Source organism: Trichomycterus rosablanca, chromosome 1 (assembly GCF_030014385.1).
Source record: "Trichomycterus rosablanca isolate fTriRos1 chromosome 1, fTriRos1.hap1, whole genome shotgun sequence".
Taxonomy (NCBI): Eukaryota; Metazoa; Chordata; class Actinopteri; order Siluriformes; family Trichomycteridae; genus Trichomycterus; species Trichomycterus rosablanca.
Window position 1 is genome coordinate 15,730,877 of NC_085988.1, and position 506,581 is coordinate 16,237,457.

At 40.5% G+C, this 506,581-nt stretch overlaps 4 protein-coding genes across 10 annotated transcripts; 1 reads left to right on the forward strand and 3 right to left on the reverse strand.

Annotated features, from left to right (window-relative positions):
• Positions 1–38,783: 38,783 nt before the first annotated feature.
• On the reverse strand, positions 38,784–131,416 carry anxa6 (annexin A6). 2 transcript variants are annotated; one of them, XM_062985938.1, is made up of 25 exons: positions 131,309–131,416; positions 124,599–124,655; positions 116,016–116,100; positions 114,027–114,121; positions 112,404–112,517; positions 104,763–104,853; positions 104,588–104,667; positions 102,731–102,787; positions 100,213–100,306; positions 100,029–100,124; positions 94,295–94,353; positions 92,814–92,936; positions 92,097–92,155; positions 90,140–90,218; positions 85,157–85,238; positions 84,836–84,930; positions 84,644–84,757; positions 80,004–80,094; positions 72,313–72,392; positions 72,118–72,171; positions 71,574–71,667; positions 69,500–69,595; positions 46,977–47,035; positions 44,641–44,763; positions 38,784–39,150 (listed from the first exon to the last, which is right to left on the reverse strand). In XM_062985938.1, the coding sequence occupies exons 2-25, from the start codon at positions 124,605–124,607 to the stop codon at positions 39,091–39,093; spliced, it is 1,989 nt and encodes a 662-aa protein (XP_062842008.1). In that variant the 5' UTR covers positions 124,608–124,655; positions 131,309–131,416; the 3' UTR covers positions 38,784–39,090. The 2 variants fall into 2 exon arrangements, with proteins under 2 accessions (XP_062842008.1, XP_062841925.1); XM_062985855.1 differs by having other exon boundaries at positions 44,626–44,763.
• A 10,146-nt stretch (positions 131,417–141,562) lies between these two features.
• On the forward strand, positions 141,563–167,701 carry LOC134319164 (transmembrane protein 65-like). Its single transcript, XM_063000192.1, has 8 exons — positions 141,563–141,873; positions 144,620–144,840; positions 149,039–149,083; positions 160,735–160,802; positions 162,943–162,997; positions 165,036–165,078; positions 166,359–166,464; positions 167,298–167,701. Exons 2-8 carry the CDS (start codon positions 144,633–144,635, stop codon positions 167,418–167,420), a joined length of 648 nt encoding a protein of 215 aa, XP_062856262.1. The 5' UTR covers positions 141,563–141,873; positions 144,620–144,632; the 3' UTR covers positions 167,421–167,701.
• A 17,576-nt stretch (positions 167,702–185,277) lies between these two features.
• syngap1a (synaptic Ras GTPase activating protein 1a) lies at positions 185,278–476,392 on the reverse strand. Of its 6 annotated transcripts, none has more exons than XM_062986112.1 (21): positions 476,106–476,392; positions 386,188–386,318; positions 361,538–361,643; positions 254,532–254,626; positions 247,256–247,377; positions 243,828–243,981; positions 243,641–243,739; positions 236,902–237,141; positions 235,741–236,076; positions 234,609–234,753; positions 232,905–233,049; positions 230,238–230,474; positions 225,168–225,369; positions 224,173–224,354; positions 223,087–223,285; positions 217,504–218,040; positions 214,989–215,450; positions 211,192–211,365; positions 210,083–210,294; positions 197,444–197,516; positions 185,278–185,622 (listed from the first exon to the last, which is right to left on the reverse strand). In XM_062986112.1, exons 1-21 carry the CDS (start codon positions 476,125–476,127, stop codon positions 185,593–185,595), a joined length of 3,903 nt encoding a protein of 1,300 aa, XP_062842182.1. In that variant the 5' UTR covers positions 476,128–476,392; the 3' UTR covers positions 185,278–185,592. The 6 variants fall into 6 exon arrangements, with proteins under 6 accessions (XP_062842182.1, XP_062842340.1, XP_062842118.1 ...); XM_062986048.1 differs by lacking the exon at positions 185,278–185,622 and adding an exon at positions 189,571–189,911; XM_062986270.1 differs by lacking the exon at positions 197,444–197,516.
• Positions 476,393–487,971: 11,579 nt separating this feature from the next.
• On the reverse strand, positions 487,972–504,593 carry scn1bb (sodium channel, voltage-gated, type I, beta b). The gene is made up of 6 exons (XM_063000204.1): positions 504,211–504,593; positions 500,769–500,935; positions 497,231–497,468; positions 495,786–495,927; positions 495,338–495,409; positions 487,972–488,259 (listed from the first exon to the last, which is right to left on the reverse strand). Exons 1-5 carry the CDS (start codon positions 504,290–504,292, stop codon positions 495,343–495,345), a joined length of 696 nt encoding a protein of 231 aa, XP_062856274.1. The 5' UTR covers positions 504,293–504,593; the 3' UTR covers positions 487,972–488,259; positions 495,338–495,342.
• Positions 504,594–506,581: the final 1,988 nt, after the last annotated feature.

Consider the following 506,581-nt stretch of genomic DNA (forward strand, 5'->3'; position numbering starts at 1 on the left):
ATTTTCATGTTTTTTCACTGATGTATTATGGTCATGGTTGCAGTGAGTCTGACTTCCACTGAATCACTGGTCACAATGCAGTAACGCACCCCGAACACCCTCTGTTAACCTTATGGCAGATTTATTTCCTACAAATGCAATTTAACCTACATATGTTAGTTTTGGCATACAGTAGACCCTTGAGTTACGAACGGTTTACCATACAAACATTTTGGGTTACGAGCGATCTTTTCCAACACGTGACGTCACGAACAAGTTGACTTAAAGCGTCTCTCTCTCTCTATATATATACGTATATACAGTACAGGCCAAAAGTTTGGACACACCTTCTCATTCCTGTGGTTTTTCTTGATTTTTTTTAATTTTCTACATTGTAGATTAATACTAAAGACATCCAAACTATGAAGGAACACATATGGAATTATGTAGTAAACAAAAAAGTGTTAAACAAACCAGAATATGTTTTATATTTTAGATTCTTTAAAGTAGCTATCTTTTGCTTTAATGACAGATTTGCACACTCTTTGAAATTTTCTCAACCAGCTTAATTAGGTTTCCACCTGGAATGGTTTTCAATGAATGTTTGTGCCTTGTCTAGAGTGAATTTTTGGAATTTGTTGCTTTTTTAATGTGTTTGAGACCATCAGTTGGGTTGTGCAGAGGTAGAGTTGGTAAAATATAAAACATATTCTGGTTTGTTTAACACTTTTTGGTTCACTACATAATTCTTCATAGTTTGGATGTCTTCAGTATTAATCTACAATGTAGAAAATAAAAATAATCAAGAAAAAACATTGAAGCGAAGGTGTGTCCAAACTTTTGGCTGGTGCGTCCAAACTTTTGGCCTGTACTGTATATACACAGTGAGCGAACATTCGGACAGCAGACAGTGTTTTAAAATGTCCCCAAAAAAGGTGCAGAGAGAGCGCAGAGCTGAGAAAAGGAACAAATCTATTACATTTGTTGTTGTATAATTACTCCTGACAGTGAGTGAGAGAGAAAAAGAAAATCGCTGAGTAAAGTATTCTTTCTGTCATGCAATTACACCTACAAAATACAACACTACTGAAATAAAAAAGGAAATAATGAAGAAATATGAGAGTTATTGTTTCTGGTGAATACATTTTATAAAAAAGAAGGAAATTTATGATGGTGTATGGTACAGCACACGTACTGTACTGAAATGTGATGTGTGTGTTTTATGTACTGTACAGTACTACTGTGTATTGTTGTTTATTACTGTTTATTACATTAATGTCTATTCTATAATTTAAGATTAAGGGAAAATATACTTGTATTTATAACAAAAAAGACAACTTAAGACATTAGAAAGGTTAGGTAAGGGGGGGGGGGGGTTGGGAGGTCTGGCACGGATTAATTCTATTTACATTATTTCTTATGGGAAAAATAGGTTTAACTTACGAACATTTTGACTTAAGAACAGCCCTTCAGAACCAATTAAATTTGTAAGTCAAGGGTCCACTGTATTCATTTCTCATGTTGAAATCGACAGTTTATGTTGTCAGAACTTGATGGTACAATTTAATTTAAGGCAACTTAAAAATCTTAAAAATTCTTTAATATTTTTTTTTAACCAAATCTGACTACTAACTAAGCTACTACCTAAATCTAATCATTTACTCTACTAACTCTTATGTTTAATCTCTCTTTTTTTTTAAGTTAAATTACTTTATTTGTAAGATCAATGGATAATTGACAGATTTTATTATGAATACCTCATGTATGATGAGTCAGGTTTTTATATATTTTTTTGACCCAATAATAGAAGCACAAGACATTACATGTGACATAATGTGATGTAATATAAGTAGCTATAATATGACCAGGCCCATTAACAAAGAGAAGTTTTAAGAGTACGTCCTGTTTTACTGGAAATCATAGATGCTCTTCTGTAGGTTTCAATATGTGTACATATCTTACCATATAAACTATGTATACTCTGGGATAATTAAGATAATTCCAATGCATATATACTGACTTTAAATGTACACACACAATGCCTTTTTTTAAAAATATATTTTGTTTATGCAGTTTCTCCCTTTTTCTCCCTTTTTAGTGCGTCCAATTGCCCGATTGCATCATGCTTCCTCTCCACCAATGCCTATCCCCGCTCTGATTGAGAAGAACGAAGCTAACCCACGCCCCCTCTGATACGTAGGCAGCAGCCGTATACATTTTGTCACCTACACTTTGACGGGTGCAATGCGGATCAGCACTGTGTACGGAGAGACACACCCTGACAGCACTCTTTTCCCGTCTCTGTGGCACCATCAATCAGCCAGCAGAGGTTGTAGTTGCATTAGTAATGAGAGAGTCCCTATCCGGCTTTTTAATATCCCACCCCTATCTGAACAACAGGCCAATCGTTGTTCATGTGGTCGCTTAGCCCAGCCGGCACGCAGACACGATAAGATGTATTCGAGATCCTAGCTCTGGTGTGCTAGCGTGTGTTTTTACCGCTGCGCCACCTGAGCGGTGCACACAATGCCTTTTAACTTTAAACTCATGCAAATGAAAATTCAATTATGTATTTAGAAGCAAAAAGAAAGTCAAATTAACAGTTAAAAAAGTATTTACTTAGGCTGTTAAAACATTAATGTATAATATACTGTATATTTGTATTCTGTTTTAAAGTATATACTGTATGTAAAAGGTAAATAGAGTAAATAAGCTAACTGGATGATAAAGGACTTTTTTCTGTACGTCCTGTTTCTCTGGAAATCATAGATGCTCTTCCGTAGGTTTCACTACGTTTACTTTTCCTACCGTATAAACTATGTACACTCTGGGAGTTTATGCACAGTGTGTGTGTATTCAAACAATTTTGCTTTTGTTAAGTAAGATAATTCCTATGCATATATACAGACCTTAAATTTACACACATAATGTCTTTTAATTTTAAACTCACATATATGAAAATAAATTTATGTATTTACTAGCAAAAAGAAAGTTATGCATGTAAACCAGATTAATAGTTGAAACAAAAGTATTTCTTTAGGATATTAAAATACAGATTAAAGCGTGATATATGTTTCTATTCTGTTTTAAAGTATATACTGTATGTAAAAAGTAAATAGAGTAGATCAGCGTATTTTGATTGAAACATTGGCTTGTTTTTATTTAAAAAAAAATTAACTGTTCCTCATGACCAAGCCAGCCTGATTAAACTCCTATTTAGAATGTGTACAAGACAAGATTTTTTTTAAATTGTGAGTCCATCAGAGGGACACTCGTGATCATAGTGAATTGAAGACAAAAATAGATCAAACTAAACCATAATGCTACAAAAAACTGATTATCTCGAAGCTATGTTTTAGATTCCTAATACTAATACTTTGTTTACCCAATTAATTTTATTAACATCATTAACTGGACCCCAGTCATCATTAACAGAGTGGATGAGAAGAAGCTTCTTCCCCACAAGCTATTTGAGTCCTCAGCCAAAATAGCAATCAGGACTAACGTACACGGATCTAAATTTATGTGTATATATGAGTATATATAGATATATATGTATGTGTGTATATATGTATATGCGTGTATACAGGTTCTTTGTTCTTGCACTGTTGTCACTTTTGCTCACTCGGTTCACTTTAAAATACTTTTATTTTTTAAATTATATTTAAGCTTTCCTAATTTCAATTTTTAAATTTCTGTATTCTTTTACAGTTTAGATTTTAAACATTTCTACTTTTTGTATAATATATATTTTTGTCTACTTTGTTTACTTTTGTAACTACTGTGGCTGAGCAGTCACAAAAGCATTTCACTAGTTTTTTTTAGTCATCTTTTTATTCCTCCCAGCAATGCCGTGACATACTATATGGCCAAAAGTATCTGAACACCCTTCTAATTATTGAGTTTAAGCGTTTCAGCCACATCTATTGATGGTATGATATGGCCAAAAGTATCTGAACACCCTTCTAATGATTGAGTTTAGGTGTTTCAGCCACATCTATTGCTGGTATGTGTATAAATCCTATTGTATTAAATAAATCACATGCTTCTCATTTTGTGGCAACACTTTGGGAAATCTCACAAATGTCCTATTGTCTAAATGGGCACAAAGTCCAAACAGACACGGCATTTTCCAAAAGTTTGTGGAAAGGCTTCACAGAAGTGGAGTCTGTTATGCTAGCAAAAGGGGGGCAACAATATATTATTGGCTATGAAATTTTATTATTATTTATATATTATTTGGAATTGGATGTCCAACAAAGTAAAGGTCAGGTGTCCATATAATATTTGACTACAAGAAATATCTGTGGTCATATCGCCCACACACTCCTGTTTTATTTCATTAAGTTTTATTCTAAACTTTCTACACCAAATGAATCATATAAATTGCTGTATGTATATTTTTAATCCAAAAATTTTTAGTCATCTTTTTATTGGCATACTATATTATACTATATACTATACTATATACTATACTATACTTTACTATACTATATACTATACTATATACTATACTATATGGCCAAAAGTATCTGAACACCCTTCTAATTACTGAGTTTAAGTGTTTCAGCCACATCTATTGCTGGTATGTGTATACATCCTATTGTTTAAAATAAATCACATGCTTCTCATTTTGTGGCAACACTTTGGGAAACTTACCCGACTTCACAAATGTCCTATTGTCTAAATGGGCACAAAGTCCAAACAGACACGGGAATTTTCCAAAAGTTTGTGGAAAGGCTTCCCAAAAGTGAAGTCTGTTAGCTAGCAAAGGGGGGCAATGACATATTATTGGCTATGTTTTTGGAATTGGATGTCCAACAAGCTAAAGGTCAGGTGTCAGGGTCAGGTTATCTCGAAGCTATGTTGTAGATTCCTAATACTAATACGTTGTTTACCCAATTAATTTTATTAACATAATTAACTGGCATTATTAACAGCATTATATTTAGAAGTGCACACTTAATTGTTCATATTTATAAGACGTGTGTCATCTAAACTTACTCTCAAAAAATGTACAAACTAATGGGACAAAATTCAATAAACTTCTAGAACTTTCTACACCAAATGAATCATATAAATTGCTGTATGTATATTTTTAATCCACCAATTTTTTGTCATCTTTTTATTGGTATAATATACTATACTATATACTATACTATATACTATACTATACTATACACCATACTATATACTATACTATATAATATACTATATGGCCAAAAGTATCTGAACACCCTTCTAATGATTGAGTTTTAAGTGTTTCAGGCACATCTATTGCTGGCATGATATGGCCAAAAGTATTTGAACACCCTTCTAATTATTAAGTGTAAGTGTTTTAGCCACATCTATTGATGGTATGATATGGCCAAAAGTATCTGAACACCCTTCTAATGATTGAGTTTAAGTGTTTCAGCCACATCTATTGCTGGTATGTGTATAAATCCTATTGTATAAAATAAATCACATGCTTCTCATTTTGTGGCAACACTTTGGGAAATCTCACAAATGTCCTATTGTCTAAATGGGCACAAAGTCCAAACAGACACGGCATTTTCCAAAAGTTTGTGGAAAGGCTTCCCAGAAGTGGAGTCTGTTATGCTAGCAAAAGGGGGGCAATGACATATTATTGGCTATGGTTTTGGAATTGGATGTCCAACAAGCTAAAGGTCAGGCATCCATATAACTGTGGCTACAAGAAGTATCTGTGGTCATATCGCCCACACACTGCTGTTTTATTTCTGTTTTATTCTAAATGTGTTTTAATGGTGTCAGTGTTTCACGTCATTTCTGAGCATTTGGAAAATAAACAGTGACATCTTGTGGAAAAAGAAAAAAAAAGAACTGCGGTTTTGGTTTGAAAGGGCAGAACAGCTGTAAACAAATGTTTATTTCCTTTAGCTGAACAGGATTGACTGTGTTATAACATTAAAATATTAATGTAAATGTAGATATGAATGTAAATTGTAAGACATGGTAGACATGGTCACTAGTGGTGGTTAATAGTTTAGCCCGTCACATGACAGCAACACAATAAATAAAATCTTTGACCCTGATATGGTTATTGGTACCAGACAGGCAGGTTAAAAATGTCACAAGCTGCTTCAGTACTTTAGTATCCAGAGTTCACACAGCAAAATAAAACAAAAATTATAAGATCTGTGGGTGTAAATGCTTTGTTGATCAGATAATAATAGAACTGGATGTGTTTGAACTGACAGGAAAGCAACGGTTAACAACTCTCAACTGTGGTAGGCATAAAAATATATTACAACCCACAACTGGGCCATCCTTGAGAGGTGAATAAGCTTCAACTGCTGTGCCACAAAAGTACACAAAAAGTATATATATATATATATATATACAGTGAGGAAAATAAGTATTTGATCCCCTGCTGATTTTGTAAGTTTACCCCCTTACAAAGACTTGAACAGTCTATAATTTTTATGGAAGGTTTATTTTAACAGAGAGAGACAGAATATCAACAAAAAATCCAGAAAAAAACATTAAATAAAAGTTATAAATTAATTTGTATTTAATTAAGGAAAATAAGTATTTGATCCCCTACCAACCAGCAAGAATTCTGACCCCCACAGACCGGTTATGTGCACAAAAGGCACACAAATGAGTCCTGTCCCTGTATAAAAGACTCCTGTCACAGAATCAGTTTCTTCCGTTCAAATCTCTCGACCACCATGGGCAAGACCAAAGAGCTATCAAAGGACGTCAGGGACAAGATTGTAGACCTGCACAAGGCTGGAATGTGCTACAAGACCATCAGCAAGAAGCTTGGTGAGAAAGAGACCACTGTTGGTGCGATAATTCGAAAATGGAAGAAATACAAGATCACAGTCAATCGCCCTCGCTCTGGAGCTCCATGCAAGATCTCACCTGGTGGGGTAAGAATGATTCTGAGAAAGGTGAGGTCAGTCCAGAATTACACGGGAGGAGCTTGTCAATGATCTCAAGGGAGCTGGGAGCAGAGAAATGCTGGATATGACCCCAAGAACACCATCCCCACCGGGCATTTCTCTGCCTCCAAACACGGCGAGTGGAGTTGATGCCAAAGAGCTCAATTTTGGTCTCATCTGACCATATCACATTCTCCCAAGCTTTCTCTGAATCATTCAGGTGTTCATTGGCAAACTTCAGACGAACCTGTACATGAGCCTTCTTGAGCAAAGGGACTTTGCGGGCACTGCAGGATCTCAATCCATTACGGCGAAGTGTGTTACTAATGGTTTTCTTGGTGACTGTGCTCCCAGCTTCCTTGAGATCATTGACAAGCTCCTCCCGTGTAATTCTGGACTGACTTCACCTTTCTCAGAATCATTCTTACCCCACCAGGTGAGATCTTGCATGGAGCTCCAGAGCGAGGGTGATTGACTATGATTCTTCCATTTTCGAATTATCGCACCAACAGTGGTCTCTTTCTCACCAAGCTTCTTGCTGATGGTCTTGTAGCCCATTCCAGCCTTGTGCAGGTCTACAATCTTGTCCCTGACGTCCTTTGATAGCTCTTTGGTCTTGCCCATGGTGGTCGAGAGATTTGAATGGAAGAAACTGATTCTGTGACAGGAGTCTTTTATACAGAGACAGGACTAATTTGTGTGCCTTTTGTGCACATAACCGGTCTGTGGGGGTCAGAATTCTTGCTGGTTGGTAGGGGATCAAATACTTATTTCCCTTAATAAAATACAAATTAATTTATAACTTTTATTTAATGTTTTTTTTCTGGATTTTTTTGTTGATATTCTGTCTCTCTCTGTTAAAATAAACCTTCCATAAAAATTATAGACGGTTCAAGTCTTTGTAAGGGGGTAAACTTACAAAATCAGCATGGGATCAAATACTTATTTTCCCCACTGTGTATATATATATATATTAGGGCTGTCGAAGTTAACGCGATAATAACGCATTAACGCGATCTCAATTTAACGCGATAAAAAAAAATAGTGCCGTTAACGAAATTCTATAGAGGAAAAATTTACCTATACAGGCAGTGAGTGCCATGTAGAATTACATCACGAAGACCCGCATTGTTATGTTTTGTACTTAACCACGAAATACAAATGACACTAGTTATGTGGAGAACGTGTTGTCTTTATTGCTTAATCCACAACTTGGAGCATCACACTTAAACATAACACGCCGTTACCCGCTGGTCACCTGATACACATATCAGCTCAGTGACGTACAACACACAGTGGTAACGTGATACGCAGATCACGTAAATGATATATATCACACGCATGATAATAATAAGCTTTTTTCTCTCTTAATTTTCCCTGACAAGTGAAAAACCAAAATATAGCAACCATAACATTATGAGGAAGAATTTCAAAGATATTCCTTTGCAATACTTTATCATTTCAAGAATATGATACAGACTGACCAACACTATTAAGCCAAATCAGCATTGAAAATTGACTTTACTTTTAATAGCCTTCTACAATGCTGGTGCTTCTTAAAACTGAATATTTTCTTTTAAACAGAAGTGTTATTTAAATGCTATTAAATTGTTTTCCAACAAAATCCGCCCAATTTGGCGGCTAACCACCCAATCTGGCAACACTGGAACGCGTTATTATTATCGCGTTAACTTCGACAGCCCTAATAAAAACGTATTCTGATATCCAGTTAGCAGCGTAGGGTTTATATAGCAGCAGGTAGAATAAGGTGAGAATAAGGTGCAAAAACAATCCAATATTGTGCAAAGATGCAAGTAATATAGTCACTAGTATGAGTTGTCAGAACCCAGGGAACAAGACTGTGTTGATTGTGAATGAGTTTTTGTGTATGTTAGTGTATGTACACCGATCAGCCATAACATTAAAACCACCTCCTTTTTTTTTTTTTTATGTCATTAATCGCGATTAACTATATGAAATTCTGAGATTAATCGCGATTAAAAATTTTAATCGTTTGACAGCCCTAATATATATATGTACCGATTAGGCATAACATTATGACCACCTCCTTGTTTCTACACTTACTGTCCATTTTATCAGCTCCACTTACCATATAGAAGCACTTTGTAGTTCTACTGTACAATTACTGACTGTAGTCCATCTGTTTCTCTACATACTTTTTTTAGCCTGCTTTCACCCTGTTCCTCAATGATCAGGACCCCCACAGGACCACCACAAAGCAGGTGTTATTTAGGTGGTGAATCATTGCAGTGACAATGACATGGTGGTGTCATTGTGACATGGTGGTGTTAAATACCGTGTCCACTCACTGTCCACTCTATTAGACACTCCTACTTAGTTGGTCCACCTTGTAGATGTAAAGTCAGAGACGATCGCTCATCTATTGCTGCTGTTTGAGTTGGTCATCTTCTAGACCTTCATCAGTGGTCATAGGGCGCTGTTGGCTGGATATTTTTGGTTGGTGGACTATTCTCAGTCCAGCAGTGACAGTGATGTGTTTAAAACTCCAGCAGCACTGCTGTGTCTTATCCACTCATACCAGCACAACACACACTAACACACCACCACCATGTCAGTGTCACTGCAGTGCTGAGACAAATAATACCTGCTCTGTAGTGGTCCTGGGAGAGTCCTGACCATTGAAGAACAGCATGAAAGGGGGCTAACAAAGCATGCAGAGAAACAGATGGACTACAGTTAGTAATTGGAGGTAACAAGGAGGTGGTTTTAATGTTATGGCTGATCAGTGTGTGTGTGTGTGTGTGTATATATATATACAGTGTATCACAAAAGTGAGTACACCCCTCACATTTCTGCAAATATTTCATTATATCTTTTCATGGGACAACACTATAGACATGAAACTTGGATATAACTTAGAGTAGTCAGTGTACAGCTTGTATAGCAGTGTAGATTTACTGTCTTCTGAAAGTAACTCAACACACAGCCATTAATGTCTAAATGGCTGGCAACATAAGTGAGTACACCCCACAGTGAACATGTCCAAATTGTGCCCAAATGTGTCGTTGTCCCTCCCTGGTGTCATGTGTCAAGGTCCCAGGTGTAAATGGGGAGCAGGGCTGTTAAATTTGGTGTTTTGGGTACAATTCTCTCATACTGGCCACTGGATATTCAACATGGCATCTCATGGCAAAGAACTCTCTGAGGATGTGAGAAATAGAATTGTTGCTCTCCACAAAGATGGCCTGGGCTATAAGAAGATTGCTAACACCCTGAAACTGAGCTACAGCATGGTGGCCAAGGTCATACAGCGGTTTTCCAGGACAGGTTCCACTCGGAACAGGCTTCGCCAGGGTCGACCAAAGAAGTTGAGTCCACGTGTTCGGCGTCATATCCAGAGGTTGGCTTTAAAAAATAGACACATGAGTGCTGCCAGCATTGCTGCAGAGGTTGAAGACGTGGGAGGTCAGCCTGTCAGTGCTCAGACCATACGCCGCACACTGCATCAACTCGGTCTGCATGGTCGTCATCCCAGAAGGAAGCTGACGCACAAGAAAGCCCGTAAACAGTTTGCTGAAGACAAGCAGTCCAAGAACATGGATTACTGGAATGCCCTGTGGTCTGACGAGACCAAGATAAACTTGTTTGGCTCAGATGGTGTCCAGCATGTGTGGCGGCGCCCTTGTGAGAAGTACTAAGACAACTGTATCTTGCCTACAGTCAAGCATGGTGGTGGTAGCATCATGGTCTTGGGCTGCATGAGTGTTGCTGGCACTGGGGAGCTGCAGTTCATTGAGGGAAACATGAATTCCAACATGTACTGTGACATTCTGAAACAGAGCATGATCCCCTCCCTTCGAAAACTGGGCCTCATGGCAGTTTTCCAACAGGATAACGACCCCAAACACAACCTCCAAGATGACAACTGCCTTGCTGAGGAAGCTGAAAATAAAGGTGATGGGCTAAACCCAATTGAGCACCTGTAGCGCATCCTCAAGTGGAAGGTGGAGGAGTTCAAGGTGTCTAACATCCACCAGCTCCGTGATGTCATCATGGAGGAGTGGAAGAGGATTCCAGTAGCAACCTGTGCAGCTCTGGTGAATTCCATGCCCAGGAGGGTTAAGGCAGTGCTGGATAATAATGGTGGTCACTCAAAATATTGACACTTTGGGCACAATTTGGACTTGTTCACTGTGGGGTGTACTCACTTATGTTGCCAGCCATTTAGACATTAATGGCTGTGTGTTGAGTTATTTTCATAAGACAGTAAATCTACACTGCTATACAAGTTGTACACTGACTACTCTAAGTTATATCCAAGTTTTATTTCTATAGTGTTGTCCCATGAAAAGATATAATAAAATATTTGCAGAAATGTGAGGGGTGTACTCACTTTTGTGATACACTGTATATATATATATATATATATATATATATATTGAGTTAAATTGAATATGAATATTTTAAACAGTATAACCTAGTGGGTCAAAAATATACACATAGTCGATTTGGTTATATGTTTCTTAGGCTTCAACAGCAGCCGACCACATCAGGTTTCACTTTTGTCCTCACAGAAGAGAAATTCAGGTCTACATTAAAACTGGACAGTTCAGAATCAAAATCAGAAGCAGAATCAGGCTTCATTGGCCAAGTATGCTCACACATACAAGGAATTTGTTTTTGGTTACACGGATGCTCGTAGTGCACGGAAACTACAATAAAGACAGTCTTATCACACACAACTCACTCTCTCAAACACACACATTTACACATTCATACCTGTAAACATTCGGTTACAAGCTGCAGTGTTTTTGTGCAAAACATAGAGAAATATATAAATAAGAAATGAAAAGTAAACATGAAATACTAGTGTATTGTTGTAATTTTTGTAATGTTGTGTGTCATTGTATGAATTAAATTGAAGATTATAAAAAAAATTGCCTTATTGTTAATTCTCAATTTGGTGGAGTCAGAATCTGGTGTAAACAGCACGTTCTTGGCTAATAGGAGTGGATCCCCATGTGGACCCAACGTTTTGTGTGTTCCGCTCACCACAATGATGGTGAAGAGTGGTTTTTCGAGTCTTCCTGTCAGCTGCAGCAATTCATTCACATTTAAATTTTCTGCATTTAGCAGACGCTGTTTATCCAAAGCGACTTACAGAACTGTGACAGTCTACAGTCTGAACGATTGAGGGTTAAGGGCCTTGCTCATTGGCCCAACAGTGGCAACCTGACAGTAGTGGGGCTTGAACCAGTGACCTTTTGATTACTAGTTCAGTACCTTAACCACTAGTCTACAGCTGTCCCCGTAGAGCAATTAATAGGATTAAAGATTCAAAAATAAGCATTACAGGCGGATTCTGAAGATAATAATAGAGAGGTCAAAGAAAAATGGGAGTTGGAGGCAAATATCATAGTAACAGATGACAAATGGAAAGAAACATTCATAGCAGGATATAAAATAACTAATAGTCCAACATGGAGGGAATTTGACTGGAAAATAAAAATAAGATACTTCAATACCCCTTCTGTTACATCAAAATATAGAAATACATCTGAGCTATGTTGGAGGAACTGTGGACAAGTGGGGGACTTGACCCATGCATTTTTGGACTGCCCTAAATGATCAGAATTTTGGAAAAGTGTTTAAAAAGAGATTAATCAAATTTTAGGAATCAGATTTACATTAGATCCTGCACTGTATATATTAGGGGTACCACCTGATAACGTGATCGACGGGGACTTGATATATTTGTTGAGAATTTTGCTTTTAGTACCAAAGAAAGCGATAACAGTGTGTTGGTTAAAACCTCAACCCCCCAACATTGTGCAATGGAAAGATATGGTTAAAAAGGTTTTTATTATGGAGAAAATTACAGCAAGATTACAGCTAAGATCAGATAAGTTTAACAAAAAATGGTTACCAGTAATGCTTGAAATGCAAGAACTGTAACTACCTCTTTTGTTAATGATTTTTTACCACTTTTTTTTCTTTTGTGATTGTGAATGCATCTCATACATGTTGGAAGTTTGTATGTATTGTTTTGTGTGATGAATAAAAAAATCAGTAAAAAAAAAAAAAAGATTAAAAAATGCTCAACTCAAGATACCAACAACTGTCCTGCAAAGTCACTCAGATTACAGTTTTTTATCTCATTTACTGATGTGAACATTACCTGAAGCTCTGCTTAGCGATGTATACAGTAAAAAGCCAGAAAGTAAATTATACAACAAGTTACATTGATTGTATTTTATTTCTTTTATACGTAGATGGTTTTAATGACTTTTATTTTGTTTTTCTGTCCATTCTGGTGAATCCGCAGCATTTAAGCTTTTAAATTTATATTTTTAATGAGTTACAATTTTTGTCATTGTGCTAAATGACAACAAAATATCTCTTCTAGTGCAATTTGTCAATTAAAATAGAATAACTGTACTACTCACAATTTAGCTTTTTTGCTGCAATGACACACTGCTCCCACCTATGGGTGATAGGAGACAGTAACACCCATAAAAAAGTAGTGTTTTTATGGCTGATGTAGCGATCTCTAATTATTTATTCTTTCTGTGCAGCCCGGTAATAAATTACCCACGGACCGCCCGGTGGTTGGGGACCACTGAATAATTAAGACTAATTAAGTCTTTCAAGTCAAAAGGACAAAATAATATAGAAAATGTACTAATGTATGTAATCATAGTGTTGAACACTGATATTTCTTTCAATTTCGTGCATGTCAGATTTAATTTAAAATCACAGCTGACATGCACGGACACCTATACTCCTTTCAGAAGTTCTGCTATTTTAATGATTTCTACAACTGAGAGTGGATCCCCATATGGACCCAATGTTTTGTGTGTTCCGCTTTGCTGAAGTCTTCCTACCAGCTTCAGCAATTCGTATGATTAAAGATTCTAAAATACTCAATTCAAGATAGCAACAACCCTCCTGCAGTCAAAGTCAATCAGATTACAGTATTTTTGTCATTCACTGATGTAAAGCTCTTGACCCCGTAGTGTATGTGACACTATGCACTGTGCTGCTGCCACCACATGACTGGCTGTTTCAATAACTACATGAAAGCGTAGCGTCCATTCTGAGAAAATTAGCCCAAACCGCAGCATTTAAGCGTTTAATTTTTTTAAATGAGTTACATGAAGATACAACAAAATATCTCATCCAGTGCAATTTGTCAGTTAAAAGACTAAATAAAAGCTGCGTTCGAAATCACACACTGCCATACTAATCAGTACGAGGAAGCAGTATGCGAGAGTGGTTAGTATGCCCGAATACGTAGTATACATTACAGTTGCCAAATCTCTCAGGGGGAGCAATTGTTGCGATGATGGCCAAGGTGACCCGTTCAATGGGTAAATTAAAGCTTAAATAATTAACATCTTTAACAATAATTAAGTCATCTGTCAGTTTGCCCTCACAAATAACTTTGAACATGGAGAGAGACCAGCTTTACCATTAATCCTAAAATGAAGTAAAGCCTTCACACTAACAATTTAATTCAGTCTTCATCAGATAGCATTTTATTTTAGGTGCAGCAGATCCAGAATAAAGATTGGCATCGGGGCTGATGTGCAATGAATAAAGAAGTACAATTAAACAATTGGGGAGATACTATAAGTGCAATCACAATTCACAATTTAAAAATGACATTACTTACTTGTAATTTACTTGTAACTTATATGATTTCCCTCCTTTGTAGATACTTGATGTTTAGATTTGGTCTGGGTGGCCCTAATTCTTTAGTTGTTAATTTATCCTGATTACTATGACGACTGAATGGCATTTCCCTTAACAACACGATGGAGTTGCTCCGAACTGAGGTGATGGTAGACATGGTGACGAGATCGCGACACCAGGTTGCGTGTGACGCAAGCATGTAAGTGCGAGCCCTCCCGGAACCCATTCAGATTGTATTGCAGCGCCTGCAGTTCGAAAAAAAGATTAACATGAGAGTCTATGAGAGCAATCCGGGGGGATTTTCAATCAGACTGAAATCGCCCAAAAGGGGCGGTACTGTACGGAACACAACTCGACGCTGATTGGACGATATTCAGAGGCAAGACAGACTGTCCAGAACAGTCACAGCTAGTTTAACACTAAATTTCTTCCCTTTCGTCCTTTGGTGGTGCGTCGCCCGATCGCCCTAAGGAACGAGCCGCCCATGATACATTATAAAGTATGCAAAAAGTACTCGGATGACCTACTGTCTGGGCAGCCATTTTTGAGTATGCAAACGATGCACACTTACAGTCTGATAATCTATCCCATAATGCAACTGCAGCTGCAAAGGCGTTCGTAGCGAAGAAGAAAGATAGCAGAAAGCGGAGTAAGACAAACATTAGACATGTTATGATTTACATGATATACAACCCTGAATAAATGTTATGAGTAGCTTTGTGGAGAACGACAAAATTAATTTTGTCCGATTTTAAAATTGTTATAAATGTGGTGATGAGACATCATGCATCGCAAAACGTTGGTAAGATGGCGGACGTAGTACGTACGAGGTTGTGTGCATACTGCACACTTGCATACTGAAAGAGCATACTGCTTTACCGGCGAAATAGTGCACACTGCTTCAAATCTAGTACGTACCAGAGATGTTCATAAGTCACAAAATACGAGTCAGAGTCGAGTCACAAGTCTTTAGGCTAGAGTCCGAGTCAAGTCACGAGTCTTTAGGCTAGAGTCTGAGTCAAGTCACGAGTCTTTAGGCTAGAGTCTGAGTCAAGTCACGAGTCAATATAATAAACACAAAACATATTGGAAATGTAGCGTAGAAATAAACAAATAATATGTTCAGATAAAAAACAACAACAGATTGGCGACTGTATTTAGTTGTTTTACTCCATGCCTTTACTTTCCTAGGTACCGGTTAAAAGCTTAAATTGACGTTTTGTTTTCATTGCAAATTACAGCACAGCGGCCAAAATCCAAAACACAGCAAAAAAATCCAAAACCACTGCTTACCTTAGCTTATGTTGTTCCAGATGCTATTACATTTATAAGCGTGTGTCCCATTAGAAATCTAATCCGTTATTTTGTAAATGTGCTTATAATTAAAAACCTCCAAACTTTTCCCGGTTGTGAAGTAAAACACGAACACGTTATAAAGTTAATCAAGCGTTTCATTGACAATCATCTGTGTGACGCTGCAAACTAAATACATGCACATAACAGCATTTCTTACTAACAATTAAAATCTGAAGGTCTGATTGGTTCAGAAAGTGGTTCTTACAATCATTAGCGCCAATTCTGTAGGAGCGTTCCATTCACATTATCTGTTACTGTGAAGTGCACTATGTAGGGTATTCCACCATTTTAAGTGAGATTCAAATTCAAAGTAGGGAGTAGGGAGTGACGCTTCATCACTATGCCGGAAGCTGGCTGGAACATTTAGCATTGCAGGTTAAGACGGCCGGAGCGTTATTAGAGAGCAGAAAATGACACAATCAGAATGATTATACAGTGTATCACAAAAGTGAGTACACCCCTCACATTTCTGCAGATATTTAAGTATATCTTTTCATTGGACAACACTGACAAAATGACACTTTAACACAATGAAAAGTAGTCTGTGTGCAGCTTATATAACAGTGTAAATTTATTCTTCCCTCAAAATAACAGCATAATATATAATAACATAATAATATACAGCCATTAATGTCTAAACCACCGGCAACAAAAGTGAGTACACCCCTAAGAGACTACACCCCTAAATGTCCAAATTGAGCACTGCTTGTCATTTTCCATCCAAAATGTCATGTGATTTGTTAGTGTTACTAGGTCTCAGGTGTGCATAGGGAGCAGGTGTGTTCAATTTAGTAGTACAGCTCTCACACTCTCTCATACTGGTCACTGAAAGTTCCAACATGGCACCTCATGGCAAAGAACTCTCTGAGGATCTTAAAAGACGAATTGTTGTGCTACATGAAGATGGCCAAGGCTACAAGAAGATTGCCAACACCCTGAAACTGAGCTGCAGCACAGTGGCCAAGATCATCCAGCATTTTAAAAGAGCAGGGTCCACTCAGAACAGACGACGCGTTGGTCGTCCAAAGAAGCTGAGTGCACGTGCTCAGCGTCACATCCAACTGCTGTCTTTGAAAGATAGGCGCAGGAGTGCTGTCAGCATTGCTGCAGAGATTGAAAAGGTGGGGGGTCAGCCTGTCAGTGCTCAGACCATACGCCGCACACTACATCAAATTGGTCTGCATGGCTGTCACCCCAGAAGGAAGCCTCTTCTGAAGTCTCTACACAAGAAAGCCCGCAAACAGTTTGCTGAAGACATGTCAACAAAGGACATGGATTACTGGAACCATGTCCTATGGTCTGATGAGACCAAGATTAATTTGTTTGGTTCAGATGGTCTCAAGCATGTGTGGCGGCAATCAGGTGAGGAGTACAAAGATAAGTGTGTCATGCCTACAGTCAAGCATGGTGGTGGGAATGCCATGGGAGTTACATTTCATTGAGGGACACATGAACTCCAATATGTACTGTGAAATACTGAAGCAGAGCATGATCCCCTCCCTCCGGAAACTGGGTCGCAGGGCAGTGTTCCAGCATGATAATGACCCCAAACACACCTCTAAGACGACCACTGCTTTATTGAAGAGGCTGAGGGTAAAGGTGATGGACTGGCCAAGCATGTCTCCAGACCTAAACCCAATAGAACATCTTTGGGGCATCCTCAAGCGGAAGGTGGAGGAGCGCAAAGTCTCGAATATCCGCCAGCTCCGTGATGTCGTCATGGAGGAGTGGAAAAGCATTCCAGTGGCAACCTGTGAAGCTCTGGTAAACTCCATGCCCAGGAGAGTTAAGGCAGGAAATAATGGTGGCCACACAAAATATTGACACTTCAGGAACTTTCACTAAGGGGTGTACTCACTTTTGTTGCCGGTGGTTTAGACATTAATGGCTGTATATTGAGTTATTTTGAGGGAAGAATAAATTTACACTGTTATATAAGCTGCACACAGAGTACTTTTCATTGTGTCAAAGTGTCATTTTGTCAGTGTTGTCCCATGAAAAGATATACTTAAATATCTGCAGAAATGTGAGGGGTGTACTCACTTTTGTGATACACTGTATATATACAGTATATATATATATATATATATATATATATATACATATATTGTCCACAAGTCATTTTTTGCGAGTCACGAGTTGAGTCTGAAGTCGCTGTGTGTGCGACTTACGTGCGACTCGGGCTCGAGTCACAGACTCGAGTCCCCATCTCTGTACATACGAGGTTGCGTGCATACTGCACACTTGCGTACTTAAAGAGCGTACTGCTTTACTGGCCGAACAGTGCATACTGCCTCGAATCTAGTACGTACTGCTTAAGTATGCGATTTTGGATGCAGCCAAAGTCTTTCAAATCAAAAGAACTAAATAATATAGAAAATGTACTAATGTATGTAATCATAGTGTTGAACAAAAAAGGAAAATAAAACACCACATTGTGGATCTAGATGTGCTGTGCTGCTGCTTCATGAAAGAGCAGGTGTACAGGTGTTCCTAATAAAATGGCTGGTGAGCGAATTACAGTGGACACTGACAATACTAAATTCTACAATATATGTACATGTGATAAAACACCGGACATTAAATAACCATAGTTTAGTTTGTAGTATATTTAGAAGATAGGGCACACTGATACTCCACATGGGTATGTTTAAATTACATATTAAAAGCCTCCAGTACTGTATTATAATATTAAGCAGATAATAATGTCATTAACTGCATTAACGTCTTTTACACCTCAATTTAGGCACAAAAAAAATCTGTTTTTCAACCCTTTAATAACCAAAGTACAAAAAATATTAAATTAAAGTCAGCACAGCTTTCACATATTTTAAAACTCAATAATAACACACATTTTTAACATAAACATAGCATGCACACACTTACCTCCTCAGCCTGCTTGTGTCCGTGAGGCGTTTTTTAAGGAAACTGGTGGCACTGGGGGAAGCGTACGCTGTGCTTTGTAACACAAGGGGAAATTCCCACATAGTGAAAGGGCCCTGATATTTTCAGCTCTAAAATGGGGACCTGCTGTTCGCAGCGGTCTGCACGATTAAATACTAACGCACAGCACAATGCAAGGCTTTGAGATCGTGTGTCGATCTATATAAACACTTTATGCCACGGCATGTTGGATTGACCTTTAACAATGCATGTTGAGTGTAAAGAATTTGCCTAAATCACAAGGTTAAGCCCACGCAACTGCTGTCACGAGGTTAAACCCACCGAAGAGCACTAGGTTGAAATGCATACATGTTTTGAGGCAGCTTTTAAAGTTCTAATGAGTGAAGAATATATCGAAAAGAATGAAGCCAGGACTGAAAAGAAAGCTGCAGAGATGCCATGTTATACACTGATAATCTGGATGGATTTTCTATAGTCCTTATGAAGGATTGGCAACCTGTCCAGGGTGTTTTGCCTGGTGAATTGTACCCACCATGACCCTAAATATGATAAAACTGTGGTAAAACAGGCAATGAATGAATGAATTAATTAATTTTCTAAAGTTTAAAATTTTCTAAAATGCATTGGTATTTTTATTCTTCTGTCAAATAGTGTGTGCGCTGCTTAGAAATGTATACAGTACAATATTAAACTAAAATCCCTGAAAAGGGGTTAAAAAAGTAAATTATACACCAATTATATTTATTGTATCATATTTTTATTATATTTCATATTTACACTGATCAGCCATAACATTAAAATCACTTCCTTGTTTCTACAATCAATGTCCATTTTATCAGCTCCACTTACCATATAGAAGCACTTTGTAGTTCTACACTTACTGACTGTAGTCCATCTGTTTCTCTGCATGCTTTGTTAGCCCCCTTTCACCCTGTTCTTTAATGGCCAGGACCCCCACAGGACCACCACAGAGCAGGTATTATTTAGGTGGTGGATCATTCTCAGCACTGCAGTGATACTGACATGGTGGTGGTGTGTTAGTGTGTGTTGTGCTGGTATGAGTGGATCAGACACAGCAGCGCTGCTGGAGTTTTTAAATACCGTGTCCACTCACTGTCCACTCTATTAGACACTCCTACCTAGTTGGTCCACCTTGTAGATGTAAAGTCAGAGACGATCGCTCATCTATTGCTGCTGTTTGAGTTGGTCATCTTCTAGACCTTCATCAGTGGTCACAGGACGCTGCCCACGCGGCGCTGTTGGCTGGATATTTTTGGTTGGTGGACTATTCTCAGTCCAGCAGTGACAGTGAGGTGTTTAAAAACTTATCCACTTATACCAGCACAACACACACTAACACACCACCACCATGTCAGTATCACTGCAGTGCTGAGAATGATCCACCACCTAAATAATACCTACTTTGTGGTGGTCCTGTGGGGGTCCTGACCATTGAAGAACAGCATGAAAGGGGGCTAACAAAGCATGCAGAGAAAGAGATGGACTACAGTCAGTAATTGTAGAACTACAAAGTGCTTCTATATGGTAAGTGGAGCTGATAAAATGGACAGTGAGTGTAGAAACAAGGAGGTGGTTTTAATGTTATGGCTGATCGGTGTATATATTACATTAAAGCTTTTGATGAACCTTTTTTAAACATGTATTCAGTTTTTTTTATGTGATGATGATGTGAAAGCAGCAGTGCAGCAGTGGCTATGCGACTCAACCAAAAACATTGTTTGCTGATGACATTAAAAAAGTCGGTACGACACTGCTGGGAAAATACATCAGAAGGTGACTGTGTAGAAAAGTGATGTCATTTGTTTTGGAAATTCTTAATAAATAGAGTTAAAAATTGCTGAAACTTTTTGAAGAACGCTCGTAATAAATAGTGTCCAAAATACCACATACATTGCACACCAAATACAGTAACAGTATAAACACACCTGTGTAAGTTGTTTGTATATCATGGAAATTCTGCTATTTCAATCATTTTTTGCAGCTGTATTCTATTCTGAATGATTGGAACATACACACACTTCCTTGTACACAAATAATCATTTCATTTTAAGAGAAATTATCCCCCTCTTTTCTTACATTTTGTATGTTGAGTGAGCCCCCCTGTTTGATCCCCCATCCTGTATCACCCCACTCCCTGTCTCCTACACACCTAATCGTGTCTCCTCACATCTTTTGTTATTCTGTATCCTGACCCCCTCCATTGTGATTACCCACTATAAAACCAACACCCTTTTATTACACTATAGCCCAACCTTTGTTCACCTTTGTAGTCTCCCTCTTCATTGTCATTTCCATCCCCCTTAACCTCCTCCTCCTCTCCCTAATTCCTCTCCTCACTTCGAGTGTAGAAAAGGCTCCCCAAAATTATGTCTAGTTAGCGACTCTACTCCTGAAGACCCAGACGTCTCCTGGCTCCTGTTTTTGCTGAATTTCTAACAATTTCTATCAAGCACTTTTTATCCTGGTCAGGGTTGCAGCAGGTCCGGGTTCATGGGAAACACAGGATGCAAGGGAGGAATTTCCTGTACAGGAAACCAATCCATCGGCAGGCTTTGGTCAACCCCCCCAGATATAGCCAATCATGTCTGTGCAGCACAGCAGAGATTCAAAGCTGGATCTTAGTAGTGGTGGGCCAGTGTGTTAGACTGCTGCATGTTTATTATGTTCTTTATGACTAATTATGTTGGGTCATAAATATACCTCTAGTAGATTTGGATGTATTTTACTTTGATATTTTACTTTTTACCCCAGTTTGCCACTTTTAACAGCAAATCAACAAGCTTCTAGTTTTAGTCAAATCTTTAAGTACCCTACCAAGCAGGTCTTCTGGCAAAGGCATGACTGTTCTGTACAGTCCACATGTTCCTGTTGGGTTAAGGAAGAAACGTTGGTAATGTCATATTAAAGGCTTAATTTATATCCATATGAATTATGGGTCTTTCTCCTGCTGAAACACTCAGCTTGCATCAAGGATTCATGATTTTTGAGGACGTTTTGCATATTTATTAATACTCTTTCTGCACTGCATCAGTTCCTCTGGCAACAAGATAAAGAGCATAATGCCGACACCACCGTTCTCGAAAGTTGGTGCATTGTAGTTGGGTTTGAATGCTTTCCCCCCCCAAACAGTTCTTTTCTCTAATCAGAAACAAACCTAAGTCAAACATTAGGGTGCTGATTTTGAAGTCTGTTCCTCCAAGAACAAAAAAGTGTTCTATATTATTGATAATAAATACTTGTTAGGGGCAGTTAGGGACAGTGGTAGCCTAGTGGGTAGAGCTTTGGGCTATCAATTAAAAGGTTGAGACTTTGAATCCCAGCTCTGCCATGCAGCCACTGTTGGGCCCTTGAGCAAGGCCCTTAACCCTCTCTGCTCCATGGGCTTCAGTCGTACGATGGCTGACCCTGCACTCTGACCTCAGCTTCCAAACAAGCTGGGATATACAGAAAAAAGAATTTCATTGTACTGCACATGTGTATGTGTATATATGACAAATAAAGGCGTTCTATTCTATTGTTAGCAATGGGTGTGACTAAAACACCCAAACAGAATGATTAGGAGGTATGTGCACATATTTAATATGATAAATATACTTTTTTGACCAAGCACATATTTCATTTTCATGATTCACCACCGCCTTATCTTGGTAAGGTCCAGTGGCGTAACTAGGAGCTCATGGGCCCCAGTGCAAAAAAAAAATGTTGGGCCCCCTCAACATATTTCTTATGCTGGTAGCTGATCAGAATTAATTAAAGGGACTCACTCACTTTTAATATTTTACTTAATGTAAATAATATAATAATAACGACCTGGTGAGTGCATCTAGTGGGCGGGCAGTGCGGTGGGGGGTTTAGTTCATGTCGTGGAGGCCCCCCCCCCCCCCCCCCCCCCTCCCTTCCCCCATCTGGTCAGGGCCACAGTGGATCTGGTTTCCATAATCTAGAATCACTGGGCATAATGTAGTAACCCATAATGGACAGGATGCAAATCCATCACTGGGCAATTTCCTCTTTAAACATAGCCAATCATGTTTTAAGTAGACACCCGACTGGCAGACAGCTACGCTGGGGATTCAAACCCCGGATCCCAGTGGTGGTGGGTTTGTGTAATTTACCACTGCATTACCCAAGCGCCCCCAATCACATTTTGTTCTATTTTATTACGTTTGAAAAAAAACCAACAAACATTCTTTTTTTGTCACAGAAATATCAAGACATATGAGTCCTTTACTAGTCTAAGAATTTTTGAATCTTGTCATATACAAACCCAGTTCCCAAAATCCAAAAGACACAGTAGATTAAATGCAAATAAAACTAGAAACCAATCATACCAAAACAAACTTTTACAGCTAAGATAGATATTTAATGTTTACCTTACAACCTTTTGTTTATTTATGCTTATGTCTTAATTGTCTTCACCACATTCCAAAAAAAGTGAGACAAGGACACAAAAGAAAAAAAAAACATCTAATACAGACACTGCATTTATAATTGTGTAGTATAAAAGGAGCATTAGTCATTTACAAGCAAGAACAGGTTAAGGTTTGATAATTTGCATGAGTAAATAGTTCAACAGTTTAAGCACAGTTTATTGACAATGTTTCTCAATGCACAGTTGCAAGAAATTTGGTGATTTCACCATCTACAGTCCACAATATTATTAAAAGATTTTCAGAAAACCAATACTGAATTTCCATGACATTTGGTCACTCAGACAGCACTGTGTTATAACTATAATCACTGTGATTTGTAAATACTTCAAAAACCTACTAGACAAAGTGAAAGCCATATATTCGCAACATCCAGAACTGCCAGCAACTATTTTGGGCTCATGTGTTACAACAGCATGGCTGCATTGTAAGAGAGTGCATTTGCTAAACTGACCTGCCTGCAGTTTTAACCTGCCTCTCTTTAAAAATGTGTGGTGCATTCCACTTTCAAGTCAAGTCAGGTTAAGTCAAATGTATTTGTATATATGTTTACAATAGACATTGTCTCAAAGCAACGTGACAGCATCCAGGATACTTTCACAACAGTGATAAGCATGGCCTGTTCCAACTTTTTTGGAAAGTGTTGCAGCTCTTAAATTTATACAGTGCATATACTGTGGATTCTAAAATTATTCAGACCCCTGTTTTTTTGCATTTTAGTGTATTATGAATTTAATTTTGAATGGATACAGTTGCCACTACAGGTAGTGAAAACGTGTAAAATTAAAAACAAATTAGGTTCAGTGTAGTTAATATGAGGATTAGGCCACATATATATATATATATATATATATATATATACAGTGTATCACAAAAGTGAGTACACCCCTCACATTTCTGCAAATATTTTATTATATCTTTTCATGGGACAACACTATAGAAATAAAACTTGGATATAACTTAGAGTAGTCAGTGTACAACTTGTATAGCAGTGTAGATTTACTGTCTTCTGAAAATAACTCAACACACAGCCATTATTGTCTAAATGGCTGGCAACATAAGTGAGTACACCCCACAGTGAACATGTCCAAATTGTGCCCAAAGTGTCAATATTTTGTGTGACCACCATTATTATCCAGCACTGCCTTAACCCTCCTGTGCATGGAATTCACCAGAGCTGCACAGGTTACTACTGGAATCCTCTTCCACTCCTCCATGATGACATCACGGAGCTGGTGGATGTTAGACACCTTGAACTCCTCCACCTTCCACTTGAGGATGCGCCACAGGTGCTCAATTGGGTTTAGTCCATCACCTTTACCTTCAGCTTCCTCAGCAAGGCAGTTGTCATCTTGGAGGTTGTGTTTGGGGTCGTTATCCTGTTGGAAAACTGCCATGAGGCCCAGTTTTCGAAGGGAGGGGATCATGCTCTGTTTCAGAATGTCACAGTACATGTTGGAATTCATGTTTCCCTCAATGAACTGCAGCTCCCCAGTGCCAGCAACACTCATGCAGCCCAAGACCATGATGCTACCACCACCATGCTTGACTGTAGGCAAGATATAGTTGTCTTGGTACTTCTCACCAGGGCACCGCCACACATGCTGGACACCATCTGAGCCAAACAAGTTTATCTTGGTCTCGTCAGACCACAGGGCATTCCAGTAATCCATGTTCTTGGACTGCTTGTCTTCAGCAAACTGTTTGCGGGCTTTCTTGTGCGTCAGCTTCCTTCTGGGATGACGACCATGCAGACCGAGTTGATGCAGTGTGCGGCGTATGGTCTGAGCACTGACAGGCTGACCTCCCACGTCTTCAACCTCTGCAGCAATGCTGGCAGCACTCATGTGTCTATTTTTTAAAGCCAACCTCTGGATATGACGCCGAACACGTGGACTCAACTTCTTTGGTCGACCATGGCAAAGCCTGTTCCGAGTGGAACCTGTCCTGGAAAACCGCTGTATGACCTTGGCCACCATGCTGTAGCTCAGTTTCAGGGTGTTAGCAATCTTCTTATAGCCCAGGCCATCTTTGTGGAGAGCAACAATTCTATTTCTCACATCCTCAGAGAGTTCTTTGCCATGAGGTGCCATGTTGAATATCCAGTGGCCAGTATGAGAGAATTGTACCCAAAACACCAAATTTAACAGCCCTGCTCCCCATTTACACCTGGGACCTTGACACATGACACCAGGGAGGGACAATGACACATTTGGGCACAATTTGGACATGTTCACTGTGGGGTGTACTCACTTATGTTGCCAGCTATTTAGACATTAATGGCTGTGTTGAGTTATTTTCAGAAGACAGTAAATCTACACTGCTATACAAGTTGTACACTGACTACTCTAAGTTATATCCAAGTTTCATGTCTATAGTGTTGTCGCATGAAAAGATATAATATTTTTTTTTAAATTCTTCGCCACTTTCAGGCAAACTGGAGCTTTTTTGCATTATTAAAATGTTCCATTATTACTCACAAGCCTGCCAGTCTTTGGCACTGAAAAGCCCTTTTTGACATGATGTTACTCCCATATTTTTCTATTAATCCTGATCAGACTACCAGTACATACTGCCAAAAGTATTACTTAAAGATAATAATACCACATATATTTTACCATCAGTTCTGACCAGTGCAGGCAGTTCCTGTAGCTATAAATCTGTTTTACTATCAACAAATTGAGATAATTGGTTTCTACAATATGTATGAATACTTTTAAATATTCTCACTTTTTCTTATGCATTTGGCTTAAAAAATCAGGGGAAAAGCTACTTTTACTGTATTAAAATGTGCAATCTAAGACTATGGATCAAAAAACAAGATAGCTAAGGCTTTTTTAAAAATATACAGATGTTTATTCCTGCATTTTAGGCCTGCAACACATTTCAAGTAAAGTTGGGACAGTAAAGCATTTACCACTTTGTAATGTTGCCATTCCTTTTCACAACACTTAAAAGACGTGTTTCAGGCACCGTATTTCAGGTGTTATTTTGTTCAATTCATCCTGCAAACATGTGTTAAAATGTGCAACATACAGGGATTTCATTGCTGCATTTTTGTTTTGTTTTATTATTTATTTTTTTAATTTGCATTTTCCAAACTGTCCCATTTTCTCTGATTTTGGGTTGCATATACACCATTGTTGTTACCGCACATGTAAATCTAAATCTAGTCTGAACATACTTTTGCACACTGCTTGTGTTTTTCTCTGTGCGTGACTGTTCTTGCAGGAAAAACACAATACTGATATAGAGTGTTTTTGCTGCTGCTGAAGCATAATCAATGCTGGCTGGGATGTTGGCCCAGTGCAGGGGATTTCCTACGCTCACTATTTTCTCTGCTTTCCACTTTTAACTCTAAGATGGCTTTGAAAACAGCATGTGCGTACACACACACACACACACGCACATGCTTGAAAACATGCAGCTGATATGCTCACAAACACTAATGCATTGAACAGATGTGTCAACTGATGTGAGAACAGATGCATGAGCAGCACTCAGTTACAAGTAGAGAAACATAAATACAAAAAAAAATCTGCCATACAGTTCAAAGCCTAGTGTAGAGTGTATCTTCCATGTAACTGAGGTTGACATTTACAAACACATGTAAGAGAGATTGCTGCAACTGTTCTCTTGTTGTAACCCACCCACCATAAAAAGTAGTCATAATTTATAAACTGATGTAACACAGATGAAACTGTCCACAATTCGGCCAGCTTTAGATTTTCATGGTTTAGAGGCTGTAAATAATTTTGCTGCAGATCACATAGGCAAAAAAAGCTGTCTGAACAGTTTAGTAGTCAGATAAAATAAATATGTAGCCACAATCACCAGAACTTAAAAGAATGAAATAGAAAAGGTGTGTAAACAACACTCTATATACACAGATCAGCCATAACATTAAAACCACCTCCTTGTTTCTACACTTACTGTCCATTTTATCAGCTCCACTTACCATATAGAAGCACTTTGTAGTTCTACAATTACTGACTGTAGTCCATCTGTTTCTCTGCATGCTTTGTTAGCCTGCTTTCACCCTGTTCTTCAATGGTCAGAACCCCCATAGGACTTATTATTCTCAGCACTGCAGTGACAATGACATGGTGGTGGTGTGTTAGTGTGTGTTGTGCTGGTATGAGTGGATAGGACACAGCAGCGCTGCTGGAGTTTTTAAATACCGTGTCCACTCACTGTCCACTCTATTAGACACTCCTACCTAGTTGGTCCACCTTGTAGATGTAAAGTCAGAGACGATCGCTCATCTGATCATGCTGCTGTTTGAGTTGGTCATCTTCTAGACCTTCATCAGTGGTCACAGGATGCTGCCCACAGGGCGCTGTTGGCTGGATGTTTTTGGTTGGTGGACTATTCTCGGTCCAGCGGTGACAGTGAGGTGTTCAAAAACTCCAGCAGCGCTGCTGTGTCTTATCCACTCATACCAGCACAACACACACTAACACACCACCACCATGTCAGTGTCACTGCAGTGCTGAGAATGATCCACCACCTAAATAATACCTGCTCTGTGGTGGTCCTGTGGGGGTCCTGACCATTAAAGAACAGCATGAAAAGGGGCTAACAAAGCATGCAGAGAAACAGATGGACTACAGTCAGTAATTGTAGAACTACAAAGTGCTTCTATATGGTAAGTGGAGCTGATAAAATGGACAGTGAGTGGTTTTAATGTTATGGCTGATCTGTGTATATATTAATGACTTGTGTATGGCTGTTAATGTTTGCTTATGGAGATGAAAGAAGCAAACTGACGCACAGTCTATGTCAGGATTACGGACACTGCTGGGCAAATTCCATGTAAAATAAGTTAAAACATTCACCTAAGAGAATAGTATTATCATGTTTTAACTGCCTTGTCCCAATCTTAAGGATACATTGTTGTTAATTAAATATCTTTAAGATTACGTAGAATTTAACTCTTCTCTATAGTATCACACAGAGTTTAGGTCCATGTGACACCTTCCTCTATTTACTATATATTTGCATGTATGATTAATAAACTTTAGGTTGTTCAAGAAAAGACAACGTGTCCCTTCTTATGATCTTCTGGTACCAGACAGAGGGAATCACAACAGATGACATCAGTAGAACTACATAATCATAAATACTGACCCTAACAAAACCTTAAAAAAAGTATTTGCCCCTCATTTAATTTCTTCTATTTTTGCTACTTTGTCACATTTAAATGCTTCAACTGATCTTCCAACAAATTTAAATATAAAATAAAGACAACATGAGTAAACACAAAATGTGGCTTTTTATATTATTATTCCATTTATTGCTTATGGCCAAACCACCCTGAGAACGCCTGACCATGTCTGATCTCTAATGCTAAGCAGACATGAGCTCAGTCAGTCCCTGGATAGAAGACGGCCTGGGAATAATGTGTGCTGTAAGCTTCATGGAAATGATTTCCCAGCTTAAAACAATGTCTAGCTCAAAAGTGACATGCTGATTTACAGTGTAGTTGTTCATTCTTTTTAAATGTATGCTTTTCTTTTATTTCTTTTTACTCTTTTAATTAAATAATTGTATTTATGCATATTTATGTCCTGTAAAGTATGTTAAACTACTGCTATTTTTCTTCTTATTATTATTATTATTGCTATTATTATCATTATTATTATTGCTATTATTGCTATTATTATTATTATTATTATTATTATTGCTATTATTATTATTATTATTATTATTATTATTTTGTTATTATTATTATTTTTGTTGTTGCTATTATTATTATTATTGCTATTATTGTTATTATTACTATTATTATTTTGCTATTATTATTGTTGTTGTTGCTATTATTATTATTATTATTATTTTTGCTATTATTTTTATTGCTATTATTGCTATTATTATTGCTATTATTATTATTCAGAATCAGAATCAGAATGAGAAATACTTTATTGATCCCAGAGGGAAATTGCAGTTCTTACAGTAGTACCCATTTATGTAGAAGAATAAACACTCTAATAATTTAAAACAAAGAAAAAAGAAGAAAAAATTGTAAATAGAAAGTTAAAAAGTTATTTCACACATAATTAAAATACTTACATTATTATTATTATTATTATTATTGCACATATGAATAACGAATATTGCACAGATGAACCATAGTGTCACACATTAAGGGAGGAATTATTGTTGTTATTGTTATTATTGTTATTATTGTCGAAGATAAATCTATAGCTATTGATAAACCTATATCACCCATGTGAAAAAGTAAATGCCCTCCTAAACCCACCTTAAACATTTGTAATAACTTGCAGTGAGTCTTTTATGTCACTGTGGAGTAAATTTGGTCCACTTTTCTTTGCAAAATTTTCCTTTCTGTGTAGAGTTTACATGTTCTCCTCATGTCTGTGGGATAATGAGTCCCAGAGTCTTAGCATTGACTTTGTAATGCTTTCCAGGAAGAGTTCAATGACTTTGTTTCACATCTATATTTAAATCTCTTCAGAATCAGGCATCATGTGCTGCTTTTAAGAACTTTTTTCTAGACTGTGTCACATTGCCAGACATGCTTTGTTTAAGTGATGTTTAGATTAAACAGGTCTGGCAGTAATCATGGCTGGGTGTGGCTAGTGAAATTCAATTCAGATTTTACAGATCATTTTTCACATAGTCTAATATTAAAAGTAGTTTGATTATCTGAAACAAGTAAGTGTGACAAATATGCAAAAATAGAAGAAATACTATGGGAAAATACTCACAACACTGTATTAATACACGATGTAATCTGTTTATTTACTGGATTTAACAGAGCGAGATGTGTGCCATGTGCAAAAGTTTTGAAGTTTCATACTCTTGAAAATGGTATATTGTAGTTTGTTTCTTGTGGAGGATGTGCTAACTTTTTTTTTTTCACTTAGAACATCAACACAACATTAGGAGTGCTGTATGTGTATTTACAACCAAGCTATAAAAACCAACCTATGAATTAATTTCTGTTTCAATCACTTACAAAAAAAGGACAGTTGACTCACGTCATGACTTACAAGGGTAAGAAAAAACTTTTGACCCCAACTGTAACAATCAAGCTATTCAAGCGTCTAGTTTATAATAACATAATTAAAAAAAACAGAGAATTCTGCACTGGGTTTCCAAAAAACAAGCTGAATTGCAGCAGGGAATTTCCTCAGGTCAAAGAGTCTCATCCTGCTTCCTCTCTGTCAAACCCGAGAGGCTCTTGTTGCTTATAGCCAACAGTTTTGCACTATGCACACTCATTCATTTATTCATTTAATGATCCTTAGTAACTGCTTCATCCAGATCTGGGTTGCAAGGCAGGAAAACATCCTGTGTAGGGAACCAGTCCACCGTAGGGCATAAGTTTATTTACATACTCACTCAAATCCAAGGGTAGTTTAAAGTCACCAATCCAGTTGTTGGTATGTTTTGGGATTGCACAGACAATGACCAGAGGCATGAATCAAACCCAGTTGCCCAGGTCTCAGTTGCTCTGCTGCTCCTGTGCAGGAAAGCTCATGTGTACCAAAGAACAATTGGCACCTTGTTGACCTGCTCATCAGATGCATGAAATAGAATTTATTATAATTTAATATGAATATACACCGATCAGCCATAACATTAAAACCACCTCCTTGTTTCTACACTCACTGTCCATTTTATCAGCTCCACTTACCATATAGAAGCACTTTGTAGTTCTACAATTACTGACTGTAGTCCATCTGTTTCTCTACATACTTTTTTAGCCTGCTTACATGCTGTTCTTCAATGGTCAGGACCCCCGCAGGACCACCACAGAGCAGGTATTACTTGGGTGGTGGATCATTCTAAGCACTGCAGTGACACTGACATGGTGGTGGTGTGTTAGTGTGTGTTGTGCTGGTATGAGTGGATCAGACACAGCAGTGCTGCTGGAGTTTTTAAATACCGTGTCCACTCACTGTCCACTCTATTAGACACTCCTACCTAGTTGGTCCACCTTATAGATGTAACGTCAGAGACAATCGCTCATCTATTGCTGCTGTTTGAGTTGGTCATTTTCTAGACCTTCATCAGTGGTCACAGGACGCTGCACACGGGGCGCTGTTGGCTGGTTATTTTTGGTTGGTGGACTATTCTCAGTCCAGCAGTGACAGTGAGGTGTTTAAAAACTCCAGCAGCGCTGCTGTGTCTGATCCACTCATACCAGCACAACACACACTAACACACCACCACCATGTCAGTGTCATTGCAGTGCTGAGAATCATCCACCACCTAAATAATACCTGCTTTGTAGTGGTCCTGTGGGGGTCCTGACCATTGAAGAACAGCATAAAAGGGGGCTAACAAAGCATGCAGAGAAACAGATGGACTACAGTCAGTAATTGTAGAACTAAAAATTGCTCCTATATGGTAAGCTGATAAAATGGACAGTGAGTGTAGAAACAAGGAGGTAGTTTTAATGTTATGGCTGATCAGTGTAATTTTGTGAAAGACGCATGAATCAATCCATATACAATATTATCCTGGAATAAAAGCTTTGTTTTGCTTTGACAATGTTTCTCAACTCCAGCTAATGACTCTTTTTTTCTCTGCAGGAAATGTGGCACAGCCAGGTCAATCAAGGTGAGGATAGAGAACCACCAGATCAAGACCCTGACATGGCCAGTCGAATCTCCAGATATGAAGCAAGACTTCTTCCAGGATAAACAGCACAGCTACCTTAATAGTTGAATGTAAACCTAGAACGTCCACAGAATTGGTTGGGAGTTTTCCAGACTCAGTTACCTGAGGCGTGTTTTTAGCTGCTTTACACTTCAACATCTTGGACATTTTGACTAACCGATTGCTAACTGAATTGCCATAGGATTGCTAGGACGCCTCATAGTACAAATTAACCAGTAAACGTGAGACACTTGAACGCTACACAAATGTGCTTGAACATTAAATCACTAAACACAAACCTTACATTTTGAATTTCACAGCACATTGCATATTACACAGGAAAAGGCTCATTTCACAATCCGTGACAGGGCCTTAGTTAGAACCGATCCAAGACCAAATTTTACAATGGTTGCAAGACATTGGGGCTGTAGACCTTTGTAGTCTCTGCTGGTCTGTAGCTTTGCTGTCCACAATGTCTGCTGCTTGACATTATTATAAACCTTATTCACTCAACACTTTTCCACTCTATTAGCATGGTCAGCTGCTAGATTTTTATTACAGTTACTAGCGCAGTTGTTCTGATCCAGCTGATCCTATTACAAGGTAACAGTGGTTTTATACTTATCTTAAATTAAATAAGGTTTGGTTCAGGTGATCATTTAAACGTTACCACATTACGTATAATGAAATGTGACTGTAATAATAATTAAAATAATCTCACTTGCTTCCAAAAACTCTTTAAACTAGTTGTTTGGCAATAATCATTTGCTACATTCAAAGTCAATCAACCTGATTATATCTGTTGCATTTAATACATTTACGAGTAGAGTAAAGGCCCTACCTAATTCACGGCCGTGAAATGAGCCATTTCCTGTGTAATATACAATTTGGTGTTAAATTTAAAATTTAAAGTTTGTGTTTAGCAATTTAACATTTTTCATTCACGTAGAGTATGAATTATGAGCTGCAATATTAGTCGGTTCTAGTAATCATACGGCAATTAAGTTAGTGTAGGAGACTTTTCTGTGGTGTGCTGTGCTGACAATGTTTGATGTATGTGTTTACGTATTGAGTGCATTTTTGCATTTTGTTTTATAGGGATTCAATAATAATGTAAAAGTGTGCTTCTCTACACACGTGATCATCTCTCTGTGTCTGTGCTGCACCTCAAAAGAACAAGACAGTAAAGTATTCTGCTTCTGATAGTTTATCTATGTACAGTTTATTTCTTTCTTTATGAACTCAGCAAACTCTAAAGACGCTCGGTTACACTAGCAATCGGTTAGATGTCCAAGATGTCGAAGTCTAAAGCAGCTAAAAACACGACTCGGGTAACTGAGTTTGGAAAACTCCCAACCGATTATGTGGACGCGCAGGGGTGTCAAAACACAGACGAGAATGTTTATCTTTGTAAACCTAGAACATTCAGCAACAATCTTATTCAGCTAGTCAGGTAGCTGTGCTGTGTATTGTAGCTTTAATTTATTCTATCATTTATTTTTTAAGTGTAATTTAATGACTGCTGTGAAATGTGGTGATGAGGGTTGAGTGGGATACGCAGGGGAGGAGTTGTAAAAAGGTGGGACAGGGGCATAATATAGTTTATATCAAGATACATCGGCACACACACAAGTTTTACAGTATTTCTGATCTTATCGTTCTCTACAAAACAAAACACCAACGCTGCATTGCAAAAATATTTATTAACCTCCAACTCACTGTAGAACAATCCATGCTGTTCACTCAGATTCATTTATTTTTTCTCCTCGATTTTACGCTGCACATCAGCGCACAAACTTTGATCGCTCGCTACTTGTTGACGTGCATTTTTGGACGTGGTATCGTTAAACCCCTCGTCACTTCTCACATTTCTCACAGTTTTCATGACAGAACGTAGTTTGTCAAGCTCGCCTGTGATTCCAGTTGGTGATAAATGGTGTAGTGTGAAACCCCCTATCACAGATCAGTCGTGTAGTGTGAAAGCCACACCGACTTGAAAGACTCCCGATTACAGGAGATCCAGTCGTGTAGTGTGAACTGTTCAGCAACCTGATGACTTAGAAAGTCAAGTAGTGTGAACTTGGCATAACTCATCATGCATCTTTAGTTTTATCCACTAGATTTCTGGGAAACGAGGCAGACGTTTTGTCTCTGCATGTTACAGATATTATGTCACAAGTTTTCTCTGGGTTTTCCCTACATATGGTATGAGATGAAAAAATGCAGTTTATTTTAGGTTTTGGCATTAAACAGTATTAATAAGTAAATAATATTTATGGCATTTAGCAGCCACTTTCATGCAAAGCAAATTACAGTTATGACCGAAAACAATGCAAGCAATTGAGGGTTAAGAGCCACGTTTAGGGGCCCAGCAGTGGCAGCTTGGTGGTAGCTGGGATTGAATCTGCAACCTTAACCCCTGATCCACCACTGTCCTATTATTCACCTAAAACAACCAAACCCTGTTCATGATCCAAAATATGCAAATCAGTTTTCCATTACATGCACCTTGCATTTCAATGCAAACCTAAACCTCACAAATCAAACGTGTCTTAATATATTAAGGGGAGCATTGTTTAAACTACATTGTTGAACTTCAAGGCAACACAATTAAACACCTAAACCAGCACAAAGATTGCACATGAGCACTCCTGCTCATGCACACATGGGTGCAGATCAGTCAACAACTGATTTGGGTTAAATGATTTGCTCTCAAACTAAAGATCAGCATGCCTAGTAAAAATATTGTACATGTTGATGATATGGCTGATATACTGTATGCTCACATATGCTAAGATAGAAACACTCAATTCCTTTGAAATCTATTAAATCTCTTTGCAATTATGTAACTAGGCAATATTGCAGTTGCTAAGATTGATACACTACAGTCACCATGCATTATTATTAAAAAATGGAACCTACCATAAACAACGTCTACCACTGCTGATCCTCGCCCATCAGGAAGCATCTGACAGTTATTACAGCTGGATCTTTTAAGATTTCAGCATTAGCTTTAGAAAAGCAAGCTAAAGTGCAGCAGGGAATTTCCTCAGGTCAAAGTGTCTCATTCTGCTTCCTCTCTGTCAGGTGTGAATGCAAACAAAGGTTCTGACTAAACTAGATTGTTCTGCTAATCGAAAAAAAAGGACTGCTTATATAAGCTACAGATTCACTCTGATGCACAGGTGTGTATGAACCAGGGTGGACAGGAGACAATATTTACATTGTTGTCATGTAAACGCCCTCCATGAATCAGCCCTTTGTGTTGAATAACTCAGTTTATGCTGAGTAAATTGATTTATTTTCATTCACTGTTTCATTGGAAGTAAGGCTGGCGCTCAGGTGGTGCCCAGGTGGCGAGCCTGGGGCTCAGTGGTGCCACCAACCTAGTCAGGAACTCAAAAACCACAATTAGTAGTCAGTCTGATGGTGCAGTGGTCTAATGCGCTAGCCCACCACCACTAAGTCCTCTGGCTTTGAGGTTCAATATCAGTTGTACAGGCACAACCTGCTGGTTGTGTAGGTTCTTCTTTACTGCGGCAACTGAGGCTTCTGCTGGCTCGTTGAAGCACCAGCATGCAGGTTGGTTAATGTCTGTACAGTAATGCGTGACTCTTCAAGTGATCTATGTGAGCCACCATCTCTGGTAGGTGAAAAGAAGTGGCACCCCGTCAGACAGGGTGTATGATTGGGGCTCTCCTGCAGCATCAGTGTCTTCTGTTGCTGTTTAAAGCATCAGCACAAGTGGTTTAAGAATACAGAGAGAGGAGTGTGGGTTGCAGAATGTGCTAAGAGTCCACTACTGGCCGTTGTGTAAATATGAGACCAGCTGCTTCACGTTTCAGGGAATGTGTGAGCCAGCCTTTGGTCCTTATAAGCCAGCAAGGGAGTCAAAGCTTGAGTGTAAAGAGGGGAAATTGCACAAAAAGTTCAGGCAGTGTCATTTTTTTGTTTGGGGTTTAGGAAAAAAGGGTACCCCTTTCATATTTATTAACAGCTGAAACTTGACAACCACAGTTGGAGCGATGTTTGGTTATGTTTACCATGAATGGATGTATGTATGTATGGATGGATGAATGAATGTATGTATGTATGGATGGATGTATGTATGGAAAGATGGATGGATGGAGTATGTATAGATGGATGAATGAATTCATGAATGTATAGATGGATGTATGCATAGATAGATAGATAGATAGATAGATAGATAGATAGATAGATAGATAGATAGATAGATAGATAGATAGATAGATAGATAGATGGATGAATGTATGTATAGATGGATGGATGAATGAATGTATGGATGGATAGATGCATGTATGTATAGATGGATGAATGTATGTATGTATATATAGATAGGAGTATGTACAGATGGATGGATGGATGAATGTATGTATGAATGGATGGATGAATAGATAGATGGATGGATGTTTGAATGAATGCATGTACAGTGTATCACAAAAGTGAGTACACCCCTCACATTTCTGCAAATATTTCATTATATCTTTTCATGGGACAACACTATAGACATGAAACTTGGATATAACTTAGAGTAGTCAGTGTACAACTTGTATAGCAGTGTAGATTTACTGTCTTCTGAAAATAACTCAACACACAGCCATTAATGTCTAAATAGCTGGCAACATAAGTGAGTACACCCCACAGTGAACATGTCCAAATTGTGCCCAAATGCGTCGTTGTCCCTCCCTGGTGTCATGTGTCAAGGTCCCAGGTGTATATGGGGAGCAGGGCTGTTAAATTTGGTGTTTTGGGTACAATTCTCTCATACTGGCCACTGGATATTCAACATGGCACCTCATGGCAAAGAACTCTCTGAGGATGTGAGAAATAGAATTGTTGCTCTCCACAAAGATGGCCTGGGCTATAAGAAGATTGCTAACACCCTGAAACTGAGCTACAGCATGGTGGCCAAGGTCATACAGCGGTTTTCCAGGACAGGTTCCACTCGGAACAGGCTTCGCCAGGGTCGACCAAAGAAGTTGAGTCCACGTGTTCGGCGTCATATCCAGAGGTTGGCTTTAAAAAATAGACACATGAGTGCTGCCAGCATTGCTGCAGAGGTTGAAGACGTGGGAGGTCAGCCTGTCAGTGCTCAGACCATACGCCGCACACTGCATCAACTCAGTCTGCATGGTCGTCATCCCAGAAGGAAGCTGACGCACAAGAAAGCCCGCAAACAGTTTGCTGAAGACAAGCAGTCCAAGAACATGGATTACTGGAATGCCCTGTGGTCTGACGAGACCAAGATAAACTTGTTTGGCTCAGATGGTGTCCACCATGTGTGGCGGCGCCCTGGTGAGAAGTACCAAGACAACTGTATCTTGCCTACAGTCAAGCATGGTGGTGGTAGCATCATGGTCTTGGGCTGCATGAGTGTTGCTGGCACTGGGGAGCTGCAGTTCATTGAGGGAAACATGAATTCCAACATGTACTGTGACATTCTGAAACAGAGCATGATCCCCTCCCTTCGAAAACTGGGCCTCATGGCAGTTTTCCAACAGGATAACGACCCCAAACACAACCTCCAAGATGACAACTGCCTTGCTGAGGAAGCTGAAGGTAAAGGTGATGGACTAAACCCAATTGAGCACCTGTGGCACATCCTCAAGTGGAAGGTGGAGGAGATCAAGGTGTCTAACATCCACCAGCTCCGTGATGTCATCATGGAGGAGTGGAAGACGATTCCAGTAGCAACCTGTGCAGCTCTGGTGAATTCCATGCCCAGGAGGGTTAAGGCAGTGCTGGATAATAATGGTGGTCACACAAAATATTGACACTTTGGGCACAATTTGGACATGTTCACTGTGGGGTGTACTCACTTATGTTGCCAGCCATTTAGACATTAATGGCTGTGTGTTGAGTTATTTTCAGAAGACAGTAAATCTACACTGCTATACAGGCTGTACACTGACTACTCTAAGTTATATTCAAGTTTCATGTCTATAGTGTTGTCCCATGAAAAGATGTAATAAAATATTTGCAGAAATGTGAGGGGTGTACTCACTTTTGTGATACACTGTATGTATGTATGGATGAATGGATAGATGGATGGATGAATAGATGGATGAATGAATGGATAGATGGATGGATGAATGAATGGGTAGATGAATAGATGGATGGATGAATGAATGGATAGATGGATGGATAAATAGATGGATGAATGAATGGATAGATGGATGGATGAATAGATGGATGGATAAATAGATGGATGAATGAATGGATAGATGGATGGATGAATGGATAGATGGATGGATGAATAGATGGATGGATAAATAGATGGATGAATGAATGGATAGATGGATGAATAGATGGATGGATAAATAGATGGATGAATGAATGGATAGATGAATAGATGGATGGATAAATAGATGGATGAATGAATGGATAGATGGATGGATGAATGAATGGGTAGATGAATAGATGGATGGATGAATGAATGGATAGATGGATGGATAAATAGATGGATGAATGAATGGATAGATGGATGGATGAATAGATGGATGGATAAATAGATGGATGAATGAATGGATAGATGGATGGATGAATGGATAGATGGATGGATGAATAGATGGATGGATAAATAGATGGATAAATGAATGGATAGATGGATGAATAGATGGATGGATAAATAGATGGATGAATGAATGGATAGATGAATAGATGGATGGATAAATAGATGGATGAATGAATGGATAGATAGATGGACGAATAGATGCATGGACATTGTTTTTCACAAACCTTTCAAGAATCAAGAATGAAAGATTCACTCTCATGCATAAAGTCTTTATGTAAAGCTTGATAGATTTGCTTTACCAATATTTAAAATGATAAACTGTGACACGAGAGACACCAGCAGGTTCAGATCTTTTATTCCAGTACACTTCTACTTCAAATCATTCTGAGATTCTATAATAATCAGTAATGATGGAGCCGTTTCCATACCTGGTAATTCACCATATCATTCATTAAAATGAAGCCATAACTGTAACAGTAAAAAATAAAAAAATCATTCACAAGACACAGTGACCGGGGCGGGGCAGGGAACGAGGAGTCAAAGGTCATCAGCTTTGGCATGAGTGTGGCGACGGCAGTCATAGCACGCTGAACTTGGAGACTGGATCACAGTGTAGTGTCTGCAAGCACAAACATGGCTCAGACTCCTAATCCTCACCACCGCAGAGTATTAGCAGGGTTTTACGGTAATCCCCGGATGTGTCTCCCTGCAAGCACAACAATAAACCATGCTCAGTGAAGAAATTCATTACAACAACAGCACCTTTATAATAATATAGCCCCAAAACAGCATCAGTTTACAAATAAAACATATTTAGACATGAGGGAATTGTTAATGCATAAAGCTGCAAGTGGGGCAGGGTTAGTATTATTACAGTAATGATGCGTTTACTGATGTCTGATATTCGTATTTGAACTGGTTTGTAATTTGAACAGAATGATCTATTTAACATGTAAATTAGTCACTCAGTCGAGTTGTATTGCCAGTAAGAGAATGTTCACTTCTCTAATTTTGTACTAGTGTAAAGTGGCAGCTGCTAAAGTAGTTCAGCGGTGAGCCACGCTGAGTCATGTCCTTCTGTGTAGCCATTTTGGCCAGCAGAGGGGACACAGAGGCGCAGATGACTGATGTATCGGTCTCTCAACTGACGCTCACCTGCACATCATGAGAGTTAATTTGCTCCAGGTGGAAGTTCTTCTATATACAGTGGTTTCTTACTCGCACACTTGCCAGCTCCTCTGTTGGTAAACCTGCGATTTCTCATTTCTATGAAGCCGTAATTCTGGGCTTGCTGTGGTCCAGTTTTCTGCTGGTGTGCAATGGCAACATACTTATTTCTTTCTGGGAAGCCACAGTGAAACCATCCTGTGAAAGTGGACTGCCTAAGAGGCATTATGACTATCCGTCTCCGTCTTTGTGGGGGCTGCACCAGTTGCATTGCCAGTCCCAGCTGGTTCTAAGGGGTTCCCTATCACATGGCTGAAACAGGCTGTCATATTGTAATGACCAGTTCTCAGTTCTGCACTATCCCTGTTTTATTCACTTTCTCTGTTTCGGGCTGCAGATGTTTTTGTGTCTTTCATTTGTTACTTTTGTTTTTTATTAATTTGGCCACCTCATTCATTTGCAGTTTCCATTTTTCATTGATCGCCTTTTAGAACAGTATTTTTTATTCTTGCAGGTGTCAGGCTTCACTATGCGCTTTAATACTGAGGCACGACCCGCCCTGGCCGCCCTGTTACAACTAGAGCTGCAATGCTGATGTTCCTAGCATGTAACAAGGGTTTATACCCACCAACTTTGCATTTAGCAACATTCTTATCCCAATTTAAATGTACTGAATTGATGCCAAAAACATATAACAAGGCAGTAATAACTTAGCAGTTAAAGCACTAGTCTATTGGTTGGAGTGTCGCTGTTTCAAGCCTAATCACTTCCGAGTTGCATTGTATTTGGTATCTTGGAATAATCACCTGCAAAATACTGTAAATATAAAAAAGTCCATGGTTGTGTTCCACTTACAATTGTGACCAAATAAAATCAAAGCAATAATATATTAAGGGTGTGGTTTAAGGGCCTGAAACCAGCATTCTACTGATTACTAGTTCAGTACATTAACCCCCTGAGTTACAACTGTCCATGCCACGTTACAGAGAACAGCGTAATGCATTAAAGCCAAACTTTCACTATATTACCAGGATGCACCTTCCTTGTGTTTCTAGGTCAAACTGAAACACAGTGTCTGGTTGACTAGACTATATGTCAGTGGTGTTTGGTATGTTGCCAAACGCCAGGTTAATTCATAATCTTAGTAGATGGCTGGAGCAGCCTGTCACATTGTTATGACTAGTTCTCAGTTCTGCACTATCCCTGTTCTATTCACTTTCTCTGTTGTGTGCTGTAGATGTTTTGTTTTTTTATTTGTTACTCTGTTTCCATTATTTTGGCCACCTCAATTATTTGCGATTTCTGTTTTTGTCCATGCCATGGTACAGTAAGGAGAATATTAATTCAATTTAATACAACACCATAGCATAATTCATTAAAGCCAAACTTTCACAAACACAGTTTGTCTGGTTGACTAGAGTTCATGTCAATGGTGTTTGGTATGTTGGCTTTTTGCAATGCTGCACTGGTTTTAGCTGTATGGGACTCCAAACGGCAGGTAAATTCATAATCTTAGTAGCTGGCTGGAGCAGCCCCTCATATTGTAATGACCAGTTCTCAGTTTTGCACTATCCCTGCTCTATTCACTTTCTCTGTTGTGTGCTGCGGATGTTTTGTGTCTTTCATGTGTTACTTTGTTTCCATTATTTTGGCCACCACTTTTATTTGGTTTTAGCTCTATAGGACTTAAAATACCAGGTAATTCCATGATCTCAGGTTACTTGGTTAATATTGCAAAGGTTCCTGCTCATTAAAATTTATTGCACAGTGCTAATTAGCGCCTGCCCAAACCAGGCATGCACTTACAATAGGAAAAACAGACTCTGGTGTTTGTTTGACATGCTGCTTGGTTTTATTCTATGAACTATTAAATGTTTGGCTTGTCGTGCTTATGACTAACAACCAATGAAGAGAGAGATTAAAATTCTACCCAAAACCTGAATTCAGAAGCTCTGATTGGTTTACACATCTGAATCTGTTCAACATATGAACTGAAAGACAGTTAGCAAGAGGAATGAATCTTTACCATAGATAAGAGCACGGCTCCCTGATTCGATTCCAATGAATCATAAGTTTGAAAAGAGTCGTTTCTGACTCGTTGACTCAGTGATTCAGTTTCCATGTGTGTGCGAGCACGTGCCCACCCACTCATACCCACTCATATAGGAAAGTGTTTATGCTATGTTTTAAACGTTTTCAAATGGTAATCTGTGTATTCTACGTATACTCAATATATCGAATACGGTCATTTTCAACATTGTGTAAAAATTAATATCGATTATATCAATATTTACGATATACCGCCCAGCCCTAACCTTCTGCATGAATAAGGTAGATAGCTTTTGACAGGTTTGATGTCGAAGACCTCAACACCACTAAAACTTTGACTTTTGGGATGAATTGGAACGTCAACTGGCAAGCCTACTCAGACTGAACGGCCACAAATCCCCACACATTCTGTAACCTGGTGGAAAGCATTCTTACTGGGCCTTAGTGGAGGTTGTTACAGCTGCATTGGGGGGAGGCGACTCAATATGATTTTTAAACTCCATATGTTTTTAAAATGGAGCGTCCAACAAGCTTCTCGTCAGGTGTCCACATACTTTTGGCCATATAGTGATGCATCGTGGGATTTTGTTGAGTGGAAGTTGACACCACTCTGACACTTCCTCCAAAGTGACTTGTAGTTGTGACAGTAAACAATCTAAGCAATTAAGAGTTATTGGTCTTGCTCAAGGGCCCAACAGTGGCAACCTGGCAGTGGTGGGGATAGAACAGGCAACCTTCTAATTACTAGTCCAGTAGCTTAACCACTAAGCTACAACTGCCCTATGATCTGGAATTTTGAGCCTCAGGAGATCTTCTGTTTACATTTACAGTTTCAGTATTTAGCAGACGCTTTTATCCAAAGTGACACAGTCAGTGATGGCATAGTTACCTTGAAAAAGTAATCTGATTACTGATTACTGATTACTCCTTTAAAAAGTAACTTAGTTACTTTATGGATTACTTGATTTTAAAAGTAACTAAGTTAGATTACAAGTTACTTTATTAGTTATATAATGCGGTCCGCTAATGTATCCCATAATGCAACTGGAGCTGCGTAGGCGATTGAAGCGGAATAAGAAACAAGAAAGACGTGGAAAACGGAGTCCTCTGTTCACAAGTGTAAGTAAGATAAATAAAATAACATTTTTAAAGACAAATAAATAACAAAAAGACGATAAATATCCTACATTTTGGCGAGTGGGATTTGTAATGAGTCTGTAACCATGGTGATATTACGTCATCACGTCCCCACGTCATCACTCGGCGTTGGCCGAGTAGTGCACACTTCCTCCAATCTAGTGCACACTCTGTAAGTAACCGATTCCGGACGCAGCCCATGACTTCACTGTCGCATAGGCCAGACGTCACTCCCCGAGACGCAAGAAGAAAGCAAAAATATATCTTTTTACTAAGGAAAATGACAAAAATAGTAACGCACAGTAACTTGGATAAGTAACTTTAATCTGATTACTGGATTGGATATAGTAACGCGTTAGATTACTCGTTACTGAAAAATGTGGTCAGATTAGAGTAACAGACCTTCACTGCTTACAGTACTGTGACAGTACACCGATCAGCCATAAGATTAAAACCTACACCTACACTCACTGTCCATTTTATCAGCTCCACTTACCATATAGAAGCACTTTGTAGTTCTACAATTACTGACTGTAGTCCATCTGTTTCTCTGCATGCGCTGTTAGTCCCCTTTCATGCTGTTCTTCAATGGTCAGGACCCCCACAGGACCACCACAGAGCAGGTACTATTTGGGTGGTGGATCATTCTCAGCACTGCAGTGACACTGACATGGTGGTGGTGTGTTAGTGTGTGTTGTGCTGGTATGAGTGGATAAGACACAGAAGCACTGATGGAGTTTTTAAACACCTCACTGTCACTGCTAGACTGAGAATAGTCCACCAACCAAAAACATCCAGCCAACGGCGCCCCGTGGGCAGCATCCTGTGACCACTGATGAAGGTCTAGAAGACGACCAACTCAAACAGCAGCAATAGATGAGCGATCGTCTCTGACTTCACATCTACAAGGTGGACCAACTAGGTAGGAGTGTCTAATAGAGTGGACAGTGAGTGGACACGGTATTTAAAAACTCCAGCAGCACTGCTGTGTCTGATCCACTTATACCAGCACAACACACACTAACACACCACCATCATGTCATTATAACGGCAGTGCTGAGAATGATCCACCACCTAAATAATACCTGCTCTGTAGTGGTCCTGTGGGGGTCCTGACCACTGAAGAACAGAGTGAAAGCAGGCTAACAAAGTATGTAGAGAAACAGGTGGACTACAGTTAGTAATTGTACAACTACAAAGTGCTTCTATATGGTAAGTGGAGCTGATAAAATGAACAGTAAGTGTAGAAACAAGGAGGTGGTTCTTAATGTTATGACTGATCGGTGTATATTTTCTAAGCAATTGAGGGTTAAAGGCCTTGCTCAGGGGCCCAACAGTGGCAACCTGGCAGTGCAACTGCCCCACAATTACGTCTTGAATCATCAGAATTGTTTGTTTCTAACCTCTTATTTTTCCAGCAGACCTGAACCAGTCCTGAAACAGCAGCACTACAGTTCATGTTTGCACACTTTCACGACCTATCGGTTTTAAATACATCGAACGCAGGTTATTATTTATCTTCAAAGGGAGTTTTGCTGGTTAAGCCGGTATAGACCTGTTACTTCCTGTCTGAGAGCAGTGTACCAATCAAGTGTTGCACGCTGAGAGGAAGTCAAGCGCAGAGGGAAATTCCTAAACAGCTGAGCTGAGCGCACAAACCGCAGAAACCTGCACAGCGTTCCCCTCCACCCCAATCAAAAGAGGATGTGCGATGTTCATGATGTTCACACGCAGCACAGGACGTTCACACACACACACACGTATTCATTCACACACAGATAACACAATCACACACACAAACAGAAACGGGATGGACGGGAACACTTACGACCAGAGCCTCTACCTGGATGAACTCATGCAGGGACGTGTCGTGCGTCTCCTTGAACTCCTTCCGGATGTTGAAGAGGTCGACCTCAGAGCGAGACACCATGATGCGGATCAAGGCTCGGTCGTCCGTACCCAAGCCCTGGAGACAGAAACACATTTGCATATTTAATGGCCTCTGCCTTTCTCCCAATTTAGTTGTTTCCCATTTGCAAGTCCTCTGTTGTCTGCTGCTCAAACCACCCGTTCTTTGACTATCGAGAGCCGCAGACCATCACACAACCCCTCCAGCAAGCATGCAGTCGTGAGAAACCATGTTTCACCTGCAAGAGGTGGAGTCACACAGAGAGTCGTAAGGCATATGGAAAGCTACACTATGCTCTTCTGCGAATCATCCACCCCCCATGCAGGAACATTGACCAGCCAGCAAAGGTCGCATTTGCAACAGGAACCCTGTCAACCCTCCCTCCTGTTAATCACCTCGACAGGTTGATAGCACAGCTGAGATTTAAATATTTAACATTTTTGATATTTAGCAGACATTTTATCCACAGTGCTGTGACAGTATATTGTCTAAGCAGTTGAGGGTTAAGGGCCTTGCTCAAGGGCCCAACAGTGGCAACCTGGCAGAGATTGGGCTTGAACCAGTGATTCAAATTACTAGTCCAGTACTATAACCACTAGGCTACAACTGCCCAGTCTAATTTAAACTCGAGAGCTTGAGATCTTGGTGTTAGGCTGGCGCATTAGACCACTGATCCACCCGAGCTTTTAAAAACAACACAAAATTAAGAAAATACCTTCACCCTTGTCAAAACGAAAGCCCCCATTGCTTACTCAATTGACCAGATCACCAACTTTAAGTAATCTTACTTATCTTGGAAAACTACCATTAAAATCCAGCAGCCACCTTAAATCTTCTACAGGAACACTTTGCCAGTATCTAAGGCAGGTCCAGAAGAGGTTACAAAAATCATGTCTAAGGCTTTAGGACTTAACTAAACCACAGCACAAGCCATTGTTCTTTATTAAAAGAAACAACTAACAAATTCCCAAACCTTCTGGGTTAATTGGGGCAGCACTGTGGCAAAGTGGGTAGCACTGTCGCCTCACAGCAAGAAGGTCCTGGATTCGATCCCCAGGTGGGGCGGTCCAGGTCCCTTTTGTGTGAACTTTGCATGGGTTTCCTCTGGGTGCTCCGGTTTCCTCCCACAGTCCAAAGACATGCAAGTGAAGTGAATTGGAGATACAAAATTGTCCATGTGTGTTCGAATTGATCAATCTTGTGTAACGAGTAACTACCATTTCTGTCATGTAACCAAAGAGTGTAAAACATGACGTTATAATCTTAATAAATAAACAAACAAACAAATCTGCAGGTGAATTGTATTGCTTAGTAAGATCATCACACTAACAGTTGAACATGGTTGTGGTAGTGTGATGACGTTAAAGTGCTTTGCTATATCAGGATCTAAATGGCTTGTTGTTATTGAGGGAGTGACTTTGAATTGGCCCAATCAAAGTTTTTACTAGACTAGACTAGAGATATTCTGGTAAGACCTGCAAAGAGCAAGTTATTTGTGAAAATCAGCAGTGGATTCACAAAGTATCCAGACCCACTGATGTTTTGAGCAATTTCTTGTTTTGTGGATTAAATTATGAACAGATATGATTGCCATTTTACCATCCATCTACACATAATCACCAATAATGAAGTAAAAACAAGGTTTTAAGAGTTTTTTTTACATTAGAAGGGAAGTCGTTGCTCAGCAGTTAAGATACTGGACTAGTAACCGGAAGTGCACCGGTTGTAGCTTTCCATCTCTGGCCGTGTTTGAGGGAGGAAAGGTTGGACGGGGTCTCTTTTCGCTGCAGATGTGTGCAAACTCTGGGATGGTCTGTGTACTACCGTGGGTGGGGTGTCACATTGACACATAGAGCTTAGTGTGGCTCTGTGTGTGAACCCAACTCTAGCAGGTGATAAGAAGCGGCCCCAGATTGAACATGTGTAGAAGGGGGTGTGTGGTGATCTGGCTCTCTTTGATCAGATCAAAGGCTGTGCAAGCCACAGCGGTTTTACAATCGGGAATCGGAAATGACTAGATTTAGATATAAAGGTTGGGTAATCCAGAAAAAACTAGGATTAAGTTATTTGGGTACATTTACAGAATTACTTTTATAGGTGATAATATAAGGCATTTAATCCAAACAATGCTGTACCTACTGTTATGCATGGTAGTGTTGCAAGTAGAATTGGTCCATGGTACAAATCATTAATAATAAATTCAATTGTGCGTTCCCACAGGTCCAAAATAGTACATAAATATTATTATATGACATTAAACGTCTCAGTACCTTCATGGCTTTGTAGAGTCGATCAGCGAGGTACGAGGGCTGGTTCTTCACACTTCTCACTAGAATAAACAAACACATCATTACTGTAATATAATCCTCTTTCCAACAAGCTGTCAACACTGGCGGTCTTGCCCAACTTAAAGCCCCAGGCGAAAGTTCCAGCCAAAATCCAATCGTTCAGCCCATCGCACCTCACCCATCCCATCAGATCCAACAACAACATTACTGTAGCTGTAAGCTAACCACAACGCCGTTTAAAACCAAATAAACTTTAACAGAGATGTTCTCCACTTTTCTGCTGGTCTGAGTGTGTTGTTCTTCATTTTTAATGTTTTTATGTCATTTACGGGTGGGGTTTGTAATTATTAAGTCAACACTTTATATGATTCTTGGTAAATTCCTGGTTTCCATCACATAATAGCAGCTCCTAATAAAATATAGAATCTAAGGAAACGCCTCAAATTACTGCAACATTCCAGATGAGTATTAAATACAGTACGAAATCATTATACCTGAGTTAAAGTAACTGCGATGTTCTCACGACTGATTTCACAGGTACAGGCAATAATAACAATAATAACAATGATAATTATTATTATTTTTGTTATGATGTTTCTTCTTATTAGTGTGATTGCAGAATGCAAGCACACTATTGTTATTGTTATTTTCGTTTTCAATATATTATTATTATTCTGCCCGTTTTTTGTCCGTGCTTCTTCTCCCGCAGTTTTCGAGATATCGACCCCGTTCCAGCGCCAAATCGTCCGGCCCATACGGGAATAGAGCGCTTGTATACAACTTTTTGATCGAACCAACACTGTGGGCACAGTGCCCGTTTTAAGGTGCCCGTTTTTCCCCATTGACTCCCATTCATTTTGAAATGAATTTCGAGCTATCAACGCCGTTCCAACCCTTGATCGACCGGGTCATTAATTAGCGCCCAAATCCAAAAAATCATCCGGATACGCCCATCCGTGTGGCATTTATGCCCGTTTTTGCCCGAATTTTTGGACAAAAATCTTGACACCTTTGGCTTTCCACAGAACGTCAACGTGATGACGTAGACGGCATCTTCAGGCCGTTCTGAGAATAGAAAATGGCGGCCGCCAAAAAATCTGACTTATTTTGGTCTGTAACTAAAGTATTAGTGATTTTTAAGATGAAAACGCTGCACAGAATGAAATTATAGTGCAGTTAGACTTTGCAGTGAGCGTCATATCGTTCGCGCTGCAACAGAAACAAAGATATTTATATCCGTTAGCTTCAAGGCTAACGGATGCATTGAAATCAATGGGAATTGCTAAATGCTAAAAGAGGGACCGAAGTCTGAGTGCACTATGCCTGAAATCTGTAAATGAGACACAGGCGATCATAGATTGCGCAATACCATGGCCCCTGCAGTGATAATCACATGTAAATGAATGAGTACTGATTTGTAAGCAGTACAAACGTGCAGAAATGCATTTTTTTACAGGTTTGGCTTTTCAAACACACCCAGAGTGAACTAGTGCTCACACCACAGCTTGTGCACAGATACAGTGGCCTGTCTGGGAGAAAGTATTCACACCCCACGCACCGCACCACTTCTAAACGCATGCGCGCCCCCGACCTGCGCACGCCCGCCGACCGGCACACGGCAATCACACTCGCATTTTCTCCGGAAATGCACTCTCTAGTTAGTGTGATTGCAGAATGCAAGCACACTATTGTTATTGTTATTTTCGTTTTCAATATATTATTATTATTCTGCCCGTTTTTTGTCCGTGCTTCTTCTCCCGCAGTTTTCGAGATATCGACCCCGTTCCAGCGCCAAATCGTCCGGCCCATACGGGAATAGAGCGCTTGTATACAACTTTTTGATCGAACCAACACTGTGGGCACAGTGCCCGTTTTAAGGTGCCCGTTTTTCCCCATTGACTCCCATTCATTTTGAAATGAATTTCGAGCTATCAACGCCGTTCCAACCCTTGATCGACCGGGTCATTAATTAGCGCCCAAATCCAAAAAATCATCCGGATACGCCCATCCGTGTGGCATTTATGCCCGTTTTTGCCCGAATTTTTGGACAAAAATCTTGACACCTTTGGCTTTCCACAGAACGTCAACGTGATGACGTAGACGGCATCTTCAGGCCGTTCTGAGAATAGAAAATGGCGGCCGCCAAAAAATCTGACTTATTTTGGTCTGTAACTAAAGTATTAGTGATTTTTAAGATGAAAACGCTGCACAGAATGAAATTATAGTGCAGTTAGACTTTGCAGTGAGCGTCATATCGTTCGCGCTGCAACAGAAACAAAGATATTTATATCCGTTAGCTTCAAGGCTAACGGATGCATTGAAATCAATGGGAATTGCTAAATGCTAAAAGAGGGACCGAAGTCTGAGTGCACTATGCCTGAAAGCTGTAAATGAGACACAGCCGATCATAGATTGCGCAATACCATGGCCCCTGCAGTGATAATCACATGTAAATGAATGAGTACTGATTTGTAAGCAGTACAAACGTGCAGAAATGCATTTTTTTACAGGTTTGGCTTTTCAAACACACCCAGAGTGAACTAGTGCTCACACCACAGCTTGTGCACAGATACAGTGGCCTGTCTGGGAGAAAGTATTCACACCCCACGCACCGCACCACTTCTAAACGCATGCGCGCCCCCGACCTGCGCACGCCCGCCGACCAGCACACGGCAATCACACTCGCATTTTCTCCGGAAATGCACTCTCTAGTTATTATTATTATTCTGCCGGTTTTTTGTCCGTGCTTCTCCTCCCGCAGTTTTCGAGATATCGACCCCGTTCCAGCGCCAAATCGTCCGGCCCATACGGGAATGGAGCGCTTGTATACAACTTTTTGATACGCCCGCGCGTTCGCCCGCCACGCCCGCTTTTGTAGCGTTTTTTGGTCCCATTGACTTCCATTCATTTTTTAGAATGGGATTTTCCTATACTCAAATCGAGAGCTAGGATTTAAAGATAAAGTATTTACCCCCCCCGTCCCCCAAACACACACTGTAGCTCTTCTATACAGCATTTAGATACGCTCACTTCCCACTGATGTAACCCCACTCACATACAGCATTTAGATACGCTTACTTCCCACTGAGCATGGGGATTCGAACCCACGCCCACCTGCCACGCCCGGTTTTTGTCCCCATTCACTTCCATTCATTTTTTGAAAGTTCGAGATATCAACGCCGTTCCAACTCTATATCGTAAAGCTCACTGATGTAACCCCGACTCAGATACAGCATGGGGATTCGAACCCACGCCCACCTGCCACGCCCGGTTTTTGTCCCCATTCACTTCCATTCATTTTTTGAAAGTTCGAGATATCAACGCCGTTCCAACTCTATATCGTAAAGCTCACTGATGTAACCCCGACTCAGATACAGCATGGGGATTCGAACCCACACCCACCTGCCACGCCCGGTTTTTGTCCCCATTCACTTCCATTCATTTTTTGAAAGTTCGAGATATCAACGCCGTTCCAACTCTATATCGTAAAGCTCACTGATGTAACCCCGACTCAGATACAGCATGGGGATTCGAACCCACGCCCACCTGCCACGCCCGGTTTTCAGCCCCATTCACTTCCATTCATTTTTTGAAAGTTTGAGATATCAACGCCGTTCCAACTCTAAATCGTAAAGTCCACTGATGTAACCCCTACTTGGGTACAGCATGGGGATTCGAACCCACGCCCAACTGCCACGCCCGGTTTTCAGCCCCATTCACTTCTATTCATTTTTTGAAAGTTCGAGATATCAACGCCGTTCCAACTCTATATCGTAAAGCCCACTGATGTAACCCCGACTAAGATACAGCATGGGGATTCAAACCCATGCCCACCTGCCACGCCCGTTTTTTCTGCTCCATTCACTTCCATTCATTTTTTGAAAGTTCGAGATATCGACGCCGTTCCAACTCTAAATCATAAAGCCCACTGATGTAACCCCGACTCAGATACAACATGGGGATTCGAACCCACGCCCACCTGCCACGCCCGGTTTTCGGCCCCATTCACTTCCATTCATTTTTTGAAAGTTCGAGATATCAACGCCGTTCCAACTCTATATCGTAAAGCTCACTGATGTTACCCCGACTCAGATACAGCCCGGGGATTCGAACCCGCGCCCACCTGCCACGCCCGGTTTTTGTCCCCATTCACTTCCATTCATTTTTTGAAAGTTCGAGATATCGACACCGTTCCAACTCTAAATCGTAAAGCCCCCTGATGTAACCCCGACTCAGATACAGCATGGGGATTCGAACCCACGCCCACCTGCCACGCCCGGTTTTTCTGTTCCATTCACTTCCATTCATTTTTTGAAAGTTCGAGATATCAACGCCGTTCCAACTCTTAATCGTAAAGCCCACTGATGTAACCCCGACTGGGGTACAGCATGGGGATTCGAACCCACGCCCACCTGCCACGCCCGGTTTTCGGCCCCATTCACTTCCATTCATTTTTTGAAAGTTCGAGATATCAACGCCGTTCCAACTCTATATCGTAAAGCTCACTGATGTAACCCCGACTCAGATACAGCATGGGGATTTGAACCCACACCCACCTGCCACGCCCGGTTTTCGGCCCCATTCACTTCCATTCATTTTTTGAAAGTTTGAGATATCGACGCCGTTCCAACTCTATATCGTAAAGCTCACTGATGTAACCCGGACTCAGATACAGCATGGGGATTCGACCCCACGCCCACCTGCCACGCCCGGTTTTTGTCCCCATTCACTTCCATTCATTTTTTGAAAGTTCGAGATATCGACGCCGTTCCAACTCTATATCGTAAAGCTCACTGATGTAACCCCGACTTAGATACAGCATGGGGATTCGAACCCACACCCACCTGCCACGCCCGGTTTTTGTCCCCATTCACTTCCATTCATTTTTTGAAAGTTCAAGATATCGACGCCGTTCCGACTCTATATCGTAAAGCTCACTGATGTAACCCCGACTCAGATTCAGCATGGGAATTCGAACCCACGCCCAACTGCCACGCCCGGTTTTTGTCCCCATTCACTTCCATTCAATTTTTGAAAGTTCGAGATATCGACGCCGTTCCAATTCTAAATCGTAAAGCCCACTGATGACACCCCGAGTTGGATAAAGCATTAGGATACGCGCCCGCCCGACCGGCACACGGCAATCACACTCGCATTTTCTCCGGAAATGCACATCTCTAGTTATTATTATTATTCCACCCGTTTTTTGTCCGCGTTTCTTCGTCCGCAGTTTTCGAGATATCGACCCCGTTCCAGCGCCAAATCGTCCGGCCCATACGGGAATCGAGCGCTTGTATACACGTTTTCGATCCGCCCGCCCGTTCGCCAGCCACGCCCGCTTTTGTAGCGTTTTTTGGTCCCATTGACTTCCATTCATTTTTTTAGAATGGGATTTTCCTATACCCGCCCTCGACTCAAATCGAGAGCTAGGATTTAAAGATAAAGTATTTACCCCCCCATCCACCAAACACACACTGTAGCTCTTCTATACAGCATTTAGATACGCTCACTTCCCACTGATGTAACCCCACTCACATACAACATTTAGATACGCTCACTTCCCACTGAGCATGGGCATTCGAACTCACACCCACCTGCCACGCCCGTTTTTCGGCCCCATTCACTTCCATTCATTTTTTGAAAGTTCGAGATATCGACGCCGTTCCAACTCTAAATTGTAAAGCCCCCTGATGTAACCCCGACATAGGTACAGCATGGGGATTCGAACCCACACCCACCTGCCACGCCCGGTTTTCAGCCCCATTCACTTCCATTCATTTTTTGAAAGTTCGAGATATCAACGCCGTTCCAACTCTAAATTGTAAAGCCCCCTGATGTAACCCCGACATGGGTACAGCATGGGGATTCGAACCCACACCCACCTGCCACGCCCGGTTTTTGGTCCCATTCACTTCCATTCATTTTTTGAAAGTTCGAGATATCAACGCCGTTCCAACTCTAAATTGTAAAGCCCCCTGATGTAACCCCGACTCGGGTACAGCATGGGGATTCGAACCCACACCCACCTGCCACGCCCGATTTTCGGCTCCATTCACTTCCATTCATTTTTTGAAAGTTCGAGATATCAACGCCGTTCCAACTCTAAATCGGAAAACCCACTGATGTAACCCCAACTTGGGTACAGCATGGGGATTCGAACCCACACCCACCTGCCACGCCCGGTTTTTGGTCCCATTCACTTCTATTCATTTTTTGAAAGTTCGATATATCAACGCCGTTACAACTCTATATCGTAAAGCCCACTGATGTAACCCCGACTCAGATACAGCATGGGGATTCGAACCCATGCCCACCTGCCACGCCCATTTTCCGGCTCCATTCACTTCCATTCATTTTTTGAAAGTTCGAGATATCAACGCCGTTCCAACTCTATATCGTAAAGCCCACTGATGTAACCCCGACTTGGGTACAGCATGGGGATTCGAACCCACACCCACCTGCCACGCCCGGTTTTTGGTCCCATTCACTTCCATTCATTTTTTGAAAGTTTGAGATATCAACGCCGTTCCAACTCTATATCATAAAGCCCCCTGATGTAACCAAGACTCAGGTACAGCATGGGGATTCGAACCCACACCCACCTGCCACGCCCGGTTTTTGTCACCATTCACTTCCATTCATTTTTTGAAAGTTCGAAATATCGACGCCGTTCCAACTCTTTATCGTAAAGCTCACTGATGTAACCCCGACTCAAATACAGCATGGGGATTCGACCCCACGCCCACCTGCCACGCCCGGTTTTTGTCCCCATTCACTTCCATTCATTTTTTTAAAGTTTGAGATATCGACGCCGTTCCAACTCTATATCGTGAAGCTCACTGATGTAACCCCGACTCAGATACAGCATGGGGATTCGAACCCACGCCCACCTGCCACGCCCGGTTTTTGTCCCCATTCACTTCCATTCATTTTTTGAAAGTTTGAGATATCAAAACCGTTCCAACTCTAAATCGTAAAGCCCACTGATGACACCCCAACATGGGTACAACATGGGGATTCGAACCCATGCCCACCTGCCACGCCCATTTTTCAGCTCCATTTACTTCCATTCATTTTTTGAAAGTTCGAGATATCAACGCCGTTCCAACTCTAAATCGTAAAGCCCACTGATGTAACCCCGAATCAGATACAGCATGAGGATTCGAACCCACGCCCACCTGCCACGCCCGGTTTTTGGTCCCATTCACTTCCATTCATTTTTTGAAAGTTCGAGATATCAACGCCGTTCCAACTCTATATCGTAAAGCCCCCTGATGTAACCCCGACTCAGGTACAGCATGGGGATTCGAACCCACACCCACCTGCCACGCCCGGTTTTTGTCCCCATTCACTTCCATTCATTTTTTGAAAGTTTGAGATATCATTGCCATTCCAACTCTATATCGTAAAGCTCACTGATGTAACCCCGACTCAGATACAGCATGGGGATTCGAACCCATGCCCACCTGCCACGCCCGGTTTTTGTCCCCATTCACTTCCATTCATTTTTTAAAAGTTCGAGATATCAACGCCGTTCCAACTCTATATCGTAAAGCTACCTGATGTAACCCCGACTCAGATACAGCATGGGGATTCGAACCCACACCCACCTGCCACGCCCGGTTTTTGTCCCAATTCACTTCCATTAATTTTTTGAAAGTTCGAGATATCAACGCCGTTCCAACTCTATATCGTAAAGCTACCTGATGTAACCCCGACTCAGGTACAGCATGGGGATTCGAACCCACACCCACCTGCCACGCCCGGTTTTTGTCCTCATTCACTTCCATTCATTTTTTGAAAGTTCGAGATATCAACGCCGTTCCAACTCTATATCGTAAAGCCCACTGATGTAACCCCGACTAAGGTACAGCATGGGGATTTGAACCCACACCCACTTGCCACGCCCAGTTTTTGTCCCCATTCACTTCCATTCATTTTTTGAAAGTTCGAGATATCAACGCCGTTCCAACTCTATATCGTAAAACCCACTGATGTAACCCCGACTCAGATACAGCATGGGGATTCGAACCCACGCCGACCTGCCACGCCCGGTTTTTGTCCTCATTCACTTCCATTCATTTTTTTAAAGTTCGAGATATCGACGCCGTTTCAATTTTAAATCGTAAATCCCACTGATGACACCCCAACTTGGATAAAGCATTGGGTTACGCGCGCCCGCCCGATCGGCACACGGCAATCACACTCGCATTTTCTGCAGGAAATGCACATCTCTAGTTATTAGTGTGATTGCCTAAAGGCAATCATACTATTGTTATCCGTTAGTCATATTATTAGTGTGATTGCCTAAAGGCAATCATACTATTGTTATCCGTTAGTCATATTATTAGTGTGATTGCAGAATGCAAGCACACTATTGTTATTGTTATTTTCGTTTTCAATATATTATTATTATTCTGCCCGTTTTTTGTCCGTGCTTCTTCTCCCGCAGTTTTCGAGATATCGACCCCGTTCCAGCGCCAAATCGTCCGGCCCATACGGGAATAGAGCGCTTGTATACAACTTTTGGATCGAACCAACACTGTGGGCACAGTGCCCGTTTTAAGGTGCCCGTTTTTCCCCATTGACTCCCATTCATTTTGAAATGAATTTCGAGCTATCAACGCCGTTCCAACCCTTGATCGACCGGGTCATTAATTAGCGCCCAAATCCAAAAAATCATCCGGATACGCCCATCCGTGTGGCATTTATGCCCGTTTTTGCCCGAATTTTTGGACAAAAATCTTGACACCTTTGGCTTTCCACAGAACGTCAACGTGATGACGTAGACGGCATCTTCAGGCCGTTCTGAGAATAGAAAATGGCGGCCGCCAAAAAATCTGACTTATTTTGGTCTGTAACTAAAGTATTAGTGATTTTTAAGATGAAAACGCTGCACAGAATGAAATTATAGTGCAGTTAGACTTTGCAGTGAGCGTCATATCGTTCGCGCTGCAACAGAAACAAAGATATTTATATCCGTTAGCTTCAAGGCTAACGGATGCATTGAAATCAATGGGAATTGCTAAATGCTAAAAGAGGGACCGAAGTCTGAGTGCACTATGCCTGAAAGCTGTAAATGAGACACAGCCGATCATAGATTGCGCAATACCATGGCCCCTGCAGTGATAATCACATGTAAATGAATGAGTACTGATTTGTAAGCAGTACAAACGTGCAGAAATGCATTTTTTTACAGGTTTGGCTTTTCAAACACACCCAGAGTGAACTAGTGCTCACACCACAGCTTGTGCACAGATACAGTGGCCTGTCTGGGAGAAAGTATTCACACCCCACGCACCGCACCACTTCTAAACGCATGCGCGCCCCCGACCTGCGCACGCCCGCCGACCAGCACACGGCAATCACACTCGCATTTTCTCCGGAAATGCACTCTCTAGTTATTATTATTATTCTGCCGGTTTTTTGTCCGTGCTTCTCCTCCCGCAGTTTTCGAGATATCGACCCCGTTCCAGCGCCAAATGGTCCGGCCCATACGGGAATGGAGCGCTTGTATACAACTTTTTGATTCGCCCGCGCGTTCGCCCGCCACGCCCGCTTTTGTAGCGTTTTTTGGTCCCATTGACTTCCATTCATTTTTTAGAATGGGATTTTCCTATACTCAAATCGAGAGCTAGGATTTAAAGATAAAGTATTTACCCCCCCCGTCCCCCAAACACACACTGTAGCTCTTCTATACAGCATTTAGATACGCTCACTTCCCACTGATGTAACCCCACTCACATACAGCATTTAGATACGCTCACTTCCCACTGAGCATGGGGATTCGAACCCACGCCCACCTGCCACGCCCGGTTTTTGTCCCCATTCACTTCCATTCATTTTTTGAAAGTTCGAGATATCGACGCCGTTCCGACTCTATATCGTAAAGCTCACTGATGTAACCCCGACTCAGATACAACATGGGGATTCGAACCCACGCCCACCTGCCACGCCCGGTTTTCGGCCCCATTCACTTCCATTCATTTTTTGAAAGTTCGAGATATCAACGCCGTTCCAACTCTATATCGTAAAGCTCACTGATGTAACCCCGACTCAGATACAGCATGGGGATTCGAACCCACGCCCACCTGCCACGCCCGGTTTTTGACTTTATTCACTTCCATTCATTTTTTGAAAGTTTGAGATAATGTCGCCCTTTCAACTCTAAATCGTAAAGCTCACTGATGTAACCCCGACTCAGATACAGCATGGGGATTCGAACCCACACCCACCTGCCACGCCCGGTTTTTAGCCCCATTCACTTCCATTCATTTTTTGAAAGTTTGAGATATCGACGCCGTTCCAACTCTATATCGTAAAGCTCACTGATGTAACCCCGACTCAGATACAGCATGGGGATTCGAACCCACACCCACCTGCCACGCCCGGTTTTCAGCCTCATTCACTTCCATTCATTTTTTTTAAATTTGAGATATCAACGCTGTTCCAACTCTATATCGTAAAGCTCACTGATGTAACCCCGACTTAGATACAGCATGAGGATTCGAACCCACACCCACCTGCCACGCCCGGTTTTCAGCCTCATTCACTTCCATTCATTTTTTTTAAATTTGAGATATCAACGCTGTTCCGACTCTATATCGTAAAGCTCACTGATGTAACCCCGACTCAGATACAGCATGGGGATTCGAACCCACACCCACCTGCCACGCCCGGTTTTCAGCCCCATTCACTTCCATTCATTTTTTTTAAATTTGAGATATCAACGCTGTTCCAACTCTATATCGTAAAGCTCACTGATGTAACCCCGACTCAGATACAGCATGGGGATTCGAACCCACACCCACCTGCCACGCCCGGTTTTTAGCCCCATTCACTTCCATTCATTTTTTGAAAGTTTGAGATATCGACGCCGTTCCAACTCTAAATTGTAAAGCCCACTGATGTAACCCCGACTTAGATACAGCATGGGGACTCGAACCCACGCCCACCTGCCACGCCCGGTTTTTGTTCCCATTTACTTCCATTCATTTTTTGAAAGTTTGAGATATCGACGCCGTTCCAACTCTAAATCGTAAAGCCCACTGATGTAACCCCGACTCAGGTACAGCATGGGGATTCGAACCCACACCCACCTGCCACGCCCGGTTTTTAGCCCCATTCACTTCCATTCATTTTTTGAAAGTTTGAGATATCGACGCCGTTCCAACTCTAAATCGTAAAGCCCACTGATGTAACCCCGAGTTAGGAACAGCATGGGGATTCGAACCCACGCCCACCTGCCACGCCCGGTTTTTGGTCCCATTCACTTCCATTCATTTTTTGAAAGTTCGAGATATAAACGCCGTTCCAACTATAAATCGTAAAGCCCACTGATGTAACCCCGACTCAGATACAGCATGGGGATTCGAACCCACGCCCACCTGCCACGCCCGGTTTTTGGTCCCATTCACTTCCATTCATTTTTTGAAAGTTCGAGATATCAACGCCGTTCCAACTCTAAATCGTAAAGCCCACTGATGTAACCCCGACTCAGATACAGCATGGGGATTCGAACCCACACCCACCTGCCACGCCCGTTTTTCGGCTCCATTCACTTCCATTCATTTTTTGAAAGTTTGAGATATCAACACCGTTCCAACTCTAAATTGTAAAGCCCCCTGATGTAACCCCGACTCAGGTACAGCATGGGGATTCGAACCCACACCCACCTGCCACGCCCGGTTTTTGTCCACATTCACTTCCATTCATTTTTTGAAAGTTCGAGATATCAACGCCGTTCCAACTCTATATCGTAAAGCCCCCTGATGTAACCCCGACTCAGATACAGCATGGGGATTCGAACCCACACCCACCTGCCACGCCCGGTTTTTGGTCCCATTCACTTCCATTCATTTTTTGAAAGTTTGAGATATCAACGCCGTTCCAACTCTATATCGTAAAGCCCACTGATGACGCCCCAACATGGGTACAGCATGGGGATTCGAACCCACGCCCACCTGCCACGCCCGGTTTTTGGTCCCATTCACTTCCATTCATTTTTTGAAAGTTCGAGATAACAACGCCGTTCCAACTCTATATCGTAAAGCCCACTGATGACGCCCCAACATGGGTACAGCATGGGGATTCGAACCCACGCCCACCTGCCACGCCCGGTTTCCGGCTCCATTCACTTCCATTCATTTTTTGAAAGTTCGAGATATCGACGCCGTTCCAATTTTAAATCGTAAAGCCCCCTGATGACACCCCAACTTGGATAAAGCATTGGGTTACGCGCTCCCGCCCGACCAGCACACGGCAATCACACTCGCATTTTCTCCGGAAATGCACATCTCTAGTTATTATTATTATTCCACCCGTTTTTTGTCCGCGTTTCTTCGTCCGCAGTTTTCGAGATATCGACCCCGTTCCAGCGCCAAATCGTCCGGCCCATACGGGAATCGAGCGCTTGTATACACGTTTTCGATCCGCCCGCCCGTTCGCCGGCCACGCCCGCTTTTGTAGCGTTTTTTGGTCCCATTGACTTCCATTCATTTTTTTAGAATGGGATTTTCCTATACCCGCCCTCGACTCAAATCGAGAGCTAGGATTTAAAGATAAAGTATTTACCCCCCCATCCCCCAAACACACACTGTACCTCTTCTATACAGCATTTAGATACGCTCACTTCCCACTGATGTAACCCCAATCACATACAGCATTTAGATACGCTCACTTCCCACTGAGCATGGGGATTCGAAGTCACACCCACCTGCCACGCCCGTTTTTCGGCCCCATTCACTTCCATTCATTTTTTGAAAGTTCGAGATATCGACGCCGTTCCAACTCTAAATTGTAAAGCCCCCTGATGTAACCCCGACATGGGTACAGCATGGGGATTCGAACCCACACCCACCTGCCACGCCCGGTTTTCAGCTCCATTCACTTCCATTCATTTTTTGAAAGTTCGAGATATCGACGCCGTTCCAACTCTATATCGTAAAGCCCACTGATGTAACCCCGACTCAGATACAGCATGGGGATTCGAACCCACACCCACCTGCCACGCCCGGTTTTTGTCCCCATTCACTTCCATTCATTTTTTGAAAGTTTGAGATATCAACGCCGTTCCAACTCTAAATTGTAAAGCCCCCTGATGTAACCCCGACTCGGGTACAGCATGGGGATTCGAACCCACACCCACCTGCCACGCCCGATTTTCGGCTCCATTCACTTCCATTCATTTTTTTAAAGTTTGAGATATCGACGCCGTTCCAACTCTAAATCGTAAAGCCCACTGATGTAACCCCGACTCAGATACAGCATGGGGATTCGAACCCACACCCACCTGCCACGCCCGGTTTTTGTCCCCATTCACTTCCATTCATTTTTTGAAAGTTTGAGATATCAACGCCGTTCCAACTCTAAATTGTAAAGCCCCCTGATGTAACCCCGACTCAGGTACAGCATGGGGATTCGAACCCATGCCCACCTGCCACGCCCGTTTTTCGGCCCTATTCACTTCCATTCATTTTTTGAAAGTTTGAGATATCAACGCCGTTCCAACTCTGAATTGTAAAGCCCACTGATGTAACCCTGACTCAGATACAGCATGGGGATTCGAACCCACGCCCACCTGCCACGCCCGTTTTTCGGCCCCATTCACTTCCATTCATTTTTTAAAAGTTCGATATATTAACGCCGTTCCAACTCTATATCGTAAAGCCCACTGATGTAACCCCGACTTGGGTACAGCATGGGGATTCGAACCCACGCCCACCTGCCACGCCCGGTTTTCAGCTCCATTCACTTCCATTCATTTTTTGAAAGTTCGAGATATCAACGCCGTTCCAACTCTATATCGTAAAGCCCCCTGATGTAACCCCGACTTGGGTACAGCATGGGGATTCGAACCCACGCCCACCTGCCACGCCCGGTTTTCAGCTCCATTCACTTCTATTCATTTTTTGAAAGTTCGAGATATCAACGCCGTTCCAACTCTAAATTGTAAAGCCCCCTGATGTAACCCCGACTTGGGTACGGCATGGGGATTCGAACCCACACCCACCTGCCACGCCCGATTTTCGGCTCCATTCTCTTCCATTCATTTTTTGAAAGTTTCAGATATCGACGCCGTTCCAACTCTATATCGTAAAGCCCACTGATGTAACCCCTACTTGGGTACAGCATGGGGATTCGAACCCACGCCCACCTGCCACGCCCGGTTTTTGGTCCTATTCACTTCCATTCATTTTTTGAAAGTTCGAGATATCAACGCCGTTCCAACTCTAAATCGTAAAGCCCACTGATGTACCCCTACTTGAGTACAGCATGAGGATTCGAACCAACGCCCACCTGCCACGCCCAATTTTCAGCTCCATTTACTTCCATTCATTTTTTGAATGTTCGCCCACCTGCCACGCCCGTTTTTTGTCCTTATTCACTTCCATTCATTTTTTGAAAGTTTGAGATATCGACGCCGTTTCAACTATAAATCGTAAAGCCCACTGATGACACCCCGAGTTGGATAAAGCATTGGGATACGCACGCACGCCGACCGGCACACGGCAATCACACTCGCATTTTCTCCGGAAATGCACTCTCTAGTTATTATTATTATTCTGCCGGTTTTTTGTCCGTGCTTCTCCTCCCGCAGTTTTCGAGATATCGACCCCGTTCCAGCGCCAAATCGTCCGGCCCATACGGGAATGGAGCGCTTGTATACAACTTTTTGATACGCCCGCGCGTTCGCCCGCCACGCCCGCTTTTGTAGCGTTTTTTGGTCCCATTGACTTCCATTCATTTTTTAGAATGGGATTTTCCTATACTCAAATCGAGAGCTAGGATTTAAAGATAAAGTATTTACCCCCCCCGTCCCCCAAACACACACTGTAGCTCTTCTATACAGCATTTAGATACGCTCACTTCCCACTGATGTAACCCCACTCACATACAGCATTTAGATACGCTTACTTCCCACTGAGCATGGGGATTCGAACCCACGCCCACCTGCCACGCCCGGTTTTTGTCCCCATTCACTTCCATTCATTTTTTGAAAGTTCGAGATATCAACGCCGTTCCAACTCTATATCGTAAAGCTCACTGATGTAACCCCGACTCAGATACAGCATGGGGATTCGAACCCACACCCACCTGCCACGCCCGGTTTTTGTCCCCATTCACTTCCATTCATTTTTTGAAAGTTCGAGATATCAACGCCGTTCCAACTCTATATCGTAAAGCTCACTGATGTAACCCCGACTCAGATACAGCATGGGGATTCGAACCCACGCCCACCTGCCACGCCCGGTTTTCAGCCCCATTCACTTCCATTCATTTTTTGAAAGTTTGAGATATCAACGCCGTTCCAACTCTAAATCGTAAAGTCCACTGATGTAACCCCTACTTGGGTACAGCATGGGGATTCGAACCCACGCCCAACTGCCACGCCCGGTTTTCAGCCCCATTCACTTCTATTCATTTTTTGAAAGTTCGAGATATCAACGCCGTTCCAACTCTATATCGTAAAGCTCACTGATGTAACCCCGACTAAGATACAGCATGGGGATTCAAACCCATGCCCACCTGCCACGCCCGTTTTTTCTGCTCCATTCACTTCCATTCATTTTTTGAAAGTTCGAGATATCGACGCCGTTCCAACTCTAAATCATAAAGCCCACTGATGTAACCCCGACTCAGATACAACATGGGGATTCGAACCCACGCCCACCTGCCACGCCCGGTTTTCGGCCCCATTCACTTCCATTCATTTTTTGAAAGTTCGAGATATCAACGCCGTTCCAACTCTATATCGTAAAGCTCACTGATGTTACCCCGACTCAGATACAGCCCGGGGATTCGAACCCGCGCCCACCTGCCACGCCCGGTTTTTGTCCCCATTCACTTCCATTCATTTTTTGAAAGTTCGAGATATCGACACCGTTCCAACTCTAAATCGTAAAGCCCCCTGATGTAACCCCGACTCAGATACAGCATGGGGATTCGAACCCACGCCCACCTGCCACGCCCGGTTTTTCTGTTCCATTCACTTCCATTCATTTTTTGAAAGTTCGAGATATCAACGCCGTTCCAACTCTTAATCGTAAAGCCCACTGATGTAACCCCGACTGGGGTACAGCATGGGGATTCGAACCCACGCCCACCTGCCACGCCCGGTTTTCGGCCCCATTCACTTCCATTCATTTTTTGAAAGTTCGAGATATCAACGCCGTTCCAACTCTATATCGTAAAGCTCACTGATGTAACCCCGACTCAGATACAGCATGGGGATTTGAACCCACACCCACCTGCCACGCCCGGTTTTCGGCCCCATTCACTTCCATTCATTTTTTGAAAGTTTGAGATATCGACGCCGTTCCAACTCTATATCGTAAAGCTCACTGATGTAACCCGGACTCAGATACAGCATGGGGATTCGACCCCACGCCCACCTGCCACGCCCGGTTTTTGTCCCCATTCACTTCCATTCATTTTTTGAAAGTTCGAGATATCGACGCCGTTCCAACTCTATATCGTAAAGCTCACTGATGTAACCCCGACTTAGATACAGCATGGGGATTCGAACCCACACCCACCTGCCACGCCCGGTTTTTGTCCCCATTCACTTCCATTCATTTTTTGAAAGTTCAAGATATCGACGCCGTTCCGACTCTATATCGTAAAGCTCACTGATGTAACCCCGACTCAGATTCAGCATGGGAATTCGAACCCACGCCCAACTGCCACGCCCGGTTTTTGTCCCCATTCACTTCCATTCAATTTTTGAAAGTTCGAGATATCGACGCCGTTCCAATTCTAAATCGTAAATCCCACTGATGACACCCCGAGTTGGATAAAGCATTAGGATACGCGCCCGCCCGACCGGCACACGGCAATCACACTCGCATTTTCTCCGGAAATGCACATCTCTAGTTATTATTATTATTCTGCCGGTTTTTTGTCCGTGCTTCTCCTCCCGCAGTTTTCGAGATATCGACCCCGTTCCAGCGCCAAATCGTCCGGCCCATACGGGAATGGAGCGCTTGTATACAACTTTTTGATACGCCCGCGCGTTCGCCCGCCACGCCCGCTTTTGTAGCGTTTTTTGGTCCCATTGACTTCCATTCATTTTTTAGAATGGGATTTTCCTATACTCAAATCGAGAGCTAGGATTTAAAGATAAAGTATTTACCCCCCCCGTCCCCCAAACACACACTGTAGCTCTTCTATACAGCATTTAGATACGCTCACTTCCCACTGATGTAACCCCACTCACATACAGCATTTAGATACGCTTACTTCCCACTGAGCATGGGGATTCGAACCCACGCCCACCTGCCACGCCCGGTTTTTGTCCCCATTCACTTCCATTCATTTTTTGAAAGTTCGAGATATCAACGCCGTTCCAACTCTATATCGTAAAGCTCACTGATGTAACCCCGACTCAGATACAGCATGGGGATTCGAACCCACACCCACCTGCCACGCCCGGTTTTTGTCCCCATTCACTTCCATTCATTTTTTGAAAGTTCGAGATATCAACGCCGTTCCAACTCTATATCGTAAAGCTCACTGATGTAACCCCGACTCAGATACAGCATGGGGATTCGAACCCACGCCCACCTGCCACGCCCGGTTTTCAGCCCCATTCACTTCCATTCATTTTTTGAAAGTTTGAGATATCAACGCCGTTCCAACTCTAAATCGTAAAGTCCACTGATGTAACCCCTACTTGGGTACAGCATGGGGATTCGAACCCACGCCCAACTGCCACGCCCGGTTTTCAGCCCCATTCACTTCTATTCATTTTTTGAAAGTTCGAGATATCAACGCCGTTCCAACTCTATATCGTAAAGCCCACTGATGTAACCCCGACTAAGATACAGCATGGGGATTCAAACCCATGCCCACCTGCCACGCCCGTTTTTTCTGCTCCATTCACTTCCATTCATTTTTTGAAAGTTCGAGATATCGACGCCGTTCCAACTCTAAATCATAAAGCCCACTGATGTAACCCCGACTCAGATACAACATGGGGATTCGAACCCACGCCCACCTGCCACGCCCGGTTTTCGGCCCCATTCACTTCCATTCATTTTTTGAAAGTTCGAGATATCAACGCCGTTCCAACTCTATATCGTAAAGCTCACTGATGTTACCCCGACTCAGATACAGCCCGGGGATTCGAACCCGCGCCCACCTGCCACGCCCGGTTTTTGTCCCCATTCACTTCCATTCATTTTTTGAAAGTTCGAGATATCGACACCGTTCCAACTCTAAATCGTAAAGCCCCCTGATGTAACCCCGACTCAGATACAGCATGGGGATTCGAACCCACGCCCACCTGCCACGCCCGGTTTTTCTGTTCCATTCACTTCCATTCATTTTTTGAAAGTTCGAGATATCAACGCCGTTCCAACTCTTAATCGTAAAGCCCACTGATGTAACCCCGACTGGGGTACAGCATGGGGATTCGAACCCACGCCCACCTGCCACGCCCGGTTTTCGGCCCCATTCACTTCCATTCATTTTTTGAAAGTTCGAGATATCAACGCCGTTCCAACTCTATATCGTAAAGCTCACTGATGTAACCCCGACTCAGATACAGCATGGGGATTTGAACCCACACCCACCTGCCACGCCCGGTTTTCGGCCCCATTCACTTCCATTCATTTTTTGAAAGTTTGAGATATCGACGCCGTTCCAACTCTATATCGTAAAGCTCACTGATGTAACCCGGACTCAGATACAGCATGGGGATTCGACCCCATGCCCACCTGCCACGCCCGGTTTTTGTCCCCATTCACTTCCATTCATTTTTTGAAAGTTCGAGATATCGACGCCGTTCCAACTCTATATCGTAAAGCTCACTGATGTAACCCCGACTTAGATACAGCATGGGGATTCGAACCCACACCCACCTGCCACGCCCGGTTTTTGTCCCCATTCACTTCCATTCATTTTTTGAAAGTTCAAGATATCGACGCCGTTCCGACTCTATATCGTAAAGCTCACTGATGTAACCCCGACTCAGATTCAGCATGGGAATTCGAACCCACGCCCAACTGCCACGCCCGGTTTTTGTCCCCATTCACTTCCATTCAATTTTTGAAAGTTCGAGATATCGACGCCGTTCCAATTCTAAATCGTAAAGCCCACTGATGACACCCCGAGTTGGATAAAGCATTAGGATACGCGCCCGCCCGACCGGCACACGGCAATCACACTCGCATTTTCTCCGGAAATGCACATCTCTAGTTATTATTATTATTCTGCCGGTTTTTTGTCCGTGCTTCTCCTCCCGCAGTTTTCGAGATATCGACCCCGTTCCAGCGCCAAATCGTCCGGCCCATACGGGAATGGAGCGCTTGTATACAACTTTTTGATACGCCCGCGCGTTCGCCCGCCACGCCCGCTTTTGTAGCGTTTTTTGGTCCCATTGACTTCCATTCATTTTTTAGAATGGGATTTTCCTATACTCAAATCGAGAGCTAGGATTTAAAGATAAAGTATTTACCCCCCCCGTCCCCCAAACACACACTGTAGCTCTTCTATACAGCATTTAGATACGCTCACTTCCCACTGATGTAACCCCACTCACATACAGCATTTAGATACGCTTACTTCCCACTGAGCATGGGGATTCGAACCCACGCCCACCTGCCACGCCCGGTTTTTGTCCCCATTCACTTCCATTCATTTTTTGAAAGTTCGAGATATCAACGCCGTTCCAACTCTATATCGTAAAGCTCACTGATGTAACCCCGACTCAGATACAGCATGGGGATTCGAACCCACGCCCACCTGCCACGCCCGGTTTTCAGCCCCATTCACTTCCATTCATTTTTTGAAAGTTTGAGATATCAACGCCGTTCCAACTCTAAATCGTAAAGTCCACTGATGTAACCCCGACTCAGATACAGCATGGGGATTCGAACCCACACCCACCTGCCACGCCCGGTTTTTGTCCCCATTCACTTCCATTCATTTTTTGAAAGTTCGAGATATCAACGCCGTTCCAACTCTATATCGTAAAGCTCACTGATGTAACCCCGACTCAGATACAGCATGGGGATTCGAACCCACGCCCACCTGCCACGCCCGGTTTTCAGCCCCATTCACTTCCATTCATTTTTTGAAAGTTTGAGATATCAACGCCGTTCCAACTCTAAATCGTAAAGTCCACTGATGTAACCCCTACTTGGGTACAGCATGGGGATTCGAACCCACGCCCAACTGCCACGCCCGGTTTTCAGCCCCATTCACTTCTATTCATTTTTTGAAAGTTCGAGATATCAACGCCGTTCCAACTCTATATCGTAAAGCCCACTGATGTAACCCCGACTAAGATACAGCATGGGGATTCAAACCCATGCCCACCTGCCACGCCCGTTTTTTCTGCTCCATTCACTTCCATTCATTTTTTGAAAGTTCGAGATATCGACGCCGTTCCAACTCTAAATCATAAAGCCCACTGATGTAACCCCGACTCAGATACAACATGGGGATTCGAACCCACGCCCACCTGCCACGCCCGGTTTTCGGCCCCATTCACTTCCATTCATTTTTTGAAAGTTCGAGATATCAACGCCGTTCCAACTCTATATCGTAAAGCTCACTGATGTTACCCCGACTCAGATACAGCCCGGGGATTCGAACCCGCGCCCACCTGCCACGCCCGGTTTTTGTCCCCATTCACTTCCATTCATTTTTTGAAAGTTCGAGATATCGACACCGTTCCAACTCTAAATCGTAAAGCCCCCTGATGTAACCCCGACTCAGATACAGCATGGGGATTCGAACCCACGCCCACCTGCCACGCCCGGTTTTTCTGTTCCATTCACTTCCATTCATTTTTTGAAAGTTCGAGATATCAACGCCGTTCCAACTCTTAATCGTAAAGCCCACTGATGTAACCCCGACTGGGGTACAGCATGGGGATTCGAACCCACGCCCACCTGCCACGCCCGGTTTTCGGCCCCATTCACTTCCATTCATTTTTTGAAAGTTCGAGATATCAACGCCGTTCCAACTCTATATCGTAAAGCTCACTGATGTAACCCCGACTCAGATACAGCATGGGGATTTGAACCCACACCCACCTGCCACGCCCGGTTTTCGGCCCCATTCACTTCCATTCATTTTTTGAAAGTTTGAGATATCGACGCCGTTCCAACTCTATATCGTAAAGCTCACTGATGTAACCCGGACTCAGATACAGCATGGGGATTCGACCCCACGCCCACCTGCCACGCCCGGTTTTTGTCCCCATTCACTTCCATTCATTTTTTGAAAGTTCGAGATATCGACGCCGTTCCAACTCTATATCGTAAAGCTCACTGATGTAACCCCGACTTAGATACAGCATGGGGATTCGAACCCACACCCACCTGCCACGCCCGGTTTTTGTCCCCATTCACTTCCATTCATTTTTTGAAAGTTCAAGATATCGACGCCGTTCCGACTCTATATCGTAAAGCTCACTGATGTAACCCCGACTCAGATTCAGCATGGGAATTCGAACCCACGCCCAACTGCCACGCCCGGTTTTTGTCCCCATTCACTTCCATTAAATTTTTGAAAGTTCGAGATATCGACGCCGTTCCAATTCTAAATCGTAAAGCCCACTGATGACACCCCGAGTTGGATAAAGCATTAGGATACGCGCCCGCCCGACCGGCACACGGCAATCACACTCGCATTTTCTCCGGAAATGCACATCTCTAGTTATTACTATTATCATTATTATTATTTTATTATTATTATTATTATTATTTTATTATTACTGTTATTATTATTATTATCATTTTTATTATTATTATTATCATTATTAATCATTATAATTATTATTATTATATTTTATTATTATCATTATTATTTTATTATTACTGTTATTATTATTATTATCATCATTATTATTATATTATTATTATTATATTATTATTATCATTATTATTTTATTATTACTGTTATTATTATTATTATTATTATTATTATGTTATTGTGCTTGGGTGGTGCAGCAGCACACTACCACTGGGATCTAGGGTTTGAATCCCCAGCTGTGTTATCAGCTGGTCGGGTGTCTACAAACACGATTGGCTACAGCTGAGAGGAGGATGGCTGAGGCATCCAATTTGGTATGTGTTACTGCATTGTGCCCAGTGATTCCAGAAAAAACTGACCCACCAAGACCCTGACCAGGATAAAGCAATGGTAAAACATGAATTGAGAAAGTATTATTTTTCTAGTAAAAAAGCACAGTAGTCTATTACAGTAGTCTATTACACTATCCCACCACCTAGACAGACAGATCGACTATGTCTGAGGGTGGATGGTAAAATGTTTTGATGGATGTTTTGTGTAGCTTATATTGTTGAAAAAGACTTGTATGTAGGGTGGGATTACAGCAGCAGTAACAGATAAGCAGCTTTGTTTACAGAGACAGTGGGCAGCCAGACACAGTGTGATAGTGCCACCTTAGATAATTACCAGTTTTGTTATGCCAGTATTGCTATGTTTTTTGGTTGGCCCAATACTGCCAAAACTTTAAAAACAGTTCTTACCAATAGCATACATGGCATTTTTAACATCTCCAGACATCTCCTTCTTGATGATTTGTTCAACGTCCTTGTTGGAGCACCTGACAAACTCCTGGAACACTGCACATGAAAAAGATCAGGAATTAACACATTTCTGAAAACCAGAAAGTCATGCAACCCTGACCAGATTAAAGCAAGTAGTAAAATAAACGAATTTCTCACAATTATCAGATTAATCTGTGAGATCTGACATAATAAAACATCGTTTGATTGCAGATTCACATTTCTGGGCAGCACTTGCTTATGTAAGTAATGATACTGCACCTTTAAAGTCACAGACAAGAAAAACTGTAACATGGGTGTAATAGGGCGGAGTTGCCAAGTGAAGCCTCGCCCCTACAACAACTGAAAATTAACTAAATTTGCAGAATGCTTAATCAAGACAGAACATTACTGTGGGGTAATCACAAACAGTGACAGTGGCCAAAATAACAGAAATAAAGTAACAAATAAGACACAAGAAGAGATGACTATGCATTCTTGGTAGGCTGACTTCTCCTGGGAGTGTTCTCCACTGTTTCAAGTATTCTTTTGGAGAACAGCTTCTACTGTGGGCTGGTGTAGGTATGACAGAAACTGCTAAACATCAGTTTCAGTGAGCCTGTGCCTACTGTAGCCACGGTTTCTGGTTTTAAGCTGACCTTTAAAACCTCCTGGTTCCGTTTGGTCCATTTACTTGTCAGCTCAAACCAGTCTGCCCATTCTTCTCAGACCTCTCTTATCAACAAGGCATACCTTTACCATATATTAATATTTATATATATATATTATATATATATATATATTAATAATATTACCATATTATGTAAACTTAGATTTCAGCAGATTTCTTACATATTCAAATCAGTCTGCCTGGCACCAACAACCATGCTATGACTAAATCACTCACCTTCAAAACCGCTTATCCTAATAAGGGTCGCAGGAAAGGGGGGGGGTGCTGGAGTCTATCCCAGGACTGTGGGAGGTAACCGGAGCTCCCGAAGGAAACCCACACACACACAGGACCTTTTTGCTGTGAGGCGACAGTGCTACCCACCAAGCCACCATGCTGCCCAGTGCTAAATTACTCACTCACTTTCTGAACCGCTATCCCAGCTTTTCAATGGGCGCAAGGCACACAGTAACACCCTGGACAGGGCGCCAGTCCATTACAGGGCAGAGACACACACACACATCCATTGACCTATAGGGCAATTCAGTGTCTTCAATTAACCTGACTGCATGTTTTTGGATTGTGGGAGGAAACCAGAGCTCTTGGAGGAAACCCACGCAGACACGGGGAGAACATGCAAACTCTGCACAGAAAGGATCCGAACCGCCCCGCCTGGGGATCGAACCCAGGACCTTCTCGCTGTGAGGCGAGCCGAGCCACCGTGCCGCCCTGTACTACATCATTTAGATCAAATTTGTCCTTTCTGATGTTTGACGGGTCAACAGCTTCAGTTGTTCACATGAACATCAGCACGATTTTGTGCATTATGCTGCTGCCACATTACTGGCTGATTGGATAGTTGCACAAATTAGCCAGTGTACAAAAGATTATTTATAAATGCCAACTAAACAGGGGCGGCACGGTGGGTAGCACTGTCGCCTCACAGCAAGAAGGTCCTGGGTTCAATCCCCAGGTGGGGTTGCTCAGGTCCTTTCTGTGTGGAGTTTGCATGTTCCCCCATATCTGTGTAGGTTTCCTCCGGAAGCTCCGGTTTCCTCCCTTCCTAATTGTCCATGACTGTGTTTGACATTAAACTTTAACTGATTATTCCTGAGTAACCAGTAACTAACTGTCCTGTTGTGAATGTAACCAAAGTGTAAAACATGACGTTAAAATCCTAATAAATAAATTACAACTAAACGTAATCAATGATCCAGCAAAGCAACTACATACTACAAATACTACCCAAATAAGACGGGTCATTTAATTCAATATAGGTACTTAAAAACTGGAATGGTAATCATTACACGCTGTATGGACATACTGTATGTTTTAGCATCCAGAAAGTGTAGAAATGAAGGATTATCACATATTGTGTTTGGTTACCTTTCTTCAGGTAAAGGAAACTCCGTGTACACAGAATGCTCATGAACTTATCCAACATCTCATCAGAGTCAGCATTGCATGCATCAGCCAGAGCCTGAAGATACAAAGAGACGTGATTTAGTCCAGCCGTGCATCATTATTTCATTAAGACAGGGATCTTACAAAATGTCACTGGTTGAAGCCCCATCACTGCCAGGTTAATACTGTTAGGCCCTTGAGCAAGGCCCTTAACCCTCAATTGTTTGGACTGTATACTCTCACAGTACTGTAAGTGGTTTTGGATTAAAGCATCTGCTAAATGCTGAAAATATAAATATAAAATGTAACATTATTCAGGTTACTTTTATAAATTACCACTACATCATGTATAAATGCTGGGTGAACTCCCAGTACCCTGTTCCTTTTTTCAGAGCTATTCTTAGAGCCATGATCTCACTCGGTCCAAAAATGAACTCACCTAGTTTCACAACACACATCTCAAACGCTCAAGCACACTACAGCACACTTCAAAAATAATGTCAGGGGTTAGTGATGATGTACTCACTTGGGCATCTTCCTGTGCTCGGGCCATGTCAGCCGGGCCTTCTTCACGAGCTCCCTGCATACACAGATATTCATTTATTAATACAATGGGAGCTGAATTATTGGGACCCTTAGTGAAGATGGGTAACAAATTCAAAATACTCAAACTATAAGAGAAATTGAATTTATAATGTAATGTAATCAGCTAATAACTTACCTGTGCCAAGGAAACCAAGATCCGGCAGAAACGTCCAGAGGTATCAGATTTAAGGGCATCCTCCAGGCTCTTCTTATAGGCTGTGAAGGATCATAATCATTAAGAATGTGGGGCTTTTACATTTAAGAAAATCTTCCTCACACATAAACCAGGCACTGAGTTGGATGCTATTAAATATGGACATTATACTGAAACATAGATTAAAGGTGTTTATTAAAGGCAGAATTGTAGTTTTGAAGTCTCATAACTGTTCAGTTTACATTTACAGTACACAAATAGATCAGTTTCATCATGTTAAGTGGGGGACAAAAGTATCAGATCACTAGTAAAAGTGATTCTATGTTACATTTTTAACTTAATACAATGTTTTTATTACAAAATCATACAATCAGCATAATTTAAGTAAAAAGATGAGTATTTAAAAATAAACACTATTGTAACGAATGGGCTAACGTAACAAGAGAGGGCGGACACACACACAGAGATGTTTTAACAGTGTTTAATAATAACAAGACACAAGACAAGTTTAAACAAGACCAGACAAACACATGACCTACGCTAAACGCTAAGCTAAATGCTAACACTAATCTGAACATACACGAACAATACTAAAGCTAAACCTGAGCCCTAAGCTAAGCTAACAGGAATAAGAATAACACTACACAAGACTTTTGAGCATGAACAGAAGCAAACAAACAGGAGCGAACTAACAAGAGCATGGACTAGACAAGAGCAAACCAAACTAATAGTGATGTCAACCTCGAAACTCGTATTCGAAACTGAATCGATTTATTTGAAAGTTGCTTCGAAGTCCGTATTAAAATGAAAAAGTCACGTGACTGTCCTGGAAAAGGTTTCATTACGTCATGCTGTGTCAAAACGTTTCAAAACTGATCAATTGTATGTGTCAATGTGTAATAAATATTACATAGCCTGGTTGCACAAGCACTTACCCTGTCAATGGTCAATGTCAAGGACACTCATTATATGACTGAATGATGTTTTATACCACTATCAAAACACACTTCTTTCAGTGATCTATTAGACAGATGTTACTGTTAGACCACTGACTGGACACTAGATGTCACTGTGGTGCGATGATTCGAACGTTTCACAAGCTCAAATCTTTTTGCGAATCATTCGTTTCATTTGCTTAGATCTCTCAAAAGCCCCACTTATGCCATCACTACAAACTAAACCAAACTAAACTAAACTAAACTAAACCAAACTGAACCAAACCAAACCTAACCTAACCTAACCAAACCAAACTAACATGAGCAAGGAACCAAACAAACATGGCAAAGTCAAAATAGTCTCCACTGAAGGATCCACAGCAGCTCCCTTAAATGCCCTAAGCATTACACCTGTAACGAGGAGCAGCTGTGGATCATTAGCTTCATTGACTTATCACAATTAAGACGGCGTAGACCTAAACGTGCTCCCAGAGACATGGGTGTGGCACGTACACACTCAACATGCTCTGGGAGCACAGAGGGTCTGAATTTGTGACAACTATATGGTCAAAAATATTTGGACACATGACCATGAGCTTTTTTGGCATCGCATCCAATTTCAAAACCAACTGCTAGAGGAACAGACACTCTTCTGAGAAGAGTATGTGTCTGGGCTTTTGGATGGCTGTGCAGCCTCAATTAATGTTCCAGTTAAATCCAAATCTGTTCAGTGGGACCGAGTTCGGGGCTCTGTGCAGGACACTGGAGTTTCTTTAAATCAAGCTTATGGCCCTCCATCATGTCTTGCTTTGTGCACAGGGGCACAATCGTGCTGGAACAGGAAAATGCCCTCCCTCAACTGTTGCTGCAAAGTTGGAAGCACTTAATATCTTTTGTATAATTGATTTATTACACCTGTTAGCAATTTATGTGTCAGAAACATGTTAATTTAATAATAAGAAGGTGTGTCCCAATACTTTTGTCCATATAGCATATTTCTACCTCATCTGCAAATTTGCTGTAAAACTGCATGATTTCCCTTTCATTCTGGTTTCACTTTCTTTATCACATATTTACTTATTATGAATTAAACTCATCCAAAGATTTAAAGATTAGGCCGTCCATGAGGAATGGGTTTCTTTCAGTCCTGTTTTCAATCAGTCCTGTTTTCACTACATTTCAAACGGCCTTTTTGTTTCCTCTGAGGGAAATCCCCACCTCCATCTTAAGCACCATGCTAGTGCTTTATCAGCTCTGATGTTAAACAAACCCTTCAGTGCTGGAGTCAAAATAACACCACTTTAGACTTTTGGGAAGGAATGTAGCAGAAAAAAGCACTTCCATTTGAGCATTCGTTTATCAATCCAATGTAAATAGTGGCTAAACCCTGCTACAAAATATAACCCAAATCAGAATTCAATTTACTGCCTAATAAGTTTCACATACAATGAATCTGACTTGGTGTACTGGTGCTGGACACAAAACAGATAAGAACTAATAATATTAAATAATTTCCTGTATGTTCTGTAAGAGAAAAGTGTCCAGTGTAGATGTTCACAGTATGAGCAATGAGCACATGTGTAGTGTTATTAAATTGTGCCGTGTTCAAATGTTTTGTGCAGGATGTGTTTTCATGTTTTCATCAATATGAGAGGAATAGAGTCTGTCAGTGGCAGTCCCAGGCCTTGTTAATGCAGCCAGTTGCAGACAGGAAAAAACAAGTAGAAGCAAAAAGGTCCTGGGTTTGATTTCCAGGTGGAGTGGTCCAGAGTGGCATGTTCTCCACGTGTCCATGTGGGTTTCCTCCCACAGTCCAAAGACATGCAGTCAAGTTAACTGGAGATGCTAAAGCCCCCCGTGGTGTGTGTGTGGGTGTGTGTTTGCCCTGTGATGGACTGGCAACCTGTCCGGGGTGTTTCCTGCCTTTCATCCAGTGAATCTGACCAACTGCAACCCTGAATAGAATAAAGCGGTTGTAAAACAGACAATGAATGAATGGGGTTTTGGTCAGGACAGACCTCACACTCCCAGCCAGCAGGTAGTGGTTCAAAGAGTGTATGTCTGGGGTGGGAGGGATCAGCCATGATCTTTCCTGCTCGCCTCAGTGTTCTGGAGGCCAGTAGATCCTGGAGAGATGGCAAGTTGCAGCCAATCAGTGGCAGCAGGGTAACAGATGGTGGTGAAAGAGCAGAGGATGGACTCTGTGATGCCTGTGTCAAAGTGCACCATCAATGCCTTCTTCAAGTGCCGCATGAAGTCCCACTTGAGGTACTGTATGATGATGGTGCCCAAGTAGTAAGAATTCTACAATGTTAACTGGGGAGCCACACAGGGCTGGGTCCTTTCTAAAATCCACAACCATCTGAACTGTTTTTAGAGTGTTGGGCTACAGGTTGTTAAGCTCCAGCACAGAAGAGCTTTAGCTGGATGCCAGCTTAAGCTGTTTTTTTTCTGTTGGTTCAAGCTGGGCAGTTCTGGTTTTGTGTTTAATAGACAACACATGCTGGCCCACACCCAGATCTGTGTATTTTTCTCTGCAACGTTTTGAGAATTAAAGTAAAAACAATTTACTGCAGTAAATTTACTAGCCTGTGCCTTTAAGAGCAGAAATATCTAGCTAACTAACTCAGCATGAAACCAGCAATGACACACTAAAACTAAAGAGGTGCAATTCCTGAAGAAAATGCAAGTGTGATCGCAGCTCAGCAGTGGTATGTGTTTGCATGTGTGTGTTTGTTAGGGTTGGGGGGGAGAATTAATACTTTTGGTGAGAGATGTGATTGTGTGTATGCAAGCACATAGTTGGTGGGGGTGTGAATACTTTTGTTCAGACAGATGATTGTGTGTGCATGCATGTGTGTGTGCAAGCTTATTTAATGAGTGCTAATGATTTTGCTCAGACAGGTGATTGTGTGTGTGTGTGTGTGTGTGCAAGTACGTATTTAATGGTGTGCTAATACTTTTGCTCAGACAGGTGATTGCGTTTACGTGTTCAAGCATGCAGTTGGTGGGGGTGTGAATACTTTTGTTTAGACAAATGATTGTGTGTGAGTGCAAGCACACATTTGGTAGGGTGTGTATACTTTTGCTCAGACAGGTGATTGTGTGTAAGTGCAAGCACACATTTGGTGGGGGTGTGTATACTTTTGCTCAGAAAGGTGATTGTGTGTAAGTGCAAGCACACATTTGGTAGGGTATGAATACTTTTGTTCAGACAAGTGATTGTGTGTGTGCAAGCACACAGTTGGTGTGGGTGCAAATGCTTTTGCTTTTCAGGTGTTTGTGTGTGTGCAAGCACTTAGTTAGTGAGGGTGTGAGAATACTTTTTTCAGAAAGGTGATCGTGTGTGTATGTGTGTGTGTGTGCAAGCACCTATTTAAACGGGGCTAATTATTTTGCTCAGACAGGTGATTGTGAGTGTGCAAGCACACAGTTGATCGAGGTGTAAATAGTTTTGGTCAGAAAGGTGATTGTGTGTGTGCAAGCACACAGTTGGTCGAGGTGTAAATAGTTTTGGTCAGAAAGGTGATTGTGTGTGTGCAAGCACACAGTTGGTCGAGGTGTGAATAGTTTTGGTCAGAAAGGTGATTGTGTGTGTGCAAGCACACAGTTGGTCGAGGTGTAAATAGTTTTGGTCAGAAAGGTGATTGTGTGTGTGCAAGCACACAGTTGGTCGAGGTGTAAATAGTTTTGGTCAGAAAGGTGATTGTGTGTGTGCAAGCACACAGTTGGTCGAGGTGTAAATAGTTTTGGTCAGAAAGGTGATTGTGTGTGTGCAAGCACACAGTTGGTGAGGGTGTTTGAATACTTTTGTTCTGACAGGTGATTGTGTGTGTGCAAGCATGCAGTTGGTGAGGGTGTGTGAATACTTTTGTTCTGACAGGTGATTGTGTGTGTGCAAGCATGCAGTTGGTGAGGGTGTGTGAATACTTTTGTTCAGACAGGTGATTGTGTGTGTGCAATCATGCAGTTGTTGGGGGTGTGACTACTTTTGTCCAAAAAGGTGATTGTGTGTGTATGTGTGTGTGCAAGCACGTATTTAAAGGGTGCTATTTCTTTTGCTCAGACAGGTGATTGTGAGTGTGCAAGCACAAAGTTGGTCGAGGTGTAAATACTTTTGCTCAGAAAGGTGATTGTGTGTGTAAGCACACAGTTGATGAGGGTGTGAATACTTTTGCTTAGACATGTTACTATGTAGGGAAAGTGGTAGTTCAGTGGTTAAGGTACTGTACTAGTAATCAGAAGGTTGCTAGTTCAAGCCCCACCACTGCCAAGTTGCCATTGCTGGGCCCCTGAGCAAGGCCCTCAACCCTCAATTGCTTAAACTGTATTCAGTCATAACTGTAAGCTGCTTGGGATAAAAGCGTCTGCTAAATGCTGCAAATGTAAAATGTAAAGTAATGTGTGTGGTTGCTAACCCAGCATGACACCAGCACGTCAGAATGAATATAAAACCACTTAGTAAAGTGTTGGACATTCACGACCCACCAAAACAGGTTCAAGTCTCTGGAGCTCTACTTTTCCACCAAAAGAACTCTGGTTCTTGAACCGGTTCTGTTCAGGTTTCTTCGAACCTTGGTGTTTTGTAAAGAACCGAACCGCGTTTCCACCAGTTTTTGGTAACCAAGCCTTACACAGCGTTACACAACGAAAGTAAAGAGTAGTAACATGATGGCGGAGCGTGTAGATTACCTGCAAGCATTTGTGCTGTTGTTACAGATGTTCATTTTTATGTAAAAAGCATCGATCAGCTATTGCTAATAAGAAGACATAGACGTGTTTGTCACAGTTGTTGTTTTCTTTAGTTCAGTGACGTGAGAAGCGTTTTGCGCTTCGCTTTCACCGTGACTCTCGGTGCAGATAACCGATTTGCTCAGCGCTCGACTTGAGCGATAAAACATCACTAAAGTTCCACGACATGAACAAACATTAGTGTAAAATAACCATCAAATCCAGTCTAAAAGCTCCACATGTGTCTGTGTTTAACTGGATTTACTTCACATGTGGTGTTCATGCAGCTCGGAGTTCTGAATCCGCACAAAGTTTCAACTAAATAAAGCGCAACGTGGCTTAATGTACAAAAAGTACGACACAGAAACACTCAATTTATCTCCGTTATTACTGGTTATAAGCGCTCTGTACTGCCCAAATTCATCGCTTATTGTTTTAGTACAACAAGCCACGTTACGCTTTATTTAAGTGTTTATACTGTCCGGGTCACTTTTACCACGTCATATCAAACAGTTCATCTCATTAATAATATCAGCGGCAAACTGGATCTAAATTCAATCAGGAGAACTTTAAAAGATGAAAGTGGTTTAAATTCTATATAATGTTATAATGCACTCCAAACCACAGATGGACGTCACGGTTTGCGCTGCAAAACCAAGTATTCTGTGGTGCCAGATTAGAACGCTAGTTCTCTGTCTGGAACCTCTTTTTTTTGGTGGAAACACACGGAACTTTAAAATCAAGTTCGGGAACCGGAACGGAACCGGAACCGGAATCGCGTCGGTGGAAAAGGGGTACATGAGGGCTGGAACCACATTCTTTCAGATCTTCCCTCAGTTGCTGTTTTGATGATGGTGGTGAAAAGTCAGTGCAAAAAAAGTCCGTCAAAAAAAACCAGTCAGTCTAAAACCTCTCAAAATCATGCTCTACAAACTGAGGTCATGTCTGAAACCGTCCACGCTCTTGTTCTTTTTTTGTACATCCCAGATGATAAACCAGAGGTTGATTTGTTTAAGAGGATCTAATCAGAATGTGCTGAACGGAAAGCAAAACTATTTCCGCCCCCCTCGCTGCCACGGTTGGGTGTGAATAAAACTTCCTGTTGAAAAACCCTCTGCTGTACCCTAAAAGTACAAGCAGTCCCTCACATGACATAGGTGATACCCACTTCCGATATATAAAGGGAAGTCAAAAAGGGTGTGTAACAGACAGTAATGATTCAGGACTGTGATAGCTGCATGTCCTAATGTTGCCTCCTAGAGGTCAGAACAGGTATAACATATCTGAAGTTGTTACATTATACAGTATATACAGTTCAGGTCAAATGTTTACATGCATAATTACAGCTGACCATCCATTAAGGTACTGGACTAGTAATCAGAAGGTTGACAATTCAAGCCCCACTCCACCACGGCCACGAGCAAGGCCCCTAACCCTCAAATGTTTGAAATGTATTCAGTCATGTAAAATCGTCTGCTAAAGGTGATTATTAACATGTAAATTCACTGCTGATTCATAAATATATGGACACCTTTAAACAGGGCAGTTGTAGCCTATCAGTTACTCAGGTACTGGACTAGTAATCAAAAGGTGCCCCCACTGCCAGGCCCCTAACCTTTAGTGGCTTAGACAGTGTCACAGTACTGTAAGTCCTTTTGGATAAAAGCGCCTGCTAAATGCCAAAAATGTAAATGTAATGCATTTTGTATTGGGTCCAGTCAAGCCAACCCCATTTATTTGGTTAGAGAGATGTCACCAGCTGTAATCAATTCAGCCAATGCTGGGCTAATTATAGTCATTCGTAGTTTATGTTTAAATGCAGTAGATCTGATCAGAGTAAAGACCAAAGGACCAAATTGTTATGGCCTAAAGACAGAGTTAATGTATTTGTGATACAGCAAAGTATACTCAAAGACAGCCATGGTGGGAACCCACAGACAATGGTCTGAGGAGGGACAAATCAACAAATACAATTTAAAGTTTTTTAAGGTCAGTAAGATCTCTCACCTTTCTTATAGGCTGTACACATGTCCTGGATCTCCTGGTTGCTCCTGGTCACTAGGATTTCGATTAAAGCGTGTTCATCTGTTCCAGCTCCCTGCAGAAACACAACCAGGACTGGTTAAACTAATAGAGATTCATTCATTCATTTTATCTGCTTTATCCTGGTCAGGGTCTCTGTCTGACCCCACCTGGAAACACATGGTGGGAAAAGCAGGAATACACCCTGGACAGGGTACCAATTCATCACAATTAGAAAATCAAGCTTCTGAATATTACCTAGGGGAGAAAACCTACACACACCCGAGGGATCATTGACCAATGTCCACTAGAGGGTGCCACTACCTACAAAAGTGGCCCTACAGTAACAGTAGAAGAAAGAACATTAGTTTTTTAGGGGACGTGTGAGACTACAGTATCCCTAATCAAGGTTTGTGCTATTTGGGATCATCAGAGCCAGAGACAGAGACAGAGCAGCTGTTGTACGTGCATAATAATGAGACATGCCAGGTATCCGAACAAAGTTTGACAGTTGGCTTTCACTTTTCAGAGGCTGTATGGGTCAGAAGACATTGAAGCACTTACGGGCAGCTTACCATTACTGATTATGATCTCTAGACAGTTGGTTAGTAAATAAAATACAGATGAAGTCTCTGTAAATGATGCCCTAGTGGTAATGAGGTACAATTTTATATTTAACATTCGCTACATTGCAGCTGGGATCCAGAGTTCGATTCTCCAGCAGTGCTCTCTACATATACAGTGTATCACAAAAGTGAGTACACCCCTCACATTTCTGCAGATATTTAAGTATATCTTTTCATGGGACAACACTGACAAAATGACACTTTGACACAATGAAAAGTAGTCTGTGTGCAGCTTATATAACAGTGTAAATTTATTCTTCCCTCAAAATAACTCAATATACAGCCATTAATGTCTAAACCACCGGCAACAAAAGTGAGTACACCCCTTAGTGAAAGTTCCTGAAGTGTCAATATTTTGTGTGGCCACCATTATTTCCCAGAACTGCCTTAACTCTCCTGGGCATGGAGTTTACCAGAGCTTCACAGGTTGCCACTGGAATGCTTTTCCACTCCTCCATGACGACATCACGGAGCTGGCGGATATTCGAGACTTTGCGCTCCTCCACCTTCCGCTTGAGGATGCCCCAAAGATGTTCTATTGGGTTTAGGTCTGGAGACATGCTTGGCCAGTCCATCACCTTTACCCTCAGCCTCTTCAATAAAGCAGTGGTCGTCTTAGAGGTGTGTTTGGGGTCATTATCATGCTGGAACACTGCCCTGCGACCCAGTTTCCGGAGGGAGGGGATCATGCTCTGCTTCAGTATTTCACAGTACATATTGGAGTTCATGTGTCCCTCAATGAAATGTAACTCCCCAACACCTGCTGCACTCATGCAGCCCCAGACCATGGCATTCCCACCACCATGCTTGACTGTAGGCATGACACACTTATCTTTGTACTCCTCACCTGATTGCCGCCACACATGCTTGAGACCATCTGAACCAAACAAATTAATCTTGGTCTCATCAGACCATAGGACATGGTTCCAGTAATCCATGTCCTTTGTTGACATGTCTTCAGCAAACTGTTTGCGGGCTTTCTTGTGTAGAGACTTCAGAAGAGGCTTCCTTCTGGGGTGACAGCCATGCAGACCAATTTGATGTAGTGTGCGGCGTATGGTCTGAGCACTGACAGGCTGACCCCCCACCTTTTCAATCTCTGCAGCAATGCTGACAGCACTCCTGCGCCTATCTTTCAAAGACAGCAGTTGGATGTGACGCTGAGCACGTGCACTCAGCTTCTTTGGACGACCAACGCGAGGTCTGTTCTGAGTGGACCCTGCTCTTTTAAAACGCTGGATGATCTTGGCCACTGTGCTGCAGCTCAGTTTCAGGGTGTTGGCAATCTTCTTGTAGCCTTGGCCATCTTCATGTAGCGCAACAATTCATCTTTTAAGATCCTCAGAGAGTTCTTTGCCATGAGGTGCCATGTTGGAACTTTCAGTGACCAGTATGAGAGAGTGTGAGAGCTGTACTACTAAACTGAACACACCTGCTCCCTATGCACACCTGAGACCTAGTAACACTAACAAATCACATGACATTTTGGAGGGAAAATGACAAGCAGTGCTCAATTTGGACATTTAGGGGTGTAGTCTCTTAGGGGTGTACTGACTTTTGTTGCAGGTGGTTTAGACATTAATGGCTGTATATTGAGTTATTTTGAGGGAAGAATAAATTTACACTGTTATATAAGCTGCACACAGACTACTTTTCATTGTGTCAAAGTGTCATTTTGTCAGTGTTGTCCCATGAAAAGATATACTTAAATATCTGCAGAAATGTGAATGGTGTACTCACTTTTGTGATACACTGTATACATATAGACATAATTGGATGGGTCTAGGAGGCTGATGCCATGTGACGGCTTGGCATCCTGTCCAGGGTGAAGCAGTGGTAAAACATAAAAATGAACTATTCGCTACAGCAGCCTTCAATGAGAGCTCGGTCAAATAGTTTTTCATTAACATACTCCTTATTCATCAACCCCACACCTATACTTTCACATTCTGCTCTTTCTTTGTCCATTTAATCAGCAATAAATTCTCATAGAGATTTAAGATGTCAGTTTGATGTCACTAAGCTGGAGCAGTTTTGGATTGAAGCCCATAAGAACATAAAGATTGCTTTATTGTTGACAGTGACACCCTTGTCCCAACAGCTTCTAATTCATAGCAGACCAATTTTTAATGCAAGGCCATAGTTATAGTTTGCATAGATAGATGGATGGATGGATGGATGGATGGATGGATGGATGGATGGATGGATGGATGGATGGATGGATGGATAGATAGATAGATAGATAGATAGATAGATAGATAGATAGATAGATAGATAGATAGATACTTTATTGATCTGCAAGGAAATTAAAGTGGGACATGGAAAATCTATAAATAAATATATTCCACTCACTAGCTTGGTGTACTGTTAGGATTTGTGTTCCCATCAGTTGTTAATATGGCAGGAATGTTTTTGAATTAAAAGACCCACCCCCCCACCCAAAGTGAACTTCGCTTCACTTCATGACTGACCACGTTTTAATCGTTCTTATTTTACTATCTGGGGCAACACGGCGGCTTGGTGGATAACACTTTCGCCTCACAGCAAGAAGGTCATGGGTTCGATCCCCAGGTGGGGCGGTCCGGGTTCTTTCTGTGTGGAGTTTGCATCCGGCTTCCTCCCTCCCACAATTCAAAGACGTGCAAGTGAGGTGAATTAGAGATACTAAATTGTCCATGACTGTGTTTGATATTAAGACTTGAGCTGATTAATCTTGTGTAATGAGTAACTACCTGTCCTGTCATGAATGTAACCAAAGTGTGTAAAACATGACGATAAAATCCTAATAAATAAACATTTTACCATCTGACCATCCAGGCAAATTTCCTCTTAGCATGAGGCAGGGGTGTCTAAACTACAGCACCCCTGTGTTTTGTATATGTGTGAGGGAGACAATTCCACACAGTTGGACCTGCCAGTCATTGTGGAAATAGGTGACTGTTTTTTCAGCTTGAGGATATATTGGAAACAAATGGTAAGGGGACCTGTCAATCACTGTGATTGTTTTTCAACATGGGTAATAATGGAAACCAAATGGTGTAAAGTGTGGGAAAGAGGGGTCCATGTCATAAACAAGTGATGGAATGGGGTCTGTATGTTTGTTCATGAAATAGGAGTAGGTGAAGTTGGTAGGATAAATAGAGGACCAAAGGCAATGCTAGTCAGTCATTACATGGGATGGCTCGGTTTGTTGTGTGTTCGCTGTAATATGCAATGAATCTATACCTTTTCTGCTACTTCTGGTGGTGGTTTGATTTCTTTAGTTAAAGTATGTTGCAAGTTAAGTTTTTGACACCACAAAGTGTTATAATCTTCCCATTACAATTATAAACTGGGGAGTGAAATTAGCAAAACCTTAGCTTACACAACATGTCAAAGATAGGTAGTCACTCAAATAGTCAAGTAGGCCTATTATATTTTTATTACTTATATTACAGTGAGTCTGCGGCCTGTGTTTGCCTATTTCCTACTCTATTTGGCCTCCAACAATTAAAGTTTGGCCACCCCTGACTGACCGTTTGGGTATTCTTTCCAACATTGGCAAAGAGACCAGTGTTTGGTGACCACTCCTTGTAACTGGAGCTTTATTTAGTCACCAGCTGTGTTAATCATAATCACCAACAAGGCATTACGAGGCCAAACCACAAGGTTACACGACATAACAGAGCTGTCTACACCACCATATGAACCATTTAATGAATCATTTAAGCTGCCGTGTGGTGATATTCTTGAACAGTTGCAGAAAGCTCTGAAATCACAAAGCTATCAGTACATCTAAGTACCTTACAAGTATATGTAAACAGCTAACTTTGGCCATAAACAAGACATGATACTAAAATACAAAGAAAATCTGGCTTTTCTTTGGCAAGAGTACAAATCTGAGTGTACCATAGACCTACAAAATTACCCTCATGTCATGGCTCATTCTAAAATGTCTAGTAGTATGAGGTACAAGCAACAGTTCTAGTCTTGATAGATATGTATATGATTCTGCTGTACCTCCATGGCTTTTTTCATCATTCTGGCATCAAATTCAGCTGGAGTCATCATCAGTCCCATGACGAGATGGCACAGGTTTTTGGAGAGTTCTGACTTCAGATCTGCCATGAGATCCTGAGTAACAGAATACCATCATATCAGAATAGAACAGGAACACTATACGAGGGTCGAATATATGTCAAGATCTCTTACCCGGCCCAGGATCGATTTGAAGGCCTGTCTGACCTCCTGCCTCTGAGCATTGTTTCTCTGTGTAACAATGTTAATTATGGCGTCCTCATCCGTACCTGAGAAAAAAAACAAAAAGGAATGTGATGGGTCAGTGTGATGGGTGAGATGATCCGTCTCTCCTTGAAAAGGTTGGGGGGTATTCCAGATGGAAAATCCAGAAAAAAGTGAATACAACAGAATTAATACTTAAATAAAGCCATTTATGGGTAAAACCCATTCTATTCCCATCTATTAAACTCCTACTCCTCCTTACGCATCATCAGTATGACGAATTTTGCTTACCAAAGCCCTTCATGGCTTTCCTCAGGTCCTGAGCATCACTGCCAGGGTCGAAGTCTGCACAGGGCTGAATGGTTCCTCTCAACTATAAATAAAAATAAGAAAGTAAAATCAGAACTAGTAAGGATCATAAATACTGTTGCTCAAGTGCTATGCAATGCAGCACTGATGCTGGCCCAACATTTAAAAAAAAGTTGTTTTACTACATAAAATGTACCTTTACCTTTCAGAAGTTTTGCTTTTAAAGCTAAACGAAGCTCTGTAATTGAATTAGGATTGAATTACATTATACACGATAATGTTGGTACAATGTATGATTGCAGTCTGGGGGATAATCAGCGTGATTAATTGCATGTACACCTTAAATCTTGGATGTACATGCATAAAAAAACAAATACAGTATACAATATTATTCAACCACTTTTGTTTTTATGTTATTTAGGTACAGTGCACATATTCAGTTCAAACACACAACATGTACTTGAACCTGTACATGTACACAACATGTACTTTGTACCTACAGTAATGGCCATCAATATTGGCACCTATTTCAGAAAATACAATACTTTTCCCAGAAAATTGTTGTGATTACAAAATCATTTAGTATCAACATGTTTATTTGTATTGTTTGCATTGAAACAGCACAAACGTTATTAAAAATAATTTTACTTCTAGCTGTTCATTTCTTTTATTAGAATTTCAACGTCATGTTTTACACACTTTGGTTACATTCATGACAGCACAGGTAATTAGATTCATCATTTCACAAGTTTATTGTCAAACACAGTCATGGACAATTTTGTGTCTCCAATTCACCTCACATGCACGTCTTTGTACTGTGGGAGGAAACCCACGCAGACAAGGGGAGAACATGCAAACTCCACACAGAAAGAACCCAGACCGCTCCACCTGGGAATCGAACCCAGTACCTTCTTGCTGTAAGGCAACAGTGCTACCCACCAAGCCACCGTGTTGCCCGCTTCTAGCTGTGTTCAATCTTCACACACAGAGGAAACAATTTGGGCTCTTGGGTAGCATGGTACACCGAACTGGTGAGTTCAAATCTCAGCAGAAACACCAACCTGGTTGGGCATCCAAACAAACACAATTGGATGTGTTTAAGGAAGGGAAGGTCAGATGTGGGGTTTTTGCCACTGCCGCTGCAAGATGCAATCAGGTGCTGGTGTGAGGGAGGGGGTTGGATTAAATGGAGCTTAGCGTGACTCTCCGTACATGATATGGCTCTGTGTGTGGAACCCAACACCAGCAGGTGATAAGCAGCTGGAGATTGGACATGTATCAGAGAGGGTGTGTGTATTATTTTACTTTGCATTATATCTAATAATATCTAAAATGTTTAAAATTTAGTAGTACTAAAATAAAGAAATGTGTTTTTATAGTAACAAATTTTTGTTCATTTATTAATTTACTGTTTTCAGTGTGTAATGAAATTGGTGCCAATAAAACTGACCATAATAGCCATAATGTTTAAAAATGTGAATTAAATATGTGCACTGGATGCTAATTAAATAATACCAAAAGGGCAAAAGGGGTTAAAACGTTTTTCCCTCACTGGAAAAACATGCACACAAACCCAATCAATGGAGCACACAGAACATTCCCTGACATGTGATATAATGTTAAATACTTCATGTCCATCTACCAGGTTTCATTCATTTTGTTAATGAGGTAAAGTGAGCAAGGTCACATGACACTGGTGTTACAGAAGATCACTTTCCCTTTCTAATCCTCACCACACACACACACACACTTTACCACACGTACAGTTTAGGAAAATGACCCACGTTTTCACGGAGTTAAGTGGGACAGTGATAGCCTAGTGGGTAGAGCGGAAGATTGGCGGTTCAAATCCTGCCTCTGCTATGCAGCCACTGTTGGGCCCTTGAGCAAGGCCCTTAACCCTGTCTGCTTCAGGGGCGCCGTACAATGGCTGACCCTGCGCTTTGACCCCAGCTCCCAAAAACAAGCTGGGATATGTGGAAAAAGCATTTAACTGTACTGTACTTGTGTATATGTACAGTGTATCACAAAAGTGAGTACACCCCTCACATTTCTGCAAATATTTCATTATATCTTTTCATGGGACAACACTATAGACATGAAACTTGGATATAACTTAGAGTAGTCAGTGTACAACTTGTATAGCAGTGTAGATTTACTGTCTTCTGAAAATAACTCAACACACAGCCATTAATGTCTAAATGGCTGGCAACATAAGTGAGTACACCCCACAGTGAACATGTCCAAATTGTGCCCAAAGTGTCAATATTTTGTGTGACCACCATTATTATCCAGCACTGCCTTAACCCTCCTGGGCATGGAATTCACCAGAGCTGCACAGGTTGCTACTGGAATCCTCTTCCACTCCTCCATGATGACATCACGGAGCTGGTGGATGTTAGACACCTTGAACTCCTCCACCTTCCACTTGAGGATGCGCCACAGGTGCTCAATTGGGTTTAGTCCATCACCTTTACCTTCAGCTTCCTCAGCAAGGCAGTTGTTATCTTGGAGGTTGTGTTTGGGGTCGTTATCCTGTTGGAAAACTGCCATGAGGCCCAGTTTTCGAAGGGAGGGGATCATGCTCTGTTTCAGAATGTCACAGTACATGTTGGAATTCATGTTTCCCTCAATGAACTGCAGCTCCCCAGTGCCAGCAACACTCATGCAGCCCAAGACCATGATGCTACCACCACCATGCTTGACTGTAGGCAAGATACAGTTGTCTTGGTACTTCTCACCAGGGCGCCGCCACACATGCTGGACACCATCTGAGCCAAACAAGTTTATCTTGGTCTCGTCAGACCACAGGGCATTCCAGTAATCCATGTTCTTGGACTGCTTGTCTTCAGCAAACTGTTTGCGGGCTTTCTTGTGCGTCAGCTTCCTTCTGGGATGACGACCATGCAGACCGAGTTGATGCAGTGTGCGGCGTATGGTCTGAGCACTGACAGGCTGACCTCCCACGTCTTCAACCTCTGCAGCAATGCTGGCAGCACTCATGTGTCTATTTTTTAAAGCCAACCTCTGGATATGACGCCGAACACGTGGACTCAACTTCTTTGGTCGACCCTGGCGAAGCCTGTTCCGAGTGGAACCTGTCCTGGAAAACCGCTGTATGACCTTGGCCACCATGCTGTAGCTCAGTTTCAGGGTGTTAGCAATCTTCTTATAGCCCAGGCCATCTTTGTGGAGAGCAAGAATTCTATTTCTCACATCCTCAGAGAGTTCTTTGCCATGAGGTGCCATGTAGAATATCCAGTGGCCAGTATGAGAGAATTGTACCCAAAACACCAAATTTAACAGCCCTGCTCCCCATTTACACCTGGGACCTTGACACATGACACCAGGGAGGGACAACGACACATTTGGGCACAATTTGGACATGTTCACTGTGGGGTGTACTCACTTATGTTGCCAGCTATTTAGACATTAATGGCTGTGTGTTGAGTTATTTTCAGAAGACAGTAAATCTACACTGCTATACAAGCTGTACACTGACTACTCTAAGTTATATCCAAGTTTCATGTCTATAGTGTTGTCCCATGAAAAGATATAATGAAATATTTGCAGAAATGTGAGGGGTGTACTCACTTTTGTGATACACTGTATATATGACAAATAAAGGCATTCTTCTTTGTCTTCTTCTAAATCATATTCCATCAGGTGTCTTTGTTATATGTACACGTATACTGTGTTTGTAGTGGTGACCCTGAGTAATGAAACTGGCAGACGTTCGAGATGCTGATTATGTTAGCATGTCATGCCATGTGCACATTAACAAAAGCCCCGCTGATAGAGGACACGACTCCTCAGGAGCCTGTTGGCTGATCACCTAAAGCTTCATCCCAGCAAGACAGAGCTGTTACTTATTCCTGGAGATCAATCTCCAACCCAAGACCTAGTCATTTCTCTTGATGACTTTCAGATCAAACCATCTGACAAGGCACAAAACCTTGATGTTGTCCTGGATAGCCAGCGGTCCTTCTCTCTTCATGTAGCCAACATGACAAGATCATACTGGTTCCTCCTCAAAAGACAATTAAAAACCCACCTCTTTACTAAGCACTTAAACTGAGAACTAACACGTACTTACTGCCGCTCTTATTCATTTCTTTAAAAAAATTATTCTAACAGGGTTTCAGCAGATTTGTGTTCTTGGACTGTCAGGAAATGTTTACTATGGAAGCTCTTCTGTAAGTCGCTTTGGATAAGAGCGTCTGCTAAATGCCAAAAATGTAAATGTAGGAGCTGTTTGGACAGGTAGCTCTGTGTGTGTATGATGGGTTCTTGGTCATAGAAACTTATGGTGATCAGGGATGTTGGGTTGCTGTCACTCTCTGCTGTGCCTCTCTTGTCCGATCACTCAGGTGGGCGCTGATGTCCTATGAAAGTCTTCATGACCTTGTTACCTGCTCCCTCTCCCTTTTAGTTATGCTGTAATAATTAGGGGTGCCGGAGTCTAAAGCTTCTCTCTGTAACACTGACATTTTACTCTTAATGATTTCACATTGTAAGTACATCTTCTGTTGTTTTACCATGAGGTGGTTCTGACGGAAACATGTTCCCCCTCTTGAGGTTAAAGACTGCAAGTCGAGACTGTAGTGCCAACAATGCTGCTTCTACTAGATGTGATGGGGACCTGGCGTATTTGCACCAAAAATGTCCAGAACTTACAATGGACTTTATCACAGACTGGACTGAACAATGAAGAACTAGTTATAACTTTCAGTTCAATTTAATTTTTTGATTGTATGATTTGTGTTAATCCTATTTATTTAAATTATCCTCCAGGCCACCCAAAGAGGATGGTACCTGTTGAGTCTGGCTCTTTTTTTTTAAGGGAGTTTTTCCTTGCCTAGTTGCTTTGAGACAATGTCCATTGTAAAAAGCGCTATATAAATAAATTTGACTTGATTTTGACTAAAGCGATGTGTGCCACTATAAGAATTAGGTGTTACAGACCTGGACCTTGGACATGGAGCTGATCTCCCACATCTTGTAAGCGAGCTGTGCAGCTTCAGGGAAAAACTCCCCTGCTAAACTGAAATACAAAAATCATAATAATTTTAAATCACATGTATCATGAAGAACTTGAGAACTTCAGAAACTAATCCATAGATTTAAAATGGAAATTTTAAGAGCGTGAGGTTTAAAGACTGATCATGCATTGATCAGACTGATCAGAGACAGTCTCCAATGATGTTGGTTGTCGAGAAATGCTCATGGTCCAAAATGAGCTTCTTTAATATTGTATGGGATGATGCTAATACGGGCAGCACTCAGAGGCACAGCAGTAAATTATGCTAGCCGACTAATGCTGGGATCTAGGTTTGAATCCCCAGCGGTGCTATCAGACGGTCAGGCATCTACATATAAACATGATTAACTGTGCCTAAAGGAGAACCAGTTGTACTGACAGTAATTTTAAAGGTAACTTGTTGCTCTGTGTTGTTTTAACATTTAGGTGCTTTTAATAATTTTGCTTCTAGCTGTGTTAAGTCTTCACTCCCAGAGGAAACAATTTGGGCACTTAGGTGGCATGGCAGTCTAACGCGCTAGCATACCATTGTGGAGTGTTCAAATCTCAGCAGAGCCACCGACCTGGCCGGTGTCCACACAGACACAGTTGGCAGTGTCAGCTGGAGATTGGATGCTTATCTGAGGGGGTGTGGGTGACACTGACCAGGATAAAGTGGTGGTAAAAATGTGAAAATGAAATTAAAAAACTTGGTGGCAACAGTATGCATAAGGAGTTATCCTGCTCCAGCCTGATGGTGCCTCTGTGGTCAAAGAGAGGACCATTAAGACAATATTTAGTTTTTGAAGTTTGGTGTGTAGATACTTCAATGACCTGCACAGAGCTCTGACCTTAAAAATCTTTGACACCTTTGGGATGAATTGGAACATTGATTGTTAACCAGGCCTTCTAGTCCAACATGGGTGCATGGGGTTATAGAATGGATTAGCAGTCGGTTCCAAAATCTTGTACAAAGCCTTCCCAGAGGAGTAGAGGCTGTTATAGCTGCAATAGGAGTAATATTACTCATATTAATGCTGTAACAGGCGGATTGTGCCTTGCTACTGAAGCACGAAGAGAAACCCCGCACCTGAAGGAACTGAAAACTGAACCCAAGTGCAGGATGCTTAACCAAAATGGGAAAATACAAAAAGGGAAAATAAATGCTGTGGCCAAAATAATGGAAACATCTGCAGCCCGCAACGGAGAGAGTGGATAGAACAAGGATAGTACAGAACTAACTGGTTATTACAAAATGACCGGATACTCTGGTCGTTTGTGACAACCCAGCTCAAAAAAGAAAAATATCAAACAGCGGACAGCAATACACAGGCGGCACTCCAACCCAACCAAGCTACATGGATTTACAGGTGGAGTGTGCTCAGGAAAATGGAAATTACATCGCCTCGGGGGCAACTTCTCTTCCAGGGTGGTTCCATGGTGTGGCCAGGACTATAATCATCGTTCCTATTAAAAGATGAAGGTATGCTGGCATCCCACACCATAGAAAAAGAGGACCGGACCAAGACTGGCATCACGGTTCCAGAGAAAAACCAGGTTTCCTAACAGAGGAGCTGCCAAATCTGTAAGGCAGAAACCATGATAAATAGAAACACTCCCACCTGGAGCGAATTAACGTATATGAGGCGCAGGTGACTTGTCAGTTAAGAGGAACTGACACATCAATTACCTCAGTGCCCTCACTGCAGGCCATAAATGGCATTGAAGATGAAGCAAGATTCTGTAAATGGGCCCAGCAGGACCTGTTACAAATGCCCATGGTTTTGGAATAGGATGTCCAGCAAGCTCATAGTATACTGTTGTAAAGCAGTTGTGAACTTTTGCCTTCAGGTCTTATGTCCCATGTCCTACCTACAGTTAAAGATGTGTTCAGACACTTACTCATCATCTCCTCCACACAGCTTTAACAAAGTACGCTTGTACTCTCCAGATGTGTCGTCCTGTAAGAGATCAAATATGGTTACAAAGGATATAATACACATCACCACATGCAATTTTATATGTGTTTATATATATATATATATATGTATATTGTTTATGCATTTTTCTCCCCTTTCTCTCCCTTTTAGCGTGTCCAATTGCCTGATTGTGCCATGCTTCCTCTCCACCAATACCAATTCCCGCTCTGATTGAGGAGAATGAAGCTAACCCATGCCTTCTCCGAGAAGTGGGCAGCATGCAGTATGCATTTTGGCACCTACACTTTGATGAGTGCAGTGCAGATCAGCACTGTGAACGGAGAGACACACCCTGACAGCAGGCTTTTCCCATCTCTGTGCAGGCAACATCAATCAGCCAGCAGAGGTCGTAATTGCATTAGTTATGAGAGAGTCCCTATCCGGCTTTTTTTAATATCCCGCCCCTATCTGAACAACAGACCAATCGGCAGGCAGAGCTGAGACTCGATACAATGTATTCGAGACCACAGCTCTGGTGTTCCAGCGTGTGTTTTTACCGCTGCGCCACCTGAGTGGCACGTTTATATATATTTAAATAATGAATTAATGTATGAGCAGATGTGCCAAAAATAAAAAGACAACACCCGGGTATGAATTTAGACTTAAATATAGTGTTTAGTGTCAACACGGAGGGAAGTACCTGAATCATATTGTATAGGGATTTCTCATAGTGTAGCCTGAAACATTCTCGAATGTCCAGCATGTCGATCTCAGAACGAGAGATCATGATCCGGATCAGAGTGTTATCAGCCGTACCTAAACCCTGTGAAAAGAGGGAGGAAGTTCAGTTTAGCACAAGGACACGAACACACACCCACTGTACATATTAACAATAGCTAAGAATTCTGTACATCATGGTTTTTAGACACACGCTTAAGTAAAATCGGACGTCCTCAACGAGCCAAAGACACACTATGTGTCATATCAAATACACTATATGGACAAAATTATTGGGACACCTTTTCTAATTATAGTATTCATGTGTTTCAGCCAGAACAGTTGCTAACAGGTTTAATAAATCAACACAAAGGAAATTATATGCTTCCAAATTTGCCCCAATAGTTTAGAGAAGGCTGATTTCTGATCCAGCATGATTGTACCCCATGCACAAGGCAAGGTCTAAGGTGCCCAGGTGGCGCAGCAGGATATTCATCTAGCTCCCCGGGTTCTAATCTCAGCTCTGCTACCGGTCAGCAGTACCTGCAGCAGACTACATTGGTCACTAGTCTGCTTGGTGGGAAAAGACCGGATTTACAAAAAAGGGAGTGGGGTCTTCGACGCTGTGTAAGGACCCTGGTTAGTTGCCCTAGGCGCCTGTACAAAAGAGATCAGTGTGTGACTGAAAAAGAAGGGATTGGTGAACTGAACACATGTCCAGCGGGGATGGGGGGGGTGTAGCAATCAGGGGGGCGATCAGCGATCAGACGCGATCAGGGTCCCCAGCAAGTTTTAAAAAGCTTTTAGCCTCTCTCCCGAGAAGGTTTCTCACAAGACTTCAAAGCATTTACTCAAAAGAGCATTTGTATGGCTGGGCACTGATGTTGGTCGAGAAAGTCTCCGTTGATGTTCCAGTTCATTCCAAAGCTGTTCAGTGGGGATAAGGTCAGGGCTCTGTGAAGGCCACTGGAGTTTCATCATCACTGGAACATCAGATGAGGCTTTCATGACCAACATCAGTGCCCAGCCATACAAATGCACCACAGTGCCCACAGACGTACCTTCTCACAAGAGGGGCTGTTCTAAACAGATCACTATATTTTGATACCATTTGTTATTAAAATGGAATGTCCAACAAGCTCATGGTCAGGTGTCCAAATACTTTTGTCCATATAGTGTATAATAGAAATGAAAAAATTAGTGATTACGTTTCCCAAGATATTGTGAGGTTAGAGCCCAAACGAATCAATGTCATTTTTCTCTGTCTTCAGACCGTGACCACAAGAGAGGATTGAACCCAAGACTTTAGCAACCATGTTGTTGTGTGGCACCCACCCACTGAGCGACCTCTCCCTCAGCCGTGTTAATCAGCTGCATGTGACCCCCATGACAGGATTATTGACCAAATCTGATTTCTTGCAGTAATCCAGCTCTTTCGTGGACAGACCCTTCATTATAAATTACCTTCATTGACTTGTAGAGGCGTTTGGCGAAAAACATGGGACGACTGCGAATACACTGCACTGAAATACACAAACACAAACTCAAATCAGCACCGCATACCAGTCCTACCAGTCCTCATTCAGGGTGTGTTCGAAAAGCTAGCGCGCTGTCTACATAGACGCATTTTACGTCATCCCGTGCGCGCTCCCGAGAAGAAGGCTGTTCCAAATCCTAGATGCCTTAATATCCTCACTACTGAGGCATCTTAAAATTTCAATGTTATTTTGACTCCAGAACGAGTGAGCATCGGAAGCGTCCTTAGTGATCAAGGCAATCCCAGCATTCAGTGCGGCAGCTCTTCTCTTACAGAAAAATAAAAAAACATGGCTGACGGGGCGGAGAAACGAACGAGTTATTTTCAAACGTAAATAAATTATTACTGATTTTTAACTTGTTTAACTAAGTTTAGGCTTATCTCAGCGAATGTAACTGTTTTCGGTACACGGAGGGAGATGTTAGTTGACATGCTAGCGTGTTGTGCCACCCCATCCCATTGGTTTGAAAGACTAAATGCTAAATGCGAAACCCGATGTTATCGCTGTCTACGTAGCGCGTTCGAATAACCTGACTTATAAGTCGATGACTTATTAGAATCTTCTCTACTGAGGCAGCTGCCTATGTAGACAGTAAGACAGCAAGGCAGCTCACTAGGTTTTCGAACACACCCTCAGTCTCATACAGTCAGAACAGAACCATCGGCCTTGTTGGCTGGCCAATCAGCTCCTACTTGAACAATGATTGGCTAGTCTGTAGTAGGTTTGAGATGTCAACAAGATGATACATATTAATATAGAAGTCATGATGTCATTTTGTCAATTTTAGAAAAATATAATAATAAATATATATATTTATATAAACATATAATAAATAAACATGTTGTTCGATTTCGGGAGACATTAAATAGTTCCTATGAAGCTTGCAAACCCAAATGCTAGGCTAAGGGTAAGTCGCTTAATATAGCTAAAATGCTAAGCTAAAATGTTAAGTTGCTCATTATAATTGAGATGCTAAGCTTAGTATAGCTAAAATGATAAGCTAAGGGTAAGTTGCTTACTATAGCTAAAATGCTAAGTTTAGAATAACTAAAATGCTAAGCTAAAATGGTAAGTTGCTTGGTATAGCTGAAATGCTAAGCTTAGTATAGCTAAAACGCTAAGCTAAGGGTAAGTTGCTTAGTATAGCTAAAATGTCAAGCTAATCTAAAGCAATAAGTTGCTTTATATAGCTAAAATGCTAAGCTTAGAATAGCTAAAATGCTAAGCTAAAATGGTAAGTGGCTTAGTATAGCTAAAATGCTTAGCTAAGCAAAATGGTAAATTGCTTGGTATAGCTAAAATGCTAAACTAAAATGGTAAGTTTCTTAGTATAGCTAAAACGCTAAGCTAAGGTAAGTTGCTTAGTATAGCTAAAATGTCAAGCTAATTTAAAGCAATAAGTTGCTTAGTATAGCTAAAATGTTAAGCCTAGAATAGCTAAAACACTAAGCTAAAACGGTAAGTTGCTTAGTATAGCTAAAATGCTAAGCTTAGTAAAGCTGAAATGCTACGCTAAAAAGGTAAGTTGCTTAGTAGAGTTAAGATGCTAAGCTTAGTATAGCTAAAATGCTAAGCTAAGGGTAAGTTGCTTACTATAGCTCAAATGCTAAGCTCAGAATAGCTAAAATGCTAAGCTAAAATGGTAAGTTGCTTAGTATAGCTAAAATGCTAAGCTTAGTAAAGCTGAATGCTATGCTAAAAAGGTAAGTTGCTTACTATAGCTCAAATGCTAAGCTCAGAATAGCTAAAATGCTAAGCTAAAATGGTAAGTTGCTTAGTATAGTTAAAATGCGAAGCTTAGTAAAGCTGAAATGCTACACTAAAAAGGTAAGTTGCTTACTATAGTTAAGATGCTAAGCTTAGTATAGCTAAAATGCTAAGCTAAGGGTAAGTTGCTTAGTATAGCTCAAATGCTAAGCTAAAATGTTAAGTTGCTCATTATAATTGAGATGCTAAGCTTAGTATAGCTAAAATGATAAGCTAAGGGTAAGTTGCTTACTATAGCTCAAATGCTAAGCTCAGAATAGCTAAAATGCTAAGCTAAAATGGTAAGTTGCTTAGTATAGCTAAAATGCTAAGCTTAGTAAAGCTGAATGCTATGCTAAAAAGGTAAGTTGCTTACTATAGCTCAAATGCTAAGCTCAGAATAGCTAAAATGCTAAGCTAAAATGGTAAGTTGCTTAGTATAGTTAAAATGCGAAGCTTAGTAAAGCTGAAATGCTACACTAAAAAGGTAAGTTGCTTACTATAGTTAAGATGCTAAGCTTAGTATAGCTAAAATGCTAAGCTAAGGGTAAGTTGCTTAGTATAGCTCAAATGCTAAGCTAAAATGTTAAGTTGCTCATTATAATTGAGATGCTAAGCTTAGTATAGCTAAAATGATAAGCTAAGGGTAAGTTGCTTACTATAGCTCAAATGCTAAGCTCAGAATAGCTAAAATGCTAAGCTAAAATGGTAAGTTGCTTAGTATAGCTAAAATGCTAAGCTTAGTAAAGCTGAATGCTATGCTAAAAAGGTAAGTTGCTTACTATAGCTCAAATGCTAAGCTCAGAATAGCTAAAATGCTAAGCTAAAATGGTAAGTTGCTTAGTATAGTTAAAATGCGAAGCTTAGTAAAGCTGAAATGCTACACTAAAAAGGTAAGTTGCTTACTATAGTTAAGATGCTAAGCTTAGTATAGCTAAAATGCTAAGCTAAGGGTAAGTTGCTTAGTATAGCTCAAATGCTAAGCTAAAATGTTAAGTTGCTCATTATAATTGAGATGCTAAGCTTAGTATAGCTAAAATGATAAGCTAAGGGTAAGTTGCTTACTATAGCTCAAATGCTAAGCTCAGAATAGCTAAAATGCTAAGCTAAAATGGTAAGTTGCTTAGTATAGCTAAAATGCTAAGCTTAGTAAAGCTGAATGCTATGCTAAAAAGGTAAGTTGCTTACTATAGCTCAAATGCTAAGCTCAGAATAGCTAAAATGCTAAGCTAAAATGGTAAGTTGCTTAGTATAGTTAAAATGCGAAGCTTAGTAAAGCTGAAATGCTACACTAAAAAGGTAAGTTGCTTACTATAGTTAAGATGCTAAGCTTAGTATAGCTAAAATGCTAAGCTAAGGGTAAGTTGCTTAGTATAGCTCAAATGCTAAGCTAAAATGTTAAGTTGCTCATTATAATTGAGATGCTAAGCTTAGTATAGCTAAAATGATAAGCTAAGGGTAAGTTGCTTACTATAGCTCAAATGCTAAGCTCAGAATAGCTAAAATGCTAAGCTAAAATGGTAAGTTGCTTAGTATAGCTAAAATGCTAAGCTTAGTAAAGCTGAATGCTATGCTAAAAAGGTAAGTTGCTTACTATAGCTCAAATGCTAAGCTCAGAATAGCTAAAATGCTAAGCTAAAATGGTAAGTTGCTTAGTATAGTTAAAATGCGAAGCTTAGTAAAGCTGAAATGCTACACTAAAAAGGTAAGTTGCTTACTATAGTTAAGATGCTAAGCTTAGTATAGCTAAAATGCTAAGCTAAGGGTAAGTTGCTTAGTATAGCTCAAATGCTAAGCTAAAATGTTAAGTTGCTCATTATAATTGAGATGCTAAGCTTAGTATAGCTAAAATGATAAGCTAAGGGTAAGTTGCTTACTATAGCTCAAATGCTAAGCTCAGAATAGCTAAAATGCTAAGCTAAAATGGTAAGTTGCTTAGTATAGCTAAAATGCTAAGCTTAGTAAAGCTGAATGCTATGCTAAAAAGGTAAGTTGCTTACTATAGCTCAAATGCTAAGCTCAGAATAGCTAAAATGCTAAGCTAAAATGGTAAGTTGCTTAGTATAGTTAAAATGCGAAGCTTAGTAAAGCTGAAATGCTACACTAAAAAGGTAAGTTGCTTACTATAGTTAAGATGCTAAGCTTAGTATAGCTAAAATGCTAAGCTAAGGGTAAGTTGCTTAGTATAGCTCAAATGCTAAGCTAAAATGTTAAGTTGCTCATTATAATTGAGATGCTAAGCTTAGTATAGCTAAAATGATAAGCTAAGGGTAAGTTGCTTACTATAGCTCAAATGCTAAGCTCAGAATAGCTAAAATGCTAAGCTAAAATGGTAAGTTGCTTAGTATAGCTAAAATGCTAAGCTTAGTAAAGCTGAATGCTATGCTAAAAAGGTAAGTTGCTTACTATAGCTCAAATGCTAAGCTCAGAATAGCTAAAATGCTAAGCTAAAATGGTAAGTTGCTTAGTATAGTTAAAATGCGAAGCTTAGTAAAGCTGAAATGCTACACTAAAAAGGTAAGTTGCTTACTATAGTTAAGATGCTAAGCTTAGTATAGCTAAAATGCTAAGCTAAGGGTAAGTTGCTTAGTATAGCTCAAATGCTAAGCTAAAATGTTAAGTTGCTCATTATAATTGAGATGCTAAGCTTAGTATAGCTAAAATGATAAGCTAAGGGTAAGTTGCTTACTATAGCTCAAATGCTAAGCTCAGAATAGCTAAAATGCTAAGCTAAAATGGTAAGTTGCTTAGTATAGCTAAAATGCTAAGCTTAGTAAAGCTGAATGCTATGCTAAAAAGGTAAGTTGCTTACTATAGCTCAAATGCTAAGCTCAGAATAGCTAAAATGCTAAGCTAAAATGGTAAGTTGCTTAGTATAGTTAAAATGCGAAGCTTAGTAAAGCTGAAATGCTACACTAAAAAGGTAAGTTGCTTACTATAGTTAAGATGCTAAGCTTAGTATAGCTAAAATGCTAAGCTAAGGGTAAGTTGCTTAGTATAGCTCAAATGCTAAGCTAAAATGTTAAGTTGCTCATTATAATTGAGATGCTAAGCTTAGTATAGCTAAAATGATAAGCTAAGGGTAAGTTGCTTACTATAGCTCAAATGCTAAGCTCAGAATAGCTAAAATGCTAAGCTAAAATGGTAAGTTGCTTAGTATAGCTAAAATGCTAAGCTTAGTAAAGCTGAATGCTATGCTAAAAAGGTAAGTTGCTTACTATAGCTCAAATGCTAAGCTCAGAATAGCTAAAATGCTAAGCTAAAATGGTAAGTTGCTTAGTATAGTTAAAATGCGAAGCTTAGTAAAGCTGAAATGCTACACTAAAAAGGTAAGTTGCTTACTATAGTTAAGATGCTAAGCTTAGTATAGCTAAAATGCTAAGCTAAGGGTAAGTTGCTTAGTATAGCTCAAATGCTAAGCTAAAATGTTAAGTTGCTCATTATAATTGAGATGCTAAGCTTAGTATAGCTAAAATGATAAGCTAAGGGTAAGTTGCTTACTATAGCTAAAATGCTAAGCTTAGTATAGCTCAAATGCTAAGCTAAGCTAAAATGGTAAGTTGCTTAGTATCGTTAAGATGCTAAGCTTAGTATAGCTCAAATGCTAAGCTAAGGGTAAGTTGCTTAGTATAGCTCAAATGCTAAGCTAAGCTAAAATGGTAAGTTGCTTAGTGAACTAATACATGGAGGGACTATGTCCAGCCTGATCACCTGATAACCCTCTTAGCTAGTCAATGTGAATCAGCAGTATTGAGGACGATTGTTGTGCTTTTGAGGGTATAACAGCTTCTATAATGACTTGTACAATATATTGTTTCAGACTGAGTGTGTGTGTGTGTGAGTGTGTGTGTGTGTGTGTGTGTGTGTGTGTGAGAGTGTGTGTGAGTGTGTGTGTGTGTGTGTAAGAATCATACCGACAGCCAGCATGAGCCTCTCGAAGTCTCCCGACAGTTCACTCTTAATACTGTCCTCGATCGATTTCTCAGCAATCTTCTGATACTCATCAAACACTGCACGATACAGACAGGTTACTGCGATCATCAACACTCTGCATGAGGAAACGGGCGTGGCACGTGTGTTAAATCAGCTATAACGTACCTAGCTGCAGGTGGGTTATGCTGCGGTTGCCCAGCAGCATGATGAAGATGGCTTCATCCGTCCCCCACTTCTCCTCTCCAGCAGCGTACAGAGACTACGATCACAAGAACATCCACATCAAGTTCTCCCCCCCGTCACACACTTCAGTGTTTCAACTACATTTTAGACACATCCAATTCCCAAATGATATCTTCACATCAATACCTTCATATCAAGCACACATTTCATTCAACATGTTAACCTATCAGGCTATTCTTTTTATCAGTCAGCAGTGGACTCCTACACAGTCGTGACATGCACAGCGGAACAAGCTATACTCTGTGAATACGTTTTCATGCTCTATCCTGGTCAGGGTCGTGGTGGGTCTTGTTTCCTCAGAAACACTGGGAGCAATGCAGTAACACCCCAGACATGATGCCAATCCACCCCTCAAACATAGGCAGTCATCTCTGGATGTAGACGCTCGAATGGTTAATAGCACTGGGGTTCGAACCCTTGGTCGTAAGGCAGTGGTAGCTCAGCGGTTAAGGTATTGGACTAATAATCAGAAGGTTGATGGTTCAAGCTCTACCACTGCCAAGTTGCCCCAGTTGGGCCCCTGAACAAGGCCCTTAACTGTATACTTAACTGTATACACTCACTCACTTACTCACTGTCTTAACCGCTTATCCAATTAGTGTCGGGGGGTTAGTGTTTTTAGCTGGAGCCTATCCCAGCTTATCAATGGGCGCAAGGCACACAGTAACACCCTGGACAAGGCGCCAGTCCATCACAGGGCAGACACACACACACACACACACCCATTCACCTATAGGGCAATTCAGTGTCTCCAATGAACATGACTGCATGTTTTTTGACTGTGGGAGGAAACCGGAGCACCCGGAGGAAACCCACGCGACACGGGGAGAACATGCAAACTCCACACAGAAAGGACCCGGACTGCCCCGCCTGGGGATCGAACCCAGGACCTTCTTACTGTGAGACGACAGTGCTACCCACTAAGCCACTGCGCCGCCCCTGTAAATATTTAAACGTTTATTTTTACGTCTGTCGTAAGGCAGTGGTAGCTCAGCGGTTAAGGTATTGGACTAATAATCAGAAGGTTGATGGTTCAAGCTCTACCACTGCCAAGTTGCCCCAGTTGGGCCCTTAACTGTATTCAGTCATAATTGTAAGTAGGGCTGGGCGATTTTGCAAAAAAATCTCGATTATTTTAAAATTATACCCGATTGTCGATTACGATTTCGATTTTTTTTGTTCTTGTATAATGCAACTAAAATAAGACTCAAATTTCTTTTTTTGTATTATAATTAAAGGCTGCAGAAGTGCAAAAATAGTAACAGCACCACCTATAATTATCCTTTTAAGGGACTCAAACTTTATAACAATAACGATATCACAATAATTAACAATAATTAAAACAAAATAGATCTAAATTATCTATATCCTTATCTATCTATATCTAAGAATAGCTCACAAACAACTTTTATTTTAAATAATGTTCAGCAGAACCTCCTTACATTAGGAAAAAAACTACAAAAAGCTGTCATTTTAGTCCCATAAAACTTTCAAACTGTATTAACCACTATTATGTGTCGTAGAATGATTCGATTCTATTGAACGGCCCTTTAAGCCAAAATAAAGGAACCGATTCGCGCATTTGGGAGTCGTTACATACATACGGCTCTTCAAAAGGAACCGAGACAAAAGATCCGACTCCCTATCGCAGAATTCACTGCAGCAGTTTCCCAGACGCGATTTTTTTACTCAGTAACGGATGTGATTTAAAATGTAGCGAATTACAATTCTTAGTACAAAACTTACTTAAGTAAAAGTAAAATTACAGGCTGTAAAATCTACTTTAAAAAGTACAAGTACACAAAAAAACGACTCAATTACAGTAACGCGAGTAAATGTAATTCGTTACTTTCCAGCCAATCCTGATCGCGCTCATCGGCTCCGTATTTTGATTCAGTTCAGCGGTGTTTGATTCAGTGAATCTTAATTAAACTCTTCCGTTTGTGTCTCGTTTTGCGGATCGTGTTTGCGCTCCTTATTACTGAATGTAACCGTTACCGTGTATAATCCTTGTTGTTTTCCGTTTACTGTTTTGGTCTATCCTCTGGTTTTTGACTCTGACCTGGTTTTGTACACTTTTTTCGCCCTTTTGATATTAAACTTTCCCTGATTTATATTCCGCGAGCGTCTGGTCAGTTTCTGCTTCGTGACATGTTGGTATTTTAATTAAAATATAAAGTATGTAAACAATCGCGATTGTCACATTCTAACATCGGGTGAAAACGTTCATGCGAATTAACCGAATTAATCGTGAAAATCGCCCAGCCCTAATTGTAAGTTGCTGTAAATGTTTATTTGAATATTATTACTAATATTACTTTGACTTAAAAAAAAAAAGTGCATTTCATTATTAGCCTTGTGCTGATTGAGAATAACAACAAAACAATTTTATTAACGGTGATGATTTAATATCCAGTAGAAACACTTTACTGGAACTTACCTGAGCATCCTCCTCTATTAGCTCCTCATACACCATGTCATCATCATCTCTGGTCCCCTGATAAACCAAATCACAATCATCATTAACCTGATGTAAACATTACCACAAGTACACAAGCGTCCATTTAGCATAAAATTGTAGTTTTTTAAATAAATTACTTTGCTTTCTATTGTGCTTTGCTTAAACGCTTACCAAGTCCAAAACTCCCTGAGGCCCTCTAGCAATGAATGTGACTCATGATTGCTGGGGACCCTGATTGTGTCCGAGGAGGGTATATTTCACTCACGCTTGCACAGTCCACCGACCCCTTCTTATTCACCTGTACTTTGGCGAGGCCAGTCTCACACACAGAGAGTCATGCACTGATCTCCGCGTTCCTCCACTTCTGTACAGGCGCCTCGGGCAACTAACCAGGGTCCTTACACATTGTTGAAGACCCCACCCCTTTTAAGTCCAGTCTTTTCCTACCCAGCAGACTACCTTCTGTAGTTGGTGGAGTGGCTGCTCTACTCCTTTTATAGCCTCTCCCGGTTTTCACAGAGTTCCTCTCTGTTCATTCTTTTTCAAGAACTCAGTTGTCAAACATTGGTGGACTGAGTAGCTGGCACATTTGGACTGTTTTATAATTTTTTCCTACTGTCCAGTGTGGTCCTGTGCTTTTTTAAACAAGGTAGTTTATCTATTCTTTCACCTCTCTGCCTTGGACTGCAGATTGTATTTGGCTTCCTTTTGTTTCTAGTTTCTGTTATTTTGGCCACTGGTTATTTTAGTTATCATATTTTTCCCATTTTGTTTTTGGCTCTTTAGCCACAGTAGTGGTTAAGTATCCTGCAATTGGGTTGATGTCTTACAACCCACAGGAGAAGGGCTTCACCATGACCCTTTTCCAAAGTTTAAGGGTGAGTGAGATTCATTTACTACAGAAGTGGCTAAAATCAGCTTAACCGGTTGGTAGAAAACCAAAAGGGCAATAATAATTAAATTGCTTAACAAATATACACTGATCAGCCATAACATTAAAACCACCTCCTTGTTTCTACACTCACTGTCCATTTTATCAGCTCCACTTACCATATAGTATATATACTGTATATACGTATATATGTAGTTCTACAATTACTGACTGTAGTCCATCTATTTCTCTACATACTTTTTTAGCCTGCTTTCACCCTGTTCTTCAATGGTCAGGACTCTCCCAGGACCACCACAGAGCAGGTATTATTTAGGTGGTGGATCATTCTCAGCATTGCAGTTACAATTACATGGTGGTGGTGTGTTAGTGTGTGTTATGCTGGTATGAGTGGATGACACAGCAGCGCTGCTGGAGTTTTTAAATACCGTGTCCACTCACTGTCCACTCTATTAGACACTCCTACCTAGTTGGTCCACCTTGTAGATGAAGTCAGAGACGATCGCTCATCTATTGCTGCTGTTTGAGTTGGTCATCTTCTAGACCTTCATCAGTGGTCACAGGACGCTACCCACGGGGCGCTGTTGGCTGGATATATTTGATTGGTGGACTATTCTCAGTCCAGCAGTGACAGTTAAGTGTTGAAAAACTCTATCAGCATTGCTGTGTCTGATCCACTCATACCAGCATAACACACACTAACACACCACCACCATGTCAGTGTCACTGCAGTGCTGAGAATGATCCACCACCTAAATAATACCTGCTCTGTGGTGGTCCTGACCATTGAAGAACAGAATGAAAGGGGGCTAACAAAGCATGCAGAGAAACAGATGGACTACAGTCAGTAATTGTAGAACTACAAAGTGCTTCTATATGGTAAGTGGAGCTGATAAAATGGACAGTGAGTGTAGAAACAAGGAGGTGGTTTTAGCTCAGATACCAACCTGAAGCAACACGACCAGCATCTTCTTGAAATGTCCTGATGTGTCTCCAATAACGTCCTCCTCAAGCTCCCTACCATAGGCTGAAACATTATAAGAGCACAACTGTCATAAAACAGGTAGGAGACTTCAGAATTGTGTCTCAGCTGATAGAAATCTGCTTCTGGGCTGAACTTACCGTCTCTGTATGCTGCCACCATGTTGTGAATCTGTTCGTTTGTTCTTGAGGCGAGTATTTCAATCAGACATTTCTCATCAGTACCTGTTCCCTTCAGAGAACATAATAATAATAATAAATGAGTCAATCACAAAACCTTGTTCTGCACGATCTTCAATCAATCCAATCCTATATAGACTACATGGCTAGAAGTACTGTATGTGGACACCTCTCCTAATTATTGAGTTTAGGTGTTTTAGCCACACTCCTTGCTAATAGGTATAGAATTATGGAGAAAAAAATGTACTTCATGCTTTAAACTTTGCTTCAGTAGTTTGAGGAAGGCCCTTTCCTGCTCCAGTTTGACTTTTGGTTTGGTTTGAAGGAACTTTGGTGGCTCTAACCTCAATTCTACTGATCAGTCTACAAAGAAATCAGAACATAAATTTTAGGCTGTTTTGCATCAATGCCTGACCTCACAGATGCTCATGGGCACAAACTCCTACAGACACACTTCCCAGAATATAGTAGGCTGTGACATTTGTATAGTGAGAGCAAACACTATACTTATACCCATGACTTTGGAACAGGATGTCTAAGTAGGTCATGGTTTGTGAAAAGAGAATTTGTATAACTGGGTTCTTGTATCAACTCAGCTGATGTTCCAGTTCATTCTAAAGCTGTTCAGTGGGAATGAGGTAGTTGTAGCGTAGCGCAGCGTTTTTCAACCTTTTTTGCACCACGGACCGGTTTCATATAAGATATAATTTCACAGGCCGGCGGGGAAGGGAGGATTTAATAATATTGCTCACAAATGGTATAAAATGAGCTTTTTTCGCTGCAACGAGAAGCTGCTTTCACCTGACAAAAAGACAATAACAGTGAAATAGAAGCAGTGAAAACAGCTTTTCTAGCGATCTCTAATTACTTATTCTTTCTGTGCGGCCCAGTAATAAATGACCCCCGGTGGTTGGGGTCAACTGGCCTAGCGGTTAAGCAGAAAGTTGCCGATTCAATTCCCACCTCTGCCAGGCTGCCACTGTTGGGCCCTTGAGCAAGGCCCTTAACCCTAAATTGCTTAGACTGTATACTGTAAGTCGCTTTGTATAAAAGCGTCTGCTAAATGCCGAAAATGTTAATTAATGAGGTCAGGGCTCTGTGCTGGCCACTGGAATTTCTTTAAAGCAAGCTTTTCTTACTTATAGAGCTTGCTTTGTGCATTGGGCACATTCATGTTGGAACAGGATAGAGCCTTCCCTAAACTGTTGCTGCAAAGTTGGAAGCAAATAATTTCCTTTATATAACTGATTTATTACACCTGTTAGCAATTGTTGTGGCTGTACATAAATTCAAGTTATAAGGGGTGTCCCAATACTTTTGCCCATAGTGTACCACTGGTACACGTTTAATTGGTTAAAAAGAGACTTTTCACCCGATCTTTAGCGCGTCCAATTTTTACCCAACTGTGTTACGCTTCTTCTGTACTGGTGCTGACCCCCACCCCGATTGAGGACAGCGAACTGACACACGTCCCCCCCGACACGTGTGCAGTTGCCGACTACATCTTTTCTGCACAAGGCGAGTTCATATGCGATCAGCCTTGTGCCTGGAGAAACACACCTTGATCCCTATCCGGCTCCCTACCTGGATGAACAACAGCCAAACGTTGTTCATATAGCCGCCCAGCTGAGCTGGCAGAGCTGAGATTCGATACGATGTATTCAAAATCCCAGCTCTGGTGTGCTAGCGTATTTTACTGTTTATAAAGATGTAACAATATTTTAGCAACCAGAGCATACATAGCATTTTTTCTTTGTGTATCGTCGAGAATTGTTTTTTTTAATGCATTTTCTCCCCATTTTCCTTCCAATTTAGCACACTCAATTTTGTCTTCTGCTGCTGAGAGATACCAGATTGCATCCGAGGAGAGCACGTCACTGTACACGCCTCTTCCAACACGTGTACAGCCCTCCTCTTCTCGCCTGTCCTTACACAACGTATGAACACCCACCCACCCACACTTAATCCGGCCCCCAACCTGCAGATATGGTGGCCAATTAGTATCTGCTGCAGACACTGCCAATTATGCCCACTAGATGGCGGCCAGCCGACCGGTGGCAACACCGAGTTTCGAACCGAGGAGATCAGAAACTCGGTGCTGGTGTGCTAGCGTAATATCCCGCTGCGCCACCTGGGCGCCAAAGTCGAGAATTGCTAATCTTTTAACTTTACTTTTTACACTTCAGGGCCATGTTAAGCCAAAACAGTTATTTGAACACTACAGCACTGTCATATTTCAGCAGTTGAGCTGAACACTGAGACGTTTATAAGTGACTAACTGTGGGCAGTGTGTACAGCGTGGAGACACTGGGCAAGAAAACGATTCACATCCCAAACAGGATGGTGTGAGAGGACTGTAACATTCTTCTCAAAATGCCAAACAATTTAAATCTTATGAATTTGGAACTGTAGGATTAGTTTGGTCCCATCTTTAAACTAAAGTCTGTCAGAAACTCTAAAAACATTTAGGGGTTTTTTCGTTAGGGTCCCACAGATGATGATTAATCATTCTACATTGTTTAAATTCCTCAGCCACATTAACCCGACTGAACCTTCGGCTGTAAAACTAATGTGAGACATGATTAATAGCTGCTAAAAAACCTGAGCTTGGCCCGTTCCCAGTATTGTTTAAATTACCCCCTCATGGACGTCCCCTTATCATTTCCTCTTGCTGTAAAAGTAAAGTTTGTTGGGTAAAGTAAAAGTCAGAAAGAAGCAGAACATAATCAGAAAAAACTGATCTGATGCAACTGCCCCCAACCACAAATATTAAAAAGGAAATATGTTGTAATATGTTTTTCAAATAGATTTTCATAGAGCTGGATACAACATCAGAACTATACTATATGGACAAAAGTATTGGGACACCCTTTCTTCCATGAGTTAATGCGTTTCAGCCACAGTCATTGATAACAAATGTAATAAATTATTATATAAATTATATAAAATAAATTATGTATTATATGCTTCCAAATTTGCAGCAACAGTTTAGGGAGGGTAATTTTTAGTTCCAGCATGACTGTGCTCCCCCTGTGCACAAAGCAAGATCTATAAAGACATGAAGTAAAGATCAGCTTAAAGAGTCATGAATTCAGCCCCACTGAACAGATATTAAATGAACTAGAGAGGTACACCAATCAGTCATAACATTAAAACCACCTCCTTGTTTCTACACTGTCCATTTTATCAGCTTCACTTATCATATAGAAGCGCTTTGTAGTTCTACAATTACTGACTGTAGTCCATCTGTTTCTCTGCATGCTTTGTTAGCCCTCTTTCATGCTGTTCTTCAATGGTCAGGACTCTTCCAGGACCACTGCAGAGTAGGTATTATTTGGGTGGTGGATCATTCTCAGCACTGCAGTGACACTGACATGGTGGTGGTGTGTTAGTGTGTGTTGTGCTGGTATGAGTGGATCAGACACAGCAGCGCTGATCACTGCTGGACTGAGAATAGACCACAAACCATATCCAGCCAACAGCGCCCCGTGGGCAGTGTCCTGTGACCACTGATGAAGGTATAGAACAGAGGTCACTAACAGGCGGACCGCGGTCCGGGTCCGGACCCAGAAGCTGTCCCATACGGACCCGGACCTACAACCAAAACAGAAAGTTATGATTTGAAACCTGACGGAGCGCTTCTATTTTAACCGGCGCAGCTTCTGTACCATTTACGGTAGCGGTTTAGTGGATGAGAAAACGCACAGACACCAGAGATCACGTGACACCACTCAGCCAATCAAGTCTGTGCATTCCAGTCGGTAACCACTGCAACTCTACAGTGCAGACAGATGAGAGAGTTAGAGGCGAGTTACATGTGAAAAGACGGTGGAAAGAAAAAGAAAGATAGCGAACGTAGAACAAACGAAGGGAGAGATACAGACGACTGTGCAGGAGAAAGTTGAGAAAAGACGAGTGAGACAGGAGACAAATAGCGCTCTCCAAAAAAGAAACGTGTACAGCGAAATTACAGCATTTAATCCGTGATGGAGAGACTCATCTCTGTTCTTACTTCCCACTGGAGCACAATTTATTTTTATTTTCTCCTAATTTGATAAGAGAACGGTTTGATAAGGTGGGGCGGCCCGGGTCCTCTCTGTGTGGAGTTTGCATGTTCTCCCCGTGTCTGCATGGGTTTCCTTCGGTGCTCCGGTTTCCTCCCACAGTACAAAGACGTGCAAGTGAGGTGAATTGGAGACACTGAATTGTCCATGACTGTGTTGGATATAAACTTGTGAACTGATGAACCTTGTGTAATGAGTAACTACTGTTCCTGTCATGAATGTAACCAAAGTGTAAAACATGACGTTATAATCCTAATAAACAAACAGACATTTGATTTGACAGTCAGTTATTGATTACATGCAGATGTTGATACAACTACTAGGCTACTTATATATATATAATATATATATATATATATTATATGTTATGCAGTGATAGCTCAGTGGTTAAGGTACTGGACTAATAAACAGAAGGTTGCCGGTTCAAGCCCCACCACCACCAAGTTGCCACTGTTGGGTCCCTGAGTAAGGCCCTTAACCCTCAATTGCTCATTGTGTAAGTCGCTTTGGATAAAAGTGTCCGCTAAATGCTATATATATATATACACAGTATATACTGTATATATAGTTAAACATTCCGGACCTTTGCTTCAAGAAATTTTCTCTAACTGGACCTCTTCAAATTTTAGTTGAATACCCCTGGTATAGAAGATGACCAACTCAAACAGCAGCATGATGAGTGATCGTCTCTGACTTTACATCTACAAGGTGGACCAACTAGGTAGGAGTGTCTAATAGAGTGGACAGTGAGTGGACAAGGTATTTAAAAACTCTGATCCTGTGTCTGATCCACTCATACCAGCACAACACACACTAACACACCACCACCATGTCAGTGTCACTGCTGGGCTGAGAATCATCCACCACCCAAATAAAACCTGCTCTGTGGTGGCCTTGTGGGGGTCCTGACCATTGAAGAACAGCATGAAAGGGGGCTAACAAAGCATGCAGAGAAACAGATGGACTACAGTCAGTAATTGTAGAACTACAAAGTGCTTCTATATGGTAAGTGGAGCTGATAAAATGGACAGTGAGTGTAGAAACAAGAAGGTGGTTTTAATGTTATTGCTGATCAGTGTAATTCACAGATTGGAATAGTAAAGTAAAGTCAAGGACAGGTAGAGAACAGTAACTAAATTGTAAAAAACTAGACTTAATTCCTTATTCTTTATAAAGATAGTTCACTTACCGCTCCCTAATGGCAGCATTAATAAAAACAGATACACAGAATAACCAGTCAGTAAAGCAGACAATCAACATTCATAAATACAGTTCAATGCAAAAGTTCACAATAAAAACCAAACAAATAAAACACCACAAGGTTTAATTCATAGCAAGAAGGCATGTAGGATAGATGTACAATGTCTCTAAGTCTAAGTATCAGGCGCAAATCACTGCAATCAGCACAGAAAACGTTGTGGGTTATGTACAAAAAACAAATGCGATAAAACGTGCTAGCCCACCAGTGCTAAGATCTCGAGCTTTTGAGTTCAGATCTCAGCTCTACTATCAGCTCAACAGCAGCAGGCAACGGTGGCCGCTCAGGTGTCGCAGCGGTAAAAACACACGCTGGAACCAGAGCTGGGATCTCGAATACATCGTATCGAATCTCAGCTCTGCCTTGAACAACGATTGGCCTGTTGTTCATATGGGTGGGACTAAGCCGGATAGGGTCTCAGCCGGATAGGGTCTCTCTCTCATGACTAATGCAATTACGACCTCTGCTGGCTGATTGATGGCGCCTGCACAGAGATGAGAAAAGAGTGTTCTCAGGGTGTGTCTCTCCGTACACGCAGCTAGGCTGCACTGCACTCGTCAAAGTGTAGGTGATAAAATGCACGTGTCGGAGGGGGCGTGGGTTAGCTTCGTTCTCCTCAATTAGAGCGGGGATCGGCATTGGTGGAGAGGAAGCATGATGCAATGGGGCAATTGGACGTGCTAAAAGGGAGAAAAAGGGGAGAAAATGCATAAAGGAAAAAAAAAAACAGCAGCAGACGACAATATTACACACAAAATGGTTTTACCACTGAGGACAGAATTTAAATTTAGAACATGTATCTGCTTGAAGGTTAGAAACTGTATGAGATGAATTCACTTGCTGACACTCCAGAGAACAACTGGGAAAAAAAGGAGGACTTAAAAATTGCTGTGTAAGAAAAAGACAAAAGTGAAGCGGCCGACCGGAAAGTGTTCGTTGTTACGACAACATCGCGCAAGTTCAAGAATTGGTGTTCAGCCAAGACGACAAAACTTGGACCCATCGGTCAACACGTCAAATTTCTATGGAATCTGGACTTAGCCTATTGCCAGACTGAATTATTATCTTGATCTGACACTGCAACAGTGTAAAAAATAGATCCAACATTTGCCAAAGTTATGGGCAAAGGTACTGAGGTCCCTTTTTAATTCACAGAACAGATTGTGTTTATTTAATATAAATTAAATAAGGGTAACAAAACTTTTGCATAAGACTTCAGTTGAATACAATCTACTTTATTTAAATTATAATACTTTATTTAAAAATAATGTACTTTATTTAAAATGTATTGTAAAGAGATTCACAACAGGTTCTAAACACCACATGTCCGAGGAATCAAATTACTGACTCACTGAAATTTTCCAGTCTCCCATAATCAGATTACTATAATGAATGTAATTAGTAATTCAATTTTTGCCCAGTGTTGATTTCTTGTATTTATTTGACTATTCTGTGCATGTTAATACACCCAGGTTTCTTTGTAATAAGTATATGTGGGTTTGTTTATGTACAGAAATGATTTAGAGTAAGGCTAACACATAATTTGTTGCTAAATTAGCCTTGTTGCTCCAGAGGAAAACAAAGCAGAAGCAAACATTACAAACTAAACAGGCTGATTTAATTAATTTAATATGAGTAAACCAGTCCAGGTAAAGTACAAATCTGAAGTGTAGAATAACAATAACTAAAATTATCAGTAAACTCAAAGTAGGCAAGTGTAGCAAGCATGCTAATATATTAAACGGCATGCAAGCTACTTTGCTAATAATGCAATGGAATGTGATTTAACACAGAAACATGATTTGGATTGACACTGAGATTGAATTTCGTCACCTTTAGGGACAAAATGTGTTCTTTTTTTTTTTTTTACATAATTTTAACTTTTAGTGCCTGAAGTAAGAAAAGAAGTGCCAGTACTTCTCTTATTTACATGTTGTATTCACTGTGTATCAGCCAGCATCAGCAAATCATTAAGTATTACATCCTAAATTAAGGCTACTTAGGTCAGCAATAACGTTACTTGTCTTGTACTAGACCTGTCGAGAGAACAGGAACAAGAGAATGTCATGTAGTGCATCGTGGGTAAAACACTTTACATACTGTGGAACAGCCCACTTTGAGCATAGAGGAGCAATATTATGATGAAAGCATTGTCGGATCACTACTGGAGTGCTCTGTATGCAGTGTAAAACCATATTCCAAAGCTTCAACAGAATGTGCAAACCATGCAAGTGAACTAAACCACAAACCTGCCACTGCATTTGAATCTTTTTTGCTTACCTTGATGGCGTCCTTGATTTCTTTGGCATCGTGGTAAGCCGGGGGTCTCATTAAACTCACAATCAGACGCTCAAATTTTCCAGTCAGTTCATATTTGAGATCATCAATCAGATCCTGGAATAAAGAATGTTTATATTCCATGTTAGCACTGTAGGTGTACAGTTAGAGACTATAGTTATACATAGATATATATGTATACACTGATCAACCTCCTTGTTTCTACACACACTGTCTATTTTATCAGCTCCACTTACCATATAGAAGCACTTTGTAGTTCTACAATTACTGACTGTAGTCCATCTGTTTCTCTGCATGCTTTGTTAGCCCCCTATTATTATGCTGTTCTTCAATAGGACTCTCCCAGGACCACCACAGAGCAGGTATTATTTGGGTGGTGGATGATTCTCAGCACCGCAGTGACACTGACATGGTGGTGGTGTGTTAGTGTGTGTTGTGCTGGTATGAGTGGATCAGACACAGCAGCACTGCTGGAGTTTTTAAATACCGTGTCCACTCACTGTCCACTCTATTAGACACTCCTACCTAGTTGGTTCACCTTGTAAATGTAAAGTTAGAGAGGATCGTTCATCTATTGCTGCTGTTTGAGTTGGTCATCTTCTAGACCTTCATCAGTGGTCACAAGACGCTGCCCATGGGGCGCTGTTGGCTGGATATTTTTTAGGTTGGTGGACTATTCTCAGTCACAGTCTAATATTCAAACATCTGGTCATTGGGGGTCCTATGTGGGGCCCTTTTGACTGATAAATAGGGTAACAGAGGGTAACAAACAAAGTTCATCTGTATGGTAGGTGTAGCTTATAAAATAACAAATGTATCTAATAAAAAGATTGATGAGTGTTATTTAAATAAAAACAAAATAACAATGGGGACATAATCATAGATTATTTTTTAAGGTGCTTTAACTTAGTTTGGCCCTTGAAATGGAAGCACTTCTGTAAGTCGCTCTGGATAAGAGCATCTGCTAAATGCTGAAAATGTAAATGTAAATGTAAATGTACATTATATGAACAAAAGTATTTGGACACCTGACCATGAGCTTGTTGGACATCCCATTTCAAAAAATAAATGATATTAAAATACAGAGACCTCTATATGATCTTTTCAGCTAGAACAATAGGCACTTCTCTGAGAAGGCTTCTCACAAGGCTTTGAAGTATGCCTGTGGGAATTTGTGCCTATATAGTCAAAAGAACATGGTCACAAATGCCTCAGTTGATAATCCAGTTCATTCCAAAGCTGTTCAGTGGGGCTCTGTTCAGGCCACTGGAGTTTCTTTAAACTGAGCTTTTCTTCATGTCTTTTTAGACCTTACTTTGTGAACAGGGGCACAGTCATGCTGGAACAGGAAACAGCCTTCCCTAAACTGTTGCTGCAAATTTGGAAGCATATGATTTTAATTTAATCATTTGAAGATAATAATTTATTACACCTGTTAATAATTGTTTGGATGAAACACATGAATTCAGTAATTAAAGGGGTGTCCCAATACTTTTGTCCACATAGTGTATCTGTGTAGTGCATTCTTCCTGTAAGGCCTTTATCTTTGTGCTGTTTTTATTAGCTGAGAAGCTTTTTAGCAGAGAGCTGGAAATGATCCAGTACCTTTCCATAGAGTGATTTGTAGGCGGAGCGGATTTCCTGTCTCTGAGCGTTGCTTCTGGAGGTAACCAGGTCCAAAATGGCTTCTTTGTCACTCCCTAAAGCATTAAAAACAAACAGGTTTAGATATAACAGAGACTTTATTAAACGTTTGGGTGATATATGTGGATATGTTTTTGTAGGCTTTCTTGTAAGCCATTTATTAGCTAAATGCTGCTTTCGTCTGTGTCTGATGTCAAAAAACATGTTAATCATTTGTTCAGTTTGCTGTTTAATGCATAATGAACATGTTTAAGTACAACAGTACTTTACATTTAACAGTACATTTAATAGTACTTTACATTTACCAGTCATTACATTTACCAGTTATCCATTTTCTGTATAATACAAGAACTACTCAGTTTTTCTGTTTGCTTTTGTTTTGTTTCATACTTTCAATTATTTGCTGTATTATGCTACTGGGGCTTTAATTTCCTTCGGGATCAATAAAGTATCCATCCATCCATCCTTCCATCCATCTATCTATATATCCATCCATCTATCCACCTATCTATCTACATGTAAATGTGATGTTGTGCCCATGTTGGGGCCAGTGATAGCTCAAAGGTTAAGGTACTGGACTAGTAAACAGAAGGTTGCCGGTTCAAGCCCCGCCACCACCAAGTTGCCACTGTTGGGTCCCTGAGCAAGGCCCTTAACCCTCAATTGCTCATCGTGTTCTGCTCATTGTGTAAGTCGCTTTGGATAAAAGCGTCTGCTAAATGCTGAAAATGTCAATGTAAAATGTTGGCCAGCAGGGGTGGTAAAGGCATTGATTTCATTTTTACGGCACATTAAAGCATTCTCTGCACCTAATGAAACACTCCTGCTCCTGTGGTTCTACATTCCTGGGGGCCCAGTCGATAAACTGTGGTGGCATTCCTGTTTATAGCTATTAATAGTGTCCTCCCTGCCTGATGCCAAGTCGAAACGTGTGCTGTGGTCTGATGAATCCACCTTTTATTATTTTTGGAAACGATAACATTGCGTTTTCCTGGCCAAAGAGAAAAATGACCACCCTGATCTGTCATGAAGAAAACCTAATACTACAAAAGGGTGACATGTTTTCTTCTGAAGATTTGTTTAGTGGTATGGACATTTGGTCATGTGACCAGTTCTTTTTTGAGATCTGATGGTAAATAACCACTACTGTTCACAACCGTACAATGTGTAGGACTCGTTTAGAGGGTTGTGGATGGAAGCAGTTGGTCAAACAGTCAATGCAGATGAAGTAGAATAAAAAAAAACTCTGAGACAGTTTCTTAGAATTATTTTTAAAAATATTGTAATCAATATTATCATGCACTGGCAGGGTGCTTTATGCATGTTATAAACCGGTATAATACAGTAATTGCTGTATATGTGTAGGTGGACATAGTTACGCTCAAACCTGGACAGCACGATATTCCACATCGAAGCAAAACAAACTAATCTATCTACTTACTTATACACAGGGGAATTAAGAAAAGCCAATCCACATTCTGCATGCTTTTGAGGTGGAAAGAAACCAGATAGCTTAGTGCTGCCTGTGAAGCATTCCTGTTGGAAATTATTTAGGAATTGTGACAACACTTGATGGTACAGGCAGATCACGGGTCGTAACACTCACTCCAGGACTTAGGCTGCATTCATGTGCTATTAGAATTATTATAAATATGAGTTTCCAACTTAACCGTTGCACACATCTCTTGATGTCTTATTACATGTAGGAGCTTTGGAACGGACTGTGTTAACCCCAGTATTGGACCTGTTAATGACCAGTAACTTTTAATCCTTTTCGAGGAAATGTTGTGGTATTTGTACATCATTTAATTTTTTATAAAATAACTTAATTTACTTTTAGTTTCAATTGGGAGCATTCGATAAATATAGCATTAATGAGGCCCAGAAGGCAAAATCTTATCAGATGATCAGATTATGAATCTGATAGTGGAGTGTGGTCCAGGTACTTACCAAAACCTTTCATAGCATTGTAGAGAGATTCAGCATCGCTGTTAGCATCAAATCCTGGGAAGTCTACCACTGTGCCTCTGAATCCCTAAGAGAAAACATATGATGAGATAGTTTCACCCTTGACTGCACTGATTATCTTATTAAACAATAACCAACACATCAATCACTGTTTAACTTATGCAAACATTTAGAAGTAACTTCATGTAATTTTATCTGCTAGTGCAGAAATATTGTACACTCCAGTGTTCTGCAGAACAATAACACTGTGATGACTGAAGGACAGAAGAGGCAGGACACATGTGCATATCATGGGTAATCATTTTATTCAGGCTAAAACATACGACATAATCTGAAAAAGTCAAGACAGTAATTTTATGATGGTTTTATTTTATTTAATGGTTTTATATTATTTTATGATGGTTTTATGATGGTTTTGCTGATCATCAACCAGCATTTGATGTGTTTTATGATGGTTTTGCTGGTCATCAACCAGAATTTGTTGTTGTTTTTATGGTTTTGCTGGTTATTAACCAGTGTTTGTTGTGTTTTATGATGGTTTTGCTGGTTATTAACCAGTGTTTGTTGTGTTTTATGATGGTTTTGCTGGTCATCAACCAGCATTCGTTGTTGTTTTTATGGTTTTGCTGGTCATTAACCAGTGTTTGTTGTGTTTTATGATGGTTTTGCTGGTCATCAACCAGCATTCGTTGTTGTTTTTATAGTTTTGCTGGTCATTAACCAGTGTTTGTTGTGTTTTATGATGGTTTTGCTGGTCATCAACCAGCATTCGTTGTTGTTTTTATAGTTTTGCTGGTTATTAACCAGTGTTTGTTGTGTTTTATGATGGTTTTGCTGGTTATTAACCAGCATTCGTTGTTGTATTTATGGTTTTGCTGGTCATTAACCAGTGTTTGTTGTGTTTTATGATGGTTTTGCTGGTCAGCAACCAGCATTCGTTGTTGTTTTTATGGTTTTGCTGGTTATTAACCAGTGTTTGTTGTGTTTTATGATGGTTTTGCTGGTTATTAACCAGTGTTTGTTGTGTTTTATGATGGTTTTCCTGGTTATTAACCAGCATTTGATGTGTTTTATGATGGTTTTGCTGGTCATCAACCAGCATTCGTTGTTGTTGTTATGGTTTTGTGTTTTATGATGGTTTTGCATTTCTGTTTTTATATACAGTAGTTGTGCTGGTTTATGGTCATCAACCAGCATTTTGACTTTATATGCTAGTTCTGATGGTCACCATGAAAACACAAGAACCATACAAAAAAACCATAAAAACACAAAAAAATGCTATAACCAGTTGGAACAGCAGTCTGCTAATGCTAGTACGTGCTGCCTTTTCTCTGCAGGGTCAACAGTAGGTAGTAACTTGACACATGGCATCCCAAACAAAAGTCACAAATAACAATAGGAAAGTGTCATGTGACAATGCACCATTTTCCAACTGTCTTCATGACAATTACCGACAGTCCACCAAAACAGAAGTAAACTGAGACACAGGGTAAAATAATCCATCTCGATGACCTTAGTCCATCCAAAACAAAATCCAAAACATTTACATTATTAATGATTTGATTATTAAGTTGGTGGTGTAGAAAGTTCTATAATGGTATTTAGCTTGGAATAATTGTATTTTGACAAGGTCAGGTAGAAAAACAAACTTTTACCTGCTAAGGGACAATTCAATTCAATTAGGAACAACATTGGGACATTTGCAATAAAATTAGGGAAAATGCAATAAAAATTGAATCTGTGACTAGTTAATTCTCTTTAAACTTAATTCAAAATTAATTGTATTTTGTAAATATAATACAGTTTTCATTTGCTGTCTTTGTGGTAGAGAAAAAACCCCAATGAAATACCTCTGAGACTGGATTATAAGTAGAAAAAGGCTTTATTGTTGTCTGCAGAGAAGAATCACACTGACAAAGCCTCACATAGAAACTGTGAATGCGATAAGACGCAAAGAAAATAATCACCCTTTATACATCAATGACCTTGTAAAGCAGAGGAAGATATCCTTGTTAACAAAGATTTCTTGGCTAGGACATAAGAACCTAGAACATCAGCTAGAACTGGGTTTTGAAATTAATAAAATGTAATTGACACACTTATAGTCACGTACACCACTTTCCAGTAACATTCCAATATACACCGACCAGGCTTAACATTATGACAAGTAAAGTGAATAACGCTGATTATCTTAAACACCTGTTAGTGGGTGGGATATATTAGGCAGCAAGTGACCATTTTATCCTCAGAGTTAGAAGCAGACGAGTGTAAGGATTTGAGTGAGTTTGACAAGGGCCAAATGGCTCACTGATGCACGCGGGGAGCGAAGGCTGGCCCGTGTGGTCCGATCCAACAGACGAGCTACTGTAGCTCAAACTGCTAAAGAAGTTAATGCTGGTTCTGATAGAAAGGTGTCAGAATACACAGTGCATCACAGTTTGTTGTGTTTGAGGCAGCAAAAGGGGGATCAACACAATATTAGGAAGGTGGTCATAATGTTATGCCTGATCAGTGTAGTAGTATTCTTAGAATATTGGAATATGACTATATCTACACATTCTGGGTAGTAATTGATTATGTATCAATATTTCTAGTGTAAATTACCAGGGACGGGGCAAAATAATTGTTACAAACTCACCATTGTGAAATTTTCCCAGTAAGCAGGTGAATTGAGAAGTAAGGGAAATATGATTGGGTATCAGAGTAGGGCACATTAAAGGCTCAGTGTTTGCAAGCCAAGATGGGTTACAGTTTATCACTATTGAAAGATTTTTGAAGAACTCTTTTACTATCTATTAAATCTAATATTGTGGGTGGTGGTAGCAGTTAAGGAAGCCTTGCACTTGAGCCCTTGAGCCTTGAGTTTTAAGGTCCTTAATTGCTTAGATTGTATACTGACACATTTGTAAGTCACTTTGGATAAAAGCAAATGCTAAGTGCCATAAATGTAAATGTATTGTGAAAAATCTGACTTCATGTAGGGACAAGGCTGAAAACAACTGTAAAAAGTGTGAACCGCATTGGCATTCAGACCATCATGTTTCTGTAATAAATATATCAAATATAGGCTGGGAGAACTTCGGAAAACTGTTGTCACTTAACACAGTCTACCACCGCATCAGCAAATACCAGCTAAATATTTCAAAGCCAACATATCAAGGCTCTACCAAAAAGCAAAATACAAATACATTGTCATTTCACATCGCATTTGCTGTCCTGCCTCTATTATATGCATCGGAGGTTAGTGTTAAAATAACTGACTAGAGCACACAAGTCTAATACACAAACTCACCAATACAGAGACTTTTTCTGCCCCAATTTTCATTCTCAATCTAGTCATATTTAGTTACCTGATTGCATTTCACTTCCTCTCTACTTTTGCTGATTCCTGTCCTCGCTGACGAGAGCCGTGACCAACACACGCCCCCTCCGACACCTGTGCAGTAGCCGACTGCATCTTTTTACCTAGACAAGTTTATATGGGGCTCAGTCTTGAGTGCAGAGAGTCACGCACCAATCCCTATTATCCCCCGTCTCTGTACAGGCACCATCGATCAGCCAGCAGAGGTTGTAATTGCATCTGTTGTGAGGAATCCCATCTGGAATCCAACTCAACGGATGAGTCAATCATTGTCCATGAAGGAACCCAACCTGCCGGTAGCAGAGCTGAGATTTAAACTCACTCTGGTATACTAGTGTGTTTTACTGTGCCATATGAGTGCCTAGAGCAGGGGTTTTCAACCTGTACTTGTCTGGGGGGGCGCGAGTGCCTGACCAGGGGGCGTGGCATTACGAGATTTTTTTACTTCTAAAGCTAAAGCAATTCATTTTTCACCCACGGGAGACATATTTCATTACTCTAACTGACCACGCTCACACGCACGTTTAATGTTATTCAGTTCCGTCTGAAAAAAACCTTCAAAATAGGGCTCAGAGCGAAGATAAACCGGTGTCAAAAGCAACGACCGCTGTTATAGGACGTGTTTGTGTCTTTAAGAGAGACGCTCTCTTCACAGTATCGATTATAAGTGACTCGGGAGTCAATTCATTTTAAGCGTAAGTTTCTTTTCTCAGTCATCTCTCCGTGTTTACTGTTATAATGAATGTTGCGGTTGTAAATAAACACCAACTACTACAGAACATTTTGTGTGACTCGCTTACCTTAAAAAGCTCAGGCTTAATTATACTGAGTATTACCACAGAGCGGTAACCGAGTCAGAGCCGTTCTGCCTGTGGAGCTAAACGTTTTCAGTCAGAGCAGATGATCCCGAACTAACCAACTTAGTAATTGATGAACTTTTGTCTATGCTCTGTGTAGTAACGTTTTCTGCTCTCATCTACATCAAAAAGCAACAACCGCTTATGATTTACCAAAGTGAACCACGAATTTATTTAATGTGCTGATAGAATCGGCTCAGATGGGGTCGGACGATATTATCTTTTTAAAATAATATTTTCAATCAACAAAATTATATAATGTGCACAACATTAATTACGTTCTTTTAGCTTGTCAGAAGCTTTCTCAACGATTTCTGTGCGGTGGTTGACGAAGGGGATGGGGCGTGGCGCAAGTTGGGAAGGGGGAAGTGGGGGTGGGGTGTCCAAAAAGGATGGCACACGAAGGGGGGCGCATGTCCAAAAAGGTTGAAAACCCCTGGCCTAGAGAGTTAGCGCTTGGAGTTAGTGCTACCGGTCTATTTTGCATCATGTCTGAGGGAGGGATGGTCAGATTAAGTTTTTGTTTTTCTCCTGCTGTCTGGTCAAGACACTAGGATAAGTAGTTAACACGACATATGACACGATTTATAGGAGCGATCCCCAACCTTTTATGCACCACGGACCGGTTTCATATAAGATATAATTTCACGGATCGGCAGGATCCGCAGAAACCCTGAACTTTTTTGGCTGAAATGAGACGCTCCCACCTAGTGGTGATAGGAGACAATAACACTCGGGGTGTGTTGGAAATGGAAGCAGTGTTTTCATTGCTTTTGTAGCAATCTCAAATTATTTATTCTTTCTGTGCAGCCCGTTAATAAATGACACACGTACCGGTGGTTGAAGACCACTGCTTTATAGTGTCCAGCTCTCTATGAGAACCTACCCCAGGCAGTGTAAAGAGAGGGCAGGTCCTAGTCTGCAGCCCTCCTCGGCCAGTGTGTGAGCAGTGCAAGCAGCAGAAAAATTGTAATAGGGAAGTGAAAGTAACTTTATGAGAACGCAAAAGAAAAATGCTAATAAAAAAATTATAAATAAAGACATGCTGCTGGTGTGTATGTAAGCTTGTTCTCTGGTGGTCAGGTTAGCTACACCAGTCTTGTCGGTGGAAAGGGTCAAATTTACACCAGCTAACCCAAAATCAGACCCACCCAACTCAGAAAAAGGTGGCAGTCTAATTATTAACATGTAGTAGCCAAAGTAGGCAATTAGCTTTGCTTCATAAAGTTAGGTTCTCAGAGTAATGGCTCACTTCCCTTGTTCTTCACCGAGGTTTTTGGTCACACATAGCTGTGTATTCCCACGTGTATGTGTGTACATTTGTAAAATAACATAAGTGACCTTGAGCCCCTTTTTTTTACAGTGTTGCTTCAGCTGAAATTATCCAGCCTTTGCAGCTAAAACGGTGAGCAAACAGCTGACACCTGTCCAAGTCTACAGCTGCCTCCTGGCTTCATCGCTTACAGTGTGTGTGTGTTTGAAGCAAGATGGGTCTCAGCTTACACCCTTCCTCATCTAATCTACAGCCATATTGTTCCCTCAATGCACTGTCTGACTGAGCAAAAATGCTCCATGACTGTGCACTTCTACTTCCTCTGTTCACCTTCTTCGATTCCTCCTTAGCTGCCTTTCTGCTGCGTCGTGGCCAAGAGCCAGAACCCCCCCCCCCCAGCCTGGCGTCTCTGTTCATACTCAGAGTTTTCTGCCAAGACTGTCTGTGTCCCATCAGTCGAGAGGACAGCTGTGAGGAGGGGCAGTTCACGCTAACAAAGTCCCTAGCAACACTGACCCCAACAAACATCCCACACACTTTCAGTAACTGTATCTACACGTCTGAACTGGACATAAAGAAGAGACAGTGCAGAATATAAAGTTGTAAGCAAAAGCCGGGTGCCATAATATAGAAGCATCATGGCCACTCAAGGAGGATGGGTGCCTGCTGAGTCTGGTTCCTCTCAAGGTTTCTTCTTGTAATTTAAGGGGGGTTTCCTTGCCCCTGTCACCCTTGGCTTGCTCAACAGGGGTTTTTGGTTTATCGGTTCTGCTTTGAGACAACGTCTATTCTAAAAAGTGCTATACAAATAAATTTGACTTGACTTAATTTGATTAACATTTGCCAATTCACCCCACCGCTATTTATTAGGATTTTAACACCATGATTTACACACTTTAGTTACATTCATGACAGAAACAGTAGTTACTGGTTACGCAAGATCCATTAGTTTAAGTCTTTAATGTCAAACACAGTCATGGACAATTTTCTATCTCCAATTCACCTCACTTGCACGTCTTTGGACTGAGGGAGGAAACCGGAGCACCCAGAGTAAACACACACAGAAAGGACCCAGACTGCTCAACCTGGGGATCAAACCCAGGACCTTCCTGCTGTGAGGCGACAGTGCTACCCACCGAGCCACCATGCCGCCCCAATCCTCCCTTTAGGACTTACCAAACCTTATTTTGTTCTGCATAATTTATGTCTGCTTTGTCTTGACCCACCTCAGAACTCATGAAAGAAAGGCATCAAGTCTCTTCTGTGTACTAGCACCAAGGTGGTCTGGTTGTATCCAATTACCAGATTGCATTCCGCTTCCATTCCAGTGCTGCTAACCTCCACTACTGACCGAGGAGAGCCGAGGCTAACACATGCCCCCTCCGACACGTGTGCAGTAGTCGACTGCATCTTTTCACCTTCACAAGATGAGTTCATATGGGGCTCAGTCTTACACACAGAGAGTCAAGCACTGATCTCCATTATCCCTCGTCTCTGTGCAGGCGCCATCGATCAGCCAGCAGAGGTCGTAATTGCATCAGTTATGAGGAATCCCCTCTGGCATCCAACCCTGACAGTCTGCTAAGTTTCTTGTCCTCTTTAAAAGACGACTAAAGACCTTCACGACTTCTTTACTAAACACTTAAATAGAAACAAACAGGGAATGAAAACTGCACTTATGAATATCACCTTATTTTAGTTGTTTCTTCTGTCTTTTAACCAGGATTTCAGGAATTTAGACTGGTGTCTATTTGTACTAGAGTAAGGGAAGGTTTACTTAGTCATTCTGGATAACAGCGCTTAAAATGCTGCAAATGTCAGGAGCCTAAAGGTGTGCAGAACCCATACTACCTACTGTGCCATCGTGCTGGCAGAAATACACCCAGATGGTCAAATGTAATCCAAGAAACAAAAGAAAAAACAGGTCTGAAAAACTAGAAGCTGCTAAAACAGGTGATACTTTCCACAGTCAAGTTAGTTTGACATCTCCACAGGCTTAGAAAGCTGCTGCTCTCTGTCTTCATATGAACAAGACAGAAGACCCAAACAGAACTGCACTAATAATCATCATATAATCCAAGAACCATCTTTTGATTGTATTACATCTGACCTTCCAGACAAATTATAGCTCATCATAAAAAGTGACAACTGGGACGCTCAGGTGGCACAGCGGTAAAACACGCTGGCACACCAGAACTGACATCTCAAACTCGTCTGTTCGAATCTCAGCTCTGCTACTCAGCAGGCTGGGTGCCAACACGAACAATAATTGGTCGGTGAACTCGCCTTGCAGGTGAAAGGTGAAAAGATGCAGTAGGCTACTGCACACGTGTCTGAGGGGGTGTGTGTCAGTCTCGCTCTCCTCGGTCAGAATGGAGGTCAACATGGGTAGAGAGGAAGCGTAAAGCAATCAGGTATTTGGAAACGACTAGATTGTGGGGAATATTGGGGGGAAATGCAAAAAAAGTGACCAATTGGGTTTTTCTCACAACAGTAAGGTCCTAACCTGCTGTGCCCACACCAAGGGTGGAGGGTAGAGGTGGCGCAGATAGTTGGAAGTGTAGAAACCATTGTAGTACTTTCTTGGTGTAGCTCTATTTATATAGGCACCAAGAAGTCTCCAAAGTTAAATTCAATTATAGAACACTCTACATCACCAAATTTATGTGTGTATACTTTGACCCAACAAAAAAAATCAACTTTGTGAAAGATATTTTTTGGACAACAAGTGTGTTCCCATCATCAAGTCCCCTGAAACTCCAAGTCTGCCTTGACCTAGATGGACATTCCAAGTATTTGTTCAGCTTTAACTGCCAGAGCTCCACCTAATTGCAATGTCTATCCAATGCAATGATTTCATAGGAACCATTTGTGTCCAGCTGTCCGATTAATTCATAACTCCACAGGGAATAGTCCTGACATCTTACACGCCAGCAGCACAGCAAAAGTGCACTGCGGAGACGTTTAGTCCGAGTCTGTACAGGATACCATCTCAACAAATGAACATAATTTATTAAAACATAACCAAGCACAACACATGCGTATATTTATGTAACACAGCAGCTTTGGCTTACCTTGCCCATGTTGTCTGCACTTAAAGGTTATCGATGGAATGATAAACCGAACTGAACCTAAAAGAAAAAAAATAATATTAGTAATTTGGTAGAAGAGACAATGTAAGAAGGTTGGATTTAAAATGTGTAAATTACACAGAGTGTCTACGCTTCAATAAAGGTTTTAATTAACATCCAAATAGGTTCTTCTGTTTGTCCTACATGAAGAATTCCTAACCATTATAAAAACAACAAAATATTCCCAGTAAAACTGAAAAAAACTAGTTATCTTACTGTTTTTTATATTTATGATTACTCCTACTGCTATTACATTTTAATTAGCATAATCTGTAAAAGTTTTATTCATATTGTTATGAAACCTCACTAGAAACATTATTATTTGCACAATGCACAACTGCACACCATAAGTTTTCTTTTAAATTGCACCATTTAATCTTTAGTCTTTTATTTTTTGTGTTTCTTAAGTTTTTATATTTTTTTATATTTATTTTTATTAATCTTTATTTTATTTAGTATTTTATTTATTTAGTATTATTATTTTATTGTAGTTTTATTTTATTTTATTAAAATACCTTCCTTCAGTCTGTTTTTGCACTACACAAATGTGTTTGTGATGTTTGTGAACTGCTGCTGTAACACTTTAATTTTCCACGTATGCATCTTATCACCTACACTTTGACGAGTGCAGTGCAGCTCAGCACTGGTTACGGAGAGACACACCCTGACAGCACTATTTTCTCATCTCTGTGCAGACGCCATCAATCAGCCAGCAGAGGCCGTAATTGCATTCGTTATGAGAGAGACCCTATCTGGCTTAATCCCACCCATATCTGAACAACAGGCCAATCGTTGTTCATGTGGCCGCTCAGCCTAGCCAGCAGGCAGAGCTGAGACTCAATACGATGTATTTGAGATCCCAGCTCTGGTTCCAGCATGTGTTTTTACAGCTGCGCCACCATTGGAAATATTTTAATTCTGCTTTTTCCTGTTTAATAAAGATTTAGGAGAATTAACACATCACAGATTCTTACAGAATCTTACAGATCCTTTATTGCATTTTACAATGTCAGCCTGTCAGGCTTCTACATAGACATGACTGGTTATGTCTGGGTAGGGCAGGGAGGGTGGTTGCAGAAGCAAAGTATTTAGAGGGGCACTTGTCAGTGTGCTCTCAGTGCCAGTCCCAAGCCTGGAAAAAATAGGAGGGTTGCGTCAGGAAGGGCACCCAATGTAAAACTAAGCCAGATTAGGTATGTACACCGGAATGATTCTCTGTGGTGAACCCAAAACACGGAAGCAGCCAAAAAGTTTGGCCTTCTAATTCCTTATCAGTAAATATGATGACTCATATGGTGACTTTTATGTGCCTGGATAAATAGGACTAGTTGTACCTAGCAATTACAGGTCCCAGGATCATCTGTACAAATAACATTTTGTGAGTAAAAAATACATGGAACATGGTGTCTTTAGGTTGAACAGAAAACAATTATGGACAGTCAGATGCAATCCAAGAACCAACCAAACCAGGTCATGAATTAGAAGCTAGTGTACACAGCCAAGTGGGCTTTTTATTACTTTAGGCATGAAATGACATACAAGTCTCCTTCAGGAATATACAAACATTTAACTTCAACTGTATATGTGTGTGTAAACTCGACTGCATACAAAATCAACACCTTAAAGCTTGAATGAAGATTGCTGTTGATCACATGAACCTAGAATGCAAACATATGATTTTTTTTGCATGGCAGTCTCTAAGGACATGGAGATATAAAGCTTGCTTGGCACTTTCAGGCCTCATGATGGAACTGCCCTGCATGAGTGAATTGCCTTGGAGATTTTCCAGAGCGGCCCCTGCTTGTAAATCCATGTTGTACGTGGGCTGCACCAGTTGGTAAGATTAGGGTGCCTGGAATGTTCTGTGGGTTCCCTATCTTTCCCCTTTTTGTGAGAACTGAGTTGTTGCAGGTGGCCAGAGAAGCCTGTCATAGAGTAACCACAAGTTTTCAGTTTTCACTATCCCTTTTCTATCCAGTTTCTCCGTTGCAGGCTGTGGATGTCTTTCATTTGTTGCTTGTTCCTGTAATTTTTGACCATATTTTTTTTTCATATAGTGTTCTCTTTTCTAAGTGGCTTTTTAGCCACAGTATCGTTCTACCTTAGTTAAGCATCCTGCACTTGAGTTCATTTTTAATTCTTGAAGGTGTGGGGCTACACCCGGGACTTCATTAGCAAGGTGTGAACTGCAAAATGAAAAGGAAAATAAAAGAAATTTATATTAATTTAGGTCTGGGCGGTGTAACCAAAGTTTTGTATCACGGTATTTTTTAAGATTCTGGTATATCACAATATGTTTGTTTTTTTGTGTGACTGGGACTTTTTATTAGGGATGTCCCGATCACGTTTTTTTGTTCCCGATCCCGATCATTAATTTTGATCCCGATCCGATACCGAGTCTCAAACCGATACTTGTATTTTCTAGATATTGTCTAGATAAGAACTAGATAATACTGTTCACACAGTGCACACTTCAAGTACATTACAGTTATTCACATTAATCCAATGTATATGTTTAACAACTGAATAGCTCTGCAGTGCTGTAGGAAAAAAATTGCCTGCATCCAAGCTATTGCTTAATGTTCTTTTATTTTTACAAAATAAAAGTAAACAAACTTAGCGCAGCATTGTAGTAGTAAAACTAGAACACTCAAAATTAAGTGAAGGTTCTTTTTTGAGGAAAATCAGCATCTCTGCCGTGTTAGCGGACAGCCGGTTCCTCTTCTCATCATATAATAATAAACTCGCTGTATTCGGCTGAGTGTTTATTTTTTAGGTGCCGTATCAAATTGGTAGTAATTGTAAATCGTTTGGTTAAATGATATCTGGTTTGTTTCTTATGAGCCACCGTACTTGTATGCGTGTTGTAACTGTAACAAACTCTTCTTTGGTTGTATTGTGACAATGGTTTGATGGACGTTTCTACGCAAAGTGAGTGTGTTTTGACCCTTTGGGGTTTCCATAGTGCATGGAATGGCATGCTTGGCTCTAGCTGTCCGCTATTCAGAAGAAGTTAATAAAGTGTTAAATGCTCCCGACAATTTGTGAATAAACCGTGTATTTATTTCTTTATTAAGCGAGTGCATCACTACGACGCTCGGTTACATAACTAAGCCAATCAGAGCGCTTGATACTGAGATGTCGTTCAGTCTTGTAACACGTAAACTCGTAAAAGCTGTATGTTATGGTCCTGAAGTTTTCATACTGGGATTAAAAGTTATTGTTTTGTAAACCGGAGTGATCCTCGACTCACCCACCATATAAACAGTAAAATTCTACAGTAATGAACGCAGCTCTGCTCCTACCGCCTCGTGAAACGCTCTCATTACAGACATTACACTTCACTGTTGGACTTGTTTCACTTTCCAATTTAAAGTATTTCCACACAGCGGACATGCTGACGTAAAACAAAGGATCGGGCTTAGGATCGGCCTTAGTAAAACCGATACCGATCAGTTAAAAAATGCCTTGATCAGCCCCGATTCCGATCTTTGAGATCGGATCGGGACATCCCTACTTTTTATATGTCTGTGGCTTATTCTACAGTACTGTCATAACTATATAGAATATAGCAAGTTTTAATTTCACCATGTATATAGTGAAGGTTTTGAGTACTATAAGCTTTGCTTGGCCCCACAATATGACTATATGAATATATTGCAATAAATAAATGTTTGTTGTTTATTGATTATTTAAGTATTGTACAAACATGCTTAACTCTCCCTTTAACAAATCAAACGACATCTGCAAACTCCATTGTACAACTTGACCACTGGTCTGTTGTAGAAAAGTGGACGACTTTATATATCTAATCAGTTGTAGCCTAGTGGTTGAGGTACTGGGTAGTCATAAGGTTGCTGTTTCAAGCCCCACCACTGCCAGGTTCCCACTGTTGGGCCCTTGAGCAAGGCCCTTAACCCTCGATTGCTTACACAATATACTGTCACAGTACTGTAAGTTGCTTTGGATAAAAAGCATCTGCTAAATGCCGAAAATGTAAATATTGACATTAGGACTTAACCATGATCACTAATGGCTATAAAGAATTAGGACAGAAGAAGATTAGAAGATGATAAACAAAGAAGTGCTACTGAAGGACAAAACATTTGCTGAAATTAAAGTTACAGACACTGGAGGATAATGATGGGTGGATCCAAACTAAAGAACTGGCTAAGGAAAGTTCTAGCACATTCTGATATAAATGTCTTCAGGATAAAAGCTGAGCATGGATTTAGCATACTTAGTGTATATCCTTCCACAGTATAACATCAGAGTCTATGAATGACTCAGCTGAAAGGAATCCAACAAACGGGTTAATGTAAAACAGACACGGACACAACAGAGGACCCTAGTCATGGTTTAGTGCATTTAGTCACCTTCAGATTAAACCCATGTTTACTACTTATATATACAACCATGGTGCGGTGCAAACTCTACACAGTGAGCGTAACGGTGCTGTCGCCCCTAAATTCCAACATTATGGCTCCCCTCAGTCTGACGCGTAGGTGGAAAATGTCTCTTGGCCACAAGCCTGGAGATTAAAGCAAGGCCATGTTTTTCACAGGATACTCCCGTCCACTCTTTTACAAAATGTGCTCTTTATCTAAAGCATGCCAGTATGGATTTATATGCTTATTAAAAGTAGGCTATAAGAGAAATGCACTATAAGTTTAAGGACAAATCGTTAGGCCTACACCTTTGTTAAAAAGGTACCACATTACATATAACACTCCATGTTACAAGTTAACCCTAAGCAGGATATTCCGCTAGCACACCAGCGTCGAGATTCTGAACTCCTCGGTTCTAAACTCGGTGTTGCCACCGGTCGGCTGGACGACATCTAGCAGGCATAATTGGCAGTGCCTGCAGCAGACATGTTTCTGCTAGGGCGGGGTGACCGAACTATGTGGGTGGGGTCTTCAAACGCTGTGTAAGGACCCTGATTAGCAGATAAAGAGGCACCTGTGCAGAATGCGTGGGTGAAAAAGGGTTCCACTAAGGAGGTCTGAGGAGGCGTGAGCAGCAATATACCCACCCCGAATGCAATCAGGGATCCCCCAGCAGCGTAAGACAGATTGACTATGCTAAATTGTGAGAAAAATGGGAGAAAATGCATAAATAAAAAATAAAAATAATAATTATTTATAAATAGTAGTCAACCATAGTCACTAGATAAAAAATCCGAATGCCATAGCACAGACATAATAGAACTTTCTGCACTAAATTAATTATCTAAGTTGATGGATGCATATTTTTATTTAAAATATTTTCTTAAGGGTGCTTAAATGGCTCAGCACTAAATTATGCCAGCCCACTACCACTGGAATCAGGGGTTCAAATTCCCAGCCTTGCTAATTGCTAGTTGGGTGTGTACTAGGGATGTAACGATGCACCAGAAGACAGTCAAAAATCGGTGCACATGTGCCACTATTCAAATCGGTTATTCATTTAAAATGAATCGATATTTCCTTTAAACAGCAGAGGGCACTGGCGCTATTCACCTCACCTGGTTGACGGCATTTCACAAAGTTGCCAGGTAGGGGATTTTCCAGCCAAATGTATTTATGTGAGAATGCTTTCTTTATTTGTATTATTCATTTATTTATATATATATTTATATATTTATTTTACTTCAACAGTGTATAAAGGCTCAGACCCTCAGTATGTCACAGCATTGTTTGTTTAAGAGGGGTAGCAAGGTTTAAAAATAGAGACTGGCAGATGAAGACAGAGAGGGAGGAGGGTATGACCACTACCACACCCAGTCAGAAGCTCCCTTTAAAGGTTACTCTAGTAACATGCCACTATGTGCCTATAAATTACGCTTATTTGATAGATAGATAGATAGATAGATAGACAGACAGACAGACAGACAGACAGACAGACAGACAGACAGACAGATAGATACTTTATTAATCCTGCAGGAAATTAAGGCACACAGAGCTACTGAGTAGGCTGCCATTCTTTTAAGGTGTTTTATAATATAAACTCTTAACACATTACAATATATTTACTTCTTATTAGTATGACAAAGTTTGTGAACTCTTAAAAGTACATTTGCTCTTTATTCAACAAATAACACAATTTCACGTGCAATTTTTATCCGAATTTGTCAAGTCACAAACATCTACTTGGTTCCTTTGAATCTGAGGGACCTGCATTTCGTATCATTAATCATTAAATTAACTGTAATATTAAAACTACTGACTTAAAACTGAGAAAACGTACTTTTATTCCTTTAAGTGCACATATACATTGATTTAATCTGACTCTATAAATATACAATATGCAATACAAACCAGAACATGTTGGTGCAAGATGTTTTATTATAGTGCACAGTGACGTGGGGATAAAAAGACCTGATGTAGCATAATCTATACATTTAGCATTACATTAAAGGTTTAAAAGTGTTAAGGACAAACACAAACTGAGTTCTCATGTCTGTATGCTGTGGATTTGTGCTGTTCAGTGTCCTTGCACTGAGCTTATAATAAACTTTCTCTTTCAGCATGACTGATCATTTCCCTGCACCGTTATTTTCGTCACACCTACAGTATAATGAAACTCTGTACAGGAATCATGCAAAACTGCGTCTTCTGAGCAAACATAAGTAAGAGAAGAGTATAAAGAGTAAGTGTAGAGAGTAATCTTACCTCCTGTGTGTGTTTTATCTCTGTTAGATGTTTGCAGATTGAGACAGAAGCAGTACAGCTGAGGACACTTCTGAGCGGTTCAGTACTCAGTATCGAGAGACTCTATTGCAGCAGCAGCTGTTCTTTCACCACGTCATGAAGTCAGTGCGCCACCCACCACACCGAACCCCTCCTATTACCCCTCCTATTATCCCTCCTTTTCTTCCCCTTCTTTTACCCTCCTTTTCTTTCCCTTCTTTTACCCTCCTATTCTGTCCCTTCTTTACCCTCCTATTCTTTACCTTATTTTACCCTCCTATATTCTGTCCCTTCTTTACCCTACTTTACCCTCCTATTCTGTCCCTTCTTTTACCCTCCTATTCTTCCCCTTCTTTTACCCTCCTATTCTTTCACTTATTTTACCCTCCTATTCTTCCCCTTCTTTTACCCTCCTATTCTTTCACTTATTTTACCCTCCTATTCTTCCCCTTCTTTTACCCTCCTATTCTTTCACTTATTTTACCCTCCTATTCTTCCCCTTCTTTTACCCTCCTATTCTTTCACTTATTTTACCCTCCTATTCTTCCCCTTCTTTTACCCTCCTATTCTTTCACTTTTTACCCTTTTTTTCCCTTCTTTTACCCTCCTATTCTTTCCCTTCTTTTACCCTCCTATTCTTTCCCTTCTTTTACCCTCCTATTCTTTCACTTCTTTTACCCTTTTTTTACCCTTCTTTTACCCTCCTATTCTTTCCCTTCTTTTACCCTCCTATTCTTTCACTTATTTTACCCTTTTTTCCCCTTCTTTTACCCTCCTCTTCTTCCCCTTCTTTTACCCTCCTATTCTTTCCCTTCTTTTACCCTCCTATTCTTTCACTTATTTTACCCTTTTTTTCCCTTCTTTTACCCTCCTTTTCTTTCCCTTCTTTTACCCTCCTATTCTGTCCCTTCTTTACCCTCCTATTCTTTACCTTATTTTACCCTCCTATATTCTGTCCCTTCTTTACCCTACTTTACCCTCCTATTCTGTCCCTTCTTTTACCCTCCTATTCTTCCCCTTCTTTTACCCTCCTATTCTTCCCCTTCTTTTACCCTCCTATTCTTCCCCTTCTTTTACCCTCCTATTCTTTCACTTATTTTACCCTCCTATTCTTTCCCTTCTTTTACCCTCCTATTCTTTCACTTCTTTTACCCTTTTTTTACCCTTCTTTTACCCTCCTATTCTTTCCCTTCTTTTACCCTCCTATTCTTTCACTTATTTTACCCTTTTTTTCCCTTCTTTTACCCTCCTCTTCTTCCCCTTCTTTTACCCTCCTATTCTTTCCCTTCCTTTACCCTCCTATTCTTTCACTTATTTTACCCTTTTTTTCCCTTCTTTTACCCTCCTTTTCTTTCCCTTCTTTTACCCTCCTATTCTGTCCCTTCTTTACCCTCCTATTCTTTACCTTATTTTACCCTCCTATATTCTGTCCCTTCTTTACCCTACTTTACCCTCCTATTCTGTCCCTTCTTTTACCCTCCTATTCTTCCCCTTCTTTTACCCTCCTATTCTTCCCCTTCTTTTACCCTCCTATTCTTTCCCTTCTTTTACCCTCCTATTCTTTCCCTTCTTTTACCCTCCTATTCTTTCACTTCTTTTACCCTTTTTTTACCCTTCTTTTACCCTCCTATTCTTTCCCTTCTTTTACCCTCCTATTCTTTCACTTATTTTACCCTTTTTTTCCCTTCTTTTACCCTCCTCTTCTTCCCCTTCTTTTACCCTCCTATTCTTTCCCTTCTTTTACCCTCCTATTCTTTCACTTTTTACCCTTTTTTTCCCTTCTTTTACCCTCCTATTCTTTCCCTTCTTTTACCCTCCTATTCTTTCACTTCTTTTACCCTCCTATTCTGTCCCTTCTTTTACCCTCCTATTCTTCCCCTTCTTTTACCCTCCTATTCTGTCCCTTCTTTTACCCTCCTATTCTTCCCCTTCTTTTACCCTCCTATTCGGTCCCTTCTTTTACCCTCCTATTCTTCCCCTTCTTTTACCCTCCTATTCTTTCACTTCTTTTACCCTCCTATTCTTCCCCTTCTTTTACCCTCCTATTCTTCCCCTTCTTTTACCCTCCTATTCTTTCACTTCTTTTACCCTCCTATTCTTCCCCTGCTTTTACCCTCCTATTCTTTCACTTTTTACCCTTTTTTCCCTTCTTTTACCCTCCTATTCTTTCACTTCTTTTACCCTTTTTTTCCCTTCTTTTACCCTCCTATTCTTTCACTTTTTTACCCTCCTATTCTTTCACTTCTTTTACCATTTTTTTCCCTTCTTTTACCCTCCTATTCTTCCCCTGCTTTTACCCTCCTATTCTTTCACTTTTTACCCTTTTTTCCCTTCTTTTACCCTCCTATTCTTTCACTTCTTTTACCCTTTTTTTCCCCTTCTTTTACCCTCCTATTCTTTCACTTTTTTACCCTCCTATTCTTTCACTTCTTTTACCATTTTTTTCCCTTCTTTTACCCTCCTGTTCTTTCCCTTCTTTTACCCTCCTATTCTTTCCCTTCTTTTACCCTCCTATTCTTCCCCTTCTTTTACCCTCCTATTCTTCCCCTTCTTTTACCCTCCTATTCTTTCCCTTCTTTTACCCTCCTATTCTTTCACTTCTTTTACCCTCCTATTCTGTCCCTTCTTTTACCCTCCTATTCTTCCCCTTCTTTTACCCTCCTATTCTTCCCCTTCTTTTACCCTCCTATTCTTTCACTTCTTTTCCCCTTTTTTCCCCTTCTTTTACCCTCCTATTCTTTCCCTTCTTTTACCCTCCTATTCTTCCCCTTCTTTTACCCTCCTATTCTTCCCCTTCTTTTACCCTCCTATTCTTTCCCTTCTTTTACCCTCCTATTCTTTCACTTCTTTTACCCTCCTATTCTTCCCCTTCTTTTACCCTCCTATTCTTCCCCTTCTTTTACCCTCCTATTCTTTCCCTTCTTTTACCCTCCTATTCTTTCACTTCTTTTACCCTCCTATTCTGTCCCTTCTTTTACCCTCCTATTCTGTCCCTTCTTTTACCCTAATATTCTTTTACTTTTTTTACCCTCCTATTCTGTCCCTTCTTTTACCCTCCTATTCTTCCCCTTCTTTTACCCTCCTATTCTTCCCCTTCTTTTACCCTCCTATTCTTTCCCTTCTTTTACCCTCCTATTCTTTCACTTCTTTTACCCTCCTATTCTGTCCCTTCTTTTACCCTCCTCTTCTTTCCCTTCTTTTACCCTCCTATTCTTCCCCTTCTTTACCCTCCTATTCTTTACCTTCTTTTACCCTCCTACAGTGTATCACAAAAGTGAGTACACCCCTCACATTTCTGCAAATATTTCATTATATCTTTTCATGGGACAACACTATAGACATGAAACTTGGATATAACTTAGAGTAGTCAGTGTACAGCTTGTATAGCAGTGTAGATTTACTGTCTTCTGAAAATAACTCAACACACAGCCATTAATGTATAAATAGCTGGCAACATAAGTGAGTACACCCCACAGTGAACATGTCCAAATTGTGTCCAAATTGTGCCCAAATGTGTCGTTGTCCCTCCCTGGTGTCATGTGTCACGGTCCCAGGTGTAAATGGGGAGCAGGGCTGTTAAATTTGGTGTTTTGGGTAAAATTCTCTCATACTGGCCACTGGATATTCAACATGGCACCTCATGGCAAAGAACTCTCTGAGGATGTGATAAATAGAATTGTTGCTCTCCACAAAGATGGCCTGGGCTATAAGAAGATTGCTAACACCCTGAAACTGAGCTACAGCATGGTGGCCAAGGTCATACAGCGGTTTTCCAGGACAGGTTCCACTCGGAACAGGCTTCGCCAGGGTCGACCAAAGAAGTTGAGTCCACGTGTTCGGCGTCATATCCAGAGGTTGGCTTTAAAAAATAGACGCATGAGTGCTGCCAGCATTGCTGCAGAGGTTGAAGACGTGGGAGGTCAGCCTGTCAGTGCTCAGACCATACGCCGCACACTGCATCAACTCGGTCTGCATGGTCGTCATCCCAGAAGGAAGCTGACGCACAAGAAAGCCAGCAAACAGTTTGCTGAAGACAAGCAGTCCAAGAACATGGATTACTGGAATGCCCTGTACAAGATAAACTTGTTTGGCTCAGATGGTGTCCAGCATGTGTGGCGGCGCCCTGGTGAGAAGTACCAAGACAACTGTATCTTGCCTACAGTCAAGCATGGTGGTGGTAGCATCATGGTCTTGGGCTGCATGAGTGTTGCCGGCACTGGGGAGCTGCAGTTCATTGAGGGAAACATGAATTCCAACATGTACTGTGACATTCTGAAACAGAGCATGATCCCCTCCCTTCGAAAACTGGGCCTCATGGCAGTTTTCCAACAGGATAACGACCCCAAACACAACCTCCAAGATGACAACTGCCTTGCTGAGGAAGCTGAAGGTAAAGGTGATGGACTAAACCCAATTGAGCACCTGTGGCGCATCCTCAAGTGGAAGGTGGAGGAGTTCAAGGTGTCTAACATCCACCAGCTCCGTGATGTCATCATGGAGGAGTGGAAGAGGATTCCAGTAGCAACCTGTGCAGCTCTGGTGAATTCCATGCCCAGGAGGGTTAAGGCAGTGCTGGATAATAATGGTGGTCACACAAAATATTGACACTTTGGGCACAATTTGGACATGTTCACTGTGGGGTGTACTCACTTATGTTGCCAGCCATTTATACATTAATGGCTGTGTGTTGAGTTATTTTCAGAAGACAGTAAATCTACACTGCTATACAAGTTGTACACTGACTACTCTAACTTATATCCAAGTTTCATGTCTATAGTGTTGTCCCATGAAAAGATATAATAAAATATTTGCAGAAATGTGAGGGGTGTACTCACTTTTGTGATACACTGTATATTCTGTCCCTTCTTTACCCTTCTTTACCCTCCTATTCTGTCCTTCCTTTACCCTCCTATTCGGTCCCTTCTCTTACCCTCCTATTCTTCCCCTTCTTTTACCCTCCTATTCTTTCACTTCTTTTACCCTCCTATTCTTCCCCTTCTTTTACCCTCCTATTCTTTGACTTCTTTTACCCTCCTATTCTTTCACTTCTTTTACCCTCCTATTCTTCCCCTTCTTTTACCCTCCTATTCTTTCACTTCTTTTACCCTTTTTTTCCCTTCTTTTACCCTCCTATTCTTTCCCTTCTTTTACCCTCCTATTCTTTCACTTCTTTTACCCTTTTTTCCCTTCTTTTACCCTCCTATTCTTTCCCTTCTTTTACCCTCCTATTCTTCCCCTTCTTTTACCCTCCTATTCTTTCACTTCTTTTACCCTTTTTTTCCCCTTCTTTTACCCTCCTATTCTTTCCCTTCTTTTACCCTCCTATTCTTCCCCTTCTTTTACCCTCCTATTCTTCCCCTTCTTTTACCCTCCTATTCTTTCCCTTCTTTTACCCTCCTATTCTTTCACTTCTTTTACCCTCCTATTCTGTCCCTTCTTTTACCCTCCTATTCTTCCCCTTCTTTTACCCTCCTATTCTTAACCTTATTTTACCCTCCTATTCCTTCGCTTCTTTTACCCTCCTATTCTTTCACTTCTTTTACCCTTTTTTCCCTTCTTTTACCCTCCTCTTCTTCCCCTTCTTTTACCCTCCTATTCTTTCCCTTCTTTTACCCTCCTATTCTTTCCCTTTTTACCCTTTTTTTCCCCGCTTCTTTTACCCTCCTATTCTTTCCCTTCTTTTACCCTCCTATTCTTTCCCTTTTTACCCTTTTTTTCCCCGCTTCTTTTACCCTCCTATTCTTTCCCTTCTTTTACCCTCCTATTCTTTCACTTTTTTTACCCTTTTTTCCCCTCCTTTACCCTCCTATTCTTTACCTTCTTTACCCTCCTTTACCCTCCTATTCTTTACCTTCTTTTACCCTCCTATTCTTCCCCTTCTTTTACCCTCATATTCTGTCCCTTCTTTTACCCTCCTATTCTTTCCCTTCTTCCTATTATTTCCCTTCTTTCTGTTTTGTGAGGCAAAATTATATTTGTTTAATGGGTCATTCCTACAATTCGGTGCCTTTTGTGTCCCCAGTACTGATCATTGTATTTATTAAGTACATTTTAAACAATACAATTTCTAAACATCTTACTGAAATAATGAACACTTTCAAATACTTAACACAATGTTTTTACCCCCCCCCCCCCCCAAAAAAAAGACTATATACAGTGTATCACAAAAGTGAGTACACCCCTCACATTTCTGCAGATATTTAAGTATATCTTTTCATGGGACAACACTGACAAAATGACACTTTGACACAATGAAAAGTAGTCTGTGTGCAGCTTATATAACAGTGTAAATTTATTCTTCCCTCAAAATAACTCAATACACAGCCATTAATGTCTAAACCACCGGCAACAAAAGTGAGTACACCCCTAAGAGACTACACCCCTAAATGTCCAAACTGAGCACTGCTTGTCATTTTCCCTCCAAAATGTCATGTGACTCGTTAGTGTTACTAGGTCTCAGGTGTGCATAGGGAGCAGGTGTGTTCAATTTAGTAGTACAGCTCTCACACTCTCTCATACTGGTCACTGAAAGTTCCAACATGGCACCTCATGGCAAAGAACTCTCTGAGGATCTTAAAAGACGAATTGTTGCGCTACATGAAGATGGCCAAGGCTAAAAGAAGATTGCCAACACCCTGAAACTGAGCTGCAGCACAGTGGCCAAGATCATCCAGCGTTTTAAAAGAGCAGGGTCCACTCAGAACAGACCTCGCGTTGGTCGTCCAAAGAAGCTGAGTGCACGTGCTCAGCGTCACATCCAACTGCTGTCTTTGAAAGATAGGCGCAGGAGTGCTGTCAGCATTGCTGCAGAGATTGAAAAGGTGGGGGGTCAGCCTGTCAGTGCTCAGACCATACGCCGCACACTACATCAAATTGGTCTGCATGGCTGTCACCCCAGAAGGAAGCCTCTTCTGAAGTCTCTACACAAGAAAGCCCGCAAACAGTTTGCTGAAGACATGTCAACAAAGGACATGGATTACTGGAACCATGTCCTATGGTCTGATGAGACCAAGATTAATTTGTTTGGTTCAGATGGTCTCAAGCATGTGTGGCGGCAATCAGGTGAGGAGTACAAAGATAAGTGTGTCATGCCTACAGTCAAGCATGGTGGTGGGAATGCCATGGTCTGGGGCTGCATGAGTGCAGCAGGTGTTGGGAGTTACATTTCATTGAGGGACACATGAACTCCAATATGTACTGTGAAATACTGAAGCAGAGCATGATCCCCTCCCTCCGGAAACTGGGTCGCAGGGCAGTGTTCCAGCATGATAATGACCCCAAACACACCTCTAAGACGACCACTGCTTTATTGAAGAGGCTGAAGGTAAAGGTGATGGACTGGCCAAGCATGTCTCCAGACCTAAACCCAATAGAACATCTTTGGGGCATCCTCAAGCGGAAGGTGGAGGAGCGCAAAGTCTTGAATATCCGCCAGCTCCGTGATGTCGTCATGGAGGAGTGGAAAAGCATTCCAGTGGCAACCTGTGAAGCTCTGGTAAACTCCATGCCCAGGAGAGTTAAGGCAGTTCTGGGAAATAATGATGGCCACACAAAATATTGACACTTCAGGAACTTTCACTAAGGGGTGTACTCACTTTTGTTGCCGGTGGTTTAGACATTAATGGCTGTATATTGAGTTATTTTGAGGGAAGAATAAATTTACACTGTTATATAAGCTGCACACAGACTACTTTTCATTGTGTCAAAGTGTCATTTTGTCAGTGTTGTCCCATGAAAACATATACTTAAATATCTGCAGAAATGTGAGGGGTGTACTCACTTTTGTGATACACTGTACATACTGTATACATCTCTTAGATACCAGAGGTTTTCCCATGTCCTCAGTGCTGTACATTCTGATTTAGTGATGTATATATGAGGTTTAATCATGAAAATATCTGTCCTTCAATACTGTTTAAAAGTTTTGCTTAAGTCCCTCTAAACCTTGGATTTTTTTTTCTTTATAAGTTTCATGTTATTGCTGATTATCAGGGTTTTTCACATGTTCCCCAAGTTGCTGTCCACCCTGTTATCTCTTACTACTGTCTCCTGAAATGAAGAGCTGTTTTACATACTGACATAATTTCCTGGAGTTCACATGATCTTTTTGGAGGGAAAGTTTGAAGTCTTATATGGTCAACCATAACATGTCCTGTTATGGGATATATAAGATTTGATCATTTTAAAAATTATCACACTAAAAAGCAGATAATTCTTTGTCTGAATTCACTGTTATGCTAGCATGGTTTTGCTCACTTGCTAGCTAATGGCTAATTTTATGTCAGAATGTCCACCCTGTTATGGTCCACCCTGTTACAACCTAATACGTAACAGGGTGGACGTCACAGTGTATATGAGGTTCTTGTGTAATTTAGCTTGACCAATATTAGTTTGGAAAAGTATAACATGTCCTTTTTATAATAAAACATTAAAAACTAATAAAAACAGTGTTTCATTTTCAAAAAGTTTTAACGTCCAAAAGGCACCGGATCCCAGGAATGACCCTAATCAGTGATCAGTTATCTATGCAATAATGCTGTTAGAAGCATTTGACTCATTTGACTTATTTAAATGTTGCACCTCTTCCAACTAATTGTAATAGAAGATAAAGACACACAAGTAAATACAAAATTCAGATTACTCCATTTATTCAAAACCTATATCACCCACGTGAAAAAGTAATTGCCCCCTGTAGCAACTCATAACGTAATAACTACATGTAATGTAATAACTGAACATAATGTAATAGCACAAATATAATAAAAGCTTATAATGTAATAAATCGCTAATAATATAATAAAATCTTTATCCAGTAATTTAATAAGATTTTTGCACCTGATGTAATAGGGTATTACATTAGGTGATGCTTATTACATTATACATTGAGTTAGAATAAAATTCAAAATAATCTATTAACTTCAACATGTAATGTTTGTTTGTTTGTTTATTAGGATTTTAACATCATGTTTTACACTTTGGTTACATTCATGACAGGAACGGTAGTTACTCATTACACAAGATTAATCAGTTCACAAGGTTATATCAAACATAGTCATGGACAATTTTATATCTCCAATTCACCTCACTTGCATGTCTTTGGACTGTGGGAGGAAACCGGAGGACCCAGAGGAAACCCACGCAGACATGGGGAGAACATGCAAACTCCACACAGAAAGGAAGGACTCTCCTTTACTTGGGTGGTGGGTCATTCTCAGCACTGCAGTGACACTGACATGGTGGTGGTGTGTTAGTGTGTGTTGTGCTGGTACGAGTGGATCAGACACAGCAGCACTGATGGAGTTTTTTAACACCTCACTGTCACTGCTGGACTGAGAATAGTCCACCAACCAAACATATCCAGCCAACAGTTCCCTGTGGGCAGCGTCCTGTGACCACTGATGAAGATCTAAACAATGACCGACTCAAACAGCAGCAATAGATGAGCGATCGTCTCTGACTTCACATCTACAAGGTGGACCAACTAGGTAGGAGTGTCTAATAGAGTGGACAGTGAGTGGACACGGTATTTAAAAACTCCAGCAGCGCTGCTGTGTGTGATCCACTCATACCAGCACAACACACACTAACACACCACCACCATGTTCATGTCACTGCAGTGCTGAGAATGATCCACCACCTAAATAATACCTGCTCTGTGGTGGTCCTGTGGGGGTCCTGACCATTAAAGAACAGGGTGAAAGGGGGCTAACAAAGCATGCAGAGAAACAGATGGACTACAGTCAGTAATTGTAGAACTACAAAGTGCTTGGACAGTGAGTGTAGAAACAAGGAGTACGTGGAGTACATTGCATTGCTCAAATTGCATTGATAGACTGTCGCCGTCGCCCTCTTTAGGGTTTATTATTACCTGAAAATGAACGAATTGCTTTGTTACACACAAGATGGCAGCATTTGACCAGCACCAGTTAAAAGCACTTTTTTTTATATTTTTATTGGTCAATTTTATTCATTCACTCAAATAAATATCAATTGTTAGTTTTTAATTTAAAACTTATTTCGTTTCTTAAAGCGAAATACATTGTTTTCAATACAAAAACCGAAATTGAAGCGGTTGTGAATGTTTTGTAGTTTTTATTGTGAAAAGAAAACTACATTTCCCAGATTACATTGCGCCGCGACGTGCCGCGCGGTTTTGATTGGTTGTTTGACTCCTGACCCACCAATCAAAAAGTGCATGAACCGGTTCTGGTTGTTAAGAGGCGCGGTCTCGCCATGGAGACGGGGGTCGGGTGTTTATATAAATAAAGTCCGCACTGCTCATGGTTTCCACTTGACTCATGTCTTTCTCTGTCGGTGGAAGAGCTGCACTCCTAACTGAAACTGATATTCTCATTATTTATACACAGAAGAACTGGAACTAATCGTCTTAATTATGTTAAATTAACAGTAAACATTGTTTGTAACCTTTTACCATAGTTCGGTATTGTATTTTTACTCTTATAATCACTATGCAAATCAGAAGAGTCGTTTGGAGATTGAGGAGCTTCAGAACAACAACATTGAGGCATTAGCAGCAGTTAACCAGGGTAAGACGTGTAAACTAGCACTTTATCCAGCTTTGTTTTATTTATTTACAGTTACAATTAAACAAAATACACAAAACAAGACTCGAGTTAAAAGTTGTTGGCACATGGGCGACACTCCACAGCCAAGCGAGCTTTACATAACTAGTATTTATATTGCTGTTAAACTGTCCTGCATGGAAAACCTTCAGCAGTTTTACAGTATTTGTTTATCTAAACAGCAATTTCAGTAAGACTATAAAATAATGATTCTATTGCAGGAGTTTTGTGTCTGGACTGAGATGTAAAGCTCGCTTGACTGTGGACACCGTCACCCTTGGTGGTTCTTTGATGACCTCTGGTTATTTGAGCTCATTTTCTTCCAGTCGTTGGTGCACAGCTTTGATTTTCTTTCCAACCTTGGTCTTGAGACCACTTTTCCATGTCGGCTGTTTTTAAACCTGGGACTGTTGTTGACATTCCTTAAAAACGAAAAATCCTAAATCTAGTTTTTGAGATCTTCTGACTTGGTCCAGTGGGTGTGTGGTGTCATGCTAACCCTATTCAAACGTGCATACCGAGCTCCAGTCTGACATAAGTAATGAGGAATTAGGAGGCTGTGTCACAAAGGGACATGATATTAATTATTATACTACATCGTCTAAGTCAGTTCTATAACGACAGATCTGGTGGTGGCAGAGACGAAGCTGCTGAGATTTTTGTTGGGAGAAATGAGGATGAACAAGATTAGGATGGAGTTTATTAGACCAGGGGACCAGGATTCAAACTGTCTGCAATCAAGTAAAAGTGAAAGTAAATATAAGGAACACTGCATTTTTATTTTATTTGAATTTTCCATACTGTCCCAACTTTTTCTGATTTGGGGTTGTACTTAAATAATACAAATCGTGGCAATCTGGTCCCACTGTGGTTTACAAGATGTTACATAAAGCCTCCACAAGGGGTGTTTTTGTGCCTGTTAAAATTTGTTTATTTAATTATTATTATTTTTCGCTGTGACCCTTTTCTTTTTTTGGCTTGCCACCTACAGGTAAGATGTTTAGGGACAAAGTTAGTGAGGCTAGATTGAGATGGTTTGGGCATGTGCAAAGAAGGGATGAGAGTTCTGTAGAGAGAACGATGCTGAGAAGGAGAGGAGGGCCAGAGTGGAGGTTTATGGGTGCTGTGATGGAAGACTTTCAGGTGGTTGGGGGACAGAGCAGGATCTTCAGACTGGGGCAGATGCTTTTATCCAAAGCGACTCACTGTACTGTGACACTATATTGTGTAAGCAATTGAGGTTTAAGGGCCTTGCTCAAGGGCCCAACAGTGGTAACCTGGCAGTGGTGGGGCTTGAACCTTTCCATTACTAGTCAAGTAACTTAACTTTATTTATATATCACCTTTTACACACAGTGGCAATTCAGAGTGCTTTACATAAGAAATTAAAAGCATTAAAACATTCCTGAGATCTGGAACCTTAGAAATCACCACCTTAGCCTCTGAAAGAACTTATTTAGCTCCAATCATTCAGTCACAGATAATAAAAATTAGCTGGAATTATTGGAATTCCAAGTCTGTGTAAACTTCCAACTTCGTCTGTTTACATATCAAGTGTCTCCTTTATTTTTCATCTTGTATTTAGTTTGGCTGACTGGTTCAGTCGTGATGTGCGGGTGCAGGATTAAAAAAAAAAAAAAACCAAATAAAGCTACTAGATTGGGGGGTTTGCCATGTCTATAACTTGGAAATCATTTTTTTTAAGACCAAGCAGCTTGTGATTCACTTGAGGTCGATGAGTCAACAGCCATTTGCAGGCACGAGGCAATAAATAGCTGCTGGTGTGAACTCAGGGTAAAGTACGTGTGATAAGAACCCTTAAGAAGCATCACTCCTCCATCATTATTCATTTATTAGGATCATAATGTCACGTTTTACACACTTTGATTACATTCATGACAGGACAGGTTATTACTGGTTAGGAATCGAACCCAGGACCTTCTTGCTGTGAGGCAACCGTGCCACCGTGCTCCATCATACTCTTTATGCTAAGTCAACAGACAAATATTGAAGTTCTAGGAGTAAGTGCACACAGAAGACTGACATTCATTTCGAGAGGCAGACCGCTTTCTGAATGACCACAGGATTTCAGGGGGCAATCGAGGGGCCTCCCACGCTTGGGCTGGTCCAGACTCTGAGGAAGAAAAGCCTGGCATGAGCAGTGAAGGAACACTTTAGTCTAGCGTGTTCCTCAGAGGCAGAGGTTGATGGTGCAGTGGGGTGAAATTGGACATGGTTTGAATAAAAAAAAAAAAAAAAAACCCTCATAATTCCATCTTACTTTGAAAACCGTGATAATAAATTGTGTTTTTATACCATGATGATGTCATACCTTTCCATCCCAACTTGGGTGGCACTGTGGGTAGCACTGTCGCCTCACAGCAAGAAGGTCCTGGGTTTGATTTTCCAGGTGGAGCGGTCCGGGTCCTTTCTGTGTGCAGTTTGCATGTTCTTCCCATATCTGTTTGGGTTTCCTCCAGGAGCTCTGTTTTCCTCCCACAGTACAAAGACGTGCAAGTGAGATGAATTGGAGATACAAAATTGTTCATGACTGTGTTAGATATTAAAGACTTGAACTGATGAATCTTGTGTAACCAGTAACTACCGTTTTTGTCATGAATGTAACCAAAGTGTGTAAAACCATGACGTTAAAATCTTAATAATATGTTTTTTTAATGCTTAGTTTTCTTTTTTTTCATTCCTTCTCCAGGTACTGATAGAAGATGTTGAGGTTTGGTTTGCAGAGAGCCCTTGGCCCATGCGTCAGAAGAGTAGAAACACGCTGGCTCGGAACACACAAGCGCAATGAAAGACTGGAGCCACTGAACACTCCCACAGGAGCTAAAGACTTCATCTACAGCCTGCACCCTTCAGAGCGCCGCTGCTTACTGAGAGAGCTTCAGAGTTTTGAATCCATCGCCATCGCCCAGGGTAAGGATACGGCGTCCTACAAAGCTTCAGTGCTGTGGAATAAATATTCCCTCATCCGGTTCCTTAGGCAACACCTATAAACGTCATTTATCCCCTAAACTTAATGTTGCAAATTTTGACCTGTTGGCTTTAATTTAGCAATACTGAAGAGCTGTCGAAGGTCAGATGGCACAGTGGTTCATTACAACTTTCAGCATGCGCTACCCGCCGGTCAGACACCTACACAGACATGATTGGCTATGTCTGGGTGTAGGGTGGGTTGATCGAAGCCCCAGGATGGATTGGCACCCTGTCTAGCCTATTCTTGTCTTGCTCCCAGTGTTTCCAGGCGAAACGGGACAGGATAAAGTGGTGTCAGAAATGAAAATAAAATGAAGGGTGGTCAAGCATTTATCGTCCACGTTTAGTCTTGCTGCAGAATCTAAATAGGGTTCAAGTCAGGACTTTTTTTGGGCCCACTTAAAAACAAATGTATTTTTGAGACATTCAGGTGGATCCACCCTACCATAAAAAGGGATAGAGCGCAATACCCCAAAAACAATGGGAACAAAGTTTCAACACAAGATGGCTCATAGAACACACCAAATTGACCCAGACCTTCTTGGTAAAAGGAGGCCGGGCCCTCACTTGCCCCCTCTGTGGTTCAAGAACTTCTGTTAAACACATCCTCTATTCATGCCAAAAGAATAAAAACCATCAGAACAAAATTCTATAATACAAACTACGGCTGGGCGATATGGCTAAAAAAGTCATATCTCGATATGCTTTTGAGAAGTGGTGATATACAATACGATACGATATAATGTAAACTTAAAGTACAATGGCAGGCCACCGCCCATATTTTACCTTCTATTGTTTATAAGTTCTCTTAAAAAAAACCACACAATATTGTAGTTCTGGTCAATTCTGACTAATTACAGTGTTTATATTTTGTATTATTACAGGCTGTATTTATATTAAACAAACCAGCAGAATCTCACAATCACATTTATGCTGTCCGTTTTACTTCAAATTAATAAGCATAAAAAAAAATCCTAATTAATAATTGATCATGCTTTGCTACCATTGCAAAATGAAATCGCACGGTAAACAGCAGCACCGCGACCCAGATCAACCACACAGCAGTATAAAATCATAACCGCAGCTTACCTTGGAGGCCATCTTGTATATTTCCAGAATAGTTCCAGAATATAAAAATCCATATTTAACTGTGTTTATCCACCTAACTAATGAAAATCGTCTTAGATCATTTAACCTAATTTATTCTCTCGGCTGTTGCGGTTGAAAGCTGAAACTGGTAATTCGTTCACTTATCTGTCAATTATACAACAACCAATGAAGAGAGAGATTCCGCCCAAAATTTGAATTCGGAAGCTCTGATTGGTTTATACATCTGAATCTCCTGAACCGGAGTTGTTTTGCCCACAGAGTGAGCAACACGAATAAATCTTTACCATAGATAAGAGCACAGTTTTCTGATTCGATTCCAACGAATAATTCGTCTGAAAACAGTCGTTTCTGACTCATTGACTCTGATTCCATGCTCATACGCGAAGGAAAGCGTTCCGCTTAGCGCTTTTGTGTTTTAAACGTTCTCAAATGGTAACCTGTGTATTCTATGCATACTCTGTATCGAATATGGTCATTTTCAACATCGTGTAAAAAGTATAATCGAATATATCGATATTTACGATATACCGCCCGGCCCTAATACAAACAGCCACAAGGAAATCTTTACCTCAGTACCACCCTCCCAAACAACTGCTTAAATTCTTAGAAGCACTAGCACTTAACTCTACACCCTCAGGGTTACACAAACACTCTAACCACTATACAAAGGTAAAGAAAGCAAATCGACCCATCACTTACATGTTTAAAGGCTGAATCTATTAGCTAGCCATGGCCATGATCATAGCTATAGCAGCTGTCATGGCGTTAAGAATTAAACAAACAAACAAACATTCAGGCGGACCTGTTTAGTACATTGTCCTGTTGTGTAACCCAGTTCTGCTGAAGCTTCAGATGGAGGACTAATAACCAAACCTTCAGCTTTAGGATTTTTTAATAGAGAGCTGAATTTATGGTTACATGAATTAAACGTTAAAGCAGTCATCACATCACAACTCCATCATGTTTGACTGCCTTTATTTTATTCCTAGTGTGGAATGCTGTGTTGGTTGTATTGCAGATCTAACGGTGCCCATGACATCTGGAAAGTTTTACTTTTCAGCTTATCAGTGCTTAGAATGAAAAAAATATGAGCCTTTGTGTTCAGGTTAGTGCTGGTTTGAATTTTTCAGCTCTCCCACAGAAACCTCCCTGCCTTCAAATGTGTAATGATGCTGGAATTTTGACTGCTGAACTTATCTGAAGTGTTTTGTGACGTCCTGGATAGGTAGTTAATGAGCTGTTTGATTCGAGCTTCAACTTGGAACTTAAAATGTAACCAGCCTTCCAAAACACCTCAGTGTTCACATCTCAGCAGTGCTATTTGGCCCAAGCCCTGCGATGGACTGGCGTCCTGTCCAGGGTATTCCTGCTTTTCCCCCCCGTGTTTCCAAGTGAAACCAAACCCGGTGTGACACTGACCAGGATAAACTGGTTGATAAAAATGAAATGAAAGCTGAATTAAATACTTGGAATGCCTCAGCTGTGATTAGGGCGTATGTTGTCATATCAGCATGGTTGCTCAAATAGTCAGCATTAATAAGATCGCATTCATCTACCTGAAGCTTGAATGACGCTTGTATTTGGTTTGATGTGTCCAAATTAGCACCAGTCTCGATTGAATAGATTTACTTTCTGCATATTACACATGTAACCAACATTTGACCCCTATGTTGATTGATCGGAAGTAGTAAGCTTGGCTTAATGATTACTGCCCAGCTCGGGTTCTGACCAACCAGACACGACGTTAGATCTCTTTGACCCTTTTCCGCTGCGCAGTGCCCAGTATGTTTTTTAAAAAATCCATAATCCCGCATTTAGTGGTTGTTTCCATTGCTAAGTGTCCTGTACTGTACCTGAGTACCCATGCTGAGTTTGGTTACACCTCTGCACCAGGGACCGAGTGTACTGAAGTGGTCGGTATGGCTGGATTGAGAATAGACCAATCGGAATGTTCATTGGTCAAGCAGAACCCAACTGCCTGCAATCGATTGTATTAAAGCAGTGTTATGAAAAATTAGACACACCACAGCAAGGCAACCTGAAAATCATCCTGTCATTACTACTGTTACTGTTTAGTCACAGCCTTACCTACAGCAAACTCCTCCTGCCTTCACAGGTACCACTGTGCAATCGGAAATGGATAATTCCGGACTGGGATGCATATCATATTTCATTGTACCAAAGGGCAGGGCTTTTCAAACTTTTTTCCAAGCAACCCATATTTTGTCCATGATTTTTATCGCGGCCCAGGCAACACAAACAGTGCATCAAAACGAACACGAAACTAAATATACTTAATTAATAAAATTGGTGGTAATCTGGTCCCACTCTGGTTTACAAGATGTAACATAAAGCCTCCACAAGTGGGCGTTCAAGTACATGTTTATTTAGACTTTGTGCCTGTTAAAATTTGTTGATGTTGCAACTAACGTTTTTGGTTCGTGAACCACCCAAGGACCGCAATAAGACATTGTGCACTGGAAAAGGGGCTTTTAATTCTTCATGTGGCTTCTTGTACTGACACCACTATGTCCAAACCCAGACAAAGTAATGACCAGGCACCTGTGACTCCTACGCTCAGCTTGCATGAGCTCTCCTCACAGTCCAGCTCTCTTTAAACAAACAAATATAGCCGACACACTGTATGTTTGTAATGACAGTCACACAACTATAATTCAAGTTATATTTATTATATTGTATTACATTACATTTGCCTTAGCGCTGAACTACCAGGGGTAGTGTGTATGGAAAGCAGTTTCTACTGATGTGTATCTGGTGCTGATATCTAGAAATTCTGCTCATTCTAGTAGTTTTTGAATGTTTGAACGCAGGACCTCAGCCTGAAACGGGTCCGAGTATTTCTTGTTTACTGTTTGCACTGGTGCTGAGTGTTGAGAGAACACATGCGGGTGAAATGTCTAAATCAGAGCTTTGATCAGGTACCGGCTCTCGTGCATGTTGTCGAGCATGCTCGTTTTAATGTCGCCTGTAAGTGCTAAACCGCTGTGTCCTCTTTTTCCCCCACCAGAGACACTGGAGTCGGCTCCACCCAACGCCAACCAGCTGAGATATGGTAAGATGTGATGTTGATTTATTTCTTTAAATAATAAACCTGGTTTACATGTTTGTTCCAAGTCTTAATTAGTCAGAAATTGCATTTAGTCTTGAATTAAATTAGCTACACAGTCTGTTATAGGCAACAACCATTTTTAATCCTGCATATGGTTTGAATCATGCTCTGCCAGTGACTCAAACACAGTGCATACAGCACTCCTAAAATAATACCAGATTCGTTTTTATATGTTGACATTGATTATGTGGGCGGCACCGTGGCTCGGTGGGTAGGACTGTAGCCTCACAGCAAGAAGGTCCTGGGTTTGATTCCCAGGTGGAGCAGTCTGGGTCATTTCTGTGTGGAGTTTGCATGTTCTCGCTTTGTCTGGGTGCGTTTCCTCCGGAAGCTCCGGCTTCCTCCCTCCCACAGTCCAAAGACGTGCAAGTGAGGTGAATTAGAGAAACAAAATTGCCCATGACTGTGTTTGACGTTAAACCTTAAACTGTTGAATCTCGCATAACCAGTAACTATCTGTCGGGCTGTTCAGCCCCCCCACACAGCCAATCATGTCTGTGTAGATGCCCAACTAGCCAATAACACTACTATTCAAACCCTGGAAATCAATGGTAGTGGGCTAGGGTGATTGACCGCCTGCGCTACCCAAGCGCCCATAAATTCTGGCATAATTTGTTTCAAGATGTGACGAGGCTGTCAAGGCTGGAGTCTGGGAAATGGTCAGAATGGAACATGCTAGTTTATGCTGGTTTGAATCCCAGCTGTGTTATTAGCCGAACAGGCGTCTACACAGACGTGTTGGGTGGGGTGGCAGAAGCCCTGCGATGGATTGGCACACAAGTGATTCTGCTTCCTCTTAAAATTTCTTCCTTGTAATATTTTGGGAGTTTGTTCTTGTCATTGAGGTGCTCAGCTGCTCATCAGGGGTGTTCGGTCCTGGATTCTGTAAAGTTGCTTTGAGACAGTGTTCATTGTACAGGCACTATACAAATAAATTAGATTTTACTTTACCCTGTCCAGGTATTCCTGGGAACCTCACATGTATGAAGTGGTTAATGAAAATAAAATAAGGGGAAAATCATAATGTTTTTAACTTATTTGGTATTTGAATAGGCATGTACTTGATTTATTAGGTTAATTTTGTTAAACGTATTACAAGGACCAAGACAGGAAGCAATAATGTAATAACACGCTCAAGTAAAAAGCTCTCTTCATTAGTTATTAATTTAATTATTAACTGTCTCATATATAGTGCTATATTAAATTAACAGGAAAATGTGCTTAATGTCATGGACCTCGTTTTTTCAAAAATCACCGATTTCACAGATTCTTAAAGAAAAGTGCCACATTTTACACTAAATTAAATCACACTCAAAACTCAAAAGAAGCTTTATTGGCATGACAAATAAGGACATTCGTATTGCCAAAGCTTAGTTACAGAGAAATATTAAAAATAACAATAAGAACAAAAATATACAAAATAGTTACAAGTACAAAAAAATAGAATAAAATAATAATAAAAACAGTGCAAATAACAATAAGAATATAAATGGTGACATTTACATTAATTAGGTAGTAATAAACGTTTGGTGTGTGTGTGTATGGGACATGATCACCCACTGTCCCTCACCTGGTGGCAGGTGTGTGTATAGAGTGCTGCTAGTGTGCAGCTCTCTCTGTGCTCCCCCAGTAGGTGGGGCAGTTTGTCGGGGTCTGGGAGGGAGAAAAAGTTGGGGATGATGATGTTGAATTTAGGGAAGAATTGGGAGCGGACGTGGTGGTACTTGGTACACCGGGTGAGGAAGTGCAGCTCCGTCTGACTGTTCTGAGGGTGCAGTGCTGGCACAGCCTCTCCTCCCGGGGCAGCCAGGACCGGGTGTGTCGCCCCGTCTCCACGGCCAGGTCGTGTGCGCTCAGTCTGTACCTCGTCAAGGTGTTTCACTCATACATTGAGTCCACAGTAAATTGTGGCGTCCACAGATTTCCAAACGCAATTACCCGAGTTTTGTTTTTCGCTGCTTTAGACTTTGACATCTTGGATTGCTAACGGAATTGCCGTAGGATGTTAGGACGCCTCATAGTGCAGATTAACCAGTAAACGTGAGGCACTTGAACGCTACACGAATAAAAAATGTTAAATTGCTAAACGCAAACCTTAAATTTTGAATTTTACAGCAAATTACATATTACACGGGACGAGGCTTATTTCACGGTCCGTGGCACTATTTTCATGGCCGTGAATTAGGTCGGGCCTTAGTCATATATGAATATAGTGTTGTACTTTTACATTCATACACATAGTACTGCATTCAGTGTTCCAATTAGGGCTGTCGCGCTAACCGCAATTTTGAAATATCGCGGTATAGACCAGCCAACCGCAGGGCATGCCAAGCAACCGCCACACCGCGATATTCACGTTTTTTTTTTTTTGTTGTTGTTGCAGGGTCCATCTTGTTTTTCGCTTACAATCGGGCATAATAAATGTTAAATAAATTCATAATGAAAAAGAGCTAAGTGCGTCATTTTCCTGCAAACTGTTCACATGCGTTGCTGCTGAGTGACAGGCTTCGTGTTTTAAGATGGAAACACTAGACGGTTTTCCATCCACCAACTTTTTGCGAATTTTGAAAACTGCGCATTAAAACACCTGGATGGAAAAGCTAAAAATTCGAAAAACGACCCAAATATCGCAAAAAAAAGTTTTCACGCTTGAACGAGGTGGAAAAGTTAGAATATCGCATCGCCGAAATGCGAAAAAAGGGGATGGAAACGGGTTTTGCGAATAAACGATGACGTTTCAAGCTCTAAGTCACACACACACGCATATATACAGTGTATCACAAAAGTGAGTACACCCCTCACATTTCTGCAGATATTTAAGTATATCTTTTCATGGGACAACACTGACAAAATGACACTTTGACACAATGAAAAGTAGTCTGTGTGCAGCTTATATAACAGTGTAAATTTATTCTTCCCTCAAAATAACTCAATATACAGCCATTAATGTCTAAACCACCGGCAACAAAAGTGAGTACACCCCTAAGAGACTACACCCCTAAATGTCCAAATTGAGCACTGCTTGTCATTTTCCCTCCAAAATGTCATGTGATTTGTTAGTGTTACTAGGTCTCAGGTGTGCATAGGGAGCAGGTGTGTTCAATTTAGTAGTACAGCTCTCACACTCTCTCATACTGGTCACTGAAAGTTCCAACATGGCACCTCATGGCAAAGAACTCTCTGAGGATCTTAAAAGACGAATTGTTGCGCTACATGAAGATGGCCAAGGCTACAAGAAGATTGCCAACACCCTGAAACTGAGCTGCAGCACAGTGGCCAAGATCATCCAGCGTTTTAAAAGAGCAGGGTCCACTCAGAACAGACCTCGCGTTGGTCGTCCAAAGAAGCTGAGTGCACGTGCTCAGCGTCACATCCAACTGCTGTCTTTGAAAGATAGGCGCAGGAGTGCTGTCAGCATTGCTGCAGAGATTGAAAAGGTGGGGGGTCAGCCTGTCAGTGCTCAGACCATACGCCGCACACTACATCAAATTGGTTTGCATGGCTGTCACCCCAGAAGGAAGCCTCTTCTGAAGTCTCTACACAAGAAAGCCCGCAAACAGTTTGCTGAAGACATGTCAACAAAGGACATGGATTACTGGAACCATGTCCTATGGTCTGATGAGACCAAGATTAATTTGTTTGGTTCAGATGGTCTCAAACATGTGTGGCGGCAATCAGGTGAGGAGTACAAAGATAAGTGTGTCATGCCTACAGTCAAGCATGGTGGTGGGAATGCCATGGTCTGGGGCTGCATGAGTGCAGCAGGTGTTGGGGAGTTACATTTCATTGAGGGACACATGAACTCCAATATGTACTGTGAAATACTGAAGCAGAGCATGATCCCCTCCCTCCGGAAACTGGATCGCAGGGCAGTGTTCCAGCATGATAATGACCCCAAACACACCTCTAAGACGACCACTGCTTTATTGAAGAGGCTGAGGGTAAAGGTGATGGACTGGCCAAGCATGTCTCCAGACCTAAACCCAATAGAACATCTTTGGGGCATCCTCAAGCGGAAGGTGGAGGAGCGCAAAGTCTCGAATATCCGCCAGCTCCGTGATGTCATCATGGAGGAGTGGAAAAGCATTCCAGTGGCAACCTGTGAAGCTCTGGTAAACTCCATGCCCAGGAGAGTTAAGGTAGTTCTGGGAAATAATGGTGGCCACACAAAATATTGACACTTCAGGAACTTTCACTAAGGGGTGTACTCACTTTTGTTGCCGGTGGTTTAGACATTAATGGCTGTATATTGAGTTATTTTGAGGGAAGAATAAATTTACACTGTTATATAAGCTGCACACAGACTACTTTTCATTGTGTCAAAGTGTCATTTTGTCAGTGTTGTCCCATGAAAAGATATACTTAAATATCTGCAGAAATGTGAGGGGTGTACTCACTTTTGTGATACACTGTGTATATATATATATTTTAAAACTGAATCACTGTCAACGTGTGTAGTGTACCTGAAAAGGTGTGATGTTTTAATAACTGCTGCGTTATGTGCGCTGCTGAGAAAGCCAACACATACATCACGAATCATCAACTGGTCATCCACAAGTGCCTGCAAAACAATCAATGGCCATCCCTTCTATGTACATAGCCCCTGTACCCGACTGCTGGAGGGAGGATTGGAATGTGTGTACCATCCAGTGCAGCGTACACCTGTGGTATATGATGCGCTGCGTAATTACGCGGTGCTATTTCTTCTGCCTCCTGCGCATTTGGTAATACGACGTAATGTTTAATTGGTTTTGATGTTATTGCTTGGCATACAGCGTATACACTATGGTGAACTGTTGTTACGCTCACGCCGAACGTCTCGCCCACTACTACTTGTATAAGGCAATAGCAATCCTCTTTTCAGTTGGCACGGGTGGCCGGTGACTGTAAACTTTTGGCTCTACAGATGACCCGATCATAGCTCATCAAAGGCTGATTTTGACATTCTGAAATTCTTGATCCAAAGCTCGTTTGAAAAATGGTTCTGCACGATGTGCTCCCAAAATTGTTTAGTGCGTTTTACGTTCCCAGATGCGAGGTGAACGTCGCCGTGGCACGGAGATTTGAGCCCACATTAGACGGGCCATTGCTCGTTCTGCCCGATGTCTCTCACGTCATGTAAAGGTTTTTTCACATAACTGTAGTTGATGGAAACGCAACATTTTCCGCTTTTTTTTCTGCCGATATTTCATAAATGCGCTTTACACTTGCGAAATGTTTGGATGGAAACGGTTAATGGCAACAGGAATTACAGGCAAGTTTATTAATGATCAAATTGAGTTCACACTCAATAAAATACTTGTAATTTAGACTATATTCAAACCTTAAAAAAGCCTTGGCGAACTAAAACACTTAATGACGGTTAATATGGCATTGCAGCCTGCAAATATTCTCTTGCTGGCTTGCTGAAATGATTTAAATGTATTTTTTCGTTGAATAAAAATGTATTGAAACGAATAATAACTTAAAATGTAGTATTATTTTATATATTATATTGTTATGTTAATTATACCTACTAAATAGATGGTTAATAGTGACGCGACAACCAGGCTAGATTTGCTTTGCTCTGTAAAGTCGCATGCAGGATCAGTACACGTGTGAATTAGTGTAACATCGGTAACGCCAGGAACATCTCTACCCCACTCAGATCCTCTCTAAACCACATCAGATGAACGTGTTGGTTCTTCTAGCGCGCATGATAACGCAGGTTTAAACTCTTACAGACTTTATTCTTTATTCTATTTTTTTTTACCATATTTTGATTAGATGTGCATTTAAAATATTTAGCCTAAACACTTTTTTTTTTCGTTTCACAGTGTATATCTAGCCTAGGCTAGAAGCTTAATTTCAACCTTTTTTAATAGAGAAAAGACGCGCATCCCTGCTCTGTTCTGTATTTAACAATAAACACACATTTGATTGGTCTTAAAGCTGTCTCATCTTTGTCATTATAAAGCAATAATATACCGAATCTTGGCCTAACAATAAAGCTTGTTTATATAGCTCTAAAATCCAGATAAATTAAGTCATTTTCAAAAAAAAAAAAAAAAATGGCGATATTATCGCATACCGCGATATTAAGACAGGCTGAATATCGCAAGGGGAAATTCTTTCACCGCGACAGCCCTAGTTCCAATCACCACTAATCTCTTTGCATCTAATATATAATCTATTAATCATAAAGCTGTACTTTGTGCAAATGCTGTTCAAAGTCTAGAAGATTTGGGTATTTTTTTTTATTCACATGCGTGGACCAATGGTGACATTAATCATCATTTTCTTCAGTAAAGCCACCTGCTGTAAGAACATTAAGCAGATAGTTTTACTCATAACTTGCCAAGCAGAAACTGTCACCTGTTTACATGTTTTAAAATGCTGACACTATTTATCAAGTTTTATAAAGTTTATACACTGATCAGCCATAATATTAAAACCAGCTCCTTGTTTCTACACTCACTGTTCTTTTTATTAGCTCCACTTACCATATAGAAGCACTTTGTAGTTCTACAATTACTGACTGTAGTCCATCTGTTTCTCTGCATGCTTTGTTAGCCCCTTTTCATGCTGTTCTTCAATGGTCAGGACCACCACAGAGCAGGTATTATTTAGGTGGTGGATCATTCTCAGTACTGCAGTGACACTGACATGGTGGTGGTTAGTGTGTGTTGTGCTGGTATGAGTGGATAAGACACAGCACCGCTGCTGGAGTTTTTAAACACCTCACTGTCACTGCTGGACTGAGAATAGTCCACCAACCAAATATATCCAACCAACAGTGCCCCGTGGGCAGCGTCCTATGACCACTTATGAAGGTCTAGAAGATGACCAACTCAAACAGCAGCAATAGATGAGCGATCGTCTCTGACTTTACATCTACCAGGTGGACCAACTAGGTAGGAGTGTCTAATAGAGTGGACAGTGCGTGAACACGGTATTTAAAAACTCCAGCAGCGCTGCTGTGTCTGATCCACTCATACCAGCACAACACACACTAACACACCACCACCATGTCAGTGTCACTGCAGTGCTGAGAATGATCCACCACCCAAATAATACCTGCTCTGTGGTGGTCCTGTGCGGGGTCCTGACCATTGAAGAACAGGATGAAAGCAGGTTAAAAAAGTATGTAGAGAAACAGATGGACTACAGTCAGTAATTGTAGAACTACAAGGTGCTTTTATTTGGTAAGTGGAGCTGATAAAATGGACAGTGAGTGTAGAAACAAAGAGGTGGTTTTAATATTATGGCTGATCGTTGTATAAAAACATTAATGTTAATGTTTAGACGAGATGACTGCAGGGTTTATTTTTTTAAACCAGACAGTATAGTTAGTGATTGTAAAAAGCAGCCTGTTAGTAAAATACAGGGAAGTACATGATGCATTTCATTCAATTGTCATGCAAATCAAATTGTTACAGAATTTGCCGTGTGGGCTGTTTTAGATCAAGGGACTGATTACAGTTTCCAGCCTGTGTGCGCAACACCCCTATTTTTACCAAATGTAAGCAATAAAAAAAAATTTCTGAAACAAAGTACCAGCTACTGTTTATGGTTCTGTTTGAGGAACTCGACATGCCTGACATGTTTACAGTCAGCAGTGTCTATTGTAGTGAAGGTCTGTTTATCGTAGTCTTGTGTTTTCACTCTCTATGTCCATATAAGTAAACGTTAAACTTGGACCAGTTGTGTTGTATTGTGTTGTAGCCGTGACCAGCACTTGTTGATACTAACAGTGTTGTTCTTGGTGAGGTAGTGCAGTACAGTAGTGTTCAAAAAAATAGCAGTGACTTTAAAAAAGCGAATAAAGCACAAAATCATTATAATAACTTTTATTTCCATAAATACAAACGCACTGAAAATACTACACTTTTAATTCTAAATCAAAACATTAACTAAATGTAGCCAGTTTGTGTTAATCCTTTACAGAAAATTAAGAAAAATGAATATTAGGCTGTTCAAAATAATAGCAGTGCCAGCATTTTTCTTTAAAAACTCAAAAAATTTATCTATAACATGAAAAAATGTTTGAGGTTTCACTTTAATTTAAATTACTGAACTAATATTCAGTGGCAGAACAATTGTTTCCGAGATCTGTGTTGCATGGAGTCGACCAACTTCTGGCACCTCTGAACAGGTATTCCAGTCCAGGATGATTAGACGACATTCCTCAGTTCTTCTGCAATTTTGGGTTTTGCCTAAAAAAAAAACATGTTTCAGATATCAGAACACAAGTTCTCTCTGGGATTGAGGTCAGGAGATTGGGCTGGTCACTCTATTACCTCAATCTTGTTTGTCTGTAACCAAGATGTTTTGGGTCATTGTCATGTTGAAACACCCATTTTAAGGACATTTCTTCTTCGACATAGAGCAACATGATCTGCTCAAGTATTCTGATATATTTAAATTGATCCATGATCCCTCGTATGTGATAACTAGGCGTAACTCCATGGTATGAGAAACATCCCCATATCATCATTTTGTACCACCATGTCTTCACAGTGTACTGTGGCTTGAATTCAGTGCTCGAGGATCGTCTGACATACTGTCTACGGCCACTAGACCCAAAAAGAACAATTTTGCTTTCATCAGTCCACAAATGTTGAGCCATTTCTCTTTGGACCAGTCAATGTGTTCCTTGGCAAATTTGAACCCATTCAGGACACGTCTTTATCTTAACAACGGGACTTTGCAGGAGTTCTTGCTGGTAAATTGGCTTCACTTAATCATCTTCTGTACTTACTGGTAACTTCTGATGTTCCTTGATCTTTCTGGAGGTGATCATTGGCTGAGCCTTTGCCATTCTGGCTATTCTCTGAACCATTCGAACAGTAGTTCCACGCTTCCTTCTGCATCTTTCAGGTTTTGGTTGTCACTTTAAGGCATTTTAGCTGAGCAGCCTATCATTTGCTGCACTTCTCTGTATGTTTTTTTCCCTCTACAATCAACTTTTTAATCAAAGTACGCTGTTCATCAGAACAATGTCTGGAACAACCAATTTTACCCAGTATTTCAAAAGGAAATGCGCTATGACCAACCTGTGCAACATTTGCCCCCCTCCTACCTTAAATAAGGGCCAAAATTGACACCCGTTCTTCTGCAGAATGAATGACTTCACCAATTGAACTCCTCACTGCTATTATTTTGAACAACCCCCTTTCAATCAATGCTTCAATTACTCAGAATGAGTGGGATGCATGTCCTAATTGTTGGGTTTGTTTTGTTTTCATTACTCTACTACACTTTCAAGTGAATTTTTTGCTATGTAGAAATATCACTTCTACTAAAAACAGTGATTTATCAAGTTAATGGTGTTGGACTGCTATTTTTTTGAACACTACTGTATAGCGGTGGGGTGCTGGAGCCTATCCCGGCTCTCGGAGGGTGCACGGAACACAAACACCCTGGACAGGGCACCAGTTCATCCACACACACCCACACATGCAAGTTTAGTAGCTCCATTTAACCTGACTGCATGTCTTTGGACTGGGAGGAAACAGGAGCCCTTTACAGAAACCCACACGGACACGTGGCAAACATGCAAACTCCACACAGAAAAAGCTCGGTTCGCTCAATCTGGGATACAAACCCAGGACCTTCATGCTGTGAGGCAACAGTGCTACCCACTGACCCATCGTGCCGCCCAAGAATAACTCTGCTTATTAAAATGTACATATATGGCATTTCTTAAACGCTTTTATTTAAAGCAATGAATACAATCCAAGCAATTGGGGTGTTGGGGCATTGCTCATGCAATCTTCTGATTACTAGTCCAGTACCTTAATCGCTGAGCTATAACTGGTAATTGAGAATACTAGTCCATATGTCAAAATGATCAAATTTGTTTATGTAATAGAGCAGTGACCCTAAAAATGTTGAACAAATTCAAAAGAGTCAAACATTTCTGATTCCTTGTTGGAAATAAATCTAAATGGCCTTTTTTAAATGATAACAGCATTAATTAAACAAAACCTCTCGGTTGATTATTGGTTAACCAGTTAATGAATCATTAGAAACCTTTATCTACATACACAGATCAGGCATAACATTATGACTACCTTCCTAATATTGTCTTGGTCTCCCTTTTGCTGCCCTATACACAACAAACTGTGATGCTCTGTGTATTCTGGCACCTTTCTATCAGAACCAGCATTAACTTCTTCAGCAATTTGAGCTACAGTAGCTCGTCTGTTGGATCGGACCACACGGACCAGCCTTCGCTCCCCACGTGCATCAATGAGCCTTGGCCGCCCATGATCCTGATGGCGGTTTACCACTGTTCCTTCCTTGGACCACTTTTGATAGATACTGACCACTGCAGACCAGGAACACCCCACAAGAGCTGCAGTTTTGGACATGCTCTGACCCAGTCGCCTAGCCATCACAATTTGGCCCTCGTCAAACTGGCACAAATCCTCACGCTCGCCCATTTTTCCTGCTTCTAACACATCAACTTTGAGGATAAAATGTTCACTTGCTGCCTAATATATCCCACCCCCCACCCCCAACAGGTGCCGTGATGAAGAGATAATCAGTGTTATTCACTTCAACTGTCAGTGATCATAATGTTATGCCCGGTTTGTGTACAATGTTTCTGTGTATTTACAGAGTAGCTCTGTCAAAATCATTTTATATGATCCAAGAACTGTAATAGTTTTTTATTTCACTTTCATATTTTACCACCACTCCAGGTCAAGGTTTCAGGGAGTTCAGATTGCCTGGAATCACTGTAAATGATGCAGTAACACCCTGGTCAGGACACCAATCTATCTCAAGTCCTCATTCATCAAAACCTTCTCCCCTTCCCAGACATAGCATATCATGTCTGTATGTAGACGCCTGACTGGCTGAGAATTCAAACTCAGGATCCCAGCAGTATTTGGCTAGCATAATTCACCATTGCACCACCCAAGCAAGATTAATAGTAGGCCAAAGCAGCCTAGCAAAGGGGAGGTGCACTTGTCAGTGCATCCTCAACGCTGGGTCCAAGCCCAGCTAGAAAAAGGAGGGTTGTGCCAGGAAGGCATCCAGAGTTAAATGGTGCCAAGTCTAGTATGTGGACCAGATCCACTTTGGCAACCACTAAATACAAAGCTTTTGGAAAAAAATAAAGAAATAACTAGTATTAACTTTACTTATATACCTTAAAGACTTTTAATCTGCATTTTTTTTGTGCTTTTTTGGCCTTTTGGTTTTTCTTTTTGCACATCAGCTGTGAGCCACAAGTCAAAATCTGTTAAATAAAATCTGTTGATCTTCAAGGTGTAAGAAAGTCATTTAAATTATTTTTTGGGGGGGGGCTCTCAGGTGGCGCAGCATCTCGGACCTGCGAGTTTGAATCTCAGCTCTGCTGGGCGTCTACACAAACTGATTGATTTGGGACATGCAATTGCGTAACTGGATTTGACTAAATTGAGAGGGAAAGTTGGGGGGTAAATGCAAAAAAAAAAACTTTCAGGCACAGTCGTTTAGATCACAGTCAAGTCGAGGTTAATGTCTATACAGGAAATGAAGCAAAGCTAGAAGAAATGATTTCCTGATGCATTTGGATGCTGCTCATCTGTGATGCGTGTACTGACCTGCTGTTGTCGTTTCAGTTCTCCTCCACAACGCCATCCCGTTCGTCGGCTTTGGCTTTCTGGACAACGCCATCATGATCGCTGCAGTAAGTGGTATGATCTGTTCAGTGGTTCAGAGCCTGTACTGCTTTTGCAAAGAAGCGCTACTGTCCACAAATTTATGCTTTTTAGATAGAGCATGTGAAATACTGCTGAAAATATTCTGAATTTAGAAAGTGTGAATTTAGAAAGTGTAAAAGCAAAGTTCTCCAAGCTGAAAACGACAGATTATTTAATATAATCTTATGCAAATGTTTCGACACCCCTGGTCTTATTCTGCAATTTTTAATTGTCCAAGTAGAACAATAAGTTTGTATGACTGCTGTGTATCTGCCAAATGTAACATGTTTGGGAGGAAAGGGGGGTACAAAATAAAAGGTCACAATGAGGTATGTGCACCTAAAAGTAAAAAGCAGTCTGATGCGCTGGCATTTCAAGCTTTATGTCACTGTAGGCTAAACCCTGGCTGTGCAGTAGAGAAGCTCCTTCTGTTTTTTTCTTTCTGTTTGATCAGCGACGAACCTGAGTTAAGCTTTAAGCTCATTTAAACATTTACATCATTTATGAGCCACTTCTGCATGAATACAAATATAGAGCACCTTAAAAGAACCCACAGACTAAAAGTTTGATATTAGACTATGCTGGGTACCTGAGCATTGTGGAATATTGGGAAATGAAAAAGCTGACCAGTTGGCAAGAGGAAGAACTGTACAAAAATCATTAACCTCAAACTTCCACCAACGGACATCAAACCCCCTATAAATGACTACATTAAAAGTAAATGGCAACTTCAACAACATGCATTCGAAGAATAAACTACATGAGATTCACCCCACTGTCAGAAATAAACCAAAAATTCATTATGGAAAACGTACAGATCAAGTCTTATACACTAGATGTAGAATAGGCCATTCCAAACTGACACTTAATAGTAGGAGAAGATCCCACAGAATATCAGATACAGATTACCATAAAACACATTCTGAACGAATGCCCAAAGTGCAACAGAGAAAGACAACATACACCGATCAGGCATAACATTAAAACCACCTCCTTGTTTCTACACTCACTGTCTATTTTATCAGCTCCACTTACCATATAGAAGCACTTTGTAGTTCTACAATCACTGACTGTAGTCCATCTGTTTCATGCTGTTCTTCAATGGTCAGGACTCTCCCAGGACCGCTACGGAGCAGGTATTATTTGGGTGGTGGATCATTCTCAGCACTGCAGTGACACTGACATGGTGGTGGTGTGTTAGTGTGTGTTGTGCTGGTATGAGTGGATCAGACACAGCAGCGCTGCTGGAGTTTTGAAACACCTCACTGTCACTGCTGGACTGAGAATAGTCCACCAACCAAAAATATATCCAGCCAACAGCACTCCATGGGCAGCATCCTGTGACCACTGATGAAGGTCTAGATGACCAACTCAAACAGCATCAATAGATGAGCGATCATCTCTGACATCTACAAGCTTGACCAACTAGGTAGGAGTGTCTAATAGAGTGGACAGTGAGTGGACACGGTATTTAAAAACTCCAGCAGCTCTGCTGTGTCTCATCCACTCATACCAGCACAACACACACTAACACACCACCACCATGTCAGTGTCACTGCAGTGCTGAGAATGATCCACCACCTAAATAATACCTGCTCTGTAGTGGTCCTGTGGGGGTACTGACCATTGAGGAACAGGGTGAAAGCAGGCTAAAATAGTATGCAGAGAAACAGATGGACTACAGTCAGTAACTGTAGAACTACAAAGTGCTTCTATATGGTAAGTGGAGCTGATAAAATGGACAGTGAGTGTAGAAACAAGGAGGTGGTTTTAATGTTATGGCAGATCAACAAACAAACAATATGCCTAAATACAGGGAGCCACTCTTCCACTTAATAGTACAAGTACATTTTGGTGCTTGTTTTTGGTGTGACGGGCTCTAAGCCCAAAGTGACACAAATCGAACTGTAAGCATTTTCATCTCCATTACAAGTGTATGGAATTATTTAAGTTCCTTGCTGTATTGAACCATTGCCTGGCTCGCTGTTAGTACTTCCATGCCAAGGCGACTCTTTTATCTTCTGTAGATGTTTAGATATAGCTGAGTCATGTCTCTATGAGGCATTAGTGCAGTAGTGAGGAATGAGAGTCTGATTACTGATCGTAAATGTTTGGATCTCCTTCCAGGGAACCCAGATTGAGCTGTCCATCGGTGTGACGTTTGGAATATCAACAATGGCAGGTACATACACATTTACATTGAGCGTAGATCTGATGCTCGTCGTCTCTCTTAGGTTAATACTCCTTTATTGGGCGGCATGGTGGCTGGGTATCACTGTCGTCTCACATCAGGAAAGTCCTAGGTTTGATTCCCAAGTGAAGCGGTCTGGATTCATTCTGTGTGGAGTTTGCGTTTTCACCCCGTCTCTCTGAGTTCTCCCACAGTACAAAGACGTGCAAGTGAGGTGAATTGGAGATACTAAATTGTCCATGACTGTGTTAGACATTTAAAAACTTGAGCTGATGAATTTTGTGTAATGAGTAACTACCTGTCCTGTCATAAATGTAACCAAAGTGTGTAAAACATGATGTTAAAATCCTAATAAATAAATAAATAATACTCCTTTATTGGACAAACAGATTAAAGAGCAATAGTCCCAGGCACTCGGGTGATGCAGCTACGTCGGAGGGAGGGAGGGCCGACAGGATTTCTCATTTCTGCTACAGCTGCGACCTCTGCTGGCTGGTCAGTGGCGCTTACACAGAGGCTGTGAATATTGGAAAGCAGTGTGTGACTCAGTACGTGATCCTGATCCTTTTGGAATGGAATGTCCAGCTAGCTAATAGTTGTGTCCACATACTTCTGCCCATATTGTGTATGTGTCCGATAGAAAAAGCCATGTTTTACACTTTTGGTTACATTCATGACAGGACCGGTAGTTATTTTTTTACACAAGGTTCATCATTTCACACAAGGTTATATCGAACACAGTCATGGACAATTTAATGTCTCCAATTCACCTCACTTGCACGTCTTTGGACTGTGGGAGGAAACCGGAACACCCGGAGGAAACCCCACATGGACACGGGAAGAACATGCAAACTCCACACAGAGTGGCCCTCGACTGCCAGTGGACAGTGGACAGTGGACCCACTTAGCCAACGTGCCGCACCTGTAGGCAGTAGAACAATTATTGTTTAGTCCAAGATGTACAGTTATTGTACAAGATATGAATTATACAGTAGACCCTTGACTTACAAACTGTTTACCATATGAACATTTCCTCTTCAACTTAACATAACTACATTTTTTCGGTGTCTTTATATTTTGTAAAATTCAATATCAAAATGGCCCCAAACAAGGTGCAGAGAAAATGAAACCTAGTGAGCCCAAAGCCGGTCCCAGTGGTTTGCACACTCAGCCACGGAGAGAAACGACTCCAGACATGATTGCTGATCTTCTTTTGGAAGGGGGCTTCCCTTCCAAACAAGAAGGGAGGGGTTTGGGAGGTCTGGCACGGATTAATTCTATTTACATTATTTCCTGTGGGAAAAATAGGTTTAACTAACGAACATTTTGACTCACGAATTTGATTGGTTCCGAAGGGCTGTTCTTAAGTCAAGGGTCTACTGTATTATATATTATTACACAGGTACACACGTTTGCTAGGACACTAACAGAATTCCACAGACATGGAAGCTAAACTGGTTAAACATGCAAGACCAAGGTCCAGAATGCCCTGTTATTTTCCTACAGTTGCTATGGTGATGTAAAGGGCATGTGGTGAATTGCAGGGTCAGCTGTAGCCACATGCATGATCCTGCCCGATGCCTATTCATATCGATGACCAACCGTGAGTGAAGTTCACTGGAGAGTTTCAGTCGGGCGTGGTTCTAGCCCGATGTTCAGCCTGTGTTATGTAAACATGGTGGTGTCGTTTTCATCTCTTTTCCATGCAGGATGGATGTTTGCAGTGTAGCCAGCGAGGGGAGGGGGGGGGCGGGTATAATAGCTACTTATGAACCATGACAGTGTTTCCTGTAGCAGCCTAGCTATGAATTAAATAAAGTCAAGATAAGTCAAGGTAAAAGACCATAAAGGATGAAAACAGATCTTCTCCCTCGATTAAAGGGACACTTTATGTATGAAAGTATTGGGACACCCTTTTTAATGATTGATTTCATGTGTTTCAGCCACAACAATTGCTAACAGTAATAATTTAAATATAATAAGGAAATTATAAATATATGTGTAATTAACGGTGTATTTATGGTTGCAGCGGCTGCTCTGGGGAACTTGGTATCAGATCTGGCAGGACTTGGGTAAGTGTGTGCATAAGTTTTCTTTTTGTGCTACTTTATTCTTTAGTTTGTTTTACTTGCTTCAGTAAATAAAATAAAAGGGTAAATCATTTAAATGCTGCAAGTGAGCAGAAATGTAAGCTGTTCAGAAACATTTCAAGGCATCAAAGAAAAAAGAAAAAACTCACCTAAGAAAGAGGCTCCTGTTTACAACACAGAATTTCATTTAATTTCATTATACTATATGACCAAAAGTATTTAAACACCTGACCATGAGCTTGTTGGACATACAATTTCAAAAACAAATGCTATTAAAGTAGAGACTCTATGGCCGCTCACGTGGCGCAGCGGTAAAAACACACGCTGGAACCGGAGCTGGGATCTCGAATACATCGTATCGAGTCTCAGCTCTGCCTGCCGGCTGGGCTGAGCGGCCACATGAACAACGATTGTCGTGGTGTTCACACAGGGGTGGGATATTAAAAAGCCGGATAGGGTCTCTCTCTCATAACTAATGCAATTACGACCTCATCTGGCTGATTGATGACGCCTGCACAGAGATGAGAAAAAAGTGCTGTCAGGGTGCGTCTCTCCGTACACAGTGCTGATCCGCATTGCACTCGTCAAAGTGTAGGTGACGAGATGCATACGGCTGCAGCCCACGTGTCGGAGGGGGGCGTGGGTTAGCTTCGTTCTCCTCAATCAGAGCGGGGATCGGCATTGGTGGAAAGAAGGCATGACGCAGTCGGCCAATTGGACGTGCTGAAAGGGAGAAAAATAAGTGCCGTCTGTAATGTCTGCAAAAAAACGTACTTTAAAAAGAGGCTTTTATTTACCATACAGCATTTTATTTCATTGTACACATTTGGACACCCGACCATAAGCTTGTTGAACATCCTATTTCCAAAACACATTGTATTAAAACAAAGGTGACCTCTATGTGATTTTTTTCAGCTAGAACAACATCCAGGCTTCTTACAAGACCCCAAAATATGTCTGTGGGAATTTGTGCCCATTTAGTCAAAATAGAATTTGTATGGCTGGGCACTGATGTTTATCAAAGGAAGCCTCAGTTAATGTTCCAGTTCATTCAATAGCTGTTCAGTGGGGCTGAGGTCAGGGCTATGTGCAGGACACTGGAGATTCTTTAAATCGAGCTTTTTGTGTGTGTTTGAAAAGGCTAAAGTCAAATCAGCTATAAAACTATAATTTTTTGCTTTTTCATATTTAAATTTCTCTTTTATTTGTTTCATGTCTTCACATTTTCTTACTTGCTGATCTCTCATGTATGTGTTGTTCAGGTTGGCAGGTTATGTGGAAGCTTTAGTTGTGAGGTTTGGGATGCAGATTCCAGATCTTACACCCAAACAGGCTGACATGTGGCAGACCAGACTGAGCTCACACCTGGTGAGAAGAGTGTGTGAGTGAGTGAGTGAGTGAGTGAGTGAGTGAGTGAGTGAGTGAGTGAGTGAGTGAGTGAGTGAGTGAGTGAGTGAGTGAGTGAGTGAGTGTGTGTGAGAGTGTGTGTGAGTGTGTGTGAGAGTGTGTGAGTGTGTGTGTGAGTGTGTGTGAGAGTGTGAGAGTGTGAGTGTGTGAGAGTGTGTGTGAGAGTGTGTGTGAGAGTGTGTGAGAGTGTGTGTGAGAGTGTGTGAGAGAGTGTGTGTGAGAGTGTGTGTGTGAGTGTGTGTGTGAGAGTGTGTGAGTGTGTGTGAGAGTGTGTGTGTGAGAGTGTGTGTGAGTGTGTGTGAGTGTGTGAGTGTGAGAGTGTGTGAGTGTGAGAGAGTGTGTGAGAGTGTGTGAGAGAGAGTGTGAATGTGTGTGTGAGAGTGTGTGTGAGAGTGTGTGTGAGAGTGTGTGTGAGAGTGTGTGTGAGAGTGTGTGTGAGAGTGTGTGTGAGAGTGTGTGTGAGAGTGAGAGTGTGTGAGTGTGAGAGTGAGTGTGTGTGAGAGTGAGTGTGTGAGAGTGAGAGTGAGTGTGTGAGAGTGAGAGTGAGTGTGTGAGTGTGTGAGAGTGAGTGTGTGAGAGTGTGAGAGTGTGAACAAGTGACCAAGTCACACTAACAAACCTCTATTCAAATCTGATTAGTGATCGACCCCTTAATTTAATGGTTTCCTGTTTGTAGATCAAACTAAAGGGCGTGAACCTCTTTAGCGACCTAAAACGTACAGACTAGCTGTGTTATAGTGTGGATTGTAACTCTCTCTGCTTTACCTTCTTTTTTCCTCTTTCCTCTTTTTTAGGGGAAGGCCATCGGCGTCGCCATCGGCTGCTTGCTCGGGATGTTCCCTTTGCTCTTCCTCAGTGAAGAAGATGAAGAAAAGAAAGAAAGTCCTCCACCAGCCTCACTCCCAGACTCTAAATAAGTTCCCATTTAACACACACAGTACCACAGGACGTGGTACATCAACACTATGAAGCAGGTTTTCTTAACAGAGGAAAAGCTCTGTTCACCTGAGCACTGAAGGGTTAGAGATATGAAACTGAAACATTTTTCGGACTACTAAATGTAGTCCATCGGTCAAAACACGCTGGCTGGAGCTGCAAGCTTAATGTAGTTAACAGAAATGCTAGGCAGTTGAACCCAAACATGTTTTATTTTCCATTAACCCAAGCTCAAATCTTTATATACTTGCTTTGAACAATCGTGCGAAATCATCTCATCTTTTATTCCATACATTTACAGTGATGGTTTGTTTTTATTGGTGGATGTATATCAGCAGCTTTGCAGTGCTATTCCACACAATTATCACAGAAGAACTATAAAATTGGTCTAACACTCTAGAACACCACTGCAGAGTGTTTAAAACTTCACAGTTGGCTGTGTTTGATGGAGGGAAGGTCGGATGTGGGTTTCTTCCCACTGCCGCTGCAATATATGATCTCTGTAACTGTCCCAGGCACCTGAGCGTGGGATTAGGGATGGGGGTGGGAGAGTGAGTTAGAGCTTAGCATGGCTCTCCATGCACAATGTGGCTCTGTGTGGGAACCCAAAACTGACAGGTGATAAGGAGTGACCGCTGATTGGACACGTGTCAGAAGGTTTGAAGGCTCTCCTTGGTCAGATTGGGGGTTCTGCAAGTGGCGGCGGATTTACAACTCGGAACAAGTTCAAATGTCATTTCTAACACAGATTACAATGCTTTTTATTAATTGGTTGATTAATTGATTACGTTATTGATCTTCGAAAGGAAATTGCACGATTCATGTGTCAGGATTTACAGGCGTTCAGTCATTAGCTGGAGTAACAGTTTATTTAATAATGGTGAACAAATATCTAAACAACATAAAACATTAAAGTTTGCATCTGTAGTTTACATTAGCATCATTTTTCTATCGCCTCCTTTCACTTTAAAACTACTTTTATCTTTCTTTTAAGACCTTCAAGTGGCTATTTGGGTTCTTTTTTATTGTTTCTTTTTAATTCTGAGAAATGAATATTTACACTGATCAGGTATAACATTACGACCAGCTTCCTAATATTGTGTTGGTCCCTTTTTTGCTGCCAAAACAGGCCTGGCCCGTCAAGGCATGGACTCCACTAGACCCCTGACTGTGTGCTGTGGTATCTGACACCAAGATGTTAACAGCAGATCCTTTAACTCCTGTAAGTTGGTGGGGCCTCGGACTTGTTTGTCCAGCACATCCCACAGATGCTCGATTGGATTGAGATCTGGGGGATTTGGAGGCCAAGTCAACACCTCAGACTAGTTGCTGTGCTTCTCAATCCATTCCTGAAGCATTTTTGCTTTGTGGCAGGGCGCATCATCCTGCTGAAAGAGGCCACAGCCATCAGGGAATACCGTTTCCATGAAAGGGGGTACATGGTCTGCAGCAATGCTTAGGTAGGTGGTACGTGTCAAAGTAACATGGATGGCAGGACCCAAGGTTTCCCAGCAGAACATTGCCAAATCATTAGCCGGCTTGCCTTCTTCCCATAGTGCATGATGTTATGCCTGGTCGGTGTATATACTAATGAGTCTTAATAATGATCACTTGTTTACGGTAGTGTGTGTTTTATTACTTGAGTTGGCCCTGTGTTTTAGAGGAGTGGACAACCTTTTTTACTACTGACCAGTGATGGAAAATCAGTGGGAATGCTGAGCTTTTTTCTCTGCGACTAGACACTCCCACCTAGTGGTGATAGACAATAACGAACAAATGCAGTGTGTTCCTTATGTCTAGTCTTGTAGCTATCTCTGGATATTCTGCCTTGATTTAAATCCAAAACGCTGGCAAGTTGACTGAAACATACTTTTAAGGCCACCGTCATTTGCAATCTTCAGCAGTTGATCCTCTTCCAGCACGGACGTGCTCGATGCTGCAGACATGTTAACAAATTGGTTGCGGATCCATTCCTTCACATTTTGTGAGTCATTTGTGGTTGGGAACGCTCAAACTCTTTTGAAAGCAGAGAAACCCGGAAAAATAAAGAATTGTTTGTTCTTTCCTTGGCCCGGTGGTTGGGGACCACTGGTTTAGAGTGTGTTGTGGCAGAATACGTCCACATTTCACTTTTAACTTTTTCTCCCAATGCACATTTTGACTCATTATATTGTGATTAAAAGCCACCATTCACTAGATTTCGACATCTTGTCCATGAAATAGAAGGAGAACATGCTCTCCATATCTTAAAGAAAACATGATTCATTAATGTAGAATGCAGTGCAGCGATAGTTCATTTGTATGATTTGTTACAGCGGAGCTGGATGTTGGCTGTCAGGCTCTATATACACCTCCTAACCCTTTCATCTTACATTTACATTTACGGCATACTATGCAAACAGTGGACAGTTAAGGGTGTTAGAAATTCGGCATAAAGGAGTCAGGAGACCAAGGCTTCAGCAGTAGACGTATGGGTGCAGCTTGGAAGACCAACAAAATCTGACCAGACATATTTTGGAGAGGCTTTATTTTTACTAGGAATGAGGGGAGGAAGTAAGAAGAAAAGGAGGAGATGGGAATGGAGAGGAAGATAAGATAATCCTTTATTAGTCCCACAGTGGGGAAATTCACATCGTTGCAGCAGCGAAGGGATAGTACAGCACTCAGTATAAAAAGATGGGCAATAAGAAGAACAATGTATAATAATAATAAGTCAGGAAAAAACTCTGAAAAATATTTACAAATAATTGCACATGGAACCAACATTGGGTAATTTCCCTACCCAAATGATGTGAGGGATACTGGATAAAAGGATCAGACAGGAAGAGTCATTATCTAATAGGGTGTGAGGAGACAGGATTAGGTGAGAGGTGAATATTTTCTCTCAAGGGCCTTGCTCAGGGACCCGACGGTAGTAACTTTGCATTAACAGGGATTGAACCGGTAACCTTCAGATTACTAGTCCAGTACTAATAATCACTTTCCAGGATTATTAGTTGCAACATAAACATCATCTTTATTTCCTAAACCAGCATTTTAAATTGCAAATCCAAAGAGACTGTTGTGGTTGCAGCAGTATTTAAATTCAGTCTGACTGCATTTACCTGCTCACATTATTTTCATCAGCAGATTTTCAAATGTAAGGTGGTAATTAGCTCAGTGGTTAAGGTACTGGACTAGTAATCAAAAGGTTGCCAGTTCAAGTCTCACCACCGGCAAGTTGCTACTGTTGGTCCCCTGAGCAAGACCCTTAACCCTCAAATGCTCAAATCGTGTTCAGTCATAATTGTAAGTCGTTTTGAATAAAAGTGTCTGCTAAATGTCGTAAATGTAAACACATCTAACAATCCTGATTGTACATATATAACAAATAAAGGCGTTCTGTTTTTGAGGTCTGTACCAAACACATGCCCCTTCGACACGTGTGTGGTTCACACAGGGATCAGTATCGCATACAGAGAGTCACTCACTGTTCTCCATTATTCACCATTTCTGAGCAGACGCCGTCGACCGGCCAGCAGCAGTGAGGTATCTTTTTGCCCGGCCTTCCCTCAGACACAGCCGATCATGTTTTTGTAGGTACCTGGTTGGCTTATAGCAGAGCTGGGATTGGAACTTGAACCAAAGTGAGCACTACTATACACAAAGGCTGCTTAATGAAGAACAAGAATGCCTTCATTTGTCGTATATACAGATACACATGAACAGTACAATGAAATGCTTTTTTTTTTTTTTTTGCATATCCCAGCTTGTTTAGAATTTAGGGTCAGAGTGCAGGGTCAGCCAATGTACGGCACCCCTGGAGCAGACAGGGTTAGGGGCCTTGCTCAAGAGCTTAACAGTGGCTGCACAGCTGAGCCTGGATTTGAACCGACAATCTTCCAATTGATAGCCCAAAGCTCTACCCACTAGGTTACCACTGTCTCAAACTGTTTGTTTTTAGGACCACCTCAGTTCTTCTCTAACAAATATTCCTTTAACAATTTGGTCTGTGATTGCTTTGTGTAACGGCTGCAGATGTTTCAGCTGCACGTCCATGCTGAGAATCTTCTATTTACCACCATCCATCCTTCTGATGAGCTTCCCCCCGCCCAATCCAACAACTAATGGAATAAACATCCTTATTTTTCACTGCATGTATTTTAATAGACAATGAATAAGATCAGTATTATGTACCTGCTGACATCCATGGATAATTTTCATGTACACATGTTACACGCTGTTCAGCTGAGAATTCAGCCAAGCTTATTTATGTATTTATTTATTACATTTTGTTTGTGAATTACATACAGAAATAAGGTTTTTCCATAAGTTTATTTAGACGCTGTCCACATTTCATGAAACCCTAAGCATGCTAAGCGATAAATTGTTCGGGTTGTAATATGTTCAACAGGATTGTGCTCTTGCATGAATGGGGGAGTATGTTTCTCATTTTATCTCTCATCTAAATACATTTTCTGGTCAAAAGTATGTAGACATCCTTACTAATTATTGACCTTAGGTGTTTCAGCCACACCCAATGTATACACATAACATGTGCATAGCATCAATTGTATAACATAAATTATTTGCTTTCAATTTTGTGGCAACAGCCCAAAGATTAGTCTGCCAGAGCCCTGACCATAATCCCATCAAACATCGTCGGGATGATCTTTAGATTGATTGTCAGCCTGGCAGTTTTGCACAGCTTCCCACAACATCTTGTGTAAAGCCTATCCTGATGACGAAGGCTGTTATAGCCACCAAGGGCAGGAAACGGACTTTATTTTAATGCCTACTTCTTGGAAAAGGATGTCCATGTACATGGTCAGGTGTCTGAATACTTTTGGCCACATAGTGTATGAGTGTATGCTTTTATTTAAACCTGTTAGAAATCTTTATCTTTTGTTTTTTTGTTCATCCTGACAGCGTCGTTTAGCGCAGCTCTGTGAACAAAGAGACAAAAACACACATATTAAAATGTAGTTAGTAACAGAATTATATTGATCTGGAATTATACTGATTATGTTTGTTGAAACCTTTAGTTGTGTTGGTGCATGTTTGGTACATAATGCTGAAGATTTTACTGGAAGATGGGACATTTTAAACTGGAGCTCATGGGATCAAATCAACACTAGTTTTCTTATTAAAGTGCATTAGCATTTTGTTTACTAATCAGCTATTTTAACTGTAAAATGATGAAGTAATAATTAAAAACTTGAAAGGTTTAAGATTTGTGTGTTGTGTCAAGTCATTATGAGTACTGGGTGACATGGTGGCTAAGTGGTTAGCACTGTTGCCTCACAGCAAGACGGTCGGGGGTTCGATTCCCAGGTGGGGCGGTCCAGGTTCTTTCTGTGTGGATTTCCTCTGGGTGCTCTGGTTTCCTCCCACAGTCCAAAGATGTGCAAGTGAGGTGAACTGGAGATACAAAATTGTCCATGACTGTGTTTGATATAACCTTGTGAACTGATGAATCTTGTGTAATGAGTAACTACCGTTCCTGTCATGAATGTAACCAAAGTGTAAAACATGACGTTAAAATCCTAATAATCAAACAAACATTATGAGTACTGGACAACTACAACAAAAAATTGTATTTTTTAATACAGTGGTACCTTGAAACTCGACGTCTGTTGGGTCTGTGAGTGGTGTTGAGTTTAAAACACGTTGAGTTTCAAGGTATTTTTTATCCCATAAGGATGTTTCAGAAACCTGTTAATGTGTTCCATGGTCCCATGGAACTGCATATATTTTAGACTAATGTAAAATAATGGGGTTGTTTTTGACACTTATAAACTGAAAATAACACAAATATAATATAAAACACTGAAATACAATTAAAATCAATATAAAATACAATAAAACCTGAACTATAGCTTTACTTCTTTATTGTTTTCTTATACTTCTTAATCTGGGAGATGCTTGATCTTGGAATACCGTATTCCTTAGTGAGTTCAGCAAAGGCACAATCACATGAGAAGTGGCAAACCTGCTTTTGTGCTGCTGTGCTGTTATTTTCTTATGGAGTGCGGTGACTTATTTACTGAAACAACGAGCGAGGAATTTCATTAGAACTTATGAGCAGTAATAATTAAGAGAAGTTTAGTGTTCCTGTGTCGTTCTTTTAATACATGAAACCACGTTAAGCTTTTTTTTAATGATAGGGTTTTGGACTCTCAGAAAAGCTGATTCTGATTCTCACAACTTCTCAGCCCCCCGAGCTGTAACACAAGTTTAAAAGTGAAACAGGAGGAAAATCCAGCTAAACACAGACACATGTGGACACCTTCAGAGTGAATTTGACGGTTTAGCGGGTGTTGAGTAACAAGGTACCACTGTATCTAAATTTTACTGTGGTGCTCCGTTGGCGCAACCGTCTATTAAGCTAGACGACCGAACAAATGTCTACACAGACATTTGTTAACTTGGGGTTTAGATGGGTGGATGGCTGGAACTCTGCTATTGATTGGCGTCCAGTGTTTCCAGATGGAACCGTACCCACAGTGAGCCTGGGGATAAAGCAGTCCACTCCTACTGATGAACACTTGGAAGCTGCTTGAGAATTGGCATCAGCTGTTGTTGTCCAGACTACATAGTTTTTTTTTAGTTTAGATTTTATTTTGGTTTTTCAAAATGTATAAATCCATATTGTTTGTAGATTTAAATAAATAAACAAAAATACTGACCGAAAAGGTGTAGTCTAAAGCTTTAGCTTATTTTGACTACCCTTTTTAAGACTTATACAATTCTTTCACTTCTGTGTATAAACAATACAGATAATTATCAACACAAAGAAAGAAAAAAGTCAACATTTCAAAACATTTCATACATAATAAAGATCATTTCTCAGTTTTTAAGTAGTAACCACCTTATTTTTAAACTTTTTTTTTTTTAATTTGCAGTGAGCGACACATTCTTAAATTCTGGGCGGCACGGTGGCTAAGTGGGTAGCACTGTCGCCTGGGTTCGATCCCCAGGCGGGGCGGTCCGGGTCTTTTCTGTGTGGAGTTTGCATGTTCTCCCCGTGTCCGCGTGGGTTTCCTCCGGGTGCTCCGGTTTCCTCCCACAGTCCAAAGACGTGCAAGTGAGGTGAATTGGAGATACAAAATTGTCCATGACTGTGTTCAATATAATGTTGTGAACTGATGAATCTTGTGTAATGAGTAACTACTGTTCCTGTCATGAATGTAACCAAAGTGTAAAACATGACGTTAAAATCCTAATAAACAAACAAACATTCTTAAATTCTTATCAAGCTATTCCACAACTGTACCCCTTTGTCAGATATACATCTATCTTTTATATTTGTCCTTGCTCTTGTTTTTTTAAACATACCTGTTCCCTTAAGTCCATATTTGCTCTCTTTGATTGCAAACAACCTCTGAGTACAGTTGGGAAATAAATTATTTTGTGCTTTGTGCATTATCTGTGCAGTATTAAAGATCACTGAATTTTAAAACATGCAATTTGATAAATAGTTTGTTGGTTGGTTCATAGTAACCTGATCGATTTATAATTCTTAAAGCTTTCCTCTGTAGCATGAATATTGGTTTAGTGTTGGTTTTGTAAACACAGTAAGTCAGTAAATCATATATGGAACTATGAAAGAGAACAGTACAATATATAGAGTGAATTTTGATTTTGATGTTTTATACAATATTGCAATAGATTTAGACATTTTTGTTTTCACATTATTTATGTGCTGTTTCCAACATCATTTATGATCAATTATTACACCCAGAAATTTGTTTTCGTACACCCTTTCTATTTAAACATCATTGATCATAATTTTAACTTCCTTCTTGATTTTTCGATATAAATTAGTATCATCAGCAAATAAAACAAATTGTAACAATTTAGACACTGTACAGATATAATTTATATACAGTATAAACAACTTAGGTCCAAGCACTGAACCTTGTGGAACACCACAAGTGACTTTCATTAGTTTTGCTTACTCCTCTAAAACCATATCTGTTTTTTTTTTTCATATTTGTTGAGGGGGACCAACATTTTTTTTGCACTGGGGCCCATGAGCTCCTAGTTACGCCACTGGTGTTGCATCTAGAAATGGTTCATATAATGAGTGCCTGTTTTCAGTGGCAGGGTTATGAACAGGTGAAGATCCTGACTTTTGTCAGATAATGTGAACAGACTCATTTTAAATAACTGGCTGAAAGATGGGTAGCTGTTAACAACTCTATATGGGCATTGGGTGGCTTTCTAAAAATAATTTAGATGTAATAATTTTATCAAAATTTTATGAATGTTTTTATTGGTAAACATGTTCTTGCAATAAAAATGTGCATAACTGTTCAAATTGTGCTTAGTTATTAGTTAGCGATTAAATGCGATTAAATGCGATTAAGTTGGTTCTTTAATCGCGATTAATCTCGATTACAAATTTTAATCGCGTGACAGCCCTAGTTTTTCCTAATGTCATATCAATTTCAGTCCAATCAGTGGACTTTTTATTTATTTTTTTTTTTTTACAATATCCAATATCTCATTTTCATCATAAACCTGGCTGACACCATTCAGAGCAAATCATCAGAATAAGGTTAGTGTGATTTTTCTTGCCCTGTAAAGCTGAATATCAATATAGGCAACTGAAGCGTATTTTAAAAAACTATTTCCCTATTGCTCTTTATTTCCCATAGATGTAATAAATACATTATTAAACGATTCACCCTGCAAAGAATTGGCATCCTGTGGGTGCGCTGAACCCAACCCAACCCTTATTGTGATGAACAGTAGAAGGATAGTGAACATGAATGGATAAATAAAGGTGTGATTGTGTCCTGAAATAAATGAAGAAAACAGCCTTTATTGTTAGCATATATCTATTTATTAATTTGTCCAATTATTTAAACTTCAGGAATAATATTAAACTCATATTCACAAAATGAAAGAAATTGCTGATCAATCAAGTATCATATCATCGATAAAATATTACAATAATAGCTGTATTTGAATATAATAATTGTCTTCTGAACAATATTAACATTCACAACATTTCTCTGTATGCTGAGGTTTCCCACACGTTCAACACTGAGCCTTTACCTTCAGGAATACATATATCTCTGTGATTCTATATAAATATGTACAATCCTACACTCGTACAGCCTGGGGGAGGGACAGGGTGTGTATGGCTTGTCCATGTCTATGGCTAAGTTTAAGGGTAGGAGGCCGCCGTGGGCTTCTCGTTCAGAAGAATAGATACAAACTTAAGACTGTAAAGAACGAAGAATATAGCGCTACACAATGGGACAAAGGTTTCACCAGCACAACCGTTCTCAGGACTTTTATACACAAAGGTGATTGGAGAATCGGAAGGTTCCGCGTCATATTCAGAAGGTTTTTACTTATTACTAGTTCATTCGTGTAGCCCAAAGTGGTTACTGCAATAAGCAAACCCAGTTTGCCATCCCTGTACCCAAAGTTCAGAGCTAGAAAAGTCGGGCACAGGGTTACAATTAGATTTGATTTTCATTTTCATAATAAATCTGAAGTGCAGACAAAGTATCAATACTTTTAACCACCACATAATAATAATAATAATAATCAGAAATAAAAAAATAAAAAAACAACTGACTGAAATCCTACCAGCAAAACCAACTAATGGTGTATAAGTGTATCTATCAAACATCAAGAAAGAAGAATTAAAAAAAGAACTTGGTAAAATGATAAAACTGTAGAAATCAACACGTCTCAAATCCAAAGTCCTCAGTTCTATGTACATCAAACCCAACGAAAGCTCCCGGCAAATCAAATCAGCTACAGATTCCCATAAACCCTGGATCATACAGCGAGTAAAACTGAACTGAAACTTCTGATGAGGTAACACATTATAATATCAGCAGTCATCAAAACACCTCAGAGCTTTAACTTCACAAATAACCAATCATAACCACACACAGAGTTTTTGCTCTTCATAGCTGTTCGTGATTAGGTTATGACATAAGGAAAAGCTGTTTGTGATCAATTAGTTACTATGTAAAAGCTGTTCTGGTTTAGTTAGTTATGATGTAAAAGCTGTTCAGGTTTAGTTAGTTATGATGTAAAAGCTGTTCAGGTTTAGTTAGTTATGATGTAAAAGCTGTTCAGGTTTAGTTAGTCATGATGTAAAAGCTGTTCAGGTTTAGTTAGTTATGATGTAAAAGCTGTTCAGGTTTAGTTAGTTATGATGTAAAAGCTATTCAGGTTTAGTTAGTTATGATGTAAAAGCTGTTCAGGTTTAGTTAGTTATGATGTAAAAGCTGTTCAGGTTTAGTTAGTCATGACGTAAAAGCTGTTCTGGTTTAGTTAGTTATGATGTAAAAGCTGTTCAGGTTTAGTTAGTTATGATGTAAAAGCTGTTCAGGTTCAGTTACTTATGATGTAAAAGCTGTTCAGGTTTAGTTAGTTATGATGTAAAAGCTGTTCAAGTTCAGTTAGTTATGATGTAAAAGCTGTTCAGGTTTAGTCAGCTATGATGTAAAAGCTGTTCAGGTTTAGTTAGTTATAATGTAAAAGCTGTTCAGGTTTAGTTAGTTATGATGTAAAAGCTGTTCAGGTTTAGTTAGTTATGATGTAAAAGCTGTTCATGTTTAGTAATGATGTAAAAACTGTTCCGATTAAATTGGTTATGGTGTAAAAGCTGTTCAGGTTCAGTTAGTTATGATGTAAAAGCTGTTCATGTTTAGTTATGATGTAAAAACTGTTCCGATTAAATTGGTTATGGTGTAAAAGCTGTTCAGGTTCAGTTAGTTATGATGTAAAAGCTGTTCATGTTTAGTTATGATGTAAAAGCTGTTCTGATTAAGTTAGTTATGATGTAAAATCTGTTCAGGTTCAGTTAGTTATGATGTAAAAGCTGTTCAGGTTCAGTTAGTTATGATGTAAAAGCTGTTCAGGTTTAGTTAGTTATGATGTAAAAGCTGTTCAGGTTTAGTTAGTTATGATGTAAAAGCTGTTCAGGTTTAGTTAGCTATGATGTAAAAGCTGTTCAGGTTTAGTTAGTTATGATGTAAAAGCTGTTCAGGTTCAGTTAGTTATGATGTAAAAGCTGTTCTGGTTTAGTTAGTTATGATGTAAAAGCTGTTCAGGTTTAGTTAGTTATGATGTAAAAGCTGTTCAGGTTTAGTTAGTTATGATGTAAAAGCTGTTCAGGTTTAGTTAGTTATGATGTAAAAGCTGTTCATGTTTAGTTAGTTATGATGTAAAAGCTGTTCATGTTTAGTTATGATGTAAAAACTGTTCCGATTAAATTGGTTATGGTGTAAAAGCTGTTCAGGTTCAGTTAGTTATGATGTAAAAGCTGTTCATGTTTAGTTATGATGTAAAAACTGTTCCGATTAAATTGGTTATGGTGTAAAAGCTGTTCAGGTTCAGTTAGTTATGATGTAAAAGCTGTTCATGTTTAGTTATGATGTAAAAGCTGTTCTGATTAAGTTAGTTATGATGTAAAATCTGTTCAGGTTCAGTTAGTTATGATGTAAAAGCTGTTCAGGTTCAGTTAGTTATGATGTAAAAGCTGTTCAGGTTTAGTTAGTTATGATGTAAAAGCTGTTCAGGTTTAGTTAGTTATGATGTAAAAGCTGTTCAGGTTTAGTTAGCTATGATGTAAAAGCTGTTCAGGTTTAGTTAGTTATGATGTAAAAGCTGTTCAGGTTCAGTTAGTTATGATGTAAAAGCTGTTCAGGTTTAGTCAGCTATGATGTAAAAGCTGTTCAGGTTTAGTTAGTTATAATGTAAAAGCTGTTCAGGTTTAGTTAGTTATGATGTAAAAGCTGTTCAGGTTTAGTTAGTTATGATGTAAAAGCTGTTCAGGTTTAGTTAGTTATGATGTAAAAGCTGTTCATGTTAAGTTATGATGTAAAAGCTGTTCCGATTAAGTTAGTTATGATGTAAAAGCTGTTCAGGTTCAGTTAGTTATGATGTAAAAGCTGTTCATGTTTAGTTATGATGTAAAAAGCTGTTCAGATTTAGTTAGTTATGATGTAAAAGCTGTTCATGTTTAGTTATGATGTAAAAGCTGTTCAGATTTAGTTAGTTATGATGTAAAAGCTGTTCATGTTTAGTTATGATGTAAAAGCTGTTCAGATGTAGTTAGTTATGTTGTAAAAGCTGTTTGTGCTTAGTTACTTATGATGTAAAAGCTGTGATTAGTTATGATGTAAAGCTCTTCGTGATTAGTTATAATGTAAAAGCTGTGATTAGTTAGTTATGATGTGAAGCTCTTCGTGTTTAAATAATTATGATGTAAAAGCTATTTGTGATTAGTTATAATGTAAAAGCTGTGATTAGTTAGTTATGATGTGAAGCTCTTCGTGTTTAGATAATTATGATGTAAAAGCTGTTCATGATTAGTTTATGATGTACAAGTTGTGATTAGTTAGTTATGATGTAAAAGCATACAATTTGTGATTGGTTAGTTATGATGTAAAAGCTGTAATTAGTTAGTTATGATGCAAAAGCTGTGATTAGTTAGTTATGATGCAAAAGCTGTGATTAGTTAGTTATGATGCAAAAGCTGTGATTAGTTAGTTATGATGCAAAAGCTGTGATTAGTTAGTTATGATGCAAAAGCTGTGATTAGTTAGTTATGATGCAAAAGCTGTAATTAGTTAGTTATGATACAGATACTTGATTAGTTGGTTATGATGTAATAGTTCTGATTAGTTAGTTATGATGTAAACGCTGTAATTAGTTAGTTATGATAGATACTTGATTGGTTAGTTTTGATGTAATAGCTCTGATTAGTTAGTTATGATGTAAACGCTGTAATTAGTTAGTTATGATAGATACTTGATTGGTTAGTTTTGATGTAATAGCTCTGATTAGTTAGTTATGATGCAAAAGCTTGATTAGTTAGTTATGATGCAAAAGCTTGATTAGTTAGTTATGATGTAAAAGCTCTGATTAGTTAGTTATGATGTAAAAGCTCTAATTAGTTAGTCATGATGTAAAAGCTGTGATTAGTTAGTTATGATGTAAAACCTGTGATTAGTCATGATGTAAAAGCTGTGATTAGTTAGTTATTATTTAAAAGCTGTGATTAGTTAGTTATTATGTAAAAGCTGTGATTAGTTAGTTATGGTGTAATAGCTGTGATTAGTTAGTTAAGATGTAATAGTTGTGATTAGTTAGTTATGATGCAGATACTTGATTAGTTAGTTATGATGCAGATACTTGATTAGTTAGTTATTATGTAACAGCTGTGATTAGTTAGATATGATGCAAACGCTGTGATTAGTTAGTTATGACGCAAAAGCTGTGATTAGTTAGTTATGATATGAAAGCTTTGATTAGTTGGTTATGATGTAAAAGCTTTGATTAGTTAGTTATGATGCAGATACTTAATTAGTTAGTTATGATGCAAAAGCTGTAATTAGTTAGTTATGATGTAAACGCTGTAATGAGTTAGTTATGATGTAATAGCTCTGATTAGTCAGTTATGATGTAATAGCTGTAATTAGTTAGTTATGATGTAATAGCTCTGATTAGTCAGTTATGATGTAATAGCTGTAATTAGTTAGTTATTATGTAATAGCTCTGATTAGTCAGTTATGATGTAATAGCTGTAATTAGTTAGTTATGATGTAATAGCTCTGATTAGTCAGTTATTATGGAATAGCTGTGATTAGTTAGTTATCATGTAATAGCTGTGATTAGTTAGTTATCATGTAAATGCTGTGATTAGTTAGTTATTATGTAATAGCTCTGATTAGTCAGTTATGATGTAATAGCTGTAATTAGTTAGTTATGATGTAATAGCTCTGATTAGTCAGTTATTATGTAATAGCTGTGATTAGTTAGTTATCATGTAAATGCTGTGATTAGTCAGTTATGATGTAATAGCTGTGACTAGTTAGTTATCATGTAAAATATGTGATTAGTTATGATGTAATAGCTCTGATTAGTTAGTTATAATACAAAAGTTGTGATTAGTTAGTTATGATGTAATAGCTGTGATTAGTTAGTTATTAAGTAAAAGCTGTGATTAGTTAGTTATGATGTAATAGCTCTGATTAGTCAGTTATTATGTAATAACTCTGATTAGTCAGTTATGATGTAATAGCTGTGATTAGTTAGTTATGATGTAATCACTCTGATTTGTTAGTTATGATGTAAAAGCTGTGATTAGTTAGTTATGATGTAAAAACTGTTTGTGGTTAGTTAATTATGATGTAAAAGCTGTTCGTGATTAGTTAGTTATGATGTGAAGCTGATAGTGATTAGTTAGTTATGATGTAATAGCTCATGATTAGTGATGTAAAAGCAGTTTATGGTTAGTTAATTATGATGCAATAGCTGTGATTAGTTAGTTATGATGTAAAAGCTGTTTCGTGTTTTGTTAATTTTGATGTAATAGCTGCGATTAGTTAAGTATGATGTAAAAGGACTGTGATTAGTTAATGATGGAAAAGCTGTTTGTGATTCTTTACAACATAAAAAAGCTGTTTGTGATGATTGGTTAATTATGATGTCAAAGTTGTTCGTGATTCTAGACGATGTAAAAACTGTTTGTGATTAGTTTATGATATAACAAAAAAGTTATATGTGATTAGTTTGTTAGGATGAAAAAGCGTTTTTTTCTGTCCGTTACAATGAAAGCCATGTTTGATTGGATTGTTCTGATGTCAAAGCCATTCTTTATCACTTTCCTATGACATCATTAGTTTTATGATATACCAGAAGCTCTTTGTAATTGGTTAATTATTATGTACAAGCTGTTTCTGATTGATCATTACGATATTAAATCTCTGATCAATTTGTCACGTCTGTGATTGGTCTGTTACCATGGAAACCATGCTTGATGCGATTGTTATGTCATGGCCGTTCCTTACCTATTCACTATGACATGAACAAGCTGTTTGTAGTTGGTTCATTAGAACATAAATGTCATTCATGATTAGTTAAATATAAAGTAAAAGTGATTCATGATCAGTTTATGATGAGGATGAAAAATGTATTTTTGAAAAGTTTTTGCTGTTTTGTGATTGGACCATCATGGTGTCAAAGACACTTTAGCCATGTCACTATGACGAAACATTTTACAATCCATTTAAGGTGGTTCACGATTAGTTAATTATGATGTAAGGCTGTTTGTGATCAGTTTGTTAGGATGAAAAAAGGTGTTTATAGGTCTGTGATAATGGAATCTGTGCTTGATTGTATTGTTATGTCATGGCTGTTTTTTACTGTTTCACAAGCTGTTTGTAGTTGGTTCATTACAACATACACTGCCTGGCCAAAAAAAAGGTCACCACCTGGATTTAACTAAGCAAATAGGTAAGAGCCTCCCATTAGATAATTACTGCATGGGTGATTATGTTTCATCTGGCAATGTCGAAAGACACATCCTGTGGTCGTGGAAAAGATGTTAATCTGTTTCAGAAGGGTGAAATTATTGTCATGCATCAAGCAGAGAAAACATCTAAGGAGAAGCTGAAACTACTAAAATTGGGTTAATAACTGTCCAACGCATTATTAAAAAGTGGAAGGACAGTGGGGAAACATCATCTTCGAGGAAGGAATGTGGTCGGAAAAAAATCTTGAATGATCGTGATCGGCGATCACTTAAACGTTTGGTGAAATCAGATTGTAGAAAAACTACAGTAGAACTCAGGGAAATGTTTAATAGTGACAGTAAGAGCATTTCCACACACACAATGTGAAGGGATTGGGACTAAACAGCTGTGTAGCCTTAAGAAAACCACTTGTCAGTGAGGCTAACCGGCAAATACGGCTTCAATTTGCTAGGAAGCATAAAGATTGGACTCTGGAGCAATGGAAGAAGGTCATGTGGTCTGATGAGTCCAGATTTACCCTGTTCCAGAGTGATGGGCGCATCATGGTAAGAAGAGAGGCGGCTGAAGTGATGCACCCATCATGCCTAGTGCCTACCGTACAAGCCTGTGGGGGCAGTGCTATGATCTGGGGTTGTTGCAGTCGGTCAGGTCTAGGTTCAGCAACGTTACGTGCCCAAAGAATGAGGTCAGCTGACTACCTGAATATACTGAACCACCAGGTTACTCCATCAATGGATTTTTTCTTCCCTGATGGCACGGGCATATTCCAAGATGACAATGCCAGGATTCATCGGGCTCAGATTGTGAAAGAGAGGTTCAGGGAGCATGAGACATAATTTTCACACATGGATTGGCCACCACAGAGTCCAGACCTGAACCCCATTGAGAATCTTTGGGATGTGCTGGAGAAGACTTTGTGCAGTGGTCCAAATCTCCCATCATCAATACAAGATCTTGGGGAAAAATTTATGCAACTCTGGACAGAAATAAATATTGTGACATTGCAGAAGCTTGTGGAAACGATGCCACAGCGAATGCATGCTGTAATCAAAGCTAAAGGCGGTCCAACCAAATATTACAGTGTGTGACCTTTTTTTGGCCAGGCAGTGTATAAGTTGTTCATGATAGGTTAATTATGATGTAAAAGCTAATCTTAAAAATGTTATGATCATTTGCTGTTTTGGTAGAGATTATTTGTGATTGGATCATCATGGTGTCAGGTACCCCAGTCACATTTCTGTGACAAAACAATTCACGATTCATTTAAGGCTGTTCAGGATTAGTTCATTATAATGCAAAACTGTTGATTATTAGTTTACCATGAACTCAAAGCAGATAGATGTCTTACAACCTATCATTATTATAATGTGTTACCCCTGAGTGTACCTGCATGGGTGTATCCCTTTACAAAAGATATCAGGAGGACCGAATGAGGTATATGACTGTATAGAACTTGTAACTGAATGCTTCTACTCTGTCTTTGTGTTGATACTGTCTATGTTTATGTCTCCGTGCAGGAGAGTCGTGTAGTACAGAGTCACGATATAGTATGTAATATGTTAATAACGGGTATATTTTGTGCTTAAATAAGGTTTAATAGAGTAAAGATGGCTAAAGCTCTAGAGTTATAAATACTACGCTAGAGTTATAAATGCTAGATCGATAATGAGTCTCTACTGTAGTCTCCTCTCAAGGCGAGTCTCGGCTGTTCTCTGTTAGCTGATGACCTCAAACCAAAGCTCTTCATTACCAATGACCTTTTCCTCTCTCTCTCTCTCACACACACACACACACATAATGCATGCACACACTCACAAAGGAAAAGACGGATCCATTCGCATTGATGCGCAGAAGCATCTGTACGCAGAACACATCCCTTTTACTCGTGCGCCGACTGCTGGGCGTCTCCCAGGCGTCTCCCGGGCGTCCCGAAGCTCATTCAAACTCCTGCCTGCCTGCCAGCCTGTGTGGTTTCTTCTTGCAGGATGAGATGAAGGGATGCGTATCTTTAAAAGTCCTCGAAGCAGCAAATCCAAACCGACAATACTCATCGAACATTATATTCTAAAGAAACTTCAGAGCGTCAAAAAGAGTGTCCGGTACGCTCGTGTGTGTGTGTTTTTTTTATAAAGTTTTACCCCTGTTTTTGTATAGAGCTCCTTAGGCACAGAGAAGAAGCGCCGCCTGATCGATGGCGGCACAGGAAGGGCTTTCTGAGCAGTATGGCGACATCTGATTGGCTCAGAAAAGACCACACTTTCATAAAAAGTTGAAAAGGCTTAATATAGGAAAGAAAAAAAAACTAAACAAAAACAAAACAGAACAAATCAAAGTTATTGAGTCATTATTAGGGCGGAGGCTCATGGGTTATGGATTTGGAAAAAAAAAGACCATAACCGCAAACACTCACACACACATACACACACACATACACAAATCAACACACAGCCTCTCAACACACACACCAGCTGAGAGAGAGGCAGTGAAAGAGAGAGTCTGAGATGTGTACCGTATGATAAATGCATCGTCTCCCTGTTCCCGAAGTTTAATTCTGCTAAGGATCATCAATGAATAATGGCCGAATGAACAATAAACAGCACCGTGTAGATAATTTGTGGTTCAACTACATAAAAAAGAGCTGATTGTCATTATTTTGGCTCAATATTTCGAAGATGAGAAGGAAGGACGTACGTAGAAAAGCATGTGCTCTTGTGTTTGTGTGCTTTTTTTTGTGTGGTGGGAGAGGGGGGTTGGTTGGTTGCGTCAGACTTTTTTGCTCAGGCTCTTCCTTTCTCTCCTCTCTCAACCAGACACGAGGGGGTTCCTGGACTGACGCGGGTCCAGTCACTTATTCGGTCGTGCCGCTGTGGTTCGATCATGTCCCGGAGTGCCCACCGTAGATCGGCTGGGGGAGAGAAAAACAGAGTGAGTGCACTGGGCCAGCAGGTCGCTGAGTGTCCAGTCAAATCCATTGTAACGTTCAGACAATAGTCAGTTGACGTGCAACTTGCACTGACCTGGTTGTGGTCCATTTAATAAAAGGGTTGAGAACCAGAGCCTGTACTACAGAAAACTGTACTGATACACACACAGCTAGAGTGAAACGCTAACACACACCTGTAAAGGACACGTATGTCATTGTAGTCTTTTTTTTTAGCGTGTCCAATTTTTACCTGATTGCGTTATGCTTTTTCTCTACTGGTGCTGACCCCCACCCAGACTGAGGAGAGCAAAATGACACAAGCTCCCTCCCTTATTGCAGTAGCCGACTGCATCTTTTCACCTGCACGGGCATGTTCATATGTCGATCAGCTTTGTGCACAGAGAGACACACCTCAGCATTATTTCTCTACGCTGTACAGATGCCATCAATCAGCCAGCAGAGGTCGTAATTGCATCAGTTATGAGGTCCCTATTCGGCTCCCACCCTGTATGAACAACAGCCAAACTTTGTTCATGTGGCCGCCCAGCCGAGTCGGATGGCAGAGCTGAGATTCGATATGATGCATTCGAAATCCCGGCTCTGGTGAGCTAGTGTGTTTTACCGCTGCCCCACCTGATCGGGTGTCATTTATTGTCGAACTTCTTCATGAATTTGAGTTCCTTCAAAAGTGTATTTTTCGTTTAATATTTTAAAATCTGTTGGGTTAAAATATAGGGTCTGAAAAATTATAGATACCTTAAACTGCTACCTACTGAGATGCCTCAATTCTAAGCTATAAACTGACTGAATAATGAGGGAGCGTCCAACGCTTTCTTAGCGTTGAAGGCAATCCCAGCATTTACTGCAGCACAACTTTTCTCACAAAAAATAACAAATATGGTGGACGAATGTGGAGCAACCAACAGAGTTCTTTTCTTTTCAAATGTAAATAAAATCTATGTATTTGTAAAAGGTGTACAAGTGTCATTTAGTTGCAAATTCAGGCTCGTCGGTGATAACCATTTTTGGTACACGGAGGGAAATGTTAGCTGGCATGCTAGCGATTGTGCCACCTCAGCCCATTGGTTTGAATGGCCTGAGGCTAACTGTGTTAGCGTAGTAAGCAAAAACTGCGGCGATGTAATCGCATAAATACTGTATCAGTAGTGCAGCTAAATAATCTACCTTATAAGTCGATGTCTTATTAAGAACTCATGTATTTTGGCACCTCTTTTTGCATTTTTGCACCTCAATCTTATCTTATATGCTGCTATAATTGACTGCATGTTTTATGTCTGGTGTTGTCATGTGTGGTTTCTTGTTTCTGTTGTTTTTCTTTTTATATGATTCATTTATGTCAAAAAGTACTGCACAGTATTTTGTTGTACCATGTTCAATGACAAATAAAGTCTCTACTCTACTCTACTCTACTCTACTCTACTCTACTCTACTCTACTCTACTCTACTCTACTCTACTCTACTCTACTCTACTCTACTCTACTCTACTCTACTCTACTCTACTCTACTCTACTCTACTCTACTCTACGGTGTAGAAAGTGATTATGATTAATTACAGCTGGTCTTCTCTCTGTGCCCTTAAACTAGGGCTAGTTTGACAGCACCCAATAGATGTTTTCACTGGGGGTATTTGGACCTGGATTCTGTATCTGTATATTTCATATTTAATCCAATAGAATTTATATTTCTTTTCAGAATCCAAATAAACATGTAACAGAAACCAAATCCTCAGACAGAAAATTATTTGTTCCAATTAGTAGTCCCAGAAAAAAAGCAGGAGCAGTTGTAGCCTAGTGGTTAAGGTACTGGACTAGTACTCCAAAGCTCACTGATTCAAGCCTCACCACTGCCAGGTTTTCACCATTGGGTCCTTGAGCAAGGCTCTTAACCCTTATACTTAAGACAGACCTTATACTGTCACAGTACTGTAGTTTGCTTTGGATAAAAGCATCTCCCAAATGCTGTAAATGCAAATGAATAAAGAACAGTTGCAGAAATCATTTAAATCCAAAACTACAATGACATTTAAATCCCTTACAAGTGCATGTAAACGTTTCACTTCAACTGTGACCGCTTAGTTTTAAACATCCACACATGAAACATTGAGACCAGCCAGACATTTTTGCAACAGCATATGAAATGGGAGTGAAATGAGATGAGAGACGTTAGTACAAATCTGACAATTAAAACCACCACAGGATTAAGATAAAGATATTGACTCATCAAATGAAAATACACCTTCTAAAATAAGAAGCTTAACCTTTAATACACAACATTTCTGTATTATTCCTGTCTGATGTCTGAACTCTTTAAATAACCCTGCAGTACATGGTGAGTCACCGTGAGCACAAACCTCAAAAAGCACGACTCTGAACATTCCAACCTGAGTGAATACCAGTGAGAATTTTATTTTAAACTTCAGGTGGGTGGTCTTAAAATGCCTGAAAATTTACCCCACTCTGTCACGGATAAGATATTTGAACATTTAAAATCACACTTTCAAGCAAATGAAAATAATGAATTTTTTTTTATTATTTTTATTTTTTTTGCATTTTCTCCCCTTTTATCTCCCTTTTTAGGGCGTCCAATTGCCCGATTGCGTCACGCTTCCTCTCCACCAATCTCTCCACTGATCCCCACTATGATTGAGGAGAACGAAGCTAACCCACGCCCCCTCCGACACGTGGGCAGCAGCCGTATGCATCTTGTCACCTACACTTTGATGAGTGCAGTGCAGCTCAGCACTGTGTACGGAGAGACACACCCTGACAGCACTCTTTTCTCATCTCTGTGCAGGCGCCATCAATCCACCTTAATCCCACCCCTATCTGAACAACAGGCCAATCGTTGTTCATGTGGCTGCTTAGCCCAGCCAGCAAGCAGAGCTGAGACTCGATACGATGTATTCGAGATCCCAGCTCTGGTTCCAGCGTGTATTTTTACCGCTGCGGCACCTGAGCGGCCAGAATAGCTTAATAAACATGCTGGACATCCAAAAGCCACATGGTGTTAAATATTGAATTATAAAGTTAAATGCAATCAAACACTTGGTCAGGAGCCTCACAGGTATCAGATACTAAAGCCAAACAAGGATTTGTGTTAGCTTTTACAATATATAACTGTACTGGCCACAGAAGCATGTATAGACTAAAGAGCCCAGAATCAACCCTTGTGGGACTCCTATAAGTTAAGGCCTTACTTAAATCACGGCCGGGAAAATTGTGTCACGGACCGTCAAATGAGCCTTTTCCCGTGTAATATGCAATTTGCTGTGAAATTAAAGTGTCTCACGTTTACTGGTTAATTTGCACTATAAGGCGTCCTAGCAATCCTATGGCAATTCAGTTAGCATTACATGGGATTCAAACCAGTCTAACAAGTCTAGAAAGGCCAAAATAGCACCCCTTAGGAGGGTTGCATGTATTAAAATTGATAATAGAGGTTTTAATATAGGATTAAACTGTAGTCACAAACAAAAAGCAAAAAGAGTAGGAGTGGTAAAATAATCATATATAGTGACAAGCCAAGTCTTTCAAAAATAATACAACCCGCCGGTGGACTAAATCTCTAAATATATAAAATGTAAAAGCAGTTTAGGTAGTATCTAAAGCTCAGCAATAAGAGAACACAAAGCCATTTATAGTCCTTACTACCTAGAGATGTGAATTCCTGGCTAGCATACCACAGAATTGCCAAGAAATGACAACAAATGCACAGCTCTGCTAAAATTGCTAACTGCTTTGTTCCTGCTAGCGCCCTTAGCCATGTTAGAAACAGTGCTTTTTGTTAATGGACAGATAAAGGTGAACATGGACAGATGGCTGTCAAGCTTATTTTGCAGATCAGTCACAGACTCAAGCTGTGAATGTTGGGAATCATTTATATAAAGATACAACGTGGGTCTGTGTATAACATTGAAATTTCAGTCAGTAACTCCGTCTATGTCACTGGGATATTCCACAAAGCTCTCTCAACTCTCAAAGGTCACGTGACTAGCCCAGCCTCATTCCCTGCAGGGCCCAGGCGGCGGCCGCCCCCGCTCCTGTAGCGATGGCCATTCCAGGGAAGCTGGTATTGCCACGTAGATCCCCGTTCTGGCTGATGTGCAGGCGTGGTGGAAGGGGAGGAAGTGCTCCGTTCCATGGGGAACCGGCTGCGAAGGTGATACCCGAGGTGGGGTTCATCACCCGAACTCCCTCCCCTGCTGGAACCACGATTTGCTCAACCGAACCCAGAGAGGAATATGGATCATCCTAACAGAGAGGGTAGAGGAGGGCGAGAAGAGAGGAAGAGGAGAGGAAATGAGAGGAGAAGAAAGAACGCAAGATGGACCATGATGAGGTAAACAAATGAAAAGCAAACCGAGATGGAATGTAAAAGTAGGTCCGAGTCTCTGCAGAACGACAGTAGGCATTTTAGCATGGTGGAAATCAGATGGCGGGTGGTATCCATACACCTTGTGCTGACCGAAAACTTATAATCAAGCTAGGTCCAAGACCAGCCAAGATAAATAATGCATTCTTTGATGTAGAAATACCAACAACACTCTTTTTAAAAATGGAAATGAGCACTCTTGTTCTACAGAGACTCCCTACTGAAAAGGGAAAGGGGAATTTCCTAGAATTAAATTCTAATAGGAACATGAAATTGAGAGAGCAAAAACATATAAGAAAGCAGAAAGTAAGCAGAGGAGGAGGAAGACAGATGGTGTTCAAAACAGGAGGGATCTAGTAAATTTTGGCTTCCTGGAAAGAACCCATTGATTGATCACCCACACGTTATCACCCAGTCAGCAGATCAAAGCTCAAACATCTACCCAGTTGAATCCCCATTAACTTAGCATAGTGCTTCAGTGGAGTCATGTTAGTGAGAGTTGGGGACACATCCAGCCTGATCCCATTTCCTACTGCCCTTTCAAAAAGAAATGAAACACTTGATGCATACAGAGTCATTGATATGTGTTAGGTAAAATATCAAGGTGTCCATAAACTTTTAGTAACCTGTCTTACAACAGAGGTGATAATTTCAGTAATAGTCATCCACAGAACATTCTTACTTCCTAACTTCCTCCTCCATACAATAAACTAGAAGCTTACTCTGACTGTTCATGTATAATGAGTTTCTTCCTGTGCACAGTCAGGTTTTGCAGGGCTTTTTCTCTCAAACTCATTGCAGCAAATGATACTGGAGTAGAGGATCTGAACACCAACATTTCTTGCTGTTCTAACAATATGCAACCATACAATATGGGCTAAACATGAGACCTGGGTTCTTTAAATAAAAGATTACTTGCCAGCTAGCCAGACCTGTGGATTTCATCCTGCAGTGGAACTAAAAGGGGCTGGGAATTTTTTTAACCACATGACCCCCCAAAAATGCCTTTATTTATCATTAATGCCACACAACAACAACACCTGAAGCACTTGGATGGCCCACTAACTGGTCGTGTGCTAAGGGAGAGAAAGACAAAAAGGGAATCACCCCATTGCCACTTCTACAGCAACTACTGTCTGATTGGGGTCTTGGCACAAGCAGGGGTAAAATACAGATTATTATATATATAATTATTTATTATTGTTGTCTATATTGTTGGGTGTTTCTCCCATTAATTATTTGTGCTTCTTTCCAGCTTTAGATTCATAACTGCTGCATTAAAAGTCTTTGTGACCATGTGTGAAGGAGTCCTAACAAGTTTAAGCTCATCGAAGCAGCCTTATTAATATATCTTGCAACATCACATTTATGGCTTCATGTTAAGTCAGGGCGTGATCACCTGATATTTTCCACAATGTACCTGGCACTGACAACCACATAACATCTGTTTTATTTCCTTTCTTGTACTAACACTTGTCTTTAGTCCTGTCTCCTAATAACTTGTTTAGATTAGGGATAATTAGGAATATATTTTTTGTTGTTATTTATTATAGGATTTTTTGTATTTATTGTTGTACTTACACTGTTTTGTATTTACACTGTTTTGTCTTGCACTTTTTGTACCGTGTTACATCGTGATCCTAGAGGAACGCTGTTTCGTTTCAATATGTACTTGTATGTAGCTGAAATGACAATAAAACCTCTCTGACTCTGACTCTAAAAACCAGCATTTGGAAACTGCTAAAACAACTGACACTGTCTAAGTGGATGTCAAAGCTGTTTGTTTTGTACCTGTGTAAAATAAACTACAACCCCAATCAGAAAAAGTTGGGACAGCATGGAAAAGGCAAATAATAAAAAACACAGAGTTTCTTACATTTACTTTGACTTTTATTTGATTATATTTAATGAGATATTTCATGTTTTATCTGCTCAACTTCATTTCATTTATTAATAAACATCCATTCCTGCATTTCAGGTCTGCAACACATTCCAAAAAAAGTTGTGACAGTAAAACATTTACCACTTTGTAATGTTACTATTCATTTTCACCACACTTAAAAGACGATTTGGCACCGAGGAGACCAAGTGATTTAGTGTTTCAGCTTTTATTTTGTCCCATTCTTCCTGCAAACACGTCTTAAGATGTGCAACAGTACGGGTAACTCTGTATTGTAGTGCTTCACAAAGGTTTGCCAAAGTAATCCCTCACCCATGTGGTTATATCAGCTATTTTTAAGAAGCGGTTCTTGATGCAGTGACGTCTGAAGGATCCAAGATCACGGGTGTTCAGCTTAAGCTTGCGCCCTTGGCCTTTACACACTGAAATTCCTCCTGATTTCTTGAATCAGTTAATGATATTATGCACTGTAGAGGAAGAAATATGCAAATCCCTTCCAATCTTTCTTTAAGGTTCATTGTTTTTAAACATTTCAATCATTTTCTCACACATTTGTTGAGAAACTGGAGATCCTCTGATCACCCCTGCTCATCAAAGATTCCTGGATGCTGCTTTTGTACCAAACCATGATTACAATCACCTGATGACATCACCTGTTTAAAATCGCATAATTATTTAGTTTTTTCACCTCATTACTAGCCCTAAATTGCCCCGTCCCAACTTTTTTTGGAATGTGTTGCAGGCCTGAAATGCAGGAATGTTGGTATAATAACACATGAAATGAAGTTTTACCAGACAAAACATGAAATTGTTTATCCTGTCTGCAATCAAATAAAAGTCAAAGTAAATGTAAGGAACACTGCATTTTTATTTTATTTGCATTTTCCATACTGTCCCAACTTTTTCTGATTTAGGATTGTACATTAACTTCAAACTAAGGGTTAAGTGGCAAACTGCCTGTGGTGGGGCCTGAACCAGCAACTTTCTGATTACTAGTCCAGTACCTAAATCACTGAGCTACTACTTTTGTCTGACTCACAAAACCAGTGGTGTAAACAACAGTGGTAAAACATTGACACTGTGTTTAGAAGTCAGGTAGTGCACCAGACCTCCTCCTTAGAAGGCCTCAACTTCTCTGTCAAACCAGATGGTGCACACCATTGCCTATCAGGTGTATCTATGAACAGTATTACACTGGATTTGAAGATAGATAGATTGGCAAATTCTGACCCAAGGAATTCTGTCTCGCTTGTGGAACTTTGTGGTTGTTATGTTGCTGTTTTGTTCACATATTCATTAACAGAACTTAGCAGACTTTTCCACTTGACACTTGCACAATTGCACAAACATTTATTTAGTCTAGTAAAAATAGTCAACAGGCTACAAAAATGCTTAATTCATGTTAGAAGAAAAAATATGATCCCCTCCTTAGAAAATAAGGAGATATAGTAAGTGTGAGGTAAACTGCTATTAAAAAGTCAGCTGCTCACGCAGACATGGGAAGTTCTTTCCACCTTCTTGGAGGGTTTGAATAAATCTTCATCTTTAAAAAATGGAATGACTTCAGTATACTTGTGTTGTTTTTATCTTAAATTAAACTTAGTTCAAAGATCTGAAACGTCTAAATGCAGTAGATAGAAGAAATCAGGTCGGGGCAAAACTGTTTACAGACTAGCTAAATTTAATCATGCTTAACAGTTGGCAAAAGTCACTTTCATCAAGGTCTGCTCCTTTAAAACATAAATAAATAAAATGAATAAATAAAAACATTTGGTGATTGTAGCAGAAAATTTAATTTTCCACTTAAATAGTCTGACATTTCCAAAATAGCTCTGGTGTACCTAGATGTTTTTTATTTGCATATTTTAGACATTAACTTTGTCAAAAGGTTACAGGTGAGGTTCCCTCTTGATTACTCTTCCAAACAATATCATGTTTGTGCAAGCAATACTGCAACACCTCTGTGAGCTGAAACTTTCTGGGGGTTTTTGCTGCCATTTATGGGGTTCCTGTATCATAGAAGCAACTCTAATCAGTTTTAAGTTTTAAGATTTTGCCTTGAATACCACCAATCCTCAACAACATTTTGCTTCTTGGTATCTATTTCCTGTACTGTATGCCTCACTGGAAAAGACAATTATGCTTGGAAGAGTTGAAGGTAAAAAAGGAAGAGGATGGCCAGCAACAAGATGGATGGAGACAATTAAAGGAACGATAAATAAGCCCTTAAGAAGCCTGAAGATCCAACCAGTAGACAGAAAATGTTAGAGAAACACTATTGGTATGGTTGCCAGGAGTCAGAATCAACTTGATAGAGGCTGTTTCCCTCTATTCACTTTAAAACTTATCTAAATATATAAATGGGCTATATAAACAACACATTTCTTGTTGAAATGTGTTTTATTCCCCCCATAAACATGCACTGACATTGATTTAACAGATGAATGGTACTGGAAATGTTTAAACACGGTGTAGCATGAGCACAGCACACTTAACTAGCAGTCACACCATTATGACAACAGTGATATTCACAGTAACGATACTGAGTACACTGAGTAACACTGCAAAATACCGAAACTGAGAGGGAGCAAGCGAATCAATCACAGCCCGTGTTGACATGCACATCAATATTCTAGTAATGCTTTACTGTAAGAATTACAGTCACATTATTAAGGCATGGATACTTCAGGTTTTGCACTCATTATTATTTTTTATTATTATTGTAAAGGCACATAATTATTTCTGGCAACAATAAGGGGGATGCAGTAACTATCCAGTAACGACTTGAGTTGCTACTTGAAACCATGGTTAATTTTTCTGGTTATGTTTGTTCATGTTTCACATGAACTGCCATTATTTTCTAAAATATGAATACTAATAAGGTTTTTATGACACTGTTCTATTTGGGTTCTTGTTAGTTGCCTTATAATTAGGGCCCTACTAAATTCACAGGAAAATGTGCTTAATTTCACAGACCTCATTTTTCAAAAATCACAGATTTCATGGATTTTTAAAGAAAAGAGCCACATTTCAAGGCAGTCATAAAATTACACTTATAAATTGAATGATAGAATAAATGGAAGCTACAATACACAGTACAGCCTACCATAATAGTTGAATGTAAACCTAAAACATCCAGCGACGGTTTTGTGTCCACAGAATTGGTTGGGAGTTTTTCAGACTCAGTTAGCTGCTTTACAATTTAACATCTTGGGCATTTCGACTAAGCAATTGCTAACTGAATTGTCGTAGGATTGCTAGGACGCCTCGTAGTGCAAATTAACCAGTAAACGTGAGGCACTTGAATGCTACTGTGGTATTATGGTTTTTTTTCTCCCACCCGTTTTGCCACCCGTCCAATCAGAATCTAAGTGGCATGTCTAGTGGCTATAAATAGAGGGGATCTAGTACGCTATGGCGTCCGTTACCTGGGTGATCACTTCCGCCGAGGGGGTTCCATTCGAGGTTTGGTTCCTGCTTTTCCGGGTCGTGAAGTTGTTGCTGATTGTTTGAGCCGGTGGCTGGATTGTGAGCTAATAAACTGTTTTCAGGTATGTTACGGGTTGTTTGGTCATGTATAGATAAATGGTTTTGCTATAGAAAGCCTAGACTAAGATAATTTAACTTTTGTAACCATTATGGTTTAGGACTGGCGTCTGTGCTTTCTGCGATTGACTGCTTGTAGGTGGGTTATGCCATTATTCACGCTACGACACGAGGTCTGATGTTTGTCAGGTATGGTTGACTTTTAAATAGTATTACAAATTCGTGATTTTTAACAGATTAAGTGATATTCGGGTTTTCTTTCTTTTTTTTTTAGCATTAGCTGAATTATCTTCGTGTTTCCTGCTGTTTTCCATCTGGATAAACGGAGTAACAATAATCGACTGGCTCCTGCTGTTTTGTTTCTCTTATTGTTTTGTGCTGTTTTGTTTCTCTGTTTCGTATTGTTTTGATTTTGTTATTGTCTTGCTTTGCTGTCTTAATTTTGTTTTGCTTTGATTGTTGTTTGTCTGTTTTGCTGAGAGTGTTAGTAGTAGTAGTAGATTTAAGCTATAATTGGTATTGTATTGTTTGTGGCTTGGTTATTCTATAATAATTGGTTATTGGATTATTTTATTATTTGTAATCGGTATTGTGAATTAGATAGAGGGCCTACTGGGGCGGGTTAGACCACCATCTAGCTGGAGATGCATAGGTGTGTAGTGTGGGGTTTTTCACGGTGTGCGTGTTAGTTACTTGTTTGTCATTGTCTTCTGTGTGTGTATGTGGAGCACGTGTATGTGTGGCTTGTGCTATGCTTTGCCTTTTGATTAGCGTCTCCTTATAGGTGAGTGAGTCGGCCTCCTGACTGGTAAGTCCTTGAGTGTCACATCCGATTTTTGTACTACTACTATCTTATTTTTCTTTATTTTTTTGATTCTGGTTAAGTGATTGTGTGAATTGTTCTTTTGCCTTGTTGTTTTTTTTGTTTGTTTATTTATTCGTAATTTGTTTCATAATGAGTAATTGTATAAATAAAAACTCATTGTTTTGATTGGAGACAAGTCTCTGTCCTTCTTTTCTTGTATAACGAATCTGTGTGCCCTATTTGGGTTAAGTAATGGTGTTTGTTCCCTGGGTATAAATACCTGGGGTGGCGTTGTCGACCTACCCTTTCACCGTCTCGCCACACTACGCTAGTGAAAAACGTTAAATCGCTAAACACAAATCTTAAAGTTTGAATTTCACAGCAAATTGTATACGGTATTACACGGGAAACGGCTCATTTCACGGTCCATGACCAGATTTTCACAACTGTGAATTAGGTAGGGCCTTACATATAATGCTTTAAATTTAGAGCTTTTTATTCTGATATTGCTGTAAATTGTGATTAACATAATTAAGGATTTTTTGTTTTAATTTAGGAGGATTAATAACAGGGCTGAAACTCAGAACTATTTATGAGACTGAAGTATGCAAATAATGTCTGAAGTACCCATTAAGCAGAACCAGTAAAATCTAAAAGCTATCCACTAAACAGCCAAGCAACAATAATGCAAACTATTCTTTAAACATTATATGAGTTCAGCTAGTTTTATTCATAAAACATGTACTTGGTCAAAAGTATGTGAACACCCAACCTATCTATTGACTTTAGGTGTTTCAATGTTATCCATTGCTCAGTGGCAATAGTTTTGGTCTGTTCCTGTTTTAGCACGGCTACGCCCCTGAGCACAAAACAAGGTCCATAAAGACATGGTTTGACAAGTTTGGTTAGAAGACCTCGAGTGGAGTGTATGACTTCTGACCTCAACTCAACTGAACAACTTTGGAATAAATTGGAATTGGAGTGAGGTCTTCTCATTTCACTGATTAATCAAAGACACACTCAAAAATATTGTGGAAAACCTTCCCAGAAGAGTAAAAGCTGTTAGACAGTGGTGTCCAACAAGCTCCTGGTAATGTGTCCACATACTTTTGGCCATGTAGTGTTTGCTGCATGTGTGCATGCGTTAAAAAAAGACAGACCTCGCCTGAAAATATTTGCGATTTGAGGTCAGAAACACCACTCCCTCTCAACTCGTCTTCCACTGCCATCAGCCTGGAACACAACACACAACAACACAATCACAACACTAATAACACAACAACTAGGGATGCAAACTCTGCCTAGTTCTATTAATCAAAACTAACTGTTATTTACTTAAAATGAACTGGTAATCTCAAGCTTATGGTTAATAACAATATTAAACACTGTGAACAGTGCACTTCAGGCTTTAGGCTGAATTGAAATAAATTTTGCTGACCATAGCCAATGTGGTAGCAGAACCAGGTCAGGTGAGCATTCAGAATGTAGACCAAAAAACAGCAGCTAGCAGGCTATTAAAAAAATGGGACGTATTAAAAGACTAATCAGCTAACAGAGATTTAGATAACCAGCTCAGCAAGGTCACAAGTGGGCTTAAAGTTCATTACCTGCCACCCTACACACCCATCAGCCATAATAAAACCACCTCCTGGTTTCTACACTCACTGTCCATTTTATCAGTTCCACTTACCATATAGAAGCACTTTGTAGTTCTACAATTACTGATTGTAGTCCATCTGTTTCTCTACATACCTTTTTAGCCTGCATTCTTCAATGGTCATGACCCCCACAGAGGAGGTATTATTTGGGTGGTGGATCATTCTCAGCACTGCAGTGACACTGACATGGTGGTTAGTGCGCTGCTGGAGTTTTTAAATACCGTGTCCACTCACTGTCCACTCAATTAGACACTCCTACCTAGTTGGTCCACCTTGTAGATGTAAAGTCCTAGACGATCGCTCATCTATTGCTGCGGTTTGAGTCGGTCATCTTCTAGACCTTCATCAGTCGTCACAGGACGCCGCCCACGGGGCGCTGTTGGCTGTATATTTTTGGTTGATGGACTATTCTCAGTCCAGCAGTGACAGTGAGGTGTTTAAAAACTCCAGCAGCGCTACTGTGTCTGATCCACTCATACCAGCACAACACACACTAACACACCACCACCATGTCAGTGTCACTGCCGTGCTGAGAATGATCCACCACCCAAATAATGGTGGTCCTGTGGGGGTCCTGACCATTGAAGGACAGGGTGAAATCAGGCTAAAAAGGTATGTAGAGAAATAGATGGACTACAGTCAGTAATTGTAGAACTACAAAGTGCTTCTATATGGTAAGTGAAGCTGATAAAATGGACAGTGAGTGTAGAAACAAGGAGGTGGTTTTAATGTTATGCCTGATCGGTGTTTAAGAACTAGTTGGATATTTTATGAAACACTGTATGATCCCTTTTGTACTCTGTGTCAGGTTCTACGATAAGATTCTTTAACAGCAGCCCTACGAATACACCATCATGTGATATCATTAATCACAAAGCCACACTGGCATAATGGTTGAAATGTTACTCTTAGATCAACCACAGTCTCAAGGTAATGAAGCAGGTAAGATTGGAGCCTGAGACACACCCTGAGAGCACTATTTTCTCACTTCTGTGCAGGCGCCATCAATCAGCCAGCAGAGGTCGTAATTGCATTAGTTATGAGAGAGTCCCTATCCAGCTTAATCCCGCCCATATATGAACAACAGGCCAATCGTTGTTCATGTGGCTGCTCAGCCTAGCCGGCAGGGAGAGCTAAGTTTCAATACGCCGACTTCACTTTAAAAAGGCATATGACAACCAACTATTATTATTTTTGTCGTGAAACAACAACACATGTTCATAAGCAACAAAGTTAATAGAATTATTACATGCATCATCTGTACTGGCATTTAAATTCTTTATAATGCATAGTCCCATAGTTACAGCTCATGGGACTGTACTTCTTCTTTGAAGAACTTTGAGAACTTCTTTGAAGAACTCTGAACTCTGAACACTGAACTCTATATCATTGCAGTGGAACTCTACAGTATATCCCCTACTGGAACTTGTAAGTATAACAACAGTGGGTAACATGCAGTGCTGAACTGCACACTGCAGATGTGTGATACCTGCTGCTCTGCTCTTCGTGTAAAATGTAGAATTTTTTTTGATCAACAGCATTTGTGCAACAATGATGCACTTGTCAGTTATTAGTAAATCATTAACATAAATGATTCTACCACAAAAAAAAGATATACTTTATTTGTCACATATACAGTTGTACAGTACAATGAAATTGTTTGGAAGCTGGGGTCAGAGCGCAGGGTCAGCCATCGTACGGCGCCCCTGGAGCAGACAGGGTTAAGGGTCTTGCTCAAGGACCCAACAGTGGCTGCATAGCAGAGCCTGGATTTGAACCCCCAATCTTCCGGCTGATAGCCCAAAGCTCTACCCACTAGGCTACCACTGTCCCAAACACATCACAACACAATCACAAACGCCACTGTAACACAACAATGCACACAAACACACATACAGATCACCATCTCACCACATCTGTCACACACTAGTACTGTAGTATACAATCACCAAGAACTTTATTAGGAACACCTGACTGGTATGTATATACTGTATATGTATATAGATTTTAAAAAATGCACCTATCTTAAAGATGAACTTGGGTGGGTATACAGTTACTGTATGTACAAGCCCCATTTCTTAAATAGTTGGCCATTTTATAAAATGCAATAAAAAGAATAATCTGTTATTTGTTAATTCTCTTGAACCCTTATTTACCTGACAGAAGTATAAAGAAATGAATTTTATTATATTTTGATGCGTTTTCGTCCCATTTTCTCCAGATTTAGTGTAGTCAATTTGTCTTCCCTGCTGGGGATCCCTGATCTTTGGCAGTTGAGGAGGGTATATTGCTGCTCACGCCTCCTCCGACCAGCGCGCAGCCCTTAACGGAACTCTTTTCCACCAATGCACTCTGCACAGGCACCTCTATCTGCCAATCAGGGTGCTTACACAGCGTTTGAAGACCCCGCCCACATAATCCGGTCATCCCTCACTACAGGCACTGCCAATTACCGGTGGCAATGGCGAGTTTCGAACCCAGAAGTTCAGAATCTCCGCGCTGGTGTGCTAGCGGAATATCCCGCTGCACCACCATTTATTTTTTTATGAATGTTTTGGCTGAACAACTTGATTGAATTTTGGTTATTTATTTAGAATTTGATGCCTGCAACATACTCAAAACAGCTTGGACAGGGGAATAATAAAGGGGAAAAATCATATAGAACGTTCATGTTATAGATTATAGTTGTATACTTGTAGGTAATAAATATAATAAAGATATATAATGTGTGATACAATAGACAATTATAAAAGTGTTGTGTGCAGTAAATATGTTCATTATTTTGAATTAAGTGAAGTGGTAACAAGTGAGAGTGAAAAGTGCTAAAGCCAACATTTGTCATGGCATGTGGGTGCATCAGTGACTTGCATATATGTGCATATATGTAAAGGCACTATTAACACGTAGATGTATATACGAATTTTAGAGAAACACATGCTGCCATAAAGATGACATATTTTACCTGGGAAGTCAATGGTAATTTCAGTACGACTTTTCCAGGCCTCATTCTGTACATGCTACAACAGTGTAGATTTGTAGACACAGTGTGTGTGTGCTTGACTGGCCTGCCTGCAGTCTAGATCTATCTCCTATTAAAAATCTATGAAGCAGAATTAAGAGGAGAATAAGATGACAGTGTCCACAGACTGATGAGCAGCTGAAGTCCCGTATCAAGCAAGACTAGAGAAAAATTCCACTTGCAAAACTGCAACAATTAGTGAATTAACACATCACAGTTTTTTTCTTTTTTATTGCATTTCACAAAATGTCCCAACTTTTAGGAAAATAGTGCTTGTAGCTTATCTGTTGCTCTGTACACTTTGTCAACCCTTCATACCCCATAAATTAAAAGGGACCCCCACTCACCAGATAAAGTTTAGGCAGGCAGACGGACAGACAGATATATAGATGAATAGATAGATACACCAATTAGGCATAACATTATGACCACCTTCCTAATATTGTGTTGGTCCCCCTTTTGCTGCCTCATACGCAACAAGCTGTGATGCACTGTGTATTCTGACTCCTTTCTATCAGAACCAGCATGAACTTTTTTAGCAATCTGAGCTACAGTAGCTCGTCTGTATGATCGGACCACACGGACCAGCTTTCGCTCCCCACGTGCATCAATGAGCCTTGGCCGCCCATGACCCTGTCGCTGGTTAACCACTGTTCCTTCCTTGGACCACTTTTGATAGATACTGACCACTGCAGACCGGGAACACCCCACAAGAGCTGCAGTTTTGGAGATGCTTTGACCCTGTCAAACTCGCTCAAATCCTTATGCTTACCCATTTTTCCTGCTTCTAACACATCAACTTTGAGGATAAAATGTTCACTTGCTTCACCTGTCAGTGCTCATAATGTTATGCCTGGTCCAATATCATTTCCAGAGGGAAACTGTTGTTTTGGTATGAGTGTATCAGCTACAGTCGTGTTGTTGGGATTTTTAAACACCGTTTAATCTTACTGGCCTCTGTATGAGGAACACATACCCTGTTAACACCTGTTGTTGGTTTACAGTTGAGCAGCTATTTTCTTTTTTTAATTTTCTCCTCCCAGCATTGGTATGGTATAAAGGTGTTTAAAATCCCAACAACACGGCCGTACCTGGTTCACTTATACCAGTGCAACACAATACCATGTCTTTACAATGTTAGTGTGACTGTAGTGCTGAGAATGATCCCCCACCCAAACACCATCTGGTCAGTGGGGGGACCTTTGTGCTCGATGAGTGTACATGCCAATATGAAAGCCAGTTTATCAGATACACAGTCACTGCATCTACCCTGTTCACTTAGAAACCAGTTGTCAGGTAGATCTATCAAATAGAGATCCTTGGTAGGTATACAGTTACTGACTGCAGCCCATCTGTGATACGTCCCAGTCTACCCTCATGCCTGGCTGAGTTATGATCTTCTTGGTTAGCAGTCTTTTCCACATTGCAACTCTAATGAGTCACATTGTCGCCCAATTTCTTTCTACTGGTGGAATTACGAACTAAGACCTTATTTACCCTGTGAGGGCTAGATTGTTAAACTGTTGTTGGCCTGGATTTTTATCAGACTTCCTAGAAAGGGTAAATTTTGGTGGGCAGATTACATCTGTCTTGTGCATTTAGAGACACTTGCTATTGGTGTGGTCTGCTGGGGTCCCAGAAACATAAAACGAGCAATGCTTAGCATTTTAGAGCCTCGTTTTCACTGTACGGTACCCTACAGTACAATTCAGTAACTGAATCTAGAACAATCTGTACCCTACCTGATGTGCTCAGCTGTTTCTGATTACACAAAGCTACCTGTATAAGTAAGAGAAGTTTGCTGAAGGTGGGGCTGTGATGAAATTATTTATCATAAGCTGATAGTAAATACCCCACAGTAACGATAAATAACAGCAGTAGCATAGTTTAATGTGAGGATGTCCCGCTGTGGTTTCTGTGGTGTTTCTGAAGCACTTTTATTACTAGCTAACATTACAATTAGCACAATCCCAATGTGATATCCTTTCATGGTGCCCAAAATCTCTGCCAGTGACCATGATACTATATTAAGTAGTAAAACTTCACCTGCCATCTACCAAAAAACTGAATCTGGACGTTTCCAACATAATGACCCTAAATAAAAATCCAGAAAGACTCCAGACTTCTTCTTCAGAGTTCTTACATGGTGAAACCAATCTACTTACATGAATTGCCTGACATGAATCTCTGTATATGAATCTCCTGAAATGAATCCTCTCACATGAATCTCCTGAATTGAATCTCTTCGAATGAATCTCCTCACATGAATCTCCAGATATGAATCACCTGACATGAATCTCAAGACATGAATCTCTTCACATGAATCACCTGACATGAATCTCTTTACATGAATCACCTGACATGACTCTCCTGACATGAATCTCTTTACATGAATCACCTGACATGACTCTCCTGACATGAATCTCTTTACATGAATCACCTGACATGATTCTCCTGACATGAATCTCTTTACATGAATCACCTGACATGAATCTCTTCACATGAATCACCTGACATGACTCTCCTGACATGAATCTCTTCACATAAATCTTCTCACATGAATCTCTTGACATGAATCTCTTCACATAAATCTCCTGACATGAATCTCCTCACATGAATCTCTTGACATGATTCTCTTCACATAAATCTCCTCACATGAATCTCTTGACATGATTCTCTTCACATAAATCTTCTCACATGAATCTCTTGACATGAATCTCTTCACATAAATCTCCTCACATGAATCTCCTCACATGAATCTCTTGACATGATTCTCTTCACATAAATCTCCTAACATGAATCTCCTCACATGAATCTCTTCACATAAATCTCCTCACATGAATCTCTTGACATGATTCTCTTCACATAAATCTCCTAACATGAATCTCCTCACATGATTCTCTTCACATAAATCTCCTCACATGAATCTCTTGACATGAATCTCTTCACATAAATCTCCTGACATGAATCTCCTCACATGAATCTCTTGACATGAATCTCTTCACATAAATCTCCTGACATGAATCTCCTCACATGAATCTCTTGACATGAATCTCTTCACATAAATCTCCTGACATGAATCTCCTCACATGAATCTCTTGACATGAATCTCTTGACATGATTCTCTTCACATAAATCTCCTGACATGAATCTCCTCACATGAATCTTTTGACATTAAAGTAAGAAAAAAGGACATGTACTCCTCTTGTTCACATTTTGTATAATTTGGTGTATGTGCCAACCAGTATCAGCAAATCATTAAGTATTAAGCTCTGAATTAATGTTACTTAGACTAGTATTACCGTTACTTGTCTTGTACTACACTTGTTGGGAGAACAGGAACAGCTGATCATCACGTAGTGCTCCCTGGGTAATGGCAACTTGTGAGAAGCATGCAAGTCCCCCCTTTTCGAGCACTAGCCTTGTATTAATTACAAAAAGCTAAATGCAGGTTGAATATTCTTACCCTTTCTTCCATGTCTTTACCATAGAAACGCACAACATACTTCACTAAATCTGACATATGAAGTGCATACAACACATTATTGTAGCGACCCGCTGCTATGGACGAGAAGGGGGCGGAGCTTTGGGAGCGGCTGTTGGCGGCAAGACGGCGTCGCGATGGTGAGCAGGCTGGTGTCCGGGGTGACTCTGGTGGTTCGGTGGCAAGATGACATCATGACGTTGAATGAGTTGGTGTGCTGGTGTCTCTGAGCTCGGTACGGCGCAAGCGGTGCTGGATTGCTGTTGGGTGCGCTGGCCCATGAACTGCCGAGGCTGTGAGAGACTGGTGGCTTGGGCGGCGGTCAGGGAGACTGAGCGTGTGGAGCTCGTCCTGTTGGACCACGCCCACCGGATCGGTGCGGCATGCCAGTGTTCCAGACGAGGCGGTGAGTGGAGGCAGCGGCTCGGCAGCTGGCGTGATGACTGCGGCGAGTGATGGCACCGAGCTACCCAGCGCACCATCTCTTCTCCAAACCGGGGGTGGGTGAGCAGAACTGCCAAGACGGGAACTGTGAGGGACTTCATTGGGGGTGGTCTAATTGGGTCACCGGGACGGTTGACCTTTGAGGGGGGGGCTGTGTAGCGACCCGCTGCTGTGGACGAGAAGGGGGCGGAGCTTTACCCATAAGGACTTGCGGCTGTGGTATCAAGATCTACCGTGACCGTGTTGCTCAGTGCTGGAAATGGGCTGGCTACGCGAGAAATACATCATCAGCTGTGTGGATGTGTGAATGTGGTATGAATGTCTGTGTGTGAATGGGTGTTTGTCCACATGTTCACAAAAAGAGCAATTTCCTATCCCATCCTCGACGCCGACGCTACATTATATATGAACTGTAATTGAAATGACCACTGGGGGGCTCTGTTATCACACTACATGCCAAACAAGTATGCAAACATCTGACCAAGAAATTGTTGGACATCCCAGCCATGAAACAACAAGGAGGGTACAAAAGTAAACTATTCAACTACTTTTGGTTTTTTATTTATTTATTATCAATTTAGTGCATATGGCCACAAATGTACACAAATATCACCTTTTAACTTTAACATTTTGAATGTGGACAAAAAGTATGTATTTATTAGTGGAAGATTACAGAGATTAATGAGAGCAAAACTAGGAATCTAGGAAAAAGTAAATTAATGTACAGTCTACATATAAATGTAGTACTACATGTAGTCATACAATTTCGAGTTCTTGTGTAACTTCAAAACCATGTTTCCACTGGATGGGAAGAATGGTGAAGGAGCCTCCCAGAGGCCTCAGAAACAAACTTTAATGAAAAAAAGCTATTGATCGATAGCAAACACTTTAAACATCACGATTGGTTGGAACTCGGTTGGAATCAATCCCAGACTGGTGCATCGCCCTCTCAGACTAATGATAAGAAAGGTACGAAAAAAGCCAACAGTCGTTGGAAAAGAGTTGCAGGAAAGCAGCATATGCAACAGTTACACACAGAACCATAAACATTATTGTTAAAGTATTATATCACAGTCATGTCTGTTCCACTGCCCCACATAAAACTCCCCGTAAAAATACATGTCTGCAAGTTCAACTAAGAAAAAAAGTTAGGAAAATGAAAAGTTTTGGATGTGATTCTGAAAACATCACACCAGCTGCAAAATATGGAGGTAAGAGCATCATGATATGGGACTGCTAATACGCTAATGTTGTGGGCCGAGCTGCAGGCTACCAACCGCGTCCTCAGGTGGCGGATAGAGGAACAACCTTCAGATATGCAGGTTCGCTGTGAAATAAGCAGGAATTTTACCTGACGAATAAACAGTCGTGGACCAACAGCGACAGAGCCAACAGAATGTGGGGGTGGTAGACGGGTGGTGCCGACTACTGCTATACATTTACATTTACATTTTCAGCATTTAGCAGACGCTTTTATCCAAAGCGACTTACACAATGAGCTGAACACGATGAGCAATTGAGGGTTAAGGGCCTTGCTCAGGGACCCAACAGTGGCAACTTGGTGGTGGCAGGGCTTGAACCGGCAACCTTCTGTTTACTAGTCCAGTACCTTAACCACTAAGCTATCACTGGCCCACATGTATAAATGATATAAAATGCCCACATGTAGTCTATGACGGTCTCTGTGACGTGGCGAGTCTGAGCCGCCACCAAAGCTCACACCACTCCCGTGTTGAGGTCACACATTAGGCGGTTTTCATCATAGTTGGGTGCTTCCGGCAGACCTCTGCAGCCACTGTCAGCACTGGTTGTCTTGGATTCTTATCCTCGCCATCAGGTTCCTGTTGATCGTGGCAAAGTCTCGTGGGCTGTGGATAACGCAACCATTCCCCACGTTTATCTTCTTCTGCGTTAGTACTTGTACTGTTGTTGTTGTCTCTCTCTCGAATTCATATGACAAAAACCAATAATAAATGACTACAGTACATCGTCAGCATCGATAATCGATGGACTACTACGAACGAACAAATACGCTAATATGTAAATAGAACTGAGCCGTTACACAACATCTAAGGCTGCTATAGGTCATTTATAAAACCAATTAAAATCAATAGTAACTACATAGTCGTGAACAAACACTATGTCTGATTATAGTAAAAACTCAAGCACTTTCAGTCATATTACCAAACTGTCTCTTCCAAACGAGCAATACTCAAAGCATCTTACAGTACTGTGACAGTATACTGTCTAAGCAATTGAGGCTTAAGGGCCTTGCTTAAGGGCCCAAAAGTGGCAACCTGGCAGAGGTGGGGCTTGAACCAGTGACCTTTTAAATGACTAGTCCAGTACCCTAACCACTAGGCTATAATTGTCCAACGTTGTACTTACAGGTGGAAAGAGTACTAAAATATTTTACTCAAGTAAAAGTACTATTACTTTGATTAATTTTTACTTAAGTACAAGTAAAGTTACTAGTCTAAAAATCTACTCAAGTAAACAGTAACTCATTTTAAATGTACTCAGAGTAAACATTACTTAGTTACCATTTTAACAGAAGGAGGGGGGTGTCTCTCCAGTGTAATGCAAACAGGACAAGTGGATATAAATCTCACAATAGTTGTTTTAATTAAAATATAATAGAAAAAAAAAATGTTGATACAACATTTAAAACATTTGTCTTCAATAAATCGCTGTTTAATGTTAGCATTATTTTATAGCTTGTTGGACTTGACGCTAACTAACTTAGTCCAGGTCATTAGTGCCAACTAACATTAGCAATGTCTTAGCAATGGCAGGCATTGATGTCTTATGGCTAATTTGAGCTACTAAACTACAAATACTACCAATTTTAACTACGTCTGTAACGGTACAAGTATTATTTAACTTACCTCTACATGTTTGCGCAGGTTTAATGTTGAGTTTTTATAAGCTGCTAGTTCAGTCTCTCTGGGAAAACACAGCCTACACTGCATAATAAAGCTGTTGCCTTTATTGCGCTTGAAGCCAAAGTGGTCCCTCAGATATGGCCAGGGGTTCGTTTCATTTGCGTCGAGTTCACCTTCGGATTCAAATGGGCCCGCACAGGTGTCTGACTTGATCTGTTGTCATCTTTTTGATATTTTAGCGCCAGTTTATTCTTCATCCCAGCATTCACGGCAGACGCGATTTTTTTAGCGTTTTTTTTACTCAGTAACGTTGGATGTTATTTTAAATGTAGTGAATTACAATTCTTAATACAAAACATACTTAAGTAAAAGTAAAATTACAGGTTGTAAAATCTTTAAAAAGTACAAGTACACAAAAAAAAATTACTCAATTACAGTAACGTGAGTAAATGTAATTTGTTACTTTCCACCTCTCGTTGTACTGTACTGCCCAACATTGTACTGTATGGTACCCTACAGTACAGTTCAGTATCCAAATCTAGAACAATCTGTACCCTACCTGATGTGCGCAGCTGTTTGTGATTACATAAGAGGTAAAAAAGTAAGAGGAGTTTGCTGAAGGTGGTTTCGTGACCAAATTATTTACCAGTTGTTAGGAGTAAATACCCCCACGGTAACTGTAAACAACAGCAGTAGCAATGACAGGTTGTTTTATGTGAGTTTGTCCTGCTGTGGTTTCTGTGGTGTTTCTTTTTCTGAAGCACTTTTATCATTAGCTAACATTACAATTAGCACGGTCTGGGGTGGCAAGGCCCAATGTGATTTACATTTACATTTACATTTTCTGCATTTAGCAGACGCTCTTATCCAGAGCGACTTACAGAAGTGCTTCCATAGTAAACATTTCATTTCTCAAGTTTAAGTAAACAACAGTCGAAGAACACAAATCTGCTGTAACCTGTTAGAACCAAAGTGGGTTTTTTTATATATATAATAATGTTAATTGGCCAAAAATCTGGATGTTTTTAACATAATGACCCTAAAAGAGGTCAGGATTCTTGTGTGATGATGCCAATCTACTGACATGAATCTCCTGAAATGAATCTTTTGACATAAATTTCCTCACATGAATCTCCTGACATGAATCTTCTGACATGAATCTACTGACATGAATCTTCTTACATAAATCTCCTGACATGAATCTTCTGACATGAATCTTCTTACATGAATCTCCTGACATGAATCTCCTGACATGAATTTACTGACATGAATCTCTTGACATAAATTTCCTGACATGAATCTCCTGACTTAAATCTCTGACATGACTCTCCTGACATGAATCTCCTAACATGAATCTCTTGACATGAATCTCTGACATGAATCTTCAACTTGAATCTCCTCACACGACTCTCCTCACATGAATCATCAGACATGAATCTCCACACATGAGTCTCCTCACAAGAATCTCCTCACATGATTGTTCAGACATGAATCTTCATACATGAATCTCCTGATATTAATCTACTGACATGAATCTCCTGAAATGAATCTCCTAGCATAAATTTTCTGACATGAATATTTTGATATGAATCTCCTAAAATGAATCTCCTCACATGAATCTCCACACGTGAATGTCCAGACAAGATTATACTGAGAGGAATCTCTTGGGATGAACCTTCAGACATGGATCCCCTCACATGTATCTCCTCACAAGAATTTCCTCACATGAATCTACATGAATCTTCAGACATGAATCTACATGAATCTTGTGACATGAATCTTGTGACATGAATCTTGTGACATGAATCTTGTGACATAAATATCCTCACACAATAAGCAAGAAATAATGGGTCAAAATGTTACTACAATGCTGCAAAACAGCTCTTTATAGTCGTTCTTTTTTTTTTTACCGTTGACGTCTCAAGGCTGCAGTGGTCGACTAGGACAACAATAATATTTATTTGTGATGTCTGACTTTTTTTCCTTCTTCAGTTTTTGCTCATGAATACATGCTTTTCATTCCTCAAAGGAGAGCGTTGGTGTGGACATTTAAAGTGAATTATTGCACTGAAAGTGAAGAAACAACAAAAACAAAAGTGGTTGAATAAGTGTACTGAAAATGATCAACCACCAAATATCAATAACAACGGTCCTGTGGTGGAAAACAAATGAAGCAAAGCAACAGACGGACTACAGTTAATTACTATACATGTACGAACAACTGTAATAAATGGTAACGTCTAATGACCGAACATCACAACAACTACACACACACACATACACACACAGAGTTTCATTGAGCTTATGACCTGCTGATGATGCCTTTGATCTGAGAATCTTTCTCCAGCTGCTGTTGTCGCAGTCTCCTCTCACTGTCATCCAGCCGGCTCTGGTACTGCAGGAGGATTTTGCTGGTTTGCTGTTCCTGTGAATGCAGCCTGCGCTCGTACTCTTCCAGCTTACGGTGGGACATCATCAGCCGCTCTTTTAGAGAGTAGATCTCCTCCTCGTATTCACGCACCTGCACACACAGCACATACCGTCACATCCAGAACTGACTAACGACTGAAGTTAAAAAAGACAATTCAATTTAAATTATTGATAGTAATAAAATCAGGTGTTACAATAACAGGCATGTGATTCATTAAATATTCCTTATGTTGAATTATTCCAGATCAGGGTTTTTCAAACTTTATTTTTACTGTGACCCAGGCAACACAAACAATGCATCCAAACCAAACACAAAATGAAATATACTTAATTAATAAAAATGGTGCCAATCTGGTCCCAAGATGTAACGTAAAGGCTCCACAAGGGGGCGTCCGTGTACAGGTTTATTTCATGTTTGTGCCTGTTAAAATTTGTTGATTTAATTATTATTATTTTTCTCTGTGACTCATTTTTTGGTTTAAAACCCTGTTCTAGATCATTAAATAAAACTAAACTAAACAAAAAAAATTAAAGTGCAATACAATTCATAAAACTTGGAATCACTGGGCAGAGTGCACCCTGGGTGAGACACCAATTCATCACTGGGCTTCCACCATTTCCCCCCTCAAACATAGTTAATCATGTCTGTGTGTTGATGCCAGACTGGTTGATAGCACCAGTAGAAATTCAGACAAAGTGACTGTCTGTCATTCATTTTTAATTGGAGCTGGCAATTTCCGCCAACAATAGACAGAGAGAACATAGCAACAGAAAGTGGGCAGAGTCAAATCAATGTGACGATTATCAATAGGAACCAAGCATTGAGCAGAGCGGCATGCGCATTATCTCCGCCACATTGAAACGGTACGGCAAAATACACAACACAGAAACAGTTAAAGATGGAATTTCATATCTAGTTTTCATGTTTTGTATTATTTGGACTTTTTTGTGCCATGTGATGAAAGTAACCACGTTTAAAGCCACTGACCCGGTCCAGCCGAGACTCGTCCATGCTCTTGGAGTGCTCCTTTAGTTTCAGGTCCTCTCTGTCCACACGCAGGCTCTCGATGTCTGCAGACAGGTGTGGCATGTTGGACACCCAGGCCACCGTCCTCTCTGATGCAGGGGTCGATGGATTCAGCGTGGAGGGAGCCTTCGAGCCCTGACAAATAGATACACATGTATGGAATAAGATCAGAAACTGTGAAGCCACAACCAATAACCAGTTTTGGTTTCTCTTCCTAATATCAAAATAACTTGCAAACATTTGGTTTAAAACATTGCTTTAAATGACGTCTGTATCAGTTAAATGACACAGCAAATGAAGGAAGAAGATCAATGATGGAGTATTTTAGAGTAGCAGGATGTTTTGATAATACTGCCATGTCACAGATGGCTTAGTGGGTAGCACTGTCGCCTCACAGCAAGAAGGTCCTGGGTTCGATCTCCAGGCGGGGCGGTCCGGGTCCTTTCTGTGTGGAGTTTACATGTTCTCCCCGTGTCTGAGTGAGTTTCCTCCGGGAGCTCCGGTTTCCTCCCACAGTCCAAAAACATGCAGTCAGGTTAATTGGAGACACTAAATTGCCCTATAATTGAATGGGTGTGTGTGTGTGTATGAGTGTCTGCCCTGCAATGGACTGGCGTCCCGTCCAGGGTGTTACTGTGTGCCTCGCGCCCATTGAAAAGCTGGGATAGGGAATAGGCTCCAGCAGCCGCAAAGTTCCAAACCTATCTGGCCATAGAAAAAGCACAGAGGTTTGTCCAGAGCTCTTAGCAATCTCATCAGGACAAAGAAAAGACGTAGAGGATGAGCTGATGATGGCTGGGACAAACATGTCAGCGGCAACCATAAGAAGATCACCAACCAAGGACTTCATGGCCGGACTTACGTAACTCTTGACCAAAAAGTACAGGAAGGCTCAACTGGAACATGCCAGAAGGAATTTATACAGGCCTGCAAGGTTCTGGTACACAGATCTATGGAGTGGCAAATCAAGACTGGAACTGTTTGGCCACAAGGTGAGTCTGTCTGGTCCCTCTCAAGGTTTCTTCCGGTAATTTTAAGGAAGATTTTCCTTGCCACTGTTGACTTGACTTGCTCAACTGGAGTTATTTTGGACTGTCGGTCCTGGAGTCTATAAAGTTGCTTTGAGACAATGTTTATTGTAAAAAGCGCTATACAAATAAATTTGACTTGACTTGATTTACAACCAGAAGAACACTGTCCTCATGGTCAAGCATGGAGGTTGGTCAGTGATGATGTGGGGATGTTTTATTGCTGCAGGAACTGCCAATCTTGATCATGTGACTGGCATCGTGGATTCACAGAAAGACCAAGGCATTTGAGGAGAAATGTTCTGCCTAATGTGGTAAACCTTGGTTGAACCTTATTGAACTTTCCTGCAAGACAATGACACTAAGCACTAGGGATGTAACGATACACTCTACCCACGATGCAATGTGATTCACGATACTGGGTTCACGATACGTTTACGATTTTTTAAACAAAATAAAATTTAAGACAAATTATGACAAAGTTTCCTTTTATTATTTCTCTTTAAATAAATAAATAAAATACTGTATTTGTGCTTATCTTTTATTTATCTAAATAATGAATGTCCTTTTATTTTTGAGGTAGGTACAAACTAGGCAAAACAATGCTGCACATTTTCCTTTTTGTGTAAAAATAACTGAAATTAAACAAATCCCACATTACATAAATAAATGAATAAAACTAATAAATAAATCACATAAATAAATTTGGCTGGAAAATTCTGAACTTGGCAACCCTGTAGTGATGTCAACCAGGCGAGGTGTATAGAGCCAGTGCCCTCTGCTGTTTTTTTTTTTAAAACATATTTTCTTTATGCATTTTCTCCCCTTTTTCTCTCTTTTAGTGCGTCCAATTGCCCCATTGCTTCATGCTTCCTCTCCACCATTGCCGATTCCTGCTCTGATTGAGGAGAACGAAGCTAACCCACGCCCCCCTCCGACATGTGGGCAGCATGCCGTATGCATCTTATCACCTACACTTTGACGAGTGCAGTGCAGTGCAGCTCAGCGTTGTGTACGGAGAGACACACCCTGAGAGCACTTTTTTCTCATCTCTGTGCAGGCACGATCAATCAGCCAGCAGAGGTCGTAATTGCACCAGTCATGAGAGTGAGACCCCATCCGGCTTAGTCCCGCCCATCTGAACAACAGGCCAATCGTTGTTCGTGTAGCCGCTCAGCCTTAGACGGCAGGCAGAGCTGAGATTCGATACGTTTGAGATCCAGCTCTGGTTCCAGCGTGTGTTTTTACCACTGTGCCACCTGAGCGGCCACCCTCTTCTGTTTAAAGTGAATATCGATTCATTATACACGTAAACCGATTTGAATCGTTACACATGTGAATCGATGTTTAACTGTCTTGTGGTGCATCGTTACATCCCTAAAAAGCACACTTCCTAATCAACCGAAGCTTGGTTAAGGAATCAGTCCTGAAATATCCTGGAGCGGCCGTCTAAGTCTCTAGATTTAAATGGAATTTATAGAAAGTAGTTCTTTAGTGAGTTAGTACTGACAGTGAATTGATGTACTAATAATAATAATACATCACATTTATATAGCGCTTTTCAATAACCCAAAGACGCTTACAAAGAACAATTGGTAAGACAAGGAACAAGTAAACAATGACAAACAGGAATACAATAATACAAAGTAAAACAACATATAGGGGGGGGGGGGGGGGGGGGGTTCACTGCGGCAGGTTATAAGCAGAACGGAAAATGTGTGTTTTAAGGTTGACTTTAAATGAGGTTAGTGAGTTTGATTGTTGAATATGAGGAGGAAGGGAGTTCCAAAGGCGTGGTGCAAGTCTGGAGAATGCTCGATCACCAAAGCTATGGAGATTAGAGGAAGGAACGGTAAGCAGACCAGCAGTAGAGGAACGGAGAGCACGCATAGGCTTGTAGATGCAGATGAGGTCAGAAAGATAGTACTGTCAGCAGACCATTCGAGTTCCAAGAGGTGCAGTTATAAAAAGCTAATTATGCTGTATGCTGAATGCTAATTCACTTGCTTTTATGGCATAAAAAAGGAAAAAGCCAAAGGGCCAAAAATTTAACATTCTGTTCTTCCTTTACATCATAAAAAACATTAAAATGACCTTTTGTGAGACATAAATGTGTACTTTCTGCTGCTGGACCTGCTGCTGAGCACAGCGTACAAAATATCTTACCCCAGTAAATAGAACATGTTTACACATGCAGCAAGGTACAAATAAGTGCTTTTTGTGTTCTTTCCCCATATTTCATTGAATCTAAGGGTTGCCAGTTCCCCTATTTAAACTCTCTTGCTGATGCCACCTCCTCCATGCTGGCACAGGGGAACTGAGACTGCCACACTCAACCTCTGGCATGTGTGCCCACACCAGCCTCAGTACCACATACGGAGAGACACAATACCCCACCAATAGTGCAGGCAACTTGGCCAGACAGAGGTCAGACAGTGGCAATAAAGTTAATTCTTATTTATTTTTTATCAACCGCGGTGGGTGTGGTTTCCTCATGAAACACTGGGCGCAAGGCAGGTATACCTTGGACACCTACTTCCCCTCACACATAGCCAATCATGTCTGTGGTGCCCGGTCGACTGATAGCACATCTGAGATCAGAACCTGATGGGCTAGTGTAACAGACCACTGTGCCAACCAAGCACCCAAATCCCCTTCAAACTGTTAAGTAAGCTTCGAGTGTATCAGCTCTGTGTGTAAATGTATGTGTGTTTGTGTGTGTATGTGCACCTGTTTGTTAGTAGTTGGTTTCAATAGGTGCTGTTGGTTGGTCTGTGGAGCAGCTTTAGCGGGCGTGTCGCTCTGTGTGTTCTCGGCATTCTCACTACTTCCCCCCTGTGGCGGTGGTTGGATATCGCTGGCTGTGCTGGACTGGTGAGGAAGGCCCGGGGCCGGGCTGTCCTTGACCAACAGCTGCTGCCGTGGCATCGGCCTGGCTCCGAAACTCGACTCGGGTGACTGGAGGAGGTTGCCGCTCTGGGGTCTGACCTTTGGAGGGGTGGAGTTGGCAGCCGCGCTGACGGACAGTTGGTGGGAGGGCTGAGGCTTCATGCGCTGTGCTGGGGGCTGAGCCATGGAGGCCTGGCGGACAGGGTGCATGGTGGTCGGGGGCGTGGCGACTGAGGCGGGTGTTCCTGTGCCTGTAGCGGTCTGAGGGGCCATTCCCATTAGTACCTGCTGATGGAGATTCTCCTACAGAGAGACAAAAATAACACAACGATGATTTAGGACGCTACGAGCAACACTAATCACAGTTTTAGGACCAATACATCCAAGTTTTGTTGCTTGTCTATGCAAAAATACGTTATAGGGAACAAACACATGATTCTACTCCATGATGCCAAAACATAAAACACACCATATCAACACAAACAATGCATTGTTCAATCTGGTCCCACTGCGGTTTACAAGATGTAACATAAAGCCTCCACAAGGGAGCATTCACATACAAGTTTATTTAATTATAATTTTTTTCTCTGTAACCCATTTTTCGCAACCCTTAGGTGGTTTAAGAAACTCTGCACTATATGACCAAACCTATGTGGACACCTGATTATAAGCCTAAAGCTTGTTGTTATTGACGTGGAGATGCTCCGTGCTTTGCAATTACAACAGACTCCACTCTTCACCTCAAATGTGTCTGTGGGAATTTGTGCCAAATCAGTCTAAAGACCATTTGCAAGTTCAAACACTTCCAAACACACACACACACAGTTGCTGACCACTTTTTTTCACCTGGAAGAGAGAGGTATCATGTATGGAGGGTCACGCACTACTATCAGTGAATCTATCATCTCTCATGTAGGTACCTAGATCAGCCAGCAGAGGCCGCTGTCGGCACCCTACCTCGAACAACAAGCCAATCATTGTTCAAGTAGGCGCCCAGCTTGCGGATAGCAGAGCTAAGATTTGAACGAATGAGTTTGAGATGTCAGCTCTGGTGTGCTAGCATGTTTTACCACTGTGTGGCCTGAGTGCCACAAATTTTTATTTTTATTTTTTATTTTATTATAAAAAATGTTTACCTCAGAAAATATGGTGCCGGTTGCTTGTCTTTGGACATATAAAAGGAAAATGCAGCACCTGACACAGGGAGAACATGCAAATTGCACACAGAGAGAGGTCCCAATCAAATAGGCAATCGAACAAAGGTCCTTCTAGTTGTGAGTCAACATGCCGCCCGATAAATTTATTATGTAAAGAAAATATGAATCCGACTTTGCAGCAACAGATTAGGGAAGGTCCTTTCCTGTCCCAACATGACTGTGCCCCATGAAGAAAAACTCGGTTGAAGTCCTGACCTCAGCACCACTGAACAGCTTTGGAATGAGGAATTTATTAGTTGAAATTTATTAGGATTTTAACGTCGTAATGGTAGTTACTCATTACACAAGGTTCATCAGTTCACAAGGTTATATCAAACTCAGTCATGGACAATTTCGTATCTCTCGGGGAGAACATGCAAACTCCACACAGAAAGGACCCGGACCGCCCCACCTGGGGATCGAACCCAGGACCTTCTTGCTGTGAGGCGACAGTGCTACCCACTTAGCCACCGTGCCACCCAGACGTTCAATGACAGCCAAAAGAATGTTTTTTGACTGAACGGGCACAAATTTCCACAGACATTATTCAAAGTTTTGTGAGAAGCCCTCTCAGAAGAGTGTCTGTTGTTTTCACGGACAAGATCACACAGAGGTCACTCAATTTTAATAATATTTATTTTTGAAATGGGATGTCTAACATGCTCATGGTCAAGTGTCCAAATACTTTTGAACATATAGTGTAGCTAGATAGATAAAGACAGATATGAGAGTCTTTATATGTATATATTTTTTCAATGTTTGGATTTTTTCCATTTAGCATTAAACAAATTTGAAAATACTAAATTTGCTTATACGCTCATGTGACCTCTCTTGGCTGCTTTACACCCATACTGGCCATGCTAGTGCATGCCTCCACCGACACGCGTGAAGCCGCCGACTCCTGGCCGATTATTTTTACACTGAGCCTCACTTCGCCCGACCATACAGCAGAGGTCACTGTTGCAGTACGGACACAATGCCAATCCATTGAGGGGCCTCGACCACCCAAGAAATAGTCAATCATGTCTATATGTAGACGCCCTGGATCCAGGCTGTAGTAAGCTAGTGCAATTTGTTGTCTACATACTAGCATACATAAAGAAATTCAAAGAGAAAAGATTGCAGAATACAGGGCATTATTTTGTCTGCTCGTGGCATACCTGCACCTGCAGGGAGAGCTGGCGGCGTGCATAGTCAGCTTGGTTGTGGCGGGTGTAGTCGTCGCTGTAGCTGTGCGAGTGGACGATGCTGGGCTGCACCAGGCTGTTCTGTGTGCGCAGGGCCGACAGATCCTCGCTGCGGGAGAAGCCGCCGTGGCCGAAGGCAGGCACGCCGTAGCCCGCGTGCCCGTTCTCGTGTTCGGGGGCGAGCAGGAGCGGCGCGGGGTGCGAGCCGTGAGCGGCGGCGTGGTACTGCGGCCCGTCCGAAGCCAGGTGGAACAGCGGGTTCTGGAAGGAGAGAGGCACGTGCATAGCGGCCGCCGCGTGTTGCTGCGAGAGCGAGTCTGAGGCCAGACCGCCCGAATGGCTGAACCTCATGCCGCCGAGGCGCAGGGGGGCGCCGCCGAAACTGCCCAGGCCGGCGATGGAGCCCTGTGAGGAGTTCAGCATGTCATTCACAGAGTGCAGATTAGAAATGCTGTTGATGCGAGAGTCCTGCAGGTCCATCATGGAAACGCTCTTATTCACACTCAGCACCTGAGAGATACACACACAAAACCATATCACAGACCAAGTTACAACAACAGGTAGTGATCTCTCTACATAGATGCATTTTACATCATCCTACACTCCCGAGAAGAAGGCATGTCTAAATTCTTAGATACCTTGGTAGATAAGGTGCCTTAATTCTAAACAGTAGTCTGAATGAATAATGAGGGAGCATCCCTGGCAGTGAAGGCAATTCCAGCATTCAGTGCGGCACAACTTTTCTCACAAAAAATGACATACAAGGCGGAAAAATGTGAAGCAACCAATAGAGTTCTTTTCAAATGTAAATAAATTCTCAGTTATTTTTAATTTGTATAAACAATTTATGTCATTTATATGCAAATTCAGGCTCATCAGTGACAGTTTAACTGTTTTCAGTACACTAAGAGAGATATTAGCTGGCGTGCAAGCAGTTGTGTCGCCTCAGCCCATTGGTTTTAACTGCCTGAGGCTAACTGTGGTAGCTTAGTAAGCTAAAACTGCAGTGAAGTAATCGCCATTTAAGTAGTGCGTCTAAATAATCTGCCTTATAAGTTCGATGTCTTACAATGATTAGAATTCTCTATACTGAGGCAGCTGCCCACGGAGGCAGTAGGCAGCTCACTAAATTTTCAGACAGCTATATATTCCAAACACACTAGAGAGACTCCAAAACCAAATTCCTGGTATGGCAACATACTTGTCCAATAAATCTGATTCTGATAAAAGAATCAAAAGATTGCTGGTTCAAACCCCATCACTGCCAGGTTGTCACTGTTGGGCCCTTGGGCAAAATTAGACATTATGTTTGATACCTCCTGAATATTCGTTTTGTGCATTAAATCCTTAGTTATATTGTGCTTGAGATGTGGCTGGTACAGAGATAAGCAACATGTCTGTCATTAAGCTGTCCTAAACCAGTTGTAAGCAGATAAGAAACAACCGTTAGCACAGAATGAAGTTTTCCAAAGTCCAACACTTAATGTGATATGGGTAGAGCAGTATAAAGGGAGGACCATAGTATCTGTTCCTGGTTCTTCAGCTATTCCACTGCTGTAAGAACCAACAATCGTGCCAATAAATGTTTCTTATCCAGTTAACTGTCATCTTTGTTTTCATTTATCATCTATCATTATGTAAGTAACTTTGGATAAAAGTGTCTGCTAAATGTCGAAAATGTAAATGTAAACGTATTCACAGTCAAAAGTTAATGTAAACACTTATTAGGTCGCGGCTAGGACATGATAAGTACGAGTGGTAGATGCATTAACCAAAGCAGACATGCTCATCAGCAAGACAGCCTCTCGACTTCATCAAAGCTTGGTGTCAGGGACAGTATAAAAAAGCCACCGGGAAGGACATCACAGAGGCAGCTTGAAAGGCTTCATGATGGATGTGGATCAGGAGGGTGAAGTGTGGTCGGCAAGTGCTGCTCGGATAAAAGTGTCTGATGTTGAGAGACCTGAAACACCCAGTGACCCCCGGGTACATTACTGATGAGGCGTCTGAGAGCATCGAGCGATGTACGCTTCAATCAACTGTACTTTTTTACAAGTGAGACAGAGGGGTTGTAATTTTGTTTCCTTGATAAACAAAATGATTTTTAAGGCTCAAAACATGTTTTAAGGCTCATTTTTGTAATATTATTTAATTTAATTATTATACACGTCTTACCACGACTGGGTGCAATGCAGTAACACACCCCGGACAGGACGCCGATCCTCCCTCAGTAATAGCCAATCATGTTTTTATCCGTTGCTGGGGATTCAAATCTCGGGTCCCAGCTGTATGGGCTAGCGTACCACCATATTGACCACTGCACCACCCGAGTGCCACTTGTAATATCATGTTTTGTTAAATAATAATTTAGCCAGCCAAATACCCAATACACAACTCGAATACAATAAACAACTAACAGATAATATAGATAATACATTTATAAGCGTACAGTGTGTGTATGTACAGGTAATACACTACACCGAAGTATTCACTCACCCATACAAATCATTTATACACCATCCACAGGTGTCTAAAACCAAGCACCTAGGCATGCAGACTGCTTCTACAAACATTTGTGAAAGAATGGGTCGCTTTCAGGAGCTCAGTGAATTCCAGCATGGTACCATGATAGGATTGGGAACGACAGCAACTCAGCCACGATGTGGTAGGCCATGTAAAATGACAGAGCGGGGTCAGGCGCATAGCGTGCAGAGGTCGCCAACTTTCTGCAGAGTCAATCGCTACAGACCTCCAAACTTCATGTGGCCTTCAGATTAGCTCAAGAACAGTGTGTAGAGAGCTTCATGGAATGGGTTTCCATGGCCAAGCAGCTGCATCCAAGCTTTACATCAGCAAGCGCAATGCAAAGTGTCGGATGCAGTGGTGTAAAGCATGCCGCCACTGGACTCTAGAGCAGCGGAGATGTGTTCTCTGGAGTGACGAATCACGCTTCTCCGTCTGGCAATCCGATGGACGAGTCTGGGTTTGGCGGTTGCCAGGAGAACGGTACTTGTCTGACTGCATTGTGCCAAGTGTAAAGTTTGGTGGAGGGGGGATTATGGTGTGGGGTTGTTCTTCAGGAGTTGGGCTCGGCCCCTTAGTTCCAGTGAAAGGAACTCTTAATGCTTCAGCATACCAAGAGATTTTGGACAATTTCATGCTTCCAACTTTGTGGGAACAGTTTGGGGATGGGGGCCAACATGACTGCGCACCAGTGTCCATAAAGACATGGATGAGTGAGTTTGGTGTGGAAGAACTTGACTGGCCTGCACAGAGTCCTGACCTCAACCCAATAGAACACCTTTGAGATGAATTAGAGAGGAGACTGTGAGCCAGGCCTTCTCATCCAACATCAGTGTCTGACCTCACAAATGTGATTCTGGAAGAATGGTCAAAAATTCCCATAAACACACTCCTAAACCCTGTGGAAAGCCTTCCCAGAAGAGTTGAAGCTGTTATAGCTGCAAAGGGTGGGTCGACATCATATTAAACCCTATGGATTAAGAATGGGACGTCACTGAAGTTCATATGTGTGTGAAGGCAGACGAGTGAATACTTTTGGCAATATAGTGTACCTAAAAATGTACGTCCTGGATTGAAGTCATTTGTTGAACTGTCCATATTTTTGACTGAATGACTGAAACACAAATGTTTTATAAGATTTAACCTTAAACAAAGATTAATTCATTTATTAATTGTCTGTTTTACAACCACTCCATCCTGGTCAGGGTCACAGTGGGTGCAATTCACTGAACAAAGGGTAGGAAACACCCCAAACAGGTCGCCACTCCATCACAGGGTAAACACACAGTTTAGTATTTCCAATTAAATAGTATCTCACCCCCCCCCTCCCCGTTCTCGGTCTATACCCCTTGACTGGGATTTGCTCCTGTTCATCGTGTACACCTAAGCTCTATTGTTCTCCCTGTAATTACTGTGTATATGTACCTCTGTTTGTCCTTTGTTCTGGAATAATGATTCGTGTACGTTTTATGTTCCTGTCTTGTTCTCCTGTCAGCATTTCATGTTCCTTCTTTATGTACTTTACCCACTTCCTTTATATATTCCCCTCTGCATTATTCTCTACCCATGCCTGTTGTAATTATGGATTAAGCTTAAAAAAACAATGGCTGATGTTCTGCACTCGTGTCCTGCCTCTTCTGTCCAACCCAGCATTACACAGTTTTGTAGAAAGTTCTATAATGTTAATATGAAGTTATACACCGATCAGCCATAACATTAAAACCACCTCCTTGTTTCTACACTCACTGTCCTTTGTAGTTCTACAATTACTGACTGTAGTCTATCTGTTTCTCTGCATGCTTTATTAGCCCCCTTTCATGCTGTTCTTCAATGGTCAGGACTCTCCCAGAACCACCACAGAGCAGGTATCATTTAGGTGGTGGATCATTCTCAGCACTGCAGTGACACTGACATGGTGGTGGTGTGTTAGTGTGTGTTGTGCTGGTATGAGTGGATCAGACGCAGCAGCGCTGATGGAGTCTTTAAACACCTCACTGTCTCTGCTGGACTGAGAATAGTCCACCAACCTAAAATATCCAGCCAACACCATCCAGCCTGTGATCACTGATGAAGGTCTAGAAGATGACCAACTCAAACAGCAGCAATAGATGAGAGATCATCTCTGACTTTACATCTACAAGGTGGACCAACTAGGTAGGAGTGTCTAATAGAGTGGACAGTGAGTGGATATGGTATTTAAAAACTCCAGCAGCGCTGCTGTGTCTGATCCACTCATACCAGCGCAACACACACTAACACACCACCACCATGTCAGTGTCACTGCAGTGCTGAGAATCATCCACCACCTAAATAATACCTGCTCTGTGGTGGTTCTGTGGGGGTCCTGACCATTGAAGAACAGGATGAAAGCAGGCTAAAAAGGTATGTAGAGAAACAGATGGACTACAGTCAGTAATTGTAGAACTACAAAGTGCTTCTATATGGTAAGTGGAGCTGATAAAATGGACAGTGAGTGTAGAAACAAGGAGGTGGTTTTAATGTTATGGCTGACCAGTGTATATAATTAATGTATGTTCTATAATTATATATAATTAATTTTGTGTCACGGCCTCCTAATTCGTTGGTAGTGATTACGATTGACTACAGCTATGCTCATTTAAATATGGCTAGTTTGACTGTACCCATAAAAAAATACATGGAACAGTGGTCTTATGCCAAGGTCAGCCCCCGCATCCCAAACTGTTACTTTATGCCATAAGTAAATAAATCCATATGTTGAATGTAAACAAGAACTAAGTTTTCAAGCATCTGGAACATAAGGTTAAGCTTTGAGGGGGCAATTCTAGAAAGATCTAAAACATCAGCATCAGCTTCCTTCAGCGGTTTCTATTTCCAGTGGCATGTTTGTACAGAAAGCTTTACCATGTACTCAACACGCTATGCTCTTTACATTTCGCTCAACCTGTTATGTTTCTGTTGACGCCCATCCGGGACAGTAAAAGCAGGACTTGAAGTACTGAAGTTAAAACTGTTTTGTTGTTTGTTACATTTTGACGTCGTCTCTGGACTTACCTTTGGGTCCGGTTCGGTGATGTCAGAGCTGCTGGTGCAGTAGGCAGGGCTTGAGCGAGCTAGGGGTGGGCGTGCCATGTAGAATACATCTTTGTTGCCACGGGGATCTCTGTCAAAAGCGCCCATGCCTGGATGAGACAGAGCTCCACTTCCAGACATACCCGACGTGGGAGACGGCAGGCGAGAGATATCTATAGAGCTACGGACAAAACAAAACATGTCAATGACAAGTGAACACACACAACCAACCCACCCTGTATGAACAACAAGCCAATCGTTGTTTGTGTAGCCACCAGCCCCAGTTCTGGACTGCGTTGCTTGGGGGGGTCCGTGAGAAAATCTGGGGGGGGGGGGGCAAAGGGCCCCCATAGGGCCCCCATAGTGCCGGCCCTGCTTGTGTTACTTTAGTTTCGCCCTAAGTTGGATTCAAACCTAGGGTGGAAAAATATGCGCGCAGCGCTCTGACCACTGCGCTACTCAAACAGCGATGTATTAAGCAGGTTGTTATGCTGATATAACCTGCGCACACGCGGCGTTACTAAGACTAAAAGTGAACACTACTTAAAATAATAACCAAACGCTTTCTAATTCCCACGGTAGCAGCAGAAGCTGCTCGCCCTGTTACAGGTTCAGAGATAATTAAAAAAAAATAGCCTTTGCTTGAGTTGCACTTGGGGGGGGGCAATAGGGTGCATTGAGACAATCTGGGTGCATTGAGCCCACCCCAGCCCCCCTCAGCGCCGGCCCTGGTAGCCGCCCTGAGTTTCGAACCGATGAGTTCAAAATATCAGCTCTGGTGTGCTAGTGTGTTTTACCGCTGCTTCCTGTAATTTTAAGGGAGTTTTTCCTGCCACTGTCACCCTTGGCTTGCTCAACAGAGGTTTTTTTTGGTCTGTTGGTCCTGAAAGTTGCTTTGAGATAATTTGTCAAAAAGCGTTTTACAAATAAATTTGACTTGATTTGACACCACAAGTTTGTGGCCAGTTTGGTTTTAGGAGATTGTTATGCCATATTAAGCATAAAATTGGAATATTCAGGTCACTTCACAAATATTTACAGTACATATATGTTTTAAAGTGCTCGTACCTGTTCTGCTCCCTCATCATCAGGCTCTGGAAGTCGTTGGTGGACGGGCGGCTGAAGGGTGGCCGTGTAAGGTGGCGTTCGGGTGGCTGGTGACTCGCCTGCCGGTGAAGCTGGGGGTTGCGCAGGGCCACGCTAATGTCATTTAGCAAGCGTGGCAGGGGTCCTAGCTTCAGGATTGCGTCCTAGAAAAGTCATGAAATATTATTATATTATAAAATAATAATAATAATTATTATAATTTTTTACTCTCAGCATGTTTGGAAGCTGGGGTTTGAGTGTAGGATTAGCCATTCTATACATGGCCCTCCTGAAGTCATGGATTCGAACCCCTTAAACTTCAAGTTGATAAAAAATTAACAAACAAGTAATTTGTAAACAGGTTCTTAAGTCAAAACAGCACAAAGAAGAGATACGGTGAATTTAGAAAGTATTCAGATCCATTGAGTTGACTTAGCCATTCCAAATCCCATTCCAAATCCAGATATAATGCGTGATTTGGATCATTAGGTTGTTATGTGTTAACACCCCACTGCATCCAAGGTTCAACCACCTGGTATTTAAGGTGGTTTTAAGGTTGTTCATTTCAAAGTAACCTACTAACTTCTTTCATTTGTCCACCTTTCCACAATGCACCATTTCTGGAACTGGAAGCACCTTCCAGACATTAATACTGCAACCCTACATTCAGACTGGCACAATTTTTTGCCTCTTGCTGATTGAATCACTGATCGCACATCGCCCGGTGTTCCCACCGGAAGTGTCATTGGTTTAGTCGCCACTGACACCAACAAAAAAAATGCCAGAACAGTGTGGCGCACTTTACTAGCTAGTATCTACACAGCGAATAGACGTTGCCAGTGTTCTCATTGCCTCCTGTTGCTGGAAATCACTATCTTTGAAAATGAATGACAGCCAGTTGCTTTGTCATGTCACGTCTCGTATCGTATGCTTATAAAGTTAATGTCCACCTACAGATGCAGTGTTGTGGCTGTTACCTTGCTTAGCTGTGCCATGACCTCCCAGAGCAGGCTGTGCAGGATGGAGAGTTCACGGCCCAGGTCGATGTACCCCTCGAACGCCCCCGCGTTACTACCACAATCCACATTACTGATCTCATACAGGAACTGCTGCATGGAGCCCCATTCCATCTCCAGGAACTCGTTCATAAACATCATGTGATCCTCCTTACCGCTAAACCTACAGAATACACAGAGCAAAGAGGAGTGTGGGAGAGAGAGAAAGAAAAAAGGGACGGAAAAAAGAGAGAAAGAATGGAAAGCAGAAGAGAAGAGAGACAGAAAGGAAGAAAAGATGGACAGGATGACAGGAAGAGACGGAATGACAGAGAAACGGGATAGAAAGATGATGGAGAGAGGGATGAGCGGTTCGATGTTGGACAGAAAAAAGGAGGGATTGAAGAGAAAGAGAGACAGATGATAAGCGCCATGCTGAGACAGACAGAACGGCCACAGAGCAGAAGTTAAACTCTTCACCACACATCCTCACACAAACACGCTTCGATGCTGGACAGCAAAGCTAAATGACAGTGAATCTGGACATGTAATGGACAGCGAGACACAATTATAAGCTCATAATGAAGTACAGTCCCCAAGAAATCACAGGTCCCTCACAGGACAGGCGTGAAAGGTGCTGGAATGGGTCATACCTACAGTGGGGCCAAAAAGTATTTAGTCAGCCACTGATTGTGCAGGTTCTCCTACTTAGAAAGATGAGAGAGGTCTGTAATTTTCATCATAGGTACACTTCAACTATGAGAGACAAAATGAGAAACAAAATCCAGGAAATCACATTGTAGGATTTTTAAAGAATTTATTTGTAAATTATGGTGTAAAACAAAAGTTCAACTCAATACTTTGTAACATAACCTTTGTTGGCAATGACAGAGGTCAAACGTTTCCTGTAAGTCTTCACCAGGTTTGCACACACTGTAGCTGGTATTTTGGCCCATTCCTCCATGCAGATCTCCTCTAGAGCAGTGATGTTTTGGGGCTGTCGCTGGGCAACACGGACTCCACAAATTTTCTATGGGGTTGAGGTCTGGAGACCTCCAGGACCTTGAAATGCTTTTTACGGAGCCACTCCTTCGTTGCCCGAGCGGTGTGTTTGGGATCATTGTCATGCTGGAAGACCCAGCCACGTTCCATCTTAAATGCTCTCACTGATGGAAGGAGGTTTTGGCTTAAAATCTCACGATACATGGCCCCGTTCATTCTTCCCTTAACACGGATCAGTCGTCCTGTCCCCTTTGCAGAAAAACAGCCCCAAAGCATGATGTTTCCACCCCCATGCTTCACAGTAGGTATGGTGTTCTTGGGTTCTTCTTCTTCCTGCAAACACGACGAGTTGAGTTTTTACCAAAAAGTTCCATTTTGGTTTCATTTGACCACATGATATTCTCCCAATCCTCTTCTGGATCATCCATTTGCTCTCTGGCAAACTTCAGACGGGCCTGGACATGTACTGGCTTAAGCAGGGGGACACGCCTGGCACTGCAGGATTTGAGTCTTTCTCGGCGTAGTGTGTATACTGATGGTAGCCTTTGTTACTTTGGTCCCAGCTCTCTGCAGGTCATTCATCAGGTCCCTCCGTGTAGTTCTGGGATTTTTGCTCACCGTTCTCATGATCATTTTGACCCCACGGGATGAGATCTTGACCCCAAGGAAGATTATCAATGGTCTTGTATGTCTTCCATTTTCTTACAATTGCTCCCACAGTTGATTTATTCACACCAACCTGCTTGCCTATTGTAGATTCACTCTTCCCAGCCTGGTGCAGGTCTACAGTTTTCTTCCTGGTGTCCTTCGACAGCTCTTTGGCCATGGTTGAGTTTGGAGTCTGACTGTTTGAGGCTGTGGACAGGTGTCTTTTATACAGATAACGAGGTCAAACAGGTGCCATTAATACAGGTAACAAGTGGAGGACAGAAGAGCTTCTTAAAGAAGAACTTACAGGTCTGTGAGAGCCAGAAATCTTGCTTGTTTGTTATTGACCAAATACTTATTTTCCACCATAATTTACAAAAAAATTCTTTAAAAATCCTACAATGTGATTTCCTGGATTTTTTTTCTCATTTTGTCTCTCATAATTGAAGTGTACCTATGATGATTACAGACCTCTCTCATCTTTCTAAGTAGGAGAACTTGCACAATCAGTGGCTGACTAAATACTTTTTGACCCCACTGTATGTGCCATGGGGTCAGTTTCTAATGTCATGTGTCAGGACTCACTGTGAGGACGTTAATTAGAAGAATGATTCCCGAATGATGAATGGTTTAAATGTCCTGTATTTTTGGACCAGCCTGGTCTGAGATGGATTTTAATGAGCAGGGGTTACGCCAGACCCCGAGTGTAGTCCAGTCCTAAATGGTTGGAGACTGTAATGATTATATCCTTTGCTGCTGAATTGGGTTTGATAGGTTGAAAAGCTGGAATGAAGTCATTATGGTTCAGTTATGGATGGTTATGGATGGAAAGTATGGTTGGACAGGGATGTTGGAATTCAGAGACTATGGTTTGAGCCTGTACAATAAAAGGGTTTGGTAGGGACGCTGGAGTTTGCTTATGTCGAGGACATAGAGTATGATGCTAGAAATTACTGATTATTGGAGAAGCTTGAATGCTAAGCATGTTTTTGGTCCAGTTGTCAGAGCTTAAATGTGTGTTTGTTACGACCCTCTGGGTCATAACGTGTTTTGTGTAGGAAGGTTTTCCCTGTTTTACAGATTTGTGGAAGAGGATAAAGATGCACAAAGCTACCACCAAGGGGAGACGCCTATAAAAAGGAGACGTCTGGGAAGATGAAGGGGGATGTTTTGCTAGTGACGTGTTTCCATTGCGTTTCCGGTTCTCCCCAACATGTTGAATTGAGGCTAACAATAGAGCTTTGTAAGTGATTTAAAGTTTAGTTTATTTTTTTCTTTCCTTTTCTCTCCTATTGCCATGTCCAAATAGATACTTTTGTCCCAAGACATGATCCAAATTGTGATTATTGCAAAGCTGGTTGTATGTATGAGTTGGGGGAACCGGAAGGGCACAGATACCATTTTTTATGTTACAATCTGACCTAGCCCAGGTTGTACCAGTGTTTCTGTGTCTTGGAATTGAAATCATTTCTGAAACTGTTCTTTTTCTCATATTGAATGACAAGTCACGTTTGTGCCAGACATTATTCTGATGTAATCAAAGTTTGGAAAATATGCATGCAGTGGTAGCTCTGTGGTTAGGGTACTGGACTAGCAATCAAAAGATCCCTGGTTCAAGCCCCATCACAGCCAAGTTACTGCTGTTAATCCTCATTAGCCTAAATTGTATTTAATCACAATTGTAAGTTGCTTTGAATAAAACTGTGTAAATGGTGTAAATGTATTTTTTTTTCTATTTATTTATGCATTTTCTCCCTTTTTCTCCTTATTTAGCCAATTCTTCTTCTATTGCTGGGGATCCCGACTGTATTACAAGAGGACATATTTGCCTACTCCATGCCCCTTCTTACGGTGGCCGAGAAGTGCAAAACAAATTAACATTTTAGAAAACAAAATTACAACTAAAACAAAAACAAATTTACAATTAAAACAAAAACAAATTTACAACAGGTAAAACACTTTTACCAATGCCGAAACAAATTTACAAGAGCTGAAACACTTTTACCAATGCCGAAACAAATTTACAAGAGCTGAAACACTTTTACCAATGCCGAAACAAATTTACAAGAGCTGAAACACTTTTACCAATGCCGAAACAAATTTACAAATGGCCGATCTGACGGAAAGCGTAGGTACAATACACAGGAAGTGCTTGTCGCTTACCTGCTGTCAATCAAACTGTTTCTCAGGGGTGAAGTGACCACTAATAGTTTGTTAACACACTATGTAGCAAACTGGACATGCTTTGAAAGACAGCCAGGAAAATGTTGGGTCTTCTAATTTCACTTGTTTCTCAAGTAAGAACAGTGCTGTTAAATAAATATTACCTGTTTTAAAAGATATAAAATTCAAACTGTGTTCATCAGTAGAAAATTTTTTGTACAGGAGGTAAAAATAAATAATGTTCACATTTCGTTCCGGTCGAGGAAAAATATTAAGATTTATTGATTATGATTAGCATGGGTTGGGCCTGGATGGTATGTATGGCTAGGAATGCTTGAATTTAACGAGAGGTATGGTTTGGTGAGTATGGTTGGGGGTCTGGATTAGCAGTTATCATTTAAGCCTAGATTACACCACAGAATATGGACGGACCTTGGTGGTGAGTATGGTTTTGATGTGGGCAGTAAATATGAACTGGGCGTGGACTGGATGTATGTTTTGGATAGGAACAAACAGTACGCTGTGGCCTGGATTGTAAACTTGATTGGGATGAGGACATGGAGGATGGTTTACGCCTATATACGAACTGGACTGAATAAAGAACTCCAATTATTTTTTTTGCTAGTCATAACTTTTAGTTCTATTTAATTTTGTGTATGCATCAAATTTATTCAAATTATTCTCCAAGCCACCTAAGGAGGATGGGGGTGCCTGCTGAGTCTGGTTCCTCTCAAGGTTTCTTCCTGTAATTTTAAGGGAGTTTTTCCTTGCCACTGTCGCCCTCTGCTTGCTCAATGGGGTTTTTGGTCCGTCGGTCCTGGATCCTGTAAAGTTGCTTCAAAACAATGTCCACTGTAAAAAGCGCTATACAAAATAATTTGCCTTGAGTTTTCTAGATGGCAAGTATGCACTAGACCTGGACAGTACTGGACCTTGATGGTTAGCATATTTTGGATGAGAACATTGAGTATGATTTGGATCAGATGAGGTGAATATGGTTTGGATGTGGACAGTTGGTAGGTATGGTTTGGACCTAAAGAGTTAGTATGGTTTGGATGAGAACAGTAAATATGCTTTGACCCTTGATGGTAGACAGTTGGGCCTGGACAGTGAGTATGTTTTAGGCCTGGACAGCGAGTATGAGTTGGGCCTGGACAGTGTGTATGTTTTAGGCCTGGACAGTGAGTATGATGATGAGCATGGGTCCGGCCTGGATGGCAGTGGACTCTAGTGACTGACTTGGAGAAGCTGGCCAGGCTCTGCACCACCTTGGCGATGAGCGTGAGGGTACGGGACGTGCGCTCTGATGGATACTCCTGCGTCAGGTTGAACAGCGATGGAGACATGATGGCGGGGCACAGGAAGCGCAGGAACAGTGAGGAACTGATGAGCCGGTCTGCGATGTCCTCGCGGCCTCTCTCGGCGCAGCGGACGCGCCATGATGCGAAGACTTCCTTCAGCTCTCGTGGAAAAACACTGCAGATGAAGAAACAAAGGAGAATTTCTTGAGTTATTTCTTAAAGCTCCCTTAAAGCAGAGCTCAAAGTTACAACATTCTGATCAGAATTTTTAGTAAGAAATGCTGTTATTTGCATTTATTCAGTTTGCGTCACACAGATGAAACGCTTGATTGGCTTTCTAACGTGTTCGTGTTTTACTTCACAACCAGGAAAGGTTTTTAATTTTAAGCACATTTACAACATAACGGATTATATTCCTAATGGAACAACACACGGTTATAAATTTAATAGCATCTGGAAGAACATAAGCTAAGGTAAGCAGTGGTTATGATTTTTTTTGCTGTGTTTTGGATTTTGGCTGCTGTGCCGTGATTTATTGCCTGCTTTTGTTTTACAATGAAAACAAAATGTATCAGTTTAAGCTTTTAACTGGAACCTTCTTGTTACGGAAATGACATTCATTTGCACAATGACTAGGAAAGTAAAGGCATGAAGTAAAACGGCAGAATACAGTCGTTAATCTGTTGTTGTTTTTTATCTAAACTTACATATTATTTGTTTATTTCTATGCTACATTTCCAATATATGTTTTGTGTATATTATATTGACTCGTGAATTGACTTGGACTCTACCTTAAAGACTCGTGACTTGACTCAGACTCTAGCCTAAAGACTTGTGACATGAATTGGACTCTAGCCTAAAGACTCGTGACTTGACTCAGACTCTAGCCTAAAGACTTGTGACTTGACTCGGACTCTAGCCTAAAGACTTGTGACTTGACTTGGACTCTAGTCTAAAGACTTGTGACTTGACTTGGACTCTAGCCTAAAGAATTGTGACTTGACTCAGACTCTAGCCTAAAGACTCGTGACTTGACTCGGACTCTAGCCTAAAGACTCGTGACTTGACTCGGACTCTAGCCTAAAGACTCGTGACTTGACTCAGACTCTAGCCTAAAGACTCGTGACTTGACTTGGACTCTAGCCTAAAGACTCGTGACTTGACTCGGACTCTAGCGTAAAGACTCGTGACTTGACTCGGACTCTAGCGTAAAGACTCGTGACTTGACTCGGACTCTAGTGTAAAGACTTGTGACTTGACTCAGACTCTAGCCTAAAGACTCGTGACTTGACTTGGACTCTAGCGTAAAGGCTCGTGACTTGACTCGGACTCTAGCCTAAAAACTTGTGACCTGACTCAGACTCTAGCCTAAAGACTTGTGACTTGACTTGGACTCTAGCCTAAAGACTCGTGACTTGACTCGGACTCTAGCCTAAAGACTTGTGACTTGACTCGGACTCTAGCCTAAAGACTCATGACTTGACTCGTACTCTAGCGTAAAGACTTGTGACTTGACTCGAACTAGCGTAAAGACTTGTGATTTGACTCGCACTCTAGTCTAAAGACTCGTGACTTGACTCGTACTCTAGCGTAAAGACTTGTGACTTGACTCGAACTAGCGTAAAGACTTGTGACTTGACTCGGACTCTAGCCTAAAGACTCATGACTTGACTCGTACTCTAGCGTAAAGACTTGTGACTTGACTCGCACTCTAGCGTAAAGACTCGTGACTTGACTCGGACTCTAGCCTAAAGACTTGTGACCTGACTCGGACTCTAGCCTAAAGACTCGTGACTTGACTCAGACTCTAGCCTAAAGACTTGTGACTTGACTCGGGCTCTAGCCTAAAAACTCGTGACTTGACACGAACTCTAGCCTAAAGACTCGTGACTTGACTCAGACTCTAGCGTAAAGACTCGTGACTTGACTCAGACTCTAGCGTAAAGACTTGTGACTTCACTTGGACTCTAGCCTAAAAACTCGTGACTTGACACGGACTCTAGCGTAAAGACTCGTGACTTGACTCGGACTCTAGCCTAAAGACTCGTGACTTGACTCGGACTCTAGCCTAAAGACTCGTGACTTGACTCGGACTCTAGCCGAAAGACTCGTGACTTGACTCGGACTCTAGTGTAAAGACTCGTGACTTGACTCGGACTCTAGTGTAAAGACTCGTGACTTGACTCAGACTCATATTATGTGACTTGTGAACATCTCTGCCTGGAACCACTGGGCGGAAGGCACAATAAACTGGACAGGATGCCAGTCCATCATGGGACTTTAGCAACTAAATAAGTCAAACTTAATATCATATAGAATAAAAATGGTATACACTATACGGCCAAAAGTATGTGAACTATTGCCTCTGACCATGAAACAATAAAGCTGTAACAGCTTCCACCTTTCTGTATTATGATTTTTGATTGTATATGTGAGAATTTGTGCCCATTCACTGAAAAGAGCACTGGATAAAAAGCCTTGTATCACAACTGATGCAAACAATCCCAAACGTTTTTAATAGCTCGTCCAGACCAAATTTATCAAACAGTCTTTAAAGCTTTAAAAAGAGGACACAAGGTACGAGGTGTCAGTGGGGAAAACAGACCAATGGGAGTTAATGATCTTGCAGAGTGCAAGCTCGCAGCACATGCGTAGGTTAGCCTGGTGGTCTGGCAGCATGGAGGGTGGGGTTCGCATGGGGTCCACCTCGCAGTTCTCCTCAGACTCGTACAGCGCACGGATAAACTCACCTGCACACATACACACACATGAATGAGACTTCATCATAATCATTATCAGCGTTATCAATATTCATTTAAGGTGGCATGGTCAACTCCTTTAGCTGTTCAGGAAACTAAGTTCTTTTAAAAATACAACAACAATGTTCTGCCAAAAACATAAACACAGCTGCTAAAGTATTTAGTGGTAAATTAATGTCCATAATGTCAATTTAATTTGGGTGATGCAGCTCTTTATGAGACTCCATTACAGGCAGGTGAGACGATGCGTCTGATGATGGCACTAGTGTCGATAGGAGTGTGTGATAGTGTTAGCCATTCTTCAGCCAGCGTGTTTACTAGCACCAAGAATGACATACATATTCCATAAAAGGGTTCGTAAATTTTTGTTCTGGATGTACACTTAAATCTTGAATTCATGGGCGCTCGGGTGGTGCAGCAATAAAACACACTTGCCCACCTGCTAAAATCTCAGCTCTGCTATCGACCAGCCGGGCGTCTGGCAGACATGATTGGCTAAAAGTGAGAATGGCTGGCTGGTTGATAGTACCTGAGACGGTGAATAATAGAGAGCAGAGCATAGCTCTCCGTACGCAGTATATTGATACCCTGTGTAAACCTGCCTGGTGCAGGTGAAAAGAAGCAGTTAGAAACTGCACACGTGTCTGAGGGGGCACCTGTTAGGTACAGCCCTCCTCTGTATAGGTGGGGGTGGAGGAGAAGGGGAATTGGAGACAACTAGATCGGGAGACAAAAGAGAACAAAGAAAAACTTAAATTCGACTGAATTGACTGTATTTAATATTTTAATGAATTTAATTGAGCTTATAAATTGCTCAGCCTTTATTTACAAACATCAACATTAAAGGCTCACAGGGCAAAAACAGACCCTGGAATGAGGAATGAACCAAAAATGTAAAAGGTACTAAAATAAATCCAAGCCGCTCAGGTGGCGCAGTGGTACAAACACACGCTGGAACCAGAGCTGGGATCTCGAATACATCGTATCGAATCTCAACTCTGCCTTGCTGGCTGAGGCTGAGCGGTCACATGAACAACAACTGACCTGTTGTTCAGATGGGCGGGACTAAGTCGGATAGGGGTCTCTCTCTGTCAGAATGGTGCAGTTACGACCTCTGCTGGCTGATTAGAGGCGCCTACACATAGATGAGAAAAGAGTGCTCTTAGGGTGTGTCTCTCCGTACACAACGCTAGGTGGCACAACACTCGTCAATGTGTGGGTGATAAGATGCATACGGCTTGCTGCCCATGTGTCGGAGGGGGCGTGGGTTAGCTTTGATCTCCTTGGTCAGAGCAGGGATCCGCATAGGCAAAGAGGAAGCATGATGCAATTGGGCAATTGGATGCACTAAAGGGGGGGGGGGAATGCATATTAAAAAAAAAAAAAAATCCAAAAGGTAAAAAAAGAAATGTAAAAAATGTATAAATTAGGTGCTTTTTTAAATTCCTGAAACAGAACCAAATAATACCAAATAATGAACTACATCCAAATAATGTTCCTGAACAGATGTAGAAAATTCATCCGAACCATCACCACCCTGAGCACTTTACCGATGGTGTCTTTAAGGTAGCGGTGCCCAACGAGTTTGAGGTACTCCTCTATGGCTTTGGTGGCCAGTGTGTTCTCCCTGAAGATCAAATGCTCTCGGTCTATAAAACGATCCACTTCACACAGAGCCATGTCTGACAGAAAATCCTGCAGGAGCAAAACACAGATTTCTATCAAATTATACCTCATCAGTCATGTGATTATCAGAATATACCTCACCAGTCATGTGATTATCAGAATATACCTCACCAGTCATGTGATTATCAGAATATACCTCACCAGTCATGTGATTATCAGAATATACCTCACCAGTCATGTGATTATCAGAATATACCTCACCAGTCATGTGATTATCAGAATATACCTCACCAGTCATGTGATTATCAGAATATACCTCACCAGTCATGTGATTATCAGAATATACTTCACCAGTCATGTGATTATCAGAATATACCTCACCAGTCATGTGATTATCAGAATATACCTTACCAGTCATGTGATTATCAGATTATCAGAATATACCTCACCAGTCATGTGATTATCAGAATATACCTCACCAGTCATGTGATTATCAGAATATACCTCACCAGTCATGTGATTATCAGAATATACCTCACCAGTCATGTGATTATCAGAATATACCTCACCAGTCATGTGATTATCAGAATATACTTCACCAGTCATGTGATTATCAGAATATACCTCACCAGTCATGTGATTATCAGATTATCTATCTGTCCTTATGTCCTTCTGTCTGTCTGTCTGTCTGTCTGTCTGTCTGTCTGTCTGTCTGTCTGTCTATCTATCTATCTATCTATCTATCTATCTATCTATCTATCTATCTATCTATCTCTATCTGTCAGTCTGTTTGTCTGTCTGTCTGTCTATCTATCTATCTATCTATCTATCTATCTATCTATCTATCTATCTATCTATCTATCTATCTATCTATCTATCTATCTATTTATCTATCTCTATCTGTCAGTCTGTTTGTCTATCTATCTGTCTATCTTTCTATCATCTAATTTCCAATAATGTTTTAAAGTCTTTTTTGGAAACCCTAACTACACTACATCAGGCCACTTACGACATCTGTTAACCACCCCGAGCTAAGCAGGAAGAGAAATGACGAACCTTGGCCTTGCCGGTGCTTTGTAGGATGTGCACCAGGGCACAGGCCACTTCCTCTTTGCTCTTGACGCTCAGGAGTGGCTCCAGAACAGCACACAAGGTGCGATAATTATTAGTAACATACTCCGCAAACTCTTTATACAGCTCCATGGGCAAGATGCTCATCGTCTGGTAGCGAGACTTGAGCCGCAGAGAGGCGTTAATGACCTTCCCGCTGCCCACGCCACCACCCTTGGCGAGAACACTGGGCTGGATGACGGGGTACCACTGCTCCACAAACTGACGTCCTGTGATGCTTGAAATGGGGATGCTGACCAAGCCGAGGTATGTGCTCTTCTCCTGGTAAAAAAAAATCAGCCTTGATTATTAATAAATAATAATAATAATAATAATAAATATTAATATAATTATTATTAAATTATTTTTTTTATTATTATCATTATTATTTTAATTATTAGTCTCATTTTTACTATTATTATCATTGTTATTACATTATTTTCATTATTATTATCATCATTATTTTTATTATTATAATTATTATTATTTTTATTTTCATTATTATATTTTCATTATTGTTTTTATTATTTCCATTATTGTTATTCTTATTATATTATTATTATTATCATTATTATTTTTTTTATTATTATTATTATTATTTTAATTATTTTTATTATTATTACATTTTCATTATTATTATTATTTCCATAATTATTATTATTTTTACATTATTTTCATTATTATTATTGTAATTATTTTCACATTATTTTCATTACTATTATTATTTTTACAATATTTTCATAATTATTATTATTTTACATTATTTTCATTATTATTATTATTTCATTATTATTATTATTTTTACATTATTTTCATAATTATTATTATTATTATTATTTTTTACATTATTTTCATTATAATTTTTTTTTACATTATTTTCATTATTATTATTAGTAGTATTTTTACATTATTTTCATTATTATTATTATTATTACATTATTTTCATTATTATTATAATTATTATTATTAAAGATTTGTTAAAAAATACCAAATATAACACTAATCATGTACGGCAGTAAAAATACAGTATGTTACAGACATGGCTATGCCTAAATCCATTTAGCATTTAGCCTAGCTTAGCTACAACAGCATCACTAGCATTCGAACCTTGCGCCTCTTCTTGTCGGTCTCCTTGTAGAGGTGCAGTCGAAGGCTTCTGATAGCAGGGAGGTTGTTGAACTCGAAGTGCTCGCCCCAGAACACTGTGTCGGTACGAGGCTTGCTGGTGGTACGTGCAAACAGCATGTCATCCAGACACAGCTCGCAGTAGTAGCGCTTTTTAGGCGGTAGGTCCCGCGCCTCGATGATCCACAGCTTAAGTACATTGTCTACCCGACGACTGTTATCCTGCGGGGAAATGAAATAAACAAAGAAATCACATTATACAAGAATTATGACAGTTAGGAAAAAGACTAAACCTGCATGTGGACTTTAATTCAAAGCTTCAGAGTAAACTCTCAATTATTAGTCGCTGGAACCAAAGAATCTGCACTGATGATTGATGGTTAGATGTACAACAGAAGGTGATTCGCTGTGAATATTGGTATTCAATGTGGTTGCTAAGGTGTTGCTAGGTTGCTGCTATTAAATATCAGGTGCTAGGGTGTTACTAGGTGGCTGCTATTAAATATCAGGTGCTAGGGTGTTACTAGGTGGCTGCTATTAAATATCAGGTGCTAGGGTGTTACTAGGTGGCTGCTATTGAATATCAGGTGCTAGGGTGTTACTAGGTGGCTGCTATTAAATATCAGGTGCTAGGGTGTTACTAGGTTGCTGCTATTAAATATCAGGTGCTAGGGTGTTACTAGGTGGCTGCTATTAAATATCAGGTGCTAGGGTGTTACTAGGTTGCTGCTATTGAATATCAGGTGCTAGGGTGTTACTAGGTGGCTGCTATTAAATATCAGGTGCTAGGGTGTTACTAGGTGGCTGCTATTAAATATCAGGTGCTAGGGTGTTACTAGGTTGCTGCTATTGAATATCAGGTGCTAGGGTGTTACTAGGTTGCTGCTATTAAATATCAGGTGCTAGGGTGTTACTAGGTTGCTGCTATTGAATATCAGGTGCTAGGGTGTTACTAGGTGGCTGCTATTAAATATCAGGTGCTAGGGTGTTACTAGGTGGCTGCTATTAAATATCAGGTGCTAGGGTGTTACTAGGTGGCTGCTATTAAATATCAGGTGCTTCCACACCAAACTCGCTCATCCACGTCTTTATGGACCTTGCTTTGTGCACTGGTGCGCAGTCATGTTGGAACAGGAAGGGGCCATCCCCAAACTGTTCCCACAATGTTGGGAGCATGAAATTGTCCAGAATCTCTTGGTATGCTGAAGCATTAAGAGTTCCTTTCACTGGAACTAAGGGGCCGAGCCCAACTCCTGAAAAACAACCCCACACCATAGTCCTCCCTCCACCAAACTCTACACTCGGCACAATGCAGTCAGACAGGTACCGTTCTCCTGGCAACCGCCAAACCCAGACTCGTCCATCGGATTGACAGACGGAGAAGTGTGATTTGTCACTCCAGAGAACACGTCACCACTGCTCTAGAGTCCAGTGGCGGCATGCTTTACACCACTGCATCCGACACTTTGCATTGCGCTTGGTGATGTAAGGCCTGGATGCAGCTGCTCGGCCATTGAAACCCGTTCCATGAAGCTCTCTACACACTGTTCTTAAGCTAATCTGAAGGTCACATGAAGTTTGGAGGTCTGTAGTGATTGACTCTGCAGAAAGTTGGCGACCTCTGCACGCTATGCGCCTCAGCATCCGCTGACCCCGCTCTGTCATTTTACGTGGCTACCACTTCGTGGCTGAGTTGCTGTCGTTCACAATCGCTTCCACTTTGTTATAATACCACTGACAGTGGAATATTTAGTAGAGAGGAAATTTCACGACTGGACTTGTTGCACAGGTGGCATCTTATCACAGTACCACACTGGAATTCACTGAGCTCCTGAGAGCGACCCATTCTTTCACTAATGTTTGTAGAAGCAGTCTGCATGTCTAGGTGCTTGGTTTTATACACCTGTGGCCATGGAAGTGATTGGAACACCTGAATTCAATGATGGGTGAGTGAATACTTTTGGCAATATAGTGTATATCAGGTGTTAGGGTGTTGCTAGGTGGCTGCTATTGAATATCAGGTGTTAGGGTGTTGCTAGGTGGCTGCTATTGAATATCAGGTGTTAGGGTGTTGCTAGTGATAGCTCAGTGGTTAAGGTACTGGACTAGTAAACAGAAGGTTGCCGGTTCAAGCTCCGCCACCACCAAGTTGCCACTGTTGGGTCCTTGAGCAAGGCCCTTAACCCTCAATTGCTCATTGTGTTCCGCTCATTGTGTAAGTCGCTTTGGATAAAAGCGTCTGCTAAATGCTGAAAATGTAAATGAAAATGTAAATGTAAATGTTGCTAGGTGGCTGCTATTGAATATCAGGTGTTAGGGTGTTGCTAGGTGGCTGCTATTGAATATCAGGTGTTAGGGTGTTGCTAGGTGGCTGCTATTGAATATCAGGTGTTAGGGTCTTGCTAGGTTGCCCGCACCAATATTCAGATATGCTCAAACTGCCCCTCCTCCATATACTAATGTAAAAATGATAAATGAATATATTCCACTCACTAACTTGGTGTAAAGTTAGGATTTGTCAGTGTTCCCATCAGTTGTTAATATGACAGGAAAGTTTTACAACGGCAGGAACCCCCACCCACACCCTCACCCCCAGACCTGTAGACGGGCTTGAATTACAGCATTACAGGTGCAGGCTGAATCATCTGAATCACACTTTAAAATTCAGCATTGGAGTTCATTAATAGTCAACCTGCTGGTGACCCTCGTGGGAAGATTTTCTAGCCCTGCCTCATGGTTGAATTCCACCTATTTTTAAAGTGGCTTAATATTCAGCCTGAACAGATCCTCTCGCATCTGGCTGCAGTCATTATTCAGCCGTAATTATAATCACACCAGCAAAATTGAGACACAGCCCCAATTCTCCTTTCAATAATTGTAGCAAACAGCTGCACGAAATTAATTTGCTTTTATAACAGATGAGTTAATTAGCCAGCCTAGCGTAATCACAGCCCGCTTTGCTATTGCAACAACAACTCATACTCAGTGCTTCAATATAAAAAAGACACGTTAAAAACACTCTAAATTTCGAGTGTATTACAGCCTGTTACATCAGAGATTTTATTTGTTTTGGGCGTTTCAAACCCAGCAGAGGGTTTTAATGTTTTGTTTTGTTACATTTACAGCACCAAAGCAACTTACAATCATGACTGATTATAATTCAAGCAATTAGGGCTCAGATGTCTTGCTCAGGGGCCCAAGAGTGGCAACTTGGTGGTGGTGGTGGGGCTTTAACTGACAACCTTCTAATTTCTAGTCCAGCACCATAACTGGTGGATTCTGTTATTCACTGCCTGAGCTCTTTATTTTAAATAAGGGTGGCACGGTGGCTCTGTGTATAGCACTGTCACCTCACAGTGAGAAGGTCCTGGGTTCAATCCCCAGGTGGAGTTCCTTTCTGTGTGGAGTTTGCATGTTCTCCCCGTGTCTGTGTGGGTTTCCTCGCGGAGCTCCGGTTTCATCCCACAGTACAAATATGTGCAAGTGAGGTGAACTAGCGATACAAAACTGTCCATGAATGTGTTTGATATTAAACTTGCAAACTGATGAATCGTGTGTAACCAGTAACTACCTGTCATGAATGTAACTAAAGTGTAAAACATGATGTTAAAAATCTTAATAAATAGTATATTATATACTATTATTTTATTATACTGGTTCATTTCATCATATGGATTTACTGGTGAGCAATGACAGTGGACAGATGCTGGACAGACTGATGGGTATTTAAGCATTTGTCTGAAACCATTTTCATAAGTCATCCACAGTTTTCAGATAAAGTCAAAAGTATGTTATGGTAGTCTTTTTTTAGTTCAAATCTCAGTTCTGCTACCGGCAGGCCGGGCGCTTATACAGACTGATTAGCTCGTCCGCAAATGGGAACGTTTGCTGGGATTCCTCATAACTGCTGCAATTATGACCTGAGATGGGGGATAATGGCGACTCTCTGTGCGCGATTCGGATCTCTATATGATCCCAACTCGTACAGGTGAAAAGAAGCGGTCGGCTACTGCACGTGTCGGATGGGGTGCATGCTAGGCATGGCAACCTTTGCTCAGGATTGGAGGTTAGCAGCAGTATAAGAAGTGAAATGTGATCAGGAAATTGGATATGACTAGACTAGGTAAAACGCTGCACACCAGAGCTGACATCTCAAACTCTGGGCGCCTACACAAACAATGATTGGATCGTTCACAGGTAGGATGCCGGAGGGGATTCCTCATAACTGATGCTTTTATGACCTTTGATGGTGCCTGCACAAAGACAGTTGATAATGCGTTGATCAGGGTGTGTCTCTATGGGTGTGTTCTAAAACCTAGTGAGCTCTCTACATAGATGCATTTTATAACATCTTACGCTCCCGAGAAGGAGACTGTTCGAATTCTTAGATACCTTAAATGCTGCCTAGTAAGGCACCTTAAATCTGAACGCTATTTTGACAAGGGAGAATCCGATGCTGCCTTAGTGGTGAAGGCAATCCCAGCATTCAGTGCGGCACAACTTTTCTCAAAAAAAAACAAAAAAACATGGCGAACGGTGCGGAGAAACAAACTGAGTAGTGTAAATCGGGCTTGTAAGCAAATTTAACCATTTTCGGTACACGGAGGGAGATGTTAGTTGACATGCTAGCGGGTTGTGCCACCCCATCCCATTGGTTTGAATTGCATAAGGCTAACTGTGTTAGCTTAGTAAGCGAAAACTAATAGAATCTCTGTCTAAGTAGTGTGTTCGAATAACCTCACTTATAAGTCGATGACTTATTAGAATCCTCTCTACTTAGGCAGCTGCCTATGTAAAAAGAAAGACAGCAAGGCAGCTCGCTAAGTTTTCGAACACACCCTCTGTACACAAAGCTGATCCTCATATGAACTCGCCTGTTGCAGGTGAAAAGATGCAGTCGGCTACTGCACACGTGTCAGAGGAGGCTGTTAGTCTCGCTCTCCTCAGTCAGATTGAGGTCAACATCAGTAAAGAGGAAGCGTAATGCAATCGGGTAACTGGATACGACTAAATTGGGAGGAAAATTAGGGAAAATATTTATTTTGCATATTTATTGTGGGTTTTCTGGGCAAAAGCATTTTTTGGACGTCAGTTTCAGAAAAGAACAGTTGCAGAAGTTAAAATCCCAAAACTGGCACGACATGCAGTGGTGACCAAAGCTCAAAAATTCTTCTATTTTACATTTGATCTAAATTTAATACAAAGTTTTTTATTACAAATCAATGTGAAAAGTTGAATCTTTGATAAGTATTTATAAATTTCAGAGTTACTCGGTATTTGTTAAGTTCATATTTATTGAATGAGCTTCTGATGAGCAGATTAAATTTACTTGTTCAAAGACGTCTGATTATGGGCTTTAATAGAAAGGATAAGAATCAAGGTAATCTGAGCTTGTGTACAAAGGAAACTGACACAATCAATTTCACAACTGTGCTTGCTTACTTCTCAGTGCTGCAAAATATAATACAAGAAATGATCTATTTGTTCTGCTGATGAGATGTTTTGTGATGAAAATGGTACGGTAGGGACTAACAGAGAAGCTACTGTGACTCAGACTGCAGATCGTTTTAACACTGGTGATGAGGTGAATGTGTCATATCACACAGCGCATCGAACCCTTCTGTGTACGGGACTGCAGGCGAGCCAAAGAGCCCGTGCTAACTCTTGTCTATCATTAAAAGCACCTATAATAGTCACACAGGCATCGGAACTGGACATCAGAGCAATAGTAGGTCTGCTGGTCAGACAAATCCAGGCCGGACATGTGTGCATTGTTTACCTTTACAGACATGGCGCTAAAATGCACAACATAAGTTAAAGGACCGGCTAGTGTCCTGGTACCAGATACCACAGGATGTTTTTATGTGTTTTGTGTTGTCTCAGCAGGTCAGCACTGTTTTTTTTATCATATATATATATATTCTTTATGCATTTTCTCCCCTTTTCTCCCTTTTTAGCACGTCCAATTGCTCGATTGCATCATGCTTCCTCTCCACCAATGCCGATCCCTGCTCTGATTGAGGAGAACGAAGCTGACCCACGCCCCCTCCGACACTGTATGCACTCTTTGACGAGTGCAGTGCAGCTCAGCGTTGTGTACGGAGAGACACACCCTGAGAGCACTGTTTTCTCATCTCTGTGCCTTTTGAACCTTTTGTACCTCTGAACTTTTATACACTATATGGACAAAGGTATTGGGACACCCCTTCTAATTTCTGAACGTATTTGTTTTAGCCACAACAATTGCTAACAGGTGTAATACATCCATTATTTAAAGGAAATTATGTGCTTCACTCTCTGCAGCAACAGTTTAGGGAAGGCCCTTCTCTGTTCCAGCATGACTGTGTCCCTGTGCACAAAGCAAGTTCTATAAAGACATGAAGAAAAGCTCCAGTGACCTGTACAGAGCCCTGACCTCAGCTCCACCGAACAGTTTTGGGATGAACTGGAACATCAATTGAGACTTTCTTGACTGACATCAGTGCCCAGCCATATTTATGGACTTTGGGCTGAAAGGGCACAAACTCCCACAGGCATTATTCAAAGTCTGGTGAAAAGCCTTCTCAGAAGAGTGGCTGTTGTTCTAGCTGAAAAGATCACATAGAGGTTTAGAAACAGGATGTCCAACAAGCTTGTGTTCAGGTGTCCAAATACTTTTGACCATATATAGTATAATAATATTAAAAACTAATGGATGTCAGGCTAACACCGAGTGTCCCACCTTGTTGGGTTTAACAGCTCGCTGCAGATTCTCGATCCACTTGTCCCTCTCGGCGGCTGAACGACAGGCAAAACACTTTGTCCCGGATGCCGTTGTTACCTAAAAGCAACACGCGCACCTCAAAGGTCAACAAAGGTCAAGCTCATAGGGTTAGATTTAAAGTTCACAGTTTGAAGTGAACACACACCTCAAAGCAGTACTCCTGGCCGAGGATGCTGGAGTGGACGGGCTTGATGATGGCATCCTCGTCCAGCGTGAGGTCCAGCGCCTCGGCCGCGCTGCTCGGCGACAGCAAGGACTCATGGGAATGAGACTCCTTGAAGCTCTGCATCAGACGGGTTCTTTGAGGATAAAAAGAAATAAATTAATTAATAGTACACATAGTGAAGGCTGCAGGTGATCTATAGATAAAAATTCTACCAACAGTGTGGGGTGTGTCTGAAAACCTGGTGATCTCTCTACATAGAGACATTTTACATCATCCTACACTCCCGAGAAGAAGGCATGTCTAAATTCTTATATACCTTAAACTTCTGCCTACTGAGGTGCTCATCTGACTGAATAACTGGGAGCATCCGTCATTTCCTTAGTGGTGAAGGCAATCCCAGCATTTAATGTGGCACAACTTTTCTTACAAAAAATGACAAATATGGTGAACGAATGTGGAGCAACCAACGGAGTTCTTTTCAAATGTAAATAAATTCTCATTGATTTTTAATTTGTATAAAGGTGCACAAGTGTCATTTATTTAAGACATTAGCTGGCATGCTAGCGGGTTGTGCTGCTTTATCCTATTGTTTTGAATGGCCTGAGGCTAACTGTGTTAGCTTAATATGCGAACAATAAGATGACGTGATCGTAGTAATCTCTAAGTAGTGTGTCTAAATAACCTTCCTTATGAGTTCAGTGTCCTATTAGAATCCTCTCTACTGAGGCAGCTGCCTAGGTAGATACAGAGTATCACAAAAGTGAGTACACCCCTCACATTTCTGCAAATAGTTTATTATATCTTTTCATGGGACAACACTATAGAACTAAAACTTGGATATAACTTAGAGTAGTCAGTGTACAACTTGTATAGCAGTGTAGATTTACTGTCTTCTGAAAATAACTCAACACACAGCCATTAATGTCTAAATAGCTGGCAACATAAGTGAGTACACCCCACAGTGAACATGTCCAAATTGTGCCCAAAGTGTCAATATTTTGTGTGACCACCATTATTATCCAGCACTGCCTTAACCCTCCTGGGCATGGAATTCACCAGAGCTGCACAGGTTGCTACTGGAATCCTCTTCCACTCCTCCATGATGACATCACGGAGCTGGTGGATGTTAGACACCTTGAACTCCTCCACCTTCCACTTGAGGATGCGCCACAGGTGCTCAATTGGGTTTAGTCCATCACCTTTACCTTCAGCTTCCTCAGCAAGGCAGTTGTCGTCTTGGAGGTTGTGTTTGGGGTCGTTATCCTGTTGGAAAACTGCCAGTTTTCGAAGGGAGGGGATCATGCTCCGTTTCAGAATGTCACAGTACATGTTGGAATTCATGTTTCCCTCAATGAACTGCAGCTCCCCAGTGCCAGCAACACTCATGCAGCCCAAGACCATGATGCTACCACCACCATGCTTGACTGTAGGCAAGATACAGTTGTCTTGGTACTTCTCACCAGGGCGCCGCCACACATGCTGGACACCATCTGAGCCAAACAAGTTTATCTTGGTCTCGTCAGACCACAGGGCATTCCAGTAATCCATGTTCTTGGACTGCTTGTCTTCAGCAAACTGTTTGCTGGCTTTCTTGTGCGTCAGCTTCCTTCTGGGATGACGACCATGCAGACCGAGTTGATGCAGTGTGCGGCGTATGGTCTGAGCACTGACAGGCTGACCTCCCACGTCTTCAACCTCTGCAGCAATGCTGGCAGCACTCATGTGTCTATTTTTTAAAGCCAACCTCTGGATATGACGCCGAACACGTGGACTCAACTTCTTTGGTCGACCCTGGCGAAGCCTGTTCCGAGTGGAACCTGTGCTGGAAAACCGCTGTATGACCTTGGCCACCATGCTGTAGCTCAGTTTCAGGGAGTTAGCAATCTTCTTATAGCCCAGGCCATCTTTGTGGAGAGCAACAATTCTATTTCTCACATCCTCAGAGAGTTCTTTGCCATGAGGTGCCATGTTGAATATCCAGTGGCCAGTATGAGAGAATTGTACCCAAAACACCAAATTTAACAGCCCTGCTCCCCATTTACACCTGGGACCTTGACACATGACACCAGGGAGGGACAACGACACATTTGGGCACAATTTGGACATGTTCACTGTGGGGTGTACTCACTTATGTTGCCAGCTATTTAGACATTAATGGCTGTGTGTTGAGTTATTTTCAGAAGACAGTAAATCTACACTGCTATACAAGCTGTACACTGACTACTCTAAGTTATATCCAAGTTTTATTTCTATAGTGTTGTCCCATGAAAAGATATAATGAAATATTTGCAGAAATGTGAGGGGTGTACTTACTTTTGTGATACACTGTAGTAGGCAACAAGACAGCTCACTAGGTTTTCAGACAGACCCTTTTTTACAGTTTAGTGGGGTTTGTCTAGCATGTATGACATACACTGATCAGCATTATCATTAAAACCACCTCCTTGTTTCTACACTCACTGTTCATTTTATCAGCTCCACTTATCATATAGAAGCATTTTGTAGTTCTACAATAACTGACTGTAGTCCATCTGTTTCTCTGCATGTTGGTCAGGAATCTCACAGGACCACTACAGAGCAGGTATTATTTAGGTGGTGGATCATTCTCAGCACTGCAGTGACACTGTCATGGTGGTGGTGTGTAAGTGTGTGTTGTGCTGGTATGAGTGGATCAGACACAGCAGCGCTGATGGAGTTTTTAAACACCTCACTGTCACTGCTGGACTGAGAATAGTCCACCAACCAAAAATATATCCAACTAACAGCGCCCCATGGGCAGCGTCCTGTGACCACTGATGAAGGTCTAGAAGACGACCAACTCAAACAGCAGCAATAGATGAGCGATCGTCTCTGACTTAACATCTACAAGGTGGACCAACTAGGTAAGAGTGTCTAATAGAGTGGACAGCGAGTGGACACGGTATTTAAAAACTCCAGCAGCGCTGATGTCTGATCCACTCATACCAGCACAACACACACTAACACACCACCACCATGTCAGTGTCACTGTAGTGCTAAGAATGATCCACCAACTAAATAATACCTGCTCTGTGGTGGTCCTCTGGGAGAATTACACTCCTCTCTCCCTACCATTCTCACTTTTTCCTAGGGGCAATTTAAAGCAGTCAATCCACCTACTTCATGTTTGGAGGGCGTTAAACTAACCCAACAGGAACAGGGGCACAACATGCAGACAAACAGGACCCACTGCTATGTGGCACCCGCTCTCCCTGCTGCGACACAGTGGCTCCAATCAATTTATTTTTCATTACATTTTCCTTTTAAAATTCAACCTTCACAACAACATGAATAATACAGAAAGGAAAACAAAGGAAGCACAACAACAGATCTTGATGGTACGTCAGAGTGAGTCATGCTCTGGCGATGTAAAATTGTGCGTGACATACCTCTCCTGGTCAGCGCTGCGGAATCGTGGGAGAATCATGTGGCGGAAGCTTCCGGTACGATCAAGTTTGGGCTGGCTCTTGGCTCGCTTGATTGAGCTTTTCAGACGGCGGCTAAGGAAACTCTGTCACACACAGACAGCGAGAAGGATTAATGAGATAAAAGTAAACATTTCGTACATAAATGTATTATGTGTAGTGTAAAAAAGAGGTCCGATTTTAGCACAAACACTAATCCCCTACCATCAGCTTAAGCTTTTGAAGTGAGGAACCTTGTCGCTAAATCCAGTCAGCTAGTGCTTCCTTTATCATGTGCAGTGGAGTGTCAGAAACAGCATCCTGTGTGTCCAAGAGCCTCTCTTAATGTCACTTTTTTAAAATGCCTTTTATAGCATATAGGGATATACAGCCAGTAAGAAATCAGCATTTTCGGGTGTGTTTTCGGGTGGCACAGTGGTCTAATTCGCTAAATCTCAGCTGTGCTGTTGACCGGCCTGGTGCCTACACAGACTTGATTTGCAGTGTTTGTTGGGAGGGTGGTTAAAAAATTTTTTTATTGCTGCTGCAATTGCGGCCTCTGCTGGCTGGTCATTGACATTTGCACAGAGATGGTGAATAATGGAGAGTAGTGTGTGACTCTCCGTAGGCGGTTGGCAAATGCACACATGTTTAAGGGGGTGTGTGTTAGACACAGCCCTCCTCGGTCAGGGTTGGGGTCTGCAGCACTGTAGGAGATACAACCAGGTAATTAGATATGACTAGATTGGGCACAAATTTAAACCCTTTTTTACTAAAAATAAAAAGTAGATCCACTGCTGCAGACCAAAGCCCATTCTTACTACCTACTGGCAAATCGTGTAATGTCATGTTTAGACTCCCCTCCCAGTCGTGCCAGTGCCCAGACCAGCCCTGAAAATCGCATATCTCTGCGACAGCAAGGAGAAACCCCATCCGACTTTCCCTCCCTCAGACATGGCTAGATTGATAGTACTGCTGAGATTCGAGCTCATGAGCTTCCTTATTTTTAAGTTTATAACACAAGTCTGGTCACAGACAAATGAGTATGTAAGCAAGTCAAAAGTCGCTTAGCATGCTCCAGACCTGTGGCAGCTGCTGGTCTTTCAAAGAGGGGAAGCTCATTGTCGGCTTACATCATAAAATTTGTCAATTTATTTATATATAAATGTATAAATTCTCCCCTTTGTTAGTTTTCAAGAAAATGGCATGAAATGGGTTGCAGTTTGTCTTCCGACTTCACTCGCAAAATCCGCAATGGTACTGAAGCTCCCAGCGACAGCTGTCAATCAAAACGGGATTCAGCCTTTCGACTGATCCTCCAATCATCTTGCAGAAGCTCAGCGTCCAGACCCGCCCACAGCCCCATTGACCCCCAGAGACGCTCAGCGTCCGGGGGCGGAAAAAAATCGTGGCATTTATCCAATGACCGGCGAGTTTCGAAGTCCCGCCCATGTAGCCCCATAGAAGTGAAGAGACGCTCAGCGTCTGCGGGTAAATGCATTGACGCTCCGGGAACGTATGAGTTAAGTTAACAAAATCGAGTCGATTTGTGATAAGTAGCTTATTCTGAACGAACTCGTCTTCGAGATGAACGTGTTCTAACGCATTTGTAGTCAATGAAATGTTAACACAACTGTACATATTTGACCATTTAATTTTTGACATTTTAGGGGAAGCTGAGCTTCCCTTGCAGTCTTAGAGAAATCGCCACTGCTCCAGACTTATTTCAAGCAAAAATGGGAGGCTGCAATTGCAGCAATTTAATATTCCGCTAGCACACCAGAGCTGGGATTCTGAACTCCCCGAGTTTGAATCTCAGCTCTGCTACTGGTTGGCTGGACACCCTTTAGCGGGCCCAATTGGCAGTGCCTACAGGAGACAAAATTGGCCACTAGTCTGCTGGGTGGGAAAGACTAGACTAATACTAAGGTACTTTAGTAATCCAAAGGCCGCTGGTTCAAGCCCCACCAGTGCCAGGTTGTCACTCTTGGGCCCTTGAGAAAGGCCCTTAACCCTCGATTGGTTAGACGATATACTGTCACAGTAAGCGCTGGGATTCTGAACTCTTAGAGTCAATTGGTTGGCTGGAGGCCCTCCAGAGGGCACAACTGGCAGTGCCTGCCGAAGACAAAATTGGCCACTAGTCTGCTGGGTGGTAATGACTGGACTAATAAGTGTCTTCAAAGCTGTGTAAGGACCCTGGTTAGTAGCCCAAGGCACCTGTACAGAAGTGAAGGAGCATGGGGATTTGTGTGTAGCAGGCAGTTGTAGCCTAGTGGTTAACATATTGGACTAGTAATCATAAGGTTGCTGGTTCAAGCCCCACCTGTTGTTGGGCCCTTGAGCAAGGATAGGACGATTGGTTAGACAGTATACTGTCACAGTACTGTAAGTAACTTTGGGTAAAAGCGTCTGCTAAATGCTAAAAATGAAAATGTAAATATTATGTGCAAATCCACCTAAGTGTGTGCGAAGGGACAGTTGAGGGAATGCGCATGGGTCGGAGGGGGCATTGCGAATATATACCCTCCTCGGAGGACTCCATAGAATACTAATTGGCTAAATCGTGAGTAAACGAGAGAAAATGCATAAATAAAAAATTGGTGCCCTCAGTTCCCATACAACTATGAAATGTTTCTAAAAGAAAAGGTAGCAAACATGCCCCCTGTCCTAACTTTTTTGGAACATGTTGCAAAATATAAAGTTTAGCTATATACACTGATCAGCCATAACATTAAAACTACCTCCTTGTTTCTACACTCACTGTCCATTTTTTCAGCTCCACTTACCATATAGAAGCACTATGTAGTTCTACAATTACTGACTGTAGTCCATCTGTTTCTCTGCATGCTTTGTTAGCCCCCTTTCATGCTGTTCTTCAATGGTCAGGACCCCCACAGGACCACCACAGAGCAGGTATTATTTAGGTGGTGGATCATTCTCAGCACTGCAGTGACACTGACATGGTGGTGGTGTGTTAGTGTGTGTTGTGCTGGTATGAGTGGATCAGACACAGCAGCGCTGATGGAGTTTTTGAACACCTCACTGTCACTGCTGGACTGAGAATAGTCCACCAACCAAAAATATTCAGCCAACAGTGCCCCGTGGGCAGCGACCTGTGACCACTGATGAAGGTCTAGAAGATGACCAACTCAAACAGCAGCAATAGACGAGCGATCATCTCTGATTTTACATCTACAAGGTGGACCAACTAGGTAGGAGTGTGTAATAGAGTGGACAGTGAGTCGACACGGTATTTAAAAACTCCAGCAGCGCTGCTGTGTCTGATCCACTCATACCAGGACAACACACACTAACACACCACCACCATTTCAGTGTCACAGCAGTGCTGAGGATGATCCACCACCTAAATAATACCTGCTCTGTGGTGGTCCTAGGAGAGTACTTATCATTGAAGAACAGGGTGAAAGCAGGCTAAAAAAAGTGTGTAAAGAAACAGATGGACTACAGTCAGTAATTGTAGAACTACAAAGTGCTTCTATATGATAAGTGGAGCTGATAAAATGGACAGTGTGTGTAGAAACAAGGAGGTGGTTTTAATGTTATTAAATATCATTAAATATCTTGTCTTTTTACTGTTTTCAAAAAAGATTCACCAATCATTGCTGTTATTTACACTTTTCCACCTGTCCCAACTTTTTTAGAATTAGGAATCTATATTTATATATATTTATGTTCATGGCTTCTATGGAAGACAGCTCGGAGGTGTATTTTTTTTAGAAATGACCAGCAGATAGCACTGTGTTTGAGCTTAATAATCACGGATGCTGTTTCTGTCCTGGTGACTCACACTCACATTCAGCCTACACTGCTGCTCTATCTGCTTCCAGTACTTATATAGATATTAAACACCCACTCACCCCCCCCCCCCCCCCCCCCCCCGATTTCTCTGTTTCTGAGAGCGCAGCAGCAGCTACGTTTTACATGATCAAAATCACCTCCTCTTAACCGATATCCTCCCGCCTCAGTACAATGCCGTGCCAGTCAGCTCTGATTACCTTCCCTAAAACCACTGACTGCGGTCAACAAAAAATGTGGCTCAAGTGCATGGGTGAACAGGGTGGAATGTCCTCGGTGCGAGGCTACAACGCTCCACATTTAATAATTTCCTTTATTTAAACGCTTTGATTTGATTCATTACAAAAGTAGGGAAATGTTTAGGGTTTTAGTGAGGTCAAGGCTGAGATACAGTTTGTGAAATACACTGATCAGGAATAACATTATGGCATGGACTCCACTAGACCCCTGAAGGTGTGCTGTTGTATCTGGCACCAAGATGTCAGCAGCAGATCCTTCAACTCCTGTAAGTTGAGTGGTGGGGCCTCCATGGATCGGACTTGTTTGTCCAGCACATCCCACAGATGCTCGATTGGATTGAGATCTGGGGAATTTGAAGGCCAAGTCAACACCTCAAACTCGTTGTTTTTGCTCCTCAAACCATTGCTGAACCATTTTTGCTTTGTGGCAGGGCGCATCATCCTGCTGAAAGAGGCCACAGCCATCAGGGAATACCGTTTCCATGAAAGGGGGTACATGGTCTGCAACAATGCTTAAGTAGGTGGTACGTGTCAAAGTAACATCCACATGGCAGGACTCAAGGTTTCCCAGCAGAACATTGCCAAAGCATCACACTGCCTCCGCCGGCTTGTCTTCTTCCCATAGTGCATAATGTTATGCCTGGTTGGTGTACCTGACAGACTTGCATGAGACGGATATTCTCCAAACACCAGAGTTTCAGTTGCTTTCAAACCCCAAAACACGGGTCCCTCGACACAAACATGGTAACGTAGTGTATGCTGTTAGGTGCTGGGAGGATTGCCGGGAACTGTACATTGGGGAAACTAAACAGCCACAACACACACTAACACTCCACCACCATATCAGTGTCACTGCAGTGCTGAGAATCATCCACCACCTATAAAGTGCTCCTATATGGTAAGTGGAGCTGATAAAATGGACAGCAAGTGTAGAAACAAGGAGGTGGTTTTAATGTTATGGCTGATTAGTGTACACAGTATATATAAATCTGTACATTATTTGTATGATATATTATTATACTGTAGTGAAACCTTCCACAATAAGCAGAAAAAAATACTCACCACTTCCTGAGAGACTGGTCAATTTGTTCAAAAAGAACACTTCTCAATGCAAGATTGAAAATAATTTAGGTCATTCACCATCTACTGTACATAAAACTGTGTTTCTAACTTTGTGACAACAGTCTGGGGAAAAGTCTTCTTGTGTTCCAGCATGACTGTGGCTCTCTGCACCACAAGCTAAATGTTATTGGAATTCATTGAAATATCGACTGCAAATAAGAGGCCTCCTCGTCCAGCATCAGTGCCTGACCTTTCAAAAGCCTTTTTTTTTTTTTTGCATTTTCCCCTAATTTTCAATGACCCGATTGCATTCCACTTTCTCTCTACTCAGACACGTGTGCAGTAGCCGACTGCATCTTTTTACCTGCATGAGGCGAGTTCATATGTGGATCAGATTCGTGCACAGAGAGTCACACCCTGATCCCATTATCCCTCATCTCTGTGCAATCAGCCAGCAGAGGTCATAATTGCATCAGTTATGAGGAATCCCCTCCGGCACCCTCCCTGATCATGTAGGCGCCCAGCCTGCCGGTAGCAAAACTGAGATTCGAACTCAGGAGTTCGAGATCAAATGATTTTCTAATAAAATATTTTCTAACAAATTTCTATTGACACATTCCAAACCCTTGTGGAAAGCCTTCCCAGTAAAGCAAAACCTGTTATGTCTGAAAATGAAGGAATTCGATCCAGTTCCATGATAATATCCATGGTTTTTAAATGAGATGTCCAACAAGCTCGTGGTCTAATGTTTAAATACATTTGGTCATTTATTGTATATGAGTATCATCCTAAGTGGGCCCATTTTAACTGGTAACTCTTGTGGTGATCCAGTTTCTATGCCTACATCCAGTTCTAAACACACAAATTCTCACGTACTCAAGCATCGAGGCCCTACTTTAACGCTTATGACTGGCAGACAGTGTTTACACAGCACGTGAGTGATTCTGGGTTACACGCTACATAGTGAGTTACTTTAACACTGGTAATGCACTAATTACTGATACTGTTTAGTGTGTGCCTTGTAAACTGCTCGTTTAAAGTTAGTTTTTCTTTCCATGCATTAGTTTTTACAGATGTGTGCTTTTGTTATAGGATCACATCTGGCCTACTAAACTGGTTCTATCAGACAGCTACACTGGAACAGGGCATATAGACCCAGAAAATAAGGCTTTAGTCTAATTTATAATAATAATAATAAATAATAATACATTTAATTTGTAACGCACTTTACATTTGATACAAATCTCAAAGTGCCATAAGATAAAAGACATCACTATAAAAAAAATAAGCAATAAAAAAAAATAATAATTATAATAATAAAAACAAAAAAATAGCCCCAATCACTACATTAACTAAAAATTACTCGTAAGTTCTGCTAAAAAGAAAGGTTTTGAGTCTCTTTTTAAAAGTCTTAACCATCTGTGGTGCCCTCAAATGGTCAGGGAGGGCATTCCAAAGGCGAGGGGCAGCAGAACAGAAGGCCCGATCACCCATGGTACTGAGCTTGGTTCTTGGAGGGAGAAGGCGATTTGAGTTGGTAGACGGAAATTTACTAATTTACTGTATAAATATTATACAAAGTATTTGTACTTGCTGTCTTTTAATGAAACAAAGGGGCGGCACGGTGGCTCAGTGGGTAGCACTGTCGCCTCAAAGCAAGGTCTGGGTCCATTCTGTGTGGAGTTTGTATGTTCTCCCCGTGTCTGTATGGGTTTCCTCCGGGAGCTCCGGTTTCCTCCCACAGTACAAAGACGTGCAAGTGAGGTGAATTAGAGATACAAAATTGTCAATAACTGTGTTTGACATTAAACTTGACTTGAACTGATGAATCTGGTGTAACCAGTAACTACCTGTCATGTCATTAATGTAACCAGAGTGTAAAACATGATGTTAAAATCCTAATAAAATTTAAAAATTAATAAATAAAACAAAGACTAGCATTTACTAGACAGTAAGATTTTACATTTAGCAGAATTTTTATTTTTTCATCCAAAGCAACTGACATTGGAAACAATTCAAGCAATTAATGATTAAGAGTCTTAAGACTGGCGGCTAAACCCTCGACCTTTCATTTAGTCGTTCAGTACCCTGACTGATGAGTTCAATAGTTTGTGTAGAGGGTGAAGCTGAATGGATCTTACCGATTGACGAAATTGCTGGGGAGGAGCAGTGGGCGGAGTTTCCATGCTTCTCTGCCTCACTGTGGCGAAGCTCTTTCGGCGAGCACGAGCGTGCTCTACAGAGACACAGAGAGAGAAAGATAATTATTAGCTAAAGGGGATGAACAGGCTTAGGACGAATGAAAGACATTTATGCTAGTCTAAAAATAGAATTCCCAAACACAAACAGGCACCAACAGCACTGTACATGATGTTGTAGAAATTTCCTCGATACTGGCACATAGACCGATCAGCCATAACATTAAAACCACCTCCTTGTTTCTACACACACTGTCCATTTTATCAGCTTCACTTACCATATAGGAGTACTTTGTAGTTCTACACTTACTGACTGTAGTCCATCTGTTTCTCTACATACTTTTTTTTAACCTCCTGTTACTCTGTTCTTCAATGGTCAGAACCATCACAGGACCACTACAGACTTGGTATTATTTAGGTGGTGGATGATTCTCAGCACTGCAGTGACACTGACATGGTGGTGGTGTGTTAGTGTGTGTTGTGCTGGTATGAGTGGATCAGACACCATGTCCACTCACTGTCCACTCTATTAGACACTCCTACCTAGTTGGTCCACCTTGTAGATGTAAAGTCAGAGACAATCGCTCATCTATTGCTGCTGTTTGAGTTGGTCATCTTCTAAACCTTTATTAGTGGTCACAGGACGCTGCCCACGGGGCACTGTTGGCTGGATATATTTTTGGTTGGTGGACTATTCTCAGTCCAGCAGTGACAGTGAGGTGTTTAAAAACTGCATCAGCATTGCTGTGTCTGATCCACTCATACCAGCACAACACACACAAACACACCACCACCATGTCAGTTTCACTGCAGTGCTGTGAATGATTCAACACCCAAATAATACCTACTCTGTAGTGGTCCTCTGGTGGTCCTGACCATTGAAGAACAGCTAAGAAAGCATGCAGAGAAACAGATGGACTACAGTCAGTAATTGTAGAACTACAAAGTGCTTCTATATGGTAAGTGGAGCTAATAAAATGGACAATGTGTGTAGAAACAAGGAGGTGGTTTTATTGTTTTGGCTGATCGGTGTATTTGCTAATTGTTATATGAACCAAACTAATAGTCAGAACAGTTGAGACAGTGTGTATGTACACTGACCGGCCATTTTATTAGAAACATCTGTACATCTGCCTGGTCTCATAGTTATTAGATCAGTCATAATATTAATAATACATTTATTTTGAAAAGCGCATTCCAGAATACTCAAGATCCTTTACAAAAGATACAATGTCAGGAGCACAACACAAAACAGTAGCAATAAATTACGACAAATAAATAAATCAATATTATTTATTGTCAATCAATTCATTGCCAAAACAGAAGAAATCAGGTGGGGGCAAATACTTTTTCACAACACTGTATAAGCCTTTTGTCTGTCTTTGTTCCCTCCCTCAGTTGTTCCTCTTCCTGTTTCTCTGCCTTTTTCTCCCACGCACCGTTTTATTTATTTATTTATTTTTACATAATTCCAGTAGTGTCGTCTCTTTCACTCTCGCCTCTCTTTTCACAGCTTCCCTCCCCAAATCTGTCGTGTCTTTCCTCTTCAGCATGTCTTACAGTTCTCTCTAGAAAGGAAAATCCATTCTTCAGTCAGGCCACACCAACACTGCAGTTTTATATAGGGACACTATATGGTCAAATATGTGGGATGCCCATGTTAAATTCTGAATTCATGTGTTTCAGCCACAACGATTGCTAACAGGTGGAATAAGTCAATTATGTAAAGGAAATTATATGCTTCCAAATTTGCAGCAACAGTTTAGGGAAGGTCCTTTCCTGTTCCAGCATGACTGAGCCCCAGTGCACAAAGCAAGCTCTATAAAGACATGAAGAAAAACTCGGGTTAGTCCTGACCTCAGCTTACTGAACAGCTTTGTAATGAACTGGAACATTGATTGAGGTTTCCTTGACCAGCATCAGTGCCCAGCTTTACAAATGCTCTTTTAACTAAATAGGCACAGATTCCCACGGTCTTCTGCGACTCCCAGAAGCATTCTCAGAAGAGTAACTGTGGTTACAGCTCAAAAGATCACATAGAGGTCACTCTATTTTAACACCATTCGTTTTTTAATTGGATGTCCAACAAGCTCATGGTCAGGTGTCCACATACCTTTGGCCATATAGTCTATAATAACTATAGATAACCATTTACACTCACAAAGATATGATTTAAAATCAATCCAGATTTCACATTAAACGTAATTAATATATTCATTTAAGGCGGACTGTGATAATGTGGTACAGTGTAGTACAGTCGCCTCACAGCAAGAAGGTCCTGGGTTCGATCCCCAGGCGAAGCAGTCAGGGTACTTTCGGTGCGGAGTTTGCATCTTCTCCCCGTGTCTGTGTGGGTTTCCTCCAGGCTCCGGTTTCCTCGCACAGTCCAAAAACATGCAGTCAGTTTAATTGGAGACACTGAATTGCCCTATAGGTGAATGGGCGTGTGTGTATGTGTGTGTGTACGTGTGTCTGCCCTGAGATGAACTGGCGCCCTGTCCAGGGTAATACTCTGTGCCTTGCACCCATTGAAAAGCTGGGATAGGCTCCAGCATCCCCCCCCCCCCCCCACGACCCTAATTAGATAAGTGGTAAGAAAGTGAGTAAGTGTTTTAATACGTCTATAAGGAACATGTATGCCAAGGCAGGGTGTGCTGGGTGAAAATACACAGACAGTACACCTTAAATAATTTACACTATATGACCAGAAGTATGAAGACACTATAAATAAAAATACATATATAGATGTTTACATTTAAACACATAACTGTCACTGCTGGACTGAGAATAGTCCATCAACCAAATATATCCAGCCAACAGCGCCCTGTGGGCAGCGTCCTGTGACCACTGATGAAGGTCTAGAAGATGACCAACTCAAACAGCAGCAATAGATGAGCGATCGTTTCTGACTTTACATCTACAAGGTGGACCAACTAGGATGGAGTGTCTAATAGAGTGGACAGTGAGTGGACACGGTATTTAAAAACTCCAGCAGCACTGCTGTGTCTGATCCACTCGTACCAGCACAACACACACTAACACACCACCACCATGTCAGTGTCACTGCAGTGCAGAGAATCATCCACCACCTAAATAATACCTGCTCTGTGGTGGTCCTGTGGGGGTCCTGATCATTGAAGAACAGCATGAAAGGGGGCTAACAAAGTATGCAGAGTAACAGATGGACTACAGTCAGTAATTGTAGAACTATAAAGTGCTTCTATATGTTAAGTGGAGCTGATAAAATGGACAGTGAGTGTAAAAACATGAAGGTGGGTTTAACCTTGGTTCTACAGTACAAAACAAAAGTAAATAAAAGACAAACTAAAAAATCTCTTGGTTGATTAAATACATTTGAGCAGATTTAGCAGATACACTTTGTATAATAATAAAAAAATCTACTTTACGTAAGTTTTGAAGAAAAAAAACCCTCAATGCCATTTCTTCAGTTTCAGTTAAGAGATGCTTCCTGCAGTGCGGCCTGAAAACTTCCAATTATACTGACAATGTATAAAAAGAAAGCTTAAAATTGCTCTCTATGTCATCGTAGGCTTATAAAATAGAATCCAAACATAGTGAGTAGACCAGTATAGAAAATATGATTCATACACACACACACACACACTCAGATTGTGCATTTTCCCTCATTTACTGACTTCCTTTTCTCCAAATACCAAATTCGCCTCTGACGACCCTAATTACTCACTGATAAGTACTAATAAAACTTCCTGCTTTTGTTTTTTCCTGATGTGCTTTGAGGTGAAAGCCCACAGACAGCATTCGCCGAGTCCATAAATGAAAGTTCTCATCGCTGGTGTAACAGTGGGGAGTGAATCATAATATCAACATAAACTAAGCTCGTGACTCATCTTCGTCCTTGTCATACTCTTCAGTGTAGACATGGATTTTTGGAGTTAAGCAGGGGTTGAGCTTCTGCTGCTGTAAATAAATATGAACCGAGAGCAGTCTGAAGTCGTGAGTACTATTTGCTTTGTAGAGGGAGATTTATGAAGTTTAATAATATGTTCTGTTTCAGTAAGATGCCGTGTTCTCCTGCCAAGTTCTGGGGTGTTCCTCTACGTCTACACTGATGAAACTGACAAAGCGTGAACATATAACACACTAGTCCAATCTTGGGTAGAGGAAGGGTATTAAACACTAAATAATTTGCTAACACGCTGTCAGCTCGATCAAACCGCTGACAGGTTGCTCTATTGGGCACAGAAGCTATTATTTTCTATTGAATCATTCCACAATAAGCAGGTGAATCAGTAAAAGGTGAAGGAATCATAACTGGGTATAAAAGAGAATACACCAAAGAATCAATAATGGGTCGTGGTTAACCACTGTGTTCCAACTTTCATCAGAGAATTGTCAATCATTTCAAAAATGCATTTCTCGGTCGCTCAGGTGGCGCAGTGGTAAAATACGCTAGCACACCAGAGCTGGGATTTCGAACACGTCGTATCGAATCTCAGCTCTGCCTTCCGGCTGAGATTGAACAACGATCGGCTGTTGTTCAGGGTGGAATGAGCCGGACCAGGGTTCCTCATAACTGATGCAGCTACGACCTCTGCTGGCTGACTGATGGCACCTGTACAGGGTTGGGAAATAACGCTGATCAGGGTGTGGCTCTCCGTGCACAAGGCTGATCCGCATATGAACTCATCTCGTGCAGGTGAAAAAAGGCAGTCGGTACTGATCATGTGTCGGAGGGGGCGTGTGTCAGTTGCGAAGCTCCTCAGTCAGCAGTGGAGGGTTGTATCGATGGAGGTGAAGCGTAACACAATCAGGGTGATTGGATACGACTACAATAGTGGAGAAAATTGGGGGAAGAATTCAGATAAAAAGAGGAAAAAAATGCATTTCTCAATGCATTCTAATAATTTAGCCTTTCACCATCTACCTTACATATTATTGTGAAAAGATTCAGGGCAGGGAATCTAGAAAAATCTTAGTCTGTGTAGGGCAAGAACAGAAACCACTACTGAATGTGTGTGACCTTTGAGCCCTCGGAATACTCATGCTACTGTGATAAATATAGCAACATGGGTTTGGGACTACTTCAGAAAACCGTTGTCACATAACACAGTCTGCTGCTGCATCAAAAAACTACAGGATTTTTACAGGAGTCGCTGACAGGTCCAGATATTTAGCATGCTAGATATTTTTCATGAGTCTGCAAGCGATCCATGAGCCGCTCGGATCGAGTCGTTGAACAGTTCACACACAGCGATTGAGAGCTGAGTTTCGAGCCCGAGCGAACGCAGAGTTGCCTCCAAGCCGCCACATCTAGTGGCGACCTGGCGGCGAGCAAAAGTCAGGGCAAAAATCGTGTAGTGTGAACTAGGCATGAGAGGTAATAAAAAAAGAAGAATAATAATAAAGAAGTATAAGTGTGAAGACTTTAGTATGCTCATCCATGCACCAGTCACTTTATTATTGTGGTGACCGGTCAGCTCGCCTTTATACACCAATTAGGCATAACATTATGACCACCTTGTTTCTACACTCACTGTCCATCTTATCAGCTCCACTTACCATATAGAAGCACTTTGTAGTTCTACAATTACTGACTGTAGTCCATCTGTTTCTCTACATACTTTTTTAGTCTGCTTTCACCCTGTTCTTCAATGAAGTCTAATAGAGTGGACAGTGAATGGACATGGTATTTAAAAACTCCAGCAGTGCTGCTGTGTCTGATCCACTCATACCAGCACAACACACACTAACACACCACCACCATGTCATTGTAACTGCAGTGCTGAGAATGATCCACCACCCAAATAATACCCGCTCTGTGGTGGTCCTGTGGGGGTAAAAGCAGGCTAAAAATTATGTAGAGAAACAGATGGACTACAGTCAGTAATTGTAGAACTACAAAGTGCTTCTACATGGTAAGTGGAGCTGATAAAATTGACAGTAAGTGTAGAAACAAGGAGATGGTTTTAATGTTATGGTTGATTGGTGTAGTAAGGCAGGAAGGGGGCGTTTCCTCTGCGTGCGTCATCGGCTATGGGAGCACGGCAGTAGCCACATAGTGGCCACGGCTGAGGCATTTTTAGGAGTTGAAAAGTGGGTATTGTGGTTAAAATGCTGTTTTGCTTACTTAGATATAGTTGTATTCCAAATACTGAAGCGCATAGCTCATTTTGTGTTTATGTTAAATTTGTAAGCTCCCGTTTTCGTTCTGTGTGTTAGTTGTGTTCAGTGCACAGTGGGAGGAATCTTCCTATGTCAGATCTGGTCTCTCTCATGCTTTTGTAACTCAAGATGCTTCCTTCCATCTCGCCGACGCCACAATATGTTCACTTCTTTCTTTAAACTAGACACCATATGTAATACATTTAGTCCTGCTTACACTGTTTTGTTCTGTCTTTATGTCTGTTAGCGATTTTTAAAAACTAAATGTGTCGTGTGTGCTGCTGTGACATTTCCCTGTGGGATCATTAAAATACTCCATCTGCCTGGCTGTCTGTCTGTCTGTTCGCCTGTCTGAATGGTCCGTCAGTTGATTGTTTACATGCCTGCGAGCATGTCTGTTTGTCTGTCGGTCTGCATTTAAGTCTGTAAGTCTGTGTGTTATTCAGGCTCTTTCAGTCTGTTTCTCTTTCATTCTGTTTCTCTTTCAGTCTGTTTCTTTTTCATTCTGTAAGTCTGTGTGTTATTCAGGCTCTTTCAGTCTGTTTCTCTTTCAATCTGAAAGTCTGCCTGCCCAAAAAGGTGGAAATCAGATGGAGCTAAATCAGGACTATAAACTGAGAGAGAGAGTTTATAGTCCGGATTTAGCGCCATCTGATTTCCACCTTTTTGGACGCTCAAAGAAGCTTTAAGGGGAAGAAGATTTTCATGCGATGATGACGTGAAAGCAGCGCTGCATCAGTGGCTACACGCTCAACCAAAAACATTTTTTGCTGATGGCATTAAAAAGTTGGTACAACACTGGGAAAAATACATCAGAAGGTGAACATGTAGAAAAGGGATGTAAGTTGTTTTTTAAATTCTTAATAAATAGAGTTAGAGACTTTTTGAAGAACCCTCATAATATTATTTGCATAATATCTCTTCGGTCTCCTTTCTGTCCCCCCCTCTAGGTTGCATACTGTCGGTGATAGAGCTTTTAGCGTTGCAGGGCCAAAACTGTGGAACTCCCTACCACTACACCTTCGGTCGTGCTCGTCAGTTACCTCCTTTAAAAACAGCTTAAGACCCACCTTTGTCTTTCTGCTTTTCCTGACAACTCATTTTAATTTGTTTATGTTTGTTTTATTGAATTTGTGTTATTAAATTGATTGTTGCTGGTTACTTTTTAATTTATTTATCTATTACTACATTAATTAATTTCCATGCTGTTTTAGGCCTGTATTTGTACAGTGTCCTTGGGTTTCCTGAAAGGCGCTTATAAATAAAATTTTATTATTATTATTATAAAATAAGAAAGATACTCTGTTATGACACTGAAAAACTGAACTTCTTAGTTAGATTATTGCAATGCTCTTCTCACTGGATGCTCTAGCAGATCCATAAACACATTACTAGGTTTCAAATGCAGCATCAAATGCATAACTAGAACTGGAAAGTCTGATCATTTTAATCCTACTGTTCCACACCGATTACAAAATCTATATACTAACCTAATAAGCACTACATGGTCTGGCTCCTCAATATCCGAGTGAACTTATTGATCACTAAAACCTGGAAAGTTTACTTTGTTCACAAGGTGCAGGGTTACTTTTAATTCCTATAATAAAAAATACATCACAGCAGGAAAAGGGCGTTCTCATACATGACTCAGATTCTCAGATACTCTTAATTTTTCCATCACAGCATGGTAGCGATTCCAGGAAAAGAGTTTATTTTATCTTATTCTAATTATTACCCCAGGACACCCAAGGAGGATGGCGGTCTATTTGAGTCTGGTTCCTTTAATAGTTTCTTCCATGTGATATTTTGGTAGATTTTCCACTGTTTTGACACTGATGCACTCGGCTATTCATCAGGAGTTTTTGGTTCTGGAATCTAAAGTCAGCTTTTAGAAAATGTTCATTATAAAAAATGGCTTGATCTTCTTCAGGTGTTTAAAATAATAGGATAATGGAATAACACTGACGGTGTTTGTAGAGATGCCTATTATACTGTATAACATATGACTAATCCCTGATAAACAGTGTTAGCAAATAATAGTCTAGACGCTAACACAGGAGGCAGTTAAACACAGACTTATCAGGATGTAACTGCAGTTGTTTTTCTTTGGTCTTTCAGGCCTTTTGGAGTCTGTGTAGGTTTTCAGTCATCCAGGTCATGGCAGTTGTGAGTGCTTGAGTCGAAAGCAACTTGGACTTTTTTTTAGGTTCTTTTAGGTCCTTAAAGACATTTCGCTTCTCATCCGAAAGGCTTCTTGAAGAAGAAACATCTTCAAGAACCCAAAAGAAGTCCAGCTGACTTCAACTCAAGAACTCAAAAAGGACTTTTGGTGTTTCGTACCTCACCAGTGTCCCCTTGTGTCCTCACCAATGTGTCTGTGTCCTCACTAGTGTCCCCTTGTGTCCTCACCAATGTGTCCTTGTGTCCTCACCAATGTGTCTGTGTCCTCACCAGTGTCCCCTTGTGTCCTCACCAATGTGTCCTTGTGTCCTCACCAATGTGTCCTTGTGTCCTCACCAGTGCCCCCTTGTGTCCTCACCAATGTCCCCTTGTGTCCTCACCAGTGTCCCCTTGTTTCCTCACCAATGTGTCCTTGTGTCCTCACCAGTGTCCCCTTGTGTCCTCACCAATGTGTCCTTGTGTCCTCACCAATGCCCCCTTGTGTCCTCACCAGTGTCCTCACCAATGCCCCCTTGTGTCCTTACCAGTGTGTCTTTGTGTCCTCACCAGTGTGGATATAATGGAAACAGGGGAAGACATTGGGTCTGTCTATAAACCTTGTGAGCTGCCTTGCTGCCTCCTGGGCAGCTGCCTCAGTAGAAAGGATTCTAATAAGACATTAAACTCATAAGGCAGATTATTTAGACAGCGATTACGTCATCACAGTTTTCTCTTACTAAGCTAACACAGTTAGCATCAGGCCATTTAAACCAATGGGCTGAGGTGGCACAACCCGCTAGCATGCCAGCTAACTTCTTCCTCCATGTACCGAAAACGGTTAAACTGTCCCTGTCCAGCCTGAATTTGCAAATAAATGACACTTGTGCACCTTTATACAAATTAAAAATTGCCTTCACCGCTAAGGAATCGTCGGACGATCCCTCATTTGAATTAAGGCACCTCAGTAGGCAGCATTTTAGGGTATCTAAGAATTTGGACATACCTTCTTCTCGGGAGTGTAGGATGATGTAAAATGCGTCTATTTGAAAAGCTCACTAGGTTTTTAGACAGACCCATCGATCAACGAAAGGACTGGGCTGTTGACCGCAACTACAGATCGGAAAAAAAAGGCCAGCTGATGGACTAAAGCTGCCCTCATGGATGCCAAAAGGCAGTGTGCTAGTGCCTTCTTGGGAAATCACTTGGAACCAGGCAAAAGCTTGACAGTGGCTACTTGGAAACCAGACAAATCACTACCATGTCCATTCCATCTGGGGTTCACAATATTTATCTATCAATCTCTCTCTCTAAAGAGCATTTCCTGATTCATTCTGGTGTGTTTCAGCCTTCGGTTTTTAATACAATTAGATAAAATACATGATCATTGTACAACCCCAAATCAGAAAAAGTTGGGACACTATTGAAAATGCAAATAATAAAAACACAGAGTTTCTTACATTTGCTTTGAATTTTATTTCAATGCAGACAGGATGAGCCCTCATGTTTTGTCTGCTCAACTTCATTTCATTTATTAATAAACATCCATTCCTGCATTTCAGGTCTGCAACACATTCCAAAAAAAGTTGGGACAGTAAAGCGTCCCTGGAAAAGATGATGTCTTGAAGGCAGCATATGTTGCTCTAAGATTTCAATGTACTTTTTTGCATTAATGCTGCCATCACAGAAGTGTAAATGACCTTTGCCAGGGGCACTGACACAGACCCATACTATGACAGACATGGCATGACATGGCTTTTGGACTTGTTGCTGATAACAGTCTGGATGGTCCTTTTCATCTTTGGTCCGGAGCACACGGAGTCCATTTTTTCCAAAAAATATGGAATACTGATTCATCTGACTACAATACACGTTTCCACTTTGTGATGGTCCATCCTAGATGTGTCAGAGCCCAGAGAAGTCAACGCCGCTTCTGGGCATGGTTAACATGGCTTCTGTTTTGCACAGTAAAGTTGTAAGTGGCATTTGTGCATGTAACTCTGTATTGTAGTGCTTGACAAAGGTTTGCCAAAGTAATCCCTCACCCATGTGGTTATATCAGCTATTGTTGAGTGGCGGCTCTTGATGCAGTGCCGTCTGAGGGATCGAAGATCACGGGTGTTCAGCTTAAGCTTGCGCCCTTGGCCTTTACACACTGAAATTCCTCCCGATACCTTGAATCATTTAATAATATTACGCACTGTAGAGGGAGAAATATGCAAATCCCTTCCAATCTTTCTGTGAGGTTCATTGTTTTTAAACATTTCAATCATTTTCTTACACATTTGTTGACAAACTGGAGATGCTGTGATCATCCCTGCTCATCAAAGACTCAGCCTTTCCTGGATGCTGCTTTTGTACCAAACCATGATTAAAATCACCTGTTCACATCACCTGTTTGGAATCATCACCTGTTTGGACATCACTGTGTTGCTAGCCTGAAATGCAGGACTGGAAGTATATTAACAAACAAATGCCATCCAATAAATTTTGAAGCTTTTGGCTGAACATGAGTCGATACATGGCCATGCAATAACTCTACTTCCTTTGTGTTCCTCTTATGACGTGGTGTTCCACTTTGGACTTTGGTGCAAACTGGCTTTCCTGTGTTGATTTAGATCTTGTGGTAATCCATCTAATTTTATTTTTGGTGAAGGCTTTTTTTGATTGCTGACTCTGAAACAGAGACTTCTACCTTAAGGAGAGCGCTATTCATTTGACGGGCTGTTATGGATAGGTTTTTATTTACAAAAAAAGAGAATACTTTGTCCTCAAGGCCTTTTGGTGGCTGTGTAGGTTCTTGGTTGTATAGTTCATGATTTTCTTGAGTGCTTGAGTCGAAGGCAACAGGGCGTCTTTAGGTTCTTGAAGACGTTTCACCTCTCATCCGAAGTGCTTTGCAAAAAAGAAAAGTCCAGTTGCCTTCAACTCAAGCACTCAAGAAGGTCTTTTAGTGTTTCTTACCTCACCAATGCATCCTTTCTTCATCAGAATGTACCAAACAGTTTATTCAGAAGCTCTTAATGTTTTTTGCAGCCTCTCTGATTAGTTTCTTTTGGCCCGCTTCACTGTTTGTGGGACGTATTTGGCTCTCATACTGACCGATGATTCAAAATGCAAATGCTGTGTTAAGATAAATTCTCATTCTTCCCTCTTCACACACACACTCAGCCAAGAAAGGACTGAGCACCAATCTCCTATAATTGGACTTTATAGAAATGGGTCAAGTCAAATTCATTTGTATAGTGCTTTTTACAACAGACTTTGGGTGTGTTCGAAAACCTAGTAAGCTCTCTACATAGACAGCATTTTACGTCATCCTACACACGCTCCTGAGAAGGAGGGTGTCTGAATTCTTACATACCTTAAAATGCTGCCTAGTAAGGCACCTTAAATCGGTATTTTGCCTAGATAACGAGGGAGCATCCGATGCTGCCTTAGCGGTGAAGGCAATCCCAGCTTTCAGTGCGGCACAACTTTTCTCACAAAAAAATACGGAGAAACGAGTTCTTTTCAAGCATAAATAAATTATTATTGATTTTTAATTTGCATAAACTGTACAAGTGTCAGTACATGCTAGCACGTTGTGCCACCTCATCCCATTGGTTTGAATGGTATGAGGCTAACTGTTGTCGTGGAAATGTTTTCCATGAAATTAACCAGACCCGACCAGTTTGCCTTAGGAATTAAGAATACCCTTTATTCTTAAGAACGTAACGCCTGTATCTGACCAAACCTTCACCAAACTGTTAAAAGTTGTGTCTTTTATACTTCAGAAACACCATTCCACATGAAATGCATACAGTTCGTGGTGTAAACTCATTGGCAAATCCGAAATGTCCATGCGTTGACCATGCATTGTTCACACAAATCAGAACCCCCCCCCCCCCCCCCCACTGTAGGGTGAATCCTGTTCTAAATTCCAGTTGTAAAATCCAGTTGTAAACCATTTGTGCCTTTCAACTAGTATCCGGATGCCCACACCCATTTCCATACACAAAATATTATATAATATGCATACACAAAATATTATACAGTAAACCCTTGAGTTACGAACGGTTTACCATACTTACATTTTGGGTTACGAGCGATTTTTTTCAAATTAACGTACAAACAAATTTCGGATTACGAACCGAAATTCGCGATACACGTGACGTCACGAACAAGTCGACTCCGACCATCTCTCTCACTATATATATACAGTAGGCGAACATTCGGACAGCGGATGGTGTTTTTCCGGTGTTTTCTTTATATTCTGTAAAATTCTATATTAAAATGGCCTCAAATTATGTGCAGAGAAAGCGTAGTGCTGAGAAAATGAAAAAATCACTGTGTATCAGACAGAGGGGACAGTGAGTGAGAGAGAAGAAGGAAATCGCTGAGTAAAGTATTCTTTCTTTCATGCAATTACACCTACAAAATACAACACTACTGAAATAAAATAGGAAATAATACAGAAATATGAGAGTTGTTGTTGTTTCTGGTAGATACATTTTGTATAAAAAAAAGGAAATTTATTATGGTGTATGGTACAGCACACGTACTGTACTGAAATGTGATGTGTGGTTTTTTATGTACAGTACTACTGTGTATTGTTGTTAATTATTGTTTATTACAGTAATGTCTATTCTATAATTTAGGATTAAGGGAAAATATACTTGTATTTATAACAAAAATAACAATTGAAAAAATTTCTTATGGGAAAAATAGGTTTAACTAATGAACATTTTGACTTAAGAACAGCCCTTCGAAACCAATTAAATTAGTAAGTCAAGGGTCTACTGTTTACATAGAATTCCACCACACTGTGTTAGCTTAGTAAGTGAAAACTGATGGAATCTTTGTCTAAGTAGTGCGTTTGAATAACCTGACTTATAAGTCGATGACTTATTAGAATCCTCTCTTTTTAGGCAGCTGCCTATGTAGGCAGTAAGACAGCAAGGCAGCTCACTAGGTTTTCGAACAGACCCATTGTCTCAAAGCAAGTTTACAGAATTCAGGACAGACAGACTAAAAACCCCTGTTGAGCAAGCCAAGGGCAACAGTGGCAAGAAAAAAAAACTCCCTTAAAAATTACAGGAAGAAACCTTGAGAGGAACCAGACGACTTGGTTATAGTCAACTCTATTGTCAACCTCATTATGCTGTGGTAAAAAACAAACAAGGACATGTCAGTTTCAGTAAGAACTGTTGAGCGCTGTATTAATAATACAGCAAATAACATCACAGAACAGCAAGTGACTGAACTGAAAGACTGTTCTGCATTTAGCATCACGCTCGAAAACATTGACATGATCAGTTCCAAGAATTTCAGACACGTACCAATGTTTTCTTCTCTCACGCATCCGGACACTGTGTCAGAAAATGCACAGTCCTTTTTCCTGTATTGGACAGCACTTTTAGAGAAATCTCACTATTTGAAGATGATCGCATTGTACAGTAAATGCTGTTAGTCTTTGGGTCGACATATCTGTGTGTGCAAATTGATGTTACACACATACATTTAAATCTTAGACCCAAACGAAGCCACCTTTACCTCAGACCACTCTGAGACCTGTGTTCAGCTCACAGTCACCTCGGATGTTCCACAGATGGATCGTATTTGCGGAGGTTTAATTAACTGATTAATTGGTTTATGTCACATACAAGCTAACAGTTTGTGTTGTATGACTTTCATTGCACACTAAACACTTAACACATCATTGATTTTTTTATAATGACCCCTTGTACAGAAAATGTTTGCAGCCCCTGATCTAAATGACTTGTTTTGTACTTTGTCTCTTCTACTAGACATTAAGATAGCACTTTATTAAGCCCCGAAGGGAAATTACAGTGTTCCAGCAGCTTACATACAAGTACACATAGAAGTAAGTATGGTATGCTCAGTGGGTACTTTACTAGTGATCACAAGGTTGCAGGTTCAAGCCCCACATCTTCCAGACTGCCACTGTTGGGCTCTTGAGCAAGGCCCTTAGTCCTCTACTGCTTAGATTATAGCAGTCACAATATACAGTGTATCACAAAAGTGAGTACACCCCTCACATTTCTGCAGATATTTAAGTATATCTTTTCATGGGACAACACTGACAAAATGACACTTTGACACAATGAAAAGTAGTCTGTGTGCAGCTTATATAACAGTGTAAATTTATTCTTCCCTCAAAATAACTCAATATACAGCCATTAATGTCTAAACCACCGGCAACAGAAGTGAGTACACCCCTTAGTGAAAGTTCCTGAAGTGTCAATATTTTGTGTGGCCACCACTATTTCCCAGAACTGCCTTAACTCCCCTGGGCATGGAGTTTATCAGAGCTTCACAGGTTGCCACTGGAATGCTTTTCCACTCCTCCATGACGACATCACGGAGCTGGCGGATATTCGAGACTTTGCGCTCCTCCACCTTCCGCTTGAGGATGCCCCAAAGATGTTCTATTGGGTTTAGGTCTGGAGACATGCTTGGCCAGTCCATCACCTTTACCCTCAGCCTCTTCAATAAAGCAGTGGTCGTCTTAGAGGTGTGTTTGGGGTCATTATCATGCTGGAACACTGCCCTGCGACCCAGTTTCCGGAGGGAGGGGATCGTGCTCTGCTTCAGTATTTCACAGTACATATTGGAGTTCATGTGTCCCTCAATGAAATGTAACTCCCCAACACCTGCTGCACTCATGCAGCCCCAGACCATGGCATTCCCACCACCATGCTTGACTGTAGGCATGACACACTTATCTTTGTACTCCTCACCTGATTGCCGCCACACATGCTTGAGACCATCTGAACCAAACAAATTAATCTTGGTCTCATCAGACCATAGGACATGGTTCCAGTAATCCATGTCCTTTGTTGACATGTCTTCAGCAAACTGTTTGCGGGCTTTCTTGTGTAGAGACTTCAGAAGAGGCTTCCTTCTGGGGTGACAGCCATGCAGACCAATTTGATGTAGTGTGCGGCGTATGGTCTGAGCACTGACAGGCTGACCCCCCACCTTTTCAATCTCTGCAGCAATGCTGACAGCACTCCTGCGCCTATCTTTCAAAGACAGCAGTTGGATGTGACGCTGAGCACGTGCACTCAGCTTCTTTGGACGACCAACTCGAGGTCTGTTCTGAGTGGACCCTGCTCTTTTAAAACGCTGGATAATCTTGGCCACTGTGCTGCAGCCCAGTTTCAGGGTGTTGGCAATCTTCTTGTAGCCTTGGCCATCTTCATGTAGCGCAACAATTCGTCTTTTAGGATCCTCAGAGAGTTCTTTGCCATGAGGTGCCATGTTGGAACTTTCAGTGACCAGTATGAGAGAGTGTGAGAGCTGTACTACTAAATTGAACACACCTGCTCCCTATGCACACCTGAGACCTAGTAACACTAACAAATCACATGACATTTTGGAGGGAAAATGACAAGCAGTGCTCAATTTGGACATTTAGGGGTGTAGTCTCTTGGGGGTGTACTCACTTTTGTTGCCGGTGGTTTAGACATTAATGGCTGTATATTGAGTTATTTTGAGGGAAGAATAAATTTACACTGTTATATAAGCTGCACACAGACTACTTTTCATTGTGTCAAAGTGTCATTTTGTCAGTGTTGTCCCATGAAAAGATATACTTAAATATCTGCAGAAATGTGAGGGGTGTACTCACTTTTGTGATACACTGTATGTCACAATTGCACTTGCTTTGGATAAAAGTGTCTGCTAAAAGCAACAAATGCACATGAAAAAAACCCAAAGGGGCAGTTGTAGACTAGCAGTTAAGATACTGGACTAGTAAGGGACAGTGGTAGCCTAGTGGCTAGAGTCTTGGGCTATCATTTGAAATGTTGAGAGTGTAAATTCCAGCTCTGCCATGCAGACACTGTTGAGCCCTTAACCTTGTCTGCTCCGGGGTGTCGTACAATGGCTGACCCTGCGCCCTGATGTGAGTGTAGAAACATGGAGGTGGTTGTAATATATAAATATATATATATATATATATATATACAGTGTATCACAAAAGTGAGTACACCCCTCACATTTCTGCAAATATTTCATTATATCTTTTCATGGGACAACACTATAGACATGAAAACTTGGACATAACTTAGAGTAGTCAGTGTACAACTTGTATAGCAGTGTAGATTTACTGTCTTCTGAAAATAACTCAACACACAGCCATTAATGTCTAAATAGCTGGCAACATAAGTGAGTACACCCCACAGTGAACATGTCCAAATTGTGCCCAAATGTGTCGTTGTCCCTCCCTGGTGTCATGTGTCAAGGTCCCAGGTGTAAATGGGGAGCAGGGCTGTTAAATTTGGTGTTTGGGGTACAATTCTCTCATACTGGCCACTGGATATTCAACATGGCACCTCATGGCAAAGAACTCTCTGAGGATGTGAGAAATAGAATTGTTGCTCTCCACAAAGATGGCCTGGGCTATAAGAAGATTGCTAACTCCCTGAAACTGAGCTACAGCATGGTGGCCAAGGTCATACAGCGGTTTTCCAGGACAGGTTCCACTCGGAACAGGCTTCGCCAGGGTCGACCAAAGAAGTTGAGTCCACGTGTTCGGCGTCATATCCAGAGGTTGGCTTTAAAAAATAGACACATGAGTGCTGCCAGCATTGCTGCAGAGGTTGAAGACGTGGGAGGTCAGCCTGTCAGTGCTCAGACCATACGCCGCACACTGCATCAACTCGGTCTGCATGGTCGTCATCCCAGAAGAACATGGATTACTGGAATGCCCTGGTCTGACGAGACCAAGATAAACTTGTTTGGCTCCAGCATGTGTGGCGGCGCCCTGGTGAGAAGTACCAAGACAACTGTATCTTGCCTACAGTTAAGCATGGTGGTGGTAGCATCATGGTCTTGGGCTGCATGAGTGTTTCTGGCACTGGGGAGCTGCAGTTCATTGAGGGAAACATGAATTCCAACATGTACTGTGACATTCTGAAACAGAGCATGATCCCCTCCCTTCGAAAACTGGGCCTCATGGCAGTTTTCCAACAGGATAACGACCCCAAACACAACCTCCAAGATGACAACTGCCTTGCTGAGGAAGCTGAAGGTAAAGGTGATGGACTAAACCCAATTGAGCACCTGTGGCACATCCTCAAGTGGAAGGTGGAGGAGTTCAAGGTGTCTAACATCCACCAGCTCCGTGATGTCATCATGGAGGAGTGGAAGAGGATTCCAGTAGCAACCTGTGCAGCTCTGGTGAATTCCATGCCCAGGAGGGTTAAGGCAGTGCTGGATAATAATGGTGGTCACACAAAATATTGACACTTTGGGCACAATTTGGACATGTTCACTGTGGGGTGTACTCACTTATGTTGCAGCTATTTAGACACTAATGGCTGTGTGTTGAGTTATTTTCAGAAGACAGTAAATCTATACTGCTATACAAGTTGTACACTGACTACTCTAAGTTATATCCAAGTTTTAGTTCTATAGTGTTGTCCCATGAAAAGATATAATAAAATATTTGCAGAAATGTGAGGGGTGTACTCACTTTTGTGATACACTGTATATATACAGTATATATACTGTATATACAGTGTATCACAAAAGTGAGTACACCCCTCACATTTCTGCAAATATTTCATTATATCTTTTCATGGGACAACACTATAGACATGAAACTTGGATATAACTTAGAGTAGTCAGTGTACAACTTGTATAGCAGTGTAGATTTACTGTCTTCTGAAAATAACTCAACACACAGCCATTAATGTCTAAATGGCTGGCAACATAAGTGAGTACACCCCACAGTGAACATGTCCAAATTGTGCCCAAAGTGTCAATATTTTGTGTGACCACCATTATTATCCAGCACTGCCTTAACCCTCCTGGGCATGGAATTCACCAGAGCTGCACAGGTTGCTACTGGAATCCTCTTCCACTCCTCCATGATGACATCATGGAGCTGGTGGTTGTTAGACACCTTGAATTCCTCCACCTTCCACTTGAGGATGCGCCACAGGTGCTCAATTGGGTTTAGTCCATCACCTTTACCTTCAGCTTCCTCAGCAAGGCAGTTGTCATCTTGGAGGTTGTGTTTGGGGTCGTTATCCTGTTGGAAAACTGCCATGAGGCCCAGATTTCAAAGGGAGGGGATCATGCTCTGTTTCAGAATGTCACAGTACATGTTGGAATTCATGTTTCCCTCAATGAACTGCAGCTCCCCAGTGCCAGCAACACTCATGCAGCCCAAGACCATGATGCTACCACCACCATGCTTGACTGTAGGCAAGATACAGTTGTCTTGGTACTTCTCACCAGGGCGCCGCCACACATGCTGGACACCATCTGAGCCAAACAAGTTTATCTTGGTCTCGTCAGACCACAGGGCATTCCAGTAATCCATGTTCTTGGACTGCTTGTCTTCAGCAAACTGTTTGTGGGCTTTCTTGTGCGTCAGCTTCCTTCTGGGATGACGACCATGCAGACCGAGTTGATGCAGTGTGCGGCGTATGGTCTGAGCACTGACAGGCTGACCTCCCACGTCTTCAACCTCTGCAGCAATGCTGGCAGCAGTCATGTGTCTATTTTTTAAAGCCAACCTCTGGATATGACGCCGAACACGTGGACTCAACTTCTTTGGTCGACCCTGGCGAAGCCTGTTCCGAGTGGAACCTGTCCTGAAAAACCGCTGTATGACCTTGGCCACCATGCTGTAGCTCAGTTTCAGGGTGTTAGCAATCTTCTTATAGCCCAGGCCATCTTTGTGGAGAGCAACAATTCTATTTCTCACATCCTCAGAGAGTTCTTTGCCATGAGGTGCCATGTTGAATATCCAGTGGCCAGTATGAGAGAATTGTACCCAAAACACCAGATTTAACAGCCCTGCTCCCCATTTACACCTGGGACCTTGACACATGACACCAGGGAGGGACAACGACACATTTGGGCACAATTTGGACATGTTCACTGTGGGGTGTACTCACTTATGTTGCCAGCTATTTAGACATTAATGGCTGTGTGTTGAGTTATTTTCAGAAGACAGTAAATCTACACTGCTATACAAGCTGTACACTGACTACTCTAAGTTATATCCAAGTTTCATGTCTATAGTGTTGTCCCATGAAAAGATATAATGAAATATTTGCAGAAATGTGAGGGGTGTATTCACTTTTGTGATACACTGTATATATATATATATATATATATATATATATATATATATATATATATATATATATATATATATACATACCAATCAGCCATAACATTGGTCATCTTCTAAACCTTCATCAGTGGTCACAGGACGCTGCCCATGGGACACTGTTGGCTGGATATTTTTGGTTGGTGGACTATTCTCAGTCCAACAGTGACAGTGAGGTGTTTAAAAACTCCAGCAGCGCTGCTGTGTCTGATCCACTCATACCAGCACAACACACACTAACACACCACCACCATGTCAGTGTCACTACAGTGCTGAGAATGATCCACCACCTAAATAATACCTGCTCTGTGGTGGTCCTGGGAGAGCCCTGACCATTGAAGAACAGCATGAAAGGGGGCTAACAAAGCATGCAGAGAAACAGATGGACTACAGTCAGTAATTGTACAACTACAAAGTGCTTCTATATGGTAAGTAGAGCTGATAAAATATACAGTGAGTGTAGAAACAAGGAGGTGGTTGTTATGGCTGATCAGTGTATGTATATATGACAAATAAAGGCATTCAATCTAAGCAGAAGGTCGCTGGTTCAAACCCCACCAGTCTGTAATATATATATATATATATAGTTTACCCCCTTACAAAGACTTGAACAGTCTATAATTTTTATGGAAGGTTTATTTTAACAAAGAGAGACAGAATATCAACAAAAAATCCAGAAAAAAAACATTAAATAAAAGTTATAAATTAATTTGTATTTAATTAAGGGAAATAAGTATGATGTTATTCCCACTTGGCTATTAAAGGAATCCTTTGATGTACTAGTTTGCGATCTAGTTACAATTATTAACACCTCTCTCACTACAGCTATCGTTCCTAAAACCTTTAAGCATGCAGTAGTCCAGCCATTATTAAAGAATCATAGTTTGGATCCAGAAAGTTTGTGTAGTTATCGTCCAATCTCTAAAGTATCATTTTTATCTAAAATATTGGAAAAGGTAGTTTTTAAACAGCTTATACATTTTTTAAATGAAAATAGCATCTTAGAACTTTTTCAGTCAGGTTTTAAATCATTACATAGTACAGAAACGGCATTGCTTAAAGTGACTAATGATCTTTTGGTGGCTGGAGACCAGGGTGATTGCTCAGTGCTAGTCCTGTTAGATTTATCTTCTGCCTTTGATACAGTTGATCATGGCATTTTAATTGAGCGATTGGAAAAATGCGTAGGTATAAAGGGTGTGGCTCTGAACTGGTTTGTGTCTTACCTTAGTGATAGAACTTTTGCAGTAAATATAGCTAACCAGTACTCTTCCACTTCCGTATTGAGCTGTGGGGTTCCCCAGGGGTCAATTTTAGGTCCGTTATTGTTTTCTTTATACCTTTTGCCATTAGGACAAATAATTCGAAACCATGATGTAAATTTTCACTGTTATGCAGATGATTTACAGTTGTACATTCCCTTGGGTCTTGGCCAACAGTGTTCTCTGGCAAGACTAGAACAGTGTGTTTTAGATATCAAAAGGTGGATGACAAATAATTTCCTGCAGCTTAACAATAGTAAGACAGAGGTTATCCTGTTTGGTTCACCCAAGTCAGTACAGACTTATTTACCTGATTTGGGAATTTTTAGTTCCTATGTTAAACCATGTGTAAGAAATTTGGGAGTTATTTTTGATGCAGAATTAAAATTCGATAAGCAAATTAGTGCTGTGATCAAAGGCAGTTTTTTTCAACTGAGGCAAATTGCTAAAATTAAATCATTTCTCTCTAAACATGATTTAGAGAAAGTAATTCATGCATTTATTTCATCTAGGTTGGATTACTGTAATGCGTTGTATTTAGGATTAAGCCAGAAGTCAATTAGCCGTTTACAGATGGTTCAAAATGCAGCAGCTCGCCTTTTGGTTGGTGCAAAAAAAAGAAATCACATTACTCCCATTCTGGCATCTTTACACTGGCTACCTGTTCATTTTAGAATACAGTATAAAGTTTTATTGATTGTTTTTAAAGCATTAAATGATATGGCTCCAGCTTATATTAAGGACCTGCTTTGTTACTACGAGGCTGCGCGAGCCTTAAGGTCGTCATCTCAGCTCCTTCTTTTTGTTCCACGATCCAGATCTAAGCAAAAAGGAGATCGGGCCTTTTCAATTGCGGCCCCAAGATTGTGGAACAGTTTGCCGCTAGAGATTAGGGCTGCATCATCATTGACCTGTTTTAAAACTAAATTAAAAGCTTATTTTTATGCTATGGCCTATGATAATAGTTGCGATTGGTGGGTTTATGTCGTTGTGTTTGTGTATGTGTGTATATGTATGTGTGTACATGTAAATTTTTACTTTTTGTGAAGCACTTTGGGCAGACATTATAGTCTGCAAAAGTGCTATATACAGTGCCTTGCAAAAGTATTCAGCCCCCTTGAACTTTTCAACCTTTTGCCACATTTCAGGCTTCAAACATAACGATATGAAATTGTAATTTTTTGTGAAGAATCAACAACAAGTGGGACACAATCGTGAAGTGGAACGAAATTTATTGGATATTTTAAACTTTTTTTAGAAATAAAAAACTAAAAAGTGGGGCGTGCAATATTATTCAGCCCCTTTACTTTCAGTGCAGCAAACTCACTCCAGAAGTTCAGTGAGGATCTCTGAATGATCCAATGTTGACCTAAATGACTGATGGTGATAAATAGAATCCACCTGTGTGTAATCAAGTCTCCGTATAAATGCACCTGCTCTGTGACAGTCTCAGAGTTCTGTTTAAAGCGCAGAGAGCATCATGAAGACCAAGGAACACACCAGGCAGGTCCGAGATACTGTTGTGGAGAAGTTTAAAGCCGGATTTGGATACAAAAAGATTTCCCAAGCTTTAAACATCTCAAGGAGCACTGTGCAAGCGATCATATTGAAATGGAAGGAGTATCAGACCACTGCAAATCTACCAAGACCCGGCCGTCCCTCTAAACTTTCAGCTCAAACAAGGAGAAGACTGATCAGGGATGCAGCCAAGAGGCCCATGATCACTCTGAATGAACTGCAGAGATCTACAGCTGAGGTGGGAGACTCTGTCCATAGGACACAATCAGTCGTACACTGCACAAATCTGGCCTTTATGGAAGAGTGGCAAGAAGAAAGCCATTTCTCAAAGATATCTATAAAAAGTCACCTGGGAGACACACCAAACATGTGGAAGAAGGTGCTCTGGTCAGATGAAACCAAAATCGAACTTTTTGGCCACAATGCAAAACGTTATGTTTGGCGTAAAAGCAACACAGCTCATCACCCTGAACACACCATCCCCACTGTCAAACATGGTGGTGGCAGCATCATGGTTTAGGCCTGCTTTTCTTCAGCAGGGACAGGGAAGATGGTTAAAATTGATGGGAAGATGGATGGAGCCAAATGCAGGACCATTCTGGAAGAAAACCTGTTGCAGTCTGCAAAAGACCTGAGACTGGGACGGAGATTTATCTTCCAACAAGACAATGATCCAAAACATAAAGCAAAATCTACAATGGAATGGTTCACAAATAAACGTATCCAGGTGTTAGAATTGCCAAGTCAAAGTCCAGACCTGAATCCCATCGAGAATCTGTGGAAAGAGCTGAAAACTGCTGTTCACAAACGCTCTCCATCCAACCTCACTGAGCTCGAGCTGTTTTGCAAGGAAGAATGGGCAAAAATTTCTGTCTCTCGATGTGCAAAACTGATAGAGACATACCCCAAGCGACTTGCAGCTGTAATCGCAGCAAAAGGTGGCGCTACAAAGTATTAACGCAAGGGGGCTGAATAATATTGCACGCCCCACTTTTCAGTTTTTTATTTCTAAAAAAAGTTTAAAATATCCAATAAATTTCGTTCCACTTCACGATTGTGTCCCACTTGTTGTTGATTCTTCACAAAAAAATACAATTTCATATCGTTATGTTTGAAGCCTGAAATGTGGCAAAAGGTTGAAAAGTTCAAGGGGGCTGAATACTTTTGCAAGGCACTGTAAATAAAATGAACTGAACTGAAGTATTTGACCCCCACAGACCGGTTATGTGCCCATGAGGCACAAAAATTAGTCCTGTCTCTGTATAAAAGACTCCTGTCACAGAATCAGTTTCTTCCATTCAGCTCCCTTAAGATCAATGACAAGCTCCTCCCGTGTAATTCTGGACTGACCTCACCTTTCTCAGAATCATTCTTACCCCACCAGGTGAGATCTTGCATGGAGCTCCAGAGCGAGGGTGATTGACTGTGATCTTGTATTTCTTCCATTTTCAAATTATCGCGCCAACAGTGGTCTCTTTCTCACCAAGCTTCTTGCTGATGGTCTTGTAGCCCATTCCAGCCTTGTGCATGTCTACAATCTTGTCCCTGACGTCCTTTGATAGCTCTTTGGTCTTGCCCATGGTGGTCGAGAGATTTGAACGGAAGAAACTGATTCTGTGACAGGAGTCTTTTATACAGGGACAGGACTCATTTGTGTGCCTCATGGGCACATAACCGGTCCGTGGGGGTCAGAATTCTTGCTGGTTGGTAGGGGATCAAATACTTATTTCCCTTAATTAAATACAAATTAATTTATAACTTTTATTTAATGTTTTTTTTTCTGGATTTTTTTGTTGATATTCTGTCTCTCTCTGTTAAAATAAACCTTCCATAAAAATTATAGACTGTTCAAGTCTTTGTAAGGGGGTAAACTTACAAAATCAGCAGGGGATCAAATACTTATTTCCCCCACTGTGTAAATATATACAGTATATATATATATACAGTGTATCACAAAAGTGAGTACGCCCCTCACATTTCTGCAAATATTTTATTATATCTTTTCATGGGACAACACTATAGAAATAAAACTTGGATATAACTTAGAGTAGTCAGTGTACAACTTGTATAGCAGTGTAGATTTACTGTCTTCTGAAAATAACTCAACACACAGCCATTAATGTCTGAATGGCTGGCAACATAAGTGAGTACACCCCACAGTGAACATGTCCAAATTGTGCCCAAAGTGTCAATATTTTGTGTGACCACCATTATTATCCAGCACTGCCTTAACCCTCCTGGGCATGGAATTCACCAGAGCTGCACAGGTTGCTACTGGAATCCTCTTCCACTCCTCCATGATCACATCACGGAGCTGGTGGATGTTAGACACCTTGAACTCCTCCACCTTCCACTTGAGGATGCGCCACAGGTGCTCAATTGGGTTTAGTCCATCACCTTTACCTTCAGCTTCCTCAGCAAGGCAGTTGTCATCTTGGAGGTTGTGTTTGGGGTCATTATCCTGTTGGAAAACTGCCATGAGGCCCAGTTTTCGAACGGAGGGGATCATGCTCTGTTTCAGAATGTCACAGTACATGTTGGAATTCATGTTTCCCTCAATGAACTGCAGCTCCCCAGTGCCAGCAACACTCATGCAGCCCAAGACCATGATGCTACCACCACCATGCTTGACTGTAGGCAAGATACAGTTGTCTTGGTACTTCTCACCAGGGCGCCGCCACACATGCTGGACACCATCTGAGCCAAACAAGTTTATCTTGGTCTCGTCAGACCACAGGGCATTCCAGTAATCCATGTTCTTGGACTGCTTGTCTTCAGCAAACTGTTTGCTGGCTTTCTTGTGTGTCAGCTTCCTTCTGGGATGACGACCATGCAGACCGAGTTGATGCAGTGTGCGGCGTATGGTCTGAGCACTGACAGGCTGACCTCCCACGTCTTCAACCTCTGCAGCAATGCTGGCAGCACTCATGTGTCTATTTTTTAAAGCCAACCTCTGGATATGACGCCGAACACGTGGACTCAACTTCTTTGGTCGACCCTGGCGAAGCCTGTTCCAAGTGGAACCTGTCCTGGAAAACCGCTGTATGACCTTGGCCACCATGCTGTAGCTCAGTTTCAGGGAGTTAGCAATCTTCTTATAGCCCAGGCCATCTTTGTGGAGAGCAACAATTCTATTTCTCACATCCTCAGAGAGTTCTTTGCCATGAGGTGCCATGTTGAATATCCAGTGGCCAGTATGAGAGAATTGTACCCAAAGCACCAAATTTAACAGCCCTGCTCCCCATTTACACCTGGGACCTTGACACATGACACCAGGGAGGGACAACGACACATTTGGGCACAATTTGGACATGTTCACTGTGGGGTGTACTCACTTATGTTGCCAGCTATTTAGACATTAATGGCTGTGTGTTGAGTTATTTTCAGAAGACAGTAAATCTACACTGCTATACAAGCTGTACACTGACTACTCTAAGTTATATCCAAGTTTCATGTCTATAGTGTTGTCCCATGAAAAGATATAATGAAATATTTGCAGAAATGTGAGTGGTGTACTCACTTTTGTGATACACTGTATGTATATATACAGTATATACAGTGTATCACAAAAGTGAGTACACCCCTAACATTTCTGCAGATATTTAAGTATATCTTTTCATGGGACAACACTGACAAAATGACACTTTGACACAATGAAAAGTAGTCTGTGTGCAGCTTATATAACAGTGTAAATTTATTCTTCCCTCAAAATAACTCAATATACAGCCATTAATGTCTAAACCACCGGCAACAAAAGTGAGTACACCCCTTAGTGAAAGTTCCTGAAGTGTCAATATTTTGTGTGGCCACCATTATTTCCCAGAACTGCCTTAACTCTCCTGGGCATGGAGTTTACCAGAGCTTCACAGGTTGCCACTGGAATGCTTTTCCACTCCTCCATGACGACATCACGGAGCTGGCGGATATTCGAGACTTTGCGCTCCTCCACCTTCCGCTTGAGGATGCCCCAAAGATGTTCTATTGGGTTTAGGTCTGGAGACATGCTTGGCCAGTCCATCACCTTTACCCTCAGCCTCTTCAATAAAGCAGTGGTCGTCTTAGAGGTGTGTTTGGGGTCATTATCATGCTGGAACACTGCCCTGCGACCCAGTTTCCGGAGGGAGGGGATCATACTCGGCTTCAGTATTTCACAGTATATATTGGAGTTCATGTGTCCCTCAATGAAATGTAACTCCCCAACACCTGCTGCACTCATGCAGCCCCAGACCATGGCATTCCCACCACCATGCTTGACTGTAGGCATGACACACTTATCTTTGTACTCCTCACCTGATTGCCGCCACACATGCTTGAACCAAACAAATTAATCTTGGTCTCATCAGACCATAGGACATGGTTCCAGTAATCCATGTCCTTTGTTGACATGTCTTCAGCAAACTGTTTGCGGGCTTTCTTGTGTAGAGACTTCAGAAGAGGCTTCCTTCTGGGGTGACAGCCATGCAGACCAATTTGATGTAGTGTGCGACGTATGGTCTGAGCACTGACAGGCTGACCCCCCACCTTTTCAATCTCTGCAGCAATGCTGACAGCACTCCTGCGCCTATCTTTCAAAGACAGCAGTTGGATGTGACGCTGAGCACGTGCACTCAGCTTCTTTGGACGACCAACGCGAGGTCTGTTCTGAGTGGACCCTGCTCTTTTAAAACGTTGGATGATCTTGGCCACTGTGCTGCAGCTCAGTTTCAGGGTGTTGGCAATCTTCTTGTAGCCTTGGCCATCTTCATGTAGCGCAACAATTCATCTTTTAAGATCCTCAGAGAGTTCTTTGCCATGAGGTGCCATGTTGGAACTTTCAGTGACCAGTATGAGAGAGTGTGAGAGCTGTACTACTAAATTGAACATACCTGCTCCCTATGCACACCTGAGACCTAGTAACACTAACAAATCACAAGACATTTTGGAGGGAAAATGACAAGCAGTGCTCAATTTGGACATTTAGGGGTGTAGTCTCTTAGGGGTGTACTCACTTTTGTTGCCGGTGGTTTAGACATTAATGGCTGTATATTGAGTTATTTTGAGGGAAGAATAAATTTACACTGTTATATAAGCTGCACACAGACTACTTTTCATTGTGTCAAAGTGTCATTTTGTCAGTGTTGTCCCATGAAAAGATATACTTAAATATCTGCAGAAATGTGAGGGGTGTACTCACTTCTGTGATACACTGTATACAGAATTAATGTCTTGATTTAGAACAGTCTCAAAAATTGATTGATTTAAAACAGTATCAAACATTTTGCATTCATTGCTTATTGTGACTGTGTTAGTGTACTCTGGGTACTTTGGTTTCTTCCCATCTCCTTAAAACATGCAGAAGGTAGATTAGCTCCTTTAAATCCCCACACAGCTGTAAATAAAAACATAAATGTGTCACTGTATTTTGCTTTATGATGTTCAGGGTGTATTCCTACCTTCCGTCCAGAGTACAAATAATATTTCCACTTTAATTTTAACTCAGTAATTTCCCCTTTAGGTTCACGATAATCATAAAATAATAATAATATGCTAAGGCTTTCAAAGCCACCAAAAATCAACCTGATTGAACACTTGTAGATCTTAAACCGAAGTTAGACAGCACTCTCCATCACCTTCATCCAAACACCAACCATGAAACTCCATTACAGGTCTAGATAGTTCCAGAATATTAATGCGCGGGTGTAAAGTAGCTGTTTTGGCAGTCCGTGGTTGCCTAACACCTTTATATAACTTTATATAACACTACATTTAGTTTTTTCCCTTATTTGTCACCAATCTGCATATCACGGTGGTTGATTTAAATTTATCACATATGTTCTCTAATTTAACCAGTGTTTAGTGTTTGAGTCCAAATACACTGTTTTGGTTTCTAACTCCCTGTAATGGACTGGTGACCTGTCCAGGGTGTTTCCTACCTTTTGGCCAGTGAACTGGACCCACCGCAACCCTGCATAAAGTAAAGCGATGATAAAACAGACAATGAATGTATGAATTAAATTTACCTTTACCTACATTTTCTAGAAAACTCTGTTCAACTCAAGGTGTACATAGAACAGAGCAGCCATAATAGATTTATGATCTATAGTTGAGAAGTCAAGGTTTCTAGTATTCACTTCCACTCAGACCAGTATGTGTTTGGTGGCCAAAAGCCATCAAAGGCCTTAATGGTGGCATAAAGCTTGGATAATACAGAATGTAAACCAAAGTTTAGTAGGTGTTGCTATGATAAATTGGAACCAATTATATGTTATATCTAGGGCCCTACTAAATTCACGGGAAAATGTGCCTAATTTCATGGCAGTCATTAAATTACTGTACATTTAATAAACAATGATAGAATAAATGGAAGCTAGAATACACAGCACAGCCTACCTTTGCGGTTGAATGTAAACCTAGGACATTCAGCGATGGTCTCAAATTTGAAAATACTCATCCATGTTTTGACTCCCCACACACGTCCACAGAATTGGTTGGGAGTTTTCCAAACTCAAGTTACCTGAGTCGTGTTTTTAGCTGCTTTACACTTCGACATCTTGGACATTTTGACTAAGCGATTGCTAACTGAATTGCCGTAGGATTGCTAGGACCACAAGCAAATTGCATATTACACAGGAAAAGGCTCCATGGTCCATGCCGCGATTTTCACAGCCCTGAATTAGGTAGGGCCTTAGACTTATCCCTTTTGTCCGTCATTATATAAATAATTAAAAATAATTCTAGTTTTGTAGCACTCTGGGGTTGGGTATGGTGTGGCATTTGTAAGAGTGGCTAACCGAGCTTGTGAGCGCAAGAGATATTTAATGTAAATAAAATATTTGCTTGAGCACATCAGGTGTTATTAATAATTCATTTATAGGTAAATGTCCACCACAGTAAATAATATATTAATCATAGCACTGTCGCCTCACATCAAGAAGGTCCTGGGTTCATTCCCCAGGTGGGGCAATTCAGGTCCTTTCTCTGTGGAATTTGCATGTTCTCCCCATGTCTGCGTGGGTTTCCCCCAGGAGCTCCAGTTTTCTCCCACAGTCGAAAGACGTGCAAGTGAGGTGAATTGGAGATACAAAATTATCCAAGACTGTGTTTGAAATAACCTCGTGAACTGATGACCCTTGCGTAATGAGTGACTACCCTTCCTGTCATGAATGTAACCAAAAGTGTAAAACATGACGTTAAAATCCCAATAAAACAAACAAACTAACTTTAAATATTGCATAGAGTTTATATGTCATGAAATTAAGTATTATTCTATGCTAATACAACCCAAAGGCTACGCATGTAGCATCCAGTCTCGTAATGCTGTATGACAGTTTGTTTCCTAGTCTCTGCTCAAACCACAGTGAAGACAGTGCCAAGGGACACCATGTCAAACTTGACAAAATGGTCCAAAAAAGAAGAAAGTGCCAAAAGAAATGTGACGTAACACTGGATGGTTTTTTTTTAAGCAAGAGCAAGTCATTAATATCAACCCACTCTGTCTGCTACCAGCTGTTCCTGTTCCTGTGCCTAATTTAATATGGAATTTAGTTCAAAGTGAGCATGAAACTTTTTTAAAGAGAACAGCATCTGTTGCTAAGAAAGATTGTGACTATTAATGGACTATATGCCAAAGCGCATAGGCATTAGAACCACCCTCCAAAAATCTGCATGGCAATGGATAAAGCAACTTAAAACCGAGACTAAATAAAGTGCAAGCAGTTGAGGGTTAAGAGCCTTGCATAGGGTCCCGCAGAGTAACCGCCGTGTGCAGCATGGACAGCAGCTAGACAGACTGGGAGTGACTCAATAAGGTCCTAGTAGGTTGTCACAGGTATCTGGAGCCATGCTGACTGCAGTGCATCCCACAGCTGCTAAAGCGAGCGTGGAAAAGGATCCATAGAGCGAACATGAAGATCGAGGTGATCCCACAGATGCTCAATTGAGTTAAAGTCTGGGGAATAAGTGGGCCAGCTGAGTACTTGGAAGTCTTGGTCATTCACTTCCAACCAGTGTCGGACATTTCTAGCCGTATGACATGTCGCATTGTCTTGCTGGAAGATCCCATTTGCCCCAGGGAAGACAATTTTACCCATGGTACCTTCACCCATGACAGTAACGAGGGATATACAACGATCAGCCATAACATTAAAACTACCTCCTTGTTTCTACACTCACTGTCCATTTTATCAGCTCCACTTACCATATAGAAGCACTTTGTAGTTCTACAATTACTGACTGTAGTCCATCTGTTTCTCTGCATGCTTTGTTAGCCCCCTTTCATGCTGTTCTTCAATGGTCAGGACTAGGGCTGGGTATCGCCACCAATTTCCTGGATCGATTCGATTCCGATTCACCAGGTCCCGATTCGATTCGATCTTCGATTTTCGATTTTCGATTCGATTTTCGATCCAATTTCGATTCAACACATTTAGGCATATTTGAGTTACATTAACAGGTTTTGTTTACATATGTACAGATGTTCAGAGAACGAATGTGATAATTGTACAAAGAACGCTCATTAATAAAAATATTTGTGTATTTTGTTTACATAAATAATTAATCCAAAACAGAAAACAGTAACATTCAACAGCCAGGTGTATGTTTACATTACATTTACAATGTTGTAGCATGTCAGACAAATGAAATAATAATAAAAAATGAATGTTACTGTTTTCTTCCATTTGTCTGACATGCTACAACATTGTAAATGTAATGTAAACATACACCTGGCTGTTGTACAGCTTATGCCAAGTTTACACTACACGACACTCTGATTAACACGTGGTCACTGTAATGTTCACACTACACGACTGATCGGCGATGGGGAGTTTTACACTACACCATCCATCACCAGGGGGAATCACAGGCGAGCTTCTCTGGTCTCCAAAACTACGTTTTGTCACGAAAACACACGTGAGAAGTGATGAAAGGTTTAATGATACCACGTCCAAACATGCACATCAACAAGTAGCGAGCAATCAAAGTTTGTGCGCTGATGAAATAAATGAATCTGAGTGGATTTGGCAACACGAGCAGCATGGATCGTTCTGTAGTGAGTTGGAGGTTAATAAATATTTTGTTTTGTAGAGAACGATCTCGCGTGTGCTGATGTATTCTGATAGAAACTATATTGCGCTCCACCACCTGTTTCCAACCTCTCCCCTGTGTTTCCCCTCGCTGTTTCTCACATTGATTGAGAGCCGAGTTTTGATCGCAGAGCGAACACCGAGTTCCTCCCGAATCCAGAGCCGAGCGAAAATCAGTGCAAAAAGTTGTGTAGTGGTCATAACTTGAGCTTCTGCCATGCTAAACTGATGTGCAGGTCAGATCTCGTTGCATGAAAAAACAGTGGCTGGTCACGCGAAATTAAAGGGGGTAACAATAGTAATAGATTTCCGTGTGCACCGTAAAAAGGGGCGTATTAAAAAAAATCGATCTCGCATTTATATGAATCGATATCGGATCGTTCAAATAAAGATCGATTAAAATCGAAAAATCGATTTTATAAACCCACCCCTAGTCAGGACCCCCACAGGACCACCACAGAGCAGGTATTATTTGGGTGGTGGATCATTCTCAGCACTGCAGTGACACTGACATGGTGGTGGTGTGTTAGTGTGTGTTAAGCTGGTATGAGTGGATCAGACACAGCAGCGCTGATGGAGTTTTTAAACACCTCACTGTCACTGCTGGACTGAAAATAGTCCACCAACCAAAAATATCCAAGCTACAGCGCCCTGTGGGCAGCGTCCTGTGACCACTGATGAAGGTCTAGAAGATGACCAACTCAAACAGCAGCAATAGATGAGCGATTGTCTCTGACTTTACATCTACAAGGTGAACCAACTAGATAGGAGTGTCTAATAGAGTGGACAGTGAGTGGACACAGTATTTAAAAACTCCAGCAGCGCTGCTGTGTCTGATCCACTCATACCAGCACAACACACACTAACACACCATGTCAGTGTCACTGCAGTGCTGAGAATGATCCACCACCTAAATAATACCTGCTCTGTGGTGGTCCTGACCATTGAATAACAGAGTGAAAGCAGGCTAAAAAGGTTTACAGAGAAACAGATGGACTACAGTCAGTAATTGTAGAACTACAAAGTGCTTCTATATGGTAAGTGGAGCTGATAAAATGGACAGTGAGTGTAGAAACAAGTAGGTGGTTTTAATGTTATGGCTGATCAGTGTATGTGCAGACAGCCTATCGCACACCTTATATACCCATCAAGCCAGCTCATGAAACATGACTTCCTTCATGACCTATGCACTGCCGCCATCGAAAGTAGGAAGTGTCATAATAATGTGACTCGACTGTGTAGAAAGCATATCTAAGTGACCAGTTATGATGGCCAGACGAGTGGGTTGAAGTTTTTTCGATACAGAATGGGGTGTTCACAGCCAGCCGTGAGAAACAGTGGTCCAAGTACTGACAAGCTACAAACCACTGGCAGGTTGTTGGGTGGCCAAGACTTATTGAGCTTTCCAATGCAGTACTGTATATGTAAAAAAAATGCCAAGTAGTCACTGTTGGACTCCCGAGAAAGGTTGTTCATCCTTAATTGTGTGCACTGTATTTGTTCACAACTGTACATGACTTCGAATTAAAGTGTCTACTAAATGCCATAAATGTAAAAGAGAACAGCTTACTGTGCAATACTGTGTCTTACATGTTTATTTATTTATTTTTATAATGTATCATAATGTATTTACAAAATACATTAATCTCACAGAGAAAGGATGCATCGCACTAGAGTTCACTAACAAGCTCATTTCCATCTGCAGTCCCTGTGAGATCAACAATTCAGCTGAAATAATTTGGATCTTTTGTAAAGCATAAATTGAACACATCATGAGAGAGAACAGAATAACAGAAGCAGGAGTGGAAGGAAGATGATCTAGGATTCAACACTGGTGGAAGAAACATCAGTAACCTTTGATATGTGGATGACAAGACTCGTAGAAGAAAATCAGGAAGACCTAATGGCCATTGTGAGAAAAGTAAAAGAACAGAGTAAAAAGATGGGACTCCAGTGACTCCTTGGCTGATTGATGCCGCTTGCACAATGAGACCTGATCTGACCACAGCACATGTTTCATTTAATAAAAAATAAACACACAAGAGAAATATTAAAGCAGCTATTGTTTGTGATTATTGCATATCGAAAGAGGGGTTATAAACTAATTATTTGTAACAAGCCCACCTGCCCTAGAGATCAGCAGAGGACGTGGGTTACAGTATCATGCCCATAATTGATGCCACCTGCATAATAAGGCAATTGTTACATGACTCTCCATGCACAATATCAGAAGAAGGAGTGAAAGGAATATAGATGATCTATCAGTAACCTTTGATATGTGGATGACACAACACTCGTAGAAAAAAATCAGGAAGACCTGAAGGCCCTTATGGGAAAAGTAAAAAAACAGAGTAAAAAGACGGGACCTCAGTGCTGCTATTTTGGGGTTAGTGTATATTATTGTTTTGTATATATTATTAGGGGGTTAAAAACAAAAGTTTTTGTAACAAGCCCACCCGCCCTATAGATCAGCAGAGGACGAGGGTTACAGTATCATGCCCATGATTGATGCCACCTGCACAATGAGGCAATTGTTACATGACTCTCCATGCACAATAACAGAAGCAGGAGTGGAGAACGATGATCTAGGATTTAACACTGGTGGAAGAAACATCATTATAAAACGGATAGTTCCGGTCCTAAAATCTGATTGGCTGAGCCGCGTTCGAAGCCGTTGTAAAATCCCCGATAAACGCACACCTAGGACCACCTCACATCATTCCATATTAATACGCCACTGAAAAGAAAAAGTGAATGTTATGTTCGCCCTCATGTTGCCTAGGAACACTGTTAACGGACTACGTGATTTCGCGGAAGAATGCTTTTTGTAAGTGTTTTTGTAAATAAAAACATTTATTTATTGAACATTGTTGTATTTTATTATATTTTATGTTGACCGCCGTTTTATAAAAGCAATAAGCCACATAAGAGGCATCAGGTCATCCTGATTTTCTTCTCTGAGTGTTCTGTCAACCACAAATCATAGGTTACTAAAGCAATAAGCCACTCAAAACCGTGCGTTACTGCTATGATTTTATCACGGGGAAAGACGTTTTAGGCACTCCGCGCGTCGTGCCAAAACGACCTGCCACGTGATAAAATCGCAGTAACGCACGGTCTCTCGTGGCTTATTGCTTTAGTAACCTATGATTTGTGGTTGACAGAACACTCAGAGAAGAAAATCAGGATGACCTGAAGCCTCTTATGGGAAAAGTTAAAGAACAGAGTAAAGTGATGGGACTTTAGTGACTCCTTGGCTAATTGATGCTGCTTGCACAATGAGACCTGATCTGACCACAGCACACATTTCATTTAATAAAGAATAAACACACAAGAGCAATATTAATGCAGCTACTATTTTGTGGTTATTGTATATTAAAAGGGGGTTATAAACAAATGTTTTGGTAACAAGCCCACCTGCCATATAGATCAGCAGAAAATATGGTTGCAGTATCATGCCCATAATTGATGCCACCTGCACAATGAGGCAATTGTTACATGACTCTTAATGCACAATAACAGAAGAAGGAGTTGAAGGAAGACAGATGATCTATCAGTAACCTTTGATATGTGGACGACACAACACTCGTAGAAGAAAATCATGAAGACCTGAAGGCTTTTATGAGAAAAGTTAAGGAACAGAGTGAAAAGATGGGACTTCAGTGCTACTATTTTGGGGTTATTGTACTGTATATTAGAGGGGCGGTTAGAAAGAAACGTTTTTGTTACAAGCCCACCTGCCATATAGATCAGCAGAGGATGTGGGTTACAGTATCATGCTCATGGTTGGTGCCACCTGCACAATGAGGTAATCGTTACATGACTCTCCAAGCATGATAACAAAAGCAGGACTGGAGGAAGATGATCTACAATTTAACACTAGTGGAAGAAACAGTAACCTTTGATACGTGGATGACACAAGACTCGTAGAAGAAAATCAGGAAGACCTGAAGGCTCTTATGAGAAAAGTGAAAGAACAGAGTGAAAAGATGGGACTTCAACGAAAAATAAAGATAACCAAAGTGATGACAACAGGAAAGACCACCAGTGTTGGAGAAGATGTTAAAGTGGTGGACAGCTTATACGTACTCTGATAAAATATTAACAGCAAATGATCCAGCAGTCAGGAAATATGACAAAGACTGACGCCTGGCAGAGTAAAAATGAAGGAACTGAGGGAATCTTCAAATGTAAAGATTTGTCTTTCCAAACGAATATGAGAGCTGTCTGGACTAAGGTCTTCTCTGTGGTTCTCTATGCAAGTGAAAACTGGCCTGGAAGAGGATCGATTCCTTTAAATGTTGGTGCTGAGGAAGACTTTTTGGAGTACCTCGAACAAACCTATTTTGGACCCATTATAAGAAGAAATAAATCACTGGAAAAGACAATTATGCTTAGAACAGTTAAGGGTAAGAGGCAGAGGACAGACAGCAGCACGATGGAAAGACACAATCAGAAGAATAATGAACAAGCCATTAAAAAGCCTAAAGACCCAAACAGAAGACAGAACATTCTGAAGAAACATCGTCCATATGGTCGGCATACATCACACCCTTTAAAGCAACTTGTCCATCTGGCTAACTGCTTACATGGCACCATGCAGTGTTCAGTTCTACCAGCTTAAGCCCATGTGTAAGGCTCAGTAATTAAAAGGAGATAAAGAAAAACCCAGAATGCCATGCTGAGCCTCATGAGAAAAGGAGGAAAGAGCGAGAGAGAGAGAGAGAGAGAGAGAGAGAGAGAGAGAGAGGCCTGGATTTTCACCAGGGCACTCTGAGACACTCATGACTGTGTAGATGCTCAAATCTAGATCTCAGAGGTACTGGGCTGATGTAGTAGACAGTTGTGCCAACCAACCGCCCCCTTTGGGTAGTTAAGGTTAAGAGGGACATGCACAGGGCTTCTGCAAATACTGCCCCCACCCCCTGGACAACAATAATTACAATAATAGAAGGTCAACAGGTATGGTGGATCATGTGGTCAGCCAGGCATGTGTGTATCATTCACCCGCAGAAATCTTTGGCCAGCTGTAGCCTAGTGGTTAAGGTACTAGACTAATAATCAGAGGGTTGCTGGTTTAAGCCCCACCACTGACAGGTTGACACTGTCGGGTCCTTGAGCACGGCCCTAAATCATCAACTGCTTAGACTGTATACTGTAAGTTGCTTTGAATAAAAGTGTCTATTAAATGGCAAAAATGGTAATAAACACATTAAATCTGATACCTGCAATACACTCAAAAAAGTTGGGACGGGGCAGAATAAAACTAAAAAATCTATAGAATATTCAAGTTACATCATTTTAAAACGTTACTACAATAAGGAGATGGACTGGTAAGAGGTGAGGGTATCATGATTGGGTATAAAAGAAGGATCCATCAAAGTCTCATTACTTTGTGTCAAAATGTATGCAAGAATTGTCATTAAGTGAAGCGGTTAAGTGAGTGAGTGAGTTTTCTAGGCAGTTGTAGCCTAGTGGTTAAGATACTGGACTTGTAATCAAAAGGTTGCTGGTTCAAGCCCCACCACTGCCAGACTGCCACTGTATGGCCCTTAACCCTCAATTGCTCAGACAATATACTGTCACAATACTGTAAGTCACTTTGGATAAAAAGCGTCTGCTTAATGCCAAAAATGTAAATGTAGTTTCATTGCATTTGACAAAGTGTCCCAACTTTTCCAGACAGTGTTTGTAGAAAGTAATTTCTTCACCCAAAACAATTATAATTTCAAAACATTAGAATTTCCATTATTACAGCTGGTTTATGTATTTATAGCACAGCACAGCCTAATTCCTTCCTTCCTTCTATCCTTCCTTTCTGTTTCTTGCTCACTGAACATCATACATTTTTCTCCCTGAATTCCAGCTCTTTGCTGGATTACCATGGTTACAGCCTCCATTTCAGAAGTGAAAGAAAGATTTTGACATGCCAAGGCAACAGGGAAATTACAGCACAGCAACATTAAACTACATCATGTAATACTGGATCCAGATGTGTAATAGCAGCACATAAGGGTCCAATAAAGGTTAGTTTATGCTTTCGTTATCACATACAGCTTTATCCTAATGGTGGTGGCAGCAGGTCTGGTGCAACTCAAACACTGAGCACTAGGTGGAGATATGCTGCAGACAGGGTCTCACATTCATCCGTTCAGTGACTCAGTAACACAGAGGGCAAATTGAATTCCATCCTTTTGAGGGGGTGGAAGAAAACTGGAGTAGCAGGCTAGTAAAAGACTAGGTGCTCGGATGGCGCAGTGGTAACACACACAAGACGACCAGTGCTGACATCTCAAGCTTGCGAGTTTAAATCTTAGCTCTGCTAACAGCCGGCACCTACACGAATGATCGACTTGATGGAGGTCATAGGAATTTATGCTCACGTGTCCATTGTTGGCGCTTTCTGCAGTGGACAGGGGTCAACATGGCCACCCTGACTGGTCTGCAGCTATGCAGCCCCACACACAACAAACTGTGATGCACTGTGTATTCTGACACCTTTCTATCAGAACCAGCATTAACTTCTTCAGCAATTGTGTTGGATCGGACCACACGGGCCAACTTTCACTCCCCACGTGCATTAATGAGCTTAAGTCACCCATGACCCTGTCACCGGTTTACCACTGTTCCGTTCTTGGACCACTTTTCATAGATACTGACCACTGCAGACCGGGAACACCCCACTAACAGGTGCCATGATGAAGAGATAATCAGTGTTATTCACTTCACCTGTCAGTGGTCATAATGTTATGCCTCGTTGGTGTAAATTATTTCACTAGAACACCAGCACTAAGATTCTGAACACCCCGGTTCAAATCTCGGCTCTGCTACCAGTCGGCTGAGCACTATCTAGCAGGCACAACTGGCGGTGCCTGCAGCAGACAAAATTGGCAACCAAATCTGTAGGGTGGGAAAACACTGGACTAAGTGAGGGAGGTCTTCAAAACTTAACAGACTGAGGTGCCTGTACAGAGGTTGAGGAGCCTCAAGTGCGAATTCACCGAGGTACAGGCAAAAAAGAAGGGGTTGAGGGACTGTGCACGTGTCAGAAGGGGTATGGAGCAGGCAAATATACCCTCCTTTAACACAATCGGGATGCCCAGCAGCAGAAGACAAATTGGCTACGCTAAAATCAGGAGAAAAGGGAGAAAATGCATAAATAAATAGAAAAAAAAAAAGTAAAAATTTATAATAAAGAAAATATAATAAATTTTTACATTAAAATAAAGAAATATTAAAACATTAAAGCTACCATTTTTGGGGTCATTAAATATTGGAAGGGGCTTATAAACAAAAGTTTTCGTAACAAGCCCACCTGCCATATAGATTGGCAGAGGACGTAGGTTACAGTATCATGCCCATAACTGATGCCACCAATAAGGCAAACATGCGTGACTCTTCATGTGCAATACAGATCTCCATATGAACCTGTCTGTTGCAGGTGAAAAGAAGCGGTCGGCTACTGCACGTGTATGATAGTTACAGCCCTCTTCGGTCAAGAAGGGCAGAACTACAAATCGGATAAGTGGAATTGGAGGGAAAATGCATAAAAAAGAAAAAGAGCTCATAGGGACTGAAGAAGTTGGTCAAACCAGGTCCTCAGGACCCATTTTGCTGTGCAATACCCACACTTTCAGCTATGCAACTGTGCCACCTACTCTTTAACTGTAAACTATTTTCTTTAATTAACTGTTGAGTCTGTTGAACCTTTAAAGCAAAAAAGAAGAAATGAAAAAAATAAATTGGGCTTGTTTTAGTGCTGAGGCAAAATCGTAAACATCAAAGCTGCAAAAATATCAGACACAGGTAACAGTACATCGATTTTAATGGTTCCAGCTTTTGCCGCCAGAACGGCTTTAATCCAGGCGAGCGATTTCACCTCCTAATGGTCCATAAGAAACTAATGAAGGTTTTAATGTGGCCTAATCATACTTCTTACTTAAACCCCATTGAGTTGCCATGGTAGGAACATGGATGAGTGAGTTTGGTGTGAAAAAACTTGACTGGCCTGCACAGAGTCCTGACCTCAACCCCATAGAACACTTTGGGATGAATTAGAGAGGAGACTGTGAGCCAGGCCTTCTCGTCCAACATCAGTGTCTGACCTCACAAATGCACTTCTGGAAGAATGGTTAAAAATTCCCATAAACACACTCCTAAACCTCCTAAAACCTCCTTGTGGAAAGGCTTCCCAGAAGAGTTAAAGCTTGTTATAGCTACAGAGGGTGGGCCAACATCATATTAAACCCTATGGATTAAGAATGAGACGTCACTCAAGTTCATATGCGTGTGAAGGCAGACGAATACTTTTGGCAATATAGTGTATATTCAGTGTGAAATAATACGGTGTGCCAATTTTGCTTGATCACAGAGGTGCTCAACTAATTTTTTGGCAATGTTGTGGTTATAGCAAACGTTTTTATCCAAAGTGACTTAGAGTTACTGAATACAATGCAAGCAATTGAGGGTTTATGGTCTTACTCAGGGGCCCAACAGTGACAACCTGGTGGTAGCAAGGAGTACTAGTTTAGCGACCCCTGAGCTACCACTGGCTACTACATTGTCCATGTTTACTGTCCAAGCACCACAGCTTGGCATTTATTAGTTGCCTCACGGTTTTGCTAAATGTACATAATAACATGCTACATAAATGTAAGACCTTTTTTATAATACATGCTGTAAATTAAAATTAGTATAATAGGAGGCCGCTCAGGTGGTGCCATAAACCCATTTTAACCCTTTAATTTTTGATGACATAAGCAGGGGGAACCTTTCTATAACGACGAGCTGACCACTCACCACAGTATTTTATCCACCACCTGTACATTTACACACCATTTCTGGTTGGGACATTTAGTCAGATGCAATAAAAAAAAAACTTTGTTAATTTTCCTAAATCTTTATTTAACTGATAAAAGTAGAAGGAAAACATTCCAGTGTTTTCACTGATCAGCTGAACTGTATTTTGTAATAATAATAATAATACTAATAACAACAACAACAACAAGAAGAGGAAGAAGATTTTTATTAATAAGAGCCTTTGAAGACACTCAAGGACACTGTACAACCACAGACATACTGTATCAGCACGGTAAACCATCAATGTAATCAATTGTGCTTAGCCACAAGTTAGTGAGATAAGAGGAAACCTGCAGTATTTAATACTGGATATGGAAATGAACTGGAAGCCAATGCAGGTGGTTAAGCGTAGAGGTTATATGATCAGTGGAACTGACTGCTGGATAAATGTAAACACAAAGGCGTGTTTACCTCTGTGTTACATCACTGTTCCTATTAATGAGACCTTTATGGTTTGGGAACTGAGGACACTAATTGGTGCAGTTTTATAAGTGGAAGGTTTGCTCATCCATGATGCACCACATTTTAAATAGTACAGGGTTTTTAAAAACTTTTTTCTAAGTGACTCACATTTTGTCCAAGATTTTTTATGTGATTCAGACAACACAAGCAATGCATCTTACACGCGCTGTGGTTTAAAATATGTAACATAAAGCCTCCACAAGGGGGCATTCGTGTACAAGTCTATTTAATTATTGTATTTTTTTTTTTTTTTTTCTCTGAGACCCTTTTATAGTAGACAGACCTGGCCTGCAGGCAGGACAGTCAGGCACACGCATTCTACAACAGTGTGGACTTGACATTGTCTTGCTTAAATAAGGAGGACTTCCCTTTTCCTTAGGATTTTATCTTTGGCACAGAATAAGCTGAAACTTGGTCTAATCTAACCACAGTACACGTTTCATTCATAAAAAAAACTAAAATAACAATTTCATTAAAAAAACAGCACCTACTATTTTTGTGTAATTGATGTCTAATTCAAGAAAAATAACTAGAACTAGATTATACACCGATCAGCCATAACATTAAAACCACCTTGTTTCTACAATCACTGTCCATGTTATAAGCTCCACTTACCATATAGAAGCACTTTGTAGTTCTACAATTACTGACTGTAGTCCATCTGTTTCTCTGCATGCTTTGTTAGCCCCCTGTCATGCTGTTCTTCAATGGTCAGGACCCCCACAGGACCACCACAGAGCAGGTATTATTTAGGTGGTGGATCATTCTCAGCACTGCAGTGATACTGACATGGTGGTGGTGTGTTAGTGTGTGTTGTGCTGGTATGAGTGGATCAGACAAGCAATGCTGATGGAGTTTTTAAACACCTCACTGTCACTGCTAGACTAAAAATAGTCCACCAACCTAAAATATATCCAGCCAACAGCGCCCCGCGGGCAGCGTCCTGTGACCACTGAAGATCTAGAAGATGACCAACTCAAACAGCAGCAATAGATGAGTCATCGTCTCTGACTTTACATCTACAAGGTGGACCAACTAGTAGGAGTGTCTAATAGAGTGGACAGTGAGTGGACACGGTATTTAAAAACTCCAGCAGTGCTGCTGTGTGTGATCCACTCATACCAGCACAACACACACTAACACACCACCACCATGTCAGTGTCACTGCAGTGCTGAGAATGATCCACCACCTAAATAATACCTGCTCTGTGGGGGTCCTGTGGGGGTCCTGACCATTGAAGAACAGGGTGAAAGCAGGTTAAAAAAAGCATGCAAAGTAACAGATGGACTACAGTCAGTAATTGTAGAACTACAAGGTGCTTTTATATGGTAAGTGGAGCTGATAAAATGGACAGTGAGTGTAGAAACAAGGAGGTGGTTTTAATGTTATGGCTGATCGGTGTACATATACAGAAGTGCCACCCAACTCATAATGCACCTGAATAAAAGAATTCTGCAGTTTTGTCATTAATAAAAGCAGCTTTTGCAAGAATCAGTAAAAATATTAAAACTTTTAGTAATTAAAATATAACAATCCATCAAACTTTTTGAGAATAATGATATAGGTGGGTGGTGGATAAACCAGAACAAGGACTAATCACTGCAAAATAATAAAAGGTAGAAATTTGCCTTAAAAAATATTTGAAATAAAAGCAAATGTAGTGATTCATACATCTTGAAACCACCAGGTCTCGAACGACACAGGACAAAATGAAACCATAGAAAAGAGATTTAATGAAGTACAATCATTTTATCCGCTAGTATGTTTTTCTCTATTAGATAAATTATTCTTTAATAAGTTTTCCTCTATTAAATAAATTATTCTGTTCGGTGGTGTGTTTTTCTCTATTGTCTGGCCTGGTTAATAATCAGTGATTCATTCAAATAATGTTCTGAATTCTATTTCTGACAATACATTTCAGACAGTATACGCTTTCCTATCTTATTATCTTATTTCTACCTTTAATCCACTTTTTTAAAATCCAAAATTGTTGCAGATGAAATGTTTTGGTATTTACAAGTTCATTTCTTTTGTTCATTTCTTTATTTACAAACAGCTGAAAACAAGTCAAATCTGACATCATTTGGGTTATTGTTGAGAACATTTGTACAGAACAACACATACATGCTGGAACATCTATATTGAGGGGGTATAAACCAGAGGTGGAAAGAGTACTAAAATACTTAAAAATACTGAAACTCAAGTAAAAGTACTATTACTTTAATGAATTTTTACTTAAGTACGAGTAAAATTACTAGTCTAAAAATCTACTCAAGTAAAAAGTAACTCATTTAAAATGTAAATGAGTAAACGTTACTTAGTTACTTTTTTTAACACGAGAGGGTGACAAGTGGATATAAATTTCACAATAGTTGTTTTTTATTCAAATATAATAGAAAAAACATGTTGATACAACATTTAAAACATTTAGGGATGTGTAATGTGTCATTTTAGTACAGACCATCCCATAAAACTTTTTCAAACTGTATAACCACTAGTGATGGGTCGTTCGTGAACGATTCAATTCTATTGAACGGCTCTTTAAAATGAAAGGAACCGAGTCACACCTCTGGGAGCCGTATATACATAAATACTTCCCTGTAGTTTTTTCTCTATCACATATTACCGAGAGGAATGTAATGAAATGAAATGTAAGCCCAGTTAGGCTACAAGTTATACAACAGATGATTTATTGCAATTATTTTAAACTATTTTTGTTATTACAACATACTTGTTTATTTACAGTGCCAGTTCCTTTTATCAGGCAGTCTCTGCGCCTCATCAAGCGTTAATTTGCTGCAGCTGGGAGAGACCTTTAAATGCCGGTTTTGTTGTTTGTGTGTCTCAGACACCTGCACACTCTGTGATGCAGGTGAGCTGGACTACACCCAGCTCTTTTTTTGACCACTCTTGCATTACTGATCTTTTTTCCTGGAAACTCAGTTGGCGGTCTTTTATCTATTTTTGCAGCTTGCTCCTACGTGATATTCAACCTGAACGCAGGCTGCATCAGGTATTGGCACAGCACTCTGCCTGTCTTTTTAAAAACTTCCTAGTCCATTTTTTGTCTAGAAAGCTTGGGCTGCCAATGGCTGGTTGACCGAGTAGCTGGCATGGTGGTAACTCAGCTTTCAACTTTTTGCTTTTATCTATCTTTGGTTTTATTTATGGTTGTGCATTTTGCTGAGAGTTTATCAATGATGCCCCTGTGGGATGAGGGTGTGGGCATTGGACTTTTTTGACGTTCACTGGGGGAAGCATATACTAATGTTCCTGTGGGGTAGAAATGCTTCTTTCTCTCTTTCTGGGCAAGCAGGTGGGAGTATGATGTCCCATTACTCTGACTAATGTTCCTGTATAGCTGTTCTGTTGCATCCCCTTTATCCTTAAGGCTATGAAGAAAACCCAACCTGTCACTTTATGTTAAGAGGACGTTTGTCCAGTCAGATATAATTTAACATCAAAGCAAATTTACAAAACAATAAAATGTAGAAATAATAATAATAAAGAAAGAAGCTTCTCAAGTTTTTTTATGTCTATGTGGTCTCAAGAACTACAGTCAAGTTTAAAGGTGTAAATCATCAAGCAGGGGCTTCTTTGCAAAGGAGCTTTTAAGCCCATGGTGATGTTCTAGACACTTCAGTATAATTAATAATAATAATTTTGGAGGGTTTCAGGGTTACACATTAATATCTGAGCCAAACTTACAGTCAATGCGGAAAGTCTGCACACCCCTTTCACCTTCTCCACATTTTATTACGTTACAGACTCATTCTATAATAGATTGAGTTCTTTTTTTGAAACATTACACACAATCACCAATAATTATAAAGTGAAAACAGGGTTTAGAAAATATGCAATTTTATTTTACTGACAAAAATGGTTTATTTATGGGTTACATATCTGTACACACCCTTAGACTATTACTTGATTGATGCACCTTTGGCAATTACAGCTTCGAGGCGTCTTGGGAAAGAAGCTACAAGCTTGGCACACTTGTTTCTGGACATTTTTGCCCATTCCTCTTGGCATATCCTTGCGAGCTCAGTCAGGTTGGATGGGGAACATTGGGACACAGCCGCTTTCAGCTCCTTCCACAGATGTTCGATTGGATTCAGGTCTGGGCTCTGGCTGGGTCACTAAAGGACATTCACAGACTTTTTCTGAAGCCACTCCTTTGTTCTCTTGGCTGTGTGCTTCAGGTCGCTGTCATGTTGGAAGGAAAACCTTCGCCAAAGTCTGAGGTCCAGAGCGCTCTGGAGCAGGTTTTCTTCAAGGATCTTGGTGTACTTAGCTGCATTCATCTTTCCCTCTATCAGGACTTGTCGTCCCGGTCCTGCTGCTGAAAAACATCCCCACATCATGATGCTGCCACCGCCATGCTTCAATGTAGCGATGGCATTAGCCAGATGATGAGCGGTGCCTGGTTTCCTCCAGTTCAGGCCAAAAAGTTCAATTTTGGTTCCATCAGACCAGAGAATCTGGTTTATCATGGTCAAGGTGCCTTTTGACAAACTCCAAACGGGCTGTCATGTGCCTTTTACTAAGAAGTGGCTTCCGTCTGGCCACTCTACCATAAAGTCGTGATTTGTGGACTGCTGCCTGGATGGTTAATCTTCTGATAGGTTCTCCCATCTCCACAAGGATACGCTGGAGCTCTTTCAGAGTGACCCTCAGGTTCCTGCTCACATCCCTGGCCAAGGCCCATCTTCCCCGATCTTTTAGTTTGGCCGAGCGGCCAGGTCTAGGAAGATTTTCGGTGGTTCCAAACTTCTTCCATTTACGAATGATGGTGGCCACTGTGCTCTTTGGGACCTGTAAAGCTGCAGCAATTTTTCTGTACCCTTTTCCAGGTCTATGCCTTGACACAATCCTGTTTCTGAGGTCTGCAGATAATTCCTTTGACCCCATGGCTTGGAGTTTGCTCTGAAATGCACTGTCAACTGTGGGACCTTATAGGCGGGTGTTGGCAATCCCCAATCATGTCCAATCAATTGAATTGACCACAGGTGGACTCCAATTAAATTGTAGAAACATCTCAAGTATCAGAGAAAACAAAATGCACCTCAGCTCACTTTTGGGTGTCATATCAAAGGGTGTGCACAGTTGTTATATTTTACATTTTGTTTTTCAATAAATGAGCACAAATGTCTAAAAACCTGCTTTCACTTTGTCATTGTGGGTGATTGTGTGTAGAATTTTGTGACAAAAAAAGAATTATTATATTATTATTATACTGTAGTATGAGTCTGTAATGTAATAAAACGTGGAGAAGGTGGAAGGGGTGTGCAGACTTTCTGGCTTGACTGTAATGTGGCATTAGGAAGCAGATTGGGTTTTCTTTCTGCCTTTACTAATGAGTAATGGGTGCAGTCAAATTAGCCTGATTTATGTGGAAAGATGTAAAACAGTAGCTGAAGTAGCTCAATCAAAATTTCACGCTACACAGTTACAGACCTCGCTCCACCACAGATTCATCGTCTTGTTACTGTTGGTTCACTCAGAAATCGTGCAAAAATCACTGAAATTCCAAGACTACCATGACATACATGTTGCTTACAGGTGTATGTACATCGATCAGCCATTACATTAAAACCACCTCCTTGTTTCTACACTCACTGTCCATTTTATCAGCTCCACTTACCATATAGAAGCACTTTGTAGTTCTACAATTACTGACTGTAGTCCATCTGTTTCTCTGCATGCTTTGTTAGCCCCCTTTCACCACAGAGCAGGTATTATTTAGGTGGTGGATCATTCTCAGCACTGCAGTGACACTGACATGGTGGTGGTGTGTTAGTGCGTGTTGTGCTGGTATGAGTGGATCAGTCACAGCAGCGCTGCTGGAGTTTATAAACACCTCACTGTCACTGCTGGACTGAGAATAGTCCACGAACCAAAAATATACAGCCAACAGCGCCCGTGACCACTGATGGTCTAGAAGATGACCAAGTCAAACAGAAGCAATAGATAAGCAATCGTCTCTGACTTTACATCTACAAGGTGGACCAACTAGGTAAGAGTGTCTAATAGAGTGGACAGTGAGTGGACACGGTATTTAAAAACTCCAGCAGCGCTGCTGTGTCTGATCCACTCATACCAGCACAACACACACTAATACACCACCACCATGTCAGTGTCACTGCAGGGCTGAGAATCATCCACCACCTAAATAATACCTGCTCTGTGGGGGTCCTGACCATTAAAGAACAGGGTGAAAGCAGGCTAAAATGGTATGTAGAGAAACAGATGGACTACAGTCAGTAATTGTAGAACTACAAAGTGCTTCTATATGGTAAGTGGAGCTGATAAAATGGACAGTGAGAGTAGAAACAAGGAGGTGGTTTTAATGTTATGGTTGATCAGTGTATACTTTTAACCTTAGCTATATAGAAAATAACCACTAATAATAAAGGGTTGACAATATAAATAGTCAAAATACAAGCGCAGAAGTAAGGCAAGGCAAGGCAAGTTTATTTGTATAGCACCTTTCATACAGTGGCAATTCAAAGTGGTTTACATAAGGAAAAAAATTAAAAGCATTAAAACATTCCTGAGATTTAGAACCTCAGAAAGGCTTTTTGCAAATATAGTTACAATTAAAAAAGCATGAAATAAAAAGCAGAGAGAAAAAGTGATTTACATACAGAATAAAATATTAAGAACATGAAAAACTAGAAGTAATTGGTGAAACATAAAAATAAAGATTTTGGCCACTCGAATACATCGTATCGAATCTCAGCTCTGCCATCCGGCTGGGCGGCTGTATGAACAACGATTGGCTGTTGTTCATAGGGTAGGACAAGCCAGACAGGGACTCCTCATGACTGAGCGAACGGCGACCTCTGCTGACTGGTTGATGCCGTCTGCACAAGAGTCGAGGAATAATGCTGATCAGGGTGTGGCTCTCCTTGCACAGAGCTGATCAGCATGAGAAGTCGCCTCATGCAAGTGAAAAGATGTGCGATTTACCCTAACCTCTAGTTGTAGCCTAGAGGTTAGGGTACTGGACTAGTAATCGAAAGGTCGCTGGTTCAAGCCCCACCACTGCCAGGTTGCCACTGTTGGGCCCTTGAGCAAGGCCCTTAACCCTCAATTGCTCAGACAATATACTGTCACAGTACTGTAAGTCGCTTTAAATAAAAGCATCTGCTAAATGCTGAAAATGTGAAATGTGATTACTGCACACATGTTGGAGGGGACGTGCGGCAGTCTCGCTCTCCTCAATCATGGCGGGGAGTCGGCTCCAGTAGAGAGGAAGTATAATGCAATTGGGTACAAATTGGATGCGCTAAAAATTTGGAGAAAAAAAATGTAGATTTTGCAGTAATAATAGAGTAGAACTGGTGCTTGTATTGTCTTTGCTGGTGCTGTGGATAGCTCTGATTGCTCTGTTTACCTGCACTTTGCTGAAGTGACACACACACACACACTCACTGATACACACACACACACACAGACACACACTCACAGATACATACAAACTTCAATTCTGGATGTAAATGTGATGTCAAGCTGTAGCAAGTGTGTGTGTTTGTGTGTGTGTGTGTACATGTGTGGGTGGGAATAGCTCCAAGCCAAGCCTGTGCTGCTATGTGCACCGAGAGGAGAGAGGAGGGGAGGAATAGAGCGAGCGAGGAAGACTGAAATGAGGACTGCTTTATAGAGTGGGTGTACAATATAAGAATATGCAACAATCATCCTGAGCTTTAGGAACGAGCGTCACCGCGCAACAAGTCTCCCGAAAAAGAAACAGAACCGCGCTGACACTCCTAATGAAAAATAAAAAAAGATAGCTCATGCAGGCACGGCAAACAAACGTACGTTCATAAATGTGTAAAATGTCGGACTATCGGCTTAAAATAACATGATTTCCGTCGAGCATTAATTTCCCTCCGTAAGATCCAGTGAGAAACTACGATCTCTTCATGTCAGGACTGATGACAGACTGCATGCCAGCAGGATCTGGCTCTCACACAGATGTGTGCACTCCATAAAGATCATATATGAATTATATATCACACTCTCTAAAGACTGTGAATATATCACACACCATCAGAAACCAGCTGAAAATTTCATTTCTCATTTTTCTGACACCGCGTTCACGTTCTGGGTAATTTCCGTGCATTTAAACTTATACGCTCACTGTCCATTTTATCAGCTCCACTTACCATATACAAGCACTTTGTAGTTCTACAATTACTGACTGTAGTCCATCTGTTTCTCTAAATACCTTTTTAGCCTGCTTTCACCCTGTTCGTCAATGGTCAGGACCCCCACAGGACCACCACAGAGCAGGTATTATTTAGGTGGTGGATCATTCTCAGCACTGCAGTGACAATGACATGGTGGTGGTGTGTTAGTGTGTGTTGTGCTGGTATGAGTGGATAAGACATAGCAATGCTGCTGGAGTTTTTAAACACCTCACTGTCACTGCTGGACTGAGAATAGTTCACCAACCAAAAATATTTAGCCAACAGCGCCCCGTGGGCAGCGTCCTGTGACCACTGATGAAGGTCTAGAAGATGACCAACTCAAACAGCAGCAATAGATGAGCGATCGTCTCTGATTTTTCATCTACACGGTGGACCAACTAGGTACGAGTGTCTAATAGAGTGGACAGTGAGTGGACACGGTATTTAAAAACTTCAGCAGCACTGCTGTGTCTGATCCACTCATACCAGCACAACACACACTAACACACCACCACCATGTCAGTGTCACTGCAGTGCTGAGAATGATCCACCACCTAAATAATACCTGCTCTGTGGGGGTCCTGGGAGAGTACTGATCATTGAAGAACAGCAGGAAAGGGGGCTAACAAAGCATGCAGAGAAAAATATAACAGTCAGTAATTGTAGAACTACAAAGTGCTTCTTTATGGTAAGCGGAGCTGATAAAATAGACAGTGAGTAGAAACAAGGAGGTGGTTTTAATGTTATGACTGATCAGTGTATATAGATAATACATCCACACACATTTATCAGCATTATCAATATTAGATGACATACCATAGATTCAGAAAGTATTTAGATCTCTTGGCTTTTAATCACTGTGCTGTAAATTTGATTTTAAGCCATTTTTACTCATAAGTCTACACTTACCTACCCATACTGAAGAACAGAAAACATGTTTTTAGAGTTTTTTTAATAAATTAAATCAGAAACTGAAATCTCAAATGTACAAAAAATATTCCAGTGCTTTGAGATGTGTTTAGAACCTTAATTGGAGTCCAACTGCTACAATCTGAACTGACTGGACGTAGTTTAAAAAGGAACACTTGGTACTTTAAGAGCCCAAAATTTACACGTCTATACAAATAACATTATATACAGAACTGCTACAATCTGAACTGACTGGACATAGTTTGGAAAGGAACACTTGGTAATTTAGAATCGAGGAATGGAATAGAACGCCTTTATTTGTCATATATACATATACAGGTGTACAGTACAATGAAATTCTTTCTTCGCATATCTCAGCTTGTTTGGAAAATGTGGTCAGAGTGCAGAGTCAGCCATCATATGGCACCGCTGGAGCAGAAAGGGTTACCAGTGGCCCAACAGTGGCTGCATGGCACTCTCGACCTTTAGTTGATTGCCCAAAGCTCTACCCACTAGGCTATCACTGACTCAAAATGCACACTTCATTGTAGGATGAAACCAAGCCATGAAGTCCAAGTAACTGTCCGAGGATCTCTGTGATCCGGGCAGGGCAAGAATATAAAACAATATTTAGGGTTTAAGTGTTCACAGGACCGCAGTGCCTTGAACCTTACTGGAGGTGGCCGTCGAGTCAAATTGGGCAAATCGTAACGTAAAAGACGTACGACAGCCTGCTTGGAGTTTGCTATGGGGAATTTAAATGATTCTCTGTCCTAATGGCAAAAAAAACAAGCACTATGTCTGGTAAAGAACAGGCACTGATACCACCCCAACATTGAAACTCATTGGTGGCAGCATCATTCTATGGGGTGTTTCTCATAAGCAGGGATATGGAGACTGGTAATTGTACTAATGACTTTATATACAAAACCATAGTGTGACCAGGCCTATACTAATGACTTTATATACAAAACCATGGTGTGACCAGGTCTATACTAACGACTTTATATACAAAACCATGGTGTGACCAGGTCTATACTAATGACTTTATATACAAAACCATGGTGTGACCAGGTCTATACTAATGACTTTATATACAAAACCATGGTGTGACCAGGTCTATACTAATGACTTTATATACAAAACCATGGTGTGACCAGGTCTATACTAATGACTTTATATACAAAACCATGGTGTGACCAGGTCTATACTAATGACTTTATATACAAAACCATGGTGTGACCAGGTCTATACTAATTACTTTATATACAAAACCATGGTGTGACCAGGTCTATACTAATCACTTTATATACAAAACCATGGTGTGACCAGGCCTATACTAATGACATTATATACAAAACCATGGTGTGACCAGGTCTATACTAATGACTTTATATACAAAACCAACCTCTGTTAAAACTGCCGGGTGAAACACACTTTTTTGGGTGAATGCCGCCCTCATAACTGATGGCTAAATTCTACATTTTTTAAACAAATGTAATCAGAAAAATGAAGTGGGCAGTTTATTAAGAGATTTTTTGTCCATATTAATTTTTTTGTGAATTTGCTCAGTTCTGTTTCAGCCCACAATCCAACGTGTTTGTGATAATTAGAATAATTAAGGGTTTACTGTGCCAGAGCTATTTCTGATCATTCCTTTAAAACATCGTGACTAAAGCTACAGAGACCGGTTAAACACAAAATAGACGACTTTTGCTTTATTGGTGGTCTAAAATTAAGATCCAAAAGTATGTGGACTCCCCTCCTAATTACTGAGTTTAAGTGTTTCAGCAACACTCATTCCTAACAGGTGTTAAAAAGTAAATAAAAACAATAATATAATTGGGTCGGGGTAGCTCAGTGGTTAAGGTACAGGACATCTACCCTAAGAGGATGAAGGTCCCTGGTGAGTCTGGTTCCTTTCATGGTTTCTTACTGTAATTTTAGGGGATTTTTTCCTTGCCACTGTTGAACTTAGTTTGCTCAATGGGTTTTTGGTTAAGGTACAGAACATCTACCCTAGGAGGATGAAGGTCCCTGGTGAGTCTGGTTCCTCTCATGGTTTCTTACTGTAATTCTAGGGGATTTTTACCTTGCCACTGTTGAACTCAGTTTGCTCAACTGGTTTTTTGTCTGTTGGTCCTGGATTCTGTAAAGTTTCTTTAAGACAATGTCTATTGTAAAAAGCGACTAGTAATGAAAAAGCTGCTGGTTCAAGTCCCACATCTGTCAGGTTGCCACTGCTGGGCCCTTGAGCAAGGCCATTAACCCTCCATTGCTTACAAAGTTGCTGTATTAAAGGCTTCCAACCTTGAGGCAGTGGTTTGGTAAAGACCTTTAAAGACTTAGTTCTAGCATGACTCCACACTTGTGTGCTAAGTAAGGTACATAAAGATAAGGTTCCTCAAATTTGGCATTGAGGAACTCCAGTGACCTGCACAGACACCTGCCATCAAACCCTATTAAACATCTTAAGATGAATTAAAGCATGAATTACAAGTCAGAACCTTTTACCAACACCAGCACCTAACTTCACACGTGTTTTAATATGATAGGCACAAATACCCAATCCAAAGACAACCCAAAATCTAATAGAGACAGTTCTAGCCACAAAGTGAAAAATAAATCCATCTTAGTGCCAGTGATGTTGATGCTGGATGTCAAGTCAAAGTCAAAGTTGCTTTATTGTCAATACTGCAATATGTACAGAACATACATAGGATTGAAATTACATTACTCTCTGACCCATGGTGCAACACTAAACATTAATTAAACAATAAAACTAGAATAAAAGAAGAATATAAAAATAGAATAAACACACTGTTCAACATGCTTATGATGTCGAAATGTTTTTATCCACACACTGTATCTACAGTTTATGTCAACCATTTATATTAGCTTTTTTTTACCAGTTCATCCACTGTTGGTAGCCACAAACAAGCTTCTGTGGCTGCTCTGGTTGGCTTTTTGACCACTGTACTTGGCAGAATTTCACTAGCATTACAGCAGCCTCAACGCACAATACTACCACCACCATGCTTCACAATAGGCACAGTGTTGTGTCTTTATTTCAACACAGATTAAACCCAAAATATTCAATGACACATCACAGACATGAGTGAGCGGTGACTTGCCTGGCAAGATTTTTACAGCTATAAACTGGGTAACCATAGCAACTACCAGAAGAAAGCTAGTTTCATTTTAAATGAAAGTAAAAGAAGACCTAGCAGGATAACAGCGTCCAACTGTTCCCTTCTAATTTTTAAATTAAAAAAACCTAATCAGAGAAGAAAACAGGACGTTATTCTTCAGCACTACCTTATCTGTTATTTCCTTCTCACAAACCAGTTTGTTGGATATTATATCTTAAATAAAAAGTAGGGCTGTCACGCAATTAAAATTTGTAATCAAGATTAACCCATTTATGCCCAAATTTTTCCCAGACATGCAAATATGCAAATCATGTGTTATTAGCAACCCTTTGAAATAATCAATAATTATGTCCTCCAAAAAAATGAGAAAAGTATATGAAAAAGTGTGTTTTATTACCGGTCACAATTGTGACCGGTGGGATGATATGCGTATTCTCAATGAAAGGTTACACAAATTGTTTTTTGTTGAAATAAGGGCCTTCTGACAGCAATCACTGAAACAGAATACTTGATCAGGAACTTGGGACTTTCCACACCATAGGAACACTAAGACCAATGGCAAAATATGATCAAAATATGTTAACATTGTTTGTTTATATCAAATACAAATTTCAACAGCATCACTTTAGTGTAACATGTATTGAACCATTTATTTGTAAACATTTTAAATTGTACTTTAGTGCAAATATTTTAATGTTGGTATAACATTTTAGTACAACATTCGCAACAAAATACACATTACATTCAAGTACTTCATTCAAAACTTCAGGAATGATGTAAACTGTTGTGTATACCATTAGGAACAGACCTAATTTAACAAAAAATAAATGTATTTAGATTATAGGCAGGTATACAGTAACGAGGTAGGCACCAGAACAAAAATGCTTGATTCTGTTGATCAACAAAACGAACAACAACAAAAAAAAATGTCTCTTGTACTCCTATATTCATTTGTTGGTCCTTTCATTCCTTTATATTCACTTTACCATATTTTCTACTTTATATGGTATGCCTTAAAGCACTCAATGTGCAGTGGACTGTTGCATTTCTCACATGCATAGGTGGTGCGTTTATCACAAAGACGACATCTGAAGAACCGATTCCCTGTGTTGATTGGCCAGTGAGAGACTTGGTCATATCTTGCTTGATCTTGCACAGTACTGGCCAGTAGAGATCTCCTTCCGTGGTTCAGAGGCTTTGTGCCAAACCTTTGTATGAGAGATTGTGCCACTACTCGTGTGAAGGTGAGCAGATCAATGGTCCCTCCCATAACATCTCTGTAAAAGTAATGGCTATTCACAAGTGCACTGTTGAGAGACCATGCAAAGATGGGCCACCACCACTTCTTGGACCTGATTGTGATGCTGTATCTTGAGGCCTGCTGGTCATGAAGATCAACACCTCCCATATGCTAATTGTATTGCTTGATGCATTGTGGTTGTCGGACTTGGTCAAAAGCATGTCGCTCTTTGTTCCATCGTTTGACAGTGGACTCAGTATAGGTCTGCTCCATGTTTGTTGCCATAGTGACAACATTGTTGTCCTTCCAGCGGACCAGCAGCTTCTCTCCTTCTGTTAGAACTTGAGTGGTTCCTCGGGGTAACTTGTTGAATTCATTCTTTGGAGTGAAGGGAACATCAAAAAGACGGTTGTCCCTTATTGTCCCACAGCTACCATATCCCCTCTTTGTCATCTCATCCAGAAGTGAAAGGGAAGTAAAGAGGTTGTCATGATAGAATTTACAACCTTGTGGCACTTCACCTTGCTCTGCAAGACCGAGAACGACAGTCGGCCCCTGGCCTAATTTGGTCTGTGGGAGGAGTGTGAAGCGTCCCCCATATGGCTCCATATGATGCATGTACCCCTTATGTGAGGCAAGGCTCCAGATTTTATAACCAAAACGGATTGGTTTGCCTCTGATAAACTGCTTGCATCCATGAGACGGCCATAATATCGTATCATGCTTTCATCCACAGCCAGCCATTCTGGATATGGCATGACTTTGTATGATGTGTTGAGCTCAGTGAAGATGGGCCTGACTTTGAAAAATGGGTCCTCTGTGATCTTGGTGTTGTCAACAAAATGTAGTGAGGCCATGATCTCGTCAAATCGATTCCTCCGCATTGCATTTGAAATGCATTCATTGTGTACATCATCGTCAAGCGACCAGTGCATACGCCTTCTTGGAACTGTGCTGTATCCGGATGCCAGTAAGATCCCATAGAATGTAAGGAGCTCTTCCATATTCATATTCAGTGGCCTGGCCTTGGTCTGGGTAGAGTAGAGGTTGGACATTTCAACATTGATCTCTCTTAGGGCGGGTGGATACATTAGGAGGAAAAGATCCATTGGATCAGGACAGCTCTGTTTGACACATTCAGCAGCATTGGGGCTGTATACTTTGTATTCAGGAAAGCTAACAGTGGTCGGCCTCTTTGATCGTTTGAACACTCTGTCTTTATTTTTTACAACCTCAGGCTGTGCCCATACCCCTTCGGGCTGACCCTTCTGGTGGCTAGAAGACCTGCCAGAAGGTTCCCCAGATCCACAATTCTGGCTGTTAGAGGGCCTTGAAGATGTATTGGACTTGCTTCTCTGGTGGCTAGAGGACCTTGAAGGTTCCTCAGACTGTCCATTCTGGAATTCAGAGGACCTTGGAGTGTCTTTAGACTTGTTTTTATGGCGTCTAGGATATCTTGGAGGTCTCTCAGACTGGCCAGTCTTCTCACATGAGAATGTTGGAGGCTCTTTGGTTTTATCTATTGGGTGGCTAGAAGATCTGGGCCCAACAGTAGACAGTGGTGAAGAAGAGGTTGGCTCTTGTGGTTGCCTGGAACGTCTTGTAGAGGCCCTGTACTCTCCATTTTCAAAGGTGACATATTGCAATGGGGGGCTGGTTGGGGTGGGGTGGAGGGTGAGTTCACAGTCGATTTTATTCCCGTCATCATCTGTCTTCAACAGTTCAGCGTGTGCATTTAAAATTCTGGCTGGCAAATGGCCCATTTCTCCCTGGTAGTCCATATCTGACCCATCACTATCACAATCACTTATAATAGCATCTTTCTCATTTTGAGGTATGATTGCAATGTTGCATGCCTTTTCTGGGCCATCATCTATATCCAACATGTCAAGGACTTCACTTAAAGTCAACCTAAAATAAAAAAAAAATGTAGGTAAGATGCAACAAGAATTTTATTTGTATATTAAGTATGTGTGCATCTAGATATAACATTCTATCCCACCGGTCACAATTGTGACCGTTTACATGTTTACTCATTCTGCAAACACACCAAAGACATTTGACAAATTACAAATGTATATATTATTACTAAACAACTTAGAGAGCATGTGTACAAAATGTTTTTTTTCTATGTTTATTTTAACATACTTTACTAACCTTTTATTTGGGAGCTTTGAGGCAGCCATCCTCTTCTCAAGATGCAACCAGGAAGTAAACAGCTCTGGTCATGTGACAATTTACTCAAAAAAATTGATACTGCCCACATTTAATTGAAACATTGTAATATTTCAATATTTCCTTATAGGGTATTGGGAAATTCCCCAGTAACATTTTTAGAGGCTTATAATTAATAAAAAAAAATTCGGTCACAATTGTGACCGATGGGTTGAAATGGGTTAATCGCGATTAAAGAACAAAATTAATCTCAATTAATCGCAAACTAATAATTAAGCAAAATTTGAACAGTTATGCACATTTTTATTGCAAGAACATGTTTACCAATAAAAACATTCATAAATATGATAAAATTATTAAATCTAAATTCATTTTAGAAAGCACATTATCTGACAAAGTGAGGATCTTTTCCTGTTCATAACCCTGACACTGAAATCAGGTGCACCCCCCCAGTTATGACCCTGTGCATCTCGTATAACGTCATGTACACCCACATCGTTAACTGTGTTAAAGCGTTTAAATACCAGTGGTGTCCAAACTGTTTTTTGAGGAGGGACAGATTTGATAATGTGAAAGTGCCTGAGGGCCAGCAGTCCCTGATGACATTATTTTAAACAATAACAATAAAATATGCATGGCTACTTTTGGAGTATTTCCTGGCATACAGAACCATAAGACAAAAGAGAAAAAAGAAATTCATATTAAACAATACTTTACATTTTACTTAGGTTTTTTGGCTAACTCAGAAATCATGCTTTTCAAAATATTTTGATCTAATATTGTGCATTAATAAAGCATCAAAACACAGATATGATTATTTCATAGATCTATTAAGAAAACCTTTTAATACTGTGTTTGTGCAGAAACAAGACGGGGAAATACTGTTCTACATTACCATTTAAACATCTATAAATACCTGAAACAGTCAAGTTACCAGACAATATCTATTATTAAGTTATTGACTGTAGCTATAAAAAAAAAGTGTTAATTAATACAGTCCATGCAAACTCTTAGTCCATATAAATATCAGATAAAAATGTGTTTTTAAAGAACTACAAACATCACAAATATAAATCATGAAACATCACGCAGAGTTTCACTTCTTACCGGAGGGGAAGGAGGCGGAGCTACGCGGTTTTGATGGACAGGTCTAGCAGCCAATGGAGATACTTGTTACAGAGATTTCATTCATCTTTTAATCAACACCAATATACAGTACAGAGATTAAAGTTTTTTATGTTTTGTTTTTTACATAAACTAATCTCCCTTCACTTTCCTGAGGATTCATAATAATAATCATTTTGGCTAAACACTAAACCATGTGGCTGGATTCATAAGGTTTACCTGCACTAAATGAACAGATTGATAAACACACTACCGTACCTTTAACATTATAGTGCAGGTACATGAAATAGCTTCATTCATCTCTTATTTCATGAGTGATTAATAATTGATTCCTACATGTAATACATGAATGAATTCATTATGAATATGCACAAGTTCATTTTGTCTAATCTAAGTGGTGGACAAGGTACACAAACCATGTAGCTGAGTTAAAGTAGAGATAAACAAGGTAAAATATTACTCCAGTAAAAGTAGTAGTAAAAGTAAAAATACTCTTTACCTCCACTAAAGTACTAAACTAAATTTACCTTCAAATGTACTTAAGTATGAAAGTAAAAGTAGAATGATTTATTGTGGTTCTAATGTTTTATGATCATTTCTGTAACAAGACTCTTGATTAATCAACTCATTTTAGGTGAAAAGACTCGTGTGTCATTAATTAAGCTTAACTGACTGAGCTAAATTCAGTTATACCTATTAATTAAGATAAACATGTAACATTTAGTGCTGAGCAAATGCTAAACAATAACAGTATTAAGTATATTAATGACATCAAATTCATTATTTTTTTTAAAACAAAGCAACATACAGCTGAAAATGTTTGATAAGTAGTGGAAATGAATGGGGCTCTATGGGATGTTTGGAACTATACAGAGCTCCACAACCCGGAAGCTGCGCAGAAAAATGTCCCACCCCCGTTACAACGGTTCCCTATGGGAGAGTCGCCACTCTGTTCTCTCTACCGCTCTGGGTAACACGTAAAAAAAGTGAAACCCGATCGCGGACCTGCCTGCTTTTTATAGTCCAGTGTGATCTATTTAACAGCAGTGTTTGTAAAGTTCCGTGTACAGTTCATGCGCTTTACATCCTAATTCATTTGAAATACAGTTAATTACCACAGAGACACACATGTATGTGGCACAAACAGTCAAATAAAAATAGTTAGATTAAAAATTTTAATCTCGATTAATTTTTTTTAATCGCGATTAAAATTTTAACGCGTTAATCGCGTTAATATAAATGTTTAAACTTCACTGGGTGAATTTTGTGTAAGTTACAGGCTGTTATTTGCTGAAGGACATACAAACCACTGAAGTAACTTTAGTGTCATTTCGTTTCTAACTAAAATAAAAAAAAACTACTTTACACTGTAATCCATGACTTTACTTTGTTACAGGGAAAGTAATCAAGTTACAGTAATCAATTACTTTTTACCTTAGGAGTTCGCTTCAATGGCTTCAATAAATTAATTATATAAAGGAAATTATGCTTTCTAATGTACATCAACCGTTTAGGAAAGACCCCTTCCTGTTTAAGCATGACTGTGCCCCTGTGCCCCAAAGCAATGTCTATAAATAAACGCTTGGTTTAAAGAAACTCCAGTGTCCTGCAAAGAGCCCTGACCTTAATCCCACTGAACAGTTTTGAATTAATTGAATTAGTTGAAGCTTTCTTGACCAACATCAGTGCCCATCCATAAAAATAAAGAAGCTTTTTTCTTGAGGCTGTTACCCTGCTAACTTCTAGCACACCAATGTAAAAATATCGCTGCACTTTGTACCACATTGAACTCTTTTTACAAATGTATCATCTCACCTGTATATACCATCAGTATTTTGCACTACTTACACCAGCACAACAATAATGTATATACTGTATACTGTATATCTGCTATACTTATATACATCACTTTATTTATTCTCATTCATTACCCATTCATGTAGCCACTTTAGTCACCTTCCATTACTCTGTAAATACATATTAGTCTATACACTGTACAATAATCATATCTGTTTAATATCAACATCATCTGTTTAATATTCTTAATGTTCTTATGTCTCCTCACTTCACTTATCTGGGCACTTGTGCACTTTAACTGTAATATATGTAAATAATCTCTATCTTGCACTTCTGGTTAGATGCTACTGCATTTTGTTGGCTTTGTACTTGTTTACTCTGCACAATGACAATAAAGCTGAATCTAATCTAATCTAATCTAAATGCTCTTTTGATTCCCACAGACATACTTCAAAGTCTTGTAAGAAGAATGGGCAGTTGTAGCCTAGTGGGTAAGGTACTGGACTAGTAATCATAACATTTCTGGTTCAAACCCCACCACCACTTAAGAAAGGCCCTTAACCCCAATTGCTTTCACTGTATACTGTAAGTCACTTTGGCTAACAGCGTCCATTAAATGTCGAAAATGTAAATGAAAGAATTTTCAAAAAGAGCGGCTGATCACATAAAGGTCAGAACATTTAAATACCATTTGTATTTTTAATGGGATGTCCAGCAAGCTCCTGACCAGGTGTCCAAATGTTTGGTATGTGTCAGTGCTGCAAGAGCTTTTAAAGACTAGTATTTCCCCATTATGGACACTTTAAAAAAAAAGCTTGTGCCCTTTTTATCTGAGAAAGGATTGTGGTCAGGACAGTCATGACCCACCATTTATTTCCTTTCAGCTGCTCCTTTTTTTTTTTTTTTTTTTTGTACTTGCCATAGCAGATAATTTTGGTTAACCTACCTACTTTGCTACAGTTTTTATGCTGGATGCCCTTCCTGATTAAACCCTCCTTATTTTTATCCGGGCTTGGGATCTGCACTTGGAGGGACCATTTGAGTGATTTTATTTAGCACCACAACCCACTTTTAATTCCTATAATAAAAAAAAATTACAGCAGATTGGGGAGTGTATTCATACATGGCTGCACAACTTGAAATAATCTCCCCACCTCTATTCGGGATTCAGACACATGCTTATTTATTGTAGAACAGGAATGTGTGGCTCCAGTCCTGGGTTTATGGAAGGACTGGTGATCTCATGGTCTGTCCCACCCGCTGGTCCTGTTTTTGATGACATAATATGGGTCATATGGCTGTTCAGCCCTCTAGGACCTGGACTGTCCACCCTGGCTTTAGACACAGGAGCAGAGCTTAAGGGTTCATGGTCATGAAGAGGTTGCTGTCATTCTGTCTTTCACATGCAATCACTCAGGTTTACTGATGGTGAGGGAGGTGTACACTGTTGAGTCCTCATTGTTGTGGTACCTTCTGGTTCCCCCATTCAGTTATGCTGTAATAATAGGAAATATCAGAGTCTCATCATACACTCTGCACAACAGACATTTTATTAATGGTTTTGTTTATATCCTATATAACTCGACCTTTTGTTCTAGTACCCCAAGGTGGTTCTGATGTAAACCCTTTTAACCACCTGAGGCTGAAGCCTGTAGCTTTGATGCCGTCATGCCAACATGCCGTTCTTGCTGGATGTGATGGGAATCTGAACTGACTGTGCTCATTATATTCAGAACTCACAGTTTATTCTGCCACTATTCTACTACACACTGAACTGAAAAATGAACTCTAGTTCCTTTCTTAATGCTGTTTATTTTTATTATATTTTTTTTATAATTGATTTTATTTTACAGATCTAGTATCTGTTCATTTAAAATAGTTCTAATTCCTTCAAATTATCCACTAAGTCACCCAAGGAGGGCAGAGGTCCATGTTGAGTTTGGTTCCTTTGAAGGTTTCTTCCTTGTAATATTTGGGGAGATTCTCTTTTGCACCATTGCCCTCAGTGTTTGTAGTGTTATGAGTCATATAATATTTGTAACCTAGATTAGCTCACTGGCTTGAATGATGTCAGTACGATCCACAGGTGGATGTTAAAAAAGGCTCACCCACCTATTCAGTTCTTAGAATAGCTCCAAAACCTGAAGGGTTTAACCAAAACAAACAAAAAAATGCTACAAGACTTTTTAATACGAGCAAAGAGTTTCAAAGAGACAGACTAGTGTGTGTCTAAACTGGAGGTGCATTGTGTGAGACAAAATTAACCATTTAAAAAACCTTCTGTATTAAAGATAGATGGTCTGGCTAGATGGTCAGATAACCTCAGTAGTTATTCTAGTTACAAAAAAAAAAAAGAAACTTTAAAAAACTTTCTCATACCCATCACAAACTAATTAGGATTTCAATTAGAGATGTGCCGATCGGGGTTTTTGGCACCGATTCCGATCTGCGATCTCCTTTCAGGGACATCGGCCGATAGCTGATTGCGATCGGGGGGAGGGGGGGTTGGGGGGGTTTAGCAGTAAATAAAATAAATAAACTTAAAAAGAGCCTCACAGTGAAGATAAACCGGAGCAGCGCGCGCGCGCGCGTGTGTGTGTTTGTGTGTGTGTGTGCCCTTAGAAGATACGCTTTGTTCACAGTATCGCTATAAGTGATTCATTGATTCATGAGTCGATTCATTTTTCGCCAAGCGTAAGTTTCTCTTCTCAGTTATCTCTCCGTGTTTACTGTTATTAATTAAATGTCGTGGTTTTAAATAAACACCAGCTACTACAGAACATTCTGTGTGACTCTCTTACATTAAAAAGCTTAATTAAAAAGCTTAATTAAACTGCTATTACCACAGATCTGTAACCGAGTCAGACTCGTTCCATCTAAGGAGCTAAAAGTTTTCTAAAAGTTCAGCAGATGATCCTGAACTAACGAATTTGGTAATGAATAAACTTTTGCCTCTGATTGGCTCTGTAACATTTTCTGTTCTCATCTACATCACAAGTAAGAACCACTTACGATTTACCAAAGTGAACCAGGAGTTTATATAACGTGCTGATAGAATCGACTCAGATGTGACCGGGCTGAATTATCTTTTTAAAGTAAATATTACAATCAGCAAAATTACATCGTATGTATGATGCACAAAGTTAATGATGTTATTTTAGGTCATGAAGAGCTTTCACTGTGGTTTCTGTACGATGGTTGATGAATGGTGATGTGATGGTTGGCGTCTGGATCAATCCACTGAGCTGTTAACTTAACATGGTCTTTATATATCACACGATCGGATCGGCTACTTTTAGGAGATATCGGCCGATCGCCGATAGCATATTTTGATTAAAAATCGGCCGATACCGATTCATAGCCGATCGATCGTCCCATCTCTAATTTCAATGACGCCTTATTCACTCTTATATTTTTAAGATTTATGTTATTTTGTCCATTCCTTATATACAGTGATGTCCATGGCTCTTCATTAGGTGTTCACATAGTTTTGACCATATAGTGTATACACTGATTGGCCAGAACATTAAAAACAATGTCAGATAAAGTGAATAACATTGTTCTTCTGCTTCCCAGTATATCTGATGCCATTGGTATAGGTGCCATTGTAGTGGAAGTCTATTGTAATACCATTTGTTTTTTAGTTGGGACGTTAACAACAAGCTCATGGTCAGGTGTCCAATTACTGTTAGCCACATAGTGTATGTTCGGCTATGTTTGGTACAGCTAAATGTCATGCCAAAGCTTTAAAATAACTAATTTTTGCCCAATAAGGACACTTTAAAGAAAACCTTGTGCCCTTCTTATCTGAGAAAGGATGGCTCAACTCCTTATTCACTCTCACATTATTTGTATATTGTTATGATTTATGTTATTTTGTCCATTTCTTATATACAGTAATGTCCATGGTTATTGAACAGAATTACAAATATAGTTCTGACTGTATAGTGTATACACTGATCAGTCAGAACATTAAAACCACTGACAGGTAAAGTGCATAACATTGTTCTCCTGCTTGCCAGTATATCTGATACCATTGGTATAGGTGGCATTGTAGTCTATTTTAATACAATTTGTTTTTCAATTGGGATGTTTAACAAACTCAAGGTCAGGTGTCCAAATACTTTTGGCCACACAGTTTATGTTTGGTATGGCTAGTGTCATGTCAGAGCTTTAAAACATCTATTTTTGGGTACACTTAATGGACCATTGGGTCCTTCTTATCTGAAAAATGGTGGCTCTACTCCTTGTTCACTCTCTCAATATTTGAATATTGTGATGATTTAAGTTAATTTGTCTATTCCTCTAATACAGTAATATCATGGTTTTTCATCAGGTGTCCACATTGTTCTGACCATATAGAGTATACATGGATCAGCCAGAACATTAAAACCCCTGAGAGGTAAAGTAACATGTAAGACATTGATTATCTCACCACAAAGGCAAATATACCAATGAGATCAGATTTAATGTGAAGCAATAGAACAGTCAGTTCTTAAAGTTGATGCATTAGACGTATACAAAGATCATACAAAAGTCACTATTTTAATACCATTTGGCATTAAAGCGTAAGGATTGGTGCAACTTTGACAAGGGTCAAAGTGTAACAGCTGGACCACTGTTCAAATTTGCAGGTCTTGTAGGGTGTTCCTGGGATGCAGTGGTTGGTAGCTTTGATTTTATTTTTTTTTTACACGAACCATCTAACTAAACGTTGTAGACCAAGTGCACCCCTTCATGAAGGATAACACACCCTGCCACACTGCAGAAATTACTAAAGAAAAGTTAATAGTTGAAAAAAGACTCCAAGATGTTCCCTTGGCCTTGAAATTTCCCAGATCTCAATCTAATGAAGCATCTGAGGGATGTGCTAGACAAACAAGTCCGATTCATGGAAGTCCCACCTCGCAGCTTACAGGACTTAAAGGATCTGCTGCTGAGATCTTGGTGCCAGATACTACAGGGCACATTTCCAAGGTCTTGTGGAGTCCATGCCTCGACGGGTCAGAGCTGTTTTGGCAGCTGGAAGAGGACCTACACATTATTAGGAGGGTGATTTTAATGTTATGGCTGATTGATATACCCACTGCACCATCAGGCCGCCCATCAAAATACATTTACAGTACTAGCAGATAATTAACGCTTCATGTTTCTCGTAGTGTCTCCTTATCACACATTTCAGAATATATATTAATCTATGCAAATGTACACTGCAGTTATTTAAAACACTGTTTTAGCAGCCCTCCTCTTCGTTGTGCCCTGGTGTTAATACTTACAAAGGTTTGTATTAACACATCTGGCAGTTGTTTACTGTTTTCAGAATACAAGTTCAATTGTACTGTATAATTAATATAGCCATACAAACATGCAAAGTGTGTTTGGGCTCAAAGATGTAGCCAAGTATTGAACACTGGGAGGAACCGAATCTACCGGGATTTGGAGGGGGGGCATTCTAATACATTCCTGCCATAGTAACATCTAACTGGTACACTGACGGATCCTAACATTACACAAAGCTAGTAAATGGAATATGTTTAATTATATTTATACATCATTATAATAAGCCGTAGCCTAATGGTTCAGGTACTGGACTAAGAATCAGAGGTCACTGATTCAAGCCCCACTACTGCCAGGTTGCTGCTGTTGGGCCCTTGAGCAAGGCCCTTAACCCTCAATTGCTCAGACTGTACACTGTAACTGTAATGTAAGTTGCTTTGAATAAAGGCGTCTGCAAAATGCTGAAAATGTAAATCATATAGGGGGGCATATTTGAATACTGGGGGACATGATTCCCCCCAATATACACCGATCAGCCATAACATTAATACCACCTCCTTGTTTCTACACTCACTGTCCATTTCATCAGCTCCACTTACCATATAGAAGCACTTTGTAGTTTTATGTTGGTGCTGCCTCCTGTCACTGGAAATTATCAGCTCAAATTGAAAACAAATGACAGGCAGTCACTTCGTTTTGTTGCTTTGCCGACGATCTGAATGTATGGTAACGCGCTAGCACACCGCTACAGAGTGTTTAGACTTGCGGGTTCGAATCTTAGCAGAGCAACCGATCTGGCCGGGCATCCACACAAACAAAGATTACAGTTCACAGGATTGGATTATTGCCACAATTGTGGGTTTTTACAGCAGTGAAATAGCTGAAGAACCAGAAACCCTCTCTTTATACTGCTCTAGTCATATCACATTGGGTGTTGGACTTTGGAACCTACATTCTGTGCTAACTGTTGTTTCTTACCTGCTTACAACAGCTCAAAGACAGACATTGCTTATCTCTGTACTTTATACTCCCAGCCTCACCTCAAACAACCACATAAGGATTTAACAACTATAATGATTTAATGCACAATCAACATAATACTAATATCCAGGTTATATAAAGCATGAACTCTCATTTTTCCATAACATTTGATGAGAGGTCAGACAGGGTCTCTTCCCACTGCAATATGCAATCTCCGGGACTGGATCAGGCATCTGTGCGAGGGGGAGGGCGTCACATGGAGCATAGCATGGTTCTCCATATGCGATAAGGCACTGTGCAGGAACCCAACACCGGGAGGTTAAAAGATACAGCTGGCGACTGGGCCCTTGTCGAAGGGGGGCGCACGATGGTCCACAGTACGACCTTGGCCAGAACAGAGGTAGTGCAAGTGGCAGTGGAGTTACAATCATGAACTGGAAATGACTAGATTGGGAAAAAATATATAGTTTGTATTCACAAAATGCTGGTAATGTAAATGATTCTGTTACATTTCTAATCTCTTTCCTCGCTCAAGCTTTGCAGCATATTTTATAAAGCATTCAGGTTTGACATCCTACACAAATTCCCTGGAACAAAAATGCAGAAAAACATGAAAACCCTTGAGAAAAAAGAATCGCTGTTCCTCAAGGGTTCATTAGCATTGACGCAGTGTCCGAAATAACCCAGCGTGCTGAATTACAGGAATTGCTATGTAAGGAAAGCGTTGTACCTGAGGCTGACTAGCCAGAGCAGACAGAGGGTGGGCAGCTGTAAAAGGATGGCAGAGTGAAGAGTGACCGCTCTGAGCATGTGGGCGGACAAAAGCGGATGGGGGGGGGGATGATGAATTAAGAGCAAGAAGACAGAGTATTCTATCATGTAGGAATAACTAAGGTTGTGGTATTTAGCCGTATAAAAGTATGTGAGATTGGGGAGTTGCACCACTGTCACCTCCCAGCTCCATGACCACATCTCTCCAACATGCCTGTATGCCCATTAAAGGCACCTTTACCAGTGGACAGGAGTTAACATGGGCACTTTGACTGCCAGCCCCATACTCAGAAGGGTGTTGTAGTACTTCTGTTTGTCCATACAAGACACCACAGCCTTCATGTCCTCTAAAATCAATGAGCCTTAGAGACCAGAGACCTGTCAGCAGTTTGTACTCCGTCCCTCCTCTGACCTGGTACTCTCCAAGGCCAGCAGTAAACACTCCACATGCCTTGTTGTTTCCGAGATACTTTAACCAAGTCATCCGGCCATAATAATCTTGGCCCACATCAAAGTCACTCAGGCCTTTATGCTGATTAAATCTGCAGCATTCAAAACGTGAATTACTAATAACTACCATCCATCCATCCATCCAACATTTAATATATCCCTGAACGTAATGTGTGTGATTCTTTCAAATCAGTCATAGTCATCCTCAATTTTGGTATGTGGTCATAATGTTTTGGCTAATCAGTGTATATGGTTTCAAACTGAGGTATTTCTTTAGATTAACATTCATACGTGAGGTCTCTATGTGTCTGTCTGAAAACCTAGTGATATCTCTACATAGATCAACACGCATTTTACGTCATCCTATGTGCGCTCCCAAGCAGAAGGCATGCCTAAATTCTTAGATACCTTAAAATGCTGCCTACTGAGGTGCCTTATTTCAAAGCTATAAACTGCCTGAATAACGAGGGAGCATCCGATGCTTCCTTAGCGGTGTAGGCAATCCCAGCATTTAGTGCAGCACAACTTTTCTCACAAAGAATTACAAATAGGGCAGACGTATGCATATACATATGTACAAGTGACATTTATTTGCAAATTAGGGCTTGTCAGTGACAGTTAAAGCATTTTAGGTACAAGGAGAGAGATGTGAGCTGCCATGCTAGCGGGTTGTGCCGCCTTAGCCTGCTGGTTTGAATGGCCTGAGGCTAACTGTGTTAGCTTAGTAAGCTAAAACAGTGGTGACATAATCGCCGTAATCGTAAAAGTAGTGCGTCTAAATAATCTGCCTTATAAGTTGGGAGTCTTATTAGAATCCTCTCTACTTTGGCAGCTGCCTAGATAGGCAGTAGGCATCAAGGAAGCTCACTAGATTAAAATATTTACAACCTGGTCTCATTTGGAGTCGTAAAGAGTGGAGTGGTTATTTAACATACAGTACATGAGCAAACATATGTAGTCATCTGACCATAAGCTTGTTGGACATGCCATTTTAAAACCATAATTTTAAAACCACTGGCGCAGCGGTAAAAAACGCTAGTCAAACAGTGCTGAGATCTCAAGCTCTCAAGTTCGAATCTCGGGTCTGCTATCGGTCGACTGTACGATTACACAAGAAACACAATTGGCTGTAGGTCTGTAAGGGGTGGGACAGGAACAGGGGAACAGGGTTTCCTTGTAACTGCTGAGATTATGGGATGTCCTTCTGTGCACTCATTTATCTACCTCTACAAATAGATATGAACAATTTTTAACTCTACAGGGTCACTTTTTTTACTATTGCACTTTATAATATTTGTTGTATATTCATATGCCTTTACATTTTATTCCATGCTGCAATTTTATGTGTATATATACTGTATATATATACTATATATACTGTATATATATATATATATATATATATATATATATATATATATATATATACAGGGGTTGGACAAAATAACTGAAACACCTGGTTTTAGACCACAATAATTTATTAGTATGGTGTAGGGCCTCCTTTTGCGGCCAATACAGCGTCAATTCGTCTTGGAAATGACATATACAAGTCCTGCACAGTGGTCAGAGGGATTTTAAGCCATTCTTCTTGCAGGATAGTGGCCAGGTCACTACGTGATGCTGGTGGAGGAAAACGTTTCCTGACTCGCTTCTCCAAAACACCCCAAAGTGGCTCAATAATATTTAGATCTGTTGACTGTGCAGGCCATGGGAGATGTTCAACTTCACTTTCATGTTCATCAAACCAATCTTTCACCAGAGAACAATACATGTTTCACATTGTCCACAGCCCAAGATTTGCGCTCCTTGCACCATTGAAACCGACGTTTGGCATTGGCACGAGTGACCAAAGGTTTGGCCATAGCAGCCCGGCCGTGTATATTGACCCTGTGGAGCTCCCGACGGACAGTTCTGGTGGAAACAGGAGAGTTGAGGTGCACATATAATTCTGCCGTGATTTGGGCAGCCGTGGTTTTATGTTTTTTGGATACAATCCGGGTTAGCACCCGAACATCCCTTTCAGACAGCTTCCTCTTGCGTCCACAGTTAATCCTGTTGGATGTGGTTTGTCCTTCTTGGTGGTATGCTGACATTACCCTGGATACCGTGGCTCTTGATACATCACAAAGACTTGCTGTCTTGGTCACAGATGCGCCAGCAAGACGTGCACCAACAATTTGTCCTCTTTTGAACTCTGGTATGTCACCCATAATGTTGTGTGCATTGCAATATTTTGAGCAAAACTGTGCTCTTACCCTGCTAATTGAACCTTCACACTCTGCTCTTACTGGTGCAATGTGCAATTAATGAAGATTGGCCACCAGACTGGTCCAATTTAGCCATGAAACCTCCCACACTAAAATGACAGGTGTTTCAGTTATTTTGTCCAACCCCTGTATATATATATATATATATATATATATATATATATATATATATATATATATATATATACCTTTATATTTTAATTCTGTGCTGCCACTTACATCATATACTTTATAGTTTAAATCTGTGCTGCTGTATATTTAGTTGTATATACAGTGTATCACAAAAGTGAGTACACCCCTCACATTTCTGCAGATATTTAAGTATATCTTTTCATGGGACAACACTGACAAAATGACACTTTGACACAATGAAAAGTAGTCTGTGTGCAGCTTATATAACAGTGTAAATTTATTCTTCCCTCAAAATAACTCAATATACAGCCATTAATGTCTAAACCACCGGCAACAAAAGTGAGTACACCCCTTAGTGAAAGTTCCTGAAGTGTCAATATTTTGTGTGGCCACCATTATTTCCCAGAACTGCCTTAACTCTCCTGGGCATGGAGTTTACCAGAGCTTCACAGGTTGCCACTGGAATGCTTTTCCACTCCTCCATGACGACATCACGGAGCTGGCGGATATTCGAGACTTTGCGCTCCTCCACCTTCCACTTGAGGATGCCCCAAAGATGTTCTATTGGGTTTAGGTTTGGAGACATGCTTGGCCAGTCCATCACCTTTACCCTCAGCCTCTTCAATAAAGCAGTGGTCGTCTTAGAGGTGTGTTTGGGGTCATTATCATGCTGGAACACTGCCCTGCGACCCAGTTTCCGGAGGGAGGGGATCATGCTCTGCTTCAGTATTTCACAGTACATATTGGAGTTCATGTGTCCCTCAATGAAATGTAACTCCCCAACACCTGCTGCACTCATGCAGCCCCAGACCATGGCATTCCCACCACCATGCTTGACTGTAGGCATGACACACTTATCTTTGTACTCCTCACCTGATTGCCGCCACACATGCTTGAGACCATCTGAACCAAACAAATTAATCTTGGTCTCATCAGACCATAGGACATGGTTCCAGTAATCCATGTCCTTTGTTGACATGTCTTCAGCAAACTGTTTGCGGGCTTTCTTGTGTAGAGACTTCAGAAGAGGCTTCCTTCTGGGGTGACAGCCATGCAGACCAATTTGATGTAGTGTGCGGCGTATGGTCCGAGCACTGACAGGCTGACCCCCCACCTTTTCAAACTCTGCAGCAATGCTGACAGCACTCCTGCGCCTATCTTTCAAAGACAGCAGTTGGATGTGACGCTGAGCACGTGCACTCAGCTTCTTTGGACGACCAACTCGAGGTCTGTTCTGAGTGGACCCTGCTCTTTTAAAACGCTGGATGATCTTGGCCACTGTGCTGCAGCCCAGTTTCAGGGTGTTGGCAATCTTCTTGTAGCCTTGGCCATCTTCATGTAGCGCAACAATTCGTCTTTTAGGATCCTCAGAGAGTTCTTTGCCATGAGGTGCCATGTTGGAACTTTCAGTGACCAGTATGAGAGAGTGTGAGAGCTGTACTACTAAATTGAACACACCTGCTCCCTATGCACACCTGAGACCTAGTAACACTAACAAATCACATGACATTTTGGAGGGAAAATGACAAGCAGTGCTCAATTTGGACATTTAGGGGTGTAGTCTCTTAGGGGTGTACTCACTTTTGTTGCCGGTGGTTTAGACATTAATGGCTGTATATTGAGTTATTTTGAGGGAAGAATAAATTTACACTGTTATATAAGCTGCACACAGACTACTTTTCATTGTGTCAAAGTGTCATTTTGTCAGTGTTGTCCCATGAAAAGATATACTTAAATATCTGCAGAAATGTGAGGGGTGTACTCACTTTTGTGATACACTGTACTTCTTTAATTTCCTTCGGGATCAATAAAGTATCTATCTATCTATCTATCTATCTATCTATCTATCTATCTATCTATCTCATTTAATATACTTTTATATCTTAATTCTATGTTACTATGTATGAATGCTTTTTTCGCCTACTTTTTTTAAACTCCGTGCGAGCCAATTGCAACGAAATTTCGTTCTGCGTACACTTGTGTATAATGAATGACAATAAAGTTTGTCTAAGTCTAAGTCTAAATGTAGCTTAGTGGTTAAGGTAACTAGTAATTAGAAAGTTGACGGTATAAGCACCACCACCAAAATCCCCTGAGCAAGGCCCAACAGTGGAAGCTCAAATTGTAGTCAGTCATCGATAAAAGTGTCTGCCAAATGCCACAAATGTAAATGTCTTTTGGCTGATCAATGGGACAGGGTCGATGTGCGACATTTAAATTTACATTTTCAGCATTTAGCAGAAGGCTTTATCCAAAACAACTTACAGTACAGTTACAGTATACAGTCTGAGCAATAGAGGGTTAAGTGCCTTTCTCAAGGGCCCAACAGCAGCAACCTGGCAGTGCTGGGGCTTGAACCATCTTCTGATTACTAGTCCAGTGCCCTAACCACTAGGCTACGGCTTGCGACTCTCCGTATGTGAAATGGATCCCCACATGAACCCGCCTCAAACAGGTGAAAAAGATGTAGCTGATACTGCACACATGTTGGAGGGGACATGTGATGGTTGCTATTCTCCTCAGGAGTCAGGAGTGTAGGTCAGCACCATACAGGCAAATTATAATTGGGTAATTGGATACGACTCGTTTGAGAGGGGGATGCATAAACAGACAACACACAAAAATTGCATTCTATAAGCTGGTCTCTGCATTTCTGGTTGGCCCTCACACTGAGTTCTACTTATACTTTAGACAGCGGTGAAACAGTATGATGACTTTACTAGCTTAGGAACTTATAAAAGGGGAGAACGCAGGTAAAACTTGGTCCTAAATCTGTATGACAGAGCTGTGTGTTAGCCTATTGACTTTGATCCAGGAATTCAAGATGAGGAACTCTAACACTAGAACTCAAGCCAAGGACCCTAAATCCAGAAACTCAAGCCAAGTCCTCTAAGCCCAGGAATTCAAGCCAAGTACATTAAGCCCAGAAATTCAAGCCAAAAAAATAAGCTCAGAAACTTGAACCAAATTACTAAAGCCAGAAATTATTTCTCAGCTAAATTTAGCAATTTACTAATTAGTGTCCACAGTGTCTACCTGTCTCTATGTGTTAGCATTGAATTTAGAGGTTTGGCTCTGATTTGGCTCTGGAAAGGCTTCATTCTGAGCCCTGAGTTCCTGGTTAAGTCATGTTTTAGCAAATCCTGATCCAGTGGGAAAGGATTTAGAACCCTGAATGTAAGTTTAATTACCAGTAAAATGTGCAAATGTGCTTATAATGGCTAACTTACAGTATACATACATGATACTGGGTTCACGATACAATTTTTTCCCAATTTTTTTAAACAAAGTGAAACTGAAGACAAATGATGACAAAGTTTCCTTTTATTATTTCTCTTAAAAAATAAAATGCAGTTAGTGACAAAGCTGAAGCTTGGGAGACGTTGGACCTTCCAACAGGACAACGATCCCAAGCATACCTCCAATTCTACCATGGCTTGGTATTATTACTCTGTAATTTCCTTCGGGATTCTGCAATTTCCTTCGGGATCAATAAAGTGTTATCTTATCTTATCTCTTATCTTATCTTAAAATAAAATACTGTATTTTTGCTCATCTTTTATTTATCTAAATGATGAGTGTCATTTTATTTTTGAGGTAGGTACAAACTATGCCAAATAATGCTTATTGTGAAAAAACAAATGACATTTTAAAACAAATCCAACATTATATAAATAAATGAATAATACAAATAAAGTATCCTCACAAATAATTTTGGCTGGGAAATTACAAACCTGGCAACCCTGTAGTGATGTCAACCAGGATAGCGCTAGTGCCCTCTGCTGTTTAAAGTGAATATCGATTCATCTTAAATGAATAACCGATTCGAATCGTGGCACAATGAGGATATTTGCAGGGCTCTTTTACTTTTGCCAAAAATCCTAAACCATCATCAGACATGACCAGTACTTGTGATGGATTTAGAAAATACGCACATTATTCTCAAGAGACTGAGCACTGGTACCCACTGGTACAACTCACCATTACAGGAAGAGCTACTCATTCTTTACTTAAGGTAATATGAGGCCTTAAAGTATCCGCTGCAATGACGAACGCGGCTAATTTAAGAGATGCCGTGGGTGTTATTAGTGTGAAGGATCATGAACAGGAATTAGCTGTAATAACAATAAAGTTAAAACACAGAATAATGAAAGTAATTAAATGATTAATACTGATTGGTAATATTAACAGCCAGAATTAGTGACAAAGTGGCAGAGCTTAGTCTCTTCTATTAAACATCCATGAATCACTGCAGCGGCTCGCATTTTTTATTTTCAAAACTGAAATAAGGGACGCATTTAAAAGGTTTTTACATTGCTACATGTACTGCAGTGGCTGACCAAGCCTTTAAATATGTGTAATACCAACAACTGAACTTCAATATAGCAGAAGATAATATTTCCACTTAACCATGAGTGTTAATCAAAAACTAGTTTAACACCAGATGATTAAATCTAACTCTATAGGAAATTACTTATTGGGTTGGGACAGTATGGAAAATGCAAATAAAATAAAAATGCAGTGTTCCTTACATTTACTTTGACTTTTATTTGATTGCGGACAGTTTGAACCCAAGATATTTCATGTTTTATCTGCTCAACTTCATTTAATCTGTTAATAAACATCCATTCCTGCATTTCAGACCTGCAACACATTCTAAAAAAAGTTGGGACGGGGGCCATTTAGGGCTAGTAATGAGGTGAAAAAACTAAATAATGATGTGATTCCAAACAGGTGATTGTAATCATGATTTGGTACAAAATCAACATCCAGGAAAGGCTGAGTCTTTGATGAGCAGGGATGATCACAGCATTTCCAGTTTGTCAACAAATGTGTGAGAAAATGATTGAAATGTTTACAAACAATGAACCTCAAAGAAAGATTGGAAAATATTTGCATATTTCTCCCTCTACAGTGCATAATATTATTAAGCGATTCAAGGAATCAGGAGAACTTTTAGTGCGTAAAGGCCAAGAGCGCAAGCTTAAGCTGAACACCCCTGATCTTTGATCCCTCAGACACCACTGCATCAAGAACCGCCACTCAACAATAGCTGATATAACCGCATGGGTGAGGGATTACTTTGGAAAACCTTTGTCAAGCACTACAATACAAAGTTACAGTACATGCACAAATGACAATTAATACTTTCCTGTGCCAAAAAGAAGCCTTATGTTAACCATGTCCAGAAGCGATGCAAACTTCTCTGGGCTCGTAGGCATCTAGGATGGACCATCACACAGTGGAAACGTGTATTGTGGTCAGATGAATCAGCATTCCAGGTCTTTTTTTGAAAAAAAAAAAAAAGGACGCCGTGTGCTCAGGACCAAAGACGAAAAGGACCGTCCAGACTGTTATCAGCAACAAGTCCAAAAGCCAGGGTCTGTCATGGTATGAGGCTGTGTCAGTGCCCTTGGTAAAGGTCATTAACACTTCTGTGATGGCAGCATTAATGCAGAAAAGTACTCCGAGATAATTTAACAGTAGCAAACGTTCCTGTTTTAGTTTTGTTTCAGTTTCATCTGCCTTCAATCAAACTGAAATTCCACCACATTTTAATGAAGTATTTTGCATTATTTTTTACTATAATACAGAATTAATTAACCTATAAATTGCTTTGAGTCTAGAATGAGTGTCTGGTGCCCACTTGCCGTACCCCATGCCGACAAAATGCGTTATCCTCTTTAAACTACACTTCAAAGTATTCATCAAATATTACTTTCTACACCTGGGGGTACAGCCTTATAGGCATACCAATTACCTAGGTCTGGGCAGAGTCCTCGCCAGTCCATACTAACGGCTGGCAGACTACTGTCCTGTCTTCTCTCATTAGCTTTTTTGCTACTGTGGTTCTGTTAGTATTCTGAGTGCCGTCTGTAAACCGTAATGGCATTCTGCTGTGGGCACCCTTATAGTACTCAAAATTCGTCAATGGGTTACGCGGCCACTTTTAGTGTTTTTGCTGCTACTGGTTTGCTGGGCTTCCATGTCTGTCTCTTTAGTAAGCATTTGGGTTTGGGCTCACTGGTGGATTAAGTAGGTGGTGGAGTGGCATCCAAACACACGTTTATTTTCTTCTCTTGTCTTTCCAAGTGACTCTGAAACTTCCTGGCAATCCTGATCTGCTGTCAGGTTTTCAGACACAGTATTGTTTTGCATTAGGGTAATTACCTCCTGCAATTAGGGTTTATCCTTTAACATCTACTGGGACAGTGGTAGCCTAGTGAGTAGAGCTTTGGGCTATCACTCGAAAGGTTGAGGGTTCGAATCTTAGCTCCACCAAGTTGCCACAGTTGGGCCTTTGAGCAAGGCCCTTAACCCTCTTGGCTTCAGGGGTGCCGTACAATGGCTGACCCTGCGCTCTGACCCCAGCTTCCAAACAAGCTGGGGTCTTTCTGCGAAGAGAGAATTTCATTGTATTGTACACCTGTATATACAGTATATATATGACAAATAAAAGCATTCTAAATTGGGCTCTGTCACAACAAGGGGTTCAACAAGGGGCTCACCACCCTCTGACGAAGAGTATAAGTTGTCCTTTTTCATAGTGGGTTCATACACTGAGTGCTGTTGGAGTTTTTAAATACAGTGTCCACTCACTGTCCACTCTATTAGACACTCCTACCTAGTTGGTTCACCTTGTAGATGTAAAGTCAGAGACGATCGCTCATCTATTGCTGCTGTTTGAGTCGGTCATCTTCGAGATCTTCATCAGTGGTCACAGGACGCTGCCCACGGGGCGCTGTTGGCTGGATGTTTTTGGTTGGTGGACTATTCTCAGTCCAGCAGTGACAGTGAGGTGTGTAAAAACTCCATAAGCGCTGCTGCGTCTTATACACTCATACCAGCACAACACACACTAACACACCACCACCATGTCAGTGTCACTGCAGTGCTGAGAATGATCCACCACCTAAATAATACCTACTCTGTGGTGGTCCTGGGAGAGTCCTGGTCATTAAAGAACAGCATGAAAGGGGACTAACAAAGCATGCATACAAACAGATGGACTACAGTCAGTAATTGTAGAACTACAAAGTGCTTCTATATGGTAAGTGGAGCTGATAACATGGACAGTGAGTGTAGAAACAAGGAGGTGGTTTTATGTTATGGCTGATCAGTGTATATTAAAACATTAATAAGAGGTTCTTTTCTTATACATTTACATTTTAATTCATTTTACATTAGCTATGTACTTCAGTGAATTGGACTTTTTATGAATTAGTACATAAGTAATAATACAAAACCATTTATTTAAAACTGTTCAGCCAAACAAGGTGGTTTTACCATTTCTTGTCTTTTGAGATACTTTTTTGAGGAGGTTATGTAATATGAATTCTGATCATACAGGCATGGAAGACCAAAGAGCAGATAAAGAGCAAGCCTAGAGCAGTTTCAGTATTGGGTTTGACCCTTTTAACTACTACACTGTTACACAGCAGCATTGACTCTAAGCCTCAAGCAGAGTTCTGTGAAATCGTAGGACGTTTAGGCACAATTTTTATGATAAAATAAGCACCAATGTCAGACACAATGTGAGTGCAGATTGCTGTCACATGTTGCACAAATTCTAATTTTGTCTCGTCACCTATGTACATCCAGTCCAGATGCTTCATCTAATGTAAACCCCAAAACCACTTGTGCACTGGCTAGAACACCTGAACTCATTTAGAAGTAAAAGTGTTGAGAACTGACAAGCAGCCTTACAAGTATAAGACAACACAGAACCTGGCTGGCATGTTTACATTTATTCTGCTAATAACATAATGGACACACCCCAAATATCCTTCATTCTTTGTTTGTTTATTATAATTAAAATAAAATTATAATCTTGCACGTCTTTGGACTGTGGGAGGAAACCGGAGCACACCCACCCAGACACGGGGAGAACATGCAAACTCCACACAGAAAGGACCCGGACCGCCCCACCTGGGGATCGAACCCAGGACTTTCTTGCTGTGAGGCGACAGCGCTACCCACTTAGCCACTGTGCCGCCCTCCTTCATTCTACTTTTAATTATCACAAATGAAAAAGTGCCAGACTAAAATACTGTGGTTACATGCTCACCATGTAACCAGTACAGTTATTTGACCCCATGAATCACAGTTATACACTGATCACATAACACATAGTAAACTGAGTCTAGAACTTCATCTGTATTGACTCTCAAACTCTTGCTTGACTGATTATTTAGCTCTAAACCAAACTGGGGCTGTGGCCATTTCAGTCAGGGATGGGATCTGCAGCAGAGGTCTGTTACACTAGCCCACAACCACTGAGATCTGGGTTAAAATCTCAGCTGTGATATCAGCCTGCCATAAGTCTACACAGACCTAACTGGCTATTGGGACCTGCTACAACCCTGACTAAAATAAAGAGGTCGATACTGTCGAGACGGTCGAAAAATGAGATGAACTGAACATGATGATTTATTATGATTCTGAACTATAAAACATCATTTTTAGCAGCACAAGCTCTCAACCTTTTTTGGCCAGTGAACCAATTTGTAAAAGCTAAAACATTTCGCGTCCCCTCCACAACCCCACTCTGCACTCCATTAGTTTACTATTTCAGTGTATTACATTTACGGCATTTAGCAGATGCCTTTATCCAAAGTGACTTACAGTACTGTGACAGTATACAGTCTGAGCAACTGAAGGTTAAGGGCCTTGCTCAAAGGCCCAACAGTGGCAACCTGGCAGTGGTGGGGCTTGAAACAGCGACTTTCTGATTACTTGTCCAGTACCTTAACCTCTAGGCTACTAATTTATTACTATTTTTTGCATAGTAAATTCAAAAAATGCAAATGAACAAATCAAACTTAATTGTCATATTGAAGGCTTCATTTCACAAACCTGTCACATGACTAGAGCTTCAGATTATACTGTCTCATCTAACGTAATAATACAATTCTAAAAACTTGCTATTCTTATTATTTAAAAAAAAAAAAAAAAAGGATATTCCTGACCTTGGCTCACTGTGTCCCAGTGAAGCCAACCTGCTGCAACCCTGACCACAACGTAGCGGTGGATTTATTTATTAGGATTTTGACGTCATGTTTTACACACAGGACAGTTGTTGCCTAGTGGTTAAAGTGCTGAGCCAGTAATCAGTAGGTTGCCGGTTCAAGCCTCACCACTGCCAGGTTGCCACTGTTGGGCCCTTGAGCAAGGCCCTTAATTGCTTAGAAAGTTTACTGTCACAGTACTATAAGTCGCTTTGGATAAAAGCGTCTGCTAAATGCCGAAAATGTAAATGTACACTGTTTGGTTACATTCATGACAGAAACGGTAGTTACTGGTTATACAAGATTAATCAGTTCAGGTTTAATGTCAAACACAGTCATGGAGAATTTTGTATCTCCAATTCACCTCACATGTCTTTGGACCATGGGAGGAAACCGGAGCTCCCGGAGGAAACCCACACAGACACGGGGAGAACATGCAAACGCCACACAGAAACCCCATCAGTTTACTTATTTCAGTGTATTACTTTTAAGAAGTGCAGATGCTTTTAAACATTAGCTTCATCTTTTTTATTATTGTTAATTTATTACTAATTTTTACATAAAGAATTCAGAGAGCGCAAATTAACAAATCAAACTTAATTGTCATAATGAAGGCTTTATTTCACAAACCTGTCACATGACTAGAGCTTCAGATTATACAGTCTCATCTATCATAACATTTTTAAAACTTTCTATTCTTATTATTTAAAAAAGGTAGTTACTGGTTACACAAGATTCACCAGTTCAAGTTTTAATATCAAACACAGTCATGGACAATTTTGTATCTCCAATTCACCTCACTTGCACGTCTTTGGACTGTGGGAGGAAACCGGAGCTCCCGGAGAAAAACCCACACAGACATGGGTAGAACCCAGGATCTTCTTGCCGTGAGGCGACAGCGCTACCCACCGAGCCACAGTGCCGCGCCATGTAGCAGTGAATAAAAATAAACTGAACATGTTGACATATCAGAGCACTCACAATAAACTGGTAACAATAAAATCAAATACTCAGATACATTAAACATTTGAATTTGGATCCGATTTAGACTTTGAGGTTATGATAACTGTAATAATCTGGTGTCTTACCTAAGAAAGAGGAGGTTTCAGGCTTGCAGGCCTTGTCCGTCAGTCAGTCTGTCTGATACTCTGAAATCTGGTACTCAAGAGGAAAAAAATCTGCGGAGTGGCAGCTTGGCGAGGCTTAAAAATGTCTTTTCAGAACGAGTTAAGAAATCCATCATTGTAGTTCCAGTATGACAGCAGCTCTGGATCTGTCCCAAACCAACTCCTAACTGAGTTTTGAAATCAAGTCAGGACTTCAGTGGTGACTTCCTATAGCCTGGCATTGTAGAGGTTCTACTGGAGCCTGCAGATGTGATGTGCAATATAGTGGGTCTCATTCTGCAAGGAGTCCTCTGAATTCTTTTGGTGTACGATATGGACAGTGCAGCAATTCTGATATAGGTAGTCTAAATAATCCAGGCAATAGATATTGTAGACATAAATAGTAGATAGTGCAGTTCTCTGGTTATACTGTGCTTCTGTTTGAGATAATAAGCAATTAAGAGAAGTCAGATCAGTCTATAAATGATTCATTTTCTCAGCAGCTTTGCTCTCATCTGCTGGTTGCAGAGTATAAATATTTCATGCACAGTTTAAACGCACACTGATTGAACGCGAATGCTAATTCTTTACACTAAATAATGCACCGCTGCATTGCAATGTGCATGACAGGATTCCTTAGGCGGAGCCATATGTGTCTCCTTTATCTGTCCCTGCTGCACGCGCTGCGGGTGTCCGGCTGCAGGTCCAGCTCGCGCACACACGTCTCCATCCTCCGGCTCGCGCATCCGTCACTTTTCGGTCCGTTTTTGGCTCCCGGTGCCATAAAGAAACCAAGTTTAAGGCTCGCATACTTTGCGTTAAGTACTTTTTTTATGTATGCATTATTTTAGTCACTGATGATGGGTGCAGCTCCGGCGCGCGATGGTCATTTTCATTCTCGTGCCTCCACACGCTCGAGCGTCTGCACACGTATCGCGCGCATACCGGACACAATTCTGCATATTTCCAAACCGTACGAGTAAAGCAACGCTGGTTCGATTACATACAAAACGCCCGTTAAATGCAACCACTGCAGCCGAAGCGAGTGCGTCTATCCCCGGGTAGATCTGCGCAGCGACTGCAGTATCCACCCCGCTGTTTGCGCTTTATCAATGCATGTGCGCCACAGCATCTCCACGCACCGAGCAAGCATTAAAACGCGAGGAATGCAGAAATCCTACCCGCGCATTTTCCTCTCCGATAAAATCGCACAGATCTCGAGCCGATAATACAGCGGCGCGTGGGCGGGCGGGCGCACCACCGGCGCGTCATTAGCTCCGCCGCGTGACAGGTAAAATGAAGGCGCGCGCGGACACGGTAACACACACACGCATACATACACTCACACACACACTCACACTCACACACACACACACATACACTCACTCTCTAACACACACACACCCACACTAGGACTGCAACTATCGATTATTTTTGTAATCGAGTATTCTATCGATTATTCCAGAGATTAATCAAGTAATCGGATAAGAAATACTTTTGCTTTATTAAAGAGCAAAAATAAATACATATAAGATTAAATAAGACGTGTCTCTTAAAACACTGCACATTTTTATTCCTTGCATACAGTACAGTTTAAAGAGAACACTTGAAATGCAAAAACAAATACATCAAAAATAAATCAAATTACCTTTAAAATGTAAACAGACAACCTAAAACTAAGGCATAAACAATAATAAACAATAATACATGAACATTGCCTCGAATTTGTGCAACTTTCAGAACTAAAAGTTTCAGCTACAGCTCACGCAGAACATAAAGCTTTAATGTTTTGTTGGGAGGTTTTGTGGTATTTGTAGGAGGTTCTGTCATGATTGTATCTCTTAAATGAGGTAGATTTAGTGTGTGTGTGTGTGTGTGTGTACGTGTGTGTTTGCCTAAGTCTTCAAAAAAGTGTGTGGTGGTTGCGATGAAGAAAAGTAAAGGTATCAATAAGACGCTCAGATGTGGATGTTGTACTGAGTTTTAGTTTTTTCTAGGGATGTCCCGATCACGTTTTTTTGTTACCGATCCCGATCCCGATAATTAATTTTGATCCCGATCCGATACCGAGTCTCAAACCGATACTTGTATTTTCTAGATATTGTCTAGATAAGAACTAGATAATACTGTTCACACAGTGCACAGTACATTACAGTTATTCAGATTAATCCAATGTATATGTTTAACAACTGAATAGCTCTGCAGTGCTGTAGGAAAAAAATTGCCTGCATCCAAGCTATTGCTTAATGTTCTTTTATTTTTACAAAATAAAAGTAAACAAACTTAGTGCAGCATTGTAGTAGTAAACTAGAACACTCAAAATAAAGTGAAGGTTCTTTTTGAGGAAAATCAGCATCTCTGCCGTGTTAGCGGACAGCCGGTTCCTCTTCTCATCATATAATAATAAACTCGCTGTATTCGGCTGAGTGTTTATTTTTTAGGTGCCGTATCAAATTGGTAGTAATTGTAGATCGTTTGGTTAAATGATATCTGGTTTGTTTCTTATGAGCCACCGTACTTGTATGCGTGTTTTAACTGTAACAAACTTTTCTGTGCTTGTATTGTGACAATAGTTTGATTGACGTTTCTAGGCGAAGTGAGTGTGTTTTGACCCTTTGGGGCGTCCATAGTGCATGGAATAGCGTGCTTGGCTAACACGATGACTCTAGCTGTCCGCTATTCGGTACCGTAACAGAAGAAGTTAATAAAGTGTTAAATGCTCCCGACAATTTGTGAATATAGCGTGTATTTATTTCTTTATTAAGCAAGTGCATCACTACGACGCTCGGTTACATAACTAAGCCAATCAGAGCGCTTGATACTGAGATGTCGTTCAGTCTTGTAACACGTAAACTCGTAAAAGCTGTATGTTACAGTCCTGAAGTTTTCATACTCGGATTAAAAGTTATTGTTTTGTAAACCGGTGTGATCCTTGACTCACACACCATATAAACAGTAAAATTCTACAGTAATGAACGCAGCTCTGCTCCCACCACCTCATGAAACGCTCTCATTACAGACATTACACTTCACTGTTGGACTTGTTTCACTTTCCAATTTAAAGTATTTCCACACAGCGGACATGCTGACGTAAAACAAAGGATCGGGCTTAGGATCAGCTTTAGTAAAGCCGATACCGATCAGTTAAAAAATGCCTTGATCGGCCCTGATTCCGATCTTTGAGATCGGATCGGGACATCCCTAGTTTTTTCAGCTTGAAATGATCTCAAACTTTCTGTGGTTTTCTCTGTCCAGTCTCCTGTTCGCTATTTTCTCTCTTTCTATATTTTGCAGTCCGCGCTATCAAATCTCGGCTGCGTCCTAAATCGCTACGTTCACACTGAACAGTACGCAGGAGCGGCGAACGTGTCCAAATACGTAGTATTCATCGAACTGTATGTAAAAAGTACCCGGTTTAAGTCCTGTTAAGTACTGTTTAAGTATGAGATTTCGGACGCAGCCCTCGGCTTCTTTACGTCACCTGCCCACAGCGTAAACACGTTGTGCTAAAGTGCGAAACACCGTGAGCTGTATATAGTTGTGTGGATTAAACGATGCCTCGATGCCAAAAATTTGAATCGATGATTTTTAGTTTCTCGAGGAATCGTTTCAGCCCTAACCCACACACACACGTAGTAGCAAACATTTACATTTTCGGCACTGAGCAGACGCCTTTATCCAAAGTGACTTACAGTACTGTGACAGTATACAGTCTGAGCAATTGAGGGTTAAGGGCCTTGCTCAAGGGCCCAACCTGCAGCAACTTGTCAGTGGTGGGGCTTGAACCAGCGACCTTCTGATTACTAGTCCAATATATTAACCACTAGGCTATGACTTGCGAGTTTTATGATGGAAGTGTGTATCGATTTTATTACTCCTAACTAACAGCTATGTTCTTTTACTGACCTGTGTTAAAACCCTGCTTCTGACCACTGTCTGAAAGTGTGGTGGTCAAGGTCTCACCCTCGAGATCTGGGTTCAAATCTCAGCTGTACTATCAGTCAGCCAAGGATCTGCACAGACTGTGTTTATCTGTTTTTTTTCCCAGATGCTTACATCTTCTCCCAGCTCTCAGTAACGTGTGGGCTGAATTCACCTAACTGCGGGTGTGGTCCGTTCAGTAAGGGTCGAGATCTCAAGCAGTGGTCTATTACACTAGCTCTTGACCACTGAGATCTGGGTTCAAATCTCAGCTGTACTATCAGCCAGCCAAAAGTCTGCACAGACTGTGTTTATCTGTGTTTTCTCCAGGTGCTTACATCTTCTCCCAGTTCCCAGTAACGTGTTGGCTGATTTTACCTAACTGGGGATGTGGTCCGCTTCAGTCAGGGTCGAGATCTCAAGCAGTGGTCTATTACACTAGCCCTTGACCACTGAGATCTGGGTTCAAATCTCAGCAGTACTATCAGCCAGCCAAGAGTCTGCACAGACTGTGTTTATCTGGGTTTTTTTCCAGGTGTTTACATTTGCTCCCAGTAACATGTGGGCTGAATTAGATGGATGGACGGACGGACGGACAGACATACAGACAGACATATAGACAGATAGATACTTTATTAATCCCAAAGGAAATTAAGGCCTTAGCAAGTTACATAGATCAAAATATATGATAATAATAATCACTATAAAGATTCACATTATACACACAAGTACCTGCATAATCACAAGGACACACTACAACAACAGGGTCTGTGGGTACATATAGAGGTGTTATTTCGGAATACAAGGCTGGTATAGATTGTATCAACTGTAAAGTATAAATTATAAAGTGTATTAAAGTGTGCAGTGTAAAGATAAAAATGTGTAGATATATGTGCAAATTAAACTGCCATACTGGGTGAGTGGGTACGTAAATGTATAAGTGTGCTATCCATCTTCTGCAATTGTTTTCGGTCGTGTTCCTGTTCCTACTCAATAGAGTGAAGCAGCACTGCACCCACCATGACCCAGATCAGAATGAAGATACTATTTAAGATGAGTTAATTCATCATATAGTAATTCTTTTTATTTTTTGAGACTTTTGGTATTATTTATCAAAAAAAACCTCGGGGTTATTTTAACTTTTAGAAAATAAATGCTTTTTAAAGATTGAACCGATTTAATTAAACTAAATAAATTGAATGAACTTGAATTCGTTTCCGTTTGGAAGAATATTTTTGTATTATTTGTATCGTAAGAGACCATTCATCATTCCCTTAATGAGATTTGACATCTGGGGAATTTACTCAAAGGATCTGGCTTTTACCGCTGTTGAAATCAAGCCAATCCAACCCAACACTGAAAGAGTTTAATTCACAACACACACAAACATCTCAAACTTAATTAAACAAGCCAACTCAAAAGAGTACATGTTTCTGTAATTCATAAGTGAATTGTAAACACTCGGGTGGTGCAGTGGTGAATTGCGCCAGCCTACTACTGCTGGGATCCAGGGTTCGAATCTCCTGCCGTGCTGTTGGCTGGTCGAGTATACACTGATCAGCCATAACATTAAAACCACCTCCTTGTTTCTACACTCACTGTCCATTTTATCAGCTCCACTTACCATATAGAAGCACTTTGTAGTTCTACAATTACTGACTGTAGTCCATCTGTTTCTCTACATACTTTTTTAACCTGCTTTCACCCTGTTCCTCAATGATCAGGACCACCACAGAGCAGGTATTATTTAGGTGGTGGATCATTCTCAGCACTGCAGTGACACTGACATGGTGGTGGTGTGTTTGTGTGTGTTGTGCTGGTATGAGTGGATCAGACACAGCAGTGCTGCTGGAGTTTTAAAATACCGTGTCCACTCACTGTCCACTCTATTAGACACTCCTACCTAGTTGGTCCACCTTGTAGATGTAAAGTCAGAGACGATCGCTCATCTATTGCTGCTGTTTGACTTGGTCATCTTCTAGACCTTCATCAGTGGTCACAGGACGCTGCCCATGGGGCGCTGTTGGCTGGATATTTTTGGTTGGTGGACTATTCTCAGTCCAGCAGGGACAATGAGGTGTTTAAAAACATCAGTGCTGCTGTGTCTGATCCACTCATACCAGCACAACACACACTAACACACCACCACCATGTCAGTGTCACTGCAGTGCTGAGAATGATCCACCACCTAAATAATACCTGCTCTGTAGGGGTCCTGTGGGGGTCCTGACCATTGAAGAACGGCATGAAAGGGGGCTAACAAAGCATGCAGAGAAACAGCTTGACTACAGTCAGTAATTGTAGAACTACAAAGTGCTTCTATATGGTAAGTGGAGCACCAAAAGGCACCAAATTCAATTTGAATTAAACACATTTTGAATTAAATCAGCATACACCAATGACAAGGGCCCTACTAAATTAAGGCCCTACTTAATTTCATGGACCTCATTTTTCAAAAATCCAAGATTTCATGCCACATTTCACGGCAGTCATTAAATAACAATCATAAACTCAATGACAGAATAAATAGAAGCTACAATACACAGCACAGCTACCTTAACGGTTAAATGCAAACCTAGAACTCATATACACAAATTCTTGTCCCTGTTTTGATTCACTATTCTCTGTGTGTACAGAATTGGTTAGGAGTTTTCAAAACTCAGTTACCCAAGTCATGTTTTTAGCTGCTTTAGATTTTAACATCTTGGACATTTTGACTAACTGATTGCTAACTGAATTGCCGTAGGATTGCTAGAACTGCCTCATAGTGCAAATTAACCAGTAAACTTGAGGCACTTGAAAGCTAGGCGAAGGAAAAATGTAAATTGCTTTTGCATATTACACGGGAAACAGCTTGTTTCATGGTCCATGACATGATTTTCTTGACTGTGAATTAGGTAGGGCTTTAACTATAACCACTCAATAGTTCTTCCAATAGTTGCAAGAAGTTCTTCCACAGCCTGGACAGAACCAGCATCGTCCCTGCTAAACCCTCGATTCATTCATCACACAAAGGTTTTTCTCCAGCCTGACAAAGATGTTTCCTGGGAGAAGGAGAAATGTGATTTGCCGATAATTATAACACACCCTTTGATGACCTTTTGGAAAGAGTTACTTTCTTGTAATAAATAATCATCTGATTTATGTCACTAGGAGCTTAACGTTTACAGTAAGGTCACTCAGCTCAACAGGTCTGAAGGGAAATATCAGGCAACAAGCAATCCTATAAACCCCCATGAAACATCCATCAAGTCCATCTGGCCAGGACTCACCACTGGACCCAGGTGGGAAGAGTTTTCAGACAGTGCTTGCAGGTGAGCGCCTGGTAATTAGGCCACCCGTGTGATGAAATGGCGAGGAAGTGTCACTGTGATGTGGGCTCACCACTTACAAGGTAAAGGATGTGGGATGAGTGCAATAGTCAGGCAGCAGGACAGAATGTGTTGGACAGTTTTAGATAAAGTACATCTTGGTAAATGGAACTGGCACATAGTTGGGATCAAAGCTGGTTTAAACAGGATTGTGCTGCTGTATGTTATACTAAGCACTGAGCAGCTGATAGTGTGATATCGCTTTAGATATTGAAATAAGATTTACATACACGGTTCATACATTCATTACTCATGTGTAAATATGTTCCCCCATTTTATCGGCTTCACTTACCATATAGAAGCACTTTGTAGTTCTACAATTACTGACTGTAGTCCATCTGTTTCTCTGCATGATTTGTTAGCCCTCTATCATGCTGTTCTTCAGTGGTCAGGACTCTCCCAGGACCACCACAGAGCAGGTATTATTTAGGTGGTGGATCATTCTCAGCACTGCACTGACACTGACATGGTGGTGGTGTGTTAGTGTGTGTTGTGCTGGTATGAGTGGATCAGACACAGCAGCGCTGCTGGAGTTTTTAAACACCTCACTGTCACTGCTGGACTGAGAATAGTCCACCAACCAAAAATATCCAGCCAACAGCGCCACGTGGGCAGCGTCCTGTGACCACTGATAAAGGTCTAGAGGATGACCAACTCAAACAGCAGCAATAGATGAGCGATCTAATTAGGTAGGAATGTCTAATAGAGTGGACAGCGAGTGGACACGGTATTTAAAAACTCCAGCAGCGCTGCTGTGTCTGAGCCACTCATACCAGCACAACACACACTAACACACCACCACCATGTCAGTGTCACTGCAGTGCTGAGAATGATCCACCACCTAAATAATACCTACTCTGTGGTGGTCCTGTGGGGGTCCTGACCATTAAAGAACAGCAAGAAAGGGGGCTAACAAAGCATGTAGAGAAAGAGATGGACTACAGTCAGTGATTGTAGAACTACAAATTGCTTCTATATGGTAAGTGGAGCTGATAAAATGGACAGTGTGTGTAGAAACAAGGAGGTGGTTTTACTGTTATGGCTGATCGGTGTATATCAGAAGAGGAAGAACCATATGGGGAAAGCACTCAGACAAGATGAGGTCAGAGTTTGAGATGCTTTCATTAATTCTGAGTACTACAAGAGCTTCTATAGACACAAATATCTCTGGAATAGGCTTAACATTTAGTTAGAGGAAATGAGATAGAAAAGGACGTTAAATATAGAAACAGAACCAAATCATAACAACTCTGTGGTTAGAGTTATCTGCAGCAACAGAAGTGTAAAGGTTGTAAAATAGTATGCTCAGCTTAATGGTCAAAAAGTTCAGCACCATAAGAATATGGACACTTTAAACTTATCTTAAAATATTGTTTATTTATGTTTCATTTAATAAAAAACAGTTGTAGGTGTTCAGATGATATAGCAGTCTCTTACACTAAGCCACCACTGGCCGGCCGGGCATCTACACAGATATGATTGGCTATGTCTGAGGGTGGGATGGCTGAAGCTCTGCAATGGATTGGGGCCCTGTGCAAGGTATTCCTGCCTTGTGCCCAGTGTTTCCTGGTGGAACCAAGCCCACCGCAACCTTGACCATGATGACAAAGAAAATGAAATTAAGAAACAGGTGTACAGTGTATCACAAAAGTGAGTACACCCCTCACATTTCTGCAAATATTTTATTATATCTTTTCATGGGACAACACTACAGAAATAAAACTTGGATATAACTTAGAGTAGTCAGTGTACAACTTGTATAGCAGTGTAGATTTACTGTCTTCTGAAAATAACTCAACACACAGCCATGAATGTCTAAATAGCTGGCAACATAAGTGAGTACACCCCACAGTGAACATGTCCAAATTGTGCCCAAAGTGTCAATATTTTGTGTGACCACCATTATTATCCAGCACTGCCTTAACCCTCCTGGGCATGGAATTCACCAGAGCTGCACAGGTTGCTACTGGAATCCTCTTCCACTCCTCCATGATGACATCACGGAGCTGGTGGATGTTAGACACCTTGAACTCCTCCACCATCCACTTGAGGATGTGCCACAGGTGCTCAATTGGGTTTAGTCCATCACCTTTACCTTCAGCTTCCTCAGCAAGGCAGTTGTCATCTTGGAGGTTGTGTTTGGGGTCGTTATCCTGTTGGAAAACTGCCATGAGGCCCAGTTTTCGAAGGGAGGGGATCATGCTCTGTTTCAGAATGTCACAGCACATGTTGGAATTCATGTTTCCCTCAATGAACTGCAGCTCCCCAGTGCCAGCAACACTCATGCAGCCCAAGACCATGATGCTACCACCACCATGCTTGACTGTAGGAAAGATACAGTTGTCTTGGTACTTCTCACCAGGGCGCCGCCACACATGCTGGACACCATCTGAGCCAAACAAGTTTATCTTGGTCTCGTCAGACCACAGGGCATTCCCGTAATCCATGTTCTTGGACTGCTTGTTTTCAGCAAACTGTTTGCTGGCTTTCTTGTGCGTCAGCTTCCTTCTGGGATGACGACCATGCAGACCGAGTTGATGTAGTGTGCGGTGTATGGTCTGAGCACTGACAGGCTAACCTCCCACGTCTTCAACCTCTGCAGCAATGCTGGCAGCACTCATGTGTCTATTTTTTAAAGCCAACCTCTGGATATGACGCCGAACACGTGGACTCAACTTCTTTGGTTGACCCTGGCGAAGCCTGTTCCGAGTGGAACCTGTCCTGGAAAACCGCTGTATGACCTTGGCCACCATGCTGTAGCTCAGTTTCAGGGTGTTAGCAATCTTCTTATAGCCCAGGCCATCTTTGTGGAGAGCAACAATTCTATTTCTCACATCCTCAGAGAGATCCAGTGGCCAGTATGAGAGAATTGTACCCAAAACACCAAATTTAACAGCCCTGCTCCCCATTTACACCTGGGACCTTGACACATGACACCAGGGAGGGACAACGACACATTTGGGCACAATTTGGACATGTTCACTGTGGGGTGTACTCACTTATGTTGCCAGCTATTTAGACATAAATGGCTGTGTGTTGAGTTATTTTCAGAAGACAGTAAATCTACACTGCTATACAAGCTGTACACTGACTACTCTAAGTTATATCCAAGTTTCATGTCTATAGTGTTGTCCCATGAAAAGATATAATGAAATATTTGCAGAAATGTGAGGGGTGTACTCACTTTTGTGATACACTGTATATATACAAATTTAATGCTGTTTTGAATTTTTTAACCCATTTTTTAATGCCACTCAGAAAAAAAACATGTACTATTGTATATATTTTAAATTTAAATTATGTAATAATTATAATCATTTAATTTATATATTAATAAATATATTTTATTATTTTTTATTTTATTTTATTAATTAAATATTATTTATTTTTGTTTTGTGAGACATTTAAAAAATTAAAAGTGGAACAATGTAATCCAATATTTATGCATATTTATGTACGTAAAATGAAGAGCTTTTAGATGCAAAGAACAAAGACCTACAAGTTTGTCCTTTGATATATTTTAATAAAATACACAAACATGAACTATTCTAAATAGACTGGGGTTAGTTCAGTGTTTTACTAGGCTTTGGACCCAATACAACCCTGAGCAGCATGTGTTTAATATAGATAAATGAATCAACTATTAAATATTAACTAAAAAACTTTACGACAACATAAAGAATCTGTTTAAATGGCCAAACCTACCACGGATCCGATTTAAACCTCCCCTGAGTTATTTAACTCCAAAACACACTGTTTTTTTATTTCCTCCGCCTCTATAAAACCACAGAGCCTTGTTAAGGCAACACACAGTAATACACAAATACAGTACACACACACACACACACACACACACACACACACACACACATACACGGCTCAGGTAAAATCCTTGATGCTATACAGCACCTACAGCTCTGTGAGAGACTAGCCATACATTACACTATAGATTATTATTCACTGTCCCCCCTTTATGTTTGCACACTGTACGCTGGTATGATCCAAACAGGACGTACAAAAGCCAGAGGAATCCACCATACTGCACCGGGAAGGGGGACAGAATCAGGACTTTCTGTTTCCATGACAACACAAGCCTGCAGCCAGCACATTAAGCTCACAGAAGGAATGAACATAAAAATAGATAGAGAGACTAGATAGATAGATAGATAGATAGATAGATAGATAGATAGATAGATAGATAGATAGATAGATAGATAGATAGATAGATAGATAGATAGATAGATAGATAGATAGATAGATAGATAGATAGATGTGGATGGATGGATGGATGTGGATGGATGAATGGATGGATAGATAGATAAATGGATGGATGGATGTGGATGGATGGATGAATAAATGACTGGATGGATGGATAGACTGACAGACATAGATGGATGGATGGACGGACAGACAGACGGATGGATAAATGACTAGATGGATGGACGAATGGATGGTTGGATGGATGGATAGACTGCCAGACAGATAGATAGATAGATAGATAGATAGATAGATAGATAGATAGATAGATAGATAGACGGACGGACGGACGGACGGACGGACGGACGGACGGATAGTCAGACAGACAGACAAACAGATAGATAGACAGATTGATTGATTGATTAGTTTTTAACGCCATACCGACACACTGGGGTCATTTATACGGCGGTACTCTAGTTGTTTTTTCATTTTGTGTCATTTAAACAAATTATAAAAGATGTTTTAGATTTAAATATGTTAAAAAATTCATTATTTTCCCTGGTGCTGCAGCTTTAAGCACATTTTGTATTTTGTTTTCGTTAAAAAACCTTAGTCTTTCTGAGTGTAGTGTTTTGCATGCTATCAGTATGTGTTTTATTGTTAGTCTTTCTTTACATTGATGACAGATTGGAGCATCTTCTCTAGTGAGGAGGTGTTTGTGTGTTAACATAGAATGTCCGATTCGGCATCTTGTAAGGATGGTTTGGTTTATTCGACTGTCCATTCTAGTGTAGGTTTGTCCTACTTTTGGCTCTATTTTGTACAGTTTGTTTTGTGGTTTACTGTCCCATTCGTTCTGCCATTTGTTTTTGAAGAATGTGAAGATATTTGGAAAGGCGTCTCTGGGGGGAATGGGTCGTGTGGTGATCGTGTCTGCAGTGGATGTTCTGGCGATCAGATCTGCTCGTTCATTTCCTGGGATTCCAATATGGCTTGGGATCCAGCAGTAGACTACATTCTATTCCTGTTGTAATTCTTTATCTTTTCTTAGTATTTCGGAAATAATGGGGTGGTCTGTGTCAAGGTGTTCCAAGGCTTTTAGGCATGATTTTGAGTCTGTAAAAATAAGGAATTTTTTGAGGTTGCTTGTTTGGATATATTCTAGGGCTAATAGTAGAGCATAGCCTTCTGCGGAGAATATGGAACTGAAGCTTGGTAGTTGTATGCTATGTTGGTAGTTTGCGGACGTGATTGCTGCTGTGACTCTTGTTTCAGTTTTGGATCCGTCTGTGTAGATTGTCATATGGTGTGGGAAACATTCTCTGGTTTCTAAGAATAACCGGTGGTATTCATTTGGGTGGGTGTTTTGTTTTTGTTTTTCTGACAGTTTCAGTATGATTTTTGGTGTTTTATAGTCCCAGGGGGGTAAAAGCTGATGTGTCTGATTTAATGAATCCATGTGAAGTTCTAAGGCTTCCAAGTCTGGTTTAATACGAAGTCCTAGTGGTCGGATTTGTGTCGGTTTAGCCTCATATTGATTTTCAAAGTGATTTCTAGATATGGCTTGGATAGATAGGCAGATAGATAAGATAGACAGACAGACTAACAGTATATCAATTATAAATTCATTATATAAATGAAATAATATGCTTCCAATTTTGGAACAGTTTAGGGAAGGCCCTTTCCTATTCCAGTATGACTGTTCCCCTGTGCACAAAACAAAGTCTATAAGGACATGAAGAAAAGGAGTCCTGACCCCAGCCCCACTGAACAGCTTTTGAATGAACTGAAACATCAACTAAGGCTTTCTTGACCAACATCAGCGCCCAGCCATATAGATACTATTTTAACTAAATGGGCACAAATTTCCAGTAATACACCTACCAGCAGCCCAAGTGCTTATACGGACACTGATTGGTGTGACCAATGGGTGGGAATGCCGAAGAAGATTCCTTATAATTGCTGCAATGACGACCTCTGCAGACTAATCGATGACTCTCATAGCACTTTTCCACCAAAAGAACTCTGGTTCTTAAACCGGTTCTGTTCAGGTTTCTTCGAACCTTGGTGTTTAGTAGAGAACCGACGCGCGTTTCCACCAGTTTTTGGGAACCAAGCCTGCGCCATCAATGGTGGGTGTTAAATAAAGACAGTAAAGAGTAACATGATGGCAGGGTGTGTAGATTATGCGCGAGCATTTGTGCTGTTGTTACAGATGTTCGTTTTTATGCAAAAAGCATTGCTTAACTATTGGTCATAAGAAGTTAAAAAATGGCCGATTTGCTCAGCGCTCGGCTTGAGCGATAAAACATCACTAAAGTTCCACGACACAAACAAACATCTGTGTAAAATAAATATCAAATCCAGTCTGAAAGCTCCACATGTATCTGTGTTTAACTGGATTTACTTCACGTGTGCTGGTTCTGCAGCTCAGGGTTCTGAATCCGCTTCTCGGGAAAGTCGAAAAAGCTTCACGTAAATAAAGTGTAACATGGCTAAATGTACTAAAAGTACGACACAGAAACACTCAATTTCTCTCTGTTATTACTGGTTATAAGCGCTCTGTACTGCCCAAATTCATCGGTCAGTGTTTTAGTACAACAAGCCACATTAAGCTTTATTTTTCATGTTAAGCATATTTCGTACTGTCCGGTCACTTTTATCATGTTGTCTCACACAGTTCATCTCTTTGAAAAAATCAGCGAAGATCAGTGGCAAACTGGCTCAAAATTGAATCAAGTGAACTTTAAAAGATGAAAGTGCAGCGCAAACTTGGTTTTACAGCTTCTCATGTAAAAGCACCCAAACCTCTACACTGTGACACGCCCACAGATGACGTCACGGTTCGCGCTGAAAAACCAAGTATTCTGTGGTGCCAGAGTAGAAAGCTAGTTCGCTGTCTGGAACCTCTTTTTTGGTGAAAACACGCAGAACCGGTTCAAAATCAAGTTCGTGAACCGGAACGGAGCCGGATCCGCATCGGTGGAAAAGTGGGTATCAGTGCATGATAGAGATCTTTATATGAACCCACCTCATACAGGTGAAAAGAAGCGGTCTTCACTCTACTTACTCTCTTTTTCTTTTTCACCTTGTTCTTCTTTTAGCCCCTACCTCAATGTCCTCATATTTACCTCATTACCTCTTTCTGTTTTCTTACTTCCTTTTCTCAAACCCACTCTTCATTTCTCTCTACAATTCTCCATTTTCTATCTACCACATTTTTCTCCTTCTGAGTGTCTCTTTTGTTTTCCCTTCCCCGTCATCTCTTTGCTTTTCTCATTTTTTCTCACTCTTCATATTTTCTTTAATTCCTTTCCCCATTCTCTCTCTCTCTCTCTTTCTCTCTCTTTACATAAGCTTTCCTCTCCTTCCTTCTTCTCTCTCTCTCTCTCTCTCTCTCTCTCTCTCTCTCTCTCTCTCTCTCTCTCTCTCTCTCTCTCTCTCGTCTCTTCCTCTCTCCCTGTATCTCTCTGGCACTGACCCAGCTGCCTCTGCTTACAGCACTGGTACAATATAAGCTGTAATTATTGCCATGGTAACCACCAAAGCAGAGATGAGCAGTGATCTCAAAGTGCTTTGGTTTTTTTTCTCCTCTCCTGTTTAAATACCTCCATCGTTCTTCATTTAAACTCTCACATTGCTATTTATCTGTCTTTCTGCTCTGCATTTACACACCTCTCACTCGCTAACGTGTGTGTGGGTGCACAGTGTGTATGTACTGCATACGAACATGTCCATGTATTCATGTTCACAACAGAACATAGAACACAAATCACATGTTGAAAGTGAGACAATTTTCGATTTCATGAAAATTATGAACTCATTTAGAACTTTGCAGCAATGCATCTCAAAAAAGTTGGGACGGGGCAACAAAAAGCTGGAAAAGTAAGTCATACTTTCTTTAATTTCCTCCGGGATCAATAAAGTATCTACCCATCCATCTATCTGTTTGTGTCTATCTTTCTCTATCCATTTACCTGTATGTCTGTCTATCTATCTGTCTGTCTATCTATTTCTCTCTCTCTCTCTCTGTCTGTCTGTCTGTCTGTCTGTCTGTCTATCTGTCTGTCTGTCTATCTATTTTTCTCTCCATCTATCTGTCTGTCTGTCTGTCTGTCTATCTATCTATTTTTCTCTCTCTGTCTGTCTATCTGTCTGTCTGTCTATTTTTCTATCTATCTATCTGTCTGTCTGTCTGTCTGTCTGTCTGTCTGTCTGTCTATCTATTTTTCTCTCCATCTATCTGTCTGTCTATTTTTCTCTCCATCTGTCTGTCTGTCTATCTATCTATCTATCTATCTATCTATCTATCTATCTATCTATCTATCTATCTATCCATCCATCCATCCATCCATCCATCCATCCATCCATCCATCCATACTCCTTTTAGCTTTACCATTCTTATTGTGTCACACATATGCCTCCAGTATTGGTTTAAATTTATTGAAATTTTTTTTTCTTTGAACCATGCCATGTTTCCGATGCCCCTGGCTGCTCCACAACACAATCCACACAATGCTTAGGCCACACCAACTAACAGTAACTAACTCAGTAACTAACTATTGTTTTGAGATCACAGGTACGATTTGCTTTCCATGTCAGTCATGTTTGGACAGTAAACTGGTTCAACATAATTTCTGTCTCAGCTTAACCATCCTGAACATTTTGTGGTTATGCTCTGCCAGTCGGGTCAGATGAGCACCTTAAAATGTTTTTAGTGATTCAGACCTTGATGTAACTATTTTCATTAACATTTTTAATGACAGCTGGACAGTGGAAATTGCAAGCTTAATCTGCTTAGATTTATTTTTTATAGCCTTGCGCCGCTTTGAGTCATTGAGTTGTAAAGGGTTTTATTAAGGTCTAAGACACATTTGGACATGTCAAATACTGTAAGTTAATTATTTTTAAAAAAGAGCACAGTGGCCACCATCATTCATAAATGGAATAAGTTTGGAACCACCAAAAATCTTCCTAGACCTAGCCGCCCGGCCAAACTGAGAGATCAGGGAAGACAGGCCTTGGCCAGGGAGGTGAGCAGGAACCTGAGGGTCACTCTGACAGAGCTCCAGCGTATCCTTGTGGATATAGAAGAACCATCCAGGCAGCACTCCACAAATCACTCCTTTATGGTAGAGTGGCCAGACGGCACATGACAGTCCACTTGGAGTTTGCCAAATAGCACCTAGAGGACTCTCAAACCATGAGAAACAAGATTCTCTGGTCTGATGAAACCAAAATTGAACTTTTTGGCCTGAATACCAAGCGTCACGTCTGGAGGAAACCAGGCACCGCTCATCACCTGGCTAATGCCATCCCTTCAGTGAAGCGTGGCGGTGGCAGCTTCATGATGTGGGGATGTTTTTCAGCAGCAGGACCGGGGCGACTAGTCCTGATAGAGGGAAAGATGAATGCAACGGAGTACACCGAGATCCTTGAAGAAAACCTGCTCCAGAGCGCTCTGGACCTCAGACTGGGGCGAAGGTTTACCTTCCAACATCAAAACGACCCGAAGCACACAGCCAAGAGAACAAAGAAGTGGCTTCAGAGAAAGTCTGTGAATGTCCTTGAGTGACCCAGCCAGAGCCCAGAACTGAATCCAATCTATTCGAACATCTGTGGACGGAGCTGAAAACGGCTGTGTCCCAATGTTCCCCATCCAACCTGACTGAGCTCGCAAGGATATGCCAAGAGGAATGGGCAAAAATGTCCAGAAACAAGTGTGCCAAGCTTGTAGCTTCTTTCCCAAAACGCCTCGAAGCTGTAATTGCTACCAAAGGTGCATCAACCAAGTATTAGGCTAAATGTGTGTACAGACATGTAACCCCTAAATAAACCATTTTTGTCAATAAATACTTAAATGTTTGATATTAAACTTAAATGTAAACATTTCAGTGTGTGCAAATGTATCAAAAATATCTTCTGGTTTAAACACTCAGGTAGAGTAGTAATAAACTACACTAGTCTACCATCAGAGGGATCCAGGGTTCAAATTCCCAGTGGTGCTTTCAGTCAGTCGGGCATCTACATAAAGACATGATTGGCAGTTGTAGTCTAGCGGGTAAAGGTACTGGACTAGTAATCAAAAGGTTGCTGGTTCAAGCTCCACCACTGCCAGGTTGCTGCTGTTGGACCATTGAGCAAAACCCTAACCTTCAATTGCTTAAAAACTGTACACCAATCAGCCATAACATTAAAACCACCTCCTTGTTTCTACACTTACTATCCATTTCATCAGCTTCACTTACCATATAGAAGCACTTTGTAGTTCTACAATTACTGACTGTAGTCCATCTGTTTCTCTGCATGCTTTTTTAGCCCCCTTTCATGCTGTTCTTTAATGGTCAGCACTCTCCTAGGACCACTACAGAGCAGGTATTATTTAGGTGGTGGATCATTCTCAGCACTGCAGTGACACTGACATGGTGGTGGTGTGTTAGTGTGTGTTGTGCTGGTATGAGTGGATCAGACACAGCAGCGCTGCTGAAGTTTTTAAACACCTCACTGTCACTGCTGGACTGAAAATAGTCCACCAACTAAAAATATATCCAGCCAACAGCACCCCATAGGCAGCGTCCTGTGACCACTGATGAAGGTCTAGAAGATGACCAACTCAAACAGCAGCAATAGATGAGCGATCGTCTCTGACTTCACATCTACAAGGTGGACCAACTAGGTAGGAGTGTCTAATAGAGTGGACAGTGAGTGGACACGGTATTTAAAAACTCCAGCAGTGCTGCTGTGTCTGATCCACTCATACCAGCACAACACACACTAACACACCACCATGTCAGTGTCAGTGCAGTGCCGAGAATGATCCACCACCTAAATAATAACTGCTCTGTGTTGGTCCTGACCATTGAAGAACAGCATGAAAGGGGGCTAACAAAGCATACAGAGAAACAGATGGACTACAGTCAGTAATTGTAGAACTACAAAGTGCTCGTTTATGGTAAGTGAAGCTGATAAAATGGACAGTGAGTGTAGAAACAAGGAGGGGGTTTTAATGTTATGGCTGATCGGTGTATACTGTAAGTAACTTTGAATAAAAGCGTCTGCTAAATGGTGAAAATATAAAAACGTAAATGATTGGCTATGTCTCTTGGCCGAGATCCCACGATGGATTGGTGTCCTGTCTGGGGTGAGTTACTGCACTGCGCCCAGTGATTTCAGGAAACTCGACCCAATGTGATCCTGACCAGGATAAAGTGGTGGTAAAACATGAAAATGAAAAGAAATCTTCTGGCTTAATTTTGTTCTTGGAAGATTAGTGCAATTTTAAATTTCGCCCAATTTTGTTTTGCCCAATTTTGTGTGTGTGTGTCAGCAGCCGCTGTGTGACATGATTGTGCATGTATTTTATGTGCTGTATTGACTGGGGATCTGTTCTGTTCCAGCTGCTCTCTTTAACTTTGACTCACCTCTCTTGGTAAGACTTCAAACGAACCTCTAGCAATTCTAACACATGCTAATTTATTCATCTGTTCAAGTGCTTTCCCGCCTCACGGCCCCATGGCTGTTAATTGTAGCGCTGATAAGCGTTATGGAAATATTTGCCAGCGATCAGAGTCAATCTCAAAACTAACCCCACGTACACAGAAGGAAAGAAGACGAGAACACGGCGTTGCTTCTGTCCTTGGTTCCACCAGAAACTTGATGTTAGAATTACTTTAAAACGCAGGAGCGGTCAGGCTGAGAGAGATTGTAGTGTAGTTAGCCATTTATCCAAGACATAGCATTTTTACCCCACACCTCATAGACTATCATCTTGCACACTGCATATTTTGCACATTTACACACAACTACTTCAGTCACTCATGCATAAACTATGTTGAAAATTAGACTGGTATCTCTTACAGACTGTTACCTGGTATATCAGGTACTTTTTGCATTTGCACATCTGCACATGTGTAAATATTCTAATATTCTGCGCACAGTCACTTAACACACACATAACTAAGGCTCAATCTAATTCGTGACATGGACCGTGAAATGAGCCTTTTCACGTGTAATGTGCAATTTTAAGGTTTGTGTTTAGTGAGTTAACGTTTTCCATCCGTGTAGCATTCAAGTGCCTCATGTTTACTGGTTAATTTGCACTATGAAACCTGTTTACCCACCCGAGGTTAAGGAATGAAGTCGAGACTGCCGTGCCAACAATGCTGCTCCTGCCAGATGTGACGGAAACCTGGCGTGTTTGCACCAAGAATGTCAAGAACACAGTACAGCCTTTATCACAGACTGGACTGAATAATAACTCCAATTATTTTTGCTAGTTATAGCTTCTAGTTCATTTTAATTTGTGTGTGTATGATGTTGTGTAAATCCTATATATTCAAATTATTCTCCAGGCCACACAAAAGGATGGAGGTCCCTGCTGAGTCTGGTTCCTCTCAAGGTTTCTTCCTGTAATTTTAAGGGAGTTTTCCCTGCCACTGTCACCCTCGGCTTGCTCAACAGGGGTTTTTGGTCTGTTGGTCCTGGATTCTGTAAAGTTGCTTTGAGACAATGTCTATTGTAAAAAGCGCTATATAAATAAAGTTGACTTGACTTGACTATGAGGCATCCTAGCAATCCTACAGCAATTCAGTTAGCAATCGGTTAGTCAAAATGTCCAAGATGTCAAAGTCTAAAGCAGCTAAAATCACGATTCAGGTAACTGAGTTTGTAAAACTTCCAACCCACACAGACACAGGGAGAACATGCAAACTCCACACAGAAAGGACCCAGACCGCCCCACCTGGGGATCGAACCCAGGACTTTTTTGCTGTGAGGCGACTGTGCTACCCACTTAGCCACCGTGCCGCCCTCATTATTAACAGGTAACATCCTTATGGGAAAAAATACCTTCTCATCGCCACTCCCAGAACCAACTGATGTTGAGTTACAAGGTACCACTGTATAATGACTGTTAGATATTTTAACTGTCCATATAATTATGGTGCTGGGCCATTACCATACCATTGTACAATCTGCTCCTGCAGATAACGCTAAACACAGAGCCGTTATGATCTGATTCTGTTCCTGTTTTAACGTCCTTTTCTTTTCTTCCTTTAATAATAATAATAATAATAATAATAAGTTATACTCACATAGCGCCTTTAACCATGCTCAAGGACGCTTTACAATAATTTAAAAATAATGCTTTTAATTATTTTTTTTCCTTATGTAAAGCACTTTGAATTGCCAATGTGTATGAAAGGTGCTATACAAATGAACTTGCCTTGCCTTGCCTTGCCTTTACAACAACAACAACAACAACTATGAAAAATACTCAGTGAAGAGATGTGTTTTAAGCAATGATCTGAAATGCGTGAGGGAGGAAGCAGAGCGGAGAGTAGGAGGGAGGGAATTCCAGAGGTGAGGGGCAGCACAGCTGAAAGAACGGCCACCCATAGTAGCCCGCTTGAACCTGGGTACAGCCAATAGATCGGAGCCAGAGGACCTAAGATTGCAGGAGGAAGAGTGATAAGTGAGTGAGTCGGCTAGATATACCGGGGCCAGGCCACCCTTTAACTAAATGTTAAGCCTATTCTAGAGATCTCTGTGTCTATAGAGGCACTCCGAATCAATGAAGGTGTCTCAAACTCTGACCTTGTCTCTTGTCTGAGTGCTTTCGTCATACAGGATTCTTCATCTCCTGATCTATGCCTATAGATGCACCTAACAATGACAATAAAGGTTCTTTTTCTTCTTCTTCAAAGTTGCTTTACTCGATCATTCACTCACTGAGTGATCAGGGTCGCATTAGGTTCAACACCGGGTACGAGGTTCTAATTTAGCCTTGACAGAATGCGAGTCCATCGCAGGGCAACACAGGCTCACACATTTACTCACTCACTAACACTAAAGGCCTCAGCGTACTTTATGCAGAGACGACGTTCGCCTGGCTTCGGCGACCAATGTGACGTAATTGTGGAGAAAGCAAACAACCACGGATTTCGCGCAGAGGCTTTGCTCGCCTTGTCGCACACATGGAAGCTGGGCGAACTCCGCGGACGATGACACTCCGCGACAACAACTGTGATTGGTCGCTAAAAAAAAGAGGCGTGTCATGAAAACAAACATGGATGATTTTTTTTATATATATATTTTTATTTATGCATTTTCCTCCCCTTTTTCTTCATTTTAGCGCGTCCAATTGCCCGATTGCGTCATGCTTCCTCTCCACCATTGCCGATCCCTGCTCTGATTGAGGAGAACGAAGCTAATCCACGCCCCCTTCGACACGTGGGCAGGATGCCGTATGCATCTTATCACCTACACTTCGACGAGTGCAGTGCAGCTCAGCGTTGTGTACGGAGAGACACACCCTGAGAGCACTCTTTTCTCATCTCTGTGCAGGTGCCATCAATCAGCCAGCAGAGGGCATAATTGCACCAGTCATGAGAGAGAGACCCCCATCCGGCCTAGTCCAGCCCATATCTGAACAGCAGGCCAATCGTTGTTCATGTGGCTGCTCAGTCTTAGCCGGCAGGCAGAGCTGAGATTCGATACGATGTATTCAAGATCCCAGCTCTGGTTCCAGCGTGTGTTTTTACCGCTGCACCACCTGAGCGGCCCAAACATGGATGATTTTGAGGAGCGTCTCTCTCTTCTTGTAGCATTTATATATGCTTCCAATACCTGGCACGTCGCAACTGTGATCATCGTTTTTCAGTAGAAAACAATGGAACTTAACATCATACATGTCACAACATCACCTGCAGCTGTGGAGCAGACGCAAAAAAAGTATGAAAGTATGCTAGCTCGTAAACTCGCAAAGGCGCGTTCGGCTTCGTGCAACGCTTGCGAACTTAGTTTCACAGGAAGTATGCGAAGGCCTTAAGGGACCTGGCCAGTTGTGTAAGCCAGGTTGGCAGCACCACCAAGTCACAATGCCAAGGCCTTGGTGGCGCTGTGCTAACATATTAAGACTGCTGCACCACTCAGGCATATCACTCCTCATTAGCATGAAGTTAACTCTATTGAACTTGGTTTAACTTTGTTGCATTGTTGCAAGTGTCAGCTCGCCATCTAGTGCTGTACAATGCTAGCTATAATTTAAATGTACATTTTTGGCATTTAGCAGGCGCCTGTATCCAAAGCGTCTTACAGTACTGTACAGTATACAGTCTGAGCAATTGAGGGTTAAGGGTCTTGTTCAAGGGCCCAACAGCAGCAACCTGGTGGGGCTTGAACCAGCAACTCCCTCAGTTATAATGTTTGGATATGTGATGTGGATTGCAACTAACAGATCAAATACACTGCTCAGCCATAACATTAAAACCACCTCCTTGTTTCTACACACATTGTCCATTTTATCAGCTCCACTTACCATATAGAAGCACTTTGTAGTTCTACAATTACTGACTGTAGTCTATCTGTTTCTCTGCATGCTTTGTTAGCCCCCTTTCACCCTGTTCTTCAATGGTCAGGTATTATTTAGTAGGTATTATTTAGGTGTTGAATCATTCTCAGCACTGCAGTGACACTGACATGGTGGTGGTGTGTTAGTGTGTGTTGTGCTGGTATGAGTGGATAAGACGCAGCAGCGCTGATGGAGTTTTTAAACACCTCACTGTCACTGCTGGACTGAGAATAGTCCACCAATCAAAAATATCTAGCCAACAGCGCCCCGTGGGCAGCGTCCTGTGAACACTGATGAAGGTCTAACAGCCAACTCAAACAGCAGCAATAGATGAGCGATCGTCTCTGACTTTACATCTACAAGGCAGATCAACTAGGTAGGAGTGTCTAAAAGAGTGGACAGTGAGTGGACACGGTATTTAAAAACTCCAGCAGCGCTGCTGTGTCTGATCTACTCATACCAGCACAACACACACTGAGAATGATCCACCACCTAAATAATACCTGCTCTGTGGTGATCCTGTGGGGGTCCTGACCATTGAAGAAGTGTAGAACTACAAAGTGCTCCTATTTGGTAAGAGGAGCTGATAAAATGGACAATGTGTGTAGAAATAAGGAGGTGGTTTTAATGTTATGGCTGATCAGTGTAAATCAATGCAGCAAACGTTTGATTAATTTGATTTCTTTTATCTAAAATAGCTAGTAACCAGGCACTGGGAAAACATTTAAACATGGAAATAGTCATAATGTATTAAAATAATCCCCTTCTATAAAAACAGCCTTTAAAAAGAGCAATCACGCATCAGGGACCAAATTGGAATAGCGCATGCTACGCTTCACTCTCAAACAAGCACTTTTAGCCTCGACCTGAGCCCAGGTGAATCCCTGTGTTTTTATTTGGAGCTGAAAATAGACAAGCAGCAATCATCAGCACAGAAGCGTGACCAGCTCATCACGGCATGTCTGACAGAGACGAGGCCGCCCTATCACAGTGATTTAGTGTCAGACCTGTTCGTGTTTCACAAACAGTTCGTTGTTATCCTGTTTTTTCGCAGGACGATGATGAAGATTTTACTGGATCGGATCCCGAGAGCTCTTTGCATAACACTTTATTATTTGTGTCAAACGTTATGAGCATCTCAGGCATCATTTGGGGAAAACAGATGTAACCAGGTACAGAAAGACAAGCTGTAAGGGACTAATGAATTAAAAGCCTGTCATGCGTGAGTGATAATTACTCCTCTCTCCTGACCAACTTTGGATTATGAGTGACAATATTTCGCAGCAATTTGCTTAAACACACAGAAGCAGTTAGTTGTAGCTCAGTAATCAGAAGGTTGCCAGTTCAATCTCCACCATGGACAAGTTAGCTCCTGAGCAAGGCCCTTAACCTTTAATTGCTCGAATAGTATTCAGTGAAGTGAGTGCTTGACTTCATGTCCTGTAGTTACGCCCCTGTGCAACACGTATAACGTCATGTCGACCCACATCGTTAACTATGTTAAAGCGTTTATAGTCCATTGCGATCCATTAAACATCAGTGTTTGTAATGTTCCGTGTACAGTTCATGAGCTTTACATCCAAATTCATCTGAAGTACAGTTAGACTGAGTCTGAGCTCATTTAACCTGTAACACGTATCCGTGCGCTCAGACACCCGACGAGACAAATGCAGCTCTGACAAAAGATGATATTAAAGCGTCAATTAATAACTGTCATTTTGTCTAGTGATGATTTCTCACGCTTTTTGAAAATGATTATTTAAAATACCTGATATTTCGCAATATGAAGCAGCAGCAGCTCGAGTCTTGTAACTGGAAAAGATCTGTATTGTCGCTACAGTATAAACACAGTGTTGCTGTGTTAAAGCAGCGCAAATTACCACAGAGACACATGGCACAAACATAGCCCAATAAAAATAGTTTGATTAAAAATTTTAATCACTATTAAAATTTTAACGCGTTAATCGCATTAATTAATGCGATTAACGACAGCACTAATTATTTTTACAATGAATTATTATTGATCATGCTATCACAAAAAAACATACGCATGTTGTACCATGGGTATAAAGTCAATGGTAATTAGCAATCAAATGTAAATAATGTACGCACAATACAACCGTGTTGCTTTTATTTTGAAGGGACTGCTATTTTCAATTCAAGCTTCACTATAATGTAATGGTAAACAGACCTTAAGAGAGACATGAGTTAGAATGTAGTTTTTAACACAGACCTGACTGACTATGTCTGTAATAGACTGGCGCCCTGTCTTGGGTATTCCCCAGCCTTGTGCTCAGTGATTAGTGCCCGAGGGTCAACAGGCCACAAGTAATGCAATTTAAGACAGAAGTCGCGGGCCATATAAAATCTGAGCCGGACTTTGGACATGCCTGGCATAGGTGAAAAAGGGTTCCGCTAAGGGCTGCACACAGGTTGGAGGAGGTGTGAGCAGCAATATACCCACCGCGACTGCAATCGGAGATCCCCCAGCAGTGGAAGACAAACTGACTAGGCTAAATTAGAGAGAAAATGCATAAATAAAATAGATAAAAAACTGTGGTGGTGTTTTTTCACTAGCTAGATATAGTTACCAGACAAAAAAGTAGCACAGCAAAGCTGCCACTAAACACAACTTATTAAAATGTGTTTACATTTACATTTTCAGCATTTAGCAGACGCTCCTATCCAGAGCAACTTGTAGAAGTGCTTCCGCTGTAAACATTTCCCTACTCTAGTTTAAGTAAACAAACAGTCCAAGGACACAAATATGCTGAAACCTGTTAGAAGAAGGTGTTTTTTAATAAATATCATCTTAATCACTTTTGAAAATGGTAAGAGACTCAGATATTTGAACAAGGTTAGTTCGTTCCACCACTTAGGTGCCAGAACAGTAAAGAGTCTTGATGCGTGTCTTCCTTGAGTTCTGGGTGGAGGATCAAGACGAGCAAGACTAGTGGCTCAGAGGTTGCGTGGTACAGAGCGGGGTGTGACGATTTCTCTAAGGTAGTTTAGGGCCGGTCTGTTTTTGGCTTTGTAGGCAAGCATCAGTGTTTCTAAACTTAATGCACTGACCCAGTCGTCTAGCCGTCAAAATTTGGCCTTTGTCAGAGTTGCTTAGATCAATATGTTTGCCCATTTTGCTTTCATCCAACACATCAACTTTAAGAACTGACTTGCTGCCCAATATATCTGATCCCTTTACAGGTGTTATTGTAATAAGATGCTACGATCAATTAGGGCTGAGCGGTATGACCAAAAATTTGTATCACAGTATTTTTTAAGATTCTGGCGGTTTCACCGTATATTACAGTATGTTTTATTTTTTGTATGACTGGGACTTTTTATATGTCTGTGGCTGATTTTACTGTCATAAGTACATAGAATATAAAACATTTTTACTTCACCATGTATATAGTGAAGGTTTTGAGTACTATAAGCTTTGCTTGGCCCCACAAAATGACACAATATATGATGCAATCAGTACACGTGAAACAGGTGCAATATATACGATGTTTATTATTAATAAAATATTTAAGTTTTATACAATTACACTTAGCTCTCCCTTTAACAAATAAAAAGATGTTTGAAAAGTGGACGACTTTATATATCTCCTCTTCCAGTTCACTTACAACGTTGGATTAGTGACTGACCTGAAGTATTTTCATCCTGTAAGACAAACCTGAAATCCAGTGGTTTAATTATTGATCTGAAAGCTTCTCTCTCGACTGCCTATAGAGGAATCATGTGCTTGCTTATGTGGATTGTTACTGCGTTCGTAATGTCGTTGTTTGCAACAGCCGTGGCTCGACAAACCATGCAGTATAAAGTGTTTTAGTCTGTTCTAAACTGCCGACACGCCTTATTTTTGGCAGGTTCTTCTGGTGCATATTTGGTCTTCCTCTCCTCATCCTCCATCTGTTTTTGTTTATTTTTTCACCATATCGAGAAAACCTCTCTCATCTGTTAATACTGTCATGCTAACGCTAACTGGCTAACTACTTAATCTGCACGGCGCTCCATAGCGCTTTTAGCGGCGAACAATATTATATGATTTGCTGCCATTTGAATCCAACAGCTATTAAAATGAACTATGTTACGGTATAGCGATATATGAAAAATCCATCCCATATGAGGAATCAAAGACGAATATACTGCCATACCACCCAGCCCTACGATCGATCAATGTTTTTTGCCATATATTCAGAGTTTCAGTATAGTCCACAAATTGTTGAACTGGTTAAGGCCAGGACTTTATTGAAGGCCTTTGCAGAAGCTTAATTTTGGCTTAATTTAACCATTACAGAGCTAGATTTGACGTGGTATTAAATGACTGTCCTGCTGAACCAGCTGTTTGTGCTTTAATAACTTTATAGTAATTGCTGTACAAGGTAATACGTGTTATAGTTTTTTTTTTGTATTTTGTTTTTGTATTTCCCCCAATCTAGCTGTTTTTGATTCCATAATTGTACCTCCTCCACCGGATGCACCATCCCTGCCCCAGCCATGGAAATCCAAAGACTTACACACGCCCCCACCAACAGGTATGCAGGGACTATTCGGTGACCATCAACCCTTCATGCAGGCACCTTGACCAGCTATCAGAGGCTCCACACATTGTTTATATACTTGATTGTTATTATATATTCTTTCATTTAATACAACTGTATGTATCCGTATGCACTTGATTTCCCCCAAGGCCGTGTTGTAAATGAGGTGCCTGGGGGGGGTGTAGGTGGTGTCTCTGAAGTGTGAAAGTGTTAGTATAAATATAAGATGAGTGTAGGTGTATAGTGTGTAAATAAACGTGAGATTCTGAGGTAATATAAGATGTGAGATGTGTGTGTGTGTGTGTGTGTACATTACATACAGTGTGTGATGTAGGTGTGAATAAGTAACAGGAATGTACGGGGTGTGTGGGCGTACCTGATTCGGGGTGGGGTCTGCTATCGGCAGGTACAGAGACAGTCCTGCGGAGCAGCTTGGTGCGGTGAGAGACAGGACGGCGATCGCTCATGAGAAGAGGATGAACCTGCAGACACAATGCAAACACCGTTCAGCCATGTGACCAACCATGTTGGAAAGTAAAAACACACCCAGTTCAAATCAATCAAGTTTAAATATACTACAAACACAGTTTCCAAAAGAGTTGAGACATTTTGTAAAATGAAATAAACAGATCAGGCATAACATTATGACCACCTCCTTGTTTCTACAATCACTGTCAATGTTATCAGCTCCACTTGCCATATAGGAGCACTTTGTAGTTCTACAATTACTGACTGTAGTCCATCTATTTCTCTACATGCTTTGTTAGCCCCTTTTCACCCTGTTCTTCAATGGTCAGGACCCCCACAGGACCACCACAGAGCAGGTATTATTTAGATGGTGGATCATTCTCAGCACTCCAGTGTGTGTTGTGCTGGTATGAGTGGATAAGACACAGCAATGCTCCTGGAGGTTTTAAACACCTTACTGTCACTGCTGGACTGAGAATAGTCCACCAACCAAAAACATCCAGCCAACAGCGCCCCATGGGCAGCGTCCCGTGACCACTGATGAAGGTCTAGAAGATGAGCAACTCAAACAGCAGCAATAGATGAGTGATCGTCTCTGACTTTACATCTACAAGATAGACCAACTGGTAAGAGTGTCTAATAGAGTGGACAGTGAGTGGACACGGTATTTAAAAACTCCAGCAGCGCTGCTGTGTCTGATCCACTCATACCAGCACAACACACACTAACACACCACCACCATGTCATTGTCACTGCAGTGCTGAGAATGATCCACCACCTAAATAATACCTGCTCTGTGGGGGTCCTGTGGAGGTCCTGACCATTGGGTGAAAGCATGGTAAAAAGGTATGTAGATAAATAGATGGACTACAGTCAGTAATTGTATAACTACAAAGTGCTTCTACATGGTAAGTGGAGCTGATATTTAGCCCCATTTCAACTTTTTTGAGTGTGTTGCCAAGACAGGAACTCCATAAGTCACCTGTGGTATCTGGTACCTGGACAAATTGTGTGCCCATTGCAGGTGCTTTCGACAGTGGACAGGATTTAGCATGGGCACTGTGACTGCCTGCAAATATGCAGCCCCAAACATAGAAAGGTATGATGCACTGTGTGTTGTGACCCATTCACCTCGTCATCAGTATGAGTGGGTCCATAATTACTGGATTTAGCCCAACACTCCCGTACTCTATTTATCAATCACAAAGGAACCAGATGATGTTTGGGTTTTGAACAATTCTCAGCACAAGGCAAGCTACCGAATAACATGTTTTTTTTGTGGTGGACCGCCAGTGGTCTGAGTTCAGGACAGGCACCCTGACTAATGTTTTTGGTTATTTAGAAACTGTGTACTTGCTCTTGCATTTCAAATGTCCTGCTGCATAACACATTTAAACCTTAGCTTTAGTAAAGTACCTCAGCTGAGGCCTAAATACACTTCTGTACTTTTTTCCTGGGATATGTTGTGACTGATAAATGATTTGTTGCTTAGTCCACTTAAATTAGAATTAGATAGATTCTTATTTGTTTGAAGTTTTTTATTTATTTGAAGATAACAGCTCTAACCGTGGTTCAGTGGAGTACTTAAGTCTTTTTAATTCATTTTAGCTGATAAAACAAAACAACACAGCATGCACTTAAACACTTAAATTAAATGGAGGGTTTCAAGAAAATGCACATTTATATACACTAAATGGCCAAAAATATTTGGAGACCAAACTCGAGCTTGTTAGACATCCCATTTAAAAAACTAATGGTACTGAAATAGAGTGACCTCTATGTGATCTGTTCAGCTGTAACACCCACTGCTCTGAGAAGGTCTCTTACAAGACTTTAAACTATATCTGTAGGAATGTGTGCTCATTTAGTTAAAAGAAGATTCATACGGCTGGGCACTGATGTTGGTCAAGAAAGCCTCAATTGATGTTCCAGTTGATTCCAAAGCTGTTCAGTGGGGCTGAGGTCAGGGCTCTGTGTCTTTAAACTGAGCTTTTCTTCAAGGTTTTATAGTGGTTGCTTTGTGCACAGGGGAACAGTGATGCTGGAACAGGAAAGGACCATCCCTAAATTGTTGCTGCAAAGTTGGAAGCATTTAATTTCCTTTATATAATTGATTTATTACACATGTTGGCAATTGTTTTGGCTAAAACACATGGATAAAATAATTAAAGGAGTGTTCTAATACTTTTGGCCATATAGTGTAGTATGAGCTTGTATTGAATGAGCTTGATTGGGTTGTATTAGCTGAATTGGTAAGTGGACAATTTACACGTCTAAATAATAAGGCTAATAATCTTCAAAAATAGACAAATAAAATGGGGGAATTCTTTATACATTAGTGTATATAAGTTTGATATGTTCACCACCTCATCACATCACATGAGACTCATTTTATGATCATATGTCTGTTGAGTTTGAAGCCTTAGCTGCATTAAGAGTCCAAAACTGACAGCACACACTGCGTGCCAACAGTATGGCCATGGAGGCTTGGTCCAGGTTTCACAATTATTATGGACGTCCATCTGCTACGTTTTACATCAATTACATCAATCCAATCATCAACACACACGACACGATTTATGTTCCATCAAAATCTAAAGCAAATATTCACTTCAATTTAATCTGATCCTTGGTACAGGAAGGCTCATTTAAATTAATCAACATTAATAATCATTCATCTATTAGTTATTAATCATTAATGAGGAATGATCATATTTTTAAACCATATTCCATTTTAAGGATCGCACAGGTTTCAGTCCACAGAATATCCAAATAAATAAATACAATAAAATGGAAGTTAGTCAAAAGTTTACATACTTTTCAGTCTTAGGATTTGAATAATTTCCACAACTGTTTGACTGTGTTTGATTTAAGAAAATTATAAGTCATACAATGTTTGATTTCTGATTTGCTAACATTAATAGAACATTTTTGAGGCACAGAAACGTAATAAATTGAGAAACTGCTTGTTCAAATCATAAAGAATAAACCTGCAATTTTTTCAATCAAGATAGGATTGCATCACCTGCATAAGATGACATAACCTCCCACGTCCGACACTGAGAGGAAAATTGTGCTCATTGTGGGACTTCTTTCTAAACAAAACCCGTCATTTTCAGTATAAATCTACTGGATTTTTGCAACAGAAATATATGAAATAAGAAAAACATTCATTCACGCAACCCAGTCCTGATCTGGTGTATAAATATGTGATTTGCTGTAAAAATCAAAATTTAAGGTTTGTGTTCAGTGATTTAACATTTCTAATTCGTGTAGCATATGAAATATGAAGCGCAATATGCAATATGAGGTGATCCTAGCAGACATACGGTAATTACGTTAGACTTTCATATTTTGGTTTTCTGACTGAGGCTGTGTCTGAAATCACATACTTCCATACTAAAAAATACACAAAAGCAGTATGCACGAGTAGTGTCCACGAATACGTAGTACATGGAAAGTGCCCGGGACCTACTCCAATAGTTTATGTATGGTTTATTTCTTTCTTTATAAACGCAGCGAACTCTAAAGACGCTCGGTTACACTAGAAATCGTTTAGACAAAATGTTCAAGATGTCGAAGTCTAAAGCAGCTAAAAACACGACTCGGGTAACTGAGTTTGGAAAACTCCCAACCAAATCTGTGGACGCAAAAGATGGTGTGTCAAAGCACGGACAGCTGTACTGTGTATTGTAGCTTCCATTGATTCTATAATTTAATTTATGAGTGTAATTTATTGACTGCCGTGAAATGTGGCTCTTTTCTTAAAAAATCTGTGTAATCTGTGATTTCTGAAAAACGAGGTCCATGAAATTAAGCACATTTCCCCGTGAATTTAATAGGGCCCTAATTATGACCCCTAAATCCACAAAATTTGGAAAATAATCAGAATCAGACTTTATTGGCCAAGTATGCTCACACATACAGTGGGGCCAAAAAGTATTTAGTCAGCCACTGATTGTGCAGGTTCTCCTACTTAGAAAGATGAGAGAGGTCTGTAATTTTCATCATAGGTACACTTCAACTATGAGAGACAAAATGAGAAAAATCCAGGAAATCACATTGTAGGATTTTTAAAGAATTTATTTGTAAATTATGGTGGAAAATAAGTATTTGGTCACCCACAAACAAGCAAGATTTCTGGCTCTCACAGACCTTTAACTTCTTCTTTAAGAAGCTCTTCTGTCCTCCACTCGTTACCTGTATTAATGGCACCGGTTTGACATCGTTATCTGTATAAAAGACACCTGTCCACAGCCTCAAACAGTCAGACTCCAAACTCAACCATGGCCAAGACCAAAGAGCTGTCGAAGGACACCAGGAAGAAAATTGTAGACCTGCACCAGGCTGGGAAGAGTGAATCTACAATAGGCAAGCAGGTTGGTGTGAATAAATCAACTGTGGGAGTAATTGTAAGAAAATGGAAGACATACAAGACCATTGATAATCTCCCTCGATCTGGGGCCCCACGCAAGATCTCATCCCGTGGGGTCAAAATGATCATGAGAACGGTGACCAAAAATCCCAGAACTACACGGAGGGACCTGATGAATGACCTGCAGAGAGCTGGGACCAAAGTAACAAAGGCTACCATCAGTAACACACTACGCTGAGAGGGACTCAAATCCTGCAGTGCCAGGCGTGTCCCCCTGCTTAAGCCAGTACATGTCCAGGCCCGTCTGAAGTTTGCCAGAGAGCATATGGATGATCCAGAAGAGGATTGGGAGAATATCATGTGGTCAAATGAAACCAAAATGGAACTTTTTGGTAAAAACTCAACTCGTCGTGTTTGCAGGAAGAAGAATGCTGAGTAAACACCATACCTACTGTGAAGCATGGGGGTGGAAACATCATGCTTTGGGGCTGTTTTTCTGCAAAGGGGACAGGACGACTGATCCGTGTTAAGGGAAGAATGAACGGGGCCATGTATCGTGAGATTTTAAGCCAAAACCTCCTTCCATCAGTGAGAGCATTGAAGATGGAACGTGGCTGGGTCTTCCAGCATGACAATGATCCCAAACACACCGCTCGGGCAACGAAGGAGTGGCTCCGTAAAAAGCATTTCAAGGTCCTGGAGTGGCCTAGCCAGTCTCCAGACCTCAACCCCATAGAAAATTTGTGGAGGGAGTTGAAAGTCTGTGTTGCCCAGCAACAGCCCCAAAACATCACTGCTCTAGAGGAGATCTGCATGGAGGAATGGGCCAAAATACCAGCTACAGTGTGTGCAAACCTGGTGAAGACTTACAGGAAACGTTTCACCTCTGTCATTGCCAACAAAGGTTATGTTACAAAGTATTGAGTTGAACTTTTGTTATTGACCAAATACTTATTTTCCACCATAATTTACAAATAAATTCTTTAAAAATCCTACAATGGGATTTCCTGGATTTTTTTTTCTCATTTTGTCTCTCATAGTTGAAGTGTACCTATGATGAAAATTACAGACCTCTCTCATCTTTCTAAGTAGGAGAACTTGCACAATCAGTGGCTGACTAAATACTTTTTGGCCCCACTGTACAAGGAATTTGACTTTGGTTATACAGATGCTAGCTGAGCACGATAAATACAATAAGGACAGCTTAAACACACACACACGCACACACACATACTCTCGCTCTAACACACACTTTCACACAGTCATACCTGTAAACAATTAGCATGTGTAATTCACATTATGGGTTAAAGGTGCAAAGTTCTGTGCAGTATAAAAACTATAGAAAAATAGAAAAATATATATAAATAAGAAATGAAAAATGAATGTGAAAGACCAGTGTAAGCAGGGTTTGCAAGTCATTATAAGTTAAATAGGTCATTTGTAGATGAACAAGTGTCCCAAAGATTAACAGTTCTGTAGTGTTCAATTGTTCATGAGCATAACTGAGTGTGGAAAAAAGCTTCTCTGCAGCCTGGTTGTTCTGGTCTTAATGCTATAATGCTTTAATGCTGGTCTTAATAAGTTAAATGCTTGTTGCTCATCACCATGCTGTGTTTTGAAACTGAGGAGATTTCATTAAACCTGAGAGTTTAAAGCATGACGTGACAACCAGATGGGAAAATCCTACGGAACAGTGAGTCCCAGTTTAATATCTTTCATTTACGCAGGTATCGATATGTCGACTGACTGCTCTCCACAGTTTTTTTGGGAATCACAATGACAGCTTTGTCATGGTCTGTGGGTGCGAATCAAGCGGCGCTGTAGAAGATCTGGTGAAAATCAATGAAATATTAAATGAGAAGAAATATGAGAAGAATTTGACTCATGCTGTGTTCATACAGAAATGAATGAGTTTATTCGAGCATGATGAATACCACCCAAACTTGATTAACTGATGATATTAGATCAGCCACTAGACACTCACAGCCAAACTATAATACAATCTGCAGATAATCACTTTTCTAAAGCCTTATTTCAAAAGAGTTGGGACAGTAGGTGAAAATGCAAAGCAGTCATTTATGGCTATTTACACAAAGACCTTTAAAAATAATTATGTAAATATTTACATTTCCCAATTTTAATTGTTTTGCCTGCAACACATTACCAAAAATTGACCAAAGCCATTGTCATGTATACTAGACCCTGTCCCAACTCGTTCCAAGCCAATGTAGAGCCCTTGCTTGCCATAGTAAATACATCCCTTAGCCTCGGATTGGTACCCAAATTGTTCAATTCGCTGTTATTAAACCCTAATTAAAAAAACGAATCTTTTTTTTTTTGTTTATGCATTTTCTCCCCTTTTTCTCCCGGATTTTTAGTGCGTCCAGTCGCCCGATTGCGTCACGCTTCCTCTCCCCTTAAGCCGACCCCTGCTCTGATTTGAGAAGAACGAAGCTAACCCACGCCCCCTCGGACACGTGGGCAGCAGCCGTATGCATTTTGTCACCCACACTAGGCGAGTGCATATATGCGAATCAGCCTTGTGTACGGAGAGACACACCCTGATCTGCACTCTTTTCCCGTCTCTGTGCAGGTGCCATTAATCAGCCAGCAGAGGTCATAGTGCATCAGTTACGAGGAGTCCCTATCCGGCTTAATACCCCACCCCTATATGATCAACAGGCCAATCGTTGTTTATGTGGCTGCTCAGCCCAGCTGGATGGCAGAGCTGAGATTCAGTACGATGTATTCGAAATCCCAGCTCTGGTGCACTAGCGAGTGTTTTTACAGCTGCGCCACCTGAGCGGCCAAAAAAAGACCTAATCTTGATCCACACATTCTGTCTAATTATAGAGATAAGATAAGATTCTAGAAAAAGCAGTTTCCCAACAAGTGTGTTCTTATCTGCATTCATCAAATGCATCAGTGATTTAATCAGTGCAGCTGCTTGTTTATTCTTTTTGCTAGTTATAACTTTTAGTATTTGTGTAAATCCTATTTATGCAAATTATTCTCCAGGCCACCCAAGGAGGATGAGTCCCTGCTGAGTCTGGTTCCTCTCAAGGTTTCTGCCTGTAATTTTAAGGGAGTTTTTCCTTTGCCACTGTTCCACTTGGCTTGCTCAACAGAGGTTTTTGGTCTGACGGTTCTGGATTCTGTAAAGTTGCTTTGAGACAATGTACATTGTAAAAAGCGATATACAAATACATTTGACTTAATAATCTGACAGGCTGCTTGTGCCATAAAAGACAACTCAGTTCTAAGTAAAAAGCACAAAACCCTCAATGGCAGCCAGGACCAACAATGCTCTGATGCATACAATAGCCTGGATGGTGCTTTTCGTCTGTCACGGAGAACGCAATGTCCTTTTTTTCCAAAAACAAGTCGAAATGTGGACTAATCTGACCACAAAACACGTTTCCACTGTCTCTCAGTCTATTTAAGATGAGCTAGGTCCCAAAAAATTTTATGGTGTTTCTGTATAGAACTGATGTTTGGCTTTCTTGATGCAGCGGTGGACTCTGTTACATGACAACAGTTTTCTGAAGTACTTTAAAGACCATGTTGGTATATTTATCACAGTAGCATGTCGGTTTCTTACAGAGTGTTGTCTCAGGGCTTAAAGGTCATGCACATTCAATAGTGGTTTCTATTCTTGCTTTACACAAACTGATTCCCTGAATCTTTTCATAATATTATGTTAGGTAGATGAAAGACCTAAATTGTTTACAATCTCACATTGTGAAATGTTTTTTTTTTAAATGATTGACAATTCCCTCATGAAGTTTGGAACACAGTAGTGAGCCATGACCCATTACTGCTTGCACTGGCTGATCCTTGATCATGATTCTGACCAATCATGATTTCCTCACCTGTAACCAATTCACCTGCTTATTGCGTAATGTTTCAAAACACTGTATCCTCAATATTTTATGAGCTTTTCACTCTTGTTTTGCCTCTGTCCCAACTTTTTGGAGTGTGTTCCAGACATTAAAGTCCACTTCACTGACAAGACGCAGGGTTACTTATAGTTCCTAGAATTAAAAAGATCACGGCTGGTGGAAGAGCATTTTCTTACAAAGCTCCACAACTTTGGAATAATCTTCCTGCCTCTGTCCGGGATTTGGACACAGTCTCAATGTTTAAGTCTAGACTGAAAACATATTTATTTTCTCAGGCTTTTGATTAGTATAGGCAAAGGTGCAGAGCTTGGGGATTCTTGGTCATAGAAACTTGTGGTGATCCAGAATTTCCTAGAAAACATGGCATTGACCTCTGTGATGGAGTCCATGGTCCGAAACGATCTCCACAGCCATTGGGAGGTGCCCAGCACTGAGATCTGAATCAGGAAGTGCATCCAGTGTAAAAAGTCTGGAATGCGGCCTATATATGCTGTGGCAACCCTCAATCATATGAGTATCAGAAAATATCTTTAAGATAAAGTAAACAATAGGCTTTGAGTTACTGCATATTATCAAAATATAGTTGTTTCATTAGTTTCAGTTAGGTCAAGTTGTTCATTACACAAATACTCCTGTCGTTCTACCTCTCTTGTCCGATCACTCAGGTTTGATGGTGGTGGCTGCTGGAGTCTAAAACTCTCTCTGTAAAACTGATATTTTACTCAACTCGCATTTTACATTTTTAACTACAGTTTCTGTTGTTTTACCCTGATGTCCTTCTGATGGAAACCTGTTTACCTGCCCGAGGTTAAGGAATGAAGTCGAGACTGCCGTGCCAACAATGCTGCTCCTGCTGGATGTGACGGACCCTGGCGTGTTTGCACCAAGAATGTCAAGAACTCACTACAGACTTTATTACAGACTGGACTAAATAATAACTCTTATTATTTATTTATTTATTGCTAAATCTTATTCATTTAAAGTATCCTCCAGACCACCCAAGAAGGATGGTCCCTGCTGAGTCTGGTTCCTCTCAAGGTATCTTCCTGTAATTTTAAGGGAGTTTTTCCTTGCCACTGTCGTCCTCGGCTTGCTCAACAGGGGTTTTTGTATCTGTTGGTCCTGGATTTTGTAAAGTTGCTATGTCTATGTCTATTGTAAAAAGCGCTATATAAATACATTTGACTTGACTTAAATTACAATGAAATTGATCAAACACTGGAAATCTTTTCTTTCTACTTGTGTCAGTTAAATAAATATTTAAGATAATGTACCTTCAAAAGGTTTCCCAAACTTTTCCTGCATCTGCATAATAAGACATGACTGTATTACTGACAGGTGTAACAGACTATGCAACTGTGTCTCATAACAGATGTTGGAGGGGGTGGAATCATACACACTCAGCGGTTCTTGTTCTCCAGACATAATGTTCCAACAGTTAAAGGGGAACAGTCACATTCTGGCTAGTTATAATAACAGAAAATGCTGTGTAATGCCTGATGACACATTTCTATTAACACGAGTGAAGCTGCCAGCCACATCTTTACACCGGCCGGGGCAGGTTCTTAGAAAGAGCCTCAAAGTCTGTACATCCTGTCTTCTCTATCTACTCGCTACGTAATGTTCCACTGCTCAGACTAATCACACATTCAAACCAAATAAAGCACTGTTAAAAATACAGGGATGTAAAGCTCCATCTCGCTATTCATCCCCCAGACACAGCCATTTGTGCCTGTTAATCTTGCAGTCAGGATAAGTCGCACACAGACTCGAACTAGAGAGTTGAGTGGAGTCTCAGCAATGGTGGGCTAGCATAGTGGATGGCTTTACTATCTGAGAAACCAAACTTTAAAAAAAATACAGCATGCAGAGAAACAGATGGACTACAGTCAGTAATTGTAGAACTTACAAGTGCTTCTATATGGTAAGTGGAGCTTATAACATGGACAGAGGTGGTTTTAATGTTATGGCTGATCGTTATATTTATAACACAAATACCAAAAATGAAGCTAAACCAGAAAGGAAACCAGGTATCTACAGATGCTTCTGCTAATCCTGTAACAATAGAAGAATGATATTTTCTAACATTTGTTACAGGGGATTCTGTCCAGGCTCTAAAAGACAATAGATACTCCAGAATGGATGTTTTCTGATTTGAAAAACAATAGAAAATGGTTCTGTTAGACAGTGACGTTCGACGAGAAGGCTGAACCTGTCAAATCACGACTTAATGGAACTCGCTTTATGCACAGTGGCATGGGACCAAAAAGATCCTTTCCCCAGCTGTTGCCATAAAGTTAGAAGCTGGTAGGGCGACACGGCGGCTCGGTGGGTGGCACTGTCGCCTCAGGGCAAGAAGGTCCTGGGTTTGATCCCCAGGTCCGGAATTCTTTCTGTGTGGAGTTTGCATGTTCTCCCCGTGTCCGTGTGGGTTTCCTCCGGGAGCTCCGGTTTCCTCCCACAGTCCAAAGACTTGCAAGTGAGGTGACTCGGAGATACAAAATTGTCCATGACTAGAGGCTCAGGTGGCGCAGTGGTAAAGTATGCTAGCGCACCAGAGTTGGGGTTTCGAATACATCGTATGGAATCTCAGCTCTCTCTTCCGACTGGGCTGAGCGGTTGCATGAACAACGATTGGCTGTTGTTCAGGGTTAGGGGTAAATTCGGATCATAGGTCGTCATAACTGCTGCAACTGCGGCCCCTGCTGGCTGACTGATGGCACCTGCACAGGGCTGAGGAATAATGCTGATGGGGGTGTGTCTCTCCGTACACAATGCCGATTGGTGTATGAACTCGACTCGTGCAGGTGAAAAATGCAGTCTGTACTGACTGTACGTGATTGGACATGACTAGATTAGGGGGAGAAAATTGGGGGAAAAGCTGGGGGGAAAAAATTGTCCATGACTGTGTTTGACATTAAACTTGTGAACTGATTAATCTTGTGTAACCAGTGTCTACATGTCCTGTCATTAATGTAACCAAAGTGTGTAAAACATGATGTTAAAATCCTAATAAATAAAAAAACATACACTGGTAAACCAAAACATTAAGTCCACCTGTCTAATATGCTGGCAAAACAGCCAGACATCCCAAGACATGGACTCCAAAAGACATCTGACATACCAGGGCAGTTGTAGTCTAGCGGTTAAGGTACTGAACTAGTAATCAAAAGGTCACAGGTTCAAGCCCCACCACTGCCAGGTTTCCACTGTTGGGCCCTTGAGCAAGGCCCTTAACACTCAATTGCTCAGACAATATACTGTCACAGTACCGTAAGTCATTTTGGATAAAAGCAACTGCTAAATGCTAAAAATGTAAATAACCAGAAGTTCCTTCATTCAGCAGGTCAACTGTAGGTGCTTTAGACGGTGGTCAGGGGTTAGCATTTTCACTTTGACTGGATTGTGACTCCAAAGCCCCGTACACAGAAGGGTTCAGAGCATTAACCTCATCATCAGTGTTAGATTGATTTTTAATTTCTCCTCTGTTGGTCCATACCAGACACCATAGCATTTGGGATGGCATTAGTGTTCTATGGCATCAATGAGTCTTGTCAGCAATTAACGGCTTGTCCTTTCTCAAACCACTGTCAGTGGGTACTTATCATAGTTGTCTGTGACATCCCTTGTAACCCATTCAGTTGGCAATAGTGATTTGGCCCTCATCAAAGTACAAATAACTGCTATCAGTCTATGAAACAGGCATTGAAATGCATTGTTGGGGGTGGTCCTAATGTTTTGGCCTGATTTTAACGTCATGTTTTACACACTTTGGTTACATTTATCACAGGACAGTTAATTACTGGTTACATAAGAGTCAACGGTTTAAGTCTTGAACTCAATGTCAAACAGTCATGGACAATTTTGTATCTCCAATTTACCTCACTTGTACGTCTTTGTACTGTGGGAGGAAACCAAAGTAGACACAGGGAGAACATGCAAACTCCACACAGAAAGGACCCGGGCCGCTCACCAGGGACTCGAACCCAGGACCGTCTTGCTCTGAGGCAACAGTGCTACCCATCGAGCCACTGTACTAACAAGTACAAATCAATAACTCTTCACGATCATCTTGTTCGAATAATTAAAGCCAACTTGGATAGACGGATCTACTAAATCTGAATTTATGGTAAATCAGAAGCATCATTAAAATGGTAATTACACCCTGGTTCAATTATAGCTAGATAACGTTGCAAATAAATATTCCTATAGGCATTATTAAAGAAAACTGTTAATTAATTATGGAGATTTTATAGAATAAAAAACATCCCTAAATTAACTTACAAGCAGGAACTTGTGAGGATCAGAATCGCTCAATCTGGAACAATGGACCTCTTACACAATGTAGTGAGATGGACATCCGCTTTCCAAACTACACGTCTGTTTACTTCAGGCTAGTGCTACTCCTGCTACCTCTAAAGACGTCTGATCTTTTCACCTGTTTCAGTAGTTTCTATTAATTCTGTACATAGTAGTATTTATATTTTGTGTTATTTTATAGCGTTTAATGTTGTGTATAGTGTTGTAGTTGTTCAATTGTTGTTTTTATTCACTTAGTGACGTTAGCCAGTCAAGCGAGCTAGCTAGGCATGTAAATGAAGCCAAGGTAAGCTTAACCAAATGAGTGAAATTTGTCATGTCAGTTTATAAAGAATGTGGTTGTAGTAGCTAAGGGCGGCACGGTGGCTCGGTGGGTACCACTGTTGCCTTACAGCAAGAAGGTCCTTGTGTGGGTTTACTCTGGAAGCTCCGGTTTCCTCCCACAATCCAAAAACATGCAGTCAGGTTAATTGGAAACACTGAATTGCCCTATAGGTGAATGGGTGTGTGTATGTGTGTCTGCCCTGCGATGGACTGGCACCTTGTCCAGGGTGTTACTGTGTGCCTTGAGCCCATTGAAAAGCTGGGATAGGCTCCAGCACAACCCGACCCCCCGCGACCATAAATGGATAAGCGGTTAAGAAAGTGAGTGAGTGAGTGTAGTTGCTAATGAAACAACGTTGGTGAATCTGGTGAACCTTTAACTTAAGCTGCTCACCCTCGTAATTGAAGACGTAGCTAGACACGTACTTTCATGTAACTCACTAACAATGATGTTAAAGCTTTGTTGATAGCTTTTGCTAGATGGTAAACATCGCTAACCTTCATTTCTGGCATCTCCTCTGAGCACTCTGAATAAAACTGAGCAAAAACTAAAACACTAAATACAACAACAAACACTATAAAATACACTGAAATAACACTAAATATTAATAACACAATGTACAAAATTTATAAAAAACTATTGAAACAGGTGAGGAGACCAAATCTCCAGATGTGTAGCAGCTGGTCATTTATAATAAACAACAACTGAACAACTACAACACTATTTACAACAACACACGCTATAAAATAACACTAAATATAAATAATACTATGTACAAAATTAATAGAAACTACTGAAACAGGTGAAAAGATCAGATGTCTTTAGGGGTAGCAGGAACTAGCCGGAAGTAAACAGACGTGTGGTTTGGAAAGCAGACGTACATCACAATACATTGTGCAAGAGGTCCGTTCATCCAGATCAGGCAGTTCTGATCCTTATTCCTGCTAGTATTTAGCTGTTGAATCGTAAAGTGGACATACATCATGCTACATTGTGCAAGAGGTCCAAAAGGGATGTTTTTGATTGCCGAGTATGTATTATTATTCCAACTATACAATCTGATTTAAAATGATCTAACATTTTTGTCGATATATCACAGCATGATTATTTCACTACACCTGGATTTTTCTCATCCTGGTTCCTAACAGAGCATTTAAAAGTTGTTCTAGCAAAGAATTCCAGGTTTATTCAAGCATAAAAAATATGATTTTTTTTGTTGATGATTGTGACTGTTTTAGATTTTAAATTTAGATTATTTTGTAGATCTGTTTGCAATTAACCATAAACTGAAGAATTCAATTGATATAACAGAAACTGATCACGTAACTGAAAATACAGTAACAATCAAGGAGAGCAAAGACTCTTAATGTTCAAAAATAAATACTGTAACCGTAAAACTATAAATAACATCTTTCCTTTTAATCTGTGCAAAGCAGGTCTAATGTAAGTGTCCCCAACCAAAACCACTCAATTCAACCAGTCCCACCTGAACTGGATTTAAAATGTACAAACCGGCGGCAATGTTGTGGGCGGAGGAGGAATAGGGAAAGAGCTTACTGCCCTCTACAGGCCAACAAAGGACTTGCAATAAGTCAACCAGACCTGGAGAGAAACCAGTCTTCTCATTTCTATTGTAGAAAAGTAACTTCTCTTTATTATACGTTAATGTCAAAAATAGATATACAGCAACTACCAGCTACTAGTAACACAAGTGTCAAAAATAATTGCCCCTTCTTTGTTTGCATATTCATATTTGTCACACTGAATGATTTTAGATTATTAAAAACATATTACACAAAGGAAACTTGATTAGAAAATAAAAACAAGATACTTTTAAAGACATATTTATGTATCCCATACCCATTGTCCTGAAAAAGTAACTGCCCCAAAACATTACCAGTAGCACCAATTGCTAAAAACACACTGTCTGTTCTGTAAGTGGTTTGATAGATCAAAGAGGAACAATTTCAGTTACACTTTTTTGCAGAACTTATTCATATTAGACACACTGCTTATTTCCGGTCTTGTCACAGCATCTACTGGGTTGAAGTCTGGACTTCGACTAGGCCACTTCAAAGCTTTAATTCTATTTATTTTCAGCCAACTTGCTTTAGAATATTGTACTATTATTCTGTTACATAACCCAATCACCCCAGGTTTATTTTATGGACTTATGATCTTACATTCTCCCCAGGAATGTTTTTGATAGAGAAGAATGTCATCTTTACCTCAGTCCTATTAAATCGTCCAGGTTCTGGGGCTGCATAGCACTTCCACACTATCACGCTTTCTTTATCATGTTTGACTGTTTGTATAATGCTCTCAGCATTAAACACTGTATGTGCTTTTATTTTTATGATATTTTTATTTCTATTTCTATAGATTTTGGTATCATACAGGGCTTTTTTCAAGTCAAATCTGGCTGTCTTAAAATATCTAAACTGGCATATAAATCAGTTCTGGTAATCATGTTAATTGTGTAATTAAAAGGGCAAATATTGTTTACACAATTTTAGAACTGTATTAGTTTTGACTAAATGTTATTCTAACACATTTTTCATGTACACTATATGGCCTAAAGTATTTGGACATGAGCTTGTTAGACATCCCATTTCAAAAACAAATAGTATTTCAAATAAAGTGATGTATGTGTGATCTTTTCAGCTAGAACAACAGTCACTCTGAATAAGTCAATATACTGTGTAAAGCACACACATGTATCTATAACAGCTGTAAGAGTGGGTGCCACACAGCAACGTGGGCTCTGTGAACCTCAGTTTAACCTTTTTGTGGTCTGTAAGGAGTTTTGTATGTTCTTTCAGTGTTTTGTCCTTGTCCATGTAAAAGATGGACTAGGTGCTTTGATTGTGTGGTGCCCTGTAATGAAACGATGCCCAGTCCTAGGTGTTTGGTGCACTGTGACCAGTTTTTCAGAATGTTGCCAAAAACACCACAACCACAACCACAACCAACCAGCATAAAGTGGTTAGTAAAAATAACTGAATAAATAATACCACAGTTTTTGGCAATCGTATCAGCTAATAATATGCTGGTATTACATCCGTATGCTGGTCAGGGTCGCGATGTGTCCGCATTCCCCAGCATCACTGGACACAATAGGGCACACCCCTTCAGACACAGTCAACCACTCCCGACTAACCGACAGCACAGCTGAGGATTTGAGCTCTGAATACCAGCAGTAGTGGGCCAGTGTAAATGACCACTGTGCCACACAAGCAACCTGATATGTACCTTCTATACAACAAAACTCTTGATTCTGTAGTGACATTAAATTTTTTGTACTAGCACCTAAAAAACAAATCTTTTATAGCAGTGGAACGAGTACTAGTATTGGTAGTTCAAGCTCCCCAGGGTGGTAATCAAGCTACACCTGAAAACAATATAATGGTCTGTGTACATTTTTATCTGTACTTTACATTTTATTTTTAATAAACAAGTGTGTTTGGCAATATATACAAATATACTTATCTTAATGTTTTTTTCTCAAATGCACTATTTTGCAATCTAGATATTCCCAGAACACACCACTTTGCAAAAAATGTATTCAAGAAAAGAAAATAACTTGACTGAAATCACAATATAATCACATATTACATCTTCTGACTGAAAAACAAAAATAAAGATTCTGTGAGTTCACACTTACAATAAATGTACAACCCCAAATCAGAAAAAGTTGGGACAGTATGGAAAATGCAAATAAAATACAAATTCAGTGTCCCTTACATTTACTTTTATTTGATTGCAGACAGGATGAACCTGAGATATTTCATGTTTTATCTGCTCAACTTCATTTCATTTTTTAATAAACATCCATTCCTGCATTTCAGGCCTGCAACACATTCCAAAAAACGTTGGGACGGAAGCAATTTAGGGCTAGTAATGAGGTGAAAAAAATAAATAATGATGTGATTCCAAACAGAGGATCTCCAGTTTGTCAACAAATGCATAAAATAATGATTGAAATGTTTAAAAAACAAGAAAAGATTGGAAGGGATTTGCATATTTCTCCCTCTACAGTGCATAATATCATTAAATGATTCAAGGAATCGGGAGGAATTTCAGTGCGTAAAGGTCAAAGGCTTCGATCCCTCAGACGGCACTGCATCAAGAACCGCCACTCAACAATATCTGATATAATCACATGGGTGAGGGATTACTTTGGCAAACCTTTATCAAGCACTACAATACAGAGTTACAGTACATGCACAAATGACAATTAATACTTTCCTGTGCCAAAAAGAAGCCTTATGTTAACCATGTCCAGAAGCGGCGTCGACTTCTCTGGGCTCTGAGGCATCTAAGATGGACCATCACGCAGTGGAAACATGTATTGTGGTCAGATGAATCAGCATTCCAGATCTTTAAAAAAAAAAAAAGGACGCCGTGTGCTCTGGACCAAAGATGAAAAGGACCATCCAGACTGTTATCAGCAACAAGTCCAAAAGCCAAAGTCTGTCATGGTATGGGGATGTGTCAGTGCCCTTGGTAAAGGTCATTTGAAGTTGAGCAGATAAAATATGAAATATCTCGGGTTCATCCTGTCTGACATCAAATAAATGTCAAAGTAAATATAAGAAACTGTGTTTTTATTATTTGCATTTTCCATGCTGTCCCAACTTTTTCTAATTTGGGGTTGTAATTACACAACCAAGACATTTTGGATGTTTGAAGTTCGTATTTAGTTTTGCACTGCAGCTAAGTAGCTAATGTAGTTAGCATACAAGCTTGTAACTAGGGATAACACTTGGCAGGATGTTATCATAGGCCAGACAGACACCTGCACTGGGTGCACATGTAATTAATGGCACCATAGCAATGTGTATGGGGTAGGGGTTTAAATATTTGACAAATGTATCAGTAACCATGCAATCATGTTACTGAACTTTAATAAATAAACAGCTATTTTTAACAAGACAACTTTAGGCCTTTTATGGTCAGATAATCTTATTACTTTCAATTCAGCGTTCGGCCCTAAACAATAACAACATATAAAATAGTTCATCAGTAGAGCTATTTCAACAGAATGTGGCGCTATCACAGCATTGACAATAACCTCTATATTAGTACGCACACCTGGAAATGTTTGTGCTGTTTTAGAATCAGGGAAAGACGTGCTGCAGTTCAGTGTTCTGTAGGTGTTGTGATGCTTCGCAGTGTGAAATGCAAAAACTCCCTGTGTTACACGCTCTTTATATATATATATATATATATATACAGTGTATCACAAAAGTGAGTACACCCCTCACATTTCTGCAAATATTTCATTATATCTTTTCATGGGACAACACTATAGACATGAAACTTGGATATAACTTAGAGTAGTCAGTGTACAGCTTGTATAGCAGTGTAGATTTACTGTCTTCTGAAAATAACTCAACACACAGCCATTATTGTCTAAATAGCTGGCAACATAAGTGAGTACACCCCACAGTGAACATGTCCAAATTGTGCCCAAATGTGTCGTTGTCCCTCCCTGGTGTCATGTGTCAAGGTCCCAGGTGTAAATGGGGAGCAGGGCTGTTAAATTTGGTGTTTTGGGTACAATTCTCTCATACTGGCCACTGGATATTCAACATGGCACCTCATGGCAAAGAACTCTCTGAGGATGTGAGAAATAGAATTGTTGCTCTCCACAAAGATGGCCTGGGCTATAAGAAGATTGCTAACACCCTGAAACTGAGCTACAGCATGGTGGCCAAGGTCATACAGCGGTTTTCCAGGACAGGTTCCACTCGGAACAGGCTTCGCCAGGGTCGACCAAAGAAGTTGAGTCCACGTGTTCGGCGTCATATCCAGAGGTTGGCTTTAAAAAATAGACACATGAGTGCTGCCAGCATTGCTGCAGAGGTTGAAGAGGTGGGAGGTCAGCCTGTCAGTGCTCAGACCATACGCCGCACACTGCATCAACTCGGTCTGCATGGTCGTCATCCCAGAAGGAAGCTGACGCACAAGAAAGCCCGCAAACAGTTTGCTGAAGACAAGCAGTCCAAGAACATGGATTACTGGAATGCCCTGTGGTCTGACGAGACCAAGATAAACTTGTTTGGCTCAGATGGTGTCCAGCATGTGTGGCGGCGCCCTGGTGAGAAGTACCAAGACAACTGTATCTTGCCTACAGTCAAGCATGGTGGTGGTAGCATCATGGTCTTGGGCTGCATGAGTGTTGCTGGCACTGGGGAGCTGCAGTTCATTGAGGGAAACATGAATTCCAACATGTACTGTGACATTCTGAAACAGAGCATGATCCCCTCCCTTCGAAAACTGGGCCTCATGGCAGTTTTCCAACAGGTTAACGACCCCAAACACAACCTCCAAGAGGTAAAGGTGATGGACTAAACCCAATTGAGCACCTGTGGCGCATCCTCAAGTGGAAGGTGGAGGAGTTCAAGGTGTCTAACATCCACCAGCTCCGTGATGTCATCATGAAGGAGTGGAAGAGGATTCCAGTAGCAACCTGTGCAGCTCTGGTGAATTCCATGCCCAGGAGGGTTAAGGCAGTGCTGGATAATAATGGTGGTCACACAAAATATTGACACTTTGGGCACAATTTGGACATGTTCACTGTGGGGTGTACTCACTTATGTTGCCAGCCATTTAGACATTAATGGCTGTGTGTTGAGTTATTTTCAGAAGACAGTAAATCTACACTGCTATACAAGTTGTACACTGACTACTCTAAGTTATATCCAAGTTTCATGTCTATAGTGTTGTCCCATGAAAAGATATAATGAAATATTTGCAGAAATGTGAGGGGTGTACTCACTTTTGTGATACACTGTATATATATAAAAGAAATAAAAAAAATTTTCTTTATGCATTTTCTCTCCTTTTTCTCCCTTTTTAGCACATCCAATTGCCCGATTGCGTCATGCTTCCTCTCCACCAATGCCAAGATGAGAACGAAGCTAACCCACATCCGTATGCATCTTATCCCCTACACTTTTGACAAGTGCAGTGCAGCTCAGCACTGTGTACAGAGAGACACACCCTGAGAGCACTCTTTTCTCATCTCTGTGCAGGCGCCATCAATCAGCCAGCAGAGGTCGTAATTGCACCAGTCATGAGAGAGAGACCCCATCCGGCTTAGTCCCGCCCATATCTGAACAACAGGCCAATCGTTGTTTATGTGGCCGCTCAGCCTCAGCCGGTAGGCAGAGCTGAGATTCGATACGATGTATTCGAGATCCCAGCTCTGGTTCCAGCGTGTGTTTTTACCGCTGCGCCACCTGAGAGGCCTGTTACCCGCTCTTTACATGACTCATTTCTTTAGCTGCAGTTTTGTGTTTTGCTGAACTTATTTAACACTGACACGTACAGTACGTGTCAGCTTTGCAGATCATGCATTCTGCTTCCCAAGGATCCCGACCGAGACAAAACCACGGATTTCTTTTGTAATTCGTCTGTGAATTTGACTTTGTGCTTGGGCATTTATTAAGAGAAGTGCGAGAAGGTGAGACCAAAGGAGGAAGGTGAAATCAGTGCAAAAACACACAAAGAATAGTGCACATAAGGCTATAAACGCCAAATATGAACATTTTTGGTGATTTAGAAATCCTGACCGCATGGTCACCCTATTATAACTATTATAACTTCTAGTTTAGCATTGCGCAAACAGCATGCTAAATTCTCTTATAATGGCATCAGGCTGTGTAAAATGTGCAAGTGTGTCCTCAGATACACTTATGTGGTTTCTGACAGTGTAATGATGCACTATAATCTCTAACAAAGACACACAGCAACTGTGTTACTACAGCAACAAAACTACTGTAAAAGTATGTAGCTTAATACCACAACAGAGCATTATCACTTCATCAACTGTCATTATCAAACTCTCTTGTCATCTAACTGTCCCAGTTTTCCCAAGATTGTCCTTCTTTCTCTCTCCTGGTTTTCAATGGGCTAGAGTTTCTGTTACATCCTAGTGTTGCGTTCCACAACCCGAGGGTCCATGTGGAGTGACGAGTTGAACCAATAGCTAATTGGGCCGAGCCCAACTCCTGAAAAACAACCCCACACCATAATGAAGAACACGTCTCTACTGCTCTAGAGTCCAGTGACGGCATGCTTTACACCACTGCATCCGACGCTTTGCATTGCGCTTGGTGATATAAGGCTTGGATGCAGCTGCTCGGCCATGGAAACCCATTCCATGAAGCTCTCTACACACTGTTCTTGAGCTAATCTGAAGGTCACATGAAGTTTGGAGGTCTGTAGTGATTGACTCTGCAGAAAGTTGGAGACCTCTGCGCACTATGCTCCTCAGCATCCGCTGACCCCGCTCTGTCATTTTATGTGGCTACCACTTCATGGCTTCGTTCCCAATCGCTTCCACTTTGTTATAATAGCACTGACAGCTGACTGTGGAATATTTAGTAGTAAGGACATTTTACGACTGGACTTGTTGCACAGGTGGCATCACGGTACCACGCTGGAATTCACTGAGCTCCTGAGAACGACCCATTATTTCACTAATGTTTGTAGAAGCAGTCTGCATGCCTAGGTGCTCGGTTTTATACACCTGTGGCCATGGAAGTGATTGGAACACCTGAATTCAATGATTTGGATGGGTGAGTGATTACTTTTGGCAATATAGTGTAACTAATTAATTGGAGTTAAAGTGTTTGTGTGCATTTTTGGCAGATTGTTTGGCCTGTAATATCTAAATTTGTTGCTACTTGTGATACACTGACCACAGCTAAAACAACAACACTGGTAGGTAGAAGTAGCAAAGACATGTTTAAGGTCAGTCTAATTTATGTGGCTTTGTTTCTTTCTGACAAAGGAAAACGTAACACAATAAATTAATAAATAACATATTATGTACCAGCAAATGAAATCATACAACATCTGCAGAAATGTACGACTCATTAACTTTACTCTTTAGGGAGTCACAGGAAACAGGAGGTGCACTGAGAAAGTGGGGACTTTTTTTCTGAAACAGCAATTCCTCCCTCTAGTGGGACTGATAGGAAACACACCATGCTTCCATTTCCATGACTCACTCGTGGGCTAAATTATCCAAGTCCAGTCTCCTTCAAAGCAAGCTGCTAGTTTTAGAAACCCTGCTAAAACCTGTCTGGACTAAAGAGCTAGCTTCGGATGGTAACCAGTCTCAACTGGTGGTTTTGGATGATTGTTAGGCTTGTTGTGGCTGGTCTGACTGGAAAAACACACAGTTCAGTTGTTTTTAAACAAGCATCAGCCATGTACTGGTTTTATTTTATGTCACAGCAGGTTTTTAGCTGAGACTCCTTGATACACTATATTGCCAAAAGTATACACTCACCCATCCAAATCCTAGAATTCAGGTGCTCCAATCACTTCCATGGCCACAGGTGTATAAAACCAAGCACCTAGGCATGCAGACTGCTTCTACAAACATTAGTGAAACAATGGGTCGCTCTCAGGAGCTCAGTGAATTCCAGCGTGGTACTGTGATAGGATGTCACCTGTGCAACAAGTCCAGTCGTGAAATTTCCTCGCTACTAAATATTCCACAGTCGACTGTCAGTGGTATTATAACAAAGTGGAAGCAATTGGGAACGACAGCAACTCAGCCAAGTAGGCCACGTAAAATGACAGAGCGGGGTCAGCGGATGCTGAGGCGCATAGCGTGCAGAGGTCGCCAACTTTCTGCAGAGTCAATCACTACAGACCTCCAAACTTTATGTGGCCTTCAGATTAGCTTAAGAATAGTGTGTAGAGCTTCATGGAATGGGTTTTCATGGCCGAGCAGCTGCATCCAAGCCTTACATCACCAAGTGCAATGCAAAGCTTCGGATGCAGTGGTGTAAAGCACGCCGCCACTGGACTCTAGAGCAGTGGAGATGTGTTCTCTGGAGTGACGAATCACGCTTCTCCGTCTGGCAATCCGATGGACCAGTCTGGGTTTGGCGGTTGCCAGGAGAACGGTACTTGTCTGACTGCATTGTGCCAAGTGTAAAGTTTGGTGGAGGGGGGATTATGGTGTGGGGTTGTTTTTCAGGAGTTGTGCTCGGCCCCTTAGTTCCAGTGAAAGGAACTCTTAATGCTTCAGCATACCAAGAGATTCTGGACAATTTCTTGCTCCCAACTTTGTGGGAACAGTTTGGGGATGGCCCCTTCCTGTTCCAACATGACTGCGCACCAGTGCACAAAGCAAGGTTCATAAAGACATGGATGAGTGAGTTTGGTGTGGAAAAACTTGACTGGCCTCAACCCGATAGAACCTTCACCTTTGGGATGAATTAGAGCGGAGACTGTGAGCCAGGCCTTCTCGTCCAACATCAGTGTCTGACCTCACAAATGCGCTTCTGGAATAATGGTCAAAAATTCCCATAAACACACTCCTAAACCCTGTGGAAAGCCTTCCCAGAAGAGTTGAAGCTGTTATAGCTGCAAAGGGTGGGCCGACATCATATTAAACCCTATGGATTAAGAATGGGACGTCACTCAAGTTCATATGCGTGTGAAGGCAGACGAGTGAATACTTTTGGCAGTATAGTGTATTATGTGCAGAAAGCAAGTGTATATAAAACATGGTTGGTATAAAGGCTTGGTGTGAAGGAGCTTCTTTGGGAATTAAAATAATAATAGTGAGCCAAGCCTTGTAGGACACACCAGTGCCTGACAACACAAATGCTGTTTTAAACTCCCATAGACACACAAGAAGATCTCACAGAAAAGCATACCCAAAGGAGTGGAGGCTGTTTTAGCTGCAAATTATCTTTTTTGAGACGAATTACAATTGTGAGCCAAGCCTTGCAGGACAGACCAGTGCCTGACAGAAAAGTGTACCCAAAGAAATGGAGGCTGTTATAGCCGCAATTGCGAGATGTCTATCAAAATAAATAAACACCATGACTTCATTTCATTACCTTATTTACACTACTAAGTTGGAAAAATAGCCCACCAATGCTTATATCTCAAGCTTTCGGGTTCGAGTCTCAGCTCTGCTATCACCTGGCCGGGTGTCTGCACAGACATACGAGTGTGTCTGTAGGGAAAAAACAACAACGACTGAAAAAGAGATTCCTTCGTCGCTGAAGTAACCCGATTGAGGCTCTGCACTGGGGGGGAGATGTTCACAGATTGTAGTGCATGGCTCTCTGCATGTGATACTGTGCTTTGTGAGACCTGCCCCTGGTAGGTGAAAAGAAGCGATCAGATGCACGTGTGTAAAAAGGGGTGTGAAAGCCTCAGCTCTTCTCGATTGGAAGAGAGGATAGGATGGTGGCAGCAATGAGAGTGAGAGATTAGCTCTAATTGGCCACAGTTGAATTGGGTGCAAAAAACGTTAGAAATAAATACAACACCCATTGGAAAATGGACTAAAACAAGAATCTGGGAAAAAGATTCCAATTTGATTCCTGCAACACACTCCAAAACAGTTGGTAGAGAGACTTTTTAATGGTTTGGGAACTGTGTATGCCAATTGTTGCAGTTCTGCTAATGGAATTTCATCTCCATTCTTGCTCGATATGCGACTTCAGCTGCTAGACATACTGTATACTTACCAGGCATTTTATTACTTTATTTTATTGCTATACAGATAAACATTGTGGTTATTCTGAATACAGTTAATACAGTACATTTTTTATGGTTTTGTGTGTGTGTGTGTGTGTGTGTGTGTGTACCTCTTCTTGGTCCAGCATGTAGAACTGGTCTCCGTCTCGGACGCGGAGCGGGCGGCTCCAGCCGGGGGAGTCGTGGGCATGGCCATTCAGAGGAGTGTGAGGCCGGGAACACGGAGACACACACCTTCCATCTGTCCAATCCAGAGAGACACAGAGAGAGAAATAACGAGTACTTAGTGTTCAGATCTGTACTATATTACTGTCTAAAACACTCAGTCTGTCATTGTCACTGGTCAGCCTGTCATTGAATGTGTTCACAAGGTTTGGACTTTTAATTAAACACACCACGAGGTAATCAAGCATCAGCCAATTAGAGTCATATCACCCCTCACCCCCCTGTACCACCTGGCTTGCTATTTATAGATCTTTTGGTGCAGCGGTGCTATCAGTCGGCCGGGCGTCCACACAGACATAATTGGCTATGTCTGAGGCCGTGATAGCTGAATCCCTGTGATTCATTGGCAGGACTATTGTAAGGGATTACTCAGCACGTTGTACACTATATGGACAACAATATTGGGACACCACTTCTAATTTTGAAATTCCTGTGTTTCAGACACAACGATTGCTAACAGGTGTAATAAATCAAATACATAAAGGAAAGTATATGCTTCCAACTTTGCATTAACAGTTTAGGGAAGGTCCTTTCCTGTTCCAGCATGACTGTGCACCTGTGCACAAAGCAAGCTCTATAAAGACATGAAGGAAAGTTTGGTTTAAAGAAACTCCAGTGTCCTGCACAGACCCTGACTGAACAGCTTTGGAATATACTTCAATTGAGGCTTTGTTAACTAACATAACATTAGTACACCGCCACACAATGCTTAACGAATGGGCACAAATTCCCACAGACTTACTTCATCCGAGTCTGGGTCATGGTGGATCGGGTTTCTCCAGAATCACTGGGTGCAATACAGTAACACACCCCAGACAGGGCACCAATCTATCACAAGGCCTTAGCCACCCCTCAGACATAGCCAATCATGCCTGTATGTAGACGCCTGACCGACCTAGAACACTGCTGTTGATTTGAAGCCTGGACCCCAGTGATAGTGGCTAGAATAATTTACCGTTGCACCACCCGAGCGCCCTTAATTATGGGCCACAGTTTAAAAAAGGTCCATTTCTATTCCAGCATGGCTGTGCACATCTGCACCAAGTAAGGTCCATGAAGACATGGTGTAAAGTTGAAGCTGTTCATTTCAGTAAGGTGCTCAAGTAGCATAGTGATCTAATGCAATAGCAAACAACATCTAAGATCAGAGTTCGAATCTTTAGTGAGCTGTGCTATTGACCGGACAGGCATCTATACAGACAGTATTGGCAGTGTCTGTGGGGAGGGCAGGTGGAAGGGTTTTCTCATCGTTGCTGCACTTGTGGCCTCTACTGTATGGTTGAAAGCACCTGAATAATGGAGAGCAGTGCATGGCTTCTCCGTACACAATACCGATCCCTGTGTGAGCCCGTCTCTGGTGTCGAAGGAGGCGTGTGTTAAGTGTGACCCTCCTCGGTGAGGGGTCAGGTAACAATACAACTAGGGAATTGGATGTGACGAAATGCAGAAATAAAATAATACAGATAAATGTCAGTGCCCTGATTTCAAGACCTTTTTGTTTAACAAGGCCTGGCTTGTCATTGCAAAATCTCTTTAGACTGGATGAGAACAAATTCCCACACACATACTCCAAAATCTTCTATACATTTATATAGATTTTAACGTCATGTTTTACACACTTTGGTTACATTCATGACAGGGGGCGGCACGGTGGCTTAGTGGGTAGCACTGTCGCCTCACAGCAAGAAAGTCCTGGGTTCGATCCCCAGGTGGGGTGGTCCGGGTCCTTTCTGTGCGGAGTTTGCATGTTCTCCCCGTGTCCACATGGGTTTCCTCCGGGTGCTCCGGTTTCCTCCCACAGTCCAGAAACATGCCACCAGGCTAATTGGAAACACTGAATTGTCCAATAGATACCTAGCCGCTAGATGCACAAACCAGTGCATTGTAGTGCCGGTCCCAAGCCCGGATAAATTAGGCAGGGCTGTGTCAGGAAGGGCATCCGGCGTAAAAACTGTGCCCCCTAACGGGAAGAAGCCGGAAATGCCGACCCCGTAACCAGAAAAACGGGACAAAGGCTGAGGAAGAAGAAGAGGTTACATTCATGACAGGACAGGTAGTTACTCGTCACACGAGATTCATCAGTTCAAGTTTAATTTCAAACACAGTCATGGACAATTTTGTATCTCCAAGTCACCTCACTTGTGTGTCTTTGGACTGTGGGAGGAAACCAGAGCTCCTGGAGGAAACCCACACAGACACAGGGAGAACATGCAAACTCCACACAGAAAGGACCCAGACTGCCCGACCTGGAAATGAAATCCAGGATTTTCTTGCTGTGAGATGACAGTGCTACCCACCAAGACACCATGCCACCCCCAAAATGGAAATGTCCAGCAAGCTCATGGTCAAGTGTCCACCTACTATAGGCCGTTTAGTGTATTTAGAGCAGAGTAGATGTTCAGTGATGAATCTGACGCTGCTTTTGTGTCCTGCTCGCCCCCACAAAGACAGAGAGAGAGTGAAACAGAGAGAGAGAGCGCGATGGAGAGAGGAAGATGGGTTACAGCCCAAGAGATGTCACTTCCGTGACGCCCACTCCATTTCACGCGCTCACACACCCACAGGCCGTCACCATGACAACCCAACACGGAACAGACCGAGGAGGGGAAAAAAAAGGCCTGAACGAGAGAGGGATTAGGTGAGAGCGAGGGGGGGACGTGAGGTACAGGGAGAGATGCTGGGGGAAAAAAGGCCGTTCGCTCGAGCAAAAAGAAGCAGGGAAGAAGTGATGGAAGGAGAAGGAGGGACGAGAGGAGAGGAACTATTTTAAAAATAAGGAACCAACACTTTGTTCCCATAGCAACCATCAGGGATGTGCTAGAGGGAATAAGTCTGCCCATGCTCTCTCTCTCTCTTTCTCTCTCTCTCTCTCTTTCTGAATATAAAGTGTACGTAGGTGGAAGGGGGGGGGGGGGGGCAGTTTCACCAAAGAAGAAGAGAGAGTGCATATTCTCATTTACAAGCATGTCAGGTGAGGAGCAGGACACCACAGGATGCTGTAGAGCACGGGTTCGATACACAAACCTTGAGACCATTCACGGCCCTCTGGGTTTGAATCCCGGGCAGGGCTCACATATACAAAGTTATGTGAACCTAGGCATTGGAAGGACGCATATCAGTGCACCCTTAGTGCTGGTCCCAAGCCCGGATAAATAGTAGGGTTGTGTTAGGAAGGGCATCCAGCGTAAAAACCATGGCTGCATCTGAAATCGCATACTTCCATACCGAACAGTACGTGAGAGCGGGTAGTGTGTCCGAATACACAGTATTTATTAAACAATACGCAAAAAGTACCCGCATGACCTACTGCATGGGCAGCCGTTCGTGAGTATGCAAACACAGGACACTGCGGTCCAATAATCTATCCTATAATGCAAAAAGAAAGATGGCAAATGAAATTAAATGGCTTTAATGAAGGTGGAGTTAATCCAACACTGCGTAATTGAACTAAAAAAGAACAGAGAGTTTTCATCAGAATATTCTCATTTTATGAAATAGTTTCACTTGTGTAAGTGATCAAAAAAAGCTACAAGTGGCTGCTCAGGTGGCGCAGCGGTAAAACATCCTGGCACGCCAGAGCTGACATTTCGAACTCCTCGATTAGAAACTCAGCTCTGCCATCTGGCTGGGCTGGACGGCTACATGAACGACTGGCTGTTGTTCATACAGGGTGGGGAGCCGGATAGAGACTCTCTTATAACTGATGCAATTACGACCTCTGCTAGCTGATGGTGCCTGCACAGAGTCGAGGAATAATGCGTTTATCAGGATGTGGCTCTCCGTACACAAAGCTGATCCGCATAATAACTCGCCACATACAGGTGAAAAGATGCAGTCGGCTACTGCACACGCGTTGGTCACGCGTGTGTCAGTCTTGCTCTCCTCAGTCTTGCTCTGTTATCTATCTATCTATCTATCTATCTATCTATCTATCTATCTATCTATCTATCTATCTATCTATCTATCCATCTATCTCTGTCTGTCTGTCTGTCTGTCTGTCTGTCTGTCTGTCCGTCCGTCCGTCCGTCCGTCCGTCCGTCCGTCTCTCTCTCTCTCTCTCTCTCTCTCTCTCTCTCTCTCTCAATTTTCAATTCAATTCAATTCAATTTGTTTTATTGACATGACAAATTTACATATTTGTATTGTCAAAGCTTACATTAGTATATATAAATATTTGAAAAAAGAACAAGTATATACATAGAAAAAAAAATGGTAAGAAAATATTCAATTTATAGTAAAACAATTGTTCACACAAAAAGAGAGAAAATATTAGTGTGTGTGTGTGTGGTGGGTGTGCGATGTGTGTGGTGTGTGTGTGGTGGGTGTGCGGGGGTGTGTGTGTGCGGGGGGGGGGGGGTGTTCGGGGGGTGGGTGGGGATTTTATTTGGTGTTTCACTCACTGTCCCGGAGTGTGTGACACTCCTGTACATATCTGGCTGCAGTGGAGGCTGATGGTCCCTCTCCTAATATAATGGCCAGTTTTTCACTGTCTGTCAGCGTTCTGAAGCCGCTCACCTCTCTTCCAAACTGATCAAAATATTTGTGTCTAATTGTTGTGTATTTTGGGCAGCTTAGAAGGAAGTGCTCTCTCTCTCTCTCTCTCTCTCTCTCTATCTATCTATCTATCTATCTATCTATCTATCTATCTATCTATGTACGTATTTATCTGTCTGTCTGTCTGTCTGTCTGTCTGTCCATCCATCCATCTATCTATATATGTATGTACAGTGTATCACAAAAGTGAGTACACCCCTCACATTTCTGCAAATATTTCATTATATCTTTTCATGGGACAACACTATAGACATGAAACTTGGATATAACTTAGAGTAGTCAGTGTACAGCTTGTATAGCAGTGTAGATTTACTGTCTTCTGAAAATAACTCAACACACAGCCATTAATGTCTAAATAGCTGGCAACATAAGTGAGTACACCCTACAGTGAACATGTCCAAATTGTGCCCAAATGTGTCGTTGTCCCTCCCTGGTGTCATGTGTCAAGGTCCCAGGTGTAAATAGGGAGCAGGGCTGTTAAATTTGGTGTTTTGGGTACAATTCTCTCATACTGGCCACTGGATATTCAACATGGCACCTCATGGCAAAGAACTCTCTGAGGATGTGAGAAATAGAATTGTTGCTCTCCACAAAGATGGCCTGGGCTATAAGAAGATTGCTAACACCCTGAAACTGAGCTACAGCATGGTGGCCAAGGTCATACAGCGGTTTTCCAGGACAGGTTCCACTCGGAACAGGCTTCGCCAGGGTCGACCAAAGAAGTTGAGTCCACGTGTTCGGCGTCATATCCAGAGGTTGGCTTTAAAAAATAGACACATGAGTGCTGCCAGCATTGCTGCAGAGGTTGAAGACGTGGGAGGTCAGCCTGTCAGTGCTCAGACCATACGCCGCACACTGCATCAACTCGGTCTGCATGGTCGTCATCCCAGAAGGAAGCTGACGCACAAGAAAGCCCGCAAACAGTTTGCTGAAGACAAGCAGTCCAAGAACATGGATTACTGGAATGCCCTGTGGTCTGACGAGACCAAGATAAACTTGTTTGGCTCAGATGGTGTCCAGCATGTGTGGCGGCGCCCTGGTGAGAAGTACCAAGACAACTGTATCTTGCCTACAGTCAAGCATGGTGGTGGTAGCATCATGGTCTTGGGCTGCATGAGTGTTGCTGGCACTGGGGAGCTGCAGTTCATTGAGGGAAACATGAATTCCAACATGTACTGTGACATTCTGAAACAGAGCATGATCCCCTCCCTTCGAAAACTGGGCCTCATGGCAGTTTTCCAACAGGATAACGACCCCAAACACAACCTCCAAGATGACAACTGCCTTGCTGAGGAAGCTGAAGGTAAAGGTGATGGACTAAACCCAACTGAGCACCTGTGGCGCATCCTCAAGTGGAAGGTGGAGGAGTTCAAGGTGTCTAACATCCACCAGCTCCGTGATGTCATCATGGAGGAGTGGAAGAGAATTCCAGTAGCAACCTGTGCAGCTCTGGTGAATTCCATGCCCAGGAGGGTTAAGGCAGTGCTGGATAATAATGGTGGTCACACAAAATATTGACACTTTGGGCACAATTTGGACATGTTCACTGTGGGGTGTACTCACTTATGTTGCCAGCCATTTAGACATTAATGGCTGTGTGTTGAGTTATTTTCAGAAGACAGTAAATCTACACTGCAATACAAGTTGTACACTGACTACTCTAAGTTATATCCAAGTTTCATGTCTATAGTGTTGTCCCATGAAAAGATATAATGAAATATTTGCAGAAATGTGAGGGGTGTACTCACTTTTGTGATACACTGTACGTGTCTGTCTGTCTGTCTGTCTGTCTGTCTGTCTGTCTATCTGTCTGTCTGTCTGTCTGTCTATCTATCTATCTATCTATCTATCTATCTATCTATACAGTATATACTGTATATATAAGTCACTTTCCTCCCTCTCTGAAAAAAGTAATGGCAGGAATGTACAGTGTGACTGTATAGTCTTATACTGTCTTATATACTGTTATATAATATTATAAAGTCACATGACTGTATAATAAACTACCCCTCTTAATGTAAGCAAGTTTTTTTCTAAGGAGATGGAAACACAAAAGATTCTTCCAACATGCACAGCTACAGATTTAAACCTGCACGGATCCAGTCACGCATGCCTTAAAATAGCTTCTGGGGGTGTTACCAGTATGCCATCTAAGTGGGAAGGCAACTCTAAATATATTTAGGGAGCTCTCAACTCCTATCTACTGTGCCTAGCACTTTTAAAAAAGCTTCTGAGCACAGTCTATAGTCCTTATATTTCTTATTTTTCAATGACCAGCAGAAGCTGCATGCGTATGAGTGTGGGTACAGTGATGGATTCATCCATCTAACACATCATACCCGAGGGATCTGCTGAGCTGATAGGATATCTTCTCACTTAATGGGTATTCTAGCTTCCAGTATGTCTGTAATTAGTAAGTGGTATTAGCACTTAGCCGGACGTGTAAGATTCAGCTTGGAATAAATGACAAGTTATTTTGGAGCGTTCTTGTACAGGAAGCTTCCTCTCTCATACTGATATGCAGATTACCAAAAACAATGCTCTTTGCTACAGCTCTGGTGAAGCTTCAGTCATGCTGAACCTGGCTGCCTGACTGGATGACAGTGGGCTAGTGTAACATATCACTGCACCACACCAGCACCCTTTTGTATTATACACTGATCAGCCATAACATTAAAACCACCTCCTTCTTTCTACACACACTGTCCATTTAATCAGCACCACTTACCATATAGAAGCACTATGTAGTTCTACAATTACTGACTGTAGTCCATCTATTTCTCTACATACTGTTTTAGCCTGCTTTCACCCTGTTCTTCAGTGGTCAGGACCACCACAGAGCAGGTATTATTTAGGTGGTGGATCATTCTCAGCACTGCAGTGACACTGACATGGTGGTGGTGTGTTAGCGTGTGTTGTGCTGGTATGAGTGGATCAGACACAGCAGCGCTGCTGGAGTTTTTAAATACTGTGTTCACTCACTGTCCACTCTATTAGACACTCCTACCTAGTTGGTCTATCTTGTAGATACAAAGTCAGAGACAATCGCTCATCTATTGCTGCTGTTTAAGTTGGTCATCTTCTAGACCTTCATCAGTGGTCACATGACGCTGCCCACAGGGCACTGTTGGCTGAATATTTTTGGTTGGTGGACTATTCTCAGTCCAGCAGTGACAGAGAGGTGTTTAAAAACTCCAGCAGCACTGCTGTGTCTGATCCACTCATACCAGCACAACACACACTAACACACCACCACCATGTCAGTGTCACTGTAGTGCTGAGAATGATCTACCACCTAAATAATACCTGCTCTGTGGTGGTCCTGGGAGAGTCCTGACCATTGAAGAACATCATGAAAGGGGGCTAACAAAGCATGCAGCGAGACTACAGTCAGTAATTGTAGAACTACAAAGTGCTTCTATATGGTAAGTGGAGCTGATAACATGGACAGTGAGTGTAGAAACAAGGATGTGGTTTTAATTTTATGGCTGATCAGTGTATAATGAATGGGGAAAAAACATTTTTAGGGGAAAACAGTCAGTATTTTACAAATAACTCCAAATCTGAAAAGTATGGACAGTATGAAAATTGCCAATAAAAAATAATCAATATATATATATATATTTTATTTTATTTTGTACATTTACATTTATTTCATTGCAGTCAGTATGACCCCAAGATATTTTATGTTTTTAATTTAATTTGTCAATATAAATCCATTCCTGCATTTCAGGCCTGCAACAATTTAATATAATAATTACTATTATTGTAATGTGACGTCACACCGCACAACAATTTATGTTCCTCTTTGTATAAAAAAATTCCAAATGTTCCTCTACCAAACACCCATGACAGTACAAATGGTTCAACAATCCAGAAGTGGAAAGTTTATGGAGCCAGAAGCGTCCCTACAGGAGCCCCACACAGCACTTCACAATGTGTTCTTAGCCTAATAATAAGGATGTTAGCGGTTACACAAAAAGACCTGCTGGATGACCTGAAAACAACATGACCAACAGTAGCACAGTGAGAAATAAGCTACAAACTGTTTACTGTACAGTCCGCACATGAACACATCATGACATTGCTCTATAGGTAGGACTGTCGCCTCACAGCAAGAAGGTCCTGGGTTCGATCCCCAGGTGGGGCGGTCTGGGTCCTTTCTGTGTGGAGTTTGCATGTTCTCCCCGTGTCTGCGTGGGCTTCCTCCGGGTGCTCCGGTTTCTTCCCACAGTCCAAAAACATGCAGCCAGGCTAATTGGAGACACTGAATTGTCCTATATGCACCTAGCCACTAAAATGCACAAACCAGTGCATTGTAGTGCCGGTCCCAAGCCCGGATAAATAGGGAGAGTTGTGTCAGGCATCCGGCGTAAAGATTGTGCCAAATCAATGCGGGTCATGATCCGCCGAGAGCCGACCCCGCAACCGAACAGGAGGAAGAAGAAGAAGAATAGAAAAAGATTATTTTCCTAAAAAATAATATGTATATGCTTGCATGAGCCTGTATTATAGCAACATACTACAGCAAGTCAGTCAGAGAGTTCCTCTTAACATTGGGGGGATTGGAAATAATTAGCCAAAAGAAATGGGTCAAAACCACAAGCATATTTTTCTAATTGTAGATGTCTTTAAGTTAAAATGATGAACAAAAAATTTACACCAGCACACCAGTACTGACATTCTGAACACTCTGGTTTGAATCTTGGCTCTGCTACGGGTCAACTGGGCGCCATATAGAGGGCACAATTCGCAGTGCCTGCCGCAGACAAAAATTGGACATAGAGTCTGCTGGGTGGTAAAAAGGATGGACTAAGTGGGTGGGGTCTTCAAACGCTGCGTAAGGACCCGGATTAGCAGACCGAGGCACCTGTGTAGAAGTGTATGCGCCTCATGTGCGAATACACCGAAGCATAGGTGAAAAAGAAGGGGTCGAGGGACTGCACACGCGTCTGAGGTAGCGTGTGTCAGGCAAATATAAACTTCTTGAATGCAATCAGGACCCACAGCAGCCGAGATCAACGTTAAATCAAGAGAAAAAGCATCAATAAGATTGGCTGTGTTTGGAAAGGGGGCAAAGAATGATTAAAACCCTGTGTCCAAGGTGTTTCTGCCTTGTGCCCAGTGTTTCCAGAGGAACCACACCTGCCACAACCCTGGCCAGGAAACCATGGCACCCTTGCTAACAGCTAGCATTTTCTGATACTAACATTTTTGGAACACTCAACCAGTTTCAAAGATTATACTCCATAATATTTTAACTCTTTTATACTCTTCTTTTATCCTGAATTTATCCACATCATGTCAAGAAGTGTTCAAGAAATCTAATGTCAAAGGGCAAGGTTCGAACCCATGTCCCCAGGACCCATGTTACTTCCAGCCACTCCACAAAAACATCTTAAATAAAAATCACAGCACAGCTGTGATTTAAATGTCACATTTCACTCGGTGACTGTGTCTTAAATGCCAATACGTTTATCAAGTGCACTCAACTGTGCGAATATAGCGGTGCTACACTAAAAATACACAACTTCTCTTCTCATCTCATTTATCCACAACCCAAATTTTAACCTCAAGTTTTACTCACCACATTTTAAGTCACATGTCATTTTTCTTTACAGTAGTACAGTGGTACCTTGTAACTGAATGCCCCATAAACTTGAAATGTTTTTAACTTGACGCCCTTTGTGGAAAAATTTGTACCCTTAAACTTGACGCATGTGCGACTGCTGCTTTGTTCAGTGCTCGACTTGAGCGGTGCAGTAAAACGTCATCAAAGTACGAATATGAGACGAATCTGCATTTGTGTGTAACAACCGCCAAATTATTCTAAAAGCATCCACATGTATCTGTGTTTATCTGGATTTTCTTCACTGTTTCACTTTTAAACTTGTGTTACAGCTCGAGGTCCTGAGAAATTGTGAGAATCAGAATCAGCTTTTCAGAGTCTAAAACGCTTATCGTTAAAAAAGCTTAATGTGTTTAAATGTACTGAAAGAACGACACAGGAACACTAAACTTTAAACTCTTAATTATTACTGCTCATAAGTTCTAATGTGAATGCGCCTTTACTGAACTGAATATGGTATTTCAAGATCAAGCATCTCCACGATTAAGAAGCATAAGGAAACAATAAAGAAGTAAAGGTAAAGTGCAGTAGGTTTTTATATTGATTTTTAACTGTTTTTTAATTGTATTTCAGGGTTTTATATTATATTTGTGTTATTTTCAGTATATAAGTATCAAAAACAACCCCATTATTTTACATTAGCCTAAAACATATGCAGTTCGACAGGACCATGGAACGCATTAACAGGTTTCACATTCATCCTTATGGGAAAAAATACCTTGAAACTCCACGCCTTTTTAAACTCAACTCCAGTCCCAGAACCAATTGACGTGGAGTTTCAAGGTACCACTGTATAAGAATTTAGCCTGGGATCAACTGCAAAACTTTTTATCTTTTGTTTCCAGGCCTTAAAGGGTTCTGCTTCCTCAACACTAGATTGTTACTACTGAGATCCCGGGTTTAAATCACTGCAGTGCTATCAGCTGGTCAGTTGACTACACAGACATAATTGGCTATGTCTGATATTAGGGCTGCAACTATCGATTATTTTTTGTAATCGAGTATTCTATCGATTATTCCAGCAATTAATCGAGTAATCGGATAAGAAATACTTTTGCTTTAATAAAGAGCAAAAATAAATACATATAAGATTAAATAAGACGTGTCTCTTAAAACACACTGCACATTTTTATTCCTTGCATACAGTACAGTTTAAAGAGAACATTTTTGAAATGAAAAAACAAATACATCAAAAATAAATCAAATTACTTTTGATTAAATATACAATTAAATGTATACAGACAACCTAAAACTAAGGCATAAACAATAATAAACAATAATACATGAACATTGCCTCTAATTTGTGCAACTTTCAGAACTAAAAGTTTCAGCTACAGCTCACGCAGAACATAAAGCTTTAATGTTTTGTTATGAGGTTTTGTGGCATTTGTAGGAGGTTCTGTCAGGATTGTATCTCCTCTAGATGAGGTAGATTTGGCGTTTGTGTGTACATGTGTGTTTGCCTGAGCCTTCAAAAAAAAGCCTGTGGTGGTTGTAATGAAGAAAAGTCTCAACAAGATGCTCTGATGGTGTGGATGTTGATGAGTTTTCGTTTTTTCCATCTTAAAATGATCTAAAACTTTCTTTCGTTTATTGTGTCCAGTCTCCTCTGTTCTTGTTTTTTTAGTAAATGAGATTAATGTAGTGTACATGATGGCACTGATGTAGAACAGTCTGGGTGGGTAATGGTAGATTTTAGGGGCAGCTCGATCATGCGAGGAACCCCCGAAGGGCATAGGGGAAGAATTTTATTCTGTCACATTCTACCACAGTGTACCAAACTAGTTGTGAATGTTCTGGACAATCTGTATGGGTTCCGAGAGGGCTAGCACTTGCATGCTTGCGTCATACATAACCTGGTATAGGGATAATTGGGGCAGCTAGTGATCTGGTCAACATGGCTAAGTCAACTCAGAGCAACTCAATCATGTCATTAAGACAATTGGAATTCAGTCATTGTAGTAGCCAGGATGAATTGGCAACTAACTAATTTAATGAGGAGGTAATTGATCACTTTGCTGCTCTTAAAGAGAGACGAGTAAAATTTCAATACAAGTGTGTATATACTTTTCCCCAATTTCCCCAATTCTACAATTAAAAGACTGTGGGAACAGTAGTAGCCTAGTGGTAGTCCATCTGTAGTCCATCTGTTTCTCTACATACTTTTTTAGCCTGCTTTCATCCTGTTCTTCAATGGTCAGGACACTGACATGGTGGTGGTGTGTTAGTGTGTGTTGTGCTGGTATGAGTGGATCAAACACAGCAGCTGGAGTTTTTAAATACCGTGTCCACTCACTGTCCACTCTATTAGACACTCCTACCTAGTTGGTCCACCTTGTAGATGTAAAGTCAGAGACGATCGCTCGTCTATTGCTGCTGTTTGAGTCGGTCATCTTCTAGACCTTCATCAGTGGTCACAGGACGCTGCCCATGGGGCGCTGTTGGCTGAATATTTTTGGTTGGTGGACTATTCTCAGTCCAGCAGTGACATTGAGGTATCTAAAAACTCCAGCAGCGCTGCTGTGTCTGATCCACTCATACCAGCACAACACACACTAACACACCACCACCATGTCAGTGTCACTGCAGTGCTGAGAATGATCCACCACCCAAATAATACCTCCTCTGTGGTGGTCCTGACCATTGAAGAACAGCATAAAAGGGGGCTAACAAAGCATGCAGAGAAACAGATGGACTACAGTCAGTAATTGTAGAACTACAAAGTGTTTCTATATGGTAAGTGGAGCTGATAAAATGGACATTAAGTGTAGAAACATGGAGGTGGTTTTAATGTTATGGCTGATTACTGTATTCTATTCTATTTTATTCATTGCACATCAGCCCCAGTGCCAATGCCAATATTTATTCTGGATCTGCTGCATCTAAAATAAAATGCTCTCTGATAAAGACTGAAGTAAATTATTGTGAGTGTGAAGGCTTTACTTAATTGTATTTGATGAATGGTAAAGCTGGTCTCTCTCCACGGTCTTTGTAAGGGCAAACTGAAACAGCTAGCTAATTAATTTGCACAATGCGAATTGACGATTGTTTAATTAGCTAGCTGTTATTTTACCCATTGAACAGGTCACTCTGGCCATCACTGCAACAGCTGCCCCCCCTGAGAAATCTGGCAGAAGCCACCACTGGTGAATCTCAAATAATCAGTCTGAATTCTCACATCAACTCTCAGTTCAAAACAAGCATCAGCTGTTGCAGCAACAACAACAGCAACAACAACTTCTTCACACCGCAAACCAGCCAGATATAAGCATGACTACACAAAAAGATCTCAGTGTATTAGTGTCCTGGATTCTCAATAGTGAATGAGCTGCACTGATGTTTCTCCTTCCTCTATAAGAGTCTGAATACCAGAGATAGGGACTCGACTCTGACTCTTTTCAAATAACTAGTAAACAACAAGAGTCCCTAGCATCAGTATGTGTTAACATTAGTTACGTGTGACAATATACCATAACGCACGCAATGGGTAAATGTTACAGCCAGCTTCCGGCGTAGTGATGAAGCATCGCTCCATACTCCCTACACAATTTGAAGTTCAATTCATTTGAACATTTTGGTGGAATACCCTACGTAGTGCACTTCACAGGAACAACTGGCTGAATTGGCGCTAATGGTTAAAAGAGCGCTTTCTAAACCAATTAGACCTTCTGATTTAAATTTTTAGTAAAAAATGCTGTTATTTACATTTATTATTTATACACACAGATGAAACGCTTGATTGGCTTTCTAACGAGTTCGTGTTTTACTTCACAGCCGGGAAAAGGTTGGAGGTTTTTAATTAGAAGCACACATTTACAAAATAACGGATTATATTCCTAATGGGACACACACGATTATAAATTTAATAGCATCTGGAAGAACATAAGCTAAGGTAAGCAGTGGTTATGACTTTTTTGCTGTGTTTTGGATTTTGGCCGCTGTGCTGTGATTTATCGGGCACTTTTCTTTTGCAATGAAAACAAAATGTATCAGTTTAAGCTTTTAACCTTCTTGTTATGGAAATTACATTCATTTGCACAATGACTAGGAACATAAAGGCACTAAGTAAAACGGCAAAATACAGTCTCTAATCTGTTGTTGTTTTTTTATCTGAACTTACATATTATTTGTTTATTTCTACGCTACATTTCCAATATATGTTTTGTGTAGATTATATTGACTTGTGACTTGACTCAGACTTTAGCCTAAAGACTTGTGACTTGACTCAGACTCTAGCCTAAAGACTCGTGACTCGACTCGGACTTGTATTTTGTGACTTGTGAACATCTCTGCTGAATACCTACACAGTATGGCCAAACATATATAGCCGTACCTAATAAAATGTCAGCCAATGTAGTACAAGGCTGGAGAACACTGTTGAAAGTGCGTGACCTTCAAGCCCTCAGACGTCACTGCATGCTAATGAGTCCATGTTTCAGCGCAAGTTGTACGCGGTACTGATGGACATCCAGATCTGTCTCCTTTGGAAAATGTATAATGAATCATGAAGTGGAGAATCAGACGACGGCGACGACAGACTGTTCAGCAGCTGAAGTCTCATATCAAGCGAGATTGGAAAAAAAAATCCACTCACAAAACTGCAACAATTAGTCCTCCGTTCCAAACCATTAAGGCTGATGGAACAAAGTGGTAAACACGCCTCTGTCCCAACTTTTCCTGACAGTGTTGCAGGCATTAAACTGTAAATTTGTTAATATTTACAAAATACAATGAAGTTGTTCTTTGTTGCACCCTGGTCCTGGAGGAACGTTGTTTCGTTTCATTATGTACATGTATATAGCTGAAATGACAATAAAGCCTCTCTTGACTTGACTTTACCCATAATAACAAGGTGAAAACTCTTCTCTCTTTTAAAATATTATTAAAACTTGGAGAAGTAACAAGCAATTTGGGGGGATCAAATATCCCTCATAAAATTATTCATACTCTTTATTTACAAGCCCCCTTGGTAGCAGCTGCAAGTCTTCTTGGATTCGTCTCTACAACTAGGGCCCTACTAAATTTACGGGAAAATGTGCTTAATTTTACGGACCTCGTTTTTTAAAAACCACAGATTTCACGGAAATTTAAAGAAAAGTGCCACGTTTCACAACAGTCATTAAATAAGACTCATAAATTAAATGATAGAATAAATAAAAGCTACAATATACATCACTACATACATCTTTCCCCCACATAACTGTTCGGAAGTTTTCCAAACTTAGTTACCCGAGCCGTGTTAAAGCGAAGAGTGAAGTTCGTTGTACTGTACGTCTGTATATGTATAAATGACAAATAAAGGCATTCTATATTCTATATTTTAAGCTGCTTTAGATCTCAGACATTTTGTTTGATGTATGTGTTTATGTATTGAGTGCATTTTGTCCCTTCCACGATCAATGTAAAAGTGTGCTTCTCTACACATGTGATCATCTCTCTGTAGTCTGTGATGCGCCCTAAAAGAACAAGCCAGTAAAGTATTCAGCTCCAGATAGTTTGTCTATGTACAGTTTATTTCTTACTTTATAAACTTTGCAAACTCTTAAGACGCTTGGTTATACTAGGACGCCTCATAACGCAAATTAACCAATAAAAATAAGGAACTTGAATGCTACACAAATGAAAAATGTAAAATCACTAAACACAGACCTTAAATTTTTAAGTTTACAGCAAATTGCACAGGAAATGGCTCACGGCCGTGAGTTAAGTAAGGTAAGATCTTTAAACCTTGCACACCTTGATTTGGGCAGTTTATTCCATTCTTCATAGCAGACCCTCTCTGACAGATTGGATGGTGAGCGTCTGTAAACTGCGATCCTGGACCCAAGTGTTTGCCTTTTCAAAATATGTTCAACCCAGTTATCAGAAAGAAAAGACAGAAAGGAAACCCAGAACAAGCCAGAGGTGGCAATCCACAAGCGGCACCCCACCCCACCACACCAGCAACCACAACTCACTCGTCAAGGGCCATTCTGTATTTTTGGCTGAAAAGTGCTGTGACACCGACTGGATTCACAAAGGGACACAAAGTATGCTGGCATCATACACCAGCATAAAACCTGACCAACCCTGCTTGGTTTTACAGTTTCAAAAGAAGAAGAGGGTTTCCCAAAAGAGGAGCTGTCAAATCTTTGAGAAAGTAAAAGTAATAAATAGAAACACTTCCACTTGAAATGAATTAATGCTCATGAGACAACAACAGGGGACTCTCAGTTAGGAGAAACTGACACGTCATTCATCTGCACCTTCATGCCCCCTCTGCTGCCAGCCATATTTGGCAAGGGAGAATGAGAGAAGACAATTTTTACAGTGTAAAAACATGTCAGTTAAATAGATAAATTTATGGATCTAGATATATCTTGACTGTATATAAGCACAGAAAGGATTTACAAACTACCCCTGATTCCCTACACCTAGCTGAAGTCAAATGTTTACATACACTTGAAAGGGAAGTGTATGTCACAGCAATTTAAAGATTTCAAAAATAATATCTTTTATAACTGTGGCTGAAGCATTTATGATTTGTCCAAATGAATTATTTAAGATTTTGAGATCAGAACTTAAAATCGTTTAAGATCTGTAAGAAATCCTCTATTTTCCGACTCTTGAGGTTGAGGTTCAATAACTACATGAACATACAATCTGTCACAGAATGATTCTATTAGACACCTAAACTAACTATACATGACAGTAAAAAGGCTCACCAGCATAATGGTGTATTAAAAAAGTGATTAAGGAAATGATTGAGTAAATGAGTGAGCGAGTGAGTGAGTAAATGGGTAAGTGTGGGAGTGAGTAAATGGGTGAAAGATTGAGGAAATGAGTGAGTAAATGAGTGAGCAAGTAAGTAAATAAGTGAATAAATGGGTGAGTAAATAAATGGGTGAGTGAGTGAGTGAGTGAGTGAGTGAGTGAGTGAGTAAATGGGTAAGTGTGGGAGTGAGTGACTGAGGGAGTGTATGAATGAGTGAGTTAGTGTGTGAGTTGGTGAGTACATGATTGAGAAAGTGAATAAGTGAGTGAGTAAATGAATGAGTGATGGAGTGAGTAAATGGATGAGTAAGTAAATGGATGAGTAAGTAAATGGATGAGTGAGGAAATTGAGTGAGTGAGTAAACGGATGAGTGAGTGATTGAGCGAGTGATTAAGTTGAGCAAATGTGTGACAAATGAGTGAGTAAGTAAATGGGTGAATAAGGGTGTGTGAGAGTGAGTAAATGGGTGACTGTCAGTAAGTGGGTAATATGGGTGAGTAAATGAGTGAAAATTGAATTGAATTGAATAAGTGGGTGACTGTGAAAAAATGAGTGAGTGAGTAAGTAAATGTGAGTGAGTAAATGGGTGAGTGAGTAATTAAATGTGATTGAGTAAATACAGTGTAGGGCTGGGCGACATGGCTCAAAAATAATATCTCGATATTTTTTTCTGAATGGCGATATACGATATATGTCTCGATATTTTTTTATCCCATAAGGTAATAACAAAAAGACACTTCTGAGACAAAGCTACATGTTCCAATTTATTTACAGGCACTTTTATTAATATTCATGCTGGGGAAGCTTCACACAAGAATTATTTTTCCTTAAAAAAAAAAAAAAAGAGCTATTCTAAGAAAAAAAAAGTTGTTTTCTAAGGCATCTTCTGTCGTCTAATGTGAATTACAAATACGTATATTGTCTGGCCCTTTAAGAATGTTAAGTGTACCATAGGGCGCAGGGAGCGAGTGTGTAGGGAAGATGTTGGAATGACACGGTTTCCGGCTGAGCTTGTGTGACATTAAAAGTAAAACCCCGTTAAAGTAAACCCCTCGTTAACCCCCCACCCCCCCATGTTTGGACTTTATACATTATTTTATGTATATGTAGCCACAACATTAACATTTACATTAATATTTTCTTTTACTGTATAGAACTCAGTTCTGTAATACAGGCAGAACTAATCGTTCATGTTACTGTGTAACTATTACAACATTTAATGCATTTTAATCAGCGTTCTGCTTCATGCACTTTATTATTATTTAACAGCTTTATTTGTTGTTTAATTGCTGTTTGCTCCTTGTTTACTGCAAGAGTTAGTTCTTGCAATTTAATAATGTTTGGTTGTTTATTGGCCGACAACAAGAAATACTATAATAGAAGATAAATAAATAAATGACGTGTCGGACGTCGGGCGATCGTCCAGTATAAACTAACACAACCACGTACAACATCCAGTACAGAAATCACTCCCCATAATGTTTGTATTTACAGATAGAGCAAATATCTATACATGCACATCACATATACAAACACAAGAGTCAGAACAACAGGAGACGCACCGCTACGTTATTATTACTTTCTCAACACTTAATGTGAAGTAAATACGTGCATGTCAGCGCGTGCATGCGCTTGTGTTGGTTTTTAAAACAAATAACGACTCGTTTTCTTGTTTTTTAACTTTGGGATTTGAAGTGAAAACGAATGAAGGTACACGGAGCTGGAACCTTTTGTCTGGACTTGTTTTCGGCGTTCTCTACAGAATACATTATTCTGCTGCTCATCTGATACTTTGAATTCGAACCATCTCCAAATAATTCCAAAAAGAGTCATTATTTTTCTTTTTAGTAAGCAGCTCCTCTTCGATAGCTTCTGTCATGTCTATCCGTCTCCATGCTATCGCTGCCTGCAGGACTTACTGGTGAAGCGGTGGGGAGGGGCGAGTTGTGTTCAGTGAGGGAGAGAGGCGGGGCGAGTTGTGTTCAGTGAGGGAGAGGGGCGGGGCAGGTGAACATGTGCAGAGACTAACTAGGATAAGAGAAAGACGAACTGTCGGATCTAACTGGAACGCAACATCTATATCGATATATGCGATATTGTCTTATCTTATATCGCGTATGAAAATATATCAATATTTTATAAAATCTCGATATATCGCCCAGCCCTAATACAGTGTATCACAAAAGTGAGTACACCCCTCACATTTCTGCAAATATTTCATTATATCTTTTCATGTGACAACACTGTAGACATGAAACTTGGATATAACTTAGAGTAGTCAGTGTACAGCTTGTATAGCAGTGTAGATTTACTGTCTTCTGAAAATAACTCAACACACAGCCATTAATGTCTAAATAGCTGGCAACATAAGTGAGTACACCCCACAGTGAACATGTCCAAATTGTGCCCAAATGTGTCGTTGTCCCTCCCTGGTGTCATGTGTCAAGGTCCCAGGTGTAAATGGGGAGCTCATGGCAAAGAACTCTCTGAGGATGTGAGAAATAGAATTGTTGCTCTCCACAAAGATGGCCTGGGCTATAAGAAGATTGCTAACACCCTGAAACTGAGCTACAGCATGGTGGCCAAGGTCATACAGCGGTTTTCCAGGACAGGTTCCACTCGGAACAGGCTTCGCCAGGGTCGACCAAAGAAGTTGAGTCCACGTGTTCGGCGTCATATCCAGAGGTTGGCTTTAAAAAATAGACACATGAGTGCTGCCAGCATTGCTGCAGAGGTTGAAGACGTGGGAGGTCAGCCTGTCAGTGCTCAGACCATACGCCGCACACTGCATCAACTCGGTCTGCATGGTCGTCATCCCAGAAGGAAGCTGACGCACAAGAAAGCCCGCAAACAGTTTGCTGAAGACAAGCAGTCAAAGAACATGGATTACTGGAATGCCCTGTGGTCTGACGAGACCAAGATACACTTGTTTGGCTCAGATGGTGTCCAGCATGTGTGGCGGCGCCCTGGTGAGAAGTACCAAGACAACTGTATCTTGCCTACAGTCAAGCATGGTGGTGGTAGCATCATGGTCTTGGGCTGCATGAGTGTTGCTGGCACTGGGGAGCTGCAGTTCATTGAGGGAAACATGAATTCCAACAAGATGACAACTGCCTTGCTGAGGAAGCTGAAGGTAAAGGTGATGGACTAAACCCAATTGAGCACCTGTGGCGCATCCTCAAGTGCAAGGTGGAGGAGTTCAAGGTGTCTAACATCCACCAGCTCCGTGATGTCATCATGGAGGAGTGGAAGAGGATTCCAGTAGCAACCTGTGCAGCTCTGGTGAATTCCATGCCCAGGAGGGTTAAGGCAGTGCTGGATAATAATGGTGGTCACACAAAATATTGACACTTTGGGCACAATTTGGACATGTTCACTGTGGGGTGTACTCACTTATGTTGCCAGCTATTTAGACATTAATGGCTGTGTGTTGAGTTATTTTCAGAAGACAGTAAATCTACACTGCTATACAAGCTGTACACTGACTACTCTAAGTTATATCCAAGTTTTATTTCTATAGTGTTGTCCCATGAAAAGATATAATAAAATATTTGCAGAAATGTGAGGGGTGTACTAACTTTTGTGATACACTGTATGTGTGTGAATGAGTAAATGAGTAAGTGAGTAAATGGGTGACTGAGTGAATAAATGATTGAGCAAGTAAGTAAATGTGAGTGGGTAAAAGGGTGAGCAAGTGAATAAATGAGTGAGTAAACAAGTGAATGAGTATATAGGTGTGTAAGTGAGTAAACGAGTAAATGAGTATATAGGTGTGTAAGTGAGTAAACGAGTAAATGAGTATATAGGTGTGTAAGTGAGTAAACGAGTGAATGAGTATATAGGTGTGTAAGTGAGTAAACGAGTGAATGAGTATATAGGTGTGTAAGTGAGTAAACGAGTAAATGAGTATATAGGTGTGTAAGTGAGTAAACGAGTGAATGAGTATATAGGTGTGTGAGTAAACGAGTAAATGAGTATATAGGTGTGTAAGTGAGTAAACGAGTGAATGAGTATATAGGTGTGTAAGTGAGTAAACGAGTGAATGAGTATATAGGTGTGTAAGTGAGTAAACGAGTGAATGAGTATATAGGTGTGTAAGTGAGTAAACGAGTGAATGAGTATATAGGTGTGTAAGTGAGTAAACGAGTGAATGGGTTTATAGGTGTGTAAGTGAGTAAACGAGTGAATGGGTATATAGGTGTGTAAGTGAGTAAACGAGTAAATGAGTATATAGGTGTGTAAGTGAGTAAACGAGTGAATGGGTATATAGGTGTGTAAGTGAGTAAACGAGTAAATGAGTATATAGGTGTGTAAGTGAGTAAACGAGTGAATGAGTATATAGGTGTGTAAGAGAGTAAACGAGTGAATGAGTATATAGGTGTGTAAGTGAGTAAACGAGTAAATGAGTATATAGGTGTGTAAGTGAGTAAACGAGTGAATGAGTATATAGGTGTGTAAGTGAGTAAACGAGTGAATGGGTTTATAGGTGTGTAAGTGAGTAAACGAGTGAATGAGTATATAGGTGTGTAAGTGAGTAAACGAGTAAATGAGTATATAGGTGTGTAAGTGAGTAAACGAGTGAATGGGTATATAGGTGTGTAAGTGAGTAAACGAGTAAATGAGTATATAGGTGTGTAAGTGAGTAAACGAGTGAATGGGTATATAGGTGTGTAAGTGAGTAAACGAGTAAATGAGTATATAGGTGTGTAAGTGAGTAAACGAGTGAATGAGTATATAGGTGTGTAAGTGAGTAAACGAGTGAATGAGTATATAGGTGTGTAAGTGAGTAAACGAGTAAATGAGTATATAGGTGTGTAAGTGAGTAAACGAGTGAATGAGTATATAGGTGTGTAAGTGAGTAAACGAGTGAATGGGTTTATAGGTGTGTAAGTGAGTAAACGAGTGAATGGGTATATAGGTGTGTAAGTGAGTAAACGAGTGAATGGGTTTATAGGTGTGTAAGTGAGTAAACGAGTAAATGAGTATATAGGTGTGTAAGTGAGTAAACGAGTAAATGAGTATATAGGTGTGTAAGTGAGTAAACGAGTGAATGGGTATATAGGTGTGTAAGTGAGTAAACGAGTAAATGAGTATATAGGTGTGTAAGTGAGTAAACGAGTGAATGAGTATATAGGTGTGTAAGTGAGTAAACGAGTGAATGAGTATATAGGTGTGTAAGTGAGTAAACGAGTAAATGAGTATATAGGTGTGTAAGTGAGTAAACGAGTGAATGAGTATATAGGTGTGTAAGTGAGTAAACGAGTGAATGGGTTTATAGGTGTGTAAGTGAGTAAACGAGTGAATGGGTATATAGGTGTGTAAGTGAGTAAACGAGTGAATGGGTATATAGGTGTGTAAGTGAGTAAACGAGTGAATGGGTATATAGGTGTGTAAGTGAGTAAACGAGTAAATGAGTATATAGGTGTGTAAGTGAGTAAACGAGTAAATGAGTATGTAGGTGTGTAAGTGAGTAAACGAGTGAATGGGTTTATAGGTGTGTAAGTGAGTAAACGAGTAAATGAGTATATAGGTGTGTAAGTGAGTAAACGAGTAAATGAGTATGTAGGTGTGTAAGTGAGTAAACGAGTGAATGGGTATGTAGGTGTGTAAGTGAGTAAACGAGTGAATGGGTATATAGGTGTGTGAGTAAACGAGTAAATTAGTATTTGGTGTGTAAGTGAGTAAACGAGTAAATGAGTATATAGGTGTGTAAGTGAGTAAACGAGTGAATGGGTATATAGGTGTGTAAGTGAGTAAACGAGTGAATGAGTATATAGGTGTGTAAGTGAGTAAACGAGTGAATGGGTATATAGGTGTGTAAGTGAGTAAACGAGTGAATGAATATATAGGTGTGTAAGTGAGTAAACGAGTGAATGAGTATATAGGTGTGTAAGTGAGTAAACGAGTAAATGAGTATATAGGTGTGTAAGTGAGTAAACGAGTGAATGAATATATAGGTGTGTAAGTGAGTAAACGAGTAAATGAGTATATAGGTGTGTAAGTGAATAAACGAGTAAATGAGTATATAGGTGTGTAAGTGAGTAAACGAGTAAATGAGTATATAGGTGTGTAAGTGAATAAACGAGTAAATGAGTATATAGGTGTGTAAGTGAGTAAACGAGTAAATGAGTATATAGGTGTGTAAGTGAGTAAACGAGTGAATGAGTATATAGGTGTGTAAGTGAGTAAACGAGTAAATGAGTATATAGGTGTGTAAGTGAGTAAACGAGTGAATGAGTATATAGGTGTGTAAGTGAGTAAACGAGTGAATGAGTATATACTGTAGGTGTGTAAGTGAGTAAACGAGTAAATGAGTATATAGGTGTGTAAGTGAGTAAACGAGTGAATGGGTATATAGGTGTGTAAGTAAGTAAACGAGTGAATGGGTATATAGGTGTGTAAGTGAGTAAACGAGTAAATGAGTATATAGGTGTGTAAGTGAGTAAACGAGTAAATGAGTATATAGGTGTGTAAGTGAGTAAACGAGTGAATGAGTATATAGGTGTGTAAGTGAGTAAACGAGTAAATGAGTATATAGGTGTGTGAGTAAACGAGTAAATGAGTATATAGGTGTGTGAGTGAGTAAACGAGTAAATTAGTATGTAGGTGTGTAAGTGAGTAAACGAGTGAATGAGTATATAGGTGTGTAAGTGAGTAAACGAGTAAATTAGTATATAGGTGTGTAAGTGAGTAAACGAGTAAATTAGTATGTAGGTGTGTAAGTGAGTAAACGAGTGAATGAGTATGTAGGTGTGTAAGTGAGTAAACGAGTGAATAGGTATATAGGTGTGTAAGTGAGTAAACGAGTAAATGGGTATATAGGTGTGTAAGTGAGTAAACGAGTGAATGAGTATATAGGTGTGTAAGTGAATAAACGAGTAAATGAGTACATAGGTGTGTAAGTGAGTAAACGAGTAAATGAGTATATAGGTGTGTAAGTGAGTAAACGAGTAAATGAGTATATAGGTGTGTAAGTGAGTAAACGAGTGAATGAGTATATAGGTGTGTAAGTGAGTAAACGAGTGAATGAGTATATAGGTGTGTGAGTAAACGAGTAAATGAGTATATAGGTGTGTGAGTGAGTAAACGAGTAAATTAGTATGTAGGTGTGTAAGTGAGTAAACGAGTGAATGAGTATATAGGTGTGTAAGTGAGTAAACGAGTAAATTAGTATATAGGTGTGTAAGTGAGTAAACGAGTAAATTAGTATGTAGGTGTGTAAGTGAGTAAACGAGTGAATGAGTATATAGGTGTGTAAGTGAATAAACGAGTAAATGAGTACATAGGTGTGTAAGTGAGTAAACGAGTGAATGAGTATATAGGTGTGTAAGTGAGTAAACGAGTAAATTAGTATGTAGGTGTGTAAGTGAGTAAACGAGTGAATGAGTATATAGGTGTGTAAGTGAATAAACGAGTGAATAGGTATATAGGTGTGTAAGTGAGTAAACGAGTAAATGGGTATATAGGTGTGTAAGTGAGTAAACGAGTGAATGAGTATATAGGTGTGTAAGTGAATAAACGAGTAAATGAGTACATAGGTGTGTAAGTGAGTAAACGAGTAAATGAGTATATAGGTGTGTAAGTGAGTAAACGAGTAAATGAGTATATAGGTGTGTAAGTGAGTAAACGAGTGAATGAGTATATAGGTGTGTAAGTGAGTAAACGAGTGAATGAGTATATAGGTGTGTGAGTAAACGAGTAAATGAGTATATAGGTGTGTGAGTGAGTAAACGAGTAAATTAGTATGTAGGTGTGTAAGTGAGTAAACGAGTGAATGAGTATATAGGTGTGTAAGTGAGTAAACGAGTAAATTAGTATATAGGTGTGTAAGTGAGTAAACGAGTAAATTAGTATGTAGGTGTGTAAGTGAGTAAACGAGTGAATGAGTATATAGGTGTGTAAGTGAATAAACGAGTAAATGAGTACATAGGTGTGTAAGTGAGTAAACGAGTGAATGAGTATATAGGTGTGTAAGTGAGTAAACGAGTAAATTAGTATGTAGGTGTGTAAGTGAGTAAACGAGTGAATGAGTATATAGGTGTGTAAGTGAATAAACGAGTAAATGAGTACATAGGTGTGTAAGTGAGTAAACGAGTAAATGAGTATATAGGTGTGTAAGTGAGTAAACGAGTAAATGGGTATATAGGTGTGTAAGTGAGTAAACGAGTGAATGGGTATATAGGTGTGTAAGTAAGTAAACGAGTGAATGGGTATATAGGTGTGTAAGTGAGTAAACGAGTAAATGAGTATATAGGTGTGTAAGTGAGTAAACGAGTAAATGAGTATATAGGTGTGTAAGTGAGTAAACGAGTGAATGAGTATATAGGTGTGTAAGTGAGTAAACGAGTAAATGAGTATATAGGTGTGTGAGTAAACGAGTAAATGAGTATATAGGTGTGTGAGTGAGTAAACGAGTAAATTAGTATGTAGGTGTGTAAGTGAGTAAACGAGTAAATGAGTATATAGGTGTGTACGTGAGTAAACGAGTAAATGAGTATATAGGTGTGTGAGTGAGTAAACGAGTAAATTAGTATGTAGGTGTGTAAGTGAGTAAACGAGTGAATGAGTATATAGGTGTGTAAGTGAGTAAACGAGTGAATGAGTATATAGGTGTGTAAGTGAATAAACGAGTAAATGAGTACATAGGTGTGTAAGTGAGTAAACGAGTAAATGAGTATATAGGTGTGTAAGTGAGTAAACGAGTAAATGGGTATATAGGTGTGTAAGTGAGTAAACGAGTGAATGGGTATATAGGTGTGTAAGTAAGTAAACGAGTGAATGGGTATATAGGTGTGTAAGTGAGTAAACGAGTAAATGAGTATATAGGTGTGTAAGTGAGTAAACGAGTAAATGAGTATATAGGTGTGTAAGTGAGTAAACGAGTGAATGAGTATATAGGTGTGTAAGTGAGTAAACGAGTAAATGAGTATATAGGTGTGTGAGTAAACGAGTAAATGAGTATATAGGTGTGTGAGTGAGTAAACGAGTAAATTAGTATGTAGGTGTGTAAGTGAGTAAACGAGTGAATGAGTATATAGGTGTGTAAGTGAGTAAACGAGTAAATTAGTATATAGGTGTGTAAGTGAGTAAACGAGTAAATTAGTATGTAGGTGTGTAAGTGAGTAAACGAGTGAATGAGTATATAGGTGTGTAAGTGAATAAACGAGTAAATGAGTACATAGGTGTGTTACTCACTTACACACCTATATACCCATTTACTCGTTTACTCACTTACACACCTATATACCTATTCACTCGTTTACTCACTTACACACCTACATACTCATTCACTCGTTTACTCACTTACACACCTACATACTAATTTACTCGTTTACTCACTTACACACCTATATACTAATTTACTCGTTTACTCACTTACACACCTATATACTCATTCACTCGTTTACTCACTTACACACCTACATACTAATTTACTCGTTTACTCACTCACACACCTATATACTCATTTACTCGTTTACTCACACACCTATATACTCATTTACTCGTTTACTCACTTACACACCTATATACTCATTCACTCGTTTACTCACTTACACACCTATATACTCATTTACTCGTTTACTCACTTACACACCTATATACTCATTTACTCGTTTACTCACTTACACACCTATATACCCATTCACTCGTTTACTTACTTACACACCTATATACCCATTCACTCGTTTACTCACTTACACACCTATATACTCATTCACTCGTTTACTCACTTACACACCTACATACTAATTTACTCGTTTACTCACTCACACACCTATATACTCATTTACTCGTTTACTCACACACCTATATACTCATTTACTCGTTTACTCACTTACACACCTATATACTCATTCACTCGTTTACTCACTTACACACCTATATACTCATTTACTCGTTTACTCACTTACACACCTATATACTCATTTACTCGTTTACTCACTTACACACCTATATACCCATTCACTCGTTTACTTACTTACACACCTATATACCCATTTACTCGTTTACTCACTTACACACCTATATACTCATTTACTCGTTTACTCACTTACACACCTATGTACTCATTTACTCGTTTATTCACTTACACACCTATATACTCATTCACTCGTTTACTCACTTACACACCTATATACCCATTTACTCGTTTACTCACTTACACACCTATATACCTATTCACTCGTTTACTCACTTACACACCTACATACTCATTTACTCGTTTACTCACTTACACACCTATATACTCATTCACTCGTTTACTCACTTACACACCTACATACTCATTTACTCGTTTACTCACTTACACACCTACATACTCATTTACTCGTTTATTCACTTACACACCTATATACTCATTTACTCGTTTACTCACTTACACACCTATATACCTATTCACTCGTTTACTCACTTACACACCTACATACTCGAGTAAACGAGTGAATGAGTATATAGGTGTGTAAGTGAGTAAACGAGTAAATTAGTATATAGGTGTGTAAGTGAGTAAACGAGTAAATTAGTATGTAGGTGTGTAAGTGAGTAAACGAGTGAATGAGTATATAGGTGTGTGAGTAAACGAGTAAATGAGTATATAGGTGTTTGAGTGAGTAAACGAGTAAATTAGTATGTAGGTGTGTAAGTGAGTAAACGAGTAAATGAGTATATAGGTGTGTAAGTGAGTAAACGAGTAAATGAGTATATAGGTGTGTAAGTGAGTAAACGAGTGAATGAGTATATAGGTGTGTAAGTGAGTAAACGAGTAAATGAGTATATAGGTGTGTAAGTGAGTAAACGAGTGAATGAGTATATAGGTGTGTAAGTGAGTAAACGAGTGAATGAGTATATACTGTAGGTGTGTAAGTGAGTAAACGAGTAAATGAGTATATAGGTGTGTAAGTGAGTAAACGAGTGAATGGGTATATAGGTGTGTAAGTGAGTAAACGAGTAAATGAGTATATAGGTGTGTAAGTGAGTAAACGAGTAAACGAGTATACTCATTCACTCGTTTACTCACTTACACACCTATATACCCATTTACTCGTTTACTCACTTACACACCTATATACCTATTCACTCGTTTACTCACTTACACACCTACATACTCATTCACTCGTTTACTCACTTACACACCTACATACTAATTTACTCGTTTACTCACTTACACACCTATATACTAATTTACTCGTTTACTCACTTACACACCTATATACTCATTCACTCGTTTACTCACTTACACACCTACATACTAATTTACTCGTTTACTCACTCACACACCTATATACTCATTTACTCGTTTACTCACACACCTATATACTCATTTACTCGTTTACTCACTTACACACCTATATACTCATTCACTCGTTTACTCACTTACACACCTATATACTCATTTACTCGTTTACTCACTTACACACCTATATACTCATTTACTCGTTTACTCACTTACACACCTATATACCCATTCACTCGTTTACTTACTTACACACCTATATACCCATTCACTCGTTTACTCACTTACACACCTATATACTCATTCACTCGTTTACTCACTTACACACCTACATACTAATTTACTCGTTTACTCACTCACACACCTATATACTCATTTACTCGTTTACTCACACACCTATATACTCATTTACTCGTTTACTCACTTACACACCTATATACTCATTCACTCGTTTACTCACTTACACACCTATATACTCATTTACTCGTTTACTCACTTACACACCTATATACTCATTTACTCGTTTACTCACTTACACACCTATATACCCATTCACTCGTTTACTTACTTACACACCTATATACCCATTTACTCGTTTACTCACTTACACACCTATATACTCATTTACTCGTTTACTCACTTACACACCTATGTACTCATTTACTCGTTTATTCACTTACACACCTATATACTCATTCACTCGTTTACTCACTTACACACCTATATACCCATTTACTCGTTTACTCACTTACACACCTATATACCTATTCACTCGTTTACTCACTTACACACCTACATACTCATTTACTCGTTTACTCACTTACACACCTATATACTCATTCACTCGTTTACTCACTTACACACCTACATACTCATTTACTCGTTTACTCACTTACACACCTACATACTCATTTACTCGTTTATTCACTTACACACCTATATACTCATTTACTCGTTTACTCACTTACACACCTATATACCTATTCACTCGTTTACTCACTTACACACCTACATACTCGAGTAAACGAGTGAATGAGTATATAGGTGTGTAAGTGAGTAAACGAGTAAATTAGTATATAGGTGTGTAAGTGAGTAAACGAGTAAATTAGTATGTAGGTGTGTAAGTGAGTAAACGAGTGAATGAGTATATAGGTGTGTGAGTAAACGAGTAAATGAGTATATAGGTGTTTGAGTGAGTAAACGAGTAAATTAGTATGTAGGTGTGTAAGTGAGTAAACGAGTAAATGAGTATATAGGTGTGTAAGTGAGTAAACGAGTAAATGAGTATATAGGTGTGTAAGTGAGTAAACGAGTGAATGAGTATATAGGTGTGTAAGTGAGTAAACGAGTAAATGAGTATATAGGTGTGTAAGTGAGTAAACGAGTAAATGAGTATATAGGTGTGTAAGTGAGTAAACGAGTGAATGAGTATATAGGTGTGTAAGTGAGTAAACGAGTAAATGAGTATATAGGTGTGTGAGTAAACGAGTAAATGAGTATATAGGTGTGTGAGTGAGTAAACGAGTAAATTAGTATGTAGGTGTGTAAGTGAGTAAACGAGTGAATGAGTATATAGGTGTGTAAGTGAGTAAACGAGTAAATTAGTATATAGGTGTGTAAGTGAGTAAACGAGTAAATTAGTATGTAGGTGTGTAAGTGAGTAAACGAGTGAATGAGTATGTAGGTGTGTAAGTGAGTAAACGAGTGAATAGGTATATAGGTGTGTAAGTGAGTAAACGAGTAAATGGGTATATAGGTGTGTAAGTGAGTAAACGAGTGAATGAGTATATAGGTGTGTAAGTGAATAAACGAGTAAATGAGTACATAGGTGTGTAAGTGAGTAAACGAGTGAATGAGTATATAGGTGTGTAAGTGAGTAAACGAGTAAATTAGTATATAGGTGTGTAAGTGAGTAAACGAGTAAATTAGTATGTAGGTGTGTAAGTGAGTAAACGAGTGAATGAGTATATAGGTGTGTAAGTGAATAAACGAGTAAATGAGTACATAGGTGTGTAAGTGAGTAAACGAGTAAATGAGTATATAGGTGTGTAAGTGAGTAAACGAGTAAATGGGTATATAGGTGTGTAAGTGAGTAAACGAGTGAATGGGTATATAGGTGTGTAAGTAAGTAAACGAGTGAATGGGTATATAGGTGTGTAAGTGAGTAAACGAGTAAATGAGTATATAGGTGTGTAAGTGAGTAAACGAGTAAATGAGTATATAGGTGTGTAAGTGAGTAAACGAGTGAATGAGTATATAGGTGTGTAAGTGAGTAAACGAGTAAATTAGTATATAGGTGTGTAAGTGAGTAAACGAGTAAATTAGTATGTAGGTGTGTAAGTGAGTAAACGAGTGAATGAGTATATAGGTGTGTAAGTGAATAAACGAGTAAATGAGTACATAGGTGTGTGAGTAAACGAGTAAATGAGTATATAGGTGTGTAAGTGAGTAAACGAGTAAATGAGTATATAGGTGTGTAAGTGAGTAAACGAGTAAATGGGTATATAGGTGTGTAAGTGAGTAAACGAGTAAATTAGTATGTAGGTGTGTAAGTGAGTAAACGAGTGAATGAGTATATAGGTGTGTAAGTGAATAAACGAGTAAATGAGTATATAGGTGTGTGAGTAAACGAGTAAATGAGTATATAGGTGTGTAAGTGAGTAAACGAGTAAATGAGTATATAGGTGTGTAAGTGAGTAAACGAGTAAATGGGTATATAGGTGTGTAAGTGAGTAAACGAGTAAATGAGTATATAGGTGTGTAAGTGAGTAAACGAGTAAATGAGTACATAGGTGTGTGAGTAAACGAGTAAATGAGTATATAGGTGTGTAAGTGAGTAAACGAGTAAATGGGTATATAGGTGTGTAAGTGAGTAAACGAGTAAATGGGTATATAGGTGTGTAAGTGAGTAAACGAGTAAATGAGTACATAGGTGTGTGAGTAAACGAGTAAATGAGTATATAGGTGTGTAAGTGAGTAAACGAGTAAATGAGTATATAGGTGTGTAAGTGAGTAAACGAGTAAATTAGTATGTAGGTGTGTAAGTGAGTAAACGAGTGAATGAGTATATAGGTGTGTAAGTGAATAAACGAGTAAATGAGTATATAGGTGTGTGAGTAAACGAGTAAATGAGTATATAGGTGTGTAAGTGAGTAAACGAGTAAATGAGTATATAGGTGTGTAAGTGAGTAAACGAGTAAATGGGTATATAGGTGTGTAAGTGAGTAAACGAGTAAATGAGTATATAGGTGTGTAAGTGAGTAAACGAGTAAATGAGTATATAGGTGTGTAAGTGAGTAAACGAGTAAATGAGTATATAGGTGTGTAAGTGAATAAACGAGTAAATGAGTATGTAGGTGTGTAAGTGAGTAAACGAGTAAATGAGTATGTAGGTGTGTAAGTGAGTAAACGAGTGAATAGGTATATAGGTGTGTAAGTGAGTAAACGAGTAAATGAGTATATAGATGTGTAAGTGAGTAAACGAGTAAATGAGTATGTAGGTGTGTAAGTGAGTAAACGAGTAAATGAGTATATAGGTGTGTAAGTGAATAAACGAGTAAATGAGTATATAGGTGTGTAAGTGAGTAAACGAGTAAATGAGTATATAGGTGTGTAAGTGAATAAACGAGTAAATGAGTATATAGGTGTGTAAGTGAGTAAACGAGTAAATGAGTATATAGGTGTGTAAGTGAGTAAACGAGTGAATGAGTATATAGGTGTGTAAGTGAGTAAACGAGTAAATGAGTATATAGGTGTGTAAGTGAGTAAACGAGTGAATGAGTATATAGGTGTGTAAGTGAGTAAACGAGTGAATGAGTATATACTGTAGGTGTGTAAGTGAGTAAACGAGTAAATGAGTATATAGGTGTGTAAGTGAGTAAACGAGTGAATGGGTATATAGGTGTGTAAGTAAGTAAACGAGTGAATGGGTATATAGGTGTGTAAGTGAGTAAACGAGTAAATGAGTATATAGGTGTGTAAGTGAGTAAACGAGTAAATGAGTATATAGGTGTGTAAGTGAGTAAACGAGTGAATGAGTATATAGGTGTGTAAGTGAGTAAACGAGTAAATGAGTATATAGGTGTGTGAGTAAACGAGTAAATGAGTATATAGGTGTGTGAGTGAGTAAACGAGTAAATTAGTATGTAGGTGTGTAAGTGAGTAAACGAGTGAATGAGTATATAGGTGTGTAAGTGAGTAAACGAGTAAATTAGTATATAGGTGTGTAAGTGAGTAAACGAGTAAATTAGTATGTAGGTGTGTAAGTGAGTAAACGAGTGAATGAGTATGTAGGTGTGTAAGTGAGTAAACGAGTGAATAGGTATATAGGTGTGTAAGTGAGTAAACGAGTAAATGGGTATATAGGTGTGTAAGTGAGTAAACGAGTGAATGAGTATATAGGTGTGTAAGTGAATAAACGAGTAAATGAGTACATAGGTGTGTAAGTGAGTAAACGAGTAAATGAGTATATAGGTGTGTAAGTGAGTAAACGAGTAAATGAGTATATAGGTGTGTAAGTGAGTAAACGAGTGAATGAGTATATAGGTGTGTAAGTGAGTAAACGAGTGAATGAGTATATAGGTGTGTGAGTAAACGAGTAAATGAGTATATAGGTGTTTGAGTGAGTAAACGAGTAAATTAGTATGTAGGTGTGTAAGTGAGTAAACGAGTAAATGAGTATATAGGTGTGTAAGTGAGTAAACGAGTAAATGAGTATATAGGTGTGTAAGTGAGTAAACGAGTGAATGAGTATATAGGTGTGTAAGTGAGTAAACGAGTAAATGAGTATATAGGTGTGTAAGTGAGTAAACGAGTGAATGAGTATATAGGTGTGTAAGTGAGTAAACGAGTGAATGAGTATATACTGTAGGTGTGTAAGTGAGTAAACGAGTAAATGAGTATATAGGTGTGTAAGTGAGTAAACGAGTGAATGGGTATATAGGTGTGTAAGTAAGTAAACGAGTGAATGGGTATATAGGTGTGTAAGTGAGTAAACGAGTAAATGAGTATATAGGTGTGTAAGTGAGTAAACGAGTAAATTAGTATGTAGGTGTGTAAGTGAGTAAACGAGTGAATGAGTATATAGGTATGTAAGTGAGTAAACGAGTAAATTAGTATATAGGTGTGTAAGTGAGTAAACGAGTAAATTAGTATGTAGGTGTGTAAGTGAGTAAACGAGTGAATGAGTATATAGGTGTGTAAGTGAATAAACGAGTAAATGAGTACATAGGTGTGTAAGTGAGTAAACGAGTGAATGAGTATATAGGTGTGTAAGTGAGTAAACGAGTAAATTAGTATATAGGTGTGTAAGTGAGTAAACGAGTAAATTAGTATGTAGGTGTGTAAGTGAGTAAACGAGTGAATGAGTATATAGGTGTGTAAGTGAATAAACGAGTGAATGAGTACATAGGTGTGTAAGTGAGTAAACGAGTAAATGAGTATATAGGTGTGTAAGTGAGTAAACGAGTAAATGGGTATATAGGTGTGTAAGTGAGTAAACGAGTGAATGGGTATATAGGTGTGTAAGTAAGTAAACGAGTGAATGGGTATATAGGTGTGTAAGTGAGTAAACGAGTAAATGAGTATATAGGTGTGTAAGTGAGTAAACGAGTAAATGAGTATATAGGTGTGTAAGTGAGTAAACGAGTGAATGAGTATATAGGTGTGTAAGTGAGTAAACGAGTAAATGAGTATATAGGTGTGTGAGTAAACGAGTAAATGAGTATATAGGTGTGTGAGTGAGTAAACGAGTAAATGAGTATATAGGTGTGTAAGTGAATAAACGAGTAAATGAGTATGTAGGTGTGTAAGTGAGTAAACGAGTAAATGAGTATATAGATGTGTAAGTGAGTAAACGAGTAAATGAGTATGTAGGTGTGTAAGTGAGTAAACGAGTAAATGAGTATATAGGTGTGTAAGTGAGTAAACGAGTAAATGAGTATATAGATGTGTAAGTGATTAAACGAGTGAATGAGTATATAGGTGTGTAAGTGAGTAAACGAGTAAATGAGTATGTAGGTGTGTAAGTGAGTAAACGAGTGAATAGGTATATAGGTGTGTAAGTGAGTAAACGAGTAAATGGGTATATAGGTGTGTAAGTGAGTAAACGAGTGAATGAGTATATAGGTGTGTAAGTGAGTAAACGAGTGAATGAGTATATACTGTAGGTGTGTAAGTGAGTAAACGAGTAAATGAGTATATAGGTGTGTAAGTGAGTAAACGAGTAAATGAGTATATAGGTGTGTAAGTAAGTAAACGAGTGAATGGGTATATAGGTGTGTAAGTGAGTAAACGAGTAAATGAGTATATAGGTGTGTAAGTGAGTAAACGAGTAAATGAGTATATAGGTGTGTAAGTGAGTAAACGAGTGAATGAGTATATAGGTGTGTAAGTGAGTAAACGAGTAAATGAGTATATAGGTGTGTGAGTAAACGAGTAAATGAGTATATAGGTGTGTGAGTAAACGAGTAAATGAGTATATAGGTGTGTAAGTGAGTAAACGAGTGAATGGGTAAATAGGTGTGTAAGTGAATAAACGAGTAAATGAGTATATACAGTAGGTGTGTAAGTGAGTACACGAGTAAATGAGTTTATAGGTGTGTAAGTGAGTAAACGAGTGAATGGGTATATAGGTGTGTAAGTGAGTAAACGAGTAAATGAGTATATAGGTGTGTAAGTGAGTAAACGAGTGAATGGGTATATAGGTGTGTAAGTGAGTAAACGAGTAAATGAGTATATAGGTGTGTGAGTAAACGAGTGAATGAGTATATAGGTGTGTAAGTGAGTAAACGAGTGAATGAGTATATACTGTAGGTGTGTAAGTGAGTAAACGAGTGAATGGGTATATAGGTGTGTAAGTGAGTAAACGAGTGAATGAGTATATAGGTGTTTAAGTGAGTAAACGAGTAAATGAGTATATAGGTGTGTGAGTAAACGAGTGAATGAGTATATAGGTGTGTAAGTGAGTAAACGAGTGAATGAGTATATACTGTAGGTGTGTAAGTGAGTAAACGAGTGAATGGGTATATAGGTGTGTAAGTGAGTAAACGAGTGAATGAGTATATAGGTGTTTAAGTGAATAAACGAGTAAATGAGTATATAGGTGTGTAAGTGAGTAAACGAGTGAATGGGTATATAGGTGTGTAAGTGAGTAAACGAGTAAATGAGTATATAGGTGTGTAAGTGAGTAAACGAGTGAATGGGTATATAGGTGTGTAAGTGAGTAAACGAGTAAATGAGTATATAGGTGTGTGAGTAAACGAGTGAATGAGTATATAGGTGTGTAAGTGAGTAAACGAGTGAATGAGTATATACTGTAGGTGTGTAAGTGAGTAAACGAGTGAATGGGTATATAGGTGTGTAAGTGAGTAAACGAGTGAATGAGTATATAGGTGTTTAAGTGAATAAACGAGTAAATGAGTATATAGGTGTGTAAGTGAGTAAACGAGTGAATGGGTATATAGGTGTGTAAGTGAGTAAACGAGTAAATGAGTATGTAGGTGTGTAAGTGAGTAAACGAGTGAATGGGTATATAGGTGTGTAAGTGAGTAAACGAGTGAATGAGTATATAGGTGTGTAAGTGAGTAAACGAGTAAATGAGTATGTAGGTGTGTAAGTGAGTAAACGAGTGAATGGGTATATAGGTGTGTAAGTGAGTAAACGAGTGAATGAGTATATAGGTGTGTAAGTGAGTAAACGAGTAAATGAGTATATAGGTGTGTGAGTAAACGAGTGAATGAGTATATACTGTAGGTGTGTAAGTGAGTAAACGAGTAAATGAGTATATAGGTGTGTAAGTGAGTAAACGAGTAAATGAGTATATAGGTGTGTAAGTAAGTAAACGAGTGAATGGGTATATAGGTGTGTAAGTGAGTAAACGAGTAAATGAGTATATAGGTGTGTAAGTGAGTAAACGAGTAAATGAGTATGTAGGTGTGTAAGTGAATAAACGAGTGAATGGGTATATAGGTGTGTAAGTGAGTAAACGAGTAAATGAGTATATAGGTGTGTAAGTGAGTAAACGAGTAAATGAGTATATAGGTGAGTAAGTGAGTAAACGAGTAAATGGGTATATAGGTGTGTAAGTGAATAAACGAGTGAATGGGTATATAGGTGTGTAAGTGAGTAAACGAGTAAATGAGTATATAGGTGTGTAAGTGAGTAAACGAGTGAATGAGTATATAGGTGTGTAAGTGAGTAAACGAGTAAATGAGTATATAGGTGTGTGAGTAAACGAGTAAATGAGTATATAGGTGTGTGAGTAAACGAGTGAATGAGTATATAGGTGTGTAAGTGAGTAAACGAGTGAATGAGTATATACTGTAGGTGTGTAAGTGAGTAAACGAGTAAATGAGTATATAGGTGTGTAAGTGAGTAAACGAGTAAATGAGTATATAGGTGTGTAAGTAAGTAAACGAGTGAATGGGTATATAGGTGTGTAAGTGAGTAAACGAGTAAATGAGTATATAGGTGTGTAAGTGAGTAAACGAGTAAATGAGTATATAGGTGTGTGAGTAAACGAGTGAATGAGTATATAGGTGTGTAAGTGAGTAAACGAGTGAATGAGTATATACTGTAGGTGTGTAAGTGAGTAAACGAGTGAATGGGTATATAGGTGTGTAAGTGAGTAAACGAGTGAATGAGTATATAGGTGTTTAAGTGAATAAACGAGTAAATGAGTATATAGGTGTGTAAGTGAGTAAACGAGTGAATGGGTATATAGGTGTGTAAGTGAGTAAACGAGTAAATGAGTATATAGGTGTGTAAGTGAGTAAACGAGTGAATGGGTATATAGGTGTGTAAGTGAGTAAACGAGTAAATGAGTATATAGGTGTGTGAGTAAACGAGTGAATGAGTATATAGGTGTGTAAGTGAGTAAACGAGTGAATGAGTATATAGGTGTGTAAGTGAGTAAACGAGTGAATGAGTATATAGGTGTTTAAGTGAATAAACGAGTAAATGAGTATATAGGTGTGTAAGTGAGTAAACGAGTGAATGGGTATATAGGTGTGTAAGTGAGTAAACGAGTAAATGAGTATGTAGGTGTGTAAGTGAGTAAACGAGTGAATGGGTATATAGGTGTGTAAGTGAGTAAACGAGTGAATGAGTATATAGGTGTGTAAGTGAGTAAACGAGTAAATGAGTATATAGGTGTGTGAGTAAACGAGTAAATGAGTATATAGGTGTGTGAGTAAACGAGTAAATGAGTATATAGGTGTGTAAGTGAGTAAACGAGTGAATGAGTATATAGGTGTGTAAGTGAGTAAACGAGTAAATGAGTATATAGATGTGTAAGTGATTAAACGAGTGAATGAGTATATAGGTGTGTAAGTGAGTAAACGAGTAAATGAGTATGTAGGTGTGTAAGTGAGTAAACGAGTGAATAGGTATATAGGTGTGTAAGTGAGTAAACGAGTAAATGGGTATATAGGTGTGTAAGTGAGTAAACGAGTGAATGAGTATATAGGTGTGTAAGTGAGTAAACGAGTGAATGAGTATATACTGTAGGTGTGTAAGTGAGTAAACGAGTAAATGAGTATATAGGTGTGTAAGTGAGTAAACGAGTAAATGAGTATATAGGTGTGTAAGTAAGTAAACGAGTGAATGGGTATATAGGTGTGTAAGTGAGTAAACGAGTAAATGAGTATATAGGTGTGTAAGTGAGTAAACGAGTAAATGAGTATATAGGTGTGTAAGTGAGTAAACGAGTGAATGAGTATATAGGTGTGTAAGTGAGTAAACGAGTAAATGAGTATATAGGTGTGTGAGTAAACGAGTAAATGAGTATATAGGTGTGTGAGTAAACGAGTGAATGAGTATATAGGTGTGTAAGTGAGTAAACGAGTGAATGAGTATATACTGTAGGTGTGTAAGTGAGTAAACGAGTAAATGAGTATATAGGTGTGTAAGTGAGTAAACGAGTAAATGAGTATATAGGTGTGTAAGTGAGTAAACGAGTAAATGAGTATATAGGTGTGTGAGTAAACGAGTGAATGAGTATATAGGTGTGTAAGTGAGTAAACGAGTGAATGAGTATATACTGTAGGTGTGTAAGTGAGTAAACGAGTGAATGGGTATATAGGTGTGTAAGTGAGTAAACGAGTGAATGAGTATATAGGTGTTTAAGTGAATAAACGAGTAAATGGGTATATAGGTGTGTAAGTGAGTAAACGAGTGAATGAGTATATAGGTGTGTAAGTGAGTAAACGAGTAAATGAGTATGTAGGTGTGTAAGTGAGTAAACGAGTGAATGGGTATATAGGTGTGTAAGTGAGTAAACGAGTGAATGAGTATATAGGTGTGTAAGTGAGTAAACGAGTAAATGAGTATATAGGTGTGTAAGTGAGTAAACGAGTGAATGGGTATATAGGTGTGTAAGTGAGTAAACGAGTAAATGAGTATATAGGTGTGTAAGTGAGTAAACGAGTAAATGAGTATATAGGTGTGTAAGTGAGTAAACGAGTGAATGGGTATATAGGTGTGTAAGTGAGTAAACGAGTAAATGAGTATATAGGTGTGTGAGTAAACGAGTGAATGAGTATATAGGTGTGTAAGTGAGTAAACGAGTGAATGGGTATATAGGTGTGTAAGTGAGTAAACGAGTGAATTAGTATATAGGTGTGTAAGTGAGTAAACGAGTAAATGAGTATATAGGTGTGTAAGTGAGTAAACGAGTAAATGGGTATATAGGTGTGTAAGTGAGTAAACGAGTAAATGAGTATATAGGTGTGTAAGTGAGTAAACGAGTAAATGAGTATATAGGTGTGTAAGTGAGTAAACGAGTGAATGGGTATATAGGTGTGTAAGTGAGTAAACGAGTAAATGAGTATATAGGTGTGTAAGTGAGTAAACGAGTAAATGAGTATATAGGTGTGTAAGTGAGTAAACGAGTAAATGAGTATATAGGTGTGTAAGTGAGTAAACGAGTAAATGAGTATATAGGTGTGTAAGTGAGTAAACGAGTACATGAGTATATAGGTGTGTAAGTGAGTAAACGAGTAAATGAGTATATAGGTGTGTAAGTGAGTAAACGAGTAAATGAGTATATAGGTGTGTAAGTGAGTAAACGAGTAAATGAGTATATAGGTGTGTAAGTGAGTAAACGAGTAAATGAGTATATAGGTGTGTAAGTGAGTAAACGAGTAAATGAGTATATAGGTGTGTAAGTGAGTAAACGAGTAAATGAGTATATAGGTGTGTAAGTGAGTAAACGAGTGAATGGGTATATAGGTGTGTAAGTGAGTAAACGAGTAAATGGGTATATAGGTGTGTAAGTGAGTAAACGAGTAAATGAGTATATAGGTGTGTAAGTGAGTAAACGAGTAAATGAGTATATAGGTGTGTAAGTGAGTAAACGAGTAAATGAGTATATAGGTGTGTAAGTGAGTAAACGAGTGAATGAGTATATAGGTGTGTAAGTGAGTAAACGAGTAAATGAGTATATAGGTGTGTAAGTGAGTAAACGAGTAAATGAGTATATAGGTGTGTAAGTGAGTAAACGAGTGAATGGGTATATAGGTGTGTAAGTGAGTAAACGAGTAAATGAGTATATAGGTGTGTAAGTGAATAAACGAGTAAATGAGTATATAGGTGTGTAAGTGAGTAAACGAGTGAATGGGTAAATAGGTGTGTAAGTGAGTAAACGAGTAAATGAGTGTATAGGTGTGTAAGTGAGTAAACGAGTGAATGGGTATATAGGTGTGTAAGTGAGTAAACGAGTGAATGAGTATATAGGTGTGTAAGTGAATAAACGAGTAAATGAGTATATAGGTGTGTAAGTGAGTAAACGAGTAAATGAGTATATAGGTGTGTAAGTGAGTAAACGAGTAAATGGGTATATAGGTGTGTAAGTGAGTAAACGAGTGAATGAGTATATAGGTGTGTAAGTGAATAAACGAGTAAATGAGTATATAGGTGTGTAAGTGAGTAAACGAGTGAATGGGTAAATAGGTGTGTAAGTGAGTAAACGAGTAAATGAGTGTATAGGTGTGTAAGTGAGTAAACGAGTGAATGGGTATATAGGTGTGTAAGTGAGTAAACGAGTAAATTAGTATATAGGTGTGTAAGTGAGTAAACGAGTAAATGGGTATATAGGTGTGTAAGTGAGTAAACGAGTAAATGAGTATATAGGTGTGTAAGTGAGTAAACGAGTAAATGAGTATATAGGTGTGTAAGTGAGTAAACGAGTAAATGAGTATATAGGTGTGTAAGTGAGTAAACGAGTACATGAGTATATAGGTGTGTAAGTGAGTAAACGAGTAAATGAGTATATAGGTGTGTAAGTGAGTAAACGAGTAAATGAGTATATAGGTGTGTAAGTGAGTAAACGAGTGAATGGGTATATAGGTGTGTAAGTGAGTAAACGAGTAAATGAGTATATAGGTGTGTAAGTGAGTAAACGAGTGAATGGGTATATAGGTGTGTAAGTGAGTAAACGAGTAAATGAGTATATAGGTGTGTAAGTGAGTAAACGAGTGAATGAGTATATAGGTGTGTAAGTGAGTAAACGAGTGAATGGTATATAGGTGTGTAAGTGAGTAAACGAGTAAATGAGTATATAGGTGTGTAAGTGAGTAAACGAGTGAATGGGTATATAGGTGTGTAAGTGAGTAAACGAGTAAATGAGTATATAGGTGTGTAAGTGAGTAAACGAGTAAATGAGTATATAGGTGTGTAAGTGAGTAAACGAGTGAATGAGTATATAGGTGTGTAAGTGAGTAAACGAGTGAATGGTATATAGGTGTGTAAGTGAGTAAACGAGTAAATGAGTATATAGGTGTGTAAGTGAGTAAACGAGTAAATGGGTATATAGGTGTGTAAGTGAGTAAACGAGTGAATGAGTATATAGGTGTGTAAGTGAATAAACGAGTAAATGAGTATATAGGTGTGTAAGTGAGTAAACGAGTGAATGGGTAAATAGGTGTGTAAGTGAGTAAACGAGTAAATGAGTGTATAGGTGTGTAAGTGAGTAAACGAGTGAATGGGTATATAGGTGTGTAAGTGAGTAAACGAGTAAATGAGTGTATAGGTGTGTAAGTGAGTAAACGAGTGAATGAGTATATAGGTGTGTAAGTGAGTAAACGAGTGAATGGGTATATAGGTGTGTAAGTGAGTAAACGAGTAAATGAGTATATAGGTGTGTAAGTGAGTAAACGAGTGAATGGGTATATAGGTGTGTAAGTGAGTAAACGAGTAAATGAGTATATAGGTGTGTAAGTGAGTAAACGAGTGAATGAGTATATAGGTGTGTAAGTGAGTAAACGAGTGAATGGTATATAGGTGTGTAAGTGAGTAAACGAGTAAATGAGTATATAGGTGTGTAAGTGAGTAAACGAGTAAATGGGTATATAGGTGTGTAAGTGAGTAAACGAGTGAATGAGTATATAGGTGTGTAAGTGAATAAACGAGTAAATGAGTATATAGGTGTGTAAGTGAGTAAACGAGTGAATGGGTAAATAGGTGTGTAAGTGAGTAAACGAGTAAATGAGTGTATAGGTGTGTAAGTGAGTAAACGAGTGAATGGGTATATAGGTGTGTAAGTGAGTAAACGAGTAAATGAGTATATAGGTGTGTAAGTGAGTAAACGAGTAAATGAGTATATAGGTGTGTAAGTGAGTAAACGAGTGAATGAGTATATAGGTGTGTAAGTGAGTAAACGAGTGAATGGTATATAGGTGTGTAAGTGAGTAAACGAGTAAATGAGTATATAGGTGTGTAAGTGAGTAAACGAGTAAATGGGTATATAGGTGTGTAAGTGAGTAAACGAGTGAATGAGTATATAGGTGTGTAAGTGAATAAACGAGTAAATGAGTATATAGGTGTGTAAGTGAATAAACGAGTAAATGAGTATATAGGTGTGTAAGTGAGTAAACGAGTGAATGGGTAAATAGGTGTGTAAGTGAGTAAACGAGTAAATGAGTGTATAGGTGTGTAAGTGAGTAAACGAGTGAATGGGTATATAGGTGTGTAAGTGAGTAAACGAGTAAATGAGTATATAGGTGTGTAAGTGAGTAAACGAGTGAATGGGTATATAGGTGTGTAAGTGAGTAAACGAGTGAATGAGTATATAGGTGTGTAAGTGAGTAAACGAGTGAATGAGTATATAGGTGTGTAAGTGAGTAAACGAGTGAATGGGTATATAGGTGTGTAAGTGAGTAAACGAGTGAATGAGTATATAGGTGTGTAAGTGAGTAAACGAGTGAATGGGTATATAGGTGTGTAAGTGAGTAAACGAGTGAATGAATATATAGGTGTGTAAGTGAGTAAACGAGTGAATGAGTATATAGGTGTGTAAGTGAGTAAACGAGTGAATGGTATATAGGTGTGTAAGTGAGTAAACGAGTAAATGAGTATATAGGTGTGTAAGTGAGTAAACGAGTAAATGGGTATATAGGTGTGTAAGTGAGTAAACGAGTGAATGAGTATATAGGTGTGTAAGTGAATAAACGAGTAAATGAGTATATAGGTGTGTAAGTGAATAAACGAGTAAATGAGTATATAGGTGTGTAAGTGAGTAAACGAGTGAATGGGTAAATAGGTGTGTAAGTGAGTAAACGAGTAAATGAGTGTATAGGTGTGTAAGTGAGTAAACGAGTGAATGGGTATATAGGTGTGTAAGTGAGTAAACGAGTAAATGAGTATATAGGTGTGTAAGTGAGTAAACGAGTGAATGGGTATATAGGTGTGTAAGTGAGTAAACGAGTGAATGAGTATATAGGTGTGTAAGTGAGTAAACGAGTGAATGAGTATATAGGTGTGTAAGTGAGTAAACGAGTGAATGGGTATATAGGTGTGTAAGTGAGTAAACGAGTGAATGAGTATATAGGTGTGTAAGTGAGTAAACGAGTGAATGGGTATATAGGTGTGTAAGTGAGTAAACGAGTGAATGAATATATAGGTGTGTAAGTGAGTAAACGAGTGAATGAGTATATAGGTGTGTAAGTGAGTAAACGAGTGAATGGGTATATAGGTGTGTAAGTGAGTAAACGAGTGAATGAATATATAGGTGTGTAAGTGAGTAAACGAGTGAATGAGTATATAGGTGTGTAAGTGAGTAAACGAGTGAATGAATATATAGGTGTGTAAGTGAGTAAACGAGTAAATGAATATATAGGTGTGTAAGTGAGTAAACGAGTAAATGGGTATATAGGTGTGTAAGTGAGTAAACGAGTGAATGAGTATATAGGTGTGTAAGTGAGTAAACGAGTGAATGAATATATAGGTGTGTAAGTGAGTAAACGAGTGAATGAGTATATAGGTGTGTAAGTGAGTAAACGAGTAAATGAGTATATAGGTGTGTAAGTGAGTAAACGAGTGAATGAATATATAGGTGTGTAAGTGAGTAAACGAGTGAATGAGTATATAGGTGTGTAAGTGAGTAAACGAGTGAATGGGTATATAGGTGTGTAAGTGAGTAAACGAGTGAATGAATATATAGGTGTGTAAGTGAGTAAACGAGTGAATGAATATATAGGTGTGTAAGTGAGTAAACGAGTGAATGAGTATATAGGTGTGTAAGTGAGTAAACGAGTGAATGAATATATAGGTGTGTAAGTGAGTAAACGAGTAAATGAATATATAGGTGTGTAAGTGAGTAAACGAGTAAATGGGTATATAGGTGTGTAAGTGAGTAAACGAGTGAATGAGTATATAGGTGTGTAAGTGAGTAAACGAGTGAATGAATATATAGGTGTGTAAGTGAGTAAACGAGTGAATGAGTATATAGGTGTGTAAGTGAGTAAACGAGTAAATGGGTATATAGGTGTGTAAGTGAGTAAACGAGTGAATGGGTATATAGGTGTGTAAGTGAATAAACGAGTGAATGGGTATATAGGTGTGTAAGTGAGTAAACGAGTAAATGAGTATATAGGTGTGTAAGTGAATAAACGAGTGAATGGGTATATAGGTGTGTAAGTGAGTAAACGAGTGAATGAGTATATAGGTGTGTAAGTGAGTAAACGAGTGAATGAGTATATAGGTGTGTAAGTGAGTAAACGAGTGAATGGGTAAATAGGTGTGTAAGTGAGTAAACGAGTAAATGGGTATATAGGTGTGTAAGTGAGTAAACGAGTAAATGAGTATATAGGTGAGTAAGTGAGTAAACGAGTGAATGGGTAAATAGGTGTGTAAGTGAGTAAACGAGTAAATGAGTATATAGGTGTGTAAGTGAGTAAACGAGTAAATGGGTATATAGGTGTGTAAGTGAGTAAACGAGTGAATGAATATATAGGTGTGTAAGTGAGTAAACGAGTGAATGGGTAAATAGGTGTGTAAGTGAGTAAACGAGTAAATGGGTATATAGGTGTGTAAGTGAGTAAACGAGTAAATGAGTATATAGGTGAGTAAGTGAGTAAACGAGTGAATGGGTAAATAGGTGTGTAAGTGAGTAAACGAGTAAATGAGTATATAGGTGTGTAAGTGAGTAAACGAGTAAATGGGTATATAGGTGTGTAAGTGAGTAAACGAGTGAATGAATATATAGGTGTGTAAGTGAGTAAACGAGTAAATGAGTATATAGGTGTGTAAGTGAGTAAACGAGTAAATGAGTATATAGGTGTGTAAGTGAGTAAACGAGTAAATGAATATATAGGTGTGTAAGTGAGTAAACGAGTAAATGAGTATATAGGTGTGTAAGTGAATAAACGAGTGAATGGGTATATAGGTGTGTAAGTGAGTAAACGAGTGAATGAGTATATAGGTGTGTAAGTGAGTAAACGAGTAAATGAGTATATAGGTGTGTAAGTGAGTAAACGAGTGAATGAGTATATAGGTGTGTAAGTGAGTAAACGAGTAAATGAATATATAGGTGTGTAAGTGAGTAAACGAGTAAATGAGTATATAGGTGTGTAAGTGAGTAAACGAGTAAATGAGTATATAGGTGTGTAAGTGAGTAAACGAGTAAATGAATATATAGGTGTGTAAGTGAGTAAACGAGTAAATGAGTATATAGGTGTGTAAGTGAATAAACGAGTGAATGGGTATATAGGTGTGTAAGTGAGTAAACGAGTGAATGAGTATATAGGTGTGTAAGTGAGTAAACGAGTGAATGAGTATATAGGTGTGTAAGTGAGTAAACGAGTAAATGAGTATATAGGTGTGTAAGTGAGTAAACGAGTGAATGAGTATATAGGTGTGTAAGTGAGTAAACGAGTAAATGAGTATATAGGTGTGTAAGTGAGTAAACGAGTGAATGAGTATATAGGTGTGTAAGTGAATAAACGAGTGAATGAGTATATAGGTGTGTAAGTGAGTAAACGAGTAAATGAGTATATAGGTGAGTAAGTGAGTAAACGAGTGAATGGGTAAATAGGTGTGTAAGTGAGTAAACGAGTGAATGAGTATATAGGTGTGTAAGTGAGTAAACGAGTAAATGAGTATATAGGTGTGTAAGTGAGTAAACGAGTAAATGAGTATATAGGTGTGTAAGTGAGTAAACGAGTAAATGAGTATATAGGTGTGTAAGTGAGTAAACGAGTGAATGGGTATATAGGTGTGTAAGTGAGTAAACGAGTAAATGAGTATATAGGTGTGTAAGTGAGTAAACGAGTGAATGGGTATATAGGTGTGTAAGTGAGTAAACGAGTAAATGAGTATATAGGTGTGTAAGTGAGTAAACGAGTGAATGAGTATATAGGTGTGTAAGTGAGTAAACGAGTGAATGGTATATAGGTGTGTAAGTGAGTAAACGAGTAAATGAGTATATAGGTGTGTAAGTGAGTAAACGAGTAAATGGGTATATAGGTGTGTAAGTGAGTAAACGAGTGAATGAGTATATAGGTGTGTAAGTGAATAAACGAGTAAATGAGTATATAGGTGTGTAAGTGAGTAAACGAGTGAATGGGTAAATAGGTGTGTAAGTGAGTAAACGAGTAAATGAGTGTATAGGTGTGTAAGTGAGTAAACGAGTGAATGGGTATATAGGTGTGTAAGTGAGTAAACGAGTAAATGAGTATATAGGTGTGTAAGTGAGTAAACGAGTGAATGGGTATATAGGTGTGTAAGTGAGTAAACGAGTAAATGAGTATATAGGTGTATAAGTGAGTAAACGAGTGAATGAGTATATAGGTGTGTAAGTGAGTAAACGAGTGAATGGTATATAGGTGTGTAAGTGAGTAAACGAGTAAATGAGTATATAGGTGTGTAAGTGAGTAAACGAGTAAATGGGTATATAGGTGTGTAAGTGAGTAAACGAGTGAATGAGTATATAGGTGTGTAAGTGAATAAACGAGTAAATGAGTATATAGGTGTGTAAGTGAATAAACGAGTAAATGAGTATATAGGTGTGTAAGTGAGTAAACGAGTGAATGGGTATATAGGTGTGTAAGTGAGTAAACGAGTGAATGAATATATAGGTGTGTAAGTGAGTAAACGAGTGAATGAGTATATAGGTGTGTAAGTGAGTAAACGAGTGAATGAATATATAGGTGTGTAAGTGAGTAAACGAGTGAATGGGTATATAGGTGTGTAAGTGAGTAAACGAGTGAATGAGTATATAGGTGTGTAAGTGAGTAAACGAGTGAATGGGTATATAGGTGTGTAAGTGAGTAAACGAGTGAATGAATATATAGGTGTGTAAGTGAGTAAACGAGTGAATGAGTATATAGGTGTGTAAGTGAGTAAACGAGTGAATGAATATATAGGTGTGTAAGTGAGTAAACGAGTAAATGAATATATAGGTGTGTAAGTGAGTAAACGAGTAAATGGGTATATAGGTGTGTAAGTGAGTAAACGAGTGAATGAGTATATAGGTGTGTAAGTGAGTAAACGAGTGAATGAATATATAGGTGTGTAAGTGAGTAAACGAGTGAATGAGTATATAGGTGTGTAAGTGAGTAAACGAGTGAATGGGTATATAGGTGTGTAAGTGAGTAAACGAGTGAATGAATATATAGGTGTGTAAGTGAGTAAACGAGTGAATGAGTATATAGGTGTGTAAGTGAGTAAACGAGTGAATGAATATATAGGTGTGTAAGTGAGTAAACGAGTAAATGAATATATAGGTGTGTAAGTGAGTAAACGAGTAAATGGGTATATAGGTGTGTAAGTGAGTAAACGAGTGAATGAGTATATAGGTGTGTAAGTGAGTAAACGAGTGAATGAATATATAGGTGTGTAAGTGAGTAAACGAGTGAATGAGTATATAGGTGTGTAAGTGAGTAAACGAGTAAATGAGTATATAGGTGTGTAAGTGAGTAAACGAGTGAATGAATATATAGGTGTGTAAGTGAGTAAACGAGTGAATGAGTATATAGGTGTGTAAGTGAGTAAACGAGTGAATGGGTATATAGGTGTGTAAGTGAGTAAACGAGTGAATGAATATATAGGTGTGTAAGTGAGTAAACGAGTGAATGAATATATAGGTGTGTAAGTGAGTAAACGAGTGAATGAGTATATAGGTGTGTAAGTGAGTAAACGAGTGAATGAATATATAGGTGTGTAAGTGAGTAAACGAGTAAATGAATATATAGGTGTGTAAGTGAGTAAACGAGTAAATGGGTATATAGGTGTGTAAGTGAGTAAACGAGTGAATGAGTATATAGGTGTGTAAGTGAGTAAACGAGTGAATGAATATATAGGTGTGTAAGTGAGTAAACGAGTGAATGAGTATATAGGTGTGTAAGTGAGTAAACGAGTAAATGGGTATATAGGTGTGTAAGTGAGTAAACGAGTGAATGGGTATATAGGTGTGTAAGTGAATAAACGAGTGAATGGGTATATAGGTGTGTAAGTGAGTAAACGAGTAAATGAGTATATAGGTGTGTAAGTGAATAAACGAGTGAATGGGTATATAGGTGTGTAAGTGAGTAAACGAGTGAATGAGTATATAGGTGTGTAAGTGAGTAAACGAGTGAATGAGTATATAGGTGTGTAAGTGAGTAAACGAGTGAATGGGTAAATAGGTGTGTAAGTGAGTAAACGAGTAAATGAGTATATAGGTGTGTAAGTGAGTAAACGAGTGAATGAGTATATAGGTGTGTAAGTGAGTAAACGAGTGAATGAGTATATAGGTGTGTAAGTGAATAAACGAGTGAATGAGTATATAGGTGTGTAAGTGAGTAAACGAGTAAATGAGTATATAGGTGTGTAAGTGAGTAAACGAGTAAATGAGTATATAGGTGTGTAAGTGAGTAAACGAGTAAATGAATATATAGGTGTGTAAGTGAGTAAACGAGTAAATGAATATATAGGTGTGTAAGTGAGTAAACGAGTAAATGAGTATATAGGTGTGTAAGTGAGTAAACGAGTGAATGAGTATATAGGTGTGTAAGTGAGTAAACGAGTAAATGAGTATATAGGTGTGTAAGTGAGTAAACGAGTGAATGAGTATATAGGTGTGTAAGTGAATAAACGAGTGAATGAGTATATAGGTGTGTAAGTGAGTAAACGAGTAAATGAGTATATAGGTGTGTAAGTGAGTAAACGAGTAAATGGGTATATAGGTGTGTAAGTGAGTAAACGAGTGAATGGGTATATAGGTGTGTAAGTGAATAAACGAGTGAATGGGTATATAGGTGTGTAAGTGAGTAAACGAGTAAATGAGTATATAGGTGTGTAAGTGAATAAACGAGTGAATGGGTATATAGGTGTGTAAGTGAGTAAACGAGTGAATGAGTATATAGGTGTGTAAGTGAGTAAACGAGTGAATGAGTATATAGGTGTGTAAGTGAGTAAACGAGTAAATGAGTATATAGGTGTGTAAGTGAGTAAACGAGTGAATGAGTATATAGGTGTGTAAGTGAGTAAACGAGTAAATGAGTATATAGGTGTGTAAGTGAGTAAACGAGTGAATGAGTATATAGGTGTGTAAGTGAGTAAACGAGTAAATGAATATATAGGTGTGTAAGTGAGTAAACGAGTAAATGAGTATATAGGTGTGTAAGTGAGTAAACGAGTAAATGAGTATATAGGTGTGTAAGTGAGTAAACGAGTAAATGAATATATAGGTGTGTAAGTGAGTAAACGAGTAAATGAATATATAGGTGTGTAAGTGAGTAAACGAGTGAATGGGTATATAGGTGTGTAAGTGAATAAACGAGTGAATGGGTATATAGGTGTGTAAGTGAGTAAACGAGTAAATGAGTATATAGGTGTGTAAGTGAGTAAACGAGTAAATGAATATATAGGTGTGTAAGTGAGTAAACGAGTAAATGAGTGTATAGGTGTGTAAGTGAGTAAACGAGTGAATGAGTATATAGGTGTGTAAGTGAGTAAACGAGTGAATGAGTATATAGGTGTGTAAGTGAGTAAACGAGTAAATGAGTATATAGGTGTGTAAGTGAGTAAACGAGTGAATGAGTATATAGGTGTGTAAGTGAGTAAACGAGTAAATGAGTATATAGGTGTGTAAGTGAGTAAACGAGTGAATGAGTATATAGGTGTGTAAGTGAATAAACGAGTGAATGAGTATATAGGTGTGTAAGTGAGTAAACGAGTAAATGAGTATATAGGTGTGTAAGTGAGTAAACGAGTGAATGGGTAAATAGGTGTGTAAGTGAGTAAACGAGTGAATGAGTATATAGGTGTGTGAGTAAACGAGTGAATGAGTATATAGGTGTGTAAGTGAGTAAACGAGTAAATGAGTATATAGGTGTGTAAGTGAGTAAACGAGTGAATGAGTATATAGGTGTGTGAGTAAACGAGTGAATGAGTATATAGGTGTGTAAGTGAGTAAACGAGTAAATGAGTATGTAGGTGTGTAAGTGAGTAAACGAGTAAATGAGTATATAGGTGTGTAAGTGAGTAAACGAGTGAATGAGTATATAGGTGTGTGAGTAAACGAGTGAATGAGTATATAGGTGTGTGAGTAAACGAGTAAATGAGTATGTAGGTGTGTAAGTGAGTAAACGAGTAAATGAGTATGTAGGTGTGTAAGTGAGTAAACGAGTGAATAGGTATATAGGTGTGTAAGTGAGTAAACGAGTAAATGAGTATATAGATGTGTAAGTGAGTAAACGAGTAAATGAGTATGTAGGTGTGTAAGTGAGTAAACGAGTAAATGAGTATATAGGTGTGTAAGTGAGTAAACGAGTAAATGAGTATATAGATGTGTAAGTGATTAAACGAGTGAATGAGTATATAGGTGTGTAAGTGAGTAAACGAGTAAATGAGTATATAGGTGTGTAAGTGAGTAAACGAGTGAATGAGTATATAGGTGTGTAAGTGAATAAACGAGTGAATGAGTATATAGGTGTGTAAGTGAGTAAACGAGTAAATGAGTATATAGGTGAGTAAGTGAGTAAACGAGTGAATGGGTAAATAGGTGTGTAAGTGAGTAAACGAGTGAATGAGTATATAGGTGTGTGAGTAAACGAGTGAATGAGTATATAGGTGTGTAAGTGAGTAAACGAGTAAATGAGTATATAGGTGTGTAAGTGAGTAAACGAGTGAATGAGTATATAGGTGTGTGAGTAAACGAGTGAATGAGTATATAGGTGTGTAAGTGAGTAAACGAGTAAATGAGTATGTAGGTGTGTAAGTGAGTAAACGAGTAAATGAGTATATAGGTGTGTAAGTGAGTAAACGAGTGAATGAGTATATAGGTGTGTGAGTAAACGAGTGAATGAGTATATAGGTGTGTGAGTAAACGAGTAAATGAGTATGTAGGTGTGTAAGTGAGTAAACGAGTAAATGAGTATGTAGGTGTGTAAGTGAGTAAACGAGTGAATAGGTATATAGGTGTGTAAGTGAGTAAACGAGTAAATGAGTATATAGATGTGTAAGTGAGTAAACGAGTAAATGAGTATGTAGGTGTGTAAGTGAGTAAACGAGTAAATGAGTATATAGGTGTGTAAGTGAGTAAACGAGTAAATGAGTATATAGATGTGTAAGTGATTAAACGAGTGAATGAGTATATAGGTGTGTAAGTGAGTAAACGAGTAAATGAGTATGTAGGTGTGTAAGTGAGTAAACGAGTGAATAGGTATATAGGTGTGTAAGTGAGTAAACGAGTAAATGGGTATATAGGTGTGTAAGTGAGTAAACGAGTGAATGAGTATATACTGTAGGTGTGTAAGTGAGTAAACGAGTAAATGAGTATATAGGTGTGTAAGTGAGTAAACGAGTAAATGAGTATATAGGTGTGTAAGTAAGTAAACGAGTGAATGAGTATATAGGTGTGTAAGTGAGTAAACGAGTGAATGAGTATATACTGTAGGTGTGTAAGTGAGTAAACGAGTAAATGAGTATATAGGTGTGTAAGTGAGTAAACGAGTAAATGAGTATATAGGTGTGTAAGTAAGTAAACGAGTGAATGGGTATATAGGTGTGTAAGTGAGTAAACGAGTAAATGAGTATATAGGTGTGTAAGTGAGTAAACGAGTAAATGAGTATATAGGTGTGTAAGTGAGTAAACGAGTGAATGAGTATATAGGTGTGTAAGTGAGTAAACGAGTAAATGAGTATATAGGTGTGTGAGTAAACGAGTAAATGAGTATATAGGTGTGTGAGTAAACGAGTAAATGAGTATATAGGTGTGTAAGTGAGTAAACGAGTGAATGGGTAAATAGGTGTGTAAGTGAATAAACGAGTAAATGAGTATATACAGTAGGTGTGTAAGTGAGTACACGAGTAAATGAGTATATAGGTGTGTAAGTGAGTAAACGAGTAAATGAGTATATAGGTGTGTAAGTGAGTAAACGAGTAAATGAGTTTATAGGTGTGTAAGTGAGTAAACGAGTGAATGGGTATATAGGTGTGTAAGTGAGTAAACGAGTAAATGAGTATATAGGTGTGTAAGTGAGTAAACGAGTGAATGGGTATATAGGTGTGTAAGTGAGTAAACGAGTAAATGAGTATATAGGTGTGTGAGTAAACGAGTGAATGAGTATATAGGTGTGTAAGTGAGTAAACGAGTGAATGAGTATATACTGTAGGTGTGTAAGTGAGTAAACGAGTGAATGGGTATATAGGTGTGTAAGTGAGTAAACGAGTGAATGAGTATATAGGTGTTTAAGTGAATAAACGAGTAAATGAGTATATAGGTGTGTAAGTGAGTAAACGAGTGAATGAGTATATAGGTGTGTAAGTGAGTAAACGAGTAAATGAGTATATAGGTGTGTAAGTGAGTAAACGAGTAAATGAGTATATAGGTGTGTAAGTGAGTAAACGAGTAAATGAGTATATAGGTGTGTAAGTGAGTAAACGAGTGAATGGGTATATAGGTGTGTAAGTGAGTAAACGAGTAAATGAGTATATAGGTGTGTAAGTGAGTAAACGAGTGAATGAGTATATAGGTGTGTAAGTGAGTAAACGAGTAAATGGGTATATAGGTGTGTAAGTGAGTAAACGAGTGAATGAGTATATAGGTGTGTAAGTGAGTAAACGAGTGAATGAGTATATAGGTGTGTAAGTGAATAAACGAGTAAATGAGTATATAGGTGTGTAAGTGAGTAAACGAGTGAATGGGTAAATAGGTGTGTAAGTGAGTAAACGAGTAAATGAGTGTATAGGTGTGTAAGTGAGTAAACGAGTAAATGAGTATATAGGTGTGTAAGTGAGTAAACGAGTGAATGGGTATATAGGTGTGTAAGTGAGTAAACGAGTAAATGAGTATATAGGTGTGTAAGTGAGTAAACGAGTGAATGAGTATATAGGTGTGTAAGTGAGTAAACGAGTAAATGGGTATATAGGTGTGTAAGTGAGTAAACGAGTGAATGAGTATATAGGTGTGTAAGTGAATAAACGAGTAAATGAGTATATAGGTGTGTAAGTGAGTAAACGAGTGAATGGGTAAATAGGTGTGTAAGTGAGTAAACGAGTAAATGAGTGTATAGGTGTGTAAGTGAGTAAACGAGTGAATGGGTATATAGGTGTGTAAGTGAGTAAACGAGTAAATGGGTATATAGGTGTGTAAGTGAGTAAACGAGTAAATGGGTATATAGGTGTGTAAGTGAGTAAACGAGTAAATGAGTATATAGGTGTGTAAGTGAGTAAACGAGTAAATGGGTATATAGGTGTGTAAGTGAGTAAACGAGTGAATGAGTATATAGGTGTGTAAGTGAATAAACGAGTAAATGAGTATATAGGTGTGTAAGTGAGTAAACGAGTGAATGGGTAAATAGGTGTGTAAGTGAGTAAACGAGTAAATGAGTGTATAGGTGTGTAAGTGAGTAAACGAGTGAATGGGTATATAGGTGTGTAAGTGAGTAAACGAGTAAATGAGTATATAGGTGTGTAAGTGAGTAAACGAGTAAATTAGTATGTAGGTGTGTAAGTGAGTAAACGAGTAAATGAGTATATAGGTGTGTAAGTGAGTAAACGAGTAAATGGGTATATAGGTGTGTAAGTGAGTAAACGAGTGAATGAGTATATAGGTGTGTAAGTGAGTAAACGAGTAAATGGGTATATAGGTGTGTAAGTGAGTAAACGAGTAAATTAGTATATAGGTGTGTAAGTGAGTAAACGAGTAAATGAGTATATAGGTGTGTAAGTGAGTAAACGAGTAAATGAGTATATAGGTGTGTAAGTGAGTAAACGAGTAAATGAGTATATAGGTGTGTAAGTGAGTAAACGAGTGAATGAGTATATAGGTGTGTAAGTGAGTAAACGAGTAAATGAGTATATAGGTGTGTAAGTGAGTAAACGAGTAAATGAGTATATAGGTGTGTAAGTGAGTAAACGAGTGAATGGGTATATAGGTGTGTAAGTGAGTAAACGAGTCAATGAGTATATAGGTGTGTAAGTGAGTAAACGAGTGAATGGGTATATAGGTGTGTAAGTGAGTAAACGAGTAAATGAGTATATAGGTGTGTAAGTGAGTAAACGAGTGAATGAGTATATAGGTGTGTAAGTGAGTAAACGAGTGAATGGGTATATAGGTGTGTAAGTGAGTAAACGAGTAAATGAGTATATAGGTGTGTAAGTGAGTAAACGAGTAAATGGGTATATAGGTGTGTAAGTGAGTAAACGAGTGAATGAGTATATAGGTGTGTAAGTGAATAAACGAGTAAATGAGTATATAGGTGTGTAAGTGAGTAAACGAGTGAATGGGTAAATAGGTGTGTAAGTGAGTAAACGAGTAAATGAGTGTATAGGTGTGTAAGTGAGTAAACGAGTGAATGGGTATATAGGTGTGTAAGTGAGTAAACGAGTAAATGAGTATATAGGTGTGTAAGTGAGTAAACGAGTAAATGAGTATATAGGTGTGTAAGTGAGTAAACGAGTGAATGAGTATATAGGTGTGTAAGTGAGTAAACGAGTGAATGAGTATATAGGTGTGTAAGTGAGTAAACGAGTAAATGAGTATATAGGTGTGTAAGTGAGTAAACGAGTAAATGAGTATATAGGTGTGTAAGTGAGTAAACGAGTGAATGAGTATATAGGTGTGTAAGTGAGTAAACGAGTAAATGAGTATATAGGTGTGTAAGTGAGTAAACGAGTGAATGAGTATATAGGTGTGTAAGTGAGTAAACGAGTAAATGAGTATATAGGTGTGTAAGTGAGTAAACGAGTAAATGAGTATATAGGTGTGTAAGTGAGTAAACGAGTGAATGAGTATATAGGTGTGTAAGTGAGTAAACGAGTAAATGAGTATATAGGTGTGTAAGTGAGTAAACGAGTAAATGAGTATATAGGTGTGTAAGTGAGTAAACGAGTGAATGGGTATATAGGTGTGTAAGTGAGTAAACGAGTCAATGAGTATATAGGTGTGTAAGTGAGTAAACGAGTGAATGGGTATATAGGTGTGTAAGTGAGTAAACGAGTAAATGAGTATATAGGTGTGTAAGTGAGTAAACGAGTGAATGAGTATATAGGTGTGTAAGTGAGTAAACGAGTGAATGGGTATATAGGTGTGTAAGTGAGTAAACGAGTAAATGAGTATATAGGTGTGTAAGTGAGTAAACGAGTAAATGGGTATATAGGTGTGTAAGTGAGTAAACGAGTGAATGAGTATATAGGTGTGTAAGTGAATAAACGAGTAAATGAGTATATAGGTGTGTAAGTGAGTAAACGAGTGAATGGGTAAATAGGTGTGTAAGTGAGTAAACGAGTAAATGAGTGTATAGGTGTGTAAGTGAGTAAACGAGTGAATGGGTATATAGGTGTGTAAGTGAGTAAACGAGTAAATGAGTATATAGGTGTGTAAGTGAGTAAACGAGTAAATGAGTATATAGGTGTGTAAGTGAGTAAACGAGTGAATGAGTATATAGGTGTGTAAGTGAGTAAACGAGTGAATGAGTATATAGGTGTGTAAGTGAGTAAACGAGTAAATGAGTATATAGGTGTGTAAGTGAGTAAACGAGTGAATGAGTATATAGGTGTGTAAGTGAGTAAACGAGTGAATGAGTATATAGGTGTGTAAGTGAGTAAACGAGTAAATGAGTATATAGGTGTGTAAGTGAGTAAACGAGTAAATGGGTATATAGGTGTGTAAGTGAGTAAACGAGTGAATGAGTATATAGGTGTGTAAGTGAGTAAACGAGTGAATGAGTATATAGGTGTGTAAGTGAGTAAACGAGTGAATGAGTATATAGGTGTGTAAGTGAATAAACGAGTGAATGAGTATATAGGTGTGTAAGTGAGTAAACGAGTAAATGAGTATATAGGTGAGTAAGTGAGTAAACGAGTGAATGGGTATATAGGTGTGTAAGTGAGTAAACGAGTAAATGAGTATGTAGGTGTGTAAGTGAGTAAACGAGTAAATGAGTATGTAGGTGTGTAAGTGAGTAAACGAGTAAATGAGTTTATAGGTGTGTAAGTGAGTAAACGAGTGAATGGGTATATAGGTGTGTAAGTGAGTAAACGAGTAAATGAGTATATAGGTGTGTGAGTAAACGAGTAAATGAGTATATAGGTGTATAAGTGAGTAAACGAGTGAATGAATATATAGGTGTGTAAGTGAGTAAACGAGTAAATGAGTATATAGGTGTGTAAGTGAGTAAACGAGTGAATGAGTATATAGGTGTGTAAGTGAGTAAACGAGTGAATGAGTATATAGATGTGTAAGTGAGTAAACGAGTAAATGAGTATATAGGTGTGTAAGTGAGTAAACGAGTGAATGAGTATATAGGTGTGTAAGTGAGTAAACGAGTGAATGAGTATATAGGTGTGTAAGTGAGTAAACGAGTAAATGAGTATATAGGTGTGTGAGTGAGTAAATGGGTGAGTGGGTAAAAGGGTGAGAGAGTGAATAAATGAGTGAGTGAGTGATTGAGTATATACTGTAGGTGTGTAAGTGAGTAAATGTGTTAGTGAGTGAGTAAATGGGTGAGTGGGTAAAAGGGTGAGCGAGTGAATAAATGAGTGAGTGAGTGATTGAGTATATAGGTGTGTAAGTGAGTAAATGTGTTAGTGAGTGAGTAAATGGGTGTGGGTAAAAGGGTGAGCGAGTGATTAAATGAGTGAGTGATTGAGTAAATAGATGTGTGAATAAGTAAACGAGTGAGTAAGTAAATGTGTGTTAGTGAGTGAGTAAATGGGTGAATGGTTAAAAAGGTGAGTGAGTGAATAAATGAGTAAGTGATTGAGTAAGTGGGTGAGTGTGTGTTGCTCTGAGATAAATAGGAGGTGTATTGCTTCCTTGTAAATAATTAGGATGAAGTGGAAGAGGATGAATGAATGAGTTCTGAATGAACTGTGTTATTGGAACAGAACCATATTTGGTATTGCACAGAATCTCAGGCTGGATTGGTGCACTGACTTGCTTTTCTGGGAACTAATGAAATATCAGAGACTGAAGTTGTTTGTGTGTGTGTGTGTGTGTGTGTGTGTGTGTGTTACTGTAATGTGATAATTTGACTCAGTGTGTGTTGCAGTGGGGGGGGGGCACATCTGAGTCAGCATGATAAACTTACTGCGAGCAAAATCTCATCAGCGTCGCACTGGTGCGCTGCACTTTTCTATTTTATTGTCTTGTCACCCAGCCATCCCAGTGCATTCTGGGTAATCTGTAATTCCATCAAATGCACGCTTTATACTGGAAATTATTTCGCCTCAGCGTTAAGGGAGCGTCAGATTCAGTCTTGAATCAAAGTGTGAACAGTAAGAATCATAAGAGTCATGTGGGATCGTGAAGGAAGTCCAAACCAGCTCTATTATTAAAGTCTCACGCTGTTCAGGAGTGCAGTGGGGTGCAGTATTTTTGTCAGGCCAATACTCAGGGCTACATTGTGCTATTACACTATTTTAATTAAAATGAGATGTTAAGTCAGCACATGGTCACTGGTATTTAATACCCACGGCACAGGAAGTGCAGATCCAGCCCGTACAGTAATTGAGGCGGCTGAGATTTTCATTATTTTGAAATAGAACTTGTAATTTACCAACAGTCTGATTCCACGCAAATGTTAACAATACCCTGCAAAAAGAAACTTGTGAGCACAGGAAATCACTTTTAAATTGCTCGCTTAGGTCTATATTTAACTGCTCTGATTGGGTTTGGAAGGAAATGATATCATTCATCCATCCGATATGAGGAGCAGCTTGTTTCACTTAGCAACAGCGCACTGCTGTACAGGAGCTGCGTGCTTTTACATAATATGCTTTCACAGTTTGTGCAGGACTGCTTCAGAAATGTCTCATCTAGAGTGTTTTGTATTAGTAATGACCCCAGCTTTTGGTGACCTCTGCTACCGAACATCTCTCAGATTGTGTCATTTATCAATTGTTTATAGACGAAATTGACCAATTAACCAAATTCAATCAGTAAGCTAATTTAGATAAATCCAACCAGGCTTGATTTCAGCAGCCCTTTAGGAAAATCAGGGCTGAGCAGACGTGTCTCTACATTAGGGGCCTGTGTGTATATATACACTGATCAGCCATAACATTAAAACCACCTCCTTGTTTCTACACTCACTGTCCATTTTATCAGCTCCACTTACCATATAGAAGCACTTTGTAGTTCTATAATTACTGACTGTAGTCCATCTGTTTCTCTGCATGCTTTGTTAGCCCCCTTTCACCCTGTTCTTCAATAGTCAGGACTCTCCCAGGACCACCACAGAGCAGGTATTATTTAGGTGGTGGATCATTCTCAGCACTGCAGTGACACTGACATGGTGGTGGTGTGTTAGTGTGTGTTGTGCTGGTATAAGTGGATCAGACACAGCAGCGCTGCTGGAGTTTTTAAATACCGTGTCCACTCACTGTCCACTCTATTAGACACTCCTACCTAGTTGGTCCACCTTGTAGTTGTAAAGTCAGAGACGATCGCTCATCTATTGCTGCTGTTTGAGTTGGTCATCGTCTAGACCTTCATCAGTGGTCACAGGACTACAGTCAGTAATTGTAGAACTACAAAGTGCTTCTATATGGTAAGTGGAGCTGATAAAATGAACAGTGAGTGTAGAAACAAGCAGCTGGTTTTAATGTTATGGCCCAAAACCGGTGGAGAGAAACATAAATACAGAGGAACCGGATTTAACAGACTAAAAGGGGGAGCAATGGTCCGTCAAATGCGATTGTCTGAAACAGCGAGGTTTTTTTCCAGCACACAGCACTAAGGTCCACAAAAGTGCTAAACATGCACATATGATCAACAGTAAAATAAACAACGTAAATATGTAACAAAAAATTTGTAAATAAATATGCATACTTCTTTAGTTTGTCTGTAGACCTACATATATCATTCACTGTCTGTTTCTTCACACCATATTCCTCACATACGCAAACCACAGAGACAAAGTTCTAACTTTTCAGCAATACCTAGATGCTCCTCTTTCACTTACCACTTCCACTAAGCACTAGAACTTGGAAAATGAAGCATAAAACACAGAGAAAAAGGCGAGAACAAAGCGAGCCTCCCGACAAAATAAAGCCTATCACTTATGTAAACAGAGAGATGTGCGCCGGCTAGAGGACAATTACTGAACTGCTGGTCTCGATGCGCTCCTTGCTGGAATTTTAAACAACCAGACCAAACATTCGGTTTTCCAGATTTTGTCTGTTAAACCCGAAATCCGCTAAATCGAGGTCCGTTAAATCGAGGTTCCTCTGTAATTCCGTACACAAGTCATCGTTTGTGAAAAGAGATGCATCACTGTAATCTGTAGACCAAGAGGAATCGATTAATAAGTGTTACGTGCTGGTGTATGTACCTACCATTTTAGGGCAGCGGTAGCTAGACTGGTGATCAGAAGGTTGCTAGTTCAAGCGCCACTCTCAATTGCTTGTGTTGTATTTGGTCACACCTGTTAGTCGCTTTGGATGAAAGCATCTACTAAATTTCGTAAATGTAAATTTCTGTAAGTGTTAACATGGTTGATGTCAGTACCCCAGTTTGCAACCTCGCATATAGGTGTGTACCTATAACTGTTCTCCCGCCCTTATATACAGGCATAACATTATGACCACCTCCTTGTTTCTACACTCACTGTCCATTTTATCTGCTCCACTTACCATATAGAAGCACTTTGTAGTTCTACAATTACTGACTGTAGTCCATCTGTTTCTTTACGTACTTTCTTAGCCGTAAAGAAACAATGGTTTCTTTGTTTCTTCAATGTTCTTCAATGGTCAGGACCCCCACAGGACCACCACAGAGCAGGTATTATTTGGGTGGTGCGTAATTCTCAGCACTGCAGTGACACTGACATGGTGGTGGTGTGTTAGTGTGTGTTGTGCTGGTATGAGTGGATCAGACACAGCAGTACTGATGGAGTCTTTAAATACCTCACTGTCACTACTGGACTGAGAATAGTCCACCAACCAAAAAGATCCAGCCAACAGCACCCCGTGGGCAGCGTCTTGTGACCACTGATGAAGGTCTAGAAGATGACCAACTCAAACAGCAGCAATAGATGAGCGATCGTCTCTGACTTTACATCTACAAGGTGGACCAACTAGGTAGGAGTGTCTAATAGAGTGGACAGTGAGTGGACACGGTATTTAAAAACTTCAGCAGCGCTGCTGTGTCTGATCCACTCATACCTGCACAACAGCCGCTCAGGTGGCGCAGCGGTAAAAAGAAACGCGCTGCAACCAGGGCTGGATTCTGAGAACGTGGTATCGAATCCAGCCTTGCTTTACCGGTTCGAAGCTGAGTGGCTATATGAGCAACGATTGGCCGGTTGTTCATATGTGGGGTGGGACAAAGAACCGGATGTGGGTCTCTCTCTGTCAGAATGCGATTGCGTTCTCTGCCGGCTGATTGGAGGCGCTTACACAGAGATGGGAGAGGGTGCCCTTAGGGTGTGTCTCTCCGCATGCAACGCTAGGTGGCGCCAAACTCGTCAATGTGTGGGTGGCAAAGATGCATCTGGCTGCTGCTCGTGTTTCGGAGGGGATACGGGTTAGCTTCAATCACCTCCGTCAGGGCAGGGTTCGGCATAGACAGAGAGGAAGCACGATGCTAATTGAACAATTGAATGTGCTAAAAGGGGAGAAAAAGGGGTAAAAATTTATAAAAAAAAATAAAAAAAATAAAAAAAAATACCTGCACAACACACACTAACACACCACCACCATGTCAGTGTCACTGCAGTGCTGAGAATGATCCAGGCTAAAAAAGTATGTAGAGAAACAGATGGACTACAGTCAGTAATTGTAGAACTACAAAGTGCTCCTATATGGTAAGTGGAGCTGATAAAATGGACAGTAAGTGCAGAAACAAGGAGCTGGTTTTAATGTTATGGCTGATCAGTGTATATACATTTACACATTCAGAACTGGAGTAGTCAAGACCAGCTTTGTGATTTCCAGTAAGAATATCCAAATACCTCCATAAGACTGTCCCAGTTTCTCATATGGCCCCTTGGAAAATTGAACTGCCCAACGCTTCTCTATAGGAAGGTAATATACCAGTTGTGAGATGAAATGGTTATTGGTGATGTCACTCATGTTCTGGTCTCCACTTCTGCTAACTCCTGCTTTATGTTAATGTGTGCATTTGTGACTTCATTGATGAGGTGCGTTTGTGTTCGGATTCATTGAGTAAGTAGGTTTGTGTGTAGTTTTATACAGAATTTACTGCCCATACAGACATTAATGTGCTCCACCGGGCTTTCTGTGCCAGAGAGGCCACTGATGCTGAGTGACCTTACAGCTGATTGCTGTAGCACTATCTAAGTAAATCACAGAAGAGCTTTGGTGGTCAGAGGTCTAAGACCACTCTAGTAAACATACTTCTATTTTGCATTGTTATTACAAATCACAGAAACAGCTTAACATTTGAGTGACATGTTAAATCTAAGGAAGTTAAGGAGTAACCGGTTAACTGATAAATAACAAACAATTCATCATCATCTCCGCTTTCATTAATTTCAGAGTCACAATAGCAACTGTGCAATCAAAGAATCACAGGCGTCTCTGTCCCCTGCAAGTTCTACCAGCTCCTCTGGTGGGATCCCATGCCAGTCAGAAGATACTATCCCTCCAGCGGGTCCTGGATCTACCCTGAGGCCTCCTCCCAAGTGGCCATGCCTGGTATACCTCCAACAGGAGGCGTCCAGACGGCATTCTTATCAGATGCCCGATTCAACTCAACTGTCTCCTCTCCATGTGAAGTAGCATTAGTCCTACTCTGAGCTCCTCTCGTATCGCTGAGCTCCACACCTGATCATGAAGCGTATGCCCAGGAAACCACCGGAGAAAACTAATTTTGGCCACTTGTATCTGCGATCTCGTTCCTACGCTCATTATCTAAAGCTCATGACCATAGGTGAGGGTGGGAACATAGATTAACCGGTAAATTATGAGCTTCGTTTTACAGCTCAGCTCCCTCTTTACCACTATGATCTGGCACAGCAATCAAAATACTCATGATGCTGTACCTAATCTACAGTCAATCTCACAATCCGTCTTTCCGACTGCGGATACTTGAACTCCTTCACTTGGGGTAGGTTTTTACCCCCCACCAGTAAGGAACAATGCCATCCTTGTTTCGAATAATAAGGAGACTAGGGATGTCCCGATCCGATCTCAAAGATCGGAATCTGGGCCGATCAAGGCATTTTTTAACTGATAGGTATCGGCTTTACTAAGGTCAATCCTAAGCCCGATCCTTTGTTTTACGTCAGCATGTCCGCTGTGTGAAAATACTATAATTGGAAAGTGAAACAAGTCCAACAGTGAAGTGTAATGTCTGCAATGTTTCACGACGCGGTAGGAGCAGAGCTGCGTTCATTACTGCAGAATTTTACTGTTTATATGGTGTGTGAGTCAAGGATCACTCCGGTGGTTTACAAAACAACGTAGTGATGCACTCGCTTAATAAAGAAATAAATACACCGTATATTCACAAATTGTCAGGAGCTGAACACTTTATTAACTTCTTCTGTTACGGTACCGAATAGCGGACAGCTAGAGTCATCGCGTTAGCCAAGCACGCTATTCCATGCACTATGGAAGCCCCAAAGGGTCAAAACACACTCACTTCGCGTAGAAACGTCCATCAAACCATTGTCACAATACAACCACAGAAAAGTTTGTTACAGTTAAAACACGCATACAAGTACGGTGGCTTATAAGAAACAAACCAGATATCATTTAACCAAACGATCTACAATTACTACCAATTTGATACGGCACCTAAAAAATAAACACTCAGCCGAATACAGCGAGTTTATTATTATATGATGAGAAGAGGAACCGGCTGTCCGCTAACACGGCAGAGATGCTGATTTTCCTCAAAAAGAACCTTCACTTTATTTTGAGTGTTCTAGTTTTACTACTACAATGCTACACTAAGTTTGTTTACTTTTATTTTGTAAAAATAAAAGAACATTAAGTAATAGCTTGGATGCAGGCAATTTTTTTCCTACAGCACTGCAGAGCTATTCAGTTGTTAAACATATACAGTGTATCACAAAAGTGAGTACACCCCTCACATTTCTGCAAATATTTTATTATATCTTTTCATGGGACAACACTGTAGAACTAAAACTTGGATATAACTTAGAGTAGTCAGTGTACAGCTTGTATAGCAGTGTAGATTTACTGTCTTATGAAAATAACTCAACACACAGCCATTAATGTCTAAATGGCTGGCAACATAAGTGAGTACACCCCACAGTGAACATGTCCAAATTGTGCCCAAAGTGTCAATATTTTGTGTGACCATCATTATTATCCAGCACTGCCTTAACCCTCCTGGGCATGGAATTCACCAGAGCTGCACAGGTTGCTACTGGAATCCTCTTCCACTCCTCCATGATGACATCACGGAGCTGGTGGATGTTAGACACCTTGAACTCCTCCACCTTCCACTTGAGGATGCGCCACAGGTGCTCAATTGGGTTTAGTCCATCACCTTTACCTTCAGCTTCCTTAGCAAGGCAGTTGTCATCTTGGAGGTTGTGTTTGGGGTCGTTATCCTGTTGGAAAACTGCCATGAGGCCCAGTTTTCGAAGGGAGGGGATCATGCTCTGTTTCAGAATGTCACAGTACATGTTGGAATTCATGTTTCCCTCAATGAACTGCAGCTCCCCAGTGCCAGCAACACTCATGCAGCCCAAGACCATGATGCTACCACCACCATGCTTGACTGTAGGCAAGATACAGTTGTCTTGGTACTTCTCACCAGGGCGCCGCCACACATGCTGGACACCATCTGAGCCAAACAAGTTTATCTTGGTCTCGTCAGACCACAGGGCATTCCAGTAATCCATGTTCTTGGACTGCTTGTCTTCAGCAAACTGTTTGCGGGCTTTCTTGTGCGTCAGCTTCCTTCTGGGATGACGACCATGCAGACCGAGTTGATGCAGTGTGCGGCGTATGGTCTGAGCACTGACAGGCTGACCTCCCACGTCTTCAACCTCTGCAGCAATGCTGGCAGCACTCATGTGTCTAATTTTTAAAGCCAACCTCTGGATATGACGCCGAACACGTGGACTCAACTTCTTTGGTTGACCCTGGCGAAGCCTGTTCCGAGTGGAACCTGTCCTGGAAAACCGCTGTATGACCTTGGCCACCATGCTGTAGCTCAGTTTCAGGGTGTTAGCAATCTTCTTATAGCCCAGGCCATCTTTGTGGAGAGCAACAATTCTATTTCTCACATCCTCAGAGAGTTCTTTGCCATGAGGTGCCATGTTGAATATCCAGTGGCCAGTATGAGAGAATTGTACCCAAAACACCAAATTTAACAGCCCTGCTCCCCATTTACACCTGGGACCTTGACACACGACACCAGGGAGGGACAACGACACATTTGGGCACAATTTGGACATGTTCACTGTGGGGTGTACTCACTTATGTTGCCAGCCATTTAGACATTAATGGCTGTGTGTTGAGTTATTTTCAGAAGAAAGTAAATCTACACTGCTATACAAGCTGTACACTGACTACTCTAAGTTATATCCAAGTTTCATGTCTATAGTGTTGTCCCATGAAAAGATATAATGAAATATTTGCAGAAATGTGAGGGGTGTACTCACTTTTGTGATACACTGTACATTGGATTAATCTGAATAACTGTAATGTACTTGAAGTGTGCACTGTGTGAACAGTATTATCCAGTTCTTATCTAGACAATATCTACAAAATACAAGTATCGCTTTGAGACTCGGTATCGGATCGGGATCAAAATTAATGATCAGGATCGGGATCGCGAACAAAAAAACATGATCGGGACATCCCTAAAGGAGACGCCTTAATACTGTCGGATAAAAAAAATTATGTAATTTCAATTTATTTCTAACAGCTGATGCTTGATGCCAATTGAGAGTGCAGCTACAATCTGTACAGAGTAAGAGTGCTGATTTGTAACACACCCTCACCAAGATCATACAGGCCAAAACTATGAGATAAGCAATGCATAAAGCTTTGTTTACTAAGAGACAGAACAGCAACTTCTACACAGATACAGAATGTGCTGACTAAAGAGCGAGCAACTGCAATCACCAAAACAATGGTCAAAAAAGGTTATGATATAGTGTCTTGAAAGGCAAGTACTTTAATGGTCCTCTTTACATTTACATTTTCAGCGTTTAGCAGAGGCTCTTATCCAGAGCGACTTACAGAAGTGCTTCCATAGTAGATATTACCTTACTCTAGTTTAAGTAGACAACAGTCCAAGAATATAAATCTGCTGAAACCCTGTTAGAACCAAAGTGGGTTCTTTCCGCAAGAAATGAACAAGAGCATTAGTAAGTAAGTACATGTCAGCTTAAGTGCTTAGTAAAGAGGTGGGTTTTTAATCGGCTTTTGAAGACTTTTGAAAAGAGTACCATTGTTGGAAATAACAGCCTTAAGGTACAGTAGACCCTTGGGTTACAAAAGGTTTACCATACGAACATTTTGGGTTACGAGCGATCTTTTTCAACTTAACGTACGAACAAATTTCAGATTACGAACCGAAGTTCTCGAAACACGTGACGTCACGAACAAGTTGACTCCAACTGTCTTTCTCTATATATATATACAGTGAGCGAACATTCGGACAGCGGACAGTGTTTTTTTCGGTGTTTTCTTTATATTTCGTAAAATTCTATATTTTGCGGTATATAGTAGGACAGTGGTAGCCTAATGGGTAGAGCTTTGGGCTAGCAACTGAAAGGTTGAGAGTTCGAATCCCAGCACTGCCATGCAGCCACTGTGGGGCCCTTGAGCAAGGCCCTTAACCCTTTCTGCTCCAGGGGCGCCATACGATGGCTGACCCTGCGCTCTGACCCCTGCTTCCAAACAAGCTGGATCACTACCAGTATGAAGGGCTATATTGTTTTTGTTAACAGAATAAAATTCTCATCGGAAACACAACGCAGAGTCCATTTGTCTGTTGTGGTAGCAGTGTCGACATCCACCGGTTACACAAATACACCTACAAAATACAACACTATTGAAATAAAGAAGGAAATAATAGAGAAATATGAGAGTTATTGTTGTTTCTGGTAGACACATTTTATGTATTTATGTATTAATGTATTATGTGGTACTGCACACGAACTGTACTGAAATGTGATGTGTGTGTTTTTATGTACAGTACTACTGTGTATTGTTGTTTTTATTGTTTATTACATTTACATTTTCTGCATTTAGCAGACGCTCTTATCCAGAGTGACTTACAGAAGTGCTTCCATAGTATATTCCATAGTTTATAACAAGAATGTCTATTCTATAATTTAAAATATACTTGTATTTATAACAAAAAAGACCATTAAATACATTAGAGAGGTTAGGTAAGGGGGTGGTTTGGGAGGTCTGGCACGGATTAATTCTATTTACATTATTTCTTATGGGAAAAATAGGTTTAACTAACGAACATTTTGACATAAGAACAGCCCTTCAGAACTAATTAAATTCGTAAGTCAAGGGTCTACTGTATATTTAAGTATATTATGTATATTTTTGCAGAATTGTTGTTTAATAAACCAAGTATAAATTTGATTGGCAATGTTTTGAGGGTCTCTTTGACCCCCAGTGAAATTTGCGGAGGGGGCACGTGTTCGCTAGAGCCCTCCTCGGTCAGGAGTGGAAATCAGCAACAGTAGAGGTTGAAAGAATAATTGGGTGAAATGCCTAAATACATAAAGAAATCAATTGGGATTCAAGTCAGGAGGACTTAAAGGGTGCACACATTACCTCAAATACATAACATTTGGTTGTAAAATGCGAAACTCGCTCTATCAAACCCTCTCTTTTAGAGTGCCACTGGTGTGTTGATGAACACAAGGAAGCAGTTTAGGAGCAAATAAGATTAATACTCACCATATTTACTAAGCTTTGTCTTTTATTATAACCCAGTTTAACATTGCTAGCCAGCCACTAATGCTACTAATTACAAGGTTGCTATGGTAACTGTACGCCCTGCCAGGGCCACCTTTTTTTACAGTAGCCAAAAAGCACTCCAGGCGACGTATTATCCGTACAAAAAGCACCCGGTGTACACACAGTCTAATTATAAACACTAATCTGGTTTAAATGTTCAGGAAGTCTTTTTTTATTATTTCATCTCTACCAAACACGTTCAGTGAGATTTCTGTTATGCAATTAGCTGGACTGGCAATGAACAAACACTCACTATCTGCTAAGTGCCAGACAGTGTGAGCTCATAACGCATCGACTGGCTTTTAAAATAAATTACTTCCTCACCGCCATAAAAAACACAAGTTTATTAGGTTTAAATCCCACCATCACACAGATCGCTCAGTAATCCAAGCCGCAATTCAAGCAAAAATATTCAACTCAGGTCTAAATAAAGACCTGACCCAGAGGTTTATGTATCTAACACATGAGAATGTGTGTGGGTAAGAGAGAATGAGATTCAGCCACTTCCATTTTTGATATATTGACAGTGTAACTATTCTGTATATACACTATAAATATTCACAAATAGATAATAACACTAAATCACATGTATCTATTATGCTAAAAAGTCTATCACGCTATTCCAGCATTGTTGAGATCCAGCTGGCCGGGTGTCCACACAGACACGATTGGCTGATCCTGACCAGGATAAATCAGTTGCTAAAGGTAAAACATAGGATAGGATTTTAACATCATGTTTTACACTTTGGTTACATTCATGACAGGAACGGTAGTTACTCATTACACAATGTTGCATCAGTTCACAAGTTTAATATCAAACACAGTCATGGACAATTTAGTATCTCCAATTCACCTCATTTGCATGTCTTTGGACTGTGGGAGGAAACCCACACAGACACGGGGAGAACATGCAAACTCTACACAGAAAGAGCCAGGACCGTCCCACCAAGGGATCGAACCCAGGACCTTCTTGCTGTGAGGCGACAGTGCTACCCACTAAGCCACCGTGCCGCCCTAGCCCAAAAAAAAAAAAAGATGGGTGGTGTGTGTGTGTGATTCCCAGAACAGCAAACCCACAGTGAAGTATGGATTTGGGAGCATCATGATATGGGGAATGTTTCTACATCAGCACTGGGACATTACAGTTGATAAAAACAAATATACGGTAATTAAAGCAATGTACCAGGACACAGTACAGAATTGATACTGTACTTATCGACCAAAAAACTAAGGAGGTAATATAGAACATAAATAACCAGGCTTTATAACAGCTAGGGCGGCACGGTGGATTAGTGGTTGGCACTTTTGCCTCACAGCAAGAAGGTCCTGGGTTTGATCCCCAGGTGGGACGGTCCGGGGCCTTTCTGTGTGGAGTTTGCATGTTCTCCCCGTGTCTGTGTGGGTTTCCTTCGGGAGCTCTGGTTTTCTCACACAGTACAAAGACGTGCAAGTGAGGTGAACTAGAGATACAAAATTGTCCATGACTGTGTTTGACAGTAAAACCTGAACTGATGAATCTTGTGAAACCAGTAACTACCTGTTCTGTCATGAATGTAACCCAAGTGTAAAACATGACGTTAAAATCCTAATAAATAATGTACAACAACTATGGGCAAAGAAGCACCTTCCACCAGGTCAGGAATCTATGGATACAATAGACACAATAAATGCAAGCAGAATTGGCATCTATGGTCATAAAAACATAACCATTAGGATTTACATTGAACAAGAAGTACATCACTGCTTCAAAAATGCGGTTTTGACTCAACAACAACAACATCAAACAGAAAGCCTATTAATGGAACATTTACTCTAAAGATTTAGGGTTAAAACATTGTTTTGCTTGTGTTTTTAATGAAACTCTTTTAGCATTTAACAAGGACCATTTTTAGAAGGTCTATGGGCGTAAGTTAAGGACTTTTCCAGACATCTCATGAGAGACTACGACTGCATTCGAAATTGCATACTTAAACACTCACTCACTCACTCACTCACTTTCTTAACCGCTTAACCAATTAGGGTCGCCGGGGGGGTGCTGGAGCCTATCCCAGCTTTTCAATGGGAGCAAGGCACACAGTAACACACCCCATCCAGGGCCAGTTCATCGCAGGGCAGACACACACACACACACACACATACACACACGCCCATTCACCTATAGGGCAATTCAGTGTCTCCAATTAACCTGACTGCCTGTTTCTGGACTGTGGGAGGAAACCGGAGCTCCCGGAGGAAACCCACGCAGACACGGGGAGAACATGCAAACTCCTGTTGCGAGGTGACAGTGCTACCCAGCGAGCCACTGTGCCACCCCCATATTTAAACAGTACATACTAAACTGGATGCAGTGCGCACTGCTTGGCCGTACGCTCTTTCAATACAGAAGTGTGCAGTATGCACGCAACCTCAGACGTACTACGTCCGCCATCTTACCAACGTCACGTGATGCATAACATCACATCGCCACAGTTATAACAATTTAAAAATTAGACAAAATGAATTCTGTTGTTCTTCACAAAGCTACTCTTAACGTTACTCAGGGTTGTACACAATCATGACATTTATATGATCATGACGTTTTTGTCTCTTTGCTTTTCGCTATCTTTCTTCTTCGCTACGAACGCCTTTGCAGCTCCAGTTAAATTATGGGATAGATTATCGGACCACAAGTGTGCATCGTTTGCATACTCAAAAATGGCTGCCCAGGCAGTAGGTCATCCGGGTACTGTTTAATGAATACTACGATACCTGCTCTCGCGTACTGATTTTGCATACTGTTCAGCATGGAAGTATGTGATTTCGGACACAGCCAACATCTAGCCCATCTAACAGGATGTCTTTAACCCACTATGTCTGTTGCCAACTGTTAAGACTGGTAAGGGATCTATCTGCTGAAAATCATTACATCCAGCAGTAGGGCTGTCACGGTAACCACAATTTTGCAATACCGCACTATGTACCAGCCAACCGCAGGGCATGCCAAGCAACCGTCACAACCGCGATGTTCACAGTTTTTTTTTAGTTTTTTTTGTAGGGTCGATCTTGTTTTATGCTTACATTCGGGCGTAATAAATGTTAAATAAATTCATAATAAAAATGAGCAGATACTGAGATACTAAGATCACGCGCTACCTGCAAGAGGAGCCCATAGACTGCAATGCAGATCCACTCGCCTGGTGGCGCGACAACCAGGCTAGATTTCCTCTGCTCTCTAAAGTCGCATGCAAGTACTGTACATGTGTATTTGTGCAAAGAGCACACCATCAGAGAGAGTTTTAAGTGCCGCCGGGAACATTGCTACCCCACTCAGATCCTTACTGAAACCACATAAGGTGAACATGTTGGTTTTTCTAGCATGCAACAAGGACATGATAACGCAGGTTTAAGGTCTTATAGACTTTATTCTTTATTCTAAACGAAAGGTTTCATTTATTTTTATTTTTTTTACCATATTTTGATTAGATGTGCACTTAAAATATTTAGCCTAAACAGTTTGCTTTTTTTTCGTTTCACAGTATATATCTAGCCTAAGCTAGAAACTAAATTTAAACCTTTTTTTAATAGAGAAAAGCTGTGCATTCTTATTGCGCATCCTTGCTCTTCTTTGTTCTGTATTTAACAATAAACATGCATTTGATTTGTCTTAAACCTGTCTCATCTTTGTCATTTAAAAAGCAATAATATACCGAATTATAGCCTAACAATCAAGCTTGTTTATATAGCTCTAAAATCCAGATAAATTAAGTAATTTTCAAAAAAAAAAAAAAATGGTGCTAATACCGCATATCGCGGTGTTGAGCCACCCTAAATCCCCAAAGGGGAAATTCTTTCACCGTGACAGCCCTATCCAGCAGTCAAAACCAGATGCCCTTTATAGTGGTGACATTTTTATATTTAAAGATTATAATATCCCAAGATATACAGTGAAGTCGAGCTCCTTTCACCAGTGACCAGATTTAAACAACACTAAATCTTTATTGAAAGTAGATTTATTTATTTATTAGGATTTTAACGTCATGTTTTACACACTTTGGTTACATTCATGACAGAAACGGTAGTTACTTGTTACACAAGATCCATCAGTTTAATGTCAAACACAGTCATGGACAATTTTGTATCTCCAATTCACCTCACTTGCACATCTTTAGACTGTTGGAGGAAACTGGAGGGAGCTCACACAGACACAGGGAGAACATGCAAACTCCACACAGAAAGGACCCAGACCGCCCCACCTGTAAATTGAACCCAGGACCTTCTTGCTGTGAGGCGACAGTGCAGAGATTGAAAAGTAAACCCTAATCACCTTCATTCCTCAAAGAACTAAAAAATATGCTTTCTGGTTTTTTCGTGGCAGGTAGGGTGTGGTTAAGGTAAAAACTGTAACAGAAAGGGGAAATCAGTACAGTGTTAATCAGGTTCTGACCTGGAGGTCATTGGTTGTTCTTGCTGCCAAACTAACTTAACAAAATTGCTACATTCTTTTAACATGCCTTTATTGTTTCACAAGTTTGCATTCAGCTGGGTTAGACTGTTTTTAATATATGTAAAATGAATTACTAGCACTGCAGAGCTATTCCTACAGAATCATGTCTAAAAATAATATTTAATAAAACATTTTAGGCTTCTTGGATTAAAAGCCGACGGTACCAGTCGCTCTCAGAAGCAGTTAGGCTGGGCGTATTGATCCGTACTGATATTATTCTATAATTAACACTGCGGTGTAACTCTATAGTCTGTTTACTGCATAAATAGCAGTGCTAATATCATTTACAGGATCGGGTATCAGCCAAAACATTAGTCAGTTTATCTCACACCATTAAAAGTTAATGAACTCGTACAAACCCTCTGGTGCCAGAGGGCTGAAATATGAGCACACATTAAACCAGATTGATGAAACATTTGTTCTTGACAGCACAATGCACTGTGAAAAATTATTATAATACTTTATAAGATCATTTTGGAAAATGACAAAGAAAGACTTACTTTCCAAAATACACTGATCAGCCATAACATTAAAACCACCTCCTTGTTTCTACACTCACTGTTCATTTTATCAGCTCCACTTACCATATAGAAGCACTTTGTAGTTCTACAATTATTGACTGTAGTCTATCTGTTTCTCTGCATGCTTTGTTAGCCCCCTTTCACCCTGTTCTTCAATGGTCAGGACCTCCACACGACCACCACAGAGCAGGTATTATTTAGGTGGTGGATCATTCTCAGCACTGCAGTGACACTGACATGGTGGTGTTGTGTTAGTGTGTGTTGTGCTGGTATGAGTGGATCAGACACAGCAGCACTGCTGGAGTTTTTAAATACGGTGTCCACTCACTGTCCACTCTATTAGACACTCCTACCAAGTTGGTCCACCTTGTACTGTAGATGTAAAGTCAGAGACGATCACACATCTATTGCTGCTGTTTGAGTTGGTCATCTTCTAGACCACGGGGTGCTGTTGGCTGAATATTGGTGGACTATTCTCAGTCCAGCAGTGACAGTGAGGTGTTTAAAAACTCCAGCAGCACTGCTGTGTCTTATCCACTCATACCAGCACAACACACACTAACACACCACCACCATGTCAGTGTCACTGCAGTACTGAGAATGATCCACCACCTAAATAATACCTACTCTGTGGTGGTCCTGTGAGATTCCTGACCATTGAAGAACAGGGTAAAAGCAGGCTAAAAAGAATGTAGAGAAACAGATGGACTACAGTCAGTAATTGTAGAACTACAAAGTGCTACTATAAGTTAAGTGAAGCTGATAAAATGGACAGTGGAGTGTAGAAACAAGGAGGTGGTTTTAATGTTATGGCTGATTGGTGTATATCCCCCCTTTTGACATCAATGGTATTAGGGCTGGGCGGTATGACTAAAAATTTGTATCACGGTATTTTTTAAGATTCTGACGGTTTCACCGTTACCCTTAGCTCTCCCTTTAACAAATAAAATGACGTTTGCAAACTCCACTGTACAACTGTTGTAGAAAAGTGGACGACTTTATATATCTCAGATTCCAGTTCGTTTATAACGTTGGTTTAGGAACTGACCTGAAGTATTTTCTCCCTGTAAGACATACCTGGAATCCAGTGTTTTATTTATTGATCTGAAAGCTTCTTTCTCGGCTGTCTATGGAGGAATTGTATCCTTGCATATGTTGATTGTTACTGCGTTTGTTGTCGTTGTTTGCAACAGCCGTGGCTCGACAAACCGTGCAGTATAAAGTGTTTTAGTCTGTTCTAAACTGCCGACACGCCTCATTTCTTTGGCAGGTTCTTTCCATGCATATTTGGTCTTCCCCTCTTCATCCTTCATCTGTTTTTGTAAATTTTTTTCACCATATTGAAGAAACCTGTCTTATCTGTTAACACTGTCATGCTAACGCTACCTGGCTAACTACTTAATCTGCACAACGCAAACAATATTATATAATCTGCTGCCTTTTAAAGCCTACAGCTGTTAAAATTAACTGTGTTACAGTATGGTGGTATATGAAAAATCCATACAGCATGAGGAATTAAAGACGGTATACCGAATGTACCATCATACTGCCCAGCCCTAAATGGTATGTATACAAATTAAAATAAAACACTGCCCTCTTTGTGACTAAATTAACCAGTTAAACCAAGTGTGGCTCATAAAATCCAGCCTTACTTCATTAAAACATTAAAATAATTGTATGATACCAGCACAACACACACTAACACACCACCACCATGTCAGTGTCACTGCAGTGCTGAGAATGATCCACCACCTAAATAATACCTGCTCTGTAGTGGTCCTGTGGGGGTCCTGACCATTGAAGAACAGGGTAAAAGCAGGCTAAAACAGTATGTAGAGAAACAGATGGACTACAGTCAGTAATTGTAGAACTACAAAGTGCTTCTATATGGTAAGTGGAGCTGATAAAATGGACAGTGAGTGTAGAAACAAGGAGGTGGTTTTAATGTTATGGCTGATCAGTGTATATCATGGCTCAAGCCATGACATTGTTTGACTCTGAAAGTGAGCCTGTGGTAGTATTGTATGCCCTACATGCCTCTTTGCTTCACATCAGTGGACAATCTAAGGACAGCAGAAAAAATTGTGGACCTTCACAAGTCTGGTACATCTTTGGGAGCAATTTCCAAATCTGCTCATCTGTTTAAACAATAATATGCAAGTTTAAACACCATGGGACCAAACAACCAAATACTGTTCAGAAATGAGACACGTTCTTTCTCCTAGAGATAAATGTACTGTACTTTGGTGAGAAAATACAAATCAATCCAAGAACAACAGCTTGTGTTGTTTATCTTGTGAAGATGCTGGTGAAAACAGGTACACAAGTATTGACAGTAAAACATGTCCTATATCGACATGACCTAAAAAGCCGCTCAGCAATAAAAAGGCCATCTGCTCCAAAACCACCATAAAAATGCCAGGTTACAGTTTGCAAATGCACATGGAGACAAAGATCCTATTTTTTGGAGAAGTGTCCTGTTCTGATAAAAGAAATAAAAGCTGAAATAAATCGTTCTGACATTTAACATCCTTAATACAGTGTGGTGATGCTAACTGACATATTAGAGAGAATGTGTACTAAGATGAAATGTCAGAAATTTAAGCGAACGTGGCTGATATGTATGTAAACTAAAATTATGTCAACAGTAAATATTGTTTATAATTTTGAACCTTATCCTTCACTGTAAAGTTTCCACAGAAAGACTATGCCACAATCTAAAGACATTTTAAAGGAGCTAATAAAAAGAGGTACAACATCTAGGCTTCTAGGGTCCTAAAAAACCAAGACCTGTAATAAATCCACCTAGGAGAGGCTGCATTGCAAGGGTATCCAGGAAGGCTTCATGACTTCAATATATGAAAGACACTGGACATTAATGGGATTTTTTTGTTAAATGCATCTCCCCATTTTTCCTCCTGATTTAGCGTATCCAATTTGTCTTCCGCTGCTGACAGACTCCAGATTTGCATCCAAGGAGAGCACGCCACTGCCCACGCCTTCTTTACACGTGTACAGACCTCCTCTTCTCGTCCGTGCTTCCTGCACGGGCGTCTCTTCTGCCAATCAGGGTCCTTATACAGTGTATGAAGACCCACCCACCCACATATAGTCCGGTCCCCACCCTGCAGATACGGCCAATCAGTGTCTGCTGCAGACACTGCCAATTATGCCTGCCAGATGGCGCCCAGTCGACTGGTGGCAACACCGAGCCTCGAACCCGGGAGTTCAGAAACTCGGTGCTGGTGCATTTACATTTTTACATTTTCAGCATTTAGCAGACGCCTTTATCCAAAGCGACTTACATTATAGTTTTTTGTTATGGTTAAGGGCCTTGCTCAGGGGCCCAACAGCAGCAATCTGGCAGTGGCTTAAACCAGCGATCTTCTGATTACTAGTCCAATACCTTAACCACTAGGCTACGGCTTGGTGCATCAGCGGAATATCCCACTGCACCACCTGGGCACCCGACAATTGGGATTTATGGAAGGGTAGCATAACAAAAATCAGTAACCAAGTAAAAAAAGTACTCATTTTTTTTTTTTTTTTAAGAATATTAGACCAAAAGTGAAACATATTGGTGATGGTATGGTGGTGTGGGGCTGATTTGGTACATCATGGCCATAATAACTTTTGGTCTTTTGGTTTTTGACAAAGGAATCAATTCCACTGTTTTCATTTTAGGAGAATGTGAAGTAATCTGTCCATGAGCTAAAAGTGAGATATAGTTGAGAAATAGTCATTGCTGCTAAAGCTGGTGCTATAATTAATGCAGCTATTTCTTACACTTCAATTCATTTAATTGGCTTCTGTGAGATGTGTTTTTAAATCTTTTTCATTGTATAATACCGTGTCTACCTGAAGTCACTAAGTGTGATTAACATGTCTTATATTTTGGCAGGAAATCAGCCAATTCTGGTGTACACCTGATCCAATCATCCCATCCCAATGTGCTACAAATATTTAAATTGAGTGGTTTGCTTTCAATCTGTAAAGACTATAACTTCCCTTTCCAATGTCAGTAAAACTGAAGATTAAAGTACCAGTAGCAGGTCACGTGTCATTGTTTGGTACAGGCCAGAAATTAATGTAAATGTATTTGATAAATCTGTAAAAAATGAAAGGCATAAAGTGCATGTATGTAAAAATATCAGTGTTTTGATGTCAAGTCAATAGCAAAGCTGACAAAAATGGTACAGACCTGTTACTATGAAGGATCAGAAGTGCCAAGTCTTATTTGTAACACAATCACGGCACAATTAAAGACTCTGGGAATTCCCACCTGCACTGTCTGAAACAGTTGGCAGTTTCAGGAGTTTCTTCTCTTAAAGTCTCTGTGCATGAGTCTAGAAAGTAACTGAGCATTAAACTACAGTTTGAAATCCTTTCTGCAGCTTGTTATGCTGCTGTTCTTAGGCCGCTGTTGTTATGCTGCTGTTAGGCTTTTCAGTAGCCCATAACCCCTAGTGTTCCCCTAGTGGAATCACAATGGCAGAAGAGATACGTGCTTACATTTACATTTTCAGAATTTAGTAGACGCCTTTATCCAAAGTGACTTACAGTACTGTGTGGCAACCTGGCAGTGATGGGGCTTGAACCAGCAACCTTTTGATTACTAATCCAGTGCCTTAACCACTAGGCTACAACTGCCCTATTACCTCATACTTAAGGTAAAGGCATTTCTGAAATAAAAAGATAATAGAGCAAGCACATTTAAATACTTCATTTGTGTGAAGTGAGGGATGGAGCAAATTGATGTATGATTTACACCCATTTATACTTTAAGTGACAGTTCATAGCTGCAATTTGTATACCTTTTTTATACTGATTTCCTCCAATAATGCACCTGCTGCATGGTAAATATTAGCAATAAAGGTGCAATGATGATCTATTTTTATGTACATTTACCAAGCATAATTAGAGACATTGTTTATTATTGTAAGAAAAGCTTGTGCACAATTCAAATAAGCATTTTAAATAAATTTCACAGTAGCTCTTCTCTTGGTCCGCACCAGACAACATAGACTTTAAGGCTTTAATGAATCTTTGCCACTCAACAACCTGCAGACGGTTTGCGGCTTGTCCCTACTCGAACCACAGCCATCTGACAAAAATTACAATGATTCAGCCTTTTTATATTATATATTTTATATTATTCCACCTTTCATCTGCACCAGACTGTACCTGGTTTATGGCTTCTTGTTAGACAGTGCTTGTGATTCTTTTATGCGTTTAATGAGTTTAATTCTTTTATGAGTCTTATGAGTTTACAGATCCACAAAATCAGAGCTAACCATAACAGTGCATATGCAGTAATACCCAAAATGATGATTGAATGAAAATGTACATTTACAGCATAGAATTTGAGCAATTGAGGATTAAGAGCCTTGCTAAGGGGCCCAACCCTGGCAACCCGGCAGTAATTACTAGCCCAGTATCCTAACTGCTAAGCTACAGCTGCCCAGCATGGGCAGCATGTAGCAGCATGGCACATAGGGAGACTGGATTTGATGTTGTTGTTGGTAAAAGCTGTCTTCTACATTAGAGTGTTTTACATTGCTTATCTTGCTTGACAGCTGGCCAGTCTACAGTGTTTGGTCTCCTGAAACAAATCTGGGAAGATAATATGCAATTACAAAACTGTCAAAAGCAGATTTCATTCTCAAATTGCAAATTATCCATAAACAAAATGCAAGGTCAGCGCTATACCACTATCTGCAGACTCAGGTTATTAATATCATATATTAAATCTTTAACACATCCATTAAAATAAACAAAAAGATCTCAGTTGACTGCCAGTCAGGATTTTATATATACACTAGGTAAGCTACTGTAGCACGTTTGACCTAGCTATTCACTTACCGTAGAAAATAAAACCCTAATTTATACTAGAATATCTTCTGCTGTATCCCAAATATTAAACACCTGAGTCTGCTGTATATAGTCTGCAATGTTCCACTGTTGATCCACTGTTATTCATTCATGCTCATCCATGTTGAAATGTCAGTGCTATTTTGTAGTTTGGCTTTTGTACATGCATACGTTCATGTTAGTTTTGCGTATTTATAAGTCAACCACTTCTTTGTTTCTCTCTTTGTACACTAAAAATCTCCTTAGTCAAAAATACATACAGCAAATTTGGGCTGTTAATTTGATGATAGCGGTGCTTGAGTGGCACAGCAGTAAATTACGTTAGACCACTAGCGCTGGGATCCAGGGTTCCAATCCAAAGCAATGCAAACAGATAGCAAACAGATATTTTTGGCTATGCCTGGCAAGAAAGGGTTGGAAGAGCAAGGCCACAAGATGCATTGGTGTCCTGTTTGAGGTGTGTTGCTGTTTTTCTGTTTATTTTCTGTTAATTTTCTGTGTGATTGTTTATTTTGAATGTAAAGTGACCTTGGGTTTTGTGAAAGGTGCTATATAAGTTTAACTTATTATTATTATTACACCCAGTGATTCAAGGGAAGCGTGATCCACCATGACCCTGACCAGGGTAGACTGGTGGTAAATCATAAAAATGAACTGAAATGAAAAAGCAGTTTGAAATGGAAGTTCTATAACGGCTAGTTTGCCCGCGCCCATACGTATACAAGAAAGAAACAACAAAAACCGGTCTACCATGAATGAAATACAAAGTTAACATTTTCCACAGTCAAGCAAGCTTTAAATCTCCATATGCTTAGAGGCACAAGAACCTGGTAGAGAAACTTCTTCAATAGAGCCATCATATTCATGGACTTGCTTTGTCCTAGTCCATGCCGGGTTTAATCTAACTACCGGATGCTAACACCACTTTTACCACCAAAGTGCTTCCTTTTTAATCCGTTCTGTAGAAAAATTGGAAAATGTATTTCTCTTTTAGTGTAAACAGAAGTAATGAATCTTTTCAAAAACACAGTAGCTTCCAGTTTTATTTAACAGTGTATTTAATCTTAGCAAGGATTGAGGAGAGCGAACTGACACCGACCGCCCCGACACGTAAGCAGTACCCGACTGCATCTTTATACCTGTACGAGGCGAGTTCATATGCGGATCAGCTTTGTGCACAGAGAGTCACACCCTGATCAGCATTATTCTTCTACTCTGTGCAGAAAGCAGCAAGCAGATTTCATAATTGCATCAGTTATGAGAGAGTCCCTATCCGGCATTTCCCTTCCCTGGATGAACAACAGCCAAACGATGGCAGAGCTGAGATTTGATACGATGTATTCAAAATCCCAGCTCTGGTGCGCTAGCGTGTTTTACCGCTGCACCACCTGAGTGGCGTAAATCATATTTTTAATCCAAAGCCTGTGTCTGGGTAAAGGTTAATGTGTGACTTGTGACAGAGGCGCAAGGTGTAACACTGCAGGAGATTTAACCCTGGCAGAAAAACCATGAAAAAGCCATGAAAACAAAAGACAGGAAATTAATAACCAATGAATGAACAAAGTAATCAGAGTAATACAATCTGAAAAATAAACAAAATAAAAGCCAAACCAAAGCCAAAGTCCTAATTAAGAGAAGAAAGACAAAAGACCGCACAACTGGAGCAGGAAATTTTGCCTCCATGTGTTCACCAGGAAAACACCAATAAAAACTTGAGCAACAACCATAAGTGTGCTTGGGTGCAACATCGTCAGCTACTTACTCCACCGGCAACTTACAACTCTTCAGAAAAACAAGGCAGGGGAACTGAAAACCGGCAGCAACTGAAAACTCAAGATTCTGTAAGAGTGCCCAAAGACACCTACAAAACAGAAAACTGCTATTGTTTACCAAATGAGTTTACAAAAACCAGAGCTTACAGGGCCCACAGAGGGTGTGTTCGAAAACCTAGTGAGCTCTCTACATAGACACATTTTACACCATCCTACACTCCCGAGAAGGAGGCTGTTCAAATTCTTAGATGCCTTTTCTCACAAAAAAATGACAAATATGGCAGACGAATATTTACATTTTCAATTACATTTTTAATTTGTATAAATGTGTACAAATGTCATTTATTTGCAAATTGGGCTTGTCAGCAACAATTTAACCGTTTTCGCTACATAGAGGGAGATGTTAGTTTACATGCTAGTGCATTGTGCCATCTCATGTCATTGGTTTGAATGGCATGAGGCTAACTGTGTTAGCTTAGTAACTGAAAACTGATGTAATCGCTGTAATCATGTTCAAATAACCTGACTTATATGTCGATGACTCATTAGAATCCTCTCTACTTATGCCTAGTTCACACTACACAATTTTTGCCCTGATTTTCGCTCGGCGACTGGTCGGCGCTAGATTCGCCGGCTCGGGAGCAACCCGGCGTTCGCTCGGCTCTCAATCACTGTGTGAACTACCCACCAACTCGATCCGACCGGCTCGCCAACCGAAGAGAGATTTCTAGCACGTCAAATATCTGGATCTGAGTCGCACAACTGGCAATGAGTGCTATGTCGAACAGCCAATGAGAACGCAAGATACGGTGTGAGGGGAAACGCAGGGGAGGAGTTGTAAAAAGGTGGGACAGGGGCATAATATAGTTTATATCAGAATACATCGGTACACACAAGTTTTACAGTATTTCTGACATTATCTTTCTCTACAAAACACCAACGTTGCATTGCAAAAATATTTATTAACCTCCAACTCACTATAAAACAATCCATGCTGTTCATGTAGCCAAATCCACTTGGATTCATTTTTTTTGTCAGCGCACAAACTTTGATCGTTTGCTACTTGTTGACGTGCATTTTTGGACGTGGTATCATTAAACCCCTCGTCACTTCTTGCATTTGTTTTCGTTACAGAACGTAGTTTGGGAAACCAGAGAAGCTCGCCTGCGATTCCAGTTGGTGATAAATGGTGTAGTGTGAAACTCCCTATCAACAATCAGTCGTGTAGTGTGAAAGCCACACCGACTTGAAAGACTCTCGATTACAAGAGATCCAGTTGTGTAGTGTGAACTGTACAGTGAACTGACGACTTGGAAAGTCACTCGTGTAGTGTGAACTTGGCATTAGGCAGCTGCCCAGGTAGGCAGTAGACAGCAAGGTAGCTCACTAGGATTTCAAACACACCCAGAGAGTCAGATAAAGGTACACTTTATTATTAGTACACTTTAGAATTACCCATAGCAAGTACTAGCAAGTAACATTTGATTGGATGTAGAGAATGCTTTGAACAGAAATAAATTAAACTTTTTGTTCAAAAGACAATATGTGTTAGGCCGCTCAGGTGGTGCAGCGGTAAAAACACACGCTGGAACCAGAACTGGGATCTCGAATACATCGTATCGAATCTTAGCTCTGCCTGTCGGCTAAGGCTGAGCAGCCACATGAACAACGATTGGCCTGTTGTTCAGATGGGCAGGACTAAGCCGGATAAGGGTCTCTTTCTCATGACTGGTGCAACTACGACCTCTGCTGGCTGATTGGTGGCGCCTGCACAGAGATGAGAAAAGAGTGCTCTTAGGGTGTGTCTCTCCGTACACAACGCTAGGCTGCACTGCACTCGTCAAAGTGTAGGTGATAAGATGCATACGGCATTCTGCCCGTGTGTCGGAGGGGGCGTGGGTTAGCTTCCTTCTTCTCAATCAGAGCAGGGATCGGCATTGGTGGAGAGGAAGCATGACGCATTTGGGCAATTGGACGTGCTAAGAGGGAGGAAAAAGGGGAGAAAACGCATAAAGAAAAATATACAAAATAAAAAATACAATTTAAAGTAGATAAATACATGAGACTAAAAGTGGTCAAATACTTTCTACCCACTGTATAGTGGTGAAGATGAAATTGGCATCTGATAGATGAAAGTAGTGTCTGCTTTTTTTTGGTTAAAGGTAGGACCTAAGGATGAATTTCATCCTAGACTTGCTAAATTCTCCACCTGGAGGATGATCACATGGGCCAAATGGCTCCAGATGGAGTGTGAAATCCTGTCTAACTGTAGGCTTTGTTCCAACCGAGGACTCCAACATGGCTGTATTAGAAAACCATGTATTAGTACATCAAACAGTGAACGCGCTCAGCCTGAAAATGATTCATTTTACTTCCGCTAAAGACAAATCATCATGTTCAGTTTGATATTTAGCTTCCCAAATGCTCTTCTAAATACTGTAGATGGTTAGTTCTTTTTTCAGACAGGGTTTGAATTTATTCTGCTTTACCTAAACAAAAGGAGGCTGTTCAGCCCACACGAGCATGAGTACTCTCATTAATTCACATATAGTTTACGCTTCTCTCCCTTTCTGAGTCTATTGTCCCGTGGAGTGAGTGAACACTGAAAAACAACCTCGCCATTTAAAGTGAAGTGGTCATGTTACTCTTAATTCAGTCCTTCACTGTGATCATATTAAAGCATGCATGTCGTTTCTCTTTACTGTTAATGTTTCTTCATTGTGCCCACCAATACTAGTGCCACATGCATTCATACAATTGGGTTGTTTTACCTTCTATAAATAAACATGGATGGATCAACCTGTCCTTATCATACCTAAAGATGCAATGGTGACAGCAAACTACATCAGATAATCATGCAGAGATCAGACAGAAATCAGAGTATGTGTCCTGTTACACTGGATTTACAACAGCATGTCATTCAGAAAGTTATACATCGATCAGCCATAACAATAAAACCACCTCCTTGTTTCTACACTCACTGTCCATTTTATCAGCTCCACTTACCATATAGAAGCACTTTGTAGTTCTACGAATACTGACTGTAGTCCATCTGTTTCTCTGCGTGCTTTGTTAGCCCCCTTTTATGCTGTTCTTTAATGGTCAGGACCCCCACAGGACCACCACAGAGCAGGTATTATTTGGGTGTTGGATCATTCTCAGCACTGCAGTGACACTGACATGGTGGTGGTGTGTTAGTGTGTGTTGTGCTGGTATGAGTGGATCAGACACAGCAGCACTGATGGAGTTTTTAAACACCTCACTGTCACTGCTGGACTAAGAATAGTCCACCAACCAAAAGTATTTAGCCAACAGCGCCCCGTGGGCAGCGTCCTGTGATCACTGATGAAGCAAGATGACCAATAGATGAGCGATTGTCTCTGACTTTACATCTACAAGGTGGACCAACTAGGTAGGAGTGTCCAGTAATAGAGTGGACAGTGAGTGGACACAGTATTTAACAACTCCAGCAGCGCTGCTGTGTCTGATCCACTCCTACCAGCACAACACACACTAACACACCACCACCATGTCAGTGTCACTGCAGTGCTGAGAATCATCCACCACCTAAATAATACCTGTTCTGTGGTGGTCGTGTGGGGATCCTGACCATTGAAGAACAGGGTGAAATGGGGCTAACAAAGCATGCAGAGAAACAGATGGACCACAGTCAGTAATTGTAGAACTACAAAGTGCTTCTATATGGTAAGTGGAGCTGATAAAATGAACAGTGAGTGCAGAAACAAGAAGATGGTTCACTAGTAGTGGTGCATGATTTTTTTATTTGAAGATATTTATTTTTAGAGATGGTTGACACCAGTCCTTATTATTGGTAGCCTACAGATTTAGTCTGAGGTTGATCTGAAAGCTTGTGTGGCTCAACGTTTTACTGAAAGTCACTGGGCTGGATGAAATAAGTTGTTTCCACCCATTATCAGGTGCAATTTGGTCAACAATACACAAAAAAATCTTGAGTTTTTAAATTGTTACATTTATTCGCTCATGCAGTTATTGCAAAACAGCAAACATCCACCCGCACTTGTTCATAAACAATTTATCATATTGTTAATGTTCTTTTTAGTCCGAAGCATTACAGCAGATATGCAAGTACCTGTCCCAAACAAATTGCAGTAAATAGGTGGTTGAGATGCTATTTGCGCCCCTTGCGCAATTTCTTGATGCCTTTAATGATATTATGCACTGTAGAGAGCGATATATGCAAAACCTTTACAACCTTTTCAAGGAACAATGGTTTTGACATTTTTAGCAACTAGCAGACAGCTTTATCCAAAGTAACTACAGTACTGTGACAGTATACAGATTGAGCGACTGACAGTTAAGCCTTGCTTAAGGGCCCAACAGTGGCAACTTGGTGGTGGAGGGGCTTGAACCAGTGACCTCCTAATTACTAGGCTACAACTGCCCTTTGAACATACACTGATCAGCCATAACATTAAAACCACCTCCTTGTTTCTACACTCATTGTTCATTTTATCAGCTCCATCAGCGCTACTGTGTCTGATCCACTCATACCAGCACAACACACACTAACACACCACCACCATGTCAGTGTCACTGCAGTGCTGAGAATCATCCACCACCTAAATAATACCTGCTCTGTGGTGGTCTTGGGAGAGTCCTGACCATTGAAGAACAGGGTGAAAGGGGGCTAACAAAGCATGCAGAGAAACAGATGGACTACAGTCAGTAATTGTACAACTACAAAGTGCTTCTATATGGTAAGTGGAGCTGATAAAATGAACAGTGAGTGTAGAAACAAGGAGGTGGTTTTAATGTTATGTCTTTGCTCTGTAAAGACTCAGACTTTCATGGATACTGCTTTTGTATCCATAATACAAAAGCAGTATCCATGTCATGATTACAAGTCATGATTGCAATTACCTGTTGACATCCAAAGTCTGCAGCATTTTTCCAGCATTAGGGTTACATGTTTTCACAATTTTACAGCAAATATTCAATTTTCCACCCCAAACAAATTGCAGTTAGTAAGTGGTTGATATGCTATTTGTGGCATGAGCTACAGCTTTATTAACATGGACGCTGATGTCAGAACATGCAAAGTCCACACAGAAAGGACCCAGATCGTTGCACCTATTTGCTGTGAGGCGACAGTGCTATCCTATTTAGGGTTGTTGTCTCATTGGCAATAGGCAAGAAGCATCCCAGACAGGTCACCAGATCATCACAGGGCATACACACACACACACCTACAGGACTTTCTTTTCTCCAGTTAACCTGACTGCATGCCTTTGGACTGTGGGAGGAAACCGTAGATTCCAGAAAAAACAAACACATGGGCAGAGGGAGAACATGCAAAGCACACAGAAAGACAACTGTTGTCTCTCTTTTTTAATATTATTTGTTTTTAAAGTGGGATGTCTAACAAGCTCATGGTCAAGTGGCCAAAAAACTTACATTTGGTTCACTTTTGTTTACAAAAAAGCCTAAATGTATTTATGACTGATGACTGAACTTATTGTGGTTTATTCATCTGTGAATATCCAGACTTATTTGCTTGATTAAAACAACTGGTAGTTTGTACTAAAATGATTTTATATCCTTTTTTTATATAAGATTTCATTGCAGCTAAAATATCTTTTTCTTTGCAGCTAAAATAAAACTTTTTTTATTGTATTTTATTGTAATTTCATAAATAACGGGTACAAATGAAGACTCTCTAAAACCAGTGAGTGTATTGTGGCAAAACTGATTCCGTTTCTAGATGCAAGTTTAAGTAAAAATGAAGGTAAACATGAAACAATTTCATTTTAATTTTAATTTCTTTACAACTATTGATAAAAGCAAGCTAGCCACTGACAGTTTATATCTATTATTTGGTCCACATTTAGTCTGTGTCAATCTAAAAAGAAAGCCTGCACCACATCTGAGTCTAATGTTATTTATTTATTAGGATTTTAACCTCATGTTTTACACACTTTGGTTACATTCATGACAGAAACGCTGCCACAGACTTCATTTGCTGTGGGTATGGTTTTGATTTGAGGGTCTTAAATTAGTCCAGAAATTTGGTTTATTTCCAGATCTTTGTTATCCTTGTTATTTGGGGAAGTGGCAGCTTAGCGATTTAGGTACTATACTTTAGATCGGAAGGTCATTGGTTCAAGCTCTCCACTTGCTTGGACACTGCAATTTTGTGACAGTTATAAGGTGCTCTGGATAAAAGTGTCCTCCTAAATTTATTTTTTTTATTATCTTTCCTCTCTGTGGATAAAAATGTCTATTAGAGGAATGTAAGTAATATCAGGAGAAGGATGCTGAGAAGGGAGCCACCAAGCAGGAGGAGATTAGAGAAGTAGATCTTTCACATAGCTCTGATATAATAATCTGATAAAACACAGACTACCACTCTCAAGTGGGTTGTTCACCAGTTGATAAGAACAATTTGTAATTAAATATCGCTAAGTGCACTGTTAGAATCCAGGTTAGTGGTCCTAAAGTCTAAACGTCTATCTATCTAAATGTCTTATCTACTGATAAGATATAATTAACAGCTAAATGTTTACAGCTACATCTTCCTAAAAAGGATTTAATAGCCAAATGGAAAACATACAGTATATTCATCCAGAATCATCTGATGTGTGCAGTAGAAAATTCAGCTTAGTAATGTGATTGTTTTAAATTCTAAACTCCTTTACAATTATTGACAAAATATAGCTTCATATGTTTATGCTCAGGGTCACAATAGATCAGGTTCCTACAGGAGAAACTGGTCGCAAGGTAGTAATACCCTGCACAGGGCTTCAGTCCATCACAGGGTTTCAGCCACCCGACTTCCTTCACCCTCAGAAATAGCCAATCATGTCTGTGTAGATGCCTGGCCAGCTGATAATGCTACTGAGATTCGGAAAATGGTGATGGGCTGGCGTAACAGACCTCTGCACCACACAGGCACTTATACTGTAGCTACCAGTAGGGCTGAGCGATATGACCAAAAATTTGTATCACTGTATTTTTTAAGATTCTGACGGTTTCACGGTATGTTGGTTTTTTTTTTGTATGACTGGGACTTTTTATATGTCTGTGTCTGATTTTACTGTCATAAGTACATAGAATATAAAACATTTTTACCATGTATATAATGAAGGTTTTGGCCCCACAAAATGACACAATATATGATGGAGTCAGTACGCATGAAACAGGTGCAATATATATGATGTTAATTAATTTAATATTTAAGTATTATACTGTGACAATACAATTACCGTTAGCTCTCCCTTTAACAAATAAAACGACGTTCCCAGTCACCACTGATGAAGTCCACAGTTATACAGTTATACTGAGGTATGACTCCACTGACTGTCCACTGTTATGCTAACATCACCTGGTTAACAAGTGAGCTGTATCTAATCTGCCCAACGCTTTGTAGCGCTTTTAGCGGTGAACAATACTATATGATTTGCTGCCTACTGAAGCATACTGTTGTATTAACTGTGCTACGGTATGGCGGTATATGAAAAATCCATACCGTAGAGAAATCAAAGCCGGTATACTGAACGTACCATCATACCACCCAGCTCTAGCTACCAGCTACAGCTAATAAGTTGTATGATGACTAACCAGTAATAATTATTCAAATTAAATCATATAATGTGTGCTGTTAGACATTAGGCTGCATTTCCAATAAAAGATTCTAATTATGGGCAGTGGTAGCTTAGTGGTTAAGGTACTGAATTAAACCCCACCACTGCCAAGTAGTCAATGTTTGGCCCCTGGCCAAGGTCCCTGACCCACAATTATAACTTGCTCTACAGTAGATAACTGCTAAATGTAGTAAATGTATGTTAGTACAGTCAAGTTGTGAATTGTTGTGTTGTAAATTCTTATTGTAACACATGTTAATAAAATATAGCTTAAAGCCAGCTGTTTTTTTGCTGAATCTTATTTAAGGTGGTATATACCTACAAGTAAGAAATATTCTATTAAAATAATTTCATGTCTGCGGAAAGAAGAAGAAGAACGCCTTTATTTGTAATTCTTTTTGACGTTTCAGATTCTGACTGGGACTTTTTATATGTCTGTGGCTTATTCTACTGTCATAAGTACATAGAATATAAAAAAGTTTTCAAATTACCATTTATAAAACAAAGGTTTTGAGTACGATAAAGTTTGCTTGGCCCCACAAAATGACACAATATATGATGGAGTCAGTACACCTGATGATGTTTATTATTAATTTAATTTTTAAGTATTATACAATTACCGTTAGCTCTCCCTTTACCAAATAAAATGACCACTGATGAAATGCACAGTTATACAGTTATACTGAGGTATGACTCCACTGATTATACAACTTGACCACAAGTGGACAACTTTACATATCTATGCTTCCAGCTTGCTTCGGTGTTGTTGGTATAACGTTGGTATAGCAATTAAACTGAAGTATTTTCACCCCAGTAGTAACGTCGCTTAACGTCGCTTAAGACATACCTGAAATGCTTTGTTTTAATTATTGCTCTGAAAGCTTCTTTCTTGACTGTCTGTAGAGGAATATTATATGATTTGCTGCCTACTGAAGCCCTAATGTACAGGTGTACAGTACAACAGAATTCTTTCTGAGCATATCCCAGCTTTTTTGGAAGTTGGGGTCAGAACGGCACCCCTGGATCAGAGAGGGTTAAAGGCCTTGCTCAAGGGTCCAACAGTGTCTGTCTGTAGAGGAATATTATATGATTTTCTGCCTACTGAAGCCCACTGTTGTATTAACTGTGCTACATTGGCAGTATTTGAAAAATCCATACGGTATGAGGAATCAAAGACGGTACACCGCCATCAATGTACCGTCATACCGCACAGCCCTAATATACAGGTGTACAGTACATAGGGTGGCCAGCCGTCCGGCTTTAGGTCGGACAGTCATTGGCTCATTGGCTCAGGTACATGTCAAAACAAATGCTCGCCCACCACTGGCCAATCGCAGACGGTCCGCTCTCTAAATGCTAGTCAATTTCGCCCGCTCGCTCTGTTCTGTATACACCTCTACATGAGTCAGTTAGTAAACTTTTGGAGGCAGCGAGGAACAGACTTAAATATCAAAAGTAGACACAACATGGTGAGTAAAACAGTAATTTGTTATAGAATTCTTGCTTAAATTGGTCAAAAACTCTGTTATATGAGTTATGGTTTCGTTCTGTGTGTTGCAGTATCATGTCCCCCTGTTCCTGGTATGACGTCCTCCTTTTGGGGGGTGTAATGTCCTCTTTTTTGTGACAATGAATGTGGCCACCCTAACAGTTCAACGGAATTCTTTCTTAGCATATCCCGGCTTGTTTGGAAGTTGGGGTCAGAACGGCACCCCTGGATCAGAGAGGGTTAAGGGCCTTGCTCAAGGGTCCAACAGTGTCTGTCTGTAGAGGAATATTATAGGATTTGCTGCCTACTGAAGCCTGCTGTTGTATTAACTGTGCTACAGTGGCGGTATTTGAAAAATCCATACGGTATGAGGAATCAAAGACGGTATACCGAGTGTACCGTCATACCACACAGCCCTAATGTACAGGTGTACAGTACAACGGAATTCTTTTTTAGCATATCCCGGCTTGTTTGGAAGTTGGGGTCAGAAGGGCACCTTTTGATCAGAGAGGGTTAAGGGCCTTGCTCAAGGGTCCAACAGTGTCTGTCTGTAGAGGAATATTATAGGATTTGCTGCCTGCTGAAGCCTACTGTTGTATTAACTGTGCTACAGTGTGGCGGTATTTGAGAAATCAATGTACCGTCATAGCACTCAGCCCTAATATACAGGTGTACAGTACAACGGAATTCTTTCTTAGCATATCCCGGCTTGTTTGGAAGTTGGGGACAGAACGGCACCCCTGGACCAAAGAGGGTTAAGGGCCTTGCTCAAGGGTCCAACAGTGGCTGAATGACAGAGCTGGGATTCGAACTCTCAACCTTTCGGTTGATAGCCCAAAGGTCTACCCAGTAGTACTCAAGTCCCCTTGAGTAAACGAGGCAAACCTAGTAGTTTTATATTAGATTTCACCCAACGTATGTGATGTAAAGTGATCCCTAATGTGGTTTCATCTCCAACAGGTACCGGTTAACGTTTAATTCCATCACCATAGCTGCCGTCGCATAACAACCGTCGTCATGGAAGCAGTCATTAATAACTACACGCTAATACATACACATAATACAATAGTATATGTTCATATATATGTTCAGTTCGATTAGGTAACGATCACGGCGAATTGCGCAACGCTGCCACTGAAGCCAGTCTCAGCGGGGGAGCGTGTGTGTGTGTGTGTGCGTGCGCGCTATTGGGGGAAAAAAAGAAGTGTAATTAGGCCTTAATTGGCTATTTTAGCTCTTACCTTGTGAAGACACATAGGACATGATCCAACGGCATGGAACGCACCAACCCGTCTCACCGGGTAATCTGTCGGCACTTTCTAACAAGCCTCATCCGGGCTAGAAGCGGCTCAGCGGCTCTCTGTGTGCGCATGTAGGCGGCCGCTGCACACAGCAGGTAGGCTCGGAACCACCATAGCAAATCAAGCCGCTTTAATCCATCCCGTCCCCATTCAGTAGAGTCAAGATGTGATCAGCTGGTATGAAATGTGGAGTAAATGTGATGCGCTCTCTCTCTCTCTCCCTCTCTCTCCCTCTCTCTCGGGCTCAGTAATGCGCGCGCACGCGTATGGAGTCACACACGCTACTCACTTCTCAGGCGCGCTCCCGACCACCGGTCCCGTTACGTAGGTAGATTACAGTGGTGGGGATGTAAATACGTCTCTTTTACTTCCACCTTACACTAAACTTCGCCTCACAGCAAGAACGTCCTGGGTTCGATTCCCAGGTGGGGGTGGTTTGCATGTTCTCCCCGTGTCTGTGTGGGTTTCCTCCGGGAGCTCCGGTTTCCTCACACAGTCAAAAGACGAGCAATTGACGTGAATTAGAGATGCAAAATTGTCCACGACTGTGTTTGACATTGAACTTGTGAGGGTGGCTCAGTGGGTAGCACTGTTGCCTCACAGCAAGAAGGTCCTGGGTTCGATTCCCAGGTGGGGGTGGTTTGCATGTTCTCCCCGTGTCTGTGTGGGTTTCCTCCGGGAGCTCCGGTGTCCTCCCACAGTCCAAAGACAAGCAAGTTGTCCACGACTGTGTTTGACTTTGAACTTGTGAGGGCGGCAAGGTGGCTCGGTGGGTAGCACTGTCGCCTCACAGCAAGAAGGTCCTGGGTTCGATTCCCAGGTGGGGGTGTTTGCATGTTCTCCCCGTGTCCACGTGGGTTTTCTCTGGGAGCGCCGGTTTCCTCCCACAGTCCAAAGACAAGCAAGTGAGGTGAATTGGAGATACAAAATTGTCCATAACTGTGTTTGACATTAAACCTGTGACAGTGGCACGGCGGCATGGTGGCTCAGTGGGTAGCACAGCCTCACAGCAAGAAGGTCCTGGGTTTGATTCCCAGGTAGAGCGGTTTGGGTCCTTTCTGTGTGGAGTTTGCATGTTCTTCCCGTGTCTGCGTGGGTTTCCTCCAGAAGCTCCGGTTTCCTCCCACTGTACAAAGACGTGCAAGTGAGGTGAATTGGAGATACAACATTGTCTATAACTGTGTTTAATATTAAAGACTTAAACTGATAAATCTTGTGTAACCAGTAACTACCTGTTCTGTCATGAATGTAACCAAAGTGTGTAAAACATGACGTTAAAATTCTTATAAATAAATAATAATAATATCTATAATGATACTAGTCCAAAAGCAACATAATTCTCTTCTGACTGCAGCATCACCATTGTGCAGACTCAACTTCTTTAGACCACAGCTTGTTTTCTTTTTTTTTCTTTTGAGGGCAGTTGTAGCAGTTAAGGTACTGGACTAGTAATCGAAAGGTCGCTGGTTCAATCCCACCACAGCCATGTTGCCAATGTTGCATATGCGAAGAAAAAGTATTTCATTGTACTGTACACCTGTATATGTATATATGACAAATAAAGTATATCCTTAACCCTCAATTGCTTAGACAATATACTGTCACAGTACTGTAAGTCGTTTTGGATAAAAAGCGTCTGCTAAATGCAAAAAATGTAACAAAAAAATTTAAAGGCACCCAGTGTTGTTCGGTCTTGCCATTAACACGAAGATATTTTTTAAAATTATTTTGTTGTTTATGCATTTTCTCCCGGCTTCTCCCGTATCCAATTACCCAATTGCATTATGCTTCTTCTCTACTGATGTTGATCTCCGCCCTGGTTGAGAACAGCCAAGACTATCACACACCCCCTCCGACACGTGTGCAGTACCGACTGCATCTTTCACCTTTTTACTTCAACCAGAGTGTATATGATTCCTATAATAACCATTTTTTATTTTGTTTTTTATTTTTATCCTGGTCATGGTCACGGTGGGTCCAGTTCAAACGTAAAACACTGGGCACAATGCAGGAATATCCTAAACAGGGCGTCAATCCATCACAGGGCTTTGGTCAGCCAGACTTAGCAAATTATGCATGTGTGAATTCCTGGCTGGCTAAATGCACCACTGAGATACTGACTAGTGTAATAGACAACTGTGTTACCCAAGCACCTAATAATGATAATAATCGTAGTAATAGTTATAATAATAATAACAAAAAACAAAAAATAAACTGATAATATAATAATATACACAATAATATTATTATACACTTAACTTCTGGTTAAATGACGTAAATACGTGGTCTTGATCAATTCTTCTTCTGAGCAGTAGGTAGCGCTGTGTCTTGGTTCGATTCCCCAGCCAGGCAGCCAGTGTCCTTTCTGTGTGGAGTTTGCATGTTCTTCCTTTGTCTGTGTGGGTTTCCTCCAAAGACATGGGGTCAAGCTAATTGGAGCTACTAGAAATTACCTTGACTTGACCTTAAATATGTGTGTGTGTCTTGTGATGGACTGGTGACCTGTCCAGGGTGTTTCCTATATTTTGCCCATTTAATCAGACCCACTGCGACTCTGTTCAGGAAAAAGTGCAATGAATGATTGGATCATTTACACACTGACTGGTTGCTGGATGAACACCTCTCACCTTACCGCCACCTTTTTATCACACTATTTGCATTTTGAAAGAAAATAATGCTCCTAATATAAATTAGACTTTTTCAAGGGCACATTATGTGATGTTTTTAATTTTAATGAATAAGGTTTGAGACGGATCCCCTGTAGACATTGCTGTGTAATACATGAATGCTTTTATATACTTACCCTTAATTAAACAGCGCACTTGCTTAAAGGACATTAGCATGCTTAAATCATTTTAGTATCTTTGAAGACGGGGCTGCGAGGTAGCTCAGCTGTTAGAATGGGTGTCAAGGGGCCTCTATAACATTATGAAACAGGGGCCTCCTGACATACACTCTAACTGCAAAATCTGCATGAATAAATGTTTCATTTATTTTTATTTAGTTTGTGTTAGGTCTGACACCACGCAAATCCGTGTAACAGGAGGCAAAAATCGAACCCGGATCCACAGGATCCTGTAGCTGTGCAGCAACCACGGTGCCACCCCTAGATAGGCTTACTTTACCTTATTCTGTAAAAATTTATTTGGACTAAGCATTTTCATTTCTCTTGTAATTTTTTAGGTCTGTTGCTGAATGTGTAGTTGCCATGCTGTGTTCAGTCGTGCATCGGTTGGTTCAAATGGACACATTTGGCACAGAGCTCAGGAAGACATACCAGTCCTCACAGTAGAGGCTTTCCTGTCGAGGTCTGAGGGGTTTGCCTGTTAAGTTCAATTGACACAAATGCTTCTGATAGAAAGGGGACATGAATTAGCATTGTAACACATAATACACTGGTATACAGTAAGAAAAAATAAATACACCTATATGGCCATGAGTGGACACCCCTCCTAATAAAGTTCAGGTGTTTCCACTGTATCAGGTGCAATTAACACAACTGCAATTGACACAAAACACACATATTTTTTTTTTAAATCCATTTAATTTCAACAGCTTTATCTTGGTTTCAGTGACGGCAGGTCAGGATATACTGGAAAACACTTGATGCAAGGAAGAATGCCCTGGACAAGGTGGCAATCCATCACAGGGCTTTGGCAGCTCCCTCCTCCCTCAAACATAGCCAATCGTGTCTGTGTAGATGCCTGACTTGTCAACAGCTGAGATTTAAAGCTGGATTTCAGACTGCTATACAACTTTTTGGCAAATTATACATATACAGTACATATACATATAAATACATAAATACTTTGATATGTAAAGATGTAGTGTGGGTGGCACGGTGGCTCGGTGGGTAGCACTGTCGCCTTACAGCAAGAAGGTCCTGGGTTCGATCCCCAGGCGGGGCAGTCTGGGTCCTTGCTGTGTGGAGTTTGCATGTTCTCCCTGTATCTGCGTGGGTTTCCTCTCACAGTCCAAAACATGCATTCAGGTTAATTGGAGACACTGAACTGCCCTAGAGGTGTATGTGTGCCCTGCAATGGACTGGTGCCCCGTCCAATGTGTTACTGTGTGCCGAGCTGGGATTGGCACAAAGCGACCCTGATTAGATAAGCGGTTAAGAAAGTGAGTGAGTGAGTGAGATATGTAGTGTTTACCTAATATACTTAATTTGATTGCCTGCAATTACATTTTAGCTAAATAAGTTGGGATAGAGGCAGTGTAAGACTGAGAAGTTGGTAGATTAATGACATTCAACACTATTGTGATTGATATATATGATGACCTTCACTTCTCAAACCTTGACTAAAGTTTGTTGTGATCTTTGTTGCAAAGAGTTTAGTATGGATGGTGTCACTCTTTGTTCAGTTGTTTCTATATTATGACCTGTTGGATTAGTGGTTTTTGGATTACATCTGACCAAAAGGTGAATAAGATGATAGTCTTGGTTTTGACCTTCAAGCAAGGTTCTTAACCATACAGGCTTCACTTGGCTTTCTGACCCCAGCCTCCAAACAAGCTAGGATATGCAAAAAGCAGATTTCATTGTACTGTATAGGTGTACACTGTATGTACATCCTGTTCTTCCATCATTGTCTGTTTTACCACCACTTTATCCTGATCAGGGTCATGTCGGGTCTAATTAATTGGCCGAGAGGCAGGAAACAGTCGGACTGGTCACCAGTCCATCACAGGGCAATTCTGTTCATTTTATCTATTCTACTTTTAAATGATTACTGTTCCATGTACTTTTTAATGGGTGCAGACAAACTGTTGTTGGGGGCTCTTTTGCAGGGCAACTTCTAAGCCCATGGCCAAGTAAAGCTCACCTGACTGTGGACAGTGTCAACCATGTTACAGTAGTTTTAATTCATGAAGGATCTGTTCCATGGAATTTATAGAATGAATGAATGCCTTTATTTGTCATATATACGTACATATACAGGTGTACAGTACAATGAAATCCTTTTTTCACATATCCCAGTTTATTTGGAAGTTGGTGTCAGAGCACAGGGTCAGCCATTGTACAGCGCCCCTGGAGCTGAGAGGCTTAGGAGCCTTGCTCAAGCGCCCAATGGTGGCTGCATGGCAAAGCCGGGATTTAATACATTGAGTGCAATTAAACCGTGCAAACTGGATAGAAAAGCAGAACAATGACTAAATGTTGTGCTTTAAGATGAACTGATGGGACACATTTTGTCCTGAGGAACAGTAAGGTTACTCTTCAATGTGACTAATAAATAAATAGGTTTACCCATCTGTGCCAAATTCCCCCACATTTGGCGGGTGAGCAGGTGTTAAATTCAAAACCTGTATGTAAAAATAAATGTTCTTGCACCAATAGGTGACTTGTTGGTGTTGGCTTGTTATGTTCCTGTCCTTACAGAACAAGAGTACAGATTAAGCTCTGATTCTACTGTCAGTAAGTGTATCAGGAGTACAGGAACTTACTTAAGGTGACACTGCATTAAGTTTAACATGATTACAGTAGGACCACCTTAGATTTTAGTTGACATTCAAATTAAACAGAATGCTGACCAACCAATGGACCTGGCTAAATATAGTGTGCACATGGACCACATGGCCAGAATCAGAGCAAAAATATTCATACAAAAACCTAGATCATTCGTCTGTGGAAAAAAGTTCTATAACTTAATTTAACTTTGTGGCATGGGGTCCTAATTACACAATCACCAACCAATAAAAGCAGGAACTGGAAGTTCTTTCTTGCAAAAAGGTGTAGAGCTCTCTAGACTGTAGACAGACATTGTCACCTGTTTTTTGGTGGTTCATCGAAAATTTTTTATTTTTCAGCATATGGCGAAACCTAAGTTCCATGTACGTCTTAATAGCTGCAGTCAAACTATTGCTATGTACACTGATCAGCCATAACATTAAAACCACCTCCTTGTTTCTACACTCACTGTCCATTTTATCAGCTCCACTTACCATATGGAAGCACTTTGAAGTTCTACAATTACTGACTGTAGTCCATCTGTTTCTCTACATACTTTTTTAGCCTGCTTTTACCCTGTTCTTCAATGGTCAGGACTCTCCCAGGACCACCACAGAGCAGGTATTATTTAGGTGGTGGATCATTCTCAGCACTGCAGTGACACTGACATGGTGGTGGTGTGTTCTGTCCACTGTCCACTCTTTTATACAATTCTACTTAGTTGGTCCATAGTCAGAGACGATCTCTCATCTATTGCTGCTGTTTGAGTTGGTCATCTTCTAGACCTTCATCAGTGGTCACAGAACACTGCCCACGGGGGGCTGTTGGCTGGATGTTTGACAGTGAGGTGTTAAAAACTCCAGCAGCGCTGCTGTGTCTTATCCACTTATACCAGCACAACACACACTAACACACCACCACCATGTCAGTGTCATTGTTGTGCTGAGAATGACCTACCACCCAAATAATACCTGCTCTGTGGTGGTCCTGGGAGAGTGACCATTAAAAAACAGCATGAAAGGGGGCTAACAAAGCATACAGGGAAACAGGTGGACTACAGTCAGTAACTGTAGAACTATAAAGTGCTTTTATATGGTAAGTGGAGCTGATAAAATGAATAGTGAGTGTAGAAACAAGGAGGTGGTTTTAATGTTATGGCTGATCGGTGTATATGGACACAGTTATCACCTGTAGTTGATTAAAATCACTAACTACACCTAAAATTGCATTTTATAAATATATGTGTAGCTCTGTCATCTCACAGCAAGATGGGCCCGGGTTTGATTTCCCAGCTAGGGGGTCCGGGTCCTTTCTGTGTGGAGTTTGCATGTTCTTCCAGTGTCTGCATGGGTTTTCTCCAGGAGCTCTGGTTTCCTCCCACAATTCAAAGACATGCAGTCAGAACAACTAGAGCTACTATAATTCTGTAAGTATGAGTGTGTGTATGTTTGGTCTGTGATGGACTGGTGACCTGTCTGGGGTGTTTCCTACATTTAAACCAATTAGGATAAAGTGGTGGTGAATGAATAAATTAATGAATGTTCAGTCATAGAAGAAAATCAGCTGTTGCAATCTGTAAATTATCAATGTTGCCAGGTTATACAGTAAATGATGCTTACAAATAATATAAACGTTTAAAGGCATGACAGATTCATCCTGCTCATACGAATCAGTAATCAAACTCTCTTACACAACACGTTCATTTGTATAGTGGTTTATTTTACATGAATTCTTAAACATTCTTAACAAGTGCTTCCTTCACAGTTTGTATTCTGTTATTCACCTTAAACTCGAATTATACATAATGCTCAAGTAGAATTATGAAGTAACAGTAAAATGTTATAGGTGTGTAATATGTTTGCATTGTTCAGTTGCTGATTGATCATGCATTTAATGTACAGACTAAAGTGCAGAAAATGACCCCCAACACTATTTGCTTATAATGTGCTGCATCAGCAAGTGACATATCATCACATATCACATTCTTCTTGGTTTATTAGATTATTAGATCAGCTTATGTCCAGTAATAATAAATTTTAAAGAAGTAAAATGCTGTTTCATTATGTCTAAGAAATTGGAAAAAACTAATAAAAATTGATCCGAGTATGTGTGCTATGCCCTGTTAGAACTACAGTGCTGTGAATAAAGTAACTGCCCCCTTTCTGATCACATCTGTTACTGTAATTTGACAGAAAATGCTTTTACACTAAAGGAAATTGAGTAAAACATTATATTTAAACATCAAATGTAGAAAACATCATTTTATTTATTCACAGAACAAAGCTATACATTGTTAATATAACCTGTCTGAACATATAAAGTTTTGGTAATGGTTAGCAGAGATTACCTCCCTGCTGCCCTTCTCATGAATCCTCAGTCTCTTTAATAATGTATCATAAATGCTGACCCAAGCCAAGACTGGAGGTTGGAATATACAGATCCTCAGATGTTGTTCTGGGATCTTTTTTCAATTCATTGGGGAAATTTCAGCAACCTGGTTACTCCTGGGTAAATCCACTGTGGCAAGATTCTTTCGTTTGAAGAGAATAACTCCTTCTGTAGGGGCACGGTGGAGCAGTAGGTAGCACTGCCGCCTCACAGCAAGAAGGGCCTGGATTTGATTCCCAGGGTCCTTTTTTGTGTGAGGTTAAAAGACATGCAGTCCCGGCCAACTGGAGCAACTGGAAAAACATAAGTGTGTCATGTGTGTGTGTGTTTGCCCTGTGATGGACTGGTGACCTGTCCAAGGTGTCTCCTGCCTCTCGCCCACTGAATCAGACCCACCACGACCCTGACTAGGATGAAGCAGCAATAAAACAGACAATGAATGAACTCTTTTTTCTCCCAATTTAATCATATCCAATAACCATACCACATTTTGCTTCCTCTACTGCTGCAGACACCCACTCCTAACCGACACACAGTCCTTCTGACACGTGCAGTAGCTGACCACTTCTTTTTACCTGGATGAGGCAGGTTCATATGGAGATCTGTATTGCACACAGAGAGGCACACACATCAATCTCCTTTATTCCCTGCCTCACAGTGCAGGCATCATCGATCAGCCAGCAGAGGTCGTAATTGCAGCAGTCATGAGGAATCACTACAGCCTCCCTCCTTCAGACGAGCCAATCATTGCACGTGTAGATGCTTGGGCTGGTTGTTAGCAGAGCTGAGATTCAAACTAACAAGCTTGGTGGTCTAGCGTGATTTACAGCAGGGTGCTTTCCCTCTGACCCCTTTCTAATATATTTGAACATTTTTTTACACCTCATTAATTTTTCCCAAATTGAGGCCAAGTGTTTCTGTAGAAACTTTAATGTGACTGTTTGACTTGATAAGGGTGAAGATGAGTATATTTGCTAAATTCAAGACACTTTGGGTTACATTAGCTCACTTGACTTGCCAATTAAATTTCTGATCTAGTTTATCAAGTAACCAAAAGGGCTATTAATTTGTACAAGGGTTATATAGGTGTTTCTATAACTTCCTTTACAATAAATAAAATTGCATTATTTTTACAAAGTGTGTTGCGTTTTACTCAGTTTCTCATTGCAGATGACCATGTTTTGTCAAATTTCTTTAAATTAAGTCTGACAAATATACAATAACTGAGGCGATCAGAAAGAATACCATTATTTTATTACAGCACACCAGATGCTCCAGCAGTGAATGTCAGGAACAGAACAGCTCAGTGTAGCCTCCATTTTCCAGCATGTCAATGTAGCATCAGCTGCTAGCGCATGCACCATTAGCACTGCATGTGTGTAGCGTTAGTACTTCAAAAATATTGCCCTGAAACAGATCGAAACTGTGCAGAATTCACTGCTCCCTACTGACCTCTAGTGCAATATAAGACTATTGCTTTTTCCATACAAGAATACATACAGTAGGTAGCACGGGTGCATATACTTATGATACTACAAACATGCCCTAATTCAACTCATGCAAAATAGATTTCTTTTTGTTCTATACGCAAATCTCAGTCATGATCCTGCAGCACGCCGCGAGTGTGTTTACATGTACCATAGGATCAAAACTAGCTAAAAGATCAACCTGGTAATATAGTTCTAATGTTTTAATAATGTTCTTCAGAGCAAGTACCACCACTGTTCAAACTGAAACCTTTAAGTACCAAAAATATGTCATCTTAGAGGAAGACTCACATCTTACACACCCGTATCCATCCCGCAAAGTACAGTTCCAGCATAGCATAGCAAAAGCACAGTGCTTTTGTTAAATATTAAACACACCAGGGGCAATACATTACATGGAGATGTAACGATTCACCACAAGACAGTTAATAACCGATTCAAAAACTCCACGATTCAAATCAATTTGACATGTAAAATGAATCGATATTCACTTTAAACAGCAGAGGGCACTGGCGCTATTCACCTCGCCTGGTTGACGTCACTGCCACTATATGCCTGGTTGCGAATTCGGGGGTTTTCAGCCAAATTGGGCTTAATTCAAAATTCTTTTGCATAGTTTGTACCTACCTCAGAAATAAAAGGGCATTAATTATTCAGATAAATGAAAGATAAGCACAAATACAGTATTTTATTTTATTTTATTAAGAGAAATAATAAAAGGAAACTTTGTCATAATTTGTCTTTAATTTCAGTTTAAAAAATCGGGAAGAAATCGTATCGTGAACCCAGTATCGTAAATCGTGAATTGCATCGCATTGTGGGTAGAGTGTATCGTTACATCCCTACACGTACATCATTATTTCTTTATTTAATCAGCACAATAAGCAAACCAGCAGTGATACTCGAACCAGTCTGCTAACAGTTGTGGTAATGGAAAAGGTTTTGGGTCTATCATTGATCATTTCATTTCATCAAATGATGTAAAAAATACTGGATTATATGTTTATTTTAAATGTGGAGTCACTTACCTAGGTAATGTTTATTTTAAAAAGCAGATAAAATGAAGAAGATTATAATCTTAATAAATAATAATAAAATAATGGTGATATTGTTGGATTTATGTAAATGAAAGCACACTCTGATTACACAGTATCACTAATGTAAAGATGGTTGTAGAGTTAGTTTTAATAGTTTTAATTAGTTTAGTTGTACATTATTCAAAATCTACATTTAAATGCATTTAAGTCTTATTTGTTTTTATTTTTTATTGTTTTCATTTAATTTGGTTTCAAATTTAAGGTTAGTATAAGTGTGCTACACTTCTTTTTTTTTCTATTTTATTTATGCATTTTCTCCCATTTTTCTCCCAATTTGTAGTGTAGTCAATTTGTCTTCCGCTGCTGGGGGATCTCCGACTGTAGCTGAGGTGGGTATATTGCTGCTCACGCTCCCCTTTTCAATTATGCACTCTGCACAGGCGCCTCTCTATCTGCCAATCAGGGTCCTTGCACATATTCCGGTCATCTTGCCCTACAAGAACCGTGTCTGCTGCAGGCCAATTATGCCCGCTAGATGGCGCCCAGCCGACCGGTGACTTCAGAATCTCGGCGCTGGTGTGCTAGTGGAATATCCCGCTGCGCCACCTGGGCGCACACTACACTTCTCATTAAATAAAACAAATTTTTATTTCAGAGCATTATTTGTAGATTTTTCTTCCATATTTATGTTTTTTGTGTTTATTTATACTTGGTATGAGGTAGAAAGTAATTCGTTACTGGACTTGAGCACAATTTGTACACATATGCACTTATATATGCTATTTACTTATATATTTATTTACCTTACAATTTGTACTTCTAAATTCTAAGTGAATTATGGCTTTTAAATACAAAATAGAATTAAACAGAATTATTGCCTATTTATACAGCAGATAATTGCCTATTATTAAAGCTAAATAAAATTACCTGAAATAAATTAATTAACATTTATAAAATAAATACAAACATCTGATAGGACTAATGTTTAACTTAAAACCTTAAACGAGGACATAATTAAAACCCTAAAGTCTTAAAACCTTAAACAACTAAAACCACACATTTTTGAAATTATTTTTAATTACAGAATCCTGATTTTTAGCTTATTTTTAGATGACTGTACTTTTACTTGAGTACTCTTGTCTTATGGTGCAGATTCTAACAAAACTCTGATATAAGTAGTTTGCTAATTTAGAGGTTTTGATACAACAGTCCTTCTTCAAATGTGTGAAATCAAATCACTATTGAATTGGGGCTGTGTTTTATGTTTGTGCACATATAAACTGTCTTATTCATGAAGAAATGTAAAGGATGTCAAAGTACTAATGCAAATAACTTGCTAAATAACTTGCATACTGATGCTAAAGCCCAGATGTATCTGTTAGATTTATTTAATCTAATAAAAAGCATCATAATGAGCTGTGTATATATAATCACTTCTAAATTAGACACTAATAAGATCAGATAATAACCTTATTATTATAGTGCATGTAAACACACTCACTGTGCTTCTCCTGTTCTGCTAGATATGATTCAAACCCGTCCACTAAAAGCTTCAGGACTAGAGAAGGAAACGGGAAGCGGTGCTGAGACGATGGGACTCAGATTAAGAATCTGGGTTAGAAGTATAAAAATGGAGAGATTCCAGCTGAATGTTTGGGGTGGTATCAGGAAGAAGTGGAAAGCCGAGGAAGGAGTGTAGAGGTGAATGTGGGTGGCTCAAGAGAAGCCTGTGAATAGAACAAACATATATAGAACCAAGATAAATCAATAAACCATATATACTCTGCAAATACATAGAACGAACGAAACCTCCACTTTAGGAAGGCTTTCCACAGTATTTCAGAGTGTGTCTGTGGAAATGTGAGGCTATTCGTTTACATTTACATTTACATTTTCAGCATTTATCAGACGCTTTTATCCAAAGCGACTTACACAATGAGCGGAACACGATGAGCAATTAAGGGTTAAGGGCCTTGCTCAGGGACCCAACAGTGGCAACTTGGTGGTGGCGGGGCTTGAACCGGCAACCTTCTGTTTACTAGTCCAGTACCTTAACCACTGAGCTATCACTGGCCCGTTTAAAAATGCATTTGTGGGGTGAGGCACTGATTTTGGACTCACAGTTGACATTTCAGTACGTTTCATTCAGTACGGGCATCTATTTGGTTTAGGTCACATCTCTGTGCAGGCTACTGGAGTTAGATTTTGTGCTTAGTATAATCTGAATATTAGTATTATGCTGCTTGTGCAATAAATCCTCATAGTCATATTGTTGCTTGAGGAAGTGCAGCTGGAGTGGAAAGTACAGAGATAAGCAACATGTCTGCAAGATGTTGTAAGCAACATAAGAAACAACAGTAGACACAGAATGGTTGGTTCCAAAGTCTCACACCCAAGCTGTAGAGGATGTGCTGAAACTGTAACGTGACTAGAGCAGTTTAAAGGGAGGCCCACAGTTCTGTTCTTTGTTCTTCAGCTAATATACTGCTGTAATAACCCACAATTCTGTTTTAATAAATCTTCTTAAACCCAGTCTGTTGGTACTGTTTGACTTCGTTTGCACTCTCACCACAATTTTTCAGGACACTCTTTATGAAATTTGTCAAACTCTGTCATTAAGTAATGCTAAAACGGAAAAGAGCCTTCCCAAAACTGCTGCCACAAAGATTAAAGCATATCATTTATTTTATGTAATTAACTTTATACTAGGGCTGTCGAAGTTAACGCGATAATAACGCATTAACGCGATTTCAATTTAACGCGATTAAAAAAAATAGTGCCGTTAACGCAAATTCTAGTTCATGTTGAGACTTGACTGGTAGAACAAACGTTTTAATGTCGGACTTGCCACCGTTTTTCATTTGCGGTTTGTTATCATAATGTAACCGAGCGTTGTAGGGATGCACTTTCTTAATAAAGAAATAAATACACGCTATATTCACAAGTTGTCGGGAGCAGAACACTTTTTTTTTAACTTATTCTGTTACGGTACCAAATACCGGAAAGCTGAGTCAAGCACGTTAGTCCATGAACTATGGAAGCCCAAAAGGGTCAAAACACACTCACTTCGTGTAGAAACGTCCATCAAACCATTGTCACAATACAACCACAGAAAAGTCTGTTACAATAACTACGCCTTATCCCACCTAAAGCACCGCTGATCTACAATGTTTGCTGATGGAGAAATTTTAACCTACAATCTGACATTTATACGAAGTCGAGGGTCTCTTCTGGATAGTATTACTGCCTAGTATGTGAGTGAATAAAACTCCCTTACAGTTTTCTCTTGTCCCAGCAGTTTTTAACATAAGTACATATAGCATAAAATGTGTTCACCATTTTAATTGTAACATTTCACTTAAAAATCCTTGTTTTCTATAACATTTACACAGATTTTTTTAAATGTGATTAATCGCGATTAACTATATGAAATTCTGAGATTAATCGCGATTAAAATTTTTAATCGTTTGACAGCCCTACTTTATACACATAGCAATGTAGCTAAAAAAAAATACTCTATATAATAATAATAATTAGAAAAAACTGACAGTCACAAAGACTTTTTGCATTGTCTCAGTTTGGATATACTCTGGATATACTCTATTACTTGCACTCTAGTGATCGTTGCCAGCTAACCAACAAACTAAGAGTTTAAAGTGTGGGAATTTGTGCCCATTAAGTCTCAAGGTGCGAGATCAGGCACCGATGTTGAACATGAAGGCCTGGCTCGCAATCGATCACTGTGGTCCGCTACCCGATTTGCCACAGGTGCCCTTCCTGACACAACCCTATTTATGGACCTCCCAATGGCTAGGCTGTTCTTTCTGATTCATAGCCAATCATGTCTGTGTGGAAGCCCGACTGACCGATAGCACCTCTGAGATTTTAATCTCGTATTTCAGCTGTAGTGGGCTGGCGTACTGTATATACACCGATCAGCCATAACATTAAAACCATAACATTAAAACCACCTCGTTTCTACTCACATTGTCCATTTTATTGGCTTTACTTACCACATAGAAGCACTTTGAAGTTGTACAATTACTGACTGTAGTCCATCTGTTTCTTTGTTAGCCCCCTTTCATCTAATGCTTTGTTAGCTCCCTTTCATGCTGCTCTTCAATGGTCAGGACTCTCCCAGGACCACTACAGAGCAGGTATTATTTGGGTGTTGGATGATTCTCAGCACTGCAGTGACACTGACATGGTGGTGGTGTGTTAGTGTGTGTTGTGCTGGTATGAGTGGATCAGACACAGCAATGCTGATGGAGTTTTTAAACAACTCACTGTCACTGCTGGACTGAGAATAGTCCACCAACCAAAAATATCCAGCCAACAGCGCCCTGTGGGCAGCGTCCTGTGATCACTGATGAAGGTCTAGAAGATGACCAACTCAAACAGCAGCAATAGATGAGCGATCGTCTCTGACTTTACATCTACAAGGTGGATCAACTAGGTAGGAGTGTTTAATAGAGTGGACAGTGAGTGGACACACTATTTAAAAACTCCAGCAGTGCTGCTGTGTCTGATCCACTCATACCAGCACAACACACACTAACACACCACCACCATGTCAGTGTCACTGCTGTGCTGAGAATCATCCACCACCTAAATAATATCTACTCTGTGGTGGTCCTGTGGGGGTCCTGACCATTGAAGAACAGGGTGAAAGCATGCTTAAAAAGTATGTAGAGAAACAGATGGACTACAGTCAGTAATTGTAGAACTACAAAGTGCTTCTATATGGTAAGTGGAGCTGATAAAATGGACAGTGAGTGTAGAAACAAGGAGGTGGTTTTAATGTTATGGCTGATCAGTGTAATTCAAGTGGGCCACACTGTGACGCAGCAGGTAGTGGTGAGGCAGTGGTAGGTCAGCAGTTAAGCTACTGGACTAGTAACCAAAATGACAAGTGGCCACTGTTGGGCTTCTTAACTCTCAGTTGCTTAAATTGTGTTCAATCTTAAATTCAAATTTGAAATCACTTTGGATAAAAGCACCTGCTAAATGCCGCAAATGTAAATGTAACGTGGTTGCCACCCAGCTCCAAGGTCCTAGGGACCTGGGTTTATACCTCGCCTCCAGTTGCTATCTGAATTTGGAATGTAGTACCTGTGTCTGCCCTAAAAATAGCCCCTACATTCAGGGAACGAGTGCCAGGATGATTGTGATGCTCTGCGATAGATTGGCACCTTACGTACAGCCTGGTGCCCAGTGTTTCCAGAACATTTTCTTTAATGGACTAATAGACCAGTCAGCACGCATTACACAGTGACTCCGGTAAGCTGCTATGATTTCAACCTCCATTCACTGCATCATAATGTAAATGACAGCATGACGAGTACGTCTGAGATCAGTCTTGGCAGCTGGTACAGAAATTCCAAGCTTTTTGACAGCCGGTCAATGAACACCAACAAACAGAGTTTACTTTAAGTCACTTCTGACCCTCTGTACCGCTGTCCGTCAGGACTGACAGCACACAGAGCCACCATGAAGTGTCCATAGTGTCCTTACACGCCACTTACAGGTGTGGTTATCCCAAAACGTTTTCTTTAATTATTATTTTATTTATGTGGTTTCTCCCTTTATCTCCTGATTTAGTGTAGCCAATTAGTCTTCCACTGATTGAGGAGAACAAAGCTAACTCAAGCCCCCTCCGACACGTGAGCAGCAGCCGTATGCATTTTACACTAGACGAGATCAGCTGCGGATCAGCTCTGTGTACGGAGAGACACACCCTGATCTACACTCTCTCCCCGTCTCTGTGCAGACGCCATCAGAGGTCGTAGTTGCATCAGTCATGAGAGAGTCCCTATCTGGCTCAATACCCCTATATGAACAACAGACAAATCGTTGTTCATGTGGCTGCTCAGCCAAGCCGTATGGCATTCGATACGATGCATTCAAAATCCCAGCTCTGGTGTGCTAGCGTGTGTTTTTACCGCTGCGCAACCTGAGCGGCCTCAACAATGCTTTTGACCAGGATAGGCATATAACAGGCACAACTGGCTCAGTGGGATTTCTAATGCAGCTGCAAATGCGATTTCTACTAGCTGGTCGGGCTGTAAGGGAAGTGGTCGCTCAGAAGTACTGGGCTGGTAATCAAAAGGTTGCCAATTTAAGCCCCACCACCACCAAGTTGCCCCCACACCACCAAATCCCTTTGAGCTGTTACTCATTCCTGGGGATCAATCTCCAACCCAGGACCTAGTCATCTCTCTTGATGACTCCCAGATCAGACCATCTGATAATGTAAGAAGCCTTGGTGTCGTCCTGGATAACCAGCTGACCTTCTCTCCATGTGTAGCCAACATGACAAGATCGTGCCGGTTCCTCCTCTACAACATCAGGAAGATTCGCCCATTTCTCTCCAGGGAAGCTACTCAGATTCTGGTTCAGTCACTTGTAATCTCACAGTTGGACTACTGCAACTCCCTTCTGGCAAAAGCTCCCATGTCTACTACCAAACCCTTGCAGCTCATTCAAAATGCAGCTGCTTGCCTGGTTTTTAACCAGCCCAAACACTGCCACATCACCCCACTGCTGCGTTCTCTTCACTGGCTTCCTGTAGCTGCACGCATTCAGTTTAAAACACTGATGCTCGCCTACAAAGCCAAAAATGGACCAGCCCCAAGCTACCTTCGTGGTCTAATCAAACCCCGCTCTGTACCACGCAACCTCCGAGCCACTAGTCTCGCTCGACTTGATCCTCCACCCAGGACTCAAGGAAGACAAGCATCAAGGCTCTTCTCTGTACTTGCACCCAAGTGGTGGAATGAACTTCCTCTGTCTGTCCGAACATATGAGTCTCTTGCTGTCTTTAAAAAACGATTAAAACCTTTATCACCTCTTGACTAAGCACTTAAGCTGACTTGTACTTACTTACTAACGCTCTTTCATTTCTTTAAAAAAAAAAGAATAATAAAAAAATAAAAAAGCACTTTGGTTCTAACAGGTTTTAGCAGATTTGTGTTCTTGGACTGTTGTTTACTTAAACTAGAGTAAGGTAATGTTTACTATGAAAGCACTTCTGTATGTTGCTCTGGATAAGAGCATCTGCTAAATGTAGAAAATGTAAATGTACAATGTAAAGTTGCCACTGTTGGGTCAACCCATAATTTCTCAAACTGTATTCAGTCATACGAGTATACCAGTTACAATTTGAAATTGGATAAAAAATTTGGAAAAAAGGTAGAACGACGCATGTTTGGTGTATATACATGACGTTAAACAGTAGCTCATCAGCGCTAATGAACACAGCACTTTGAAGTCACACTTAAAGTTCTGAATTGTCTGCATTACGATTTTTCATTTCTAAAACGTTTTACTTCTTGATCTCGTGCCCACAAAGCAGCAATAATAAGTATTACTGTATGGAACGGTAACTTTAACAGATGGGAAATCTGAGACAGTCTGAGGCTATGTGTTTCCAACTCTGAATCCTGGACTGCCTTCCTCTCGCTGCATCCCTCCTGGGGGTTGTAGCCAAACGACAGTTAGAATAAACTTTATGATGAGCTCATGGTGACCCAAGGGATGGTCAGGATAACTTTGGACTACAGAAACAAGACCTACTCAAAAGGAATTGCATGTTGTGTAGAAGTATACACATATACATTATTAACTTAAGGCTCACGAGTGGCACAACAGTAAAACATTCGCCCAATAGTCTAGAGATTGCTTAATTTTCTCCACAAGCCGTTCATGTAATGCCAGCTTATCTTGGTTTCACATTTCCCCCCCTTTCCTCTCAAATCAGTCATTTTAAATTTCCTTATCACAATTTTTCTATTGTATGCACATGCCCTCCATGTTGCTCCACCACTCGTCCCAATGCCTCAACCAGACAGCAGAGGTTCCTGTTGCAGCAGCAAAAATCCCCATCCTAGATAAAACCACCTCCTTGTTTCTACACTCACTGTCCATTTTATCAGCTCCACTTACCATATAGAAGCACTTTGTAGTTCTACAATTACTGACTGTAGTCCATCTGTTTCTCTGCATGCTTTGTTAGCCCCCTTTCATGCTGTTCTTCAATGGTCAGGACCCCCACAAGACCACCACAGAGCAGGTATTATTTAAGTGGTGGATTATTCTCAGCATTGCAGTGACACTGACATGTTGGTGGTGTGTTAGTGTGTGTTGTGCTGGTATGAGTGGATCAGACACAGCAGTGCTGCTGGAGTTTTTAAATATGGTGTCCACTCACTGTCCACTCTATTAGACACTCCTACCTAGTTGGTCCACCTTGTAGATGTAAAGTCAGACATGATCGCTCATCTATTGCTGCTGTTTGAGTCGGTCATCTTCTAGACCTTCATTAGTGGTCACAGGACGCTGCCCACAGGGCGCTGTTGGCTGGATATTTTTGGTTGGTGGACTATTCTCAGTCCAGCAGTGACAGTAAGGTGTTTAAAAACTTTGTCAGCGCTGATCCACTCATACCAGCACAACACACACTAACACACCACCACCATGTCAGTGTCACTGCAGTGCTGAGAATGATCCACCACCTAAATAATACCTACTCTGTGGTGGTCCTGTGGGGGTCCTGACCATTGAAGAACAGCATGAAAGGGGGCTAACAAAGCATGCAGAGAAACAGATGGACTACAGTCAGTAATTGTAGAACTACAAAGTGCTTCTATATGGTAAGTGAAGCTGATAAAATGGACAGTGAGTGTAGAAACAAGGAGGTGGTTTTAATGTAATGGTTGGTTGGCATATGTTTGGTCTCTCTGTATACAGTGGTGTACATATAGTGATGTAGTGAGTCAGATTAGTGATGTAGAGTGTCAAACTCACCTGTGTTATTCTGCCACCTGCACTCCTGTGCAATTGTCTTTACTTTCCGACGCTATCGCTAAATACTCCTCGCTGCACGCGCACACACACACAAGACATAAATTACATGTTAAACATCAAAATACATTAAACACACCATTAAAAACTTTCTACCCAGCCTGTTAATCTATTTGGCTGGCCATCCAAAGTCAACTGTATGTTTAAAGAAGCTGTGAGGACCAGACAAATGTCATAGACAGAACTAAAGGGGGGTTTATTCTCCCCCAAGGCTGTATGTACTCATGGACTGTCAGTATCAAGAGGATGGAGAGCTCACGTTTAACTGTTTGTAGAACTGGATTAGTAATAAATGTCATGATGCTAGAAGAGCGTTTTTACTGTTGGATGTTTAGAATAAGTTCATTGTTAACAGTGAGAAGAAAAGAGAGAAGATGAACGTTGTACTGACGCGCTAAGTCTGAGAGCTTCATCCCCAGCCGCAGAGATCTTTCTGTAACAGTATATCATCTCCACCAGCAACCACAGCTGCAGCCCGATGATCGACACGTACATCATTACCTCAGACACGATGGAGGCTGTGCCACGCCTCGCTGTGAGAGAGAGAAACAGAGAATTACTTTGCATGACCTGTGTAATTTGGAAAAACAGTGAGTGGAGGAATATTAGAACGTTTATTTAGCCAAACAGTCAAAGCTTTACATACACATGGACACATACAGTGGGGAAAAAAACAGTTTTATTTTTGTTATTTAATAGAGCGGTACCTTGTAACTCGACGTTGTAGAGAAATTTGTACCCTTAAACTCGACATTTCCCTTAAACGTAACGTTTTTGGTTCAGTGCTCAGCTTGAGCGGTGTGGTAAACCATCGTCAAAGTGCGAATATAACCACTAGGCTACAACTGCCCTAAACCTTACACTTGGCACAATGCAGTCAGGCAGGTAATGTTCTCCTGGCATTCACCAAACCCAGACTCATCTATCAAACTGCCAGATAAAGAAGCGTGATCCATCACTCCACCGAAAACATTTCCACTGCTTCAGAGTCCAGTGATGGTGTGCTGTACACCACTCCATCTGATGCTTGTTAGTGTGCTTGCTGATATAAGACCTGCATGCAATGCCATGAAGCTCCCAGCGCACAGTTTATGTGCTGATGTTAATGCCAAAGGAGTTTTGGAACTCAGCACAGCATTTGTGGCTTTTACACACTATGCATGTCAGCACTCTCTTGCTGTAACCTCAGTGGTCTGAGTTGCTGTGGTTCTTAAACACTTCCACTTTGCAATAATACCACTGACTCAGTCGATCGTGGAATATCTAGGAGGGAAGAGATTCCACAGACTGAATTACAGTCGTTTAGTCGTTTAGAACGACTCATTCTTTAGTCGTATATACGAGGGTTCTTAAAAAATTTTCCACACTTTTTAAACTCTATTTATTACGAATTTCAAAAACAAGTGACATCACTTTTCTAGACACCTTTCGATGCATTTTTCCAGCGTCCTATCAACTTTTGAATGCCATCAGCAAAAAGTGTTTTTGATTAGGCACGTAGCCACTAATGCGCCACAGCTTTCATATCATCATCACATGAAAATCTTCTTCCCCTTAAAGCTTCTTTGGGCGTCCAAAAAGGTGGAAATGCTCTCTCAATCTCTCAGACACGACCAATTACTACTCCTCCCGCGCTCATTGTCAAAATATAATAAAAGTGTGGAAACTTTTTGAAGATCTGTCGTATTAGTTGTGCTATATGTCTATTCTTAACCCAGAACATGTTGTAATATTTTTAGAACTTTTACTCTTCATAGTACATACACATTTGTACCTATTTAAATTAACGACTCTCAGTCAGCTAAATTAAAAGTAAAATTCTGTTAAGCATTGTACCTTTGGGCAAAACAGTGAGGTGCACCAGCTTGTTGGGGGTGGTCTCATGTTCATGATTTTCATAGTAGAGGGTCCGGCGAAATAAGCAGCGGTACACCCCCGAATCGTTGAGGGTCACGTTGTGGAGATAGATAGAGGCGTCCTGCAGGTCCAATGTGTTTTTGCTGCCATTCCAACTCACGCGGCTCTCGAAACGACTATCAATGATGGTTTCCTGGTCACCATTATAACTGTAGATCTACAGGGGGTAAAAAAAAACAACACATGAAAAGGAACTTTGGTTAAAATGATACTTACAATTACAAACTGATAAGCACAGATAAGCTCTATTAGATTGATTGTTAACTAAGAGAATGTGTCAGCTTTTTAAAAGGACTATTAAATTGGCACTTTGATGTGAGACTTCAGTGCAAAACGGGGGCAAGGAGGGTTTCAAGGAGACGATCTGTCAGTGTTTAAACCTCAAATACATCAATCACAAAATGGTCACAAAAAGGTGAATTTCATTATTTAAGTTTTAAAGTCAGGGATAGACGTTACTTTACAATGTAGTTATGAAATGCTCCAGACATACAGCCACAAAAATATCTATAGAATCAAAGGCACCTCTATGATCCAGTTTCAACAAAAACTGTAAGTATATCTGACTAAAATATATAGCAGTGCCGCTATTTTAATTTTTTTTTTCATACCTAAGGCAAACATGCAGTAACTTGGTGTAAGGAGCACAAAGCCTGGACCCCTGGGCAATGAAAAAATTAATGTTCTAAAGAAACTGTATGTGTTTCTGGCTAAGTTTTATAGCAGTGCTGCTATTTTAAAATCAAGGCAAACATGCCTGAACCCCTGAGCAATTGAAAAATGAATGGTGTAATAAAACTATACATATATCTGGCTAAAACTTATAGCAGTGCTGCTATTTCAAAACTGTTTCATACCTAAGGCAAACAAACATGTAGTAACTAGGTATAAGGAGCACAATGCCTGGACTCCTGAGCAATGGAAAAATTAATGTTGTAATGAAACTGTATGTATATCTGGCTAAAATCTATAGCAGTGCTGCTATTTTATTATTTATTTATTTATTTATTAGGATTTTAACGTCATGTTTTACACACTTTGCTTACATTCATGACAGGACAGGTAGTTACTGGTTCCACAAGATTCATCAGTTCACATCACAACACAGTCATGGGGTGTGTTTGAAAACCTAGGGAGCTCTCATAGACGTCATCCTACGCGTGCTCCTGAGAAGTAGGCTGTTTGAATTCCTAGCTGCCTCACTAGTAAGGTAACTTAAAATTTAAACGCTATTTTGACTCAAGAACGAGTGAGCATTCGATGCTGCCTTAGCGATGGAGGCAATCCCAGCATGGCGGACGGTGCAGAGAAACGATTTTCAAACGTAAATAAATTATTATTGATTTTTAATTTGTATAAACTTGCACAAGTGTCATTTAATTGCAAATTCGAGCTTGTCAGCTAATTTAACCGTTTTCGGTACACAGAGAGAGATGTTAGCTGACATGCTAGCATGTTGTGCCACCCCATCCCATTGGTTAGAATGGCATGAGGTTAACTGTGTTAGCTTAGCGAAAACTGATGGAATCGCTGTCTAAATAGCGCGTTCGAATAACATGCCTTGTAAGTCAATGACTTATTAGAATCCTCTCTACTTAGGCAGCTGCCTATATAGGCAATAAGACAGCAAGGCAGCTCACTAGGTTTTGGAACACACCCATGGACAATTTTGTATCTCCAGTTCACCTCACTTGTAGGTCTTTGTACTGTGGAAGGAAACTGGAGCTCCCAGAAGAAACCCACGCAGACACGGGAAGAACATGACAACTCCACACAGAAATTACCCAGACCGCCCCACCTTGGAATCAAATCCAGGGCCTTCTTGCTGTGAGGCAACAGTGCTACCCACTGAGCCACTGTGCCGCCCCGCTGCTATTTTAAAATGGTTTCATACCTAAGGCTAACATGTAGTAACTTGGTGTAAGGAGCACAAAGCCTGGACCCCTGGGCAATAGAAAAATTCATGTTCTAAAGAAACTGTATGTAAATACGGCTAAAATGTATAGCAGTGCTGCTCTTTCAAATGTTTTCATACCTAAGGCAAACATGCAGTAACTCGGTGTAAGGAGCACAAAGCCTGGACCCCTGAGCAATGGAAAACTTACAGTATGTTGTAATGAATCGACTTTTACATTATTTTCTACCCCTGACTGCTTTTGACAAAGAACCCTGTCTAAAAGATGTTTCCAATCTGCAGTACAGTATTTGCTGCAACTGGTAGGTACAGTGTGGGATCTCATACTGTATGAGCTCCATCTAGTGGAAATTAAGTTAAATGTGGTTTAAAAATCTGTCGTTTTGTTCTGCACTGTGTGTGTTAATCATCCTCTGGTTACAATGCTGTTGGCTTTATATTTTTGTTCTACAATTACTGACTGTAGTCCATCTGATTCTCTGCATGCTTTGTTAGCCCCCTTTCATGCTGTTCTTCAATGGTCAGGACTTTCCTAGGACCACTACAGAGCAGGTTTTATTTAGGTGGTGGATCATTCTCAGCACTGCAGTGACACTGACATGGTGGTGGTGTGTTAGTGTGTGTTGTGCTGGTATGAGTGGATCAGACACAGCAATGCTGATGGAGCTTTTAAACACCTCACTGTCACTGCTGGACTGAGAATAGTCCACCAAACATAAATATCCAGCCAACAGCGCCCCTGGGGCAGTGCCAGTGCCAGTGGGTAGCGTCCTGTGACCACTGATGAAGGTCTAGAAGATGACCAACTCAAACAGCAGCAATAGATGAGCGATCGTCTCTGACTTTACATCTACAAGGTGGTCTAACTAGGTAGGAGTGTCTAATAGAGTGGACAGTGAGTGGACACGGTATTTAAAAACTCCAGCAGCGCTGCTGTGTCTGATCCACTCATACCAGCACAACACACACTAACACACCACCACCATGTCAGTGTCACTGCAGTGCTGAGAATCATCCACCACCTAAATAATACCTGCTCTGTGGTGATTCTGTGGGGGTCCTGACCATGAAATAATTGGGTGAAAGCAGGCTATCTGTTTCTATGTAGAGAAACAGATGGACTACATTTAGTAATTGTAGAACTACAAAGTGCTTGGTATATGGTAAGTAGAGCTGATAAAATGGACAGTGAGTGTAGAAACAAGGAGGTGGTTTGAATGTTATGGCTGATTGGTGTATATTCTCCCAGCACCCCTGACACACACTCATACCAGGAAAACACACACTACCATGTCATTGCAGGGCTGAGGATAAATTAAAAGCTGTTGGAACACGAGGAACACAGTCACAGCCAAGTGAGATTCACACCACATTGAGCATCTTAATGCTTGACTGTAGTTTATTTCATGCCAACTTCTAAACCCTCTGTGATGTAAAGCTTGCTTTCCTGTGGACACTGTCACCCATGTTCCAGCATCTTCATTGCAGACTTGTTTCATCTGTCTGCATTTAGGTATTTTTTAAGAGTTTGCTGTAACTCACATGTGCAAATTCGGACTCCCCCTTAGCTCTGAAGTACCACTCTGCGATGGCAGTGCCCTCCACCTCCCCTCTGATCTTGCAGGAGATGCAGCCCAGTTTAAAGCCAAAACCAGCCACCGCCTCTGTGTCCGAGTCCACCTCCGAACACGCTCCATCACCCAGAGAGACTGGAACACACACATATAGTCAAACATAACTATTGTAATAAATGCAACTGCATCAAGTACAGTGGGGTCAAAAAGTATTTAGTCAGCCACTGATTGTGCAGGTTCTCCTACTTAGAAAGATGAGAGAGGTCTGTAATTTTCAGGTACACTTCAATTATGAAAAAAAAAAGCTCTTCTGTCCTCCACTCGTTACCTGTATTAATGGCACCTGTTTGACCTCGTTATCTGTATAAAAGACACCTGTCCACAGCCTCAAACAGTCAGACTCCAAACTCAACCATGGCCAAAGAGCTGTCGAAGGACACCAGGAAGAAAATTGTAGACCTGCACCAGGCTGGGAAGAGTGAATCTACAATAGGCAAGCAGGTTGGTGTGAATAAATCAACTGTGGGAGCAATTGTAAGAAAATAGAAGACATACAAGACCATTGATAATCTCCCTTGGGGTCAAGATCTCATCCCGTGGGGTCAAAATTATCATGAGAACGGTGAGCAAAAATCCCAGAACTACACGGAGGGACCTGATGAATGACCTGCAGAGAGCTGGGACCAAAGTAACAAAGGCTACCATCAGTAACACACTACGCCGAGAGGGACTCAAATCCTGCAGTGCCAGGCGTGTCCCCCTGCTTAAGCCAGTACATGTCCAGGCCCGTCTGAAGTTTGCCAGAGAGCATATGGATGATCCAGAAGAGGATTGGGAGAATATCATGTAGTCAGATGAAACCAAAATTGAACTTTTTGGTAAAAACTCAACTCGTCGTGTTTGGAGGAAGAAGAAAAACCCAAGAACACCATACCTACTGTGAAGCATGGGGGTGGAAACATCATGCTTTGGGGCTGTTTTTCTGCAAAGGGGACAGGACGACTGATCCGTGTTAAGGGAAGAATGAACGGGGCCATGTATCGTGAGATTTTACGCCAAAACCTCCTTCCATCAGTGAGAGCATTGAAGATGGAACGTGGCTGGGTCTTCCAGCATGACAATGATCCCAAACACACCGCTCGGGCGACGAAGGAGTGGCTCCGTAAAAAGCATTTCAAGGTCCTGGAGTGGCCTAGCCAGTCTCCAGACCTCAACCCCATAGAAAATTTGTGGAGTCCGTGTTACCCAGCGACAGCCCCAAAACATCACTGCTCTAGAGGAGATCTGCATGAAGGAATGGGCCAAAATACCAGCTACAGTGAGTGCAAACCTGGTGAAGACTTACAGGAAACGTTTGACCTCTGTCATTGCCAACAAAGATTATGTTACAAAGTATTGAGTTGAACTTTTGTTATTGACCAAATACTTATTTTCCACCATAATTTACAAATAAATTCTTTAAAAATCCTACAATGTGATTTCCTGGATTTTTTTTCCCCTCATTTTGTCTCTCATAGTTGAAGTGTACCTATGATGAAAATTACAGACCTCTCTCATCTTTCTAAGTAGGAGAACCTGCACAATCAGTGGCTGACTAAATACTTTTTGGCCCCACTGTAAGTACCACAATAGCATTTCTATTTGAATCAAGTCAAGCCGCTCTAACATTCAAATTCTGTTTATTTTTAGTCAGTTTTTACTTCTATAGAGAAACACTGACAATACCAGTCTGGACAATTCTGATCTTTGTTTGAAGAGACAAATCTTTACATCTGTAAATCTTTTCCAGTTCCTCCTTTTTTGTTGTGTCAAGTGCCAGTCACAATTACTGGTATTTCTTCCACCAAACTTGAATTCCTGCTTCTCTTATTATACGTTCAGCTCAAGGTTAAACAGGAATAGTGACAGAATGCAGCCTGGTCTTACTTATTTGCCAATGTGTAATAAATTAAATGCTGCTAGAAGATATAAACACAAACCAGTTTAAGTTTTTTGTCAGAGACTGCCAGCTTTCCATTTAAAATCTTCTGGTACATTGTGTTCACTGTCAATAAGCATTTACGTATTAGCTCAATAAGAGCTCTGACTATCAGGACTATAGTATGTAAGATAAGTACCACAATGAGCACAATGAAGCAGTGAAAAGAGTTCCAAAGAAGCTAAATAGCTGCAAGTTAAACTTAATCCATTAGTCAGGTTTTACTGAAAACAATATCATGTGTCAATTACATATGGGGTAAAATGACTGGAGAATTAAATCAGCGCCTCTATGACCCAATATTAACAAAACTAACAGTTTATAACAGATGTCATTTGAAAGCCCTTGTTATTCTGGTTAAGATGAATAACTAAATTAAAATCATTAAGTAAAAAGTTATCAAATGTTTTGAAGTGCAGAATGTAAAGTAGATCTCCCTGTCATCCCTTAAAAAACATGATTTTATAATAAATGATGCAACATCCATTACAAACTACTGGGCACTTGTAAAACAGCATTTTAAAAAAGATATGCAGGCCAAAAGCTCTCAGAATTAGCCACAGTTTCTGTTATTGTCATATCAATATTCAAGTGTGTAAATGACGTAAAATTATTTAAAAGTAGTTTGATGCAAAACATGCACCTTACATGGCCTTTGCATTCACCAGATTTAATGTGAAGATTTGAAGTGCAGACTGGGAAGTAGATCTGCAGCATAGATAGATAGATAGATAGATGGATAGATAGATAGATAGATAGATAGATAGATAGATAGATAGATAGATAGATAGATAGATAGATAGATAGATAGATAGATAGATAGATAGATTTTTTGCTGTGGGTTAGATTTTAAAATGTGTCATGTCTTCATGTTAATGTTGTGTTGTGTGTTTCAGTTATTATGTCCATTTGCTTAATATGAATATGTGATATCATCATTTATGTGCCTAGATGCTATAGCTGAATGGACAGAGTATCTGTACCAGTAAAAGCATACAAGGTCAGTATTAAATGTACATACAGGTAAACGACGCTAATGTCATACCAACATTTAAGTTTGAAATTTGAAATGATTTAAAAGTGGCTTGATAAAAGACATGCACCTATAATGGCCTTTGCAATCAACAGTATTAATGTGAAGCTTTGAAGTGCAGACTGGGAAGTAGATCTGCATCATTTTTACCTCTTAAAAGCGGGAAGACTGGACTTGTATTACTACATTTTAGAAATTGAGAGAGACCCCCCTGTCTTCATATTAATCTTCTGTTGTGTGTTTCAGTTATTATGTCCATATCCTGTATATGAACATGCGATATCCATTATTTATGTGCCTAGATGCTATAGCTGAATGGACAGAGTATCAAAAGCATACACGGTCAGTATTATATGTACATACAGGTAAATGACACTAATGTAGAAAATGTTGACTCACCACATAGAGCACAGAGCACAGCCAGGAACAGGAAACACCTGGCAGACCTGCCTGACAAAAGGTGGAGCACAGTCCTGCCCATGCTTGCAGCAGGGATTTGGGAGCTGATGATGCTTCTTCACTAATCAGAAGTGATGTAGCAGGGAGCTGTTTTCACTACGTATCTTCTGTCAGAAAGACTAATTGTAGAAGGATCTGGGTTCACCAGTCAACAACACTGTCAGGCTGCTTTGGACAGTGGAGGAAGACTTATCAGTCTTGGTCAAGATTGTGCCACTCAGAGTGTAGGCAGCGGGGAGATGTGCAAAATTTGGAGGCCGTTCTATAAGACACACATGCTGCTAAGTGCTTGCTTCTTTGGTTTACCGTGCATGTCAGTGAAATTTAAAATGTTATTGCTGCTGGTGTGCACAGATGTGCAATATATAATGCAAATGCTTGCAAGAAATGTTCACGTCCTGAGACTATACAATCCTGAAATTATGCTGTTAGGATATTGCACTTGTTCTTGTGCATTGCAAATATACCTACACCTTTCCTCAAAACATCTCCAGCAATGCGCATGCGTGCATTTACCTATAATATATGCTAGAGAGATTTATATTTGGAGGTTTTTAATGTGGCATATCAAAAAAAAGCATGAGAACTTTCCGACTGGCATAGAAGGACAAGCAATTTGCATTCAAGTGTTGTGCATTATTAAAACTACTGTTATGTGGCGCATAGAAATAAGGGTTTGGGTGTACGTGCGCCCTTCTGCCCTCTCACTGTCCTTCAGCTGCGCCTGGCTGTCCTGCTGTATTATAAATCATCATGCCTTCTATATTCCATCATTTAAATTTAGCCTCAATGATAAACTATCCAGTGAAACGCAACCCTATGTATACAATCTACAGCACCAAATGAGCTGACCACAGAGAATAGAACCAAAGCGCTGTGTTTACCAAGGACCCGGGAGCGAAGTGCGTCAGTCGGAAAGTCATCCCGCAAAAAAACCAAACCTAGAACCTGCGTTAAACGCGTGATCCAAGCCACCGGTCACTCATCAGTCCAGAGAGCGCATCTGCGGACTAACCAAGTGCGCCTGAACCCTACAGCCTGACAGACATCGCTTGTACACAGCACAGAGCAGTGCATGTGCGAGGACGAGGACGAACCGGACTGATGCCGCTGCGTCCCAAACCGCGTCTTACTCCCTCCGCCAGCACCCTACTTAGTGCACTCAGCAGCGAAGCGTACAGCCTACACAGTGCACTCTGTGTGCAGCAGGAAGGCAGATCAGGATGCGGCGTCTGTATCTGATGCATTGCGGTAAAAAGTCGGAACGGAAAGGAGGCAAGAGGGCGCAGGTAAGTACCAGATTATTCATGACGCAACTGGACAAGAGGAGACACAGCATCATAGAATGTCATGTTAACAACAACAACAACAACTATTATTATCATTATTATTACTTTCATTGTTACTATCATCATCAACATCATTACTGCTATTATTATTATTATTATTACTCTTATTATTGTTGTTATCATCATCAACATCATCATTACTGTTATTTTTATTATTATTATTACTATTATTATTTTTATTATTATCATCATCACTGTTATTATTATTATTACTATTATTATTTTTATTATTATCATCACTGTTATTATTATTATTGTTATCATTTTTAGTATTATCATCATTATTGTTATAATTATTGTTATTTTCATTGTTATTATTATCATTAACATCATTAGTTATTTTTATTATTATTATTCCTGTTATTATTATTGTTATTAATTTTAGTATTATCATCATTACTGTTATAATAATTATTATTATTTTCATTATTATCATAATCAACATTATCATTACTGTTATTTTTATTATTATCATCATCCCTGTTATTATTATTATTACCATTTTTTTAGTATTAGCGTCATTACTGTTATCATTATTATTATTTTTATTATTATCACCATCACTGTTATTATTACTATTATTATTTTTAGTACTATCATCATTACTGTTATCATAATTATTATTATAGTTATTGTTTTCATTTTTATTGTTATGTTGTTGTAGTTATTTTTATTATAATTGATTCAAATAAAGACATGATTAAAAAAAAATTTCTTTGTTGATTTCATTTTCATCAACCACTTTATCATGGTCAGGGTTGGGGCAGGCTGGAAGGCCAGATTACCAAACTACCAAAACATAGCAAACAGTGTAGAAGCACGGCCGGCCAATAGCACTGCTGAGATATGACTTAGCTCTATGCCGATCAGATACTGAGATTAATTATTGCTGAGTACAAAAATATAATTGATGATCATGACAGGATTAAGTAAAAGATAAACGAATTAAGGAATAAATTCAA

Coding starts and splice junctions, on each gene's coding strand:
- syngap1a (XM_062986048.1), bottom strand. CDS start 476,127: ATGTCCTATGTGTCTTCACAAG. Junction 236,077..236,901: donor CCGACAAGAAGAGGCGCAAG/GTTCGAATGCTA, acceptor TTTTTTTACCAG/GAGAAGAGCACATACCTCGG. Junction 215,451..217,503: donor AGCTCTCCCTGCAGGTGCAG/GTATGCCACGAG, acceptor GTCTCTCTGTAG/GAGAATCTCCATCAGCAGGT.
- scn1bb (XM_063000204.1), bottom strand. CDS start 504,292: ATGGGCAGGACTGTGCTCCACCTTTTGTCAGGCAGGTCTGCCAGGTGT. Junction 500,936..504,210: donor TGTGCTCTGTGCTCTATGTG/GTGAGTCAACAT, acceptor TGTGTGTTCCAG/TCTCTCTGGGTGATGGAGCG. Junction 495,410..495,785: donor GAAGCTCTCAGACTTAGCGC/GTCAGTACAACG, acceptor GTGCGCGTGCAG/CGAGGAGTATTTAGCGATAG.
- anxa6 (XM_062985855.1), bottom strand. Junction 85,239..90,139: donor GCTCCATGTCCAAGGTCCAG/GTCTGTAACACC, acceptor TTTTATTTATAG/TTGAGAGGAACCATTCAGCC. Junction 72,172..72,312: donor TCTTGGTTTCCTTGGCACAG/GTAAGTTATTAG, acceptor CTGTGTATGCAG/GGAGCTCGTGAAGAAGGCCC.
- LOC134319164 (XM_063000192.1), top strand. CDS start 144,633: ATGTTGAGGTTTGGTTTGCAGAGAGCCCTTGGCCCATGCGTCAGAAGA. Junction 160,803..162,942: donor ACGCCATCATGATCGCTGCA/GTAAGTGGTATG, acceptor ATCTCCTTCCAG/GGAACCCAGATTGAGCTGTC. Junction 162,998..165,035: donor TGGAATATCAACAATGGCAG/GTACATACACAT, acceptor TTATGGTTGCAG/CGGCTGCTCTGGGGAACTTG.